The 576,716-nt window shown below is 48.7% G+C and overlaps 4 protein-coding genes across 7 annotated transcripts; 1 reads left to right on the top strand and 3 right to left on the bottom strand.

The window, feature by feature from the left end:
* Positions 1-54,670: 54,670 nt before the first annotated feature.
* On the bottom strand, positions 54,671-63,199 carry LOC138452736 (mucin-4-like). The gene is made up of 3 exons (XM_069605084.1): positions 61,185-63,199; positions 59,899-61,068; positions 54,671-59,003 (listed from the first exon to the last, which is right to left on the bottom strand). Exons 1-3 carry the CDS (start codon positions 63,197-63,199, stop codon positions 54,671-54,673), a joined length of 7,518 nt encoding a protein of 2,505 aa, XP_069461185.1.
* Positions 63,200-64,268: 1,069 nt separating this feature from the next.
* Positions 64,269-333,261, bottom strand: LOC138452977 (ribonuclease inhibitor-like). Of its 3 annotated transcripts, XM_069605347.1 has the most exons (14): positions 333,092-333,261; positions 322,382-322,525; positions 302,718-302,869; positions 289,015-289,185; positions 286,310-286,480; positions 284,757-284,927; positions 255,927-256,097; positions 254,202-254,372; positions 238,622-238,792; positions 234,536-234,706; positions 197,848-198,018; positions 143,339-143,509; positions 88,321-88,491; positions 64,274-65,392 (listed from the first exon to the last, which is right to left on the bottom strand). In XM_069605347.1, exons 2-14 carry the CDS (start codon positions 322,400-322,402, stop codon positions 65,218-65,220), a joined length of 2,058 nt encoding a protein of 685 aa, XP_069461448.1. In that variant the 5' UTR covers positions 322,403-322,525; positions 333,092-333,261; the 3' UTR covers positions 64,274-65,217. The 3 variants fall into 3 exon arrangements, with proteins under 3 accessions (XP_069461451.1, XP_069461447.1, XP_069461448.1); XM_069605346.1 differs by lacking the exon at positions 322,382-322,525 and having other exon boundaries at positions 64,273-65,392; XM_069605350.1 differs by lacking the exons at positions 254,202-254,372; positions 322,382-322,525 and having other exon boundaries at positions 64,269-65,392.
* A 62,764-nt stretch (positions 333,262-396,025) lies between these two features.
* LOC138452978 (zinc finger protein 300-like) lies at positions 396,026-550,192 on the bottom strand. 2 transcript variants are annotated; one of them, XM_069605351.1, is made up of 8 exons: positions 550,075-550,192; positions 519,489-519,638; positions 496,048-496,174; positions 446,721-446,831; positions 428,614-428,712; positions 424,821-424,928; positions 409,199-409,309; positions 396,026-397,606 (listed from the first exon to the last, which is right to left on the bottom strand). In XM_069605351.1, the coding sequence occupies exons 2-8, from the start codon at positions 519,510-519,512 to the stop codon at positions 396,303-396,305; spliced, it is 1,884 nt and encodes a 627-aa protein (XP_069461452.1). In that variant the 5' UTR covers positions 519,513-519,638; positions 550,075-550,192; the 3' UTR covers positions 396,026-396,302. The 2 variants fall into 2 exon arrangements, with proteins under 2 accessions (XP_069461452.1, XP_069461453.1); XM_069605352.1 differs by lacking the exon at positions 424,821-424,928 and having other exon boundaries at positions 550,075-550,186.
* A 38-nt stretch (positions 550,193-550,230) lies between these two features.
* Positions 550,231-551,830, top strand: WWOX (WW domain containing oxidoreductase). The gene has a single exon (XM_069605353.1). The coding sequence runs from the start codon at positions 550,372-550,374 to the stop codon at positions 551,638-551,640; it is 1,269 nt and encodes a 422-aa protein (XP_069461454.1). The 5' UTR covers positions 550,231-550,371; the 3' UTR covers positions 551,641-551,830.
* Positions 551,831-576,716: the final 24,886 nt, after the last annotated feature.

Below are 576,716 nucleotides of genomic sequence, written 5' to 3' on the forward strand. Positions count from 1 at the left end.
AAAACGGAGGGGAGCCAATGGGAGATCTGCTCATCAACACACACACCACTCGTGGACCAATCATGGACCACGGTGGTCCCAGGCATTCACACCACCCTAGACTCTCTGGCACCCAGGATGTGTATTGGGACCAGACTTCCCAGCCCACACCCTGGAGGCACACAAAAGACATGTAGAAGCCCGCGAAAGCATCCGTGTTTCGCGGGAAAGTACATGCCCAAATAAGGAAGGCCCCGGGTCGCTCGACCTGGGGAAGGTGAAGGGAGCAAGACGGTCAGTGGACAGGACAAAGGAGCCTCGTGGTCTGGGCATTTTGGGAGCCAGGCCACCATTTAGGGTTCAGCGCGAAAAACGCGCTCAGAACGCCAAAAGGAGCTCAAAATACACAAAACGATCGCTGCCATCATTCCAATCCCTGAATGACTTGCACCGATCAAATACAATCCTAAACGAGTATCTAGGGCCTGTAGAAGGCTAGAGACCCAAGAGAGCTGGAACTTAGCTTACAGTGCCCTCTTGTGTCATGTTGCACTAAAGCCGCAACATGATAAAAGAAACTACGGGAAACAGCGTCCCCCGGTACTGACTGTCTTAAGGGCATGTCAGTTTCCCCGTAAGAAGGAGCGAAAGCCCAGAGGAGTGCGGCAGAAGGCTGCACTTCTCTGGCAAAGTCAAGAACAAGGTGAAAAACAACAGCAAAAAGTTTAGGGGTTGCCACATGGAAGGAAAATTACCTACAATTACGAAATCTTTCCTAACAACGGTGGAGATCCTTTACAACTTCTCTGGAGAGATCGAAGGCTGCCTTACTATTCACATGGAGGTAGGCTTTGGCTCTGTGGTCCCGGTGGTATGGTTCCACAAGTATAAGATCGGCTGATCTTAAATTCCGCAACGTGCTTATCTTTCGCAGCAATTTCAGGACTGTGCCTCGGTTCAATACTAGATAAGTATCCTTTGCAGAGGTTTGCTCTAATTTGAAGAGTATTGAGTCGTGTAACTTTTCTTGTATCTTTTCCTTTGACTTTCGGTGACTACCCATCGATTTATGGGATTGTAATCGAGTTTTATCCTGGTGCTGCCGTTGATTTGGCCTGCAGCTTGTGTCTTGATCTGGTTTGCGTGTTCTTGGTATTTCTTGTTCTTTAAGGGTTTTTAAAGCCTCCAGGGCGATGCTTGGTGAATTTGCCGGCAAACTATGAGTACGAGACCTTCGCCCCCCCCCCCCCATTAGTGTTTGTTACCTTATTTGGTTGTGGGGTCGGTTTCCCCGATGAGGGTTTTTGCGAGCTTGTCGTTGGGGAGCTGATTTTTTCCGATGTTGAGGGCCTCGCCTTTTCACCGACAGAGTGTTGCAAAATGTTCAATAGATCCCTTTCGGACTCATTCCTACTACTTACATCAAGAGTCAGAACTGGTCTCAAGATAGTTGAAGGTTTCTCTGGCTGTACTACGTTATTGGGTTGAGGTTTTAAGATCCCCTCATCTCGACTTTTCTGTGATTCTGGTAGTTCCCTTTGAGTGGTCTTTGATTTTTTGTCCATTTCCAGTACGCTTTTCCCCTTTGTTTGCTTTAGATTAGTCGTGAACCGCCCGGCTATGACCTGTTCCTGTTCGTGGTGTGCAGTTTTTTTTACTGACTTTTTGAAAATGGGGGCGGTACCCATGCTGCTGCCACTTTCTGTTGTCTGTATAGCCTTAGAAGAGGAAGTGGTCCGGCTGTTTTTTGCTTCTAACTCGCCTCTCAGTAAGTCAATTTTCCCCTCAAGGTTTGCGGCAATCCTATTTGAGTTTCGCTCAATGGCCGTTAGATATCCTTCGATGAAGGTTAGTTTTTCACTCATTGTACTTATCATAGACGAGTTGTCCTTGAGTGCTTCATGAATTGACTCATACAATTTGCAAAAGGGGTTTAGGGCTATTGTCACCGCCGACATTATCGACAGTAAATCAGCTTTATTTTTAGAGGGGGTGTCTTTCTCTGTCATGCTTGGAATTTCAATTAGGCGCCTCGATTCCTTGGGGGTTTTTGTCTCTCTCTCGGTTAAGTGATAAACCGGCCTTTCTGTTGTCCTTCTCCTTGTTGGTGGCGGTGCACCGAGAGTCATTGAGTTGCTTTCTCCTAGTGGCCTCCCTGAATTTCCTAGAATGTGTGGGTGTATCCATGCATATTGGTCATTCGCGGTAGATGAAATCTGCTCTTCTCTTTCACTAGGAGTGGGTGGGCCACCATCCCGAGGTTTTGAGAGAGCCTCCTCTGACTGTAATGCTTTTGGAGATTCATGCACTTCACCTCTCTCAATCGCTTGGTGAGCGGAGGTTTCTTTAGCACTTTGCTTTGTCCTTTGATGGGGTGAGATGTTTTCTAAGTCACTGCTCTCCTCGTTGTCTATAAGTGGGGCAAGGTTCTCTGAGGTGCTATTTGCGAACCCTTGACGGATGCCCTCGATTTTCCTAGATTTCAGTCTTGGAGAGGGTTCTGTGATAGCCTCAAGTATTTCAGCATCTGAAAGCTCCGGCTCCATCTCGTGTTTCCTTTTGTGCTGTTGGATGAAATAGTCTTTGAGGGATGATGATATCAGAGGAGTTGCTAAGCGATTGATTCTACCCTGTGCTCGTGCCGGGGCTTTGCGGGATTTCTTCCCTGGCGCCTTTTCCAACCTTGCTTTTGCTGTTTTTCTTTGCTTTGGTGGAACTGTTCTGCGTGGTACTGGAGATTTTACAAGTGGGTCATCCAGTTTAGGGATCTCGTACTGAGAGGCCAAGTTCTGTTGGCTGAAGCCCCCACTGCCACTTTTATGTAATTCCTGTGTTTGTTGCATGAGCTGTGGGACCTTCTCTTGTGTTTTCGCCTCAACTGCTGCAGATGGGGTGTGTTGGTCTGGATTTTCGCAAAACGAATCATCCTGGGGTGTAGTCGCCTCCTCCTCGGGTACTTCAAATACTGAGTCATCTGATTGACTGCCACTCATTGCTGATTTTTCAGCTTCATGGTCAGAGCTCTCAGCCAGGTCTGAGCTGTTTGCCCTACTTTCAATTTGGATTACCTTGGCGTTAGGTAGATTTGACTGGTTGGAACAGCCAATAGGTGAGTGTGTACTTTTCAGTGATTGGTGCATTTGGACGGTAGTAGAGACTTGGGAAATTGGAATAACTTGGTGATTGGAGGCGCCCTCCGCATTCGACTTACGGACGACTGCGTGAAAGCGCACTCCTGGCTCTGTAAGTCGATCAGCGGTTCTTCTGTCCTGAGAACATTTTCGTGATGATAGCTCAGGGCGTATGGATTCCTGCCTCGCCCATACTCCGACAGTCTCTGGCGGGAGATCACTCGCCATAGTGGTCGGACCGCCGGGCGTTCTGTGCTCAGCATTTTTGAGAGGGCTCCGCGTGATAATAGGGGGGGGAAGGACCCCCTTCCACACTGCACCGTTCTTCGCTTCCCCTTCCCTTTTGTCACTTTGATCTGCTACTGGGAGCAAAGGACCATCCAAATACGTGGGGTCCACAGTGGGACTCTTGGAGCCGCCTAATTTCTTTAGCCTGACGTCGGCCCAATGCCTATCCAGGGGTGAGTTCATCTGTGTAGGAGGCACGGGAGGTGAGGGGTGTGAGCAGGGACGATGTAAGGGGGAGGAATTACTCCCAGTTTGTGGTTGCCCCTCTCGTGGCACAGCTCTCTGTGTTTTCAGAGAGTGCTTATTTAACAGAGTGTGCTCCTGGCACTCTGGGGAGTCAACAGTGTCGAGTGCCAGTTTGCTGCTGTGCAGACGGCGACTTATGTCGTCTTCCGAGGGGGGTGGACAAGCCATCCCACACTGGGAGAGTTCGTGAGTGGTTGGTACACAGCTTTAAGGCTAGTTGGGGGAGGGGCTTTCCACGTATGCCACAAGAAGATGTAAGTAAGTGACTTAACGTCTGTTGCTTCCCAACACCCTACACCGCACACTTGCCTATTCCTCTCCAGGTACCCGCGCCGTCCAGAGCCGAACAGCAGCCAAACAGCTCTTTACGTGTGAAATGCAGTGCCCTTTACTCCGCAGTCGGGCTTAACGCCGCAAGGGTGTCTGGGGCTGTTTTTTAAAGTTGGTAGAAGTCACGTGACAACACACGTGACCGTGGCAGAGCTCCACCTCCTCCAGGAAGTGGGTGAACGCCGGCAGGATACTCGGCGTGTAGCAGAGGTGAGTCAGGATGCGAGCGTTCTGGATAAACACACCGCTCGGGCATCTGGGGCTGTTTTTTAAAGTTGGTAGAAGTCACGTGACAACACACGTGACCGTGGCAGAGCTCCACCTCCTCCAGGAAGTGGGTGAACGCCGGCAGGATACTCGGCATGTAGCAGAGGTGAGTCAGGATGCGAGCGTTCTGGATAAACACACCGCTCGGGCGTCTGGGGCTGTTTTTTAAAGTTGGTAGAAGTCACGTGACAACACACGTGACCGTGGCAGAGCTCCACCTCCTCCAGGAAGTGGGTGAACGCCGGCAGGATACTCGGCGTGTAGCAGAGGTGAGTCAGGATGCGAGCGTTCTGGATAAACACACCGCTCGGGCGTCTGGGGCTGTTTTTTAAAGTTGGTAGAAGTCACGTGACAACACACGTGACCGTGGCAGAGCTCCACCTCCTCCAGGAAGTGGGTGAACGCCGGCAGGATACTCGGCGTGTAGCAGAGGTGAGTCAGGATGCGAGCGTTCTGGATAAACACCAGTGCTATTAACTTTAGGAACGTGAATGTCTCCAGTTTAAGCTGCCTCCTTTCCTGCAGCCCAAGTGGGACAGGCATGGCCAGACACGGGTCCAGAGCTTGCCTTGCCTGGCGACCCAAGCTACATGTTACTGATGATGCCCAAAGTAACCAAATTTCCAATAGAGAAATAGATTCCGTTGTGCTTGTGACATCCGGAATGGGGCCCACTGGTGATGCCCAATGAGGCTGCAACATGTCTGGGGTTGCCTGTGGTCTTGTGCAGAAGGATTGTGACTCAGCAGGTGGGCTCCCTTTGGGGAAGGACTAGGCCTGAATGGCTTGTGGTCTTCCCCTTCGTGTAATGGCTTAAGGCAATCCATGTTTTGAAAAACGTGGACTAGATGTGAAGGTGAAAGTGGACTTTCTGAATGGAGGCCCTGTTGCAGGTGATTGTGGGGTAGGGGCTCTCAGGGGGGGACACCATTTGGCCGTGATTGACCTTCTCGTACCCGTGCATTATATTCCTCATGGAATCCACTCTGCAGCTTTGGGAACCAACATTCTACTGCCCTGGAGCCTCCGTTTCAGTTTGGACTCTATCAATCTTCAACTCTCTCTTCCTAAATGTCTTCCTTCTCGAACTCTTCGCTCATCCACCTCCAACTCCCTCAGGGTCAGTCGCTCTCCAAGCAACAAGTTGGTGGTAGATCTCTTTCTTCGCTGGGGCCTCCCTCTGGAACAGCCTCCCTGCCCCCCTGAAACTTGAGGAGGACCATCTCTAGTTCCGGAAGCCCCTCAAATGCTTCCTCTTTTCTTCTGCTTTTTCTCCTCCTCTCCCCTGCAGATTTCCTGGCTGATACTGAGACTGCACTGGTTACCTGGCCCCTTCTGGTCTCAGGCCCAGGTCACCTCCCCCACCAGTTGGCCACCTGCACTGCCTCCCTGGCAACCCCCGCACTTGGGGACTGTTTATCTGTATCCCTACAGTCCCTCTTCCAGCACTTGACACCTGACGTTTGCACTTACCCTTTGCACTTGCCACCAGCTGGCCAGGCCATATTTTGTATTATTGTTTTATTTATTCAATGTATCTCATGTACTGCACTGTCCCCTCTTCCCCCCCGCACTTTTCTCCTTCCCCCTTCCCCTGCACTTGTGCGATCTGAATGACACCTGGCCTAGTAGGATCGTTGTCTATGTCTTCCCTCTGTTCCCCCTCCCTTGCCTGGTCGCGCCTTGAAACACTTGTGTAGAGGTGCGTTATAAATGCCATATCATATCATATCATATCAGTCACAGGGTTTTTTGAGCCATCCAGGCTTTTTTCCCTATCTCGGTTGTTGCGGGGGAGGAGCCCCTGGCGTAGACAGTTTCAGAGTCTGGCATAGTTGCTTCCCCGCGTGGCAGACCATACCTTTTCAAGGAAAGGAGAACCCCCCGAAGGAGAACCCAGGCAATCCCACAAAGAATCCCTCTCCTCTATCGTCCATCAAAGGTTCACACCTGGCAATATATTGCTCTAGTGCCCCTTAGGGCCTGGTCTGTGCTATATACAAACTTTAAAATAAACACATTTCATATCCAATCCCTAGTCTTTGATTGCAGTCAGCTTTTAGGAGAGACGCTCCATTCAGAAAGGCAAGCTCGCGTGCTGTGCTATTAACTTTAGGAACGTGAATGTCTCCAGTTTAAGCTGCCTCCTTTCCTGCAGCCCAAGTGGGACAGGCATGGCCAGACACCGGTCCAGAGCTTGCCTTGCCTGGCGACCCAAGCTACATCTTACTGACGATGCCCAAAGTAACCAAATTTCCAATAGAGAAATAGATTCTGTTGTGCTTGTGACATCCGGAATGGGGCCCACTGGTGATGCCCAATGAGGCTGCAACATGTCTGGGGTTGCCTGTGGTCTTGTGCAGAAGGATTGTGACTCGGCAGGTGGGCTCCCTTTGGGGAAGGACTAGGCCTGAATGGCTTGTGGTCTTCTCCTTCGTGTAATGGCTTAAGAGGCTGGCACACTATGGCCTGGAGGGTAAGCCAGAGAGATGCCATCAGCCGGCCTGAATCATTGAGACCCTCACAGCCATCTCCTTTCAATGTTGGTTCGCTAGTGACCTGTTCTGTGGTCAGGCAGCTTCTCTGTTTCTTGCTTCCATTCTCAATATCTTCAATGTGGGCAGTCGGGCACTGCCTGCTGCCACCCTCCAACATATTCCCCATTCCTCTGTAGCTTATTTTGTTTGAATAACTGGGGCCAGACCAAACGCTTCTTACTGCGGCACAACAAGGCTGCGGCTTACTATTACATATCTACAACCATAAACACACATTCATTTTAATAACACAGACAGCTCTTTCTGTTCTTATCAACTTTTTGGGAAGCATTTTAGGGTCTCAATCCCCAAACCTCCTGGAGCCTCCCGCTCAGGGCGAAACACATTGGCAGCCACCGCTGTTGGGCTGCAGGGAGCGCCGTTATGCTTTCCTTTCCACCAGCCAAGGCTGGAAATTGACGACCAAGCTGTGGGGGGTGCTCCCTTTAGCCAACATTTCTGGCCCCGCCGTGCTGGGCTAACAGGGGGCTATTTACTCCTGGTCACCGTGCCTCTGTCAGGAGGTAGGGTAAAAAAAAATGGGCTCTTTGCTGCCCCATCAATGTAAAAATGTGCTTTCTATTCACAACCTCACTCTCTTTAAGTATCTTCTAAATTCAATAAAATGTGGCAATGTTCCCTTGCACATTTCTTTCTTTCCTGCACCCCTCAGCTATAGTTTCTCAATGCATCTCATTGCATCGTCCATAATCCAGGTCCCGCTCCCCGAACATTCCTAAGATTCCCACTCACGACGAGTTTGGCTATGGGAAGAACTGTGACTTCCTTAATTTTGCCAGCTGGGGCTGGAAGCTGAAAACGGGGATGCCCTCTTTAGAGACATTTCTGCCCCCGCTGTGCCAGGCTATCCAAGGGGCTGATCATTCATGGATATTTCTCACCGCCCCCGCCGTGCCAGGCGATTTAAGGGGCTCATCATTCATGGTTATTTCTCACTGCCCTCGCTGTGCCAGGCTATACAAGGGGCTGATCATTCATGGTTATTCCTCCCTGCCCCCGCTGTGCCAGGCTATGCAAGGGGCTGATCATTCATGGCTATTGCTCTCCACCCCTGCCGTGCCAGGCTATCTAAGGGGCTGATCAGTCATGGTTATTCCTCACTGCCCCCGCCATGCCAGGCTATCCAAGGGGCTGATCATTCATGGTTATTCCTCCCTGCCCTCGCCCTTCCAGGCGATCCAAGGGGCTGATCATTCATGGTTATTCCTTCTGCCCCCGCTGTGCCAGGCTATCCAAGGGGCTGATCATTCATGGTTATTCCTCACTGCCCCCGCCATGCCAGGCTATCCAAGGGGCTGATCATTCATGATTATTCCCGCTCCACCCCCGCTGTGCCAGGCTATCCAAGGGACTGATCATTCATGGTTATTCCTCTTCACCCGCTGTGCCAGGCTATCCAAGGGGCTGATCATTCATGGTTATTCCTCCCTGCCACCGCTGTGCCAGGCTATCCAATGGGCTGATCATTCACGGTTATTTCTCACTGCACCCGCCGTGCCAGGCTATCCAAAGGGCTGATCATTCCTGGTATTCCTCTCTGCCCCGCCGTGCCAGGCTATCCAAGGGGGTGATCATTCATGGTTATTCCTCACTGCCCCCGCTATGCCAGGCTATCCAAGGGGCTGATCATTCATGGTTATTCCTCACTGCCCCCGCTATGCCAGGCTATCCAAGGGGCTGATCATTCATGGTTATTTCTCACCGCCCCCGCCGTGCCAGGCTATCCAAGGGGCTGATCATTCATGGTTATTCCTCACTACCCCCGCCGTGCCAGGCTATCCAAGGGGCTGATCATTCATGGTTATCCCTCTCCGCCCCCGCCATGCCAGTCTATCTAAGGGGCTGATCATTCATGGTTATTCCTCGCTGGCCCCGCTGTGCCAGGCTATCCAAGGGGCAGATCATTCATGGTCATTCCTCACTGCCCCCGCTGTGCCAGGCTATCCAAGGGGCTGATCATTCATGGTTATTCCTCTAAACCCCCGATGTGCCAGGCTATCCAAGGGGCTGATCATCCCTGGTTATTCCTCTCCACCCCCGCCGTGCCAGGCTATCCAAGGGGCTGATCCTTCATGGTTATTCCTCACTGCCCCTGCTGTGCCAGGCTATCCAAGGGGCAGATCATTCATGGTCATTCCTCTCCACCCCCGCCGTGCCAGTCTATCCAAAGGGCTGATCATCCCTGGTTATACCTCTCCACCCCCGCCGTGCCAGGCTATCCAAGGGGCTGATCATTCATGGTTATTCCTCACTGCCCCTGCTGTGCCAGGCTATCCAAGGGGCAGATCATTCATGGTCATTCCTCTCCACCCCCGCCGTGCCAGTCTATCCAAAGGGCTGATCATCCCTGGTTATACCTCTCCACCCCCGTCGTGCCAGGCTATCCAAGGGGCTGATCATTCATGGTCATTCCTCTCCACTCCCGCTGTGCCAGGCTATCCAAGGGGCTGATTATTCATGGGTATTCCTCTCCACCCCCGCTGTGCCAGGCTATCCAAGGGGCTGATCATTCATGGTTATTCCTCTCTGCTCCTGCCATGCCAGGCTATCCAAGGGGCTGATCATTCATGGTTATTTCCTCTCTGCCCCCGTCGTGCCAGGCTATCCAAGGGACTGATCATTCATGGTTATTCCTCACTGCCCCCGCTGTGCCAGGCTATCCAAGGGGCTGATTATTCATGGTTATTCCTCTCTGCTCCTGCCATGCCAGGCTATCCAAGGGGCTGATCATTCATGGTTATTCCTCTCCACCCCCGCCGTGCCAGGCTATCCAAGGGGCTGATCATTCATGGTTATTCCTCTCTGCCCCCGCTGTGCCAGGCTATCCAAGGGGCTGATCATTCAGGGTTATTACTCTCTGCCCCCGCTGTGCCAGGCTATCCAAGGGGCTGATCATTCATGGTTATTCCTCCCTGCCCCGCCATGCCAGGCTATCCAAGGGGCTGATCATTCATGGTCATTCCTCTCCACCCCCGCCGTGCCAGTCTATCTAAGGAGCTGATCATTCATGGTTATTCCTCACTGCCCCTGCCATGCCAGGCTATTCAAGGGACTGATCATTCATGGTTATTCCTCCCTGCCCCGCCGTGCCAGGCTATGCAAGGGGCTGATCATTCATGGTTAGTCCTCATTGCCCCCACTGTGCCAGGCTATCCAAGGGGCTGATGATTCATGGTTATTCCTCTCTGCCCCCACTGTGCCAGGCTATCCAATAGGCTGATCATTCATGGTTATTCCTCACTGCCCCTGCTGTGCCAGGCTATCCAAGGGGCAGATCATTCATGGTTATTTCTCACTGCACCCACCGTGCCAGGCTATCCAAGGGGATGATCATTCATGGTTATTACTCGTGCCCCCGCTGGGCCAGGCTATCCAAGGGGCTGATCATTCATGGTTATTCCTCTCTGCCCCCGCCGTGCCAGGCTATCCAAGGGGCTGATCACTCATGGTTATTCCTCACTGCCCCCGTCATGCCTGGCATGACGGGGGCTGATCATTCATGGTTATTCCTCTCCACCCCTGCCGTGCCAGGCTATGCAAGGGGCTGATCATTCATGGTTAGTCCTCATTGCCCCCACTGTGCCAGGCTATCCAAGGGGCTGATGATTCATGGTTATTCCTCTCTGCCCCCACTGTGCCAGGCTATCCAATAGGCTGATCATTCATGGTTATTCCTCACTGCCCCTGCTGTGCCAGGCTATCCAAGGGGCAGATCATTCATGGTTATTTCTCACTGCACCCACCGTGCCAGGCTATCCAAGGGGATGATCATTCATGGTTATTACTCGTGCCCCCGCTGGGCCAGGCTATCCAAGGGGCTGATCATTCATGGTTATTCCTCTCTGCCCCCGCCGTGCCAGGCTATCCAAGGGGCTGATCACTCATGGTTATTCCTCACTGCCCCCGTCATGCCTGGCATGACGGGGGCTGATCATTCATGGTTATTCCTCTCCACCCCTGCCGTGCCAGGCTATCCAAGGGGCTGATCATTCATGGTTATTCCTCTCCGACCCTGCTGTGCCAGGCTCTCCAAGGGGCTGATCATTCATGGTTATTCCTCACTGCCCCCGCCTTGCCAGGCTATCCAAGGGGCTGATCATTCATGGTTATGCCTCCCTGCCCCCGCTGTGCCAGGCTATCCAAGGGGCTGATCATTCATGGTTATGCCTCCCTGCCCCCGCTGTGCCAGGCTATCCAAGAGGCTGATCATTCATGGTTATTTCTCTCCACCACCGCCGTGCCAGTCTATCCAAGGGGCTGATCATTCATGGTTATTCCTCTCTGCCCCGCCGTGCCAGGCTATCCAAGGGGCAGATCATTCATGATTATTCCCGCTCCACCCCCGCTGTGCCAGGCTATCCAAGGGGCTGATCATTCATGGTTATTCCTCCCTGCCCCCGCTGTGCCAGGCTATGCAAGGGGCTGATCATTCATGGCTATTGCTCTCCACCTCTGCCGTGCCAGGCTATCTAAGGGGCTGATCATTCATGGTTATTCCTCACTGCCCCCGCTGTGCCAGGCTATCCAAGGGACTGATCATTCATGGTTATTCCTTCTGCCCCCGCTGTGCCAGGCTATCCAAGGGACTGATCATTCATGGTTATTCCTTCTGCCCCCGCTGTGCCAGGCTATCCAAGGGACTGATCATTCATGGTTATTCCTCTCTGCCCCCGCCATGCCAGGCTATCCAAGGGGCTGATCATTCATGGTTATTTCCTCACTGCCCCCGCTGTGCCAGGCTATCCAAGCGGTTGATCATTCATGGTTATTCCTCACTGCCCCCGCTGTGCCAGGCTATCCAAGGGGCTGATCATTCATGGTTATTCCTCCCTGCGCCCGCCATGCCAGGCTATCCAAGGGGCTGATCATTCATGGTTATTCCTCACTGCCCCCGCTGTGCCAGGCTATCCAAGGGGCTGATCATTCAGGGTTATTCCTCACTGCCCCCGCTGTGCCAGGCTATCCAAGGGGCTGATCATTCATGGTTATTCCTCCCTGCCCCCACTGTGCCAGTCTATCCAAGGGGCTGATCATTCCTGGTATTCCTCTCTGCCCCGCCGTGCCAGGCTATCCAAGGGGCAGATCATTCATGATTATTCCCGCTCCACCCCCGCTGTGCCAGGCTATCCAAGGGGCTGATCATTCATGGTTATTTCCTCACTGCCCCCGCTGTGCCAGGCTATCCAAGCGGTTGATCATTCATGGTTATTCCTCACTGCCCCCGCTGTGCCAGGCTATCCAAGGGGCTGATCATTCATGGTTATTCCTCACTGCCCCCGCTGTGCCAGGCTATCCAAGGGGCTGATCATTCAGGGTTATTCCTCAATGCCCCCGCTGTGCCAGGCTATCCAAGGGGCTGATGATTCATGGTTATTCCTCACTGCCCCCGCCGTGCCAGGCTATACAAGGGGTAGATTATTTATGGTTATTCCTCTTCACCCCCCATGTGCCAGGCTATCCAAGGGGCTGATCATTCATGGTTATTCCTCCCTGCCCCCACCGTGCCAGGCTATCCAAGGGGCTGATCATTCATGGTTATTCCTCTTCACACCCGCCGTGCCAGGCTATCGAAGGGGCTGATGATTCATGGTTATTCCTCACTGCCCCCGCTGTGCCAGGCTATGCAAGGGGCTGATCATTCATGGTTATTCCTCGATGCCCCCGCTGTGCCAGGCTGTCCAAGGGGGTGATCATTCAAGGTTATTCCTCCCTGCGCCCGCCATGCCAGGCTATCCAAGGGGCTGATCATTCATGGTTAGTCCTCACTGCCCCCGCCATGCCAGGCTATCCAAGGGGCCGATCATTCATGGTTATTCCTCTCAGCCCCCGCCTTGCCAGGCTATCCAAGGGGCAGATCATTCATGGTTATTCTTCACTGCCCCTGCCGTGCCAGGCTATCCAAGGGGCTGATCATTCATGATTATTCCTCTCCACCCCTGCCATGCCAGGCTATCCAAGGGGCTGATGATTCAGGATTATTCCTCACTGCCCCCGCTGTGCCAGGCTATCCAAGGGGCAGATCATTCATGGTTATTCTTCACTGCCCCTGCCGTGCCAGGCTATCCAAGGGGCTGATCATTCATGATTATTCCTCTCCACCCCTGCCGTGCCAGGCTATCCAAGGGGCTGATCATTCATGGGTATTCCTTGCCACCCCCGCTGTGCCAGGCTATCCAAGGCGCTGATCATGATTATTCCTCTCTGCCCCTGCCGTGCCAGGCTATCCAAGGGGCAGATCATTCATGATTATTTCTCACTGCCCCTGCCGTGCCAGGCTATCCAAGGGGCAGATCATTCATGGTTATTCCTCACTGCACCCGCTGTGCCAGGCTATCCAAGCGGCTGATCATTCATGGCTATTCATTACTGCCCCCGCTGTGCCAGGCTATCCAAGGAGCAGATCATTCATGGTTATTCCTCACTGCCCCCGCTGTGCCAGGCTATCCAAGGGGCTGATCATTCATGGTTATTCCTCGCTGCCCCCGCCGTGCCAGGCTATCCAAGGGGCTGATCATTCATGGTTATTCCTCCCTGCCCCCGCCGTGCCAGGCTATCCAAGGGGCTGATGATTCATGGTTATTCCTCACTGCCCCCACTGTGCCAGGCTATCCAAGGGGCTGATGATTCATGGTTATTCCTCACTGCCCCCGCCGTGCCAGGCTATCCAAGGGGCTGATCATTCATGGTTATTCCTCTTCACACCCGCCGTGCCAGGCTATCCAAGGGGCTGATCATTCATGTTTATTCTTCTCCACCCTCGTCGTGCCAGGCTATCGAAGGGGCTGATGATTCATGGTTATTCCTCACTGCCCCCGCTGTGCCAGGCTATGCAAGGGGCTGATCATTCATGGTTATTCCTCGATGCCCCCGCTGTGCCAGGCTGTCCAAGGGGGTGATCATTCATGGTTATTCCTCCCTGCGCCCGCCATGCCAGGCTATCCAAGGGGCTGATCATTCATGGTTAGTCCTCACTGCCCCCGCCATGCCAGGCTATCCAAGGGGCCGATCATTCATGGTTATTCCTCTCAGCCCCCACCGTGCCAGGCTATCCAAGAGGCTGATCATCCATGGTTATTCCTCACTGCCCCCGCTGTGCCAGGCTATCCAATGGGCTGATCATTCATGGATATTTCTCACCGCCCCCGCCGTGCCAGGCGATTTAAGGGGCTGATCATTCAGGGTTATTCCTCAATGCCGCCGCTGTGCCAGGCTATCCAAGGGGCTGATCATTCATGGTTATTCCTCCCTGCCCCCGCTGTGCCAGGCTATCCAAGGGGCTGATCATTCATGGTTATTCCTCTCCAACCCCGCTGTGCCAGGCTATCCAAGGGGCTGATCATTCATGGGTATTCCTCTCCAACCCCGCTGTGCCAGGCTATCCAAGGGGCTGATCATTCATGGGTATTCCTCTCCGCCCTCGCTGTGCCAGGCTATCCAAGGGGCTGATCATTCATGGTTATTCCTCACTGCCCCCGCTTTGCCAGGCTATCCAAGGGGCTGATCATGTTTATTCCTCTCCACCCCCTCTGTGCCAGTCTATCCAAGGGGCTGATTATTCATGGTTATTTCTCACTGCCCCCGCCGTGCCAGGCTATCCAAGGGGCTACTCATTCATGGCTATTCCTCTCCACCACCGCCGTGCCAGGCTATCCAAGGGGCTGATCATTCATGGTTATTCCTCACTGCCCCCGCTGTGCCAGGCTATCCAAGGGGCTGATCATTCATGGTTATTTCTCACTGCCCCCACTGTGCCAGGCTGTCCAAGGGGCTGATCATTCATGGTTATTCCTCCCTGCCCCCGCTGTGCCAGGCTATCCAAGGGGCTGATCATTCATGGTTATTCCTCGCTGCCCCCGCCGTGCCAGGCTATCCAAGGGGCTGATCATTCTTGTTTATTCTTCTCCACCCTCGTCGTGCCAGGCTATCGAAGGGGCTGATGATTCATGGTTATTCCTCACTGCCCCCGCTGTGCCAGGCTATGCAAGGGGCTGATCATTCATGATTATTCCTCGATGCCCCCGCTGTGCCGGGCTATCCAAGGGGCTGATCATTCATGGTTATTCCTCACTGCCCCCGCTGTGCCAGGCTATCCAAGGGGCTGATCATTCATGGTTATTCCTCTCCGACCCTGCTGTGCCAGGCTATCCAAGGAGCAGATCATTCATGGTTATTCCTCATTCCCCCGCTGTGCCAGTCTATCCAAGGGGCTGATCATTCATGGTTATTCCTCTGAGCCCCCGCTGTGCCAGGCTATCCAAGGGGCTGATCATTCATGGTTATTCCTCACTGCCCCCGCTGTGCCAGGCTATCCAAGGGGCTGATCATTCAGGGTTATTCCTCAATGCCCCCGCTGTGCCAGGCTATGCAAGGGGCTGATCATTCATGATTATTCCTCGATGCCCCCGCTGTGCCAGGCTATCCAAGGGACTGATCATTCATGGTTATTTCTCACTGCCCCCGCCGTGCCAGGCTATCCAAGGGGCTTATCATTCATGGATATTCCTGTCCACCCTCGCCGTGCCAGGCTATCCAAGGGGCTGATCATTCATGGTTATTCCTCTCCGACCCCGCTGTGCCAGGCTATCCAAGGGGCTGATCATTCATAGTTATTCCTTTCCACCCCTGCCGTGCCAGGCTATCCAAGGGGCTGATCATTCATAGTTATTCCTTTCCACCCCTGCCGTGCCAGGCTATCCAAGGGGCTGATCATTCATGGTTATTCCTCACTGCCTCCGTCATGCCAGGCAATCCAAGGGACTGATCATTCATGGTTATTCCTCTTCACCCGCCGTGCCAGGGTATCCAAGGGGCTGATCATTCATGGGTATTCCTCACTGCCCCCGCAGTGCCAGGCTATCCAAGGGGCTGATCATTCATGGTTATTCCTCTCTGCTCCTGCCATGCCAGGCTATCCAAGGGGCTGATTATTCATGGTTATTCCTCTCTACCCCCGCCGTGCCAGGCAATCCAAGGGGCTGATCATTCATGATTATTTCTCACTGCCGCCGCCTTGCCAGTCTATCCAAGGGGCTGATCATTCATGATTATTCCCGCTCCACCCCCGCTGTGCCAGGCTATCCAAGGGGCTGATCATTCATGCTTATTCCTCACTGCCCCCGCTGTGCCAGGCTATCCAAGGGGCTGATCATTCATGGCTATTCATTACTGCCCCTGCCTTGCCAGGCTATCCAAGGGGCTGATCATTCATGGTTATTCCTCACTGCCCTCGCTGTGCCAGGCTATTCAAGGGGCTGATCATTCATGGTTATTCCTCTCAGCCCCCGCTGTGCCAGGCTATCCAATAGGCTGATCATTCATGGTTATTCCTTATTGCCCCCGCCATGCCAGGCTATCCAAGGGGCTTATCATTCATGGATATTCCTTTCCACCCCTGCCGTGCCAGGCTATCCAAGGGGCTGATCATTCATGGTTATTCCTCTCAGCCCCCGCTGTGCCAGGCTATCCAAGGGGCTGATCATTCATGATTATTCCTCACTGCCCCCGCTGTGCCAGGCTATCCAAGGGGCTGATCATTCATGGTTATTCCTCACTGCCTCCGTCATGCCAGACTATCCAAGGGGCTGATCATTCATGGTTATTCCTCACTGCACCCGCCGTGCCAGGCTATCCAAGGGGCTGATCATTCATGGTTATTCCTCTCAGCCCCCGCCCTGCCAGGCTATCCAAGGGGCTGATCATTCATGGTTATTCCTCTCAGCCCCCGCTGTGCCAGGCTATCCAAGAGGCTGATCATGTTTATTCCTCTCCACCCCTCTGTGCCAGTCTATCTAAGGAGCTGATCAGTCATGGTTATTCCTCACTGCCCCCGCTGTGCCAGGCTATCCAAGGGGCTGATCATTCATGGTTATTCCTCCCTGCCCCCGCTGTGCCAGGCTATCCAAGGGACTGATCAGTCATGGTTATTCCTCACTGCCCCCGCTGTGCCAGGCTATCCAAGGGGCTGATCATTCATGGTTATTCCTCCCTGCCCCCGCTGTGCCAGGCTATCCAAGGGACTGATCATTCATGGTTATTTCCTCTCCGCCCCCGCCGTGCCAGTCTATCTAAGGAGCTGATCATTCATGGTTATTCCTCACTGCACCCGCCATGCCAGGCTATCCAAGGGGCTGATCATTCATGGTCATTCCTCTCCACCCCCGCCGTGCCAGTCTATCTAAGGAGCTGATCATTCATGATTATTTCTCACTGCCCCCGCCGTGCCAGTCTATCTAAGGAGCTGATCATTCATGGTTATTCCTCACTGCACCCGCCGTGCCAGGCTATCCAAGGGGCAGATCAATCATGGTTATTCCTCCCTGCCCCCGCTGTGCCAGGCTATCCAAGGGGCTGATCATTCATGATTATTCCTCTCCACCCCCGCTGTGCCAGGCTATCCAAGGGGCTGATCATTCATGATTATTCCTCTCCACCCCCGCTGTGCCAGGCTATCCAAGGGGCTGATCATTCATGGTTATTTCTCCCTGCCCCCGCCATGCCAGGCTATCCAAGGGGCTGATCATTCATGGTTATTTCTCCCTGCCCTCGCTGTGCCAGGCTATCCAAGGGGCTGATCATTCATGATTATTTCTCACTGCCCCTGCCGTGCCAGGCTATCCAAGGGGCTGATCATTCATGGTTATTCCTCTCCGACCCTGCTGTGCCAGGCTATCCAAGGGGCTGATCATTCATGGTTATTCCTCCCTGCCCCCGTCATGCCAGGCTATCCAAGGGGCTGATCATTCATGGTTATTACTCGTGCCCCTGCTGTGCCAGGCTATCCAAGGGGCTGATCATTCATGGTTATTACTCGTGCCCCCGCTGTGCCAGGCTATCCAAGGGGCTGATCATTCATGGGTATTCCTCTCCACCCCCGATGTGCCAGGCTATCCAAGGGGCTGATCATTCATGGTTATTACTCGTGCCCCCGCTGTGCCAGGCTATCCAAGGGGCTGATCATTCATGGGTATTCCTCTCCACCCCCGATGTGCCAGGCTATCCAAGGGGCTGATCATTCATGGTTATTCCTCTCTGCCCCCGCCATGCCAGGCTATCCAAGGGGCTGATCACTCATGGTTATTCCCGCTCCGCCCCGCCGTGCCAGGCTATCCAAGGGACTGATCATTCATGGTTATTACTCGTGCCCCCGCTGTGCCAGGCTATCCAAGGGGCTGATCATTCATGGGTATTCCTCTCCACCCCTGCCGTGCCAGGCTATCCAAGGGGCTGATCATTCATGGTTATTCCTCACTGCCCCCGCCGTGCCAGGCTATCCAAGGGACTGATCATTCATGGGTATTCCTCACTGCCCCCACTGTGCCAGGCTATCCAAGGGGCTGATCATTCATGGTTATTCCTCTCTGCTCCTGCCATGCCAGGCTATCCAAGGGGCTGATCATTCATGGTTATTCCTCTCTGCTCCCGTCATGCCAGGCTATCCAAGGGGCTGATTATTTAAGGTTATTCCTCCCTGCCCCCGCTGTGCCAGGCTATCCAAGGGGCTGATCATTCATGGTTATTCCTCTCAGCCCCTGCTGTGCCAGGCTATCCAAGGGGCTGATCATTCATGGTTATTCCTCCCTGGCCTCGCCCTGCCAGGCTATCCAAGGGGCAGATCATTCATGGTTATTCCTCCCTGCCCCCGCTGTGCCAGGCTATCCAAGGGGCTGATCGTTCATGGTTATTCCTCTTCACCCACCCCCGTGCCAGGCTATCCAAGGGGCTGATCATTCATGGTTATTCCTCTCCACCCCCGTCATGCCAGGCTATCCAAGGGGCTGATCATTCATGGGTATTCCTATCCACCCCCGTCGTGCCAGGCTATCCAAGGGTCTGATCATTCATGGTTATTCCTCACTGCCCCCGCTGTGCCAGGCTATCCAATGGGCTGATCATTCATGGTTATTCCTATCCACCCCCGTCGTGCCAGGCTATCCAAGGGTCTGATCATTCATGGTTATTCCTCCCTGCCCCCGCTGTGCCAGGCTATCCAAGGGGCTGATTATTCATGGTTATTTCTCACTGCCCCCGTCATGCCAGGCTATCAAAGGGGCTGATCGTTCATGGTTATTCCTCCCTGCCCCCGCTGTGCCAGGCTATCAAAGGGGGTGATCATTCATGGTTATTCCTCTCTGCCCCCGCCATGCCAGGCAATCCAAGGGGCTGATCATTCATGGTCATTCCTCTCCGCCCCGCCATGCCAGGCTATCAAAGGGGCTGATCATTCATGGTTATTCCTTCTGCCCCCCTGTGCCAGGCAATCCAAGGTGCTGATCATTCATGGTTATTCCTCCCTGCCCCCGCTGTGCCAGGCTGTCCAAGGGGCTGATCATTCATGGTTATTCCTCTCAGCCCCTGCTGTGCCAGGCTATCCAAAGGGCTGATCATTCATGGTTATTCCTCTCAGCCCCCGCTGTGCCAGGCTATCCAAGGGACTGATCATTCATGGTTATTCCTCACTGCCCCCGCTGTGCCAGGCTATCCAAGGGTCTGATCATTCATGGTTATTCCTCACTGCCCCCGCTGTGCCAGGCTATCCAAGGGGCTGATCATTCATGGTTATTACTCGTGCCCCCGCTGTGCCAGGCTATCCAAGGGGGTGATCATTCATGGTTATTCCTCTCCACCCCCGATGTGCCAGGCTATCCAAGGGGCTGATCATTCATGGTTATTTCTCACTGCCCCCGCTGTGCCAGGCTATCCAAGGGGCTGATCATTCATGGTTATTCCTCTCTGCCCCCGCCATGCCAGGCTATCCAAGGGGCTGATCACTCATGGTTATTCCTCACTGCCCCCGTCATGCCTGGCATGACGGGGGCTGATCATTCATGGTTATTCCTCTCCACCCCTGCCGTGCCAGGCTATCCAAGGGGCTGATCATTCATGGTTATTCCTCCCTGCCCTCGCTGTGCCAGGCTATCCAAGGGGCTGATCATTCATGGTTATTCCTCGCCACCCCCGCCATGCCCGGCTATCCAAGGGGCTGATCATTCATGGTCATTCCTCTCCACTCCCGCTGTGCCAGGCTATCTAAGGGGCTGATCATTCATGGTTATTCCTCTCAGCCCCTGCTGTGCCAGGCTATCCAAGGGGCTGATCATTCATGGTTATTCCTCCCTGCCCCCGCTGTGCCAGGCTACCCAAGGGGCTGATCGTTCATGGTTATTCCTCTTCACCCACCCCCGTGCCAGGCTATCCAAGGGGCTGATCATTCATGGTTATTCCTCCCTGCCCCCGCTGTGCCAGGCTACCCAAGGGGCTGATCGTTCATGGTTATTCCTCTTCACCCACCCCCGTGCCAGGCTATCCAAGGGGCTGATCATTCATGATTATTCCCGCTCCACCCCCGCTGTGCCAGGCTATCCAAGGGACTGATCATTCATGGTTATTCCTCACTGCCCCCGCTGTGCCAGGCTATCCAAGGGACTGATCATTCATGGTTATTCCTCACTGCCCCCGCTGTGCCAGGCTATCCAAGGGGCTGATCATTCATGGTTATTCCTCTCCACCCCCGCCGTGCCAGGCTATCCAAGGGGCTGATCATTCATGGCTATTACTCTCTGCCCCCGCTGTGCCAGGCTATCCAAGGGGCTGATCATTCATGGTTATTACTCTCTGCCCCCGCTGTGCCAGGCTATCCAAGGGGCTGATCATTCATGGTTATTCCTCTCAGCCCCTGCTGTGCCAGGCTATCCAAGGGGCTGATCATTCATGGTTATTACTCGTGCCCCCGGCGTGCCAGGCTATCCAAGGGGCAGATCATTCATGGTTATTCCTCTCCGCCCCCGCCGTGCCAGTCTATCTAAGGAGCTGATCATTCATGGTTATTTTTCACTGCCCCTGGGTGCCAGGCTATCCAAGGGGCTGATCATTCATGGTTATTCCTCACTGCCCCCGGCGTGCCAGGCTATCCAAGGGGCAGATCGTTCATGGTTATTTCTCTCCACCCCCGCCATGCCAGGCTATCCAAGGGGCTGATTATTCATGGTTATTCCCCTCCACCCCCGCCGTGCCAGTCTATCTAAGGAGCTGATCATTCATGGTTATTCCTCCCTGCCCCTGCTGTGCCAGGCTATCCAAGGGGCTGATCATTTATGGTTATTTTTCACTGCCCCTGCTGTGCCAGGCTATCCAAGGGGCTGATCATTCATGGTTATTTCTCACTGCCCTCGCTGTGCCAGGCTATCCAAGGGACTGATCATTCATGGTTATTCCTCACTGCCCCCGCTGTGCCAGGCTATCCAAGGGGCTGATCATTCATGGTTATTCCTCACTGCCCCCGCGTGCCAGGCTATCTAAAGGGCTGATCATTCATGATTATTCCTCTCCACCCCCGCCGTGCCAGGCTATCCAAGGGGCTGATCATTCATGGTTATTTCCTCTCTGCCCCCGCTGTGCCAGGCTATCCAAGGGGCTGATCATTCATGGCTATTTCCTTGATGCCCTTCGTCGTATCAGGCTTCCCAAGGGGCATATTAGGTCTTCCTCTATGTCGGGTGATGGGCAGGCCTTTCGCACCTTCAAAAAGTGAGCCCCTCTTTATCGTACCCGGTCCTCCCAGGTCTAACACATTGTGCCAGCAGAACATTTGCCATTGCCCTCTCCGAGGGCTTCCATTACTTACTAATGGTGATACGCAATGTTAATGTTAAAGGATATTTGTACCGTGCATGATCACCACCGGAGTGGTCCCCTGGTGCTCTGGCGTCTTTGAAAAAGGGAGGAGGAGTGGGTTAGTGAGAATGAGCTGGGAAAGTGCAAGATAGCAGTGATGTGCTGTTGGCAGCCTCAGCCCGGTTGGTCCGTTGGCTGGGCTTGGGGTGTTTTACGGTCAGTAGTCATTGTGTGCTGTTGTGCAAGTCTATGTGCGATTTGTTTTGTTGTTGCAGTTTAGTGAAGTTTGTGCGGATTGCTGCGTTTTAGGCTTGTGGTTGTGTTTGGTAAGAGTTTGAGAGGTGTATGCAGAGGGATGAAATTGTTGGTGGATTGGTTAGTTGGCATTTCTGTCCTTGCAGTTATGTCTAGATGTGGCGCTTGCTAATTTTCAATATTCTGTGTAGATGTGAGGCAGGCTAGTGGTCATGATTCCATTTAAGAGTTGCACTTGTCATCATTCACAGTTGCATTTAAGTGTTCTAACATTCATAATCCTGTCTAGATGTGGCGCAGGCTAAAGTTAAGAATTCCGTCTAAGTGTGGCACATGCTAACATTCACATTTCCATCTAAATACGACGTGAGCTAAGGTCAAGAATTCCATCTAAATGTGGCACATGCTAACATTCATATCTCTATCTAGGTTTGACGCAGGCTAATCTTGACCGTTCTCTATAGGTGTGGCATTAGTTAGCGTTTGGCTAGTATGTTAGTGCGTAATGCAATGCAACATTTACAGTCCAACCAAGAATGGAATTAGGCTGGTGGTAACAAAACTTTTTAAGTACGCAAGTTGTAATTCTATGGTAGTCTACATTATGGAGAGGTAAGGTAGAGTGGCGAGGGCTTTCTGGAGTAGAGTAATTGCTCTACAACCCACCCATGCCACACTCACAGTTTTGTTGGTGTCTGTTGGCTGTTGACTTCCTTTGCTTCCACTGCGGACACCTGCAGACACATCTTGGAGCCGCCCATGTAAGAGCCACCCTTTGCCATGGGGCCCTTAGCCGAAGGGGGCTGCCGGGCAGAGGGCTGCCCTGGTCCGGTCCAGGATAAGGGATCATTCGGCCAATAAAGGCCAGGAGAGGCCCGGGAGGCAGGCCCTCAAGATTGGAGGCTACGACGCGGCTGGGGAGCCCGCGAGGCTCCCGAAAACAGCAGCGCCGCCGTGATGGTCAAAAGGGGGGCAGGAGGTCACTAGCACACGCTCACCTGAGGTCTGGATGGGAAATGACCCAGGGAGCTGAGGTGCAACTAGTCAGCCAGCATCAACATGCTGCTTTTGGATTGGCCAATGAGAGCCAGGGGAGGCCCAGGAGGAGGGACCTCGAGACTGGAGGCTACGGCGTGGCTGGGGAGCACGCGAGGGTCCCGAAAACAGCAGCGCCGCCATGATGGTCAAAAGGTGGGCCAGGGGGTCACTAGCACACGCTCACCTGAGGTCTGGATGGGAAATGACCCAGGGAGCGGAGGTGCAGCGAGTCAGCCAGCATCAGCATGCTGCTTTTGGATTGGCCAACAAATGGTCATTCCCCCCCACTAAAAGATGATTTGGTGGACAAGCTGGGTACTGCCAAGTGCCTAGGCACTTTTGATCTCACTGCAGGGTACTGGCAAATATCCATGACAGAAAATGCCAAGTGAAAGACAGCATTTCCAACACCTGAGGGCCTTTACCAGTTAAGGGTAATGAACTTTGGGTTAAAGAATGTACCCGCCATTTTCCAAAGGCTGGTCAGCCATACATATTGTAAATGGGTTGGATGAATTCTGCATTGCATATCTGGATGATATAGATTGTGTTGCAGGCTCTTCAGAAGGCCCACCTGAACATAAAGGCTACCAAGTGCCGGATTGGTCAGGGTTCAGTGGCCTACCTTGGGCATGATGTAGCATCTTCCCAGCAAAGTGCAGGCTGTACAAGACTGGGCAACCACTACCCAAACCCAGGTGAGAGCTGTACTGTCACTGGGTATTACAGAAAGCTTATGGCAGACTATGGCACCATAGCTGCCCCTCTGACTGCCCTCACTACTCCAAAGAAACCTAAGAAAGTTTCTGCTTAGGAGGAGTGTGAGAAGGCCTTCCAAGGACTGAATGATTCTCCCTGTCAGGCCCCTGTTCTTAGGGCACCTGATTACCAGAGACCTACATTATGCAAACAGATGCCTCTGACACTGGGATAGGTGTTTTCCTTCCACAGTTAGATGACAAAGGCAGGGAACATCCTATCTGTTTCATCAGTCGCCAGCTTAAGAACAAAGAGCGCATGTGGTCTACTATGGAGAAGGAATTTTTTTGCATAGTGTGGAGCCTTCCGAAGCTAAGATCCTACCACTATGGGACTCCCTTCACAGTGCAAACTGACCACTGGCCCTTAAAGTAGCTAATAAACATGAATGGAGAGCATCCTAAATTGCTCAGGTGGTCCGTGAGTCCTCAAGGCTTTGACTTCACCTTTGAGCATAGGCCAGGTGCACAGCATAGCAATGGTCTATCCAGAATGTATAACCGACTGCAACAGGAAACCCATCCAGGTGTGAATTAGATCCCCCTGTACCTAGACTGTGTGTGGGGTTGGAATGTTGGGAAAGATTTCTCTTTTAGGCAACTTTCCTCTATGATCTATGGACCCCAAAACAGTTTGCTTTTGTTTGTGAACATTTCTTGACATTTTACAGAGAAGTGAAACCTTCAGCTTCACTGCCCTGGCATTTTTGCACATTTTGTCATGGGGATATTGATCAGTCCTGCAGTCTATCAGTACTGGGAAACTATGTTTCCATTTTGTCTTTTACTTTTGACCTGTTTTGGTAACATTTCTAACAGTGCACACAGCATCTTACAAGCAGTGTATGGGGGTACTTTTGTATCACCCTCGATTTTTGGCTACTTTTTAATGTGCCCAAGCACTTGCTGGTGGCAATAATTACATTAAATAGAGTATTTTGTGGTCACCTGTCTAAGCAGAATCATTGTGTATTTCACTGTGTGGAGTCATTGTGGGACCCTAACCCCACTCACCTCTCCTGAGACAAAGCCTTGATCACTCTCCACGCATACATTGATTGGGTTTGGCCAACCTCTCAGAGTTCCCATCTTCATTGTAACTAAGGTGGCCTCCTGAAATCTGTCCACCAGGCCAGATTTAAGAAATCCATCTGAACGCTGGTTACACAGTTTGAGGAGGTTTTCACAAGCAATGGTAAGTGGGTATCATTTCTGCCCACATGAGCTGTCTTATCATCGCCTCTGGGGGTAAGTCTGGATTATTTTCACCTCTGGAGGTACGTCTTCGGCCAGCTCTGAATTTAATGCAGTCACGCGGTCTGCCCATCTAGTTCCCTGTTGCCCGATCACAGCATTTCTGACTAGTTGGATTTGCTTTCTCCTCATTTCAAATTTTACCATTCTGCTGTCCGTGTTACCCCAAAGGCCTCAGGTTTTTCGACTTCACGTTTGACAAACCATTCATCTCCCTTCCTGCTCCTTTTCTTAATTGACCCAGACACGTTTACTCACCATGATCATCTCCACCTTCTCGCTTCGGTATTTTCCAGTCCATGTGGGGATTTACCTTGCATGTTTTGCTTATTAAGACCAGACTTTAATTGCTGAGCTACTCCATCTCGCAACTTCCCGAGAAGTTATTGCATAGTGAGCCTGTGAGGAATTTGACCATCCGCACAGTGTGTGCGTGCTCGCCTTGGCTTTTTGGAAATTTTAAATGAAATTGAATAATGCTAGACCAGCCTCCGTAAAAATGTGTTTGGCTAATCTGCACACATTTTCATATGCTCACCACATGACATATGCATAGACCCGTGTACTCTGGGTGGACACAGCCTACAAGCATTCAGCAGTCAGCTCTAGAACGGATACCCAACCAGGAAACAGCGTGCCCTGCTAGTCTCTGCAGCAAGCTTCCTAGGTGTGAAGTGCCAGAGAGTCTCTGCACCAAACCAAGGACAAGGCAGCTGCGTGCAACACTCTCCTCAGCTTTGGGCCATCTGCCTTAAAGGATGACTCGAGCCCAGTGAAGAAGCTAGGAGAAGTGCATCAACAAGTAATTACTGACATTCACCTTAAAGGACATTTATGAGCCAGTCAAGCCCCTCAAACTGCAACCAACTGCACCACTGACTGTTGTTAGCCGCTGTCGCTAACGCCATATGAGATGCCTCGACCAGTGCTTCAGAACTGCCGACCAGCACTGAGACAGCGATTCCTGACCCCCAGCCAACGTGTAGGCCAGCCTGCAGCCGTCCGTCCAGCCTTGCCCGCCGAACTGCCTGATACTGTAAGGAAATCATGGTATCAAAGTAAGACAGACACAAGTGATCACAGTTCAAGGGTGTTTATTGGACGTTATCAAGGGTGTGAAAAACGCCTATCTAAACCTAAATCTAAGATAGACGCAAGCTACCACCATCGAAATGATAATAATGCAGCCCTAGTCGACATAAAAGGGCCTATACTAAAAGAAACCCATTGCCAATCCTTACAGCTAAGTTACAAATAGTGTGGCGAAATGTTCATGAAAAAAAGAGAGAAGTGTTCACAAAATGATAAGTCAGGATGTTCAGGCCGTTGGCCTCCCTTCCCCACGTTTTTAGCGCAGGACAAGACGGTTCACTCGAGCATAGCACACTCTTGGGCTTCTTCTCCACAAGGATACAAGTCCTTTTACCAACATCAAGGCCGTCTGTGCCCAAGTTTCTTATGTTCAAAGTCTCTTACATACAAAGTCTGTTGATTCCGAAGGCCTGATGTACCAAAAGCAACACAAAAAGCTCCTTTCCAAATATTCAAGTCGGACGATTCACTCGCCACCCGGATCCCCCGCAGCCGGGCTCAGATCCTGCATTTATACAATTAGCCTCTCTCAGCCGGGCTCAGACCAATTTTAGTTGGCAGGCATCCCTCAGTCGGGTTCACATTTGAAATGGCAATATCTTCTCGGGTGACTCATGGTTCACCCCAGATCCCCCTCTTCCGCGCTCACATCCCCCTTTATATAATTATTCTGCCTCAGCCGGGCTCAGACCAATTTCAGTTTGTAAGTTATTGAAGACTTTTGAATGTGCACGGGATTTAGCTTGACCCGCTGCAAGACCACTTCCATTTCACATTTCCATGATACTCACACGCTTAGTTGGATACCAGAGACTTTCGAGGGAGCACCCACGTGGCGCCGGACCACTCGATATTTGGTAGATATTTTGGTTTCATAAAGTTCACTCACATCTGAGTCATCTTCCCTCATACAATGTTGCCGCTTGCAATCTTCAGTCCGGTCTGTGCTGAATTCACTGGTGCTTTGTTGTTGGAGCCAACGACAGTACCACAGCGGCAATCGCTTCTTTCCGCCTTGGCTATCAATGCAGGAGGGCCCTGTGTACCTTCCACACACACTGCACTCTTCATCAGTGGTAATACCTGGTCTTTCTCCGAAAAAGTCAAGGGTGGTTCCCTCCTTGCAGTCCTCTCTGCTCTCGCCGCCTTCCTCCTCGGTTTAAACTGCCATCTTGGAATGCTGCTTCCTCGTGTGTTTTGCCTTGCTCAGAGTGTGCTTTCCGTGCTCCGCTATTTTATCCATGTGGGCAAGTGTGATGGAAGTCAGGTGTGTGTAATTATCAGTAATTGCCTGACTCTGCCTGACCCTTGTGTTGGAACATGTCCGGCATAAAGCTCTTGTGTTAGTCCGTTGTCGCTCACGATGAACTGTCCATGAGAAAGTGTTTGTGTCGGGAAAAGGGGATGAGGGGGGTTGAGCTCCTAGGTATCCTACCTGGTGGGATGAAGAAAAGGTGTGACAGGGAAGGGGATACTGCGTCTCACTCTTCGGTGTCCCAATTCCACTCACCGAAGATCCCTCATGGAGGTGATCCTCCCGCACTGGTGTACCCCCAGGAACTGGATCCAATAGCGATGGCCGTGTCCTGGCCGCCTGGATGACAGATCCCGGGGGACCTGCGGGTGAGACACCTTCAGGTTTCTGACAATACCCACAGCTGTCTCCCATCTTGAACTCTGTCACAGAAGCTGCTCCCTGGTTCTTCCCCAAAGGCGCCTAGAGACATTTGATGACCCATTGCTCCCTTTGTGCTGAAACCAAGAATCCTTGAACTGTTGTGATTATTTACTATACTGACTACCCTCCTATCAGTATCCAGAGGCATTCCCTTTATTTCGTGAAACTGTCTGTCCTCTGCATTCCTTTACAGGGTGGATTGTGCTTCGTTGTGTTTCTAGAACTGTCTGTTGTGATAATAATAAAGTCGATATTTTTATACAATCTTGACTGGACAGTCGCTTTTATCATTGGGTAATAACTGTATTTTTGCTGTGTTGTAACTAACCAACGATCCACGACCTTTGGGAGTTAAGCCTGCCGTTCTGTCCACGTTACCAAAATTGGACAAGTATGTTTATAATTTGCTTGTGTTTGCAATCTGTGTGGATCCCTTCTGGTGGCACTAGAGGTGTGGGGCTGATTGATGGTTTAGAAACCGAAATTCATTTCTGGACCACTGGTGCCCCGGAAGTTGATTTGTCACAGTGCTGCCCATTGCTTACATTCTCGTTATTGTCCATACAATGCACGCATTCATATGGCCATCTCATATTCCCTTCAGCCACACTGAAGTTGCCCCCTTTTGCCTCCTTCCAGCACCAGCCCTCCCTCTACGTAAATGACCTGTTATTTCATTTGTTAACTTATTGCTCCCTGTCCGGGGGTGTCCCCTGTCATTCCTAACTACATCCTGCAGCAGCCAGAGACCGTGGCCCCTCCTCAACATTAGCGCAGCCTTTATGTAGAAGCGCTGAGGGGCGCCTCCAAAGGGTGGACAAGGGGGGCCACCCTTATAGAAAGGCTGGCCCCCCTATTGGCCACCCCCGTGAAAAAGCAACAAAAATATTTTTTTTTCGCACTGAACTGTGCATGGACATTAACATGCCCAGTTCAGTGCGAAAAAAAGGATTTATTTTTTCCTTTTTTGCTGTGTCCCACAGCCTTTGATGGTCTGGGGCAAGAGAATGAATTAAGGCATAAAAAATGTATGCCAAGAACATATAGCCTGCAGGACGGGAGTCGTTGCAACGTGTGTCCCACTGTATTCAATGCGTGTGTGTGTGGCCCATGTGTTGGGCAGTGCCGAGTGGCTCCAGGTTGCCTCTGTCTGTTTCTCTGGGGTTGGCAGACGTCACACCCATGTAGCAGCGTGCAGGCACCATGTCCAGAGCAGCAGACCACACAATAGATGTTTTGACCAGCTCCCAGAGGCACAGCAGTTACCCTGCACCCATCTATGTCTGCGGTGCTGGTGCACACACAGTCAGCGCCCCCACCGCCACTTCTCTTTTCTCGGCTACAACAGAGCCTATCCTGTGAGTGGCTCTATCAACTCCTTCTGTTTTGCCTTTTGGCTCTGGTGAGAAATGTTGCACTTTATTTCCCTTCCTTGCTTTAAGCTGAAGCCTAAATTGAATTAGCTCAAGGCTGCCAAGCTCAAATTACAGGCGGTCCTGCAAGCGGCTAAGCAGGGGAGAGACAGCACTCCTGTGTATGGATGTAGGGGCGGTGGGACGCGTCCCCTAATTGGCCAGCTCCAGGTGCCGGTGGCTTGCCTGGGCAGGTCCCCAAATGTGAGCCCAGGACAGGGGAGTGAGCCAGAAGTGTGCGTTCCTCTATCCGCAGAGTGGTGCATTTCTTTGCACGCACCTAAGAAAGACGGCCCGGCAGACAGCAGCAGCAGGGGCCATGCAGGAACCGATGCAGGTAGCCCACAGCCAGCCTCACCTCCACACTACGGATCTCATCACTTTAAGGGCAGCCCATAAGCCACACTGCTGGCAAGCTAGCAGAGGTGCATTGCCATGACCTTGCTACCCAGGGCCAGGCAAGTTATACAGCTGCATTTCACTGCAGATATATCCCAGAGCCATTAAAATTAAAGCAAGCCATCTTAAATGTAACGCCACCATTCACTGGCAATGCATGGAGTCAAAGCGCCAGTGGAAAGGCAATCACACCTCTTCAAGCCCAAAGTGAAACAGAAACATCATTAGAGAGCTGTGGAAGGGAATCCACTGCATTATGGAAATTATAATGTATTATGTATTTATACTGGACCCCTTACTGCAACAGTAGTCTCACCTAGCCGAGGCTCCTCTCGCGCTGGTGTATTGTGCCCACACGGCAGAGAAGCGGGTTATCACAAGTGCGGGTCAGGGAGGTAAAGAGAAACTCATGTGGTGTGCCCAAGGCTGTCAGTGGTACTGCATGCAAAGGAGACCTGGGCTGCAACGCTGAGAGATGATTCCACCAGGCAGGCAAGAAGCAAGCACTTCAGAGCTGAGAGGTAAGCAGAGTGTGTCTGGAGATACAGTCTGAAGAACAAGAGGATTCCTAAGAAAGTCTAACTTTTAAATTGCCTGGGTTTTTTATGCACACTGACAGGTGGTGACTTTACCTAGGTTGTGTTCTCAGTGAAACAGAAAATAATAAAGGAAAGATGTGTTGCTCAAATTTACAAGTAACATTCTTAAAACTAAATTGGGGACGACAGAAGAGCTGCCATTTCAGAAACTGAAAATAAGCCTTTTGGTAGACCCTCATTTTACCATCAACCTGTCTTCCCTAAGATTCCTTTGTGGAGACCAATGCGTAAAATGTACTGGGTGTATTCCCATCATAAATGCAGTCCAAAGACAAGATACATCTAGTATTCTATTTCTACATAAGTCAATCCCTGCTGAGTGCACCATATTTGATAGGCATGTTGGCAATTAAAAACTTGTGAGTGAGGATTTAAGTGAGTGAGGATCTTCTCATGGTGTCCATCTTGACTTACTAGCGTCACCTCTTGAGTGGTATGCGTTACTGGCCCGGAGGCTATCTCCGTACCATCCACCGTAGTAATGACGTCCTTTACAGCCTTGGGACAAAGAGTTAGATTCATCCTCAAAACCATTTCATGATCCACATAATTGCCGATGGCACCGCTGTCGACGTAAGCTTCAATTGCATGTAATCGATCCGGATTATCAGGGCTAATGAGGACCATAGGTATCACGAAATGCGAGGTCACGGAACTGGTTTTCACGCTCGGCAAGAGGACCTCTATTCTTGTCGGGCGAGGTCGTTTCCCTGCTCAGAGTTTGTAACTTTGGTAACTGCAGCTCCTACTGCCTTCTTGGCAGGTTTCACCGGACAGTCTCGAAGAAAGTGCCCTGAGTTTCCGCAATAGAGGCATAATTGCAACTGTTTTCTCCTTTCCCGCTCCTTTTGTGTTAGAGGACCTTTCAGACCCCCTATTTGCATGGGTTCCCCAGAGTCTACTCCTTTGGGAGGAGTTGGCGGTTTGGAAAATACTCGAGCATCAAACTTGGAACGATCGGCCTTCCTGTTCTGCAGTCTGTGATCTATTTCAACGACTAAGTCTATATAGTCCGAACAATCTTGTGGGGGATTCACTACTTGGGCTAACACATCTTTGAGCTCTCCACGTAGACCTCTATAAAACAGCGTAATCCTTTTGTCCTCAGGCCATTGAGTTTCCACTATCAGTCTGTTGAAAGACGCAATATAAGCCAAAAGGTCTTGATTACCTTGTCGCAACGAAAGAAGCTCATTGTCCAAGGCCTGCCCCTGTGAATGTCTTGCGAACAGTTTTTCCATACTGAGCTGAAAAGCTTGAAAATCATGGAGGACCGGATAATCTTGATTTACTAGAGGGATCGACCAGTCTGCCGCATTGCCACTAAGGTACGAAAGCATGAAAGCTACTTTAGCTTGATCAGTTGGAAAGGCTGCTGGCCGGCATAAGAAATGCAACCGGCACTGATTGATAAATACTGCAAACCTCTTTGGGTCACCAGAAAATCGTTCGGGCGGAGCCAGAGGTACATTCCCAGGTAGGTTGATCTGCACTGGATTCATAGAGGATGTAGAAGGAAGATTTCCCCCAGATGCGGGTAACGGGGTCTGTCCGGCTTGTGACTGTAGCAATTGTCTAGCGAGATCATCTGTTCGCTCCTTGGAAATAATCAGTTCCCTTCTTAGAGCGTTCGTTTCCTGACGGGCTGCATGCACTTCTGCCCTTAGTTCCCCAAGTAACTGGGCTAGCTGGTCGGTATCCGAGGTTTCCATAGCGCCTGGACGGGAGTTTTGTGGTAGGCTTTGCGTTCTGTAACGCTCACCTGATTCCCGTAGAGGCGCCGGTCTTGACTGGGCGTATACCGTTTCTTCAAAGGTGATGTGTAACACACGGCTGGCTCTTTGGGCTGGACCTCTGTGCACTGTATGTCTGACTCGAAGGGTAAGATGTCTGCAGATAGAAAATATGGGATTAAGGAACTGGGTTATTGAATGTCTCTCTCTTCTTCCCTTTCTCTTCTCCTGTAGAACCCCAAAGGTTAACGCTCTCACCTTAGGTAAGTGAACGCTGTGCTCTCCATCTGCCTCGGGGCAGGGTGCTGTAACCAGTTTCTTCACTGGATAAGGGGAGCAGGCCTCTTGACTTCAGAGGACTGCTGTCCGTCGTTTACTGCACTAACGGTAAGTTTCGAGTAATTCTAATGTCTTTAAAGTCTTTAGTAATGATGTCTCTTTTTTTGCAGGGTTCCGGCGATGGCGGATGACGGGCTGAAGTGAGTTGAAGATGGAGCCCGTGTGATGAATAGAAGTGCCTGGAAGCACGTAAGTAAGCGCTTGTTGCCTGCTTCACGATGCACTCTAACTGTCTTTTTATTTTGCAGGTACAAGTTCGGAGCGGCTGCAGGGTGCCGGAATACCCACTGGGTTAGATGTGGAAAGGAGTAATGGCACGTGAGTATTAAAGTTCCCCAATGTCTTTAAACGCACCTTGTTTTGTCTTTCAGATGCGGGATGCAGCGCCGAAGGCCTCCGGAGCGTGCGAAGAGTTGGTAAGCTTTTGTCTTTCAGATGCCGGAATGCAGTGTGAAGACCTCCGGAGCGCACGAAGAGTAGGTAAGCCTTTGTCTTTCAGATGTCGGAATGCAGCGCGAGGCGTTGGTGACAGCCGATGGACCAGGTAAGTGAAGAGCTGTCACTGAAGACCGTAATGCTAACCTGTTCTTTCTTGTCTTTATAGGTGTTGCTGAAGACTGGATTCAGGATGGTAAGCCTTTTTCCTTAGGCCCAGGATCAGATGCAGAAGACAAGATGAGCGTTCTGCTGCAGAGGATGCAGAATAACGCAAAGCAAGATTCATCCATCGGGTGTGGTTTAAATAGCCTCCTGTAGTGCTTAGGTGTCTCCTTCCACAGCCACGCCTAGGTAAGAAAAGAGTTCCTGCTTTCCAGAAGAGTTCCAGTGTTCTGAATCTGCCCCACCCAACAGGAAAAGTAGTTCCAAACAGAAGAGGATCAGAGGCTCAACTGGCAGGCAAGTAAGCAGCATGGTCTGCTGCAGGTAAGTCCATTCCAGCGCTGGGACTGGGCATATTTATGAGCCTGGTGCCACTGGCGCCAGGACTGGGTCCAAAAGGTCCCAATTGGGACTGGTTGGCACTCGGAACCTGGGTTATGGATCTGCTTCCAAGGGAGTTGGGAAAACCCTGACCTTTTGGAAGCAGAGACCATGACAATATCACACAACTATGGGAGTGATGTCGGACCCCAGCCTGAATGGCATTAACGTTGGGCTGCCCCTTACCCTATTGGTTTGCTGCTCAGCTGGACGCCAGGAAACAGGTGCCCTGGTGTGGTGTTCCCAGATAACACAGGAACGTCTCCCTTCCTAGACTCCCTGCCGACACACTCCTGCGAACCCGCTCAGCCTACTAGCAGCCCTCTAAAGCCCCTTATCAGGCCTAACCCCACGCCCCGCCATTTGCAGGTGAGTAGTGACGTCATAAGCCTCACCACATTTCGTTTACCATCACGTGAGATGTTACACACACTCCCAGTACTGTGCGAGAACACCCTGCCCTGACCTGCGACCCACAGAAGGGCGGTATAAAGGGGTGCTCTGATCCCCCTGGTGTGTTAATGCGGGGTGCTGTCCGAGCAGCGTCACACACTTCTAGGTAGTGCCTCTTCCCGGCAGTAGTTTGGCCCGGGACGACCAATGAGGCTGCTCTGAAGCATATGGAGCAGTGTGTGCACCTTTCCCGATGACGAAGGTCCTTAACTTCCTGTGCGAGGTCATTGCACCACTGGGGCCGCTGCACCTCAGCTCTCTACTCTTTCCTCCCCCAGCTCCTTCAGGCCTACGCCTTCCCCGGCCCAGGCTGCTTAACACTCCCTATGACTGAACGCGGTTTACTTGCACTCTCGCCCAAGACACGCACAACAAGAAAACGCTAGAGCCGTGAGAGGTTAAGTCTCGCCCAAGACACGCACAACATGAAAATTCTAGAACCGTAAGAGGTAAGTCTCGCCCAAGACACGCACAACATGAAAATGCTAGAACCATAAGAGGTAAGTCTTGCCCAAGACACACACAACATGAAAACGCTAGAACCGTGAGAGGTAAGTCTCGCCGAAGACACGCACAACATGAAAACGCTAGAGCTGTGAGAGGTTAAGTCTCACCCAAGACACGCACAACATGAAAACGCTAGAACCGTAAGAGGTAAGTCTCTCCCAAGACACGCACAACATGAAAACGCTAGAACCATAAGAGGTAAGTCTTGCCCAAGACACACACAACATGAAAACGCTAGAACCGTAAGAGGTAAGTCTCGCCCAAGACATGCACAACATGAAAACGCTAGAGCCGTGAGGGGTTAAGTCTCGCCCAAGACACGCACAACATGAAAATTCTAGAACCGTAAGAGGTAAGTCTCGCCCAAGACACGCACAACATGAAAATGCTAGAACCATAAGAGGTAAGTCTTGCCCAAGACACACACAACATGAAAACGCTAGAACCGTGAGAGGTAAGTCTCGCCCAAGACATGCACAACATGAAAACGCTAGAGCCGTGAGAGGTTAAGTCTCACCCAAGACACGCACAACATGAAAACGCTAGAACCGTAAGAGGTAAGTCTCTCCCAAGACACGCACAACATGAAAACGCTAGAACCATAAGAGGTAAGTCTTGCCCAAGACACACACAACATGAAAACGCTAGAACCGTAAGAGGTAAGTCTCGCCCAAGACATGCACAACATGAAAACGCTACAACCGTAAGAGGTAAGTCTTGCCCAAGACACACACAACATGAAAACGCTAGAACCGTAAGAGGTAAGTCTTGCCCAAGACATGCACAGCATGAAAACGCTAGAACCATAAGAGGTAAGTCTCGCCCAAGATGCGCACAACAAGAAAACGCTAGAGCTGTGAGAGGTTAAGTCTCGCCCAAGACATGCACAACATGAAAACGCTAGAACCGTAAGAGGTAAGTCTCGCCCAAAACACGCACAACATCAAAATGCTAGAACCATTAGAGTTAAGTCTTGCCCAAGACACACACAACATGAAAACGCTAGAACCGTGAGAGGTAAGTCTCGCCAAGACACGCACAACATGAAAACGCTAGAGCCGTGAGAGGTTAAGTCTCACCCAAGACACGCACAACATGAAAACGCTAGAACCGTAAGAGGTAAGTCTCGCCCAAGACACGCACAACATGAAAACGCTAGAACCATAAGAGGTAAGTCTTGCCCAAGACACACACAACATGAAAACGCTAGAGCCGTGAGAGGTTAAGTCTCACCCAAGACACGCACAACATGAAAACGCTAGAACCGTAAGAGGTAAGTCTCGCCCAAGACACGCACAACATGAAAACGCTAGAACCATAAGAGGTAAGTCTTGCCCAAGACACACACAACATGAAAACGCTAGAGCCGTGAGGGGTTAAGTCTCGCCCAAGACACGCACAACATGAAAATGCTACAACCGTAAGAGGTAAGTCTCGCCCAAGACATGCACAACATGAAAACGCTAGAACCGTAAGAGGTATGTCTTGCCCAAGACACGCACAACATGAAAACGCTAGAACCGTAAGAGGTAAGTCTTGCCCAAGACACGCACAACATGAAAACGCTAGAACCATAAGAGGTAAGTCTTGCCCAAGACACGCACAACATGAAAACGCTAGAGCCGTGAGAGGTGAAGTCTCACCCAAGACACGCACAACATGAAAATTCTAGAACCGTAAGAGGTAAGTCTCGCCTAAGACACGCACAACATGAAAACACAAGAACCGTAAGAGGTAAGTCTCACCCAAGACACGCACAACATGAAAACACTAGAACCGTAAGAGGTAAGTCTTGCCCAAGACACACACAACATGAAAACGCTAGAACCATAAGAGGTAAGTCTTGCCCAAGACACGCACAACATGAAAACGCTAGAGCCGTGAGAGGTGAAGTCTCACCCAAGACACGCACAACATGAAAATTCTAGAACCGTAAGAGGTAAGTCTCGCCTAAGACACGCACAACATGAAAACACAAGAACCGTAAGAGGTAAGTCTCGCCCAAGACACGCACAACATGAAAATGCTAGAACCATAAGAGGTAAGTCTTGCCCAAGACACACACAACATGAAAACGCTAGAACCGTGAGAGGTAAGTCTCGCCGAAGACACGCACAACATGAAAACGCTAGAGCTGTGAGAGGTTAAGTCTCACCCAAGACACGCACAACATGAAAACGCTAGAACCGTAAGAGGTAAGTCTCTCCCAAGACACGCACAACATGAAAACGCTAGAACCATAAGAGGTAAGTCTTGCCCAAGACACACACAACATGAAAACGCTAGAGCCGTGAGGGGTTAAGTCTCGCCCAAGACACGCACAACATGAAAATGCTACAACCGTAAGAGGTAAGTCTCGCCCAAGACATGCACAACATGAAAACGCTAGAACCGTAAGAGGTATGTCTTGCCCAAGACACGCACAACATGAAAACGCTAGAACCGTAAGAGGTAAGTCTTGCCCAAGACACGCACAACATGAAAACGCTAGAACCATAAGAGGTAAGTCTTGCCCAAGACACGCACAACATGAAAACGCTAGAGCCGTGAGAGGTGAAGTCTCACCCAAGACACGCACAACATGAAAATTCTAGAACCGTAAGAGGTAAGTCTCGCCTAAGACACGCACAACATGAAAACACAAGAACCGTAAGAGGTAAGTCTCACCCAAGACACGCGCAACATGAAAACACTAGAACCGTAAGAGGTAAGTCTTGCCAATTGAATTTCACCCGTACTCGCCCTCAGGCCATGGTTATTTGCAAGACCATATTCAGCACCCTGCTAACACCCTTTTCACCTTCAATGCTGCACAGGATGCCACGCGACTAGCGCCACTCTGACCCTTGCAACACCCCTCACCGGCTGCCTGAGATCCCGGTAATTTTCCATGGCCAACTCACTATGCCATTTGAGCACCAGAGATCAACGGTGGCGTACGAACACCAACCGAGGAGGATGATAAAATGAAAAACCACAGCGTCCCATCCAGCCCCAGCCTTTCTCCGGCATCCCAGGACCCCAAAATACAATAACTTGTCTTAATGGACTGTAAATACAACATAACATAACACCCAACATGCATCAAGCAATTCTGAGTACCTCAATAACCTAACAATGGCCAGAGAGATCACTACCACTGGTGGAGAAAGGTAGACCTATACAGAAAAAGAAACAACAGACCCCCCCCCATAGCACAATGCTGATTGTGACCTGAAAACCAGCGTGCACCAGCGCAGGCGCCCAACATACTGAGCAATCAGATGGCAAACCAGCAGCCGCACTAACCTGGTGCGTTAGCAGCAGAGAAGAAAATGGCAGGAAGTCTTGTATGCTTCCCTGGTGTCTCAGGTAGACGGCCCCTCCTGCTGCAGTGAACTCTCATTGTCATCGCCCCACAGGGATAGCACCCCAGAGCACCCAGCCTGAGGGCACACCTGCTGAACCCCGCCTCCACAAGTGCCAGAGCCCCAGCATTTCTGAAACCAAAGCGTGAACCTCGGGGATCACTATACGGTGGGATGCAAAAAGTTCAGACTGCAGAGGGAATTGCTAAGAGCCAGGACGAGTAGCATGGTGGGTGGCAGTGAAGAGTGTATCTGACTTGCTCCCCCGTATCTCCTGGGAAGTGGGAGGAGCTTTAGCAGAGTTGCGTGGCTGACAAGGAACACCATCTCATCTCTCCAAATGGAAATTGCCGGCTCCGACTCTTGAGGAGCCATCCCAAGAAGGGGAAGGTTTCTGGTTTCCCATCTGAGGCTGGGCTACAACCGCCCACCTTCCAGGCTCTGCCCACGTACCATCACTGCCTGTACCACACAACTTTCTGTACTTGAGTTAATTTGAGTTTTTTGATGTAATCATGCAAGGTCCGCAACGCACGTCACCACACACTCACCACCCATACTGTCAAGGTTAGGGTGCATCGGTGTTAGGGAGCAATTCTCATTCTATGGCTAATTCCCCTTACCTATATAGTCCCCCAGCAGCTTTGCTGGATCTGAAGGGTTTATTTATTTTTACCTGCTAAGAGGGAGACTCTTTTTCCCACTCTTCGGCATTTTTGCTATGTGTGTTCTAGGCTATTTTTGTGTTTAATGCCTATGGGATCTTTTCTCTCACCCATAGGAACCATCTTTATGCACATGTGTCACACAGCACCCTCCGTGCCGTGACACAGCAGTGTCATAGCGACCCCCAAACATAGACTCCATACCCTGGGACTGACTACTGTCTCCCAGGGCATGTAAAGTCCCCATTGACTTTACTAGTCAATCTCTATGAACTAAACCAGTACACCCCATCTTAATATGGAAGTACTGGAAGGGGATAATAGTTTTTCCCCTATGTTCATTTTCGAGAGGGTACCTTAAAGTCCCCCTCTACAAAGTTTCTGGCTGGTGGCAGTGGTTACTACCTTTTATATTCGACTGTAAATATTTCCCTATGGGATTTTCCCATTGTTCAGGCTAATACTTTTACTGACAGCCTCTAACCGCCAGTTTATTTTATTATTAACTTTACTCCGGTAGGTTTTATTTGCCAGAACTTTGACATAACTTCTTTCTCGTGTCTTACTCTAAACTCCTAACCCAGGTCGGGGATCCTTTGATCGCTCTTTTGGCGGGCTTCGGCCAAGAAGTCCTCCTTTCGGCACCTCTGAGTCTGGGGTGGGTCTGTTGTTTGGTAGGGGGAGCAGAACCCCTGGACAGAGTTGCCGCAGCAACTCAGGTCGCACTCTAACCTGATAGGCTGGAGGGTCTCCCACCAAGAAGACCACTCCACTGTGTCAGCGACAGCTAGGTTGTATGAATGGGTCTCTTTCTGCATAAAAGCAGGGTCCTGAGGACTGGAAGAGCAAGACGTCGCCACTGGAACTATGGAACCGAAGGGGAGGGAAGCCAGAGACATCTTCAGCATCTACACCACCGGTGAAGTCCTGCCGGACTGCAGCTACAAGAACATTTTTGCTCCTAAACTCTTGGTCCTGTACCGCTGACTCTGGCTCAGGCCTATTGACTCTGGCTGATTTGTTAGATCTGCTCTCACTAGATTGATTTTCAATGAGAAATGTGTTGATGCACCTGAATCTTCTAAACCCCTCTTCCTTCCTACTGTTTTAACTTGTGGAGTGCCATTTTGCTCAGTTTTTCATTCACTTATCTTTCTGCTAAAGTGTTACTGTGCATTACTTGTTCACAGAACTTCAGGGAAGTGTTTCTAGGGGGTGTTTGAAGATATTTCGGTTTAACTTGTGCTTTCCCTCCATTTCATTGAATTGCTAGAGTGCCATTTGTAGTTGATTTTCACTGTGCCGTTTTGCTCAGTTTTCACTCTACCGCAAACTTGTCTACAATTGAATAGGGAGTTGTATTTACTTTTCCTTGACTGAATTTTAACTTACTTTACCAATTGTGATTATGTGTTGATTTAGAAGTGTATTAAATAAATATATATTCCCTTTTTGATACAAAACTTTGGTCAGTGTTTCCTTGCTCCATAGTGCTGTACTACCCATTGTGTAAACCCTGAATACTGCTCATCTCCCTCTTGAGATAAGTCTGACTGCTCAGCCGCAGCTACCAACTAAATCTTTGTGGTACAGACTGATACCAAAGGGGATTTATTGCTCTCACCTGTAGTCCTAATCTGGTGTAGTGCTCCCTAAGGGAACTGCACTGGATTCTGCCTAACAACAGGTACCCGGCTAGGGTCTTCTGGCCTCACCGGCGTGGGCTGTTAAGACGGATTTCTGAACTCTGTCCTAGAGGGGTAGAGGTTCAGAAGGCCAGCCTAGTTTCTTGGAACAGGGTAACCTCTGGACAAGCCAGACCAATCAGGGTAGCGATCACGGCGGTCAAGACTAGGTCTCAACAGGGGTGAGGGTGACTGAAAGCCCGCAATGAGCACACAAAGCAAGGACACTTACAAATTACTCCAAGCAGGTGTTATATTAAAAATATATACACATTTATCACAAGGCCTGTGTAACATTGACCGTACCGAGAAATCACAATAAAACTCAAGTAAACCAACACATACCAAACCAATACAATATATATACAAATACAAACGAGTCTAACGAGTTAGACGCACGAAATGTGTTGACCACCTAGATGGGGAGGAAGACAGGCAGTGCAAATAATAATTAGTCCCAGTCCGCCTTCAGAGGCACCTAACTAAAAGGAAGTCCAAGCCCTACGAAGAGTGGAGCCTTGTGCTCAAAATTACCTGCACACGCTGGTGCCAACGGGCAAAAAGGGGAGTCTCTTCGAGGGAATCAGGCAGTTTGGTTCGGTGAACAAATGAAGATGAACAGAGCTCCGCGACTCAAGCGCAGCCTCCACAGTGGGCAGAAGCAGAGCGCGAGTACGGAACGGCGTGCTGTTAGACACAGCGGGGAAAAGCTATGGGCTCCTGCAGGAGGGCGACCAGTTCCTAGCTATGCTACTCACCGGTCCCTGATGCAAGCAGACCCAGGCTTCTCTGCGTCAGTTTCAGGGCTGGAAGGTTCAGATACGAGCAGGGGACGTATCGTCATCGTGTAGATTCCGCAGCAGCAGAATTTGAGTTGAGGGCGTCCCAAACGCAGTGAACCTGCACAGTTTGTTACCACAGCAGGGCAACGGAGCGGCCGTGTGTGTTTCAGCCCAATTTACACTACTCACTTCAGACCTGGGAATGCCAAGTGTACGAATCGTGTGAGAGTGACAAGGACTCGTAATACAACACAACCTGACGGCGGTTACAGAGCAAGACTCCTGGGTAGGCTGGTCAGTCTGCTGGATGGCCCAGAGACACTTCCGAAGGCTTACGTGCAGGATATGGTGAAGATGCCGAGAATAGTTGTTCCCACTATTCCAAGGGGTCGAAGTACCAGTACAGGCCTTCTGGCTCAAACAGAGGTAGAAAGGGTTTCACCAAGCGACAGCAGTGCAGAGGAGCAGTCCTTCAGCGGGTCACCAGCTATTCCTCGGTTCAGCCTCGTGGTTGCAGGATACTTGGCTCCTGTATTCCTTCGTTCGTGAGAACTCAGGAGATCGACCTGGTAGTGGTGTTTCCAGCCCCCTCTTATCCACGGTTCCCTTCGCGCCAAAACGGAGGGGACCAAATGGGAGATCTGCTCACAAAACACTCACACCATACGTGGACCTATCACGGACCAAGGAGGTCCCAGGCATTCACACCACCCTAGACTCTCTGGCACCCGGGATGTGTATTGGGACCAGACATCCCAGCCCACATCCTGGAGGCACACACAAGGCCTGTAGAAGCCCGCGAAAGCATCTGTGTTTCGTGGGAAAGTACATGCCCTAATAAGGAAGGCCCTGGGTCGGCTCGACCTGGGGGAGGTGAAGGGGGCAAGACGGTCAGCGGACAGGACAAAGAGCCTCGTGGTCTGGCCATTTTGGGAGCCAGGCCACCATTTTGGACTAAGCACGAGAAACACGCTTAAAACGCCAAAAGGAGCTCAAAAACACAAGAAATGATTGCTGCCGCCAGTCCCGTCCGTTATTCACTTGCACCGTTCATTTACAATCCAAAGAGAGTATATAGGGCCTGTAGAAGACTAGAGACCCAAGAGAGCAGTAACTTAGCTTACAGTGCCCTCTTGTGCCATGTTGCGCGAAAGCTGCAACATGATAAAGAAACTACGGAAAACAACGTTTCCCGGTACTGACTGTCTTAAGGGCATGTCAGTTTCCCCGTAAGAATGGAGCGAAAGGCCAAAGGAGTGCGGCAGAAGGCTGCACTTCCCTGGCAAAGTCTAGATCCCGGTGAAAACAACAGCAAAAAGTTTAGGGGTTGCCACATGGAAGGAAAATTACCCACAATTAAGAAATCTTTCCTAACATGGGCCCCTTTGCTTCTTCGTGTGTAAACCGTCCCTGTGACCGTAGCGACTCAAATACCCTCCTCTGCTAGTCTTTCGCTGTGGTGCTCTGCATATCCTGCTCAGAGCTCCATGGAGGCCTTCAGCCCGAGACACCTGCTCCCGAAATGGCCCAAAGACACGGGCGCCGGGGGGTTTAGGGGAATGCGTACTGTAACTCGCCTGCAGCAGGGAGATGGGGGCAAAGCAGACAAACAGACTGCTCCCCTATACAGAGGCCCTAAAGGGGGCTTTGATGTCTCCTGTGGAGGGCCCTCCAATCAGGAGATAACCCAGGGGAGGGGGCCTCTTCCCCTTCTTGTCCCCCCAGCCTCTGTGGCTCTAAGCTGCCACTTCCTCCGGGGTCACCACCAGGATGGTCACCATCAGGATGGTCACCCTTGCTTCCTGCCCCTTCTCTGTCATGTTAATCCCTGGGCCCTTATCCCCTTTGGGCCTGCACCATAGGCAATGCTCTTCTCACCCTCTGCACAGTTTGTAATCCCAGGGACCCCCCAGGGCTATTCACTGACTTTGGGATCTTTGACACCTCCCCTACTTTGCCCGATTTGTCACTTGACTGCAGCAAACGCCTCAAAACATCAACTGACCGCAGGTGGCATGTGATACACCTCTTGGGTCAGCACTTATGCATGTCCCTAACTCTTTCCAATCCTTCTGTTGCATAAGCACTCTTCAGTACCTTGGTTGAATTTAAATCACAAAGAGAGACCTGTTTACCGCATACTACCACTTCTGAAAGCATGGAAGGCAACCAGATAAAGAACTTCCTGGTGCCTAACAGTCACTTCCTGTACTCACTGGCTTGAACCAATTCAGGGAAAATGTTTACTGACCATGCAGCCGCATTATGCAAGGTTGTGCAGTGCACCAGCCTGAGGAATTATGAACATGAATATAGTGTTGTGCTCCTTTAAGGAACAACAACTTTCTAATAAGGGCTTGTGCGAATGTCACATGCTTGTCACCATGTGACCATGCTAATAAAAGGGATGAGCGGAGTCAGTTCCATCGACTCCTGTCTACTGTATCATTCTTGCAGCGCTGCACTAGCACTAGGTTCCAGGCAGAGGGCATGCCCTGCAGAGCCCTCCACCATCACAGTGTCTCTGCGAGGCAACGCTGTCCCTGCATACCTGTTATCAGCAGAGCCCCTGCTGGGCAACTCCAGCTGGTGTGCTGTAATGGCCTGGGTGCCCCCCGGCCATTATGCGACCGTGTGCTCATGGTCCCACAGGGTGATCCCTGTAACTGTGTACGTCAGTTGGATTTCCGCCAGCGACCATGTACCTGGACCCCTGTGCCCTGGAAGTCTAGACATAAGAGTGGCGACGAGGGAAAGCAGTCCCATGTGAGTGCGGCTGCCTGCTGCTCCCGGTGCGGTGTGCGTTCAATGGAGGAGGATTGCTCTGTGCCCCAGAGCAAAAGGAAGAGAAGCGGCCGCAGCCGCATTGGTGAGGGCGAGTGCTATGGTGGCAGCGCCACTGAAATAAACAATCTCCCGCCAAGGTCACAGAAACGTGGCTGCACGCAGCCGCTGGCCCGTCCCTCTCCCTAGCTATCCCCGAGGGCTATACCATCTTCAGAAAAGACGGAACTCTTGCAGATGGAGGTGGAGTGGCCCTTATCATCAAAACGCACATGACCATTACAGAATTGCCCAGCCAATCCTTCCATTCAGGAGAATTGCTCTCGATCAAGCTCTCATTCCCCGATACTCCCTCACTAACCATCCACATCATCTACAGACCACGAGGCCCACCCCAATCCTTCGATGAGGAAATTGCCTTCCTTCTCACTAACAATTCCAAACCCTCCTCCAGAATTATTATTCTGGGCGGCTTCAATCTAGGCCTCAACGACCCCACAGATGCTAATGCCCTGGCCATAAACAACACGATTGTATTGTTAGGAGTCACTCAACGCATCACCCACCCCACACACAACAAAGGCCGCACATAAGGCTGGCTGGCGGATATGAATGTCAGGACCAACAACATCTCCAACTATCCTTGCCCCTCGTCTGATCACAATGTCATCACCTTCTCTATCCCAAAATACACTACACCCAAAGCCCCCCCCCGCAACTGGGCCCAGCCTCGCAGTCAAGAAACACATGCAACATCACCACTGAGAATATGCTCCCGATACTACGCCCTGTCACAGACCATCAACATTCAGCCTGCGACCCGAACCTTATGGTAGAGCTTTACAATCATACTCTCCTAGCGATAGACAACGTCGCCTCTCTGAGCACACGCATACCGAAACCAACAGCTCACCTAAAATCCTGGTACACACCTAACCTCAACACTCTACGGTCCACCAAGTGTGCTAATGAGGCCACTTGAAAAACCACACCCTCAAAAGCTAATAAAGACCAATTCCTAACAGCAGCAAAGACCTACAAACCGGCCATTCTCCAAGCGAAGAGTCTTACCTATAACGAGCGCATAGCGAATGCCAAAACAGACACACAAGAATTATTTGCCATCTTGCAGGAATTCGAATGCCCTGTCAATCCCACAGAAAGTTGCCTCAAGGACACCACATGCACCAACATCCAAAAGGCACTCCTGGACAAAATCACCCAACTAAAAAACAAAATTGTCTCCAAAAAAACTAAACAACTCCTACCAGATACTCCGGCTGACACCAACATCCCCCTCAAACCCAACAAATTATTTGAATTTAGACCAGTCTCAATACCAGAAGTCACCAAAATCATTAAAGGCCCGAAACCCTCGAGATGCCAAGGTGACATCTGCCCTGTCCCCTTTATAAAAGACTGCGTGTCAGAACTCGCCCCTTTCATCACTTTACTCATCAACAACTCCTTTACTGAAGGTATCGTCCCGAACAATCTGAAAGATACCTGGGTCCTCCTGCTCATAAAAAAACCCTCACTAGACCCTAACATTCCTACAAACTACCATTCCCTTACCACTGTCCCCTTTCTCCTCAAAATCCTAGACAGAGTAGCATACATTCAAATACAAGAACACATTGAGTCAAACAACCTCCTTGGAGTTAGCACTCTTAGATCTGAAAATTCAAATGGATGAGATCATAGATAATGGGAACCTAACCATCCTACTCCTGCTAGACCTCTCTGCAGCATTCGATCTAGTGAACAACAAAATCCCATGCCAACACCTCTCCTCCGCAGCTCACTTCTCTACCAAAGCCATAGCCTGGATCGAATCCTTCCTACCTGATTGTACAATGAGGGTCTTCTCCAACCTATCGGCTGCCACTCCAGCCCCAATCCTTTGTGGAGTACCCCAAGGCTCGTGTGTATCACCTACACTTTCTAACATGTTTACAAAGCCCCTGTTCGACCTCCTGGATGAACAAGACGTCTCGTACACCAACTATGCAGACGATACAAAGAGCCTCCTGCCTATCTCCGGGAACTACAATAAGGATACCAATGCCCATAACAAAATATATCAAATCATCCAAGCATGGATGGCGCAACACGAACTCTGTCTAAATGACGACAAAACAGAACTTCTATTAGTAGGACCACAATCCTGACTACACAAATTGGAAGGCGACTACAAATCTTTCAATATAGACGGGAACCCCATCACCGTCCTGTAGGAAGTGAAAACCCTAGAGGTCTATCTGGACCCCTCGCTCTCGCCAACTAGACAAGTTAATGCATCGTTCTCTCCAGCAGCTTATACAGATAAACTCATTAATGCATGCAGACCATTCCTAACGTCAGACAGCTGCATCACACTAGCGGGAGCCCTCATACTGTCCAGACTAGATTACTTCAATGCCCTCTTTCGCAGGGTCCTCCACAAGCAACATAAAAAAACTACAATTCATCCAGAACAATGCCCTAAGAGCAGCATTGAACATCTCAAAGAAAGAACACATCTCTGCAGCCAGACGCAATGTCGGCTGGCTAGCAATCCAAGACTGCATCAGATTCAAAACTCTATCACGCACAAGTGCCTAACAAACACGGCCCCGAAATATCTCACCAACAAATTTGCAAAACCCCCCTGCGACAGACCCACCTGGGCCATTACCTTGCACCTCCTCACCACTCCCAAATTCAAAAGAGCAAAAGGCAGAGGGCTGCTGTGACGAATTAACTTCCGGTGCACCAGTGGCCCAGGAATGAATATCGGTTATTAAACCATCAATCAGCCCCACACCTCTAGTACACTAGAATGGATCTGAACAGATTGGAGCACAAGTAAATAATAAACCTCCTTGTCCAATTTTGGTAACATGGATGGAACGGCAGGCTTATCTCTGCAAGGTCGTGGCTCGTTAGTTATTTGTAACACAGCGAAAATACAATTATTACCCAATGATAAAAGGAACTGTTCAGTCAAGGTTGTATAGATATATCTACTTTATTATTATTATTATTACAACAGACAGTTCTAGCACACTACAAAATACAACCCACCCTGTAAAGGAACACAGAGGACAGACAGTTTCACGAAGGACAGAGATGAACTCTGGATACTGACAGGAGGGTAGTCGGTAAAGTAATCAGTCTTAACTATTCAAGGATATTTGGTTTCTGCACCAAGGGAGCAAGGGGTTGAAAATGCCACTAGGTGCCTTCAAAGAAGGATCAGAGAGACAGAACCAAAATGTACCTGGTGCTTGAGATTATCTTGATGCTCAACAGCGTTGAGTCGGTTCTAAACTGAGTTCAAGACAGGAGACAGCTGCGGGTATCAGGCGGCAGGCAGTTCTGCAAGCAAGGCTGGACGGATGGCTGCAGGCTGGCCTACACGGCGGCTCAGAGTCAAGAATTGTTGTCTCTGTGCTATTTGGCGGACCTTTAAAGCTGGTCGAGGCGTCTCAGGCGGCTTTAGTGGTTGCACTATGACAACAGTCAGTGGTGTAGCTGGACACGGTACGGGGCTCGACAGTCTCGAAAATGTCCTTAAAAGATGGACGCTGGTTGATGCTTGTTGTGGTACTCCTCCTGGCTTCTTCGCAGGGCTTGTGTCGTCCTTTAAGGTGGACGCCCTAAAGCTGAGGAGAGTGTTTGCAGGCAACATCATTGTCTTTTGTTCAGAGACTCTCTGGCACTTCGCACCTAGGAAGCTTGCTGGCAGAACTTAACAGGGCATGCTGGGTGCTGGTTGGGTATCGGTTCAGGAGCTGCTGGATGGGTCTTCTGAGGTTGTTATTTCTCTCTGTTCCCTGGGAGATGTTTAGGGGAGGGATCTTGCTTCCCTCTTGAACATCCTGGCCTTCCTTCACTGGCAGAAGCTGTAAGGCAGACTGTACCTTCAGCCAGGCTCCAAATTAGTCCTTTGAGTTACTCCTTTCAAAGTCGTGGAATGGTCTGCTAAGTGAGAGGCTCTCCCCTCTTTTAAAGCCTAATGGGCCCCAGTGATTAGTACAGGCCAAGCCCACCTTAAAGAACCAATCCTGGGTCCCCACCAACAATCTTCTTTTATGTGTGAGGTTTATCCCAAGTGATTTGCAACAGGAAAGGTAAGGGGTGGCAACATGTACTACTAAGTCCCACCCATCTTCCTGTCTGTTGTAGATCAAAGTGTCTCTCTGGTTAATTGAGCTCTCTGTGACTCTTGATCAAAGTGCAGGTCTCCCTTAAAGTTTGTGGTGGGAACAGACTTCTGTCTCTGTCTGACTTTGTCCCACGTCAGTATTTACGGCACAGTCCCTGCTTACTTAAAAGCTAAACTGTGCACATACATACCAAGGAAGGTGCTCAGATCCCAAGCTCAGGGACAGCTAGAAACTACCAGGTTTAAGAAAACCAATGGCATGGGGGCGGCATTCCAGACGATAGCAGCTACCATTTGGAATGATCTCCCATTGTCCATCAGACTGGAGACCTCTTACAGTCTATTTCGAAAGAAAGTTAAAACTTTACTCTTCCGATAAAGGCCCGGACTCCCTCTGGCCATTTTGCGCCTGAATCTTGTATGTTTAATGTTGTCCCGTAGATGTGCATTCCTGTTTCCTGTTTCTATGTTACGCGCCCTGATGCCTGCGGGCTTCAGTGCAATACAAATAAATAAATACATTTTTTAAAAAACCTTCTTCCCTCTTTAAATAGTTGTCGCAGACATGCCATTCACTGCCCTTCATACAGAGGGGTGGGAGCTACCTTCAAGTTGACACATGGCATATCAAAGAGGTGTTAGTGTCCTTCCCCCTTCTGTCAGTTCTGTGATCAGGCCTATCGCCAGGCCTGTTTCAATTAACTCTCATCAGTATGCACTGCCACCAGCAGAACTTTCTACAATAGAGGAGCAGATCCAAGGAGCATTTGATTTTTTAATTAGGCTGGCCATGGCCGGAGGAAGGTGTTGCCTTCCCCCTTCCAGAGATGCTTTGATGTACCTGTGGCTGTCACATTCCAGCTAAATTTGACAGGGAAAACAGCATCTGTAGACTGTCTCCCCCCGAGTAGACTTGACTAAGTTTTTGTTGTGCGGTGAGCAGAGGAAAATGTGTGCGGTGCGGACTAGCCGCACACACTTTCTGAGGTTGATTTCCCATCATTCATTTTCATTAAAAACTTCAAAAAAAGCCCAGGCGAGCTCACACTCTCAGTGCGGATGGTCAAATTCCTCACAGCTGCAGCTTCCCAGTTGTTGGCCGCCAAAAGGTGGAATGCCCTCCCCCTGTCCCTTAGATCTGACCCTTCCTTCTGGTCCTTCTGTAAAAAAACTTGCTCTTCACGCAAGACTCATGGATAAATCTGTCAAGCCCCCTACTTGTGTTTACTCTGTCATTACTGTTTTTCTACCTTATGTTTGTGCTGCAACTAGCGCCCAGATGACTTTGGGTATGGTGCGCCCTATAAATGCCAAATAAATAAATAAATGTGAGTATAGGCCTAGTAAGATCGTTGTTTATCCTCCCACTGTCTTCCCTCCCTTGTCTTGTCACGCTTAGAAACACTGGTGTACAGGCGCGTTATAAATGACTTATATCATATCATATTATATCATTGATCACAGATTGACTAAGAAAGCAGTTAGCTATCACTCTGAAAATCAAACATGCACTAACCCATAAAACACCAGATCTATTGAAGTGGATGGGATACATAGATGACATACTAATGATTTGGAGTGGAACTGAGAAAGAATTACTGAAGTAATTTGAATTCCTAAACAATACTATTTTGGTATTACATATATGATTAATTCCTGTCAGAAAGAGATCTCATTGTTGGACCTATTAATATTCAATAATCATAGAACATTACACATTAGCACTTATAGAAAAGAAACAGAAGTGACTACAACTCTATATCAGTTACATTTTCATAAACAATTAGTTATTAAGGATATGCAAGCAGGAGAATTTGAGAGAGCCAAACAAAACTGTAGCATCATTTTAGATTATGAAAAGGAGATATCAGTTATTAAGACTAGATTACGACAAAGAGGCTAAAAATCAATCCTTTTGAACAAGTCAGAACAGAAAATGCAACATAAAGCCAGAACTGAGTTACTAACACCGGAAATAGTCAAGAAACAAGACATATCATGATCAATCAGGTTAATTACTAAATATAATTCAGAAAGCAAACTACTGCCTGATTCATGGAATTGTTTGCGCCGAAAACGCAGATTTGCGCTCCTTTCTGCCTGAAAATCCCTATACTTCAAACAGGGATTTTCGGGCAGAAAGGAGCGCAAATCTGCATTTACGGCGCACATAATTCCATGAATCAGCCCCCCAATGTGCTAATGGTTAATGGTTTTGATATTCTCAAATATTATTTACTTCAAATAAACATAAGGTATGTACCTGAAGGAGACACATCACATTTTAGAGCTATGCTAATTACAGCGCTTTTAGAAATATTCAGAGGAGCAATACCAAAAGTGTTTCACAAATTATGATTCGAATCGATAGCCTGCACAAATCTACATATAAAAATATTGAGACTGTTTTTTATTTAATTAAGATGAATGAAAGTACAAACATAGTGCAGTAATAGTGATAATTCTTTACTATAACAGCATACATGACACAATTGAATAATCAGTTATTATTTCAACAAACATTAATTGTAATTTTAAACTATGAGAGTATGAAGATTTATTAAAAGATAGCAATATAGTATTTCTTTTATGTCCATCAGCAGATAGAGTACCTCCATGGGCGCAAAATGGCACCGTTTTAATATGTGGATGCCATGCACATCAAAACACCAGCATTTACGATCCGCTTTACTTAGCAGATTAGGTAAGAGTAGGGTCCTTGATTATACTTTTTTCTTTTTGAACGCTGTTATGTGTTTGCAACACAGCCTCAATATATTTGAATATTGGGATATTGTCATAATAAATTATACATAGGTTTTCATTTTTAGGGTAAATTCCCACCACATAATTAAGAAGTACTGGAATAAGAGAACCTTCCATGCCAACCTTCAAACATTTCTGTATTTTTGCACAGGTTTTTGATCAGCACATGAGGTATTTGCTCAATCATTACATGTCATATATGTACAACACTTAGTTTCATTGAACTGGTTTTGGACTATTGTTGTAATTCTAACATAGTCACACCATAGTGGTTTTTCTTCTATTTTGATTCATTTATGGGTAACTCATTCCCATTATTTGCTGCCATTGTTGAAGAATCTGCAGTTGTTGCTTTACATTATACATTTTGTTAATTCATGTAGTTTTGCTGTTCTTGTATTTTTCCCTCTAATGTACTGATAATCTGTACATGTATGAGTACATCTTCTTTACAATACTTATAACAGTTTCTCTGAAGAAGTACATCAGTGTTATATTTAATCCGCAATAGTGCGAAACACGTGTCGGCCATAGTTAGATTATTCATTTTGACCAATGGATTTCCAGGAATGTACGTATTTTGTTGTATACAATATACATTAATATATCGTAATCCAGGGGAATCAACTAGATGCATCTCACATGTATATGATCTTTAACAGACGTTAGTTTCAACTGAACTTAATGGTAATCATTTTTATGAATTGCAGAATTGACTATTACAATATTAGAAATCAATAATTAACAATAATCGGACAAACTGTTTATGTAAAAGTTAAAATGCAAGCGCACATAATATTCTTGAAAATATGCTTCAACTGAGACTCCGATTTGTATCCACAAGCGAACATAAAAATCCAGATGCCAGGGAACCATTTTGCCATGCCAATGATAGTCGCACCAGGCCCCCCTGCGGACATTTTCTGCGGAACAGATATTGCCTTTTTCCACTTTCTGCCTTGGGAAGCTACAAGGGACGAGAAACCAGACATAGACACTTTCTAGGTGCCCCCAAGTAGCCAGAGGCTCAGGGGAAGTGGGGCACGTGAAGTGTGTGACAGGGTCAGGGACCTGACACTGTCAGGGTGGAATAGGGAACCCTTTCAACCCGTGGCAAGAGGCCTAACAGGGTATTTGCCAGAGCCAGTCCTGCCTCAGAGACGGGGGTTAGGAGGGTACCAGTCTGTATTTCTCACCATGTGCCTGGTTACAATATCAATCAACCTCTTTTGAACAGGCCATACTTGCCTTGCCGGATTCTGGACTGGCTTTTCTCTCTTCCCTTCTAAGGCCACAAAAACCACAGATCCATGCAGCCAAGCAAGCAACATGTTTTTCACCGGTGAGAGAGACAGTGCCAGTGGAGCGTTCTCCGCTATAGATAGGCAATCAGGACGCGCTATGACAGCCCTCCACAATAGAAAATGAAGACACCTGTTGCAGCTGAATACCATAACAGAACATTGGTGGACCTGCGGCTGAGAAGGAGGCAGGGCTTATGTCTCGTGAGGATAGCATCCAGGTTCGATCTCCGGGTCTGCGCTTCGAAAGCTCTGGGTATTAAACACGTTATAAATAACCTTTCATATCATACGGCTTCTGATGACTGTAGCCAAGGCCAGAGGGCGAGAATGACTCAGATTGGCCAAGAGAACCAGGTGGACGACAGAACCAATGGGAGGTGGAGGATGAGAATAAAATGGGACAAGCAAAACTTTTTGGGGTTGTTTGGGTGAGGTCAAGGGAGGGGAAGACGGACCGAGAGAACAGGAAGAGAAGGGACGGGTCAGTAGAACATGGGAAATATCCCAGAGAGTATGTGTTGGGGTATTGGTCGTTGAAAGAAATTGGGACTTGTGTCTGTGAGTGTGTGTATGGTGAGTGAATGAGCTTAAGTGGGAGTGTAGGGGAGTAAGTGAAGCAAGCTGACTGAGAAGGGTGATTGGGAGAGTGAAAGGAGTGCATTTCTGTGAGAAGGAAGGTTGGGGAGTGGTGTAGAGTGGGAGGAGAGAGTAGTTGGAGGAGAAAGGTGTGGAGAGTGATAGGAGAAGAGTAGTAGAGAGAAGTGTAAGGAGAGAGTATTGAGGAGTACTAGGAGGACAAACCAGTGGGAAGAGAGAGTAGTCAGAGGAGTTATTAGTAGAGAGTAGTGGGATGAGAGTGTAGTGGAGAGCAGTGGGTGGAGAGAATAGTGTGAGGAAAGAGTAGAAGAAGTAGGAGAATAGGAGAGCATTGTAGAGAGGGGAGTGGAAAGTAGTGGAGAGGGTAGTTGAGAATAGTAGTTAGCAAGGGGAGTAGGAGGAACAGGAGAAAAGAAGAGAAATGTATAGTGGGAGAAAGAGAGGGGAAAGAGTAGAAGGGAGGAAAGAAGATCAAGGCAAGGAATATGTGAGTGTGAGAGATAGAGGCCGAGCGAGACCTGGGTGATTGAATGCCACCAACACTTGATTACTTCTTAAGTGTGGGACTAAGGTTAAGATCCACAGGAGGTAGAGAAATAAGGTGATTGATTTTCCATTAGGCCCTCACCTTTAGCCAGTAGGAGTTTTAGATAGTAGGCATTACTGATCCTGGGGCTGCGGGACGCGTGGGCTACGGAGGCCAACATCCACGGGAGACGAGAGAGAGGGACGGCTCTTAGTGAAACCCTATTCAAACATTCTAATAACAGCCATCTTCATTAGTTGTTGTGTTCATGAGGCCACTATTAGTGTTCACTAGTAACTGAAGGGGTATGCAAAACATAAGTGTTATTAATTGTACGTCTCCAGTAAGACCTCAGACATGCTGTCACTGGTTAAATTAAATGAAGTGACTCCTAATTTGAGATAAGCTGTGTGGAGCGGTATCCAAGGCTGATAATGAGAAGGACTCCTTTCCGCCGCAGAAGTCCTGCATTCTGGGATATGGAAGTGTCACAGACAGTTTGGAGGGAATCGGGTTGCGCTCTGTTGCTCAGGTATAGACCCCTGTCTCCTCGGGTCAGACCCACATCATGGAAAGACATGGGTTCCTCCTTTCTTCTCCCTTTTATCCTGTTCCCCCCCTCCCTGCATATTCTGATAGGTTCCCCAGGGCGTTGCTCCTGCCCCCTGAGTTCTCTTTTCTCTGGTCTTGCTGGACATGCAGGGGTGCTTCCCTTTCACAGCTCCGTCATCTCCTTCAGCTTTGGAGGAGAGCCATGGGGATGGTGGCATGCGTCACTGCAGGGTGAGTCATTTCTTGTGTTTTTAGGCTGATCATAACGTTGGCATAATCCGCTGAGCATTCTGCCCCTCTCTTCTGGAGCACCCGTGCTCCGGCTACATCTCTGGTTGAGGCCTGCGGCTCCTGCGTCCAAGCCTATCTAGTCTCTCAGTGGCCGGCCTCCATGTCAGCATACTGCCCAGGAACCAAACGTTGGGTTCCACCAGTGTTTCTTTGCCACCATTAGCAAGTTCCCATGGGTGTCTTAAGCGACGCGTCACACATCCTAACAGGAAATGTGAAGAGTGGTTAATGACTGGATCCCTCCCAGACAGACAGTGCAGAATCAGCCGTTCTCTAAAATTTGGTCATTTAAAATAAGGAAACTTTCTGTCGTACATGAAATCTCCTTGAACCTATTTTCAACCGACAAACATACGTTGATAAAACAACGATTTGTATTATTCTTTTATTTGTGAGTTTATGCACCTTGGCTGGAGTTTGCCTGTTATTTGTAAGCTCATGCACCTTGGCTGGAGTTTGCCTTTTATTTGTAAGTGTATGCATCTTGGCTGGGGTTTGCCTGTTATTTGTGAGCTTATGCACCTTGGCTGGAGTGTTCCTGTTATTTGTGAGTTTATGCATCTTGGCTGGAGTGTGCCTGTTATTTGTGAGTTAATGCACCGTGGCTAAAATTTGCCTGTTATTTGTAAGCTCATGCACCTTGGCTGGAGTTTGCCTTTTATTTGTAAGTGTATGCATCTTGGCTGGGGTTTGCCTGTTATTTGTGAGCTTATGCACCTTGGCTGGAGTGTTCCTGTTATTTGTGAGTGAATGCACATTGGCCGGAGTGTGCCTGTTATTTGTGAGTGTATGCACCTTTGCTGGAGTTTGCCTGTTATTTGTGAGTTCATGCACCTTGGCTGGAGTTTGCCTGTTGTTTGTATGTTTATGCACCTTGGCTGGAGTTTGCCTATTATTTGTTAGCTTATGCACCTTGGCTGGAGTTTGCCTGTTATTTGTGAGTGAATGCACCTTGGCTGGAGTTTGCCTGTTATTTGTGAACTTATGTACCTTGGCTGGAGTGTGCTTGTTATTTGTAAGCTTATGCATCTTGGCTGGAGTTTGCCTGTTATTTGTGAGCTTATGCAACTTGGCTGAAGTTTGCCTGTTATTTGTGAATTTATGCACCTTGGCTGGAGTTTGCCCGTTATTTGTGAGTTTATGCACCTTGGCTGGAGTTTGCCTCTTATTTGTAAGTTCATGCACCTTGGATGGAGTTTACCTGTTATTTATGAGCGTATGCACCATGGCTGGAGTTTGCCTGTTATTTGTGAGCTTATGCACCTTGGCTGGAGTTTGCCTGTTATTTGTGAGTTCATGCACCTTGGATGGAGTTTACCTGTTATTTGTGAATTTATGCCCCTTGGCTGGAGTTTGCCTTTTATTTGCGAGTTTATGCATCTTGGCTGGAGTTTGCCTGCTATTTGCGAGCTTATGCATCTTGGCTGGAGTTTGCCTGTTATTTGTGAGTGTATGCACCTTGACTAGAGTTTGCCTGTTATTTGTGAGTTTATGCACCTTGGCTGGAGTTTGCCTGTTATTTGTGAGCTTATGCACCTTTGCTGGAGTTTGCCTGATATTTGTGAGTTTATGCGCCTTGGCTGGAGTTTGCCTGTTATTTGTGAGCTTATGCATCTTGGCTGGAGTGTGCCTGTTATTTGTGAGTGTATGCACCTTTGCTGGAGTTTGCCTGTTATTTGTGAGCTTATGCACCTTGGCTGGAGTTTGCCTGATATTTGTGAGTTTATGCATCTTGGCTGAGGTTTTCCTGTTATTTGTGAGCTTATAAATCTTGGCTGGAGTGTGCCTGTTATTTGTGAGTGTATGCACCTTTGCTGGAGTTTGCCTGTCATTCGTGAGCTTATGCATCTTGGCTGGAGTTTGCCTGATATGTGTGAGCGTATGCACCATGGCTGGAGTTTGCCTGTTATTTGTGAGCTTATGCACCATGGCTGGAGTTTGCCTGTTATTTGTGAGCTTATGCACCATAGCTGGAGTTTGCCTGTTATTTGTGAGTTTATGCACCATGGCTGGAGTTTGCCTGTTACTTGTGAGCTTATGCACCTTGGCTGGAGTTTGCCTGATATTTGTGAGTTTATGCATCTTGGCTGGAGTTTGCCTGTTATTTGTATGTTTATGCACCTTGGCTGAAGTTTTCCTGTTATTTGTATGTTTATACACTTTGGCTGGGGTTTGCCTGTTATTTGTGAGTTTATGCACCTTGGCTGGAGTTTGCCTGTTATTTGTGAGCTTATGCACCTTTGCTGGAGTTTGCCTGATATTTGTGAGTTTATGCGCCTTGGCTGGAGTGTGCCTGTTATTTGTGAGCTTATGCATCTTGGCTGGAGTGTGCCTGTTATTTGTGAGTGTATGCACCTTTGCTGGAGTTTGCCTGTTATTTGTGAGCTTATGCACCTTGGCTGGAGTTTGCCTGATATTTGTGAGTTTATGCATCTTGGCTGAGGTTTTCCTGTTAATTGTGAGCTTATAAATCTTGGCTGGAGTGTGCCTGTTATTTGTGAGTGTATGCACCTTTGCTGGAGTTTGCCTGTCATTCGTGAGCTTATGCATCTTGGCTGGAGTTTGCCTGATATGTGTGAGCGTATGCACCATGGCTGGAGTTTGTCTGTTATTTGTGAGCTTATGCACCATGGCTGGAGTTTGCCTGTTATTTGTGAGCTTATGCACCATAGCTGGAGTTTGCCTGTTATTTGTGAGTTTATGCACCATGGCTGGAGTTTGCCTGTTACTTGTGAGCTTATAAATCTTGGCTGGAGTGTGCCTGTTATTTGTGAGTGTATGCACCTTTGCTGGAGTTTGCCTGTCATTCGTGAGCTTATGCATCTTGGCTGGAGTTTGCCTGATATGTGTGAGCGTATGCACCATGGCTGGAGTTTGCCTGTTATTTGTGAGCTTATGCACCATGGCTGGAGTTTGCCTGTTATTTGTGAGCTTATGCACCATAGCTGGAGTTTGCCTGTTATTTGTGAGTTTATGCACCATGGCTGGAGTTTGCCTGTTATTTATGAGTTTATGCCCCTTGGCTGGAGTTCGCCTGTTATTTGTATGTTTATGCACCTTGGCTGAAGTTTTCCTGTTATTTGTATGTTTATACACCTTGGCTGGAGTTTGCCTGATATTTGTGAGTTTATGCATCTTGGCTGGGGTTTGCCTGTTATTTGTGAGCTTGTGCACCTTGGCTGGAGTTTTCTTGTTATTAGTGAGTTCATGGACCGTGGCTGGATTTTGCTTGCTATTTGTGAGCCTATGCTCCTTGGCTGGAGTGTGCCTATTAGTTGTGAGTTTATGCACCTTGGCTGGAGTTTGCCTGTTATTTGTGAGTTCATGCCCCTTGGCTGGAGTTTGCCTGTTATTTGTGAGTTCATGCACCTTGGCTGGAGTGTTCCTGTTATTTGTATGTTTATGCACTTTGGCTGGGGTTTGCCTGTTATTTGTGAGTTTATGCACCTTGGCTGGAGTTTGCCTGTTATTTGTGAGCTTATGCACCTTTGCTGGAGTTTGCCTGATATTTGTGGGTTTATGCGCCTTGGCTGGAGTTTGCCTGTTATTTGTGAGCTTATGCATCTTGGCTGGAGTGTGCCTGTTATTTGTGAGTGTATGCACCTTTGCTGGAGTTTGCCTGTTATTTGTGAGCTTATGCACCTTGGCTGGAGTTTGCCTGATATTTGTGAGTTTATGCATCTTGGCTGAGGTTTTCCTGTTATTTGTGAGCTTATAAATCTTGGCTGGAGTGTGCCTGTTATTTGTGAGTGTATGCACCTTTGCTGGAGTTTGCCTGTCATTCGTGAGCTTATGCATCTTGGCTGGAGTTTGCCTGATATGTGTGAGCGTATGCACCATGGCTGGAGTTTGCCTGTTATTTGTGAGCTTATGCACCATGGCTGGAGTTTGCCTGTTATTTGTGAGCTTATGCACCATAGCTGGAGTTTGCCTGTTATTTGTGAGTTTATGCACCATGGCTGGAGTTTGCCTGTTACTTGTGAGCTTATAAATCTTGGCTGGAGTGTGCCTGTTATTTGTGAGTGTATGCACCTTTGCTGGAGTTTGCCTGTCATTCGTGAGCTTATGCATCTTGGCTGGAGTTTGCCTGATATGTGTGAGCGTATGCACCATGGCTGGAGTTTGCCTGTTATTTGTGAGCTTATGCACCATGGCTGGAGTTTGCCTGTTATTTGTGAGCTTATGCACCATAGCTGGAGTTTGCCTGTTATTTGTGAGTTTATGCACCATGGCTGGAGTTTGCCTGTTATTTGTGAGTTTATGCCCCTTGGCTGGAGTTCGCCTGTTATTTGTATGTTTATGCACCTTGGCTGAAGTTTTCCTGTTATTTGTATGTTTATACACCTTGGCTGGAGTTTGCCTGATATTTGTGAGTTTATGCATCTTGGCTGGGGTTTGCCTGTTATTTGTGAGCTTGTGCACCTTGGCTGGAGTTTTCTTGTTATTAGTGAGTTCATGGACCGTGGCTGGAGTTTGCCTGTTATTTGTGAGTTTATGCATCTTGGCTGGAGTTTGCCTGTTATTTGTGAGTCCATGCCACTTGGCTGGAGTTTGCCTGTTATTTGTGAGTTCATGCCACTTGGCTGGAGTTTGCCTGCTATTTGTGAGCCTATGCTCCTTGGCTGGAGTGTGCCTATTAGTTGTGAGTTTATGCACCTTGGCTGGAGTTTGCCTGTTATTTGTGAGTTCATGCCCCTTGGCTGGAGTTTGCCTGTTATTTGTGAGTTCATGCACCTTGGCTGGAGTTTGCCTGTTATTTGTATGTTTATGCACCTTGGCTGGAGTGTTCCTGTTATTTGTATGTTTATGCACTTTGGCTGGAGTTTGCCTGTTATTTGTGAGTTTATGCATCTTGGCTGGAGTTTGCCTGTTATTTGTGAGTTCATGCAATTTGGCTGGAGTTTGCCTGTTATTTGTATGTTTATGCACCTTGGCTGGAGTTTTCCTGTTATTTGTATGTTTATGCACTTTGGCTGGATTTTGCCTGTTATTTGTGAGCTTATGCATCTTGGCTGGAGTTTGCCTGTTATTTGTATGTTTATGCACCTTGGCTGGAGTGTGCCTGTTATTTGTGAGTTCATGCACCTTGGTTGGAGTTTGCCTGTTATTTGTGAGCTTATGCACATTGGCTGGAGTTTGCCTGTTATTTGTGAGTTTATGCACCTTGGCTGGAGTTTGCCGGTTATTTGTGAGCGTATGCATCTTGGCTGGAGTTTGCCTGTTATTTGGGAGTTCATGGAGCTTGGCTGGAGTTTGCCTGTTATTTGTGAGTTTATGCACATTGGCTGGAGTTTGCCTCTTATTTGTGAGCTCATGCATCTTGGCTGGAGTTTGCTTGTTATTTGTGAGTGTATGCACCTTTGCTGGAGTTTGCCTGTTATTTGTGAGCTTATGCATCTTGGCTGGAGTTTGCCTGTTATTTGTGAGCTTATGCACCGTGGCTGGAGTTTGCCTGTTATTTGTGAGCTTATGAACCTTGGCTGTAGTTTGCCTGATATTTGTGAGTTTATGTATCTTGGCTGCAGTTTGCCTGTTATTTGTGAATTCATGGACCTTGGCTGGAGTTTGCCTGTTGTTTGTGAGTTCATGGCCCTTGGCTGGAGTGTGTCTGTTATTTGTGAGTTCATGCCCCTTGGCTGGAGTTTGCCTGTTATTGTGAGTTCATGAACCTTGGCTGGAGGTTGCCTGTTGTTTGTATGTGTATGCACCTTGGCTGGAGTTTTCCTGTTATTTGTGAGTTCATGCACCTTGGCTGGAGTTTGCCTGTTATTTGTGAGTTCATGAACCTTGGCTGGAGTTTGCCTGTTGTCTGTATGTTTATGCACCTTGGCTGGAGTTTTCCTGTTATTTGTGAGTGTATGCACCTTGGCTGGAGTTTGCCTGTTATTTGTGAGTGTATGCACCTTGGCTGGAGTTTGCCTGTTATTTGTGAGCGTATTCATCTTGGCTGGGGTTTGCCTGTTATTTGTGAGCTTTTGCACCTTGGCTGGAGTTTGCCTGTTATTTGTGAGTTCATGGACCTTGGCTGGAGTGTGCCTGTTATTTGTGAGATTATGCTCCTTGGCTGGAGTGTGCCTTTTATTTGTGAGTGTATGCACCTTGGCTGGAGTTTGCCTGTTATTTGTGAGTTCATGCCCCTTAGCTGGAGTGTGCCTGTTATTTGTATGTTCATGCACCTTGGCTGGAGTTTGCCTGTTATTTGTGAGTTCATGCCCCTTGGCTGGAGTTTGCCTGTTATTGTGAGTTCATGAACCTTGGCTGGAGGTTGCCTGTTGTTTGTATGTGTATGCACCTTGGCTGGAGTTTTCCTGTTATTTGTGAGTTCATGCACCTTGGCTGGAGTTTGCCTGTTATTTGTGAGTTCATGAACCTTGGCTGGAGTTTGCCTGTTGTCTGTATGTTTATGCACCTTGGCTGGAGTTTTCCTGTTATTTGTGAGTGTATGCACCTTGGCTGGAGTTTGCCTGTTATTTGTGAGTGTAAGCACCTTGGCTGGAGTTTGCCTGTTGTTTGTGAGTGTATGCACCTTAGCTGGAGTTTGCCTGTTATTTGTGAGTTCATGGACCTTGGCTGGAGTTTGCCTGTTATTTGTGAGTTCATGGACCTTGGCTGGAGTGTGCCTGTTATTTGTGAGATTATGCTCCTTGGCTGGAGTGTGCCTTTTATTTGTGAGTGTATGCACCTTGGCTGGAGTTTGCCTGTTATTTGTGAGTTCATGCCCCTTAGCTGGAGTGTGCCTGTTATTTGTATGTTTATGCACCTTGGCTGGAGTTTGCCTGTTATTTGTGAGTGTATGCACCTTGGCTGGAGTTTGCCTGTTATTTGTGAGTGTATGCATCTTGGCTGGGGTTTGCCTGTTATTTGTGAGCTTTTGCACCTTGGCTGGAGTTTGCCTGTTATTTGTGAGTTCATGGACCTTGGCTGGAGTGTGCCTGTTATTTGTGAGATTATGCTCCTTGGCTGGAGTGTGCCTTTTATTTGTGAGTGTATGCACCTTGGCTGGAGTTTGCCTGTTATTTGTGAGTTCATGCCCCTTAGCTGGAGTGTGCCTGTTATTTGTATGTTTATGCACCTTGGCTGGAGTTTGCCTGTTATTTGTGAGTGTATGCACCTTGGCTGGAGTTTGCCTGTTATTTGTGAGCGTATGCATCTTGGCTGGGGTTTGCCTGTTATTTGTGAGCTTTTGCACCTTGGCTGGAGTTTGCCTGTTATTTGTGAGTGTATGCACCTTGGCTGGACTTTGCCTGTTATTTGTGAGTTTATGCACCTTGGCTGGAGTTTGCCGGTTATTTGTGAGCGTATGCATCTTGGCTGGAGTTTGCCTGTTATTTGGGAGTTCATGGAGCTTGGCTGGAGTTTGCCTGTTATTTGTGAGTTTATGCACCTTGGCTGGAGTTTGCCTCTTATTTGTGAGCTCATGCATCTTGGCTGGAGTTTGCTTGTTATTTGTGAGTGTATGCACCTTTGCTGGAGTTTGCCTGTTATTTGTGAGCTTATGCATCTTGGCTGGAGTTTGCCTGTTATTTGTGAGCTTATGCACCGTGGCTGGAGTTTGCCTGTTATTTGTGAGCTTATGAACCTTGGCTGTAGTTTGCCTGATATTTGTGAGTTTATGTATCTTGGCTGCAGTTTGCCTGTTATTTGTGAATTCATGGACCTTGGCTGGAGTTTGCCTGTTGTTTGTGAGTTCATGGCCCTTGGCTGGAGTGTGCCTGTTATTTGTGAGCATTTGCACCTTGGCTGGAGTGTGTCTGTTATTTGTGAGTTCATGCCCCTTGGCTGGAGTTTGCCTGTTATTGTGAGTTCATGAACCTTGGCTGGAGGTTGCCTGTTGTTTGTATGTGTATGCACCTTGGCTGGAGTTTTCCTGTTATTTGTGAGTTCATGCACCTTGGCTGGAGTTTGCCTGTTATTTGTGAGTTCATGAACCTTGGCTGGAGTTTGCCTGTTGTCTGTATGTTTATGCACCTTGGCTGGAGTTTTCCTGTTATTTGTGAGTGTATGCACCTTGGCTGGAGTTTGCCTGTTATTTGTGAGTGTATGCACCTTGGCTGGAGTTTGCCTGTTATTTCTGAGCGTATTCATCTTGGCTGGGGTTTGCCTGTTATTTGTGAGCTTTTGCACCTTGGCTGGAGTTTGCCTGTTATTTGTGAGTGTATGCACCTTAGCTGGAGTTTGCCTGTTATTTGTGAGTTCATGGACCTTGGCTGGAGTTTGCCTGTTATTTGTGAGTTCATGGACCTTGGCTGGAGTGTGCCTGTTATTTGTGAGATTATGCTCCTTGACTGGAGTGTGCCTTTTATTTGTGAGTGTATGCACCTTGGCTGGAGTTTGCCTGTTATTTGTGAGTTCATGCCCCTTAGCTGGAGTGTGCCTGTTATTTGTATGTTTATGCACCTTGGCTGGAGTTTGCCTGTTATTTGTGAGTGTATGCACCTTGGCTGGAGTTTGCCTGTTATTTGTGAGCGTATGCATCTTGGCTGGGGTTTGCCTGTTATTTGTGAGCTTTTGCACCTTGGCTGGAGTTTGCCTGTTATTTGTGAGTGTATGCACCTTGGCTGGACTTTGCCTGTTATTTGTGAGTTCATGGAGCTTGGCTGGAGTGTGCCTGTTATTTGTGAGCTTATGCTCCTTGGCTGGAGTGTGCCTTTTATTTGTGAGTGTATGCACCTTGGCTGGAGTCTTCCTGTTATTTGTGAGTTCATGCACCTTGGCTGGAGTTTGCCTGTTATTTGTATGTTTATGTACTTTGGCTGGAATTTGCCTGTTATTTGTGAGCTTATGCATCTTGGCTGGAGTTTGCCTGTTATTTGTGAGTTTATGCACCTTGGCTGGAGTTTGCAAGTTATTTGTGAGTGTATGCACCTTGGCTGGAGTTTGCCTGTTATTTGTGAGCGTATGCATCTTGGCTGGGGTTTGCCTGTTATTTGTGAGCTTTTGCACCTTGGCTGGAGTTTGCCTGTTATTTGTGAGTGTATGCACCTTGGCTGGAGTTTGCCTGTTATTTGTGAGTTCATGGAGCTTGGCTGGAGTTTTCCTGTTATTTGTGAGTTTATGCACCTTGGATGGAGTTTGCCTGTTATTTGTGAGCTTATGCATCTTGGCTGGAGTTTGCCTGTTATTTGTGAGTTTATGCACTACGGCTGGAGTTTGCCTGTTATTTCTGAGCTTATGCACCTTGGCTGGAGTTTGCCTGTTATTTGTGAGTTTATGCACCTTGGCTGGGGTTTGCCTGTTATTTGTGAGCTTATGCATCTTGGCTGGAATTTGCCTGTTATTTGTGAGTTTATGCACTACGGCTGGAGTTTGCCTGTTATTTCTGAGCTTATGCACCTTGGCTGGAGTTTGCCTGTTATTTGTGAGTTTATGCACCTTGGCTGGGGTTTGCCTGTTATTTGTGAGTTTATGCACCTTGGCTGGAGTTTGCCTGTTATTTCTGAGCTTATGCACCTTGGCTGGAGTTTGCCTGTTATTTGTGAGTTTATGCACCTTGGCTGGAGTTTGCCTGTTATTTGTGAGTTTATGCACCTTGGCTGGGGTTTGCCTGTTATTTGTGAGCTTATGCATCTTGGCTGGAGTTTGCCTGTTATTTGTGAGTTTATGCACTACGGCTGGAGTTTGCCTGTTATTTCTGAGCTTATGCACCTTGGCTGGAGTTTGCCTGTTATTTGTGAGTTTATGCACCTTGGCTGGAGTTTGCCTGTTATTTGTGAGTTTATGCACCTTGGCTGGGGTTTGCCTGTTATTTGTGAGTTTATGCACCTTGGCTGGAGTTTGCCTGTTATTTGTGAGTTTATGCATTTTGGCTGGAGTTTTCCAGTTATGTGTGAGCTTATGCACCATGGCTGGAGTTTGCTTGTTATTCGTGGATGACTGGCTGGGGAAGGTATTTGTGCACATTTACCATCATCTCTTTTGGCTTTTGCCTCTATGGCCATCACTTTCTGAGTGAAGTCTATTTAATCCTGCAAAATCCAGAGTGAGCAAAAGCAATCCATGGAGTGATGTGTGGCCTAAATACTCTGTGTATTGTCGATGCCTGAATGACGGTGACAGCATTGCTTTTGTTGTGCTGTCGTGTCGACACGTCCACTGTGTATCTGGTATCAGACCCGACAATGGCCATTCTATTCACTGCACAGTTTTGCCTCCAGCCTTCAAGTCAGTCATCACTGGGGAGTAGCGTATGCTGTAATGCCTTCTAGACACCACTGTTAGGACGCACGTTCTACAGAAGCACACTTTACCCACAAATTGAATTATTTATGATAACATCCTAGATCCTATTAGCACTAGCCAATCAGACTGTTATGCTCAAAATGTTAGCTGTATCATGAAGCAAGCATGAGATTGCTGAGCTCGGTTTGTATCCAGGCGGTTGTCAGGACCGTGTCAGTATTGCAGCAACAAGCCTATCTAGTCTCTCAGTGGCCTGGCTTCCATGTCAGCATACTGCCCAGGAAGCAAACGTTGGGTTCCGCCAATGTTTCTTTGCCACCATTAGCAAGTTCCCATGGGTGTCTTAAGCGACGCGTCACACATCCTAACAGGAAATGTCAAAAGTGGTTAATGACTGGATCCCTCCCAGACAGACAGTGCAGAATCAGCCGTTCTCTAAAATTTGGTAATTTAAAATAAGGAAACTTTCTGTCGTACATGAAATCTCCTTGAACAAACCTATTTTCAACCGACAAACATACGTTGATAAAACAACGATTTGTATTATTCTTTTATTTGTGAGTTTATGCACCTTGGCTGCAGTTTGCCTGTTATTTGTAAGCTTATGCTCCTTGGCTGGAGTTTGCCTGTTATTTGGGAGTTTATGCACCTTTGCTGGAGTTTGCCTGTTATTTGTAAGCTTATGCACCTTGGCTGGAGTTTGCCTGTTATTTGTGAGTTTATGCACCTTGGCTGGAGTTTGCCTGTTATTTGTAAGCTTATGCGCTCTTTAGAGACTGAAATGCTGCGTGAAGAGAAGTGGGAGTGGGAAGAAGTAACTTGAAATTATTCCGAATGCTTGTGACAGTGGAAGGTGCATTTTGCCATTAGGACAGCAGAGGGGAACCTAACGCTGATACATTTCAGCAGCTGAGTACGGAAACATGCCTAAGCATTTTATATATAGAGATTTTCAAGCATCAGTCAGAAATCCATGTGTCCAACATAACCAGAACACCACCACTCAGAGCGTGCACATGTCCTTTGCTGACATTTAGTCGCATGCTGTTCGTACACCCATTCAGCCAGTCCCATTTCAAAGAATCACATGAGCTGCCCTCCTGAGTGGAGCCCAGGAGTGATGGGACTTGATTTTGCATTAGAAATCTTTAAACTGAAACATTTGTGATGCTTGAAATAAAACCTGTGTAATTTAATGAGGCTGGCATATCTTGATTGAAGCTCTGATGTATACTGTTACCATGAGCAGACCGGGTGTAGGTTTCTTTTAAGCTGATGTGAAGTATACAGTAAAGTGGGCCAGTGATGGACAGGGAAGCAGTAGCATCGGGCATCAAAGGATACAGAACAAGGTGAACTTCCTTTTCGTGTAATATGACAACCTGCTGCAGCTTTACAAACAAAGGGGAAACCTTGTTTTCTCATGCTATTGCACTTTTTTGACCCTATTACATCAAAAGATATGGTTCCTTGGTGCTGGATTCAGGGTGGTGTGAGCTGAAAGTTCAATGCTTGGAAGAAAAGACAAGTTTCATGTTGGTGGTGGAAAGCTTTAAGATAACAGCAAGAGTGCAGGTTGACAGGTAGAGCGTTCCACATCAGTGGGGATATATAGGATCAAAGGTTGTACCCAAATCATTGTCACAGCTGTCATGAACACATGAGTGCAGGAAGTGCTGGACTCACGCCGGTTCCTGCCGTTCGCAGCCATGTTGCTTCAGTCCCTTGCACAGGTGCCTCACTCCAGCATCTCCGATCTTATTATCTGCGACATCCAGCTCTATCAGGGAATGGTTAGTACTGAAAACAGAGGCGAGATCTGCACTGCTTGCACTCGTGAAACCGCAATGTATGAGTCTGCAAGAGAGGAACCAGAAAGGCATAAAGCATACATTTGAAAGGGCTGCAAACGCTCAAGAGTTTAACATGTCATACATAGGCCCAGCTTCAACTCCACTTGGAATCTTTGCAGTCTCACAGGGATTCATACTCAGGATGGATGCTCAGAAAATGCTTCAAACAGAAGAAAGGACATGTTCAACCAGAGAACAAAGAATAATAGAGGACAAGGGTGGACGGAGTGAAGATCAATGGTCTGCTGAGAAAGGAAGGCCTTACGAGCTCAGAGTGGGTAGTGAGGCAGAGAGCGACGCAGGCGTCAATGTTCGAACCTCGGGTCAGGCAATGAGAGGCTCAGGCCGCCCCTCTGAGGCATCGGCGGGGGGAGATTGCTGCAGACTACCTGGGGTACTTCAAAGAGTCCAGCCACTGGACGTTTGCAAATGGCGGGGATCTGAAACAATCGTCAAAAATAGAGGCCCTGATTTTCAGAGAGGCATGGATGGTAGAGCAATTTACAAAGGATCTTATAACACAAGAAGAACAAGGAAATAGAGTCCTGATATTCTGAGGTATACGTGATTCATACTCACATACATCACTGTCAGTAATCAGGAAGGACTTCCTCTCGACAGTCGGCTTCATTCAATTTCTAGGTTTAGGGTAAAAGTGGAGAAGGTATCCCGCATTGTCAGCTTGTTCACCCAAGGTGCATGAGAACTCATCAACTTCCTGCATGTGTCTTGCTGGGACACGTGATCATAGCAGGAACTGCAGGCATGCTCTGCATGATTTTGGTATTTTTTATTGCTGCTTTGTTGTGGACAGTATTTCTGCTTTACTGAGGTTTACATTGCACAGTATTGTGGACATTATTCCTGCTTTACTGAGGCGTACATTGTGCAGTAATGTGGACAGTATTCCTGCTTTACTGAGGCTTGCATTGCGCAGTATTGTGGACAGTATTCCTGATTTACTGAGGCTTGCATTGCACAGTATTATGGACAGTATGCCTGCTTTACTGAAGCTTACATTGCGCAGTATTTGGACAGTGTGCCTGCTTTACTGAGGCTTACATTGCACAGTATTGTGGACAGTATTCCTGCTTTACTGAGGCTTACATTGCACAGTACCGTGGACAGTATTCCTGCTTTACTGAGGCTTGCATTGCACAGTATTGTTGGACAGTATTCCTGCTTTACTGAGGCTCACATTGCACAGTATTGTGGACAGTATTCCTGATTTACTGAGGCTTGCATTGCACATTATTGTGGACAGTATTCCTGCTTTACTGAGGCTTGCATTGCACAGTATTATGGACAGTATTCCTGCTTTACTGAGGCTTACATTGCACAGTATTTGGACAGTATGCCTGCTTTACTGAGGCTTACATTGCACAGTATTGTGGACAGTATTCCTGCTTTACAGATGCTTATATTGCACAGTACTGTGGACAGTATTCCTGCTTTACTGAGGCTTGAATTGCACAGTATTCTGGACAGTATTCCTGATTTACTCAGGCTTACATTGCACAGTATTGTGGACAGTATTCCTGATTTACTGAGGCTTGCATTGCACATTATTGTGGACAGTATTCCTGCTTTACTGAGGCTTACATTGCACAGTATTGTGGACATTATTCCTGCTTTACTCAGGCTTACATTGCACAGTATTGTGGACAGTATTCCTTCTTTACTCGGGCTTACATTGCACAGTATTGTGGGCAGTATTCCAGCTTTACTGAGGCTTGCATTGCACAGTATTATGGACAGTATGCCTGCTTTACTGAGGCTTACATTGCGCAGTATTTGGACAGTATGCCTGCTTTACTGAGGCTTACATTGCACAGTATTGTGGACAGTATTCCTGCTTTACTGAGGCTTACATTGCACAGTACTGTGGGCAGTATTCCTGCTTTACTGAGGCTTGACTTGCACAGTATTGTTGGACAGCATTCCTGCTTTAATGAGGCTCACATTACACATTATTGTGGACAGTATTCCTGCTTTACTGAGGCTTACATTGCGCAGTATTGTGGACAGTATTTCTGCTTTACTCAGGCTTACATTGCACAGTATTGTGGACAGTATTCCTTCTTTACTCGGGCTTACATTGCACAGTATTGTGGGCAGTATTCCAGCTTTATTGAGGCTTGCATTGCACAGTATTGTGGACAGTATTCCTGCACTGGACAGGACATTAAGAGCACCTTGGAGTTTACATGTAGCTCTTTTCTTTCACAACTTTCAATTTGTCTCAATGACATCGTGAACACAAGAGGACGTTCTGTGCGTTGGCTTTGGGGATTGTAGGGCAACAGGTGCTTCTTCATTCACCAAATGTATTTGGGGGGAATGTAATATAGGAGATGATTCTGGCAAGATTAAATCCAGTTTCATAAATACTGTTCCCCATGAAGCTGCCCCAGCAGTTGCCATCCACCTGGAGGCATGCAGGCATGCTTCCACCGCTCCCAAAACACCCTAAAAGCCCACTAGTGCCTTTAAAGCAACATCCTTCCCTCTCCACAAGAACACTCCTGCAGTGAAGGGAAACACCTCCAGAAATAAGAATGAAAAGCCAGTTGTAATAGAAATGGCTTGAAGACTAGTCAGGGCATCCTGCGTGGGGTTACTAGAGATGCTTTCAGTGTGGCTGTGTACCTTGAAGTTCTCAGATCCATTTCAGCTGCGCTGGAATCAGGAGAAAGAACATTTGGCAGCTTTTCCATCTCTTCCCCGGGACCTCGAGCATATCTGCAGACATTCTGTATGATCCTGGATTCATGATTGGGAGTCAGGTATTTGTCAACCTCAAGCCCTGGCATAACTCATTTTGCTTTGAAGGCACTGGTCAGTCCTTAGGACTACCAGTGTGGGGGTACACTATCGACCCCTATTTATGTCTGTGATAAAGCACAACTACATTGCATGATAAATGGCAGTGTAGGGGAACCTTTTTGCCTTGCGTAGAACATTTTTGTACAGCTAGTCAAGCCTAGATGTCCGGCGTCGACGACCGGCGGTAGGAGTCAGGTCTTTTTATGACCGCTGGCATCTGCCTTGGAGACCACAGCAACAGAGACAGTTTGGAAACTACCTATCCCAAGAGACCCACATTCTGCATCATCATCACTCAGTTTCCATCACGGTCCGCGCAACCAACGGCAGCCAGGGAAGGTCATGGACACAAAAATCCGGAAGTTAAAAGAGGGTTGAGGCCGCGGCGCAGTGCTTCTGAATGCCCTTGGTGAGTGGCGTTTTCTTGTGTATCTACTAAACTGTTTCTTGTTGCCAGACCCTTTTTGCCTGTTTTTTGGACTCGCTTATCTGTTGCTGTTTGGTACTTACTTGGTTGGATGCATTTCTGGCTTTTGGACCTGGCCTGTTCCCCAGAATGGCGTGTCTGTTTTATGCCTGTTGGCTATGGTGTGTCTGGTATCAGTATACAGCTCTGGGACTAGTCCTGCTCGATTTCTCTTCGTGGCCATTTGTTTTGGACCTTACCAACCTCTGCCTCTGGGTCTTTGCATTTCTGTATTTGCTGCTTACTGGAGCCAAATATCTAAAGACAAGAGGCAACAATGGACGCAGGAGGTCTGTTACTAGGACCTCCATTGGCCGAGGCGAGGAGACATTCCACATTGTATCACTGCCAAAGTAGCTGGCCCATCACCATTTTCACCTCCAGGACCGCAGACTTCAGCCAGTACACTTGCCAAACCCACTCCAGAAGCTCTGGACCTGAAATGAAATATGTACATCATCCCCGAGGGGAATCATCTTCTTCTGAGGCAGTGGACACAAATGAGCCATGGACAGAGCACAGTCCCATCCATGACACAAGGTGGCACGGCATCCACAGTCATGGTTAGCGAGGTGGCGCGGTGAGAAGCCACTTGGTTGGAACCCACACAGAAGACCCTTTAAGGCCGTGCAAATGTCGCAACAGGTTCTGTCCCCTGCTCAGACATTAATACACAATGAAATAGACCCCACAAGCTACCTAACAAAGTGAGCACTGGAGGCTTGGGAGCTAGGTCAAAGCCCAAGTCGAACTAAACGCACATCTTTTTTAACAAATGTAACAAGATGATGGGGTCGGATTAGCAAAAAATGTATCACAATTTATTTTATGACACATTATAAAACATATTTTGTTTGACCCAATGGTCACAATTCAACATAAAAACAACATAGAACATAATTGATAAACACAATAATTGTTAAAACAACAACAGAAGCTGGTTATTTGACAATATTTGCCTTTGAATTCTACTAGTGTATCATAGGATACACTATAGCTAAACGTGGTGTTAGTAGCTAATGGGTGACTTCAATTATTGTAAATTATAACAAAATTCAAAAAGGTCCCCATATTGATTGTGTCTGAATGACACAACAAAAAATCTCATCATGTGAGTGTTTAGCCTGTTTGTAATGTTCCACTAGAGGTTTGTATATTGTTCCATTTTAATGCAGCATCAGTGTTTACCTATTCGGGTGCGAATGGGTCTTTTGGTCTTGCCAATATACAGCAGTCCACATGGGCATTTCATGCAGTATATTACCCATCTGGTGGCGCAGTTGGTGAACGATTTGAGCTGCCACTTTTTCCCTTTAAGGTCAGCGAATTTTAAATTGTGTGTAAATGTACACATTGTACAATTCCCGCATTTATAGTGTCGTATGACTGGTGGAAGTTGCCATAGTGTTGACTGTGTGGAGTTATTCGGCTTTTTTAGTGGATAGGTATGGACTCATTTGTCCCTGAGATTTGGCAGATGTTTAAAGGCAAAACATGGGGAAGGCTCTTGAAATCCTCTGTGTTGATCTTTTTCCAATTCTTCAATATCGATTTTCTCAAATCGTTGCTGATAGGAGTGAATGAAGATACACATGTAATTTTGTCTAACGTATGTTTAGTTTGTTTTTGGAGGGATTCAGTCCTAGAGACATTAGCTGCTCTTTTATAGGATCTTCTTATGACATGGGAGGCATATCCTCTATTTTTTAGATTAAGTGCCTCACTATGTTGTTTGAAGTCTAGTTTCTCTGAACAATTCCGCCTGATACGGAGGAACTGACCAAATGGCAAGTTCTCCCTGAGCGCTTGCGGGTGAAAGCTTTTGAATTTTAGCAAGGTGTTTCTTTAAAAGGTTTTTTGTACAGACTGGTCCCAATGGTGTTATTAGGAGTCCGATATATCATGAGATCGAGAAATGGAATGTGTTGTTTGTGAGCATCACAGGTGAAATTGATAGAAGTTTCCCGTGAATTCAACCAGATGTTAAATGATTTTAAGTCCTCCCTGCTACCTCGCCAGATCATAAAAATATCATCAATGTAACAATGCCATGCCCGGATATTCGGTAAATATGGATTGATGTTGTCGTATATATTGACATTCTCAAAGAGATCCATATAAAGATTGGCCAAGTCAGGGGGAAAAAGTTGCCCCCATACTTGTGCCATGTAGTTGTTGAAAGAACACATTGTTGTGTATGAAGAAGGGACTGCACACGTTTTGGGTTGCTGGAATCTCAGACAACCTCATTCCATGTGAGCTGGGTGACACAATGTTTTGTTATGCTGAGTGATAGGAAAGAATGGGCTAAGTCCTCCCTGCAGAACGAAAACTAGTAATAATAAAGAATAAGAATGGGCTAAGTCCTCCCTGCAGAATGAAAACTAGTAATAGGAAAGAATGGGCTAAGTCCTCCCTGCTGAATGAAAACTAGTGATAGGAAAGAATGAGCTAAGTTCTCCCTGCAGAATGAAAACTAGTGATAGGAAAGAATGGGCTAGGTCCTCCCTGCAGAATGAAAGCCAGTAATAGGAAAGAATGGGTTAAGTCCTCCCTGCAGAACGAAAGCTAGTGATAGAAAAGAATTGGCTAAGTCCTCCCTGCAGAATGAAAGCTAGTTATAGGAAGGAATGGGCTAAGTCCTCCCTGCAGAATGAAAACCGGTGATAGGAAAAAATGGGCTAAATCCTCCGTGCAGAATGAAAGCTAGTGATAGGGAAGAATGGGCTAAGTCCTCCCTGCAGAATGAAAGCTAGTGATAGGAAAGAATGGGCTAGGTCCTCCCTGCAGAATGAAAGCTAGTGATAGGAAAGAATGGGTTAAGTCCTCCCTGCAGAAAATAAAAGCTAGTAATAGGAAAGAATGAGCTAAATCCTCCCTGAAGAATGTAAGCCAGTGATAGGAAAGAATGGGCTAAATCCTCCATGCAGAATTAAAGGGTGTTTAGAAGTAGACACTCCTTCACACTTAATGGAAGGTAGAACACATCCATTCTAGTTGTACGAGCGATCAGGCTTCAGTAATACATTACAGTCTCAGGGTGTCATTTCCTGTAGATTAAAGGTGATGTGGATTCACCAGGGTGCATTAGGGCCTGTAGATCATTCAGGGGGCAACAGTACTTTAAGAGGTGAGGGGAGGGAGTAGGTCTGACTTGTCCATCCATTCCTTAACTGACCTTTTGTATGAATCAAGAACTTCTCTTATCCAACATGAAGTGAGGGTCATGGTGGGCCATGCTCAGGACCTGCCCTTTTGGCAGTAGAAAACACTGACCATGGTTCCTATTACTGCTTTTCATTCATCATCTGAGCTGAGAGCAGGTCCTAGCCTGCTTCCCTCAAGATGTCTAATCGAAGGCCAGACCTGACTGCCAGTTCAGTGATTCTGCTTCATGGGGCAAGCTTCAGATATTTGGAGGGGAGCAGCATGGAACTAATTGGTCACTTGCTTGTCAGAACTCGGAAGCAATTAATTCCACGTGAGCTGACTTTGGCCCTACAGAACCCCATGAGGTTGTAGCATGCAACAGTTCCCGAACACCTGCTACACTCAACACCCGTGAAGTAAAAGTGATTGGGAATAAAATCAGTCACTCTTCTGCCTTTGGAATAGCTGTATAGAGATGGAGTGAGAGAAAGAGAAAGAGGGAACAAAATCCTTTCTCCGCCACTACAGTTCTCTCTATTACCCAAGAGCCTCTGCAAAGTGCTGGCTGGCTGTAGTTTTCTGTCAATGCTGTCTCTCTTTCAAGATAAAGAAGAGATTTGATGAACTGAGAGAGCTTCCTTCCTGGTTCCTCTACCCAACTGTCCTCCTTTTCCTGAGTCTCGAGGCGTTGTCCATCTTCTTCATGAGAAGTCCATTCCATTCTGTTAGTAGAAGTTCTCTGTATGGTTCCTCGACTTCTTGATGAACTGAGAGAACTTCCTTCCTGGTTGCCGTTCCAACTGCCCTCCTTTACATGAGTCTTGAGGCGTTGTCCATCTCCTTCAGGAGAAGCCCATTTGATTCCGAAAGTAGGAGTTCTCTGTACCATTCCTCAACTTCTTGATGAACTGAGAGAGTTTCCTTCCAGGTTGCCCTTCCAACTGCCCTCCTTTTCCTGAGACTCGAGGCGTTGTCCATCTCCAGGAGAATCCCATTCCATTCTGTTAGTAGGAGTTCTCTGTACGATTCCTCTACTTCTTGATGAACTGAGAGAGCTTCCTTCCAGGTTGGCCTTCCAACTGCCCTCCTTTTCCTGAGTCTCGAGGCATTGTCCATCTGCTTCAGTAGAAGCCATTCGATGCCGTAAGTAGGAGTTCTCTGTACGATTCCTCTACTTCTTGATGAACTGCGAGAGCTTCCTTCCAGGTTGCCTTTCCAACTGCCCTCCTTTTCCTGAGACTCGAGGCATTGTCCATCTCCAGAAGAAGCCCATTTCATTCTGTTAGTAGGAGTTCTCTGTATTATTCCTCTACTTCTTGAAGAACTGAGAGAGCTTCCTTCCAGGTTGCCCTTCCAACTTCCCTCCTTTTCCTGAGACTTGAGGCATTGTCCATCTCCCTCAGGAGAAACCCATTTGATGCTGTAAGTAGGAGTTCTCTGTATGATTCTTCTACTTGATCTTGAACTGAGAGAGCTTCCTTCCAGGTTGCCCTTCCAACTGCCCTCCTTTTCCTGAGTCTCGAGGTGTTGTCCATCTCCTTCAGGAGATGCCCATTCGATTCTGTAAGTAGGAGTTCTCTGTACGATTCCTCTACTTCTTGATGAACTGCGAGAGCTTCCTTCCAGGTTGCCCTTCCAACTGTCCTTCTTTTCCTGATTCTCAAGGCGTTGTCCATCTCCTTCAGGAGAAGCCCATTCGATGCTGTAAGTAGGAGTTCTTTGTACGATCCCTCGACTTCTTGATGAACTGAGAGAGCTTCCTTCCTGTTTGCCTTTCCAACTGCCCTCCTTTTCCCGAGTCTCGAGGCGCTGTCCAACTCCTTCAAGAGAAGCCCATTCGATGATGTAAGTAGGAGTTCTCTTACGATTCTTCTACTTGATCCTGAACTGAGAGAGCTTCCTTACTGGTTGCCCTTCCAACTGCCCTCCTTTTCCTGGGTCTCGAGGCATTGTCAATCTCCTTCAGAGGAAGCCCATTCAATGCTGTAAGTAGGAGTTATCTTACGATTCTTTTACTTGATGTTGAACTGAGAGAGCTTCCTTACTGGTTGCCCTTCCACCTGCCCTCCTTTTCCTGAGACTCGAGGCATTGTCCATCTCCTTCAGAGGAAGCCCATTCCATTCTGTTAGTAGGAGTTCTCTGTATGATGCATCTTCTTGATGAACTGAGAGAGCTTCCTTCCTGGTTGCCCTTCCAACTACCCTCCTTTTCCTGAGTCTCGAGGCGCTGTCCATCTCCTTCAGGAGAAGCCCATTTATTTAATGCTGTAATTATGAGTTCTCTGTAGGATTCATCGACTTCTTGATGAACTGAGAGAGCTTTCTTCCAGGTTGCCCTTCCAAATGCCATCCTTTTGCTGAGTCTCAAGGCATTGTTCCTCTCCTTCAGGAGAAGCCTATTCGATGCTGTAACTAGGAGTTCTCTGTACGATTCCTCTACTTCTTGATGGACTGAGAGAGCTTCCTTCCAGGTTGCCCTTCCAACTGCCTTCCTTTTCCTGAGTCTCGAGGCGTTGTCCATCTCCCTCAGGAGAAGCCCATTTATTTGATGCTGTAATTATGAGTTCTCTGTAGGATTCATCGACTTCTTGATGAACTGAGAGAGCTTTCTTCCAGGTTGCCCTTCCAAATGCCATCCTTTTGCTGAGTCTCGAGGCATTGTTCCTCTCCTTCAGGAGAAGCCTATTCGATGCTCTAACTAGGAGTTCTCTGTACGATTCCTCTACTTCTTCATGGACTGAGAGAGCTTCCTTCCAGGTTGCCCTTCCAACTGCCCTCCTTTTCCTGAGACTCGAGGCATTGTCCATCTTCAGGAGAAGCCCATTCCATTCTGTTAGTAGGAGTTCTCTGTATAATGCCTCTACTTCTTGATGAACTTAGTTTAGTTTAGTTTAGTTTATTATTTGTATAGCGCCCCCTGGCCCTAGGGCATCCAGGTGCTTAGATTGAAAACAACATATCAGAATAATACAGTACAATGCATAATGGTCCGTAGAAGGTAAGTACAGAGATTTGGTACAATATCAGGCAAGTACAGATTGATACAAGGTATGGCAGGCATGAATCATGTCATAGTACATAGTTTACAAGGTTGCAGGTAATGGGAAAGCTAGTAGTATAGTGTTAGTAGTTCATGGCTTCTTTGGTTAGTAACCAGGATTTGGCGCTGTGTCTGAATCTGTGAAAGGATGGTTCAGATCTAAGATCAAGAGGAAGTGAGTTCCAAAGTTTAGAGGCAAGCACGGGGAAGCTTGCGCCACCTGCTTTTTTGAGTTTGTGTCTCGGGATGGTTAGGCAGTGTGTTTGCGCTGATCTGGTTGGTCGAGGTGGGATGTTGAGTGTGAGGTTGTCTGATAGGTATCTGGGTGCTTGGTAGGTTAGGCACTTGTGCGTAAGCGATAGCGTTTTATATTCAATTCTCTGAGATATAGATAGCCAGTGGCATGATCTTCTGGTGTCAGATATGTGTTCATGTTTGGCAATGTTAAGAGCTGCTCGTTGGGCGTTGTTTTGAATAACTTGCATCTTGTTGATGTTTTTTGGCTGGTGCCCAAGTATAGAGCGTTGCAATAGTCGACTTTGGAGAGGACTAGCGCTCTGGCTAATGTGATACAGTTGGTGGGTGATAGGTGATAGGTATGGCCCACTGGCATTGATGAGCTTGCAGGTGTAAGCAGTGGCAGAAGAGATGGCGTTGATCTGTCTTGTCAGTGTGAGGGAAGAATCAAGGTAGATCCTAAGGGTTTTGACATTGTTGGAGACAGAGATGTCTGATATAGCTTGTCCAATTTGTTAAGTCTGGGTTGAGTGCCTAGGAGGAGAAGCTCAGTCTTGTCATTGTTGAGGCAAAGGCCGTGCTTAGCCATCCATTCTTGGATAATGGAGTAGATGTTGTTAAGTACTGCATTGTCAGTGGCATAGTCGCCTGTTAATGGGATAAGTATTTGCGTGTCGTCTGCGTAATTCATGTAAATGACTCCCAGGCGGTCCAGTATGTCGAAAAGGGGTTTTGTGAATACACTATTTAGCGTTGGGGAGACGCAGGAGCCCAGAGGGACACCGCATGTGACTGGGGCTGGTTTGGCAGAGGCTGTCGGAGCAAAAACCCTCATGGATCTGTTATTCAGGAAGGACTGGATCCAAGCATTGGCTTTGTCAGAGAATTTGGCTGCTGAAGTTAGATGTTTACAAAGGATGTCATGGTTGACCAGGTCGAAGGCCGCCGACAGGTCGAGGTGGAGAAGGAGTGCAAGTTTGCCTTTGTCTTTGATGTTGGCCATTTGTGTCTTGAGGTCAATCAATGCAGTCTCGGTGCCGTGTTTGGGGTGGAAACCTGATTGTCTGAGTCCTAATAGATTGTTTTTCTCGAGGTGGTTCTGTATCTGTAGATAGGCAGCTCTGTCAAGGATTTTGAGGAGGAAGGGGACAGTCGTGATGGGTCTGTAGTTGGAGGGGACACTGGGGTCGAGGGTGGGCTTCTTTAGTAGGGGTAGAACCCAAGAGTCCTTCAGGTTGTTGAGCACTATGCTGGATGTGAACGAGGAGCTGATCAATGAGGTAATGAAAGGAGCAAGATGTTTGGCTGCGTCTTTGATAATAGGCGCCGGGCAGATATCGCCTTGGCACTTAGATGGTTTCAGTGAGTTGATTATGTCTTCCACCTCTTTGATGGATATGGTGGAAAACTCAAATAGGTTGTTGTCATCCGCTATAGGTGGGTGGGTGGGGGGGATAGGGTTGTCGGTGAAGGTGAGGCTTTCTTTCTTAGTTGCAATTTTGGTTTGTAGCATGGCAATTTTGCCTAGAAGTGCTTCTTGAATGTTAGTGCTTCTTGAATGTTAGTGCACCAAGATATCTCTTTGATGCAGGTATCTGGAGTGGGGGAGGGGGATTCAAGGTCTCTGAGAATGTTAAAAAGCTCTTTGGTGTTGGATTTTGCGTTACAGATTCTTTCATTATACATGTTTTTTTTGTCTGGATGATGGCTGTCTTGTAGATGTTGGAGGCAAGTGCATACAATGTCTTGTTGTTAGTGGAGGGCATTTGTTTCCAAGATAATTCCACTTGTCTTTTAGTTTTGCGGAGTATTTTTAGTTCAGGAGTGAACCAGGAATTGAGATGCGCGCGTGGTTTGGGTTTCCGGAGTTTGAGAGGTGGTATGGTGTTTAAGGCCTTAAGGATGGTTGTGTTGTACAGATCAACTATTTCGGTGGGATTAGTGATGGTGGGTGAGAGGTCGATGATGGGTTGGAGTAAAGGGAGGAGTTTCTCTACTGGGATGTTTTTGCTATTTCTAGTGAGTGTCGGTGGAGCAATGGGAGCAGGGCCGGGTGTTTGGGTACCTTTGTTGATGGTAAATGTGATGAGGTGGTGGTCGGTCCAGACACATGGTGTGTTGGAGAGGATGGTGGTGTTACATTTGAGATCAGCTATCCAGTAAAGGATGCAGCCTTTATTATGTGTGGGTTGTGAGATGTGATGGGTCAGACCTAGTTCGGAAATGGTGTTGGCGATGGTGTTTGCACTGTCGTCTTTCTGGTTGTTGAGACCTAAGTTGAAATCGCCTAGAATGAGAAGTCTGGAGTTGGGTTTGGTGTTGTTGGAGAGTAAGAGAGCTATGTCGTTGTTGAAGGACAATATGGGGCCTGGTGGTCTATAGATAAGGTGGGTGGTAATAGTACTTGTATGGGTTGTGGACAGTTTGATGGGTGAGTAGTTCAGCTGATGGGAAAGATTGGTTTTGTATGTGCCTTATGTTCAGGGAGCTTTTAGCAATGATAGCTACTCCTCCGCCTTTGGTTGTTTTTCTCTCTGCGCGGTAGATTGTGTAGTCATTGGGTATAGCTAGCGCTAATGCGGGGCCGCCGGCTGGGTGGAGCCATGTCTCGGTGATAGCTATGAAATCAAGTTCGTTGAGGGAGATGATGTCGGCTATATCGAGTGCGTGGGCGACTAGGGATCTCGCATTGATGAGTGCGCCTTTGATTGTTTCAGTGGTATGCACTGGTTTTCTGAGGCGAGTGCGAGGTGAGGAGGTGTTGGGGCAGGTGGAGGTCTGGTCTATGGGTGGTGAGGTGTGTGTGAGGTGCGAGGCTGGTTTAGGTTTGGGGTTGTTTTTACTGTCTTGCTTTGGAGTGGTCAAATGGAGGTAAGTTCTGGATCTGAGACGGTTAAGTCTTAATGAACCTGTACTGGGGTAGGAAGTCTTGGTAGTGGTATTCTTGTGGTTGGGCATGCCTGAGATGGTGGTCTGTAATCCTTTTTGGGTTCTGGATAAGATATCTGGGCTGTGCGGCTTGGTGAGTGCTGACTGGAATGGGTAGGAAAGGGGTGGGGCAGGGGATGGGATGGTGTCTTTGGCAAGGTAGTCTGCTGAGTCCATTGCGGTGGGATAGGAAGTATGAGCCAGTGCATGGGATGTTATGAGGAATCACGCAGAATGGAAACATGATGAGGATCCAGGTTAGCATATCTAAGGTATGGTAGGCCAGGTAGGCTTCGCTAACAGTGGATCCGGGCTGGGCTTAAAGATTATAGCGCTGTCAAGTGGTGCGTAATCAGCTAGGATTTTGGGGACAGTCAGATCAAGTATAGTGGCATAATCCAGTGAGATGCGAGAGCGCGGTCAGCTAAAGGCTGTAGTGTATACACAGCTGGTATTTACTCTGAAATTCTGCAATTATCGGGCAGCCGTCAACTAGGATACTAAAACACAGTGGGCCTCATTACGACCCTTGCGGAAATGGAAAAATGATGGCGGAAATGCAATACCGCCATCGAACACCGCTCGTTGCGATCATGACCCGTCACCGTAAAGTACGATGCCATTAGCGACACCGCAGTGAACGGCAACGCTAACTGCACCAAGTACGCGCACGCGCGCCTTGCAAAACCGGAATCACCGCCATGGCGCAACGGTACGCGAATTCTGACCCTAGCGGACATGTACTGAACGCCATCAAGCACGTCGTAAAGTACCATTCCGCCATGGCGAGAAATACGGCAACGCGAACCAACCGTAAATGGCCCACTGAGTGCCTGTACTCCACTCCCTGGCCTCATTGCACAACTCCTGGCAGGCGCAATGTACTCACACCATGCAACCAGTGAAATCCACAATTCACCCATGCATGCCAACGTAGAAAAGCATGCAGGGGCTCAAAGCGCCCCGTGAGTGGGCATCCATGTACGGCATGTCACCATAGCCGTACTGACGCAGCACAGGCATGTGAAGGTACAACACATCAAAATGAAAATCAAGAACACATGACACAAAACAACAGTAGTCCCCCATCGCTTGCCACCAGCGCAAGGCAACATCCACAACAGCATCCTGAGGGGGATTGCACCAGCCCTGTACTCATGCCAGTAAACAAACCACCCATCAGCAGAAGCATGTACCACACAAGTCGGCAGAGTGACTGAGCAGCCAGGCTCATCCCAAGAGGGGCCGATGGGAGCTGCAGGGCACAGATGGCATCAATACAGAAGCTATTCCAAAGGACATGACCCCAGTCCCCCTCCAACAAACGCACGCAAACACAGTCACCTGTGACCAGCCACATTCTGAACAACCCATCATTCCACCAATCGACCTGGCTGACAGGCACCAGTCGGCCAAAAGCCAATCCCCCGCCCCTGAACAGCACATCATGTAAACAGCCACAATGGCAGCCTCTATCCGTGACCATACTGTGCTACGTAGGCAAACGCGGCCAGTACTGTACCACACAACTCAACTCAGAAGGCGGAACACAAAGCAGATCATCACGCAATACATACCGCCACAAAGCGAAAATCGCCACATCACCTGCAAAGAACAACGCAACACGACAAATATCGGAATACAATTTAAATGCACATCCAAATGACAAAGGCCCCACATCAATTTGCAAAATACCACCAAAACAACCATCATCACCGAGGGCTGCATCTGCAATAATTGACCGGCTTCCACTTGTGTGACGCCCTGTACCATCATGGCACACAGGGCTTACATCAACGTTCCAAAAGGCAACATGGAAGCGGCAAGAACCGCAGGTCCGTCCCATGAGGCAGGCACTAGTCGAGCTGAAAGGCCGAAATGTTGCACCTAGCCACCAGTACAGCGTAAGGGCATGTGGCCCATTGGCGATCGTCCCATATGATCGAAATGGTGCTCCACTGATTCACCCGAAGCTGCAGGAGTCGAGAGTAAAAACCATCTGGAGGAGTGGCGTAGAGATGGCATCTGCAATAGGGCAGGAGATACCTGTCACCCAAAAGAAACACAAATCAACCGATTGCATTACGGGACTCATGATGCATTACAATCTTCATTCAACACACCAAATCCACACCCATATGCATGCTAGCCCACTCCAAAGGAATATACACACCCCTAATTCAGTATCGAATCACAACGAAACCAATCGAGCTAAATACACCATTGGCAACGTCGGTTACTGTGCATGCGTCCGTCAAGATAGAACCCATGACATGGGATTAGTAACGTGCCTAGACACAAGTGTATGAAGGCGCGTCGAGACAGGGAGGATCCGACAAGGGCAGATAGACGTATGTCCCACTATGGCAGCCTTGCATCACATAACGCAGGGGAAGGGGAGTGAACCAAAATACCCATGTACATGGCAGACCCTAAACGGATTCATCAGTCCATGCATCCACACATCATTCCCTCATCCCGCAATGAAAACGCATGAATATTCACTCACATAATATGTGAAACTTCCATCGCGTCTGTGCGTAATGCAGTCCGCAAAAACCACTGTGCCCCTGGCCGGATCTGTAGTGTTGTGAAGCAAGATGGATTTGGGAACGTCCTGCCTCATCGTCCACTACGCTATTGCGCATCCCATTCAATTCATATCATTCATTGCCTGCTCGTTATGGGCCATGTCCCAAGGACATTCTACAATAGAACGTTACATTTCCAGCCAGACCTGTGGGCGTATCCTCGCCGCTACTTCAAAACCCAAAATGCTGGCCTTCGAATTCCTCACTTGCAACATTACGTCGAAAAGGCTTCTGTGAACGCTTGCATTCACAATTACATCAATGTAGTGCGGCTGTGTGTCATGATGCTAACTGGCTGCAATCACAAATGGCACGCCACGCCCGTCGGTGAAGTACGTTACTGTGCTGCATGAGGGTCGGCCATCGATCGAGCCCTACATACCACTGACTCTTCACAGGTATGTAAGCGGCTGCAATCATAGCATGTGTAACAATGGGAGCATAGCATGAAGATCAGTCAAAGTACATCACACTGCCATCGGGATTAGATACATGATTCAAATCCCAAGATGCCATGCGGCCAAATGCAGCCTTACGTGCGGGCCGTGCTCGACCAGAAGGGATTGCATCTGCCACAGATTCATTCAATCAGCACAGGTGGAGGCCATACAGGCCGACAGCACATATATTGCAGACCCAAACCCCTCCCACAACCACTCCCACTCCAAAATGCTACCGGCAGGACTAGCGATGTTGGGCCTGGGGTACCAGATAGCACTGCAAGTGCTACAACTACAAGAAGACGACGAACAACAACAGGTACAACAACCGGGCGCACAGGGGAGACGGAGGAGAAGGAGGAGGAGGAGGGCAAGGCAGGGTCAGCAAGGCCCACAAGCACTGCCACTACCACCACGCAGGCGGCCCGCAATCCCACGCCTCCGAGCCGATCCGTTCAACCTCACTGCTGAGCAGATCCACACCCTCTACCGTTTGGACCGGGACACCATAATCGCCATTGTGGACATGACACATGCTGACCTCGTGAGCATGATAGATAGCCCAACCGCCATCCCACCCCTACTGAAGGTGGTGTCTGCACTCCACTTCCTGGCCACAGGCACCTACCAGCACACAGTGGGACAGTTGCATGGCATTTCACAGCCACTGTTCTCACGGACACTCTTCCAAGTGCACGATGCCCTCCTGAAGCACGCCGACGACCACATCACACTACCACGCACGTACCAGGAGATTACCAACGCTAAAGTGGGATTCCATGCACTTGGCGGCATCCCGGGTTGCATTGGTGCCATCGACTGCACCCATGTTGAATTGGTTGTCCCACATGCCATGGAGGTCCAGTACCGCAACCGGAAACAATTTCATTCAATCAATGTGCAAATGGTGTGTGACTCCAACAAGATATTTACGCATTGTTGTGCCAGATTTCCAGGATCTACCCATGATTCTATGGTCCTGAGGAACACAAGAATACCACGCTACATGGAGCGACACGCAGGGCACAGATCCTGGCTACTCGGTGAGTCTCATTCCATGCATGACATCGTGGCCCATTTGATGCGTCAATGACCTTGCAGGGGGGGGGGGGGCTACTTAGCACTATCATTCCACTGACACCCTTTATTCGTCTCATACAGGTGATGCCGGGTATCCACTGAAGAGATGGCTCCTTACACCAATCCGGAACCCACAGAACGAGCATGAGGAGGACTACAACCATGCCCACTCACGTACCCGTGTGGTCATTGAACAGGCATTCGGCCTACTGAAGGCTCGTTTCCGCAGCCTCAGCAGGTCTGGCGGGGCACTCATATACAGCCATGAGAAGGTTTCTAAGATGGTCATGGCATGTGTCATGCTGCACAACATGTGCATACGTAGGAATGTGCCCATGCCCCCTGACGCTGTACTGCATGCACCTGAAGATGATGATGATGATGAGGGTGGGGATGTGGAGGCACCTCAAGGAGTCCATGAGGCACAGGATGCACGTGCAATCCGACAGAGCATCATAGATGCATGCTTCTAGCAACCACGCATGGTGCCTATTACACGGAAAGGGGACCTGTGGCACTGTGTGTGTGTAGTACAGGCACATTGTGGACTGTACGCCTATGAAGGCCTCGTACGCAAATATCAATGTCCACACATGTCATTGGATGATAATGAGGTGCTGTATTGTTAATGTGATTTGATTTATACACCCTATGGACCCGCCACCCAGTGAAGCCCAACACACCCCCTCCACCCTACTACCTCCCCCCCCAACACCAGTGTCCAAATATGCATGCTGTCCGTGGGTAGACGCTATTGCAAGCCCCCTCTACGGGTATCAGGGGCACCCCTGCCCGTGGAGCGCAGGTTCCTGCCAGATCTGCGTTGGGGGCTGCCCTGGACGGAACTTGCCACGGATGATGTCTCTGCCTGCTCGCGTCCATGCATGTCTCTGAGGGTTTGTGAGAGCTCCGAGAGCACACGGCGCACAGCAGCAAGTTCAGCACAAACGTCTTTGGACGTCGCATGCAGTTCCCCCCTCAGGCTCTCGGTGCTTTTCTCCATTTGTGCTCTCAGGCTCTCGGTGCTTCTCTCCATTTCTCCCCTGAGGCTCTCACTACTTTTCTCTATTTGTGCCCTGAGTGTCTCGGTGGATGTTTCCATGGCTGCCCTGGAACCCCCGCATTCATTTGCATGGTCCTTGAGTAGCGTGGACGCTTCCTGCTGTTGCTCGATCAGCAGGTCGAGGGACTGTTGCCTCTGCTGGGCCATGGACATTTGCGGTGGTGTGACAGGGGGGCTGCTCAACACATGTTGCCTTGGCACAGGACTTGTGGGGGTTGGCCAGTCGTCGTCTTCAGGGTGCCCCTGCGTGGTTTCGTCATGGTGTAGGGGATGGAACATGCAGGGGGATTGGGAAAGGTCATGGATGGTACCTACGTCGCCAGCACTGTTTTCCGTGTCGGAGCATGCTGGCATGACAGCTGTGTCACCTATGGTGCTGCTACCACCAGAGGCAGTGCCATCAGATACGTTCTTTGGGGGGACCTGTGGTGCTGGGGTTGTGGACTTGCTGGCTGCTGGGGTGCCTGTTGCAGTCCCCTCCAGTGTGCTGCCACTTGATTCCTGCTGCTGCCGTGTCTTGATCCTTGCACCTGAGGTGGAGGCTCTTGGGACGTTGGTCCTGGCCCTCTTTGCAGGCGTGCTGGTAGGGGTGTCCTGCAGCTCGTCGTTGGTATCGGACCCTGTGGTGGAGTAAAGAGGGGCGAGCGTTAGTTATGGGTCTGTCGGATTTGGAATGGCAACGTATCAAATGCATTGGGGTGGTACATGAGGCTGATTTGGGACTGGGCCTTGGAGGTGGTCTCATTTTCGTGTGGATTGAGGATGCATTCATTTGGCTGCCTGCAGTTAGGGGGTGCATGCTGCACATGTAGGGGTTGTTTATGGCTTCTTGATTGATTTGTTTGTTCATTCTGACTTTTAGAGGGCGCTGTCAGGGCTAAGTATGTATTGCACTATGGGGTCACATGGTACTGCACATGTTCGTGGTTTGTGGATTTCGCATTGTTTCTCTTGGCCAACCTACCTGATTCTCCGGATGTCGGCACTCCTTTCTCCATCCCTCCGACTCCCTCTATGCTCTCCATTCCTATGGTGGAGGCGCAGATATCCTCCCAGGGGGTCAACTTGATGGGCGACTCTGAACCCCCCCCGGTAGCTGTGGCGATGTTCCTGTTCGCAGAAAGTATGCTGCGTACGCGGATCCGCAGGTCGTCCCACCGCTTGCGACATTGCTGTGGCGTGCGGGGTGTTGTCCCCACCGCACTTACGCGCTGTGCCACCAGGGCCCATATGGCCTTCTTGTTGGCAAGGGCCGTCCTGGTCATTTGACTGGAGAAGACGACGGCGGAATTTTCCTGTAGGGTCTCGGTGAGCACGGTCAGTTCCTCTCGGGAGAAGTGTACCTGCCGCTTGCGGTCACACGCTTTCTTGGCTACCTTTCCCATATTTATTTTTTTAACTGGGGTTGCTAACGGGTTGGGATGTGTGTCAGGGTCGGATTTTTTATGGTTGTGTTGGGATTCGGATTTTATAGTTGTGCGGCGTGCTGTTTCCCGTTCCGGCCACATGCTTTTACTTCCGTTTCCGTATATTTCCGGTGGCCGTAATTTGCGGTGCACGCTCGTTACGGTGACCGCTCATTACGGTGACCGCTAAGATGGGTGGCGGTATTGCACCTGGTGCAGCGTACGGCGGCGGTAAGGGCCGTTTTGGGGTCATTTCCGCCATCGCAGCCTTTCGGATTCCGCTATGGCGTAATGCTCGTGCCCGATGGGTCGTGATTGGCCGCACTTTGCTCCTTCGTGCAATGGCGGAAACGCTATTTACGCTGTGGCGGTCCGGTCAGTCACTTTCCGCCAGGGTCGTAATGAGGGCCAGTCAGTTAGCGCGAATACTACATACACAGCTGGAAATGTCCGGGTGAGACTCAGCTAGGATGCTAGTGCACAGTTCACTGAAATAGTAATGCATACACGACTGAGATTTTCTCAAACTTTCTGGGTTTTCAGGCAAAAATCAACAAGGATGCTGATACGCGGTCTGTTAGGGCGATGAGAGCATGCACGGTAATGTATGTGCATGGAAGTTACACAGCTGCAGTTTTCAGGTAGCAATTAGCTAGGATGCTGGTGCGCAGTTGGCTAGATAGATCAAAGTTCTGAAGACCCTAGTGATTATCTAGAATCTAGGGGCAGCAGGCAAGGCCCATGGAGGCCAGATAGCTTCAATATAAACAAATTCGGGCACATAGGCATAGGAAGAACAGTTATTCATTCAGGGCATCTGGGCACATGCACAAAATCATGTCAATCAATTACATGCAGTTTGTCAACACATTTGCACATATTGGGCACTATGTACGTAGTTAGGGCGCTGCAAGAGGCAAGGTGGCAGCTGGCTAGCCATGCTATAATGAGGGACTACGCGATGTAGGAGGATTTCAGGTAGGTATGGGTAGTCCATGACATAAGTAGATTTGGGGGTAGACAAGGGCAGTGTGCAGCTTGTTGGTGCAAGTGAGATCTGGAACGTTAGGTGCAGGCACGTGAATAGGGTTGGAATAGTGAAATGGGCGCGTAGGGGCGCGCAGGGGTGCGCAGAGCAGACGTGTGTTTAGTGCGAAATAACATGAACACCATGCCGGTCCGTGGGAGCACAGAATACATTCAAAACTAAATCTAGTCAATCGGAACCTAGTTTGTGCAATGAGTGTCAGAACAGCCATACATAGATTATAGTGCGTACAATTTAGCAATATTCTGAGCAATATTCTGAGAGAGCTTCCTTCCAGGTTGCCCTTCCAAATATCCTTCTTTTCCTGAATCTCGAACCGTTGTCCATCTCCTTCAGGCGAAGCCCATTCGATTCTGAAAATAGGAGTTCTCTGTACGATTCCTCTACTCCTTGAAATGTGTTTTCCTTATTTCTATAGCTTGCCTTTGAGATTGTTTTATCAAACTGTTTGAGAGCTGAACATATTTGCACCTTTCCCGCAGAGTGATTTTCTTCTGAAATCTTTAGAATCTGTTTCCTTCCTGATATGCTTTGTCTAACACTTCAGCCTCTGGACGTTCTTGTTGCCTTTTCATTTTAGTGCTTGGTCTGGGCCAGGGCACAGTGGAATTTAGACACTCCTCCTTTCCTAGAGCAGTGTCTCACTTCTGTGTGACTCACGAGAGCTCTGCCGGGAAGATCCTTCCACTTTCTAGACTCCTAACCCAAGGCTAACAGTGTCCAGCAGTCTAGCAGAGTCTGGCAGTCTGGCAGTGTCTAGCAGTGTCTAGCAGTCTAGCAGTACTGATGACGCAAACTCCACACTAGGAAAACACTAAGTGACTGCAGTTTTCTTCATGACGACAGGGGATATTCAAACAGCATGTGAATCTATGAACGAGACAATCCTGGACAACTATACCAAAAAAGCTGCATACAAGTAAAAGAAAAGTCCTTTGAACTAATGAGTCATTTAAAAAATATAAGCTGTTCATTAAACATATTAGAAAAGACCTTCACGAAGTGCACAGCAGGCAGGCAGGGCAGCAGCAATCTGTGGGGGTCCCCAAAGTCCTTGTAGGGTGTGCTGCGTATGTCAGGGGCAGACCGGCATGATAGCAGCAGTGTGGGGGGGTCCATTCAGTAATTGCTGTCCAGGTTGCATTTGCCAGGAGCAGTCCAGAGTGCATTGCAGCAGTATGCAGTCTCTAGTCACTCTCTCCACCCAGGCCATGTATGCCCGCGGGGGCCCAGGGAGCTTTGGGTCCTCCTTAGCAGGGGGTGGGCCCGTCAGTATTTGCACGGGGCACCACAACTATTAAGAGCCTGGGCCATAGCAGTGAACAATGCACCTCTCCTGGCAACGGTGCAAGAACGCACGGCAGGATCAACTAGGTCATCACCCATAAGTGCCTGGCGAACTCTGCACCCAAGTACCTGGCAGTTAAATTCAACAATCACAAATAAGCTAGACCAACCAGGACTATGTAGTCGCATTGCCTCACCATTCACAAATTCAATCCAAAAGAAGCAGGTGGAACAGCTTCCATGTCCTAGCCGCCAAACAGTGGAACGCCCTTCCCCTAAACATTAGAATGGAGCCCTCGTTCTGGACCTTTAGAGCCAAAGTTAAAACCTGGCCAATAAGAGCTGCTACTATCAGACTAATCTGAGCCACTCTGCCTGCTTATTCTCACTGTACTTCACTCTGTAACACATGTAACCCCGGTCGCTCGCACTTCCTGTTGCTGTTGTTGCTATTGTATACGTTGATATATGCATGTAACATGTAACACTTGCTCTAAGTCTCTGGCGCCCAGTTACCTCAGGGTTCTGCGCGCGGTATAAATAAACAAACAAACTTGTTAACTTTGGATTGACGTTGTGCGGACGAACAGCTGTGACGCATCACTTAAAAACTAACTGTGCTCCGCTCACGCTGTGCCCTTGATGCTTTTTTTCTCCATACTGTATTTTTTCCCTTTTTTTCTCTGTTCTTCCCCCAGGAGGGGGTCACTAAGAATAGAAGCCCAGTCTCACCCCCCTGGACTCCCTAAAGGAATAGTCTTGTTCTCAGCAAAGAAAGACAAAACATGAAGACGCTCCCTTTTTTGTCGCCATCCACAATTCCTTTAGGGAAAGCCAGTTCCCCCTGGAAGTTCAAGCCTTCTGCTAAGGAGTTCCGGTGCAAGAGCTTCCCGGGGAGGGCAGTGCCAGCAGGGCACGCGCTGGTGTGGTGTGAGGAAGGAACGATGGGTCTTTGTCGCTCTACAGATCTCGAGAAGCTGCAGATTACCCGGGGTAGGACTTGGTAACTTTCTGATCCCCTGCAGGTGTTGCAGGGGCAGAGAGTGGGCAGAGAGCGGGACATTCAGAGGGGTCTGCAGCTCCAGTGCAATTGCATAAAGCAGCCTGTGCTCCAGTGCAGGAGAGCTCACAAGCCCCACATGTTCACACAGGCATGTTGGCTGGTTAGTAGGGGCTCCAGGCAGTGAAAAGGCTATCAAGTCTAATCCTGACTTCCCTTTTTTAAGGAAGCACAAGGGGAAACACAAGGGGAATTAGAGCAAATTTCCAATACACAGATTTACACAGCTACAACTAGGTTTCTCTGCGATTCTAGGCAATGAAAGACAAGTACATGAAACTATCAGAGCAATATAAAGAGGGGTACTCACGCAAGCTTCTTTAGCTTGCAGCAGGGGTGCTTCAATCCTTCACATAAGTGCTTCAGTCCTGAATCCCCCAATGGGCTGTAACTCAGGATCAGCTCTGTGAGGGAACCGCCGCCGCTCAGGACCGAGGAGAGGGCGGCACAGCAGGAGCCTGTGAGGGGGCACATCCACAACCTGCCGGGAACACACATAAAACATAGGATGGGAAGCAGGTCACAGGCTCAAGAGCATTACAGATGATGTGTACCTGGTGGCCCAGGACACACATGACACAGAGGCCCAGGACACACATGACACAGAGGGCGGGAATCAGGTCACAGGCTCAAGTGCATCTCAGGTGATGTGTACCTGGTGGCCCAGGACACACAGGACACAGAGGGCGGGAAGCAGGTCACAGGCTCAAGTGCATCTCAGGTGATGTGTACCTGGTGGCCCAGGACACACATGACACAGAGGCCCAGGACACACATGACACAGAGGGCGGGAAGCAGGTCACAGGCTCAAGAGCATCTCAGGTGATATATACCTGGTGGCCAGGACATACATGACACAGAGGCCCAGGACACACATGAAACATAGGATGGGAACCAGGTCGCAGGCTCAAGTGCATCTCAGATGATGTACACCTGGTGGCCCAGGACACACATGACACAGAGGGCGGGAAGCAGGTCACAGGCTCAAGTGCATCTCAGGTGATGTACACCTGGTGGCCCAGGACACACATGACACAGAGGGCGGGAAGCAGGTCACAGGCTCAAGTGCATCTCAGGTGATGTGTACATGGTGGCCCAGGACACACATGACACAGAGGCCCAGGACACACATGACACAGAGGGTGGGAAGCAGGTCACAGGCTCAAGTGCATCTCAGATGATGTACACCTGGTGGCCCAGGACACACATGACACAGAGGGCGGGAAGCAGGTCACAGGCTCAAGTGCATCTCAGGTGATGTACACCTGGTGGCCCAGGACACACATGACACAGAGGGCGGGAAGCAGGTCACAGGCTCAATTGCATCTCAGGTGATGTGTAACTGGTGGCCCAGTACACACATGATACAGAGGGCGGGAAGCAGGTCGCAGGCTCAATTGCATCTCAGGTGATGTCTACCTGGTGGCCCAGGACACACATGACACAGAGGGCGGGAAGCAGGTCGCAGTCTCAAGTGCATCTCAGGTGATGTCTACCTGGTGGCCCAGTACACACATGACACAGAGGGCGGGAAGCAGGTCGCAGTCTCAAGTGCATCTCAGGTGATGTTTACCTGGTAGCCCAGTACACAATTGACACAGAGGGCGGGAAGCAGGTCACAGGCTCAACTGCATCTCAGGTGATATATACCTGATGGCCCAGGACACACATGAAACAGATGGCGGGAAGCAGGTCACAGGCTCAAATGCATCTCAGGTGATATATACCTGATGGCCAAGGACACACATGAAACAGATGGCGGGAAGCAGGTCACGGGCTCAAATGCATCTCAGGTGATATATAGCTGATGGCCCAGGACACACATGAAACAGAGGACGGGAAGCAGGTCACACATGACACAGAGGCCCAGGACACACATGACACAGAGGGCGGGAAGCAGGTCACAGGCTCAAGTGCATCTCAGGTGATATATACCTGATGGCCCAGGACACACATGACACAGAGGGCGGGAAGCAGGTCACTGGCTCAAGTGCATCTAAGACGATGTGTACCTAGTGGCCCAGGACACACATGACACAGAGGGCGGGAAGCAGGTCACAGGCTCAATTGCATCTCAGGTGATGTATACCTGGTGGCCCAGGACACACATGACACAGTGGGCGGGAAGCAGGTCACAGGCTCAATTGCATCTCAGGTGATGTCTACCTGGTGGCCCAGGACACACATGACACAGAGGGCGGGAAGCAGGTCACAGGCTCAATTGCATATCAGGTGATGTCTACCTGGTGGCCCAGGACACACATGACACAGAGGGCGGGAAGCAGGTAACAGGCTCAAATGCATCTCAGGTGATATATACCTGATGGCCCAGGACACACATGAAACAGAGGGCGGGAAGCAGGTAACAGGCTCAAGTGCATCTCAGGTGATATATACCTGATGGCCCAGGACACACATGAAACAGAGGGCGGGAAGCAGGTCACAGGCTCAAGTGCATCTCAGGTGATGTATACCTGGTGGCCCAGGACACACATGACACAGAGGTCGGGAAGCAGGTCACAGGCTCAAGTGCATCTCAGGTGATATGTACCTGGTGGCCCAGGACACACATGACACAGAGGGTGGAAAGCTGGTCACAGGCTCAAGTGCATCTCAGGTGATGTGTACCTGGTGGCCCAGGACACACATGACACAGAGGGCGGAAAGCAGGTCACAGGCTCAAGTATATCTCAGGTGATGTGTACCTGGTGGCCCAGGACACACATGACACAGAGGGTGGAAAGCAGGTAACAGGCTCAACTGCATCTCAGGTGATATATACCTGATGGCCCAGGACACACATGACACAGAGGGCGGGAAGCAGGTAACAGGCTCAAGTGCATCGCAGGTGATATATACCTGATAGCCCAGGACACACATGAAATAGAGGGCGGGAAGCAGGTCACAGGCTCAACTGCATCTCAGGTGATATATACCTGATGGCCCAGGACACACATGAAACAGAGGGCGGGAAGCAGGTCACAGGCTCAACTGCATCTCAGGTGATATATACCTGATGGCCCAGGACACACATGAAACAGATGGCGGGAAGCAGGTCACAGGCTCAAATGCATCTCAGGTGATATATAGCTGATGGCCCAGGATACACATGAAACAGAGGACGGTAAGCAGGTCACAGGCTCAAGTGCATCTCATGTGATATATACCTGGTGGCCCAGGACACACATGACACAGAGGCCCAGGACACACATGACACAGAGGGCGGGAAGCAGGTCACAGGCTCAAGTGCATCTAAGACGATGTGTACCTGGTGGCCCAGGACACACATGACACAGAGGGCGAGAAGCAGGTCACAGGCTCAAGTGCATCTCAGGTGATATATACCTGGTGGCCCAGGACACACATGACACAGAGGGCGGGAAGCAGGTCACAGGCTCGAGTGCATCTCAGGTGATATATACCTGGTGGCCCAGGACACACATGACACAGAGGCCCAGGACACACATGACACAGAGGGCGGGAAGCAGGTCACAGGCTCAAGTGCATCTCAGGTGATATATACCTGGTGGCCCAGGACACACATGACACAGAGGCCCAGGACACAAATGACACAGAGGTCGGGAAGCAGGTCACAGGCTCAAATGCATCTCAGGTGGTGTCTACCTGGGGACCCAGGACACACATGAAACAGAGGGCGGGAAGCAGGTCACAGGCTCAAGTGCATCTCAGGTGATATATACCTGGTGGCCCAGGACACACATGACATAGAGGGCGAGTAGCAGGTCACAGGCTCAAGTGCATCTCAGGTGATATATACCTGGTGGCCCAGGACACACATGACACAGAGGTTGGGAAGCAGGTCACAGGCTCAAGTGCATCTCAGGTGATATATACCTGGTGGCCCAGGACACACATGACACTTAGGGCGGGAAGCAGGTCACAGGCTCAAGTGCATCTCAGGTGATATATACCTGGTGGCCCAGGACACACATGACACAGAGGCCCAGGACACACATGACACAGAGGGCGGGAAGCAGGTCACAGGCTCAAGTGCATCTCAGGTGATATATACCTGGTGGCCCAGGACACACATGACACAGAGGTCCAGGACACACATGACACAGAGGTCGGGAAGCAGGTCACAGGCTCAAATGCATCTCAGGTGGTGTCTACCTGGGGGCCCAAGACACACATGAAACAGAGGGCGGGAAGCAGGTCACAGGCTCAAGTGCATCTCAGGTGATATATACCTGGTGGCCCAGGACACACATGACACAGAGGTCGGGAAGCAGGTCACAGGCTCAAGTGCATCTCAGGTGATATATACCTGGTGGCCCAGGACACACATGACACAGAGGGCGGGAAGCAGGTCACAGGCTCAAGTGCATCTCAGGTGATATATACCTGGTGGCCCAGGACACACATGACACAGAGGTCGGGAAGCAGGTCACAGGCTCAGGTGCATCTCAGGTGATATATACCTGGTGGCCCAGGACACACATGACAAAGAGGTCGGGAAGCCGGTCACAGGCTCAGGTGCATCTCAGGTGATATATACCTGGTGGCCCAGGACACACATGACACAGAGGTCAGGAAGCAGGTCACAGGCTCAGGTGCATCTCAGGTGATATATACCTTGTGGCCCAGGACACACATGACACAGAGGGCGGGAAGCAGGTAACAGGCTCAAGTGCATCTCAGGTGATGTCTACTTGGTGGCCCAGGACACACATGACACAGAGGGCGAGAAGCAGGTCGCAGTCTTAAGTGCATCTCAGATGATGTGTACCTTGTGTCCCAGTACACACATGATACAGAGGGCGGGAAGCAGGTCACAGGCGGCCCAGGACACATATGAAACAGATGGCGGGAAGCAGGTCACAGGCTCAAGTGCATTTCAGGTGATGTGTACCTGGTGGCCCAGGACATCTCAGGTGATGTGTACCTGGTGGCCCAGGACACACATGACACAGAGGGTGGGAAGCAGGTGACAGGCTCAAGGGCATTTCAGGTGATGTTTACCTGGTGGCCCAGGACACACAGGACACAGAGGGTGGGAAGCAGGTCACAGGCTCAAGTGCATCTCAGGTGGTGTCTACCTGGGGGCCCAGGACACACATGAAACAGAGGGCGGGAAACAGGTCACAGGCTCAAGTGCATCTCAGGTGATATATACCTGGTGGCCCAGGACACACATGACACAAAGGTCCAGGACACACATGACGCAGAGGGCGGGAAGCAGGTCACTGGCTCAAGTGCATCTCAGGTGATATATACCTGATGGCCCAGGACACACATGACACAGAGGGCGGCAAGCAGGTCACAGGCTCAAGTGCATCTAAGACGATGTGTACCTGGTGGCCCAGGACACACATGACACAGAGGGCGGAAAGCAGGTCACAGGCTCAAGTGCATCTCAGGTGATATATACCTGGTTGCCCAGGACACACATGACACAAAGGCCCAGGACACAAATGACACAGAGGACGGGAAGCAGGTCACAGGCTCAAGTGCATCTCAGGTGATATATACCTGATGGCCCAGGACACACATGACACAGAGGTCCGGAAGCAGGTCACAGGCTCAAGTGCATCTCAGGTGATATATACCTGGTGGCCCAGGACACACATGACACAGAGGCCCAGGACACACATGAGACAGAGGGCGGGAAGCAGGTCACAGGCTCAAGTGCATCTCAGGTGATATATACCTGGTGGCCCAGAACACACATGACACAGAGGTCGGGAAGCAGGTCACAGGCTCAAGTGCATCTCAGGTGATATATACCTGGTGGCCCAGGACACACATGACACAGAGGGCGGGAAGCAGGTCACAGGCTCAAGTGCATCTCAGGTGATATATACCTGGTGGCCCAGGACACACATGACACAGAAGCCCAGGACACACATGACACAGAGGGCGGGAAGCAGGTCACAGGCTCAAGTGCATCTCAGGTGATATATACCTGGTGGCCCAGGACACACATGACACAGAGGGCGGGAAGCAGGTCACAGGCTCAATTGCATCTCAGGTGATGTGTACCTGGTGGCCCAGGACAGACATGACACAGAGGCCGGGAAGCAGGTCACAGGCTCAAGTGCATTTTAGGTGATGTGTACCTTGTGGCCCAGGACATCTCAGGTGATGTGTACCTGGTGGCCCACGACACACATGACACAGAGGGTGGGAAGCAGGTGACAGGCTCAAGTGCATTTCAGGTGATGTGTAACTGGTGGCCCAGGACACACATGACACAGAGGGTGGGAAGCAGGTCACAGGCTCAAGTGCATCTCAGGTGGTGTCTACCTGGGGGTCCAGGACACACATGAAATAGAGGACGGGAAGCAGGTCACAGGCTCAAATGCATCTCAGGTGATATATAGCTGATGGCCCAGGACACACATGAAACAGAGGGCGGGAAGCAGGTCACAGGCTCAAGTGCATCTCAGGTGATATATACCTGGTGGCCCAGGACACACATGACACAAAGGCCCAGGACACACATGACAAAGAGGGCGGGAAGCAGGTCACTGGCCCAAGTGCATCTCAGGTGATATATACCTGATGGCCCAGGACACACATGACACAGAGGGCGGGAAGCAGGTCACAGGCTCAAGTGCATCTAAGACGATGTGTACTTGGTGGCCCAGGACACACATGACACAGAGGGCGGGAAGCAGGTCACAGGCTCAAGTGCATCTCAGGTGATATATACATGGTGGCCCAGGACACACATGACACAAAGGCCCAGGACACACATGACACAGAGGGCGGGAAGCAGGTCACAGGCTCAAGTGCATCTCAATTGATATATACCTGGTGGCCCAGAACACACATGACACAGAGGTCGGGAAGCAGGTCACAGGCTCAAGTGCATCTCAGGTGATATATACCTGGTGGCCCAGGACACACATGACACAGAGGTCGGGAAGCCGGTCACAGGCTCAAGTGCATCTCAGGTGATATATACCTGGTGGCCCAGGACACACATGACACAGAGGGCGGGAAGCAGGTCACAGGCTGAAGTGCATCTCAGAAGATATATACCTGGTGGCCCAGGACACACATGACACAGAAGCCCAGGACACACATGACACAGAGGGCGGGAAGCAGGTCACAGGCTCAAGTGCATCTCAGGTGATATATAAATGGTGGCCCAGGACACACATGACACAGAGGTCGGGAAGCAGGTCACAGGCTCAAATGCATCTCAGGTGGTGTCTACCTGGGGGCCCAGGACACACATAAAACAGAGGGCGGGACAGACATGACACAGAGGTCGGGAAGCAGGTCACAGGCTCAAGTGCATCTCAGGTGATATATACCTGGTGGCCCAGGTCACACATGACACAGAGGTCGGGAAGCAGGTCACAGGCTCAAGAGCATCTCAGGTGATATATACCTGGTGGCCCAGGACACACATGACACAGAGGGCGGGAAGCAGGTCACAGGCTCAAGTGCATCTCAGGTGATATATACCTGGTGGCCGAGGACACACATGACACAGAGGCCCAGGACACACATGACACAGAGGGCGGGAAGCAGGTCACAGGCTCAAGTGCATCTCAGGTGTATATACCTGGTGGCCCAGGACACACATGACACAGAGGCCCAGGACACACATGACACAGAGGTCGGGAAGCAGGTCACAGGCTCAAATGCATCTCAGGTGATATATAGCTGATGGCCCAGGACACACATGACACAGAGGGCGGGAAGCAGGTCACAGGCTCAAGTGCATCTCAGGTGATATATACCTGATGGTCCAGGACACACATGACACAGAGGCCCAGGACACACATGACACAGAGGGCGGGAAGCAGGTCACAGGCTCAAGTGCATCTCAGGTGATATATACCTGGTGGCCCAGGACACACATGACACAGAGGCCCAGGACACACATGACACAGAGGGCGGGAAGCAGGTCACAGGCTCAAGTGCATCTAAGACGATGTGTACCTGGTGGCCCAGGACCCACATGACACAGAGGGCGGGAAGCAGGTCACAGGCTTAAGTGCATCTCAGGTGATATATACCTGGTGGCCCAGGACACACATGACACAGAGGGCGGGAAGCACGTCACAGGCTCAAGTGCATCTCAGGTGATATATACCTGATGGCCCAGGACACACATGACACAGAGGCCCAGAACACACATGACACAGAGGTCGGGAAGCAGGTCACAGGCTCAAATGCATCTCAGGTGGTGTCTACCTGGGGGCCCAGGACACACATGAAACAGAGGGCGGGAAGCAGGTCACAGGCTCAAGTGCATCTCAGGTGATATATACCTCGTGGCCCAGGACACACATGACACAGAGGTCGGGAAGCAGGTCACAGGCTCAAGTGCATCTCAGGTGATATATACCTCGTGGACCAGGACACACATGACACAGAGGTCGGGAAGCAGGTCACAGGCTCAAGTGCATCTCAGGTGATATATACCTGGGGGCCCAGGACACACATGACACAGAGGCCCAGGACTGTAACGCTCACCTGACTCCCACGGAGGCGCCGGCCTGGTTTGCGCTGCGGTGGCCTCTTCCAGGGTGGTGCGCAGGACTCGGAAGATGGACTGGACCAGGTCCCCCAACTCTTGCTTGCCTGGCTCACTGAAGTACCCTTCTGTAGGCGAAAATAGGGGATTAAGGGTGTGCAGGGTAAGTAATCGGTCTCCCTCTTTCCCCTCTCACTCTCCTTGACACCCCTCTGTGATTCAGCGCAACAGCTCACCTTAGGGTCTGGAAGGGCGAGCTCTCCATCCTGCCTCTGATGCAGGGGCGCGTAGATATCCAGTTGCTTCACTGGATTTTCGGATTGGTGAGAAGCAAACTTGCTTGGCTTCCAGGTAAGTTTTTTGATTAATGGTTCCCCTTGTGTCCATGCGTTAAAGTTCTAACGCTAATGTCTTTTTCCCCATAGGGGCCGGGGTACGGAATGCCGGGGAGCAGGCACCGACCCGAGATGAAAGGTGAAATCCTTGTGGAAATCAGGTAAGTCTTTAATGAGCGTTTTGATAATGTCTTTTCATTTGCCCATTAACGCTGATGTCTTTTTCCCCTTAGGGGCCGGGGTCTGGAACTGCCTGGATGCGGCGCGGACCCGAAATGAAAAGGGAATGACCCAACAGGTAAGTCTTAACATGGAGTCTTAGCTTCCCTTCTCCCTTCTTTCTCTCACCTTTGTTCTTGTCTTTTTCTCCCTAGGTGCTGGGGAGCGACTGTGGATCCGGATGGTCGCTGCTGATGGAGGCGCCCTGTAAAGGTGAGTAAATGCAGCGCTGCAGCAGTCAATGCGATGAGTTTTTAAAATAAATGTCTTCCTTTTCAGGATCGTTGGCGAAATGTCTCCAGGTTGCAGATTTAACAGGTAAGGTCTTTTCCTTCTTCTGTTCTCTTGTTCTATTCCTCTGCAGGTGATCAGGATGCTGGCAGGCGTGGAAGAAGTCAAGATGCAGGAGCAGACACGGTGAGCGTCCAGCTGCTAGATGCAGAACAACGCGAAGCACGTGTGGCTGATCGGGTGTGGTTTAAATAGCCTTGGAAGAAGTTCCTGGAATGTGTCCTTCCTCCAATCAGGTATGTATCCTTCCCCGACCACACCCGGTGGTAAAAGAGTCCCACAGGAAAAGTAGTTCTGGCCTCAAGATGGCCCGGCTGTTGCAGCATGGTCTGGATCAGGTAAGTTTACACCAAGCACCTTTAAACACAAAGTCATCTTTTATGAGCCTGGCGCCTTCGGCGCCAGGACTGTTGTCCAATATGAGCCTGGCGCCAAAGGCGCCAGGACTGAGTCCACAGGGCCCCTACTTGGGGCTGCTGAGACTCCTCCCGAGGGCATGATGCCTGCTTCCAGGGGGTGCTGGGCCGGTCCTGGTGCTCCGGGGGCAGGTATCATGACAGCACTCCCCCCCAAGGCCCCTCCCAAGGTTGTTCTTTCTGGAGGCTTAGGTTTATTTGGGAAATTCCGATGAAACCTTTTAACCAGCCGAGGTGCATGAACGTGGTTGCTGGGTTCCCAAGACCTTTCCTGAGGCCCATACCCTTTCCAGTCTATTAGATAGAAAAGTTTTGACTTAGAGATTTTGGAGTCCAAAATGTTCTTTATCTCGAATTCAGGCTCCCCATCTACCTGAATTGGTTCTGGTGGCTTTATTAATCTGGTTCCTGGTTGCACTGGTTTCAAAAGTGACACATGAAAAACAGGATGAATCCGCATGTTAGCTGGTAACTCGAGCTTGACTGCCACTGGATTAATGATAGCTTTGATCGAATAAGGGCCTAGGTATCTTGGATTAAAAGTTCGAGGTCCCGTTAGCGATAAATGTTTTGTGGCCAACCATACCTGATCTCCAATTTGGTATGAAGGCGCCTCTTTTCGATGCAGATCAGCATTTTTCTTGTATTTCTCTTTTGCGTGTTGCAAATGAGCAGTTGCATTCTTGAAGGCTTGAGTTATAGTAGAATGCAAGTAGTCTACTGCAGGCATTTCAAGACTCGAAGGAGAGTCCAGGTCTGAAGTACGAGGGTGGTGTCCATATAGTGTGTAAAAGGGGCTTTGCCCAGTTCCAGAGTGCACCGAGTTATTGTACGCATATTCAGCCACCCATAACAAATCCTTCCAGTTACCCTCTGATTGGTGCAACATACACCGTAGGTATTGTTCAAGGGTCTGGTTCGTTCTCTCCGTTTGACCATCGGTCTGTGGGTGGTGGCTGGTTGAGAGTCTCACGTCGATTTGTGCTAGTTGACAACACTTTTTCCAAAAATGGGAAATAAACTGGCTTCCCCGGTCGGAGACTAATATGGACGGGAATCCATGCAAACGGATAACATTTTCGAGGAATTCTTTGGCAAGGACCGCAGCTGAAGGTAACCCTCTCAACGGGATAAAATGAGCCATTTTTGAAAATAGGTCCACCACAACCAGAATGGTATTGTATCCGTTACAAGGGGGCAGGTCCGTGATAAAATCTAGTGATAAAGTGTGCCAAGGCGCTGGTGGAATGTCTAAAGGCTGAAGAAGGCCGGCGGGTTTTGTCTTTTGGCCTTTGTTTTGGGCACAAACTCCACAGGACATCACAAAAGACTTAATATCCTTGCGCCAGGAAGGCCACCAAAATTGTCGTTTAATTTTTTCCTCCGTCTTGGCAATGCCAGGGTGTCCTTCCATCAGGGCATCATGGTGACGGGAAATAACGAGGTCTTGCAATTCTTTTTCTGGTAGAAATAAACGTCCTTGGAAGTAAGGTAGGCCATTGTTGACCGAAAAGTAAGACCCCTTTTGGATCCAATCCTGTACTGCGGTAGCGTCCATGAATTCTTTTACACGTGCTTGAATGTCCTCGAAGGTTTGTAGTGAGGTTAATCCCAAAATTCTTTGCTCGGGAATGATTGGTACAGGTTCTGAAGTAGTGTCCAATTCTCCCATTCCAATTCGAGATAGAGCATTCGCTTTGCCATTCTTACTGCCGGGACGGTAAGTGATTACGAAATCAAACTCAGCAAAGAACAACGCCCATCGGAGCTGACGTGACGATTGTGCTTTGGCAGTCTTCAAGTATTGTAAGTTCCGGTGATCAGTGATCACAGTGATGGTGTGCCTGGCGCCAAGAAGATAATGCCACCAAGCCTTAAAGGCGGACTTAATGGCCAATAATTCCTTATCGGTAATTGCATAATTTACCTCAGGCGGTGAGAACTTTCTGGACCAGAATGCTACAGGATGTAGTTGGTTGGTTTCAGGGTCTCTCTGAGACAGTACAGCTCCCATGGCTAAACTGGATGCATCAGTTTCCACTATGTATGGGAGATCGGGACGCGGGTGCTTCAAAATAGGTGCAGAGGTGAATTTTGCTTTTAATTCCTGGAAGGCCTGTTCCGCTTCCTTGGTCCATTCGAAACGTTTATTTTTCCGTAAGAGTGTTGTGATGGGTTGTACCACACGCGAAAATTCCGGGATAAATCTGCGATAAAAATTGGCAAAACCAAGCATGCTTTGGACCCCTTTCACCGAACTAGGAGATGGCCATTTAAGGATGGCCTCCACCTTTCTTGAGTCCATTTGGACCCCTTTTGGCGTCAGGATGAATCCGAGAAACTCAACCTCGGTGGTATGGAAAACACACTTTTCCAGCTTAGCAAACAGTTTATGCTGGCGTAATTTCTCAAGGACGGCCCAGACATGCTTTTTGTGATCAGATTCCGAAGAGGAGTACACCAGAATGTCATCGATATATACGACAACACAAACATCGATGAGTTCCCGGAGGACATCGTTCATGAAGAACTGGAAAGCTGCAGGCGCGTTGCACAACCCGAAAGGCATCACCTGGTATTCGAATAGTCCGTATTTTGTGCGGAAGGCGGTTTTCCATTCATCGCCTTCCTTTACTCGTACCAGATGGTAAGCCCCCCGGAGATCTAACTTGGAGTATATGCAGGCGTCCTTCACTTGGTCAAGGAGTTCAGGGATCAGAGGCAAAGGGTAACGGTTTTTGACCGTTATCTGGTTTAATGTGCGGTAGTCGATGCAAGTTCTAAGGTCGCCTTCTTTTTTCGGCACGAAGAACAAAGACGAGGATGCCGGGGACTTTGACGGGCGAATAAAACCATTGGCTAGGTATTGATCCAAATATTGTCTCAAATGCAGGTTCTCAGGTTCGGTAAGGGCATAAATCCTGCTACAAGGGGGCTGTGCACCTGGCACCAGATCGATTTGGCAATCGTACGATCGGTGAGGAGGTAAAGTATTTGCCTGTTCCTTTTGGAAGACGTCCTGAAAGTCCTGGTATTCCGGAGGTAATTGCATGGAGGCAGAGGTTATAGATGCTAAATGAATCTTCGGGTTTTCTGGGTAACAGGTTTGTGCACACTCCGGGAAAGTTATTCTCTTAGCTCACCAATCAATTCGAGGATTATGTGTCTCTAACCAAGGGATTCCAAGAATAACCTGAAACTGTGGAGCCTTGATTACATCAAACACAACTGCCTCCCGATGGCCGTCAGGACCAATAAGAGTCACCTCAGTAGTGGAGTGAGTTACCGGTCCAGAGGCAATTTCAGTTCCATCGACTGTGGTGATGACATCTTTGCTGGTTTTAGGACGGAGTGGGAGGTTTATCCTAGAGACCAATTCTCGATCCACATAGTTTCCAATAGCCCCACTATTGATGTATGCCTTAATTGCATGCATGCGCTTAGGCTGTTCCGGATCTACGAGGACCATTGGCACGATGAAATGCGAGGTCTGAGAGTTAGTTTTCAAGCTCGGCAAGCGGACCCCTACGCTTGTCGGGCAGAGGCGTTTCCCGAAACAGAGTCTTCGAGGTTTTTATCAGCGGCTCCCACCGCCTTTCTGGGCGGTTTTGCCGGGCAGTCTCCTAGGAAGTGTTCTGAGTTCCCACAATAAAGACATAATTTTAACTGTCGCCTCCTTTCACGTTCCTTTTGAGTTAAAGGTCCTTTAACCCCTCCAATTTGCATAGGCTCAGAGACATCAACACCCTTAGGGTTAGCGTGGGTCTTGACCAACACCCGGTTTTCTAACCTGGACCGATCTGCTTTCCTGTTTTGAAGTCTGTGATCCAATTGGACCACTAAGTCTATATACTCTGTGCACTCTTGAGGCGGATTTACAACTTGGGCCAAGACATCTTTAAGTTCTCCACGTAGACCTCGATAAAATAACGTGACCCTTTTATCCTCAGGCCATCCCGATTCCACAATCAGTCTATTAAAGGTTGCAATATAGGATAGGAGGTCCTGATTGCCCTGTCGCAGGGAGAGAAGTTCGTCATCCAGGGCCTGCCCCTGTAAGTGTCGAGCAAATAACCTTTCCATGCTTGCTTGAAATCCCTGAAAATCACGGAGAATTGGGTCATCTCGAGTAACCAGTGGAACTGACCAGTCGGCAGCGCAGCCGCTGAGATATGACAAAACAAAGGCTACCTTGGTCTGATCATTAGGGAAGGCCCCAGGTTTGCACAGGAAGTGCAAACGACACTGATTCATGAATACAGCGAATCGTTTAGGATCCCCAGCAAAGCGTTCGGGTGGGGCCAGCGGCATGTTTCCAGGTAGATTTATCTGCACAGGATTACTGGAAACCACAGGAGCGGGGTTCCCTCCGGAACCGGGTAGAGGAGTCTGTCCAGGTTGACTCAGCAAAAGCTGTCTGGCCAGGTCATCAGTTCTTTCTTTTGATACTATTAGTTCCCTTCTGAGGGCATTAGTCTCCTGCCGAGAGGCATGTACTTCGGCCCGTAATTCCCCCAGTAATTGGGCCAACTGATCAGTCTCAGACATGTCCATAGCGCCTGGGTGGGATTTTGTAGGAAGGCTTCGCGTTCTGTAACGCTCACCTGACTCCCACGGAGGCGCCGGCCTGGTTTGCGCTGCGGTGGCCTCTTCCAGGGTGGTGCGCAGGACTCGGAAGATGGACTGGACCAGGCCCCCCAACTCTTGCTTGCCTGGCTCGCTGAAGTACCCTTCTGTAGGCGAAAATAGGGGATTAAGGGTGTGCAGGGTAAGTAATCGGTCTCCCTCTTTCCCCTCTCACTCTCCTTGACACCCCTCTGTGATTCAGCGCAACAGCTCACCTTAGGGTCTGGAAGGGCGAGCTCTCCATCCTGCCTCTGATGCAGGGGCGCATAGATATCCAGTTGCTTCACTGGATTTTCGGATTGGTGAGAAGCAAACTTGCTTGGCTTCCAGGTAAGTTTTTTGATTAATGGTTCCCCTTGTGTCCATGCGTTAAAGTTCTAACGCTAATGTCTTTTTCCCCATAGGGGCCGGGGTACGGAATGCCGGGGAGCAGGCACCGACCCGAGATGAAAGGTGAAATCCTTGTGGAAATCAGGTAAGTCTTTAATGAGCGTTTTGATAATGTCTTTTCATTTGCCCATTAACGCTGATGTCTTTTTCCCCTTAGGGGCCGGGGTCTGGAACTGCCTGGATGCGGCGCGGACCCGAAATGAAAAGGGAATGACCCAACAGGTAAGTCTTAACATGGAGTCTTAGCTTCCCTTCTCCCTTCTTTCTCTCACCTTTGTTCTTGTCTTTTTCTCCCTAGGTGCTGGGGAGCGACTGTGGATCCGGATGGTCGCTGCTGATGGAGGCGCCCTGTAAAGGTGAGTAAATGCAGCGCTGCAGCAGTCAATGCGATGAGTTTTTAAAATAAATGTCTTCCTTTTCAGGATCGTTGGCGAAATGTCTCCAGGTTGCAGATTTAACAGGTAAGGTCTTTTCCTTCTTCTGTTCTCTTGTTCTATTCCTCTGCAGGTGATCAGGATGCTGGCAGGCGTGGAAGAAGTCAAGATGCAGGAGCAGACACGGTGAGCGTCCAGCTGCTAGATGCAGAACAACGCGAAGCACGTGTGGCTGATCGGGTGTGGTTTAAATAGCCTTGGAAGAAGTTCCTGGAATGTGTCCTTCCTCCAATCAGGTATGTATCCTTCCCCGACCACACCCGGTGGTAAAAGAGTCCCACAGGAAAAGTAGTTCTGGCCTCAAGATGGCCCGGCTGTTGCAGCATGGTCTGGATCAGGTAAGTTTACACCAAGCACCTTTAAACACAAAGTCATCTTTTATGAGCCTGGCGCCTTCGGCGCCAGGACTGTTGTCCAATATGAGCCTGGCGCCAAAGGCGCCAGGACTGAGTCCACAGGGCCCCTACTTGGGGCTGCTGAGACTCCTCCCGAGGGCATGATGCCTGCTTCCAGGGGGTGCTGGGCCGGTCCTGGTGCTCCGGGGGCAGGTATCATGACAAGGACACACATGACACAGAGGGCGGGAAGCAGGTCACAGGCTTAAGTGCATCTCAGGTGATATATACCTGATGGCCCAGGACACACATGACACAGAGGGCGGGAAGCAGGTCACAGGCTCAAGTGCATCTCAGGTGATATATACCTGATGGCCCAGGACACACATGACACAGAGGCCCAGGACACACATGACACAGAGGTCGGGAAGCAGGTCACAGGCTCAAATGCATCTCAGGTGGTGTCTACCACCGCATCGCCGCCCTCTGCCCCCACTTCCAGTGCTATGCGGACGATACCCAGCTCATTTTCAGGCTACCCTCGGCCTCCTCCTCTCCTTCCCTCATCACTGACTGTCTGTCTGCTATCCAGGAATGGTGTGCCGCCAATGACCTCTGCCTTAACGCCAGTAAGACTGAGATTCTACTCATCGGCGCACCCACTCCCTCCTTCCCTGCAGCTCTCTGGCCGGCCTCCCTTGGCCCCCTCCCTGCCCCTACCTGCAAGGCTAAAAACCTCGGGGTCATCTTCGACTCCACACTCTCCTTCTCTCCTCATATATCTGATGTCTCTAAGAAGTCACACTACCAGCTGCACCTCCTCAGAGGTATTCTTCCCTTCCTCTCCTTCCCCCAGAAGCTCACTGTCTCCCGAGCCATGGTTCTCTCAAGGCTGGACTACTGTAACAGCCTCTATCTTAATCTCCCTGCCTCCACTCTCCGCCCTCTGCAACTTATCCAGAACAGAACTGCGAGACTTGTCCTTGGCCTCAAGCCCAGGGACCGTATCTCTCCAGGACTGAAATCTCTTCACTGGCTCCCAGTGGCTGCGAGGATTAAGTTCAAAACCCTCTGCATTGTCCACAAGGCCTTCTGGGGCCTGGGGCCAAAATACCTTCAACTCTCTCTTCCTAAATATCTTCCTTCACGAGCCCTTCGCTCATCCATCTCTAACTCCCTCATGGTCAGCCGCTTCTCGAAGCAACGTGCTGGGGGTAGATCTCTCTCCGCAGCAGGGGCCTCCCTCTGGAACAGCCTGCCTGCCTCCCTGAAACTTGAGGAGAACCATCTCCGGTTCCGGAAGCACCTCAAAACCTTCCTTTTCGCTTCTGCCTTCTCTCTCCCTCTCCCCTGCTAAACCTGCTTAACTCCCCACTGAATTCTACACTTAACCTGCATCTGGGCCACTCTCAGCGACCTCGGTCCAGGGCCCAGCCACTCTCCACTTGCACTGCCCCCCTGGCTCCCCCTGCACTGTGGGACTGTCACTGTATCCCTACAGCCCCCTACCCAGCACTTGCTCTGCACTTACCTCGCACTTGCCACCAGCTGGCCCTTTTTATTTATTATTTATCATTTATTATTTTATTACGCCACTTACCTTGTACTGCACTTTTCCCCCCACCTCCTCCCCCTGCACTTTCTCCTTTTCCCCTTACCTCTGCACTTGCACGATCTGAATGACACCTGGCCTAGTAGGATCGCTTGTCCGTCTTCCCCTTGTTTCCCTCCCTCCCTGCCTCGTCGCGCCTTGAAACACTTGTGTATAGGCGCGTTACAAATACCATATCATATCATATCATATCTACCTGGGGGCCCAGGACACACATGAAACAGAGGGCGGAAGCAGGTCACAGGCTCAAGTGCATCTCAGGTGATATATACCTGGTGGCCCAGGACACACATGACACAGAGGTCGGGAAGCAGGTCACAGGCTCAAGTGCATCTCAGGTGATATATACCTGGTGGACCAGGACGCACATGACACAGAGGTCGGGAAGCAGGTCACAGGCTTAAGTGCATCTCAGGTGATATATACCTGGGGGCCCAGGACACACATGACACAGAGGCCCAGGACACACATGACACAGAGGGCGGGAAGCAGGTCACAGGCTCAGGTGCATCTCAGGTGATATATACCTGGTGGCCCAGGACACACATGACACAGAGGCCGAGGACACACATGACACAGAGGTCGGGAAGCAGGTCACAGGCTCAAATGCATCTCAGGTGGTGTCTACCTGGGGGCCCATGACACACATGAAACAGAGGGCGGGAAGCAGGTCACAGGCTCAAGTGCATCTCAGGTGATATATACCTGGTGGCCCAGGACACACATGACACAAAGGGCGAGAAGCAGGTCACAGGCTCAAGTGCATCTCAGGTGATATATACCTGGTGGCCCAGGACACACATGACACAGAGGTCGGGAAGCAGGTCACAGGCTCAAGTGCATCTCAGGTGATATATACCTCGTGGCCCAGGACACACATGATACAGAGGCCCAGGACACACATGAGACAGAGGGCGGGAAGCAGGTCACAGGCTCAAGTGCATCTCAGGTGATATATACCTGGTGGCCCAGGACACACATGACACAGAGGTCGGGAAGCCGGTCACAGGCTCAAGTGCATCTCAGGTGATATATACCTGGTGGCCCAGGACACACATGACACAGAGGTCGGGAAGCAGGTCGCAGGCTCAAGTGCATCTCAGGTGATGTGTACCTGGTGGCCAGGACACACATGAAACAGAGGGCGGGAAGCAGGTCACAGGCTCAATTGCATCTCAGGTGATGTGTACTTGGTGGCCCAGTACGCACATGATACAGAAGGCGGGAAGAAGGTCACAGGCTCAATTGCATCTCAGGTGATGTCTACCTGGTGGCCCAGTACACACATGAAACAGAGGGCGGGAAGCAGGTCACAGGCTCAAGTGCATCTCAGGTGATGTGTACCTGGTGGCCCAGGACATCTCAGGTGATGTGTACCTGGTGGCCCAGGACACACATGACACAGAGGGTGGGAAGCAGGTGACAGGCTCAAGTGCATTTCAGGTGATGTGTACCTGGTGGCCCAGGACACACATGACACAGAGGGCGGGAAGCAGGTCACAGGCTCAAGTGCATCTCAAGTGATATATACCTGGTGGCCCAGGACACACATGACACAGAGGTCGGGAAGCAGGTCACAGGCTCAAATGCATCTCAGGTGGTGTCTACCTGGGGGCCCAGGACACACATGAAACAGAGGGCAGGACAGACATGACACAGAGGTCGGGAAGCAGGTCACAGGCTCAAGTGCATCTCAGGTGATATATACCTGGTGGCCCAGGTCACACATGACACAGAGGTCGGGAAGCAGGTCACAGGCTCAAGTGCATCTCAGGTGATATATACCTGGTGGCCCAGGACACACATGACACAGAGGGCGGGAAGCAGGTCACAGGCTCAAGTGCATCTCAGGTGATATATACCTGGTGGCCGAGGACACACATGACACAGAGGCCCAGGACGCACATGACACAGAGGGCGGGAAGCAGGTCACAGGCTCAAGTGCATCTCAGGTGTATATACCTGGTGGCCCAGGACACACATGACACAGAGGCCCAGGACACACATGACACAGAGGTCGGGAAGCAGGTCACAGGCTCAAATGCATCTCAGGTGATATATAGCTGATGGCCCAGGACACACATGACACAGAGGGCGGGAAGCAGGTCACAGGCTCAAGTGCATCTCAGGTGATATTTACCTGATGGCCCAGGACACACATGACACAGAGGCCCAGGACACACATGACACAGAGGGCGGGAAGCAGGTCACAGGCTCAAGTGCATCTCAGGTGATATATACCTGGTGGCCCAGGACACACATGACACAGAGGCCCAGGACACACATGACACAGAGGGCGGGAAGCAGGTCACAGGCTCAAGTGCATCTAAGACGATGTGTACCTGGTGGCCCAGGACCCACATGACACAGAGGGCGGGAAGCAGGTCACAGGCTTAAGTGCATCTCAGGTGATATATACCTGGTGGCCCAGGACACACATGACACAGAGGGCGGGAAGCAGGTCACAGGCTCAAGTGCATCTCAGGTGATATATACCTGATGGTCCAGGACACACATGACACAGAGGCCCAGAACACACATGACACAGAGGCCGGGAAGCAGGTCACAGGATCAAATGCATCTCAGGTGGTGTCTACCTGGGGGCCCAGGACACACAAGAAACAGAGGGCGGGAAGCAGGTCACAGGCTCAAGTGCATCTCAGGTGATATATACCTGGTGGCCCAGGACACACATGACACAGAAGTCGGGAAGCAGGTCACAGGCTCAAGTGCATCTCAGGTGATATATACCTGGTGGACCAGGACACACATGACACAGAGGTCGGGAAGCAGGTCACAGGCTCAAGTGCATCTCAGGTGATATATACCTGGGGGCCCAGGACACACATGACACAGAGGCCCAGGACACACATGACACAGAGGGCGGGAAGCAGGTCACAGGCTCAAGTGCATCTCAGGTGATATATACCTGGTGGCCCAGGACACACATGAAACAGAGGGCGGGAAGCAGGTCACAGGCTCAAGTGCATCTCAGGTGATATATACCTGATGGCCCAGGACACACATGACACAGAGGCCCAGGACACACATGACACAGAGGTCGGGAAGCAGGTCACAGGCTCAAATGCATCTCAGGTGGTGTCTACCTGGGGGCCCAGGACACACATGAAACAGAGGGCGGGAAGCAAGTCACAGGCTCAAGTGCATCTCAGGTGATATATACCTGGTGGACCAGGACACACATGACACAGAGGTCGGGAAGCAGGTCACAGGCTCAAGTGCATCTCAGGTGATATATACCTGGGGGCCCAGGACACACATGACACAGAGGCCCAGGACACACATGACACAGAGGGCGGGAAGCAGGTCACAGGCTCAAGTGCATCTCAGGTGATATATACCTGGTGGCCCAGGACACACATGACACAGAGGCCGAGGACACACATGACACAGAGGTCGGGAAGCAGGTCACAGGCTCAAATGCATCTCAGGTCGTGTCTACCTGGGGGCCCATGACACACATGAAACAGAGGGCGGGAAGCAGGTCACAGGCTCAAGTGCATCTCAGGTGATATATACCTGGTGGCCCAGGACACACATGACACAGAGGGCGAGAAGCAGGTCACAGGCTCAAGTGCATCTCAGGTGATATATACCTGGTGGCCCAGGACACACATGACACAGAGGTCGGGAAGCAGGTCACAGGCTCAAGTGCATCTCAGGTGATATATACCTGGTGGCCCAGGACACACATGATACAGAGGCCCAGGACACACATGAGACAGAGGGCGGGAAGCAGGTCACAGGCTCAAGTGCATCTCAGGTGATATATACCTGGTGGCCCAGGACACACATGACACAGAGGTTGGGAAGCCAGTCACAGGCTCAAGTGCATCTCAGGTGATATATACCTGGTGGCCCAGGACACACATGACACAGAGGGCGGGAAGCAGGTCACAGGCTCAAGTGCATCTCAGGTGATATATACCTGGTGGCCCAGGACACACATGACACAGAGGTTGGGAAGCCAGTCACAGGCTCAAGTGCATCTCAGGTGATATATACCTGGTGGCCCAGGACACACATGACACAGAGGTCGGGAAGCTGGTCGTAGGCTCAAGTGCATCTCAGGTGATGTGTACATGGTGGCCCAGGACACACATGACACAGAGGCCCAGGCTCAAGTGCATCTCAGGTGATACATACCTGGTGGCCCAGGACACACATGACAAAGAGGGCGGGAAGCAGGTCACAGGCTCAAGTGCATCTCAGGTGATATATACCTGATGGCCCAGGACACACATGACACAGAGGCCCAGGACACACATGACACAGAGGTCGGGAAGCAGGTCACAGGCTCAAATGCATCTCAGGTGGTGTCTACCACCGCATCGCCGCCCTCTGCCCCCACTTCCAGTGCTATGCGGACGATACCCAGCTCATTTTCAGGCTACCCTCGGCCTCCTCCTCTCCTTCCCTCATCACTGACTGTCTGTCTGCTATCCAGGAATGGTGTGCCGCCAATGACCTCTGCCTTAACGCCAGTAAGACTGAGATTCTACTCATCGGCGCACCCACTCCCTCCTTCCCTGCAGCTCTCTGGCCGGCCTCCCTTGGCCCCCTCCCTGCCCCTACCTGCAAGGCTAAAAACCTCGGGGTCATCTTCGACTCCACACTCTCCTTCTCTCCTCATATATCTGATGTCTCTAAGAAGTCACACTACCAGCTGCACCTCCTCAGAGGTATTCTTCCCTTCCTCTCCTTCCCCCAGAAGCTCACTGTCTCCCGAGCCCTGGTTCTCTCAAGGCTGGACTACTGTAACAGCCTCTATCTTAATCTCCCTGCCTCCACTCTCCGCCCTCTGCAACTTATCCAGAACAGAACTGCGAGACTTGTCCTTGGCCTCAAGCCCAGGGACCGTATCTCTCCAGGACTGAAATCTCTTCACTGGCTCCCAGTGGCTGCGAGGATTAAGTTCAAAACCCTCTGCATTGTCCACAAGGCCTTCTGGGGCCTGGGGCCAAAATACCTTCAACTCTCTCTTCCTAAATATCTTCCTTCACGAGCCCTTCGCTCATCCATCTCTAACTCCCTCATGGTCAGCCGCTTCTCGAAGCAACGTGCTGGGGGTAGATCTCTCTCCGCAGCAGGGGCCTCCCTCTGGAACAGCCTGCCTGCCTCCCTGAAACTTGAGGAGAACCATCTCCGGTTCCGGAAGCACCTCAAAACCTTCCTTTTCGCTTCTGCCTTCTCTCTCCCTCTCCCCTGCTAAACCTGCTTAACTCCCCACTGAATTCTACACTTAACCTGCATCTGGGCCACTCTCAGCGACCTCGGTCCAGGGCCCAGCCACTCTCCACTTGCACTGCCCCCCTGGCTCCCCCTGCACTGTGGGACTGTCACTGTATCCCTACAGCCCCCTACCCAGCACTTGCTCTGCACTTACCTCGCACTTGCCACCAGCTGGCCCTTTTTATTTATTATTTATCATTTATTATTTTATTACGCCACTTACCTTGTACTGCACTTTTCCCCCCACCTCCTCCCCCTGCACTTTCTCCTTTTCCCCTTACCTCTGCACTTGCACGATCTGAATGACACCTGGCCTAGTAGGATCGCTTGTCCGTCTTCCCCTTGTTTCCCTCCCTCCCTGCCTCGTCGCGCCTTGAAACACTTGTGTATAGGCGCGTTACAAATACCATATCATATCATATCATATCTACCTGGGGGCCCAGGACACACATGAAACAGAGGGCGGAAGCAGGTCACAGGCTCAAGTGCATCTCAGGTGATATATACCTGGTGGCCCAGGACACACATGACACAGAGGTCGGGAAGCAGGTCACAGGCTCAAGTGCATCTCAGGTGATATATACCTGGTGGACCAGGACGCACATGACACAGAGGTCGGGAAGCAGGTCACAGGCTTAAGTGCATCTCAGGTGATATATACCTGGGGGCCCAGGACACACATGACACAGAGGCCCAGGACACACATGACACAGAGGGCGGGAAGCAGGTCACAGGCTCAGGTGCATCTCAGGTGATATATACCTGGTGGCCCAGGACACACATGACACAGAGGCCGAGGACACACATGACACAGAGGTCGGGAAGCAGGTCACAGGCTCAAATGCATCTCAGGTGGTGTCTACCTGGGGGCCCATGACACACATGAAACAGAGGGCGGGAAGCAGGTCACAGGCTCAAGTGCATCTCAGGTGATATATACCTGGTGGCCCAGGACACACATGACACAAAGGGCGAGAAGCAGGTCACAGGCTCAAGTGCATCTCAGGTGATATATACCTGGTGGCCCAGGACACACATGACACAGAGGTCGGGAAGCAGGTCACAGGCTCAAGTGCATCTCAGGTGATATATACCTCGTGGCCCAGGACACACATGATACAGAGGCCCAGGACACACATGAGACAGAGGGCGGGAAGCAGGTCACAGGCTCAAGTGCATCTCAGGTGATATATACCTGGTGGCCCAGGACACACATGACACAGAGGTCGGGAAGCCGGTCACAGGCTCAAGTGCATCTCAGGTGATATATACCTGGTGGCCCAGGACACACATGACACAGAGGTCGGGAAGCAGGTCGCAGGCTCAAGTGCATCTCAGGTGATGTGTACCTGGTGGCCAGGACACACATGAAACAGAGGGCGGGAAGCAGGTCACAGGCTCAATTGCATCTCAGGTGATGTGTACTTGGTGGCCCAGTACGCACATGATACAGAAGGCGGGAAGAAGGTCACAGGCTCAATTGCATCTCAGGTGATGTCTACCTGGTGGCCCAGTACACACATGAAACAGAGGGCGGGAAGCAGGTCACAGGCTCAAGTGCATCTCAGGTGATGTGTACCTGGTGGCCCAGGACATCTCAGGTGATGTGTACCTGGTGGCCCAGGACACACATGACACAGAGGGTGGGAAGCAGGTGACAGGCTCAAGTGCATTTCAGGTGATGTGTACCTGGTGGCCCAGGACACACATGACACAGAGGGCGGGAAGCAGGTCACAGGCTCAAGTGCATCTCAAGTGATATATACCTGGTGGCCCAGGACACACATGACACAGAGGTCGGGAAGCAGGTCACAGGCTCAAATGCATCTCAGGTGGTGTCTACCTGGGGGCCCAGGACACACATGAAACAGAGGGCAGGACAGACATGACACAGAGGTCGGGAAGCAGGTCACAGGCTCAAGTGCATCTCAGGTGATATATACCTGGTGGCCCAGGTCACACATGACACAGAGGTCGGGAAGCAGGTCACAGGCTCAAGTGCATCTCAGGTGATATATACCTGGTGGCCCAGGACACACATGACACAGAGGGCGGGAAGCAGGTCACAGGCTCAAGTGCATCTCAGGTGATATATACCTGGTGGCCGAGGACACACATGACACAGAGGCCCAGGACGCACATGACACAGAGGGCGGGAAGCAGGTCACAGGCTCAAGTGCATCTCAGGTGTATATACCTGGTGGCCCAGGACACACATGACACAGAGGCCCAGGACACACATGACACAGAGGTCGGGAAGCAGGTCACAGGCTCAAATGCATCTCAGGTGATATATAGCTGATGGCCCAGGACACACATGACACAGAGGGCGGGAAGCAGGTCACAGGCTCAAGTGCATCTCAGGTGATATTTACCTGATGGCCCAGGACACACATGACACAGAGGCCCAGGACACACATGACACAGAGGGCGGGAAGCAGGTCACAGGCTCAAGTGCATCTCAGGTGATATATACCTGGTGGCCCAGGACACACATGACACAGAGGCCCAGGACACACATGACACAGAGGGCGGGAAGCAGGTCACAGGCTCAAGTGCATCTAAGACGATGTGTACCTGGTGGCCCAGGACCCACATGACACAGAGGGCGGGAAGCAGGTCACAGGCTTAAGTGCATCTCAGGTGATATATACCTGGTGGCCCAGGACACACATGACACAGAGGGCGGGAAGCAGGTCACAGGCTCAAGTGCATCTCAGGTGATATATACCTGATGGTCCAGGACACACATGACACAGAGGCCCAGAACACACATGACACAGAGGCCGGGAAGCAGGTCACAGGATCAAATGCATCTCAGGTGGTGTCTACCTGGGGGCCCAGGACACACAAGAAACAGAGGGCGGGAAGCAGGTCACAGGCTCAAGTGCATCTCAGGTGATATATACCTGGTGGCCCAGGACACGCATGACACAGAAGTCGGGAAGCAGGTCACAGGCTCAAGTGCATCTCAGGTGATATATACCTGGTGGACCAGGACACACATGACACAGAGGTCGGGAAGCAGGTCACAGGCTCAAGTGCATCTCAGGTGATATATACCTGGGGGCCCAGGACACACATGACACAGAGGCCCAGGACACACATGACACAGAGGGCGGGAAGCAGGTCACAGGCTCAAGTGCATCTCAGGTGATATATACCTGGTGGCCCAGGACACACATGAAACAGAGGGCGGGAAGCAGGTCACAGGCTCAAGTGCATCTCAGGTGATATATACCTGATGGCCCAGGACACACATGACACAGAGGCCCAGGACACACATGACACAGAGGTCGGGAAGCAGGTCACAGGCTCAAATGCATCTCAGGTGGTGTCTACCTGGGGGCCCAGGACACACATGAAACAGAGGGCGGGAAGCAAGTCACAGGCTCAAGTGCATCTCAGGTGATATATACCTGGTGGACCAGGACACACATGACACAGAGGTCGGGAAGCAGGTCACAGGCTCAAGTGCATCTCAGGTGATATATACCTGGGGGCCCAGGACACACATGACACAGAGGCCCAGGACACACATGACACAGAGGGCGGGAAGCAGGTCACAGGCTCAAGTGCATCTCAGGTGATATATACCTGGTGGCCCAGGACACACATGACACAGAGGCCGAGGACACACATGACACAGAGGTCGGGAAGCAGGTCACAGGCTCAAATGCATCTCAGGTCGTGTCTACCTGGGGGCCCATGACACACATGAAACAGAGGGCGGGAAGCAGGTCACAGGCTCAAGTGCATCTCAGGTGATATATACCTGGTGGCCCAGGACACACATGACACAGAGGGCGAGAAGCAGGTCACAGGCTCAAGTGCATCTCAGGTGATATATACCTGGTGGCCCAGGACACACATGACACAGAGGTCGGGAAGCAGGTCACAGGCTCAAGTGCATCTCAGGTGATATATACCTGGTGGCCCAGGACACACATGATACAGAGGCCCAGGACACACATGAGACAGAGGGCGGGAAGCAGGTCACAGGCTCAAGTGCATCTCAGGTGATATATACCTGGTGGCCCAGGACACACATGACACAGAGGTTGGGAAGCCAGTCACAGGCTCAAGTGCATCTCAGGTGATATATACCTGGTGGCCCAGGACACACATGACACAGAGGGCGGGAAGCAGGTCACAGGCTCAAGTGCATCTCAGGTGATACATACCTGGTGGCCCAGGACACACATGACACAGAGGTCGGGAAGCTGGTCGTAGGCTCAAGTGCATCTCAGGTGATGTGTACATGGTGGCCCAGGACACACATGACACAGAGGCCCACGACACACATGACACAGAGGGCGGGAAGCAGGTCACAGGCTCAAGTGCATCTCAGTTGATGTGTACCTGGTGGCCAGGACACACATGAAACAGAGGGCGGGAAGCAGGTCACAGGCTCAATTGCATCTCAGGTGATGTGTACTTGGTGGCCCAGTACACACATGATACAGAAGGCGGGAAGCAGGTCACAGGCTCAATTGCATCTCAGGTGATGTCTACCTGGTGGCCCAGTACACACATGATACAGAGGGCGGGAAGCAGGTCACAGGCTCAATTGCATCTCAGGTGATGTGTACTTGGTGCCCAGGACACACATGAAACAGAGGGCGGGAAGCAGGTCACAGGCTCAAGTGCATCTCAGGTGATGTGTACCTGGTGGCCCAGGACAGCTCAGGTGATGTGTACCTGGTGGCCCAGGACACACATGACACAGAGGGTGGGAAGCAGGTGACAGGCTCAAGTGCATTTCAGGTGATGTGTACCTGGTGGCCCAGGACACACATGACACAGAGGTCAGGAAGCAGGTCGCAGTCTCAAGTGCATCTCAGGTGATATATACCTGGGGGCCTAAGACACACATGAAATAGAGGGCGGGAAGCAGGTCACAGGCTCAAATGCATCTCAGGTGATATATACCTGATGGCCCAGGAACATGACACAGAGGGCGGGAAGCAGGTCACAGGCTCAAGTGCATCTAAGACGATGTGTACCTGGTGGCCCAGGACACACATGACACAGAGGGCGGGAAGCAGGTCACAGGCTCAAATGCATCTCAGGTGATATATACCTGATGGCCCAGGACACACATGAAACAGAGGGCGGGAAGCAGGTCACAGGCTCAAATGCATCTCAGGTGATATATACCTGATGGCCCAGGACACACATGAAACAGAGGGCGGGAAGCAGGTCACAGGCACAAATGCATCTCAGGTGATGTATACCTGATGGCCCAGGACACACATGAAACAGAGGGCGGGAAGCAGGTCACAGGCTCAAATGCATCTCAGGTGATATATACCTGATGGCCCAGGACACACATGAAACAGAGGGCGGGAAGCAGGTCACAGGCTCAAATGCATCTCAGGTGATATATACCTGATGGCCCAGGACACACATGAAACAGAGGGCGGGAAGCAGGTCACAGGCTCAAATGCATCTCAGGTGATATATACCTGATGGCCCAGGACACACATGAAACAGAGGGCGGGAAGCAGGTCACAGGCTCAAATGCATCTCAGGTGATATATACCTGGTGGCCCAGGACACACATGAAACAGAGGGCGGGAAGCAGGTCACAGGCTCAAATGCATCTCATGTGATATATACCTGGTGGCCCAGGACACACATGAAACAGAGGGCGGGAAGCAGGTCACAGGCTCAAATGCATCTCAGGTGATATATACCTGATGGCCCAGGACACACATGAAACAGAGGGCGGGAAGCAGGTCACAGGCTCAAATGCATCTCAGGTGATATATACCTGATGGCCCAGGACACACATGAAACAGAGGGCGGGAAGCAGGTCACAGGCTCAAATGCATCTCAGGTGATGTATACCTGATGGCCCAGGACACACATGAAACAGAGGGCGGGAAGCAGGTCACAGGCTCAAATGCATCTCAGGTGATATATACCTGATGGCCCAGGACACACATGAAACAGAGGGCTGGAAGCAGGTCACAGGCTCAAATGCATCTCAGGTGATATATACCTGATGGCCCAGGACACACATGACACAGAGGGCGGGAAGCAGGTCACAGGCTCAAGTGCATCTAAGACAATGTGTACCTGGTGGCCCAGGACACACATGACACAGAGGGCGGGAAGCAGGTCACAGGCTCAAGTGCATCTCAGGTATATATACCTGGTGGCCCAAGACACACATGACACAAAGGCCCAGGACACACATGACACAGAGGGCGGGAAGCAGGTCACAGGCTCAAGTGCATCTCAGGTGATATATACCTGGTGGCCCAGGACACACATGACACAGAGGTCGGGAAGCCGGTCACAGGCTCAGGTGCATCTCAGGTGATACATACCTGGTGGCCCAGGACACACATGACACAGAGGGCGGGAAGCAGGTCACAGGCTCAAGTGTATCTCAGGTGATATATACCTGGTGGCCCAGGACACACATGACACAGAGGGCGGGAAGCAGGTCACAGGCTCAAGTGCATCTCAGGTGATATATACCTTGTGGCCCAGGACACACATGACACAGAGGCCCAGGACACACATGACAGAGAGGTCGGGAAGCAGGTCACAGGCTCAAATGCATCTCAGGTGGTGTCTACCTGGGGGGCCAGGACACACATGAAACAGAGGACGGTAAGCAGGTCACAGGCTCAAGTGCATCTCAGGTGATATATACCTGATGGACCAGGACACACATGACACAGAGGGCGGGAAGCAGGTCACAGGCTCAAGTGCATCTCAGGTGATGTGTACCTGGTGGCCCAGGACACACATGACACAGAGGTCGAGAAGCCGGTCACAGGCTCAGGTGCATCTCAGGTGATATATAGCTGATGGCCCAGGACACACATGAAATAGAGGGCGGGAAGCCGGTCACAGGCTCAGGTGCATCTCAGGTGATATATACCTGATGGCCCAGGACACACATGACACAGAGGGTGGGAAGCCGGTCACAGGCTCAGGTGCATCTCAGGTGATATATACCTGGTGGCCCAGAACACACATGATACAGAGGTCGGGAAGCAGGTCACAGGCTCAAGTGCATCTCAGGTGATATATACCTGGTGGCCCAGGACACACATGACACAGAGGTCGGGAAGCAGGTAACAGGCTCGAGTGCATCTCAGGTGATATATACCTGGTGGCCCAGGACACACATGACACAGAGGGCGGGAAGCAGGTCACAGGCTCGAGTGCATCTCAGGTGATATATACCTGGGGGCCCAAGGCACACATGACACAGAGGGCGGGAAGCAGGTCACAGGCTCAGGTGCATCTCAGTTGATATATACCTGGTGGCCCAGGACACACATGACACAGAGGGCGGGAAGCAGGTCACAGGCTCAAGTGCATCTCAGGTGATATATACCTGGGGCCCCAAGACACACATGACACAGAGGGCGGGAAGCAGGTCACAGGCTCAGGTGCATCTCAGGTGATATATACCTGGTGGCCCAGGACTCACATGACACAAAGGCCCAGGACACACATGACACAAAGGCCCAGGACACACATGACACAGAGGGCGGGAAGCAGGTCACAGGCTCAAGTGCATCTCAGGTGATATATACCTGGTGGCCCAGGACACACATGACACAGAGGGCGGGAAGCAGGTCACAGGCTCAAGTGCATCTCAGGTGATATATACCTTGTGGCCCAGGACACACATGACACAGAGGGCAGGAAGCAGGTAATAGGCTCAAGTGCATCTAAGACGATGTGTACCTGGTGGCCCAGGACACACATGCCACAGGGGGCGGAAGCAGGTCACAGGCTCAAGTGCATCTCAGGTGATATATACCTGGTGGCCCAGGACACACATGACACAAAGGCCCAGGACACACATGACACAGAGGGCGGGAAGCAGGTCACAGGCTCACGTGCATCTCAGGTGATATATACCTGGTGGCCCAGGACACACATGACACAGAGGTCGGGAAGCCGGTCACAGGCTCAGGTGCATCTCAGGTGATACATACCTGGTGGCCCAGGACACACATGACACAGAGGGCCGGAAGCAGGTCACAGGCTCAAGTGCATCTCAGGTGATATATACCTGGTGGCCCAGGACACACATGACACAGAGGCCCAGGACACACATGACACAGAGGGCGGGAAGCAGGTCACAGGCTCAAGTGCATCTCAGGTGATATATACCTAGTGGCCCAGGACACACATGACACAGAGGCCCAGGACACACATGACACAGAGGTCGGGAAGCAGGTCACAGGCTCAAATGCATCTCAGGTGGTGTCTACCTGGGGGCCCAGGACACACATGAAACAGAGGGCGGTAAGCAGGTCACAGGCTCAAGTGCATCTCAGGTGATGTGTACCTGGTGGCCCAGGACACACATGACACAGAGGTCGGGAAGCCGGTCACATGCTCAGGTGCATCTCAGGTGATATATAGCTGATGGCCCAGGACACACATGAAATAGAGGGCGGGAAGCCGGGCAGAGGCTCAGGTGCATCTCAGGTGATATATACCTGATGGCCCAGGACACACATGACACAGAGGGCGGGAAGCCGGTCACAGTCTCAGGTGCATCTCAGGTGATATATACCTGGTGGCCCAGAACACACATGACTCAGAGGTCGGGAAGCAGGTCACAGGCTCAAGTGCATCTCAGGTGATATATACCTGGTGGCCCAGGACACACATGACACAGAGGTCGGGAAGCAGGTAACAGGCTCAAGTGCATCTCAGGTGATATATACCTGGTGGCTCAGAACACACATGACACAGAGGGCGGGAAGCAGGTCACAGGCTCAAGTGCATCTCAGGTGATATATACCTGGGGGCCCAAGATACACATGACACAGAGGGTGGGAAGCAGGTCACAGGCTCAGGTGCATCTCAGGTGATATATACCTGGTGGCCCAGGACACACATGACACAGAGGGCGGGAAGCAGGTCACAGGCTCAAGTGCATCTCAGGTGATATATACCTGGGGGCCCAAGACACACATGACACAGAGGGCGGGAAGCAGGTCACAGGCTCAAGTGCATCTCAGGTGATATATACCTGGTGGCCCAGGACACACATGACACAAAGGGCCAGGACACACATGACACAAAGGCCCAGGACACACATGACACAGAGGGCGGGAAGCAGGTCACAGGCTCAAGTGCATCTCAGGTGATATATACCTGGTGGCCCAGGACACACATGACACAGAGGGCGGGAAGCAGGTAACAGGCTCAAGTGCATCTCAGGTGATATATACCTGGTGGCCCAGGACACACATGACACAGAGGTCGGGAAGCCGGTCACAGGCTCAAGTGCATCTCAGGTGATATATACCTGGGGGCCCAGGACACACATGACACAGAGGGCGGGAAGCAGGTCACAGGCTCAAGTACATCTCAGGTGATATATACCTGGTGGCCCAGGACACACATGACACATAGGGCGGGAAGCAGGTCACAGGCTCAAGTGCATCTCTGGTGATATATACCTGGTGGCCCAGGACACACATGACACAGAGGGCGGGAAGCAGGTAACAGGCTCAAGTGCATCTCAGGTGATATATACCTGGTGGCCCAGGACACACATGACACAGAGGTAGGGAAGCCGGTCACAGGCTCAAGTGCATCTCAGGTGATATATACCTTGTGGCCCAGGACACACATGACACAGAGGTCGGGAAGCCGGTCACAGGCTCAAGTGCATCTCAGGTGATATATACCTGGTGGCCCAGGACACACATGACACAGAGGGCGGGAAGCAGGTCACAGGCTCAAGTGCATCTCAGGTGATATATACCTGGTGACCCAGGACACACATGACACAGAGGCCCAGGACACACATGACACAGAGGTCGGGAAGCAGGTCACAGGCTCAAATGCATCTCAGGTGGTGTCTACCTGGGGGCCCAAGACACACATGAAACAGAGGGCGGGAAGCAGGTCACAGGCTCAAGTGCATCTCAGGTGATACATAACTGGTGGCCCAGGACACACATGACACAGAGGTCGGGAAGCAGGTCGCAGGCTCAAGTGCATCTCAGGTGATGTGTACATGGTGGCCCAGGACACACATGACACAGAGGCCCAGGACACACATGACATAGAGGTCCGGAAGCAGGTCACAGGCTCAAGTGCATCTCAGGTGATATATACCTGGTGGCCCAGGACACACATGACACAGAGGTCGGGAAGCAGGTCACAGGCTCAAGTGCATCTCAGGTGATACATACCTGGTGGCCCAGGACACACATGACACAGAGGTCGGGAAGCAGGTCGCAGGCTCAAGTGCATCTCAGGTGATATATACCTGGTGGCCCAGGACACACATGACACAGAGGCCCAGGACACACATGACACAGAGGGGGGGAAGCAGGTCACAGGCTCCAGTACATCTCATGTGATATATACCTGGTGGCCCAGGTCACACATGACACAGAGGGCAGGAAGCCGGTCACAGGCTCAAGTGCATCTCAGGTGATATATACCTGGTGGCCCAGGACACACATGACACAGAGGTCGGGAAGCAGGTCACAGGCTCAAGTGCATCTCAGGTGATATATACCTGGTGGCCAAGGACACATATGACACAGAGGTCGGGAAGCAGGTCGCAGGCTCAAGTGCATCTCAGGTGATATATACCTGGTGGCCCAGGACACACATGACGCAGAGGCCCAGGACACACATGACACAGAGGTTGGGAAGCAGATCACAGGCTCAAGTGCATCTCAGGTGATATATACCTGGGGGCCCAGGACACACATGACACAGAGGTCAGGAAGCCGGTCACAGGCTCAGGTGAATCTCAGGTGATATATACCTGGGGGCCCAGGACACACATGACACAGAGGGCGGGAAGCCGGTCACAGGCTCTGGTGCATCTCAGGTGATATATACCTCGGGGCCCAGGACACACATGACACAGAGGGCGGGAAGCAGGTAACAGGCTCAAGTGCATCTCAGGTGATATCTACTTGGTGGCCAAGGACACACATGACACAGAGGCCCAGGACACACATGACACAGAGGTCGGGAAGCAGGTCACAGGCTCAAGTGCATCTCAGGTGATATATACCTGGTGGCCCAGGACACACATGACACAGAGGGCGGGAAGCCGGTCACAGGCTCTGGTGCATCTCAGGTGATATATACCTGGGGGCCCAGGACACACATGACACAGAGGGCGGGAAGCAGGTAACAGGCTCAAGTGCATCTCAGGTGATATCTACTTGGTGGCCCAGGACACACATGACACAGAGGCCCAGGACACACATGAGACAGAGGGCGGGAAGCAGGTCACAGGCTCAGGTGCATCTCAAGTGATATATACCTGGGGGCCCAGGACACACATGACACAGAGGTCGGGAAGCAGGTCACAGGCTCAAGTGCATTTCAGGTGATGTGTACCTGGTGGCCCAGGACACACATGACACAGAGGTCGGGAAGCAGGTCGCAGGCTCAAGTGCATCTCAGGTGATATATACCTGGTGGCCCAGGACACACATGACACAGAGGGTGGGAAGCCGGTCACAGGCTCTGGTGCATCTCAGGTGATATATACCTGGGGGCCCAGGACACACATGACACAGAGGGCGGGAAGCAGGTAACAGGCTCAAGTGCATCTCAGGTGATATATACCTGGTGGCCCAGGACACACATGACACAGAGGCCCAGGACACACATGACACAGAGGGCGGGAAGCAGGTCACAGGCTCAGGTGCATCTCAGGTGATATATACCTGGTGGCCCAGGACACACATGACACAGAGGTCGGGAAGCAGGTCACAGGCTCAAGTGCATCTCAGGTGATATATACCTGGTGGCCCAGGACACACATGACACAGAGGTCGGGAAGCCGGTCACAGGCTCAGGTGCATCTCAGGTGATATATACCTGGGGGCCCAGGACACACATGACACAGAGGTCGGGAAGCCGGTCACAGGCTCAGGTGCATCTCAGGTGATATATACCTGGTGGCCCAGGACACACATGACACAGAGGGCGGGAAGCAGGTAACAGGCTCAAGTGCATCTCAGGTGATATATACCTGGTGGCCCAGGACACACATGACACAGAGGTCCAGGACACACATGAGACAGAGGGCGGGAAGCAGGTCACAGGCTCAGGTGCATCTCAGGTGATATATACCTGGTGGCCCAGGACACACATGACACAGAGGCCCAGGGCACACATGACACAGAGGTGGGGGAGCAGCTCACAGGCTCAAGTGCATCTCAGGTGGTGTCTACCTGGGGGCCCAGGACACACGTGACACAGAGGTCGGGAAGCAGGTCACAGGCTCAAGTGCATCTCAGGTGATGTGTACCTGGTGGCCCAGGACACACATGACACAGAGGTCGGGAAGCCGGTCACAGGCTCAAGTGCATCTCAGGTGATATATACCTGGTGGCCCAGGACACACATGACACAGAGGTCGGGAAGCAGGTCACAGGCTCAAGTGCATCTCAGGTGATATATACCTGGTGGCCCAGGACACACATGACACAGAGGTCGGGAAGCCGGTCACAGGCTCAAGTGCATCTCAGGTGATATATACCTGGTGGCCCAGGACACACATGGCACAGAGGCCCAGGACACACATGACACAGAGGTCGGGAAGCCGTTCACAGGCTCAGGTGCATCTCAGGTGATATATACCTGGTGGCCCAGGACAAACATGACACATAGGCCCAGGATACACATGACACAGAGGTCGGGAAGCCGGTCACAGGCTCAAGTGCATCTCAGGTGATATATACCTGGTGGCCCAGGACGCACATGACACAGAGGTCGGGAAGCCGTTCACAGGCTCAGGTGCATCTCAGGTGATATATACCTGGGGGCCCAGGACACACATGACACAGAGGCCCAGGACACACATGAGACAGAGGGCGGGAAGCCGGTCACAGGCTCAGGTGCATCTCAGGTGATATATACCTGGTGGCCCAGGACACACATGACACAGAGGGCGGGAAGCAGGTCACAGGCTCAAGTGCATCTCAGGTGATATATACCTGGTGGCCCAGGACACACATGAAACAGAGGTCGGGAAGCAGGTCACAGGCTCAGGTGCATCTCAGGTGATATATACCTGGTGGCCCAGGACACACATGACACAGAGGGCGGGAAGCAGGTCACAGGCTCAAGTGCATCTCACGTGATATATACCTGGTGGCCCAGGACACACATGACACAGAGGCCCAGGACACACATGACACAGAGGGCGGGAAGCAGGTCACAGGCTCAAGTGCATCTCAGGTGATATATACCTGGTGGCCCAGGACACACATGACACAGAGGCCCAGGACACACATGACACAGAGGGCGGGAAGCAGGTCACAGGCTCAAGTGCATCTCAGGTGATATATACCTGGTGGCCCAGGACACACATGACACAGAGGCCCAGGACACACATGACACAGAGGTCGGGAAGCAGGTCACAGGCTCAAGTGCATCTCAGGTGGTGTCTACCTGGGGGCCCAGGACACACATGACACAGAGGTCGGGAAGCAGGTCACAGGCTCAAGTGCATCTCAGGTGATATATACCTAGTGGCCCAGGACACACATGACACAGAGGGCGGGAAGCATGTCACAGGCTCAAGTGCATCTCAGGTGATATATACCTGATGGCCCAGGACACACATGACACAGATGCCCAGGACACACATGACACAGAGGTCGGGAAGCATGTCACAGGCTCAAATGCATCTCAGGTGGTGTCTACCTGGTGGCCCAGGACACACATGACACAGAGGGTGGGAAGCAGGTCACAGGCTCAAGTGCATCTCAGGTGATATATACCTGGTGGCCCAGGACACACATGACACAGAGGCCCAGGACACACATGACACAGAGGGCGGTAAGCAGGTCACAGGCTCAAGTGCATCTCAGGTGATATATACCTGGTGGCCCAGGACACACATGACACAGAGGCCCAGGACACACATGACACAGAGGGCGGGAAGCAGGTCACAGGCTCAAGTGCATATCAGGTGATATATACCTGGTGGCCCAGGACACACATGACACAGAGGCCCAGGACACACATGACACAGAGGTCGGGAAGCAGGTCACAGGCTCAAGTGCATCTCAGGTGGTGTCTACCTGGGGGCCCAGAACACACATGACACAGAGGGTGGGAAGCAGGTCACAGGCTCAAGTGCATCTCAGGTGATATATACCTGGTGGCCCAGGACACACATGACACAGAGGTCGGGAAGCCGGTCAAAGGCTCAAGTGCATCTCAGGTGATATATACCTGGTGGCCCAGGACACACATGACACAGAGGTCGGGAAGCAGGTCACAGGCTCAAGTGCATCTCAGGTGATATATACCTGGTGGCCCAGGACACACATGACAGAGGGCGGGAAGCAGGTAACAAGCTCAAGTGCATCTCAGGTGATATATACCTGGTGGCCCAGGACACACATGACACAGAGGCCCAGGACACACATGACACAGAGGGCGGGAAGCAGGTCACAGGCTCAAGTGCATCTCAGGTGATATATACCTGGTGGCCCAGGACACACATGACACAGAGGCCCAGGACACACATGACACAGAGGTCGGGAAGCAGGTCACAGGCTCAAGTGCATCTCAGGTGGTGTCTACCTGGGGGCCCAGGACACACATGACACAGAGGTCGGGAAGCCGGTCACAGGCTCAAGTGCATCTCAGGTGATATATACCTGGTGGCCCAGGACACACATGACACAGAGGTCGGGAAGCAGGTCACAGGCTCAAGTGCATCTCAGGTGATATATACCTGGTGTCCCAGGACACACATGACACAGAGGGCGGGAAGCAGGTAACAGGCTCAAGTGCATCTCAGGTGATATATACCTGGTGGCCCTGGACACACATGACACAGAGGGTGGGAAGCAGGTCACAGGCTCAAGTGCATCTCAGGTGATATATACCTGGTGGCCCAGGACACACATGACACAGAGGTCGGGAAGCCGGTCACAGGCTCAAGTGCATCTCAGGTGATATATACCTGGTGGCCCAGGACACACATGACACAGAGGTCGGGAAGCCGGTCACAGGCTCAGGTGCATCTCAGGTGATATATACCTGGTGGCCCAGGACACACATGACACAGAGGTCGGGAAGCCGGTCACAGGCTCTGGTGCATCTCAGGTGATATATACCTGGTGGAGCAGAACACACATGACACAGAGGTCGGGAAGCCGGTCACAGGCTCAAGTGCATCTCAGGTGATATATACCTGGTGGCCCAGGACACACATGACACAGAGGTCGGGAAGCCGGTCACAGGCTCAAGTGCATCTCAGGTGATATATACCTGGTGGCCCAGGACACACATGACACAGAGGTCGGGAAGCCGGTCACAGGCTCAAGTGCATCTCAGGTGATATATACCTGGTGGCCCAGGGCACACATGACACAGAGGTCGGGAAGCAGGTCACAGGCTCAAGTGCATCTCAGGTGATATATACCTGGTGGCCCAGGACACACATGACACAGAGGTCGGGAAGCCGGTCACAGGCTCAAGTGCATCTCAGGTGATATATACCTGGTGGCCCAGGACACACATGATACAGAGGCCCAGGACACACATGAGACAGAGGGCGGGAAGCAGGTCACAGGCTCAAGTGCATCTCAGGTGATATATACCTGGTGGCCCAGGACACACATGACACAGAGGTCGGGAAGCCGGTCACAGGCTCAAGTGCATCTCAGGTGATATATACCTGGTGGCCCAGGACACACATGACACAGAGGGCGGGAAGCAGGTCACAGGCTCAAGTGCATCTCAGGTGATACATACCTGGTGGCCCAGGACACACATGACACAGAGGTCGGGAAGCAGGTCGCAGGCTCAAGTGCATCTCAGGTGATGTGTACATGGTGGCCCAGGACACACATGACACAGAGGCCCAGGACACACATGACACAGAGGGCGGGAAGCAGGTCACAGGCTCAAGTGCATCTCAGGTGATGTGTATCTGGTGGCCAGGACACACATGAAACAGAGGGCGGGAAGCAGGTCACAGGCTCAATTGCATCTCAGGTGATGTGTACTTGGTGGCCCAGTACACACATGATACAGAAGGCTGGAAGCAGGTCACAGGCTCAATTGCATCTCAGGTGATGTCTACCTGGTGGCCCAGTACACACATGATACAGAGGGCGGGAAGCAGGTCACAGGCTCAATTGCATCTCAGGTGATGTGTACTTGGTGCCCAGGACACACATGAAACAGAAGGCGGGAAGCAGGTCACAGGCTCAATTGCATCTCAGGTGATGTCTACCTGGTGGCCCAGTACACACATGATACAGAGGGCGGGAAGCAGGTCACAGGCTCAAGTGCATCTCAGGTGATGTGTACCTGGTGGCCCAGGACATCTCAGGTGATGTGTACCTGGTGGCCCAGGACACACATGACACAGAGGGTGGGAAGCAGGTGACAGGCTCAAGTGCATTTCAGGTGATGTGTACCTGGTGGCCCAGGACACACATGACACAGAGGTCGGGAAGCAGGTCGCAGTCTCAAGTGCATCTCAGGTGATATATACCTGGGGGCCCAAGACACACATGAAATAGAGGGCGGGAAGCAGGTCAAAGGCTCAAATGCATCTCAGGTGATATATACCTGATGGGCCAGGACACATGACACAGAGGGCGGGAAGCAGGTCACAGGCTCAAGTGCATCTAAGACGATGTGTACCTGGTGGCCCACGACACACATGACACAGAGGGCGGGAAGCAGGTCACAGGCTCAAATGCATCTCAGGTGATATATACCTGATGGCCCAGGACACACATGAAACAGAGGGCGGGAAGCAGGAAACAGGCTCAAATGCATCTCAGGTGATATATACCTGGTGGCCCAGGACACACATGACACAGAGGGCGGGAAGCAGGTCACAGGCTCAAATGCATCTCAGGTGATATATACCTGATGGCCCAGGACACACATGAAACAGAGGGCGGGAAGCAGGAAACAGGCTCAAATGCATCTCAGGTGATGTATACCTGATGGCCCAGGACACACATGAAACAGAGGGCGGGAAGCAGGTCACAGGCTCAAATACATCTCAGGTGATATATACCTGATGGCCCAGGACACACATGAAACAGAGGGCGGGAAGCAGGTCACAGGCTCAAATGCATCTCAGGTGATATATAGCTGATGGCCCAGGACACACATGAAACAGAGGGCGGGAAGCAGGTCACAGACTCAAATGCATCTTAGGTGATATATACCTGATGGCCCAGGACACACATGAAACAGAGGGCGGGAAGCAGGTCACAGGCTCAAATGCATCTCAGGTGATATATACCTGGTGGCCCAGGACACACATGAAACAGAGGGCGGGAAGCAGGTCACAGGCTCAAATGCATCTCAGGTGATACATACCTGATGGCCCAGGACACACATGAAACAGAGGGCGGGAAGCAGGTCACAGGCTCAAATGCATCTCAGGTGATACATACCTGATGGCCCAGGACACACATGAAACAGAGGGCGGGAAGCAGGTCACAGGCTCAAATGCATCTCAGGTGATGTATACCGGATGGCCCAGGACACACATGAAACAGAGGGCGGGAAGCAGGTCACAGGCTCAAATGCATCTCAGGTGATATATACCTGATGGCCCAGGACACACATGAAACAGAGGGCGGGAAGCAGGTCACAGGCACAAATGCATCTCAGGTGATATATAGCTGATGGCCCAGGACACACATGAAACAGAGGGCGGGAAGCAGGTCACAGGCTCAAATGCATCTCAGGTGATATATACCTGGTGGCCCAGGACACACATGACACAGAGGGCGGGAAGCAGGTCACAGGCTCAAGTGCATCTCAGGTGATATATACCTGGTGGCCCAGGACACACATGACACAGAGGTCGGGAAGCCGGTCACAGGCTCAAGTGCATTTCAGGTGATATATACCTGGTGGCCCAGGACACATATGACACAGAGGTCGGGAAGCCGGTCACAGGCTCAGGTGCATCTCGGGTGATATATACCTGGTGGCCCAAGACACACATGACACAGAGGGTGGGAAGCAGGTCACAGGCTCAGGTGCATCTCGGGTGATATATACCTGGTGGCCCAGGACACACATGACACAGAGGTCGGGAAGCAGGTAACAGGCTCAAGTGCATCTCAGGTGATATATACCTGGTGGCTCAGAACACACATGACACAGAGGGCGGGAAGCAGGTCACAGGCTCAAGTGCATCTCAGGTAATATATACCTGGGGGCCCAAGACACACATGACACAGAGGGCGGGAAGCAGGTCACAGGCTCAGGTGCATCTCAGGTGATATATACCTGGTGGCCCAGGACACACATGACACAGAGGGCGGGAAGCAGGTCACAGGCTAAAGTGCATCTCAGGTGATATATACCTGGGGGCCCAAGACACACATGACACAGAGGGCGGGAAGCAGGTCACAGGCTCACGTGCATCTCAGGTGATATATACCTGGTGGCCCAGGACACACATGACACAAAGGCCCAGGACACACATGACACAAAGGCCCAGGACACACATGACACAGAGGTCGGGAAGCAGGTCACAGGCTCAGGTGCATCTCAGGTGATATATACCTGGGGGCCCAGGACACACATGACACAGAGGCCCAGGGCACACATGAGACAGAGGGCGGGAAGCCGGTCACAGGCTCAGGTGCATCTCAGGTGATATATACCTGGTGGCCCAGGACACACATGGCACAGAGGGCGGGAAGCAGGTCACAGGCTCAAGTGCATCTCAGGTGATATATACCTGGTGGCCCAGGACACACATGAAACAGAGGTCGGGAAGCAGGTCACAGGCTCAGGTGCATCTCAGGTGATATATACCTGGTGGCCCAGGACACACATGACACAGAGGGCGGGAAGCAGGTCACAGGCTCAAGTGCATCTCACGTGATATATACCTGGTGGCCCAGGACACACATGACACAGAGGCCCAGGACACACATGACACAGAGGGCGGGAAGCAGGTCACAGGCTCAAGTGCATCTCAGGTGATATATACCTGGTGGCCCAGGACACACATGACACAGAGGCCCAGGACACACATGACACAGAGGGCGGGAAGCAGGTCACAGGCTCAAGTGCATCTCAGGTGATATATACCTGTTGGCCCAGGACACACATGACACAGAGGCCCAGGACACACATGACACAGAGGTCGGGAAGCAGGTCACAGGCTCAAGTGCATCTCAGGTGGTGTCTACCTGGGGGCCCAGGACACACATGACACAGAGGTCGGGAAGCAGGTCACAGGCTCAAGTGCATCTCAGGTGATATATACCTAGTGGCCCAGGACACACATGACACAGAGGGCGGGAAGCAGGTCACAGGCTCAAGTGCATCTCAGGGGATATATACCTGATGGCCCAGGACACACATGACACAGATGCCCAGGACACACATGACACAGAGGTCGGGAAGCATGTCACAGGCTCAAGTGCATCTCAGGTGGTGTCTACCTGGTGGCCCAGGACACACATGACACAGAGGGGGGGAAGCAGGTCACAGGCTCAAGTGCATCTCAGGTGATATATACCTGGTGGCCCAGGACACACATGACACAGAGGCCCAGGACACACATGACACAGAGGGCGGTAAGCAGGTCACAGGCTCAAGTGCATCTCAGGTGATATATACCTGGTGGCCCAGGACACACATGACACAGAGGCCCAGGACACACATGACACAGAGGGCGGGAAGCAGGTCACAGGCTCAAGTGCATCTCAGGTGATATATACCTGGTGGCCCAGGACACACATGACACAGAGGCCCAGGACACACATGACACAGAGTTCGGGAAGCAGGTCACAGGCTCAAGTGCATCTCAGGTGGTGTCTACCTGGGGGCCCAGAACACACATGACACAGAGGGTGGGAAGCAGGTCACAGGCTCAAGTGCATCTCAGGTGATATATACCTGGTGGCCCAGGACACACATGACACAGAGGTCGGGAAGCCGGTCACAGGCTCAAGTGCATCTCAGGTGATATATACCTGGTGGCCCAGGACACACATGACACAGAGGTCGGGAAGCAGGTCACAGGCTCAAGTGCATCTCAGGTGATATATACCTGGTGGCCCAGGACACACATGACAGAGGGCGGGAAGCAGGTCGCAGGCTCAAGTGCATCTCAGGTGATATATACCTGGTGGCCCAGGACACACATGACACAGAGGCCCAGGACACACATGACACAGAGGGCGGGAAGCAGGTCACAGGCTCAAGTGCATCTCAGGTGATATATACCTGGTGGCCCAGGACACACATGACACAGAGGCCCAGGACACACATGACACAGAGGTCGGGAAGCAGGTCACAGGCTCAAGTGCATCTCAGGTGGTGTCTACCTGGGGGCCCAGGACACACATGACACAGAGGTCGGGAAGCCGGTCACAGGCTCAAGTGCATCTCAGGTGATATATACCTGGTGGCCCAGGACACACATGACACAGAGGTCGGGAAGCAGGTCACAGGCTCAAGTGCATCTCAGGTGATATATACCTGGTGGCCCAGGACACACATGACACAGAGGGCGGGAAGCAGGTAACAGGCTCAAGTGCATGTCAGGTGATATATACCTGGTGGCCCTGGACACACATGACACAGAGGGTGGGAAGCAGGTCACAGGCTCAAGTGCATCTCAGGTGATATATACCTGGTGGCCCAGGACACACATGACACAGAGGTCGGGAAGCCGGTCACAGGCTCAAGTGCATCTCAGTTGATATATACCTGGTGGCCCAGGACACACATGACACAGAGGGCGGGAAGCAGGTAACAGGCTCAAGTGCATCTCAGGTGATATATACCTGGTGGCCCAGGACACACATGACACAGAGGGCGGGAAGCAGGTCACAGGCTCAAGTGCATCTCAGGTGATATATACCTGGTGGCCCAGGACACACATGACACAGAGGCCCAGGACACACATGACACAGAGGGCGGGAAGCAGGTCACAGGCTCAAGTGCATCTCAGGTGATATATACCTGGTGGCCCAGGACACACATGACACAGAGGCCCAGGACACACATGACACAGAGATCGGGAAGCAGGTCACAGGCTCAAGTGCATCTCAGGTGGTGTCTACCTGGGGGCCCAGGACACACATGACACAGAGGTCGGGAAGCCGGTCACAGGCTCAAGTGCATCTAAGGTGATATATACCTGGTGGCCCAGGACACACATGACACAGAGGTCGGGAAGCAGGTCACAGGCTCAAGTGCATCTCAGGTGATATATACCTGGTGGCCCAGGACACACATGACACAGAGGTCGGGAAGCAGGTCACAGGCTCAAGTGCATCTCAGGTGATATATACCTGGTGGCCCAGGACACACATGACACAGAGGTCGGGAAGCCGGTCACAGGCTCAAGTGCATCTCAGGTGATATATACCTGGTGGCCCAGGACACACATGACAGAGGGCGGGAAGCAGGTTGCAGGCTCAAGTGCATCTCAGGTGATATATACCTGGTGGCCCAGGACACACATGACACAGAGGCCCAGGACACACATGACACAGAGGGCGGGAAGCAGGTCACAGGCTCAAGTGCATCTCAGGTGATATATACCTGGTGGCCCAGGGCACACATGACACAGAGGTCGGGAAGCAGGTCACAGGCTCAAGTGCATCTCAGGTGATATATACCTGGTGGCCCAGGACACACATGACACAGAGGTCGGGAAGCAGGTCACAGGCTCAAGTGCATCTCAGGTGATATATACCTGGTGGCCCAGGACACACATGACACAGAGGTCGGGAAGCCGGTCACAGGCTCAAGTGCATCTCAGGTGATATATACCTGGTGACCCAGGACACACATGACACAGAGGTCGGGAAGCAGGTCACAGGCTCAAGTGCATCTCAGGTGATATATACCTGGTGGCCCAGGACACACATGACACAGAGGTCGGGAAGCCGGTCACAGGCTCAAGTGCATCTCAGGTGATATATACCTGGTGGCCCAGGACACACATGACACAGAGGTCGGGAAGCCGGTCACAGGCTCAAGTGCATCTCAGGTGATATATGCACTGCATGCACTCCGCTGCATGCAAAGAGAATATGATCTCCATCATTACAGATTTTCTTTTTTCTATTCATGGAAAGAGTTTGCATATTTGCAGAAAGAGGATGTGTCTTTGTGGTGGAAACTCCTGCTGTGCCGATGAACACACCAGCGCACACTCAGCGCAAAGTCCGGAGCTCCCAGAGATGCATTCTAGATTGTCCCTCTCTCGAACCTACAAACCAGATGCATCAAAGAAACGGAGTGGGGGTGGTGCTTTGTTCCCACCTGCCAGAAAGTGGCGCTATGAACCATGTAACCAATCCTTTTCAAGAGAGTGACTGCCCTGTGCCCACAGTTCCCAACCTCTGGCCCCTCCCTTCCCAAAGTGTCCCTCTTTCTCTCTCTTCACGCCCACTATCTCCTTTAATCACCAACCTGAGCCCACTCCCTCCCCACTTTGTCACCCTCTATATTCCCAGTTTCGAGGCTTCTCCTTTCGCCAGCCTCAATCCTCTCCTCCATTGTTTCCTTCTACACCTGCTCCCTCTGCCACACTTCCTTCATAGTCACACACCTCAACCACACTCCCTTCATACACACACCCTAACCACCCACCCTTCCTAATCACACAACCCAAGCACACCCCCTTCACAGTCACACACCTCAACCACACTCCCTTCATAGTCACACACCCCAACTACACTCCCTTCATAATCACAAACCCCAACCACACTCCTTTCAGTCACACACCTCAACCACAGTCCCTTCATAGACGCACACCCCAAGCACACTCCTTTCATAATCACACCTGAACCACACACCCTTCATAATCACACACCCCAAGCACACTCCCTACATAGACACACACCTCAACCACCCCCTTCATACTCACACCCTAACCACACCCCCTTCCTAATCACACACCCCAAGCACACTCCCTTCACAGTCACACACCTCAACCACAGTCCCTTCATAGACACACACATCAACCACACTCCCTTCACAGTCACACACTCCAACCGCACTCCCTTCATAGTCACACACCTCAACCACACTCACTTCATACTGACACCCTAACCACACACCCTTCCTAATCACACACCCCAAGCACACTCTCTTCACAGTCACACACATCTCAACCACACTCCCTTCACAGTCACACACTCAGACAACACTCCCTTTACAGTCACACACCTCAACCACAGTCGCTTCATGGACACACACCCCAACTACACACCCTTCATAATCACACCTTAACCATACATCCTTCATAATCACACACCCCAAGCACACTGCCTTCATAGACACACACCTCAACCACACTCCCTTCATACTCACACCCTAACCACATCCCTTCCTAATCACACACCCCAAGCACACTCCCTTCACAGTCACACACCTCAACCACAGTCCCTTCATAGACACATACCTCAACCACACTCCCTTCATAGTCACACACCCCAACCACACTTCCTTCATAATCACACCCCAACCACACTCACTGCACAGTCACACACTTCAAGCGCACTCCCTTCAGAGTCACACACCTCAACCACACTCACTTCATAGTCACACACCCCAAACTCCCTTCATAATTACACACCATGGCCACACTTACTTCTTAATCACCACACTCCAAACACAATCTTGCTTCCCTAGTCTTTCTTTCCAACACTCAAGACAACGACCAAAGAGCACCAGGAGACTCCCAGGGGTGGTGTGTGATATACAAAGGCACTCACTCAACCCACTCTCACTATCGTCCTTATATTTCAGTGTATGGGCTGCACTCCCGTCTTTGAACTTCATGGCCTCTGTCTCCTGCATCCATTTCACTCCATGGCCCGTCACATTTCTCAAATCATCCTCACACAGTCTGCCCTTCCTCTGGAATCTTACCTTCCAACTCTGGCTAAGCTATACCTACAGCGGTTGGGATTTGCCCTGAAAGGCTTTAGGAATGCTTTTAGCCCTGCCCTCTTTTCAATCTCCATTTACAGGGTGGCAGCCACGTGGTCAGGCTACTAATTTTCCTTGGGGCTTTCCTAAGAGGTTCTCAGAGCGCCTTACACGGTTCAAAGGTTGAAAAGGTGGGAAGTGAAACTGATGTTACAAACTATTTTCAGGATAATATATTAGGATGGACAAGTAGGGTTTGTGTGATGAAATATGTATGCTTTGAGGGTCTTTCTGAAAGTGGTCTTGGAGGGTGTGAAGAGGTAGGGTGTTCCAGGCTCTGGGTGCCCACTGGTTAAATGCATTTGTAAGCATGTTTGTTTGCAGAATGGAGCGTGTAGGATAGGATGCCTTGCTTGTCTGGAGTGTGAGTTTGTCGTGAAAGTAAGATGGGGGTTTTAGGTCGATGGATTTGAAAAGAATGCAGAGTCCTTTGAGGACAATTGTCTGGGGTACAGGGAGCCAGTGGAGCTGGGCGAGAGTTGGGGTGATCTGTGAATATTTGGGTAGGTAGAGGATGGGTCTGGCTTCTGCATTTTGAATGGCTTGCAGGGGGCTAAGATGCTGCTGTGGAGTCCAGTGAGGAGAGCACTGCCATAGTCCAGCTTGGAGAAAACCTGCCCTTGGACTGCAATGTGAAGGTCACCAGGTGGAAGGATGTGTCTGATCTTTCGCAGTTGTAGGTTGCATGTTTTGGTGGCAGCAGCTTTGTGGTGTGTGAAGGAAAGGTAGGGGTCGATGGTGAAGCCAAGGGATTTGAAATGTGTGGAGAGGGATATGGATGGGTTATCCGTGGTGAGTTCTTTAGTCCAGGGGTGAATTTGGGTTGGGGTCTAGTGGGAAAGATGAGGAGGATTCTCTTTTGGATGGGTTGAGCTTGAGGAAGTGGGTGGCCATCCAGGTGGTGATGGTGGAGAGACTGCTTTTGCGGGTGTGGTGTTGTGAGATGGATGAGATTTGGGAGTATATTTGAGTTTCATCTGCGCATTGGTGGAAATGGACATTGTGTTTGTTGAAAGTCTGCCTTGTGGTATGACCTACTTGACCGGGGTGGGGTCAGATTGAAAAGGGTGCATGGAGACAAAGTAGGTCAGTAGCGAAGGAGGCGAACCAGTCGAGGATGGTGCCTGAGAGTTTCATGCTGTGGGTTAGGATGTCAAGTAGAATGGGGGGGTGGTCGATGGTGTCAAAGGCTGCAGAGAGGTCGGGCAGTACGAGTAGTGCTGTGTGCCCTTTGTTCATGATGTTGTGGAGGTCATTGAGGATGTGAAGTGCCACAGTCTCTGTGCTCAGCTCTAAAGCAATGTTGGAAGGGGTTGAGTAGAATGTGTGTGGTGATGTGTTGCTGCAGTTGGGTTGTGACAAAGCGCTCAATGATTCTGGCGTGGTATGGCGGGATAGTGGTGGGGCAGTCATTTTTGAGGAGTGTGGGGTCGAGAGATGTTTTTTTAAGCGGGGGTGAGACTTATCTAGTTTTGAGTGCAGAGGCCATAGTGCCAAGTGAGAGACAGAAGTTGATGATATTGAGAGCCAGTAAGCTGTTTATCAGTTTGATTGACATCTACACAAATAGATTTAACTTAAGTGTGGTTTTATTTAGTGTTTAAACTGGTCAGCCAACACGTGTTTCGACCCCTCGGGGTGCTTTTCAAGGCTGGCATATTAACACATGTGCATAAGTGAATATTGTGATATAAGGTGACAGTGATAAAAGTGGGCATTAGAGTCAAATATTCATTTAACAATTCATGTTGTTACACAATTACATTTATGGTCATGTTTAACACATAAATTAAAAGCGGTATAAGCATATGCAGTGATACATGGATAGGAAAATAAGAGATTTACACAGTCCCTTTGGAAGAAAAGGAGGGAAGGATGAGAGGTTTTTTTGTTAGTTCTGAAGTAGTCTAGGGGGATGTTTAAGACAATATCTGTACATGAATGGTCTTGTTTGAGTTTAGTTCGGGCCTTACCCAGATTTGGAGATGTTTGGCCACATCTTTGGGTCATGGCTCGGAGGTTGTGAATATCGTTGTTGTCGTTTAGTTTGGGCCTCACCTAGATTTGGAAATGTTAGCTCACGTCTTTGGGTCATGGGTCAGAGTTTTCCAGCATGCCTGGTGGGGCAGATTTGCTGGGGAGTGCATGCCCGGTGGGGATGATTTGCTGAAGAGTGCATGCCAGGTGGGGCAGATTTGCTGGGGAGTGCATGCCCGGTGGGGATGATTTGCTGGAGAGTGCATGCCAGGTGGGGCAGATTTGCTGGGGAGTGCATGCCCAGTGGGGCAGATTTGCTGGAGAGTGCATGCCCAGTGGGGCAGATTTGCTGGAGGGTGCCTGCCCAGTGGGACAGATTTGCTGGAGGGTGCATGCCCAGTGGGACAGATTTTCTGGGGAGTGCATGCCCGGTGGGGCAAATTTGCTGGAGAGTGCATGCCCAGTGGGGCAGATTTGCTGGAGGGTGCCTGCCCAGTGGGGCAGATTTGCTGGAGAGTGCATGCCCAGTGGGGCAGATTTGCTGGAGGGTGCCTGCCCAGTGGGACAGATTTGCTGGAGGGTGCATGCCCAGTGGGACAGATTTGCTGGGGAGTGCATGCCCGGTGGGGCAAATTTGCTGGGGAGTGCATGCCCGGTGGGGCAGATTTGCTGGGGAGTGCATGCCCAGTGGGGCAGATTTGCTGGGGAGTGCATGCCCGGTGGGGCAGATTTGCTGGAGAGTGCATGCCCGGTGGGGCAGATTTGCTGGGGAGAGAACCAACCGGATTCTAGATCTCTAAAGTCCCGGGGAGGGAACCAGTCTATCTTAGACCTGTTTGTGCATGTGCAAGGTCGCTGACCCTTTCCTTTTCTGGATGCATAATTATTTTGACCTTGATACAATCGCCCATTTATACCTCTTTTCTGGATAGTGATTAGTGAGTGATTTAAGACAAGGTTCAGTTGCGGTTGGGTGAGTGCTTTTGTACATGATTCATCTGTGGCTCCATGCATGCGGTTGCTGCCGTGCATGCGGCCTGTCGAGGGCAAGCATGCAAGTGGTCTATGCCCCATAGAGCTGTGTAGCCTTGTTTGGTTAAAGGATTTCAAGCTGTGATATCCTAAATATGCAGTGAACCCAGTCCTTCTTTATCGCCCTTTAATTCGGTGGAGTCCGTTTCCTGAACACCAATCCATTTGCATTAGCCCTGATTTCACTGGTGCAATTTGGCCCCTTAACCATATAAACATCGAAATGTGCCATGTGGTGAATCTCTTTAGAGCTAAAATCTGAATAAAAAGTGCAGCGTTCCCATTAGTGTAGCCCTGTTCAATTGTGAATGTATTTTTAGAAGTGCTCGTAAACGATGCGGCTTGAGGTGGTGTAAGGGTGCAGAAGGAGGGGACTGACACACAGGTGGCATGATGATTGCTATACGCTTTTATTTGTTTGAGAAAATAAAGAGAAAAACGAACTTTCCCTAACTCTAAGGGGGGGGGTTCTCCTGTCTCAACTAAAACACTAAGGGTATCATCGGAATGTCTGTGCAAATCAGTAGTCCACCGTCCTGTGTCAAAACCCGACTTCTCTGCCTTATACTTGCACCTAAACTAGAGATAAAGTAAATGTTCTTGGTCCAGAAGAATGACTCCCTTCTTCTGAACTTGCAATAAAACTTCTCCTACTCCTGGTTACCGGGAGAATGACTCTCTTCGTCTGAACTTGCAATAAAAGTTATCCTACTCCTGGTTACCGGGAGAATGACTCCCTTCTTCTGAACTTGCAATAAAAGGTCTTGCACTACTGGTTTCCCGGAGAATGACTCCCTTCTTCTGAACTTGCAATAAAAGGTCTCCTACTCCTGGTTACCGGGAGAATGACTCCCTTCTTCTGAACTTGCAATAAAAGTTCTCCTACTCCTGGTTATCGGGAGAATGACTCCCTTCTTCTGAACTTGCAATAAAAGTTCTTCTACTCCTGGTTACCGTGAGAATGACTCCCTTCTTCTGAACTTGCAATAAAAGTTCTCCTACTCCTGGTTACCGGGAGAATGACTACCTTCCCCTGGGGTCTCCCTCACTTTGGTAACACAGTCCAACAACACCAAGGGGAATGACTCCCTTCCCCTGGGGTCTTCCTCACTTTTGTAATACAGTTCAACAACACCGAGAGGGATGACTCCCTTCCCCTAGCTTATCTCTCACTTTGGTAACACAGTTCAACAACACCAAGGAGAATGACTTCCTTGCCCTGGCTTCTCTCTCACTTTGTTAACACAGTTCAACAACACCAAGGAGAATGACTCCCTTCCCTTGGCTTCTCTTTTGCCTTGGTAATACAGTTGAACAACACCCGGGAGAATGACACCCGTCCCCTGGCCTTTCTTTCACTTCTATAACACAGTTCAACAACACCGGGGGAATGACTCCCTTCCCCTGGCTTCTCTCTCACTTTGGTAATACAGTTCAACAACACCAAGGAGAATGACTTCCTTGCCCTGGCTTCTCTCTCACTTTGGTAACACAGTTCAACAACACAAGGGGGAATGACTCCCCTGACCTGGCTTCTCTTTTGCCTTGGTAATACAGTTCAACAACTCAAGGGGGAATGACTCCCCTGCCCTGGCTTCTCTTTTGCCTTGGTAACACAGTTCAACAACTCAATGGGGAATGACACTTTTCCCCTGGCTTCTCTCTCACTTTTAGGCTTTCCAACAATAGAATTAATATTGTGATAGGGTCCTCAACCCGGGTTCCTCCCCTGTGGCTCACTTGTTGCACGAGGAAGATGACTTGTAGTGTCCGTCTGTTGTGGGTGTGGGTCTCATACCTGTACTTCTATGCTTCTTTGCTTCTGCACTTAGTTTACACTCCTGCCAAGTACAGCCACAAGGAGGATGACTCGTGTTCTCTTCTTGATATGTGCCTTTAAGGTTGGGGACCTGACATATGCCCATGTTGGGGGAACCACTTCACCTTATGGCTCTCCCCACTTCTCTTGAGCTTAGGATTCGTATCCCAGCCCCTGAGTTCTAGATCTCTCCTATGTATATGGTGGCACATTAACCCAGGCCCTCTGGCACCCCAACCAGCCAGCTCGTTGAAACCTGTACCTTATGGGACTTCTCTTGTGGCCTCCGGTATGCCTCAGGGTTAACATTTGCTCGATTCGGGTCTCTCCTGGCTTCCGCAGGCTTTTGGAGCAGTGCAGCAGCTCTGCATCTTCTGGCCTTCTGCAGTACATGTACCCGTTACAGACCACTTGGTCCACCTCCCCTGTGAGGTTCGGTTACTGTTTCGCCAATGGTGCTTCAGTGTTGTACTCGATGGGGATGCCGTCTGCTCCTCTTCGACGTCCCGGACTGCAGTCACTTGAACTTCCTGCACCAAGCAGATTCTTGGTCTTTGGTTCCTCCTTGGATGGCTAAGCAACATTTTAAGTCCTTTGTTGCTTCTTATCTGCTCTTGCGGTGGATAACTAGAATGCTCAGTCAAGTTACATGGAGCAGTCTCAATGGCTCTGCACCTTCTCCTCGTATCAGTACTTATCAGATAGGCTCGCTTTTGGTCATCCCTGATCTTCCTCGTCTCAGTATCTACCTCCAGGGGGAATATCGGATACGGGCCTCACCACTCTGGCCTCTTGGGAGGGGGCTCCCCCCACCCCCGAGGAGAAGTGACGACATCTCGGGATTCGTCACAGTGGGCATGCATTATCTAGGAGGTGTGCGGGTTTTGTTTTGTCAATTTGGCATCAAGGGTGACGAGCATGTCTGTCTCGATGGGGTGGGTGTAATAGAGGGGAGCAAGTGAGAGTGAATGATTCAAAAGATGTGTATGGGGGATGTCTGGTGATTCTAAGTGTGAGTGACTCTTTATATATGATGGCCACACCACCACCTTGTTCGTATGGGTGGTCTCTGTGGTGGATGAGCTAGTGTGGGGGATGCATAGGTGTGTTGTGGAGTTTGAGCCATATTTCGGTAAGGAAGCGTATATCTGCGGAGTGTGTGATAATGAGTTCATTTATTTAATGTGTCAGTTAAGCAGAATGCAGGGGTATGCAATTAGTTGTTTCATTGGAAACTGTGGTCGAGATTGATATGAATGTTGTTTGTGTGCTTTGTTTGTCTCGTGAATTGTGGCAAACGGGGTGTAACAAGGGACAAATAAAGAAAAAGGGGAAAGGGGAATTGCAAGAACACTTAGCTCTGTCAGCCCTTTGCTCTGGACGCCCGGGCGAGTGGATGCCCTAAGGAAAGCGTTTTAATTCACAAAGTAAGCCGGAAGGGCTGCACAGGAGACAGATATAAACATGAAGCCAGTCATATTTTGTCAGTGTAACCAGCAGCTGCAGGATCACAGGATGCTGGTGAGGAGCTGGATGTGGAGGACTGCAAGGGGAGCTTCAGGCTGCAAAATGCCACCCCTAAAGAGGGGGACTAACCCTGCCTTTGGCCCGTAACTGGATGCCCCGGGGCAGGAAGCTCCTAAGTCATTTTCTCAGCAAAGCTTGTCAGGGGTCACAGGATCAGTCCATAGATTGACTCTGGGTGGCACTTGAAGTTCCCCTGATCTCTGCGGGCAGCCCCAGGCAGTTTGAGCGAGTGCCTCTGGTGGTGTTGTGCTGAGCACAGTGCTCCCCTACAACAAGAAAGTTCTGTTACAGACATTTCAATTATGAGACCAAGTTATGGTCTTATTAACTACTACCCAGAACAAGCTGTTAGCACACTGGTACGATCCTGATGTGGTCATGGAGAAAGTATCAACCCTGACATATAAGGTCCAGCAACCCAACCGGAGGAAGCCTTCCCAACTATACCATGCAAACAAGCTTAAGGCCTGGACGGTAAACAGTAAACCTGAACTCTAGCTACTGTATGCTAATAACACTCGCAACGTTCCCCTATCAACAAAATTACACAGAGTTGTAATTTCCCCAGAAATAAGCATCCGGGAACATCAAGAATTGACAGATGCATAAGCCACTTCCCTGATGTCTTTTCAACCAAGTCGGGGAGAGTTCAAGGTATTGGCCACAAGATCATTACCCCTCCAGGCCGAGTTAGCACTTTCTTTAAAACCCTATAGGATACCTGAGGCTCAAAAAGCCATTATTCAACAGGAACTGTAAAAGATGCTCGACCTCAAAAAAATCATACAGCCATTGGTCTTCCCCCATCATACTAATCCTGAAACCAGACAACAGTTGAGGGTTTTGTATTGATTTCCGTCAGCTAAACGAGGTCTCCCAGTTGGGAGCCTACCCGAGGCCTCCCACTGATGAACTGGTAGAGACGCTAGGTACTTATATATCCACCTTGAACTTGATGAAAGGGTATTGACAGGTGCTGCTAGACAACGAAGCCAAGCCCAAGACTATCTTCTCAACGCATGACGGATTATATCAGTTCACTGTACTGCCATTCGGCTTGCATGAGGCTCCAGCCACTTTTCAATGTTTAATGGACCCAATACTTGTGTCTTTGCGAGATGTCGCTGGAGCCTACTTAGCTGTCATAGCAGTCTACAGTTTCTCTTGGCATGAGCATGTCAAGCATCTAACTGCTGCCTGTATTCAGATGAGAAAGGCACAACTGACAGCAAGCCAACAAAATGTATTCTTGCCCAGCCTATGGTGAAGTATCTAGGTTTCCAGGTGGTGTGAGAAACTTGAAGGTGTCTCCCTGACTAGTCCCCAGGGATCTGTCATCCAGGTGGCCAGGACACGGCCATCACTTTTGGATCCAGTTCCTGGGGGTGTAGCAGTGCGGGAAGATCACCTGGATGAGGGGTCTTCAGGGAGTGGGAGTGGGTCACTGGATGGTGAGACGCGGTATACCCTTCCCTGTAACACCTTTTCCCCATCCTACCAGGTAGGATACTTAGGAACTTATGCCCCCCACCCACACCCACTTTTCCAACAAGAACACTTTCTCACGGACAGCTCAGCGTGAGCGAAAACAAACTAACACCAGAGCTGTATACCTGACATGTCCCAACACAATGTCAGGCAGTATGTGAAACCTGTGTAATGAGCAACACGAATATAATTGAAAACCAGAGGAGTGACTGAACTTTGGAGGCCAAGAAAGATACCGTATACAGAGTGGTCCAGCGCCACGTGGCTGCTCATTCAAAGGTCCCTGTTAGGTATCCAACTGGTTGGCAACTATGACAAGGAAATATTGAGATCGAAGTGGTCCTGCAATGGGTCAAGTTAAACCCTTTGCACGTTTGAAAGTCTTTGATAGTTTAATGTGAACTGAAATTGGTCCGAGTCCAGCTAAGGGGGACTAATTGTGTAAAAAGAAGGATCTGAGCCTGGCCGAGGGGAATCTGGGGTGAGCCGTGAGTCACCCAATGAAGAATATTCTCTGAACATTGTGAAAAGGGGAATCTGACCCGAGAACAGGGGGATCCACAGTAACGATTGTGATATAAAAAAGATCTGACACCAGCTGAGGGGGATCCAGGGTGAATCACATGAATTACTTATAAAAGGAAAGGAACTATGTGTTTTGTTTTGGTTCATTAGGCCCTCTAAATCAAGAGACTTTGATAAGTAAAGAGACTTGGGCATAGAAGGCCTTGATGCTGGTAATGGAACTGTATCCTTGTGCCGAAAAGGCCAGAGTGTGTGCCTTGCTCGAGTGAACCGCCCTGTCCTGTGCTGAAAACGTGGGGAAGGGAGGCCAATGGCCTGAACATCCTGGCATATAATTTTGTGAACACTTCTTTCTTTTTCATGAACACTACCACACACTATTTTGTATTTAGCGGTAAGGATTGGCAATATTTTCTTTTTAGCATAGGCCATTTTACTTTGGCAAGACTCCACTAGGACTGCATTATTATTATTTGATAGTCGTAGCTTGCTCCCATCTGTAGATATAGGATTACATAGGCGTGTATCACACCATTATTGAAGTTCAATAAACATCCTTGAAATGTGGTTTCTTGTATCTGTCTTACTGTTGATACATGCCTTCCTTACAACTACAATATTCCCAAGGTTTTATACCTTAATCTCGGGACTTTGCAGTTTGGGTGTTTGAATCCTTCGCATAGCAGAATCATTCCTGAATCACCCACTTGGTTATCACTCAGATCCAGCTCAGTGAGTGACTGATTAATGCGTAAGACTGAGGCGATCTCGGAGCAGCAGGAGTCTGTGATAGAGCAACTTCCGATCCTATGGAGAAGAGACAAAGAAAGCAAAGATATGAGGCAACTTCATTCACATTTACCACTCAATCACTTCAACCATGTGTTTACTCATAGTGTAGATGGGAGCGAAGGAGGGAGTGGAAGCTGAGAGTGAATGTGGCGGGAGCGCAGGCACAAAGGTACAATGAAAGGTTTGGGATTGTTGTGGCTGAAGTTGATAGCTGTGGGGAAGTGAGCGGATCTAGTGAGTGAAGGTGGAGTGATTCTGCTCAGTAGTTAGGGGTAGAGGAGGTAATGGTGATGGGTGGTGATTGGGGGGAAGAGTGACAGCTTCGAGGGATGGTGTACAGATGGTGTAAATCATTTGGGGGCGTGAAGGTGAAGGCGTCAAGTAATCAGACTGCAGCTCCACTCTGCATAGTACATTATTTTCAAAGTACCATTGACAAGATCGTCTAAAACATCCTTTAGGATGGACACATGACCCGGGTTGCAAAGGTCCTGCAAGGAGGAGTCTGGACTCGACCTACTCTCCCACAAGGAAAAAGCAATCATAGAAGTTGAAGCAAATAAATCACACTAATCAACATTATAAAATGACTTGAAGAGTTGATTGCAACATGTGCAATAATGAATATCAAAAGGTAACATATAGGAATGCTTGCAACAAAACATGCCTACTGGACATTGCCTTCGGAAGGTCTGCACTCTGTGGCTTTAAAACCAGTGTACACCATTAGACAAGGGCCCAGCCATATGCAAACTACTACAGGCCCTGTCACATTTGGAGTAATCCAACTGGAGCTTCTAGGAGACGTCCCAGTTGCATGATAACAGCGCAGCCCCAGACATGTTTCAATCTTGCTATTTCCCACCTGCCTGTGAGCTACAGCTTGATTGTCTAAGTACAGCGAGCAACACACACACATGACTGGGCATATCTATTGCCTCTAAAGAACACTATCATGTTACACATTGAAATACCTGCTAGCCATATGACTGCAAAGGGCAGCTGGCCTTTTTGTGTTTTCTGGTGTTTCTGAGAGAGGTTGTATGACCACGTGCTACGTTTATGTATATATATATATTCAAGGACAAAAGGTTTAGTTACAGGGACGTTAAGATGAGAACTTAACGCAACAAAACCCCTGAAATTCTGCTAAAGCCACCTTAACTTTGTGACCCCCTGCTGTGCAGCCTATGACCACAATGATGACATCACTGGTGACATCACTAATTACATCATCTATGATATCACTGATGGAATCTCTGATTAGATTACAACATCAACCGGCTATGGCCAAGGCCCACGGCCTTCGGTGTGCCCATTGTATAGTTTAACACATTACGGGGCCACTAGCCATGGCCAGTGGCCACAGTTTTTGGCTGTGGCACTGTATATTTTACCACATTAAGTGGCCACTAGCCATGGCCTTCATACATGGCCAGTGGTCATACCCTTTGGCCATTTCTCCTGGATATTATAACACATAAAGGGGCAGTAGCTATGGCCTTCGGCCATGCCCACTTTATATTTTACAACACTCATCGGCAACTAGCCATGGCCTTTGGCCATAGCCAGTGGTCCCGGCCTTCGGCCGTGCCCACTGTATACTGTAACACATTAAGGGGCCACTATCCATGGCCTCATACAAATGTAGTTCAATTGACCTTCCCTTTAGAAGAAATTGTGCAAGACAAAATAGCATTGGACTGAGAGACGAAATGTTCCCAAACATATGCTGGCAAAGTATAAAAGGTGCTCACCTTTTAAATGATGGTCTGGAGAGCTGCACAGAGCTGTGCCCGTGGTTATGATGTATTCAAAGCCTTCCAGCCATCAACGTTTGGTTTTGCTTTAGTCACCCCGAGTAGGACGGGTATTCCCAGATGTGTGTCCGTAGCCTGCTGGGCCTAGAGACCCAAGCCACTCCTCACTGATGATGTCAAACAAGGCCGAAACATGCTTGGGGATGAATGACGATGGTCTGGAGGGTTGCCCAGAGCTGTGCCCGTGGTTATTATTTATTCAAAACCTTCCAGCCATCAACTTTAGGTTTTATCTTTTAAACACAGCAATCTGTAGTGAAATATTCCCAGGAAAAAAAATTCCAATACGAAACAAGTGTTTGTGGTCTTGTGGGTAAGCGTCTGCACTGGGAACATGACAACCTGAGTAAAATCCTGGTAGCCAAATACTTGAGCAAACTTGGCAACTGCACAAAAACCCCAAGGGGTTTCGTCCGCCCTCTGAAAAAGTTATGCTGTCCACCCACATGTGTCCTTTACTTATGCCCTGAAAAGCAGCCATAATCAGGAGAAAATAACTGCACTAGTGTCCAGGATTGCAAACTCTCTTGCCACATCCTTGGCAAATACTCATGACTTACTTGCCCTCTCATCATTTCCTTCCTCAACCCCATGTCTGGCTTTCAACAATACTGCTTTATAACGATAACTTGAAAACTGCATATACCATAGTGTCACTCAAATATATAAATCTTTATAGAACTATGTTAGGCAAAATGTGTACAATTGTGGCATTAGCCCCACCCCCCATCTTGACTGGGAGACTACAAATACCAGAATGCAATTCAGCAAAATAGGCAATAAAATTGTCTCTGAGTGCAATACTTTCAAGGACTGAAAATAGCAGTTTTAAAAAAATTATGCGGATGCTGTGTATTTTCTTAGTGTGTTATGAGATATGTAAAACTAAGAAAACAAACGGCATCCGGGACTGTGGACTGTCTCCCATCTGTGCAGTAACCTGGACCAACCCTGCTTAGCTTCAAAGCTAGGAAGGGGTTGCCACTTCAGGCCACGTTGCTCTAACTGTAACTTGTGCTCATTAATTAGGCATCATGGCCTGAGGGGGGCAGCCCCTAACTCCCTGTAAAGCTAAGCAGGGTTGGTCCCGGGTTACTGCATGGATGGGGGACCTGGATGCCGAGTTTAATATGGACTACAGATAGCCGTGGGTATGAGTAGTATATCTGAAAATATTGGAAAAATTGCCCCCCAAAAATATTTTTGTCCCCTTCAAGCCCCTCACCAAGTGCTCCCCTCATCTGTGCCAGCTCCCCCAATCCCCTGAAGGCCTCCACGCCTTCCCTGTCCTCTCCCATTCCCCCCACGACTCTCGCTGTTTCTGTGATGCAGTTTGTTATGAAATGTCAGCTATTTGCAGCTATTCTGTCTGATACCCAAGGTCACAGAAAAGCTTTGTGTTGAAAACTCAGTCCCTAGACCCCGAACTGCCAAATTTCACTTGGTGTCCTCTTGCCTCCCCCACCTCTAGACCGATGGCATTTGCATATTTTTGGACCAGCAAAAGCATTTTTGCATTTCATTTCATTTTCCGATATCCTCGGCTATAGGCGCGGCTATCTCTCGCATTGAGAAAAAGAAAAGATGGCGGCTGTTTCATTTATAAACACCCGGTTTCTTGGCAATATACCTGAGATATCGCTATCTATTTTGGAGAAGGGGGCACCCCCTTTTCCATTCAATATTATAAAAAATACTGGGCGGAATAACCTCAAACGGCAAAAGGGCCATGAGTCAACGCTTCATTCCCAAGTAGTTTTGTACCTGGTCCAACACCGTCCAGCGGTTTGGCCTGTTCGGTCCGGCAAAAATGTACCTTTTTTGTCTATGGGAAAATGAATGGGGACTAGGCTGCAACTTGTTTTTTTTGTTGGTTTTCTTCATAACTTGTTTTATTTTTTAACAAATCATTCCCACAATTTGCAGTCTGGGGTGGGGGTTCTGGGCGAACCTAGTTATCGCACAAGTCAAATTTTATTAGCAATTCATTTTGTTCGGGTTCGACTCACCTTACTGCCCTACAAGCCACCCTATAAACCACCCTGTTATAAAGTACAATATTGCTTCTTCTTGCATACAGTTCTATATTGCATGATGTTATGGGGAAAGGAGTACACCCGAGTTCTCAGGTAGAAGTGTTGGGGATTGGGATGCTTGGGCAGTACTAGAGTGGGAGGTAGTTGGGCAGTACTAGAGTGGGAGGTAGTCGAAGGAGTGAGTGGAGAGGCGAAGGAGGCAGGGGGCCCCACTTATCTATTCAAGACACAGAGAAAGCTGATAGACTGAGCCAGCTGAAGCTGAAAGAGCAGACTTCCAGCGCAGTTACCGTGCATCGATATCCAAGGACACAAGGGTAGGAACGTTCCCAGATAAGCAGAAACCATACAGTCCCTGCAAGAAGCCAAAGCAGAAAATCCTCATAATTACAGATGGAAGAGAGCCATTTCGTGGTCCTTACACACATGACCTGGTCATGGTGACAGTGCCTATTCATTCAAGCTACGTAGAGACTGCTGTTCCCACTGGACTAAATGCAAGGGGGTACAAATGTAGCACATGTTCAAAGACACATTTTCTGTCTTACGGCACAGGAGATTTGAGGAGGTAACTTATTGGAAACACTCAGAACCTTCAGAGTCATTCCGACTACCTTGAGTGTTGCAATTGTCCTGGTACCTGTCTAAGGCTCCAAGGCTGAGAAGACCCTGTTTGTCCAATCCCTATTCCCATAATACAAGTTTATACAACGTTGCACTGGCCAACCACCTTTTACCAACCTGCAACTTTGTATTTGCTATTTCTGGAGGGGGTCTCAGGAGGAGCCACCAGATATGGTTACCCAATGAATGCACTAACGCCTATAGAAAAGTTCATGTAGGTCACCTTACTAACCTATCCCCATCCACGTTAAATTTTTTGGGATGTAACCTCATTTTTATAGATGTCACTAGTGAACAAAACCAGCTGACAACCGCCTAGAAACTGAGCGCAAGTGTGGAGAATGTTACGTTGTTCATGCTGCAATCTCTGTCATTTGAAGGCGTAATAAAGACAGCTGGACTTTTTTCTATGGCTGGGTCTTCCGTTCTTGGTGCAGGGGATTTCCAAGGCCCAGTTCCTCTTGCCTGTACATCGGGAGGCTGCTAATAGTACCCATGTGACTTTTACAGGTGGTAGCGACAGGATGGTTGCTAAAACCCCTCAGCAATAAGACCACCTCATCCCGGCACGTGCTCGAAGAACTGCGTCGTGACCCACAAGGGACGGACCAAACAACCACATGTGGATATTGAGAGGTCGTCAGGAGCCGCCTTTGAGAAATTCCTGCCCACTCCGCGTGGGATGCCAAGAAGAACGAACGGCAGAGTGGCAGATTAGAGGAAAAGGCGGTGTCTGAGGACTTTAGCAGATCAACGGAGTGTAAGTATAGACTCAGCCATACCGTAAACATTGGGAAGGGAAAGTTGTTGTTTGTCGATTGTCTTGTGTCATTGTGAAGAAAACCTGTTTCCAGGGGTTTAACGTAAGGTTACGGATGAAAAAAGAGAAACGAAGAAAAGAGAAAAGAATACCTGTACTCTAGGCGCTAGCTTGGTTTCTGGATGAAAAATAAGAAAAGACAAAAAAGAATACCTGTTCTATGCAGAGAACTTAGTTACGGAAGACTTACTTGTGGAAATCCTGTGTTTAGGTGGTAGCGTAGCTCCCTTAGGTCACGGAAGGTGGTTTCTTAGCTTATCCCATGGAGATGTTATCCTATGCGACTGTATAGAAGAAGAACCACGTATTTGTTGGAAATCCCTGATTGAAGACAGGAAGGCGGCCGTATATATGTTATGTTGTTCATATTGTTGCGTTTTGAAGTATTGTATACTCTTGGGGGTGCATTTGAAGTATCCAGACCAGACCCTTAGATCTGTGATGTCACATAAACGGTTCATAAATAGTACACAGAGAGTTGTTGTGGAAGTGAAGACGCATAGTGGGACATAGATGTGGCGATAGCGGAGTTTAAAAGCAAAGAATAGATGATTGTCCCCTTTTGGGTGAGGCTCGATGAACGCATTAAAGAATCGTAGGTTGGCCTTTAAGAGCTGAGAACACAGTGTGGGCGGAGCGCGCAACGCGCTCTCGTTGATGGTGGTGAGCCAAAGAGGCTGGTGAAAGTTTTGTGGAGATTTAAGGAAATTGAGAAATGTACAAACTGGTAATGTGTTAAATTGTGTCAAAATAAAATCCTGACTTGAGGTCAAATAAGTATCGGCAGTCAGACAGTCAGAATTTGTGCATGTCCCTCCCGCAATATCAAAACAAAATACGCAAGTATAATGCAGAATTGACTCGCGATTCAGAGGGCAAAATGGGGAAGCCATGGCCCAGAGAGGGCAGTCGTTCCAAATGTGTGCTGCAACATCTGACCACGCATTTACATGCTTCGTATAAAGGGAACAAATTGAGTACGTGGTTAGCCATATTGGAGCTTTGGAAGATGTTTGAGGACAGGGAAGAGGACCTACCCCAGGAGGAATGGATGCTGAGCCAGCGCGACGCAGGGGGCGAAGCACTATGCAGTGGCAGGGTATACTAATCCCACTTATGTGAATACGCTCCTTTTTTCAAAGGAAGCCTCGATGGTCTATGCCTTCAGATAAACTGTCACTATTTTAAAGCGCATTCTTTTTTGACCCAATTCCAAAAATGATTCCAATTAGCTTCGCCCTTTATAGAGCACAACATTTCATGAGAATTACTCCCTTTTTTTAAAGCAAGGGGTTTATTAGAAACTTTTAAAACAAATCTTTTTAGTTCATTTACATTTGTTCCATTATGTTACAGTGCTACAATCAATGTACAGTATCAACCCATTGTTGTGAGCCCCCCCTACCCCGCAATACAAACAACCTCCCCAAATTAACTAAAACAAACTGGTAACCCACAGCTTGTAATTCACAAATGTTCCATTAGGGGCACCCCACCTCTCCCTCTCTTGGGTCCTGTACATCCAGCCTTCCAAACCCACCAGCCATCTCCTCCATATCCTACCACTCCTCCATCCTGCCACCCCTAACCGGGGGCTGGACCCTCTCGAGATTTCCATGGCATGGCAATCCTCCTGTTTGCCAACACCCAGGCTAGGTACAGCAATATGTCCGCTGGTTTGGCACTCTTTGAGTGCGAGAACACCCCAAGTAAACAAGCCTCTGTTGACTAGACATAGCTTGTTACCCCTCCTTTTCGGAGCTTCGATTCCATCTCTCGCCGAACTCTCTAATTATTAGGCACATCCAGAACATGTGCATCATGTCTGCCCCGCGCTCACTGCACTTGGGGCACACCCTCTCCATTGAGCCCGGGAATTGTGAGATAAGATGTAGAGTTATGTAGGCCCTGGGAGGCACACTGAGCTGGTCAGCTTCAGCCTAGCCTTTCTTGAGATCTTTTTTGAATATGACTGCACCCTGGACCACTCTGGCTCTGTAAACTCCCTGCTTGTATCCAACTCCCATTTGCACCTTACTTTGGTGACATCCTTCGATATTGCTGCTAGCAGCCCCTGGTACAATCTGGACACACTGTGTCCTCCTTCTGAAATGTCCAACAGCAGCCCTAGTATACTATCTTCCTCCAGGAGACTCGGGACGCCCTGCCATCTGCTCTGTGCCTCATGTACTATCCTGGAATATGTCACAAACTGTCCCCTTTGCACCCCAAATCCTTCCTTGATCTCTTGAAACTCCAGGAGCGCCTCAGGGGAAAGCAGATCCCCAACCTCCACTAGCCCTTTTTTTTCCCATTGTGACCTGATTAACGCTAGGTCTGCTATGTCTCCTCCATAAATCGCTGCCAGGCGTACCTGGAGAGACTAGGGTTCACCTAATTCTGGTCCAAATCTTCCTCCCCAACTGTAAGAGGTAAGGGGGGTCTCGGATTCTGTCCCTCCCCAACCACAGCAGCTCCTTCAGCAAATATGTAGCCGTCACCGCTCGCAGCAGGGTGTGTTCCAATCGTTATATATAAAGCTTAATGTATGTATGTGTGTATGTTTGTCTGGCTATACAAATACACACTGAAGAACCTACATCTACCAAGTGTTGCATGGATTTCTCTTTTGTCTGGGGCAAGATTGTAGTCTATGTGTTGGATACAAAAAATGCACTCGGTAGACACCCTCATTTACTGATGCTCACCCCCATTTACTGCAGTAGGTACTAGAAGGAGGCAAAATTTGGAAAACTGTCTGAAGCAAAATGTTCAATGTGTTGGTTATTCCTTTGAAATGCATTACTACTGTATACAGTTCGGAAGTGTTTATTAAAGCATTTTTAAAGGGAATAAAAAGAAATTAAATATTTTTTTAGCACCCCACTCCAAATATGGGAAATGGCAAGGTTACACTTTACATAAGTTCATTCATGAGAAGAGAGCACAATCAATCAATCTTTCTTGGACATTTTCTCAAATGTGCTGAAGCCATTGAGTGACTGAAACACGCTGCACAAAAACGGCACATCACTTGGAAAAGCTCCATCTCATGCAAAGCGAAAATCAATATCAAGCGCTTTTGGAACACAGCAACAAACAGCAGCACGACTAGCAGACAGAGGACAAGAGCACCTTTCTCCAGGGCACATGAGACACCAGAGCAAACTGAAGCAAGACTTGCCAACTAGAGCAACATCCTCCAGGGCACATGATGAGACACCAGAGCAAACTGAAGCAAGACTTGCCGAAAAGAGGACAAGAGCAAACTGAAGCAAGACTTGCCAACTAGAGCAACATCCTCCAGGGCACATGAGACACCAGAGCAAACTGAAGCAAGACTTGTCAACAAGAGGACAAGAGCAACATCCTCCAGGGCACATGAGACACCAGAGCAAACTGAAGCAAGACCTGTCAACAAGAGGACAAGAGCAACATCCTCCAGGGCAAATGAGACACCAGAGCAAACTGAAGCAAGACTTGCCAACTAGAGCAACATCCTCCAGGGCACATGAGACACCAAAGCAAACTGAAGCACGACTTGCCAACTAGAGCAACATCCTCCAGGGCAAATGAGACACCAGAGCAAACTGAAGCAAGACTTGCCAACTAGAGCAACATCCTCCAGGGCACATGAGACACCAGAGCAAACTGAAGCAAGACTTGCCAACTAGAGCAACATCCTCCAGGGCACATGAGACACCAGAGCAAACTGAAGCAAGACTTGCCAACTAGAGCAACATCCTCCAGGGCACATGAGACACCAGAGCAAACTGAAGCAAGACTTGCCAACTAGAGCAACATCCTCCAGGGCACATGAGACACCAGAGCAAACTGAAGCAAGACTTGCCAACTAGAGCAACATCCTCCAGGGCACATGAGACACCAGAGCAAACTGAAGCACGACTTGCCAACTAGAGCAACATCCTCCAGGGCACATGAGACACCAGAGCAAACTGAAGCAAGACTTGCCAACTAGAGCAACATCCTCCAGGGCACATGAGACACCAGAGCAAACTGAAGCAAGACTTGCCAACTAGAGCAACATCCTCCAGGGCACATGAGACACCAGAGCAAACTGAAGCACGACTTGCCAACTAGAGCAACATCCTCCAGGGCACATGAGACACCAGAGCAAACTGAAGCAAGACTTGCCAACTAGAGCAACATCCTCCAGGGCACATGAGACACCAGAGCAAACTGAAGCAAGACTTGCCGAAAAGAGGACAAGAGCAAACTGAAGCAAGACTTGCCAACTAGAGCAACATCCTCCAGGGCACATGAGACACCAGAGCAAACTGAAGCAAGACTTGTCAACAAGAGGACAAGAGCAACATCCTCCAGGGCAAATGAGACACCAGAGCAAACTGAAGCAAGACTTGCCAACTAGAGCAACATCCTCCAGGTCACATGAGACACCAGAGCAAACTGAAGCAAGACTTGCCAACTAGAGCAACATCCTCCAGGGCACATGAGACACCAGGGCAAACTGAAGCAAGACTTGCCAACTAGAGCAACATCCTCCAGGGCACATGAGACACCAGAGCAAACTGAAGCAAGACTTGCCAACTAGAGCAACATCCTCCAGGGCACATGAGACACCAGAGCAAACTGAAGCAAGACTTGCCAACTAGAGCAACATCCTCCAGGGCACATGAGACACCAGAGCAAACTGAAGCAAGACTTGCCAACTAGAGCAACATCCTCCAGGGCACATGAGACACCAGAGCAAACTGAAGCAAGACTTGCCAACTAGAGCAACATCCTCCAGGGCACATGAGACACCAGAGCAAACTGAAGCACGACTTGCCAACTAGAGCAACATCCTCCAGGGCACATGAGACACCAGAGCAAACTGAAGCAAGACTTGCCAACTAGAGCAACATCCTCCAGGGCACATGAGACACCAGAGCAAACTGAAGCAAGACTTGCCAACTAGAGCAACATCCTCCAGGGCACATGAGACACCAGAGCAAACTGAAGCACGACTTGCCAACTAGAGCAACATCCTCCAGGGCACATGAGACAGCAGAGCAAACTGAAGCAAGACTTGCCAACTAGAGCAACATCCTCCAGGGCACATGAGACACCAGAGCAAACTGAAGCACGACTTGCCAACTAGAGCAACATCCTCCAGGGCACATGAGACACCAGAGCAAACTGAAGCAAGACTTGCCAACTAGAGCAACATCCTCCAGGGCACATGAGACACCAGAGCAAACTGAAGCAAGACTTGCCAACTAGAGCAACATCCTCCAGGGCACATGAGACACCAGAGCAAACTGAAGCACGACTTGCCAACTAGAGCAACATCCTCCAGGGCACATGAGACACCAGAGCAAACTGAAGCAAGACTTACCAACTAGAGCAACATCCTCCAGGGCACATGAGATACCAGAGCAAACTGAAGCAAGACTTGCCAACTAGAGCAACATCCTCCAGGGCACATGAGACACCAGAGCAAACTGAAGCAAGACTTGCCAACTAGAGCAACATCCTCCAGGGCACATGAGACACCAGAGCAAACTGAAGCAAGACTTGCCAACTAGAGCAACATCCTCCAGGGCACATGAGACACCAGAGCAAACTGAAGCAAGACTTGCCAACTAGAGCAACATCCTCCAGGGCACATGAGACACCAGAGCAAACTGAAGCACGACTTGCCAACTAGAGCAACATCCTCCAGGGCACATGAGACACCAGAGCAAACTGAAGCAAGACTTGCCAACTAGAGCAACATCCTCCAGGGCACATGAGACACCAGAGCAAACTGAAGCAAGACTTGCCAACTAGAGCAACATCCTCCAGGGCACATGAGACACCAGAGCAAACTGAAGCACGACTTGCCAACTAGAGCAACATCCTCCAGGGCACATGAGACACCAGAGCAAACTGAAGCAAGACTTGCCAACTAGAGCAACATCCTCCAGGGCAAAGAGGACAAGAGCAAACTGAAGCAAGACTTGCCAACTAGAGCAACATCCTCCAGGGCACATGAGACACCAGAGCAAACTGAAGCAAGACTTGTCAACAAGAGGACAAGAGCAACATCCTCCAGGGCAAATGAGACACCAGAGGAAACTGAAGCAAGACTTGCCAACTAGAGCAACATCCTCCAGGTCACATGAGACACCAGAGCAAACTGAAGCAAGACTTGCCAACTAGAGCAACATCCTCCAGGGCACATGAGACACCAGAGCAAACTGAAGCAAGACTTGCCAACTAGAGCAACATCCTCCAGGGCACATGAGACACCAGAGCAAACTGAAGCAAGACTTGCCAACTAGAGCAACATCCTCCAGGGCACATGAGACACCAGAGCAAACTGAAGCAAGACTTGCCAACTAGAGCAACATCCTCCAGGGCACATGAGACACCAGAGCAAACTGAAGCAAGACTTGCCAACTAGAGCAACATCCTCCAGGGCACATGAGACACCAGAGCAAACTGAAGCAAGACTTGCCAACTAGAGCAACATCCTCCAGGGCACATGAGACACCAGAGCAAACTGAAGCACGACTTGCCAACTAGAGCAACATCCTCCAGGGCACATGAGACACCAGAGCAAACTGAAGCAAGACTTGCCAACTAGAGCAACATCCTCCAGGGCACATGAGACACCAGAGCAAACTGAAGCAAGACTTGCCAACTAGAGCAACATCCTCCAGGGCACATGAGACACCAGAGCAAACTGAAGCACGACTTGCCAACTAGAGCAACATCCTCCAGGGCACATGAGACACCAGAGCAAACTGAAGCAAGACTTGCCAACTAGAGCAACATCCTCCAGGGCACATGAGACACCAGAGCAAACTGAAGCACGACTTGCCAACTAGAGCAACATCCTCCAGGGCACATGAGACACCAGAGCAAACTGAAGCAAGACTTGCCAACTAGAGCAACATCCTCCAGGGCACATGAGACACCAGAGCAAACTGAAGCAAGACTTGCCAACTAGAGCAACATCCTCCAGGGCACATGAGACACCAGAGCAAACTGAAGCAAGACTTGCCAACTAGAGCAACATCCTCCAGGGCACATGAGATACCAGAGCAAACTGAAGCAAGACTTGCCAACTAGAGCAACATCCTCCAGGGCACATGAGACACCAGAGCAAACTGAAGCAAGACTTGCCAACTAGAGCAACATCCTCCAAAGAATATGAGACACTACTCGACCAGGACACGGGCAATGCCAGATATCCCAGCTAGTGTCTCTATATCCGCCAGCCACCTGTTGCAGTTGTCCTGCTAAATAATATAATGTGAAGTGTGGGGGCTGTACTCCTCCATCTCCATAGTTCCCACACAAAGTGTCCATTGCCACCCTGCGCCTGCCAGACCCCCATATTAAGCATCCTATTACTGCACGCAATTCCCAGAAGAAGGACTTTGGTATGAGATACGGAATGTTCGGGAAGTGATGCAACAAACGGGGGAGAGTGACCATTTTCAGTAGTGCCATTCTGCCCATCACTGAGAGAGGTCAGTTCTCGCAGAACTTCATTGAGCTCTCTAACACGGTCTTAGCCCGCAGCTTATTCTCCTGATGAACCATCTTAATGTCATGATAAAGGTTAACACCTAGGTATCTAAAAAGTCTGTACTCTCCACTCCAGCCCCAAGTTTGGAAGTTGTGCTTCCTCTAACCAAACCCATCCTGCTAATGGAAATATTCAGGACTTTGTCATACTGAACGATATCCCTGACAATGCCGCAAAGTTATCTAACACTTCTAGATAATGCACTAGGTTATCTTCTGGGTTGCGCACATATAATAGCATGTCGTCAGCGCACAACGAGACCACATGATGTGCTCCATAACCAGGAGCCATTTGTCCCTGAACTCCTTCCTCAAAAACACTGCAAGGGGATCGAGGGCCAGAATATAAAGCATGGGGGACAGTGGGCATCCCCGTTTCGTGCCTCTTTGTATAGAGAACCGCCCTGATACGTATTTGCCTGTCTGAACCCTCACTACCGGCCTGGAGTAGAGCATCCGGACCCACTTCATAAACCCCCCTCCCACCTCAAATCTTCTTAAGGAGGCGTGCAACCACTCCCACCCTACTGAGTTGAATGCTTTGGCTGCATCCAGTGCCACCACCGTACAACCCTCCGACCACTTCTGCGTCCTGTCTATTACTACATGTAGCCTCCTCAGGTTCCCGGACGTTGCACTCCCTGGGACATATCCTGTCTGGTCTGGGTGAATCAGTGTCACTATCACCCTCTTCAGTCTCTCCACCAGGGCCGCCGTGAGGATCTTACAATCTTGGTTAATCACCGCTATCGGGCGATACGATTCACAATACCTCCCGCTTTCCCTGGCTTCAGTATTGGGATAATAGATGCTTCCATGCTAGGGGGTAATCATCCCTACTCATATGCCTCTTCCAAGGTTTGCAACAGTTTCAGGGCCACTTCATCCACAAATTCTTTATTCAACTCGTCCGGAAGACCATCTCCTTGCAGCATCTTGCCTGTGGGCAAAGCGCAGGTCACCGCCCTCAGCTCCTCTATCGTGAGTGGTAAGCCAAATGTTTCCGCCTGCTCTCTATTCAGGGTGGGTAAACCTATCTCCGACAGTGTTTCCATAATCTCATGTGTCTCATCCCCTCCCGCCGCCCCATATAAATCTATGTAAAATATTCTGAAAATGTCATCAATTTCGATCTGCGACCTCAATGCACTGAATCCTCCTGGCCTTTGCAATAGCAGCCACCCGTATCACTACCTTAAAAGCATCCCATAGATTCCCCCTGCAGCGGACACTCCCCTCATTGATACTGAAATATTCTTCTATTTGTTGTGCCATGTTATCCCGGAAGGGTCCATCCTGCAAGGTTTCTGCGCACAGTCTACACATGGGTACCGGGGCAGGTTGATAGCTTATCACCCATTCTACATGATCAGAGAGAGTCCTACCCTCATACGAGGCTCCCACAAATTCCCCAAGCTTATCTGCCCCTGTGAAAATATAACCAATGCGTGTATAAATGTGTATAAACTCTACGCACACTTGAGTAGTATGAAAATCCCTTCTTAGTTCCCATCAGCCACCGCCAGACTTCTCGCAACTCGAACTCCTCCGATAGCGTCCTTAAGACTTTTGCTGGTGCTGATGGTGTAATGTGCTTGCTGCCTGATCTGTCCAATGTTGGGTCCAAAGTACAATTAACATCTGCACCCCAGATCCATGTCCTCCCTGGAAAAGGGGCCAGCCTGGCGTTCAAGGAGCGGAAGAAAGTAGATGCATCGTGGTTGGGAGTGTAGGTGTTTATAAGGCACACCTCTCTTCTATCCAAGAACCCATCTATCAGCACCATCCTCCCCTCATTATCTGGGCAAACGTCTACTTTCCGAACGGGCACCATTGGGATAAGAACTCCTCTCGCGTAACTAGAAAAGGCTGACCCATATCCCATTCATCCCCATTTTTGTAGGACCCGGGCCTGTTTTTCTACTGCGAGTTGCGTCTCTTGTAGCTGTAACGCTCACCTGATTCCCGCAGAGGCGCCGGTCTTGACTGGGTGAATGCCGTATCTTCAAAGGTGATGTGTAACACACGGTTGGCTCTTTGGGCTGGACCTCTGTGCACTGTATGTCTGACTCGAAGAGTAAGATGTCTGCAGATAGAAAGTATGGGATTAATGAACTGGGGTTATTGGGTGTCTCTCTCCTCTTCCCTTTCTCTTCTCCTGTAGAACCCCAAAGGTTAACGCCCTCACCTTAGGTAAGTGAACGCCGAGCTCTCCATCTGCCTCGGGGCAGGGTGCCATAACCAGTTTCTTCACTGGATAAGGGTGCAGGCCTCTTGACCTCAGAGGACTGCTGTCTGTCGTTTACTGCACGAACGGTAAGTTCTGGGCACTTCAAATGTCTTAAAAGTCTTTTGTAATGATATCTCTTGTTTTGCAGGGTTCCGGCGATGGCGGATGGCGGGCTGATGAGAGTTGAGGATAGAACCCGCGTGAGGAATAGAAGCGCCTGGAAGCACGTAAGTAAGCGCTTGTAGCCTGCTTCACGATGTGCACTAACTGTCCCTTTTATCTTGCAGGTACAAGTTCGGAGCTTTAGAGAAGCTGAAGGGTGCTGGAATACCCACTGGATTCGGCGTGGGAAGGAGTAATGGCACGTGAGTAATAAAGTTGCCCAATGTCTTTAAACGCACCTTCTTTTGTCTTTCAGATGCGGGATGCAGCGCCGAAGGCCTCCGGAGCGTGCAAAGAGCTGGTAAGCTTTTGTCTTTCAGATGCCGGAATGCAGTGCGAAGACCTCCGGAGCATGCGAAGAGTAGGTAAGCCTTTGTCTTTCAGATGCCGGAATGCAGTGCGAAGACCTCCGGAGCATGCGAAGAGTAGGTAAGCCTTTGTCTTTCAGATGCCGGAATGCAGCGCGAGGCGTTGGTGACAGCCGATGGACCAGGTAAGAGATGCGCTGCCACTGAAGACCGTAGTGCTAGCCTGTTCTTTCTTTGTCTTTACAGGTGCTGCTGAAGACTGGATTCCAGGATGGTAAGCCTTTGTTCCCTTAGGCCCAGGATCAGAAGCAGAAGACACGATGAGCGTTCTGCTGCAGAGAATGCAGAATAACGCAAAGCAAGATTCATCCATCGGGTGTGGTTTAAATAGCCTCCTGTAGTGCTTAGGTGTCTCCTTCCACAGCCTCGCCTAGGTAAGAAAAGAGTTCCTGCTTTCCAGAAGAGTTCCAGTGTTCTGAACCTAGGGAGTGGCTCCTGCCCCACCCAACAGGAAAAGTAGTCCCAAACAGAAGAGAATCAGTGGCTCAACTGGCAGGTAAGTAAGCAGCATGGTCTGCTGCAGGTAAGTCCACCCAAGCATTATGAGCCCGGCGCTTCCAGCGCTGGGACTGGGCATCTTTATGAGCCTGGTGCCACTGGCGCCAGGACAGGGTCCAAAAGGTCCCAATTGGGACTGGCTGGCACTCGGAACCGGGGTTATGGGTCTGCTTCCAAGGGAGTCGGGCAAGTCCTGATCTTTTGGAAGCAGAGATCATGACAGTAGCAGAGCTATCCCAATCCCGTTTCGACGCAAATACGAAGCCACCCTGACCCGTCTTAACATAGTTGTTCAGGCCCCTAACATTCCAGGAGGATATTTTCAGTACCTCAGCCATTTAACCATTCCGTGCCCCCGCCTATCTGTCGCAGGCACCCAGTGCCCCCTCGTCCTCCCTCTCCCCATCCTCCCTGTAAACGCCTGACTTCGTCTATTATATAATGCTAAGCTGTGTTGTAACCAAAATGAACTTTATTGAACTTGAACTAACCACCCATCTGTAGAGGTTTTCCTGCCATTTATCCCAACCCCTCTTATGACACTTGACGGCTGGATACTACTCATCATCCGCAATTTTTACTGAAAAAACAAAGACAAATCGTGTGGGCCAGCTTCCCAGAGCCACTGGTCCCCAGGGTCCTAAATCAGGAAAAATGAAAATCCAACGTAGCCCCCAAACTCCAACACCCTCTGGTATCCGTGCATCCTATCCGTCTAATGTGTTGCGGTATTTCTCCGTATCACAGTGTGTCAGCTGTTGTCCTCTTATCTGCCTAAGGTCCATCCTGTTAGTTAGCATCCATCCAAGCATTCACCTCCCTCGGAGCATCGAAAAACAGGGTCTTTCCTTTATGTATCACGTTCAGCTTTGCTGGTAAAGGAGCATGTGTTTTATGCCCTGCTGTCGCAATCTTTCTTTCCTCGGGATGAACTGGCCTCTGCTTCTCTGGACTTGCGAGGTATAGTCCGGGTAAATTGCCAGCGCTGCAGACCATCCCAATATCTCCCCTCCCTGTAGAAAGCCAGGATCATCTCCTTGTCCTTGAAGTTTAGAATCTTGGCAATGATCGGCCAGCGGGGTGCTCTGATGGCGGTGCAGGAGGGGTCTCCTCACCAATGCTCTGTGGGCTCTCTCTACTGTGAACCCTGTGACAATGTTCCCGGACCAATCTCTTGGAGCAACATATTTTCTACATATGTGATGGGGTCCTTGCCCTCTTCTCCGTTCGGCAATCCCAAGATCCGAATGTTGCTCCTTCTCGCTCTTCCTTCTGCGTCTCCCTCCAGGTCTTGCAACAGCTGTATCTTCATTGTTAGATCCTGGACCCTCTCCTGCAGTTCCTACGGGGTGACAGATATCTCTTCGACTCCCTCTTCGGTCTCCCCCACTCTGCCTGCCAAGTTGCGCACATCTTGCCTTAGGAGGCCAATGTCGCATTTGATCTCGTCAATGCTGGACTCCATTGATCCTCTAAGGGCTGCAATTGCCTCTAAAATTCTGGTATTCATTCCTCCTGCAGGCAGCCACTGGAAAAGCCTCAGAATCCCTGGGGTCCTGGCTTTGCTCCCCCTTGTTTGCAAACGCATCCATCTTAGTCTGCCTTGGTTACGCTGTATTTTTTTCCCTTCGGGCATGTGTTCCCAGAGCACCTTCTGTGCCCTCACTGGATGTAAATTCCTATGCAAAATCCCCTCTATCAAAGAAACCCTGATTTTTGCCCTGTCCTTATTATGTCAGTCCTGAATATGCCCCCCCTGTTCTCTAGGGATGGAGCCCTAGCTCCATTCAGACGGCTGGAGCTCAGGATCTGGCTCCTCTGGCCAGACTGTGGCCGTAGTGTGTCCGATCCGCTATTTTGTCTACTGTCTTCCAGCAGCTCTGCTTTACCTTGAGGACGATCTCTGCGCAGGCGGCCCTCACTTCCAATCATCCATGTTTTCTGGGGGAATCAAGTGCAGGCTCCCTCTTCAGCAAATAGTGAGGGGATCTTCAAAATCTGTATCGTTGCTCAAAGAGGATGGTTGCCACAAGGCTGTCCCAGCCAAACTAACATCCAATCTCTCCTGATAGGCTGTAGCTGAGCACCCTGGCACTATTTCCTGCGTACCCAGAGCCGCACGGCCCTCTTTGGCCCGCTGCCTTCTCTGAGATAGATCAGCTCCCTTCTGCCCATGATCAACAGTGCGTCGCTGACCTGCCCCTCCACCTCCTCCAGGTCAGGCCGCCTCTTCCCGGGCTGTGTGTCGATGGATCTGCTCTCCTGTCACCTCTCGTTCAGCACTGGAGGTGCAGAGTAGTCTCGAGCTTCCGGGCTATCCCCCGGTCCTCCTCTGCAGTGGGTCTCCCTGCACGTCACCAGCATACATGCCAACCCTCCCGATTTAGGCGGGAGACTCACGATTTGTTATTGAAAAATCTGGCTATTTTTTACTTCAGATGTAGGATTTAAAGGAGGGGCAGATTAAGGGCTCCTTAAAACCCAAATGGAGAAATCATGTGTGAACACCAGGGCAAGCCTACGGATGCAAAAGGAAAGATGCTATTCATTTATCCTCGTGTTAAGTGATGTTCGGCAATGTGTTGTAACCCTGAGAAACACACAACCTGTTGGTCTGTTCTCCCTTGTGATTCTCACGTCATACCAGCCGTGGAACTGTGCATTCGAAAAAGGACTGTTAAGGCTGAGTCAGGGGAGTCTCGATGGAGCTGCATGGCCAGAGAGCTGAGAAGCCCTATAGGGAGCAAGAAGGCAGGCCGAGAGTGTGAGAAGTGCCTCATACCAGTGAAAAGAACCGAGTATGAAACAAGAGGCATAATGAGAAGTGGCGTATCACTGAGCGGTGCCATGTGCAAGATGCCAAGGAGGAATGCCAAAAGATGTGGAGTGACTGAAAGTGTGCAAGGGTGACTAGAAGGAGGCGAGTTTACCCGAGGGGAACCAGGGGGATTCAGGGAGACCTGACATGCACAATGGGGACCAACGAGAAGGCTAAGGAACAGAGAGAAGGCATCTGAAGCAAGACACAGGAGTGTGACAAGGTGCACCTGAGGAGAGTGTACAGTCGACAACAGCATGGTTAAGAAATTGAAGCGCGTAACGCTGATAACTGGAACAGAAATTGGGTGAAGTGAGGCATGGTGTACCTTGGCTTGAAACTGAGGAGAGAATCCTGTGGCTACCCAAGAGACAGCGTTTAGAGTTGTGGGCTACCTCGCAGACACTGTAAAAAATAAAGCTGCCAAACTGTCTTCATTGTCTGACACATTAATTATTAAAGATTTGAGACACATCCTGTCAGATGTGCACTCCATCTGGGTATGTCAAAGTCCAGTCCATGGAAGAGAAAGACCTACTGCCATAACTACCCTATGGTCAAATGCCCCTACCAAATGGTGAGAGTGGTAATTATACCACTTCCAAACCCAATAAGCCTGGTAGCGACTGTGCCTCTTACAGGCCCTTGTCGACGTTAAACCAAGACAGTAAAATTCTAACAGCGGTCTTGGCAAATAGACTGAAGAAGGTCATTAATAAGTTAATACATACCGATCAGACAGGATATATGTCTCGAGCAGAAACATCTCAAATAACCTTAGACGACTCCACTGAGTCGTTGAACATGCTAATGTGTATGCAGGCGAGATGGCGATGGTATCATTAGATGCGATCAAAGCATTTGACTCAGTCAAATGGCTCTGGCTAACTGCGGCCCTAGCCAATTATGGCATTGGACAGGGATATCTCAAATGGGTCAAACTGTTATACAGCGCACTGCTAGCTAGAGTGAAAACAGGAGCTGTGGTTTCTGAAAGATGGCAACTCAGCAGAGGCACCAGACAGGGATGCCCCTGGCTCCCCATGCTGCATATCCTAGCCTTAGAACCCCAGGCGATTTACTTAAGGCAACAATATGATGCAATAGGCATTGTAGTTGGGGAGACACCACATCTAGTTTCATTGTATGCAGATGACATGTTACTGTATTTGCGCTGCCCAGAAGAGAACCTCCAATATATCCTGGAAGTGATGGCTAGGTTTGCGGAACTATCAGGCATAACTGTGAACCCAAGTAAGTCCTGTATGTTGCCGTTGGGTAGGTATAGAGGGCTCCCGTTAGAGCATTTGCCGATCCTACAGATACCGTGGGAAGTTACCACATTCAGATATCTTGGGATGGACATATATCATACGGTGGAAGCCGAACATAGGCATAACATAGGCATAACATAGGCATAACATGGAGAGAACAGTTAAGAAATTGTAGAGTAGCATGAAGTTTTGGGTGAAGCTCCCCCTGGCAATGATGGGACGAGGGGCGATGCTCAAGATGGTGGCGCTGCCCAGACTGTTGCACTGCTTCGCGAACATCCCGTACTCAATACCCAGAAAATTCTATGCCAGGCTGGATGGTATATGCAGGGAATTCTTATGGCACGGGATGAGGAACAGGGTAGCCCTGTGGAAATTACAAAATCCATACGAGAAAGGGGGCATGACATTACCAAACTGGGAAGTCTATTATGTAGCGAGCCAATTACAATACGTGGCTAAATGGCTCTCAGAAGAGCCTAACTTAGAACACAGGCTGTTTCAGAGGCACTGTGCCCCATACTTCCTACAAGAGATGATATGGTTGCCTAAATCGGAGTTGGAAGGCCGCCCGAGGATGATGAGCCTTGGGTGGGGGATGTGGCGAAGAGCATGCCAGTTAATGGAAAAGTCATCCCCGTGCTCCCCACAGATCCCATTGGTCACAGTGGTGGGAAAAGAAAAGCAAGTGAGGTTAATGATTAGGAAGCACTGGGAACAGGTGGGGATAGCAAAAATGGGGGATGTATGGCAGGAGGGGAAGATACTGGAATTTGAGGAGCTAATGAGTTGCATGTGGGGCAATATATTACGTATCACGGGGTGGTGCAACAAATTAAAGATACCTGGTCGGAAATGGCACTGGCGGAGGAACCGGACGCCGCTATAGATACGATATATGACATAGCAGAAGGGGGACACGAAACATCCATATTATATGAGATGATAATGTCCCAAGCGGGCAAGTGGGTGGTGCAATTTAGACTGGACTGGGAAGAAGAAGTAGGGGTCCTGATGAGCGACGGAATGTGGGAGAGAGCACAAGGATACCATAAAAAAGTATCGAGAAATGCTAGGTTACAGCAGATACAATTGTATGTAACTCACAGGGCATACCTGACGCATCAAGAGATAGCTAAATTTAAAAATGCTGGACGTCAAGTGTGCCCTAAATGTAATGAAGAAAATGCGGGAATGGTGCATATGTTTTGGGCGTGCTCATTGATAGAGAGATACTGGGGAGTAATAGCTCAGAAAATGCAAGACAAAGGGATCCATATGAAGGTGGATACTGCATGGGCTTGTTTGATAGGAGGGTTTCCCAGACCAAGTAAGCTTAAACATGTAAGCAAACTGAAAGATCTAGCGTATGTCCTAGCGGAGAGAAGAATTGCGATGGGTTGGAAGGCATGTCATAGACCAAAAATTGAAGCGTGGTGGAAGGATCTGCAGAAGTGGGCGGAGGCAGAAACTGTGGTATGGCAGGAAGCGTGTACAGGGGAGGTAGAAGAAGAAGCCGGAACCCTATCGGGTTGGAGGCAACTGATTGCTGACTTATTTGGGCCCTCGTATGATGAACCAAAAAAAAAAAGTATGGCACCCAGTACTGAAGTGGCTCTGCAGAGTTTCAATGGTGTTGGAGCAGGAATTCTAGGTGGAGATTACAAAGCAATGACTGGTATAGTACTCTAGCTTTCCCACCAGACGCACTGCAGAAACAGTTCAAGCATCATGTGATATGATTTTTACAGAATACCACGTCAGTTGAGATTCATGACTCTTAAATCATCCATGGGTAGGAACGTCATAGTCTGTGCATTAGGAAGATCGCCCTTAGCCTGCAAAATGGAATTCTTAAAATCCCAAACTCTCATTTGCACGGGTGACATATGCGGGGCGGATCATTTGATACTCATCTAAAGCTAGATTTGTTACACAAACAATAAAATGTATTTCTACAATCAAAGAGGACCAGGTTTCTCAGGACTGAGCCACTAGCTACCGGCATGAAGTCTTGTGGTGCAATTGTCTTTGAATAGCTGGAAGGCCTTAGCCATTTCAGATGTCCAGGCAAATCGTATCCTTTTCTACAGATAACTATGTTTGTGCTGACGAGTTGAGAAGAATCACAAATTAACAAATTATAAATGTTTGAAAACCCCAAGGAAATTCTGCACTGGTCAGTTAGAGTCTGCCTGGAATCCATACCCTTGGGTGAGATAACAACATCCAAGAACTCAACCTCCTCAATGTGGAGTTGGCTTTACTCCAGCTTGGCAAATTGATAATTTTGTTTGAGCTTTTGCAACACCTGCCTGATGTACCTTCCATGCTGCGCTGGACTTCATGAAAGATTAGAATGTCATTTCTATATTCCACCACAAATGCATCCAATAATTCTTTGAGCACCTCATTAATATGAAACTTGAACACTAACCGGGCATTACAGAGACCAAAAGGTATGACTTGATACTCACAGAGACCAAACTCGGTTCTTAAGGCAGTCTTCCAGTCATCCACCTCGTGAAGACTAATCAGAGGATAAACTTCTCAAAGATCCTTCTTTGTGAAATGAGTTGCCTCCTAGATCTGTCTAACATCACCAAGTTAGGGATGGGGATAATGATTGTTGCTATGGTTTTCTTGTTCGAAGCTCTGTAGTCTATGCATGTGAGCAGATTCTATCCTTCTTGGGTACAACAAACAGTGATGAGGCTGCTGGAGACTGGGAGTGCCCGATAGAAGCCATGGCCAGGTTGCCCCGAAGAACCTCATAAGGTGCTTGTTTATATTCTCTGCAAGGGTGTAGATACTACCAGAAGGGACTGGCAACCCTGCTTCTAACTCAATCCTGCAGTCGTAAAGATGATGATGGAGCTTCACTTGTTCTGCCTCATTGAACAAAAAAACAGAAGTCTTGATAAAACTCAGGCAACGCCTACACAACAGAACTGATAGAATGCACCACTACAGCGGCCCCAACAAAACATGCACTAAATTCCCTCTGAAGGTGCTCCACAAGCCTACCCCCAAGACAGCCTTCCTGACAAAACAGATTTGAACTCCACATTCCACCTTTCACAATCAATGGTTTGCAACTGTGGGACTTAAAGGCTATCTCTGCTCAACGACCCCCTTGAATGTTTGACTGAAGGAAGCCAGTATCATGCGTAAACAGACCCAAGGACAGCTGAGACCGTTCATGGCCCTAACCTGCTTGGCAAGTGCGCAATATAAGAATTCCCACTGACTTGGCAAACGCCCAACCCAATGATCATAAGTAGTGCCATGCACCATGCCTTAACTCAGGCATAGCTTTATTTTTACAGTTTGCTCGGCCACCATCATGACCTACTTATGATCATCATAGTTTTGATACAGGGGTGCATGGCTTAAATGCAGCCACTGCGCAGCAGAGACTTGGTTGTCACTGCAGCTGTCAAATGGGCAACTATGACCTCTGAACCTGCTCTGTGCCTCTGGTAGGGGAATCTAATCAGCAGATGTCAAATTCACAGATGGAATAGCCCACAACATTTTAATAATCGTTTCTTTTTTTTAAAGCCAGAGCTTCTACACCCATGACAAATGGCAATCCGTCACACCAGCAAAGGCACATGTGAAGTAAAACAGATTTTCGTTTGTGAGGAATGATGCTTCTTTAGGGAGTATGCGCATTCCATCAGCCACACCTTATGGCTTCATTCTGTGGCCAAATCCTTGATAAAGCAAGGGAGGAGGTGCAAATGATCAAGGCAGAGGCTTATTGTCCTCTGCACAGGGACCCAGTGGGTGAACTGAAACCCTAAGTGAGCACTTAGGAAAGAAAGCCTAAGCTGTATCAGAGTCACAGGGGCCCCTGAAGGTGTGGGACCCATTTCAATTAAAAAGGTTGAAAGGCCCCAACATATGGCGGCCTGTTTGCCACACCGACAGTTGTTTTTCAGCCTGTAGTACTATCCTGACTAACAGCACCTGATGGATCTTCTCCTACAAGAGCACAAAGATTATGCCGTTGTTCACCGTGAAGATGTGACCATCCACAGTCCAATGAGGGGTTTCACTTGAAAGCCCAGAAGCCGCTCTATGGTCCGCACTCAGCACCAGAGCTGCCAAGTGCACCCTCTCTACGTCATCCCTGCAGCCCTTGAGACATAATGTTTGAAAAAGTATAAAACCTCAAGTCAACCTAGTACAGGACATCCAAAGATACAAAGGAGGAGAGAAAGAAAGTAAGAAGGAAAGAGAAACAAAATAGCAGGAATGAAGAACAAATTGGGTAGGAAAGGTGGAATGAAGGAAAGCAATATAGAAAGAACGATGGAATCAATATGAAAGGAAAGACGGAAAAAACTGTGACTAAATGAAGGAAAGAAAGTGGGGAAACAAGGGGCAAAGAAAAAGAATGAAAATACAGACATGAATAAGGCAAGAAAGAACAACATCACTATGTCCTTCCATTAAAAAAGAGCTCACAAAAGATTTGGAGAGGTGGTCCTCCCAGGAAAGGTTGTGGCCGGGCCGCATAACATTGCCAAAATGAACCTGGTTCCGAGGTCATTGTACTTCTACTAAGACATCCCAAAACTATACCCAAATGGACCCATTCATGCACTACAACAAATAACTTAAAACATGTGTATGGGCAGGTAGACATCCAAGAAAAGCAGACAAAATAATGACTTAAAGAACAATGCAGGGGTTTGGGAGTGGCAACCCAGATCGCTCCATTGGACCAGATACAATCCTACCCACTGTGGGTTGACGTGAGCAGGAAGTTCACACATAAGATCAGAGGCTAGGATAACACGCAAGACCCCATTAGGGTCAACCAGTGCAGCACTTTGTTATTGGGATAGGGCTACTAAAATGTGGAGTGTTGGGAAGTCTTCGGGCCGATGTGCCCTATTCTAGTTAGCCCAGACTTCACAGCAGGGTGGCACGATCCCATTTTTGAAACATGGAAATCGGAAGGAGTGAAGCACCCAAATCAGGTTTCAATGCACTAAGATGCACGGTTTATGAGATATTTGCACCGCAATGCACTGCAACAAACTGCACCATGCCAAGATGAGGGGACAGGTGGAGAGAGAGCACAGAAGGTCCTGGTATTCAGCAGCACACCAACTCTTGCCTCCCCCCAACGTCTGCTCTGGGGCATGTCAGCCAGCCACACACGTCCGTTCTCAGTGCAGTTTACTTCAGGGTACAAAGCACATCAAGCAAAAACAGAATTGGAACAGCGACCTACAGGATCATTGATTTTCAACAATTGATGAGAGTGTTATCATGTCTGTCTACAGAACCCCTTTGAAGAACGCGCACTTTTGCTAGTTATGGATACAATTCAAACAGTACAAATAAACAAAGAAAATATGAAATAAGTAAATAAACAGCACCTGTTATAGACTACTATTGTTCGGTTATTCACCAATATTACACGTGGGTCAGACTCTTTATGGATGTGGAACTGCCAGAGAGATGCCTGACTGGGAGGAGTATGAGGGTGACAAGACCTGTGAGGGTAAAGAGGTTCACGCATGCCAGCCATTGTGCAAAACAAGGACTGCGAAGAAGCCCATGGAACAGAGAGGAGGCTTCAAAGGCAAAAGACAGGAGTGCAACAAGAGGAGGGAGTACTGGTCAGCAGCCCGGTAAAGAGACTAAGCTAAGAAACACTGCATAGATTGGAACTTGGAAGTTCCTTGAGCAATTGAGAAAAATAATGAAATGAGAAATTATGCACGCTGGAACCTAAAGATGACGTTTCTACAAGCAAATAACAAGCACCCTGAACAAAGAAACCTTGAAACTGAGAACCTGAAGTCCCCTTTTGCCAATAAAAAGAGTAGTTAGAAGGTCTTGCAACCTTAGAACTATTGTAAATTCCTTATCCGACACTCTCGCTTTTGAGAATTCCACATGCCAGACTTCCCGTAGATAATGCTTTGGAGTGAGAGGAGTTCTTTAAATTCACCTGCTAATGGTCACAGAGTTTCTCCATATATCAATGTTCGTGTGCAATGGAATATACCCATCCCATTAAATGAGAGGCTGCCCCTTGATTATGTAGTGGGGAAACTATTTAAAAAGTCCACATTGCTTTGTTCTTTCCCCTTTCGATGCTCTACCAAGAAACAAAATGGTTGCAGACCTAACAACCATCTCATGACTCAGGTGTTAGAATGTTTTCTCAGACTCATCCCGTTTAGGGAAGAGTGGTCACTCAAAGTCGGAACCTCCTTTCTGTGAAGTAATAACATATGTTTTGGGGTGCCTACTTGATGGCCACGGCGTTAAGTTCTACTGTCGTATATGACTGTTCGCTGGGGAACAATTTCCGGCTTGTGTATAAAACGGGGTGTTTCAAGCCATCAGGTTCTTGTGACAACACAGCTCCCAGTCCGACCTTAGATGCATCTGTGTGAAGAATAATTTCAGGAAGCGGCTGAAAACCTCTGTTTTACCACAGTGACAGCAACTTACTTCCATACATGTTCCTCGCTGTTGGTAGCTGCCTTGGAAACTGGCACAACGAGCAGTGCATGCATGCGTTAAGTCACGTGTGCTATGTACACTCCGCAATGTCCAACGCGTTGCCATGGGTCCCCAATGCGTGTTGGCACACAATCACGCCCCGGCAGGGAATGGCAAGGCTCAAAAGACCCTGTTGCAATGGTGGCAGCGCTTCTTATCGAAGTAAGTTCCATGTTTGCTTTCCGTGCTAAAGATATATTTGTTCTTGACCTTTGCCTGTTTCCTTGACTTGTGATTGGATTTTCCTTTGGAACTTACGCTGCATATTTGATTCACCAGTAACAAACCCTGCTCTCCATCTCTCGAACTGCTCTTGGCTCTCCCTTTGTGACTACGAACTGAACGTAGCCTTTGTGCTTCCGGCTTGATATTTTTTCGGATTTCAGGTTTGATTTTTGCATCTTTTTGTCGAACTGTTGGAATCTCCTACTTGCATGACTTTATGTAAAGACTTTAAATGGTAACACTACATGGTCGCTATGCTGTTGAACAACAAGCGTTGCCATCAATCGTATGATGCATCTGCATGCCGTCCGGGGATAGGCCCCTTAACCATACTAACCATACCCTTGTTTTCCGTGATAAGGGTTCCTCTTTCCAGTTCTTATCCTTCTCGTCTAACCTCAATACAGCTATACAGCAAACTAAACAGGAGGTGAACCTGTTGCTCCTCTTTTGTTCCATATAGCAGGTATTATACCAACCAATAATACAATCCCATTGCTTTGTTCTACAGAGCACAAAATCCTTCGAGAAATCAACTACCTTTAGGATCGGGTTCTAGCACAGGGTTTGTTTTAGGTTGTTGTAACATACATCGCCCTCATCAATCCAATGAATTTTCTGGGGTTCAGCGTTCTTTAATTGTCTGACAGTCTAGCTGTCCTGTCCGAGAAGTTAGGGATAAACCTACGGTAATAACCAATTAACCTTAAGGATGCTCTCAGGTCTCTCGCAGTTTTAGGCGCAGGGGTGTCTAGGACGACCTTCACTTTCTCGCGTTGAGGTTGGACACTACCATTCCCTACAAAGAAGCTGAGGTATTTAACAGCTGAGTGAGCCAGCTTGCATTTGGATAGATTGGCAGCTAGGCCGGCTTCTCTGAGCGCTCTCATAATAGGAAAGAGATGGAAAATATGATCTGCCCAGGTTTAACTATAAATGATTATATTGTAAATATAAGCTCTGCAGAAATCAGAGTAGGGCTGTAATATTCTGTCCATAAGTCGTTGGAAAGTTGCAAGGGCCCTGTGTAAGCCAAAAGGGAGGACTTTGAACCGGAATAGTCCCAGGGGCGTTGCAAAAGCTGTCTTTTCCTTATCAGGTCCATGCACTGGGACCTGCCATTACCCCTTGGTTAGGTCTATTGTGGATAGAAAGGTGGTGTTGCCCCCACTGGATGAACTGGTTATGATGGACACCCAAACCACTCTTCTCCAACTGTCTCACTGATGTGCTGTAGCCCAGTGACCAGTGTTGTTGGGAGCGGTCCAGTAGGATTCTGATTCTCTGGTAAGGTGTGCGAGGGGGTCTGGATGGAGACTTAAGGACAAGCAAGTGCATGTATTTAGTATGTGCTTCCCGGCTTTCCCCCGCCTCCCCCTTATGTATCCCTTAGATATGCTGGCTGGAGTGCGGCAGTGTTGCTCACTGTTTTTAAAGGAAGATGAAGGCTGAAGGTGTCAGGTAAGCATCTGACTCCAGTTGCTTCACTGGAAGTAGTGGCCCAGGCCGGCAGCGGCACACGAGATGCTGAGGGTGCTGAGGTAAGTATTTGTATAGCGCTGATTTGTGTCCTTCTAGGGTTCTGGCAACTTGCGGCACGAAACACGGCTTGTTTTGTATTGTTTGTTGTTATCTGGTGGCGCAGAGCACATTGACAAGTCTCTTTTCCTTTCTTTCCTGCAGGTGTGGAATATGCGAAATGCCGTGTGGATCGGGCCGCTGCACGACGACTGATTGAAGCAGCAGCCGAGCAGGTTTCCAGCCGCTGACAGCTTGCACAGGTAAGCACGTTCTCAATGGGCAATTCGGGTGGGCATTGTCTTAAAACTTCAGACTCTTAATGCAGTTTCTCTGTTTTCAGAAGTGAGAGTTGCTGCGGGACCCGATTGGGGAAGATTCCAAGTAAGTATCAGGAACTGAGGCTGCTACGTAGCTCGCTCCATAAAGTCTTCAAGTAAGTATGGATGCAGGGACGAATTCAGAGCACAGATGAGTTTTGGCATGCATTGGTAAGGTTAGAGTCTCTGTACACGTGAAAGCAGAAGCAGTAAGCCTTACACTGCTCTCGCTGGTAGCAGAAGAAATGCTAAACATAGGTTATGGCCCGGGGCATGGTTTGATAGCCTTGCGCTGCACCCTGTAACACTAGACCACCTGGGATCCTAGGCACTTGGGGCAGTTTGGGGCCATCTTCAGTTCCACAGCAGGTCCTGCCTTGGCAGATATGTTAGTGTGGGTCGCAGAAACGTCTTTATAAGCGCCTGCCGCAGCCAGCCATCCTAAATGTCTGTCCCTTCCCACGCTACCATATGAGGGCATGCCTTGTGTTCTCACTGGGTTCATAACAGTTTCAGATGGACCACTTTTCCTTTGGCTGTTCTAACATAGTGATAAGTGCCTGTCACTCTTCCTGGTTTCTCAGAGAAAACATCGGGAAATGTTATAACTAAATCCTTTAAATCTTCTTGTTGTTGACTAGATAGCTATTGAGGAATGAATACAAAGTTATCTATTTCTTCTGGTACCAAATAGGATAGTATTGTGGCATTGGCGGGACTAGGATTTTCCTTCCACTCTTATAACAGATTTACGTGGTATAGATGGGTCTTTTGTTTCCTGTCAGGTTGTGCTACCTGTGGTTCCTGTTCGTTCCAATATTTCATATGTCCCATGCCACTTAGAGACAAGCTTGTTTTCCAGGGTAGGCAAGAGAACCAATGCTTTTTGTCCTACGGAAAATGATTGTAGGTTTACCTTTTTTTCATAGGTGGACTTTTCATCGGACTTGTCATTAGGAACAAGTTACTTACCTGTAACTGTTGTTCTCCAGCATGGGTCTGGCATGGATTCACATGCTCATGAATATTCCCCGTCGTCAGGCTGGGAATCCTCGGTAAAGAAAAAATCAGTATCAGTTTCGTTTCTGATCTGTCTTTCGTAGTAGTAACCAATCACTGATCTCTGCGTCATACTGACCACAGCCAATGACTGCCATCTCCTAAAGCCCCGCCTCTGGCAGCCATCTTCAGATTTGGTAGCACGTGAAGTGGCAGTATGACCAAGTGAAGAGCCGCAGAGGGGTAGGCGGGAGTGTTTGCATGTGAATCCATGCCAGACCCATGCTGGAGAACAACAGTTACAGGTAAGTAACTTGTTCCTTCTCCAGCATGGGGTCTGGCATGGATTCACATGCTCATGAATATAAGAATACATAGCAGTACACACATGCACAACCACAGGAGGTGGCAACAGGCTCAACATTAAGCAATACAACAACTCAACATTAAGCGTCTCTTACCTCCTCACCAGGCTCACCTTAAGCAGACAGGTTGCGCAGCACTGCTTGGCCGACCCTAGACTCCTCCCTGGAATCCCGATCGACACAGTAGAATCTCGTGAAGGTGTGCGACGACCTCCACGTAGCAGTCCTGCAGATGTCCAGCAGGGGCACACCAGATAGGAACGCCGTAGTAGCAGCGATCGCTCTTGTCGAATGGGCTCTCGGACGGCCTGGCAGCGGTCGGTTAGCCAACCGGTGGCAGTGCATGATGCAGCCGGAGAGCCATCTGGAAATAGAAGACTTCGAGAGAGCCTTCCCTTGATTCACAGGTCCAAAGTTCACAAACAGCTGTGAGGTCCTCCGAAAACTCTTTGTGCGGTCCACGTAGAACTTCAGCGCTCTAGCCACATCCAGCGAGTGCAAAGTCCTCTCGGCCGGCGACGAAGGAGACGGGAAGAAAACAGGTAACACCAGGGGCTCGTTAAGATGGAAGTCCGACGGCACCTTGGGCATAAAGGAGGGGTGTGTCCTAAGCACCACCCTCGTGGCATGGGAAGTCAAGTACGGTGCTTTGCAGTATAGGGCCTGGATCTCTCCCACTCGTCGTGCGGAGGTAATGGCCACCAGGACACAAACTTCATCGGTGCAGAGTGCATCGGCTCGAATGGGGGCCCCATGAGCCTAGTCAGCACCACGTTAAGTTCCCACGCCGGGGCCGGGGCCTTCACCGGCGGGAACGACCGGAACAGTCCTTTCATAAACTCTTTCACCAGTCGATGGGACCACAGGGACGTACGTCCTGTGGTTCTGGTATATCTGGAGATCGCCGCCAGATGAATCTTAATGGAGGCATGGGCTAGCCCAGCCTTTGCCAGCGATAGCAGGTACAGCAGCTCCTGAGGGGCCGTAATCCGTAGGGGGTTGATCTTCTGTGCTCGGCACCAGACAGAGAACCTCTTCCACTTGTGACCGTAGCATTTGAGAGTCGAGGACGCCCTGGCCTTTGCAAGAACCTCTCTGCAGTCGGCCGGTATATCGTACCCTCCAAACTCTAGCGCTGCAGGAGCCAAGGTTGGCAGGTTCAGCGACGCCGGGTCGTGGTGGAAGATGGCGCCTCCTTCTCTAGAGAGGAGATCCGCATCCGCTGACAGCTTGATGGATGGGGACGTTGACAAGTCCAGAAGGTCCGGGAACCAGATCTGCCTCGGCCACGCCGGTGCGACGAGGATCATCCTGCACCGGGACCTCTTGAGCTGGATGATGAGTCGAAGCAGCAACGGCAACGGAGGGAACGCATACAGGTACAGGACGTCCCAGGGGAACGAGAATGCATCGCCAATGCTTCTCGGCTGGGGAAACCTGCTGGCGAACCTCTGGCACTTCGAGTTTGTCGCTGTTGCGAACAGGTCGATTTGGGGTTTGCCCCATCGTCGGAAGAGTTGATCCACCTGATCCTGGCGCAGCTCCCACTCGTGACACGCGCGCAGATCCCTGCTGAGCGAGTCGGCGATGGTGTTTCTTTCTCCTGCCAGGTGGAAGGGAACCAGGAACATCCCCTGGGCGACCGCCCAGTGCCACAGATCCTGTGCCTCCTTGGATAGGGCTGGGGATCTGGTACCTCCCTGCTTCCGTATGTAATACATTGTCGTGGTGTTGTCCGTGAAGATCCGCACCACCTTGCCCTTGAGCGACGGGAGGAACGATTTGAGAGCCCAGAACACGGCTCAGAGTTCCAGGATGTTGATGTGCAGGAGCTTCTCCTCCAGGGGCCAGAGGCCTCTTGCGTGGAGATCTCCGGTGTGGGCGCCCCAACCTTCCAGGGAAGCGTCCGTCGTCACCGTCTCCTGGTACGCCGGCGTCTGAAAATCCTTGCCCGCCGTGAGGTGCGCTCGAACGCCCCACCACTGAATCGCCCGCCGGAACACCTCGTTGAGGGAGACCCTGTCTTCGAAGGTGCCCGTCGCCTGCATCCAACGGGTGTCGAGAAATTCTTGAAGAGGGCGCATCCGTAGTCTGCAAAGGCGCACCAGGTAGATGCAAGAGGACATCATCCCCAGGAGGGACTTGATGGACCTCACCTTGGCCACGTCCGTGGCTTGCAGGCACTGCACTTTGCCCAGAATGGTCTTCGTCCGTTCTTCCGACAGTGCTGCCAGGCGCCTCACTGTATCGAGCTTCGCTCCCAGAAACAGGGCCACCTGCGAAGGCACCAGGTGGGACTTTGGGTAATTTATGGTGAATCCCAGGTCTGTGAGTAGCTGGACGGTCCTCGCAGTGTGTTCGACGGCGAGTTCCCTCGTCCTTGAGCGGATGAGTCAGTCGTCCAGCTAGGGGTAGACATGAATCCCCTGCAGACGCAGCCGCGCCGCCACAGGTGCCAGGCACTTGGTAAAGACCCTGGGGGCCGACTTCAATCCAAACGGCAGTGCTCTGAATTGGTAGTGGCGTCCCTGGACGACGAACCTGAGGAACTTTCGGTGACTTCTGAGGATGGGAACGTGGAAGTATGCATCCTCCAGGTCCAGCGACGATAGGAAGTCGCCTTCCTCCAGCTGTCCCAGCACGTGCTGGAGGGTGACCATCCTGAACCGATCGGTGGAGATGGACTTCCACACGCCGACGAACTTCATCAGCCGGCCTCCCACCGGGGTGCTTCGGTGGGGGCCCGAGGCCACGGCCGGTTCAGTCCTGCTTGGAGGTGGTGGCCTTGCCGCCCTGGCCACCTTGCCGACGGCGGCGAGGTGCTCCCTGCTTGCCGCGATCCCTGTAGGCCTCCTGAGACGAAGAGCGTGCCGCCTGGCGGTAGGACGACGAGCCACCGCTGGATCCCTTGGAGGCCCCCTGTCTGCCTCCGGAGCTCTGAAAGGGCCGTCGTTGCTGAAGGGCTCCTAGAGCGTGGGCCGTCTCCATGTCCGTTTTTATGGCTTGGAGGGATTCGTCCACCGCCTTCCCGAACAAGTTGCTGCCGTCGAACGGCATGTCCAACACCCTGGTCTGTACGTCCTGACGGAAGTCGGTCGCCCGGAGCCAACCCCGTCGTTGGCGGAACCCGGTATTGGCAATATCGGTTGCCACCGTTATGGCGTGGTCCGACGCCACCTCGCCTTCTTGAAGTATTTCCAGGGCCTCGGACCTCTTGTCGTCCGGTAGGAAGTCCAATATGGGGGCCAGCTTAAACCAGAGCTCCCTGTCGTAACGGGCCACGATCGCCAGGGCGTTGGCCGCTTTGATCGTCATCACCGCCAACGAAATGACCCTTCACCCCATGGCGTCCAACTTCTTTCCCTCGCCGTCCGGAGGGGAATTCGACGTTGAGGCTCCTGACCCCGCCGCTTTCTTGTTCGCCGCGGCCGAGACGACCGAGTCTGGCGTTGGCTGGGACCTGAGGCACAGGGGAGCGGTCTCGGGGACCCGGTACTTCTTCTCGTACCGGTCCCGTTTGGCTGGTGCCGTGGAGGGGTTCTTGAGTACCGACAGGCCCTCCTCCCAATGGCATCGATTAGAGGCACCACGATGACAGTCTTCCTCTTGGCCTCCCGGCGCTGATAGAGAAAACCTTCCTTTTTCTTCTCCCCCGGGCAGAGCTGGAACAATTCGGACGCCCTGGCGATCATGGCGTGGAATGAGCCAATCTCGTCGGGCGGGGATGCCCGTGCGACGGGAGACGGGAGACCCATTCCGTCGTCGTCGCCCTCAGAACCCGTCGTCGAGCCCACCGCACCGTCATCTCCGACTCGTGGGAGGATGAGGATGGAACTGCAGGCCTCACGGGGGCGAGCGGAGGAGAGGGTTGGGTCCTCCGTCGTTTGTTCTGAGGATTTCCTGACGGGCCAGGTTGCGGGTCCTCCGGCCTGGGCCGTGGTAATCTTGTCCTTATCTCAGAGGATAAGGACTGGATCGCAGACAAAATGGCCGCCGAGGTATCCTGAGGCCTAGGTTCCGGCCGCGCCAGAAGGGAAGGCTGCTCTTCCTCGCCATCGTCGTATTCCTCGGTTATCTCACGAGGATCTTCCTTGCGGGACCGAACCTTCTCGAATTGTACTTCGAGATTTCTCGTGACCTCGGTCAGTTCCTCCTCCGAGGCTGACTCCGAGCTCGAGGAGGCTACCGTGCCCCCCCCCCCCTTGTTCCATCATGGTGGCCATGACGATGGGCTGAAAAGAGGATTCCCTCCTTGGCAGCAGGGAAACTCTAGTCCCTGAGGCAGTCTCCGCTGGCGGGGTCTCTGCCGGCTTGGCCAGAGTCGCCGCGATCGCCTCGATAGAGGCCTTTGCCTGCTGGGTAGGGGCCTTCACCACCTTAGGTGCGTCCTGGGCCTTCTCCTTAGGGGGAGGGGTGACGCCTCGCTTCCCCTCTCCCGAGATCGGATGGGGCTTCTCCCGAAGCTTACCCGGGGTCTCGGACTTCCTCTTCCCCGAACCGGAGCGCTGGCTCGTGGTTGACGGTGCCGGGGAAGGGGTGCCCTGCCTGGCGACCGAAGAGCCCGACCTTTCGGCGCTCCCAGAGCCAGCGGACTCGCGGCGCTTGGCCTGGTGTTGGGCCCCCGTCGCAGGGGTGCCCGCACACTACTTAGAAGCCCGCTCGGACCCTTTCTTCTTCTTCTCACCCGTTGAGCCTTTCTCCAACCAGCTGGCGAGACGAGATCGACGGTCCCTCATGGTCCGCTCCGACAAGTTCTTGCAGAACTGGCAGTCCTTCTCTACATGAGTCTTGTCCCCATGAAGACAGTAGAGGCATCGCGAATGTTCGTCCTCCTTAAACACATTCTGCAGCCCGCATCCAGGGCAGCTGCGAAACAGCTTGGGTCCGGGTGACGAACTCGCGTCCTGGGCCATCTCGAAGTAGGCCGCGAATCTTCTGGAATCCTCCAAGAGGTTGATTCAACAAAATCTTCACCCTTGAGGGGTGTAGGAAAATCCCGCAACGGGTACCCGTTAACGGGAGTAGAAACGGTGGAGCTTGAGGCTCGACTAACCGAAAAAATGTGAAATTTCACCTGAAAAAGCGCGAAACACGCAGTAAAAGCTCGAGAGCTAAGCACGAGGACTCCCAACACTTGAACGTGCGGTAAAAATCTGAAGATGGCTGCCAGAGGCAGGGCTTAGGGAGATGGCAGTCATTGGCTGTGGTCAGTATGACGCAGAGATCAGTGATTGGTTACTACTACGAAAGACAGATCAGAAACGAAACTGATACTGATTTTTTCTTTACCGAGGATTCCCAGCCTGACGACGGGGAATATTCATGAGCATGTGAATCCATGCCAGACCCCATGCTGGAGAAGTGGAGTTCCCTGTTCGATCTAATTGAATCAGTAATTTTGTGGTTCAAATCAAGAGTGGTACAAAATGTAACCTGGCAGGCTAAGGATGAGTTGTTCGCATTGGGATTTGTAGTTGAGCCGCTATTGAACACAACACATGAGGTCTAAGGCCCCTGGTCACAACTAGTGTGAGGATGGGGGGCGGGAGGAGTTGTTGTCAATGGTAAGCTGGAACACCAGAGGATTTTCCCACCTCATAAACAACAACCAGAATGAGCTGTACAAATATGACATTGTATTTTTACAGGAGACGTGGCTCACAGATGTCCCAATATGGGATAACTATGGCCTACATCTAAACCCTGCAGTGAAACCCCAAATGGGTCGCCCGATGTCAGGACTTGTGATAGCCGTGAAAAGGGGCAGAGGGATAAGCTCTGAGCTTTGGGCCATTCCAAATAGCATGATGATACCAAAATGAACGGCTGGTATAGAGGTTTATGCTCTTGTGAATATATACTGGAACCCCATTGCCATGTCGGATGACTCCTTTTTTAAAGACCTAAATAATATTCTAGATCTCGTGGTGGTGGACCCAAAGATAAGGGGAATTGTAGTGGTGGGCGATTTAAATTTAAACTGTTTGAGTATGTCAGGGAGCAAAAACAAAAATAGAAGGAAAAGATGGCATTCCTTCGTAAAAGATAGAAGTTTGATAGTCCTTAATGGTGCCTTCTCATCTGATATACCTCCGGCCCAGACATGGCAAAAAGGAGACAGTAAATTGGTTATCGATTATATCTATGTAAGCATGGATCTCTGGCCTGAGGTAATTAACTTTTGTATGACAAAAACAGAGGCGAGCGATCATAACAAACTGGAAACCCAATGGAGATGGGATCCACTAAAGGGCTCAAAAGTGGATAAACACAAGGGTTCATCCTGTACAGTGTATGCAGGTGGAAAAAAACTATGATTACACTGTGTTGCTAAGAAACAGTATGAAGGAACATCCAGATCTAATACAAATGCCCCGCAAACAAGGCACCAAATCGAAGCATTCATCGCTACATCTTCATGTCTTCGATAAAGATGTAAAAGAAATGAAATCAAGACTCCGTTATGAACTAAGAGTAGCCCGTAATACACCACTCCTGATCAGGAAAAAGCTGATCACGAGAGCGAAACCAGGGTATAGAAATTGGGGAAGAAGACATCGAGCGATCCTGTATCAGGAGGATGGGGCTAGTATGCTGAAAACCTTAGCGAGTAAGAACATAGCAAAAATGTGGTCAACCATAAATCATGCAACCACAGGCTCCCAGATAAGCCTACAGGTGAATGGAGTGTCTACCCAGAAATGGATTGATTACTTCTCCCTCCTTTACGCCTGCCCTTCCCCCACAATCATTAGCGAAGTTACCAGGCCCATAGCGTCCTTTCATCTGGAATTTGATTTAGACAATATTATATATCCGATTGTTACTGCTTCTAACTCAAAAGCTTATGGACCCGATGGTTTGTCAAACTTCGAGTTAAAAAAATTCCCTAAGATTTGGGCCACAGCCCTGTATAAAATCGTAAAGACTATAAATATATTGCAGAGCCTCCCAAGTTTGTGGACGCAAGCAATTACTAGTCCCATTTATAAAACGGGAGATAGACTGGAACCGAGCAGCTATAGGCCAATCTCGCTGCTTGATGCCCCGGGAAAACTAAAATGTTGGCTAATTCTGAAGGAACTACAAGCTTGGGTGTCATCTAAAAAATTGGTCGATCCATTGTAATCCGGCTTTGTAAAGGGTTTAGGAACAATTCCTAACATAATAATACTCAGCCCCCTCCAGGCACAGCAGTTAGAGAGATCTCAACCCTTACATGTGGGCTTTATAGATTTCAAGGCAGCATTTGATTCTGTGGATCGCGATCTGCTGTTTAACAAACTGAAAGCGTATGAGTGCCCGATATCTTTATTGTCCCTGATCATCTTGTTCCATTCTAATACATCGATGCGGGTCCGCATGAGCTTAGATGGGAAGCTGTCTCCAGAAATTGAAACATTACGTGGCTTGAAACAGGGCTGTGCGCTGGCTGCATTTTTGTTTAACTTTTTCATTCTAGATCTTGGGAATGAATTTCTGCCTTGTAATGGTGATCCGCCAAGGTTTGGGGCCCAGCAGATCTCGTATCAGTTGTACGCAGATGACCTCGTCCTTTTGTCCCAGACCCCACAAGGTCTACAGCGGTTACTTGTAAGGCTTGGGGAATACGCCTGTGAAAACAGATTGGTTATTAATGTCAGTAAATCACAAGTAATTGCCTGTCCACCTAAGCAGGGCCGCAAAAGGAGGTACCCCCTTACACACTCATGGTCGATACAAGACATCAAGCTGGAAAAGGTGTCTGCATATAAATATCTGGGGATAGAAATTTCAAATAGGCAATCTAAGGGCGACACTGGATTAATGGTGCAGAGTAAACTACTCCAATTGACCTCACAGTCTAGAATTATCATGAAAAAATGTGGTAAATTCTCCTTGAAACACGTAGTAGATTTCTACAAAATGAAAGTCGCCCCGATTGTATTGTATGGTATGGAGAGCATGGTGTTAAACAAAGGCTCGCCATGGGAGGCCTTAGAGGGTAAGTATTGGAAGGCGATCGTAGGCTTACCTAAAGCGACGCCGATCGCTATGGTGCGGTATGAGTTGGGGTTGGTGTCTTTGTATGCACAGGCAAGGTGGACACAAGTGTGCCCTGCTACGGAAGTGCCTGTTGGGTATAAATAGTGGGACAATTCTAGAGGTTTTAGCCTCTGCCTTGTTAAAAACACGTAATACATATCCAGTGAAATGGCTGAAGTGTGTATTTAGCCATATGAGTGAGGCAAATGTAACAATAGAGTTGTTACTCCAGAACCCTGACCGTGCTAAAGTAAAATTCTATCGCGCTGATTGGGCGGGGACTTTAGCGGAGTGCTCGCTCTATAAAGACTTTAATGTTTGGGTGTTTGGTGTCAAGCCTTATGGTATAATTGCTCAGTACCTGCTGAAATGTCCATCTCCAGCTATACGATCCAAATTCCAACGGTTTTGATTTAATCTATGGGGTACGAGAGATGTATTATATAGACGGAAACTGATCCCTCAGGAACAAAACTACTGCAGATATTGTACTGATGTTCAGCAAAAAGAAACTCTGCAACATCTGCTAGTAGATTGTCTGTCACTAATGTTGGTGAGAGAAAGATATTTTCAGAATATTATCACCTTTCACACTCGCACTTCAAGTGACCACAAATGGCAAATTTTGTTTTCGACCTCAAGAGAAAAAGTACAGATCGCTATTGTCCAATTGTTAAGAATGGTTTTGCCTGTTGTAGCCGACTCAAATTAAGTTTCTATGGGGTCCCATTGGTCCATGAGAGGTGTTCAGTTTGGTAATGTTATCTTATTCTTTGATATTGTATTCAAATTATCTGGAAGGTATATGAAATGTAAAGTACTTTGTTTTTATCTATTGTTCTTGTTTAATAGGTTTATCTTTTGTACCCTTGGTATTTTATTCCATTCTTCCCTTTTTTTTGTTGCTTTTGTATTATCGTGTATTTTTGTATATATTTGAAAAGTTGTGTATCAACTAAATCAAATTAAATAAAAATAGGTGGACTTTTGTTGTGCTTGGGCTTTTTCCATATGAGTATAGTCTATATTTCGAACAAGTTTCAAATGCTCTTACAATTTGGCAGCGGTTTACAAAAGGGGAATGGGTGCCTACCCTCTTTCTTTCCAGGTCTCCCAGAGCATTTCCAAGACATCTCTAGGTTCTCCACCATAAAGTAGTTCAAAAGGAGAGATTCCAGTGGATGACTGAGGGCTTTTTCTTACTACAAATAGTGCCCAGGGGATCATACCGTCACAGTCCTTCCCGCCCTTATCTACCAACTTTCTTAGGATAATTTTGAGTGTTTTGCTGAATCTTTCTACCAATCTGTCTGTTTGGGGATGGTAAACTGAAGTTCGCAACGTGGTGATATGATATGATATGATAGTTTATTTATATAGCGCCTATACACAATGTGTTTCAAAGCAGCTCCTTGACTTCACCCATGAGCTTGCTCATGAAATTGGATCCTTGATCCGTCAGGATTTCCTTAGGAAGCTAACCCTGGAAAAATATGGTAATATGTGTTTTAAAATCTGCTGTCTGGTGTTGTTCCGCTGTAACGCTCACCTGATTCCTGCAGAGGCGCCGGTCTTGACTGGGCGAATACCGTATCTTCAAAGGTGATGTGTAACACAAGGTTGGCTCTTTGGGCTGGACCTCTGTGCACTGTATGTCTGACTCGAAGAGTAAGATGTCTTAGGTAAGTGAACGCCGAGCTCTCCATCTGCCTCGGGGCAGGGTGCCGTAACCAGTTTCTTCACTGGATAAGGGTGCAGGCCTCTTGACCTCAGAGGACTGCTGTCCGAAGTTTACTGCACGAACGGTAAGTTCCGAGTATTTCAAATGTCTTTAAAAGTCTTTTGTAATGATGTCTCTTATTTTGCAGGGTTCCGGCGATGGCGGATGACGGGCTGAAGTGAGTTGAGGATGGAACCCGTGTGAGGAATAGAAGCGCCTGGAAGCACGTAAGTAAGCGCTTGTTGCCTGCTTCACGATGCGCACTATCTTTTATCTTGCAGGTACAAGTTCGGAGCTGCTGAAGGGTGCCGGAATACCCACTGGGTTCGGCGTGGGAAGGAGTACTGGCACGTGAGTAATAAAGTTACCCAATGTCTTTAAACGCACCTTCTTTTGTCTTTCAGATGCGGGATGCAGCGCCGAAGGCCTCCGGAGCGTGCGAAGAGTTGGTAAGCTTTTGTCTTTCAGAGGCCAGAATGCAGTGCGAAGACCTCCGGAGCACGTGAAGAGTAGGTAAGCCTTTGTCTTTCAGATGCCGGAATGCAGCGCGAGGCGTTGGTGACAGCCGATGGACCAGGTAAGAGAAGCGCTGTCACTGAAGACCGTAATGCTAACCTGTTCTTTCTTGTCTTTATAGGTGTTGCTGAAGACTGGATTCAGGATGGTAAGCCTTTTTCCCTTAGGCCCAGGATCAGATGCAGAAGACACGATGAGCGTTCTGCTGCAGAGGATGCAGAATAACGCAAAGCAAGATTCATCCATTGGGTGTGGTTTAAATAGCCTCCTGTAGTGCTTAGGTGTCTCCTTCCACAGCCACGCCTAGGTAAGAAAAGAGTTCCTGCTTTCCAGAAGAGTTCCAGTGTTCTGAACCTAGGGAGTGGCTCCTGCCCCACCCAACAGGAAAATTAGTCCCAAACAGAAGAGGATCAGGGGTTCAACTGGCAGGTAAGTAAGCAGCATGGTCTGCTGCAGGTAAGTCCACCCAAGCATTATGAGCCCGGCGCTTCCAGTGCTGGGACTGGGCATCTTTATGAGCCTGGTGCCACTGGCGCCAGGACAGGGTCCAAAAGGTCCCAATTGGGACTGGCTGGGACTCGGAACCGGGGTTATAGGTCTGCTTCCAAGGGAGTCGGGCAAGTCCTGATCTTTTGGAAGCAGAGATCATGACAGCACCCCCCCTCAAGGCCCCTCCCAAACCGGGCTTCTCCGGGGGTTTGGGCTTGTTAGGAAATGTTCGATGAAATCTTTTGATTAGACGAGGCGCGTGGACATATTCTGCAGGTTCCCAGGATCTTTCTTGGGGACCGTAGCCTTTCCAGTCAATCAGGTAAAATAGTTTAGATTTGGAGATCTTGGAATCCAGGATGCTTTTGACTTCAAACTCGAGTTCTCCATCAACTAGGATAGGTTTTGGAGATTTAGTTAGTCGGGTTTGAGGTTGCACGGGTTTTAATAGAGAGACATGGAAGACCGGATGTATCTTCATGTGAGGGGGTAAGTCCAACTTGACCGCTACTGGGTTTACTATGGTAGTGATGGAATAGGGACCAAGGTATCTTGGGTTGAATGTGCGTGGTCCTTTTAGAGGTAGATATTTGGTGGATAACCAGACTTGATCTCCTACTTGATATTGGGGGGCTTCCTTCCGATGTTGATCTGCTCCTTTCTTGTATTGTTCCTTAGCCCTTTGAAGGTGAGAAACGGCTTCCTTAAAGGCTTGGGTGATTGTAGAATGCAGGTAGTCTACTGCTGGTGTTCCAAGATCTTGCAGTGGATCCAACTCCGAGGTTCGAGGGTGACTGCCGTATAGAAGAAAAAACGGGGTTTTCCCAGTTCCTGAGTGGACAGAGTTATTGTAGGCATATTCGGCTATCCAAAGGATATCTTTCCAAGTTTTTTCAGTTTGCTGCAGCATGCAGCGTAAATACTGTTCCAGAGTTTGATTGGTCCTCTCGGTTTGTCCGTCGGTTTGAGGGTGGTGACTGGTCGATAGTCTCACATCAATTTGAGCCGACCGACAGCAACTTCGCCAAAAATGAGAAATGAATTGACTACCTCGATCCGAAATTAGAACTGAAGGAAAACCGTGCAGTCGGACGATGTTTTCGAGAAATTCTCGGGCCAGAGTTGTTGCTGTTGGCAAGCCTTTGAGTGGAATGAAATGCGCCATCTTGGAGAATAAGTCCACGATTACTAGGATCGTATTGTATCCGGAGCATGGAGGTAGATCGGTGATGAAGTCCATAGAAAGCGTATGCCAAGGGCGAGGTGGGATGTCAATAGGGCGTAAGAGCCCGGCTGGTTTTTCCTTTTGACTCTTGTTTTGGGCGCATACTCCACAGGACATTATAAAGTTTCTGATATCTTTTTTCCAAGACGGCCACCAGAAGTAGCGCTTGATCTTTTCTGAGGTTTTGGCCATACAGGGATGTCCTTCCATTAAGGAATCGTGATAACAAGAGATTACCTTTTTCTGTAAATCTGTGCTGGGCAGGTATAATCGTTCTTGGAAATACAATAAGTTGTCCTTCACTGCAAAGTCCTTTCCCTGCAGATGCCAATTCTGTATGTCTGCTGGAGTTACAAGTTGCCTGGCTTTATCCTTAACTTCCTCTATGGATTGTGTGGCGATTACACCCAGAATTCTTTGTTCGGGAATGATAGGTACAGGTTTAGGGTTGATCAAGTGTTCATCCACTCCCATCCGGGAAAGGGCATCAGCTTTACCGTTTTTTGTACCAGGTCGATAGGTTATGATGAAGTCAAACTCGGCAAAGAATAGTGCCCAACGGAGTTGTCTAGAGGATTGGGCTTTTGCGGTTTTCAAATATTGCAGGTTTCGGTGATCCGTAATCACAGTAACGGTGTGTCGGGCCCCCAGAAGATAATGCCGCCAAGCCTTAAAGGCAGACTTGATAGCCAGAAGTTCCTTATCAGTAATAGTGTAATTGATTTCAGGAGGCGAGAATTTGCGGGACCAAAATGCCACGGGATGCAACTGATTGGTTACTGGGTCCTTTTGTGATAGAACTGCCCCCATGGCAAGGCTCGAAGCATCAGTTTCAACGATGTAGGGGAGTTCGGGGCGAGGATGTTTTAAAATTGGTGCAGAGATAAATTTAGTCTTCAAATTCTGGAAAGCTTGCTCTGCCTCGGTAGACCATTCAAAGCGTTTGTTTTTCTTTAACAAGGCGGTGATGGGCTGGACTATTCGAGAGAATTCGGGGATAAACCTGCGGTAAAAGTTAGCGAAGCCTAACATGCTTTGAACACCTTTTACGGAGGATGGTGATGGCCATTTGAGAATTGCATCGACCTTCTTTGAATCCATACGCACTCCGCTAGGTGATAATATGAATCCCAAGAACTCAACTTCAGTCACGTTGAAAACACATTTTTCCAACTTGGCGAAAAGTTTGTGTTGACGCAATCTCTCGAGGACCATTTTCACGTGTTTCCGATGTTCAGATTCCGATGAAGAATAAACGAGGATGTCGTCAATGTAAACAACAACACACACATCTATGAGCTCTCTGAGGACATCGTTCATAAAATATTGAAAGGCGGCCGGGGCATTGCAAAGTCCGAAGGGCATGACCTGATATTCAAATAGCCCATACTTGGTGCGGAAGGCCGTCTTCCATTCATCGCCCTCTTTTACTCGTACCAAGTGGTAGGCTCCTCTAAGATCCAGCTTTGTATATATGCATGCTTTTCTGACTTGGTCCAGGAGTTCAGGGATCAAAGGTAACGGATATCTATTCTTAACGGTGATCTGGTTCAGGGCATGATAATCTATACAAGTTCTAAGGTCCCCTTCTTTTTTCGGAACGAAGAACAAAGCTGAAGAAGCAGGGGACTTGGAAGGACGAATAAACCCATTCGCTAGGTATTGATCCAGGTATTGTCGGAGGTGAAGGTTCTCAGGCTCGGTGAGGGCATAAATTCTACTACAAGGAGGAGTAGATCCAGGTATCAGGTCTATCTGGCAGTCATAAGACCTATGAGGAGGTAGAGAGTTAGCCTGATCCTTCCGAAAAACATCTTGGAATTCTAGGTATTCGGGAGGTAACTGGGGAGTCTCCGAAGAAATTGCTGCCAGTGCAACACCAGGTGGAGGGTGACAAGTAGAGACACATTCTGGAAACGGAACCGTTCTTGCTCGCCAATCGATCTGAGGATTGTGTTTCTCTAACCAAGGTATTCCTAGAATAATCTGGAACTGAGGGGCCTTGATCACATCGAACACGATTTTCTCATGGTGTCCATCTTGACTTACTAGCGTCACTTCTTGAGTGGTATGCGTTACTGGTCCGGAGGCTATCTCCGTACCATCCACCGTAGTAATGACGTCCTTTACAGCCTTGGGACAAAGAGTTAGATTCATCCTCAGAACCATTTCATGATCCACATAATTGCCGATGGCACCGCTGTCGACATAAGCTTCAATCGCATGTAATCGATCCGGATGATCAGGGTTAATGAGGACCATAGGTATCACGAAATGCGAGGTCACGGAACTGGTTTTAACGCTCGGCAAGAGGACCTCTATTCTTGTCGGGCGAGGTCGTTTCCCTGCTCAGAGTTTGTGACCTTGGTAACTGCAGCTCCTACTGCCTTCTTGGCTGGTTTCACCGGACAGTCTCGAAGAAAGTGCCCTGAGTTTCCGCAATAGAGGCATAATTGCAACTGTTTTCTCCTTTCCCGCTCCTTTTGTGTTAGTGGTCCTTTCAGGCCCCCTATTTGCATGGGTTCCCCGGAGTCTACTCCTTTGGAAGGAGTTGGTGGTTTGGAAAATACTCGAGCATCAAACTTGGAACGAATGGCCTTCCTGTTCTGCAGTCTGTGATCTATTTGAACGACTAAGTCTATATAGTCCGAACAGTCTTGCGGGGGATTCACTACTTGGGCTAACACATCTTTGAGCTCTCCACGTAGACCTCTATAAAACAGCGTAATCCTTTTGTCCTCAGGCCATTGAGTTTCCACTATCAGTCTGTTGAAAGACGCAATATAAGCCAAAAGGTCTTGATTACCCTGTCGCAACGAAAGAAGCTCATTGTCCAAGGCCTGCCCCTTGTGAATGTCTTGCGAACAGTTTTTCCATACTGAGCTGAAAAGCTTGAAAATCATGGAGAACCGGATCATCTTGATTAACTAGAGGGATCGACCAGTCTGCCGCATTGCCACTAAGGTATGAAAGCACGAAAGCTACTTTAGCGTGATCAGTTGGAAAGGCTGCTGGCCGGCATAAGAAATGCAACCGGCACTGATTAATAAATACTGCAAACCTCTTTGGGTCACCAGAAAATCGCTCTGGCGGAGCCAGAGGTACATTCCCAGGTAGGTTGATTTGCACTGGATTCATAGAGGATGTTGAAGGAAGATTTGCCCCTGATGCAGGTAATGGGGTCTGTCCGGGTTGTGACTGTAGCAATTGTCTAGCGAGATCATCTGTTCGCTCCTTGGAAATAATCAGTTCCCTTCTTAGAGCGTTCGTTTCCTGACGGGCTGCATGCACTTCTGCTCTTAGTTCCCCAAGTAACTGGGCTAGCTGGTCGGTATTCGAGGTTTCCATAGCGCCTGGGCGGGAGTTTTGCGGTAGGCTTTGCGTTCTGTAACGCTCACCTGATTCCCGCAGAGGCGCCGGTCTTGACTGGGCGAATACCGTATCTTCAAAGGTGATGTGTAACACAAGGTTGGCTCTTTGGGCTGGACCTCTGTGCACTGTATGTCTGACTCGAAGAGTAAGATGTCTTAGGTAAGTGAACGCCGAGCCCTCCATCTGCCTCGGGGCAGGGTGCCGTAACCAGTTTCTTCACTGGATAAGGGTGCAGGCCTCTTGACCTCAGAGGACTGCTGTCCGTCGTTTACTGCACGAATGGTAAGTTCCGAGTATTTCAAATGTCTTTAAAAGTCTTTTGTAATGATGTCTCTTATTTTGCAGGGTTCCGGCGATGGCGGATGACGGGCTGAAGTGAGTTGAGGATGGAACCCGTGTGAGGAATAGAAGCGCCTGGAAGCACGTAAGTAAGCGCTTGTTGCCTGCTTCACGATGCGCACTATCTTTTATCTTGCAGGTACAAGTTCGGAGCTGCTGAAGGGTGCCGGAATACCCACTGGGTTCGGCGTGGGAAGGAGTACTGGCACGTGAGTAATAAAGTTACCCAATGTCTTTAAACGCACCTTCTTTTGTCTTTCAGATGCGGGATGCAGCGCCGAAGGCCTCCGGAGCGTGCGAAGAGTTGGTAAGCTTTTGTCTTTCAGATGCCGGAATGCAGTGCGAAGACCTCCGGAGCACGTGAAGAGTAGGTAAGCCTTTGTCTTTCAGATGCCGGAATGCAGCGCGAGGCGTTGGTGACAGCCGATGGACCAGGTAAGAGAAGCGCTGTCACTGAAGACCGTAATGCTAACCTGTTCTTTCTTGTCTTTATAGGTGTTGCTGAAGACTGGATTCAGGATGGTAAGCCTTTTTCCCTTAGGCCCAGGATCAGATGCAGAAGACACGATGAGCGTTCTGCTGCAGAGGATGCAGAATAACGCAAAGCAAGATTCATCCATCGGGTGTGGTTTAAATAGCCTCCTGTAGTGCTTAGGTGTCTCCTTCCACAGCCACGCCTAGGTAAGAAAAGAGTTCCTGCTTTCCAGAAGAGTTCCAGTGTTCTGAACCTAGGGAGTGGCTCCTGCCCCACCCAACAGGAAAAGTAGTCCCAAACAGAAGAGGATCAGGGGTTCAACTGGCAGGTAAGTAAGCAGCATGGTCTGCTGCAGGTAAGTCCACCCAAGCATTATGAGCCCGGCACTTCCAGTGCTGGGACTGGGCATCTTTATGAGCCTGGTGCCACTGGCGCCAGGACAGGGTCCAAAAGGTCCCAATTGGGACTGGCTGGCACTCGGAACCGGGGTTTTGGGTCTGCTTCCAAGGGAGTCGGGCAAGTCCTGATCTTTTGGAAGCAGAGATCATGACATCCGCATAGGGAATGCCTCAGGGTATCTGGTTGCGTAATCGACAATCACAAGGACATATTTGCTAACCAGTCGAGAGGTTTCCAAAGGTCCAATGATATCCTTCCCAATCCTTGGGAAAGGGACTTTTATTATTGGTAAAGGATTCAGAGGGCCAGGCAAGGGAATGTGAATACTGGTTTTCCGACATATTTCACATGTCTGAATAAAGTGTTTTATATCAGCATGTGTGCCTGGGTTTTAGATTGTCCTAGGTGTCCCCCTGTCAGATGAGAATATACAATCTCTAGTATGATCTTCCGGTGGGTTTTGGGGATTACTAATTGAGTTTTACTTAAGCCTTCTGTTGATATTTCCTTTATACACAGTTATCCTTGCTTTAGGAAGAAATAGGGACTTCCCTTCTCTACTCCCTCCCCTTCGGGAATTGCTTGTAAGAAAGCCTCAGCGACAGCTGGATCAATTCGCTGGGTGAAGGCTAGGTCGGGAAAGCTAGTAAGTTCTGCTTCCCTTTTCTCTTCAGTGGTAGATAGTTCATTAGCTTCCCCAAAACCTATGGTACCTCTCTCAGTATCTCCCGGTTCACTCTCTCTAAAATGAGGAAACTGATCCCTTTCAAGAATTCCTTGTACAATTTTGTACCCACAATTTACTTCAAATGTTATTTCACAATGGTTATGTAAAAGAACCTTTATTCCTCCCCGGAAGTCGGGGTCTATGATGCCTGCTAGAACATCTGGACTGAACTTCCAGGCCTGGCCATATTTTGGGGCCAATCTTATATAACCCCCAGCAGGGGGTATCCAAACTAAGTCTGTGGGAATCATTCCTCTTTTCCCTGGAGGGATAGTAGCTTCTCTGCTGCTACAGATATTAAAGCCTATTGATTATTTTGTGGCAATAGAAGGATCAGAGGCTCTATGACTAAGCCTCTTGAATTTTTAGGGTTCCCCAAGTTGTTTCAATTGAGTCACATCCTACTCCTGACACCACATGTAAGGAAGGCATGGTATTAACAGTCAGACAGAAAAAAGTGACCACAGTTCAAGGGTGTTTACTGAAAAAAAGGGTTTGGAAAACGCCTATCTAATCCTACATCTACAGATGTGAGCAAGCTATGACCATCAAATAATAATACTGAAGTCCTGGTAGTGTCTTGTCAAAGTAAAAGGGCCTATACTAATAAACCTATTGCCAAGCATTACCTCTAAATACAAATAGTGTGGGAAAAAATGTCACAAAAAAGAAAGACGTGTTCACAAAATGATATGTCAGGATGTTCAGGCCGTTGGCCTCCCTTCCCCACATTTTCATTACTGGACAAGGCGGTACACTTGAGATTAGCACAGCCTCTAGCTTCTCTAGCACGAGGATATAGTTCAATCATTAGCATCGGGGCCTTCCGTACCCACTGTCTCTTTCCCTTTCAAAGTCTCTTGATTCAGAGGGCCTGATGCACCAAACAAACAATACGTTCCTTTCCTCTTTCAGATTTTCACAAGTACTCAATTTCTCAGGCAATTCACTATTCACCTCGGATCCCCCTCAGCCGTGCTCAGATTCTCTCAACACATTGTTATTCACCATGGGCCCCCCAAGTCCTGCCTCAGATACTCTTCCACAATGTTCGTTGGATGTTCTTTCTCGGGTTACTCACGGCTCACCACGGATCACCCTCAGCCAGGCTCAGATCCCACATCCCCCTCAGTTGGGATCAGATCTGGGGTCCCCCTTAGTCGGGCTCAGATCTTGAATCCCCCTCAGTCAGGATCCCTTTTAACACAATGTTCAATTAGTCTCCCTCTGTCGGGCTCAGACTAATTCCAATTTTTAATATAACTTTACACAAACTTGCTTTAATAAAAAACCTTTAGCTGATCTCCCTCCGCCGGGCTCGGATCAACTTCATATACTTTTTCATAACTATCGAAGACTTTTGAATATGCACTGGGGTTTGCTTGACCCGTTGCAGGACCTCTTCAATACATAATTCATTATCACTCTTCACATTTGCCACCTTTGAGCTGAATACCTAACAGAGACTTTCGAATGAGCATCCACGTGGTGCCGAACCATTCTGTCTACGGTATCGCATCTTGGCTTCAAAGTTAAATCACTCATCTTCTGTTTAATTGTGTTCACGTTGCTTGCCACATACGCTCCATACAACCTTGGCTTCAATGCAGACCGGTCTGGTATCAGTCTCCCCAACTCACCAGCTGTGCCGACTTCGCTGATGCTGCTTTGTTGTAGGAGCCAAGGACAGAACCAAGTTAGCAAATGATTCTCCCCGCCTTGACTATCGATGCAGGAGAGCCCCAGTGTTCCTCCGACACACACAATGCAGGATTCTTCAGCCTTGATAGCTGGTTTTAGGTTTCCTATTCTCGAAGGTTCATAAAAGTAACAGTCTTTCGTTGAAAAGGTCAAGGGCTCTTCCCTCCTTGCAATCTTCGGTTTTGCCGTCTTTCGCCTTGTATTAAACTGTCATCTTGAAACTGCTGCTTCATCGCATGCTTTGCCTTGCTCAGAGTGTGCTTTCATGCTCTGCCTGTTATCTGTGTGGGTACGTTTACTGTAAATCAGGGGTGTGTAATTGTCAGCAGTAATTGCCTGACTCTGCCTGACCATTGTATTGGGACATGTCAGGTATATGTCTCGGTGTTAGTCCGTTTTGTCTTGTAGTGAGCTGTCTGTGAGGAAATGTTTGTGTTGGGAAAGGGGGAGGTTGAGTACTACGTATCCTACTTGGTAGGATGGGGTAAAAATGTTACAGGGAAGGTGATAACGCACCTGGCCATCCGGTGTCCCACTTCCACTCCTCGAAGACCCCTCACCCAGGCGATCCTCCCGCACTGGTCCACCCCCAGGAACTGGATCCAAAAGCGATTGCTGTGTCCTAGTCACCATGATGACAGATCCCGGGGACTAGCGGGCGAGACACCTTCAGGTTTCTCACACTTCCAACTGGTCAACGCCATCTCCATCCCCGATGCCTATCTTATGCCGCGAATTGACTAATTGATTGATAAACTCGGAAATGTCACCTTCCTATAAACCCTAGACTTAACCAAGGGGTACTGGAAGGTTCCAGTGATTGGACCTGATAAGGAAAAGACAGCTTTCTCGATGCTCCTGGGACTATCCCAGTACAAAGTCCTCCCTTTTGGCCTACACAGGGCCCCCACCACTTTCCAGCAGCTTATGGACAGGATATTATAGCCCAACTCCGATTTCTGTGGGGCTTATATTGACGACATAGTCATTTATAGTAAGACTTTGGAAGACCCTCTTTTCCATCTCTTTACTATTATGAGAGCCCTCAGAGAAGCCAGGTTAACTGTCAATCCATCCAAATGTAAGCTGGCTCAATCAGCTGTTAAATACCTCGACTTCTTTGTAGGCAATGGTAGTGTCCAGCCTCACCAAAAGAAAAAGTGAAAGTCGTCCTAGATACCCCCACGCCTAAGACCAAGAGACCTCAGAGCATTTTTAGGGTTCATTGGTTATTATCCCAAATTTCTCCTACAGAACAGCTACGTTGACAAACAAACTAAAAAACGCTGAACCCCAGAAGATTCACTGGGCTGACGAGGATGACCTATGTTACAACAGCTTAAAACAAACCCTGTGCTAGAACCCGATCCTAATGGCAGTATATTTTTCTAAAGAGTTTGTGTTACAAACTGATACCTCTCTTACAGGGTTAGGAGCAGTATTGTCACAAGTTTGTGATGGATTAGAACACCCTATCCTATTCACTAGTCGAAAATTCTTCCGGGTAAAAAAAATGACTCCACGGTAGAATTAGAGGCCCTTGCCATCAAATGGGCCATCACCCGTCTAAGATACTATCTTCTAGGAAGGAAGTTCACACTTGTCACATTCTCCATTAGTGTGGATAAGCCAATGAAAGGACTCTAACCATCGAGTTATACGATGGTTCTTAGACCTGCAACCCTACTGTTTCACTGTGGAGCACCGAAAAGGTAAAGACCAAGGGAACGTCGATTTCCTTTCTCATTTTACCGGTGAAACAGATGCAGCTACATCGCATAGGGGAAAGGTATGTGAGAAACAAGAAGTTGTCTCACCCGCTAGTCCCCGTGAAACTGTCATTCAGGTGGCCGACTGCTGGAGGATCACCTGGGTGAGGGGTCTTCGGGAGTGGGACACATGGATGGTGAGACGTGGTATCCCGTTCCCTGTAACACCTTTACCCCATCCTACCAGGTAGGATACTTAGAACTCTACCCCCACCTCCTTTACAACATGAACACTTTCACACGGATAGCCCGCTATGGGAGAAAACAGACTAACACTCGAGCCGTGTACCTGACATGTCCCAATGCATTGGTCAGGTGAGGTCAGGCAATTACTGACAATTACTCACACCTGACTTTCGTTAAACTTCACCACACGGATAAAAGGCAGAGGATGAGAGCACACTCTGAGCGAGGCAAAGCACACAAGGAAACAGCAGTTTCAAGACGGCAGCTGTACGAGAGAGGAAAGATGGCAAAACAGGAAGGGATCGTAAGAAGGGAAATTCCCTTGACCTTTCCGACAAGGAACCGTCACTTTCAAGACCTCTCGAAATTGCAAAGCGTAAGACCAGGAAACCAGGTTGAAGAATCCTGCATTGTGTGTCGGACATACCCGGGGCCCTCTGACATCAATAATCAAGGAGGGGAGAAGCACCTGCTGTGGTACTGTCCTTGGCTCCAAGAACAAAGAAGCAGCAGTAAAATCAACACTGCAGGTGAGTTGGGGAGACTGATACAAAACTGGTCTGTGTTGAAGCTAAAGTTGCAAGCAGCAACATTGTATGGCGACTGCTGGAACGAGCATTGTTAAAACGCGTGTGATAAAAGACACAAGTAAAGTTGAACTGCTAATCAGTGTTTGAACTTTGAGAGGAAAAGATACAATACTTTTGACAGGCCGGCACTGTGTGTGTGCTCAATCGAAGGGCTTTGTAAGGTATTCAGCTGAGAAGTGGTAAAAGTGCAACGCAAAGAATTATAAAGGAATTTTCGATCGAAGTGGTCCTCCGACGGGTCAAGCAAAATCCCACGCACAGTCGAAAGTCTTTGATTTTGATACAGTAAAGAAAGTTTGGAAAAACTAGATAAATTGGTACAAGCCTGGCAGAGGGAGAGTAGTTGAAAGTTTTGTGTTAAAGTGGGTCTGAGCCCGGCAGAGGGGGACCCAGGGTGAAAAGTGAATCACTATAGAAATTTTGCATATGAGAATCCTGAGGAGAAAGGACCTTTGAATGTTTGTTTGTCGCATCAGGCCCTTTGAAGTAAGAGACTTTGAATGGCAAAGAGACTTTGGCACAGAAGGCCCTGATATTGAGGTTTTGAACTGCATCCTCATGCTAGAGAAGCCAGAGAGTGTGTCTGCAAAGCTCGAGTGTGCCGCCTTGTCTCATGCTGAAAACATGGGGAAGAGAAGCCAACTGCTCAACTATCCTGACATATCATTTCTTGAACACTTTTATTTTGTATGACATTGTTTCTCACACCATTTGTATTTAGAAGTAAGGATTGGCAATAGGTTTATAAGTATAGGCCCTTTTATTTTGACAAGACACCCTTGCGACTGCGTTATTATTATTTGGTGTTCGTAGCTTGCTCCCATCTGTAGATTTAGGATTAGATAGGTATTTATCATACTCTTGTGGATGTTCAATAAACACCCTTGAACTGTGATCACTTGTGTCTGTCTTACTGTTTGATATCATGCCTTTCTTACACCATCCACTAACATATGGGAAATAAAGAGCCAATCAGTATTGGAGACATGGAGAAGAGAAAACACAGAGCCCGTGAAGTGCTGAGACCTCTTCCTGGGAGGTGTGGCAGGAAGAGGAAGTGCATACACCGGACCCGGTGAACTGGACCACTGCCAACCAAGTAGAATGCTCACAGCCCGGCCAGGCCAGGAGCCAGAAACGCACATCCCAGGAGAAGCAACGCAGAGCACTCACCACTGGAGACGCAGACAACTGACATATTGAGACACCCGCACCAAGGCCAGGGGAAGAGCGGACACACTCCACACGATAGGCAACACCCAATAGGAACAGAAGAGGTGGTGCCGGATTGGCCGCACTCCCCGACTCTCCCAAAGAGCACCGTCCATAGGTAGATGGTAGACAAGAGGAACCGAGAGAAAACAAACATCAAGGTGGGGTGAAAGACCAGAGACCCCAAGGTAGGGTGAGAAAACCCAACCCCATGGTGGGGCGAGAGACCTGAAAATTCAAGGTGGGGTGAGAGCAACCAAACCCCAAAGCAGAATGAGAGACCTAAGACCCCAAGGCAGGGTGAGAGAAATAATTTCCAAGGTGAGGAGAGATACCCAAGACCCAAGAGCAGGGTGAGAGACCGAGACCCCAAGGTGGGGTGAGAGACCCGAGACCCCAAGGTGGGGTGAGAGACCAGAAACGCCAAGGTGGGTTGAGAGAAATCAGCCCCCAAGGCGGAGTGAATGGAAACTAAACCCAAAGTGGGGCAAAGACCAAGAACTGCCGAGCAGGACAGAATGCCAGGATGTTTCTTGGGGAAAGGGTAAAAAGAGAACAGTCTGAGTGGGGGTCACGGGCCAGACGTCCCCCACCTGAGTGCAAAGATAAGAGACACTCATTGTGCTGACTTGAACAGTATAGAGCATAGACGGTTGGAGAGCCATTTAGCCTACTGGCTCAGACTGCACCGGAGCGGGGAGCCGCTATTGAGAAAGACACACCAGGGTGAGAGTCAGGAGCCAACACCCATTCATTTGCTCAGGACCAAGGTCCTAGTGTACCTTGGCTGAGTTTATTTTTCTTTTATAGTGGTAGGGACAGAACTCAGGGTGGAATAGGATTCTGGATGGAGGCCTTTCATGTTTTGGAATGGGCATCCTGGTAAGCACCCTTTTATTGTTTTTCCTTATTGAGAAGGGCCAAGAATCCTAGACTTAGGGACTGCATGGGTTTTTTGTTCTCTAGAATAAAGAAAAGTTCAACCACAATACCACCATGTCCGTCTTCTGATTCTGATTTACAATAGGACTCACACTGGCCGGTCAGTAAGTACTTACTGCAGCCACTACTCAATCCCACGGGAGGTGACGCAGAATTGCAGAGGTGTATGGTGTGTTTGTATTTTTCCATTGATTTAACAAGGTGGATCTGCAAGTGTGCTAGGTTTAGAAGGTATTTAAGTGTTGGCCTATGTGTAGGTTTGCTACAAACAGGAAGCCCAGATACTAGTGTCAAAGGCTTAGAGAGAGTGCAGTCGCTTTGAGTGGCAGTGCTGATAGGGCTTAAACTCAGAACATTCTGCAAGTGTGTGTATGTGTGTGTGTGTGTGTGTGTGAGTGCGTGCGTGCGCATGTGTGTGTGTCTGTGTGAGTAGATTAGTATGAGACAAGTGTGTTAGAGTCTGAATCTGTGCATGTGCACAGGGAGATGTTAAATCCATTGGCTACTCACCCCATGCTTTGCATTTTGCAGCCTGGATGTTTCAGTCCTTCACACAGCTCTTTCACTCCGGCATCCCCCAGTTCATTGCCACACATCTCCAGCTCTATGAGAGAAGGGCTGGCACTGAGAACAGATGCAAGGTCTCTGCAGCACGCGGCAGTGAGGGAGCAGTTCCATATCCTGCGGCACAGAGAAACAAGGGCGTCAAGCACACATGAGTCTGTGAGCGGAAACATCATTCTGCATGAAGATTCAAAATTAAAATACTGAAGAGCAGCTGTGATGGAGCTGCAAACACCACCATAGGAACTTTACTGGTGAAGTTGATGAATTAAGTTCATAAAAGGACACCAAGTATTGTCTTTCAGAGATGTGGGTGGATGATCTCTCCCACCCCCTGCCCAGAATATGCTAGAATTGGGATTCTTTCTGCTTCTTCGAGTAGACTACAGAAAATCCATACTGCTCAGAGAGTTTCAAACCTCCAAAGCCATCGGTTCAACAGCTGCAACCAATCCGCTCCAAAGGCCGCACTTTGTTTATTTAGCGCTTAAGCCCACAGGGGTCAAAGCGCTATTACACATAAAAAAGTGATAAAAATAGCGGAACACAAAAAACAAACTAAAGTAAACGACAAGACAGAAGTCCAGGATTGGGAGCTTGAGGAGCACGTAAAGTGTTCTCTGTTTGCAGCTGTTTTTTGAAGGAACCAAGATGAGAATGAAGGCGCAGGCAGTGTAGTAATGAGAATGAAGGCGCAGGCAGTGTAGTAATGAGAATGAAGGCGCAGGCAGTGTAGTAATGAGAATGAAGGCGCAGGCAGTGTAGTATCTTGAGGCTAATGTTTGAGATTATAATGAAGGCGCACGCAGTGTAGTATCTTGAGGCTAATGTTTGAGATTATAATGAAGGCGCACGCAGTGTAGTAATGAGAATGAAGGCGCAGGCAGTGTAGTATCTTGAGGCTAATGTTTGAGATTATAATGAAGGCGCACGCAGTGTAGTATCTTGAGGCTAATGTTTGAGATTATAATGAAGGCGCAGGCAGTGTAGTATCTTGAGGCTAATGTTTGAGATTATAATGAAGGCGCACGGAGTGTAGTATCTTGAGGCTAATGTTTGAGATTATAATGAAGGCGCACGCAGTGTAGTATCTTGAGGCTAATGTTTGAGATTAGAATGAAGGCGCAGGCAGTGTAGTATCTTGAGGCTAATGTTTGAGATTAGAATGAAGGCGCAGGCAGTGTAGTATCTTGAGGCTAATGTTTGAGATTATAATGAAGGCGCAGGCAGTGTAGTATCTTGAGGCTAATGTTTGAGATTAGAATTAAGGCGCAGGCAGTGTAGTATCTTGAGGCTAATGTTTGAGATTAGAATGAAGGCGCAGGCAGTGTAGTATCTTGAGGCTAATGTTTGAGATTATAATGAAGGCGCAGGCAGTGTAGTATCTTGAGGCTAATGTTTGAGATTATAATGAAGGCGCAGGCAGTGTAGTATCTTGAGGCTAATGTTTGAGTTTATAATGAAGGCGCAGGCAGTGTAGTATCTTGAGGCTAATGTTTGAGATTAGAATGAAGGCGCAGGCAGTGTAGTATCTTGAGGCTAATGTTTGAGATTAGAATGAAGGCGCAGGCAGTGTAGTATCTTGAGGCTAATGTTTGAGTTTATAATGAAGGCGCAGGCAGTGTAGTATCTTGAGGCTAATGTTTGAGATTAGAATGAAGGCGCAGGCAGTGTAGTATCTTGAGGCTAATGTTTGAGTTTATAATGAAGGCGCAGGCAGTGTAGTATCTTGAGGCTAATGTTTGAGATTAGAATGAAGGCGCAGGCAGTGTAGTATCTTGAGGCTAATGTTTGAGATTAGAATGAAGGCGCAGGCAGTGTAGTATCTTGAGGCTAATGTTTGAGTTTATAATGAAGGCGCAGGCAGTGTAGTATCTTGAGGCTAATGTTTGAGATTAGAATGAAGGCGCAGGCAGTGTAGTATCTTGAGGCTAATGTTTGAGATTAGAATGAAGGCGCAGGCAGTGTAGTATCTTGAGGCTAATGTTTGAGATTAGAATGAAGGCGCAGGCAGTGTAGTATCTTGAGGCTAATGTTTGAGTTTATAATGAAGGCGCACGCAGTGTAGTATCTTGAGGCTAATGTTTGAGATTATAATGAAGGCGCAGGCAGTGTAGTATCTTGAGGCTAATGTTTGAGATTAGAATGAAGGCCCAGGCAGTGTAGTATCTTGAGGCTAATGTTTGAGTTTATAATGAAGGCGCAGGCAGTGTAGTATCTTGAGGCTAATGTTTGAGATTATAATGAAGGCGCAGGCAGTGTAGTATCTTGAGGCTAATGTTTGAGATTATAATGAAGGCGCAGGCAGTGTAGTATCTTGAGGCTAATGTTTGAGATTATAATGAAGGCGCACGCAGTGTAGTATCTTGAGGCTAATGTTTCAGATTATAATGAAGGCGCAGGCAGTGTAGTATCTTGAGGCTAATGTTTGAGATTATAATGAAGGCGCAGGCAGTGCAGTATCTTGAGGCTAATGTTTGAGATTATAATGAAGGCGCAGGCAGTGCAGTATCTTGAGGCTAATGTTTGAGTTTATAATGAAGGCGCACGCAGTGCAGTATCTTGAGGCTAATGTTTGAGATTATAATGAAGGCGCAGGCAGTGCAGTATCTTGAGGCTAATGTTTGAGATTAGAATGAAGGCGCAGGCAGTGCAGTATCTTGAGGCTAATGTTTGAGATTAGAATGAAGGCGCAGGCAGTGCAGTATCTTGAGGCTAATGTTTGAGATTATAATGAAGGCGCAGGCAGTGTAGTATCTTGAGGCTAATGTTTGAGATTATAATGAAGGCGCAGGCAGTGTAGTATCTTGAGGCTAATGTTTGAGTTTATAATGAAGGCGCAGGCAGTGTAGTATCTTGAGGCTAATGTTTGAGATTATAATGAAGGCGCAGGCAGTGTAGTATCTTGAGGCTAATGTTTGAGATTATAATGAAGGCGCAGGCAGTGTAGTATCTTGAGGCTAATGTTTGAGTTTATAATGAAGGCGCAGGCAGTGTAGTATCTTGAGGCTAATGTTTGAGATTAGAATGAAGGCGCAGGCAGTGTAGTATCTTGAGGCTAATGTTTGAGTTTATAATGAAGGCGCAGGCAGTGTAGTATCTTGAGGCTAACGTTTGAGATTAGAATGAAGGCGCAGGCAGTGTAGTATCTTGAGGCTAACGTTTGAGATTAGAATGAAGGCGCAGGCAGTGTAGTATCTTGAGGCTAACGTTTGAGTTTATAATGAAGGCGCAGGCAGTGTAGTATCTTGAGGCTAACGTTTGAGATTATAATGAAGGCGCAGGCAGTGTAGTATCTTGAGGCTAATGTTTGAGATTAGAATGAAGGCGCAGGCAGTGTAGTATCTTGAGGCTAATGTTTGAGTTTAGAATGAAGGCGCAGGCAGTGTAGTATCTTGAGGCTAATGTTTGAGATTAGAATGAAGGCGCAGGCAGTGTAGTATCTTGAGGCTAATGTTTGAGATTAGAATGAAGGCGCAGGCAGTGTAGTATCTTGAGGCTAATGTTTGAGTTTATAATGAAGGCGCAGGCAGTGTAGTATCTTGAGGCTAATGTTTGAGATTAGAATGAAGGCGCAGGCAGTGTAGTATCTTGAGGCTAATGTTTGAGTTTATAATGAAGGCGCAGGCAGTGTAGTATCTTGAGGCTAACGTTTGAGATTAGAATGAAGGCGCAGGCAGTGTAGTATCTTGAGGCTAACGTTTGAGATTAGAATGAAGGCGCAGGCAGTGTAGTATCTTGAGGCTAACGTTTGAGTTTATAATGAAGGCGCAGGCAGTGTAGTATCTTGAGGCTAACGTTTGAGATTAGAATGAAGGCGCAGGCAGTGTAGTATCTTGAGGCTAATGTTTGAGATTAGAATGAAGGCGCAGGCAGTGTAGTATCTTGAGGCTAATGTTTGAGTTTATAATGAAGGCGCAGGCAGTGTAGTATCTTGAGGCTAATGTTTGAGATTAGAATGAAGGCGCAGGCAGTGTAGTATCTTGAGGCTAATGTTTGAGATTAGAATGAAGGCGCAGGCAGTGTAGTATCTTGAGGCTAATGTTTGAGTTTATAATGAAGGCGCAGGCAGTGTAGTATCTTGAGGCTAATGTTTGAGATTATAATGAAGGCGCACGCAGTGTAGTATCTTGAGGCTAATGTTTGAGTTTATAATGAAGGCGCAGGCAGTGTAGTATCTTGAGGCCTCGACCTCAAGTAAAAACAATACAGTTCTTAATACAGAAAATTAACTGTTAAAATATACACAATTTGATAAAGTTTAAAGTTCTCTTTCCATGCGTTTAAAAACCTCAGTAATATACTTAAATAGGTCGTTCATAAAGCAGCCATCAACACAAGACAGAACAAAATGCACGGCATCAATCACACGCCTAATATTATTCGCTCTGAAGTGGCCAGGCACGTCTGAGATCTAGAAATCTTCGCCATATAAATAAAACATGCGTTAGATCCTCGTCTGCCCCACTTCCGCCACAACAGAACTTTGTATTGAACAACCATGTCACCCGAGCCCTCATTGGCAGAACATCCAGACGCATCATCGCAATGAGGCGTCTTTGCACCGGCGAGCGAATGACACTCAGCGAAAAATTCTCGCAATCAATTTGACAAGCCCTCTTCAGATGTCAGAGAGACTGGAGTTTTCATACTGTTTTTTAAAAAAATGTAAGTATTTATAGAATTATACTTCCAATCATTTTTCATACTGTTTAACACCAGATCAGATTCCCTCCTTCGGGCTTTCGTAATAAGATGTTGTTTTGTGATCTGGCCTCCTCGTAGAGTAGGTTTAGTTAGGATTTTTATATTGTTTCTTTTGCAAATAAAATGTCAAACTTTGAGGAACATAACTTCAGTTGTGCGCCTCACGTCACTGACCACTCACAATCTTCCTTTGGATACCTTTGCTAGTGGATTTCCCTCATTGACTCCTGTCTCGTTCCTTTGGACTGCGTTTGGATACCCATTGGTTTGACGCTGGATGATTCCATTCTCTGTGGAGTGTTTCCGGATTTATGCTTTGGATGCTCTGCCGTATTTTCTCTTTCCTGGAGACTAGAAATGGCACCTGTGAGCTTCTTCCAATCTAGTGCCTGCTTGTGGCATCCAGGATTACGCCCTACTAACCTATTAGCCTCCCCTCCTATGCTGTTTGCCGACTCCCTCGGCAGTGTACTTCTCACCTGTCCTTCCGTCCTGACACAAACCTCGAAATACAGTGCCTTTCCGATGGCCCGACATTGTTGTTCACGTTATTCTTAGTTGGCCTATTCCTGCGTATCCAAGACAACGAATAAACCTGGACACATAGTGCATGGCATTCATGTCATTTGTGCTCTTGCAGGACTCCATTGCCTCAATAGTGCCACAAATAATTCCAAGAATGAAAATGTGCTTCAGATATCAACTTAATCCTTCAATCCACTGCAGATCAACATGCAGTGCATCCCTGCGTCCTCGCCCGGGTCACACAGGGGGGCAGGTGCGGGAATCCACTGTCCCCCAGGAGCTAGTGAATTTGGCAATGTTTAATGTGCCCCCTCCTAAACTCCAGAAAAAGTGCCTGTGCATAGGGTGGATTAATAATACCCAGATATCTTTCAAATATATCAAAGGCTCCATGGATCCGCCCTATCCTTTGTCTGCCTGCAGATAGCAGCACATACTGATGACAGTTAATTGCAGCAGGTCTGAGGGAGGCCTGTTCGCAGGACTGACAAAGGGGATAGGAAATCCTGCACCTTTTTGATATGCATCTGAAATGCATCTGAGTCAAATTGAAGTCAGCTCCCACCCCTTAGTATAAAGGGCAGTGAACGTCATGTCTGGGACAACTGTTTACAGTAGGCAACCCCTGCAGGGAGAGCCCGTTTCAGATGGTAGGACTATGTGATTTGATGGAGACAGAAAGTCTGTTCTTGCCACAAACTTCAAGAGAGACCTGCGCTTTGATCAGGAACCACAGAGCACTCAATTAACCAGAGAGACACTTTGATCCATAACAGACAGGAAGATGGGTGGAACTTAGTAGTACATGTTGTCACCCTTTACCTTTCCTGTTGAAAAGCACTGGTCATGACCTCGCGCATAACAGAAGATTGTTGGTGGTGACCCAGGATTGGTTCATTAAGGTAGGCTTAGCCTGCACCAATCACTGGGGCTCATTTGGCTTTAAAATAGGGTTGAGCCCCTCTTTTGGCAGATCATCTGACAACTTTGAAAGGGGTAAGAACGACTCATTTGGACCCTGACTGAAGGCACAGTCTGCCTTACAGCTTCCGCCAGAGAAGGAAGGTCAGGATGTCTAAGAGGGAAGGAAGATCCCTCCCCTAAACATCACCCAGGAAACAGAGAGAGAGATACCGACCTCAGAGGACCCACCCAGCAGCTCCAGAACCGGTACCCAGCCAGCACACAGCATGCCCTGCTAGATTCTGCCAGCAAGCTTCCCAGGTGGGATGTGCCAGAGATCACCTGACCAAAGGACAAGGCCGTTGCCTACAAGCACTATCCTCAGCTGTGGGCCGTCCACCTTAAAGGATGACACAAGTCCAGCAAAGAAGCTAGGAGGAGTGCCACAACAAGCATCAACCAACATCCATCTTTTAAGGACATTTTTCGAGGCACTCGAGCCCTCAAACCACGACCCACTGTACCACTGACTGTTGTCACACTACAGTCACTAAAGCCGTCTGAGACACCTCGACCAGCGTTACAGATCCGCCAACCAGCACACAGACAACTATTCTTGACCTTGAGCCGCCATGTAGGCCAGCCTGCAGCCGTCCGTTTAACCTTGCTTGCCGAACTGCCTGCCGCCTGATACCCGCAGCTGTCTCCTGTCTTCATCTCTGTCACAGGAGCTGCAAAGCACCCTGGAACCGACTCAACGATGTCGAGCATCAAGATCATCTTAAGCACAAGGTACATTGTGGTTGTGCCCCCCTAGTGACATTTATGATCCCTTGCTCCATTGGTGCTGAAACCAAATAACCTTGAACAGTTACGACTGATTGCTTTACCAACTACCCTCCTGTCAGTATCCAGAGTGCATCCCTTTCCTTCGTGAAACTGTCTGTCCTCTGTGTTCCTTTACAGGGTGGGTTGTATTTTGTAGTGTTGCTAGAACTGTCTGTTGTAATAATAATAAAGTAGATATTTGTATACAGCCTTGACTGGACAGTCCGTCTTATCACTGGGTAAAAATTGTATTTCGCTGTGTTGCAACTAATCAACAATCCACGACCGGGCAGAGATAAGCCTGCCATTCCGTCCATGTTACCAAAATTGGACAAGGAGGTTTATAATTTACCTTCTAGTTTAGTGAGCATATGTGAATACATATTCTCTTAGAATGCTTGTTCCCATTTCTATTGACTTCTGTTAGTATTTAAAGCCACCTGATAACAGCATGAGACATTTCACATTTCTGCTCTCTGAGCAACAGCCGTTGATGTGCTGCTGAACTATAACTGTCTAAATCACGCAACAATTGGGTGGAGCACGCATTCTTTAAGCATTATTGTTTGTTTCAATTGCAGTCCTACCTGAGGAAGCGATTGTCCCACAAAGACTTTGGCCTACTGAATTTGAACAACAGCTATACTCTCATGCGGTTATGATTCAATTAAAAAGTAAACGCAGACTGAAACCTGCCCTGAGAAGTGTCAATATGGCTGCCTGATTCAGGGGCTTCTTTAAACCCCAGAGAGGAACATGCACTCCCTTACAAATGACCCGATAAATGGACCAGTACCAGCTAACAATGAGATTCTAACCTCCCTCCTACACTTAGAGCAGAGTGAGTCGTAGAGGCGTGTTGGCCCCACGGAATGGGTGACTACTGGGGCAGTGAAAACCTAAAAGACGGAAGCAGTGATGTTCTGCTGATTTTCCTTCATAATCACCTATGGAACCCCCCAACGTTTAGCTTTAGTTTTGATCCTGTTCAAACTTTTGAAGTATTTCTACTCTATTTACCTTGCTTAGCACATCGAATTTGGGGGCAGTGAAGAGTTCCTCTGGCTACCAGTGCAGGGGACATTGTCCCCCATTGCCAAGTTCCTTGCTTCTTTTAAGCTGCACATATCACCTTACAGTGAAGTGCCTTATGGGTAATGTAAGGACGCAGAAGTAAGGCTTGGACACAAGCGTGACATAGTTTTGGTTATAAACTTTTATTAAACAGTAAAAGGGTTGGAAAAACGTCCTCTCTGTCCCTAAAGCTAAGATGGGATTCCCTGCCTCAAAGAAATCTATGGAAAAACGTCAGGATGTCAAATAAATAGCCCATCACTGTGGTGTTCCAAAACCCTAATTATGGCCCCAACACTTTTAACTAAATCTAATGTGCAAGGATCCTATATTCTCAACTAGGGTACTGATGAAAGTTCTTGCCAACAGAAAGTTCCCCATGTCTCGGGTTGTAAAAAAACAAAACAAGTGTTCCTTTTCCACAATGTAAGATACCAATGACCAGGGATTAGCTCCGTGCCCCTGGATTCCTTCTTGTTCTACTTGACAAGTTAGGAGCTGAACACCTCTTCATTGTTCACGGAAGCTTAATGTCTGGTTCACTCTCCTGCCAAACACACCCCAGGAAGTTATAACGGATAGTCCCTGTTAATCTCTTCCTTTTCTCTCCTTGGGTCCCAGACCCTGTACTTTCTTGAATGAGCTTCACCTTATTCTAAGACCATATGGGGGTGAGTCCCAGACTTGCAATGAGGAATTATACCAGCTTGGTGTACTCACATGCCAAGCATATGTTTCTTGTTGACTGTGTCTTTTGCTCTTGGGGTCCCAGACCCTCTTATTCTCTGGCTGTCATCTGGGTGCGAGTCCCAGACTTGCAATGCCATATCACAGTAGCTTGGTGTACTCACATGCCAAGCATATGTTTCTTTCTTGACTGTCTCTTTTGCTCTTGAGGTCCCAGACCCTCTTATTCTCTGGCTCTCATATGGGTGTGAGTCCCAGACTTGCAATGCCGTATCACAGTAGCTTGGTGTACTCTCCTACCAAGCATATGTTTTTGTCTTCTTGTCTGTCTCTTTGGTAATAGGTAAATAGAACTTTTTAAAAAAACGAATGAAAAAAAAACATTTGGAAAGACCGCTCTGTAACCACAAAGAGCAGTCTTTCTAAATTGAACTGTCAGCGCTTGCGACGCACACAAGTGTGCGCAGGGGCTGACAGGCACTCCAGGATCCGGAAGCGGCCGTGACAGAGAACAGGTATGCGTGTGTGTTTGAGTTTGTGTTCGTGTTTGTTTATTTGTTTGTGGTGCTGTGGAGGGTGCTGAGGGAGGGAGGTTTGGGGGGTCAAAAGCCCCTTTTTTGAACAAATCCCATTGGGGAAAGTTGGGAGGGTCCAGAGGGGGGGGTTGGGGTGAGGAAATGTGGCGTTTTGCTTTATGTAGGCCATATGTAAATTATCACATAGAACTTTCTCTTTTGCTTTCAGGGTCCCAGACCCTCTTATTCTCTGGCTCTCATGTGGATGCGAGTCCCAGACTTGCAATGCCATATCACAGTAGCTTGGTGTACTCTCCTACCAAGCATATATTTCTTTCTGGACTGTTTCTGTTTCTCTCAGGGTCCCAGGCCCTCTTATTCTCTTGGTCTCATATGGGTGCAGGTCCCAGACTCGCAATAATGTTACTTGCCTGCTTTGTATACTCTCCTGCCAAGCATACAATTGTTTTTTTTCTCCCTCTGTTATTCTAAGGGTCCCAGACCCCCTTATCTTGTGTTGTGTAGTTGTTTCCCGACTCCTCCTAGACCTCTAGCACCTTTTGGTCTACCTGCATACCTGGTTGTGTTGTTCATATCTTCTGAGCAGCGGTGCTCCGCTTTGAGGCTCCGGTTGCATTTGGGATGCTCTCTTGGGTCGGCAGTGGCTCCACTGGTTACTCTTTCTTGCTCGGGCTGTGGTTTCTGCCTCCAGCCCTGTTCGGGTATCTCGTCTCGTCGACGGTTGCTCTGCCGGTCACTGCTTCTGTTCCCGGTGGCGGTTTTGGTCTCCCTGGACTTTGGGCTGCACACAGAGTTTCGTGACCAGTGGTTGGCGTATTCCCTTCATCCTAGACTACCTTCGTGCTCCCATTCGCCTCTGTGCACGGCGTCTCATGGTGCTTTTCCCTATTCGCCGGGTCAGTGTCTCCCGGATTTACTCCCCGGAGGATCACTCTCCCCATGTTGGTTTCCCTCTGCTACTTTGTATTGCCTTTGACCATCAAGTGCTGTGAGAAACTAGACCATTCACTTCAGTTCTCTTGCTCTCATACCGGTGCATCGCCTGGTCTGCCTGCGCAACTGTGTGTGTGGTTCGCATCTTTTGCATGGTGGTGCTCTACTGTGCGGCTCCGGTAGTGTTTGGGTGCTCTCACGGGTCGCTGGTGGCTCTGCAGGTTACTCCTTTCTCTTACTGCTTTCTCAGGTTTCTGTCTCCAGCCACGTTCCAGAATCTCTTCTCATCAGCGGTTGCTCTGTCCGTCACTGCTTCCTTCTCGGGGTGCGGTTTTGGTCTCCAGCTGCTCCCCAGACTTTGAAACGCCTGGAGGGTTTCTTGGGCAGCGTTTGGCATAGTTCCTTCGTCCTCAACTACCTTTGTGCTCCCGTTCACCTCTCTGCACGGCGTCTCATGGTGGTTTTCCCTGTTCACTGGGTCAGCGTCTCCCGGATTTCCTCCTCGGAGGATGGCCTCCCTATGTTGGTTTCCCTCTGCTGTTTTGTATTGCCTTTGACCAGTCAAGTGCTGTGAGAGACTAGACCGTTCACTCCGGTTCTCTGGAGAGATCTTCATACTCCTGGTCATCTTCTTCACAGTACTTGCATTTGAACTACATGGAAAGCAAATGGCTTTCTCTGGTGACTTAGTCAGGTCTAATATACTAGGCTGGCTGACTTTACAATAAACAATATTGGAACTGGTTGAAAAAAAGAGGGAAGGATAGTTTGGCTCTGGAAAAGAGAGAGGGTGTATAAAAGTGGAGGTATACTGCGTTCCCAAGGGATGGTTGTCCCTAATCCCATAATGGGCTTCCTCTCACATGTGATCCTCCCTCGGTGCACCACCTCCAGGGGGACTATTGCATTGTGGATGCACCACCCTGGCCCCATGGGAAAGGTCTCCCCCTAGGGGAGAAGGGACGACATCCACTGATTCGTCGCAGTACTTTGTATCCCCCTTTACTTTTCTGTTACTTGTATGAAATTTTCAGGACAGGCTGGTGGCAGCGGATATATTTCTATCATCCACTTTTGCATTTTACATCAGAATGCCACAAAGAGTACTATACACTTTAAAATGGCTGTGCCACAAGATTTCACCCTGTCCTTTGGCCATCTTGTCTTCTGGCATTCTTCCTGCCTTCTCAGGGCCAGATATTACATTAAAGGCAAGCCCTTTCAAGGGCAAAGCGGTGGTATATGTTTGGGGTCGAATATAGGGGTTAGAACTGTCTGGTCCTACTCCACATCTATATCAAAGTGTGTCTGTTGCTGGGCGGATGTGGTGGCCAGAGGCGGTCATGATTGGACAGTCCCTGCCTGTTTATATGTTGCCGATTCCTGCTATCGGTGGGCTTGGATGGGTGGATAACCATATGTAGTTGGAGCCAAGACCTCTTAGAAGAGGAGCATCCTGCTAAAGATTCATAGATCATCATTGTAGCCAACCAGATCTGTCTTCAATATCCGTCCCAGCCAAGTCCTGCTTCTTTGTCTGATCTCCTGAAGACCTTCATCCGTTCTTCATCCTCTGGACCGATGGGAACAATCAGTCTTGATCCCTGCTTGAGGATTCTGTCCTGAAAAGCCTTCAAACGTGTCCTGGGACCATCCTGTGGACTGACCAGCATTCCCCTGGCCTACCTCACTGCTTCGTTCACTGTCTCAAGTTCGGACTTGACATTCATCAGATCCTTGACTTGTGAAACAAGAGGCCTCCACCTGCAGCTCTCCAGCATGAAGAGGGGCCTTGCAAGGTCTTTGTACTCGTGAAGAGGGCCATTTTCCGCTGCCTGATTGTGGTGTTCATCGCTGTCCCCCAACTGCATCATGTCCTGGGATCCCCTGAGATCGTCAGCATTGTGGTGGCCTTCTCGTCATGTCAATGCCAAAAGTGACCACTGCACCAGCGACCCTATGGCCCCCTACAACAAAACCAACACATGACATAAGTGGGCCCAGCAGATGCAGAAGCCTCAGTAGTGGTTTCTGCTGGAATCAGAGTATAGGGGGAATTGACATACCTGTTTCTAATGCCCCCCCTTCTTCCAGGGGAATAAGAGGTGCAAAGTCTTAACTCTGCCTCACCCTTGCCTGGTTATGTATGGTGGAGTTCTGTACATGGATTCCTGCATTTCCCAGTGCTTCCCCTAATGTGGTGGAATTGGGAGAGGACCCCTAAATAACTTTGCTTGCTTTGTTCTACAATTCTTGGAACACCTACATCTATCACCTACACCTGCGGATCTTGCCCTACCTACTCCTGCCAGGCCCAACCTTGCCAACTGCATATGCTCCTTGGTATCATTTGCCTGTATCTTGTTATATCTATTGGGACCTTGATCACCACAAATGTGTGGCAGTATTGATGTCCTGAATTGTTGTTTCTCTGCTTATAATTGCTAGATGTTTATCATTCTATGTATGTACCTACCTCCACCACTGTAACTAAGCTTTCTAAGTATCCTTGTACTGTTTGCTACCAGCTCCTGAGGGTTTTGGTTCTGCGCTAAACTAAATAAATAAACAAACAAACATGTTGGCTTTGCCAACACCTGTTCTGCCTTCTTAAATGACTACTAACTCCCGACATAGGACTAGCTCTGGGACTTGTGACTCGAAGGGCATTATGCCCCCTCTCCTTTACCAGGGAGGGCCCGTGTAAGCGATAGGACCTTATTGCTGTTCTTGGCTGACTTGCCCGATGCTATCTGGGTTATATAGTAGTCGCCTTTCTTCACGTTCTTCACTGCATGACAGATTTCAAGTCTTACAATGACCTTGAGCAAGAGAACCCCAAGGTGGATAGTAGTTTTACACGCCTGTGATTTTCTTTCTTCTTTTGTTTATTGTGTGTTGTTAATTCAACTTTTCACACATCAATTAAAAAGACAACTAATCACATTCTCTTTATCAAACAAATTAAAATGTATACACTTAAAACAATACGAAACAGACATCAATTCATTATTAATCCAAACCCCATCATCATTAAAAAAAAAACACATTCTTAAACAAACACTAATCATAATTATCTCCAATAGAATCATCTATATCCTATTAATCCAATATATGACATCTTTCCAATTTCTCCTCAACCAACCAACCGCCATACTTTAGTGACTGCTACCATAAGAGATGGCCAGAACCCTCAAACACATTGCAACCAAATTTGTTCACTCCCAATAGTGGTTAAATCATCTATACGTTCTCTATAATAACAAACGCAGGTCCCTATCATAGAACAGCAACTCATAAGAACATGTCTTGCTGTTTCTAAATTTCCCTGAATTCCACTAAATCTACATACCTGTCCTCTTTGGTTACATGTGACTTAATTGCTGGAAAAAAGCATCGAGGGTGACTCTCTATTTTTTTACAGCGACTAACACCCTTCCCAACATATTTTAAGACTCAGGCAATTATATAATCGAACTCCAGTCCAAGAAAATGTGCGCGCAGTGTTGGATAATGGCTTAAACAAATATCGAGTTCCCCTCAATGTTTATTTCCAGCGATTAAATCAATGGGTAACTTTTTTTTCAGGGCTACCAGGCCAAGACCCACACACTGCTAAAAACTTCAACTTATTAAATCGTATCAACATAAAAGTTCTTCTTAATACCACAGAGGGGTTTTGATAGGTGTAATGTTGTGGTCTTCTATACATGAAGTGCATACTATAAAACGTAGCCAAAGGTTTCAATTTCCCCACATAAACCCATAAACGTGGTGTTAAATACTGCCACGTTGTAAGCATATTCCCCTTGCCTCTTTCTATGGTTTGTAGACTTCTTCCCAACGTGAACTTGGCTTTCAGTCTTGTGGGTGTGGGTCCCAGATCCGTAGGATTCTCTGCTGGTTGTGTGGCAGACCTGGTTCACTAACCGGCCAGGTACTGCGACTATGAGGATGACTGATGAACTTTCCTTCTTGTGGGTGTGGGTCCCAGACCCGTATTGCTTCACATATTACTTCCCCACAGTCTTTTTCCAGGGCCATTTTCTCAGCCCTTCTGCCCAGGCTATCCCCACCCATTTTATCTGGACCGCTAGCCTCTCTTCTGTCCCCACCAGCAGGCCGTGTTAGCTTCTACCTTCCGGTAGCCTTGCTGTGGGCTCCTGGGACTCGGCTTTGGTCCTGGCATGCCTTCAGCCTACTTTTTTCCAGCTGCGGCAGCTCTGCAACTGCTGCTTCCCTCTGGGCTGCTCTACCGAAGCAGACCGTGCAGTCCCTCTTCCTCCGTCAGGTAAGTCAGCTGCTTTCTAGTACAGAGAATGATCTTTCCACTTTCAACCCTCGAGAGACGCTTTGCCTCCTTGCTCAAAGTTCTGGTTCGCCTTGCTTCTCCCCACCACACCGACGACTTGCTTGCGGCTCCTCCAGTGAGGCCTGGACTCTTTTTCCTGTTTTCCCTCTTCTATTTTGAATGTGACTTGCCCAATAGGAATTCGGAAACCACTAGAATGTTCAATAGTGGTTCCAGAAGTGCTCTTCATGCTTCTGCATTACCTCTTCGTCCCAGTAATTGTCAAATTAATTCCTTTTTAGCAGTCTTTACTCTTCTTGGTCCCAGTAGAAGTCAAGTATGTTTACCTTGGATAGTCCCTACTCTTCCTCATCCTAGTGGGAAATGGGTTGTCCACAAGCCAAACATGCATGGAAGTAGGTGTTATGGAGGTGAAGTTGTACCTCTTTAGTTTTTATACAATGTAGCCCGGTCCCAGTTGGCCTTTTGTATAAGTTCCTCATCTCTTTTGTTGTTTTGTTCTTGATACTGGTGTGGGGCCACCTCGCACCAGTACTTGTGAGCAAAGTGATCTTCATGTTTCCTACAGTCTTCCTCGTCATAGTACTTTCAGGTGCCCTATCTTTATTTACCTGATAACAGTGCATAGGTCTACTATCTACAAAGAGGTTTTTCAAGGAAAGAGAGGTTTGAGTGGGTGGGGGTGGGCTGATGTTACACGGGCTGCACCATAGATATTCCTACTCATACCTAGAGGGGCAGTCCCTTGCCATTAGATCCTCCCACTGAGTACCACCGCCAGGGGGACTACCCTGGCCTCATCGGAAGGGTCTTCCGCGTGGGGAGAAGTGACGACATCCAAGGATTAGTCACATCTCCATCAGGGTACACATATTAATTACAGGATGTAAAGGCTCCCCAGAAGAAGCCAGGGCATTCTCAACCACTCTCAATTGATGTGAGTTTGCTTGGAGGGAGTAGCACAAGTCAAGGTGGGAATTTGTATTAATTGGTGCTGAAACAACGGTATTGCTCAGTGCCTTATTAGTGATGTCTATAGTAAGGCCTTTATTCCCGCCTACGTTCACCTCCTTAAATAATTATTCATTTTGCCCTTGAGTTTCGTACCCACCTGCTCCCCCTCTCTGTTCTAAGCCACGGAAGCAGTCTCAGTGTTTTCAGTAATATGAATGACCGTGTCTTGAACACTAGGATGCTATCGGATATCATCCTTATTATCCTGCAGGTTATATCCCTTCTTACCAGGCTTCCATGGCATAGTTAATGAACTTACTTAAAAGGCTGCACGTTTCTGAAAAACACTTCAGTGCACCGTACTCTGTCTCAGTCTCTGTCTCTGTCTCAGTCTGGCCAGACTGCACTTTCAAGCACCGGAAGCCTCAGTTATGCACTCCTTACCTCGGGTTCAATACTCTGCTGGCTAACACAATGATGTGGATAAAACTGACACAGAGCTTTGTGCGTCTCGTTCTTCACAATAGCCACATCAAGGACCAAAACACTGAGTTCACCAACAAGGTCAAGGTGTACTGCACGGTAAGGCTCACTCTGCCAGACTGCACTTTATGGCACTTTTGCATTGCCTGCGAGCCAGTGAGATCAGCAGTAAACACCCCACTCTCACCCCACTATGCAGATACTAGAGAGTCCATACATATCAAGAGGGGAGGGATAGACCCAGGGGTAACCTTAAGATTATTTTCCAGACTCATCCCCAGGGAGCACTCAAATGCCCTCACCTTCTTTGTAAAAGACAGTTCAGGGGGAGCTCCCAGGCACAGCCGTATCCGACCCACGGGCACATCACAGAGTTTGCTAGACATTAGTGCCTTTCCTGTTCACCATAATAGGTTGGCTTCTCAGAATCTCCCCACAGGTTTAATTCTGAAAATCCATCTTAACAAGTGGAAACATAGCATACAAAGGTGAAGGGAAGGTCTGCAGCAAAGAACGCATCTCTGAGCTGGTACCGGAGTGACCCTGTAAGTACTTGGAATATGAGGGCGAAGGGCTGGTCCAAGTGAACAGACGCTCACAAGGGTGCTGCAAGGTTCTACGGCCAGATTGGTGGTGGGGAGGCGACCAAGGAATAGTGAAAGAAGGAGGAGGGGGCTCCATAAAATTGCCTACAGGCTTATATTAAAAATATACGACAAGCGATCCACAACAGAGGAGTGACAAGTAGAAAGACTGTGAACACAAATGGAGGAGAATAACAGTGGTGATTATTTTTGAACAGCGAAATGTAGCCCTCTTGCTTCCTGGAATGTAGAGATTTGGAAGAGGCGGTTCACAACTCCATCACTACTACCAGCCCACCATCTCATACAGAAGCTCTACTCTGATGGATCCCACAGTGAAGTGACACTGGCTGAAGTGGCTACTAAGAAAGATATAGCTGAAGTTTTAGACAAAATTAAAGCGCTCCATTCAGATAGACAAGTTTAAGCGACAGAATTAAAGACTGGTGTTGAGAAGTCTGAAGATAGAATGAAAATACTGGAAAATAATCAGCTTTCTGCAATGAGAAATAAATCAAGACCAATAGACATAGAAATCAGACAGGCAGATCAAGGTAGACGACATGGAGAACAGACAGAGCAGATGTAACCTCTGCTTTCTTGGTGACTCAGAGAGCATGTGGAAAACAACCCAAGAAAAAGAAAAAAGCTGGTCTATTTAAGGAGAACAGATTAAAAGACATTTTACTGGACAGTGCTCACATAGGTGGAGGCACATCCAAAGATTCATTGCTAAATGTCATGAATACCACAAGAGAGAAGCTTTGTTAAGGACTGCGGCAAGAAAGAATTCATTTAATTCAAGGGACGTCACGTGTAGATACATAAAGATTTGTCAACGACGACCATCCAGAAGGAAAGAGGGTGCAAACTATTAACTCATTGGTTATCAGATCACGAAATACAGGACAAAACAGGAATAGCCCTATTTTTCATCTGTCCTCATTAGGATCAAACAGGATTTGCTTTTTTTGCTGGCTGCCCCTCATCGGGACAAAACAGGAATTTGCCTTTTAATAGATTGCCTTTTGCTTCGGACACCTGGGCGAGAGATGCCTTGAGGTCTAACAGTTCAGAAGGGAAACAAAGGGGCAGGGCTAAGCAGGTGGGCGGAGCCTGGGTCACATGACGTAGATCCACTTGCACCACCTGACCAACTGCACAGGAACAGAGGCTGGAAGGGTTGATTGACAGGCCGACTGGATGGGCCATAGGGTCTTATCCGCAGCTGAATTCTATGTTGGTAGAGGTCTGCTTGCTGCAGTCTCATTATTAAAACAGAAAATACAAAGGGCCTCGAACTAGTAGACAAAGATAAGGATGACGGAATGCACAAGTGCTTTTCTAACTTGGTTTCAATTCCCAAGATTTTTTATTTTTTATTTTTTATTTAATTTATTCAAGCAAAGAAGCTATGTCTAAAAAACATATTAAACAATTCCTACAACACTATGGCCCATTCACTTTTCCATTCGTTCACATTCCTGCTATTCTCATCAATCTCTCATTCCACAATTCATTCTTTGAAAAAATGGTCTGTATATAAAAAACAGTTCAACATCTGTTATATCTCCATGTGATTATAATTCATTGTACACCATCCCCACATATTTGGGGTATCACAACAGTCTCTGTTCTCTTATTCCCACAGATTCACGTCGACACGTGTTTCAGTTGCTCTCTGCGAGCATCACCATTAATACTCTCTCTGTACGGCAACCTTCTTCAGGACAAAACAACCCATTTTTCAGGCACATATATTGGCATGGGCCACACCATCTCCTATCCACTGGAATAAGGAGGGGCAGGATATAGTATTCAGTTTCAGTACATCTTGGTTGGAACCTCGAGGATGATTGTCCTCTGATTCAAAAATGGAAACAGCCACGATTTAAAATGTTGATTCGTTTTTTAGCACTTTTTTCAGTGGAGAAAGTGGCTTCTAATGCCAAAGCTTCCCTTCCTTCAACACCTTGTTTTTAGTTCATCTAGTGGTTGGATTTTCACAAGCAGATGGGTCTGATTCTCGCCGTCTGTGGATTTTCCTTTCCGCGTACACTGCAGCGTTCAAAATGCAGCCGGCGGAGTCACGGGATATCATTGAATTAATAAATCATTATTAAAAGAGCCACAGCATCAAAACTTCCCTCAAGCGAACAAGCACAGGGACTTCAGAGTCACAGTGGTGCCACATTCGGACAGATCAGACTGGCACTGACGAACAAGCCATTTTGATTGAGGCCTTCTACGGAAAGGAAAGACTCAAACAATACATGATCACCGTTATGAAAGGTTTCCATTTTTTCTAGCTTTCCCTCCACTGGCATCAATGGAACCCTGTCAACCTTTTGCCAACCTTTTGGTTCAAACCATGTCCTGACTTTTGCTTTACCTTTCTTTCTTTCTTTCTCAGCTCATCTCTTCCGGAGGCACTGATCAGCCCGGATGGGTTCTAGGGCTGCAGGAGTACTCTGCCGAATGCCCTGACTTGTTCATAACGTGAGATAAGACCAGATAAATAGATTCTAGTCCAATGAGGCTACGTGGAAGTAAGCCTGTTATTGGAGGCAGCAAGATGAGTGAAAGCTCAACTAGCCAATCGTTTGTCTCCGATTTCTGTCTGTAACCCACTATCACAGGTTCAAAGTCAGGTCAAGGGGAAATAATGAGACCTATTATTACAGCACTTAAAAGCTGCAGGAATATGGGATGATTTGCAGCCTATCGTCCCCGCACTTAATCCTAATGCATTAATTCATAAATGACTTCACCTTTCTGCACTGACCCCATGTCCAAGATCAAGAGTGGCTTCCTTGCGTTGATCACAAGCTTAGCTGGAAATCTTGCAACCTCACCCACCCACCACACACCTGCAGATGTCCTAGGATTTTACCCCACTGTTCATGAGTCTCAAGAACAAGCCTTCACAGCTGCGCACTATTATCAAAGCAATTCCGGACCAACTCAACAATCTAGACTAACTGTGGGATGTTCTTACCCATGCATCCGAGCCCTATCTCAAAAACTGTGCAGTACTGACATGGAAAACATCATGATGGCCAGAGCTTCCCAGAAAATGCACAGGGAAATGCATGAAGAATAGGCTGCCACTCATTTTTGCAGATGTTATGGGCACAGAAGGGCACTGCCTAAAACCACCATTGGACTACCCACACAGTAGTCTGAAACCATTGGGAATGGCAATGCTGATTGCCAAAAGCAACCTAGAATTTTGGGGAATTCATTTTCTTAAATCCCAAAAATGGTTGCATTACCAGTACTCACCACTATCAGAAAGCCGGCGTTTTAAAACAACACCAGACTTTTTTTTTTTGTGTAAAACTGAAATATTTAAAAGAAATGAGTGACCTACTTTTGAGTGTCACATAGGTTTCAATTGTTTAAATGTCATAGTTTAAACTTAGAATCAGCATTTTAGCTGCATATGTAAAAATTGGTAGTTTTATTTGAACGCAGAAAACTGGGTAACAAAAAGTGACATTAGCTGGGGCCTGGTTTAAGGAACTGAATTCTGCCCACCAGCTACCCCCGACAGGAGTTGAGACTTGCACAACAGCTGTGCTCCCAGGCCGACCTGCATTTTGCTGCTCCCACCAAAAGGGATATGACACTTCTCTGATTGAATTACCTGGGCTCTGCAGGAAATTGAACAAAGCCCTGTCCTGACTCAGGCAAATGTTTTATTATGGGGGCCATAAATGGTTTCCTCTTGAACAATGGGCCTTCCAGGGCCCAGGCAGATGGTTTATTGCAGGGGTAATAAAAATGGCTTCCTCTTGGCAGAAACTGGGAGGGGGAGAAACTGGAGACAGAGGCTGAGCTTGAAGAAAGTGGAAAAACTGGTTTCTGTACCATGTGACCTGAAAAGACACACCCCTGTAGCCAGAATATGGTTTTAGAAAAAGATTAATAACTCATAGTACGGACTTGTCATAATTATTTAAATGATATCATAATTCTTGTGATTTTTCTGCCCACATTTTAAGAGGTTTTTAGAACCGGTGGCATGATCTGGGGGCAAGCTAGCAGTTAAGAGGGTATTACTTAAAATGTCTGCATGTGAAAAGTCTGATACTTCATCAATTAATGCCTGCATGCCTTGCACACATTTGGGTAAATTTGAGTGAGAATCTGATATTGGTAACCTGACTAAAAAGTGAAATATGTTGCCATTTCTGAATGCAAGCTCCCAGGAAGAGCAGGTTTGGACAGGGTATACCTCCTGTGATATGTGATGGGTGCATGTAATTTTAAACAAATGTGTACCTGTGCAAATATGTCTTTTGGGTCAAAATATAGATTGTGTGTAATTTGACAGGGGTGGGTTCTCTGTACCATAAACAGACCTCATCATGATGACACTTCATTTCATTCCCCCAATCAAGGGGAAGAGGATGAAGTGGCCAATGACAAGTGGAGAGGGGTAGAGCCTAGTGATGCTGCACACACCCATTTTCAAAACACATAAAAGCAGACAGTCAGGACAGATAGGGACATTCAATTCCATTTGCTGCAACGCCCTCTGCCGGACCACACAACATCCAGAAGATAATAGATTCAACACTTAGACTTTAAAACTCCAAAGAACTTGATTCAGAACTCAAAGCAAGGGCCTAAACCCACAAACTGAGAACTCTTCTCAGTGGGCCTCAGCATCCAGCAAACCTAACAGCGTGCAGATCAGCGCTGGGTCCAGAGAAAGCTGTGCAGAAAGATCCAGAAGCAGTGTTGTATCCAGAGAGAGACCAGCTGAACCGGAGACCGCTGTATCCGGACCCACAGACCTGATCAGAACCAGAGACCCAGACCAGACCAGCAGAGTAGAGCTGACCCAGACGCTGTGCGCAGAAACCGTCCGTGGTGAGTGATGAAAACCTGTTGACCAGATCCGTGGCGAGGCCCATTCTATTTCTAATCTATTGTGAGTACCTAGCAGACTGTGCAGAACCAATCTCTTAGTTAAAATAATATAATTCAATCTATTTTAATCTAAGTAGAACTGCCTCCTAACTGTCACCTGTCATTTCTAGTTGCTAGCTGTCACTTGTCACTTTGAACTTTAAAATTTCAAATCTGAAAAACGACCTTTACCGTATCGCTCATATCTCCGTGACCGTTTGTCTTAGAGACTTGCAGTAACTTTCCTCTGAAAGCTTAGAATCTTGGCTTTTCAACGAACCTAGAGTAGCATTCCTATTCCATACACTTTTGCCGCAATCGCGAAAAACGCACTCGCGAATTTGCCGCGATTTGCAAATTTCTCCACGTGTGAAAACAGCAGTTTTCTTGCTTTCATTTGCCAAAAATTCGTTTAACCTGCTAGTTATTCCTAGATCCTTGCTAAAGTGAGCCTGAACTCATCCCAAATATATTTCACTCACCCTGAACCTCCTAAAGGGAATTAAAACCATTTTCAGCATATTCCTCACTTCATTGCCAGCACATATAAACGCATTTTGGGGCCTGTGTTTCAAACTTCTGTAGTCTAAGCTTGCTGGGGTGAACTGAATTACATTTGATTGCATTTCTGAGAACTGTGTGCTTTCCTTCCATTTCCTTGCATTGCATAAAGGGGGGAGGGGATTGCCAGAGAAAAGTGATTACATTGTTTTGTTGAACGCATATTGAGTATTTTCTGTACTGTATTTTCATTCCACCTTGCATCCATTTGAAACCATAAAGTATTGTTGCTATCTTATCCATCCTATAACCTCTCATCATTGATTATAAAGAAGTGTGCTAGTGCCAGACTATCCATTATTGATTACTGCTCAGATTAAGTGTGATATCCAATTATTAATTATTATAAAGTGTGATATATATATTTATTGTTTAAATTATCAAATAAACCTTTTAACTTGCAAAACAGAACTACTTCTTGGCTCAGTGGGGTCAGGGGGATTCCAAGAGAGGGGTGTTATATAGGGGTAGTCATCCAGAACGCATGAACTGGACATAAAGATATATCAATAAGGGTTTTCATTCAGTATTCTAGACTAGGCGTTGACTTAGCTGTAGTGTTGAATTGAATCCTCTTACAAATTGGGGTCTCGGGCCGGACGTTTGGGTTAGATCTATCACTTGTGCAGATTAATACAGTGTGCCAGCTGACCAGATACACATATCCGGTCGGATCACCACGCTGTGTTACGCTGTAAAGCACTCCTCAAAGGAACGCTCTAAGGAAAAGGTCTGTTTTGCAAAAATAAAATACAAACTTCTGTAAGTCAGGACAGAGACCAATCTCTAGAATGACGACCTTAGTAGACATGAAAATAGCCAGAGAGCACTTCTTACATAAGTTATTTTTTGAGAGGTGAGTGGACTCACCAGGACCGCATGGTCTGGTTGCAGGCCATCACGCAACAGGTCACTGAAACAGGGTCAGATATATGGGGCGATCAGGGTCCCCTACATGTGGCCCTGAGTGAACTATACATGGCTCCTAAAGCTAAGGATGAACACGACAGGATGGTTAGGATAGCCGCATACCTGTACCTATATACGGGAGACATGCAGGATAAATGTACGGAAAGCCAAGATCTGGCGAACAAGCGACAGAAGGCGTTAGAGAAGGTCCAATCTGACCTGGTCTCTTCTGAGCAGAGGCTGCAGGGGAGCCAGGAGTCAGAAAATGATAGTAGGCAGTATATCATTAAAATAAAAGAGGACATGGATATACTGCAACAGGAAAAGACAGACCAGGATACCAGATTTCTGGCTTTGCAGAAGGAACGCCAAGACAGTTTGGACTCCCTACTCACCAGGACCGCATGGTCTGGTTGCAGGCCATCACGCAACAGGTCACTGAAACAGGGTCAGATATATGGGGCGATCAGGGTCCCCTACATGTGGCCCTGAGTGAACTATACATGGCTCCTAAAGCTAAGGATGAACACGACAGGATGGTTAGGATAGCCGCATACCTGTACCTATATACGGGAGACATGCAGGATAAATGTACGGAAAGCCAAGATCTGGCGAACAAGCGACAGAAGGCGTTAGAGAAGGTCCAATCTGACCTGGTCTCTTCTGAGCAGAGGCTGCAGGGGAGCCAGGAGTCAGAAAATGATAGTAGGCAGTATATCATTAAAATAAAAGAGGACATGGATATACTGCAACAGGAAAAGACAGACCAGGATACCAGATTTCTGGCTTTGCAGAAGGAACGCCAAGACAGTTTGGACTCCCTACTGCAGAGCCAGAAAAAGCTGGAGCAACAGATCAATTTCAACAGGGCATGCACAGAGCAGGTAGCCACCCTGCAAATCCAACCAGACAGAGAGAAAGAGGAGAGCAATAAACTGATCCTGAAAGACCTGGATACCCAGGCAGAGTTTGATCAGGAGCGCCAGAAAGCTGGTGCCTTCCAAAGGCAAAGGGACGACCTGGCGTCACAAGTTCAAGCTCTTGGTCAGGAAAGGCACACCTTAGGCCAGGAAGTCTGCCACTTAAGGAGAAAAATGGAAGACAATCACCTGGCCCACCAGGGACTGGGTGACCTCCAAAAAGAACACCAGGACTTGCTAGAGCACACCAGGAGGGTGGAGGATGCTCTGGCAAGACAGGAGCAGGCCAATAGGGACACAGCTCAGGAGGTAACCCTCCTGCAGCAAAGACTGGCCCAGTGCTCCAGGACCAATCAGGAAACGCAGAGAGAGAATGAGGCTCTCTGCCAGCACAATGATAGACTCCAACAACAGGTAGCGATGCAGGAGAGACTGATAGAGTCTAGTAAGGCCTTAACTGAGGAACTGAAGGCGCAGGCTCTTGCATTGCAACAGGGAGCAGGGGCGGATAGAGATGAGGTTCGCTGGGAAAGAGAAACTCCTGAGCATAACCCCAGGAGCCCTAGTACCAGAGGCCTTTATTTCTCTCAGTCCCTGGACTCTGCCACCCCCATGTCCCCTGGCGCACATGAGCACAGGGCCACAGGGATGGCAGATTACTATCCAGCCAGAAGCATGGGGCTCATAGGCCAGTACCACCCAGGAATGGAGGGGCGGGCATCCGGGTATGGGCACCCAAGCACAGTGCAATTTGATGGGGAACCCCAGGTGAGTAGGCCCATTAAGGGCATCCTGAAAACCTCTGCCCAGTTAGGTCAGTGGGGGGGGGTACCCATCAAATCCTGGCAGCAAGGAGGGATCTGAAGACTCCTCTGAGCGGTACAGGACACAGGAGACCAGGTCCCCACATTCTGCCAGCCATTCCCAGGCTCGCAGAATCCGGGAAAACCTGGAAGAACAGACGGGAACCTCTGGGAGCAGTGCCTCTGAGTCAGAAGATGAATGGACCAGGGTTACACGGACCAAAAGGGCCAATAAGACAAAAAGGGCCTTGCTTAAGGACCCCTTAAAGCAGATTAAGGCAATCAGGAGCGTCATCACGCCTTATCATAAGAACGCCAAGTATTCTGTTTGGGAGCACTTAGAGTTGTTTGAGCAAATGATGGAGACTTTCCATTTGAAAGACAGCCAAAGCTGTATTCAATATGTAAAGTGGACCTTCTCCCCGGAATACTCCAGTTTCTTTGCGGGGCTGGAGGACCAAAATCATTTAAGATGGTCCACCTATAAGGCGGCCATCTTGAAACATTTTTCTACTCATAGAAATCCTCAAGAGGCTCACAAGGCAGCCTACAATTTACAATGTGGGGAGGATCAGGCCCCCCAAGAATTTGTGTAGGAGTTAAAGCGTGCTTTTGTACAGACCACAAGAAGGGTGCGCACGGATAGCAGAGAATTTATTAATACATTTTTCCATGCCTTGCCCAAATACATAATGACCCAGCTCGTGAGGGATTTTCACGAGAAAAGATCTTTAGACTGGGTCATTGAACAAGCCACCCGCATCTACGAGGTGCAGAAACCGGTGGAAAACAAAAACCAGCCCAAAAACCCCAAAACCAACAGCACCCCTGCTGCTGCCAAGGTGGCAGAGGTAAAGGTTTCCCCCGTTTTGGATTTGGAGATGGGGGGGCCTAAAAACCTACCTGCACCTAATAATGCTAGGCCCAGAAGGTCCTCGGGCCAGTCACAGACAGGGAGCCAGGGAGGCAGCCCCACAAATGGGGTCCCTCGCTCTCCTGATTATGTAAGCCCCCGTTACAAGGGAAACAGACCCATCCTGGGTTATGTGTGGACTCCTCCAGCCCAAGGGGGGGGATCCAGCCAAGCACCTAACCCTGGGAACTTCCCTCCTAACTTCCCACTGGATGGCAGAAATTCTCCAAACCCTGGGCAGAACTTCTTCCCCAGGTATCCACCCAACTTCCAGCCCCAAAATCCTCCACCCTTCTTTCCCCAATTCCCTGAGCCCAGACAACCGAATCCGGGAGAGGGGAGGCCAAGGGTGGAGGGGTATCCAAATCTTCCCAACCAGGGGTACTACCAAAGAAGGGATAGCTACCCTTCCCGGGATCAGCCCAGGGGAGAAAACAGGGCCCCGTATCAGCCTGAGCGGGTTTCCCAGTTAGAGCGCCAGGTTCAAAACATGGCACGGGATCTGGGTCACATACTGAGGGCGCAGCAGAACCCTCAGATCGGCATGCCGGCGCAGAACGCACCCAACTCTGGACCTGGTGCCCCAGAACAATGACGGGGGCAGCATCCCGATAACTCACCGGTTCCCGGGGAGGAGGCACAAAGGGAAGGGGGGTGTAAAGCCTTGGAGGAAGCTTCCTTCCTCACTTGTAAACAGCCCCTGGAAACCCAGGAACCGGAAACAAAATCTCTTGCCCCTGAAAGCCTGCCTCCTAAGGAGCAGAGGGGGGGTAGGAGAAACAAAAGACCCAAACAGACTCAGTTTGAGGAGGAGGTACAGATCTTCCAATTTGAAGCAGAAGGATCCCCAGAAGATCCTGGGAAAAGGATCTTCTCCTTCAGAGATGGGGGAACTCCTCCCAAGGAAAAATGGGCCCCAAGGGATTCCAATCCAGACTGGGGAGACTGAGCTACCGCCGCCCATCATCTCATCCCAGAACCCACAATACCAAAATCCCCTGGTTCAAACCCATCCTGATGACTGCCTCCACAAAGGGGGGGGGGCGGCCCAGAACCGGAGCCAGGGGAACCCACAATGGCTCTGATCTCCAGTTGCCAACTTTTTCTTTCAGATTCCCAAGGCTCTCCACAGAATTCTGCCCAAATCTCTTCGCTAGCGATGTCCAAAACCAGAAAATTAGCCCACCAGTTGTCCAAAAATGTGCATTATCTGTGCCCCCTTGAGGAGAAGGAGGGAAGATACTATGCCCCGGTCCAAGTACAGGGGCAGGGTACAATTTTGGCACTGGTGGACACTGGATCTCAAGCTACCCTTCTGTCCAGAAGGGCCTTTGACGAACTGAATGCAGGAAGGGGAGAGAATTATCAAATTCCTCTCACCTCTCTTCCTGGACAACTGCAGAACTTTGACGGGAAGGAAATTCCCGTTGAGGGGACTGCAGACTTGGACATTAAGATCGGGCGACACAAGTTGAAACACCCGGTCATAGTTGTGACTCCAGGGGGCACCCCTTGTTTACTAGGGAAGGACCTCCTGAGAAGGTTGTCACCCCTAATAGATTGCATAAACAAGGTCCTCTGGACCCAGACTAGCCGACCAATAAAATTAAAACAGAGTGTCAACCATGTTAGTTTAAACGGCACCTGCCACATGGTTGAACAAAAATCTGACCAAGTAGAATTTCACTTCCAGAATAGCCAAATTCCAGACGTGACAGTAATAGCAGTAGGACAACAGACTGGTGATGGGGGGTCCTCTCTATTTCTGAAAATCAACCTTCCTTCCAGTTTAAGGTGGCATTCCACACTGGAAGGAAACACCCTGAAATTCTTTACTAATCCACAATCAGAAACTCCCACTCCTATAGTCCAGAAAGATGTGAAATCAGCTCAGAGCCTGGCTGATATTCAGCAAATTGGAGAGCAGTTGTTCATCCCTGTCCAATTAAATGATGGGAAGGACTCTGTTCTCGCTCGAGTGTGCGCGAACAATGGTAAGAGCTTCATCAGCGAAGCCAGGTTTCGCCAACTCCCAAAAGATCCAGCCATTCCCACCTTCAAACTGATAGACAAATGGGAAATGGACCTGGAAGCACCTAATGCCAAACATCTCCTGCCAAGCAGGTGTATGCTCAAAATCTCCATTGGCAACAAGAGCATAGTCCACAATTGTTGGGTCGTGCGAGACGTCCCTGCCGCCTTTTACTTAGGCAGTGACATTCTCAATCGCTTTGCCATTAGTTTGGACCTAATAAACTTCAAAGCTTGGTCCCGATTAGCGGATAATCCCATGGGCTTTGATGATCCAGAAAAAGCATTTAGGTCAGCTCAATTGCTACCTTATGCAGTTGAAATTCAGATCAAAGAGGAAGTCACCATCCCAGAAAGGACCCGACAATTCTCCCTGGAAGTGAAAGCTAAAAGAGGAAAATATTTGCAAAACCCTGATGCTTACATACATCTCAACGCTTCTCCCCAACAGCAAGGGTTGGGGGTAAACCCAACACCATTAGTCAACATAAAACATGACACCATTCTAATAGAGGTGGATAACAGCGACTTAAAGAATATTACTCTAGCCGCAGGCACCATTATTGGAATGGCGGTTGATGACCGACATTTTTCCATAGATTTAGGTAATGAACTGTTAGGGCCAATCCCCAAGGACTGCTTTGACAGTGACAGTGATGACAATACAACACCAGACAGGATTTTTACCCGGCATGGGGGGAACTTCCTGGTGTACACTTCCTGCCCCTATGGCAAGGAAGATGTGACTTGTGACTTCAGGAGGGATGAGGTGATTTTCCAGGTCCATGAGGGCTGCCTTTCCCACCTGAAGCCTCCGGTCCAAATCAGCACTCTGACCAGGGACTTCTCCACCCAGCTGGAGGAGGCCGCGGAGATAGCCAAACCAGAAGTCTTTCCAGGCTTCAGGCAGATGGTGGAAGAAAGAGTCAACCTAGCTGATGCCTGTGTGACTCTGGAAGAAAAGCAAAAGTTGAAACAAGTTTTCTTGGATTTCCAAGATCTCTTTGCGGTAGACTCATATGACTGTGGTCGCACTGACATCCACACAACAACAATCCCCACGGACCCTGGCATGACTCCTGTGTTTGTGAAGCAATATCGCTTGCCTCTCGCATCAATGGAGTCCCTTACTGAAATAATTAAGAACCTTGAGTCCCGGGGAATAATCCGTCCAGTCCACAGCACCTTCAATAATCCGGTGCTGGGAATATTGAAGCCAAACGGCCAGTGGAGACTCTGCGCCGACCTCAGGGAGCTCAACAAACGGGTCCATACTTCCCGATGGCCTCTGCCCTACATTGACCAAGGGCTGGCCCAGATCCAGGGGTCACAGGTATTCACTGCAATAGACCTGACCAATGGATACTGGACTGTGCCTGTCAGTAGGGAGGACCAATACAAGCTGGCTTTTACCTTTGGGGGCCAGCAATACACATGGACCCGGACTCCCTTCGGATACCTCAACTCGGCAATGAATTCAACATTTTCCTACATAAGGCCATGCCCGACCTGGGTGCGAGGGGTAACCTGGCTTATGTAGATGATGTCCTCATCAAAAGCTCAACTGTTGAGGAACACATAGCGGAGATCCGTTATGTTCTGACACAGTTGAGGGCCGCCGGAGCAAAACTTTCCTTTCAGAAAGCACAGTGGTGTAGAACCCGTGTTAATTTCTTGGGGCATGAGATTACTCCTCAGGGTCTCTGTCCCCAGGAAAAGAAAGTGGAAGCACTTCAGAAACTGAAAGACCCCACAACTCTGCGGGAACTAAGAAGCCTCCTTGGACTGACTAATTACAGCAGAAAGTTCACTGAGGGCTACGCAGAGATCACCAGACCCCTGATTCATCTCCTGAAGGGGGGGGGGTCAAGTGGGAATGGGGTCCAGAACAAGCCAAGGCAGTAAGACAACTCAAAAGAAGCCTCTCACAAGCGCCTTGCCTAGCTTACCCTGTCAGAAACAAGGAGTTCTTCCTGGAGACGGGGTTCTCTAATACGTGCTTGACAGCAGTATTATACCAAAAGCATGACAAGGTCAATAAAGTAATCTCCTATGCGAGCAAAACTTTATCCTCTGTGGAGGAAAAATTCAACGATTGTGAGAAGGCACTCCTGGCAACGGTGTGGGCATTGAAGAATTACCGCCGTTTATCCAGGGGGAACACATCATAGTGGAGACTCCACACCAGCCTCTGCAATATCTCCAAAGTGACAGAATCCGGGCCGGAAATGTGAGTAATTCCCGAATTACTTCCTGGATTCTGTCAATGCAAGGCTTTCCTGTGGAGGTCAGATATGGCCAAAACATGAAGAGTCCCCTCGCGCAAGGTCTGGCTGACTTGCATGATTGTGCCAGAGAAAACTGTCTCGAGGACGAAAGTCTAAAAATCAAGGACAACACGGAGGCATACCTTAATTCCCCACACAAAGTCTTTGAAGAAGACAAGTGTGAGGGAATGCCCACTGTGTATGTGGATGGATGCTCTTACCATGTTGACAACGACGGGGAGAAAGAACTGGTGGCCGGCGTAGGGAATGCATGGGTGAATGAGTCCCCAGAACCCTCCGCTGGATACAAAATTGGTCCCCGAAGTAGTCAGGTGGCAGAATTGATGGCTGTGCATCAGGCCATCCTCACTGCTGTCCAGCATCAACTCCACGAACTGGTCATAATCACAGATTCGGATTATGTACGGAACGGGTTCGTGGAGCACCTGGTTAATTGGAAAACCAGAGGCATGTTATGTGCTAACAACAAACCCTTGAAACATGGGAAGTTGATCCAAAACATTGATGATCTGGTCACCTCGAATGAGATGACCATCTATTGGAAAAAGATCAAGGGTCATTCCAAAGTAGAGGGACCAGACAAAACTCGAAACGACTTAGCTGATCAGCTGGCCAAAACCGGGGCCATCCAAGGGGATCTAATTGAGATTGAGTCCCTGTTGGGGGAAATCCAGGTCACTGCTATCACTAGGTCCCAGACAAATGCTCACAATGACCTTTCAATTGCACAATGGAGCAAGGAGACCCCTGATGCTGATTTGATTACTGCTCAGAAGGGGGATCCAATAATTGGTAAATTTTACCAGCACCTTGAGGACCCTGAGAACTTTCCCCTGACGGATACCGATTACATTGGGAAAGAGGACCTAAGAGTGTTGATGAAATGTCCAAAAATGTTCCGAATCCAAGACGGTTTGCTGGTAAGGAAATCCAAAGCTGGCCACGATCAGTGGGTGGTTCCTACCTCATTCCGAAGCCTGATGTTAAGTCACGCCCATGATGCGGCCACCGCCGGTCATAGGGGGTTTCACACAACATTGGAAATCTTAAGAGAGGTTGCATACTGGCCACACATGGGGCAGGACCTCGATCAATACTTGAAGGGGTGTCTTGTGTGTGCACAATTTCAGCCATCATCCCTCACGCACCGTGCGCCTCTCCAAAAGAGGGGGATGACACTGCCATGGTCAGATTTACAAATCGACTTTGTAGGCCCCGTGATTCGCTCTGCTAGGGGGAATAAATACATGTTGACTGTGACATGCTTGTTTACCAAGTGGGTGGAATGTCTCCCAGCCCCAAATTGCAAGGCAGAAACCGCAGCTGCCCTGATGATTAACCACATCTTTTCCCGTTTTGGTCTACCTCAAAGGATTGAGTCAGACAGGGGTAGCCACTTCACCAGTGAAGTAATGACAAAGATGTGGGAGATACTGGGGGTCAAAAGGAAGTTACATATTGCTTACAGGCCAGCTTCTTCTGGGGCAGTAGAGAGATATAACCGAACCATTGTGAGCACATTAAAGAAGTTTGTGGCAGATTCTGGGCCAAGTTGGGATATCCGATTACCTCTGGTCCTAATGGCCATCAGATCTACCCCTTCATCTGCAACCAAAATGTCACCATTTGAGTTGATGACTGGGCGCAAGATGGTGCTTCCGCAGCATTTGCTCTACAGGACCCAAGAGCAGACACTGATAAATGCCTCCACAACTCATGAGTATGTGGAGAATTTAAGGAAACACCTTTAACATGCTTTTGCTTATGCTCAGCGGAATCTAGAAAGATCAGCTGATAGTATGAAGACCCACTATGACATGAAGACTTCCAGGAAGGAATATCAGGTGGGGGACCGGGTCTATCTATACAATTTCCAAAGGAACCAGGCCAAGCAGCGAAAGTTTTTGCCTACATGGAAGGGACCCTTTGAGATTATAGACAAAATCTCCCCTGTGGCCTACAAGATCCGCATCCCCAAAGGCGGTTTGGCAGAGGGGGAAGACAAGTGGGTCCACATAAACCAGTTGAAGTGTTGCCATCCCAGGCACACTCTGCAACAACTGGAGGAATCCTCTGGAATCCTAGAGGGTACTGTCTCAGATTAATTCAGTTCTAACTTAAAATATCCTACATATTGCTTATCAAATTCTGAGTTTCTCAATGTGGGTGTTTTCGTTTTTGAATGCAAAAAGAAATGTGCATGTTCATATGTTTTGACTATAAATTTATATGCCACCCCAATATATCAATGGTGGGGGAGAAATGTCCATGAATAGGTATTGCCGCTCTTCCTTTGTCGTCCTAGGAGAAAGAAAACCTGGAGACGGGCCAAGGAGGACGATCCGGAGACCGGGAGCAGAGACGCGGGGGGCCCAGGGTACCGCCCAATATTCCCATCCGGACCGGCGAGGAGAACCGATCGATCAGTACCGGATGGAGGAAAAGATTCTGAACTGTGCCATCTATTGGAAGAAGATGAGGAAACATCCCAGGTCTTGCGAGTCCCATCAGTGAAACAGAATGGCCATCGCAAGAGGGGGGCTTGTGGGATGTTCTTACCCATGCATCCGAGCCCTACCTCAAAAACTGTGCAGTACTGACATGGAAAACATCATGATGGCCAGAGCTTCCCAGAAAATGCACAGGGAAATGCATGAAGAATAGGCTGCCACTCATTTTTGCCGATGTTATGGGCACAGAAGGGCACTGCCTAAAACCACCATTGGACTACCCACACAGTAGTCTGAAACCATTGGGAATGGCAATGCTGATTGCCAAAAGCAACCTAGAATTTTGGGGAATTCATTTTCTTAAATCCCAAAAATGGTTGCATTACCAGTACTCACCACTATCAGAAAGCCGGCGTTTTAAAACAACACCAGACTTTTTTTTTTGTGTAAAACTGAAATATTTAAAAGAAATGAGTGACCTACTTTTGAGTGTCACATAGGTTTCAATTGTTTAAATGTCATAGTTTAAACTTAGAATCAGCATTTTAGCTGCATATGTAAAAATTGGTAGTTTTATTTGAACGCAGAAAACTGGGTAACAAAAAGTGACATTAGCTGGGGCCTGGCTTAAGGAACTGAATTCTGCCCACCAGCTACCCCCGACAGGAGTTGAGACTTGCACAACAGCTGTGTTCCCAGGCCGACCTGCATTTTGCTGCTCCCACCAAAAGGGATATGACACTTCTCTGATTGACTGACTCAGGCAAATGTTTTATTATGGGGGCCATAAATGGCTTCCTCTTGAACAATGGGCCTTCCAGGGCCCAGGCAGATGGTTTATTGCAGCGGTAATAAAAATGGCTTCCTCTTGGCAGAAACTGGGAGGGGGAGAAACTGGAGACAGAGGCTGAGCTTGAAGAAAGTGGAAAAACTAGTTTCTGTACCATGTGACCTGAAAAGACACACCCCTGTAGCCAGAATATGGTTTTAGAAAAAGATGAATAACTCATAGTACGGACTTGTCATAATTATTTAAATGATACCATAATTCTTGTGATTTTTCTGCCCACATTTTAAGAGGTTTTTAGAACCGGTGGCATGATCTGGGGGCAAGCTAGCAGTTAAGAGGGTATTACTTAAAATGTCTGCATGTGAAAAGTCTGATACTTCATCAATTAATGCCTGCATGCCTTGCACACATTTGGGTAAGTTTGAGTAAGAATCTGATATTGGTAACCTGACCAAAAAGTGAAATTTGTTGCCATTTCTGAATGCAAGCTCCCAGGAAGAGCAGATTTGGACAGGGTATACCTCATGTGATATGTGATGGGTGCATGTAATTTTAAACAAATGTGTACCTGTGCAAATATGTCTTTTGGGTCAAAATATAGATTGTGTGTAATTTGACAGGGGTGGGTTCTCTGTACCATAAACAGACCTCATCATGATGACACTTCATTTCATTCCCCCAATCAAGGGGAAGCGGATGAAGTGGCCAATGACAAGTGGAGAGGGGTAGAGCCTAGTGATGCTGCACACACACCCATTTTCAAAACACATAAAAGCAGACAGTCAGGACAGATAGGGACATTCAATTCCATTTGCTGCAACGCGCTCTGCCGGACCACACAACATCCAGAAGATAATAGATTCAACACTTAGACTTTAAAACTCCAAAGAACTTGATTCAGAACTCAAAGCAAGGGCCTAAACCCACAAACTGAGAACTCTTCTCAGTGGGCCTCAGCATCCAGCAAACCTAACAGCGTGCAGATCAGCGCTGGGTCCAGAGAAAGCTGTGCAGAAAGATCCAGAAGCAGTGTTGTATCCAGAGAGAGACCTGCTGAACCGGAGACCGCTGTATCCGGACCCACAGACCTGATCAGAACCAGAGACCCAGACCAGACCAGCAGAGTAGAGCTGACCCAGACGCTGTGCGCAGAAACCGTCCGTGGCGAGTGAAGAAAACCTGTTGACCAGATCCGTGGCGAGGCCCATTCTATTTCTAATCTATTGTGAGTACCTAGCAGACTGTGCAGAACCAATCTCTTAGTTAAAATAATGTAATTCAATCTATTTTAATCTAAGTAGAACTGCCTCCCAACTGTCACCTGTCATTTCTAGTTGCTAGCTGTCACTTGTCACTTTGATCTTTAAAATTTCAAATCTGAAAAACGACCTTTACCATATCGCTCATATCTCCGTGACCGTTTGTCTTAGAGACTTGCAGTAACTTTCCTCTGAAAGCTTAGAATCTAGGCTTTTCAACGAACCTAGAACCGCATTCCTATTCCATACACTTTTGCCGCAATCGCGAAAAACTCACTCGCGAATTTGCCGCGATTTGCAAATTTCTCCACGTGTGAAAACAGCAGTTTTCTTGCTTTCATTTGCCAAAAATTTGTTTAACCTGCTAGTTATTCCTAGATCCTTGCTAAAGTGAGCCTGAACTCATCCCAAATATATTTCACTCACCCTGAACCTCCTAAAGGGAATTAAAACCATTTTCAGCATATTCCTCACTTCATTGCCAGCACATATAAAAGCATTTTGGGGCCTGTGTTTCAAACTTCTGTAGTCTAAGCTTGCTGGGTGAACTGAATTACATTTGATTGTATTTCTGAGAACTGTGTGCTTTCCTTCCATTTCCTTGCATTGCATAAAGGGGGGAGGGGATTGCCAGAGAAAAGTGATTACATTGTTTTGTTGAACGCATATTGAGTATTTTCTGTACTGCATTTTCATTCCACCTTGCATCCATTTGAAACCATAAAGTATTGTTGCTATCTTATCCATCCTATAACCACTCACCATTGATTATAAAGAAGTGTGCTAGTGCCAGACTATCCATTATTGATTACTGCTCAGATTAAGTGTGATATCCAATTATTAATTATTATAAAGTGTGATATATACATTTATTGTTTAAATTATCAAATAAACCTTTTAACTTGCAAAACAGAACTACTTCTTGGCTCAGTGGGGTCAGGGGGATTCCAAGAGAGGGGTGTTATATAGGGGTAGTCATCCAGAACGCATGAACTGGACATAAAGATATATCAATAAGGGTTTTCATTCAGTATTCTAGACTAGGCGTTGACTTAGCTGTAGTGTTGAATTGAATCCTCTTACATAACGTGGCATATTTATTTATTTATTTATTTACTGTTCACTTGTTAGGCGCTTATACAGGAAGCACATACTCTTTCAAAGTGCCCACAGGGCAATATGGAGGGGATGATAGACAATGTAATTACAACAATGTTAAATATTTAAATACAACAGAATAAGAAGAGACCCATGCCTTGTGAGTGCCCAGAACGTGCAAGTGGGGGGGAGGGGTAGGTGCTGTGGTGCTCATGGAGAGCAGCAGGTGAAGTGCTATGAAGAAGATAAAGTGCAACCTCCGGTGGTGGAGGGTGAGCCGAGGCAAGTGCAGAGGATAGACAGCAGTTGGGATGATAAGGTGTGGGAGGTCACGGCCCCGAGGAGGCATAAGAGCCATGCACACCAGTCAAGCTACTGTGCAATTAGCAAGGGAGAGAGGGAGGGAAGGAAGGGGTAAAGAGGAAGGTCTTGAGGCTTTTCTGGAATTTAAGGAGGTCCTGCTCAAGACGATGAGGGAGGGGGAGGCTGTTCCAAAGAAGGGAGCCTGCTGAGGAACCGACCACCTTCTCTCTGTTTAGCAAACTGCTTCACATGCAAGGAGTTGGTGCCAGAGGAACGCCGGTGTCTAGAGGGGGGAGTATTTGGTCAGAAAGAGTTGCAGATAGAGTGATCCCCGGTCCCAGACAGCCTTGTGGATGATGCAGAGGGATTTGAATTTAATCTGTGCAGCAACCAGGAGCCAGTGGAGACTTTGTAGGGCAGAAGAGATGCAGTCCCTGGGCTTGAGGCCAAAGATAACTCTTGCTGCCCTATTCTGGATTAGCTGGAGGCGTCGCAGAGTGGACAAAGGTAGATTAAGGAGGAGGCTATTACAATAGTCAAGCCTAGAGAGAACCAGAGCCCGGCTAACATCGAGTATCTGGGGGAAGGCGAGGCAAGGTAGAATTCCTTTCAAAAGGAAGAGCTGACAGTGGGATTTCTTGGCAATGTCCTGAGTATGAGAGAGGAAGGAGACGGAGGAGTCGAAGATGACTAAGGTTTCTAGCTTCCAAAGAGGAAGAAGGGGGGGCCCATGGAAGAAGGCCAGAGTGAGGGGAAGAGGTCTGGTACCGGGGTCTCAATAGGGAGGATCTCTGTTTTGCTGGCATTGTTATGCTTCCAGTGAACAAATACTGCAACAAGGCCAACACCAGCAGCAGGCTTACCAAAGTTTCTGGATTTTGCAGTCAGGGTGCCTCAACGCTTCAAATATCAGTGGCACCTCGGTGTCCCCCAGTTTGTTGTCAGCCAAGTGAAGTTCGGTCAGAACCTGATTTGAAGAAAGGACACCGGCCACATCTGCACAACAGGATCCAGTGAGGCCGCAGGTGTCCAGCCTGTGGGATGCAAGGCACAAGTGAGTGACAGGCAGATGCAACGTCATAGATCCAGGGTCACCTTACAGCACTCTCAGGTTACAGAATCTGGGCTCTAGTGCGTAATATAACCATTAACCTTTGGCAGATGCATGGAATCTGGAAGACCGGAAGTGCTGGAGACCTCATGGAGCTGGTACTTTCACTGCCTTCCTAGCATGCACAAGACTGGGATTAATATCGCAAGCTTCTGCTGGGCTTTGAAACCTTTTTCCACTTCCACATGAAAGAATGATTTGGTAATATATGCATTCTCATGTTGGTGTTAGACTGGTATTTAAATCCCATCCAGCTGCTCACACAGACCCCTGTTCCACATTCAGTCCATTATCCAGACAATGAAGAGGAGGGAGGCGGCCTCCCAGCGGATTCAACACTTGGAGCGATCCTGGAGATGCTGTACATTCAGTCTGGGTTAGCGACCCACAACATAGCAACCCTCCTATGCAATGCACATGCCCCTGTGTCTGTTTCAGGGACATAAGCGTACGGGAATCTTCCCCTCTGTAAATCAGCATGTGTTTTTCACTGCAGGCTAATACACTCTCCTGTTGCCTCATTTGAACCTTTGCACAGATGTGTTCACAGAGGCAATAATGCACACATTGCCGATGCTGACATTCTGATCCCCTCCTGTGAACTGACTGACCCCTTACTTGGGTATCCCAAACCACCCTTGCTGATGGAGTCGAGCTGGCATAAAAATGTATGGATACCTAACACCCTCTTTCAAATCTTTCCAGGACCCGCCTCCTTAACCGCTACTGCTAAACTCTAGCAACCAGTATCAATCCCGTTGGCTCCTTTGCCTGTTGCTGCTATAACCACTATCCCCACCCCATTCATTCAAGCCTTGCACCTCCATTCGCCATTTAGATACTGGTCCTGGGCAGTCGTGTTGTGAGCCTAAGATTGGCATAAGCCATGCCCCCATGCACCGCTGATTGCAATGGACTGCCAGTCTCATTTCAGTCACTATGGTATGTAAAACGTAAAAAACTTAGTTTCCATCATCTGTTTTATGTTCATTATAAAAAAAAAAAGATGTAGGAAATGCTTGAGAACTTCTGGATTTGTAAAAGGGGATTTCAGCAAAAATCACTTGTTTTGATCTTGAAGAACTCATTTGTCAACACAGAACCCAACCGAGTATTATAAGCCTGGCCATTTAAGTGATGCTCCGGAGTAGCACAGGGGCAGAGTGGGAACCGGGTGGCAGAAGACGCTGGGCTGTGCACGAGAGGCTGTTCCACAGAGGAGGTCCCCAACAGAGGGTCATAAACCCGGCCATATAAGTGATGCTCTGGAGTAGCGCAGAAGACGATGGTGGGGCAGATTGGGAACCGGGTGGCAGAAGATGGCTGGGCTGTGCCGGAGAGGTTGATCCAGAAAGGAGGTCCCCAACAGAGGATCAGGGCCATATAAGTGATGCTCTGGAGTAGCACAGAAGACGCTGGTGGGGCAGAGTGGGAACCGGTTGACAGAAGAGGGCTGGGTTGGAGTGATGCTCTGGAGTAGCACAGAAGATGCTGGTGGGGCAGGGTGGGAACCGGGTGCAGAAGAGGGATGGGCTGTGCAGGAGAGGCTGATCCAGAGAGGAGGTGCCCAACAGAGGATCATAAGCCCGGCCATATAAGTGATGCTCTGGAGTAGCGCAGAAGACGCTGGTGGAGCAGGGTGGGAACCGGGAGGAAGAAGAGGGCTGGGCTGTGAGTGATGCTCTGGAGTAGCACAGAAGACACTGGTGGGGCAGGGTGGGAACCGGGAGAAAGAAGAGGGCTGGGCTGGAGTGATGCTCTGGAGTAGCACAGAAGACGCTGGGCACAGAAGACGCTGGTGGGGCAGGGTGGGAACCAGGAGGTAGAAGAGGGCTGGGCTGTGCAGGAGAGGCTGATCCAGAGAGGAGGTGCCCAACAGAGGATCATAAGCACGGCCATATAAGTGATGCTCTGGAGTAGCACAGAAGACGCTGGTGGGGCAGGGTGGGAACTGGGGGGCAGAAGAGGGCTGGGCTGTGCCGGAGAGGCTGCTCCAGAGAGGAGGTGCCCAACAGAGGATCAGGGCCATATAAGTGATGCTCTGGAGTAGCACAGAAGACGCTGGTGGGGCAGGGTGGGAACCGGTTGACAGAAGAGGGCTAGGCTGGAGTGATGCTCTGGAGTAGCACAGAAGATGCTGGTGTGGTAGGGTGGGAACCGGGAGGAAGAAGAGGGCTGGGCTGTGAGTGATGCTCTGGAGTAGCACAGAAGACGCTGGTGGGGCAGGGTGGGAATCGGGTGCCAGAAGAGGGCTGGGCTGGAGTGATGCTCTGGAGTAGGACAGAAGACGCTGGTGGGGCAGGGTGGGAATCGGGTGCCAGAAGAGGGCTGGGCTGTGAGTGATGCTCTGCAGTAGCACAGAAGACGCTGGTGGGGCGGGGTGGGAACTGGATGGCAGAAGAGGGCTGGGCTGTGCCGGAGAGGCTGATCCAGAGAGGAGGTCCCCAACAGAGGATCATAAACCCGGCCACATAAGTGATGCTCTGGAGTAGCACAGAAGACGCTGGTGTGGTAGGGTGGGAACCGGGAGGAAGAAGAGGGCTGGGCTGTGAGTGATGCTCTGGAGTAGCACAGAAGATGCTGGTGGGGCAGGGTGGGAATCGGGTGCCAGAAGAGGGCTGGGCTGGAGTGATGCTCTGGAGTAGGACAAAAGACGCTGGTGGAGCAGGGTGGGAATTGGGTGCCAGAAGAGGGATGGGCTGTGAGTGATGCTCTGGAGTAGCACAGAAGACGCTGGTGGGGCGGGGTGGGAACTGGATGGCATAAGAGGGCTGGGCTGTGCCGGAGAGGCTGATCCAGAGAGGAGGTCCCCAACAGAGGATCATAAACCCGGCCACATAAGTGATGCCCTGGAGTAGCACAGAAGACGCTGGTGTGGTAGGTTGGGAACCGGGAGGAAGAAGAGGGCTGGGCTGTGCCGGAGAGGCTGATCCAGAGAGGAGGTCCCCAACAGAGGATCATAAACCCGGCCACATAAGTGATGCTCTGGAGTAGCACAGAAGACGCTGGTGTGGTAGGGTGGGAACCGGGAGGAAGAAGAGGGCTGGGCTGTGAGTGATGCTCTGGAGTAGCACAGAAGATGCTGGTGGGGCAGGGTGGGAATCGGGTGCCAGAAGAGGGCTGGGCTGGAGTGATGCTCTGGAGTAGGACAGAAGACGCTGGTGGGGCAGGGTGGGAATCGGGTGCCAGAAGAGGGCTGGGCTGTGAGTGATGCTCTGGAGAAGCACAGAAGACGCTGGTGGGGCGGGGTGGGAACTGGATGGCAGAAGAGGGCTGGGCTGTGCCAAAGAGGCTGATCCAGAGAGGAGGTCCCCAACAGAGGATCATAAACCCGGCCACATAAGTGATGCTCTGGAGTAGCACAGAAGACGCTGGTGGGGCGGGGTGGGAACTGGATGGCAGAAGAGGGCTGGGCTGTGCCGGAGAGGCTGATCCAGAGAGGAGGTCCCCAACAGAGGATCATAAACCTGGCCACATAAGTGATGCTCTAGAGTAGAACAGAAGACGCTGGTGGGGCGGGGTGGGAACTGGATGGCAGAAGAGGGCTGGGCTGTGCCGGAGAGGCTGCTCCACAGAGGAGGTCCCGGTGAGGTATGGGCTGCAGACGAAGACCTAGGTGGAGGATTGGAGGCTGGGGACGTGGGCATGCACCAGTAGGCAACAGGCTGGGGTGCAGGAGAAGGGTTCCGACTGAGGTTGGGAACGGAGTACACAGATCATGAGTACGTGGCAGATGCTGGCATTGCAGTCTGAGGTGTTTTGCAGTTTTTAGTTGGTGCACTCATGACATGGCGGAGGACTATGCTAAACAATGAGCACATGGTGCTAAGGGGCTTACCATAGGGTTTGTAGTTTGCAGTTTGGATGTTTCAGTCCTTCACACAGCTGTTTTACTCCAGAATCCGACAGGTTGTTCTGAGGCAAGATGAGCTCCTTGAGTGACTCATTTACAATGAAAAGAGAGGCGAGATCTGTGCAGCAAGGACCTGTGAGCGAGGCGTCTGTCAAACTGCCAGAGAAAGGGAACACGCAATTAGGTGAGGCTAGCTGAACCACAGATATATCCCTTCTCTCTGGCCATTTCAATGGCCATAACCCCCAACTCACAGTCATGGTGGCTAGCCCCCCAAGGCGCTAACTCACACTTTACTCTACATAGTAACCTCTCTACTCTACATAGTAACCTCTCTACTCTACACAGTAACTACACTACTCTACATAGTAACCTCACTACTTATCTCACCCTCTGTGGATGTCCAAGAAAGGAGGCAGAGTGAACTTAACCCTTCAATCCCATTCTCTCCTTCCGAGTGTTTTGATCTCTCTTTAGAACACACTACCTCCCATCTCCTAGCTACCTTGATTGGTCTGGTTTGTCCAGAGGTTACACTGTTCCAAGAAACTAGGCTGGCCTTCTGAACATCTGCCCACCAGGTCAGAGTTCAGAAATCCGTCTTAACACCCAGCAACAGATACACTTTGGCCAGGATGTGGACTGGGGGGACAGGCAGTCGAATCCCCCACATCTGGCCACAAACCCATACCACTGATTTTTCCAGGAAAGTTGAGGATTTGCCCAGGAAAGGGCTTACTATATCTGACAAATCCAGCCCTAGAGGCAGGAGGAAGGCAAAAATACAAGATGGCCCAAAGAGAGGCCACATTCTCGTGGCACAGCTATTTTAGAGTTGCAGGGGTCCCCAACCTTTTGTGCACAATGAGCAAAATGTGCATATCACATGAAATGGCGAGCAACATCAATTTTTCGCCTGAATATATCGGCGCTCAGTTAGCGGACAAATGATTGCAACACAAATTAGAAATGTAATAAACTTATGACTGCTTATAGAACACTTTAATTTGCAGTACTTAATAGTTACTAGATTACATGCAATTCTAGTAAAGGAAATGTGTAAATCCTTTGAGTTCATTTGATTTTAAGTGGTTGTTTACAGGAAATGTTGAAGAAATTGAGTGGTCAGTAGTACATTTTAGACACATTAATATAGTAGTACTAAATAAACATTACCAGGGCTTTGAGGTTCTTGAGCAAAATATTTTAAAGAAATTTAGTGCAAATGTTTGGACAGTAAAATTGGTCAAAATGGGACCCTGATTTTCAGGTGTACTTTGGGGTTCTGCCATGGATTTTCTGGGATCTTTAGTGGTAAATGCTGCACTCCTGAGCATACAAGCAAAGCATTTCTGTTCCTTTGCAAATGTATTCTATGTTTCAAGCTCATGCACGGTGCAAATGTATTCTATGTTTCAAGCTCATGCTACGGCCTGCATGTTGAAAGATCAGCCCAGGCAGGAATGCCAAACGATACAGAAATACATTGTTTTCCTCCCTCACGACATCCCTGGAGATTAGCAGAAACTGCATCTAATCAGCGGCCCAGGTGCCGCCCTGTCTTATAAAAGCTGTAGCAATAGGCAGTTAAAGCATGAATTATATTCTTTCCGCGGTCCACCATCACAGAGACTGGTATTTTCTGCCTTAGAACTGTCTGACCTATGGTTCATGAATAGAAACTGATAGATAACGTGCTAAGGAATGTGTCTCTTTCACGAACATGATATCCTTGCTGAACTAAGAGCTTTATGTTCTCCATAACAAAAAGCTGTCTCTGCAACTGTTGCTAGAATAAGTTTATTTAGACTGAATAGAAACTTGTCATAATGTGTCATAATTGTCATGATTGTCTATCACCGAACCCTAGCCTAAAAGATACATTATGGGCGGTTTGAATTGCCTTCAAAGATTACATGTTATGTATATATATTGCTGCTTGAGCCTTGCTCGCTCTCTTGCGTCTCACGAGGTCTGGGTACACACGTTGCGAGACGTTAGACCCCATTCGGCCGACTGAACATACTTTGAAATAAACTAGATTTCTTAGCAAATCGAACCTTGTGTCTGTCGTGTCACTAGTATATGGTTATTGTGCCTTAGTTTCCATATGTGCGGTCTTTATGGCCTAGCACAGTCATTGATTACTGTACTGTGGATTGTTTTTTCCTCTGGAATGCTATAAAATTTGGCATTTCTGTTAGCAAAGAGTGAACACTATCCTCTTGAGTTAATTTTCCAATGGCCAGGGTAGGCACTACAAAGAAGATGTCTGACAGCCAGAGGGGCTGGTTGGCGATGCCTAAGCTCGACAAAGAGGCACTGGAAGGAATTACTAAATCACAAGAAAAGAAGATATTCTCTTAAAACTATTAAGCAGTTCAGAGACCACAAAGGAAACTGTCAGTTTGAGTCTTTAGTGGAAAATATCCGGGACAGAGCTATTGACAAACAGAATCCCCAAGTTCAAGAGGTCCAGGTTATTTTTTTCTTTTTTCGGATTGGAGAAAACATTTGATTTGATTGATAGAAACAGTGTGGCATAATTTACATTTTATTGGGGTCCCTAATGTTTTATTAAATCTCATCCAACTATGATACGCAGACATTTGAGCGTCTTTCCGATATAAAAGATATGGGAATTATACATTGTTTTCCCCCACCAATAAAGGTGAAAAGCACCAATGTCAGTTGGCCCCAATGTATTCCTTTCAGTCGTTAATTCTAGTATTTCTCTTAGGAAAGTTAACCCACCCTCTCGAAGTGTACATTTTTTAGCATGCATCTTTAAACCGAAGACACAGCTTATTTGGGCTTAACCCCGGCAGGTCTCCAATAGGGCCTGCTAAACACAAATGACTAGTTTGAGAACTAAGTTTGAAATTAAATATGATTAAAAAAAAATTATGGTGTTCGGGAAAGGAGTTAAACCTTGTAGCTAGTTTTTAAATGAATCTAGAGATGAAGGGGAAGTCTCATTTTTATTTGAACCTACTCTTCTCAGAGAGCGCTGATTGGGTCAATCATTTTCAAAAGACAGCTGAAGGCGCATCATTAAGGATTAAAGGGATTTATACATTTTAATTTCAAGTTTGGGGCATTCTTATTGGATAGGTGCCTGTAGGTATGTAAGGCAAAGGTCTGTTCCATGATTTTTATGGCAGCGAAATCTAGGGTGGTTCAATTTGTCATGTCCTGGAGGGGTTACAAAATAAATTCCTGTGCCAAATACCAAATCTCCCTGCAGATACACCTGATAGCGCATTTTGAGCTGAATTGGGGGTGTTCAGTTTGAAGGTGTCGGGCCAGTTAAGATATTATACTTATTTTTTTAAAAGCACATCTGGGATTTTCTGCTAATCATAACATTTATTTCAGTGCACACACGATTGCAGCCTCCCCAGGTAAATTAAAATACATGTGGTTCTAAAGCACTGGCCATTTGAGTATGGTGTGCGAGACTTCCCTAGAAGTGAAGACTGGAGAAAAAATTAAAAAAAGGAGGAAAGGCACAGAAACGTATAGACTAAAAGGAAACTCCCATTACCTACAAAGGGGAAGAAATAGAGGGTGCGTTTTGAACTTCCAGGACATGTCAACCCACGCACAGCCCTGCATTAACTTCTAAGAAAAATAAAAGGGATACCAAAGAGAATAAATGAACTATCCGGAAACATCAACCCACAAAGAGTCCTTGCAAAAAGACCAGCACTCATAAGACACACGTGCATGATAAACATCAGCCTCCCATACAGGAAATCGCCTAGGCCCTAGTCCCACTCTGGGAGAGGGACCTCAGATGGCTGCCTAATCCCCTAAAAGAACACTGCTGCATCGACTACAAAAGAGAGCCAGAGCAAGGGTGTGACCCGCACCTCAACTATCACACCTGCCACCATGAGCAACCCAGGGACAATGCCCCCCTGCACCCACGTCCAAAACAGTTTTGCTGTGCATGCCACTGCCCTTCACCATGACCCCTCAAGCGGACAAGGGCCCGAGGTGGAGTGAGCGGCTGGAGGACTTTAACCATTTTGTAAAAGCAGCAGGGGCAGAGAAATCACACAACCTACTCAATATGTTCATTAACCTGGTTGGCAGTGAGATAAAGACCACTGTCAAGACGATTCCTCCAGAAGACCAACCAGACTTCGCCTCACTAATCCCTGCCCAAAAGAGAAAACTCATAATTGAACCAAACCAAGACTATGTGAGATACATGTTCAACCAGGGTGCGCAGAGGGCGGAAGAGACTGTCAAAAATTCATCACCGCCTTCGGGTAAAGAGTGCCCATTGTCAGTTTCACGCAATCTCCGTGGATGAAGCAATACGGCTACATGTGATAGAGGGATACCTATCACCAGCCCTCAGGAAACAATTGCTGAAAAATTCTCTATCGAATGACGAAGTGAGCGAGCTGGCAATCATTTTTGAGAGAGTTGATACCCAAGCAGCCTCCATGACGACAACGCCAATGCAAAACAGGACAAAACCAAACTCATTGCCGCTATGCAACCAGCACCCCAGCGACCAGGAGACAGAGGGGCCACATCCTACAAAGTGACCAACCAGACTGGACCCAGACCACAAAGGCAATGTTACCACTGTGGAATGGCTTTCCCACACTCAGGGACCTGCCCCGCACTCTCGCAAAGGTGTGTCAACTGCGGGAGAGAAGGCCACTTCCAATCCATTTGCAGGGAAGGGAGACCATTCCCTAAACCGATAATGAACCCGCAACCACAGAGCAGGATGTATGGATGAACCCTGCAAGCCCCAGCCTACCTAAACCCGGTTCTACCATCCAGGACAACAGTGATACGTCCGAGCAGTAGAAGAGTACCACCCACCAGACTATGCCCACAACTACAAATCCCACGACCATCCCTCCCGATTTGAGGACAAATATGACGGACCCCCACACATTTATCAGGACTACAATGAACAACAACAGTTTGCACCCGCTCATGGAAGAGTAGACTATGACCAAGCATACCAGGACGAATATGTCAACCACATCCAGGATGACCGGGAAGCGAGAGAGGTGCCTAGAATACCAGTCAAGATCAGAAACAGGCATTTTTGCTTTCTAGTCGATTCTCGCACCAGAGTAAATATCATGGGGGAGCAGGAATGTCTGCAGATTCCCACGAGGCCGACGCATGAGAAAACAAACTCAAGGATCTTCCATTGGGGGGCGACGTTACCCCTTCACTCCATTGGACACTCCAAGCGACAACTCATACATAAGTGTTTGACATTGGACACCACCATCCATGTCATCTGAAGCACGACAAAAGGTTGTTGCCTTCTCAGCTACCATACGGCATCTTACCTAGGCCTCATTGACATTCACTTTCGCGAAGGGGAAGCGATTCATTCAACTGCACTGAGAAGCGACAGGACAGAAAAGGTTTACATGATCAACACCGCCTTCACAGGGCCAAACCTCATCACTAAGGAGAAGATCGTGATGTTGCTCCCACAGCTATGCACAGGACTCGGGAAACTCAAAGGAGCTCCTATTAAATTACACATAGATTAATCCGTTAGTCCCGTTCGCCAGCCCCCCAGAAGGGTGGGATTTCATCTACAAGAGGCATTCTCAAGAGAACTGAACCAACTACTTAGCAATGGTATCATTGAGCCAGCGACGGGCGCTCCTCCCCATGGGTGTCCCCTTTGGTTATCGTGCCCAAGGAAGGTGGAAGACTACGTTTGTGTGCAGATATGAGGATGGCGAACATTGCCATACAGAGAGAGCGCCATCCTTGGCCGTGCACAGAAGACATGATTGTCCAGGTCAACAATTCTGTGATGTTCTCGAAATTCAACCTTATTTCAATGTCCCACCAGCTGGAGCTGCACCCTGAATCCAGAGGCATCGACACATTCGCCTCCCATGAAGGTCTATTTTGGTACAGATGCCTCTACTTCAGCATTTCCTCTGCAGTCAGAATCTTCCAGGAGGCCATAAGACAGGTGAGCAGACCCATCAAGGGCGCGCGAAATTACAGCAATGATATACTTCTATTCGGTACATCATGGGAGGACCATGATGCAGCCCTGCTAGCGACATGCACCCCAATTCAGAAGGCCGACCTAACGCTCAACATTGAAAAGTGCTGTTTCAGCAAGAAGAACCAGACATTTTTTGGTCACATTTTCTCTGCCGACGGCATGAATCCTGACAAAGTCAGTACCATCACCAACCTGCGGTCCTGGCAGAGGCACGCCGCCTGGCTTACTTTGACCCCAACTGGCACATGGAAATCATAGTTGACGCAAGCCCTGGAAGACTTGGGGCCACCCTGGCGCAGACGAATGGGGCCGATACGCACCTCAAGCACATCGTCGCCTATGCGAGCAGTCCCTTTCAGCCCCTGAATCTGCATACTCGCAGGCCGAAAAGGAGAGCCTGGCAGCAGTCTGGGCCTGTGAACATTTCCATAACTTCATAATTGGAAAGAAATTTATGCTTATCACGGACCACTAGGCGTTGCTGTCCCTTTTTGGAAATCCGTGCACGAAGATGCTGCCCATCAGATTGCAGGAATGCTACTATGACATCATCCGCAGGCCAGGCGCGATCAAAATCCAGCTGACTTCTTATCTCGCTATCCGGCAGGTACGCCGATCACCCAGCAGGCGACACTGAATACATCAACTACGTGGACGCAAACGCACTTCCTCCAGCACTATCACTCGAGACGGTCTGCGACTGCATCCGCAGCCGACCCATCCATGGCACTGGCCATTAGTTTGACATGCAACAACAACTGGAAAGATTACTGTCATGCAGTTCTAAACCACCTGGGGTGTGCAAAGAAGAGCTAGAGAGATTGGCAAGAATACACACAGAACTGGCAGTCAAAGACCACGTCATTCTACTGAGAGGGTGTCGGCTAATCATCCCTGCAACGCTTCAGAGCAGAGGTCATTTAAACAGCACATGAAGGGCACCAAGGAGCAGACAACACGAAAAGGCAGCTGCGGTGCCATGTATGGTTCCCCTTCATGGACTCACTGGTCGACAGCTGGGTCAAAAACTGCCTGGCATGCCAGTGTACAGCAAGAGCGGAAGCCCCCATCCCACCTCAGTCAAAGCAGGCCATGGGGCAGAGTAGCAGTCGACTTCTACTGGCCGATGGAGTCGGGTGAATATCTTCTGCTGTTTATCGACGAATATTCAAGATTTCCCATTGTCAAGAAAATGACAACAACTGCATACTCCCATGTGGCCGCAACGTTCGACGAAGTACTCAGTGAGTGGGGCATCCCGAGTTCCATCAAATCCGATAACGCGATCCCATTAAACAGCCACGAATTTGCAGCTTTTGAAAAAAAAACATATGGGGTTTACACAGCAAAGCATAACACCCAGATGGCCACAAGCCAATGGAATGGCTGAAAACAACAGCAAAAAGTTTAGGGTTTGCCACATGGAAGGAAAATTACCCACAATTAAGAAATCTTTCCTAACACAAGGTACGCATAGAATCCACTAAACATTGTCACCATCAAAGGGACCATGGTGACTGCTCAAAACGCGGACCGTGAAGTCACAAGAAACTGTTCGCAGTTCAGACATCTCATAAAAAGAGAGGATTGCGACCTATCCCCTCCTGCGCCTGATCCCGAACCAAGGGAGCCGCGTAATGTTCCGTGGTCTCCTCCAGAAGAGGCCCGCCATCTGGTGCCAGAGACATTCCGGGCACCAGAGCCGGAAGGACCTGGCGAGAGAAGCGCACAACCCCAGCGCATGATCAGGAAACCCACTCGCCTGGTTGAAGAATGTTAAGCCAGACGTTTGAACCTTCGGCGGTGATGTTACACATAACTGCCCCTTTAAGGGAGAGACATGAGCCTGGCGGGTGGAAGGGAAATGAAAGAGGAAGGGGAGGAGTTGAGAATGAGAAGGTAGTACATAGTTAAGGTTTACTAAAGCAAGACGTTGATCCATAAGCTCTGGTGCCGTGTCCTTTATTCGAATCATGCATTCCGTGTAACAGAGGCAACAAACACAAATCTTGCATGTATAAAAATTAGCCAGCTCGAACCACAGCAGGCTTATTGCCCAACATTCCTACATAGTACAGGACTCTGTCCTTGCTATATTGCTACTGAGGTTTCACCCATTCAGCACCTCCTTGTAGGCCACCACACCATGGGCCAGAGCGATTGGCGAGCAACAATTTATGGTGCAGTAAAATGCAAAGTGTACATGCAAGAATATAAAGAAAATTGTAGAAAAATATCTGCTACCGCCAGCCCGTCATGGACACACCATGCAGGTTACCACAACGTTATCAACAACAAAGTTAAAGGGACACAAAGTATCCCTACCACACGTCACTGTAAGGTGATGGGTGCAGTGTAAAATAAACAGGGACCTTCACAATGGGAGAAATAGCCCCCCCTGCACTGAAAGCCAGAGGGATTGATCAGTGTCCCCCAAAACAGATGAGCTTAGTAAGCTGAATGAAACCAAAAGGCTTTACCTGCCCCCAAAAAGTCAGGACAAGTTCTACGGAGGAAAAGCAGCAAAAGAAAATCTTTCCTAACCATTGGTTAGTGTAACACTGCTTGAACCTTCCAAAAACAGTAAAGCTTGAGACTACAGGCTTGAGATTACAGGTAAATGATGTGAAACCCATGCTGCCTGGTTACATGGCTAGAAGACCATGTGTGGGGCTTGCTTCAGATCTGTGAGCAGGCTGCAGTCACATTTACCAGTAAGATGGAATGAGGTATGTACTCAGCGAGAACCAGTTTCCCGTCAACACAGACGCGCATGCAGGCTGTATGCTCAAAAAAGGCTACAGCCATTGTGGTACGTGAGAAGGAGGCGGCAGCTGCCTCTATGGCTACGGGGATTGCCCTACTGCATCACCTGATAGCCAGGAGCTACCTCTGGGGAACCAGCAGCTACTGCGCAGCAAATCGATCTTGTGTGCAAGATGCAAACTACCTTTTTTTGGTTCCATGTGATAAAATCGTGGCAAAAAATGCTGTGGTAACAAAATATCATGGCAGAAATGCCAGGGTTTCTGCGCCGCAATCCATGCAAAACATGCGGGGGACACCCCCGCATCCCCTGGACCCATTATACCATTTAAGGGGGATGGGGGACACCCCCGCATCCCCTGGACCCATTATACCATTTAAGGGGAATGGGGGACACCCCCGCAACCCCTGGACCCATTATACCATTTAAGGGGGATGGGGGACACCCCCGCATCCCCTGGACCCATTATACCATTTAAGGGGGATGGGGGACACCCCCGCAACCCCTGCTCCCCTTAAATGGTATAATGGGGCACACTTTTACCGGGTCAAACCATGGCATTTTTTACGTGATTTTCTTTTACCGCAACATTATTGCCGTGATTTTATTACCAGATACCCTTTTTTCTATTATATATTATGGACTATGCTTCAAATGTCCCTTAGGTGAGTCCTTTATACATATTCCCTAACCCTCACAGTTAATATCACACCGTCATAGGTATATAGCACGCCTTGCCGGTGGAGTCAAAAGTAGCTCCTGGTAGCTGCTGGTTTCAAGCTAACCAGGCTCCTCTGCTCTATCACCAGAAGCTAAATAGCTTCCAGCTCTTGGCAATTGCAAACCCTTCTACCATTAACAAAAAGGATTTTGCAACAAACAAAAAAAGGGACCCAGGAGAATGACTCCCTTCTTCTGGTCAGGCTTACTCAGCCTTAGCGAATTATCTTCTTATACTCGCTTGTCATATACTTGATTAGCCCATGCAGTTCCTCAATCAGGCTTTTGCAGCACTTCTCAATGGTCAAATCACTCTTCTGAATAAGTGTCTCTTTCTCAGGGTTTGGCTCTTCCCTCAACTCTGATACTATCACTGTCTCTCGTCTGCCTCTTGTGCCTTGGTTTACAATATTGCTTTTCTAACTAATGTTTTCATTGACTATGTCCCCCGAGCACTTTTAGACTTGGTTGGTAGTTTTCCCAACTACTGATATGAGGAGGATAGCTCCCGAAGTCTCCTTGACTCCTCTCATGTATTTCACAACTTCTGTCACTGATATTACTGTTTTCACAACCACTGTGACGAAGGAGGTTACTCCTGGATGATTCGTCACTTCTCTTGCTGGCTTCACAATCACTGTGACGAGGGAGATTACTCCTGGATGATTCTTCACTTCTCTTGCTGGCTTCACAATCACTGTGACGAGGGTGATTACTACTGGATGAGTCTAAACTTCTCTTGCTGGCTTCACAATCACTGTGATGAGGGAGATTACTCCTGGATGATTCTTCACTTCTCTTACTGGCCTCACAATCACTTTGACGAGGGAGATCACTCCTGGATGATTTTTCACTTCTCTTGCTGGCTTCAGAATCACTGTGATGAGGGAGATTACTACTGGATGATTCTTCACGTCTCTTGCTGGCTCCACAATTACTGTGACGAGGGAGATTACCCCTGGATGATTCTTCACTTCTCTTGCTGGCTCCAAAATCACTGTGATGAGGGAGATTACTCCTGGATGATTGCTCACTTCTCTTGCTGGCTTCACAATCACTGTGATGAGGGAGATTACTCCTGGATGATTCGTCCCTTCTTTTACTGGCTTCACTATCACTGTGACAAGGGAGATTACTCCCGGATGATTCTTCACTTCTCTTACTGGCCTCACAATCACTGTGACGAGGGAGATTACTCCTGGAAGATTCTTCACTTCTCTTGCTGGCTCCACAATCACTGTGATGAGGGCGATTACTCCTGGATGATTCTTCACTTCTTTTACTGGCTTCACTATTACTGTGACAAGGGAGATTACTTCTGGATGATTCTTCACTTCTCTTACTGGCCTCACAATCACTGTGATGAGGGAGATTACTCCTGGATGATTCTTCACTTCTCTTACTGGCTTCACTATCACTGTGACGAGGGAGATTACTCCTGGATGATTCTTCACTTCTCCTACTGGCTTCACAATCACTGTGACGAGGGAGATTACTCCTGGATGATTCCTCACTTCTCTTGCTGGGTCCACAATCACTGTGATGAGGGAGATTACTCCCGAATGATTCTTCACTTCTCTTATTAGTTTTGTACTTTCACAGGCCTCACCCGGATCTCCTGCTGCTTCCGTTACCTTAATCCCAGTGGGTGCGCGTCACCGCTTCTTCCCTGGGTCTTGGGTTGTTTTCTCTTATGCAAACGCTCCCCATATGTCTCTCTTCAGCTTCTTGGGATCCTGTGCGGCTCCGCTGAGCCCTTGCTGCAGCGGTTCCTGCACTGTTTGCGGACCACATGGTCCACCTCCTTGAGGTCATGCCACCGCTTGGTTCCTCCCAATCTTCGAGAGAGTCGGTTGGTCACCGACTCACAGAGAGCCTCTCCGACCTCTGCACATCGTATTCTAGGCAGAGGACCAAATGCCTTCTACTGTCTTATCTTTCCCAGTTTGGAGCTTATCCTTTGGGCAAGTCCTTCCTCTGTTTTTATTCCAGATTGCTGGGTCCTCTCCAGCAGAGGATCATAATCTCTCTTTTGTTTCCAATATGTACTCTTTATACCTCTTGGGGCCAACTAGTCCCAGTACTGTTAGTCTTTATTGAAGGAGTCATTGTGATTACGCCTTCACTCTTCTTCTTCCCAGCACTATTTAGTTCCAACCCTAGGTCAATCTTCATGTTTCTTTTGCTCTTCTTCATCTCAGTGGTTTTCGGTTTTAGTTGAATACAAGAAGAGATATTACAATAGCACGCATTAGTTTGTTCAGATTGGGTCTCTTGGAACATTGAGGGTCTCAGGATCTCTTAGGGGTGAGGGTTAGGGAGTTCCCTCATGAAACGGGAGTCCTTACCCCCAAGAGAGGAGTATCTCATTGTGAGGTCCCGCTTACCACCACCGCTAGGGTTAATGTAACGTAGCAGGTTCACCTCCCTAGCCTCACAGGGAAGGACTCCCCTTTCGGGAGAAGTGACAAGATCCCAAGAATCGTCACACCATGCAGTGACTACAGCAGTTATGTGTGTCCTTGCGCATAACCAGGTAACTAACTGTATTCACCGTAGGATGGCACAGCAGCAATTTAAATACCAGCTTAGAAATCTATAGGCATTCACTAGGCTTCTGTAACAGCATGACGGCTCAAAAAGCCCTGGTGGCAACGAAACGAATAGCCTGCGGCAACCATTGTAGGCCTTGTCAGCACTTACATAGTCACAACAATGGGAACTGTGCCCAAAGTATTTATTACTTATGCACAATGAACCCCAATGTTCCCACACACCTCTCACTTCACTGCAAGACAGCAGTTCCCAAACAAGATGCCACAATGGGCTTATGCATTTGGTGGTACTGACCTACGCGGCTGCAAAGGTGTTGTAAGTTTTGCAGATTGTATTACAACAGATGGCTTTGTGGCAAGTCTTCTTAGAAAATAGCTGGTGCTGTAAGGAATATTTTGTCTTAGAGATGGGGGGTAGTTCCCTAGTGGCAACCCCCACCACTCTGAAACATTCTTCCTCACCACATTACTCATCAGCTGCTCGACCTCCCTTAAAAGAGGTTGTGAAGAACGTCTTGAGTGGCTTGGATGCGAGCACACAAGGGGGCAGTGTGGTGCCCCTTTTATAGGCTGCCAGAGGCCACATTGCCTAGAGGAGAGCGGGCCCTTAGAAGATTTGTATTTCGTTGGTACAATGGAGCGCCTGTTGAAGGTATGTACAATGCATCAAAAGAAAGTAATGGGACAAAGAAAGAAAGCAATCAGATGGCAGTGGCGGCAGAGAAGGGATTGTTGTTGAACATTAACTGTTGCAGATTGTCAGTGATTTTAGCAATGGAACAGCATCTGCCACTTAGAGAATCACCTTGCCTTCCGGAAGGCTCTCAAACCCCGACACATGACGAACCCATGCCACACCTCAGGTTATTTAACCTTATTTAACCACCTGTCAAAAAGGATGAGGCTGCAATGAACCCCTCATGACGGAGAGAATAAACTCCAACAGACCACAGGACAGGATCCACGCCAGATCTACGAAACCAAGACACCAGCCGGGACACACGGCTAAGTATGGCACTCCGTGCTGGAGGGACCCACCCGCATGCATCTGCTATCATGTGTCCCACGACAGAAATTCAGTCTAGCTGGACACATAATGAGTCTCCTGCAGTCACATACTCTCCCAACTAGCTGACAGCGCCCATCCACATGCCAGCTCGACATGGGTAGCTAACAGGGACCTGGCCACCCCTACCTACCTTCGTATTGGTTAAAATGCACACACGCATTCTAAACTCCTCTGACACATTTCCCGTAGCTTGGACTTCGGTCCCCCAAAGGGCGTTCACCTACAGCGCTTTGAGTCCATACCAATGGGAAAAGGTGCTAAATTACAAATGACATTACATTACATGGAGATCGTTATTGATCTCCTCTCAGCCAATCATAATGTTCAGAATGCAGTCAATACCTGCTGGTATTGACTGCATTCTGAACATTCTGTCTACAAAACCAAGCAAAAACAACAATGCAATTTACACGCAAGATCTGTTTCAACAAGACGCCTCTTCTCTGGGATGGCCTTTTTCCATTGCAATAGCCTCCTTAACAAACAGAAACAAAAGCTACAACATGGGAAAATACATTCACTTTCTTACAGAGAAACAATTTACTTTTTATACGGGTTCTAATACACACTCATGTTTTTCCCCAATCCTTTTTATTGGTTTATTTGCATGAAAAACAAACAGTAACATCCCCCCCACAGCCGCACATGCCTGTGCCCCCCTCACTATTCTCTCCCAGTACTTTTAATCGTTTGGAGTACGCCTGGTCTACAACCCCCCACAACCCTATACACAGTATATAGTGACACTGAACAAGCGATTAAAGTGCATAGCGACCCCTTACTTCCCTTCCCCTCATCTCCCAGTTTCCCTCCCTTTTCCTCCCTCGCGGGGCCTTCAGACCTGTAGAGCAACACAACTCATTTAACATTTGACTCCAATCCACTGCCACCCCTTCCTCCTGTTCAGGGTCACTGTTTTTCTCCAATATCTCCAATTCCGCCATCCCCCATCTAAGAACATCTGCCGGCCATTGTTCTACCGTTGGCCCCTGGGGCCGCTTCCAGGCAATGGCTATCCGGCGTTTGGCAAGTATCACCAAAAACTGGGCTAGTTGGTTTTCGACGATCTGTGTCGCTTCCCCCCTGACATCATGCCTCACAAACAAACCTTCGGATCACATTCAAAACTGGAACCCAATAACACATTGATCCTTGATATAACTGCTCCCCAATAGCAGACAATAACCACACAATCCCAGATCACATGCCAGTGTCCCGCTGGCCCCGTCCCACAATGTGGGCATTCCTGGCTAAGGGCGTTATTCATAGCATGGAATTTGGGTCAGTGTCACATAGACTCTGTGCAGTATATTAGACTAAATAAGCTGAAAACTGCCGTTTCTTGATACCTTACGAATCTGTTCCCAAATGTTATAGATATCTGGCAGCCCCCCTCCTTTTCCCACTTACTTATCACCGCAAGCTCTTCCAGGGGTACCTCGCTGCTCACCGCCGGGTAAATACAGGAGAATTTGGCCCCACCTCAACCCTGATCAGCAGCACCTGCCTCAGCGGACTTACGCTCGGGTCTTCAGGCATCTCCTTCCATATAGCAGCTAACCCTTTAGTCACCGCCCCGTATGTCAAAATATAACTCTGCAAGATCCCATATTGCGAGCTCCCTTCAGCAAACGTCATCAATTTTCCACCCTCAAACAGGTCCCCTACCTTCGGGCACCCTTTCTCCCCCCAACCGTGCAATGCCTACCCTCCCCATGATCTGCCGTAGCTTCAGGCCGCCACCCTCATGCTAAACCTGCTCTAGTTTAAACACGTTTGCAATTAAAATGCTTAACTTAAGACGACAGCCTAGTTATTTAAATACTACAAAATAAAAACACACTTAATTTACTAACTCAGTTTGTCTATTTACTTTTCTCACTATTAAAATAACGTTTTTATTTTTCACCACCAAAACTCCAAAACATGTATTGCTATTACCACTATGTGTGAATAGCCTTATAGACCTCGGGAGGGGTCATTATTGCTTGGGATAATGAACTTTCCCTAACTTATGGCCCTCGGTGGCGGGCCATTATCCAACATTAACGAGCCCTCCCCGGTCTACAAAACTATAATATCAATTGTGTGGGACATTCGGGAGAGTGAGAGCTCTGGGATTTCTTGGATGTACAGAGCACAGCGAGTCCTCATCAGGACCTTGTAGAGGCACTCGTTCCCTACAATCTCTGCATGCAAAGTCATCGGCCCAGCTGCCAGTCCAATCACCTAAGGCAGGGTAATGGAACCAGAGAGTGTAATAATATCAGGGGCTCGGAGGGGAGTCTCTGATGCCTAGTGTTTCCAGGTAGATATCGCAAAGTGCATGGCGGGAAGGGAGAGAAGAGGAGCGAAGGTAGACTGTGAAGACAGTGGAGAGGACCCGTCCTAGGTGGTGGTAGATAGTGAAGAAAGAATGCGCAGACTCTTACTCTAGTTTCCGCAGCTTGCAGCCTGGGGATTTCAGTCCTTGGCACAGACTGGTCACCCCAAGATCCCCCAATTCATTATCCCCCAGGTCCAGATCCAGGAGGGAAGAACGAGCACCGAGAACAGACGAGAGGGTCGCACAGCATGCACTGGTGAGGGAGCAACGCCACAACCTGCAGAGAATGCACAGACACACACAAACACAGACAAGTATCGTGAAAAATGCACACTAGCGAGAAGGCTTCCCCAACACCAGTCTAAGGATATGTCTGGAATTCGGTGATAAACTTTCAAAATAAAAGGTTCTTTGATTACTTGTAACTGTTTGAACCTGAAAAGGATGATAGACTTGCCTTGATAGGCCCCCGTGCCACGGATACAGAACGGTCTCTGAAGTAGCCTCAGGCTTCCTGGGAGGTCAAGACTAAGGCTCAGGTGTGAACTCAGAGGGGGCTGAGGATTACAAGGAGGTCCCGGCTAAAACTCGAGAGTGGGCCCAGGATTACAAGGAGGTCCCGGCTAAGGCTTGAGAGTGGACTCAGGATTACAAGGAGGTCCTGGCTAAGGCTCGAGAGTGGATTCAGGATTACAAGGTCGCTGTCTCGGAGCTATTCAGGTAGTTGGATAATACAACAGGTCGATCAGTAATACGGTACATATCAAAATATATCAAATTGTATTAAAGTTCAATCGGTAAAAACCAACAACATTGTGTTGAAATGAATAGTGCATAGATATTAAAAACTATTATAAAACAATAGTCTTGTGTAATAGGGATATATGAGTGATAAATACTCAATTAAATACAAAACAATATCAGAATACATGTCTTCTTTCCGCTAAAAACAGCTTTGTTCTGTTAAGATAGAGTTCTAGTTATACAAATACTAGAAGTTTAGACTTGTATTTGTATAACTAGAACTCTATAATGAGTCTATGTATCACTCATATATTCCTATTACGAAGGACAATTTGTCACAAGACTATTGTTTTATAATAGTTTTTAATATGTATGCCCTATTCATTTCCCCACAATGGTGTTGGGTTTTACTGATTGAGCTTTAATAAGATGTGATATATTTTGATATTTTACTGTATTACTGGTCGAACTGTTGTTTTATCCAACTACCTCTCTTATATATTGTTAGAACCCTTCCCAAATAAGGGAGGGGTGCAATTTGGGATTCCGCTGTTAATTTGAGTGTTCAGAGTTATTCAGAACAGGCGTGATCTCCATTAATTAGTAGACTTAGTAAAAATTGGTGGCTGTATTGATCATTCTCGAAGCACTGAAGTACATTTGACAAAATCAATAGGTTTAAACTGTGCCTTTTTTGTCCTGGAATTGGACCCCAATGCAGACTTCCACAAAGCCACTGCTGACACGGATCCTGATAAAGTGGCGGCACTGCACGTGGGACAGAACTGGCAGCTTTGTACTACTTTCCCTGTCATGCCAAGGGTGTGCCGGGGCACGTACTGGTCCGCTCTATGTTTAATATGTATATTGGTGAGATTACAGGCAAGACTATTTATTAAAGTTGTCCCTGATGCTTGAAGGGCTAAAAGCATGGGGTTGTTATGGTCGCCACTGGCAAGGGTCCCCACCATCAGACTCATAATGTTCTGGAGTTCCGTGCTCAATACATCACCAACGTAAGATCTGGCACTGGGTAACTCCAGCGGAGTCTGCATCACAATACTACAGGTGGTCGAGGTCTACTTACCCCAGTGTCTGTAGTCGGCAGTTTGGGGATTTCAGACCCTCGCACAGCTGGTATACTCCAAGGTCCCTCAGCTCATTGGACCCAAGTATGAGGTCAGTCAGAAACCGATTTGTGCTCAGAGCGGAAGCCAGATGTTCGCAGCTGGAGCGCGTGAGCGAGCAGTTGATCAATCTGCAGAAATACAAAGCAGCATGAGCAGGATGTCCATAGCCCTTGAGAGGTGGGATTTTCGCTGTGATGAAGGGGTGTCCAAGTGGAGGCTATGGGGAGTGAGGATCATGGTGCAGAAGGGGGGCGGTCTGTTTGGCGCGACAGCCAGGTGAAATGTGTGGAGGTTGTGTGCGATGATGGGAAAGGAAGAAGAGGAGTGAGGCTGGTGAGGTTGCTAGAATGGGGGCATCAAAGGCTATTAGATTGTGGGGTGTGGGATTTTAGCCTGAGTTCAGGGAGGTCATCAGCCTATTGGGAAGGGGAGGAGAGGACAGGGATAGCCTCTGAAGAGTCAGGGCATTGATGACACACTGCCAAGTGCACTGCATGCACAAAAAGTAAATTGCTACTGTGTCCAACTTCCATTTACTTAATTTAAAGCCACTCACTGACACATCAAATAAACCTTTGTGCATGCGGCATTGCTTCTTCACGTAGAATTACAGTTCACAAACCTTTATAGTCCCTAAGAAACATTTTCATAAGATGGCCGAAGAATATGAGTAAATCACATGTCAGTGCAGTGAGGGAGTCCATTCCAACATCTGGAAATGAACAGAGTAGACAGCACTGTACAGCTGTTCATTGTAACCTGAAAAGCATTCCTATTTCAGTCCAAGAGGGGGGGGGGTCTAAGGTCAGGGTCACTCAATAGGGCCTAGGAAAACAACCAGGGGGGTACAAACACAAATAGATGTGTCTCGCTGCGCTCTCCAGAGGAAATAGACTGGCTAACTAGCATGCTTCCAGAGAGGGTTAGAGCCCATGGCCAGCATATTTCACCAATAATTATGCCAGACAGCCCCCAGAACCAACAGACCACATGTAACTCTACACCCTGTGACCCAGCTAGGCCCCAGGAGACCTTGATCCTTTCATTTCTTTCCTGGAGCATTGCAGGAGCAGCAGGGAAATTGGCTACCAATGAGATGTTAGCAGATGTCATCCACTGTGATATCATTAAGCTGGCAATAAACTTGGGGGGCGGAGGGGCTCGTAGGTTATCCTGGATGGAGATTGTACCTACTAATTACAAGCAGAAAAGAAGCAGAGGGAGAAACTATGGTGGAATGACTGCCTCCTTTACAACATCTTTGAGTTGTACAGTAACTCTGTGCGATTAAAATTACACCACGTGCATGCAGGCATTAAATGCATAAAAGGCCCTTCTATGATAGTATTAAATATTAATAATAGCCCCAACAAGACTAGCAAGCTGAATAGTGTCCCTGCCATTAAAGAAGATATTGATGCCATTGTTGCAGCCGAGCCTTTGAACGATTGTACAATTATATGTGGGGGAGATTGGAACATAAAATTGAGTAATGGCCTCCACGTGGCACTGATGGATCCAGCACAAGACCAGACCCTTGGTATCCCAGAAGTGGAAATGCAGGTCCCCCGGGTATGTGACGAGGGCCTTATATTTAACACTTCCGTGTAATTAATTGACACACTTTTAAGAGCTCCCACAGGAACTATTGATTACTGTGAGAAACCTGAGGGCGTCCCCACATCTACTCCCCTTGGATCCTCTGCGCAGGTGGCCAGGGAAAGGCCATCGCTTTTGGATCCTGACCCTGGGAGTGGAGAAGCGAGGGAGTATCACCTGGGTGGAGGGTTCTTGGGGATTGGAGAGAGGGCGCCCCCAAGAGAGACCCGATATTCCCCCTTCCCATTCCAAGATGCACCCATAATCCCTGAAGCATTCGTAGGATGTTGTTACCCTTTGTCCCAGGGTCAGGGTAACATCAGTAAGAATGATAAATCCTGCAGACATAGAAAAAGGGTAAGAGAGAGGAGCCAGCCCAGAGGTACCCCCATTTCTCTATTGGGTAACAATCTAGCCCTCAACCGGCCTTTTTAGGCTACTGTACAACAGCTTCCTTTATTTCCCCCCATTTGGCATTTAAAAGTACTGGGACGAAGAAGAGGAGACTGAGCGTAATGAACAGTACATCTTTTCACCACTTTGGTAATGGGGCAAGGAAGATGTCTGCAAAGAATTGTGAGGATCAGGCATGTCCCTTTAACTATGGCCAGGCAGGTCTGATGGTGAATGTACACCTGCAACCTGTTTGTTGAAAGGTTACAGGTGTATAATGAGTGAAGCAACATTAAGTGAGACACAGAGGCCTGTGTGGAAGCTGCCAGCAGGGGACCCGTGTCATGAGGAGGCGGCCGTAGTGGGGCCCGACAGGAAGCCAGGACGCCAACCAAAGCCCAGGAGAATTATGGAGGCCCCAGACCAGGTGGGTCATTGGATTGCCACAAGAATGGGAGCCTCCATGCTGGGCTGCCTGTTGCAGCATCTGCAAGCGAGCAGAAAGAATAGGATGCCGTCTGCATCTGTTTGGAGGAGGCAGAGACACCGGCAGGAGTGCGAGTGTGGCTTGAGGGGCCGGTCCGTCGACTAGCAAAACAAGAAGAAGGCAGCCAGAGCTACCAGAGTGGAAGTCGTAGACCAGTGAGTGTTGGGGAAATCACTCTGAGCCGGTGCGCGGGTGAGTAATGCAGTGCCGCTTGAGACTTACTGACCGCCGAGTGGGGCAAAACTTGAAACAAGGCTAAAACATATATACTGAATACCGAATTGAATGAAAATTGGAACTTAAGCCAAAGAAGGCATATTTAATACAGAACTTTGTTTTATGAGCAAAGCTAATGCCGAACAGAAGCCAAGAGGAAAGTAACATTTGAAAAGCATTATACAGAAAATAGTGCAAGTGTGAATAAGTGTAAGGGTGGACATGCGTTTGGGGACTAATAGAAATTTATAAAACTTGTATCAACATTTCTAAGAGATTTAAGTAAAATTGAAGCCAAACTCTGAAGACCATCATTAAGATTAGCCAAATCCACTCCAATTGAGGGCGCTAGACGACCACCCAAGATGGCGGCTCCTCTGTGAGCTCCCAGGAGGCTCCTAATCAATCCTGACAAATCGCTGCAATCCTGACACCTTGCCCCTTATACTTTACAGCCACGGACTCTCTGGTAATAGCCACACAGTCTGTGCTTGGAATCGCTGAGGAAATCGTCCCCGAAGACCCTGAACACCTGGTGGCGGAGACCCATGTCGGGCCGTGTCCACGAGGCCTGGGCCGGCACCCTCCCCCCACCCCCTTGGAAGCTCAGAGGATCGCAGTACCGGACCTCCTGACCCGCGGGCGTCGGCGGCCCCAGAGGGCAGATGGGGGCCAGCCACACCAGTGGAATCGGTGAGAAAAGCAGGCGGGGCTCGTGGCTCCGTGGCGGCGCCTGGCAGGGTGAGAGGAGACACCAGGGTGCTGCAGCTGTCAGGCCGCGGCAGAGGAGGAGCTGGCCAGTGAAGAATCAGCTGGCCCTGGTGAGGGGCCGAGCCCCGAAGGTGAGGAGCGTAGTGAAAGACAATAAGGCTGCATAGTGTGCGCATGGGAGGCGTGCTGGTGAAGAGCAGCCGGGCGCGGCGGACCCGTGGGGGGAAGGCGGGAGCAGGCGGTCTCCCCGCGGTGTTCCGCCCTGCCAGTTTAAGATCATGGCCCCGAAAGTGCAAAGAGAATAGCAGAGGGAAGAGTAGCGCTGGGAGCAGGGGACCACCCCTCCCCTACCCAGCCATAACAGCAGCGCAAGTGACAGCATACCTGGGGGCCAGTGGTGGGGGCAGGCACCTCCAACAGTATCTCAGCGAGCAGCCATCGGAGTGTCCACTGTCCACACCTGGGGCCAAGCTGGAAACAACTGGGCCCTCCCAACGCGCAGCACACTCAAAGAACCTGCAATAACAGCCAACAGAAGCCGTCCATCCCAGCCCCACAAGCACCAACATCACTCACCTTGCCAGCACCCATCTGAGGACACGTGGGAATAAGCCCCTCACCATTCAGAACCCGAAACTCTACGGTCGCCCATCAATGTAAACCCTGGCGCTGGGGTTGACATCACAGAACAGCGCAGGGTCAGGCCCCTCCCCCCTACGGCGGCAGAGCTTGTTACCGGGATCCCCCATCAGAACTGTTTCGCCAGCAGGCATCAGCAAAATAAATAGACATTATAGGCAACCCGACCTCGCGGGACCACCCCTCTCACTGGAGTAAGACGCGCCAGCACACCCAGGCCGGACCAGATTCCCAGCGGTCTTGCATTGTAGTGGCACATGGCGATTCTGTGACAAGCGCCAAGATGGGCAAAAATGATAAATCGCAGCAGAAACTTAATTTTGACGCAGGGCCTGCATCAAAAACTCCAAGACAAGAAAACTGGCCGGACTCCCCACGCAACCACGACGGACTAGAGGAAGAACACCAGTGGCAAGTAGACATCCTTGAAATCCTTCTGGATCTCAAAACAGGGATCGGGAACCTAGACAGCAAAATGGATACGCTATCATCCAAGGTAGACTTACTTCAACATCGCCTGGACAAGCACAAAGAGAGATTGGACAATGCCGAACAAAGAATCTCGGACCTGGACGAGGGCGCAGCTTCACTAACAACGAGAGTATCAACACTAGAAAACGAAATGAAAGCGGTCATGGCCAAGAACGAGGACTTGGAGGGGCGCTCCCGCTGGAACAATATAAGAGTGGTTGGAGTCAGGGAACAAGCAACACCCAACAAAATGGAAGACCAGATAGAGAAAATGTGTAGAGACCTCTTCGGCGACATGGCTCTCTCCCAATTGTTCGTGATTGAAAGGGCCCACAGGATCCCAACTGCCAAACCGGTCCCTGGGGCACCCCCTCGCCCGATCATGGCCAAGCTGCTGAATTATAAGGACCGGGATACCATCCTGAGATTGGCAAGGGAAAAAGGGGACCTTCAATACGACGGGGACGCTATACAACTCTTCCCTGACTTCTCCCAACAGTCCAGGCCCAAAGAAGATCCTTCACAGCAGTCAAACATCGTTCACAAGAGAACCAAATCACATATTCAATGCTTTTCCCCGCAAAACTCCGGGTCCAGTTCTAGGGGAAAGTCCAATTTTTCAACTCACCAGAGGAGGCCACCATATTCCTTGATAAGCAAGGTTGCAAAGCTCCGAACGGTGGCCGGAAAGCTCAGCGGAGAGAGTGTGCCGAGAGAAATCCGCAATGAACCACAAAATTAACGCAACGCAGACACGACGAGCGTTATTAAATGTCAGGATATAACACACAGATTAAAGAAGGAGCACCTACCCCTGGAGGTTCGCTAGCGCCCCACGCGCAGCAGCAGTATGTTTATTATGGGGGGAGACCAAATGGACAAGTTGGGGGTTGTCCGCGTGAGGGTCTGTTCATTAAGGTTGTTATTGTTACGCACCAGCCAGCCCTGGCCCCGCTCCGCCTCGTCCCACCGATTGCTGCGCTTAACTCAACAAGCACCATCATGCCTACAGATAGTCCGCTGCTCCAATACAGACCACCACTGGTCTGCTCCCAGCCCAACCATCATGAACAAGGATCCCGCCCGCTTAATTCAAGGTAGCAACGTGGAATCTTAGGGGTGGCAACATTCCAGCAAAAACACAGAAGATCCTGCAATTTCTCAAACGTCACAATGTAGATGTGGCAATGATACAGGAAACGCACCTCCTCCCACAAAAAGAACCCCTCTGGGCCCAAAACTGGTGCTGCCACTGCTACTTCTCCTCCTACTCGTCGTACTTCAGAGGGGTAGCAACCCTAAAATCAGCTTCCGCCTGATAAAAGTGGAAAAAGACGGTGAAGGCAGAGCCCTCCTAGTGCACAGAGTCATTGCCGGTAAAAACGTCACATTCATAAACTCATATGGTCCCAACGTGGATGGAGCGAATAACTTTGATTGGGTCCTTTCACAGCTTGCACAGAACGAGGCAACTATTATTTGGGGCGGCGATTTTAATACCCACCTTGATCCGCAAAAAGATAAATCACAAACCACCACAGTACAACCATCCAGAGCCAGCCCCCAAGTGCAAGAGATTTGCAGAGCGTACAACCTAGTTGATATATGGAGACATGAAAATTGGGAGAAGCGCGAGTATACCTTTCACTCTGAAGTTCACCACTCCAGTTCACGCAAAGCATACTCCAAAGGGGATGTTGCCAGATCCTTCCAAAAACCTTCTCGGATCATGCTACGGTCACACTCAAATGCAATCTCCCCAACGCAAAACCAACGGCACCGCACTGACGCTTTAAACCCGGAGCGCTGACGGACCAGGTATTCACAGCTGAACTACATGAGGAGATCATATCCTTTTTAGACATTAATCGACACTCAGTCTCCTCAGCGGAAATGTTATGGGAAACGTTAAAGTGTTATGTAAGAGGAGTGTGCATCGCCAAAGAAAATGGAATTCTAAAGACAATACGTCGTGAGTTAATGGCCAGTGAGGAACGCCTGAAGGTTCTAGAACTACAGCTCACTGATACAGATCCCAAACACACCCAGGCAGAACTCAAATAAGAACTACTCAAATTTAGATCCATAGAAGAACGAGAGTTGAAAATTCCTACGCCGCGGCCACCAGATACAGCAATATGGTGAGGGGCAACGAACGGGAGTGCTCTTGGCCCGCCTGATCGCCGCTGACAGAAATCCCACCTTGGTGGAAAGAATTTGCACCCCACAGGGGACATTAGTTCACACTGAACTAGAAATAATCAAACCTTTCTGCAACTTCTACCAAGGCCTTTACAGCACACAACACTCAAACGATCCTGAACACCTACATAACTATTTACAGATACAGGACTATACTGGGTAGAGAGGGAACTACGCAAACCCCTAAATGACCCCATTACGTTGGAAGAAATCCTAGAAGCAATAAAGAGCTTGCCCAATACCAAGGCCCCCGGCCCGACGGCCTAATTGGAGAATTTTATAAAGCTTTTGCGTCATTAATAGCCCCCCTCCTTCTGAAAGTTTACAAAGAAGCATTGGAGACAGGTACCCTCCCGCAGACCCTAAGGGAAGCTAATGTAATTCTCCTGCACAAAAAAGATAAACCCCCCGAGGAATGCGGCTTCTACAGACCGATTTCCCTAATAAACCTAGATAATAAAACACTGGCCAAAGTTCTATCCAACCGATTAATCCCTCTGATGCCGGCGCTGCTACTCGCCGACCAGGCTGGTTTTGTGCCCAGCCGTAATACTACGTTAGGCATCAGAAGAATGTTTGGAGCCATGGCAGCAATTGAGTCTACATATCAGGCAGCCGCAGTCATCTTGGAGGCTGAAAAGGCCTTCGATTCTATCGATTGGCCCTTCATGTTTGTGGTACTCAGACAACACGACTTGGGGAACCAGTTTATGAAACTAGTTGCGCTATTATATAACAAACCCCAATCAACCATCGTCCTCGGCTCATCGAAATCTACACACGTCCCTCTCCAACGCGGGACCAGACAGGGTTGCCCACTGTCGGCGCTAATATTTGCACTGGTGATGGAACCACTAGCCGCCAGCCTGAGTGCACAACATCTCCACAGACGTCTTACTGTAGGTCCCCATAAAATTGTCATGTCCCTCTATGCCGACGACGTGGTGCTATTCATCCAAAACCCCACTGAAAATCTAATCGCCATAATGCATGAGATAATCAAATTCAGCATGGCCTCAGGCATGAAAATTAACCACTCCAAGTCGATAAATTTCCCTTTAATCCATTGAACCAGGAAATTTGTGAATGACTATAATTTCAGGTAGGAGTGCTCCCATGTGCGATATCTCGGGATATTCTTGTCTTTGAGCCACCAGGATATCTTCCAGGACAGCGATGAGACCACACTAAAATCACTTCAAGAGAAGGTGAATAGGTGGAAGTCGCTGTCGTTGACGCTCTGGGGAAGGGCATCATTGGTAAAGATGGTAATCCTTCCAAAACTCCTCTACCCGTTTACGAATATACCACTCTTGCTCCCACAGCGTTATTTGGGCAAGCTAAAAAGTCTCATTCTAGGCCTGATCTGGGCTGGTAAACCGGCAAGGGTGGCCTATTCGACGCTCATACTGCCGACAACGAGAGGAGGCCTCGCGCTCCCCGACCTGGAACGATATTATTGGGCCGCATAGGCACATTTTCTGAGCCACTGGTACTCTATCCATTTCGTCAGGGCCCACGTGCAAATAGAACGAGCCCTGGCGTCACCCAATATACTGAGAGCTGTCATCATCAGTCAACAATCGGTACCACACGCCACACTAAATGTGGTGCTAGCTACTTATGCAATTTGGAAGAAAATTGGCCAAAAATACGGGGTAGTAACTAGATACTCAACGCTACTACCCATTCAATTTATACTAGGGATACCCCTTACAAATGAAAGGGTTTTTCTGCAATGGGCAGACAAAGTACAAATCCAATCATTCGGCGATCTATCCATCGAAGAAACATTCTTGTCACCCCAACAAGCCAAGGAGAGAGGTAGCACCTCATCTCTAGATGTATTCATCTACTTCAGATGCGCTACGCTATCCAAGCTCCCCTCCCCTCATTCCCACGGCAACCTACAACTTGGCCACTACTCCATGGCATAATACAAGCACAAGGGAGGGCAAAATGGTATCCTCAATATATAGATCCCTCCTAATAGACACGGCACCAGAGAACGCACACACGAAAGCGAGGTGGGAAAAAGCGCTACAAACTACCATCCCCGAAGAGGAATGGGCATATATACTCAATCAAACTCAGAAGGTTGCACTGTACTCGGTTTAAACTTATCCACTTTCATTATTTACATCAAACATATTACACCCCAGCTTAAAGGTGCATACACAGACCAGAGTCAGAGGCGAGGTGTGGAGAGTCAGCTGCCGACTTCTTTCACCTTGCTTGGAGCTGTCCAGCACTGTCCAAATTCTGGTCACAAGTTATCCAAGAGAAGGAAGCAATAATAGGAGAGGAGCTAAAACCTATCCCCATGGTAGCGTTGCTTGGGATGACTAAACACCTGACACCTGCAACGAGGAAATTAGCAAACGTTTTGTTGATCCTGGCACGCAGAAGAGTGGCAATGGCCTGGGGTCATGGCTCAGCCCCCTCAGTTGCAAAATGGCAAAAGGATGTGCTCTACTGTCAGGACGTGGAGACTGAGTTCATTAAAACGTTACCCTTGCACGCACGTCCTCCAGACATCTGGGGGCCCTATGTAGCATATCTGATCAACACCAAAGATGATTCCATGTCTCCCTCATCCACAAGTTCACCAACCTGCTGAACACTGACAAACAGGTGCCATGGCAGTAGCTTCAAAGGAGAACAATATCAGGCATAAGAGAACATTAGCTGGACTGTATGCGGCTTGTGGCGGGGGGGCGGGTGCGGGAGGGTGGATTTGTTACGGTGCAAGTTGTCTGACCCGCAGTTGGGCAGAGCGAGTTTTTAATTTGTAATTGTTTATTGCTGAAAACATAAATAAAGTGATTTAAAAAAATTATAATTCACTCCAATTGAGGCATTCAGGTGCGAGCTAGGCCTACCTTTTATAGTGACTCTATGGAAAATCAGATGTTGTAAATTATATATAAAAATGACTTTGGAATAAAAGGAGGGCAAGAGTATGCTTAAGAAGGTAGGCAATGTCACGTATAAACAACGAAGAATTAATGCTGCAATGAAAGATTTGGAAACTACTACCAGCACTTTTCTGGATATGATAAATATGAAATTACCTAACGAGATTGATAATGTGAACTCCTTGTATATAACTGTGAAGAAAAAAGCCCTCCAATGTGATTTAATTGATAATTTAGATAGGCTAGCTAAAAAGAGCAGGTTTGCAACTTACTGCATCCAGGGAATGTTAATTAATAAACCCCGGAACTACCTGTGGAAGGTAGGACATAGAACATGTTCCAGATTCATCATGTTATTGAGTTTTGATATGCTTCCTAGCTATGAATATGTTGGAGCATGGAGTGGGGTTCCTATTGAAAAAATAGATTTCAGGTTTTGTAAACTGGAGATTGAGACAACCAGGCATTTTCTCACTGCATGTATAAAACTGCAGGGATGGTATTATAATGGGTACAAGGAGCTTGTCTCTAATGAGAGCAGTATTATGTCAGACCAGTTTTGGGCTTCCATTTATATGGCCGAGTCCTTGATGTATGTGGGTGCGACATATAATATCTGGAGAAGAATTGTGTCTGAAGGGGATATACTAAATTAAATTAAAACGAGAAGGGAGGCTCAGGCTATAGAGCAAGGGTGGGTTGATCTGTTCCTAATCTCAAATAAGTTGGCACTATGTTCACTACATGGAAAAGGATATATAAATTAATTTAAATTAAATAGCAGGATGTTCGAGGTGCAAAATATGGAGGCTAATATGCTGTCATAAGAATGGGGTTTTAGAAGTCATGAATGAATAGATTTAAATAGAAATTAGGATGAAATTAATCTATGGGACTATTATAAGGACGATATAAATAATAGAAATCGTATTGATACGATATGTTTGTATACGATATGTGATATGAATGCAATGTTTTATTAGGGACTTTTATAATGAGTTGTGTAATATGTGTTGTGTGAGTTACTGTTGAAATTATTGTGAATTGTTATGGTGTATGTTATATTGTCTATGAGTGTTTAAGGTTTTAATGAACCAATACACTATAATTAAAAAATAAAATAAAATAAAAATGTGTAACAAAAGGTGAGGTATGAACCAGACCACCAGAAAGTGAATTTTATAACCGCAAACAACACGACAAGGGCAACGCCTGGCAAGAGAAGTGTGACAAGTGGGGCCAAAGCCACAAGGCTAACTGGGAGTGGCCAGGAAAGCGTGAAGCTGCCCCTAAAGTCCACAGGATGAGACTTGCCAAAGGAATACGAATCTGTACAGAGCAGAAAGTGCAGATTGACTTGTGTGTACTGGAAGTTTTAGGGGTTCCTGGTTGCGCGACCTGTGGTGGGTGAACGGTGTTGTCTCACAACTGTGCCCCAATCAGTGAGATAAATGAGGCAAGCACTATAACCAGACTGCTGAGGCTAACCAGAGGATACTACGCCGAAGCCTTGGGCAAGGGCACCCTGAGACTTGATCGACTACAAGAACAGAGCCTCAATACCCCTGTACCTCTGAACTTGTGAACGGAGGATTCCACAGGGGAAATGCGCTGGTCGTGTCAACAAGACCATGCGAAGCAACAGAGTTTTGAATCTTGGACCCGCGCTTAGAAACCGAAACTCAGGTCCCGTATTAGGTGTGTCATAAAAAAAACAATAAAATAAAATAAATAAATAAACTGTGTTTCTTGAGACTTAGAAATGGTAATCCTAAGACTTTGCAAACTTTCTTGAAATTGGGGAAGGGAAGCTGAAGAAGCTAGGAGCTGGACCAAACTCAGAACTTTATGTTGAACACCATTTCTTTCATGTTTAACATCCCTACACGTTGTTTAGTTATAGTTGTGAGGGCAAGTGCAGGCTTTGGACACAGACAGACTTTTCAGTTAAACTCTTTGACTCAGACTGTCCTTAGTTTTGTTCAGGTAGGGAAATCCCACCTTAGCATAGGACAAGTTAGGCCTTCTACCATCCTGACATATCTTTTAATAAATTATCTTATTTTGAACTGTAAGTCTGTTGTCTGTGTCTTGCTTCATGATGCCTTCATATTACTTCCTCATATCTGTGAACCACTGGCATTTTATAGTCCATTTCTCGGTAGTACTGGACGCAATAAGTGACCACCGTGCCTTGAAATGGAGAGTCAGGATGCACTTAGAGAATGAGGGTGTACCATCGTTGACGAACCTGGAATTTTGTTGAAGCACCGCCAAAAGACTTGAACGGTCTGCCCTAAATAAATCCGCTATTCATCAGCAAATGTTAAGTCCCAATTTATCAATAATCCTGGCACAACCAGAGGATGATCGGCTCCATCCAGCACCATCTCTAATTTCTCCACTCTAACTCCTAAAATCACAGAGGTGTTTGTTCTCACGGGGAACTCGTCCAACAAAACTCACAGAAGTAAAGGCTGATTTGATGATACGTGTAGCAAGGGCAAGAAACGTTTGATGCACGCTGTAAAAAATCCAGGCCTCCGTAAAAATCAAGTGAAAACAGCAAGGAAGGCAATTATGAGAAGGAAAGCGGAGCTAGAGAACCTTGCATGGCTTCAATTAGAAGCTGCAGTCACCGATGGTAGATGAGATATTCTGAGATGTTGTAGCAAAGAGCCCTTTGTACAACACAGTTCACACTGGTCTGGAGGTAATGATACCAGAACAGGTTTGCCATGACCATTCTTTACATTTGTACAAGGATTCGTTTTTGGGTCAAGGGTTTGAGTGGGCTCTTCCCAAGAGAATGACAAGTTCTGCATTATTATCCACCAATTATTAGCCTATCAGTTCCAGCTTCGTACTAAAGGAGGTTATACATGTATTTATATCCCAGGCACACAATCGCTGGCCAGGCCCTGACGCTAGCCTAGCAGATCTTTATCACGGTTTAATAGAAGTTTGGGCCCTGCTATTAATAATTCTTTTTAATGCTAACATCTGCACTCAAACTATACCGACTATTTGGAGAAGAGCCTTAATTGTACCAAAATGAGTCTATGTGCTGTTGGCAAAGAGTTGTCTCCCTTTTGAACACTCATTTCAAGTTCTTTGGTAGATGTCTGCTAAATTGAAACACTGTGTAGCTGAAACAATACTCCGCTGAGATTATGTCCATCGATGGGAACAGCTGAAAAGTATACTAACTTTGAATCTCATTTTTTTTTTTTTTTGGCAGCCCACTCATTGTACATTCGAAAAGCACCCAATTCATCTATCTATTATGCACAGCCTTCGATACAGTAAATAGAGATACACTTTGGCATGTGCTCTGGTCCCTAAAGTGTCCACAATTTATATTGGACATCCTAATGGTTGCTCATGATAATACTGAAGCTTGTGTGAGGAGCAGTGGGTATGCCCACAGTACTCCGTTGTTCCCAATAAAATCTGGTGTGAGGCAGGGTATGTGCAGGACCTCCTACTGTTTTCAGTAAAGCAATAGAACCTGTGTAGGGGCATTACCTGACCAGTAATGCCCCCATCCAAAGGTTCTATTACTATAAGTACCCCGGCACGTTGTAGGAATCAGAAGTGAAGACTGCCCCTCTGAGTATCTCTCGCTCATCACAAAGGAAAGACGGATTCACAGAGTGGACCCCCAAGGTCTTACTCTTACATCTGGGGTTCTCCTCCACATGGTCGCTAGCTCCACATATAACGCAGGATTCTGAGGGTCTGTGTATGTAGGAAGGTTCACTGTGGCGCAATTCTTGTTTGGTATGGTGAATCCCACTGCCCTTGGCATGATCTCCATGTAGCTTACCCCCTTTAAACATTTTGTGGGCCTTAATGGACCAGGTTTTTCAGAACTCCCATCCTCTTTTTGCTTCTTCCCCTCCTCTTGCTTAATTAGAAGCACCTTCGTCCTTATTGGACAGCATGTTGGACACCCACGGGTCTGCAGCAGTGTCTCTCTTCTTAGCATCTACTCCTTCAAATCAGCCAAATGCTGTGTGAGCTCAGGGTAACATGAAGCAAAAATGTGCTCCAACATGACCAAATTCATCAGCCTTCAAAAGTTGTTACCTTGTAGCCTTCAACCCACACCCTCAAGTTCTTCAGAGAATCATTGCCATATGGCGTCATCACGCTCCGAGTGCACACGCACATGTTTCCGGGGATTGTAGTCCTGCGGGAAACCCATTGTGCGAGATACCAGTCGCAAGTGGGATGGCTAGCTCAGCGACAGCACGACCCCCGCGGGTAAGTCCAAACAGGAAGGCCCAGGGGGGATCCTTGAGCAGACCACCAGCGAGTTTAGTTAGACAAGGGAGTAACAGGTTAAGGATTTTCTGCCCAAGCAACCCTATGATGGGAGATGGGGCACCTATACTAATTTACCTCCCTTACTCTGATTTCTTCAGCAACCACTTCAGGGGTTTCTGAATCTGCTGAACCCACTTACTTTGAGGGAAGTCCTGTGGCTGCAGGTGCAGAGGTGACTTTCGTCTTTGGGATTGGGCCCAGCTAATCCGCAGTTTCAGGCTCCGGTGACACGGATCTGAAGACTGGATAACTGAATGCCCTTTGCACAATAGGATTCAGACCTCAATGGGACGGGTGACCTCAGGAGACCGGGTTCAGCCGGAGTTACCATGGTCAGGCAGTGACAGGCAAATCTTTGCAGTGTGTACAAAGAGACAGGTTCTCCCCCCAACACAGCTTCCCATTGTTCGGAAAGGCTGAAAATGCAGGCGGAGGCGTTTTGTTACACAAGCCCGAGATCCAAGAAGTTCCAAGGATGCAATCGGAACAGCGATGGGTGCAGCCAGGTGGCCCAATTCAGCAGGCACAGAACCTCAAGCAGTCCAGGGATTGAGGAACTGATGAGGGTCTTCTGGAGATCAGGAGAGAGGAGCAGGGCTTGATAGGAGGCAATGCAAGTCAGCTGCAACAGTCATCCTCGGGTGTTCAGTGAGCTGAAATTCTTCGTAGCAGGTCTTGGCTCCAAGGATGATCCGTTGAATGGCTGCAGGAGTCCTCCTTTTATACAGGATTTGGACTGGAGTCATCACCTGGTCCATCAATGGTAAGGATATGCACCATTCAAGCTGACATGGCTATTCAATCGTGGATAGCCCCTGGCCAAACATTGTGCCCAGCAACATGCATTTTATGGCTCGGATGAGGTGGAGTGGGTCCAGACAGACCCAGCCCCCACATCCAGCCACATACACAAACTGCCACTTTGCCCGGAAAGCAGAGGCTTTGCCTGGGAAAGGGCAATTCTGGACCGGATAGGATAGGAAGAAGGACAGCATGGCCAGAGGACAGGCAGAGATCTCGTGGCATGGTCATTGTAACATGTATGGCACTCTAAATGGCATTATGCAGTAAAATGCAAAAGTGCACCAGCAAAAAGTAAAAAACACGGTAGAAAGATACCAGCTGCCACCCGTCCATCCTGGACACATTATGACTGCAACAACAAGGTGACAAAAGAAAAGGTTATAAGGATACAAAGGGCCTCATTACAAGTATGCCGGTAAGTATTCCCAGTTACCGTCATGTCAATGCCACCATTTCCGGCAACCCGTAATTTCGGAATCACCGGATGATTACATGTTGTCGGGCACACGCATTCCGACATGCCGGACATCATGGAAACACCATCAAACTACCCAAAAACTGACAACACTGTCGTCCTTGGTGCCAATGCCTCAGAATCTGGCATCACGGTCCCAGACCCATCGGCACCAGTAACAGCGGTCCTGCAATTACTGTGACTGGAAATAAAGTGATCTCCGGAACAGGAAACTGTCCGGCAGCCATTACAAAAACACAATCCATTGCAATCCTCAAAGCACAGGCGACATCGACCCCTCATGACCAGACAAAACGCCACTTTCAGCGTGTCATCTAGAGTTTGTGAGAACCGCAAGCGGAAGCCATGCTCCTCTGAGCCCGAGCTCAACATGCTAGTGGACACCATTGTCCACCATGCACCACAGCTCTTCAGCAATGACCAGCACAGGCAGGCCCAGCAGCGCAAGACGGGCATCTGGGAGGAGGTGGCCCGTGTCAGCAGCCGGCACAACCCCATGACAGTGCAAGACTGCCACAAACTATGGGATGACCTGCGCCTGCCGGTACGCAACCTCCTCTCGGCCCAGCGGAGACAGTGCATGGCCACAGGTGGCGGGAGCGCGTCCCCAATATGCCTGATGCCCTGGGAGGAGACGTGCAGCAGTGTGCTGCACCTAGATTCCATTGAAGGGGTCGGCGTTGTGAAGGCCGGTGCTGGTGCACCCGAAGAGGCTGGTGAGTACATGTAATCCCAATGTAATATGAACCTCCCTGGCCACCCTGCAACCACCACTGTACCAACATATCACAGAAATGGTAATTGCATCGTCCACAACCCCAAAAAACCCTGCATGACCCCCACCACAAGAAAACAACATCCTAGGTGCACACAGACATACACCCTGGCCACCAAACTATGACCCATCCCATTAATACATGTAGAACCCAGCACTGGCACCCTGTACTGACAACTGAACATGCATCTGCTCCCACACAGACACACATCACCCTGCCGCAGCGTACTGCATGTGTGCCCACCGTGCTTCCCCTGGCACCAAATCACAGCAGTGCTAAACCCCATCCCCACCCACAAATGACTACCATTGCACACAAAGTCAACATGTGACCCCCCTCGTCCCAGACACCCCGACCCCTGAGCATAAATGCACACCTGTCCCCGTAACTGATACAGGCAGCAAGCCCAAGCTTACTGCATCCATACCCCACCCCTCTCCACCCCAACATCCCACAGCGTGAACGCCCCCCCTAACAACGTACCCAGCAAGTGGCAGTACACCACAACAGTATCCCCAGCATACTACTCCACCATGTACAAACATCACCCATCCTCCCACTCAGTATGCATAAAACAAGCATGTGTGCACCATGCCATGTACCCCGCCATGTCTCCGACACAGCACAACCACGACCAACATAATGCATGTGTCTCTGCTGCATTAATCCACACTGTTCACTGACAACCTGCCTTTCTGGCTCCCTCAGGGACATCATCTGACAATGAAGTGGCCGATGCAAGCACCTGAAGAGGCACCAGCCACCGCTGCCAGAGGACACCACGGACCACCACCACCACCCAGGACACTACAGCCTCCACCTGGTACAACTGCCACAGTCACCACAGCTGCAGCCATCCCGCCAGCCCCAACCATCACTGTGAACACAGCTGTGGCCATCACGCCAGCCCCAACCATCACTGTGAGCACTGCTGTGGCCACCCCGCCAGCCCCAATCATCACTGTGAGCACAGCTGCAGCCATCCAACCAGACCCATCCATCACTGTGAGCACAGCTGTGGCCATCCCGCCAGCCCCAACCATCACTGTGAGCACAGCTGCGGCCATCCCGCCAGCCCCAACCATCACTGTGAGCACAGCTGTGGCCATCCCGCCAGCCCCAATCATCACTGTGAGCACAGCTGCGGCCATCCCGCCAGCCCCAACCATCACTGTGAGCACAGCTGCGGCCATCCCGCCAGCCCCAATCATCATGGTGAGCACAGCTGCGGCCATCCCGCCAGCCCCAACCATCACTGTGGGCACAGCTGCGGCCATCCTGCCAGCCCCAACCATCACTGTGAGCACAGCTGCGGCCATCCCGCCAGCCCCAGTTGCTGTAGTACCACCACCACCAGCAGAGCAGCCACATGCACATGCCCATCTATAAAGTGCAGAGGATATACCGGACAATGGTGGAGTCGACACAGGGGAGACCAGTGACCACAGCAGCTATGAGCCTTTAGTATTCAGCCCGATGGACCCAATGAGCCCACAAAGCCCACCTTTCCCCAGTGTCAGGGAAATGCATTGCTGACTCGGACGCATCAAGGAACGTCAGGATGCCTTAACTGCCCTAGTAGCACTTCCAGGAGGCGCAGATGATGTGGGAGAGTGTACAAGCCGGTGGGCGACGAAATGCATGTGCCCTTGGATGTTGCACAACTGCCATTGTCCAGATGGCCAGGAGGGGACGCAAGGTCAATAGTGTCATGTCCTCCATTGCCGAGACAATGGCAATGTGCCTTCAGGCCTTCCTCAACAGGCGGCCCAATGAGCAGCCCCACACACCATCCACAAGTTCCACGCCCAGCAGCCCAAAGCGACGTTCGATACGCACGTCCTCCTCTGCATACTGTTGCACGGCAGATAGCAAGCGGGGACACAAATAGGGCCACAAAAGACATGTGCCCTGTATGTGTTTTCTGCAAGGACTAATTGGACAACATGACAGGCATTGTAGAGAGATAGTTGGGGAGGGGCAGTGGGGAGGGGCAGTTGGGGAGGGGGAGTGGGAGGGATAGTTTGGGTAGTTGGTATAGTTCCACATTTGTTTATCATTCAATTATACACACTTGGTGTTACTTTGAAATCATGACTGGACATTCATTTTTAGTGTGACTGATGGTTTTATTTCCTGTACACTGCTGAATGTGTCTGCTGTCCTAGACCACGTGCTTGTGTGGTGTGCTCAAAAGAAGTGGTGAATCAGAGCAGCTGGGGAAGAAAGGAAAGAAACTCGGCACTCCGCAGTACTGATCGGAGTGCTTCAGGTGAGTCTTTCCCAACCAGGCAACGGGTGATGAGGTGGTGTGCATCACACACACTCTGCACATTCAGGGAGTGGCATCGTTGACGTTTCTGTACACTGCCTCAACGGCATGCCTGGCCACCAGCTCCACATGTGTGCAGTCCAATGCACCAATTACATTGGGCATGCCGGCAAGGGCATGGAATGCAATTTTCGTGGCATTGACCTGGTCAGGTGTTCTGGGTAGGCCTATGTGATCAGACACGTGCTGCCAGATGGCATAAATAATCTGAAAGAGGACCAGTGAAAAACATGGTTGGGATAGCCCATGCATTTCAACCACAGTCTGTTGGTAGGTGCCGGTGGCAAGGAAGTGTAGCACAGACACTACCTTGAGCAAGGGGGGGATTGCAGTACAGATCTCAATGAGGCTGACAAGGTCATCATGCATCAGGTCCAGTATGGATGTGATGGTGTCCCTGTCTAGCCGCTAATTGTAATTGTTTATTTATACAGCGCTTATACACAGGTGGAGTGCTTCAAAGTGTTTCAAGGCGGGAAGGGAACAAGGGAATACAGTAATCATTCTTAGGCCTTGAAGTTTCCGAATGATGTAACAGAAAAACTAGCATACTAGGCCTGACAGCATTTCTCCTAGTGCAAGTGCATGAAGTGTTACAGTTGCAACCAACCTAGGGTGGGAGGGGGACAAAAAATGGGGGACAGGACAAACAAACAAACTAGTCCTAGTACATGTAGGCCATGCATGTGTACATACAGAAGTTCGAGGAAATGGGCGTGGCGGGCACAAAAAGTGCAGAGAGGTTGCCCTGCTCATGGAGCGTAAGCCGAAAATTCAGTAATGCTGAACATAGTGTAGCGGCCTGGAGGCAAGTACAAAAGACTGGCGGGGGAGCCTGGGACCTGTAAGGCTCTGGAGGTGAATCAGGCAACCAGTCAGAAAAAACTGAACAGAGTTAGGGAGGAGAAGGAGGGTGGAGAGAAAAGAACAGAGGTTAGCAGGGGAGAGGGAAAGAGAAGGAGGAAGAGAAGAGGACGGTCTTGAGGAGTTCCCGGAACTTAAGGTTATCGGGCTCAAGAAGGAGAGAGGCAGGGAGGCTGTTCCAGAGGGAGGCACCTGCAGAGGCTAAAGATCTATCCCCAAATCTCTGTTTGTGAAAGCGGCTCACCCGCAGAGAATTGGAGGACGAGCAGAGGACGAGCAGAGGGAGATTATTAAGGAACATAGAATTGTAGATATCATGGGCCCCGGCCCCAGAAAGTCTTGTGGATTATGCAGTAGGTCTTGAACTTGATCCTAGCAGCCACAAGGAGCCAATGGAGGGATTTCAGCATCGAAGAGATGCGGTCACTGGTCTTGAGGCCAAGGATAAGCCTCGCGGTTCTGTTCTGGAGGAGTTGTAGAGGACAGAGAGTAGAAGTAGGAAGATTCAGAAGGAGGCTGTTTTAGTAGTCCAGCCTAGAGAGAGCCAGGGCTCTCGAGGTGATGAGCCTCTGGGGGAAAGTGAGAAAAGGTAGAATACCTTTGAGGAGGTGCAGTTGGTAGTGGGACTTTTTGGAGATATCTGAGATGTGAGAAGAGAAGGAGAGAGTGGAGACAAAGATAACCGCTAGATGTTTTGCCTCATTAGTAGGTGAAGGCGCAGGGCCAAGGGAGGCCGGCCAGTGTGAAAGTGGGAAAGTGGGAGCAGGGTTCCCAATGCGTACGATCTCTGTCTTTCTGGCATTCAGGCAGAGATCAATAGCAGCACACCAAGACTGAATTGCGGACAGACAGTCAGGGATGAGCGAGGAGGAGGAGGAGGAGGGTAGCCTAAAAGAGAGTTGTGTGTCGTCCTCGTAACACTGAAGGTTAGAGGGTACGTTGAGTGATAGCCAGCTTCTCAGGTGTTTTCCCAGGAAAGGGGTGATGGAGATAGGGCGATAGTTTGCTAGAAAAGAAAGGTCGGCAGAGGGTTTTTTGCACAGAGGGTGCACAAGAGAGTGCTTGAGAGGAGAGGGGAAAACACCAGTGGTGAAAGAGAGGTTGCACAAGTCGGCCAAGGCTGGAGCGAGAGTGTCAATATTGTCCTTGATGGTTTTGGAGGAGCAGGGGTCCACCTGTTTGGAAGAGGCTTTCATAGACCAGACTAGTCTAGAGACCTCATCAGATGTGACAGGGAGAGGGAGGAGAGTAGAGGAGGTGGGGGCGGGCGAGGGGTGCCCAAGAGATTTTGGTGCAGGGGGGAGCAGAAGAGAGAGAGGACAGGATGTCTTGTGTTTTGGTGGTGAAATGTGCGGCCAGGGCAGACTAAAGGGCCTGGGTGGGTGCAGTAGAGGATGCGGCTACAGTAGGGTAGGCCAGCCCCCTGCAGACTTTGAAGTTCGGCCATGTTGTTAGATGCCACGAAGATGCAAGCTTTAATGGAGACTCTTTTCTTGGATCGGATACAGAGTCTATATTGCCTTTGAAGAAGGCGACAGGCCAGTTTGTCAGAGGGTGCCCCTGAAGAATCCCAATTCTGTTCTGCTGCTCTGCACTTGCGTTTAAGGGCAGACAGATCGGAGTCCTACCAAGAGTTGCACTTTTTGGTAGGCTTCAGTCAGACCCTCATGACAGGGGCAAGAATGTAAGAATGTCAAGAGTGGTGGAGATGGAACGATGAAAGTTGGAGAGGGCTGTGTCAGGGTGGGAGTCCGCCGCAGGAGTTGAAGGAGGAGAGTAGGTGGCGGCAAAGTCCGCTGGTGACACTCTGTTCATGGGTCGGATGACCTTGAAGGCGGGAGGTGGTGTGAGTTGTGCCATTGCAAAAGGAAAAAAGAGCTTCAAGTGAGAAGAGAGAAGAGAATGATCAGTCCACGAGAGTGAGGTAGTGAGAGGGATAGAGAGAGGGATGTCCGTGGAGAGGAGAGCATCCAAGGTGTGGCCAGCAGTGCGTGTTGGACCAGAGGGTGGAATGAAAAGCGAAAGGGAGTCACACAGTTGCAGAAAAGTCCTGAAGAGTCCGTAGAGTTAAGATGGATGTTAAGATCATCCCAGCAGGAGGAGATGGGAAGAGGAGGAGAGAGAAGAGGTCAGGTAAGCCCATTCCGAGAGGAAGAGGATGGACTGGCCCGGCGGCCGATTGAAGGTGGCCAGAGTAAGAGAGGAGACAGGCGAGAGAGAGCCTGCAGATCAGACATTCAAAGGAGTAATAGGCCTGAACGGGAATGGTAGAAACAAGGATCCACTCAGGAAAGATCAGGGCTACTCCACTTCCTGGCCTGTTGAGGCTGGGCACTGAGAGGATCTTGTAGCCTTCATGGAGGAGTGTGTCAAAACTTGTGACAGAGCGTTCCTTAAACCATGTCGCACTAAAGCAAGAACATCAAGGAGCAGAAGCTCAAGGAGGTGGCAGATTTCAGAGGGGTGCTTGACAGCAGAGCGAGAGTTTAGTGTAGCCACATGGAGGCAGTGGGGGGATGCAGGGGATAGAGGTCGCCCCAACCCCCCACAAGCGGCAAGAGTGCCTGAGAGATAGAGGTAGGAGTAGGCAGAGGAGACAAGGATGACAAGGGCGTCAGTGTAGTGTGATTAGGCAAGGGTGCCTGTACAGTTGAAAGGGACAAGGGGGGAGATGTGAGGGAGGAGATTAGGTTGGTAAGAGGCAATGTAGCCAAGATGGGCATAGATGGCAAGAAAACCTGGGCAGCCATAGAGGCAGATGACAAGGGATCAAAAAGTAAGAGGTTGGGTTGAGGCCCTTGTACCAGGATGTTACAATTTCGATAGACATTTATGATGGCCCTGGAGCTGGATGAGGAGGCAAGAAGGGCCTCCCAGCGGGTGCCACCATTTATGTGTGGGGAAGAGTAAGGAGAGAGCAGAGCGACAATATGGAGAGTCCATAGGTCGGGAGAGGGAACGACAAAGAGGATGTCAGTGAGAGTCTCTCTGGTGGAAGCACTGACGTAGGTGTCAGCGGTAGGCAGGGTTGGAGGCCAGTATGTCCATCTTGAGTTTCTTCCTGCCAAACTTTCTAAGAGGTGAAGGATAGGAGATGGAGAAGCAGTTAGAGAAGATGGGGGAGATAGAACACGTCATAGTGAGGGGCACAGAGGGTGGCACACTTAGGGCCTCATTACACGGATGGCGGTAGGTATTTAACGTTACCGGTAATGGAATACCGGTAACGTTAAATGCCCATGCGTATTACGACCCGGCTCACCGCCATTAGCGGCACCGCTAATTACGGTGCCATTAATAGTGGTCAGTCCGCGTGCGCGCGACCCGCCAACCCGTAAATAACGACATGCCGCTAATAGCACACCATCACAAGGCTAGTGCGCACAGCAATAGCGCCATGGTAAATACCCCAAAACCCCTTACCGGCATGGCGGCAATACCGCCATCGCGAACCACCCGTTAAAAGAACAAAGCAGTGTCAACACCTGCCACAGGTGGCCAAAATCAGCACAGGTGGAGGCAATGGAGACTGTGGCTGCTCAAAAGAAGCACACCACACCCCTTAGCACACCCCTTCCCACACCAAGATGGTTCCAATACTGGCAGCATTACATGGCCTGGAGGACCCGATTGCAGCGCTGCTGCTACAACAACAGGCTGCACAGAGGAGAGGCAGGAGGAGGAGGAGGGCCAGACAGGCACAGTAAGCACCACCACGCCACCTAATCATACCACAGAGGCACCCACCAATTCCCCGGATCAGAGCCAGTCCATTTAACCTAACACCTGAGCAGATATACACCCTGTACCGTCTGGACCGGGACACCATCACCAGCATCGTGGACATGATACACAACGACATTGTGAGCCTCATAGATATCCGAACTGCCATCCCCCCTCTACTCAAGGTGGTGACAGTGCTCCACTTCCTGGCCACAGGAACCTACCAGCATACAGTGGGGCAGATGCATGGCATCTCCCAACCAGTATTCTCACGCATACTGAACCAGGTACTCGATGCCCTCCTGAAGCATGCACCCGAACACATATCCATGCCACGGACACCCCCAGGAGATTGCAAACACCAAAGTTGGCTTCTATTCACTGGCAGACATCCCAAGTTGCATTGGGGCCATCGACTGTACACATGTGGAATTGGTCGTCCCACATCACAATGAAGTAGTCTACCGCAACAGGAAGCAATTCCACTCCATCAATGTCCAAATGGTATGTGACGCAAACATGATAATCACACATTGCTGTGCCTGATTTCCAGGATCTACCCATGATTCCATGGTCCTGCGGAACTCAACTATCCCCCGCTACATGGAGCGACAAATGGGACAACATTCGTGGCTACTTGGTGAGTTCCATGCTAAGCACATGGCTGTGTGATTGGGGGGGGATAGATAGATACTCCAACTGAGTGTGCATTGGGGGGGTAGATAGATACTCCAACTGGGTGTGCATTGGGGGGGAGATAGATACTCCAACTGGGTGTGCATTGGGGGGAGATAGATACTCCAACTAGGTGTGCATACGGGGGGGTAGATAGATACTCCAACTGTGTGTGGATTCGGGGGGGGTAGATAGATACTCCAACTGGGTGTGCATTGGGGGGGTAGATAGATACTCCAACTGGGTGTGCATTGGGGAGGAGGGTAGATAGATACTCCAACTGGGTGTAGCCTGTAGCCCGTCGCCCAAATGCACATACAGATGTACGCTAATGGGCATCTGTGAGGGCAGCAACGTACTTGGGATGAACGGACATGCAAGTATATGCCACACGACACAGCTGACAACCCAAATCTGGTGACATCAAACATCAATCCTCATCCACATTGCACGACACTCCACGCCACGAAATACACAAATGTCATCCATGCCGCCAACATAGTCATGCAGCATTCCTACAGCACAACATCAACAATGCATTGTGCCCTTGGATGCATGCAAAGGTATACCCCCTAGCTATGGCAATGCACCACAAACCCATGGCACCACTGAAGCGTTGCCTCTCAGCATGGCAACAGCAATGTCGGAAGGACAGTACACCACCAGTGTGGTACCAAATGTGCCTGCCCAGAGGGGCACCAATGACCTGGCCTCACCCAGGACATGGCAGTCACTGTTGGAGGCATCCATGGGGCATGTCTACTTGCACGCTTGTGCTCACCTTTGCACAAAGCAGTCACACAGACCATATTCATTGATGCAGTTGAATGTGTACATGAATCAAAATGATAGGCCAAAGTATGTGACCTGAACAGGCCACACATGTGTCAGAAAGTAACAGGAACCCATCCCTCCCCCCATGTAGGTGATGCCGGCTATCCCCTGAAGAGGTGGCTCCTCACACCTGTATGGAACCCACAGAACAGGCACGAAGAAGAATACAATCGTGCCCATACCCGTACCCGCCTCGTCATCGAGCAGACTTTTGGACTTCTGAAGTCACGGTTTAGGTGCATTAGCAGGTCTGGTGGCGCCCTCCTGTACGGCCATGAGAAGGTTGCAAAGATCACCACGGCATGTGTCATGCTGCACAATATGTGTATGAGACGGAATGTGCCACTGCCCCCTGACGTTGAAATGGAGGCACCTGATGAGGATGATGATGGTGATGGGGATGGAGGTGAAGGGGATGCAGGTCATGCAAGAGGGGATGGCCAGGAGGGACGCGCTGTGAGGCAGCATCTGATCAACCAAATATTCTTAGTAACATGTAGTCATACTGTCACCTGTATATGGCTGGTGATGCACTGGTGTCTGTTTGTTAGCTCACAATGGACCTTGGCGTCAATAAATTGATCATACACAATTAAGGAGTCAAGGCCTGTGTTTTGCTCAAATAACAGTGTATTAATGAACAGAAACAGAAAAATGTGCAAGTCCCCAACCATCCCGCCACCCTCACCCCCCCACAACTGTCCCATCACACCCTTCCCCCCACCCCCCACAACTGTCCAATCACACCCTTCCCCCCACAACTGTCCCATCACACCCTTCCCCCCACCCCCCACAACTGTCCCATCACACCCTTCCCCCACCCCCCACAACTGTCCCTCATGAGTCTCCAACAATGTATGTGTCCAGGCATGCACAGAGGTCAATGGACATTCACGTCCTATTGTTCATTGCCAGGGCCAGCATTTGGGGGCTGGCTGGAGGTGCGCCTGGTGGTGCGTGTAGAGCCTCTGATTGGGCTTGTCTGTCGCAAACTGGTGGTCGAAGAGGTGGCAGACTGTCCTGGTGAAAATTGGCACTCCATAGCATCTGCGATGCGTGTTAGCACCTCCCGGACGCATATCAGCTCCCCACACAGCCTGTCTGTGCACGACTCCATTCCCTCCCTGGAGTGCCTGGATGTCTCCCCGAGGTCAGCCCTGAGACGGGCAACCTCCTCCACATGTTGACCTACGAGGTCTGTGAGAGCCTGCTGCCGCTGGATGACGCTGGCCAGGTCAGGGGAAGTGGCGGCCTGTGGTGGTGTGTCTGCTGCGCATCCTGATGCTGGCTGGTGTGCAGATGCCGCCTCTGGGGGGCTACTGAAGGCCTCCATGGACTCGTGAACGGTGACGTGCGAGCAAGGTGTGTGTAGGGGTGATTGCTCGGGGGTTACAGCAGGGCTTGGGGTGTGCATAGGCAGATCGAGTTCTGTGGGCTCATCCACGTCGGACAATGGGGCAATGGCTGCTGCCTCCCCTGCCGAACTGGCAGCAGCTGAGGGTGGACCCTCGGTGGCGGTGATTTGGGGGGGGGAGTGGACCTCCAGAGGCGGAGCAGTAGGGTTTTGCGTGGCACTGGCAGTGGCGCGCAGGAGTTGTTTTGGACGCTGCAATAGGGGCCTTGGCCTTTTTCCACCTGATGTTGTTGGTGCGTCCTCGCTGGGCTGTGGCCTTTTCTTCTTTTGCACAGGGGGTGCCTGGGATGCTCCCTCGCTGTCTGTATGCGACCCTGTCAGGGACAAGAAGGGGGATGTCATTGGTTATGGTTGCATGTACTCAATGCAGGCTACATCATGAATTCATTTGGGGCCATTTGCACTTCATTGTGGAGGAAGCAGGTGAGGTGTCATTTCAGTGCCTCATCCATGCAGTGTTGTGTGTGGCACTTGGCTCTGTTGATGTATGCATGTGTGTGTGTTGGGGTCTGGCGCTGACATGCGCAGGGTGGGATGCATGTGTGGATGCCGGGCCATCCATGCAGTGATCCAGGGCTGCCATTTGTGGGGACTTGTACATTCACATTGCATGCTTGCATCAGTGCACTTACCTCCATCAGAAGTGTCTGGCACGCCGTGCTCCATCCTCCCGACTCCCTCATAACATTCTACCCCGATGAGGTTTGCACATGTCTCCGCCCACTCCTTCAGCTTGATCGGTGACCCTGATCCTCCAGCGGTGGCAGTCTTGTGGTTCTCGCCAGGATCATCCTGACCCGGAGTCTCATGTCGTCCCATCGTTTTCTGCACTCGCGTACAGTGCGCGTGCTGGTGCCTACAGCACTCACTTTTGTTGCCACTTCGGCCCAGATTGCTTTCTTCTTTAGGAGGGTCTCCCGCCGCATGTCATTTGCGAAGACCACTTCTGCATTGTCCGCTAAGGTTTGAGTCAGCATCACTAACTCCTCAGTGGAGAACTTCTCCTTTCGCTGGCGGTCTGTTGTTTTTTTTAGTGCCTTGGGCATGGTGACAGTGTAGCAATGGGTCTCAGGCAGCAAGGTAACACGAACAGGTCCAGGGGGCAGAGGATGGCAATGGATTGCGTTTTTAAAGATGGCCACCGTGCTCTTTCCCGTTCCTGTGCGATGATGCTATTTCCGGTTCCGGTATTTAACGGTCACCGCTATTAGCGGTGGCCGCTATTTGCACTATGCGTCAAGGCGGAGTTGCTATCTGCACTGTCGTGGAAGGCGGTAAGTGACTTTTGGGGGAGATTAGCGGCAAGGCTGGAGGGGCATTACCGGCATGGAGCAAAGCTTGTGTCCGCATACTCGTAATGGTACGCTATTAGCGCACTCCTACGAGGGCGGACACGTTAAGGGCGCCATGCCAGTAATTTGCGGATTTTACCGCACAACGTGTAATGAGGCCCTTAACCAGGCGGAGCAGTTGAGGTACGGTGGTTGAGGTGGGCAAGGAGGGAACAAGCGCACAGGGAGACTCAAACAAGATAGGGAAGAGACACTGGGAAATGAAGAGGGTGAGGGAACAGATAACAGACCAGAAATGAGGGCAGCGGGGGTCACCAGTCAGCACATTCCCATGAAAAGCAGGATGTGCACTCACCAAAAAACGATTTTAGAAACAGCATCAAAAACATTTAGGATGTGATCACAGTTAATTTGGTGTGGATCTGTGTTTGGCTGAGGTTTAAGGGTGTGGCCCTTATGCGTGGTATGGGTGGCTGCCTCCGGGGTGCTACCAGCTGGCCATTATTATTTTGCATGGCCATGATGACCCTCCTTCTCCTCCGCCGCCTCCACCGCCTCCTCTGCCTCTCTGCCTCTTCCAGTTGTATCCCTGTTGGAAGGGGTGTGGGGTGTGGGAGTGGTCCTTCTGTGATTTTGCAGTGATCATGATGGCCACCTGGGTTGAGTTGGGCCACCCGTGGCCTGTTTCTGCACACTTGACACTGTTTAATGCCAGGACCGCAATGCCAGTGTTTCCAGGGCGGTCATCACGGTGCTACCGCCACTTTCATGCCGGTGTTTCTGTATACGTGGTACTCGTAATGTGCACTTACTACCGACATGCCGGTGTCTCAGCCACGACCAACGTGTTATTCCGCAGATTCTGTTCAGGGTGCTGCCAGATACGGTAGGTCACTTGCGGTGACAGTGTTAGTGGCATCTCGACTTGGAGTATGCCGTTCCAGAAAGAGGTGCCGGTAGGGAGCGACCAGCACTGCTATTTCCAGACCGGCATGCTTGTAATGAGGCCCAAAGTATCCTATCCGCAGTTCACTTGTGCAGCTTTAAAAGTAGAAGACCTCCACTAAGGGAGGCAGGGCACACAAGTAGTGATTGTCTTATAGACTGAGCAAAAAGGAAGGGAAGTAAAGCTCAGGCCTTCATATACCTCCAAAAAGTCACATCAGGAAGCAGGCAAGAGCAAAAAGGTAGGGTGTCCCATAGAAGTTTATGGGAGCAAATCAGCAAAGAGAACATGTCTACTAACATCCTGGAAATAAAAGCGATCGAGAGACGGAACAGTGATTCGACCTGAATTCAAATATTAACCTAAAGAACAAGACCATGGGCTGTAAAGGAGGAGGGAGACTCCAGGCGAGGCAGACTTAAAGACTGTGCAAGCGAACACTGGTGCTGTATGGAGGAGATATGCTAGTCTTGGAAAAAGATAGATATAGGTAAACAACAGTAAATGGGCAGGGTGGGAAGAGAGGGGAATGTGGTAGAAGATAAACATGGACCAGAGGTGAGGAAGTGAACACAGACGGCCTATGGTCTGGCTGAGGGGCTCAAGTGTGCTGTGGAGAGAGAGTGGCAGGAAAATGGTGCAAGGACAACGTGAGCAGCAAAGCTGACAGGAGCAGGCACCTACCTGAGTTTCTGGAGGCTGCAATCTGGATGTCGTAAGCTCTCACATAGGTGCCTCACGCCAGCATCTCCCAGCTTATTGCTGACCAAGTCCAGCACTACCAATGACCGATTCAGGAGAAGGGCGGAGGCGAGATCTTCACAGCACAAGTCTGTGAGAGAGCAATGCCCTATCCTGTGGGAGACAGGAACACACATTAGATACAAGGATGTGCTCCTTCAGTTCACACTTCTCTCACTGAGTTCCGGAGAAGGGAAGTGTGGAGAGGGAGGACCACGCATCCTCAACACTGGCTCAATATGAACGCAATCACACCTTCTCCATGCCATCCATGCCGTCCAACCTCCCGCTGCCCAGCAGTCCCAACTGGAGGCTTGTTCATGCCAGAGAAGATGGACAATGGACAATGGAAAATCACAGAATGCGCACAGCTATAAATCTGTCTGGGAGTCTCACAAACTGGTGGCCCAAAAGGCGGCTTATGCTACACCATCTAGTTCTCATTCTTCCCAAGCTACACTAATCCAAAATAGTCTCATCCAGAAAGGCTCGGCCCCCCAAGTGTATTCAGGTTAGCTTCTACGCTACTCCTCTATTGGCGGCTTTCAATTAGGGATTGGTTCATGAAGGTAAAAACCTCAGGGTGCAGTCAGGGGACTGTACCTTGAATCCTTCCAATATTCTTACTTGTTCCTTAAGTCTCCATGGCAACAGCCTTTACCATGACAATAGCTTGACCAGCGGGAGCACACACAGAAAGACGCCACACCACATGTGGAAGAAATGCCAAAGACAAAGGTTTGGCTCCGACCTAGATAAACACTCAGGCAGATTCATAAAGAAACAGGAGGCCAAGAGTCCATGCACGTGAAGCAATGATTACGGGTCGGACTGGGCGAACGGTCACCCACAGGAGGGCACAAATGGATGAAACGTACCTCAGTTGGGAGAAGGAACCAAGCTGTAGGTTAAGAGTTCACAACATGCTTCAAGGAAATACTATTCTCAGTAGGTTATACAGACATCCCGCTGTGAAGCATATTGGCAACACGAGGAGACAAAGTGCGTGCACATGTGAACTAGTCAGGAGCGGTTGACTTGCACAAGCAACAATTACGTTAATTGAAATCTCACCAATTATCTCAGCTGCAGAATTTTCAACAAATTTGCTTTGCTTGGTCCTACACAGGCTCAGGCTAGCTGGCTGTTACCAGCCCTGTACACCCACCTAAGCAGAGGTAATTGCTACAGTGAACCTTCCTTCATTGGTATAACGTACACGGTTCTATGTAGTGTCAATGTTTAACATTTTGAACGTGAACTGTTTGGTTGTGACATTTTAGCCATTGTTATTAAATAATGTTGCCTTTTCTTATAATGAGCCCCACATACATACCCCCCTCCACACTGCTCACCTTCTGTCCCCTTGTCTCTCGCTCCTCCATTTCCCATACCAACTGTTTTAGTACATGTGTTTGGTCGTGGTCAAACAAACAAACCACTTCTAAAATGTTGTAGGTGAAACTACTACAGACCAACATGGAGTGCACACTCACTCAAGTTTCTGTATTTTGCAGGCTTGGTTTTTCAGTCCTTCACACAGCAGCTTCACTCCGGGGTCCTTCAGTTCGTTGTCGTCCAGGTCCAGCTCTGTGAGAGACTCGCTGGCAAAGAGAAGGGTGGCCAGATCTCCACAGCAGGTTTCAGTTAATGAACAGCTGCCCATTCTGCCAACGAAAGAGTTACACAGATGCAGATCCGCTCACAGAAGAATTCACAGTGATATTCCTTCCAGAAACAAAGACAGGGGGCAGGCCATGGAGAGATCAACAGTGACATGATGTGATATCACCACCAAAGATAGATACAGAACAGACAACGAAAGAACGACAGAGACTTCACGTAACATCACCACCAGAGATAGATACAGAACAGACCACAGAAAGAACGACAGAGACTTCACGTAACATCACCACCAGAGATAGATACAGAACAGACCATGGAAAGAACGACAGAGAATTCAAGTAACATCACCTTCACAGATAGATACAGAACAGAGCACGGAAGGCTTGACAATGACTTGACGTGATATCACCTTCACAGATAGATACAGAATAGACCACGGAAAGAACAACAGAGACATCACGTAACATCACCACCAGAGATAGATACAGAACCGACCATGGAAAGAATGACAGAGACTTCACGTAACATCACCACCAAAGATAAATACAGAACAGGCCACGGAAAGAACGACAGAGACATCACGTAACATCACCACCAGAGATAGATACAGAAGAGACCAGGGAAAGAACAAGAGAGACTTGACATAACATCACCACCAAAGATAGATACAGAATAGACCACAGAAAAAATGAAAGAGACTTCACGTGATATCACCTGCACAGATAGATACAGAACAGACCATGCGATGCTTGACAGTGACATGACATGATATCACCTACCCAGATAGATACAGAAGAGACCACAAAAAGAACAACAGAGGCTTGACGTAATATCACAACCAAAGATAGATACAGAACAGACCATGGTAAAGGCTGTTGCCATGGAGACTTAATGAGGAACAAGTAAGAATTGGAACGAATCAAGGTACAGTCCCCTGACTGCACCCTGAGGTTTTTATCTTCATGAACCAATCCCTACTTGAAAGCCGCCAATAGAGGAGTAGCGTAAAAGTTAACCTGAATACACTTGGGGGGCTGAGCCTTTCTGGATGAGACTATTGTGGATTAGTGTAGCTTGGGAAAAATGAGAACTAGATGGTGTGGCATAAGCTTTACAGTGACATGACGTGATATCACCTTCACAGATAGATATAGAACAGACCATGGACTGCTTTACAGTGACATAACGTGATATCACCTTCACAGGTAGATACAGAATGTATTTATTTTATTTATTGAGCATTTGTAAGGCGCCTGTACAACAGAATAGTGTTTCAAAGCACCACAAGGCAAAGTGGGGTGGAAACAAGGAGAGTAAAAGACAGTGGTAAAAACAGTGAAGATACAATTGTGGGCCTACTAGGCCTTGTGGCATTTGGATGTGCAAGTGCAGTGAGGAGAAGTGCAGGATATAGGGAAGGGAGGGGTGAGGAATTGGGGGGAGCACGGAAAACAGAGAACAGACCATGGAATGCTTGACAGTGACATGGCGTGATATCACCTCCACAGACAGATACAGAATAGACCACGGAATGCTTGACAGTGACATGACATGATATCACCTCCACAGATAGATACAGAAGAGACCACGGAATTCTTGACAGTGACATGACATGATATCACCTCCACAGATAGATACAGAATAGACCATGGAATGCTTGACAATGACATGACGTGATATCACCTTCATGGATAGATACAGAACAGACCACGGGATGCTCGACAGTGACATGACGTGATATCACCTCCACAGACAGATACAGAAGAGACCATGGAATGCTTGACAATGACATGACGTGATATCACCTTCATGGATAGATACAGAACAGACCACGGGATGCTCGACAGTGACATGACGTGATATCACCTCCAGAGGCAGATACAGAACAGACCATGTAAAGATTGAAAGAGACATGGCATGTTTTCACTTCCAGAGCTACATACAGAGCAAACCACAGAAGGAATTCCAGAGACATGACATTACTTGTACATTCAAATATCCCAATCAAAATACGAGAAGTTTAGAGGAGGTTTTACACAATGAGAATTTGTAAGAAGTCACATGGGCCACGCTGTCCCACACATGATTACAAAGTCACATCAGAAAAAGGGTCTCAGGGAATCTGTCGCTGCATGTCAAATTTCCTTTAAGTCAGGGATCTGCAACCTTTGGCTCTCCAGATGTTTTGCACTACACCTCCCATCAGGCCTAGGCAGCAGTCAACAGGAAGGGATCATGGGAGTTGTACTCCAAAACATCTAGAGAGCCACAGATTGCAGACCCTTTCTTTGAGCTGTCTCTTAACACACCAAATTGCCCACAGAAGGAAGATTAGGGAGAGCAGGGCAGGGAAACTCTCATGTGCTTAAGAGACAACGCTGACTTGCTGACAGTAATGGAAGGGTTGCAGCTAGAGACTGAGGACGTCATAATGTCATGATGGCTGTGGAAAGCTGGCTGGGAGCTGCAGAAGGTTATGTGTTGTAGGCTGTAGTATGGGAAGGGAGCACATGACGCAGAGAAATATGAGAATAGTGAAGCACATGTTGTGGCGCACAACACAAAGGTCTCCTACCCAAGTTTCTGTAATCTGCAGCCGGGATTCTTCAAAGCCTCGCACAGCTGCCTCACTGCAGAGTCATCCAGAGTGTTGTCGCTGATCTCCAGCTCAGCCAGAAAGGGGGCAGCCCTGAGTAGAGAGGACAGGTCACCACAGCAGGAGCCTGTGAATTCACAGTCATTCAAGCTGTGGGGGACAGTGAAACACAAACATAATAACATGGTATTTAACAAACAAGAACCGGCACAGCACAGATCCTCTACAAAACATACCACGGAGTGTAGTATTAATTGCAAATTACCAGATTTACAAAACCTAATGCACAAATTTCTATGAGCATAAAAAAATGATTTTAATTAAATTATCTATATATCCAGTAAAACATCGAAAACACTTTGGGTGTCAGAAGCAACACAGCTGGAGGGTAGGTTTGTGGGAGCAATGCTAGAGAAGGATGATTCGAGATATTTTCAGGAGGTGCTACAAACTCTGCCTTGGGCAGATTACAGAGGTACCCAACATCCAAACAAGAGGAGAGAACAGAGGGGTCTGAGGCCTAGACCATGAGAGGTGCCTGAAACCCTGGCTAGTGGAAGTCACAGTGGTACCCAACATCCAAACAAGAGGAGAGAACAGAGGGGTCTGAGGCCTAGACCATGAGAGGTGCCTTAAACCCTGGCTAGTGGAGGTTACAGTGGTACCCAACATCCAAACAAGAGGAGAAAACAGAGGGTCTGAGGCCCAGACAATGAGAGGTGCCTGGAACCCGTGGCTAAGAGAGGTTACAGTGGTACCCAACATCCAAACAAGAGGAGAAAACAGAGGGTCTGAGGCCCAGACAATGAGAGGTGCCTGGAACCCGTGGCTAAGAGAGGTCACAGTGGTAGCTAACATCCAAGCGAGGGGAGAAAACAAGGGTACGTGAGACCAGTGGAGCTTAAGATCCAGGTTAAGAGAGGACACATAGGTGCCTAAAACCCTGGCTAGTAGAGGTTACAGAGTTGCCACAGTCTACCTGCGACCCAGTTCGGAGGAGATGCAAAGGTACCTAAGACCAAGGCTTCAAAAGAATACAAAGGAGCGAGGGACCAAGGTGAGAAGAGAGTACATAGGTACCTGAGACCAAGGCTATGCAAGGTTACAGAGGGGATAGAGATTCATGAAGGTGAGTGGAGGCTACAAAGGTGTCAGGGACCAAGGCTAGGGGAGGATACGAAAGAGCCTGTGGCCAGGCTAGGGGAGGATACGAAAGAGCCTGTGGCCAGGCTACGAGAGGATACGAAAGAGCCTAGGGCCAGGTTAGAGGAGGATACGAAAGAGCCTGTGGCCAGGCTAGGGGAGGACACGAAAGAGCCTGTGGCCAGGCTACGAGAGGATACGAAAGAGCCTAGGGCCAGGTTAGGGGAGGATATGAAAGAGCCTGTGGCCAAACTAAGGGAGGATATGAAAGAGCCTGTGGCCAGGTTAGGGGAGGATACGAAAGAGCATGTGGCCAGGCTACGAGAGGATACGAAAGAGCCTAGGGCCAGGTTAGGGGAGGATATGAAAGAGCCTGTGGCTAAACCAAGGGAGGATATGAAAGAGCCTGTGGCCAGGCTAGGGGAGGATATGAAAGAGCCTGTGGCCAGGCTAAGGGAGGATATGAAAGAGCCTGTGGCCAGGCTAAGGGAGGATATGAAAGAGCCTGTGGCCAGGGTAGGGGAGGATACGAAAGAGCCTGTGGCCAGGCTACAAGAGGATACGAAAGAGCCTAGGGCCAGGTTAGGGGAGGATATGAAAGAGCCTCTGGCCAGGTTAGGGGAGGATACGAAAGACCCTGTGGCCAGGCTACGAGAGGATACGAAAGAGCCTAGGGCCAGGTTAGGGGAGGATATGAAAGAGCCTGTGGCCAAACTAAGTGTAACGCTCACCTGGTTCCCTCGGAGGCGCTGGTCTTGGGCTGGGCGCTGCAAACGTCTTCAACGTTAGGCGTAGGGTTCGTTTGGCTCCCGGATTTGGCCCCTTCCTCACCGAAAGCTTGACCTGCAGAGTGAGGTGTCTGCAAGTGGAAAATCAAGGTATTAGTGGCTGAAAGGATGGGAGAAGTTCCTAGCCCCTCTCTCCCTTTCTCCCCGTAGTACTCAGATGATTGTTGTGCTCACCTTAAGTAAGTGAATGCTGAGCTCTCCATCCTGCGTCTTGTGCAGGGGCGCTGGGTCCAGTTACTTCACTGGATGTGAGTTCCGCCTCTTGATTGCAGAGGGTAGGTGAGAGCGATGCCGCCGTTTGCTGCACGAGCGTGACTTGTAAGTATTAAAGTTCTCTTTAGATTGCTCGCTTTAAATGTCTTTTTCCTTATGTATATGTTTTTTGCCTTTAGGATGCTGTCGATGCCAAAGATGATGCTCTCCCGGATTCGTGGCAGAGAGCGTTACAAGAAGATGGTGAACTCGAAGGCACGTAAGTAGGAAGACTGCTTTAGGGCCGTAGAATGCACCTTAGTGTCCCCTTTTGTTTTTACAGGTGCCGGAATGCAGCGCGAACAAAGTTGGAGCAAGCGCTACACAGGTAAGCAGTATTGTAACTGAGCGTTACTAACCAATGTTCTTTGTCTTAGCAGGCCCGATGCCGGATGCGGAATGCAGAAAAGAAAACGACTTGGATGCTGCCGATGGATCGGGTGAGTTGAAGCGCTAACTTTGCCTTTGTCTAACCTGTGCCTTTTGTTTTGCAGGAGCTGCTGAAGATTGAAGATTGGTTCCCAGCAGGTAATTTTCGTGACTACAGGATCCGGAGCTGAAGATTCGCTGGAGCTGACACGGTGAGCGTCCTGCTGCAGATGCAGAATAACGCGAAGCATGTGGTACCAATCGGGTGTGGTTTAAATAGCCCATAGGAGTACTTAGGTGTCTTCTTCCACAGCAGCCGCGCCCAGGTAAAAGAGTTCCTGCTTCCAGAAGAGTTCTAGCCTCAGTGATCCAGGGAGTGGTGCCTGCCCCACCCAGAAAGAAAAGTAGTTCCATTTAGAAGAGAGTAAAGCATCATCTGGCTGGTAGTTAAGCAGCATGGTCTGCTTCAGGTAGGTTCACCCAAGCACGTTTACACTTGATATGAGCCCGGCGCTTCCTGTGCCGGGACGGGTCCTTACTATGAGCCTGGCACCACCGGTGCCAGGACAAGGTCCAAAAGGTCCCTATTGGGACTTGCTGGTGCCGATAAGGCATGTTATGAGCCTGTTTCCAAGGATGTTGGGTAGGTCCTGACTCCTTGAAAGCAGTGGTCATGACAGCACCCCCCCTCAAGGCCCCTCCCAAATTTGTTCTCTCCGGGGGTTTTGGTTTATCAGGAAAAGTTCGATGAAACTTCTTAACCAGACGGGGTGCATGAACATGTTCCGACGGTTCCCAAGATCGTTCCTGGGGGCCATAACCTTTCCAGTCAATCAGATAGTATAATTTAGATTTGGAAATCTTGGAGTCTAATATGTCTTGTATTTCGAATTCTAGTTCTCCGTCCACAAGAATAGGGTCTGGAGATTTTGTCAAACGGGTTCCAGGTTGCATGGGTTTCAGTAGTGAAACGTGGAAAACTGGATGTATTTTCATATGAGCAGGTAGGCCCAATTTAACCGCCACTGGATTGATTATGGCAGTGATTGGGTAAGGCCCCAGATATCGTGGATTGAAAGTACGCGGTCCTTTTAGGGGTAAATGTTTGGTGGATAGCCAGACCTGATCTCCCACAAGATATTGAGGAGCTTCCTTTCGATGTAGATCCGCACACTTTTTATATTGCTCCTTGGCCTGCTTAAGGTGAGATGTGGCCTCTTTAAAGGCTTGAGTGATTGTCGAATGCAGATGATCTACAGCGGGTGTTCCAAGAGTCTGAGGTGGGTCAAGATTTGAGGTGCGAGGGTGTATTCCATATGAAAGAAAAAACGGAGTCTTTCCTGTTCCGGCGTGGACTGAATTATTATAAGCGTACTCCGCAATCCAGAGAATGTCTTTCCAAGTGCCCTCTGATTGTTGTAACATGCAGCGTAGATACTGTTCCAAGGTTTGATTGGTCCTCTCGGTCTGCCCGTCAGTCTGGGGATGGTGGCTGGTCGAAAGCCTTATGTCAATTTGGGCTAGACGACAACAACTCCGCCAGAAGTGGGAAATAAATTGACTCCCTCTATCTGAGATTAAAATTGAAGGAAAGCCGTGCAACCGAACAATGTTTTCGAGGAATTCTCGGGCCAAAATTGGAGCTGTAGGTAACCCTTTCAATGGGATGAAATGAGCCATTTTCGAGAATAGGTCCACAATCACTAAGATTGTATTAAATCCGGAGCATGGTGGTAACTCCGTGATGAAGTCCATGGAGAGAGTATGCCATGGATATGGAGGAACGTCTATTGGATGTAGGAGGCCTGCTGGTTTCTCCTTCTGGCTTTTGCTTTGAGCGCATACGCCACAAGAATTAATGAAGTCCTTAATGTCCTTTCTCCAAGATGGCCACCAAAAATGTCTCTTTATCTTTTCCAACGTTTTGGTAATGCCGGGATGTCCTTCCATTAAGGAGTCATGGTAACAAGAGATCACCTGTCTTTGTAAATCGGTACATGGTAGATATAATCTTCCTCGAAAGTATAATAGGTTCTTATCCATTGTGAAATCATTTCCCTTGAGTTGCCAGTCTTGCACTTCTGCTGGAGTCAGAAGATCTTTAACTTTAGTTTCAATGTCTTCAATGGATTGTGCATCTATTAAACCCAGGATTCTCTGTTCCGGAATTATAGGTACGGGTTCAGGATTGGTCGTGAGTTCACCTACTCCAATTCGGGAGAGAGCGTCTGCTTTACCATTCTTGTTGCCTGGTCGGTAAGTTATCACAAAGTCGAATTCGGCGAAAAACAATGCCCAGCGAAGTTGTCTAGAGGATTGAGCTTTGGCTGATTTAAGGTACTGTAAATTACGATGATCCGTGATGACGGTGACTGTGTGTCGGGCTCCCAAGAGATAATGCCGCCAAGCTTTAAAGGCGGACTTAATCGCCAAAAGTTCCTTATCTGTAATGGTATAGTTGATTTCAGGAGCTGAAAATTTGCGGGACCAAAATGCCACTGGGTGTAACTGATTTGTTTCCGGGTCTCTTTGCGAAAGCACTGCTCCCATTGCGAGACTGGAAGCATCAGTCTCTACGATATAGGGAAGTTCCGGGCGAGGATGTTTTAGAACTGGAGCCGAGGTGAATTTTGTTTTTAGTTCCTGAAAAGCTTGTTCAGCCTCTGTAGACCACTCGAAACGTTTATTCTTTCTGAGGAGGGCTGTAATGGGTTGGACAACTCGAGAAAAATCTGGGATAAATCTTCGATAAAAGTTAGCGAAGCCCAACATGCTTTGAACTCCTTTCACTGACGTTGGTGAGGGCCACTTAATGATAGCGTCCACTTTTCTTGAGTCCATGTGGACTCCATTTGGTGACAAAATGAATCCCAAAAATTCGACCTCCGTGACGTGAAAAACGCATTTTTCCAATTTCGCAAAGAGTTTGTGTTTTCGGAGCCGCTCCAGTACTGCGGTGACATGTTTTCGATGTTCCGCCTCAGAGGACGAGTAGACCAGAATGTCATCAATATAGACAACTACACATACATCAATGAGCTCTCTGAGGACGTCATTCATAAAATACTGAAAGGCTGCCGGAGCGTTGCAAAGCCCAAAGGGCATTACTTGATACTCGAACAGTCCATATTTAGTACGAAAGGCCGTCTTCCATTCATCGCCCTCTTTTATTCGTACTAAATGGTAAGCTCCTCTGAGGTCCAGCTTTGTGTAGATACAGGCACTTTTAACCTGGTCAAGAAGTTCAGGGATCAATGGTAACGGATATCTGTTCTTAATCGTAATCTGGTTCAGGGCACGGTAATCTATGCATGTTCTTAGGTCTCCCTCTTTTTTTGGCACGAAGAACAAAGCTGAAGAGGCTGGGGACTTCGAGGGACGGATAAATCCATTAGCCAGGTACTGATCCAAATACTGCCTTAGGTGAAGATTTTCAGGTTCTGTGAGGGCATAAATTCGACTGCATGGAGGAGTGGATCCTGGAACCAAGTCTATTTGGCAGTCGTATGATCTGTGAGGAGGCAGTGAATTAGCTTGATCTTTCCGAAAGACATCCTGAAATTCCCGGTATTCAGGAGGCAGGTGAGGACTCTCAGAAGCAGTTGCAGCTAGCTTCGTGGGGGGCTGTGGGAAGCAGGTAGGTGCGCATTCTGGAAACCGGATTGTCTTTGCTCGCCAATCAATTTGAGGATTGTGTTTTTCCAGCCAAGGGATTCCCAGGATAACTTGAAACTGTGGAGCCTTGATCACGTCAAACACGATTTTCTCTTGATGTCCGTCTTGGCTTACCAACGTCACTTCCATGGTGGTGTGAGTAACTGGTCCGGAAGCTATTTCCGTACCATCCACGGTGGTGATGACGTCTTTCACCGACTTAGGACAAAGAGACAGATTCATCCTGGCGGCCAATTCACAGTCCACGTAATTGCCGATTGCGCCACTATCAATGTATGCTTTAATGGCATGCATACGATTGGGTTGTTCCGGACTCACGAGGACCATGGGCATGGTAAAATGCGAGGTCAAAGAACTGGTTTTTACGCTCGGCAAGCGGACCTCTACACTTGTCGGGCGAGGTCGTTTTCCGACTCAGAACCTTTGGCACCCTTATCGGAAGCTCCTACTGTCTTCTTCTTTGGTTTCACTGGGCAATCTTGGAGGAAATGCCCTGAGTTCCCGCAATAGAGGCACAATTGTAGTTGTCTTCTCCTTTCTCTTTCCTTTTGGGTTAGAGGTCCTTTCACCACCCCAATCTGCATGGGTTCCACGGTATCATTTCCTTTAACGGAGCTCTGTGGTCTTGAAAAAACTCGATTTTCAAACCTGGAACGATCGGCTTTTCGATTTTGTATTCTATGATCTAATTGCACCACCAGATCAATGTATTCGGAACAGTCTTGTGGTGGATTCACCACCTGGGCCAGAACGTCTTTAAGTTCTCCACGAAGGCCTCTATAGAAAAGGGTGATTCTCTTATCCTCAGGCCATCCGGTTTCAACCACTAGTCTGTTAAATGATGCAATGTAGGCCAGAAGATCTTGATTGCCCTGTCGTAGTGAAAGAAGTTCATTGTCCAGAGCCTGTCCCTGAGAATGCCTTGCGAACAATCTTTCCATACTAGCTTGGAAGTCCTGGAAATTATAAAGGATAGGGTTATCCTGAGTCACTAAAGGAATAGACCAATCTGCGGCGCTGCCACTAAGATATGAGAGCACAAAGGCTACCTTAGCCTGGTCTGTTGGAAAAGCGGCAGGTCTACACAGAAAGTGCAAACGACACTGATTGATGAACACAGCAAACCTTTTCGGATCACCTGAAAAGCGTTCGGGCGGAGCCAAAGGTACATTTCCTGGTAGATTAATTTGCACCGGATTAGAGGAAGCCGTTGGGGCATGGCTTCCACCAGGGGTAGGCAGAGGAGTCTGTCCCGCTTGGGCTTGTAACAATTGTCTAGCCAAGTCGTCTGTTCGCTCCTTAGAAACCACTAGCTCTCTCCTTAGGGCATTTGTTTCCTGGCGTGCTGCGTGTACTTCTGCTCTCAACTCCCCGAGCAACTGGGCCAATTGGTCTATGTCTGAAGTCTCCATTGCGCCTGGGCGGGAAGTGTTTGGGAGGCTTCGCGTTCTGTAACGCTCACCTGGTTCCCTCGGAGGCGCTGGTCTTGGGCTGGGCGCTGCAAACGTCTTCAACGTTAGGCGTAGGGTTCGTTTGGCTCCCGGATTTGGCCCCTTCCTCACCGAAAGCTTGACCTGCAGAGTGAGGTGTCTGCAAGTGGAAAATCAAGGTATTAGTGGCTGGAAGGATGGGAGAAGTTCCTAGCCCCTCTCTCCCTTTCTCCCCGTAGTACTCAGATGATTGTTGTGCTCACCTTAAGTAAGTGAATGCTGAGCTCTCCATCCTGCGTCTTGTGCAGGGGCGCTGGGTCCAGTTACTTCACTGGATGTGAGTTCCGCCTCTTGATTGCAGAGGGTAGGTGAGAGCGATGCCGCCGTTTGCTGCACGAGCGTGACTTGTAAGTATTAAAGTTCTCTTTAGATTGCTCGCTTTAAATGTCTTTTTCCTTATGTATATGTTTTTTGCCTTTAGGATGCTGTCGATGCCAAAGATGATGCTCTCCCGGATTCGTGGCAGAGAGCGTTACAAGAAGATGGTGAACTCGAAGGCACGTAAGTAGGAAGACTGCTTTAGGGCCGTAGAATGCACCTTAGTGTCCCCTTTTGTTTTTACAGGTGCCGGAATGCAGCGCGAACAAAGTTGGAGCAAGCGCTACACAGGTAAGCAGTATTGTAACTGAGCGTTACTAACCAATGTTCTTTGTCTTAGCAGGCCCGATGCCGGATGCGGAATGCAGAAAAGAAAACGACTTGGATGCTGCCGATGGATCGGGTGAGTTGAAGCGCTAACTTTGCCTTTGTCTAACCTGTGCCTTTTGTTTTGCAGGAGCTGCTGAAGATTGAAGATTGGTTCCCAGCAGGTAATTTTCGTGACTACAGGATCCGGAGCTGAAGATTCGCTGGAGCTGACACGGTGAGCGTCCTGCTGCAGATGCAGAATAACGCGAAGCATGTGGTACCAATCGGGTGTGGTTTAAATAGCCCATAGGAGTACTTAGGTGTCTTCTTCCACAGCAGCCGCGCCCAGGTAAAAGAGTTCCTGCTTCCAGAAGAGTTCCAGCCTCAGTGATCCAGGGAGTGGTGCCTGCCCCACCCAGAAAAAAAGTAGTTCCATTTAGAAGAGAGTAAAGCATCATCTGGCTGGTAAGTAAGCAGCATGGTCTGCTTCAGGTAGGTTCACCCAAGCACGTTTACACTTGATATGAGCCCGGCGCTTCCTGTGCCGGGACGGGTCCTTACTATGAGCCTGGCACCACCGGTGCCAGGACAAGGTCCAAAAGGTCCCTATTGGGACTTGCTGGTGCCGATAAGGCATGTTATGAGCCTGTTTCCAAGGATGTTGGGTAGGTCCTGACTCCTTGAAAGCAGTGGTCATGACACTAAGGGAGGATATGAAAGAGCCTGTGGCCAGGTTAGGGGAGGATACGAAAGAGCCTGTGGCCAGGCTACGAGAGGATACGAAAGAGCCTAGGGCCAGGTTAGGGGAGGATATGAAAGAGCCTGTGGCCAAACTAAGGGAGGATATGAAAGAGCCTGTGGCCAGGCTAGGGGAGGATATGAAAGAGCCTGTGGCCAAGCTAAGGGAGGATATGAAAGAGCCTTTGGTCAGGCTAGGGGAGGATATGAAAGAGCCTGTGGCCAGGCTAAGGGAGGATATGAAAGAGCCTGTGGCCAGGGTAGGGGAGGATACGAAAGAGCCTGTGGCCAGGCTACAAGAGGATATGAAAGAGCCTAGGGCCAGGTTAGGGGAGGATATGAAAGAGCCTTTGGTCAGGCTAGGGGAGGATATGAAAGAGCCTTTGGTCAGGCTAGGGGAGGATATGAAAGAGCCTGTGGCCAGGCTAAGGGAGGATATGAAAGAGCCTTTGGTCAGGCTAGGGGAGGATATGAAAGAGCCTTTGGTCAGGCTAGGGGAGGATATGAAAGAGCCTGTGGCCAGGCTAAGGGAGGATATGAAAGAGCCTGTGGCCAGGGTAGGGGAGGATACGAAAGAGCCTGTGGCCAGGCTACAAGAGGATACGAAAGATCCTAGGGCCAGGTTAGGGGAGGATATGAAAGAGCCTGTGGCCAGGGTAGGGGAGGATACGAAAGAGCCTGTGGCCAGGCTACAAGAGGATACGAAAGAGCCTAGGGCCAGGTTAGGGGAGGATATGAAAGAGCCTGTGGCCAAACTAAGGGAGGATATGAAAGAGCCTGTGGCCAGGCTAGGGGAGGCTATGAAAGAGCCTGTGGCCAGGCTAAGGGAGGATATGAAAGAGCCTTTGGTCAGGCTAGGGGAGGATATGAAAGAGCCTGTGGCCAGGCTAAGGGAGGATATGAAAGAGCCTGTGGCCAGGGTAGGGGAGGATATGAAAGAGCCCGTGGCGAGGCAAGGGGAGGGTATGAAAGAGCATGTGGCCAGGCTAAGGAAGGATATGAAAGAGCCTGTGGCCAGGCTAGGGGAGGATATGAAAGAGCCCGTGGCCAGGCTAGGGGAGGATATGAAAGAGCCTGTGGCCAGGCTAGGGGAGGATACGAAAGAGCCTGTGGCCAGGTTAGGGGAGGATACGAAAGAACCTGTGGCCAGGCTAGGGGAGGATATGAAAGAGCCTGTGGCCAGGCTAGGGGAGGACATGAAAGAGCCTGTGGCTAGGCTAAGGGAGGATATGAAAGAACCCGTGGCCAGACTAGGGGAGGATATGAAAGAGCCTGTGGCCAGGCTAGGGGAGGATATCAAAGAGCCTGTGGCCAGGCTAGGGGAGGATACAAAAGAGCCTGTGGCCAGGTTAGGGGAGGATATGAAAGAACCTGTGGCCAGGCTAGGGGAGGATATGAAAGAGCCTGTGGCCAGGCTAGGGGAGGACATGAAAGAGCCTGTGGCTAGCCAAACGGAGGATATGAAAGAGCCCATGGCCAGGCTAGGAGAGGATATGAAAGAGCCTAGGGCCAGGTTAGGGGAGGATATGAAAGAGCCTGTGGCCAAACTAAGGGAGGATGTGAAAGAGCCTGTGGCCAGGCTAGGGAAGGATATGAAAGAGCCTGTGGCCAGGCTAAGGGAGGATATGAAAGAGCCTTTGGTCAGGCTAGGGGAGGATATGAAAGAGCCTTTGGTCAGGCTAGGGGAGGATATGAAAGAGCCTGTGGCCAGGCTAAGGGAGGATATGAAAGAGCCTGTGGCCAGGGTAGGGGAGGATACGAAAGAGCCTGTGGCCAGGCTACAAGAGGATACGAAAGAGCCTAGGGCCAGGTTAGGGGAGGATATGAAAGAGCCTGTGGCCAGGGTAGGGGAGGATACGAAAGAGCCTGTGGCCAGGCTACAAGAGGATACGAAAGAGCCTAGGGCCAGGTTAGGGGAGGATATGAAAGAGCCTGTGGCCAAACTAAGGGAGGATATGAAAGAGCCTGTGGCCAGGCTAGGGGAGGCTATGAAAGAGCCTGTGGCCAGGCTAAGGGAGGATATGAAAGAGCCTTTGGTCAGGCTAGGGGAGGATATGAAAGAGCCTGTGGCCAGGCTAAGGGAGGATATGAAAGAGCCTGTGGCCAGGGTAGGGGAGGATATGAAAGAGCCCGTGGCGAGGCAAGGGGAGGGTACGAAAGAGCATGTGGCCAGGCTAAGGAAGGATATGAAAGAGCCTGTGGCCAGGCTAGGGGAGGATATGAAAGAGCCCGTGGCCAGGCTAGGGGAGGATATGAAAGAGCCTGTGGCCAGGCTAGGGGAGGATACGAAAGAGCCTGTGGCCAGGTTAGGGGAGGATACGAAAGAACCTGTGGCCAGGCTAGGGGAGGATATGAAAGAGCCTGTGGCCAGGCTAGGGGAGGACATGAAAGAGCCTGTGGCTAGGCTAAGGGAGGATATGAAAGAACCCGTGGCCAGACTAGGGGAGGATATGAAAGAGCCTGTGGCCAGGCTAGGGGAGGATATGAAAGAGCCTGTGGCCAGGCTAGGGGAGGATACAAAAGAGCCTGTGGCCAGGTTAGGGGAGGATATGAAAGAACCTGTGGCCAGGCTAGGGGAGGATATGAAAGAGCCTGTGGCCAGGCTAGGGGAGGACATGAAAGAGCCTGTGGCTAGCCAAACGGAGGATATGAAAGAGCCCATGGCCAGGCTAGGAGAGGATATGGAAGAGCCTGTGGCCAGGTTAGGGGAGAATATGAAAGAGCCTGTGGCCAGCCTAGGGGAGGATACAAAAGAGCCTCTGGCCAGGTTAGGGGAGGATATAAAAGAGCCTGTGGCCAGGCTAGGGGAGGATACGAAAGAGCCTGTGGCCAGGCTAGGGGAGGATATGAAAGAACCAGTGGCCAGGCTAGGGGAGGTTATGAAAGAGCCTGTGGCCAGGCTAGGGGAGGATATAAAAGAGGCTGATGCCAGGCTAGGGGAGGATATGAAAGAGCCTGTGGCCAGGCTAGGGGAGGATACAAAAGAGCCTGTGGCCAGACTAGGGGAGGATATGCAAGAGCATGTGGCCAGGCTAGGAGAGGGTTCATCAGTGCCAGAGACTCAGACAGGGCAGAATTAGTTTGAGTTTTTAAAGGGTGGGCCATCATCCATCATTATCATTGGTGTCAGATTCATTACAATCTAAAATAGCAGAAACACGACAGTACCAGAGTTACTGCCTCCCTCTTTAGCACAAGTTTCTGTATTGCCAAATTTTGAGATGGGAGATGAGAGGGGTGGATGATTTGCCTCCATGACACCATTCGAAATAAAGCCTCCCCTTCGCCTCCACAAATCCTCATATTTGTTGTGGCATAGTGATCGCTCAGAGTACATCCAACGAAATCCCCATTGAGTCCTATAGAGTCCAGAAATGGGCATTAACAACTCCTAAGCGCCACTCACAATCCAGTGGGAAATCCACAGGACTGTGTGGCGGCACATCAAACTAGTTTAACGGTCATTCCAGTGGAATTTCCAGCAAACATGTAAGGAAGCCGGTTATCGTCACGGCGGTGTACCATTCTCCTTTTTCAAGCTGTGTTGCCACTTCCTGACAATGGGGCACATACGGCCCCGTCTGGAATCTGGTGTCACACAACATGACCTATCACCATTTTTAACACCATTAAGGCCTAGTGATCCCAAACGCAACCACAGCTCATGTCAGGCACAGCCCAGGGTCAGCCCTTGGCATCAAGAGTCAATGCCTAGCCACCCTGTGCTCGGAAACATGCACAGCCAACCCTCCAGGGCATCCTCCCTCAATCACCAATGTTCCTGCCCTCTCGGCTGATCTGTCAGTCTCGGGAAATAAAGTGATATGCACTTGGTAGTGCCTCAAGCTCTTCCTGAAAAGCTCCCCTCCCAGTCCTCTCTCTCTTCCCTACAGAGCCACCTCCCCTCCCAGTCCTCTCTCTTCTTCCCTACAGAGCCACCTCCCCTCCCAGTCCTATCTCTTCTTCCCTACAGAGCCACCTCCCCTCCCAGTCCTCTCTCTTCTTCCCTACAGAGCCACCTCCCCTCCCACTCCTCTCTTCTTCCCTACAGAGCCACCACCCCTCCCACTCCTCTCTTCTTCCCTACAGAGCCACCCCCCTCCCACTCCTCTCTTCTTCCCTACAGAGCCACCTCCCCTCCCACTCCTCTCTTCTTCCCTACAGAGCCACCCCCCTCCCACTCCTCTCTTCTTCCCTACAGAGCCACCTCCCCTCCCACTCCTCTCTTCTTCCCTACAGAGCCACCCCCCTCCCACTCCTCTCTTCTTCCCTACAGAGCCACCTCCCCTCCCACTCCTCTCTTCTCTTCTTCCCTACAGAGCCACCTCCCAGTCCTCTCTCTTCTTCCCTACAGAGCTTTGCAGTGGCCTTATGCGCTAGAAAAGAATACTAAAAATGTGCTTTCATGCGTACATGTACACCTTCACAAACCAAAATGTTTTTTTAATCCAGGAATCATACCTGGTAGGAAAAAATGTAGGCTGAGATTAACGAGGGAAGAGAGTTTACTGCAGGGGTAGAAGGGGTGTGCTGGGCAGGTAGTGACCAATCTAACACTTGACACAATCATGTTACAAAATGGCGGCTTGCGCCTTCTTACTCCAGCTTCTGTAGTTTGCAGACTGGTCTTGCGGCTCCCTCTTCCATTTTGTGGTCACCCAGGTCCAATGCAGAGAGAGTGACATTTGGGTGGATGTCAGAGATTAGACCTCCAGAGGGTGCAGTTAAGCTCGCAGACATCCTGTAGGAGACCTATGGACAGACATGAGAGGGTAAATACAACATGACGTGACATAACGTTAATTTCTTCTTCACAATACACCAACATTTCCAACATAGTAATACTACTTTTTGGGGGCCTTGGAAGTGGATCTTAAGAGGGATCCACAAGGGGACTGCAAAGCAACATGCAGGCCACATTTGCAGTGGGTGAGGTCCATGTGGTTGGCACCACAGACTGGGCACCACCGACCGCTGCCTCCGTTATTCCGGTGGTGGTCAGTGCCCTAGATTCTTCAATGTGGGGCAAGAGCTGCCATTCAGAGGTGGGTTACCACATCCCTTTTCCGTGCATTTATTTTTGCATGAACACAATATTTATAAGGATTTCTGAGTATTCAGAGCTCTCTGTGCTGAACAAGAAATAGTGCACAAGAGAGGGCCTTTGTCACTGATGAAGGAATGCTAGAGGAAAGTGAAGGAGCCCAAGTGGCAAAAGGATGGCAGACAGCTTTGAGAATGATTAGCCTTAAATAACCCACATACAGATAACTGCTTCATCCTTTACAGGAGGCTAGAAGCTGAATCATTGCCTAACGTAAGTAGCAGGAAGCTTTATGCCGTATTATTAGCTAATGTAAGTAGCAGGAAGGTTTATGCCGTATTATTAGCTAATGTAAGTAGCAGGAAGCTTTATGACGCATCATTAACTAATATTAAGAAGCAGGAAGCTTTATGCCGTATTATTAGCTAACGTAAGTAGCAGGAAGCTTTATGCCGTATTATTAGCTAACGTTAAGTAGCAGGAAGCTTTATGACGCATCATTAACTAATATTAAGAAGCAGGAAGCTTGACGCCGTATTATTAGCTAATGTTAAGTAGCAGGAAGCTTGATGCCGTATCATTAGCTAATGTTAAGTAGCAGGAAGCTTTATGCCGCGTTATTAGCTAATGTAAGTAGCAGGACGCTAGATGCCATATCATTACCTAATATAAGTAGCAGGAAGCTAGATGCCGAATCATTGCCTAACATAAGTTGCAGGAAGATTTATGCCGTATCAATAGCTAATATTAAGAAGCAGGAAGCTTGATACTGTGTAATTACCTAATGTAAGTAGCAGGAGGCTTTATGCCGTATTATTAGCTAATGTAAGTAGCAGGACGCTAGATGCCATATCATTACCTAATATAAGTAGCAGGAAGCTAGATGCCGAATCATTGCCCAACGTAAGTTGCAGGAAGCTTTATGCCGTATCATTAGCTAATGTTAAGAAGCAGGACGCTAGATGCCGTATCATTAGCTAATATTAAGAAGCAGGAAGCTTGATACTGTGTAATTACCTAATGTAAGTAGCAGGAAGCTTTATGCCGTATTATTAGCTAATGCTAAGTAGCAGGAAGCTTTATGCCGTATTATTAGCTAATGCTAAGAAGCAGGACGCTAGATGCAGTATCATTACCTAATGCATGTTTTTCTATAAATCTGTTAGAAGACCAGAAGGAAGAGGAGTATACCGACTCAGACAACAACTGAAACCAAAGATGCCACTTGCCAAACGGATTTCACAATGGAGCAACCACTATTTGAGGCGCAGCGTGGTCCAGTCAATATTCACACTTGTGATGAAAATGTTCAGTAGCCAGAAAATGAATGTAATCTCACCTGCGAACCGTACAGGGTACCATGGAGCATTGCTACTTTGTGCAAACTTGTCCAGATGAAACTGAAGACAATGAAGATGCATTGCAATTGCTCGCAGACCCTTTGACACAATTTACACCCTCTAAAAATGCTCCACCCAATAAACATTCAATGTTACCTGTTTCTCCAATTCATGCGGAAATATCACAGCCTGAATTAACAGAGGCTGAAGCTTCAACGCAAGTGACTGAGGAATTTGCTCAAGATCTTGACTTCAGTTTGCCTAGTTTGGGGGAATTGTCCACCACCGTCGAGTCGCAAAACACAGTACTGCGGGACGATTAGCTATTAAAGGAGCAACAATACATTGTATTGTTAAGGATTGTACAAATGCTGAAATGTGATCATAAATTAAGAGGGAACATATACAGGGAGCCATTGATGAATGTGTCTCATGTGTTACAAGGCACCAACCTGAAAATCCAGGGCAGCTGTGTCCATCTCCAGAATACATTTTCATGGTCTGCTCAACCGATGCTCGGCAAAGTGCCTACTGGAAATGTACTTTGTTCAGCAGCTTTACTGTTCAGTGGCTCGGCTTTCATTTGGATTTCCAGTTTCTGTCACTTTGGGTCATATTGAGGCCCATTGTCTCTACAACATTATAGTTATTGTATTTTTTTAGAGCCCAATGGTCTCACCTTGGTACCTTTCGTCTTTTTAGTATGTAATATATACCCGTCGAATACGGGATCCACATGCAGCCATGTTTCTTGAATTAAGATGTAATTGGAACCTCAAAAAAGAGGTCCGTCAAGTTAGCGTTCAGAAAGCAGTTGTATCCTCTTGAATTCCAACTCAAGAGTTTACATTCACTTACTCTGAAACCCAGGTTGCGTTCTGGTTGAAGTGGATAGCGTATTTGCAAGCCATGCCTGTCTCATTACCAAAACAAACCTGCCTCCACCCGTCATTTTTCATCAAGCAGATTATGTTTGTTTTGTCTTTTACGTATTTTCCCTGGTTGAATTGCTTATCAACCTTGTCACTCTTCAAATAATATCTTTCAGACCCATTAATCAGAAATTCTTCTTGTTTGTCACACACTAAATTAGCAATGAGTTTGGAACAGAAGTGTTGCGCACATTCCCCCACATATCTTTCATCAAACATGTGAACAAACTTAATGTCAGATGACGAGATTGACATTAACTCAGGAAGCAGATACAAAACAGACAGAATTCTCGCTCTGTTGAGCGGCATTTCCCAATCATTCTCAAACACTGATTCCAAAATGAGTGGCTTGTTCACATCATGCTCGTTTTCCGGTCTTTTCTTTAGTTTGTATGTTTTCTCCAACTCTGTTATCGGACTACATTCATAGAAGTTCTTCCCGATGGTAGACCATCAACATTACCAACTAGATGTCAGTAATTCATGTCTTCTTCTCTACTCCTTGTTTGCTCCCAACCCCCTGGACTACAACACATAGTTATTTCCTTTTCGGGAATTCTGCCAAGTCCATTCCTTTTCTTTTGCTTTTTCCCCTTTTTTATGAACAGAGTCCACTTTTGCTGGGCAACAGATGCTATCAAGCTAGGTTAATTTGATGTCTCTTGTACCTTATCCTTCCTTACATGTCGTGTTTCTTATTGTCGTCATCAGACTATCATTTATTTCTATAATAGTCTGTGATGTGCCTCCTGTGTTTTTCCCAGGTAGATCTGTTTGTTTTCTCATCTTACTTGCCCCTAAAAACGTTCTTAGGAATTTTCTAGATCCTCTGTTCATGAACTTGGCATGTCCTTTGATGTTCATTTCTTTCTCATCCCTTCATTCACAGTGGTCTTAATGATGGTCATGCCTGCCTCTGGTAGCTCTTCATTTAGAGTCTGTTGTATTACAATCAAGTTTCCTTCAATCTTCTCCAGTGATGTTATATCATTAGCTTTTTCTACCAGATTGATGTCATCATTTGCAGGGAGTTTTTGTACTTGAGTGTATGACTGATCATGCATTAATAAATTGGTTTTAATTTCGTTCAAAGTAGACAAGTTCTCTCTTACTTCCATAACAACTGTATCGTACAAACATATGAAAGATTGAAGCACAATGATCAAGGCCGCCAGTGGGCTATTTCCACACTTAGAAGAATCTCTGCTGAGTGTATCCTCCCCTTTAAAAGGAAGTGAGGTGCGATCACGATTGTCCAGAATTTCTACTGCCTTGCTCTCACACTTGGTTTGTGCTCTCCCTGTACCTGGGGTGTCATAAAGGCTGGGCAAAATACTTAGCCTGTCTCTTAAACCACCCAGAGCGTGTATTTCATCTTCTAGATTTAAGCAAATATCGAAAAAACACGTACCTGCATGTTTTTCTATGTCTCGCAGAACTGGGTCTGAAATCTCAATTCCTTCATTGTGTACTATAACTGGACAGGTTGGCCTTAGTGAATCTGGTGTCAACCGACGCACTTCAGCCACATGACTGTAACGCTCACCTGATAGCCACGGGGACGCCACTCAGCCTGACTGGACCACTCACGATCTCGAACCCTTCCCTGGAATCTGTTTGACTGGGGACTGGGCCTGAAATACAGGATTTCTGGGTTTTAACCTTATTGTGTCTGGTTGCTTGACCCCCACCTCCCTTGAGGACCAAACCTTCCCCTATGTCCTCTCCTCACCTTATTTTCTTGTATTGTGCGCTCTCCGTCCTGCTCCTTGGTGCAGGGGTGTGTTGTTTGATGTGGGCGCTATGCGACCTAGTTGCTTCACTGGTGCAGGCCCAATGAGTCTGGGCTTGCTGTAACTCCAGCCCGACAAGGTAGGTTTGTTGATTTTGGTGAACTGTCCTTTTCTTGTCTCTTGCCCCTAATAATGTCTCCTCTTTCTCCCTTTAGGTGTTGGAGGGGGTCATTGATGGTGTGGTGCTGCGTAGGGGAGCCAAGCACTAAGCGGTGAGTGAAAGCACGATGCGCAGTGCTGTTTGCCTTTTTCTTGTGCTGACCTATGTCTCTCTTTGTCCCTTGCAGGCCGCTGCAATGTCCCAGTATGGCTGCCGGCTGAGAGAATAAGGTGCGGTGAGTAAAGCGCAATGTGCGGCGCCTCCTTGTCCTTTATGTGCTTACCTATGTTGTCTTTTCCCTTCGTAGGTCGATGACGTGCTCCGGAGCTGAAGTTACCATGAGCGGCTCGAGTCCAGGTAAGTGTGTGATTCATCTTGCTGTTTTAGGGGAATCGGGATATGAGAATGCTTATTAATGTCTCTTCCCTTCGTTCTTTTCTTCCCAGGATGCGGCGGTCCGAAATGGAGGTGGCGCCGCCGAGATGCTGTCTACAGGATCAGAGGACCGATGGATGGATGGAAGCAGGATTCTCCTCAAGGTAAGTGTTGTGTTAATGTTGTTCTTTTTCTTTCAGGTAAGCGGGATGCAGAGGAAAGGCGAAGGTCTTCAGGATACCGATCCAAACGCGGTGAGTGTCACACTGCAGGCGCAGAGTAACGCAAAGCGTGTTTCTCTGCCTGGGCGTGGTTTATATAGCCTCCAGGCATCCCAGGTATCCCTAGGTCAAACCACACCCAAATAGCTAGACCGCATAGCTCAGTTCATGGAACTGAGCTATGTGGGGGCATCCATATTGCACAAAGTGCATTACCAAGTCCAGTTCCAAGCCTGTCCTCTGAGTCATGTATGAGCCTGGCTCCACAGGTCTGACTCCAAGTGGGCCTCAGATGAGATGGGGAGGCCTTCAAGGTCCATGTGGGGGATCGTGGCCTGGCTCCAGTGTTTTGCCTAAGAGGGCTAGGGACAGGGATCATGACAATGACTGTATAATCTTGACCGAACACCTGGGGAAAAAGTTGTAATTTTTCCTTTCTCAGTTTCTCGACTTTCGTTATTCTGAATCTGTAGGGTCTTTTCCATTTCCTTATCTAGAGGTGTGGGGTTGCCACTTCTTACATTATATTAGCTTTTCCTGCCTTACATCACGTTTATATGCTCAATGACTTTGAAACTTGCAATATTTGCAAATCAGGCAGGCCTCTCATCCACTAGAACATCTCTGATGAGAATTAGCCTACTGTTGAGTTGCTGTAAATATCCAATCTGAACTTCCAACTTTAAGTCTTCAGAGAACAGGCAGATGCAGGGGAATGTTCCCTACAGTCACTGCCTGTCACTGGGTTACTCGCTGATAAACTCTGCCTGCCCCATGCACTGACTCCTCTGGGCAGCTGGCTGTGCTCTTAAAATGGCCCTAGGCGTCTACCAGTACAGGCGTACACAGCTCGAGGGGTGACTTCCCCCCCCAACGCTGTTTATAGCCCAGACACCTAATGAAATCTTGCTGTTGCGAACAGCTAGAGGAAAGCATTACCCGGAGCTTGATTTCCCAGTTATTCGTTGAGCTTCGGCCCTTGCTGCTATGTAATTGACAAACCTCTCTGACTCTACACACTCATTAAGTCAGTTGCTAAGTGCCTTAAAAACCTTATCTGCCAGCACTCAAACTCTATGACAGAACCTCCCTGATCAAGGTTACTTTGCTTTGTACGTACCGTGTGCGTCACCCCTCAATAAAGTCAGTTTCAAAACAAAAACAAAGCGTCACTCGGTTTAGTTTGAAATGACTTATTTCTGGTGTACAGCTCTATCCTTACCTCCGCACACGTGTGGATTGTATATGCCGTTCTGTGCCATGTTGAATCTTTATTATGTCAGGTCTGTAGCGGCCCTCCTGCTGATCGGCCACCAAAAACTTTGCAACCGCACTTCATGGTATTGGATTTATCTTCTTAGGGCTTTCTCAGTACTTGTTTTGCCACCATGCACTTGTTATACTTTAACACATTCTCAGAGCTTTTGCCACTGCTTACTCAATTTACACAGTTCCTTATTTTCTTATGGCACTTGCCAATGCTTGTTTTCTTCAGTTTTCACAGTTCACAGTTCCTTAAATCAAGACATTTCACCAACTGCTTTCAATCCACTTGGTATTCAACCACACTTGCTTTCTTTCGGTTCAGTATTCAAAACAAAAAGGTTTAATTTAATTCCATTCAGTCACATAAAGCAGCATCAAATTCCCAGTTTAATCTCCTGCTGGGAATTTCCCCCCTGTTCATGGGCGTTTCCACAAGTTCAAACACTTCTGTTTCCCATGCCCTTTCTCAGCCTCATCAATGTCCTCTTATTCACAGTTCGGTATTCATTCAGTTTTCTCCGCTTTCAGGTTTCTGTATTTTCACATGTTTGCAGGTTTTATTTCAAACTGGACCGGCATTCAGATTCCCTAAACGGTCCCTCGCTCACTCACAAGCAATCCGACCTGCAGAAACCACGCGGTTCACCCCACAGCGTCCCGGAGACATTCAGGCACCTTTGATTCACCGGGTATACTGTCTCTGGGTGCTGTTGTCCACGTCGGCAGACTCTCTGTGACTCTCTGTGACTGTCGCCGCTTCTGGCTCAGTGTGCCTTTCTTCCAGGGTCCCTGCTGCCTCGGTTGTTCGGAGAGGGAGTCTCTCTGACTCCAGAAGGTATGCAGCCCAGCTCTGCTACCGGAGACCTTTCGAGTGCTCCCGCCACAATCCGCTTCCGCTGCAACGACTCTGCAGTTTCAGGGCTCTTCGGGCATGCGTCTCCCTGGTCCCACCTCCGGCTTCTCCTACAAGCTTTCGACAGGCAATCTCATTAGCCTCACCTGAGCGTGCCATTTATACTGCCCCCCCTGGTCCCCCAGGTGCAGGCAATGTTCCTTTACTGCATAACGGTCTTGGTACTCAGCATGCCTCTTCCTCGTCCCAGTACCAGAGTGTTGATTGTGTATGTCGGAGTTAATAAAGAGAGGATGTATGACTCTGGGTTGTCTCTTCCACGTCTCAGTACCTGAAAGGTGTGTATTGGGAGAGTGTTTCCTGGAAAAATAGGAAAGAGATTGGTTAAACCCTATAAAGGCCTGGGGGACATTTGATTCCTTATGAAAGGGATATGAGGGGATACCGCGTCCCACCCAAGAGCGTTTCAGCCCCAAGTCTCCTCCACCCAGGTGATCCTCCCTCACATATCCACCCCAGGGTCAGGATCTGAAAGAGAGGCCTTTCCTTGTCCACCTGGGAGGAGGATATATTAGGGAAAGGAGTGAGGACACCATCAGATTCCTCTGCTCCAGAGATTTATGTTTGATCAAATTCTGGGTAAAATCACGTCCTGTTCAATTGCGGGCGACTCCAAGGACTTGGCGTTCTTTGCATTAACTTTCCTTGTTTCTCCATCCATTCTGCTTCGAGCTCAATGCAGCACGATCAGGCGTCGTGTTACACATTGCTTGATCTAGAGTGACAGCTGTTGAAGACCTTAAAAACTTTCCTGGTGGCTTATTCTGGGAGGTTGTTATTCTTTTTTTCAATTCTTCATTTTCTTAATTTGCTGCTGTTTGAGCGCTTTTTGGAGTTTGGTTTTATTGGTATACTAGAAGATGGTGGTAATTCATTTTCTTCCAGAGAAGAATCTTAATTCAGAAATTGGCCTCTTTCCGACATATAAATGCTCACATTAGCTAGAGCGGTATCCGAGTGGACAATATTTTGATTCTGGTTTGATGGGCATGTCCTTCTTCAAAGAACTGTCAAAAGGTTGCCTAATTTGACATACGCTGCGACCCTGCTCAAGGTGTTCAGAACGTTTGGTATTGTAAACCTTCAGCTTCCTGTGTATTGAGGAGTGTATTTTTACCTCCGCACTATTATTATCGTGCAATTGAATAAGCCAATTAAGGCCCAAGTATAATTCCCAAATCAAGAAGCCCTTGCCTTCCCCTCACATTGCTATATGCAGAAGAACATCTAGGTGGTTGCTTCAAGTCAGTTGTAGCCTTCAAACGGAGAAGAGAATGTTCTGTGAAAATTGTGGAGTATCCAAAGGAGATCTCTTTGAGCGACTCTGCAAAGAATATTCCATTATTAAAGGAGTATTCAAGTGCATTGAGCTGATAATTCCTCTGAAAAGAAGTGGAAAGGAGGGGCTTTTGCTGGTGCCCAAGTTTCCAGTACTGATGAGTGTGGAGTATCTGGTGTCCGAACTTCCACAATATCAGTCAAAGATTACTTTTTTAGTGAAGTAATCAGCTATTTTCATGGGCTGAGTGCATTTAACATTAGGGTGAACATTATTTCTTGGTTCCGGGACAGTGCCCTCTCCTACTTTATTCAAGTCTTCTTCAGGTGGACCGGAGAAAATGTGACAGAGAAATCGAATGGCTTTACTGAGTAAGTTATCGTGGCCGCAGTTCTCAAAGCAGCCGTAAGAAACAGTCAACAACAGCGGAAGCAGCACACAAGGGTCCCTGAGCAGCTCCTCGCCTCCACTTGCCCTTTGCATGGTGCCAAGGAATTTAGACGGATCACAGGCCGCAGCAACTCAATATGAGTAGCCCAAATCCATGGCAAGCTTTCTTGCTGAGTGCTGTAACTGCACTTTCCACAGTGTCTTATTATATCTGTACAATGACAGTTCATGCATTGCAATAGAATCCAGGAAGGCTTGTGGGTCCTAATATTTGGGAGAATGGGGTGATGTAGGAGCAGCTTTGGAGTACTAGTATTTTTTCACCAAGATAATTCAAGCATCACGGAAGGGGTGGGACACGATAGGCCTCAGAGTCCTAGTATTTATTTTTAAGATGACTGTTCACAAATTGCAGAAGGGGAGGGATACGATAAGACTTGTGGTCTTAGTACAGTTTCACAATGACAGCTCATGTAAGATCCCATGCTGGAGAAGGGGGTCTTGGTAGCACAGCAACCGTTTATGTACTAAAGGAGGGATAGGATGTGGTTTTAGGGGAATTTGACAATTGAACACAAATGTGTACCGGGTCCTAGTACAGTAACATGGCAGTGCTTCTGCATCACTAACGTCAGGACACACTTCATCCTAGCATAATGGTATCGTTTGTTTGCAAAGCGGTGGTGGGACCAGCGCACAGGCTACTTGCAGCTCTACGGTGCATTGTGCGATGCTTGATGACCGAGAGAAGGAGGCTGCAGCCTGATGGGAAGGTCACAGGTAACATGGCTCTCAGGCCTCCAAATAAGGTGCGTACTAGGCCTTTTTAGGCATGAAAATATTGTAAATACGACAGCGTTATTATTTTCCTGTGTACATTTACACACAAGTTTAGAGCAGTGGGCAGTGTAAAGGTCAGGTTACTTCACAGAAACCAGAAAGCTTCTTTTGAGCCATGTATAAAAACCTTTGAAACAAAATGTATTTCTCTGAAGACTGCACACTGATAAAAGGAATGGTTTCTTTCCATTCAGATTCTGCAGTGTGGGATGCTCAAGGAGTAAACAGAAGCACTGTTCATATTTGTTTTCCTAGCATTTTAGGATTGTAAATGTATAAGATGGAAAACTAAGTTGCAATTGAGAATTAACCTTTTGTATCAAATTATGCTTATTTCCCAGTGAAAGCTAACCAGTATTGCACAATTGTATTTTTCAGAGTTCTGGTGCTGTGTGCATAATCATGCGGAGGCAGATAATGTTTACACTCATAATTTAATTTACACTCTAATTATAAAAACAGTGTGTAAAATGATGACTATGCACAGTCTAGTTTACATCCATTCAACCTTGCAGTCGATGGGGTACATTACTATAAATAGTTAGTGGCAGCAGAGTCTTTGCTCAAGGGTGAGTGATTGTCATTACACCAATCACAGGTGTTCTAGCCTCTCAAATCTTCAAGACTACAATTAAAACATCCAAAACCTGACTCTCCAGGAAGTGCAAGCGCTGTTCAAAAACAAACAAATGAAAGTTACATTTGTAATTAAAAGAAACTCAGCAAAACCTGTCCCTGTGATAATCCAGATAGGTATTTAACTTTATGTAGCACTTCATACATGGTTCGTCCAACATCTAGGCACTATGATTATAATACCTCAGTAGATACTCAGTTAATCGACCTCTGAAGGATGTTAGCCAAAAAGATAGCTCAGCCGGTTGAGTACTCATTGCTGCAATCTGTAGGTTGCAGGTTTGGATCCCGGCAAGGCTAACTCAGCCTTTCATCCTTTCAAGGTAGAAAAAGGAGTACTACCGACTTTGGTTTGGTGATAATTGTGATAAATATGTTCTATGTACAGCGCTTTGCCAAAAGTGCTATATAAATAACCATTTTACCTTGAGATTAGGTATAGAATTTAGCATGGAGTCCTTGCCTCTCTGCACTGTTGTATCATAACATTGGCATACCATTAGGTAGTAATAGCTCCAGCAAATGAGGACTTTAATTAAACATCAAAAGACAATTCTGCTATTGAATCTCAAAACACACAATACAATTCATCTTTGCTTTACTATGTAATTGGTTAGGTTTTTGAGATATCAACATTTAAATATATACAGGAGAGATCAAATGGCCAGAAATAATGAAAAGTGTATTCTGTCACAATGCGGAAAACTGCCGCATAGTAATGATTTCCATACATTTTTCTCACACGTCGGCTAGATGTCACATACATTTTACTCTCTTGCAAAGGAGAAAAGTCATTTTTACTCTCTTAAAATCACATTTACTCTCAAAGTTTAAAAATAGGGAGTAAAATGCTCCCACCTCAAAATCTTATCTGGAGCACTGATGGCTCTTATCAATAAGGAAAGGTCAGGATGGATAGAAGCCAATCCATGCAGATGATAAGAAGGAAAACAACTGATCAAGGTATCAATGGGGGGCAGCCGCTAAAATTGGTATCCCCCCTTTACTTCAGCCCAGTAAAATGGTCTACACTTAGGTAATCTATACTCACTTCGCCAGACATTTACTTCACACCTTTACTTCTTCACACCTATACTTCTTCACGCCTATACTTCTTCACACCTATACTTCTTCACGCCTTTAATTGTTCACACATTTACTTCTTCGAACCTTTACTTCTTAGTGCCTTTACTTCTTTGTGCCTTTGCTTCTTCACGCCTCTACTTCTTCATGCCTATACTTCTTCACGCCTATACTTCTTCGTGCCTTTACTTCATGCCTTTGCTTTTTCATGCCTTTGCGTCTTCGTGTCTTTGCTTCTTCGTGTCTTTGCTTCTTTCCCTTTACTTTTTTGTGCCCTTACTTTTTCGCGCCTTTATTTCTTTGCGCATTTACTTCTTCATGCCTTTACTTTTTCACGCCTTTACTTTTTCACACCTATACTTCTTTACGTCTACACTTCACGCCTTTAGTTCTTCACACCACTTCTTCTTCATGCCTATACTTTTTCACGCATATACTTCTTTGTGCCTTTACTTCACTCCTTTACTTCTTCACACCCTTACTTCTTCGCCTTTACTTATTCGTCTTTGCTTCTTAGCCTTTACTTCTTTGTGCCTTTACTTCTACATGCCTTTACTTATTTGTGCCTTGACTTCTTTGAGCCTTAACTTCTTCATGCCTTTACTTTTTCATGCCTTTACTTCTTCGCTGTTGCTTCTTCACGCCTTTGCTTCTTCACGCCTCTACTTCTTCATGCCTTTACTTCTTCGCCTTTGCTTTTTTGTGCCTTTACATTGTCATGCCTTTTATTTTTCGACTTTACTTCTTTGTGCCTTTACTTCGCCGGCATCATCACATTGAGACGGTGGCAATGGATGTGGTTAACGTTTGCTTAAGGTTAGGGTTGGGGTCTAGCGGTGCAGGGAAGAATATGGGGTAGCAAAGAAAGGGTAGTATCGGGATCTCCCCCTATAATGTCAAAGTGAATGCTCGGAGAAGTGAAAGACAGGAGGAGTAAAAGTGTCAAAGTGAATGTATGGAAAAGTGAACGCAGGTGAATTTTATTTATTTTTTTGTGTCTAGTTTCAAGGAAACCTTTACAAATCAGTACACAAGCGAATAAAAGAATCATTTCACAAAATAACAGTTCAGTACATTCCATCACATTTACATTCACATTCACAATCACAAAGAAAAAAAAAAGGATAAAAAAGGGAAAGAATTAACAAGAACAATCCCCTATTGTGTTTACCAAATACTAAAAACTGTTCTGCATTTAACTCAATCTTATACCAATTTGCATTCCTATTTTGAAAGAAATAACAGTTCAGAGCATTTCATCACATTTGCATAAATAATGAAAAAAGGTTTCCATATGCTTTAAAACACTTTTGTATTTGACTCAACCTTATACCAAATTACATGCCAACTTTAGGAAACGAACAACCGCCAATTGCAGAGGAATTTTGTTATCAAACAACATACGTTTCCAGAGTAATTCGAGGTCAACTTTTGAGGTGTCAAACACAAAACGATTAAAATATCGTTGCCTTTCCTGTAGCAACGCGGGACAATCAATTAAAAGATGTCTTAGTGACTCACTAATGTCAACTATTCTACAAAATCTGCAAGCCGCTACCGACTCCGCCCCCTTGGTTCTGATTAGCATAATTTCTCCTGTTGAAAGCACATTAAAACGGAATCTCATGAAGAAGTTTCTCCAAGCTTTCTGAGGGAATGAGTAGACATACGCTTCCGGAACGTCCGCGCCCTTATAAAATGACACCATATGACCATACAATTTATACTGACTAAGTTTCTCCACAGTGGTACCCCAATCACAATTTCTTAGCAGTAATTTAACTTTTTTTGGATTGAGGAGAAGAGAGCTCACTGTTGCCCCTACTTTCTCCAGTAGGTTTTTGCATATTTCTACCAGTTTTTCCATGAAAACAGATTTTGTTATGCCTTTGATCAGTAAAGTGGACATAGCATTATGTAGGGTGTCTCCATTGTTGCTTACAATATTTCGGAATAACAACAAACATTTCCATTCGATAATGCTTTTTAAAGACTGTAATCCAAATTCGTATCTTATAGCCTGTAGGGGCACACAATTAGGAATGCACCATACCATTTTCCGCAGCAGAAAAGATTCCAGTTTATTTAAGTTCATTTTACCCTGAATAAAAGAGAATTCGATGCCATAGGTGATTTTCAGAATCGTTTTAAGTTTATAGTATTTCAGTAGTGGTAAGGATGAAAAAGCCCCAAACTTTTGGTCTACTATTCGCATTTGGAGGGAACAGACTTTAGCTTTCATCATATAGTGATTAAAGGTAAGTGCTCTCTCAGGTGTATCATTTACTAACAAGCCCAAATAAATTATACTGTGTTTAATTTCCAGCTTCTGTTTGTCTAAAAACCAGGTTTTTTTTTACAATATTTTCTATGTTGAGTGAAGCATACCATGCTTGATTTCAAAGCATTCACCGCTAGACCATTTTCCGTCATATAAGTTAGAAAGGCAGTTAGCAAACGTTGTAAGCCCACCTGGGTCCTGTCAAATAGTAAATAATCGTCCGCATACGAGGACCAACTCATTTTTTTGCCTTCAACTGCAGGTTGTACTAATGCAGCCTTTTCCAAACATGGTCCTATGTCTGTAGTGTACAAATTATATAAAGTGGGAGCAAAAATGCATCCCTGCCTTAAGCCGTTAAAGGTTTTCATTGGGGCAGAAAGGAGGCCATCATTGTTTAGTCTGATCCGGACACAGGATCCTTCATGGAGATGAATTAGGATTGCCAGAATCTCCGATGGTATACCCAAACTCTGGAGTTTTGCCCATAGATGTCCACGATTCACGCGATCAAACGCTAATGAGAGGTCCATACTGGCCAGGTAAACTGGTAAGGAACCCTTTTTCCAACCCATCTCTTGTAGCAAATTTATAAGGAGGCCCCCAGCCATTGTGCCACACTTTTTCCTGAAGCCGAATTAGTTTGAACATAGAATATTGGTTCCGGAGATCCAAGCTTCAATTTGCTGCAGTACAAGGCTAGCGAAGATTTTCGAATCTGCGTCTAAAAGTGCGATGGGTCTGTAGTTCGATGGAAGCAATCTGTCCCCCTTCTTGTATATGGGCACTATGAAAGACATGTTCCACGATTGAGGAATGGATTTGGATCGCTCGACATCCCTAAACAAGATTTCCAATGCCTTGGCCCACGTGTCCGGATCCCCTTTCAACAATTGATTGGATATACCATTTGGGCCAGCCGCCCTGGAAGGGCTAGATAAAATGATTCTCCTCCTTATTTCCCTATATGAGAAATTACATTTCCATTGGAGACTATTTAAGGATTTTACCAAACCTGTGCCCTGATCTCTTTTTGCATATAAATTAGTTATGTGGTTTGCCCAGATCTGTTCGTTTATAGGATTAAGGGTGCAATCCTGGTTCAGTGACAGCGATCTATTAATCAATCGCCAAAATTGGCGTGCTGAATTATGTGTTAAAGCCCCCAGCATCTCTTCATTGTCTGCCTGATATAATTTGAACTTATATCCCCGCAACCAGTTTTTGTATTGTTGTTGTTTCAAATATCTCCCCCATTCTTCTTTGGAGGCGGCTGGGATTTGCAAAAGTTTTAATTTCCTTAATAATCTGCGGAGTATAATTCTAGCTTGCCTCACTGTTGTGTCATATTTATGAACATGTAGCTTGGTTGCATTTGTATTCCGAGGTCTTTTTTCCGATTCATCTATTAAATGTTTTAGATGCAGTCCTACATTTGCGTGCGAGAAACTCTCACAGTTATCTTCAAAGGATAACCTGGAAAAAAAGGTCTAAACAGCCTGTTACATGCTTCAACATTTCCCTCATGCCAAATGATTCTATTCCCCCTAGAATTTGGGGCCAGATCACGAGGCATCCTGACTTGAGCTCCCACTCCTCTCACAACATACAAGTCGAGCTCAAGCATACCATGATCACTCATTACCGTCCTGCATATTTCAAAGTGCACTATTGAATTAAACAACGCTTCCGAAATATAAATGTAATCAATTGCTGAGACCTTATTCCCCACAAACCAGGTTATATAGTCTGCATCACACCTTTGCTGTTGATGCACAGATCTCAGACCCCATGATTTAAAAAAACAATTCCACAGCTTATGATCAAATTTCTAGTCTGATGCACAAAGGTTCGATACACCTCTAATCTGGCGATCTATTGAGACATTGGAGGGCACCGTGAGAGTTCCCTTAGGGTCAGACATCAGGGATTTCATGTTCGTATTTAAGTCACCCATTAACATAATTTTGACCCCTGGGTAGCGTACCACACAATTCTCCACAGTTATCTCAATTTTCAACAACAGAGCATACAAATCAAATCCAGGAGTCCAGTAGACATTCCATACTAAAATGTATGGCAGCAATGGATTGTTTTGGATTTCTATTAAGGTACTCAAAGCAAAAGGGGGCTCTCTATACAGTTCTTTTACCACCATCCCACAATTGAGCTTGATTGCGGTAATAATACCACCAGAGGGACGACTCACTAAACCTTTTGTGGCTAGAAGATGTACACATTCAAAGCCATCAAATTGTTCCATAGACGTCATCCAGGACTCCTGGATGCAGATTATATGTTTAGACTTTAGTTTACAGCCCAATTCGTGGAAGAGGAAAGATAGGAATGCCCTCGTGAATTCCAACAAATCAGTGAAAGGATGTTTTCTGTCCCTAATAGTGTTGTTTGAGTGATTGGAGTTTGGAGATCGAGTCTCGTAGACTCAGTGCCAACCATCTCCAACTTGTTTCCTGTTCCGGTACACTTTCTGGACCCCTTTTTTTAAAAGATCCACCAGGATATATAGGTCTAGACATCTCTTTTATTTCACTATCAGGAGGAACCTTTGATCCATCGCTGAAGATCAGAACATCATACCCCCTTTTGTTAAATTGATCTAATTCAGCTAGTAATTTATGAAAGACTAACTGAGAGTGGAACACAACCCTTACATGATCATAACAATACGGGTGGATAAAATCCACTCTCTTAATATCCAAGCATGAAAATTCCGCCAAAGATGGAATATCGTTATTGAGGGTTAAAATTCTGTTCCTATTTAGTGCAGGTTGATTACCACAATCAAATCGAGGGTACAGTAGTATACTTGGGAAATCCATGTAGCATGGTTTCCTCCAAACTACATCCCTCAGATCCGTCTCCATATAGTGTTTAGGTGATCTAGAGTTATTCCCTCCGCTCCCTACGAATGGGTTTGTTGCCGATTCCCGAGCATCCGGGGAATACCCTGCAGCCTGTGCCCTCAATGGGACTGTCTGTGCTTGGCTTGGTAGGGAAGGTGCGTTTTGCACATCCTGGGGCACTACCATCTCCCCCCTATTTCCATCTGGAGGGGATGTATTGGCTTGTTTCTCCACTGACGGTTCCACTATTTCCAGATCTAACTTCTCCTTTTCCCGTCTTGGGTATGATATAGGCCTATCCTCTGCTGAACCCCCCACACCCGGTACTCTAGGGTTCGAGTCAGAATTGAATCTAGTCTTCAGCGCCCCTTCCACCGCCCTGCTGATCATGAGCGCCAAATCCTCCTGCAACGTGGAGGGAATGATTCCCATACCAGTCTGAGGTATCCCTAATACTGGTTTCCGATGTGCCTCCACTGTTGTCGTATCTTCTTTGCCCCCTGTCGGCTATAGCGGGGCCCCAATGGATGATTTGGGTATATCCTCCATTTCCTTTACCCCAGCCGCTCTACCTGCCATATTTGCCTCTTGTGCAGGCGGCTTATCCCTCAGCCTCGGATCAGCCCCATTCTTGAGTGCTCGGGCTCCCTCTAGATTATGACCTGCCATTGCTACCTGAGCATCCGCCCCCACAGTAGGATTAGACATTTCTAGGGTGTCTTTGGGTTTGTTGAAGAGACCGTAAATTTCCTTCTGGGGCATGATTTGAGGTGCACTTACTCCCGCCTTCCCCTGACCCCCCACTAGGGGGCAACCAGGAATCTTAACATTAGGCGGCTCTCCCTTATTGCTCATACTCCTTTTATGAGACATTTCTTCAGATAGAGAATTGGTGGGAGCAGAGTACTCTTTGCTCTGGGTACTAAGGGAGTCGCTCCCTTCCAAATTTGCAATCAATACTTGGTCCACCTCCTTCCTGATGAAGTTTCTCCATGTATGTTTTGCAAATTTTTGATTTTGACTGTTAGCGTACGAGATAGAGCCTTTTTTGTTATTTTTCTTGGTTTTAGTAGTGTTTTTCCTTTTTTGTTCTGTTTTGCCCTTTATGCCCGCCCCTCTGCCTTTCAGTTTTTGTAGGGATGGATTCTCCGATAAATTCGGAGCTATTGTCGGGGGAGAACATGTCAACCCCCTACCATTCAATTCCCCCATGTTAGTCTCTGAGGCATTTTCAACGGGATTTGCTGTTATCATCCCCAAGGCAAGAAGACGCGTAGTCAATTTTATAGGGAGGGATTCTATTATTTCTGAGCTTAATTTAGCTTGCACTATTTGGCGCTCAGTTAATATCCTCAGCTCAGTAAAGCCTCTCAAGTGAATTTTTAGTTCCTGTAGAATTTGAATTAGAGTGTCAGCTATCCTTGTGTTCTGGTCCCGTTCTAATTCCATGTTTACCGAAGCATGTGAGTGGGAGATCTCATGTGGGGGCTGAGACAAGTTCTGCAAATCATTATCCACTGAAAAGAAGTCAAGTGGTGTGTCTAAAAAGGAGGATATTGGGGCATTGCTTATGTTTTCCTCAGGAATATTGTCAAATAAAGAGGAGCTCGATGCAACCTCCTGTTTACTAGACACATTCCTCTCATTGACAGCATGGACGAATGAGCCATCGCCGCCCCCTCCAGTAACAGTGAATCACTGGGTTCAGGAGGTGATGGCGGCAACGGCATGTTCATTGCCACTCGAAGCGTATTTTTTACCGGCGTGAAGACCAGCAGTGCCGATAAGATATCGTCATACATTCTTACCCCTAATGCGTTCACTGTTCTTAGTTCCCGGCCATTCACTGGGGGCCGATTATACACATACTCAAAGCTGTTACGTCTCCTCGACATTAGCGTAAAGGAAAGGCTTCCCGTCTCAGACCTCTCAAGTGATTACAGGCAATTCAAATCCCCAATATAATTTTCCATGCGAAAGTTATGCTCCCCATGCAAGTATGTCCACAGTAGCCCCCTGGCGTCCCCAACAATGTACTTAGCTTATTATTGGCATTGTGAACAACAGTCAGAAGGCCGCCTATCGCCGCCCATCAGCCCAACAGGCATAACAGGCAGGCACTTCAGGCGGGCACTTCCGCTCGGGCACGTGCGCCAAATGTTTTAAAGCGTTGGCTACGTGCACAGGGGGCGGGTTCTGCAAGTAAAAAGACACTACAATCAATACCCAATGCCATGAAAGTCCATGAAAGTCTATACACGGCTTGTGTAGATCCCACTGGTACCAGCAGCCCACCTCTTGCCGGCCAATCACAGTCCGTAAACGAAATCAGCAGCGTCCTCGATACACAACAGAGAGAGTCTCCCAGGCGTAACAGGCAGGCACTTCAGGCGGGCACTTCCGCTCGGGCACGCGCGCTAGGGCGCGTGCACCAAATGTTTTTAAGCATTGGCTACGTGCACAGGGGGCAGGTTCTCTTGCCGGCCAATCACAGTCCGTAAACGAAATCAGCAGCGTCCTCGATACACAACAGAGAGAGTCTCCCAGGCGTAACAGGCAGGCACTTCAGGCGGGCACTTCCGCTCGGCCGTTGTAGGCCAACCTGAAACACATTTGTCTCTGCAGGAAGTGGCAAGTATCAGGGAGGTCCTTGCCTATGGGTCAGGTGCCTGCTGGCCTGCTGGCGATGGCTACACACAGGCTCAATGCGACTCCTGCTAGGAAAGTGAAGCCACCTGCTGCAGAGAACTGTCTGTAGGTCACACGCTGGTGAATTAAAGACATGCGTTTGTTGTAATTAAGGCCAAACTGGGCAAAATGGACAGAAAATAAAACATGACTGAAAGCGTCAGAAGTAGCTCTTGGGCAGTTATAGAAGTTGTAAGATTGGAATAGGAGGCAGCTTACTCTAGTTCTTGGGCTTTGCATGCAGGTTGTTGCAGGTCGCTGGGTCCATTAGCAGCCGGCTCTGGCGCTGTGAGAGACTGGGCTGGACCTAGAACAGAGGAGGGATTCCTACAGCAGGACCCTGTGAGAGAGCAGGTATCCAACCTGTGGAGACAGACACACAGACAAACAGGCATTAACCTCAGCATGCAACACAATAAAAGCACACACAGGGCTACATGGAATACAAACCAGGTCTCCACATAAAGGAACACACAACTCTCCATGGATACAAAAGAGGACAACACATACACATTAAACCTGCCATGAAATACAAAACAAGTATCTGCAGAAGCGCTGAGTTCTCCATGGAATACAAAGAGAAATGCACAGCAAATTATCGATGGGATAAAAGAACAGGCCCTATCCGGCTGCTCAAACAAGGGGGGTACTGGGAGTTTCTCTACTACCGGCCTATATCCCGGGTTAGAGTCTCAACCAGAGTCTTTAGCTCACCATCCTTTCACAGAAGAGAAATGTCCACTACATATCAGTCTTTGTCCAGCCCAAGGGCAGTCCAGCACCGAAATGCCTGGCAATTCTCTTCTGAACAAGAGTACCAACAGTAACCCCAGATGCGTGTTTCGGCCTGGTTGGGCCTCGTCAGTGAGGTGGAGCTGTGCCTCTATCCCAGCTGCTGTCTGCCTATGTGTGACCCACGGGAAGGCCCTGGGAAGGGGCTGCCGCTTGAGTAGCACTTTACTTCTCACAAAGTCTTTGTTTCAGATGGTGTTCCACTAATGGGCAACTGTGCAGCAATCACCATGAGCAGTCTAGGAGTGGCTCTCTCAAAGGTTTCAGCTCTGCACAAGTGCTGATGTGTAAATGTGAAGCATAACAGATTCATGTGTTGTGAAATGGTGACTCACATAGGCATTGGGGGGGGGCTGAAGGGGCTTCAGCCCCACGTCTTTTGGTTGTAGCCCCTAATAGAAGCTCAGGGCTACAAGCAAAAGGCTAGGTACTCCCGAGTCCCGACAGTCCTGACATAAGCGTAGCCCCAGATCTTTTCCAGACCTAGCAACACCCCTCGTGACTCAAAACCAGATGGGTTAATCACAATGGCTCTTCTGGATGGTGTGAATTTAGTATGACCTTAGGGTAGTTTAAGGAAATATCAAATTTTCAATGTCCAGTATAAAATGATCAACCAATCCTAGCTTTTAAGCTCACATCATATTGCATTCTGGCCCTTATAGTCATTTCAATTAATTTGCTGCACTCCTGAAGGAACAACCGCATCTGTGAATGTGGGCTTCTGTCGAGATACATGTTAGTTACTAGCATTTTCTGCCGTGGCCCTCCGATTTTGTTCACCTGGGGTGACATTTTGGAATCAGAACACTTTTTCTCTTCAATTCTGATGAACCATTTAGCTCCACACTAATGCATGGTAGTACACTTACCTTGGTTATTCTGCCTGATGCATGCCGGCTGCTGTGCGCCATGTGAAAAGAGAAGCAAGGAAAGCCACCGAGTGCCTGCAGAGTGTTCTGTATTCAGAGGGCAGTGGCTGTGGCTGAAGACCCAGGGAAAACGATTGTCCAATTTCATATCCTCAACTTACCCATCTATCAGTGGATTGGTACAGCAGGGAGCTCACAGCACTTTTTCGAGCAGTCTCACAAGATGCCGGCGTCTACTGGCCCCTGCACACGGCGAAAAGGAAAGCTGAGAGAAGGCCTGCAAACGGCTGCACTAACAAATGACTTACTGCCTCGCTAGGGGGGAGTTCTCAACCCGCATCAGACATTGGCGACACTGTTGATGTAATTGTGACTCCCGGGGAAGGTTTCATTTCAGCCTTCCCACAGGTTTTTAACTTGAGTACAAAAAACAATCTCACTAATACGGTCCCTGTTACCATGGCCACGTTAGCCCATCCTGATCTTCTATCGCCTCCAATCCCTGAATGATCAACTTTTGAATCCTCAACAACTCTCATGGATGCAGCCCAGTAAAAGGCTGGCGAGAGTGTGATATTCACTTTTCCCCACGCCCAGACACCAGCTCTGAGAGGAACTTGGGTGATAACCCGCTATGACACTCGCTCTAACACCGAACCTACCTATCACCATAAACACCACAATTAACAACAATCAAGTGGCAACATCACCTGGAACTCACTATACACTGAGACAACAGTGTGGCGCCAAACAGCCATCGAATCCAACAGGACTAATTGATCCGAACGCGGTGGCCTTCCAGGAGGATAACTGTGTGGTTTTAGAAGAGATATTCACATGCCTGGAATCACCGGAATAGCAGTCTTTCAAAGCAGGAACTCAACTGATAAATCATGTGGGTACACCTGCTGGTGAGGATAATAGCTCTTGCATTATATCGGCACAACATCCTATCCCGAGATATCGCAGAGAAAAAGATGACAATTGCACGCCAGATAAAACTCAGCGATTCACAGAATATCTATTTAATTAGGACAAAAACATCTAGCTGCCAGATTAAAGGAGGCGAACACAACAGGACAAACCCCATGCCTCGATTACATTCCGCAAAGCATGCAACACTAGAGGATGTGTGGGCTCATGGAAGCTATGACGACCAGGAGCAATAACTGGATAGGGATAGATATGCCTTGAATGACAGCAAACAAGCCGATAGAAATGGCAAGCCCAAATATCGCTCTTCCTGTTCAACATCGAGTTGATTGAAATACTAGTGTATAGGCGTGTTATAAATGCCATATCATATCATACCTCCAGCACCTCCTCCATTCTGAACTCCCATGCAATTGAATCGCGGGAAATGGAACCTCAACATGGCGCATATAAGACCCAAGATTCGAGATCAACTAACGCAGACAATATTAATATCTGCTATGAACATAGCGCTGAATCCGTTTACAAAGTTATTTGAAGGGATGAACATGACTGTGTGTTGGCTCTAATACATACTATATTGATATTTTTGGAATCTTTCACAACGGATGTACAGAGGCGTTTAAATAAAGAAGCTGAATCAACTGCCCAGTGGCAGGCTAGGCTGTTCGGTCTAGCCAGAGGAGAGACAAATGACAAAAGCATTATGATGGATGCAGAATCAGTAAAATGGCTGAGGAGCTCACAAGCCCCACAGCGTATTCCACCATCGCCTATCAGCACGCGACTGCAGACCCACTCCAGATGTCACGCAGAACGACCAAGAAAAGAAATCAACATTTCTCAGTCAAGGGAAATGAATGCAGCACCATTCACGGAAAGGTCTACTCATGACCAAATTCAAGCCCAAGTGGTGAATGGCGAAACCAACCTATCTAAAGGAAACAAAAACAACTAAACCATCAGAAAGACAATATCTACTGTGACTGTCAAGACAGTCGTATCGAGCGATCCCATGGGAATTTCTTCCCCATCATAGGCTCAGCAGACAATATCCAATCCCATAATTGCATCAGACCAAATCACCCATGCAATCGAATATTCAATGGAAATCTTTCCTATCTTCGATCACAAGCGAAAGAAACAATTGCCCTTAGCAAGAACAATTTTACAGTTACCAAAGAAAACAAAAAATAACATCAGAAAATAACATCAAACGGATCTCATGCCTTCGTAAGAAATTTGTCAACTCCACCGAGATCCCCAAATCGAATTGCCCAAGAGACCAGAATTAAATCAACAGAAGATATTCAGACTAAAACCACTTGGCCAGTATTGGAAATGAATAAGTACTCACCGGTGTCCAGTCATATTTTCGAATACAATATTTTCGAAAGCCAAAATGTCGAAAATATTTATTTGAAAATAAAAATGTCGAATTACAAAAAAGTCGAATTTTTTTCGATTTTTTTTCGAATTAATGTTTAAATAAATAACTAATTAATAAATATTTTTTTTTAAATAATGAAAGGTATATCCATGGTGGGTGGGGAGGATGGGGAGGAGGAGGGGGGGGGTTGGGGTAGGGGTTTGGGGTGGTGTTTTTTAATAATTAATTAATGTTTTATTAAATATTTTTTTTTTTAAATTAAAGATATATCCATGGGGGTGTTGGGGGGGATGGGGAGGAGGGGGGGGTTGGGGTAGGGGTTTGGGATGTGGGCTTGGGGGGGACCCCCCATAAAAAACTTTAGTATTTGTGACATTTTACATAGTTATTTTAGCATTGGTTTTTCGATTTTTTTTCGACATTTTATTTTCGAATTAATGACTTTTTCTATTATATGTATGTGATTTCGACATTTTTGAATTCGACATTTTTGAATTTGACATTTTTGTAATTCGAAATTTTGTTTTCGATATTATGACTATAAACCGAACTCACCAACTAACAGTTTGACAACTGCAGAATCGACTGAGGAAGAAAACATTTCGGACTTGCTGGCATTAATGGACTTGACGACGTATTCTATAACTGACTCAGAATCTGAATCACAGAATCGTTGTGAAGTGAGGAAGCGTCGCCCAAATAAGAAACCAAATTATATTAACATCTGCCGCAAGGGAGAAATCCTTGCTGCCACAGTACAAGATTATTTTATCCAAACAGCCCAAGAAATACATTGGAAGCATTATTTCGAACGTTAGAACAAAAACGATTGGCCCAGGCATTCTCTAAATCTCCACCCACACTGAAGGAAGCCAACGACTCTGATTAACAGCGCAGCAAACATAGAGTCTAAAACAGCACTTCGCATTTAAGTTTTAAAAAACAAGGCCCCACTGTAGTGAATGAGATACTAAAACGAGTGGAGATGGCCTAATACTGAATAGAGCTAATGTTATGAAATTGCTACACCATAGTGCCAAATTGTACGATATTGCCTCAGAAGATAACCGAATCGTGCAATTTGTAAATAAAACTAGAAGTGATTGGCTCATATTATATTTAAACTCCAAACTGATTCTAACTCCGCTATAGAAAACAAAACGCAATCTATTACCATACAGGTTTGAAATCAGTGAAGAACTTAATGCCCATGCTAATTTGACACAAAAGGGCAACAACTCGGTTTAAACTCACAACAAATACAGGGAAATGAGTGTAAGAGGGTTAAACGTAACCAGCGAGATGAAACAACACTTGACTCGAGGAACATTCTCTCAAAGGAATCTCTTCGTAGAGAAACATCACAAATAAGAGTAACCTTTCAATCCAAACATGATTCTCCCAAAAAACTAAAGGAACCCTTATACAGGCTCCACGGTCAGAAGAAGAATTGGATTGGTCGTGGTTTGAAAACGCCTCGGCCACTTCAAGTTCAAGATAATTTACGGCACCACTGAAGCCAGAGGAAATGAAAATGGCATCCTGGATACCAGAGGATGTATCCGTCTTTTCAATCATGACCCAATGAACCTTGTCAGCTATGACATTTTATGTCACCATGAGACGTGGATTCAAAACAAACCTATAGCCGATGGTTTTGAAGTGTATTTAAACCTGTCACCTAAAGGTCTAAAGTGTTGAGTGTATTCTGGTCTCTTGACCTTAATAAAAGTGGGGAAAGGCCTTGTAGTGGCCGATGAAAAAAATCCTAATGCATTCACACATGTGTTAGTTTTAGAATGGACCCAATGTGCACCCATTGAGAAAAAAACTATTCTTCAATTCAACTTGTAATGGAATCCACTCAAAATTGAGCAAAAGCTATTCGTGGACAATCTCACATCAATGTTGGATGAAGTTTATATCCAATTTAAGGACCCCTTTATCATCGTCGCCGGAGATCTCAACATCAATTGCATAAATCGAGAGGGCGCCGCAAATAAGCGTTCGGGCCGTATCGGAAGAGCAGCCTTGTGGAGTCAGGAACTAGAGGCTCGCAATTTCTATATGTTAAACGGACAAGTTAGAGGGAATATTCCTGCAAAACCAATTTCTTGTCGATACCTTAACAATCAATCTGAACGAAACAAGTGACCACCGCCTGCTTGTCCTAACATGGCAACAGACTCAATCACTGACTGAAGACTTCCAGAAAGCAACTGTAGAGATTACGAATGGTGGCAACAGATTAAGACTATAAGCCTCAGATATTGAAACCATTACTGAGAACTATCTGCTCAAGTCTAACCTTGAGTATTCAAAGTTGGAATATGCTAGAATTCTAACGTGCTTCAAAGAATATTGTGCTTAAAAGTTAAAACTTAACGATCGCATGGCTACAATCAAGAAGTAATTAAAGTGCGGCAAATCTTTCGAGCAGACATGAGACACTGAAACAAACTGAAACAAGACAATAAATATTAATTACACAGACCAAGAAAACAACGCTACAGGATTTGGATAATTGCCTTCAAAGTTAACGGCATGCATGACGCGGAACAAATGCTCAGCAAGATCTCTAGTAAGAACACTCGTGACCTGTGGTCAATGTTAAATAATAACGCTACAGTCCAACTAGCGACACTTCCAAACACAGTGCTGAAAAAGTGTGGCAAAATCTCTTTACAGAGTTGTATGCGGAACCCAGAAGAGAGGGAACTTAAGAAAATCGCCAGACAAGTACTACATGTGCAATTGAATTCGATAAGGATGATATTCTATTCTTAATCAAAAAACTAAGTTCCTCACGAGCACCAGGACCAGATGGCCTAACGAGCGGTAGTCTAAAACTCAATCCTGAAGCCTAGGCGGACTTCTGCAAATTACTGTTCACAGACATCGTAACAATCAAAATAATTCTGCGATCCTGGAAAACGGCAATAATTGTTCCCATTTTAAAAAAAAGGAAAACAGGGAACAACCCCAAAACTATTGTCCAATAGCATTGCTGGACACGCTGGGAAAAGTCTTCGGTACTATTCTTTTACGGCACCTTCAATCATGGGCAAACATATCTTAGAGAACAGATCCGAGACAAGCTGGTTTAACAAAAGGAGTAGGCACAAACCTAAATCTCTTCCTGCTAAATTTGGTAAAGTTAAAGGTACTCAAGGCAAGATCTCAAATATATGTGGCTTTTGTGGACTTGGAGCAAGCCTTTGATAGCATTAACAGTGAGAGAGTATGGAATAAACTCATACAACGGGGATGTCCTAAATACCTTTTAGAAGCCGTAAAAGCATTGTACTCAGTGACATCCGTACAGGTACGATTAACAAAAGAAGGCCGACTAACAAGCAAAATCGAGACCTTCAAGGGCGTGAAACAGGGCTGTCCCGCCCTGTTCAATATCTACCTGTCTGATATTAGTGATACTCAAAAAAGAAAATAAGAACCTTTTCACCCAAAGTTAACAACACACCACTGCCATGCATACCATATTCTGATGGTTTGCTTATCACCGATCAGACACAGATTGGGTTACAACGGAAAATCAATGCTTCAGATCATTACATGAAGCAGAATGATTTGAAAGTCAATGCAAAAAAGGCTAAAGTGTTAATCATGACAAATACGAAACCTCCGAATGAATCAACCGGGCGCTGGTTCTTAGGAAGTCAAGAGCTGGGTAGAGTTCAGACAGTGACCTACTTAGGTGTTCACATCAAATGCACCATGGACGAGAGTGGCGGGATGACTGCAATTACATCGAAGAACAAAATGCTGACAGCACTGGCCCAGGTATTGAAGAACAAATACTGAAAATTTACCATAACACCTATTTAGCATTTTATACAAACGAAAGGTCGTGCCTATTGTCACCTATGGAGCGGAATCAGCACTGAATCTATCAGGGAACTTCTGGCACATCATAGAAGGAGCGTTTTGGAAAAAAGTACACCTCCCCATCCCGACAGCATCAGTTCGGTTTGAGTTAGGAATACAATCCCTACATTTAATCGTGCAATGGCAACCTTTAGTGCATAATATTAATATGATAGGTTATTTATAATGAATCTGAAGCGTACAGCCGCTTATGCCAAAACAGGAACTGCATCGAAACTGTGAAACATTCATTGCTACAATGCACGGCCATAGCGTTACTCAGTAGTTCTTTCGTGGAATTTCTCGAAGGTCTAAAAACAGCTTCAGAAGAAGAATGGTGGTGCAAATTCATCATTGGAGACAATCGAGCCTTGACAATTGCTGCATGCAAATTGATGGAGGAAATTCTGAAATTGATTGAGAATAAGAATGTATGAATTTGTATTTTAAACGCATAACAGAGAGGCTACCACCTACAGCCAAGACCTGCGGTAATATATTACCCCTAAGACCGCTTTCCGCCTTGTATACACCCACGATTACTCCTGCGCTACCCCACCCTCTGATGATCAACCTCCTCCACGCCACCCGCTCCATACTCCGTGTTGAAATACTTTTTCCCACTCCCATAGAATGCGAACAGCGCGCACGGTGCCCACAACCATGCGCGCCTTTGTGCACCTCACCCGCTCCTGTCTCACAGCTGTAATCTAAACTCTATACTCCATGCGCCTATGAACGTCACCATCAAGCGCTCCTCCACACTGCGAAGCTGACCTTACCATGAGTGACCGCCCGCACGCAGCATCTGCTACGGTGTGTTACCTCATTGTTTTATTGACACTCACCGAACTTTGTGCTTCTGTATTGATTGCTCAGCAACTCATCTACTACCCATAACCCGTGCATTACTGTAACCGCACTGCATTGCACTGCCTCATTAGTGAATGGGAATCCACCTAGTAACCCTCATTACTAGCGTGTTACTGTAACTGTACTGTGCTGCTGCATTACTGAATGGAAACTCACCTAGTACCCCTCATTACTAGCGTGTTACTGTAACTGTACTTCATTGTGCTGCTTCATTACTGATTGGAATTCACCTAGCACCTCCTACCTGCATGCCTCTGTACCTGCATTGCCTGATGCCTAACACCTAATTACATAGCATCCTCATCTGCCCATTGCACCTGTCAATGACAGAACGCTGAGGGTCTTTTCACCCAAGGCAGAGACACCACCCTCTCCGCTCACCTGTGGAGTACCTCAATGCTCATGCATGTCTCCCACTTTGTATAACATATTCACAAAGCCCCTGTTTGACCGTCTTGATGGCCTGGGCGTCACCTACACCAACTATGCAGATGACACCAAGGTCCTCTTACCTATCACAGGTGACCACGCCTCTGACACCGTCACACTCAACGCCATTTATCATACCATACAAGCATGCATGGCACACCACAGTTTGTGTCTCAACGACGACAAGACCGAACTGCTCCTCATAGGATCTCAACTTAGGCTTGCCAAACTCAGCACTGCATTTCAATCCTTTAACATTGATGGCAACAATATCACAGTTTCCAACCAGGTAAACACATTGGGGTTCTGCTTAGACTCCTCCCTCACCTTAGCGAAACAAGTGAACGCCACCGCCTTAGCCAACTCATACACATGCAAACTTATCAACTCCTGCAGACCTTTTTCGTTCTCCCGACAGCGCATCACGCTGGCAGGGTCCTGGTCCTAACCCGTTTAGACTACTGCAGCGCCTTATACACCGGCACCTCGGCTTGCAACATACATAAACTCCAGATGCTTCAAAACAAGGCCATCAGAGTAGCGTTGAACATTCCCAGATCAGCACACATTTCAGCAACTAGACTGACACTTCAATGGCTACCCATCCAAGAACGGATTTGGTTTAAAACGCTCACGCTGACTCACAAATGTATTCACTGGGTAGCCCAGGCCTACCTGGTAGACAACATTTCCAAACCTCAGTCCACCAGACCCACAAGAGCAGCCTCCAAGCACTGCCTCGTCACTCCCAAATGCAAGCTTCAAAAAGTAGGGGGCAGCAGCTTCCCCACAATGGCCAGCAAATTCTGGAACGCCCTACCAATCCATCTTTGAGCCCGGGAATCCGTCTGGATTGTCTGTAAACAGCTCAAAACTCACCACTTTACACATAAACTGCTCGTCTGAAGTACATACCATTCCAACGCATGTACCTGATTTAACCTGTACTTATCTAGATATTGCATACTTGTATATTATAGAATGTGAAACTTTATAAAACTGCACCATTTTATAATTGTAAATATGTCTGTGTACCCCCGTAAACTATGCGACAAATGTAAGATTTTTTTTATTAAAGTAAGTGCCCAGATGCCCTTGAGCTTGGCGCGCTCTATGTGTAACAAAACAAATAAATAAACAAATAAATAATTTTAACATAAACACTTTGTAAGCAGCCCAACGTGATATAAAATGTTATGTGGTGGATTTGCTTTCCTTTCGTTTTTTTTCATGAAAGGTTTGTACCAAACTAAACCATGTAAATAATTTTTTTAAAAAAATAGTCCAGCTTTGATAGAGTGAGCAGGGGCTTCAAAGTGGCTACTTTAAAATCTCTCCACATTCGTAGCATCGCCCGTGATCACCTGACTGGGGCGACACAGCGGCGCGCGTTACGTGGTCAGCTGACCATCGTGTACGTGCGCGCGCCGAGCGCGTGAATAACGCAGCACTGCAGTGCCTGTTAGACCCACGTGGTGTGCGGTTATGTCTCCATGGCAGGCGCGAACAGACCCGGGCGCGCGCAGCCTCCACCGAAGGCTGCGACCTCACAAAATTGTTGGTGACAATCGTGATCACTTTTTACAGAATTAGGATTAAGGGTCCAGTATGGGAAACATCAAAAATAAAGTGCCCCACTCCCAGTGAAAATCAAGTCAGCCCGCTATGTATTGCACACCAAGACGTCCCTCTTCCGGCCCGGATGTGACGTCACGCCATAACATGGTGTCTGTGTGTGGCAAAGAAGCCTCTTACCTGCCACAGAGGCCGGGTCCCAGGGCCTAGCTGCTGCATGCAGGGGGCCTGGCACTGCACAGGGGTGCCCTGCAGTGACGGCAGCTCCAGGGCTTGCACTGGGCGTCGCCTGGGAGGCAGCTGCCGCCGGTGTATCACAGCCCCAAGATGCCTGCCAAAGAGGTGGGGCAAGTGACTCACCAGGGCAGGGCAGTGGAGAGGCCAGATGAGGGCACACATTCATTAATCCAAGGCAATCCTTCCTTTATGAAAAGTCATAGTCATGATTGGGAGCCAGGCACCACTTTGCCAGCACCTGGTTTCACCCAAAAATGCATTCTGGGAGTTGTAGTCTTACAATTGAATCAAATCTGCTCAAGCTGCCAGGGTATGTAAAAAAAGAACCCAGGATTAGAACTATGGTGACCTGGTGGCAAGGAGTGAAGGTTCACTTTGCAGGCCTCAGATTCAAATCCGAGCAAGGCAGGTCCTATGCCAACTGATTATGATTAAATTGGCAAATAGTGACAAATGTCATTAATATTGCTATGCCTTATCAAGATCTGTGGAAATCCCTATATAAAATATTATTTAATTATAAACGGCATTACAAATGACGATTATCAGCTCTAATTAAAAAAAACTCTTTCGTATGATGTAATCCAAGTGCCTGGATGCTCTCTTGTTTGGGCGCTATACGTACACCACTTTCATATTTTTGTGCGTGGCTTTTCCTGGGTTACAGGGGTACCGAAAGACAGATTTTTAGAATGTAGAAAGTATAGGGACTTTTAGCACAGATCGCTTTTCGGAGCGCCTTACATGGTGCAAAGGTCGAAGTGTACAACAAGAAGTAGTGGAACTATGTGCCCTGCTGGCCTGCCCCTGCTCCCCACAAACCCCATCACCAAGCCCCCTCCCACGTGCAATCCAAACCACCAAACAAACACACCTGCTATTTAAGGGAATGTTCAGTGCAGTGTATTGTTGTGCCGGTGGCGGTCACACGGCCGGCCTCCAGGTACTGGGGGGTCCAGCACTATGTTGGTTTGCCGGGGTCAAACAGAATTACAGGGGGTTGCAGGGCGGGACCCTGTGAGGCCATGGGGAAACCGCCTGGGTGCCAGGGCACCTTGGATGCCGGCAGCATCCTGGATGGTGGGTGGCCTGGGCTGCACCCAGGGCACCATGCTGATCCGAGGGGCCCAGACCTGCAGGACCGTGATAACACAGTGTGGGCCTGCAGGCCAGGGCTCCAGGACCATGATCACATGGTGTAGGCCTACAGGCCCAAAGTGAGAGACAGAGACAACAGGACTTCAACTGTTGGAGTCTGCAGCCGTTCTGAGGCACATACCTGCAGTTGCTCCTTTTATTAACTCAGGCCATGGCACAGTCATGGCCCATCTTAAAAGGATAATACACTTGGGAGGGTCACACATAACACTCCCCCTTTTTCATAACGAACAAAACAAATGTTACAGAAACATAAATGATTACCCCTGTTACAGAACGACAATTCTTAAGAGTTTATGATCCTTTAGGAACGTGCATGCAATGGACTTCTTGGCTGTTTTCTGGCACTGTGTGATGATTATCTTGATAACACAGACTCCGAGCAGCACCATTGCTAGCAAAGCTCCCAGGAACTTGAATATATCTGCCATCCATTGCGGGACCCATGAGAATAGGTTCCCAAACCAGCTGTCGTCGTCCACTTCATTTGTCTCATCGGTCATCTGGTTTTTCAGGGTTGTTAACATGTCTATGGCCTCTGTGAGGGTTCCATTTTCGTAGTCGTGTGATGGTATAAATGTGCAACATGATTCTCCAATTTTTGCGCAAACACCTCCATCCATTGCGGTGATCATGTCAAGCACATATCTGTTCTGGAGGGTCATCAGTCTGACTGCTCTCAGCTCTTCTTTGATCGCATTGAATCCTTTTATTGTGGTGTTGATGGTCTGCAGTAACTCCCATCTCGTTATCTGCAACCACTTGGTGTTTGCACCAACTTGGATATGCGGCAAGAGTATTGTTCTAAATACTGATGAAGCTAGGCTGAACAGCCTGTGTTCGTAGGGAATGGCATAAAATGCGTCCTCTGATTTGGCGGAGAAGTAATTCTCTCTCTTCATCCTAGACATTAGTTCCACAGACCTCCTTTTCCTCAGGTGAGCGTCTGCTTTCGGGACACACTCCAAATTCAGTTAATTTTTTGAAATCACTAGTGCTGGAATGTGTACGTTCACCAATGTGCATATGCCTCCCAAGTTCCTTGGTAGTCTTATGTAGGCCTTGGATCCACATGCTCAATAGTGGTCCATCAGGACTGCAGTCCCTTGCAACATCCCTGGGGCTTCGTATATTCGCCTGCAGTTTTGATTCTCACCCATTTTCCTCGTGCCATTACTTCTAAAGCACAGTTTCGAGTTTTCCAGCGGTACTATCTGCAAGGGTCCTCCTCTGTCTTCGACCCATGTCAACAGCTTTACCAATTTTGGCCACAATGGTCTGCATAGGCTCTGAGTTCTCTATTGCTTCTTTGCAGGCTCCAAGGACCATCCAAGCTCGGCAAATTACTACTCCTTCTTCCCATCCGTCTGGGGAGACTACTGATCCCCAGATCTGCATTTGTCCTCGGTTCTTCCATATTTGAGCTTCTTCTGCCGTTTTCCCTTGGACGTTCAGTCTTGAGTTTATTTCCCACCTTATTCCTGATCCCTTGACGTCGGGTTTTCATATCTAATCCCACGATTCTTGATGTGCGCCTTGTTTCTTGTTTTGATGTCCTGGACATATCCGTCTTCATCAGGGTAATCATTTTCGTTGGCCCATATCAACGAGGCGTTTCTCCCCATGAATTGTCCTCTGGTGTTACACATTGCCACATGTGACATGCAGTGTGCTATGGGGACATCTATTTCTACAGCCACAAAGATTTTGGACTTGCCCATGCTGTATGGCAGGAGTGCACAGACGAAACATTCTCCTTCTGATTTTCTTCGTCCAACTTCCTTCATGTGCTGGTACCATATGTTGTTTCCAAGATGGGCCGTGCTGTCCAAGTAATCATTTAACTCTATCGGTTTCATATGGACTTCTCTTAATCCTTAGTGTTTTTCTGTGGTTGGCTATCACTATGTCTCTGAATGCGTCTGTACTGCTCTTTCGTTCAGGCAGACTCTCGGGCGTTATCCTTGGAGGGGCAGGTTTCATTTGTGCCCTGCAGTAATAGGGGGAGGTTTCACTCTTCTTTTCCTTCCCTCCTGCATTCATTTGTAGACCTCCTCCTACCGCATGTGATTTATCATCCTTCCAACACGTGGCTGTGTCGTAGGCTCGGTAGTTACTTCTGGCGTTGGAGCTGGCGTGCTCGCTATCACAGTTGTGGTGGTTGTCTTGCTCAGCTCCTCCTGTAGCTTCTTTGCTCTAAGTATGAGTGGAAACACATACTCAACTACCGCATGTGTTTTCTCAGTGAGTTCTTTCGTTGCTTCCTCTGTTCTATTGAGTGATTTTGCTATTTCACTTCGATTCGGTTTCTCATGTTGCTCCTTGTTCCACAGGTGATTTCTCTCTTTCAGTTGGTTTGGCCTGCGGTTTCGTAGCCATTGACACTTGCCCTTGTTCGTGTGCACTCAGTGTATTGGTTAGTGCCGTGGACAGTGCTATGCTATCATTCATTCCGTGCTGACCTTGTCTCCAGCCTTTCTCACCATTCATTACTTCAAGTGTATGCATGTTACTGCTAATTACATTCAACTGTAAATCGTTTGCTTTATCATCAGTTTTTCTTGGAACAGGGATGACAATATAAGGTCTGGGTGCTTTTGCGGGCCCCAGATGTTCATTACCTGGTGGATGCACAGACATTGGAATGCTTTGTGCACCGATAAAAAATGCAGTTCTAATAGTTAACGATAAAAATACTACAATAGTCACAATCTATATACATATGACAGCCTTAAAAGACAGTTTACAGCATCTCCTTCCGGGAAACCGGGGGCGCCCTTCCGCTGGTGGCATGACTAAGTTACTGTTTTGGGCCCCCATTTCAATCAAGTCCATAGTCCACTATTTATTTCTTTCTTCGTTCTGATCTCGTTGTTCAAAGTTCAGCAAATACTAAAGTGACATGTGCTGTTCAATGTCCCCCCTCTTGCGAGTGATGATGATAGTCCCTGAGTATGGAGTACAGTTCCTTTGCTAGACTATCGGAAAAGGTTAGACTACCGTTTTCATCACATCACATTCATCCTGCATTTGTTGTGGGAACCGCATTCCCATGGCACTGTTTCAACTTGTCATGGCCCTGAGGATATGCAGGACAATGTTTGCAGTGACCCCATGAAAAGATGGATTCGCTACAAATCACGCAATATAAAATATTGAAAAATAAGATTAAAAATAAAAGTGAACATATGAAAAGGTAGGAAAAAATAAGAAAAAGGTTAAAAAAGGTAAACACGGCAGTGAAGTTCGTGTCTCTATTCCTTTCACCTGGTCGCTCGAGGTCGAGTTGATGACCAGTCTCTCTCTCACCCATTTATTCTCCTGCGCGATAATGATGAACAAATAGAAAACACAAAACAAGAAAAATAAGAACAGATGTAGTTATCCTTGTTTCTGCTCATTTCGATCTGTCCTATGTTGGAAGCATGAAGAACTGTGTCTTTTGTTTTCTTGCCTTGCCCCCGGCTGGGGATGATGAAAAAGGTTAATTTGGAACGCCCCCTTCTAAGGCTCTTCTTAGATGTGGATGTCCATAGTCCTCATCCTTCTCCCCGTGACTATTTTGTGCGGCGTTAGATGATGGTCGGAGCCTGGCTGGTTCCGAAGAGCATACAATGCCAGTGGTAGACAGTGCATCCATCCCTTTCTTAATGTGAGCTTCAACTTGGCTATCCTTTCCTTAAGCAAGCCGTTGATCCGTTCACATATCCCGTTTCCCTCTCGGTGATACGGCGACGAGAATTTGTGCTTTATACCAAGCAACAAGCTAATCTGCTCAAATACTGCATTTACAAAATGTGCCTCGTTATCAGATCTCATTACCTCGCACACACCCCATCTAGGGAAAACCTCCCTCACCAGGAATTTAGCAGCACAGGCAGCGTCAGGGTGTGTACAGGGGCCTGCTTCTACCCATCTGGAGAATGGACACACCACCACAAGTAGATACCTGTACCCATTACACACCTGAATCATATCGACATAATCAATATGTAGGTGCTGGAAAGGTCCATTTGGTCTGGGGATGACTCCTCTCACTACTTTTAATGTGTGCCCAGAAGTGAATTGCTGGCAGATAATGCAGTTTACCACAAAGAATGCAACATGCTCGGCTAAATTCGGTATGAACCAGTCTTCCGCGAGCGTTGCAGCAAGATTTTCTTTTGACATATGAATGGGGTAGTGAAGCTGTTCTAGCGCTACTTTTAGAAGGGCGACAGGCATTACTGGTTTACCAGTGCTGTCTTGCCTCCACAATCCGTCAGAGGGGTTTAAAGAACACCCTCGACGCTTCCATAAATGTTTCTCCTCCTGAGGTGTCTCCCCCTGGAGCTCCATTAATTGAGATTGCCCCATATTGCTATAGGCTTCTGGAGTGGCTCGTGCTACCATCATTCCTTCATGGGTACGTGCCACCTCCACGTCCATGATTGTTTCAGTTTTGGATGCCATACGTTTGGCTTCCGTGTCCGCTTCATGATTTCCACGTGACACAAAATCTGTCCCTTTGGTATGAGCGGCGCATTTTATGACCGCTATGCCCACTGGGAGCTGTAGTGCTTTTGTCAGCCTGTCCAACAAGGCCACGTGCTGCACTGGCGTGCCGTCGGCTCGGAGGTAGCCCCTCCTCTTCCAGCGCGCTAATCCTGCATGCACTGTTGGCGTCACATAGGCGGAATCACTGTACAATGTTACTTCCTGGTCTGCATGGTTCTCAATGGCGAGTATCAGTGCCACTAGTTCTGCAGCCTGTGCCGAATAGTGGGATGGCATTTGTGCACTGACAAGTACTCGGAACTCTCCATTTGCCATGGTTTTGATCACGGCCACGCCTGTATACCTTTGCCCGTCATCTTGGTAATTTCTTGATGACCCATCAATAAAGACGATCTCTCCACTTGGCAGGGCATTTTCCTTGACCCTGGGGATCTCATCATAGTATTCTTCATAGTTTGCACAGTCATGCACAGGTTCTTCCCTCTGTGACTGGCTCGGCTATAAACATAGCAGGGTTCACAGTTTTGCATCGCACTATTTTGATCGATGGATTAGAGATAATCACCTCGTAGGCTGATGCTCTTTGCGAAGTCAGCGTGCCCTTTGGCTTCTCTAGTATGGCGAATAGTGAGTGCTCAACATATAATGTCATGGAGCACCCCATCACAATGGATGACGCCTTCTCAACGGCGAATGCGGCGGCAGCTAAATTTTGTTCACACGGGAAGTCGCCCTTCATGACCGGGTCCAGACTCCCGCTGTAATATGCTAGGGGTTTATATCTCAATGAGGTTCGCAGCGCGAGCACTGCTGTCATAAAATTGCCGTCGGTATGAGAGAACAGATAGAATTCCTCCACATAATTAGGAATCCCGAGAACTGGGGCCTTACAAATTGCCCCCTTGAGTTCTGTAAACCCCTTCTTCATTTTTTCATTCCATTCAATTTCTTCTTTTGTTGTCTGGGCCTTTTTAAGGGCCTGTAACAAGGGCTTGGTATATGAGCTGCAGTCAATGACCCATGCTCTGACATAATTGCACAAGTCTAAGAAGCTTTGCATTTGCTTTATTGTGCGCGGCTTGGCCGTGTGCATGATAGCCTCAGCCCTTTCTGGGGTTACCTTTTTCCCCTCATGTGTGTTAGGGAGAATTCTCTGTTAAGGCTAATTTCCCAAACCTAGTGAGACCCCCAGCAGCTTTGCTGGATTTTTGGGGTTTATTTTTTTCTCCTGCTAAGAGTGATAGTCTTTTTCTTCCACTCTTAGGCATGATTTGAGAATGTCCTTTGACTATGTAATGTGTTTTATGGGCTATGGGGTCTTTTATTCCATAGGACTTCATGTGTTTTTGGCATGTGTGTTACACAGCACCCTCAGTGCAGTAACACAGGGGTGTCATAGTGACCCCCAAACATTGACTCCATACCCTGGGACTGACTACTGTCTCCCAGGGCATGTAAAGTCACCATTGGCTTTACCAGTCTCAAATTGTGAACAGAACCAGTACAACACATCATATTGTGGAAGTACTGGTAGGGGTAACTCGATTGCCCCTGGGTCTGTTTTCCAAGGGGGCACTGTCCAGTCCCCCCTTGTCGAGTTTTTGGCTGGTGGCAGTGCATACCACGCAAAATATTCCACCGGAATATTTCCTATGGGATTTTCCTATTCATTTTAAAGGCACCACTTTTTGGTGCAATGTTAAAGATACTGCCGGATTATTTATTTAATATTTATTCCCCGGTTGGGTCTTTTTGCCAGGACTCGATTTTAAAATGGCGTTTGTGTTCGCCTCTGAAACTCTAACCCAAGTCGAGCCCTTTGTTCCACTTTTTGGCGGGCTTCTCCACAGAAGCCCTCCAAATGGTGCCACTCTGTCTGGGGTCAACAGGATGTGTGGGAGGGGCATTAGGCACCCTGGACTGAGTTGCCTTGGCAACTCAAGTTGCACTCTTGTGTGATTGGCCCAGTGGTGAGCCGCCCGGCTCACTACTTAGCATGTTTGAGTGACAGCTAGGCTGATGAATGGGGGTTTTGCTGCATAAAAGCAGGGCTTTGGGGACTGGAACTTCAGAGTCGTCACAGGACCGAAAAAGAATCCAAAGAGGGGAGAAGCTCAGCCATCTACAACAACGACACCACTGGTGGAGCCCTGCTGTACAAACTCACCACTTCCCCGACGACAGAGGAGATCTTCTTCCAGGAGACTCTTCTTCCCTTTGCGCTGGTGGGACCAACCAGTTCGCCTTTTTCACCTTCCTGGATCGTCTCGTGGTCGAATCGCCCGTGCCAAGCATCCCAGCGGCCGGATAGCCACGCTTCACCACTACCGCGAATAAAAGGGTTGTACCTTTTAACCGGGAAAATCCGCGGCTGGTTTCTTCCCTGGCAGTGCAACGACCTCCAGCTTTCCTCCACGTCGAGATAATCTCTTCCCCTGGATGAAGCCCGACTTGCAACCGCTGCCAGGAACAACTGCCCCTGCTGGAGATTTCTCACCATTTCAGGTACTGTGTCCCGCCGGGTCTCCCTTGCAACAGATTGTCCAAGGTGCCCCGTAAATCCTTGACTCTCTATCCTGGGGTGACCTCGGACCTGCTAACTTTACCTTTCTGAACTGATCCAACCTCTTTTGACTTTTCTGCAAAGACTTTGAGTGCATTTCCACTGTGTGATCTTGGGCACATTCCGCCTTGCTCTCTAAAGGAGTGGGCCTGGCCTATGAACGTTTTGCTATACAGTAGACCCTGCCTTTCTTGACTTGCTGTGGTTTCTTAAAAGTGTTTGTACTGTGTTATTTTCCTATTCTGCCTTTTCTCTCCCTTTTTAAACAAATTATTGGAGTGCCATCTACAGTTACGCGCTCACCTCTGTTTTGCTAAATAAGTGGTGTCTTAACCTAGACTTGTCGAATAATTAACTAGAGAGGTGTATATACTTATAGTGACTGGGTTTGAACTTGCTTGACATATTAGTGCCAGTGTATTTTTACAAGTGTGTTTTTAAATAAATAGTTATATACTTTTATACCAAAGCTCTGGTCAGTGTCTGCTTGTGCTACTGTATTTTTAGCCCTATTGTGTATACTCTATATACTGCCTAACTCTTCTTGAGAGAAGTCTGACTGCTCAGCCACAGCTACCAGGTAAATCTTGGTGGTGCAGACTGCTACCAATTGGGTTTACTCCTTACTCCTGTAGTCTTAAAGTTTTTGCAGTGGTCCCTAAGGGAACTGCACAGGTTTCTGCCTAACACTGGTGTACAGCGGTGGGATTTGTATTGAGTATACATTTTAGTGTGCTTTTAGATACCTTAGTGCAACTAACCACAAAGCTTAGCACTAAAAAGTTTATTTTCTAACCTGTCAACTATGGGAAGTTATAGTCAAGAGTCCCTTGCTACAAAAACTGCTGATTGTTTGAGAGTTCTCTGTAAGCATAAGAATCTCCTGACTAAAGGCAAGAAAATGGAGCTAATAGAAAGATTGTTAGCAAACCAAAGTCTGGGTGATGGTTCAGAGGAATCCACTATCCCAGAAAATGTAGATAACAGTGATGACATTGATATTGATCCAAGTATTGATAATCCTGAGGAAGAGTCAGAAGAGGAGGGTGAGGCTACTGTGACTGTCTCCCCTAGGCCTCTATCTGCTCTACCAGCTGTACCTACTGGACCTTTACCAGGTCCCACATTTAGTCCTCAATGTGTTGAACTAGAGAAAATGAAGCTTGAATTGGAGTTTAAGAGACTTAATGCTCAAGCAGAACAAAGGCACCAAGAACTGAATTGAGAACTAAGGCTCAGAGAAATGGAGCTCAAGCATGAGCTAGAGATGAAGAAATTGTCTGCAGAAAATGCTTCTCTCTCCGGATCCTCTAGGAGTACCAGTCCCAAAAGACCCTGGATGCCAAAAGAGATTGTGGGTATGTATGAGCTTAAGTTGGATGTGTTGGCTTGGCTGGCTATGTTTGAGTGTAATCATGGGCTGCAGGACATCTCAGGGAATGAGTTACTTCCCTGGTTGTTCTCTAGGCTCCCCCCTGTTGCATCTGATGTGGTAATGGAGTTGGGGGAGGTAGATAAGAAGGAGTATGAATGTGTGAAGCTAGCTTTAATAACTAGATTTGGGAAGACCCCTTCCCAGTACCTTAAGAGGTTTAGGACCCTCAAAAAGCATGATGGTATCCCTTGGGCTACCTGGGCGAGTGAAAGTTTGAAGAACTTAGAGGGATGGATTAAGGGTTACAGGGTGAACACCTATGAGGGAATGAAGAATCTTGTGAAGTTGGAGTCAATTTATGATATCTGCTCTCCTGAGCTCAGACAGCACTTGGCTGATTCAAAGGAATTAGATTCCAGAAAGCTAGCTAAGGCTGCTGACTTGTGGGTTGCCAACAGGCTACTCACAAGGACTCTGGGGCAACTCAGAAAAAGGATGAGGGGAAACAGCCTAAAAAGGACTCCAAAGAGAATTCTAATAATTCCGATCCTAAAGAGGGCCCCAAACAAAACAATAAGGGTAAGCCACGAGGCCGCTCCGAACTCGTACCTGCAAAATAAAAGGACAGTTACAGCGCATCGTGAAGCAGGCAACAAGCGCGTACTTACGTGCTTCCAGGCGCTTCTATTCATCACACGGGCTCCATCTTCAACTCACTTCAGCCCATCATCCGCCATCGCCGGAACCCTGCAAAACAAGAGACATCATTACTAAAGACTTTAAAGACATTTGAATGACTCGAAACTTACCGTTCGTGCAGTAAACGACGGACAGCAGTCCTCTGAAGTCAAGAGGCCTGCGCTACCTATCCAGTGAAGAAACTGGTTACAGCACCCTGCCCCGAGGCAGAAGGAGAGCTCGGGATTCACTTACCGAAGGTGAGAGCGTTAACCTTTGGGGGTCTACAGGAGAGGAGAAGAGGAAAGAGATAGGGACACCCCAATAACCCCAGTTCATTAACCCCATATTTTCTATCTGCAGACATCTTACTCTACACGTCAGGCATACAGTGCACAGAGGTCCAGCCCAAAGAGCCAACCGGGTGCTACACATCACCTTTGAAGATACGGTAGTCGCCCAGTCAAGACCGGCGCCTCTGCGAGAATCAGGTGAGCGTTACAGTAATATCAGGTGGCAGTGAATTTCTAAGTAGAGGTGCTAGAGGAGAGGGGGGATTAGAATCCCAGATGAGCAGGATGGTGGAGAAGGCAGGCAGCCAGAGGCTACAGGAGCAAAGGAGAGTAATATCAGGTGGCAGTGAAGTGCTAAGTAGAGGTGATTGAGGAGAGGGGGGGATAGAAGCCCAGATGAGCAGGAGGGTGGAGAAGGCAGGCAGCCAGAGGCTACAGGAGCAAAGGAGAGTAATATCAGGTGGCAGTGAAGTGCTAAGTAGAGGTGCTTGAGGAGAGGGGGGATAGAAGCCCAGATGAGCAGGAGGATGGAGAAGGCAGGCAACCAGAGAGGCTGCAGGAGAAAAGGAGAGTAATATCAGGTGGCAGTGAAGTGCTAAGTAGAGGTGCTAGAGGAGAGGGGGGATAGAAGCCCAGATGAGCAGGAGGGTGGAGAAGGCAGGCAGCCAGAGAGGCTGCATGAGCAAGGGAGGGTAATATCAGGTGGCAGTGAAGTGCTAAGTAGAGGTGCTAGAGGAGAGGGGGGATAGAAGCCCAGATGAGCAGGAGGGTGGAGAAGGCAGGCAGCCAGAGGCTACAGGAGCAAAGTAGAGTAATATCAGGTGGCAGTGAAGTGCTAAGTAGAGGTGCTTGAGGAGAGGGGGGATAGAAGCCCAGATGAGCAGGAGGGTGGAGAAGGCAGGCAGCCAGAGGCTACAGGATCAAAGTAGAGTAATATCAGGTGGCAGTGAAGTGCTAAGTAGAGGTGCTAGAGGAGAGGGGGATAGAAGCCCAGATGAAAAGGAGGGTGGAGAAGGCAGGCAGCCAGAGAGGCTGCAGGAGCAAAGGAGAGTAATATCAGGGGGCAGTGAAGTGCTAAGTAGAGGTGCTAGAGAAGAGGGGGGATAGAAGCCCAGATGAGCAGGATGCGGAGAAGGCAGGCAACCAGAGAGGCTGCAGGAGCAAAGGAGAGTAATATCAGGTGGCAGTGAAGTGCTAAGTAGAGGTGCTAGAGGAGAGTGGGGGATAGAATCCCAGATGAGCAGGAGGGTGGAGAAGGCAGGCAGCCAGAGAGGAGGCAGGAGCAAAGAAGAGTAATATCAGGTGGCAGTGAAGTGCTTTGTAGAGGTGCTAGAGGAGAGGGGGGATAGAAACCCAGATGAGCAGGAGGTTGGAGAAGGCAGGCAGGCAGAGAGGCTGCATGAGCAAGGGAGGGTAATATCAGGTGGCAGTGAAGTGCTAAGTAGAGGTGCTAGAGGAGAGGGGGGATAGAAGCCCAGATGAGCAGGAGGGTGGAGAAGGCAGGCAACGAGAGAGGCTGCAGGAGCAAAGGAGAGTAATATCAGGTGGCAGTGAAGTGCTAGGTAGAAGTGGTAGAGGAGAGGGGGGATAGAAGCCCAGATGAGCAGGAGGGTGGAGAAGGCAGGCAGCCAGAGAGGCTGCAGGAGCAAAGGAGAGTAATATCAGGTGGCAGTGAAGTGCTAAGTGGAGGTGCTAGAGGAGAGGGGGATAGAAGCCCAGATGAGCAGGAGGGTGGAGAAGGCAGGCAGCCAGAGGCTACAGGAGCAAAGGAGAGTAATATCAGGTGGCAGTGAAGTGCTAAGTAGAGGTGATTGAGGAGAGGGGGGATAGAAGCCCAGATGAGCAGGAGGGTGGAGAAGGCAGGCAGCCAGAGTCTACAGGAGCAAAGGAGAGTAATATCAGGTGGCAGTGAAGTGCTAAGTAGAGGTGCTAGAGGAGAGGGGGGATAGAAGCCCAGATGAGCAGGAGAATGGAGAAGGCAGGCAACCAGAGAGGCTGCAGGAGAAAAGGAGAGTAATATCAGGTGGCAGTGAAGTGCTACGTAGAGGTGCTAGAGGAGAGGGGGGATAGAAGCCCAGATGAGCAGGAGAGTGGAGAAGGCAGGCAGCCAGAGAGGCTGCAGGAGCAAAGGAGAGTAATATCAGGTGGCAGTGAAGTGCTAAGTAGAGGTGCTAGAGGAGAGGGGGGATAGAAGCCCAGATGAGCAGGAGAGTGGAGAAGGCAGGCAGCCAGAGAGGCTGCAGGAGCAAAGGAGAGTAATATCAGGTGGCAGAGAAGTGCTAAGTAGAGGTGCTAGAGGAGAGGGGGGATAGAAGCACAGATGAGCAGGAGGGTGGAGAAGGCAGGCAGCCAGAGAGGCTGCATGAGCAAGGGAGGGTAATATCAGGTGGCAGTGAAGTGCTAAGTAGAGGTGCTAGAGGAGAGGGGGGATAGAAGCCTAGATGAGCAGGAGGGTGGAGAAGGCAGGCAGCCAGAGGCTACAGGAGCAAAGTAGAGTAATATCAGGTGGCAGTGAGGTGCTTGAGGAGAGGGGGGATAGAAGCCCAGATGAGCAGGAGGTTGGAGAAGGCAGGTAGCCAGAGGCTACAGGTGCAAAGGAGAGTAATATAGGTGGCAGTGAAGTGCTAAGTAGAGGTGCTTGAGGAGAGGGGGGATAGAAGCACAGATGAGCCGGGGGGTGGAGAAGGCAGGCAAGCAGAGAGGCTGCAGGAGCAAAGGAGAGTAATATCAGGTGGCAGTGAAGTGCTAGGTAGAGGTGCTAGAGGAGAGGGGGGATAGAAGCCCAGATGCGCAGGAGGGTGGATAAGGCAGGCAGCCAGAGGCTACAGGAGCAAAGGAGAGTAATATCAGGTGGCAGTGAAGTGCTAAGTAGAGGTGCTAGAGGAGAGGGGGATAGAAGCCCAGATGAAAAGGAGGGTGGAGAAGGCAGGCAACCAGAGAGGCTGCAGGAGCAAAGGAGAGTAATATCAGGTGGCAGTGAAGTGCTAAGTAGAGGTGCTAGAGAAGAGGGGGGATAGAAGCCCAGATTAGCAGGAGGGTGGAGAAGGCAGGCAGCCAGAGAGGAGGCAGGAGCAAAGAAGAGTAATATCAGGTGGCAGTGAAGTGCTTTGTAGAGGTGCTAGAGGAGAGGGGGGATAGAAACCCAGATGAGCAGGAGGGTGGAGAAGGCAGGCAGCCAGAGAGGCTGCAGGAGCAAAGGAGAGTCATATCAGGTGGCAGTGAAGTGCTATGTAGAGGTGCTAGAGGAGAGGGGGGATAGAAGCCCAGATGAGCAGGAGGGTGGAGAGGGCAGGCAACCAGAGAGGCTGCAGGAGCAAAGGAGAGTAATATCAGGTGGCAGTGAAGTGCTAAGTAGAGGTGCTAGAGGAGAGTGGGGGATAGAATCCCAGATTAGCAGGAGGGTGGAGAAGGCAGGCAGCCAGAGAGGAGGCAGGAGCAAAGAAGAGTAATATCAGGTGGCAGTGAAGTGCTTTGTAGAGGTGCTAGAGGAGAGGGGTGATAGAAACCCAGATGAGCAGGAGGGTGGAGAAGGCAGGCAGCCAGAGAGGCTGCAGGAGCAAAGGAGAGTAATATCAGGTGGCAGTGAAGTGCTATGTAGAGGAGCTAGAGGAGAGGGGGGATAGAAGCCCAGTTGAGCAGGAGGGTGGAGAGGGCAGGCAGCCAGAGAGGCTGCAGGAGCAAAGGAGAGTAATGTCAGGTGGCAGTGAAGTGATAAGTAGAGGTGCTTGAGGAGAGGGGGGATAGAAGCACAGATGAGCCGGGGGTGGAGAAGGCAGGCAAGCAGAGAGGCTGCAGGAGCAAAGGAGAGTAATATCAGGTGGCAGGGAAGTGCTAGGTAGAGGTGCTAGAGGAGAGGGGGGATAGAAGCCCAGATGCGCAGGAGGGTGGATAAGGCAGGCAGCCAGAGGCTACAGGAGCAAAGGAGAGTAATATCAGGTGGCAGTGAAGTGCTAAGTAGAGGTGCTAGAGGAGAGGGGGATAGAAGCCCAGATGAAAAGGAGGGTGGAGAAGGCAGGCACCCAGAGAGGCTGCAGGAGCAAAGGAGAGTAATATCAGGTGGCAGTGAAGTGCTAAGTAGAGGTGCTAGAGAAGAGGGGGGATAGAAGCCCAGATTAGCAGGAGGGTGGAGAAGGCAGGCAGCCAGAGAGGAGGTAGGAGCAAAGAAGAGTAATATCAGGTGGCAGTGAAGTGCTTTGTAGAGGTGCTAGGGGAGAGGGGGGATAGAAGCCCAGATGAGCAGGATGCGGAGAAGGCAGGCAACCAGAGAGGCTGCAGGAGCAAAGGAGAGTAATATCAGGTGGCAGTGAAGTGCTATGTAGAGGTGCTAGAGGAGAGGGGGGATAGAAGCCCAGATGAGCAGGAGGGTGGAGAGGGCAGGCAACCAGAGAGGCTGCAGGAGCAAAGGAGAGTAATATCAGGTGGCAGTGAAGTGCTAAGTAGAGGTGCTAGAGGAGAGTGGGGGATAGAATCCCAGATTAGCAGGAGGGTGGAGAAGGCAGGCAGCCAGAGAGGAGGCAGGAGCAAAGAAGAGTAATATCAGGTGGCAGTGAAGTGCTTTGTAGAGGTGCTAGAGGAGAGGGGTGATAGAAACCCAGATGAGCAGGAAGGTGGAGAAGGCAGGCAGCCAGAGAGGCTGCAGGAGCAAAGAAGAGTAATGTCAGGTGGCAGTGAAGTGATAAGTAGAGGTGCTAGAGGAGAGAGGGGAATAGAAGCCCAGATGAGCAGGAGGGTGGAGAGGGCAGGCAGCCAGAGAGGCTGCAGGAGCAAAGAAGAGTAATGTCAGGTGGCAGTGAAGTGATAAGTAGAGGTGCTAGAGGAGAGAGGGGAATAGAAGCCCAGATGAGCAGGAGAGTGGAGAAGGCAGGCAGCCAGAGAGGCTGCAGGAGCAAAGGAGAGTAATATCAGGTGGCAGTGAAGTGCTATGTAGAGGAGCTAGAGGAGAGGGGGGATAGAAGCCCAGATGAGCAGGAGGGTGGAGAGGGCAGGCAGCCAGAGAGGCTGCAGGAGCAAAGAAGAGTAATGTCAGGTGGCAGTGAAGTGATAAGTAGAGGTGCTAGAGGAGAGAGGGGAATAGAAGCCCAGATGAGCAGGAGAGTGGAGAAGGCAGGCAACGAGAGAGGCTGCAGGAGCAAAGGAGAGTAATATCAGGTGGCAGTGAAGTGCTAAGTAGAGGTGCTAGAGAAGAGGGGGGATAGAAGCCCAGATGAGCAGGATGCGGAGAAGGCAGGCAACCAGAGAGGCTGCAGGAGCAAAGGAGAGTAATATCAGGTGGCAGTGAAGTGCTATGTAGAGGTGCTAGAGGAGAAGGGGGGATAGAAGCCCAGATGAGCAGGAGGGTGGAGAGGGCAGGCAGCCAGAGAGGCTGCAGGAGCAAAGGAGAGTAATATCAGGTGGCAGTGAAGTGCTAAGTAGAGGTGCTAGAGGAGAGGGGGGATTGAAGCCCAGATGAGCAGGAGGGTGGATAAGGCAGGCATCCAGAGGCTACAGGAGCAAAGGAGAGTAATATCAGGTGGCACTGAAGTGCTAAGTAGAGGTGCTAGAGGAGAGGGGGATAGAAGCCCAGATGAGCAGCAGGGTGGAGAAGGCAGGAAACCAGAGAGGCTGCAGGAGCAAAGGAGAGTAATATCAGGTGGAAGTGAAGTGCTAAGTAGAGGCGCTAGAGAAGAGGGGGGATAGAAGCCCAGATGAGCAGGAGGGTGGAGAAGGCAGGCAGCCAGAGAGGAGGCAGGAGCAAAGAAGAGTAATATCAGGTGGCAGTGAAGGGCTACGTAGAGGTGTGAGAGGGGGGATAGAAGCCCAGATGAGCAGGAGGTTGGAGAAGGCAGGCAGCCAGAGAGGCTGCAGGAGCAAAGGAGAATAATATCAGGTGGCAGTGAAGGGCTACGTAGAGGTGCTAGAGGAGATGGGGGATAGAAGCCCAGATGAGCAGGAGGTTGGAGAAGGCAGGCAGCCAGAGGCTACAGGAGCACAGGAGAGAAATATCAGGGGGCAGTGAAGTGCTAAGTAGATGTGCGGGAGGAAAGGGGGGAAAGAAGCCCAGATGAGCAGGAGGGTGGAGAAGGCAGGCAGCCAGAGAGGCTGCATGAGCAAGGGAGAGTAATATCAGGTGGCAGTGAAGTGCTACGTAGAGGTGTGAGAGGGGGCATAGAAGCCCAGATGAGCAGGAGCGTGGAGAGGGCAGGCAGCCAGAGAGGCTGCAGGCGCAAAGGAGAGTAATATCAGGTGGCAGTGAAGTGCTAGGTAGAGGTGCTTGAGGAGAGGGGGGATAGAAGCCCAGATGAGCAGGAGGGTGGAGAAGGCAGGCAGCCAGAGGCTACAGGAGCAAAGGAGAGTAATATCAGGTGGCAGTGAAGTGCTAAGTAGAGGTGCTTGAGGAGAGGGGGATAGAAGCCCAGATGAGCAGGAGGGTGGAGAAGGCAGGCAGCCAGAGAGGCTGCATGAGCAAGGGAGAGTAATATCAGGTGGCAGTGAAGTGCTAAGTAGAGGTAATAGAGTGGGGATAGAAGCCCGGATGAGCAGGAGGGTGGAGAGGGCAGGCAGTCAGAGAGGCTGCAGGAGCAAAGAAGAGTAATATCAGGTGGCAGTGAAGTGCTAAGTAGAGGTGCTAGAGGAGAGGGGGGATAGAAGCCCAGATGAGCAGGAGGGTGGAGAAGGCAGGCAGCCAGAGAGTAATATCAGGTGGTGTGAAGTGCTAAGTAGAGGTGCTAGAGGAGAAGGGGATAGAAGCCCAGATGAGCAGGAGGGCGGAGAAGGCAGGCAGCAAGAGAGTAATATCAGGTGGCAGTGAAGTGCTAAGTAGAGGTGCTAGAGGGGGGATAGAAGCCCAGATGAGCAGGAGGGTGGAGAAGGCAGGCAGACAGAGGCTACAGGAGCAAAGGAGAGCAATATCAGGTGGCAGTGAAGTGCTAAGGAGAGGTGCTAGAGGAGAGGGGGGATAGAAGCCCAGATGAGCAGGAGGGTGGAGAAGGCAGGCAGCCAGAGAGGCTTCAGGAGCAAAGGAGAGTAATATCAGGTGGCCGTAAAGTGCTAAGTAGAGGTGCTAGAGGAGAGGGGGATAGAAGCCCAGATGAGCAGGAGGGTGGAGAAGGCAGGCAGCCAGAGGCTACAGGAGCAAAGGAAAGTAATATCAGGTGGCAGTGAAGTGCTAAGTAGATGTGCTAGAGGAGAGGGGGCATAGAAGCCCAGATGAGCAGGAGGGTGGAGGGAGAAGGCAGGCAGCCAGAGAGGTTACAGGAGTAAAGGAGAGTAATATCAGCTGGCAGTGAAGTGCTACGTAGAGGTGCTTGAGGAGAGCGGGGATAGAAGCCCAGATGAGCAGGAGGGTGGAGAGGGCAGGCAGCCAGAGAGGCTGCAGGAGCAAAGGAGAGTAATGTCAGGTGGCAGTGAAGTGATAAGTAGAGGTGCTAGAGGAGAGAGGGGAATAGAAGCCCAGATGAGCAGCAGAGTGGAGAAGGCAGGCAGCCAGAGAGGCTGCAGGATCAAAGGAGAGTAATATCAGGTGGCAGTGAAGTGCTAAGTAGAGGTGCTTGAGGAGAGTGGGGGATAGAAGCCCAGATGAGCAGGAGGGTGGAGAAGGCAGGCAGCCAGAGGCTACAGGAGCAAAGGAGAGTAATATCAGGTGGCAGTGAAGTGCTAAGTAGAGGTGCTTGAGGAGAGGGGGGATAGAAGCACAGATGAGCCGGGGGGTGGATAAGGCAGGCAAGCAGAGAGGCTGCAGGAGCAAAGGAGAGTAATATCAGGTGGCAGGGAAGTGCTAGGTAGAGGTGCTAGAGGAGAAGGGGGAGAGAAGCCCAGATGAGCAGGAGGGTGGAGAGGGCAGGCAGCCCGAGAGGCTGCAGGAGCAAAGGAGAGTAATATCAGGTGGCAGTGAAGTGCTAAGTAGAGGTGCTAGAGGAGAGGGGGGATTGAAGCCCAGATGAGCAGGAGGGTGGATAAGGCAGGCATCCAGAGGCTACAGGAGCAAAGGAGAGTAATATCAGGTGGCAGGGAAGTGCTAGGTAGAGGTGCTAGAGGAGAAGGGGGAGAGAAGCCCAGATGAGCAGGAGGGTGGAGAGGGCAGGCAGCCAGAGAGGCTGCAGGAGCAAAGGAGAGTAATATCAGGTGGCAGTGAAGTGCTATGTAGAGGTGCTAGAGGAGAGGGGGGATAGAAGCCCAGATGAGCAGGAGGGTGGAGAGGGCAGGCAGCCAGAGAGGAGGCAGGAGCAAGGGAGGGTAATATCAGGTGGCAGTAAAGTGCTAGGTAGAGGTGCTAGAGGAGAGGGGGGATAGAAGCCCAGATGAGCAGGAGGGTGGAGTAGGCAGGCAGCCAGAGAGGCTCCATGAGCAAGGGGGGTAATATCAGGTGGCAGTGAAGTGCTAAGTAGAGGTGCTAGAGGAGAGGGGGGATAGAAACCCAGATGAGCAGGAGGTTGGAGAAGGCAGGCAGCCAGAGGCTACAGGAGCAAAGGAGAGTAATATCAGGTGGCAGTGAAGTGCTAAGTAGAGGTGCTTGAGGAGAGAGGGGATAGAAGCACAGATGAGCCGGGGGGTGGAGAAGGCAGGCAAGCAGAGAGGCTGCAGGAGCAAAGGAGAGTAATATCAGGTGGCAGTGAAGTGCTAGGTAGAGGTGCTAGAGGAGAGAGGGGATAGAAGCCCAGATGAACAGGAAGGTGGAGAGGGCAGACAGCCTGAGAGGCTGCAGGAGCAAAGGAGAGTAATATCAGGTGGCAGTGAAGTGCTATGTAGAGGTGCTAGAGGAGAGGGGGATAGAAGCCCAGATAAGCAGGAGGGCGGAGAGGGCAGGCAGCCAGAGAGGCTGCAGGAGCAAAGGAGAGTAATGTCAGGTGGCAGTGAAGTGATAAGTAGAGGTGCTAGAGGAGAGCGGGGAATAGAAGCCCAGATGAGCAGGAGAGTGGAGAAGGCAGGCAACCAGAGGCTACAGGAGCAAAGGAGAGTAATATCAGGTGGCAGTGAAGTGCTAAGTAGAGGTGCTAGAGGAGAGGGGGGATAGAAGCCCAGATGAACAGGAGGGTGGAGAAGGCAGGCAACCAGAGAGGCTGCAGGAGCAAAGGAGAGTAATATCAGGTGGCAGTGAAGTGCTAAGTAGAGGTGCTAGAGGAGAGGGGGGATAGAAGCCCAGATGAGCAGGAGGGTGGAGAAGGCAGGCAACGAGAGAGGCTGCAGGAGCAAAGGAGAGTAATATCAGGTGGCAGTGAAGTGCTACGTAGAAGTGGTAGAGGAGAGGGGGATAGAAGCCCAGATGAGCAGGAGGGTGGAGAAGGCAGGCAGCCAGAGAGGCTGCAGGAGCAAAGGAGAGTAATATCAGGTGGCAGTGAAGTGCTAAGTAGAGTTGCTAGAGGAGAGGGGGGATAGATGGCCAGATGAGCAGGAGGGTGGAGAAGGCAGGCAACCAGAGAGGCTGCAGGAGCAAAGGAGAGTAATATCAGGTGGCAGTGAATTTCTAAGTAGAGGTGCTAGAGGAGAGGGGGGATAGAATCCCAGATGAGCAGGAGGGTGGAGAAGGCAGGCAGCCAGAGAGGCTGCAGGAGCAAAGGAGAGTAATATCAGGTGGCAGTGAAGTGCTAAGTAGAGGTGCTAGAGGAGAGGGGGGATAGAAGCCCAGATGAACAGGAGGGTGGAGAAGGCAGGCAAGCAGAGAGGCTGCAGGAGCAAAGGAGAGTAATATCAGGTGGCAGTGAAGTGCTAAGTAGAGGTGCTAGAGGAGAGGGGGGATAGAAGCCCAGAGGAGCAGGAGGGTGGAGAAGGCAGGCAACCAGAGAGGCTGCAGGGGCAAAGGAGAGTAATATCAGGTGGCAGTGAAGTGCTAGGTAGAAGTGGTAGAGGAGAGGGGGGATAGAAGCCCAGATGAGCAGGAGGGTGGAGAAGGCAGGCAGCCAGAGAGGCTGCAGGAGCAAAGGAGAGTAATATCAGGTGGCAGTGAAGTGCTAAGTAGAGTTGCTAGAGGAGAGGGGGGATAGACGGCCAGATGAGCAGGAGGGTGGAGAAGGCAGGCAGCCAGAGAGGCTGCAGGAGCAAAGGAGAGTAATATCAGGTGGCAGTGAATTTCTAAGTAGAGGTGCTAGAGGAGAGGGGGGATAGAATCCCAGATGAGCAGGAGGGTGGAGAAGGCAGGCAGCCAGAGGCTACAGGAGCAAAGGAGAGTAATATCAGGTGGCAGTGAAGTGCTAAGTAGAGGTGATTGAGGAGAGGGGGGATAGAAGCCCAGATGAGCAGGAGGGTGGAGAAGGCAGGCAGCCAGAGGCTACAGGAGCAAAGGAGAGTAATATCAGGTGGCAGTGAAGTGCTAAGTAGAGGTGCTTGAGGAGAGGGGGGATAGAAGCCCAGAGGAGCAGGAGGGTGGAGAAGGCAGGCAACCAGAGAGGCTGCAGGAGAAAAGGAGAGTAATATCCGGTGGCAGTGAAGTGCTAAGTAGAGGTGCTAGAGGAGAGGGGGGATAGAAGCCCAGATGAGCAGGAGGGTGGAGAAGGCAGGCAACCAGAGAGGCTGCAGGAGAAAAGGAGAGTAATATCAGGTGGCAGTGAAGTGCTAAGTAGAGGTGCTAGAGGAGAGGGGGGATAGAAGCCCAGATGAGCAGGAGGGTGGAGAAGGCAGGCAGCCAGAGAGGCTGCATGAGCAAGGGAGGGTAATATCAGGTGGCAGTGAAGTGCTAAGTAGAGGTGCTAGAGGAGAGGGGGGATAGAAGCCCAGATGAGCAGGAGGGTGGAGAAGGCAGGCAGCCAGAGGCTACAGGAGCAAAGTAGAGTAATATCAGGTGGCAGTGAAGTGCTAAGTAGAGGTGCTTGAGGAGAGGGGGGATAGAAGCCCAGATGAGCAGGAGGTTGGAGAAGGCAGGCAGCCAGAGGCTACAGGTGAAAAGGAGAGTAATATCAGGTGGCAGTGAAGTGCTAAGTAGAGGTGCTAGAGGAGAGGGGGGATAGAAGCCCAGATGAGCAGGAGGGTGGATAAGGCAGGCAGCCAGAGGCTACAGGAGCAAAGGAGAGTAATATCAGGTGGCAGTGAAGTGCTAAGTAGAGGTGCTAGAGGAGAGGGGGATAGAAGCCCAGATGAAAAGGAGGGTGGAGAAGGCAGGCAACCAGAGAGGCTGCAGGAGCAAAGGAGAGTAATATCAGGGGGCAGTGAAGTGCTAAGTAGAGGTGCTAGAGAAGAGGGGGGATAGAAGCCCAGATGAGTAGGATGCGGAGAAGGCAGGCAACCAGAGAGGCTGCAGGAGCAAAGGAGAGTAATATCAGGTGGCAGTGAAGTGCTAAGTAGAGGTGCTAGAGGAGAGTGGGGGATAGAATCCCAGATGAGCAGGAGGGTGGAGAAGGCAGGCAGCCAGAGAGGAGGCAGGAGCAAAGAAGAGTAATATCAGGTGGCAGTGAAGTGCTTTGTAGAGGTGCTAGAGGAGAGGGGGGATAGAAAGCCAGATGAGCAGGAGGTTGGAGAAGGCAGGCAGGCAGAGAGGCTGCATGAGCAAGGGAGGGTAATATCAGGTGGCAGTGAAGTGCTAAGTAGAGGTGCTAGAGGAGAGGGGGGATAGAAACCCAGATGAGCAGGAGGTTGGAGAAGGCAGGCAGCCAGAGAGGCTGCAGGAGCAAAGGAGAGTAATATCAGGTGGCAGTGAAGTGCTAAGTAGAGGTGCTAGAGGAGAGGGGGATAGAAGCCCAGATGAGCAGGAGGGTGGAGAAGGCAGGCAGCCAGAGGCTACAGGAACAAAGGAGAGTAATATCAGGTGGCAGTGAAGTGCTAAGTAGAGGTGATTGAGGAGAGGGGGGATAGAAGCCCAGATGAGCAGGAGGGTGGAGAAGGCAGGCAGCCAGAGTCTACAGGAGCAAAGGAGAGTAATATCAGGTGGCAGTGAAGTGCTAAGTAGAGGTGCTAGAGGAGAGGGGGGATAAAGCCCAGATAAGCAGGAGGGTGGAGAGGGCAGGCAGCCAGAGAGGCTGCAGGAGCAAAGGAGAGTAATGTCAGGTGGCAGTGAAGTGATAAGTAGAGGTGCTAGAGGAGAGAGGGGAATAGAAGCCCAGATGAGCAGGAGAGTGGAGAAGGCAGGCAGCCAGAGAGGCTGCAGGAGCAAAGGAGAGTAATATCAGGTGGCAGTGAAGTGCTAAGTAGAGGTGCTAGAGGAGAGGGGGGATAGAAGCCCAGATGAGCAGGAGGGTGGAGAAGGCAGGCAGCCAGAGAGGCTGCATGAGCAAGGGAGGGTAATATCAGGTGGCAGTGAAGTGCTAAGTAGAGGTGCTAGAGGAGAGGGGGGATAGAAGCCCAGATGAGCAGGAGGGTGGAGAAGGCAGGCAGCCAGAGGCTACAGGAGCAAAGTAGTGTAATATCAGGTGGCAGTGAAGTGCTAAGTAGAGGTGCTTGAGGAGAGGGGGGATAGAAGCCCAGATGAGCAGGAGGTTGGAGAAGGCAGGCAGCCAGAGGCTACAGGTGCAAAGGAGAGTAATATCAGGTGGCAGTGAAGTGCTAAGTAGAGGTGCTAGAGGAGAGGGGGGATAGAAGCCCAGATGAGCAGGAGGGTGGATAAGGCAGGCAGCCAGAGGCTACAGGAGCAAAGGAGAGTAATATCAGGTGGCAGTGAAGTGCTAAGTAGAGGTGCTAGAGGAGAGGGGGATAGAAGCCCAGATGAAAAGGAGGGTGGAGAAGGCAGGCAACCAGAGAGGCTGCAGGAGCAAAGGAGAGTAATATCAGGGGGCAGTGAAGTGCTAAGTAGAGGTGCTAGAGAAGAGGGGGATAGAAGCCCAGATGAGTAGGATGCGGAGAAGGCAGGCAACCAGAGAGGCTGCAGGAGCAAAGGAGAGTAATATCAGGTGGCAGTGAAGTGCTAAGTAGAGGTGCTAGAGGAGAGTGGGGGATAGAATCCCAGATGAGCAGGAGGGTGGAGAAGGCAGGCAGCCAGAGAGGAGGCAGGAGCAAAGAAGAGTAATATCAGGTGGCAGTGAAGTGCTTTGTAGAGGTGCTAGAGGAGAGGGGGGATAGAAACCAAGATGAGCAGGAGGTTGGAGAAGGCAGGCAGGCAGAGAGGCTGCATGAGCAAGGGAGGGTAATATCAGGTGGCAGTGAAGTGCTTTGTAGAGGTGCTAGAGGAGAGGGGGGATAGAAACCCAGATGAGCAGGAGGTTGGAGAAGGCAGGCAGCCAGAGAGGCTGCAGGAGCAAAGGAGAGTAATATCGGGTGGCAGTGAAGTGCTAAGTAGAGGTGCTAGAGGAGAGGGGGATAGAAGCCCAGATGGGCAGGAGGGTGGAGAAGGCAGGCAGCCAGAGGCTACAGGAGCAAAGGAGAGTAATATCAGGTGGCAGTGAAGTGCTAAGTAGAGGTGATTGAGGAGAGGGGGGATAGAAGCCCAGATGAGCAGGAGGGTGGAGAAGGCAGGCAACCAGAGAGGCTGCAGGAGAAAAGGAGAGTAATATCAGGTGGCAGTGAAGTGCTAAGTAGAGGTGCTAGAGGAGAGGGGGGATAGAAGCCCAGATGAGCAGGAGGGTGGAGAAGGCAGGCAGCCAGAGAGGCTGCATGAGCAAGGGAGGGTAATATCAGGTGGCAGTGAAGTGCTAAGTAGAGGTGCTAGGGGAGAGGGGGGATAGAAGCCCAGATGAGCAGGAGGGTGGAGAAGGCAGGCATCCAGAGGCTACAGGAGCAAAGTAGAGTAATATCAGGTGGCAGTGAAGTGCTAAGTAGAGGTGCTTGAGGAGAGGGGGGATAGAAGCCCAGATGAGCAGGAGGTTGGAGAAGGCAGGCAGCCAGAGGCTACAGGTGCAAAGGAGAGTAATATCAGGTGGCAGTGAAGTGCTAAGTAGAGGTGCTAGAGGAGAGGGGGGATAGAAGCCCAGATGAGCAGGAGGGTGGATAAGGCAGGCAGCCAGAGGCTACAGGAGCGAAGGAGAGTAATATCAGGTGGCAGTGAAGTGCTAAGTAGAGGTGCTAGAGGAGAGGGGGATAGAAGCCCAGATGAAAAGGAGGGTGGAGAAGGCAGGCAACCAGAGAGGCTGCAGGAGCAAAGGAGAGTAATATCAGGGGGCAGTGAAGTGCTAAGTAGAGGTGCTAGAGGAGAGTGGGGGATAGAATCCCAGATGAGCAGGAGGGTGGAGAAGGCAGGCAGCCAGAGAGGAGGCAGGAGCAAAGAAGAGTAATATCAGGTGGCAGTGAAGTGCTTTGTAGAGGTGCTAGAGGAGAGGGGGGATAGAAACCCAGATGAGCAGGAGGTTGGAGAAGGCAGGCAGGCAGAGAGGCTGCATGAGCAAGGGAGGGTAATATCAGGTGGCAGTGAAGTGCTAAGTAGAGGTGCTAGAGGAGAGGGGGGATAGAAGCCCAGATGAGCAGGAGGGTGGAGAAGGCAGGCAACGAGAGAGGCTGCAGGAGCAAAGGAGAGTAATATCAGGTGGCAGTGAAGTGCTAGGTAGAAGTGGTAGAGGAGAGGGGGGATAGAAGCCCAGATGAGCAGGAGGGTGGAGAAGGCAGGCAGCCAGAGAGGCTGCAGGAGCAAAGGAGAGTAATATCAGGTGGCAGTGAAGTGCTAAGTAGAGGTGCTAGAGGAGAGGGGGATAGAAGCCCAGATGAGCAGGAGGGTGGAGAAGGCTGGCAGCCAGAGGCTACAGGAGCAAAGGAGAGTAATATCAGGTGGCAGTGAAGTGCTAAGTAGAGGTGATTGAGGAGAGGGGGGATAGAAGCCCAGATGAGCAGGAGGGTGGAGAAGGCAGGCAGCTAGAGTCTACAGGAGCAAAGTAGAGTAATATCAGGTGGCAGTGAAGTGCTAAGTAGAGGTGCTAGAGGAGAGGGGGGATAGAAGCCCAGATGAGCAGGAGAATGGAGAAGGCAGGCAACCAGAGAGGCTGCAGGAGAAAAGGAGAGTAATATCAGGTGGCAGTGAAGTGCTACGTAGAGGTGCTAGAGGAGAGGGGGGATAGAAGCACAGATGAGCAGGAGGGTGGAGAAGGCAGGCAGCCAGAGAGGCTGCATGAGCAAGGGAGGGTAATATCAGGTGGCAGTGAAGTGCTAAGTAGAGGTGCTAGAGGAGAGGGGGGATAGAAGCCTAGATGAGCAGGAGGGTGGAGAAGGCAGGCAGCCAGAGGCTACAGGAGCAAAGTAGAGTAATATCAGGTGGCAGTGAGGTGCTTGAGGAGAGGGGGGATAGAAGCCCAGATGAGCAGGAGGCTGGAGAAGGCAGGTAGCCAGAGGCTACAGGTGCAAAGGAGAGTAATATAGGTGGCAGTGAAGTGCTAAGTAGAGGTGCTTGAGGAGAGGGGGGATAGAAGCACAGATGAGCCGGGGGTGGAGAAGGCAGGCAAGCAGAGAGGCTGCAGGAGCAAAGGAGAGTAATATCAGGTGGCAGTGAAGTGCTAGGTAGAGGTGCTAGAGGAGAGGGGGGATAGAAGCCCAGATGCGCAGGAGGGTGGATAAGGAAGGCAGCCAGAGGCTACAGGAGCAAAGGAGAGTAATATCAGGTGGCAGTGAAGTGCTAAGTAGAGGTGCTAGAGGAGAGGGGGATAGAAGCCCAGATGAAAAGGAGGGTGGAGAAGGCAGGCAACCAGAGAGGCTGCAGGAGCAAAGGAGAGTAATATCAGGTGGCAGTGAAGTGCTAAGTAGAGGTGCTAGAGAAGAGGGGGGATAGAAGCCCAGATTAGCAGGAGGGTGGAGAAGGCAGGCAGCCAGAGAGGAGGCAGGAGCAAAGAAGAGTAATATCAGGTGGCAGTGAAGTGCTTTGTAGAGGTGCTAGAGGAGAGGGGGGATAGAAACCCAGATGAGCAGGAGGGTGGAGAAGGCAGGAAGCCAGAGAGGCTGCAGGAGCAAAGGAGAGTAATATCAGGTGGCAGTGAAGTGCTATGTAGAGGTGCTAGAGGAGAGGGGGGATAGAAGCCCAGATGAGCAGGAGGGTGGAGAGGGCAGGCAACCAGAGAGGCTGCAGGAGCAAAGGAGAGTAATATCAGGTGGCAGTGAAGTGCTAAGTAGAGGTGCTAGAGGAGAGTGGGGGATAGAATCCCAGATTAGTAGGAGGGTGGAGAAGGCAGGCAGCCAGAGAGGAGGCAGGAGCAAAGAAGAGTAATATCAGGTGGCAGTGAAGTGCTTTGTAGAGGTGCTAGAGGAGAGGGGTGATAGAAACCCAGATGAGCAGGAGGGTGGAGAAGGCAGGCAGCCAGAGAGGCTGCAGGAGCAAAGGAGAGTAATATCAGGTGGCAGTGAAGTGCTATGTAGAGGAGCTAGAGGAGAGGGGGGATAGAAGCCCAGATGAGCAGGAGGGTGGAGAGGGCAGGCAGCCAGAGAGGCTGCAGGAGCAAAGGAGAGTAATGTCAGGTGGCAGTGAAGTGATAAGTAGAGGTGCTTGAGGAGAGGGGGGATAGAAGCACAGATGAGCCGGGGGGGTGGAGAAGGCAGGCAAGCAGAGAGGCTGCAGGAGCAAAGGAGAGTAATATCAGGTGGCAGTGAAGTGCTAGGTAGAGGTGCTAGAGGAGAGGGGGGATAGAAGCCCAGATGCGCAGGAGGGTGGATAAGGCAGGCAGCCAGAGGCTACAGGAGCAAAGGAGAGTAATATCAGGTGGCAGTGAAGTGCTAAGTAGAGGTGCTAGAGGAGAGGGGGATAGAAGCCCAGATGAAAAGGAGGGTGGAGAAGGCAGGCAACGAGAGAGGCTGCAGGAGCAAAGGAGAGTAATATCAGGTGGCAGTGAAGTGCTAAGTAGAGGTGCTAGAGGAGAGGGTGGGATAGAAGCCCAGATTAGCAGGAGGGTGGAGAAGGCAGGCAGCCAGAGAGGAGGCAGGAGCAAAGAAGAGTAATATCAGGTGGCAGTGAAGTGCTTTGTAGAGGTGCTAGAGGAGACGGGTGATAGAATCCCAGATGAGCAGGAAGGTGGAGAAGGCAGGCAGCCAGAGAGGCTGCAGGAGCAAAGGAGAGTAATATCAGGTGGCAGTGAAGTGCTAAGTAGAGGTGCTAGAGGAGAGGGGGATAGAAGCCCAGATGAGCAGGAGGGTGGAGAAGGCAGGCAGCCAGAGGCTACAGGAGCAAAGGAGAGTAATATCAGGTGGCAGTGAAGTGCTTTGTAGAGGAGCTAGAGGAGAGGGGGGATAGAAGCCCAGATGAGCAGGAGGGTGGAGAGGGCAGGCAGCCAGAGAGGCTGCAGGAGCAAAGGAGAGTAATGTCAGGTGGCAGTGAAGTGATAAGTAGATGTGCTAGAGGAGAGAGGGGACTAGAAGCCCAGATGAGCAGGAGAGTGGAGAAGGCAGGCAGCCAGAGAGGCTGCAGGAGCAAAGGAGAGTAATATCAGGTGGCAGTGAAGTGCTAGGTAGAAGTGGTAGAGGAGAGGGGGGATAGAAGCCCAGATGAGCAGGAGGGTGGAGAAGGCAGGCAGCCAGAGAGGCTGCAGGAGCAAAGGAGAGTAATACCAGGTGGCAGTGAAGTGCTAAGTAGAGGTGCTACAGGAGAGGGGGATAGAAGCCCAGATGAGCAGGAGGGCGGAGAAGGCAGGCAGCCAGAGAGGCTGCAGGAGCAAAGGAGAGTAATATCAGGTGGCAGTGAAGTTCTAAGTAGAGGTGCTAGAGGAGAGGGGGGATAGAAGCCCAGATGAGCAGGAGGGTGGAGAAGGCAGGCAGCCTGAGGCTACAGGAGTAAAGGAGAGTAATATCAGGTGGCAGTGAAGTGCTAAGTAGAGGTGCTAGAGGAGAGGGGCGATAGAAGCCCAGATGAGCAGGAGGGTGGAGAAGGCAGGCAACCAGACAGGCTGCAGGAGAAAAGGAGAGTAATATCAGCTGGCAGTGAAGTGCTAAGTAGAGGTGCTAGAGGAGAGGGGTTATAGAGCCCAGATGAGCAGGAGGGTGGAGAAGGCAGGCAGCCAGAGAGGCTGCATGAGCAAGGGAGGGTAATATCAGGTGGCAGTGAAGTGCTAAGTAGAGGTTCTAGAGGAGAGGGGGGATAGAAGCCCAGATGAGCAGGAGGGTTGAGAAGGCAGGCAGCAAGAGAGGAGGCAGGAGCAAAGAAGAGTAATATCAGGTGGCAGTGAAGTGCTTTGTAGAGGTGCTAGAGGAGAGGGGGGATAGAAACCCAGATGTGCAGGAGGGTGGAGAAGGCAGGCAGCCAGAGAGGCTGTAGGAGCAAAGGAGAGTAATATCAGGTGGCAGTGAAGTGCTAAGTAGAGGTGCTTGAGGAGAGGGGGGATAGAAGCACAGATGAGCTGGGGGGTGGAGAAGGCAGGCAAGCAGAGAGGCTGCAGGAGCAAAGGAGAGTAATATCAGGTGGCAGGGAAGTGCTAGGTAGAGGTGCTAGAGGAGAGGGGGGATAGAAGCCCAGATGAGCAGGAGGGTGGAGAGGGCAGGGAGCCCAAGAGGCTGCAGGAGCAAAGGAGAGTAATATCAGTTGGCAGTGAAGTGCTATGTAGAGGTGCTAGAGGAGAGGGGGGATAGACACCCAGATGAGCAGGAGGGTGGAGAGGGCAGGCAGCCAGAGAGGCTGCAGGAGCAAAGGAGAGTAATATCAGGTGGCAGTGAAGTGCTAAGTAGAGGTGCTAGAGGAGAGGGGGGATCGAAGCCCAGATGAGTAGGAGGGTGGAGAAGGCAGGCAACGAGAGAGGCTGCAGGAGCAAAGGAGAGTAATATCAGGTGGCAGTGAAGTGCTAGGTAGAAGTGGTAGAGGAGAGGGGGGATAGAAGCCCAGATGAGCAGGAGGGTGGAGAAGGCAGGCAGCCAGAGAGGCTGCAGGAGCAAAGGAGAGTAATACCAGGTGGCAGTGAAGTGCTAAGTAGAGGTGCTAGAGGAGAGGGGGATAGAAGCCCAGATGAGCAGGAGGGTGGAGAAGGCAGGCAGCCAGAGAGGCTGCAGGAGCAAAGGAGAGTAATATCAGGTGGCAGTGAAGTTCTAAGTAGAGGTGCTAGAGGAGAGGGGGGATAGAATCCCAGATGAGCAGGAGGGTGGAGAAGGCAGGCAGCCAGAGGCTACAGGAGCAAAGGAGAGTAATATCAGGTGGCAGTGAAGTGCTAAGTAGAGGTGCTTGAGGAGAGGGGGGATAGAAGCCCAGATGAGCAGGAGGGTGGAGAAGGCAGGCAGCCTGAGGCTACAGGAGTAAAGGAGAGTAATATCAGGTGGCAGTGAAGTGCTAAGTAGAGGTGCTAGAGGAGAGGGGCGATAGAAGCCCAGATGAGCAGGAGGGTGGAGAAGGCAGGCAACCAGAGAGGCTGCAGGAGAAAAGGAGAGTAATATCAGCTGGCAGTGAAGTGCTAAGTAGAGGTGCTAGAGGAGAGGGGGTATAGAGCCCAGATGAGCAGGAGGGTGGAGAAGGCAGGCAGCCAGAGAGGCTGCATGAGCAAGGGAGGGTAATATCAGGTGGCAGTGAAGTGCTAAGTAGAGGTTCTAGAGGAGAGGGGGGATAGAAGCCCAGATGAGCAGGAGGGTTGAGAAGGCAGGCAGCAAGAGAGGAGGCAGGAGCAAAGGAGAGTAATATCAGGTGGCAGTGAAGTGCTTTGTAGAGGTGCTAGAGGAGAGGGGGGATAGAAACCCAGATGTGCAGGAGGGTGGAGAAGGCAGGCAGCCAGAGAGGCTGTAGGAGCAAAGGAGAGTAATATCAGGTGGCAGTGAAGTGCTAAGTAGAGGTGCTTGAGGAGAGGGGGGATAGAAGCACAGATGAGCTGGGGGGTGGAGAAGGCAGGCAAGCAGAGAGGCTGCAGGAGCAAAGGAGAGTAATATCAGGTGGCAGGGAAGTGCTAGGTAGAGGTGCTAGAGGAGAGGGGGGATAGAAGCCCACATGAGCAGGAGGGTGGAGAGGGCAGGCAGCCCAAGAGGCTGCAGGAGCAAAGGAGAGTAATATCAGTTGGCAGTGAAGTGCTATGTAGAGGTGCTAGAGGAGAGGGGGGATAGACACCCAGATGAGCAGGAGGGTGGAGAGGGCAGGCAGCCAAAGAGGCTGCAGGAGCAAAGGAGAGTAATATCAGGTGGCAGTGAAGTGCTAAGTAGAGGTGCTAGAGGAGAGGGGGATAGAAGCCCAGATGAAAAGGAGGGTGGAGAAGGCAGGCAACCAGAGAGGCTGCAGGAGCAAAGGGGAGTAATAGCAGGTGGCAGTGAAGTGCTAAGTAGAGGTGCTAGAGAAGAGGGGGGATAGAAGCCCAGATGAGCAGGATGCGGAGAAGGCAGGCAACCAGAGAGGCTGCAGGAGCAAAGGAGAGTAATATCAGGTGGCAGTGAAGTGCTAAGTAGAGGTGCTAGAGGAGAGTGGGGGATAGAATCCCAGATGAGCAGGAGGGTGGAGAGGGCAGGCAGCCAGAGAGGAGGCAGGAGCAAAGAAGAGTAATATCAGGTGGCAGTGAAGTGCTTTGTAGAGGTGCTAGAGGAGAGGGGGGATAGAAACCCAGATGTGCAGGAGGGTGGAGAAGGCAGGCAGCCAGAGAGGCTGCAGGAGCAAAGGAGAGTAATATCAGGTGGCAGTGAAGTGCTAAGTAGAGGTGCTTGAGGAGAGGGGGGATAGAAGCCCAGATGAGCAGGAGGGTGGAGAAGGCAGGCAGCCTGAGGCTACAGGAGTAAAGGAGAGTAATATCAGGTGGCAGTGAAGTGCTAAGTAGAGGTGCTAGAGGAGAGGGGCGATAGAAGCCCAGATGAGCAGGAGGGTGGAGAAGGCAGGCAACCAGAGAGGCTGCAGGAGAAAAGGAGAGTAATATCAGCTGGCAGTGAAGTGCTAAGTAGAGGTGCTAGAGGAGAGGGGGTATAGAGCCCAGATGAGCAGGAGGGTGGAGAAGGCAGGCAGCCAGAGAGGCTGCATGAGCAAGGGAGGGTAATATCAGGTGGCAGTGAAGTGCTAAGTAGAGGTTCTAGAGGAGACGGGGGATAGAAGCCCAGATGAGCAGGAGGGTTGAGAAGGCAGGCAGCAAGAGAGGAGGCAGGAGCAAAGAAGAGTAATATCAGGTGGCAGTGAAGTGCTTTGTAGAGGTGCTAGAGGAGAGGGGGGAAAGAAACCCAGATGTGCAGGAGGGTGGAGAAGGCAGGCAGCCAGAGAGGCTGTAGGAGCAAAGGAGAGTAATATCAGGTGGCAGTGAAGTGCTAAGTAGAGGTGCTTGAGGAGAGGGGGGATAGAAGCCCAGATGAGCAGGAGGGTGGAGAAGGCAGGCAGCCTGAGGCTACAGGAGTAAAGGAGAGTAATATCAGGTGGCAGTGAAGTGCTAAGTAGAGGTGCTAGAGGAGAGGGGCGATAGAAGCCCAGATGAGCAGGAGGGTGGAGAAGGCAGGCAACCAGAGAGGCTGCAGGAGAAAAGGAGAGTAATATCAGCTGGCAGTGAAGTGCTAAGTAGAGGTGCTAGAGGAGAGGGGGTATAGAGCCCAGATGAGCAGGAGGGTGGAGAAGGCAGGCAGCCAGAGAGGCTGCATGAGCAAGGGAGGGTAATATCAGGTGGCAGTGAAGTGCTAAGTAGAGGTTCTAGAGGAGAGGGGGGATAGAAGCCCAGATGAGCAGGAGGGTTGAGAAGGCAGGCAGCAAGAGAGGAGGCAGGAGCAAAGAAGAGTAATATCAGGTGGCAGTGAAGTGCTTTGTAGAGGTGCTAGAGGAGAGGGGGGAAAGAAACCCAGATGTGCAGGAGGGTGGAGAAGGCAGGCAGCCAGAGAGGCTGTAGGAGCAAAGGAGAGTAATATCAGGTGGCAGTGAAGTGCTAAGTAGAGGTGCTTGAGGAGAGGGGGGATAGAAGCACAGATGAGCCGGGGGGTGGAGAAGGCAGGCAAGCAGAGAGGCTGCAGGAGCAAAGGAGAGTAATATCAGGTGGCAGGGAAGTGCTAGGTAGAGGTGCTAGGGGAGAGGGGGGATAGAAGCCCAGATGAGCAGGAGGGTGGAGAGGGCAGGCAGCCCAAGAGGCTGCAGGAGCAAAGGAGAGTAATATCAGTTGGCAGTGAAGTGCTATGTAGAGGTGCTAGAGGAGAGGGGGGATAGAAGCCCAGATGAGCAGGAGGGTGGAGAAGGCAGGTAGCCAGAGAGGCTGCAGGAGCAAAGGAGAGTAATATCAGGTGGCAGTGAAGTGCTAAGTAGAGGTGCTAGAGGAGAGGGGGATAGAAGCCCAGATGAAAAGGAGGGTGGAGAAGGCAGGCAACCAGAGAGGCTGCAGGAGCAAAGGAGAGTAATAGCAGGTGGCAGTGAAGTGCTAAGTAGAGGTGCTAGAGAAGAGGGGGGATAGAAGCCCAGATGAGCAGGATGCGGAGAAGGCAGGCAACCAGAGAGGCTGCAGGAGCAAAGGAGAGTAATGTCAGGTGGCAGTGAAGTGCTAAGTAGAGGTGCTAGAGGAGAGTGGGGGATAGAATCCCAGATGAGCAGGAGGGTGGAGAAGGCAGGCAGCCAGAGAGGAGGCAGGAGCAAAGAAGAGTAATATCAGGTTGCAGTGAAGTGCTTTGTAGAGGTGCTAGAGGAGAGGGGGGATAGAAACCCAGATGTGCAGGAGGGTGGAGAAGGCAGGCAGCCAGAGAGGCTGCAGGAGCAAAGGAGAGTAATATCAGGTGGCAGTGAAGTGCTATGTAGAGGTGCTAGAGGAGAAGGGGGGATAGAAGCCCAGATGAGCAGGAGGGTGGAGAGGGCAGGCATCCAGAGAGGCTGCAGGAGCAAAGGAGAGTAATATCAGGTGGCAGTGAAGTGCTAAGTAGAGGTGCTAGAGGAGAGTGGGGGATAGAATCCCAGATGAGCAGGAGGGTGGAGAAGGCAGGCAGCCAGAGAGGAGGCAGGAGCAAAGAAGAGTAATATCAGGTTGCAGTGAAGTGCTTTGTAGAGGTGCTAGAGGAGAGGGGGGATAGAAACCCAGATGTGCAGGAGGGTGGAGAAGGCAGGCAGCCAGAGAGGCTGCAGGAGCAAAGGAGAGTAATATCAGGTGGCAGTGAAGTGCTATGTAGAGGTGCTAGAGGAGAAGGGGGGATAGAAGCCCAGATGAGCAGGAGGGTGGAGAGGGCAGGCATCCAGAGAGGCTGCAGGAGCAAAGGAGAGTAATATCAGGTGGCAGTGAAGTGCTAAGTAGAGGTGCTAGAGGAGAGGGGGGATTGAAGCCCAGATGAGCAGGAGGGTGGATAAGGCAGGCATCCAGAGGCTACAGGAGCAAAGGAGAGTAATATCAGGTGGCAGTGAAGTGCTAAGTAGAGGTGTTAGAGGAGAGGGGGATAGAAGCCCAGATGAGCAGCAGGGTGGAGAAGGCAGGCAACCAGAGAGGCTGCAGGAGCAAAGGAGAGTAATATCAGGTGGCAGTGAAGTGCTAAGTAGAGGTGCTAGAGGAGAGGGGGGATAGAAGCCCAGATGAGCAGGAGGCGGAGAAGGCAGGAAGCCAGAGAGGCTGCAGGAGCAAAGGAGAGTAATATCAGGTGGCAGTGAAGTGCTACGTAGAGGTGTGAGAGGGGGGATAGAAGCCCAGATGAGCAGGAGGTTGGAGAAGGCAGGCAGCCAGAGAGGCTGCAGGAGCAAAGGAGAATAATATCAGGTGACAGTGAAGGGCTACGTAGAGGTGCTAGAGGAGATGGGGGATAGAAGCCCAGATGAGCAGGAGGTTGGAGAAGGCAGGCAGCCAGAGGCTACAGGAGCAAAGGAGAGAAATATCAGGGGGCAGTGAAGTGCTAAGTAGAGGTGCGGGAGGAAAGGGGGGAAAGAAGCCCAGATGAGCAGGAGGGTGGAAAAGGCAGGCAGCCAGAGAGGCTGCATGAGCAAGGGAGAGTAATATCAGGTGGCAGTGAAGTGCTACGTAGAGGTGTGAGAGGGGGCATAGAAGCCCAGATGAGCAGGAGGGTGGAGAGGACAGGCAGCCAGAGAGGCTGCAGGCGCAAAGGAGAGTAATATCAGGTGGCAGTGAAGTGCTAGGTAGAGGTGCTTGAGGAGAGGGGGGATAGGAGCCCAGATGAGCAGGAGGGTGGAGAAGGCAGGCAGCCAGAGGCTACAGGAGCAAAGGAGAGTAATATCAGGTGGCAGTGAAGTGCTAAGTAGAGGTGCTTGAGGAGAGGGGGATAGAAGCCCAGATGAGCAGGAGGGCGGAGAAGGCAGGCAGCCAGAGAGGCTGCATGAGCAAGGGAGAGTAATATCAGGTGGCAGTGAAGTGCTAAGTAGAGGTAATAGAGTGGGGATAGAAGCCCGGATGAGCAGGAGGGTGGAGAGGGTAGGCAGTCAGAGAGGCTGCAGGAGCAAAGGAGAGTAATATCAGGTGGCAGTGAAGTGCTACGTAGAGGTGCTAGAGGAGAGGGGGGATAGAAGCACAGATGAGCAGGAGGGTGGAGAAGGCAGGCAGCCAGAGAGGCTGCATGAGCAAGGGAGGGTAATATCAGGTGGCAGTGAAGTGCTAAGTAGAGGTGCTAGAGGAGAGGGGGGATAGAAGCCCAGATGAGCAGGAGGGTGGAGAAGGCAGGCAGCCAGAGAGTAATATCAGGTGGTGTGAAGTGCTAAGTAGAGGTGCTAGAGGAGAAGGGGATAGAAGCCCAGATGAGCAGGAGGGCGGAGAAGGCAGGCAGCAAGAGAGTAATATCAGGTGGCAGTGAAGTGCTAAGTAGAGGTGCTAGAGGGGGGATAGAAGCCCAGATGAGCAGGAGGGTGGAGAAGGCAGGTAGCCAGAGAGGCTGCAGGAGCAAAGGAGAGTAATATCAGGTGGCAGTGAAGTGCTAAGTAGAGGTGCTAGAGGAGGGAGGGATAGAAGCCCAGATGAGCATGAGGGTGGAGAAGGCAGGCAGACAGAGGCTACAGGAGCAAAGGAGAGCAATATCAGGTGGCAGTGAAGTGCTAAGGAGAGGTGCTAGAGGAGAGGGGGGATAGAAGCCCAGATGAGCAGGAGGGTGGAGGGAGAAGGCAGGCAGCCAGAGAGGTTACAGGAGTAAAGGAGAGTAATATCAGCTGGCAGTGAAGTGCTACGTAGAGGTGCTTGAGGAGAGCGGGGATAGAAGCCCAGATGAGCAGGAGGGTGGAGAGGGCAGGCAGCCAGAGAGGCTGCAGGAGCAAAGGAGAGTAATATCAGGTGGCAGTGAAGTGCTAAGTAGAGGTTCTAGAGGAGAGGGGGGATAGAAGCCCAGATGAGCAGGAGGGTGGAGAAGGCAGGCAACGAGAGAGGCTGCAGGAGCAAAGGAGAGTAATATCAGGTGGCAGTGAAGTGCTAGGTAGAAGTGGTAGAGGAGAGGGGGGATAGAAGCCCAGATGAGCAGGAGAGTGAAGAAGGCAGGCAGCCAGAGAGGCTGCAGGAGCAAAGGAGAGCAATATCAGGTGGCAGTGAAGTGCTAAGGAGAGGTGCTAGAGGAGAGGGGGGATAGAAGCCCAGATGAGCAGGAGGGTGGAGGGAGAAGGCAGGCAGCCAGAGAGGTTACAGGAGTAAAGGAGAGTAATATCAGCTGGCAGTGAAGTGCTAAGTAGAGGTTCTAGAGGAGAAGGGGGATAGAATCCCAGATGAGCAGGAGGGTGGATAAGGCAGGCAGCCAGAGGCTACAGGAGCAAAGGAGAGTAATATCAGGTGGCAGTGAAGTGCTAAGTAGAGGTGCTAGAGGAGAGGGGGATAGAAGCCCAGATGAAAAGGAGGGTGGAGAAGGCAGGCAACCAGAGAAGCTGCAGGAGCAAAGGAGAGTAATATCAGGTGGCAGTGAAGTGCTAAGTAGAGGTGCTAGAGAAGAGGGGGGATAGAAGCCCAGATAAGCAGGATACGGAGAAGGCAGGACACCAGAGAGGCTGCAGGAGCAAAGGAGAGTAATATCAGGTGGCAGTGAAGTGCTAAGTAGAGGTGCTAGAGGAGAGTGGGGGATAGAATCCCAGATGAACAGGAGGGTGGAGAAGGCAGGCAGCCAGAGAGGAGGCAGGAGCAAAGAAGAGTAATATCAGGTGGCAGTGAAGTGCTTTGTAGAGGTGCTAGAGGAGAGGGGGGATAGAAACCCAGATGAGCAGGAGGGTGGAGAAGGCAGGCAGCCAGAGAGGCTGCATGAGCAAGGGAGGGTAATATCAGGTGGCAGTGAGGTGCTAAGTAGAGGTGCTAGAGGAGAGGGGGGATAGAAGCCCAGATGAGCAGGAGGGTGGAGAAGGCAGGCAGCCAGAGAGGCTGCATGAGCAAGGGAGGGTAATATCAGGTGGCAGTGAAGTGCTATGTAGAGGTGCTAGAGGAGAGGGGGGATAGAAGCCCAGATGAGCAGGAGGGTGGAGAAGGCAGGCAGCCAGAGAGGCTGCATGAGCAAGGGAGGGTAATATCAGGTGGCAGTGAAGTGCTATGTAGAGGTGCTAGAGGAGAGGGGGGGATAGAAGCCCAGATGAGCAGGAGGGTGGAGAAGGCAGGCAGCCCGAGAGGCTGCAGGAGCAAAGGAGAGTATTATCAGGTGGCAGTGAAGTGCTATGTAGAGGTGCTAGAGGAGAGGGGGGATAGAAGCCCAGATAAGCAGGAGGGTGGAGAGGGCAGGCAGACAGAGAGGCTGCGGGAGCAAAGGAGAGTAATGTCAGGTGGCAGTGAAGTGATAAGTAGAGGTGCTAGAGGAGAGAGGGGAATAGAAGCCCAGATGAGCAGGAGAGTGGAGAAGGCAGGCAGCCAGAGAGGCTGCAGGAGCAAAGGATAGTAATATCAGGTGGCAGTGAAGTGCTAAGTAGAGGCGCTAGAGGAGAGGGGGGATAGAAGCCCAGATGAGCAGGAGGGTGGAGAAGGCAGGCAACGAGAGAGGCTGCAGGAGCAAAGGAGAGTAATATCAGGTGGCAGTGAAGTGCTAGGTAGAAGTGGTAGAGGAGAGGGGGATAGAAGCCCAGATGAGCATGAGGGTGGAGAAGGCAGGCAGCCAGAGAGGCTGCAGGAGCAAAGGAGAGTAATATCAGGTGGCAGTGAAGTGCTAAGTAGAGGTGCTAGAGGAGAGGGGGGATAGACGGCCAGATGAGCAGGAGGGTGGAGAAGGCAGGCAACCAGAGAGGCTGCAGGAGCAAAGGAGAGTAATATCAGGTGTCAGTGAAGTGCTAAGTAGAGGTGCTAGAGGAGAGGGGGGATAGAAGCCCAGATGAACAGGAGGGTGGAGAAGGCAGGCAACCAGAGAGGCTGCAGGAGCAAAGGAGAGAGAGTAATATCAGGTGGCAGTGAATTTCTAAGTAGAGGTGCTAGAGGAGAGGGGGGATAGACGGCCAGATGAGCAGGAGGGTGGAGAAGGCAGGCAGAGAGGCTGCAGGAGCAAAGGAGAGTAATATCAGGTGGCAGTGAAGTGCTAGGTAGAGGTGCTAGAGGAGAGGGGGATAGAATCCCAGATGAGCAGGAGGGTGGAGAAGGCAGGCAGCCATAGGCTACAGGAGCAAAGGAGAGTAATATCAGGTGGCAGTGAAGTGCTAAGTAGAGGTGATTGAGGAGAGGGGGGATAGAAGCCCAGATGAGCAGGAGGGTGGAGAAGGCAGGCAGCCAGAGGCTACAGGAGCAAAGGAGAGTAATATCAGGTGGCAGTGAAGTGCTAAGTAGAGGTGCTTGAGGAGAGGGGGGATAGAAGCCCAGATGAGCAGGAGGGTGGAGAAGGCAGGCAACCAGAGAGGCTGCAGGAGAAAAGGAGAGTAATATCAGGTGGCAGTGAAGTGCTAAGTAGAGGTGCTAGAGGAGAGGGGGGATAGAAGCCCAGATGAGCAGGAGGGTGGAGAAGGCAGGCAGCCAGAGAGGCTGCATGAGCAAGGGAGGGTAATATCAGGTGGCAGTGAAGTGCTAAGTAGAGGTGCTAGAGGAGAGGGGGGATAGAAGCCCAGATGAGCAGGAGGGTGGAGAAGGCAGGCAGCCAGAGGCTACAGGAGCAAAGTAGAGTAATATCAGGTGGCAGTGAAGTGCTAAGTAGAGGTGCTTGAGGAGAGGGGGGATAGAAGCCCAGATGAGCAGGAGGTTGGAGAAGGCAGGCAGCCAGAGGCTGCAGGAGCAAAGGAGAGTAATATCAGGTGGCAGTGAAGTGCTAAGTAGAGGTGCTAGAGGAGAGTGGGATAGAAGCCCAGATGAAAAGGAGGATGGAGAAGGCAGGCAACCAGAGAGGCTGCAGGAGCAAATGAGAGTAATATCAGGTGGCAGTGAAGTGCTAGGTAGAGGTGCTAGAGAAGAGGGGGGATAGAAGCCCAGATGAGCTGGATGCGGAGAAGGCAGGCAACCAGAGAGGCTGCAGGAGCAAAGGAGAGTAATATCAGGTGGCAGTGAAGTGCTAAGTAGAGGTGCTAGAGGAGAGTGGGGGATAGAATCCCAGATGAGCAGGAGGGTGGAGAAGGCAGGCAGCCAGAGAGGAGGCAGGAACAAAGAAGAGTAATATCAGGTGGCAGTGAAGTGCTTTGTAGAGGTGCTGGAGGAGAGGGGGGATAGAAACCCAGATGAGCAGGAGGGTGAAGAAGGCAGGCAGCCAGAGAGGCTGCATGAGCAAGGGAGGGTAATATCAGGTGGCAGTGAAGTGCTAAGTAGAGGTGCTAGAGGAGAGGGGGGATAGAAGCCCAGATGAGCAGGAGGGTGGAGAAGGCAGGCAACGAGAGAGGATGCAGGAGCAAAGGAGAGTAATATCAGGTGGCAGTGAAGTGCTAGGTAGAAGTGGTAGAGAGGGGGGATAGAAGCCCAGATGAGCAGGAGGGTGGAGAAGGAAGGCAGCCAGAGAGGCTGCAGGAGCAAAGGAGAGTAATATCAGGTGGCAGTGAAGTGCTAAGTAGAGGTGCTAGAGGAGAGGGGGATAGAAGCCCAGATGAGCAGGAGGGTGTAGAAGGCAGGCAGCCAGAGGCTACAGGAGCAAAGGAGAGTAATATCAGGTGGCAGTGAGGTGCTAAGTAGAGGTGATTGAGGAGAGGGGGGATAGAAGCCCAGATGAGCAGGAGGGTGGAGAAGGCAGGCAGCCAGAGGCTACAGGAGCAAAGGAGAGTAATATCAGGTGGCAGTGAAGTGCTAAGTAGAGGTGCTTGAGGAGAGGGGGGATAGAAGCCCAGATGAGCAGGAGGGTGGAGAAGGCAGGCAGCCAGAGGCTACAGGAGCAAAGGAGAGTAATATCAGGTGGCAGTGAAGTGCTAAGTAGAGGTGCTAGAGGAGAGGGGGGATAGAAGCCCAGATTAGCAGGAGGGTGGAGAAGGCAGGCAACCAGAGAGGCTGCAGGAGAAAAGGAGAGTAATATCAGGTGGCAGTGAAGTGCTACGTAGAGGTACTAGAGGAGAGGGGGGATAGAAGCCCAGATGAGCAGGAGGTTGGAGAAGGCAGGCAGCCAGAGGCTACAGGTGCAAAGGAGAGTAATATCAGGTGGCAGTGAAGTGCTAAGTAGAGGTGCTTGAGGAGAGGGGGGATGGAAGCACAGATGAGCAGGAGAGTGGAGAAGGCAGGCAGCCAGAGAGGCTGCAGGAGCAAAGGAGAGTAATATCAGGTGGCAGAGAAGTGCTAAGTAGAGGTGCTAGAGGAGAGGGGGGATAGAAGCCCAGATGAGCAGGAGGGTGGAGAAGGCAGGCAACGAGAGAGGCTGCAGGAGCAAACGAGAGTAATATCAGGTGGCAGTGAAGTGCTAGGTAGAAGTGGTAGAGGAGAGGGGGGATAGAAGCCCAGATGAGCAGGAGGGTGGAGAAGGCAGGCAGCCAGAGAGGCTGCAGGAGCAAAGGAGAGTAATACCAGTTGGCAGTGAAGTGCTAAGTAGAGGTGCTAGAGGAGAGGGGGATAGAAGCCCAGATGAGCAGGAGGGTGGAGAAGGCAGGCAGCCAGAGAGGCTGCAGGAGCAAAGGAGAGTAATGTCAGGTGGCAGTGAAGTGCTAAGTAGAGGTGCTAGAGGAGAGGGGGGATAGACGGCCAGATGAGCAGGAGGGTGGAGAAGGCAGGCAACCAGAGAGGCTGCAGGAGCAAAGGAGAGTAATATCAGGTGGCAGTGAATTTCTAAGTAGAGGTGCTAGAGGAGAGGGGGGATAGAATCCCAGATGAGCAGGAGGGTGGAGAAGGCAGGCAGCCAGAGGCTACAGGAGCAAAGGAGAGTAATATCAGGTGGCAGTGAAGTGCTAAGTAGAGGTGATTGAGGAGAGGGGGGATAGAAACCCAGATGAGCAGGAGGGTGGAGAAGGCAGGCAGCCAGAGGCTACAGGAGCAAAGGAGAGTAATATCAGGTGGCAGTGAAGTGCTAAGTAGAGGTGCTTGAGGAGAGGGGGGATAGAAGCCCAGATGAGCAGGAGGGTGGAGAAGGCAGGCAGCCAGAGGCTACAGGTGCAAAGGAGAGTAATATCAGGTGGCAGTGAAGTGCTAAGTAGAGGTGCTAGAGGAGAGGGGCGATAGAAGCCCAGATGAGCAGGAGGGTGGAGAAGGCAGGCAACCAGAGAGGCTGCAGGAGAAAAGGAGAGTAATATCAGGTGGCAGTGAAGTGCTAAGTAGAGGTGCTAGAGGAGAGGGGGATAGAGCCCAGATGAGCAGGAGGCTGGAGAAGGCAGGCAGCCAGAGAGGCTGCATGAGCAAGGGAGGGTAATATCAGGTGGCAGTGAAGTGCTAAGTAGAGGTGCTAGAGGAGAGGGGGGATAGAAGCCCAGATGAGCAGGAGGGTGGAGAAGGCATGCAGCCAGAGGCTACAGGAGCAAAGTAGAGTAATATCAGGTGGCAGTGAAGTGCTATGTAGAGGTGCTTGAGGAGAGGGGGGATAGAAGCCCAGATGAGCAGGAGGTTGGAGAAGGCAGGCAGCCAGAGGCTACAGGTGCAAAGGAGAGTAATATCAGGTGGCAGTGAAGTGCTAAGTAGAGGTGCTTGAGGAGAGGGGGGATAGAAGCCCAGATGAGCAGGAGGGTGGAGAGGGCAGGCAGCCAGAGAGGCTGCAGGAGCAAAGGAGAGTAATATCAGGTGGCAGGGAAGTGCTAGGTAGAGGTGCTAGAGGAGAGGGGGGATAGAAGCCCAGATGAGCAGGAGGGTGGAGAGGGCAGGCAGCCAGAGAGGCTGCAGGAGCAAAGGAGAGTAATACCAGGTGGCAGTGAAGTGCTAAGTAGAGGTGCTAGAGGAGAGGGGGGATAGAAGCCCAGATGAGCAGGAGGGTGGAGAAGGCAGGCAGCCAGAGGCTACAGGAGCAAAGTAGAGTAATATCAGGTGGCAGTGAAGTGCTAAGTAGAGGTGCTTGAGGAGAGGGGGGATAGAAGCCCAGATGAGCAGGAGGTTGGAGAAGGCAGGCAGTCAGAGAGGCTGCAGGAGCAAAGGAGAGTAATATCAGGTGCCAGTGAAGTGCTAAGTAGAGGTGTTTGAGGAGAGGGGGAATAGAAGCACAGATGAGCCGGGGGGTGGAGAAGGCAGGCAAGCAGAGAGGCTGCAGGAGCAAAGGAGAGTAATATCAGGTGGCAGGGAAGTGCTAGGTAGAGGTGCTAGAGGAGAGGGGGGATAGAAGCCCAGATGAGCAGGAGGGTGGAGAGGGCAGGCAGCCCGAGAGGCTGCAGGAGCAAAGGAGAGTAATATCAGGTGGCAGTGAAGTGATATGTAGAGGTGCTAGAGGAGAGGGGGATAGAAGCCCAGATGAGCAGGAGGGTGGAGAGGGCAGGCAGCCCGAGAGGCTGCAGGAGCAAAGGAGAGTAATATCAGGTGGCAGTGAAGTGCTAAGTAGAGGTGCTAGAGGAGAGGGGGATAGAAGCCCAGATGAAAAGGAGGGTGGAGAGGGCAGGCAGCCAGAGGCTACGGGAGCAAAGGAGAGTAAGATCAGGTGGCAGTGAAGTGCTACGTATATGTGAGAGGGGGGGGGCATAGAAGCCCAGATGAGCAGGAGGGTGGAGAGGGCAGGCAGCCAGAGAGGCTGCAGGCGCAAAGGAGAGTAATATCAGGTGGCAGTGAAGTGCTAAGTAGAGGTGCTTGAGGAGAGGGGGGATAGTAGCCCAGATGAGCAGGAGGGTGGAGAAGGCAGGCAGCCAGAGGCTACAGGAGCAAAGGAGAGTAATATCAGGTGGCAGTGAAGTGCTAAGTAGAGGTGCTTGAGGAGAGGGGGGATAGAAGCCCAGATGAGCAGGAGGGTGGAGAAGGCAGGCAGCCAGAGGCTACAGGAGCAAAGGAGAGTAATATCAGGTGGCAGTGAAGTGCTAAGTAGAGGTGCTAGAGGAGAGGGGGGATAGAAGCCCAGATTAGCAGGAGGGTGGAGAAGGCAGGCAACCAGAGAGGCTGCAGGAGAAAAGGAGAGTAATATCAGGTGGCAGTGAAGTGCTACGTAGAGGTACTAGAGGAGAGGGGGGATAGAAGCCCAGATGAGCAGGAGGTTGGAGAAGGCAGGCAGCCAGAGGCTACAGGTGCAAAGGAGAGTAATATCAGGTGGCAGTGAAGTGCTAAGTAGAGGTGCTTGAGGAGAGGGGGGATGGAAGCACAGATGAGCAGGAGAGTGGAGAAGGCAGGCAGCCAGAGAGGCTGCAGGAGCAAAGGAGAGTAATATCAGGTGGCAGAGAAGTGCTAAGTAGAGGTGCTAGAGGAGAGGGGGGATAGAAGCCCAGATGAGCAGGAGGGTGGAGAAGGCAGGCAACGAGAGAGGCTGCAGGAGCAAACGAGAGTAATATCAGGTGGCAGTGAAGTGCTAGGTAGAAGTGGTAGAGGAGAGGGGGGATAGAAGCCCAGATGAGCAGGAGGGTGGAGAAGGCAGGCAGCCAGAGAGGCTGCAGGAGCAAAGGAGAGTAATACCAGTTGGCAGTGAAGTGCTAAGTAGAGGTGCTAGAGGAGAGGGGGATAGAAGCCCAGATGAGCAGGAGGGTGGAGAAGGCAGGCAGCCAGAGAGGCTGCAGGAGCAAAGGAGAGTAATGTCAGGTGGCAGTGAAGTGCTAAGTAGAGGTGCTAGAGGAGAGGGGGGATAGACGGCCAGATGAGCAGGAGGGTGGAGAAGGCAGGCAACCAGAGAGGCTGCAGGAGCAAAGGAGAGTAATATCAGGTGGCAGTGAATTTCTAAGTAGAGGTGCTAGAGGAGAGGGGGGATAGAATCCCAGATGAGCAGGAGGGTGGAGAAGGCAGGCAGCCAGAGGCTACAGGAGCAAAGGAGAGTAATATCAGGTGGCAGTGAAGTGCTAAGTAGAGGTGATTGAGGAGAGGGGGGATAGAAACCCAGATGAGCAGGAGGGTGGAGAAGGCAGGCAGCCAGAGGCTACAGGAGCAAAGGAGAGTAATATCAGGTGGCAGTGAAGTGCTAAGTAGAGGTGCTTGAGGAGAGGGGGGATAGAAGCCCAGATGAGCAGGAGGGTGGAGAAGGCAGGCAGCCAGAGGCTACAGGTGCAAAGGAGAGTAATATCAGGTGGCAGTGAAGTGCTAAGTAGAGGTGCTAGAGGAGAGGGGCGATAGAAGCCCAGATGAGCAGGAGGGTGGAGAAGGCAGGCAACCAGAGAGGCTGCAGGAGAAAAGGAGAGTAATATCAGGTGGCAGTGAAGTGCTAAGTAGAGGTGCTAGAGGAGAGGGGGATAGAGCCCAGATGAGCAGGAGGCTGGAGAAGGCAGGCAGCCAGAGAGGCTGCATGAGCAAGGGAGGGTAATATCAGGTGGCAGTGAAGTGCTAAGTAGAGGTGCTAGAGGAGAGGGGGGATAGAAGCCCAGATGAGCAGGAGGGTGGAGAAGGCAGGCAGCCAGAGGCTACAGGAGCAAAGTAGAGTAATATCAGGTGGCAGTGAAGTGCTATGTAGAGGTGCTTGAGGAGAGGGGGGATAGAAGCCCAGATGAGCAGGAGGTTGGAGAAGGCAGGCAGCCAGAGGCTACAGGTGCAAAGGAGAGTAATATCAGGTGGCAGTGAAGTGCTAAGTAGAGGTGCTTGAGGAGAGGGGGTTAGAAGCACAGATGAGCCGGGAGTGGAGAAGGCAGGCAAGCAGAGAGGCTGCAGGAGCAAAGGAGAGTAATATCAGGTGGCAGGGAAGTGCTAGGTAGAGGTGCTAGAGGAGAGGGGGGATAGAAGCCCAGATGAGCAGGAGGGTGGAGAGGGCAGGCAGCCAGAGAGGCTGCAGGAGCAAAGGAGAGTAATACCAGGTGGCAGTGAAGTGCTAAGTAGAGGTGCTAGAGGAGAGGGGGGATAGAAGCCCAGATGAGCAGGAGGGTGGAGAAGGCAGGCAGCCAGAGGCTACAGGAGCAAAGTAGAGTAATATCAGGTGGCAGTGAAGTGCTAAGTAGAGGTGCTTGAGGAGAGGGGGGATAGAAGCCCAGATGAGCAGGAGGTTGGAGAAGGCAGGCAGTCAGAGGCTACAGGTGCAAAGGAGAGTAATATCAGGTGCCAGTGAAGTGCTAAGTAGAGGTGTTTGAGGAGAGGGGGAATAGAAGCACAGATGAGCCGGGGGGTGGAGAGGGCAGGCAGCCCGAGAGGCTGCAGGAGCAAAGGAGAGTAATATCAGGTGGCAGGGAAGTGCTAGGTAGAGGTGCTAGAGGAGAGGGGGGATAGAAGCCCAGATGAGCAGGAGGGTGGAGAGGGCAGGCAGCCCGAGAGGCTGCAGGAGCAAAGGAGAGTAATATCAGGTGGCAGTGAAGTGATATGTAGAGGTGCTAGAGGAGAGGGGGGATAGAAGCCCAGATGAGCAGGAGGGTGGAGAGGGCAGGCAGCCCGAGAGGCTGCAGGAGCAAAGGAGAGTAATATCAGGTGGCAGTGAAGTGCTAAGTAGAGGTGCTAGAGGAGAGGGGGATAGAAGCCCAGATGAAAAGGAGGGTGGAGAAGGCAGGCAGCCAGAGGCTACGGGAGCAAAGGAGAGTAAGATCAGGTGGCAGTGAAGTGCTACGTATATGTGAGAGGGGGGGGGCATAGAAGCCCAGATGAGCAGGAGGGTGGAGAGGGCAGGCAGCCAGAGAGGCTGCAGGCGCAAAGGAGAGTAATATCAGGTGGCAGTGAAGTGCTAGGTAGAGGTGCTTGAGGAGAGGGGGGATAGAAGCCCAGATGAGCAGGAGGGTGGAGAAGGCAGGCAGCCAGAGGCTACAGGAGCAAAGGAGAGTAATGTCAGGTGGCAGTGAAGTGATAAGTAGAGGTGCTAGAGGAGAGGGGGATAGAAGCCCAGATGAGCAGGAGGGCGGAGAAGGCAGGCAGCCAGAGAGGCTGCATGAGCAAGGGAGAGTAATATCAGGTGGCAGTGAAGTGCTAAGTAGAGGTGCTAGAGGAGAGGGGGGATAGAAGCCTAGATGAGCTGGATGCGGAGAAGGCAGGCAACCAGAGAGGCTGCAGGAGCAAAGGAGAGTAATATCAGGTGGCAGTGAAGTGCTAAGTAGAGGTAATAGAGTGGGGATAGAAGCCCAGATGAGCAGGAGGGTGGAGAGGGCAGGCAGTCAGGGAGGCTGCAGGAGCAAAGGAGAGTAGTATCAGGTGGCAGTGAAGTGCTAAGTAGAGGTGCTAGAGGAGAGGGGGGATAGCAGCCCAGATGAGCAGGAGGGTGGAGGGCAGGCAGCCAGAGAGTAATATCAGGTGATGTGAAGTGCTAAGTAGAGGTGCTAGAGGAGAGGGGGGATAGAAGCCCAGATGAGCAGGAGGGTGGAGAAGGCAGGTAGCCAGAGAGGCTGCAGGAGCAAAGGAGAGTAATATCAGGTGGCAGTGAAGTGCTAAGTAGAGGTGCTAGAGCAGAGAGGGATAGAAGCCCAGATGAGCATGAGGGTGGATAAGGCAGGCAGACAGAGGCTGCATGAACAAGGGAGGGTAATATCAGGTGGCAGTGAAGTGCTAAGTAGAGGTGCTAGAGGAGAGGGGGGATAGAAGCCCAGATGAGCAGGAGGGTGGAGAAGGCAGGCAGCCAGAGGCTACAGGAGCAAATTAGAGTAATATCAGGTGGCAGTGAAGTGCTAAGTAGAGGTGCTAGAGGAGAGGGGGATAGAAGCCCAGATGAGCAGGAGGGTGGAGAAGGCAGGCAGCCAGAGGCTACAGGTGCAAAGGAGAGTAATATCAGGTGGCAGTGAAGTGCTAAGTAGAGGTGCTTGAGGAGAGGGGGGATAGAAGCACAGATGAGCCGGGGGTGGAGAAGGCAGGCAAGCAGAGAGGCTGCAGGAGCAAAGGAGAGTAATATCAGGTGGCAGTGAAGTGATAAGTAGAGGTGCTAGAGGAGAGAGGGGAATAGAAGCCCAGATGAGCAGGAGGGTGGAGAAGGCAGGCAGCCCGAGAGGCTGCAGGAGCAAAGGAGAGTAATATCAGGTGGCAGGGAAGTGCTAGGTAGAGGTGCTAGAGGAGAGGGGGGATAGAAGCCCAGATGAGCAGGAGGGTGGAGAGGGCAGGCAGCCCGAGAGGCTGCAGGAGCAAAGGAGAGTAATATCAGGTGGCAGTGAAGTGCTATGTAGAGGTGCTAGAGGAGAGGGGGGATAGAAGCCCAGATGAGCAGGAGGGTGGAGAGGGCAGGCAGCCAGAGAGGCTGCAGGAGCAAAGGAGAGTAATATCAGGTGGCAGTGAAGTGCTAGGTAGAGGTGTGAGAGGGGGCATAGAAGCCCAGATGAGCAGGAGGGTGGAGAGGACAGGCAGCCAGAGAGGCTGCAGGAGCAAAGGAGAGTAATATCAGGTGGCAGTGAAGTGATAAGTAGAGGTGCTAGAGGAGAGAGGGGAATAGAAGCCCAGATGAGCAGGAGGGTGGAGAAGGCAGGCAGCCCGAGAGGCTGCAGGAGCAAAGGAGAGTAATATCAGGTGGCAGGGAAGTGCTAGGTAGAGGTGCTAGAGGAGAGGGGGGATAGAAGCCCAGATGAGCAGGAGGGTGGAGAGGGCAGGCAGCCCGAGAGGCTGCAGGAGCAAAGGAGAGTAATATCAGGTGGCAGTGAAGTGCTATGTAGAGGTGCTAGAGGAGAGGGGGGATAGAAGCCCAGATGAGCAGGAGGGTGGAGAGGGCAGGCAGCCAGAGAGGCTGCAGGAGCAAAGGAGAGTAATATCAGGTGGCAGTGAAGTGCTAGGTAGAGGTGTGAGAGGGGGCATAGAAGCCCAGATGAGCAGGAGGGTGGAGAGGACAGGCAGCCAGAGAGGCTGCAGGAGCAAAGGAGAGTAATATCAGGTGGCAGTGAAGTGCTAAGTAGAGGTGCTAGAGAAGAGGGGGGATAGAAGCCCAGATGAGCAGGATGCGGAGAAGGCAGGCAACCAGAGAGGCTGCAGGAGCAAAGAAGAGTAATATCAGGTGGCAGTGAAGTGCTAAGTAGAGGTGCTAGAGGAGAGTGGGGGATAGAATCCCAGATGTGCAGGAGGGTGGAGAAGGCAGGCAGCCAGAGAGGAGGCAGGAGCAAAGAAGAGTAATATCAGGTGGCAGTGAAGTGCTAAGTAGAGGTGCTAGAGGAGAGGGGGGATAGAAACCCAGATGTGCAGGAGGGTGGAGAAGGCAGGCAGCCACAGAGGCTGCAGGAGCAAAGGAGAGTAATATCAGGTGGCAGTGAAGTGCTATGTAGAGGTGCTAGAGGAGAGGCGAGATAGAAGCCCAGATGAGCAGGAGGGTGGAGAGGGCAGGCAACCAGAGAGGCTGCAGGAGCAAAGGAGAGTAATATCAGGTGGCAGTGAAGTGCTAAGTGGAGGTGCTAGAGGAGAGGGGGGATAGAAGCCCAGATGAGCAGGAGGGTGGATAAGGCAGGCAGCCAGAGGCTACAGGAGCAAAGGGAAGTAATATCAGGTGGCACTGAAGTGCTAAGTAGAGGTGCTAGAGGAGAGGGGGATAGAAGCCCAGATGAGCAGCAGGGTGGAGAAGGCAGGCAACCAGAGAGGCTGCAGGAGCAAAGGAGAGTAATATCAGGTGGCAGTGAAGTGCTAAGTAGAGGTAATAGAGGGGGGATAGAAGCCCAGATGAGCAGGAGGGCGGAGATGGCAGGCAGCCAGAGAGGCTGCAGGAGCAAAGGAGAATAATGTCAGGTGGCAGTGAAGTGCTAAGTAGAGGTGCTAGAGGAGAGGGGGGATAGAAGCCCAGATGAGCAGGAGGTTGGAGAAGGCAGGCAGCCAGAGAGGCTGCAGGAGCAAAGGAGAATAATATCAGGTGGCAGTGAAGGGCTACGTAGAGGTGCTAGAGGAGATGGGGGATAGAAGCCCAGATGAGCAGGAGGTTGAAGAAGGCAGGCAGCCAGAGGCTACAGGAGCAAAGGAGAGTAATATCAGGGGGCAGTGAAGTGCTATGTAGAGGTGCTAGAGGAGATGGGGGATAGAAGCCCAGATGAGCAGGAGGTTGGAGAAGGCAGGCAGCCAGAGGCTACAGGAGCAAAGGAGAGTAATATCAGGGGGCAGTGACGTGCTAAGTAGAGGTGCGGGAGGAAAGGGGGGATAGAAGCCCAGATGAGCAGGAGGGTGGAGAGGGCAGGCAGCCAGAGAGGCTGCAGGAGCAAAGGAGAGTAATATCAAGTGGCAGTGAAGTGCTAGGTAGAGGTGTGAGAGGGGGCATAGAAGCCCAGATGAGCAGGAGGGTGGAGAGGGCAGGCAGCCAGAGAGGCTACAGGAGCAAAGGAGAGTAATGTCAGGTGGCAGTGAAGTGCTAAGTAGAGGTGCTTGAGGAGAGGGGGATAGAAGCCCAGATGAGCAGGAGGGCGGAGAAGGCAGGCAGCCAGAGAGGCTGCATGAGCAAGGGAGAGTAATATCAGGTGGCAGTGAAGTGCTAAGTAGAGGTAATAGAGTGGGGATAGAAGCCCGGATGAGCAGGAGGGTGGAGAGGGTAGGCAGTCAGAGAGGCTGCAGGAGCAAAGGAGAGTAATATCAGGTGGCAGTGAAGTGCTACGTAGAGGTGCTAGAGGAGAGGGGGGATAGAAGCACAGATGAGCAGGAGGGTGGAGAAGGCAGGCAGCCAGAGAGGCTGCATGAGCAAGGGAGGGTAATATCAGGTGGCAGTGAAGTGCTAAGTAGAGGTGCTAGAGGAGAGGGGGGATAGAAGCCCAGATGAGCAGGAGGGTGGAGAAGGCAGGCAGCCAGAGAGGCTGCATGAGCAAGGGAGGGTAATATCAGGTGGCAGTGAAGTGCTAAGTAGAGGTGCTAGAGGAGAGGGGGGATAGAAGCCCAGATGAGCAGGAGGGTGGAGAAGGCAGGCAGCCAGAGAGTAATATCAGGTGGTGTGAAGTGCTAAGTAGAGGTGCTAGAGGAGAAGGGGATAGAAGCCCAGATGAGCAGGAGGGCGGAGAAGGCAGGCAGCCAGAGGCTACAGGAGCAAAGGAGAGTAATATCAGGTGGCAGTGAAGTGCTAAGTAGAGGTGCTTGAGGAGAGGGGGGATAGTAGCCCAGATGAGCAGGAGGGTGGAGAAGGCAGACAGCCAGAGGCTACAGGAGCAAAGGAGAGTAATGTCAGTTGGCAGTGAAGAGATAAGTAGAGGTGCTAGAGGAGAGGGGGATAGATGCCCAGATGAGCAGGAGGGCAGAGAAGGCAGGCAGCCAGGGAGGCTGCATGAGCAAGGGAGAGTAATATCAGGTGGCAGTGAAGTGCTAAGTAGAGGTAATAGAGGGGGGATAGAAGCCCAGATGAGCAGGAGGGTGGAGACGGCAGGCAGCCAGAGAGGCTGCAGGAGCAAAGGAGAGTAATGTCAGGTGGCAGTGAAGTGCTAAGTAGAGGTGCTAGAGGAGAGGGGGGATAGAAGCCCAGATGAGCAGGAGGTTGGAGAAGGCAGGCAGCCAGAGAGGCTGCAGGAGCAAAGTAGAATAATATCAGGTGGCAGTGAAGGGCTACGTAGAGGTGCTTGAGGAGAGGGGGGATAGACGCCCAGATGAGCAGGAGGGTGGAGAAGGCAGGCAGCCAGAGGCTACAGGAGCAAAGGAGAGTAATGTCAGTTGGCAGTGAAGAGATAAGTAGAGGTGCTAGAGGAGAGGGGGATAGATGCCCAGATGAGCAGGAGGGCAGAGAAGGCAGGCAGCCAGGGAGGCTGCAGGAGCAAAGGAGAGTAATGTCAGGTGGCAGTGAAGTGCTAAGTAGAGGTGCTAGAGAAGAGGGGGGATAGAAGCCCAGATGAGCAGGATGCGGAGAAGGCAGGCAGCCAGAGAGGCTGCAGGAGCAAAGGAGAGTAATGTCAGGTGGCAGTGAAGTGATAAGTAGAGGTGCTAGAGGAGAGGGGGGATAGAAGCCCAGATGTGCAGGAGGGTGGAGAAGGCAGGCAGCCAGAGGCTACAGGAGCAAAGGAGAGTAATATCAGGGGGCAGTGAAGTGCTAAGTAGAGGTGCGGGAGGAACGGGGGAAAGAAGCCCAGATGAGCAGGAGGGTGGAGAAGGCAGGCAGCCAGAGAGGCTGCAGGAGCAAAGGAGAGTAATATCAGGTGGCAGTGAAGTGCTAGGTAGAGGTGTGAGAGGGGGCATAGAAGCCCAGATGAGCAGGAGGGTGGAGAGGGCAGGCAGGCAGAGAGGCTGCAGGCGCAAAGGAGAGTAATATCAGGTGGCAGTGAAGTGCTAAGTAGAGTTGCTAGAGGAGAGGGGGGATAGTAGCCCAGATGAGCAGGAGGGTGGAGAAGGCAGGCAGTCAGAGAGGCTGCAGGAGCAAAGGAGAGTAATATCAGGTGGCAGTGAAGTGCTAAGTAGAGGTGCTAGAGGAGAGGGGGGATAGAAGCCCAGATGAGCAGGAGAGTGGAGAAGGCAGGCAACCAGAGAGGCTGCAGGAGCAAAGAAGAGTAATATCAGGTGGCAGTGAAGTGCTAAGTAGAGGTGCTAGAGGAGAGGGGGGATAGAAACCCAGATGTGCAGGAGGGTGGAGAAGGCAGGCAGCCACAGAGGCTGCAGGAGCAAAGGAGAGTAATATCAGGTGGCAGTGAAGTGCTATGCAGAGGTGCTAGAGGAGAGGGAGGGATAGAAGCCCAGATGAGCAGGATGGTGGAGAGGGCAGGCAGCCAGAGGCTGCAGGAGCAAAGGAGAGTAATATCAGGTGGCACTGAAGTGCTAAGTAGAGGTGCTAGAGGAGAGGGGGATAGAAGCCCAGATGAGCAGCAGGGTGGAGAAGGCAGGCAACCAGAGAGGCTGCAGGAGCAAAGGAGAGTAATATCAGGTGGCAGTGAAGTGCTAAGTAGAGGTGCTAGAGAAGAGGGGGGATAGAAGCCCAGATGAGCAGGAGGGTGGAGAAGGCAGGCAGCCAGAGAGGCTGCAGGAGCAAAGGAGAGTAAAATCAGGTGGCAGTGAAGTGCTAAGTAGAGGTAATAGAGGGGGGATAGAAGCCCAGATGAGCAGGAGGGTGGAGACGGCAGGCAGCCAGAGAGGCTGCATGAGCAAAGGAGAGTAATATCAGGTGGCAGTGAAGTGCTACGTATAGGTGAGAGGGGGGGCATAGAAGCCCAGATGAGCAGGAGGGTGGAGAGGGCAGGCAGCCAGAGAGGAGGCAGGAGCAAAGGAGAGTAATATCAGGTGGCAGTGAAGTGCTAGGTAGAGGTGTGAGAGGGGGCATAGAAGCCCAGATGAGCAGGAGGGTGGAGAGGGCAGGCAGCCAGAGAGGCTGCAGGCGCAAAGGAGAGTAATATCAGGTGGCAGTGAAGTGCTAGGTAGAGGTGCTTGAGGAGAGGGGGGATAGAAGCCCAGATGAGCAGGAGGGTGGAGAGGGCAGGCAGCCAGAGAGGCTGTAGGAGCAAAGGAGAGTAATATCAGGTGGCCGTGAAGTGCTAAGTAGAGGTGCTAGAGGAGAGGGGGATAGAAGCCCAGATGAAAAGGAGGGTGGAGAAGGCAGGCAGCCAGAGGCTACAGGAGCAAAGGAGAGTAATATCAGGTGGCAGTGAAGTGCTAAGTAGAGGTGCTAGAGGAGAGGGGGGATAGACGGCCAGATGAGCAGGAGGGTGGAGAAGGCAGGCAGCCAGAGAGGCTGCATGAGCAAGGGAGGGTAATATCAGGTGGCAGTGAAGTGCTAAGTAGAGGTGCTAGAGGAGAGGGGGATAGAAGCCCAGATGAGCAGGAGGGTGGAGAAGGCAGGCAGCCAGAGAGGCTGCAGGAGCAAAGGAGAGTAATATCAGGTGGCCGTGAAGTGCTAAGTAGAGGTGCTAGAGGAGAGGGGGATAGAAGCCCAGATGAAAAGGAGGGTGGAGAAGGCAGGCAGCCAGAGGCTGCAGGAGCAAAGGAGAGTAATGTCAGGTGGCAGTGAAGTGCTAAGTAGAGGTGCTAGAGGAGAGGGGGGATAGACGGCCAGATGAGCAGGAGGGTGGAGAAGGCAGGCAACCAGAGAGGCTGCAGGAGCAAAGGAGAGTAATATCAGGTGGCAGTGAAGTTCTAAGTAGAGGTGCTAGAGGAGAGGGGGATAGAAGCCCAGATGAGCAGGAGGGTGGAGAAGGCAGGCAGCCAGAGGCTACAGGAGCAAAGGAGAGTAATATCAGGTGGCAGTGAAATGCTAAGTAGAGGTGCTTGAGGAGAGGGGGATAGAAGCCCAGATGAGCAGGAGGGTGGATAAGGAAGGCAGCCAGAGAGGCTGCAGGAGGAAAGGAGAGTAATATCAGGTGGCAGTGAAGTGCTAAGTAGAGGTGCTAGAGGAGAGGGGGGATAGAAGCCCAGATGAGCAGGAGGTTGGAGAAGGCAGGCAGCCAGAGGCTACAGGTGCAAAGGAGAGTAATATCAGGTGGCAGTGAAGTGCTAAGTAGAGGTGCTTGAGGAGAGGGGGGATAGAAGCACAGATGAGCCGGGGGGTGGAGAAGGCAGGCAAGCAGAGAGGCTGCAGGAGCAAAGGAGAGTAATGTCAGGTGGCAGGGAAGTGCTAGGTAGAGGTGCTAGAGGAGAGGGGGGATAGAAGCCCAGATGAGCAGGAGGGTGGAGAGGGCAGGCAGCCCGAGAGGCTGCAGGAGCAAAGGAGAGTAATATCAGGTGGCAGTGAAGTGCTATGTAGAGGTGCTAGAGGAGAGGGGGGATAGAAGCCCAGATGAGCAGGAGGGTGGAGAGGGCAGGCAGCCAGGGAGGCTGCAGGAGCAAAGGAGAGTAATATCAGGTGGCAGTGAAGTGCTAAGTAGAGGTGCTAGAGGAGAGGGGGATAGAAGCCCAGATGAAAAGGAGGGTGGAGAAGGCAGGCAGCCAGAGAGGCTGCAGGAGCAAAGGAGAGTAATATCAGGTGGCAGTGAAGTGCTAAGTAGAGGTGCTAGAGGAGAGTGGGGGATAGAATCCCAGATGAGCAGGAGGGTGGAGAAGGCAGGCAGCCAGAGAGGCTGCAGGAGCAAAGGAGAGTAATATCAGGTGGCAGTGAAGTGCTATGTAGAGGAGCTAGAGGAGAGGGGGGATAGAAGCCCAGATGAGCAGGAGGGTGGAGAAGGCAGGCAGCCAGAGAGGCTGCAGGAGCAAAGGAGAGTAATACCAGGTGGCAGTGAAGTGCTAAGTAGAGGTGCTAGAGGAGATGGGGGATAGAAGCCCAGATGAGCAGGAGGTTGGAGAAGGCAGGCAGCCAGAGGCTACAGGAGCAAAGGAGAGCAATATCAGGGGGCAGTGAAGTGCTAAGTAGAGGTGCTAGAGGAGAGGGGGGATAGAAGCCCAGATGAGCAGGAGGATGGAGAAGGCAGGCAGCCAGACGCCACAGGAGCAAAGGAGAGTAATATCAGGTGGCAGTGAAGTGCTAAGTAGAGGTGCGGGGGGAAAGGGAGGAAAGAAGCCCAGATGAGCAGGAGGGTGGAGAAGGCAGGCAGCCAGAGAGGCTGCATGAGCAAGGGAGAGTAATATCAGGTGGCAGTGAAGTGCTAAGTAGAGGTAATAGAGGGGGGATAGAAGCCCAGATGAGCAGGAGGGTGGAGACGGCAGGCAGCCAGAGAGGCTGCATGAGCAAGGGAGAGTAATATCAGGTGGCAGTGAAGTGCTACGTATAGGTGAGAGGGGGGGCATAGAAGCCCAGATGAGCAGGAGGGTGGAGAGGGCAGGCAGCCAGAGAGGCTGCAGGAGCAAAGGAGAGTAATATCAGGTGGCAGTGAAGTGTTAGGTAGAGGTGTGAGAGGGGGCATACAAGCCCAGATGAGCAGGAGGGTGGAGAGGGCAGGCAGCCAGAGAGGCTGCAGGCGCAAAGGAGAGTAATATCAGGTGGCAGTGAAGTGCTAGGTAGAGGTGCTTGAGGAGAGGGGGGATAGAAGCCCAGATGAGCAGGAGGGTGGAGAAGGCAGGCAGCCAGAGGCTACAGGAGCAAAGGAGAGTAATATCAGGTGGCAGTGAAATGCTAAGTAGAGGTGCTTGAGGAGAGGGGGGATAGTAGCCCAGATGAGCAGGAGGGTGGAGAAGGCAGGCAGCCAGAGGCTACAGGAGCAAAGGAGAGTAATGTCAGGTGGCAGTGAAGTGATAAGTAGAGGTGCTAGAGGAGAGGGGGATAGAAGCCCAGATGAGCAGGAGGGCGGAGAAGGCAAGCAGCCAGAGAGGCTGCAGGAGCAAAGGAGAATAATATCAGGTGGCAGTGAAGTGCTAAGTAGAGGTAATAGAGGGGGGATAGAAGCCCAGATGAGCAGGAGTGTGGAGACGGCAGGCAGCCAGAGAGGCTGCAGGAGCAAAGGAGAGTAATGTCAGGTGGCAGTGAAGTGCTAAGCAGAGGTGCTAGAGGAGAGGGGGGATAGAAGCCCAGATGAGCAGGAGGTTGGAGAAGGCAGGCAGCCAGAGAGGCTGCAGGAGCAAAGGAGAATAATATCAGGTGGCAGTGAAGGGCTACGTAGAGGTGCTAGAGGAGATGGGGGATAGAAGCCCAGATGAGCAGGAGGTTGCAGAAGGCAGGCAGCCAGAGGCTACAGGAGCAAAGGAGAGCAATATCAGGGGGCAGTGAAGTGCTAAGTAGAGGTGCGGGAGGAAAGGGGGGAAAGAAGCCCAGATGAGCAGGAGGGTGGAGAGGGCAGGCAGCCAGAGAGGCTGCAGGCGCAAAGGAGAGTAATATCAGGTGGCAGTGAAGTGCTAGGTAGAGGTGCTTGAGGAGAGGGGGGAATAGAAGCCCAGATGAGCAGGAGGGTGGAGAAGGCAGGCAGCCAGAGGCTACAGGAGCAAAGGAGAGTAATATCAGGTGGCAGTAAAGTGCTAAGTAGAGGTGCTTGAGGAGAGGGGGGATAGTAGCCCAGATGAGCAGGAGGGTGGAGAAGGCAGGCAGCCAGAGGCTACAGGAGCAAAGGAGAGTAATGTCAGGTGGCAGTGAAGTGATAAGTAGAGGTGCTAGAGGAGAGGGGGATAGAAGCCCAGATGAGCAGGAGGGCGGAGAAGGCAGGCAGCCAGAGAGGCTGCATGAGCAAGGGAGAGTAATATCAGGTGGCAGTGAAGTGCTAAGTAGAGGTAATAGAGTGGGGATAGAAGCCCAGATGAGCAGGAGGGTGGAGAAGGCAGGCAGCCAGAGGCTACAGGAGCAAAGGAGAGTAATATCAGGTGGTGTGAAGTGCTAAGTAGAGGTGCTAGAGGAGAGGGGGGATAGAAGCCCAGATGAGCAGGAGGGTGGAGAAGGCAGGCAGCCAGAGGCTACAGGAGCAAAGGAGAGTAATATCAGGTGGTGTGAAGTGCTAAGTAGAGGTGCTAGAGGAGAGGGGGGATAGAAGCCCAGATGAGCAGGAGGGCGGAGAAGGCAGGCAGCCAGAGAGTAATATCAGGTGGCAGTGAAGTGCTAAGTAGAGGTGCTAGAGGGGGGATAGAAGCCCAGATGAGCAGGAGGGTGGAGAAGGCAGGTAGCCAGAGAGGCTGCAGGAGCAAAGGAGAGTAATATCAGGTGGCAGTGAAGTGCTAAGTAGAGGTGCTAGAGGAGAGAGGGATAGAAGCCCAGATGAGCATGAGGGTAGATAAGGCAGGCAGACAGAGGCTACAGGAGCAAAGGAGAGCAATATCAGGTGGCAGTGAAGTGCTAAGGAGAGGTGCTAGAGGAGAGGGGGGATAGAAGCCCAGATGAGCAGGAGGGTGGAGAAGGCAGGCAGCCAGAGAGGCTTCAGGAGCAAAGGAGAGTAATATCAGGTGGCCGTGAAGTGCTAAGTAGAGGTGCTAGAGGAGAGGGGGATCGAAGCCCAGATGAGCAGGAGGGTGGAGAAGGCAGGCAGCCAGAGGCTACAGGAGCAAAGGAAAGTAATATCAGGTGGCAGTAAAGTGCTAAGTAGATGTGCTAGAGGAGAGGGGGCATAGAAGCCCAGATGAGCAGGAGGGTGGAGGGAGAAGGCAGGCAGCCAGAGAGGCTACAGGAGTAAAGGAGAGTAATATCAGGTGGCAGTGAAGTGCTACGTAGAGGTGCTTGAGGAGAGGGGGGATAGAAGCCCAGATGAGCAGGAGGGTGGAGAGGGCAGGCAGCCAGAGAGGCTGCAGGAGCAAAGGAGAGTAATGTCAGGTGGCAGTGAAGTGATAAGTAGAGGTGCTAGAGGAGAGAGGGGAATAGAAGCCCAGATGAGCAGGAGAGTGGAGAAGGCAGGCAGCCAGAGAGGCTGCAGGAGCAAAGGAGAGTAATATCAGGTGGCAGTGAAGTGCTAAGTAGAGGTGCTAGAGGAGAGGGGGGATAGAAGCCCAGATGAGCAGGAGGTTGGAGAAGGCAGGCAGCCAGAGGCTACAGGTGCAAAGGAGAGTAATATCAGGTGGCAGTGAAGTGCTAAGTAGAGGTGCTTGAGGAGAGGGGGGATAGAAGCACAGATGAGCCGGGGGGTGGAGAAGGCAGGCAAGCAGAGAGGCTGCAGGAGCAAAGGAGAGTAATGTCAGGTGGCAGGGAAGTGCTAGGTAGAGGTGCTAGAGGAGAGGGGGGATAGAAGCCCAGATGAGTAGGAGGGTGGAGAGGGCAGGCAGCCAGGGAGGCTGCAGGAGCAAAGGAGAGTAATATCAGGTGGTAGTGAAGTGCTAAGTAGAGGTGCTAGAGGAGAGGGGGATAGAAGCCCAGATGAAAAGGAGGGTGGAGAAGGCAGGCAACCAGAGAGGCTGCAGGAGCAAAGGAGAGTAATATCAGGTGGCAGTGAAGTGCTAAGTAGAGGTGCTAGAGGAGAGTGGGGGATAGAATCCCAGATGAGCAGGAGGGTGGAGAAGGCAGGCAGCCAGAGAGGAGGCAGGAGCAAAGAAGAGTAATATCAGGTGGCAGTGAAGTGCTTTGTAGAGGTGCTAGAGGAGAGGGGGGATAGAAACCCAGATGTGCAGGAGGGTGGAGAAGGCAGGCAGCCAGAGAGGCTGCAGGAGCAAAGGAGAGTAATATCAGGTGGCAGGGAAGTGCTAGGTAGAGGTGCTAGAGGAGAGGGGGGGATAGAAGCCCAGATGAGCAGGAGGGTGGAGAGGGCAGGCAGCCAGAGAGGCTGCAGGAGCAAAGGAGAGTAATATCAGGTGGCAGTGAAGTGCTAGGTAGAGGTGTGAGAGGGGGCATAGAAGCCCAGATGAGCAGGAGGGTGGAGAGGACAGGCAGCCAGAGAGGCTTCAGGAGCAAAGGAGAGTAATATCAGGTGGCAGTGAAGTGCTATGTAGAGGTGCTAGAGGAGAGGGGGGATAGAAGCCCAGATGAGCAGGAGAGTGGAGAAGGCAGGCAGGCAGAGAGGCTGCATGAGCAAGGGAGGGTAATATCAGGTGGCCGTGAAGTGCTAAGTAGAGGTGCTAGAGGAGAGGGGGATAGAAGCCCAGATGAGCAGGAGGGTGGAGAAGGCAGGCAGCCAGAGGCTACAGGAGCAAAGGAAAGTAATATCAGGTGGCAGTGAAGTGCTAAGTAGATGTGCTAGAGGAGAGGGGGCATAGAAGCCCAGATGAACAGGAGGGTGGAGGGAGAAGGCAGGCAGCCAGAGAGGCTGTAGGAGCAAAGGAGAGTAATATCAGGTGGCAGTGAAGTGCTAAGTAGAGGTAATAGAGGGGGGATAGAAGCCCAGATGAGCAGGAGGGTGGAGAAGGCAGGCAGCCAGAGAGGCTGCAGGAGCAAAGGAGAGTAATGTCAGGTGGCAGTGAAGTGCTAAGTAGAGGTACTAGAGGAGAGGGGGGATAGAAGCCCAGATGAGCAGGAGGGTGGAGAAAGCAGGCAGCCAGAGAGGCTGTAGGAGCAAAGGAGAGTAATATCAGGTGGCAGTGAAGTGCTAAGTAGAGGTAATAGAGGGGGGATAGAAGCCCAGATGAGCAGGAGGGTGGAGAAGGCAGGCAGCCAGAGAGGCTGCAGGAGCAAAGGAGAGTAATATCAGGTGGCAGTGAAGTGCTAAGTAGAGGTGCTAGAGGAGAGGGGGGATAGAAGCCCAGATGAGCAGGAGGGTGGAGAAGGCAGGCAACCAGAGAGGCTGCAGGAGCAAAGGAGAGTAATATCAGGTGGCAGTGAAGTGCTAAGTAGATGTGGTAGAGGAGAGGGGGCATAGAAACGCAGATACATTGGTTGAGGTGTTACGGTCGGAGCACAGGCAGAAGTAGAGGGGTGGAGAGGTGGTAAAAGGAGAACCAGCAGGTGCGACGCACAAACATGGGGTGCATGAGATTGGTGGGAGGTGGTATGGGCATGGGGCAAAGAGTGGAGGAGGTGCATGAGGAGTCAGTGAGGAGCCGGACCTCATTAAGGAAGCATTGAGGGCACCCTTAGGTATGAGTTCATGTTGGGCGATGAGGAGGAAGGGCAGTGGGATTTGGATGGGCATTTAGCTTAAGGCCCTGAGGGGAATATGCTTGCAAGGAACACCTACAAGTCAGCCTTCCCTCCCGGTGGATGCTAACAGAACAGAGCAGGCCATGGTCCAACAGTGGTGGTCTGAGGCCTGGACCTACCACCTGGAGAAGGCCACCTGGAGAAGGCCTTACTTTGGTAACAGAACCCCAGGAAGAGGGGCTAAAAGATCACCAAGAAGTCCTGAGACACAGACCTCAGTAGTATCTGTCCTTTGTTACATTAAGGCTAAGAAGAACCTACAAAATGTGAGTGACTCTGGGGAAAATCTCAGGAAACCTTGCAAACCTTTCTTTAGTTGGAAGAACGACTTGTTTGTTCACACACCAAAGACTTTTTCTGTCATACCACTCTTTCCATTGGGAGGCGAGAAATGGCGAGAGACTATATGGTTGACATAATTGTGTATAAGTGCCATCCTGGCAATCTGAGTTACAAACTAAGCTGTGTTAAGTCTTGACTAGAGTGGAATGAGTGCCGGCCGAGAAGGGTCCAAAATAGAGACAGAAGCTGCAAGTTGATAAGAGTCATTAGTGTTATATTGAGTTCTGTTTCTTTAAGTTATTTGTTTTCCACTCCCCAACCAAAACATGCTGATTTTATAATACTGTTAATAAACTAGACTTGCAGAAATTCAAACTCGTGTCCCTGCCATGTTTATCTCACAAGTGCGCTTTGGCACCCGTTAGGCACGTTACTGATCTGAAAATAAGATGTTTGGCCTGCCAAGCTGCTTGGTTGGAAGGGTTGGAGCTTGTTATTCAATATTTCTGATTTATAATGAAGATCCCATGATGGAGATGGGCAAGGTACCTACTAGTGATCCTAGTTCTCGGGTATCTTCTTAACAATCATAAGCGTTCACCCTTCTCCCGGCATTGCAGTTCAGGTGTGCACTTTGTTGGTAAGCGTGTTCCAACTAGGGGTGTAGCGAACTTCGGCTTTGAGTAAGACTTCGGCCGAATACCAGCTAAAAACCAGTTATTCGGCTTCAGCCGAATGTTCCTGGAAAACGTACTCGAAGCCAAAGTTAAAAAAAAAAAATCTTTTTTTTTAGTCCTCTTTCTATGATTAGCAATCTTCTCTCAGTGTGAGAGACGATAGCCAATCCTAGAAAGTAGGACAGTGGGAAAGCATAAGCTGGCTGCTGCAAGAAGCACAAGGACAAATACCCTGAGGCACTGGGACAGTGCACCGAGGCCGAGACCGGAAGAAGACGACCGAAGATAATGCCCGAGGAAAGAGGGACGTCGAGGCAGCATCAGGTAAGTGTAACATGACATAATTTCAGAGTAGCTATAGCAGTATAGCTGTGCTAAATCTGCAGGTAGCTTGTATGTTATCTGTTTTTTTAAAACAGGTCTTTGAATTCTTTATAGACTCCCATACGGGGCTTGTACGCACTTTCTGTTTTCTACAGGCAGAGTTAATCACTACAATGTGGGGAGGCCTGGGGATTGCCCTGGTTCTCTGCCTCCACCCAAGTGGGGGAGCAGAGAGCCAGGGTCCAAGACCCCACTGCAAAAAGCCTCTGGACTGATCCATTGGCAAGCGAAGTCTGATGCTAGCCTCGGACGGGCAAGTGACGTTGGTGGCCCTTCTGCAGGCGAGAGTCTGAGTCACTATGTAGTCTCTGGCATGTTCTTTGCCCATAGGCTCTGCCACAGTATTTTCCCCCATTTTCGGGTATAGTTATGCAGGTGGGTATCCTTCTTACTTTGGCTAAGCTACACTGGCAACGGGCAATATACCCTATTCATTGCCACTCCGGTCTAGATGCATCTTTTTTAATGGTAATGCAGTATATACCCAGCCCCTTCGCCGTAGTCCTTGAGGAGTTCTGCAGTAGATGATTCGAATTGCTGATCACTCTACCTGTGTGGGGATGGACCAGAGTCCATGTGTTTTGGCAGATTATATCTCGGTTCTGGTGTATTCACTGCATTTGTCACAACACCACTTTGCTGGCGATGCCCTGCTTGGAGAGAATAGTGCTATATCTAATCTCCTTTGGTGTGTTAGAAACACGCATGTCATGCAACCTTAAATGGGGATAATGCATTATTTACAAACGTTCTTGGTAACCCTTTTACATATTTGTACTAGTATGCAAGTGCTGGCATTTCCTTACGTCGTTGACTAGTTGTTAGAGGCAGGAAGGTAAACTGACAATATATATATCCCTGTCTGGGATTATTGGCATGGTCAATTAAACCATAGTCATCCCTGGTTATGGTGCTGCAGAGACTGAAATACCCCTGTTTTTGCCATTGGTAGTTGTGTGTTTTTAAGGGTGATGTAGCCTTCAATGGCCTTGGGTGGTGGTGAGCAACACTACCATGCTTAACAGAAGAAGGTTTGCTTTAAAAACTTAAATTGTGTGACACACCGCATGCTGTCCCTGTGTGCCTTATGGCATCTCATGCACTATGTATCCTTTGCTTATCTTGCTTTCATCACTACCCTTGCTTCATTCCATTGATTCCTACTCTCCCTTCTTTCCCTAACCACGCTTGCTTTCCTTGCTACACTGGGCCTCTTTTGTGTGGTATTTCCACATTTTCCGATAGGAAAAGGGTTAGGCTTGCTGAAAATGTGTAATATGGGGCCACTATTAAAATGATTTCCAGGGCCTATTTTGGTTCCCAGTCCACCCCTGAGTTTGACAGCAGTATTTCAAACCTCTGCTCTTACACTAAAAGAATACACAACAGCGGCAAAAATGGTCCATAAAGACTAAGGGGAATGTGTTTCCGTTTTTACACATTTACATGTGCATCAATGTGAATTTAGGATGCAAATTGAAATGTGTAGAAATGCCCGCTTATTTGTGCAAATGCTCAAATGGGGTTGAAAAGGGCATCTGATTGTGTGCATCCATGATGTGTGCATTCACATGTTCTTTACTGTCTTGCTTAGCAGTATTTCTCATGTGCTGGAAAATGTATTTAGAAAACCAACAATTTGGCTCACTATTCGTCCTCGACTGAATACTTTGGCTAACTATTCGGCATTCGGCCGAATAGTAATTTTTCTATTCGGTACACCCCTAGTTCCAACGGTAAGAGTTAGCTGCCAATGCAGTGCTTTACAGCACAGACAGTGTCTGCAGCACATTCTTGAAGGGGGAGTGGCCTACATTATCTTCTTAGCTTTGATTTGTATTTATTTACATGGCTTTGCAAATGCAAAGCAGGCGCAACAGGAATGTCTTCTTCAGTTCTTTTTCTGCTTTATTAAAACACACAAATATTGCTAGTTAAATATGCTACCTGTGCACTGGCTATATTTTGAAATCCGCGTGTTCCAGGATGCTCCGCCTGTGCAGCGATGCACCACGTTCAAGGATCGGGAGCTAAGCGCATCTCCTGGGTATCGGGATTAGCCGGGTAGGCAGACGCTACCTCTGGTGAAGAGGAGCTACCATTGCATCCCAGGAGGAAGCTCCCATTACAGCAGGCAAACTAGAGCTTTCTGCTCAGTACGTTTGGTCTATTATGCATTAAACGTCTATTAGAGGTGTCTTTCGAACAGAGCCAACAATCATATACGCATGTTTGAAAGACCCCAGGTGGCCTGGGGTGTCAAAAACAACTCCTGGTAGCCATTGGTATCAAGCTAAGCATGCCCAATCCGACTCCAAGCTAAATAGCTCCTAACTCCCAGCACTTTAATGGGCATCCATGATGGGGAACTAGGATTACAGGTATGTAAATCCCACATATATTTATATGTCGTAAAGGACATATAAATACACACACTTTATTTTGGAGGGCACGTTCATGCTTCCCACTGCAAATATTCAGGCGACACGTGTTGCCATTCATTTTGTGTTAGCCTCAACATCAGAACAGGTCAAACTGACGCACCCTCACCTTCTCGTTGGATGCCCCCTGCACAGCAGGTACCCCCAGGTAGCAGCCATTTCAGAGTAGACATATTGTAAATCTGCTCCCCTCGGTGCCAGCACTGAACATCTGCACTCCTGCTGCTCTGTGCCTCAGTACGGAATGATGTAGCTCCGTAACGCATTTGTGCCCAGGCTGTACTTATGTTCCCCTCTCCCTTCCCTTTCTCATTGGTAATGTTTGATGCGCATTCTGTGCAGACACCAAAATGTACATTATATATTGAAAAATGTCAAGGACCAAAGGTTTTGTTTAAAATAATCAATTTAGAGAGATGTGTTTACAGCTGTAGTCAGTATCTTGAACTTAGGAAAGACCTACAGAGCACACTATACACAATAGTATTTAGAGGAAGTCCAGTTTTTAGTTATTGCTCAGCCACAGTCATTGAGGTACAGGCAACTGCTTTCACTTATGCAAACTCCGCAGCTGGTTGCAAATCAGACGGAAGGCACTGGAGGTAGATCTACTTGGCAAGGGGACATAGGCATGGGTCCCCAAAGACTCTGCTGCATGGGGACATTCAAATGCAGACAGTGAACACTTGTTCCTGACCGTGAGCTCTCTGATGCTTGATGAGGTTGGAGCGCACGCTGAATCTGCGCCCACATACGCTGCAGGCATACGGCTGCTCACCCGTGTGGATCCTGTGATGGATGACCAAGTCGGATCTCTGACTGAAGCCCTTCCCACATTCAGTGCACCTGTATGGTCTCTCTCCCGTGTGGATCTTGTGGTGCCGCACGACATGTGAGCGCTGACTGAAGCTCTTCCCACACATGGTGCATTTATAAGGGCGCTCGCCTGTGTGGATCCTCCAGTGTATGGCAAGTGCCACGCTGTGAGGGAAGCTTTTCCCACATTCAGTGCATTGATGCATTTGGCCTCCTCGATGCTTTCTCCGATGGTTCATAAACTGGGCCTTTTGTGAAAAACACTTTTCACATTCAGTGCACTTAAACAGTCTTCCACCATTTTGTTTTCTACGATTCATTGCAAACCAAAGTGATTCGCTGCGGTTAAGGCTTCCCTGTGCACGTTCATTGCATGTATACGGGATTCCTCTTTTGTCAATAAAGTGATGTTGCCCAAAATATAAGTCATTATTAGGTCTGTCATTGTCATTTGAAGTACCATTATATGATGCATCATCTGGAAGGTTTTGCTGGTGCAGTCGAAAGGAAGATGATGGGCTAGTAGTGTTGTTCCCAGAATCCGCACATTCCCGTCTGTACAGCTGCTGGTTTAGCCCAAGAACACTGGTGCGATCAAGGCTGCTGTTGCAATGCTCAGTACGTTTAGATGGAGCTACACCAGTGTAGAATATCTCATGCAGAACAGGAGTCGGGCTACTACTGTCGTTTTCACATGGATAGGTTACCCCCTCTTTCTGCATATGTTGCCGCAACCCAAATGGAGAATTTGCTCTGGGAACATTCTCAACAGTTTGGTTTCTCAGATTCACTGAGGAATGTTTTGAAAGCCAGGCCCTCTCTTCATGTGGGGATCCTGGGTGTAGTTTGATAACCTTGTTCGCTCTCTGGTGCCTGAAGTGATTTTCAATCCCATTGCGGCTGCCACCATATTTAGTGGAGATGCACAGTTCAGCCCTGTTGTGGCATGCTGCAGACAATTCTGCATCACCGTCCATTTGGCAAGGCGTAGACATCTGCCTCATCAACCCGTTGGGTCTTTGGACATCTCTGTCATCTTCCCCATACAGAAAACCATTTGCTCTGGACTTCCCTGGTCCCTCGCGGAAATCCCACTTTTTCACAGCATCTCTACACCGTCTCATCTTTATGTTTCCATCCATGGATTTGTCAACTGTTGGGCGAAAAGATTCAAATGGTTATTCACAGTATAAGTTAAAGCAACAACATCATGAAGAGTGCACAGCTCAAAACTCCCCCGCACATTTCTGCTTTCCACAGAAACACTGCTTACCCTGGAACCCTCATTATGATGCAATTACCCTCCCTTGGGCAGTGGTACCTTCAATCTGGCATGGACTTTAGAAAGGCCTGGATGGAGAGGAAACACAAAATAGGCTCCTATGTAGGGAAAAGGCCCGAAGAGCAGATTTTCCCATCTACCCTGTCATTTAAACCTGGTGGGCTTTAGGACCAGTCTCCAGATGCCCTGTGTAGGAAGGTCTCTGCCTGGCAGATGAGGTACATTTACCCCCCGTGCATCTATCCACATGACACCGGTGCTAGGTAGTCCTACATCTGCCTCTAGCAAAACAACATCCATAGTATGGCATGCAAAAGGTTTGGTCTTTCTATGGGTATTTTTTGTCTGGGATCCCCTGGCTCTGTAATGATGATTTATCTCAGCGGAGCCTGGAGGAGGCAGCTTTGGCTGCATTAGCGGTACATGCCTATTCAAATGCAGTCATTGGCTGTCCATCAGCTGTGTTCAATGAAGGTGTCTGAAGGTACGATTTCTGCATGAATGGAGTTATTTTATTGTAGAGAAGCAGCTGTATATGTCATTATACCCCACCCCATCACCTCCTTGATATTGAAAGAACAAGAAGACACTGTGCCTGACCCCAGTATCATCCCAATACCACATCGAAGATATGAGAGACATTACGCACTGACAAGCCTATCGAATGTATCCTAGTACTGAAGTGGTAGAATGAAGTCTGCAGACATCAATGGAGCTAGAAGAACTAGAAGTGAAATCAGACTGGTGCAAAGTGATGTCATCAAGAGAAGACACAATGGCACACTGCAATGATATAAGAATACTTAAAGAATGAAGATATAACTGAAGAAGCAAAGTAAACATATACGAATATGAAGAAACCATATACACGAAGAAGATAAGTAGGAAGATATGTAGCAAATGTAGTTAATCAGAAACGCAAGGAAGATGAGCAGCATAGAAGCTTGCTGCAGTAGAAAATATAACACGGGTGAAGCGACCATGTGGAAAAGATGGACGTCGGCTCTGAATAATAGTAAGTGAAAAGCTCGAATGAGAGAGAGACCAAGGCTGCAGAGCTGACAAGTGCTGGAACATGAAACATGAATTTTTGCATGAACAAAGGAAAGCTGTTTGGCCAGAGATCAAGAATGCCACAGCAAGAAGCAACTGCAAGGTACAAAGGGAGTGAAAGAGGATAAGCAATATACGTAGGACATATTTCTCTTGGATAAAGTAAAGGAATGAACATTTGTGAATGCCAAGTGTTATACTATTAAAGATGCAGAAAGCACATGCAAGAGGGTGCAACCAAGTCTCCAGAGGCCAAAGGGAGTAATACAACCCAGCATAATGGAATCAAATAGCACTAAATAGAAAGGCAAAATGGACAAATTCTTGGCCTCCTCACACGTGTGGTGCAAGACCAGAAAACAAGGCCTATTCATTAAGCCCCAGACGAAGATAGCAATGCACCATAATTCCCTTTAATGTTCCAGACAAGAGAACATCTAGCGAGGTCAACTACAAGGAAGAAGCCTTGGCTGAGGGTCTAACTGATGAGAGATGGTAGGCTAATTGGCCAAGTGGGCAGTTGTCTGACGACGTTCCTCGCACCTGGGTTTCATTTTGCTTACACGCTGCTATCGAGTCGAATGTCCAAGGTTGGGAGAGAATCCCAACCAATCATGAGGGCCTATGTAATGGTGCCATACATTGTTGCAAGGGCCAATCCGCTGCTGTTATTCTGCTATTATCTGTATTATACGTAGTTAGAGGGAAGTTCAAGGCGTGCCTACCAGATATGGGGCAGCCAATAATGTTACTAACACCTAAATATGCTATAGGTATATATGTTCTGTAGGGGAGTCATGGTATCACAAGTATGACTCTGACACAAAAGATACCATTTGTAAATCCTTTATTAACTCTATGGGGTTTGGAAACACTCCTACTTTGCCCTATAACTAAGAGATGGGAGTCGTCTCGGCCATCAAATAATAAAGAAAACAGTCTTAGTCCTGTCTGTCAAATCAAAATGGCCTATACTAACAAAACCTAATGCCCGCTCTATCTCTTGTACAAAAAAGTACGTAAAGGAAGCATGTATATAAAAGGAAAGTCAGTGTTCGACAAATAATAAATGTGGCTGAATCAGCTCTCCTCCCCATGTTTAGACAGCATGGAATAAGGCAGTCTCTGTAGGCAGGATGACACGCTCGGGCTTTCACACTGAAACAGTTCGGAACATGTATCGAGGCCCTCCTGGCCTTCCACGTTATAGGCTCCTGTTCCAGTCTTGCCCAAATAACGAAACAAAAAGTTCACACCGGTCCCCCTCTGCCAGGCTCAGACTTTGCATAGTTCAACGTTGGTCCCTCTTTGTCGGGCTGAAGACCTTTCACAGTTGAACAACACTTGCCGGGGCTCCCTTCCCCAAGCTTTTTTACACTTCGTATCTCCCTCTGCCGGGCTCAGACTGCTTTTCGGATGTCGAAGACATTTTCAAATGTGCGTGGCTTCTTTTATAGACCACTGCAGGACCACTTCGACTCAGTATTCAATGCTTAGCTTTTTATCTCCCCTTCTCTCGGGGTTAACTTTGTTCACTTTCGTTTGTACAGTTCATTTACTTTTATCGTCTCAAACAATGTACCTTTCACAGACCCATTTGAGTGGGCTACTCCTTTTCCCCTGACCACTCCGTTACTCAGTATCGCTGATACCACAGCTGTTTTTGCTTTAAAGTTCATTCGCAGGTTTGCCTTTCCTCGCGTCTTATCCACACACGTGCAGCCTTCACTTGTGATATTTTGTTGCAAACTTCAATCTTTCTTAGCACATGTTAGTCTCTCAGGTCACTTGCCAACTCACCGGCTGTGCGTGGTTCTCTCTTGCATATTCAATTTCCAAATCACAAATCAAGGTTAGTACCACAGGCTTGGCCTCGCCTCCTGTCATTCACCCGGGAGGGTCGCTGGCATCCTTGAAACACAATGCAGTCTTCGATATTGGGATCTGGCCTTCTCCATGTGTCTTTCGCAGCCGTGCGGAGGCCACAAACTCCTGTAGAACTCATGGTGTTTTCGGGCCGCTGCTCTCGTCCCTTGGTCCGTCGCTCTGCTCCAGTAGGTTTGCCTTCGACCCAGAAGTTCTGCTCATACTCGTGTTCCGCCTTGCTCAGAGTGTGTCTCTAAGTTCCGCCTTTTGTCCGTGTGAGGAGAGCTAATTGGAATCAGGTGTATGCACTGGAAGTAAAGTGCCTGACCCGATCAGCGGGACATGTCCAGTACGATGTATAAGAGTAAGTCTCAGGCGCCCGCTTCCTCGGCCTAGTGTTTGTGTAGACAGGGGTGGGGAGGGACTGGGACATTGGAACCTACCAAATAGGAGAGGTTGGATGCACAAAAAAGGGGGGAATACTGCGTCTCACTATTGGCTGCCTCACCCCCACTCCCTGTACACCCCCCACCCAGGTTATCCTCCTGCACTGGTCCACCCCGTGGGTATGTTCCAAAGGAGATGGCTGTGCCCTGGCCACCTGAGAGAGATCCCCAGGGACTAGCGGGTGAGACACCCTCTAGTTTCTCACAGTTCCCTTAACCAATCTCGCTGTCCAATAGGTTTTATTTGCCACGTAGGATGATGTCATAGCTGACCCACATTCCGGTATAAAGCCTTTGTGCAATCTAATTGTATATGAGAGTGTGTGAGCTACAATCTGTTCGCCAGATTTCCCTACTTTATTGAGCTGATAATAAAGTAGTATTTTGCCATATTCTTTTGAGTCTGGCCGGTTATTTGCATCCAAGATCATTTATTATGGTAATCCCATTCTGCGCTTAGAACGCTCAAAGGTGCTACTGCACATTAGCACCTGGGTGGGGGAAGCCAGCAAATGAGATGGCTAGGAACGCAGGCTTGAACCACCGGTACAAGCCTGCGTTACAGGCCGCATGGCTGCCAGCATTCCCGTCACCATCTTCCCCCTGCCCTGTCACTATTTTGTTTCTCCCTCCACCCCCTTACCTTTTTGCAGGCCGCCTTCGCTCCTTCCCCTCGCCTTCCGCTGGCTGCCATGGAAAGGGAAGAGGGGCTCCATACAGAGCCCTGCTTTCACTTTCCATGGCAGCCATCTTGGAAAAGGATTTTCCTTCCTACAATGGGACGCTGCGTGCATCCCGTTGCAGGAAGAAAACCCTTTTCTTTAGCACCCCGGGGTGCTAATGGCCTTCATCCCCCGTTCCAGGAGCTGGAACGGGGAGAACTTTCTGGATCTCTCGGTATCCAGCCCCTGAAATGGGGGATGAATGCCACAGTATGGATGGTGGAACCGCATACTATTCGGCAGCATTGAACGGTTATAGGTGAAAGGATCGAAATACAAAAGGATCGAATGGCATTTTTTCGAGTCAAAAGGACCGGAAAAAAAAGGGTTGAATGCATTTTTTTTAATGGGGGGGGTTCCCCCCAACCCAGTTTTCTTTAAAAAAAAAAACATTTTTTTTAACTATATTACATTTTATTTAAACGAAACATTAAAAAATAAACCTTCGAAAAAATTGTTTTTCGATCCTTTTGACTCAAACCTTTTGTCATTCGATCCTTTGTATTCGATCAAATGACTGGACACGCATTGAACAGCTGTTTCCGTAAACAGGGCCTCTCTCTCTCTCTCTCTCTCTCTCTCTCTCTCTCTCTCTCTCTCTCTCTCTCTTTTGAGTTTACTTTACATTGCACTACAGTGTACCAGTTATTTTATTCACTACCACATACTGAAAATGGCTGCTTATTGTGGTACAAAGGCTGTTCTTTGTGCTGTGATAGGGTCATGGGCGTGACCCAGTCAGGGGAAATAGGGACTCCTCTCAGCCAGGGGCAGGTGGCCTACCATGGTTTTCATCAGAGCCAGTCCTGCCCCAGAGGAGGTGTGAAGGAGTTGGAAGGGACACCTGTTTCTGTTCTCCCTGTTTGAGGCAATGTTGACTGTACCCATTCTGGCCATTCTGTTTCTAATCTTACAGGACTACCCATCATCGAAGGCCCTTCAGGGGATGGGACTCCCCAAGTTCAGAGACCGAAACCTCCAGCTTTGCAGAGAAAAGGAAAAAGGCAGCAGGAAACAGTTATGGATTGTTCGGGTAAGTTCAGAGTAGGTGGAATAACAGCACATGAGAAGGAAGAAGGAGGCGAGTGTGGAGGTGATTTTTTGAGAAGGTGAGTGTGATGCTGGGAATGCATTGCAGCGGCAGGGGCTCCATGTCCTTGTCCTGTACTCCCTTATCATGTGTGTTCTGTATTATCCAGTTGGGACTCCTGGCAGCGCAGCTCTTCCTCTTTTTGGTCATGGTGAACAGAGACCCTTAGGATACCCTTATGGCACTCAGGGGTGGGGGTACAACCCTGTACCCCAAGTGTATGTTTGTGGGCACCTGTGTGTTGCCCACAGAGCAGGGTATGGGCTGGTGGCAGCTCCAAGCTGAATTTGACAGGTGCTCTGAGTATCCTCCATTTTGGGATACTCGGGCCCTGGCATAGGAATCAGGGGATTCCTGATAGGCGACAAGATGGCCCCTGGGGTCTCTTGCTTTGTATTGCCTGTTGCCATGTTTTCCCAAAGATCTGGGAAGCCCTGACTCTGTCCCTTCCCCTGACTGGCTGTTGGGTGGAAGAACCATATATGGTATTGTGGGTGACGTCCAGGCTAGACTGGCTGGAGCCTTCCCAGTGACTGCATGTTGTGCGTACACCATTGGGGTGGGGCCTGTGTCAATAGAGTGTGTGATCAATATGCATACTATGTTATGGGTGTCTGGTTTCTGTGTGTGTGAAACAAAGAATGAGACAGCCGTGCCTGAAACTGACATGAATGCAGTGTGGTATGCTAAAAGGCTGGGTGTAATTTGATGTGAAATTGTTAATCTATACATATTTGAGCTAGCCAGGGCTAGATAGTAAGTTGGCTAACGCTTTGTACATAAATATGTGCTACTGTGCCTTGGAACTTGAATGTTAACTTATGTAAACAGAAATTTACAAATTAACATTCAAGTGCCCAATATGCTTTATTGTATGTCTCAAGTTTTGATTTTTTGTGTTATTTCTCTGTTGCTGCTCCTAAGTAGGATACTGTTGATTATTATCAATCTTGTATTTATATATCCCTCTACATTAGAGGTTGTCAATATTGTTTCTTCATTTTTTTGTTTACCTTGAAATGTTGACATACTCATTTCATTGCATTGTTTACTAATAAAGCCAGTAGAGCAAATCTCGTCTTTCTCTCTCTTTCTCCTTTGTTTCAAACTGTGTCTATTGACTTCACACAGATCTATATATTACATACTAGCACACTTACCATGTACACGACACATAATGTGATTAAGTCACATAGCATTCCTTAATGCTGAATACATTTAGAAATAATTTTTGAAGCAATCACACACGGGAACACCCTGTTGTTGTTCAGTCTGGGTGCTTGCCCCATTCCACATTCCTTGTTATGTGTCTCTGGGTGGAAGTGAATAGCCTGAATGCCTGTGAGCCTGATTGAATGCCTGCCTGCATGAAGGCCCTTCTGTGTGATTGGCTGACTGAGCCTGGCTCAGGCAGAGTGAATGAGGAACAGATGCGTATATAACTGGGGACCTCTCACTTCCCAATTTGTTCAGAAGCTGAAGTTGAAACTTGAAGCTGCTTATCCTTGAAGCCCATCTGGAAGAAGAACAATTGCTGCTGCTTTCCTTCGACCCAATCTAAAAGCTGACGAGTACGTCGAGGACTGATCCGAGAGAGGACCTGGCTAGGAGACTACTCACCCAGCGACAAGGGAGCATCGTGCAGAAGCTGATCTTCATTGAGGTACCCTGGAAGCCAGTCCCGAAAGGCTGTTTACCAGAGAAAGGGTTCACTGATACTCTTGAAGTAAAGTACCAGGGCTTCGAGGCCATTGAAGTCCATTGCCGTCGACCAGGGTTGAGAGGATTTCCGTAACCGCAGGAAGCCGGTCGAGTCGTGTTGTGCAGAAGCGGGGACAGCTCGATGCTGTGCTGCTCGACGACCGGAGGCGCAATGCTCCACCTTGCCTAAGAACATTGAATGAAGGGCTCCTTGCCATCACTGTCCACCGCTATGTCCCATGGGAGAAAGAGGAGGTCGTAGACGACCGAGGAGAGTCCGCCGGTTGGTTTCCCTCCACCCGAAGCCAACAGAGAGCTGACGGAGTGAAGATCCGAAGTCCAGCCCATGGTCGAGTCCCGATCTCCAAAGCTATATCGATGCCCGGTGCTGGGCCTACATCCATCACTGAGTCATCTTTGTGGCACCAAACACTTTGCATCAAGGTGCACCACACACCTCGTCTTCACAGGACTTCCACGATCGATCGCTGAAGAGCACCGCGAAGGTCAAAGCTGCAGTCTCGACGCAAGTGTTAATCTTTCTTCGAGGAATCTCGACACCCTGTGGCTACTACTTTAAAGGGAGTCCACTCTCAGGGGATCCGTTGACAAACCATAAAACTATCTGTCCTAGGTACATTGGGGTAGCTGAACATTTTAACCAGGAAACAAGACTGTTTAAACATTAATGGACTGGGCAATAATCTTTATTACAGGTTGCCCAGGTGGTGGGGGATCCTCGCTCAGAACTGCCTCTAGGTAGAGATGGTCAGTATTCTGCCATTGTTTAACCCAACTTCTCTTCCTTCCTTTGATCTATGTTACTACCCATTGCTGTATGATTTGTATGCCACTATCACTGCCAGCAGGTGATGCATTTTAAAGGAGTAATTAGCTAAGTGTGGTACCACATAGACATTGTATATATTTGCCACATTAGAATTGCCAAAGTAAAAGTGTTTTATATAAAGAACTGCGTTAGAACATAACATAGTGTGTGGACATTCTTTTGTGGGGGGCCTGGGGACTACACTGTACTTAAGAACCAGCCTGCATCACCTCCTGAGAGCTTAAGCCTTCGTTGCTCGTTCATTGCTACCACAATAGAGAACCTTGGCTGGGGTGCTCTGTGCTTCTACTCTGCCATATAGAGAGCAGGAGTACAGATAACCCCCCTCCAGTCTTTACAGTGCGGTACAGCGAATGCACACTGCGGGGTCAGTGTGCATGAAAGCATAGCAGACAGGTTTATGTGGGATAATATAAGGGTGTCTGAGTAGGGGTTGGGTGGAGTTGCAGTAGTAGTACTGTGGAGGGGCTAGGAGAAACATCAAAGGGTAGAGGCAAGCTCTAGAAGGATCGAGAGACATCAGAAAGACAGAAGAGATAAGGGAAGAGAGTAGAGGTGGGTGGAGTTGGAAAAGGAGTGCAGTGTGAGATAAGGAGAGGGAGAGCATGACAGATGAAAGACAAGCAAGGCACAATCCCATACACCCCTTTAGAACACCAACAGGTGGATAGAGTTGAGAGCCCCTGAGGGACATTAGGTTGAAAAGGCATCCTGCCTTTAGGACCTCATATTAGGTATAAGATAGATCTTAGACAATAGGGGTCAATATTCACTATCTATGAACCTAGGGTCAGGGACACCGGAGGTATGGAGGAGCTGTTTTTTAAGACGAGAGAGAGGGGGATGGCCATAGGGCCCATTAAAGAAAACAAAAAACATTGAACTGGCAGCCATTTGCAATGAAGAGACTGCGTTCCGTGCAATGCTTGAGAAGGGGGTGGGGCTACGATGAGTTTTTGATACTTCACTTTGCTGTGGTACAACACAGAGGGAAACCGGTAATGTAGATTGGCTCAAGAAAACAGGTGATCATCTTGGCCAAGCAGCCCATCCCTCCAAAAATAACCAGATGTGTTCACTTGTGAAAGGTAGAGGGATGAAGGACCTTTTCTATGTTGGTTCCTGCCACCCATATGTATCTTCCAACTGTCTTCTCTTTGCTCTCTGGTGGATATCTGATCTTTAGGAAGAAGGTCAGAAATTTTCTTCCCCAACTGGGTTTAACAGTTTCTATGGGACTTCTTCAGGAAGGTAGAGCAATCTAGCACCATGGCTATTAGATTAGGTGTATGCTGGAGAATTTATATAATCACACATAGCAAAGAAAGCCCGGATGCAACAGTCACTTTACCTGCCCCCTCCTATTAACCCCTTGTTGTGCAGCCCTCCACTGTGTCTCCAAGTTAGTCTGTGCTCAATCAACACCCAAACTAAATAAGTACAAATAACCTTGTTTGTGATGTGGGAGAGATTACATATAGTGAGTGCACTTTGTATATTGCAGTTTCACAAATACTGTGTGCAGAGGACAGTCTCGGGGAGCAAGGCAGTTGTTGCTCGCCCTACTCAACCCTTCTTCCACTGCACAGCTCCTCCCTCCCCTGATCCCCCTACTCATTTGAGCTACCCCAGCACCAAACCTGTAACCTACGAGGTGGCTCCCCTATGTACAGAGCTCTTTTGCATCCAACTTAGATTTGTGTTTTTTAACTCCAGTACATACAGAAGCTCAGACATACTTTGCTGCTGCGAGGGAGGCGGGGGGTCCCGAATGAGCAGTGTGATGAATCTCAAGATGTCGTCCCTTCTCCTCTAGGGGGGAGACCAGTGCGCTCACAGCATACAATAATCTCTGAGGATCACCTGGGAAGGGAAGGCCCTTATGCGACTGGGTAATGCAACAATAATCTTCAGGAGACGCCGTATGACCCAGCTGCCATGATACGACTGATATGTTTTATTGTGGAACCAATCCAACTAATTCATTCATGCAGAGTAAAGGGCAAACCAGTATTGACTCATTATATCTGAAACCATGTACTGCGATGAGGAAGAGGACTGCAAGGATGATTTCTCTGGTAAACCGAAGTGAGCAGTCTAGCTCTTCAAGAAATCTGATTGATTCAGAACAACTCCCTTTCCCAACGCAGGAGTTTAAATGTAGCAAAGCTGAGAGCCAGAGGAGGGTCCCTCCAGGTAGCTCTGACACGGAGAAGACGCAGTCTGCCGGGGAAGGAGAGCCAACAAACGTAGCCTCGGATCCGGCTACTCTGAAGCTCACATAATGAATAAATGCTGGAGCGTATTACCGTGTCCACAGCAACACCAACGTGAGAGCCGACCACAAGGAGGGTGCAGAACGCTGCGAAAAACCAAAGAGAGAACAAGCCCGACGGCTACCGGAGCCTCAAGAAGGAATCCTACAGCCCAGAAGAAGTAGACCAAAAAACGAAGGTACATGGCCTGGGTGGAAGCAACAGGAGGTCCAGGGATGCCGGGAAAAGCATGGACAGGACAGAAGAAGGGTCCCAGTACATTTTGGTCCCACACACAGAGAAATGCACAAAACCAGGGGGTAGTTACCCCAATCAATAAATAATATATGGCAAATGAATGCATGACAAATAAATGCAAGATAAAATAAACATTAGCTTAGCAGGAGAGTGAACCAGGCTTACGTGGACAGCAATTCTGAAGTAGAGAACATAAGGCAGTCAGGGACTCCATATGAATGAAGGTTTGAACACAAGGAATGCTGCGCTTGGCAGGAGAGTAAACCAAACAAGCCTGAAGTTGCATTGCGAGTCTGGGACCCACACCCAAAAGAAAGACTAAGGATAAAAGAGTCTGGGACCCCAAATATAATCAGAAATAACACGGGCTGGAGCCCTACAAGAGAAAGAAAGTGAACATATGAAATAACTGGGACTTGGGCAGGAGAGTACACCAAGACCCCACAAGTAATGAGAGTCTGGGTTTCGCACCTAAATCGAAACCTGGAACCAACGGGCTTTAAAATCCTAAGACTGAGAAACGTGTTGTAGTAATGTTTGGGAGACCACTTTGTGTTTTATGAGAAGAGACTGGAAAGACATTTGTCCCCTTTGATGTCTAGGGGAGAGGAGCAACCCCCTAATATTGGATCATTATTTCTGGAGCATTGTTTTTGAATCCTTTGGAAGCCCGACTGGCTGAGAACATGTATGTTGGCTTGATGAACACTATTTTCTTTAGTGTGAGATCATCCTTGCACCACTCTGTTAGTTTATAGTGCGAGGGTAAGAAGTAGGTTTTGGGGACGTGACTGGGACAGACGTTTTACTTTTGGACATTCTGACTGTTTTCATTCGTTCTTTTGAGGTAGGGAATCCCCTCTTAGATTTAGGGCTAGAGAGGCCTTTTTCCCAACCTTTCTTGATCAATTCAAAAACATGCCACCCTTGTGTCCGAGCCCTGCTTCTGGTGCCTCGCAACAGCCTATAGTCTCAGTTGAGACCCATATGAAGCACAGGAATGCTCTAGAAACATCATTCCCACTTCCACGAAAGGTGATGGCCTTCTGATGTTAAATGAAACCACCTTAAACTGGTGTGACGAATTGTGGAAGGACGTCACTTTTCCCCAATAGGGAACCCTTCCCTTCAACCACCACCATGCCACCTTTGTGTCAGCTTCCTTCTTCAACACCCTTAAAATTTAGAGAACAGGTTTAAATAAATTGCAGCCTTTACTTACGTAGGACGGGTTCCTGAAGCGCTTTTGTTTCTGCATCATAACTTCTAATGGGTGAAGACTCCTCCTCTGACTTAATTAACACAACCAACTCAGAACTGCTTTCTGGAATGCCTAGAAAAAAATATTAGCCACGGGTTAAAGTGGAACGTTTTTGATTCCCTTTCTTGCAAGAGTGCACATAAATGCACATTCTTCCTAGGGCTAGCTGGCAGAGCTTGTAAATTTGTAATGTTTTACTTGACTAAACAAGCCACAATATAATACATCCCTTTAGAGGCAAATAATACTGAACAACTAGACACAGCGCAACTGCAAATCTACAATACAAACCACTATGCTTTGACGGCCAATCCATGCTCAGGCCAACTGGAGGTACTGAAATATCCCTTCTATGAGGGAAGAAATTCCAAACAACCTAGACACTACAACAGCAACCACCCTCGTGGTTAAAGTAGAGAAATCCTCTGACCCAAGTGTTCTGAGTGGAATTTCCACTGGCTTTCGTTATGGCCTGAGCCTATGTTTGCCCAGCAAAGCCTCCTCCAAACAACCTTGTCTGAGTCATGGCTCTCAACGTCTTCCCTGAATGAACGGGGTCCAATTTAAACAAGAGGAGGCTGTACCAGACACCCCAATCCACATCCCAGCCAGTGCGCTCCCCGATTAGGACGCTGCCAAACTGGTGCATGCATTGTGAATGGAGGGTTGAGGACACCAGAGAGCAACACAGAGGATTCCTTACTGAGGTTCGGGTGCAAAGCTCTGCCGCTATCCCACACGTCTAGCAGCTTCTTCCCTCCATCCATCGAGGCAAGTCGGATCGCCCTCCTCTGCTGTCCTGCAGCTTCCCTGAAGCTCTTGCACTGTAGGATTAAATGACCCAGAAGTGGAAACCTTGCTATTATCCTGGAACTGGACAACCGTGTGGCTGTGGTGCTTAGTGCTGCTCTGTCCCAGGACTCGACTTCTTCACATCCTTCCTCCAGGGCATTCTCCTTTGTGCTGCCCAAGGCTAAAGTCCTAAGCAGATCAAAAGCTTTGAAGAGTCCGCTTTATGACCTTTCACTGATGTTCCCAAGGTCACAGTCTGGAGGGTCATATCTGTGGGATCCTCTAACCTCGTATCCAGCATTGGTTCAGTCTTTCCAAGGCCAGACTGGCTGCCTACAGTCCCTGTTCCCTGAGAACTTAAAGCACAACCTCTGTAAACCTGACACTGTAACGGACCTCTGCATGCTCTCCCCGTTGGTCTGTGGAGCACACTGAAGTACTGTAGTCCACATCTGTAGGCCTCTAAATCTGTCTGGGGTTCCCACCTTCTCTACAAAGAGACCAATACAAATCTTTCCCCAATCCCCAGAGTCCAAAAACTGCGACTCTGCAACGACTCGTGGAGCTGCCTACAGAATATGTACTATTACTTTCTATGGACTGACATTCAGACTAATCTAAACTTTACCAAAAGACTCAAATGTACCTCCTTAGAAGATGGTGTGGTGGTTTAGCTTGACTTGTCTACTGCAGGCACCTTACTGCTTTAATACTAATTTCTGAATTCTAGCATTTACTAGTTATTGCATTTGCTAGTTTACCGAATCATTTTCTGCCACGTGCATTCCTTTACGGTGGGTTGATATTTATGTAAAGTGTACTTTATGACCACCTTTCACACTGCTGTAAAGAGTGGAGGTGGACTGCTCTGCCAGCTACCACTGAGGGAGGCAGGAAATCCTTCAGTAAAACCCTGATTAACACTACAGGATAGGCTTCTTAAGCCCCCTCCCAAGGACTTGTGGAGACCTCCTTAACACTCCTGCATGCAGACATCTTAGCAGCTTACCATACTGTTCATCATAACATTCAGCTCCGTGGTCTATCGCACGACCTGGGCATCTCAGAGCACAGGAATGGATAGTCATTCCTGCACAATCAAAATATACCAGTACGTTTGGGCCACTTCTCCACTGATCCCACACCTGTGGGTGCCAGGGTCCCACAAGGCTCCAGCGTATACACATTGATATTCAACACCTACATGAGGGACCTCTTGGCCCACACAGTCATTCAAACCATCCCATCAAGTCTGTGTGGATGACATCCGAATACTGATGCACCTGGACAGTACAAAGTATACCCCATCCATATCATTCAGCGCCTACGGATGACACAAGCATTGATGATCAAATCGAGCCTTTGACTCAGCGTGAGAAATTGACACTCTACTGCGCCAGTTGCTAAACGCATATGCAATCCACTCCCATTGATCAGTGTCTTTGGGTCCACCACCCACCTTAACACAGCCCCCTAAGAAATTGGGTGTTCTACTCGAAATACGAAGCTAAGGCAACAAGGGCAGAGATACTCGCTCTCGCTTAGACACCACAATGGCCTTTTATGTCAGCTTGAAATCCACGAAACTGATACATCGCATCCATTATAGAGCAGATAGAAATAAATGGTGAAGGAATGTGATCATGTTCCACCAGACCTTAAAACCCTACAAAGGGGGTGGACTTCCTCACTTTTGTCTAACCTTCTGGAGTATAGGCCCAAAATGGACTACAGAGTATGTCCAACACTACAGCATCCATCATCTTCTGAAGACCAGAATCCAGAGTGGAGGAGGCAGAATGATCTTGCAACAAGGCACGATCTTCAGAGTCTAATGCATCCATTATTGGACTCCCCACAGGCAAATTATCTGCATGACAGCACTTGATGTAATGCAGTGTCTAAGCTTAACACGTTAATTCTATATTTTTGGGAACTAAAATCGGACTTCTGTTTTACAGAGAAAGAAGCCAGTCACCCATCTTCACCCCCTCTTTCACTCTTGCTCCTCCTGTTTCCCCAATTCCTCTGAAGAGGACTGCCCTGCACATCCAGCGCAATTCACACCTTTCAACAAATGCATGTTTCTGCAAAATAAATTACAGTAGGGACCTCACTGATATCACAAAACACTCCAATCAGGTTCAGTAGCTAGCAGGACTAAGTTCCTTGCCTGGCTACTGGAGTGACCATGGAGGCTGTCTGGTGCCACCATGCCCTAAGTGATGCAGTGGTCATGGGCAGCATGGAGAGGAGACCCTGGTGCACCCCATCTCTTCCTGGTAGCATGCCAGATCCTTCTCTTCGGAGATGAACCTGTAGCACTGTGCCTGTAACAGAATATCCCATCCAGAAGATGTCTACTAAACATTCCACCTTCCCTTTGGCAGGTGCCCTCTCCCACCAAATCAGGTCTGAACTAAAATAAAAGAGTGCAGCGTAGAGAAGAAATGCTAGCTTGGGAGGGTTTTGGCAGTGGCCCGGACAGACAAACCTTAGAATAAAGGGAGGTAATAAGTGTGAGCCTCAGCACGCAGAGATCCTTTGACTTACTCAATTCTACTCGCCAGCAGGGAGAGCGAAAGAAAGTCGCTGATTGCTCCAAGACAATGCACCGTCCTGTCCCACACACTTGTAGTATGGATATTCAAAATGGCTGCCACCCAGAAGAAGATGGAGGCAAAGCCTTGCAACTGGCAAAGCAACATGCACGGGAGAACACAAGCCAGTCCAATAGCAAAGTTAACAATTACCTATATCTGAAAGTAGCTGAGCAAGGGCAGTCCCTGGGGACAGGGTCAGGCCCTTATATAATCTGTTAGAGTCGAGTCGGGGTCCGGAGAGAGTTTGGAGGTGTGGTGCAAGAATGTACTGGAAGCCCAAGGGATATAGGTTGGAGAGTGGACAAGGTGAAGGAGGGGAGAGGAGACTGGAGAAAGGGGAGGAGTTTGTGAATCAGGAGGAGGAGGTGATTTAAAGTAAGGTAACGACTGAGAAGAAGGAACATTCGAAGACAGAGGGTGGGAGGAAAGACCAAGAGCTGGAGGTGGGCCAGAAGGTGGGAAAGAACACGAGCAGACAGGAGGATCAAATTAGGGAGGTAGAACAGGGGTCTGCAACCTTTGGCTCTCTAGATGTTTCAGACTACAATTCCCATATATGGCTGTTGACTGTGCTGGTTAGGGACGAAGGGATTTATAGTCCAAAACATCTGGGGAGCCAAAGGTTGCAGACCCTTGAGATAGAGGGTGACTTTAGAAGGAAGCAGGAGATGAGACAGCAGGGAGGGCTCAGGAAAGAGCAAGCAGAATATTAGGCAAGCCATTCACCCGATAGGTAGAGTGGGGGAGGGAGGACGTATGAGCATGTGGTGAGGCATAGAGGTGGTGTTCCAGGGACCGGACATGAGAAGCAACAGTGAGGCCTCCCGTGGGGACAAGAGGCAGAGAAAGTGGGGTGCTGGACAGATTTACAATGGTCTATGTCATATTTTTGCTTTTTATATAGGCAACGCTTTTGCCCCTCTGTGTTGTTTGGTATTGAAGCTATCAGTATGAAGGACCTTTCTTGGCTTAACGTGCTTCAAGGAAAGTTTTGGCGGAGAATGTTGGGACTGGGTCCTAGTATCCCAATAGAAATTATTCACCTTGAGTTAGGCCTTATTTCTATCGCTGCTATGGTAATTAAAAGGAGAAGCCTTACACGTAAGGCACCCGTTTTCCCAGTGTTAAACCTACTGGGTCAACAACCGCCGACTACAAGATTGTAATCTTTGCCCTCCCTTGTACGTGGGGACTTTGTAAGCATGTGTTGGAAGCCGGTTTGGGAGGATAGCTTACAAAAAGACTGATTAGTAAAGCTGTTGGTAAACTTGAACAATGGGACTGGTGCGACAACTATGTACACCTGGCTAAACTCACTAGCTATCGCACCTCCGTGGCTCTACTTGATCATAACTATAAAACCCCACTGGTAGATCCATCTTTGTGCATCCCCTGAATTGCGCAGATTTATGCTTTTGTTAAGAATTGGCACATTACCAGTGATGGCCTCGATTGCGCCTGAGCAGGGAGTTCCTAAAGATGCGAGGAGCTGTCGGTCTTGTGGCATTGGGTCTAAACCGGAGACTTCCCGGCATGACTTGACGAAGTGTAAAGAATATAGTGCCTTATATATAAAAGTGGCTGGGGCCTTTTGTCTCTCATCTTAATACTATATTAGGACAGAGGGCCTCATCACGAGTTGGGTGGTAGCCCTTAAATGCGGCAGTAACGCTATCACGCCGCATTTAAGGGTCTGCCCAAAAATGAGCCTGGTAGCATTTACCCCCAGCTCCAAGAAGGGGATAAATGCACTGGAAAAAGGCATTTTTTTGGGTGCTATTAGTGTGCGCTAATTGCGCTGAAAATGCCCCATTGAGTCCAATGGGGAATGGGGAATACCCATTACGCCCATCCCTTGCGCCGGACTGGGTGGCGGTAATGCTATTAGCGCGGGCAGTATCCCGGCGGTAATACCGCTGGGATACCACCCAACTCGTGATGAGGCTCAGAGTCTTTTGGCGGTATTGTTTAAACTCCGGTCATAAGTCTATGCATATTGCACTATTTAATATATGGAATTAACTTCTTAAATTGGGAATGGTAGGGAAATATATATCAACGTCTAAACTTGGACGAACTAGGATGATAGGCTCTTTAGGCCTTAGGCTATATTTTATACTGTATTTTCTATATTTACAAGTATTTTTTAAAATTATTTTAATGGTGTAATATAGGATGGGCTTAGCAAGTTGCGGCTGGTTACGCCTATTTAACCTCCAATAATTATGAATCATCATGAATTGTAACGAATGCACTATGTGGCATTTATGGCAATGTATGGTATGGTAATGTTTATTTGTAAAGAGCCATTACACAAAGCAAGTGTTTCAAAGCGCTCAAGGAGGGAAGGAACAGGGGGAAAAAACAACAATTATCCAGAGCCCTTGAATTTCTGAATGATACAAGTATGCACGGGCCGAGTAAGTGCATCTCATACAATTAAGAGTGAAGATAACAGCTAATAGGTCCGACGACGATTCTGCAGTTTTTCCAAGTGCATTGAGGCGCCAGCATGCAAGGAGGGGAGACAAGGGAAAAAGATAGACGATCATCAAGGCATGGTCGTGTAAGTGCATAGACGATACAGGAGAGGGTGGGGGGTTAAGTGCCGGGGGCAGGGGGAGAGACCCTGCGCCCAGTCAGTCAGAAGCTAGGGTAAGTTCTGAGAGATGCTACTCTCATGGGTCATTGTTCAAGCGCAGTAACGATGAAGCAAGTGCAAGGCCTGGAGGCAAGTGCGAGAGGACTGGCGAGGGTTCCAGGGACCTGTGAGACTATGAGGTACACCAGGCACCAGTCAGCAGGCTGTGTGGAAAAGGATGGTGAGAAAGGTAGAGGGAGAGGGATTGGTTAGCAGGGTAGAGGGAGAGGGATTGGTTAGCGAGGGAGAGGGATTGGTTAGCAGGGTAGAGGGAGAGAGAAGGAAGAGGAGAAGAGGAAGGTCCTGCGGAGTCTCCGGAACTTAAGGGGACTAGGCTGAAGACGGGGGTGGCAGGGAGGCTGTTCTGGAGGGAGGTTCTTGGAGAGGATAAGGATCTCCCTCCAAATCTCTGCTTGGAGAAGCGGCTCACTCGCAGAAGGTTGGAGGTGGATGAGCAGAGGGCTTGTGAGGAACAGTATTTAGGTAGGGATTGTTGCAGATAGGTAGGTCCCATGCCCCAGAAAGCATCGTGGATGATGCAGAGGGTCTTGAACTTGATCCTTGCAGCCACGGGGAGCCAGTGAAGAGATTTCAGCGCCGGAGAGATGCGGTCCCTGGGCTTGAGGCCAAGGATAAGTCCTGCGGTTTTGTTCTGGATGAGTTGCAGAGGGTACAGGGCAGAAGAAGGGAATTTGAGAAAGAGGCTGTTGCAGTAGTCCAGCCTTGAGAGAACCAGGGCTCTGGAGACAGTGAGCCGCTGGGGGAAGGTGAGAAAAGGAAGAGTACCTCTGAGGAGGTGCAGCTGGTAGTTGGACTTTTTAGCGATGCCTGAAATGTGAGCGGAGAAGGAGAGAGTGGAGTTGAAGATGACCCCAAGGTTTTTTGCCTCGCAGGTGGGTGCGGACGCAGGGCCAAGGGAGGTCGGCCAGAGTGAGAGTGGGAAAGCGGGAGCAGGAGTCCCAATGCGAACAATCTCAGTCTTACTGGCGTCGAGGCAGAGGTCGTTCGCAGCACACCATGACTGAATTGCTGCAGTCAGATATGAGCGAGGAGGAGTAGTAGGCTGAGGGTAGCCTGAAGGAGAATTGTGTGTCACCCGCATAACACTGGAACACAAGATGTTTGCATATGATGATTGAATTTTATTAGATTTGTTTTTACTTGTATTTTATCTATTGGATTTATTTGCATCTGTCCGTTTGCATATTATGATAAAGCGCATTGAGCTATAACCTAAGTATAATAAATACAAATTAGTACAATACCTAGTTGTAGTTCTTACCCTATAACCTAAAGGTTTATCCAACCATTACCCAACGTTGTCTATCAATAAAATCCTTCCCTTTAAAGCACCAGACATCAGTGTCACATGCGCTATTGCTCAGCCTTACCACACATGTATTGCGGAAACAAAACAAAAGGCCACTCCGTACTGGATCATCTCGTTTCGAGTTCAGGAAATGCTAAAGCTCAGAGAGAATGGGGAACTGTTCAACTGCAACTTGCCCACTGTGTGCTTCCTCGCCAAACGCAGCATACCCGCATGGCAATAGACCCATTGAGTTGCTAGGAACTACAGCTCTGGTGAAAGTTACCACTTTCATGGAATTCTGAGCAACCGGCAACTACATGGATCTTGTAGTTCACTCGTAACATGCAGTAACAATGTACTTAATCATTGACCACGCCAATCCATTCCATAGAGGAATCCCCACAGACATCAAGAGACATCACCCATGTGACCATTGCTTTGCAAACACGCACTCAGGATCATCAGGAGTACGTTCGATTCGCCTTCAACTCATCAATGCACCAAATCTACAAGTTATTCTGGGAATTGCTTGGTTGTCTCTGCACAATCCCACCACATTGTGGCCCACGCAATAAGTCACATTTTAGTCTCATCACTGTCAGCAAGTCTGTCGGACCCCTGCTTTCGTCAACTAAGTTACTTTGATAGCCACGGCTTGCTCTGCCATACTGAATGAAAAGTCTGGCAACTTTAACAGAGCCAAACAGAGCAACTGCATCCACGCAGATCCTAGTCACTTGGCTTACTCAGCGCAATGAAAGGTGGTTTTTGCAGCCGCTATACCTTTAACAAAAACACTGGTGGCCTTCTTGAATGCTACCATCTTTGGGCATATGAGCACATGAACGTGGGTCTGGCAACAATATCCAAAGAACATGAAGAAAGTGGCAGTTCACATGATTTCAAGCAGGCAAGGTCACCAGCTAATCACATAGCACAACATCACATGGAAAGACAGCTTTGAGGAGGCTGCTGGTCATGTGACCAGGCCCTGCCACTCAATTGCTCCTCCCACCATCTGTTTTCACGCCTTCCAGGCAGCTACTTAAGGACTCCAGGCCATCTACAGGCAGAAAGCTTTGAGGAGGCCACAGGTCATGTGACCTAAACCCTACCCACCTGTTTCACCCTGCCCATTCCTTTCTTAGTTCTTAGATCACGGGCGTCTCTCGCCCTGGGCATCTGAGGTGAAGGGTAGACGAAGAAAGGGGCAATTCCTGTTTGGACACGCTTGGACCGGGTGGACCCAGGAACAGAACCCATGCTCCTCCAACATCCGGTAAGCTCCATAAAAGATGTGTTTCAACCCTCTCTCCCAATAGCCCATCCATACTATCACCACTCATGGACAACCACTCTGCTCACCAGTAACATCATGGACACTGCATTGCAGAAATCTCACTTGTGTCACCATAGACCCCATCAGCACTCCATCATCCACAACTACAAGTAAACCGATGCTTACCAATGTCCGCTCAGCCACCAACCATGCAGCAGACATCGCCAACCTCATTGCCACACATGACTTGGACGCCATCTTCATTACCGAGTCCTGGATGACATCCACCTCCATCCTAGATGTCCTCATCCCCAATGGCTACAAAATTGTACAACAAGACCGTCCAAACAAGATCGGCGGAGGCCTCTGCATCATTCCCAATGCATCATGGCCATTCACTCAACTGGACGTTACCCCCATTGGCTATTTTGAAAACCTGATCTGCCACTTTCCACTCTCCCCAAAGGACACAGTCCCTTTTCACCTCATCGGCAGACCACCCAACCCAAAACCTCCTTCATCGAAGGCTTTGCGGACTTGGTCACCGCGTCTCTCATGCATGTCAAAACATCTTCCTCCGAGACTTCTACTCTCCTCACTAAATCTGGTAGGAAGAAGTTTAAAAAGGACATCCTGGTCTCCAATCCAGGCCTCCCTATCGCTGACACCTATACCAGTGCCTCCTCCAGGCAAACGTTCACTGACATCCTTTTTGTCGTTCCCTCGCCAGACCTATGGACTCTACATATGGTTGCTGTGCTCTCTCCCTTGTCGTCCTCTCCCATTAATGGTGGCACCCGGTGGGAGGCCCTCCTGTCCTCCTTCCACTCCTCCAAGGTCATCATTAATGTTTTTTTGAATGGTACAGTCTTGGTCCAAGACCCTCGAGCCAACCTTCTCCTCTTCGATAGACGCTTCCCGCGTCTCATCCATTTCCTGTCTTCTCCTGCTGTCCCATCTCTCCCCCTCCACGGCTTTCTCGCCTCGACCTGCTGCCTCCTCATTGGCTACCTTGCCCTCTCCTCTTTCCTCCTCTGCCCCCTCCCTCGGGCTGCTAATGCTACACCTCTGCAGGGCGTACCTCTGATTTGTACCCCTCCCCGGAAGTCTTTCAAGGATGGAACCTTCTCCATATTGCCACTCTAAACTCCCGCTCTGCTGTCAAACACTCCTATGACATCTGCTGCCTCCTGGAGGAACTTGACCCCGATGTCCTAGGTCTCACTGAGACATGGTTCACAGCCAGCTCTGCCACGAGCTTTGACACTCTCCTCCAAGAGGGCTATATGATCCTCTCCATTCCCAGACCCAACCGTTCCGCAGGGAGTGTAGCCCTGATCTTCCCTGAGTGGATTCCTGCATCTGTAATTCCTCCTCTTTCGAATGCCTCGTCTGTAGTCTCTCTCTCTCTCCCGGCCATTCCCTTACTGTGGCAACCATCTATCAGCCACCTGGTCAGATCTCCGCCTTCCTCGCTGAGTGGGCGGACCTCTCCTCTTCCCTCGTGGTCTCAACCACTCAACCCTTCCTTCTTGGAAACTTCAACATCCACCTGGATGCTTCCTGTCCTTCCACTGGACTCTTTCTCAACCTCTGTGACTCTCTCTCACTCTCTATTTTCCCCCTGGCCCGACTCACTCTGCAGGGCACACTTTGGATGTTCTGATCTCTTCAGACCTCCCCCTCTCGATCCCTCTCGCCACTCCTCTCTCCTTGAGTGATCACTTTCTCCTTTCCTCCCACCTCACCCTCTCTACCCCTAAGGCCAAGCCAACTCCAGCACTGCCACCCACCTTCTTGGTTATCCGACCCATGAAGAATGTGTCAGTTGAGGCTTTCGCCGCCACTTTCTCAATCCCCTTCCCCTTTGGCTGACTCACACCCTGACACAGCCCTTTCCATGCTTCACTCTGCTATATCTGATACTCTCGATGTTCTTGCCCCTGTCATGAGGATACGCTTGAAGCCCAAAGCCAAGTGCAACTCTTAGTACGACTCAGACCTCGTCACCCTTAAACGCAAGTGCAGAGTGGCTGAGAGGAAATGGCGTGCTTCCTGTACATCCTCTGACAAACTGGCCTGCCACCTGCTCCAAAGGGGTGTCCGCTCATTTGGTCAAAAAAAAAAGATCGAATTACCGTTTGGTCGAAACTCAAATGGTCGGAAAAAAAAAGGTCGAATTTTTTTTTTATTTATTTATATATTTTTTTCCGTTTTGGTTGGTTAACAAAAAATATTTAATATATAAAAAGCAGGGTTGGGGGGGAACCCCCCCAAACCCCCAAAAAAAATGTTTTAAAAAAAATTCGACCATTTGGATTTCGACCATTTGGTGTCGACCAAATGGTCATTCGACCATTTGTTTGTCGACCAAATGACTGGTAACCCTCCAAAGGCAATACCGGCTCTCTGTCCGCACCAAGAAGAGAGCCCACATCCAAGCCCGCGTCTCTGCGGCATCTAAAAACTCGGCCAAACTCTTTAAAATCTGCAAGGAGCTGGCCAATCCCAGGCCCTCTGCACGGCCCTGGCTTCTCATTTCATCTCTAAAACTCAGGACATCCTGTACTCTCTCTCTTCCTCTCGCCCTCCTCCCTCTACTCCCCTCTTCCTCTGACCCTGCTGTGGCCACCTCTCCTCCCTCCATTTCTGCCTTTCCCCTGTTCTTCTCAGACAAGGTTTCTAGACAAGTCCTATCTAAAAAGGTCTCATCAAAACAGGGTCACCCCTGTTCTTCCAAAACCATCAAGGACCACATTGACAGCCTGGCTCCTACTCTGGCTGATATCTGCAACTACTCCTTCACCATTGGAGTCTCCCCCCCCGAAACACTCCCTTGTCCACCCTCTTCATAAAAAACCCTCTGTCGACCCTTCCTGTCCAGCTAACTATCATCCACTCTCCATCACTCCTTTCCTGGGCAAACTCCTGGAAAAGCTGGCAATCTCCCAGCTTACCCCTCACACTGAATCTGTTGGTTGCCTCCATGACCATCAGTCTAGCTTCAGAGCTGCCAGAAGCACGGAACCTGCTCTCCTGAACATCTGTGAAGACCTGTTCTCCAACCTCGATTCTAAAATCCCCTGTGTCCACAGCTTACTTGATCTCTCGTCTGGCTTTGACACAGTGAACCATGCCACCCTGCTCAACCGTCTCCATGATAACCTGGGTATCACCGATCAGGCCTTGGCTTGGCTGACCTCCTTCCTCTCTGATCGACCCTCCCAGGTCCAACTCGGGTCCTTCCTCTACTCTATCTCGATCTCTACCTGTGGTGTTCCCCAGTGGTCTAACCTCTCTCCATGGCTGTTGAACCAATACCTCACACTTCTTGCCCACTGCATCGCTGCTCTCTGCCCCAACTTTCAGTGCTATGCGGATGATACTCAACTCATTTTCAGACTCCCTTCTGTCACCTCTTCTCCTTCTCTCATCTCTGACTGGCTGTCCGCCATCCAGGAGTGGTGTGCCGCCAATGATCTCTGCCTTAATGCCAGTAAGGCCGAGATTCTCCTCATCGGCACACCTGCTCCCTCCTAATAGTTTAAAAATGGTGCAATTTCTTTCATGATGCGTCTTTCCAAACTCCACACTGTACATCACTTCCCATGGCAGTGGTTTACCCAAAATACTGTTGGTAATGCAGTAGTTTTTAGTACATTAAGGGATCCATAGATACGCTCTACAGTAAAAGGCTAACAGGGTAGCTGAGCAGGTTGAGAGACGATTGCTGAGGTGTTATATGTTAAAAATTGTTAAAACGTTTCGAATTCGGATCTCTATCAATGTATTCTCAAGTTTTGTGGAAGCAGTGTGCATTTCTGAGGAAATGTTTTTTGAATTTAGAAACATCTAATGTTTTGGGTATTGTAGCTGATCATCTCTTAAAATCTAAAAGGTCAACTGGCAAAAATGTGTACTCAATGCCTTGGCAGACGCTTCAGTATCTGTTGAGATGATGATTTGCAATCCGGGGCGTGCTAAGATCAACATTTTCCAATATGACTGGATAAGTAATAATTCTAGCTGTCTCGCATATAAAGATTTTGATGTTTCTCTTTTTGGGCACAAGAGATTTAGATCCATGGCTGACTACTTCATTAAATGTCGTTCCCCACATATACGCAGACAATATATGCGTTTTAGATTTCATCTCTGGCATACGCGAGAGGTATTGTTTAGAAGGAAGCAAATACCTCTGAATTCTTGCCGTTTCTGCCTAAATATCTCTCAAATTGAGACACTAAAACATCTAATAGTTGATTGCCCCATGCTAAGAGCAATGCGATTGAGGTTTTTTTTAAAAACGCTTTCTTTAAATGGCCTGATGGATCCAAATGACATATGGAAACACATTTTTTCAAGCCCTAGAGTGGGTGTTAATGTAGCAATAGTGCATTTTCTTGAAGCAACACTACCCGACCATGAAGACTAAACATTACTTTATCCGGTTCCGTTATTGTTTTGATTGAGGCTTTTTGTCCATGTATTTGGAATCTTGGGGTTCACTATATGTTTCTGTCATTTGAAGTGATTGAACATGGAGTTGTACTTTTATCTGGTTATTATGTAATGCACTTATTACTATTGTAAAAATGTAATGGTTGTAATGTTCATTTTATTGTATTTGAAAAGTTGATTTCATCAACTAGCCATATAAAAAAAAGAAAATTGGTTGTTAATCGTATGACATTTGCAAGTTCTTATAAAAAACAAGTGCTATAAAATGTGTTTTGGCCAGGGGATGGGTTGGGCTGGTCGCTTGTTGTGGAGCTGGGTGGAGCTTGGGGTATTTCTGCCCCCGTAGTGAAAATCAAAAGTTGGCACCCATGAAGCCACTGTTTAATTTCCTAATAAGTGCTGTCGGCACAACTGAAGGATTTATTTGTGATTAAGCAGTTTGACAAGCATATAACATCAAAAGAAGGGGCACATAAATTACAGGGTATTTGTGTGGTAGCCCAACCAAAAAAAACACATTTCAAAGAAAACTAGTGAAGTCAAATTTGAGCAGCATTTTTGGAAATTGCTTTTTTTTCTTCAGTGCAGAGATTTCAGTCCTGGAGAGATACGATCCCTAGGCTTGAGGCCAAGGACAAGTCTCGCAGTCCAGTTCTGGATGAGTTGCAGAGGGCGGAGAGCAGAAGCAGGCAGATTTAGGAAGAGGCTGTTGCAATAGTCCAGCCTAGAGGGAACCCGAGCTCTGGAGACAGTGAGCTTCTGGGGGAAGGAGAGGAAAGGAAGAATACCTCTAACGAGGTGCAGCTGGTAGTGAGACTTTCTAGAGACGTCAGACATGTGAGGAGAGAAGGAGAGTGTGGAGTCGAAGTTGACCCCAAGGTTTTTAGTCTCGCAGGTGGGAGCAGGAAGAGGGCCAAGAGAGGCCGGCCAAAGGGTGACAGTAAAGGAGGGAGCTGGTGTGCCGATGAGGCAGACCAGCTGGTACAAAAATAGTACAAAGATTACTGGCAGGAGAGTACACCAGGTGAGCTGAGAATCCTAAAGAGAAGTCCTGGCAGGCGAGTATACCAGGCAGTTGGAAATTGCATAAATATTTCTGGCAGGGGATTATACCATGTAATCTGCAAAGATACAACAACTCTCATGTAAAGAATGTTACAACACTTTTTGCTTAAAACAGAACTTTTTGGTGAAACAAGAACTTTGAATCCAATTAAGACAACAAGCAACTGTTAGCTAAAGAGACATTTTGCCATTCTGTTTAAGAATCCAGGGGTAGTGGACCATCCTCTGGATACAAGGGTCTTTACTTTTGAGAACATTGGTTGGAGACATTATTACACTTTTGGTTTTGAAAACTTTTTCTAATATCAAGTCAAAGACATTTCCTTGCACCGTTTGTTGGTTGTTTATACGTGTGAGGGTCAGGATAGGTTGTTTTGGACACGAGAACGGTTTTTCAGTTACTGACATCCTGCCACAGCAGATCCTCAGTTTTAGTTTCCAGGTAGGGAAGTTTCTCCTTTGAATAGGGCTTCAGGGGCTTTCTCCCAACCCATTTTTGTTTAATAAAAATGTCTTTGATTAAGAACAAAACAATCTTGTGTCCGTCTCTCATTTCTGACCCCTCACACCTCTCTCCCCTGTTAGATCCCAACTCCCTTGTTTCTCTGCTACCTAACCTTGTCTTTCACCCTACGATTGTAAAGCGCTCCATTGCATCCCGAAGCTAGGTGTGCACTCAATAAATACCCTAATACTACCAATATTAATAATAATGGCAAGGATAGTAAGGTAACACAAATATATGTGTCGCAGAACCCTGTGTAAGCAAATCCCACACTCAGTTTAGGTAAGTATCCAACAGCAGCTAACAGGGCACACAAAGACACTGCAGATGCTGGAAGGGTAGAACACTCATTCCACCGGCACAAAATGAAGGCCCAGGGGCAGCTTTTAAGTACATATACATTCACACTCTGTAGTGAGCGAGTGGTCAAAGCTGCATAGGCTGGAAACTACTGCAAGCCGTAGGGACTCCCAAGCTCACTGCACCTCAATTGAGCTGGAAATACACAGCACTTGTCACAGCCTTCTAAAATAAACCAACACATTTTCACCAAAATAACAAATACCAGAAAACAGAAATTACCTAATAAAAGGGGGATCTAAAAACTACCCATTTCAGAAACTCTGTATAATAGGGGCTATTCCAGCTGTCGTACAGCTCTGCCGGATTGCTGCTGTTGGAGAAGCTTTGAAACAAGTCAGCACATGGTGTACTTACACGGCACGTTTTACACAGACATTTGGAACCACTGCATTGACTCAGCCGATCTTTTTATTGGTCGCTGGTTGTAAAAGGTCATTAAGCAGCATCCCATGTGCCCTCAACATGCAGTGCGTGTGTGCCTTATTAGTAAACCATGCAGAGAAGTTGAAGTGCAATTCACCACACTACAATCTTTGTTCAGGTTACTCTCGGAGTTACTTACTTGAAATGGGGCGGCTCTTAGAGTCCTCTTGAAAATCTTGGCAGCCAATGAAGCGTAAATTATTCTCTTCCCTCGTTTGGAAGAGATTATCAGAGCAAATGGGCTCATCTGGAAATACAAGAGCAAAGAAGCACAGCCCATTTAAAATGATCCCAGTGTAAGAAACCTTTCTTCCTGTGCTTTTCCCTGCTGAAGCAATCCTTTAGAAACACAGCAGGAAGATAGCAGAGGAACCTCGTTCATCAGTTAAATCATTTTTCCAAGTAGGATGGACCAGTCTCAGCACCAGAGAACAAATGCAAGGGGACGTTAAATCAAAGCTAAAAGAAGAGGCATATCCTGTCATTCAGAAGCTACATCGTGTCACCCGCCTCCAACACAGCTCACAGCGAGCCTGGCCCTAGCTCCAGGGGTAATATACTATACTGATGCGACCTTCAGAGCACCCGTGAGACTGCCTGCCCGGCGATTGGTATAGACGGCACTCCATTAGTTCATCCCTCTCAAAGCCATTCCTGGCCACAGGAGAAATGAGATGTAAGCCAGGAGGCTGGGCAGGACCATCTTTGAGACAGGGATTGTTTAATGCGGTGCATCATTGAGAAAGAACCCTCGCCTAACATCAAGCTCCCCAAAGATGGTCACTTTTAGAATAGGGGATAGGGCCACCCGCAGCCTGTAACAGAAGTGTGGAGTTTGTGATAGGCATTCCCGCACTTGGGTAAGGGAGTTACAAAGACTTCCCGATGACTGGCATGCCTCCGCGCCCCCCCATGCTTTGGGAATTATGGTTACCCGCCAGGTCAGTGGTAATGGAGGTGTTGGAGCAGTGAAGACATGTGGGTTCCCTCACACATTTCTCCAATAAACCCCCCAAGTTCAGCTTTGCCTCTGTGTTTGGTAATGCAGCTTCTTTAACGTTTCCCTGGTCATCTAAGCGGGAGGAGAGAAGGGAGAGGGGAATAACCCCTCCTAACTATTAGGAAAACCTTAAGGCATTCCTTTTTAACAGACTATGATTAAAGATGAGCCGAACCTAGAGATGGTCTGACAAGTGTGCAATAAGAAAAGAACATACATTGAAACCTAAACAATAAATGCTCCATGCAAACTTTACTAAGCAAAAAAAAAAGAAATCACGTGTGTGCCGCAGTGGATTAAAAACAAAATAAAAGCAATATAGCTCTCCACGCTACAAGCTGTTTTCCAATGTATACTAAATTATGGATGCGTGCAGCTGGAGAAAAAGCCACACCGCAGGGACGTTCTCAAAATGTAAGGGTAAGTATGATCTCAGAGCAGGTTTGGTCATGGGGCTAGTGTGATGAATCCAATGGAGTCATCACGGATTCCCAGACAGAGACCTCCTCCCATTCAGCCAAGTGATGGCAGCCACTACCTGATCATAACCCTGGGGGCGGCTATATGAGGGAGGATCACATGGGAGGAGACAACTACCGGGGAGAAGTTATGACTTCATTGGATGAGAGGCGGTATCCCCCCCTTTACCATGAGGAAGACCCTCTAATTCCCAACACCTTAATGACCTATTGTCTAACATGTGTTCCCCCTTGTAGAGGAAGTAAAGAAACACCTTACGAATACTCTTTAGGTCAAACCTCCCCCATCTATGACCTAAATACACAAAGCTCCAACAAAACCGTTTTTGCTCCTGATGGACCTTTACGTAAAACTGTTTTCTCATGTAAAACCACTGAGAAAAACTATCTGACAGCTTTATGTCCAATGACACCCATGCACTCCAACTCCCATAATCACCTAAGTACTGAGACAAGGAGGATAAAGGAATTGGTACAAGGTAACAGGAACCCAAAGCTTTATGTGCAGACTAGTTGTTCTACAGAATTACCTGTGAAAACGACAACTGCACTACTGAGTGTGGCAGTTCAGTAGAAAATGGTGGTTGCTATGCAGAGGCTTACGAGCGTGGAAGACACGTACCGGTGCAGTGGAGCAGAGGAGACCACCGAGACAGAAGGAGAAGCGCAGTGCATGAGCACGATGTGCCGTGGAGATGCCAGGAGCCACAAGGGAGTTCCTGGGCACCCAGCAGCTCGAAGAGGCAGCGTTCTCTATGCCGGGACCTGACGGGAAGCAGGCATGTGGCAGCGAAGGAAGTCGGAAGGACGTTTGCACAATTCAGAGTGGAAAACGAGCGGCAGAGCCACATGGCAGAAGCGCAAACAAGACCAGAGACGCTGGAGAGAACGAACCAGTGAGTCAACCCAAAACAAGTGGAGACCCTGGGGCCTTCAGATGACTGTGCCAACAGTAATTTGAATGTTATGAGACTGCTAATACAGAAACTACAAGAAGATTGTTTGAATGCAGAAAAGGCAAAGTACAGAACCAGACCCCAATAAAATACGAATGCATGAGATGCAAGTGTGGGGAAAGATTTGAGCAAACATTAAAACAAAGGGATATACCGAGCCAAGAACAGTATACAGTTTTGGTGATAGAGAGCAACTGTGAAACCCATAAGAAGTCCTGGCAAGGGAAAGATACCAGAAACCCATAAGAAGCCCTGGCAGGGGAGTATACCAGGCGATTTGCAAAGCTACAAGAAATACTAAAGAAGGACAGTGTTTTCAAGACAAAAGAGAAATTTGTGCTAAAGGAAATACTGTTGCAGAACTTGTTGCTTAACAGGAACCTTGTGAACCAAAGAGAGACATTGCCATCCCATTTAAGAATCCAGGAGAAGGCAACCACCCTCTGGATCCAAGGTATTTTACCTTGGAGAACAGTTTTCTTTGGAGCTATTCTAATTTTTAGTTGTGAAATTAGTTTTGACAATATCAGGTTGAAGAATTTCTTTTCACTCTTTGTTGTTTTGTTTATAGTGGGAGGGTCAGGATCGGATGTTTTAGACAAGGACGCATTTTCAATTATTGACATCCTGACCCAGACATATCCTTAGTTTTTGGTTTTTAGGTAGGAAACTCCTCTTTACAACAGGGCCAGAGAGTAATTTTCCCAACCCATTTTCATTTAAATAAAACTCTTTAACCAAAAACATGATAACTTTGTGTCCAGCTTTCATTTCTGACCCAGCACACTAGGAAGGGATAAGAATGTTTTGCAAGAATCAGGAGCACAAGGGGGGAGAGGGGAATGGAGAAACAGGGAAAGGCTGACAACATGGTGCAAGTGGGGGCAAGGGAATTCTCCACTTTAGCCCCCATCTATACACCAAACAGAGAGTGAGGTGGGTCCGCCAGGTACCAGCGGGCACGCCCCATCGCACACTATCTCAGGAAAAGGTGAGTTGCACATTTCAGACATTCACATGCAAGTATCATCACATGCACATGGGACAGAGATGGTATAACCTTTAGGTGTTCATAAATGAAGAGCATGGGTCACAACTTATAAGCCTGAGAAACATGTGCCATGTCGGCGGGCCCAGACCGAGAAAGGATGTTCCAGAAGATACATTCCTAAGAACTATCCAAAAGGGGTCTATGGGCGCCCATTAACACGGACATGTTACCCAGCCCATGCTGCCATATCTGTGCAACCCAGTATGCTCTACAGGCATGGTGTATTGCCATGCTCTCAGGATAGAAGCTTTCACATGCCTGGAAGAAACACACATCACATGATTTCCTTCAACCAACAGGTGACGATGCTGTTCAAACAAAGCAACAGGGAATACATTCCACAAGGACTTAGGAGATCATTCAAGTGCTCGAAAGGCCATGCAATATTTACATATATGGTACACTGCCTGTGATGCACAGCCCATGATTAGACACATTATACTCACATGTGCTGGCATTGCTTTCTCCCTCTTCGGAATCCACCAGAATAGACTCGTCCTCCACTTTAATCCTGAGCAGAATGTCCGGGGTGAGGTGCTCTGGGCCTGCAAGTCAAAAAGCATTGTGGTCATTTCCTCCCTCCGCTGCACAGGCTCTCAATCGGGTGCAGAGTCAAGGACTGCTCTACACTACAGCATGCAGAGTTCCAGTTCACAGCTATGGCGCATACTTTATAAAAAGAGGATTGGTTCCAAGTCCTGCGCCGACTTATGCCTTGTCTTTGAATGCATTTGGGCTCTGCATCTAAACCACTGGGCAGCATTTTTAGAATTACTTTAGTTGCTCTTTGCCACCACAGAAGAGGGAAAACCTTAGGCAAATTACTACAACCTTGCATCCAAACAAGTCAAGCAAGCCACTTCCTGGTGCTGAGCCTCCGGACTCCAGATAAACATACATGACAAAGCCCAAGGAGCCAAAACGACTCTGTGGTGCTGGGCCGTCTAATGCTGGCGGGACGTGCCCAGCAGTTTTGACCAGACTGAAAACATTGATCCCCTTGTGACAGGGCCAGCATTGTGGCCCCCGTTAACCCAACACGGGTGCCTCAATGCATTGTGGTAATGGCAGGCTGCAGGAGCAGCACAGCAGCCGGGGGAGAAGCACACCCAGGAGACCCCAGAGATCGCGGCGGCATCCCTGTCAAAGCGGTGCCGCAAACGCAACAACCGATCCGCTAGACACGACACAAAGGGGTTCTGCGTCCATCACAACACCAGCAAGCTCCAGAAGATTGTCTGCTGGAGTCTGCATCCACAGGGGCCCACTAACCCAGCAGGGATTATTTTAAATATTAAATAAAGGCCTCCGGAGGTGCCTTTTCCTCCACTAGCCCACCAAGGAATATAATTATTTTAAAAGGCCTCATGGTGGCATTCCATACAACGTCCATGAACCCAATCAGGGTCCATCTTTAAAAAGGGGTGGGGCTGGGGGGGCGCTGTTGCGCTCGATGAAGATGGCCGCCTTCTGATCGACTACGCTCCGCGAGGCGCTCCTTTTGCTGAAATCCTCCTGTTTGCCTTGACGTTTCACCTTCTAAGCCACGGAGGGGAAGGCTGGTGTGTCGGGGACCCTGCTGGCTTCGTCCTGTCCCCTGGACCTCTCTCGCCGCTGAGCTTCTGGCCCCTGCGGGTTGAGCGGGAGCGGGTGCTTCCTCCGATCCCCTTCGGGGCTCCAGGGAGTCGCGGCCGAGCCCCGCGGCTCGCGGCCTTCCGTTGGGGGAGGGGCGTTCTTCCCGCCCTGCGCGTCCGCTTACTACGGCCTCTCGGCAGAGTGGCTGACGGGCTCTGGACCTTCACGGGATCCGAGAGCGTTCGCTCCGCCGCCCCATCCTGGGCGGTGTGCCGATTTAGACCGTGATTCCTGGCTCCGGGCGGTGAGTTGGGTCCCTGGTCTCCGCGGAATACACCATACTGGCAGGCGGCCTCCGACGGAGTGGAGCCGCTCCTGAGGTACGCTGGCCCGGCAGGGTCGCATTATCCACGCTGGTCTCCCTCTCTTGTTCTTGAGCGCAGCGCCTAGCTTGGGGCAGTAACTACATTCCGTCTGCATCCTTATACCCTTCCCGGCTGCCCCGTTCCCCGGGCCCATTAACCTGTGTCATAGACTGGCCGGGAGGCGGCAAGAGGCGCCTGCTCCTTCCTACCTACCTACTGCTGGTTACTTCACGGTGCCGAGGTGCGCCCCGACCTCCGAATCTCCTGTACGGATCGACCTTGATTCGGGTCATACTCGCCTTCTTGGTCGACTAGAGGGCTGTCCTCTTGGCTGTCCTACCGCATCTCAACGGCTACCAGAAGCTCCTCTTGGTTCTCTTGCCGGTCTCCTTGGCCCTTGCCGGAGGTATACTTGTGGATCACTGGCCATTACATACATCGGTTAGCCTGGACGTCCCTCCTGCCCCTGACCCGGCAGCCCAGCATCACATGCTGGCTTGGAAACACTGCATCTCTTGTTGCTAGCCGGCTGCGGCCTCACACATCCCTGGTGCTCTCCCCCGGCGACCCTCACCCCCCCTGCCCCTCCGGCCCCCCGGACCTGATTTCAACTTTTGCCGGCATCATGTCAACGAGGACGGGAAAGAAGCAATCCTCTATCAATATGTTCGCTAAGCCTCCGGGGGGAGCTGGTGCTGAGACGCCTTCACAGGAACCATCCACTGCACATGAACCGGAACCATCCGAATCTCAGAAAATGATGGAATTCATCCGAGAAGGGTTCACTACAATACATAGTAAACTAGACGATATGAATGGTACGATATCCTCCATCAAGGCACACATGGAGAGGACAGATGGTCGTGTGACTGAGATCGAATCACGTATGAGTACCGCTGAAGATGGTCTGGGCTCACTCCGGGCGGAGGTTTCCACATTATCCACACGCTTGACAGAGGTGGAGAAGAAGAATGAGGACCTCGAGTCTCGCTCGAGGCGCAACAACCTCCGTATAATTGGGGTTCCGGAGGATGGCATACAAGAACCCATGGAAGACTACGTGGAGAGCATGCTTCTCCGACTCCTCGATTCCCCAAAACTCTCCTCACAATTTGCAATCGAGAGGGCCCACCGTGCACTCACAGCGAAGCCCAGGCCTGGCGCTCCTCCTCGCCCGATAATAGCCAGGGTCTTAAATTTTCGTGACCGGGATACCCTTCTCAGGGCGGCGAGAATCAAGGGAGACCTTTTGTTGGGCGCAGCCAGAATCCACATATACCCGGACTTCTCGATGGCGGTCCAGCGTGAGCGCAAATCCTTCCTGGCGGTGAAGAGACGTTTGCGCGACCTCCAGGTCAAATACGCTATGCTATATCCCGCCAAACTCCGAATTGAGCATGCGAACCGAGTATATTTCTTCACGCTACCGGAGGAAGCCTCTAAGTTTATGGATGAACATTTTCCCGGCTAAACTATACTTGCATTAATCCCTGCCATTGCTTGGGTCTTGGTTCATTGGCCCACACACTGTACTCTTGGTCAAACGCGACATGCTCTTATTGTGGAACCGGCACCACGGAGCCCTAACCCAGAACTCGGTTGGTCTCACAACCTGCCGTCAATTCTGGTTGCGACATTGCAGGGGCTCCTGGGCCGGGGGGATACCGCTTACCTCGTCCTGTGGACACTGTTTCTGAAAATGTGCATGTCTTTGTTTTTTCTCTATGCGATGCATCTGTTGGTGTGGGTTGTGAATCTCCGTAGTAACCCCTAGTTCCTAATATCAGGTCTGAACACATACACCATCCCATACAAGCTGTTCGGATGGCTTCTACATATAATCTCGTTAAATTAGTTCATTATTGATGGTCATGCCTGCCTCCCCCCCCCCGCGGGGCCATCCCCATATGTGTCCCGCCTTTACTGCCAGGCATTACGTTTATCCTCAAATTGCCTCAAGGTACGGAGCTCCGCCGTCAGGCCGACTCACAGGCCCCCCAGGCGTTGATGCCATTGTTTTGGATTTGGTTTGTTGTCTATGGGGTGTTCATCTCTCTGATTGGGGGAGGGATGTGGAAGGGGGTGGGGGGTAGGGGAGTTTATGTTAAAAAAGGCTTGGTAATTACGGAGAAGGTAGAGTTCAGAGCACCAGGGGATCTATATCATCGCGGTCCTGACAACAAAGGGGTCCATCTATGGGGGGCACTGTTCCATCCACCTGTGTTTTTCTATGTCTACTTCGAGGGTGTCGAGTGAGGAAACCCTTACATTCCTGAGTTGGAACGTGCGGGGGCTGGGGAACTTCAAGAAAATGAGACTACTACAGCTTCAGGCTGAACGACATGGGACTAAGATCCTGTTTCTTCAGGAGACACATGCGGTAACTGAGCACTGTGAGAAGTTCGCTAAAGTATGGGGACCACAGAGGTACTATACCTCCTACTCCACACAAAGTCGGGGGGTAATGACCCTAATTCATAAGAGTATCAGATATAACCCCATAGCCACGACAATAGACCCTCTGGGCAGATTCGTTTTGCTTCATGGCATACTGCAGAATAGGGAAGTGATCCTACTTAATATTTACGGTCCCAACATCGATGATCCCGAATTTTTCACACATCTTGCGTCCCTTCTGGATGGATTCCCGTTGGTGCCTATTCTCTGGGGGGGCGACTTTAACACAATATTTGATGTGGACCTCGATAGATCTGGCTCTCGTCCCAGTCACCTCACCAAGGCCGCATATGCTACACTTTCTTCACTTCCTCGCCTGGCCCTGTTTGATGCATGGAGGCTTCTTTACCCCGACTCCCGCACCTTCTCCTTCTATTCCTCGGTGCATGATTCCTTTTCCCGCATTGATAGATGGCTGGTCTCTGATATATTCATAAGAAGCATCTCAAACTTGTCGATTCTCCCCAGGACTCTTTCCGACCACTCACCAGTGACTATTACCCTATCCTGGGGCTCGGATCACGACCGTACTAGACACTGGAGGTTGAAACCACTCTCCCTCCTCGACCCGGTCTTCAGTTCGGAATTGGAGTCGGCGATTGAGGAGTTCTTTGAAATCAATTCCGGTTCCGTCTCATCACAGGCCACCCTCTGGGAAACTTTTAAAGCCTACATCAGAGGCATCGCCCTCTCTAAAGAAAATGGCATCCTTAGAACCATCCGTAGGGAGATCGCCGAGAGCGAAGCCACACTGTCTGAGCTGGAGACCCAATATTCATTAAATCAAACTCCTGAGACCCTTGCTTTGATCGGCACGGAGCTAGACACCTTCCGCGCTCTTGCGGATCGCGAGCAGAGATTTCTCGATAACCCTGGACTGGCAAGGAGATATGGTGAACGTGAACGCCCGTCTCGTCTCCTTGCTAGGCTTCTCCGCCGTGAGTTTGGTGCCCCCCCCCATTCCTGGCGTTGAGAGACCTGATGGATCCCTGGCCACTTCCCCTGGCGATATTAATTCCGAATTCCTCTCCTTTTATCAATCCCTGTATGCTAACGCAGATAAAGCCACCATAGCTGAAATAGACGTCTTTCTGGACAAGCTTCCCCTGTCGGCTCTTTCCCCCGGTACCATCGAAGCCCTTGAGAGCCCATTTACTTCCTTGGAACTCTCGGAGGCGATAGATTCCCTCTCATCAGGCAAATCCCCGGGATCTGACGGTATACCGGTTGAGTTCTATAAACGGTTTAAGACTTTGCTACTCCCTCGTTTGGTCGCGCTCTGGGAGGAATCGTTGGTGGCGGGTCAGCTCCCCCCCACGCTCCGCGAAGCCACCATTACCGTCCTGTTAAAACCGGGTAAATCCCCCACTCAATGCGGTTCTTACCGTCCACTTTCGCTAATCAATTGCGACGTCAAGATTTATGCTAAGCTACTGGCTTTACGCCTGGCCCCCTTCATGCCACATATCATTCATCCTGACCAGGCGGGGTTTATTCCGGGTCGCTCTACCTCCCTGAATCTGAGGCGCCTTTTCAATATTATAAGCAGGGTGAGTCCGGACGTTCACGCAGTGGCCGCCACCCTCGATATGCAAAAAGCCTTTGATTCCGTTTCATGGAGTTATCTCTGGCGAGTACTTTTTAAATGCAAATTCGGCCCCACGTTTCTTTCCTGGGTCAAGCTACTATATTCAAACCCCGTGGCCAGAGTCCGCACCGAGGACCGCTGCTCTTCTCTTTTCCAAATAGCTAGAGGTACTAGACAAGGTTGCCCCTTCTCTCCATTAATATTTGCTGTGGCGATGGAACCGTTCGCGGACATGCTTCGCCAATTTCATTCCCATAAAGGCCTACGCACCGCCGGGGTCTCGGATATAGTTTCCCTATATGCTGACGATGCTTTACTCTTTATTCGTTCTCCTGAGATCAACCTTGCCCCAATTTTGGAAGATGTTGTCCTCTTCGGCCGTATTTCTGGCCCGACGGTTAACTGCGCTAAATCAACTCTTTTCCCGCTCACCCCAGCACACTCCCCCCTCCCGATACTCTTGGATTCACGTGGGCCCAATCTGAGGTCACATACTTAGGTGTAGTGGTGTCGCGACACATTGATCGGGTTTTCGAGAAGAATTATCTAGTATACCTCACAAATCTTACGCAAAAAATTCAGGGTTGGAACAACCTCCCTATTTCACTGGCAGGGCGGGTAGGAATACTGAAGATGGTGGTACTCCCCCAGCTATTGTATAGATTCGCCAATATCCCACAATGGCCGGGAGGTGAGTTCTTTCAGACATTGACACAAACCCTCAACACCTTCCTCTGATACTCCGGTGCAGTCCGCCTTAAGTTCAAGACTCTTGGCTTCACCAATGGAGTTGGGGGGCTTCGGTGCACCCGACTTTCTCAAGTACTGGCTGGCAGCCCAGCTTCAACACATTGCACATTGGTTCAACATATCTGACCCCCCTCCCCATGTCAGGCTAGAAAGATTGTCGGTTGGTGACCGCGATATTAGATCCCTGGTGATCGCACCTATCCCAATTTAATCGGGCCCATTAGACCCGGTGAGGTGCACATCTCTGGCTCTATCCAAAACGTGGCAATTATTGGGCACCACCCATCCCTTTCATGGTAACTTCCCGATCTGGAACTTTCTCCCGGGAATCCCACAGGTTCCCCCTTCGGTTGTTCGCACATGGGCTGAGGCAGGATTTGAATTGCTCCGAGACATATTTGTAGATGGTAATTTCATAGAATGGCCTGACCTCCCTCCGCCCCTCAGACAGCGTCCCTCGGTATGGCTTCAATATTCATCCCTCCGTAGAGTCCTCAAACATAAGTACCCATGCTTCCCAGCATTGCCGCCGGATGAGCTGGCGATCACTGAATTGACCTCACCTTGCCCAATGAGGGGAAAAACTTCCAGACTATACACCTTGGTACAATCCAGATCGCCCCCTTCATTCTCTAAACTAAAGCTTGCTTGGGAGTCTGACCTTGGTGTGGAAATGACCGAAGACCGGTGGTCCCATATGTGCTCACGTATCCAGAGGGTCTCCTTCAACTCCCGATTTAAACTAATCCAATTTAAGCTACTCCACAGATACCATTATACCCCAACCAGACTACACCGTGTTTCGAATAATTCCTCCCCTAGATGCCCTAGATGTGGCTTTGATGGAGCCGGCTACTTCCACATGATATGGTCATGCCCCCGCCTTACCCAATTTTGGGACGCCGTTTGCTCCACCATCTCGTCTATGCTTGACCATCCTATCCCCCCTACCCCAATGAAATGCCTATTCCATGACTTTCCCGACCTCCACCAAGATTCTAGGAGACTGGCTGGCCTCTGTATGCTTCTGGCTGTTCGGGCGATACTACTCTGTTGGCTTCGACCTACCACTCCGACGCATGCAAAGTGGCTTAGAGCGGTCACTTGGGCTTCCGACACGGAGGAATCTTGGGCGGTACAACAGCCCGCCTGCTCTAGGCCCAGAGACATCTGGTTGAAGTTCCGATCATTTATGTCCTCCCCCGACACCGACTCAGGTCCTACATCCCCAGCGCCTTCCTCTTGTTGACCCCCAGCTCTCCCCCGAATGGCCCTCTACCGGGTCTTGCACTGTCTTGCTATTCCCCCTTGTCGGCGAGGCGAGCCCCTCGACCTGTTCTATGAGACTATGTTGTATTAAATTGTTTGATTTTACATGCTCTGTTGTTGCTCACCTGTATCTGTCCTACCAAGCTGAATAAAAATAAAAGTTTAAAAAAAAAAAAAAAGGGGTGGGGCTTACCAGCCCTTTTAAGCCTTCCCCTGTCCCACCCCCTGGAGTCAGGTAAGGTATTTGCTAAAGTAAGTGTCCACGCCTGGGAGGGAGTGGGGTATTTACGTAATCCTGTGTGAATGCTTTAGGGTGGGCTAGTTGGGTGAGGATAGGAGGTGATGGAGGACGTCCGAGAGACCAGAGCGAAAGGAGTGTGCAGGCTACTATAAGGAGGGGATCTGTGGAGGGTTTAAGTGCGAAAGTAGATTGTGAGTAGTAGTGGTGGAGTAGGAGTAGCAGAGGGATAGTGGTAGGAGTGTCTGCCAAAAGTGTTGATACAGGATTGTAATAAATATTTAAAACAATAAGCACCCTTCAAACCTCATCAGAAGGGTCCAGCCATGTTCCTTTACTACCTAAAATGTCAGGATGACCCACAAGCAAGTATTTAATATTAGAGCCAGGAATACCGTGCCAGGTACTAATTACATCACCATAGGGCCTACCTTTGGGCCCTTTCCTGGCTGGCTCTTACAGGACGGAAAAGCCATCCATATGTGGGGTGTCTAACAAATGATATTTGGATACAAATCAAGTCAGCCTCTTTCCATAGGTCCTCGTTAGAGCGGAGATGGAAGAAACCATGCGTATTCCAAGAGACAATCCTGACGGGGGTAATTCATTTAGGACCCCTTTGTGATTGGTTATGCTCATGCAAAGAAGATCTAATATGTGACCAGACAACACGCTTATGCGTCTGAGAGGAACCTTCATCAGACGCAGTTGTTGGAGCCAATTTTACATTGATGGTCGGAGGTTTGCGTGGATTATGCTCAGGTCCACCATCTCCTCCCTGGGGGGAGTCCTTAGGAATAGCATATGACCAATCCTCGGACAACGAGTAGCCCATATTTTACAAACATTCAGCTTGGTTTATAGTCATAAAATCGAATGCAAAAATGTCAAAAGTCAAACAATTGAAAAAATAATGTAAAAAAAAATGTGAATTTCTTTTTTAATACGTTTTTTATTTGAAATGGGGGGGTTCCACCCCAACCCCCCCCCCCCTTTTTTTGTTTTGTTTGTTTTGTTTTTTTACATGCGGAACCCCAAAAAAAGATATAAATAAAATAATAAGGAATTCTATTATAAAGCTCTTTAACCTTAAATGTGTGTTTCAGGCACAAGTAGCACAGCTCGTCCTCAACCAAGGGCTCCAACCCTAACAGCAACGCCCCTAGTTTATCAACGAGCACCTCCCCCATCACAGGCAGTCTAAAGGTAGAAACCCTAGAGTGGCCATTAGGCGCCCCATCTAGCCCTGTGGTCAATCCTCCGGAGCCAGACGGCCGCAATGAGGACAGTGTCCTTTCTTCCATGGTATAGAAATGTACAGATAAAATCGGACGTTAACTGAGAAGTTACTGCGGTCGGCTCAAAGGAGCGGGCAGTCGGCTGCAATCTAACAAAGGCAGAATCAAGTTTTAGGGACGTCTGATTACCTAATGCCCTCACACTCTTCTTTCCTGATACCAAAGTCGGTGCCAAAGACTCACGCTGCTCCGGAGGGAAGGAAAGGAGGGCCTCCTCCTCAAACTCAATTGAGTAGGTCGAAAAGGAGAACACATCAAACCCTTAACAGCCAGTGCTGCGCTTTTCGGTTTAAGATAATCCGTGATCAGCAAATTCCTATTAACATCAGGGTTAGAAGGACAGGACTGGCCGGAGACAGCCTCCCGACTCTGATCACAGACCTTACCTTGCTTACACTTGCCCTCCAGTGTATGGGCGGATGCACTTACTAGAGAATTTAAGGGCACACAAGACCTTCTAGGGGAATCAACGTCATCAGAGAAAACAATTGATCATAACATTTCGGGGGGCCTTTAATATTTAGAAGGGGTACCAAACTAGATTTTTTAGCATTCTTAGATTTCTTTATTTTTTTACGACCCGCCTCAAGAGACATTACTGGCTCACCAGCAGAAACTACCAGGGCAGAAGACACCACCCCCACAAACTCTGGCGGAGGCAGCAATGATAGTGTTTAATGCCACAGAACGAGTAAAGCTCTTCTGAGGCGAATGGTATACGGGAGCTTGAGTTTCATTAGACTTGTGTACTAGGCCTTGTATGTTGGGGGCTCCACCTCAACCATAATCGGTGGCTCCCCCATCATTGCCAAAGATGGACTATGGTCAGCAAGAGAAGTTTGCACGGCATCAGAAACCGAATTAGGAACAGTAAGAGCTCCCCCCCCCAACCAAGGAATTCTTACAAATAACTCCGGGAGCACTCAAGGCCAAAATGAAGCCTTCAATGAAATTGACCTTGGCAACTAAGCATTTTAAGGATGACCGCACTTCTCTCAGTTCATACATGTTAGAATCATGACCTCTGTCCATAGTAGCCAATAGCCTTGAAAGAATGGGAAAAAAAGGCATCAACCACTGGCTACTCCTGAGCCTGACTATCATGTCTCAGAGTTGGACGATCTTTGTGGTCATAGTTAAATATCACTTGAGATAAAGGTGATGAGCAACGTACTGAGGAAGGGCCAGGCTCATTAAAAAAGTTATGGGCATCGGTCAAGTTAGGCGAGACATGACATGTGTTAAGAATACCAATCGGGCGTCACAGACCGGACCAGGAACCTTGGTCTTATCCTGTGATGTGGCACTCAATAGGAATGCTTTTTCTTTAATTTCAATGAATTCAAATTGAGCCGATACCCGACCCGTCTCACACCCCCTTTTACAAATTTTACAAATACCCCGAGTCACAATGGACCATGAACCAGGCCGGTTGGTGAAAATACAATATTTATTTATTTTTAGAATTCACAAAAATCACACATATTCTAATATTGGGCAGCAATGACCAATGGGGGTGATAATTACAATAAAACTACTGAACTACACTTGGTTAACCTTCTACATGAACATATCCAAAGCACAATTGAACAGGAACACTTTTTGAATTAGGATAGATAGCACCCAAGTTAAGGTTTTCCCCCTGCAATGTTCCCTCAACCCACAACTAATCGAATTCTGAGTGGGTAGAAAGAAGCAGCAGGTAATAATTTAAAACCCTTTGCAATAGCATGAAATGACATTCGGAAATTGACAAATAAATCATTAATGTGCGGTTAAATCTTTGAGACAAATATGATCTCATGACAAAAGGAATGCATAAACACTAGCAATCACAAGGCAAGGGATCAACAAGAGGCATACAATTCAAAAACAAGTGGAAAGTTAAAACATGCTGCAGCCGAATTCACACGTTGGAAAGTTGCATTTTCTCAATTCCCGTTTAAATGGACAAAAGAATTTTATGAAAAACTGGTGAATTACTTGGATTTACAACGCAGTTTTTGGACTGGGGAATAGATATATATCACAGGGACACTATAGACGTGAAAGGAAGTCTCTAGCTGGGGAATTGAGAGGGATTTGGAAGGAAGAGAGAGGTTCGCTTTTAGGAAAATAGAGCAGTGAAAAAGAAAAAATAAATCGGTTTTAAAATTAAAGGCATATTTTACTTAAACTGGATTTAATCGCTAAGAAAACAGGAACGCCACCTGTGAATATAAATGTTACACTGCAGTTGTAACCCTTCACGCAGTGTACCCCCTTTTATTTAGGGAAAATTAATGTAATCAAAATATTGCTAATGACTTATGATCTATGTCAGACAGAGAAAAGTGGCGCTAACGCTTGGAGATCAAGGACAAGATACACAGAGGATTCTGACAGTGGGCAAGTTATCAGGGTTGCGTAGAAGGTATACTGTCATTTCATCGACGGGCTTTTCATCGCAGGGTTTTTTGCAGCGAAATTTTTTTCGAAAAAAAACCCGATTTTTTTGGGGGGTTAAAAATTAAATAAATTTGGTGTGTCTAGGGTAATATTAAAATAATTAAATGGATGGAGGGTTTGGGGGGTAACCCCGCCCCCCAAAAAAACAAAACATAAAAAATAAAAAAAAATTCGAAAAAAGATCTGCGGCAAAAAACCCTGCGATGAAAAGTCCGTCGATGAAATCACATAGAACCACTTAGAGAGGGGAACAAAGACAAAATCAAGATGGGAAGACTATGTGTTTCTCTGGGATGGGAAAATACTCACAGTCCATGCTTGAATTTTGGGAGTTTGGAACGGTCAGGGTTCTGGTCACAAAAGATTCCGGTCACCGGATAGCGGACTCTCCTGTCAAAAGACAGCTGGGCAAAGGTCTGGTTACCGGATGGCAAGAACAGCTGGATGCAGGTAGTGGACAAGCCGGTCTGGTCTCAGGATACTAAAGGTACCACAGCTTTTCTCCTGGTTAATGGGATTTTAGTGGGATTTCCGGATCAAGACCTTTGCTGAGATGGTTCAGCTATGCTTTGGCCTAGCAGGAGTAGGGTCAGCTCTGCTTTTGGCCTTTCAGTGGGATCTAGAATCAGCTATGCTTTGGCTTTGCAGTGGGATCTAGAGTCTGGCAGGATGAATGTGAAAGATCAGGAACGCGGGCGCAGGAAATTCAGGAAAATAAACTCTAGTTCTGTCACCCACTCTTCATATAGAGCATGGTGACATCATAGAAGTATATGGTAGGGTAGGCTTAGCTAAGCATGCCTCTAAACCACTGGATTAATCAGGGGTAATGGTTGACGCCTTGCTTTCAGCTGGTTGGGTTTCAAGGGCTTGATGTCAGATTTATGATGTGAGTTTCACAATGTTCAAAACCTCCCACAGATAATTTTGCCACAACCCAGTTTTGCCATAAATGGCACATTTGTACAGCAGTAGCATTTTAACAAATTACAAGAGCAGATTATGTATTTTGTGTAGCTCATGATAGTCCAACTCTACAGTTTGTAAGACTAACACTTTTTGTCGTTTTTAGTGAGAAACCTTTGGCCTAAAATTCCATAACTTTATACGCAGGTTTGGATTATCATTAGTCATGTAAGTATAAAAATGTGCAATGGCATCATGGATACTTTCCTTATAATACCCAATTCTCTGCCATTTCTATTCCCAATGTGGCAGTGAAGTCTATGACATCGTAAATTAAAGCCCATAAAATCACATTTAAACTGTTAACTTTTCACATTTTTGCAAAGTCCTGTTAAAATAGCTGTTTAAACCAAATGGTCAGCATTGTCCTCCAAAGATGGCCATGCCTTTCCAGGCCATCCCCCCAAGTCCAGGGTTATCCCCCTAAGTCCAGGGTTAGTCATGGAGTTTTTCTTTGAAGCTTCTTGTAGAAGTCCCAGGGTGATGGGATTTTCTTTTCACATCCTTGTGTCCCAGAATTTCTATTGTAAGAGGCCCCTGCCTAGACCAAAGTCTGATGAGTATGTGAACTTTCTTTGTCTTGGTCAGTCAATGTTTTTCAACCTAGTAATTTTCACTTTCTTGTCCTGGAAGTTTATGGTGGTTCCTTTTGGGGGGAAGCCTTAGCTTAGCCAGCAGGGCAACACCTGTTCTGGAGCTTGCAAAATTCAGCCAATGCAGTTTAATTCCTTTTATTTTATTTTATTTTGTCCTGGATCAAAACAAACCTGTTAGAGTAAACAACGCCTATATGTACCCAGCAACAAACCCCTTTACATTGCTAGGCACAGACAAGTTTTTGTTCATCGTGGTACTTTTAAAACAGGCATTTTTGTTCTGGTTTGCAAAAGCCCATTTTTCCATGTGTAAAGCCCATTTTCCTTGCAAATTCGGTTTGTCTCTTCAATCTGCACTTCCACATTGTTTTGTAGCCATAGTTAGCTTCTTGTACACAACAGTCTGTACAAGGCAAAGGTCTCCTGAAATTGACATGTGCACAGAAAGCTAGAATTTCTTTTCAAGCAGTGATTTATGACATTTTGTAAAAATAAGTTTAAGCGTTTTTCCGTGCAGCTGAAGTTAAGCTTTTGTTGATTTTCTCAGATTTGGCTTAAACAGCCTGCCATTCAGGAATAAGGTTTTTTTCTGATGGAGCACAGTGTGACTATGGCTGGGCATGACAGGGTCTTTTTGATAAAGTAGTGTGATGAAGAACAGGGAAAAATAGCATCAGAGCAGGATCATTTTAAAGGTGAAATATTCCCTTTTTTAATAGGAACTTTGGGCTTGCAGCAAAGCAGTGCTGCTTTTTCACTCCATTTCTCCAAGACAAACAAGAACACACCCTAGTAGCCTTTCTCAGGGTGCTTCCTGTTCCATCTTGCCCAATGGCGCTTGGCAAACAGTGCAGCCCTCCTTTTGTCGCTGCAAAACGCAGTTTGTATGCAATGGTACTCACAGGAGCCAGCGCAGCCATTTTGCTGGTTCTGCTGAAGTGCAGCTTGGTGATGTGGGGAAGTATTCTGTTTAGTGGGTCAACGTAGCCCACACATGTCATAGCAAAAGCGCCACCCTCTGGCAGTAGGGTCACAGACTGAATTAGTAGAGGCTTAAACAACTGAATCTCATCCATTCCTTGTCTGGAGAAAAAAGGGCTCCCCAAATTAGGCTGTGATGGACGATCCCCCATGGATAACTGCATTCTTTTTGCGAGCTAGGAAGAAACAACCGGGGCCAAGATGGACACATCGGACACAAAGTTCATGCCCATACGGTCTAATAGGTCCTCGGATCCACGTGAGTTAGCAAGCACGATACTTTAGCACTGATCGGCCCGGTAGTGTTGCCGGCAGTCACAGACACTCTGTGTGGGGTGCCCACCTCAGGGAAATTCACAGCTGGCAGATGATAGCCCCCTGAGAGCGTTTTCTCCCCCTCCCGTGCAGCACTCTAGCGTCCAAATGGGGGGACATTAGCTTATAAGGGCTCCAAACGCCATCCCCCTCAGGCGCCGCCAAAGGCACTGAATTGAGCCCTGTTAGTTTGCCGCTGCGTAGACCATGCATGATGCATGGCAAATAGCAAGCAGCGATACCAAGGTTAGCAGTCACTCCAAACACTGTCCCTTAAGCCGATGAGGCCTGTAAACCAAGCTGCGGTCTGGACTTCGAGGTGTGTAAATCAGTAGTCTTCACTCGTCGTCCTCCGGCGAACGCTCCGCGTACCGCGGTTCTATGAGCTTATAAGGTCGATGCAGGTTGCTTAAATGCTCAGGACACACCTCCGGGGAGTAGACACTAAAAATCCTCAGCTGCGGCAGATCACTTCAAAGCTCCACTTAACCACTCTGCGTACCACGGTTTTATGAGCTTATGAGGTTGATGCAGGTTGCTCAAACGCTCAGGACACACCTCCGGGGAGTAGTGCAAGGAACTCATGGTGGCAACAGTAAAGACAGACACAAGTGATCACAGTTCAGGGGGTTTATTAAACTGTATGCAGGTTGGAAAAATGCCTAATCAAAACCTAAATCTAAGATGGGAGCAAGCGTCGACCTATATAGGGCCTATACTAAGAAACCTATTGCCAAACCTTACAACTAATACAAAAAGGGTGTGGGAGGGTTTTCAAGAAAAGAAAGAAGTGTTCACAAATAATATGTCAGGATGCGGTGGCTTGGATCTCCCTTCCCCACGTTTTGAGCACAGAGTAAGGTGGGATCTTGGAGCACAGCACACACTTGCGCTTTCCCAGCACGAGTCAATAGTTCCACTTGCAGCTCTCAGGGCCGTCGATGGCCAAGTCTTGTTTCTTCTGAAAGTCTCTTGCCTTCGAGGGCCTGACTTATTCAAATAACAAAACAAGAGTTTCTTCAACAAATGAAAGTTAGTTTCCTGCTTTCACTTAGGGGGAGGATTCTTCAACCCTGTATCCCCTTCTTCCGGGCGCTGACCCCTTTTTACTCTCAGCCTCCCTCCACCGGGTTCACTATGGCTTTTCCTTCCTTCACAAATCTGAACGTCTTTTTAAACAGTTCCAGTGGATATCCTTTGGCCGGGTTCACTCTTGTCAACTTCACATTCACAAATGTTTGCGAGATTCACTTCCCTTGCTTTCTCACAATTCTTAGGTCAAAGGCTTTCGACTGTACAGGGCTTTTGCTTGACCTCCTGTATGACCACTTTAACCTATCTTGGCGGCTCTCCTACGGCCTTCTGGTATTTGTAGTGTCACTCAGACGGAGATTGACCAGAGTCTTTTGAGTTCGCACCCACGTGGTGCTGGTTCCCTCTACAGCTGGTCTCCCCTCAACACTTTTACAGTTCTTTGAACTTGGTTCAACTTTCCACTTGGCGTCTTTCATTCACCACAGCCCGGCTTTTATCGGCACTCCCCTTACCTCACCGGCTGTGATGAACCGCTTGGCTTTCCTCGTAACTAGAGTCAAGGCTGGTGCCACGGTAGCATGAATTTCCCTTGCTCCCGCTTATCAGCATCGACACCCTCCTTGTACCGTTGACATCTGCTGCAGCACACTTGGGCTATTGTCCTCGGCCTTACGATTCTTTCAGCTGAGGGTTCACAGGGTTTTGTCGAAGAGGGCAAGGTCGTGTCTTTCCTCGCCCTCTTCTCAGTGTTTGCTGCCTTTCTCCTCCTCTTGAACTGCCGGGTCTGGATAGCTGTCTCGTTGTGCGGTCTGCCTTGCTCGTACTGTGCTCTCTTGCTCCACCTTTTATCCCTGTGGGGAAGGGAAAGGGCCATCAGGTGTGTGTGATTCTGATCAATTGCCTGACTTTGCCTGACACTTGTATTGGGACATGTCAGGTAAACGGCTCTGGTGTTAGTCCGTTCTCTGGTGTGTCGTGCAAAAGTGTTCGTGTCGGGAAAAGCGGGTGGGGTCAGTGGTTTTGAATGTCCTATGTGGTAGGATGGGGAAAAGGTGTTGAAAGAAGGGGGATACCGCGTTTTAGCAGTCGGTGTCCCACTTCCACTCCCTGAGGCCCCCCCATCCAGGTGATCCTTCCTCACTGGTCCACCCCCAGGAACTGGATCCAATAACGATGGCCGTGTCCTGGCCACCTGGATAACAGAACCCCCGGGACTAGCCAGGGAGACACCTTCATGTTTCTCACAGTAGACACTGTAAAGGTCCTCAGCTCCGGCAGACCACTTCAAAGCTTCACTTAACCCCTAGCACAATTCTCTCAGAGTGGGTTCATGGTAGGAGGGAGAGGGAGGTCAGTGCCAGCACACATTGCTCAAAGAGTGGGTTCAGGGGTAGGAGGGTGGGGTAAGGTCAGTGCCAGCACACATCGCTCAAAGAGTGGGTTCAGGGGTAGGAGGGTGGGGGAAGGTCAGTGCCAGCACACATCGCTCAAAGAGTGGGTTCAGGGGTAGGAGGGTGGGGGAAGGTCAGTGCCAGCACACATCGCTCAAAGAGTGGGTTCAGGGGTAGGAGGGTGGGGGAAGGTCAGTGCCAGCACACATCGCTCAAAGAGTGGGTTCAGGGGTAGGAGGGTGGGGGAAGGTCAGTGCCAGCACACATCGCTCAGAGTGGGTTCAGGGGTAGGAGGGTGGGGGAAGGTCAGTGCCAGCACACATCGCTCAAAGAGTGGGTTCAGGGGTAGGAGGGTGGGGGAAGGTCAGTGCCAGCACACATCGCTCAGAGTGGGTTCAGGGTAGGAGGGTGGGGGAAGGTCAGTGCCAGCACACATCGCTCAGAGTGGGTTCAGGGTAGGAGGGTGGGGGAAGGTCAGTGCCAGCACACTTCGCTCAAAGAGTGGGTTCAGGGGTAGGAGGGAGAGGGAGGTCAGTGCCAGCACACATCGCTCAAAGAGTGGGTTCAGGGGTAGGACGGTGGGGGAAGGTCAGTTCCAGCACACATCGCTCAGAGTGGGTTCAGGGGTAGGAGGGAGAGGGAGGTCAGTGCCAGCACACATCGCTCAAAGAGTGGGTTCAGGGTAGGAGGGTGGGGGAAGGTCAGTGCCAGCACACTTCGCTCAAAGAGTGGGTTCAGGGGTAGGAGGGAGAGGGAGGTCAGTGCCAGCACACATCGCTCAAAGAGTGGGTTCAGGGGTAGGAGGGTGGGGGAAGGTCAGTTCCAGCACACATCGCTCAGAGTGGGTTCAGGGGTAGGAGGGTGGGGGAAGGTCAGTGCCAGCACACATCGCTCAGAGTGGGTTCAGGGTAGGAGGGTAGGGAGAGGTCAATGCCAGTACATATCGCTGAGAGAGTTGGTTCAGGGTAGGAATTGAATTGATATTTTATTTATATCGCGCTCGTACACAAGTGAAGGCGGTGGGAGGTCAGTGTCAGCTGACTTGAGCCCCTGTGCGGTTTTTCAGAGTCAAAATCTTACACTAGGCCAGAATAAATAACCATGATTGAACCACATGAGTTTCCATTTCCCACACAAAAATAAGAACCCTCCAGTCTGGAATCCCTTCTAATCAAATGCAGTTAAATAGTTTTTCTCCATGTTGGGTTCAATTTTCAACTCATTCTTACTTCTTACCCATCGGTACAGTGTCCTTCATAACATGCTAGAGTTGTCACTTACCTGTTGAGTCACAGAGATCTCTCCCTTTCCTCTTCAGATCACATGGATCAGGGTGGAACACCTTCTCTTTCTTAATCCGGAACAAAGTGCCTGGGTTGAGGATAGCATAACCTGGTACCAAAAGAAGAACAAATTAGGCAAGGAACTAGGTCAACTGGATTTCTGTTGTGTCTCAGACACGTCAGAAAACAAATGCTTAGCTCCCATTTCTATACTCTGCTAGTCGCCCTATTCTTTAGAAAAGAATGGAGAGGCATTGACACTGGCCAGAGACATGAGCAGGGTGGTGGCGGAGGGCCGGTCTCTGGAAGCAATTGTGCTCCAATCAGTGGTCAATCATCCTAGGGTGAAGAACAGTGTTGGTCCAGGAATCAGACAACTCACATAATGCATAACACAGAAAGCATCGTATCTCCCATCAGGGCATGACGTTGGGGTGTTCCTAGTTCAAAGCTCATTGCAATCAGTTAAGGTCACCTGATAAGTGTAAGTGGTAAGTGTAAGTGCTCGACTGCCCACAACTCACCTACTATGTCAGAGTTCCCCAATTCTTTCTAAGTAGAAGAAGGGTCAAGTTGTTCAAGGCAGGTATCGGGCAGAGGGGTGGTGTTGCCTATTGAGTTTATGTTAGTAAAACTCAAAACCCACCTTTTCAAATACATTTCCCCCTGAGTTAGACTGACGCCCCGCTGACAGCATATTTGTGTTAAATGTTTTCCCGTGGCCTGTATCATACCTTTCCTACGTCTAAATGTTGGCACCCAGATGCCTGCGGCTTACGGCGCGGTATAAACAAATAAATAAAATAAATAAACGTGTGAGGTTCCTGGGTTGGTATTGTTCCTTAACCTAATTTCAGGAATCTGGTGTCACCCCAGTCCAATATGGAGTAAGTGGCATGTCGCACTGATTGGCTGGGAGATAGTTGTGATGCAGTTTGAGATCTTGCAAAAGATTCCAAACTGCCTTTCATTCAGACTTCAGCCAGAGCAGGTCCCAGCAGTCAGAGAATTACAGAAGACGAACCACAGAAGATTTAAAGACTGTAACTAGAGAAGACAGAACCAGCGAGAAGGCAAAAGCAACCGAGCAGAAAATTGAGATAAGTGAACTTTCAGATTTAAACTTGAGAAATGAAAAAACTGTTGTCCGATTATAGACATGTGAAGAGATCAGATGTAATATAGTTAGCCTGAAAAGGTACTGGTTATTTCAGTGAAATAAAACAAGATTTTAAGCGTTTGCAGCAAAACAGTTTCATTGAAGTAAATGTGACTTGGTTAAAGTACTGAAGAAATTGGTCTCTTGCCAGTAACTACATACGCGTGCTAACATCATTAACCACAGAGCAAGTAGCGGCGCAGAAACTAACCAAGGCGCGCGATAAGGACATTATCGATACCTAATGAGCGTGTGAAGCTGGTACTGTAATCGCGGATTAGGTTTCGTTCAGCGCGTTTTTTTCGTTCTCTGAAGGCCTTTCGCGGAAAGGACCTTCCAATGTGTGCGAGCCTCGTGTCCTGAACCAGGAAGTCCGTTCTGAGAGATAAAAGAAACGACGCTCGGAAAACTCTGAGAAGCAGCAACAACAGAACTCATTTCACTCTCTGTGTGAAAATACACAGCGGATTTCCTTTCAACTAGTCACACAGTAAGTGAAGCAATTGCACCAGTGACTCTTGGAGGTTTCTTTCATTCAGATAGGGCATCTTAGTGTGAACATAGTTAAATAAGAAGACTTTCAAGGCCATTTGAGTAGTTACAATGAAGACACTCCAGTTTTCTATTTAAGTACTGCAAGATAATCTAATGAAGACGACCAAGAGCTAACAGAAAGTTGTTCATTTTCAAGAGTCAATTTAAAAAACAAAAGAGAGCAACCTTCAACACAAGCAGAATATAGCCTTTCAGCAATAAAACAAAGGCAACAGGTAGATGAGAGAATCCTAGAGGGGGTTAAACAATATAGAGAAAAAGTGAGACAGTAGAACACTAAGTATTGATAATATTGTGTGTGTTTCTTTGTAGGTTCGTCAAGCTGTAGTACTCCAGAAGAAAAGTCAGATGGCCGGGGCTTCAAGCAAGACCTGTCTTATAATTATATCCACTTCTCCTTTCCCTCAGGTTTGCGTGTTCAACCATTTTAATGTAAGGATTGTTAGATGAGCAGGTCTAGGGGCCTGGAGGGCTATCATCATCTACTCCTGCAGGAACAATGAGCTGGGACCTGACACACTATACCTCTTGCACATATGCCATCCCATTTCACAAATCACCACAAAAGGTAGTCCGCTAACCCAATAGCAGTTTCACATCAATCCCATTCTCTCTCCCTGGCCTCTCTTCCTGCCACAACGCTCACTCCCACATATTGCTAATAGCTCATCCATCACCCAATGCTGGTGCTGCAGCTTTGTGCGCATATGTGCGCACACCCTTCTGTTTGACGGTTCTGTTCCGTCTCTGAATGTATTCTTTTGTTTAGACAGCTTACTTTTTAAACCGTGGGGTGCCAAGGAATAACTTACCTTTGTGTCCAATTTCTTTCTGTGGTGGAGCACTATATTTTGGCAGCGAGCTTCGGGGCCACATCCTTGCTCACTGCACCCCACGGTAGCGGACCCATTGTGCAGGGAAAGGCGCATCTTGCGGTGTCAGGCCTGCCTGGAGGACAGAAAGTGAATGGACCTGCTGCTGTGGGTGACACGCGTTGGCTGCCATATCCGTTTGGCTGGGGTAATCCGGTGGACCGTGCACCTGCAATTTAGGCAATAGCTCAAGCCCAGGCGAGGTGCAAGCAATATCCCGGTGCGACTTGTTGGCGAGGACTAGAATAAAGGACTATTCGCCGTTACACAGAGTGGCAGCCATTTTGGTTGTCGCAGTTACCCGCATACACACCTGGTAGCTCTCGGGATTACTCTCCACCATCTTCCTCGTCACAGTACAGGAAAGAATTAATTTTTTTAAATTTTACATTTTGTTGCTGTGTGAGGAGAGTCACAGGAAGCTGTAGTCTTGGAGCAACAGGAAGCTGCATTTTCTTTCTTTTCAAGGCTACTTTGACAGTGACCAGTATGCAGTGCACGCATGCGAAACCCCCACCCCTTTCTACTTTCCCAGTCTAGGGGAACCAGCAATATCTTGGGAGTTGTGGCTCGACTCTTTTCAAGGTCTACCTCCGGGCAGAGGGCGGTGCGAGTTACACCGATGACCAGAAGGAAGCAGCGCTACTGAACTGTTTGTGGACGGAGGGCCTGCACATTTTCATACATTTGCCAGGCGAACAGGTCACCGTAGAGGCTGACGGTGGAGACAGGGTGGTGAGTGCCTACAAGACCACCTTACAGAAGCTGATGAAATGGTTTGGGAAGACAGTAAATGTCGTTTTGGAGAGGTACACATTTTTCCCAAGGGTTCAAGGCTTAGATGAGTCCATGCACAGTTATATAACCACCCTCAGAGCCCTGATGGCAACACGTAGGCTTACAGGGGTGTTGGATGAATGCATAAGGGACCACATAATGATGTGCACGTGTAACGCAAAGATAAGGGAGAGACTGTGGATTGAAAGGGACCTTTCCCTGGAAAAGGCGATGGAGATGGTGCTAGCTATCGAGGAGTCTGCTAAGAGCATTAGGGTGATGACGTGCAAAGAGGGTGTGCAAGTTAGCAGCATAGGGCTGGTGGTCTAGGCTGTCTACCCGACCAAGAAGACAGAGGTGGAGAGACCCTACAGGAATAGGACAAAAGGGCAACCCAATGCTGGAACAAGGCCCTGCTACAATAGATGTGGATGGAACAGTCACTCGACAGGTGCCAGAGACTGCCCGGCCCTGACCGTGGAGTGTAGGCAGTGTGGCACAAGGGGACACTTTGCGAGGCAGTGCAGAGTGGCATGGGAAGGCCCACGGTCACCAAAAGGAAGTGTCAATTTAATTGAAGAACCAGAAAGAAGAATTGAGGGTCCCGGTAACAGAGGAAAGGGTGTTGCTCTATGTACAGGGGGAGAAGAATTATTGACCGTGGGATATGGGGATGGTGAATGGTGCCGACATCGAGATGATAGTAGACTCATGGTATCAATACACCATGGTGTATCCTGAGTTGTATGAAGAGACCTTTAAAATGTCAGTGGAGATGCTTGTGTCGCCAGACATAAATCCCAGTGCTATGGAAGGGTTCCCATCACTGTTTTGGGGTACGAGTGGGCCGACATCAGATTCAAAGGGAGACAAACGAAGGGGAAGTTGTATGTGGCGCATAAGGAAGCCAGCGTCCTCAGCTGGGATGAGCAGGCAGCCTTGGACATACAAATATGCCGGGAAGGGCTGTGCCTGTATTGTGTGTGAAGGCGGAGGGACAACTGTCCAAGGAGAGCCTCAAAGCAATGTATCCCACTGTTTCCGGTGACAAGCTAGGAAAGCTGAAGGGGTTTGTGTTAAGGAAGGGACCAACGCCTGCTGCTCACAGGGTAAGGAATGTACCAGTCTTAGCTTGAGAGGGACTCCAGGCAGAATTGAACATGCTGATGCAGGACAGGGTTGAGGCGTTTGAGGCATCAGAGTGGCTGTTGCCAGTGTTGTAGAGAAGCAGACATACACATCATTAGTAGAACCCGCCCCCTTACCTCTGTAATACTGGAGGAAGAACCAGAAGACACTGTGCGTGACAACAGGTATCATTCCAAGACTGCATTGAGTATATGAGAGACGTTATGCACTCAGACAAACCTACTGAACGTACACTCGAGATGAAGAGGTAGCAGGAGATTTACAGGTACCACTGAATATCGAGGAGCTGTAAAGAAAACCTGATAATAGCAAAGTGATGTCATAAGGAGAAGAGTAGATAACGCACTGAAATTACGTGAACATACTTCAAGAATGAAGCTGTAACGGGGAAAAGTAAACATATATATGAGTGAGAAGAAACCATATATACAGAGAAGATAAATTACTAGATGAGTAGTAAATGTATATACGCAGAAACGCAAGGTAGATGAGTCATATAGAAGCTTTCTGCAGTAGAAAACATGGGTAAAGTGCCATGTTGAAAAGATGGACGTTGGCTTTGAATAAAAGTAAGCAAAAGTCTTGAAGTAGAAAAACCGGGGCTGCAGAGCTGGCAGAGGTTGGAGAATTGATTCGTAAGCAAATAACAGCTGTTTACCAAAGATCAAGGAGGCCACAGCAAGCATCAACTGCATGGTACAAAGGTACAAAGGATAAGCAATGTCCACATGACACATTTTTCTTAGATTAAGTAAATAAGCAAACATTTGTGAGTGCCAAGTATTGACGATTAAAGATGCAGAAAGCATATGTGAGATGGAGCAACCAAGTCTCCTGAGGCCAGATAGAGTATAATTGAATCAGATGGCACTAAATAAGAAGACAAAATGGACAATATTGTGGTCTCTTCACATGTGGTGCAAGACCAGGAAACAAGGCCTATTCATAAGCTTCAAACAAAGATAACAATGTACCTTAACTCCCCTTAAAGTTCCGGAGAAGAGAACATCATGCAAGGTCAAGTACAAAGGAGAAATCTTGGCTGATGAGAGATGGTAGACTAATTGGGCAAGTGGGCAGTGGTTCGACATTGTTCTCCGCACCAGGGTTTCGTTTTGCTTACGTGCTGATAATGAGCCAAATGTCTAAGGTTGTGAGAGGATGCCAACCAATCAGAGGGCCTACGCGCTGGTAAGCATACATTGTTGCAAAGGCAAACTCTGCTGCGGTTATGCTGCTATACTCTGTATTATACCTAGTTAGAGGGGAATTTCAAGACATGCCTAACAAAGGAGAGGCAGCTAATGATGTTGCTAACACTTATAGAGACTATAAGTGGATATTTTCGCCTAACCAATTCCCCCGTTCGATAGGTTTAATTATTTGCCACGTAGGATGAGGTCATAGCTGACGCACATCAAGGTATAAAGTCTTTGTGTAACAGATGTAGTTGAGAGTGTGTGGACTACAATTTGTTGCTCATCAGATTTCCCTACTTTATTGAGCTAATAATAGAGTAGTATTTTGCGGTTATTTGGTTCCAGGATTATTTGTTATGGTAATTACATTCTGCGCATAGAAATGGCCAAAAAGTGCTACTGCACAGTGGTGTTAACGAAGAAGCAGGACGGGGGCCTAAGGATGTGTATAGAACGGTATCTGAACTGTAAAATCTGGGTGGACAGACACCCTGTGATGCTGGAAATGCATCAGAGGGACAGGGCCTCTGAATCCTTGTCCTTTACTGCTTTTTATCGTGTGTTCTGTCGTGTTTTCTGCCCAGGAGTCCATGTGGGACTCCTGGCAGTGCAGCTCTCTCTTTTGGTTTGGTGAACAGACCCATGGGATACCCTTATGGCACCCATGGGTAGGGGTACAACCCTGTGCCCCTAGTGTATGTTTTTGGGCACCTGTGGGTGGCCCACAGAGCAGGGTATGGGCTGGTGGCAGCTCCATGCTGAATTTGACAGGTGCTCTGGGTGTCCTCCATTTTGGGATACCCAGGCCCTGCCATTGGGATCAGTTGATTTCTGATAGGAAACAAGATGGCCCCTGTGGCCTCTTGCTTGCTATTGCCTGTTACCTTGTTTTCCCAAAGTCCTGGGAAGCCCTGACTCTGTCCCTTCCCCCTGACTGGCTGTTGGGTGGAAGTTCCATATATGGTGTTGTTGTGAAGGCCCATCTGGACTGACTGGAGCCTTCCCAGTGACTGTATGTTGTGGGTACCTCCTGTGGGTGGGACCTGGGTGAATGGAGTGTGTGACCAATATACACTCCTGGTTGTCTGGTTTCTGGCATGAGAGACAAAGACTGAGACAGCCCTGCCCGAAACTGGCCTGAATGCAGTGTGTAGTGTTGAATGGCTGGGTACTTGTCCCAATCCACATTCCTTGTTGTGAGTGTCTGAAAGGGAGGAGTGTGGCCTGAATGCACTGTGTGCCTGATTGGCTGACTGACTGCATGAATGCCCTTCTGTATGATTGGCTGCTGAGTGTGTGCCAGCAGTGTGGATGAGAGACAGAATAGTATATCTGGGGACCTCTCACCACTAGTAATTGTTCAGAAGCGTTCAGAAGCTGAGTCTCCACTCTAAGAGTAACTGGAACTGCTGATCCTCGACGCCCAGCTGAAAGAAGAAGACTTGCTGTTGCACTTGCTTCGACCGATCTGAAAGCTGCCGAATTCGTCGAGGACTGACCCGAGAGAGGACCTGGTAAGGCGCCCTCTTCCCGTGCTCCGAGGGATCATCGAGCACCGCTACATCTTCGCCGAAGCGCCCTGGAAGTCAGACCCTCGAAAGGCTGCCGACCCGAGACGGGACGGCCGAGGAGATCGAAGTGAAGCACCCGGACATCGCCGCCGTCGAAGTCCATTGCCGTCGACCAGGGTTCGCAGGTCTGTGTAACCGCTGGAGGCCCGTCGAAGTTGTGTTGCCCAGCCGTGGGAGCCACTTGACGCCGTGCCGCTGACGACCGGAGCAGTCCGCTCCTTGCCTAAGAACATTTGAATCGAAGGACTCCCTCGTCCGCACCGTCGACCGCTTAATCCTGCCGGAGAAAGTCAAGGACGACCAACGCGCCGAGGAGAAACCTGCCGGTGGGTTTCCCGCCACCCGAAGACCACAAAGACTCGAACGACTCGACGCCCTTGCTGGGCCCCCGTCTTCACAATCTTTGCGGTCCAGAACAATTGTCATCGAGGTGCCCCGCACACCTCTGCCTTGCAGGACGCCAACGCTCCGTCGTCGACGAGCACCGCTTGGATCGAAGCTGCCGCCTCATCGACGTCGTTCTACCCTGTTTGTTGTCGGACGTTCGAAGCCCTGTGTCTCCCGCTTGAAAGGGAAGACATTCAAGAAGGGCCGTCGATTCCCCGACGCAGAACGCCGAGTTCCTCGACGGACGTTCGACGCCCCGTGTCTCCCGCTTGAAAGGGAAGGCATTCAAGAAGGGCCGTCGATTCCCCGCCGCCGAACGCCGAGTTCCTCGACGCTTCTCGACGCCTCTCGACGATCCGTGACTCCCGCTTGAAAGGGGGTCGCTCAAGAAGGATCTGTCGACGCCTCTTCGAAGAACTCGACTCCACCAGGTACATTGGGGGGGTAAAAACATTATAGGAGGGAATAAGACTTGCAGAACAATATATGGAATGGGCTTGTGCTATATCTTTATTTTACAGGTTGCCCAGGTGGGGGGATCTCCACACAGAACTGTGTCTAGTGGTAGGGGACAGTATTCTGCCTATTGCTCAAACCATCTTATTTTCTCTCCTCTCTCTATTGCTGGTTTCACTCTATTGATCTGTGTGACATTGTTACAGTATTGTTGATGCACTTTAATGAGATCTAATACAAAGGGTGGTACCACTTTAGAATTGTATATATTTGCCATTGTTAATTTTCCTAAGTACAAAGTGAGTTATTATGATAAGTGTACATAACCTTGAATATTGATTATATAAAGACTGTGTTCTAACCAATAAAGTGTGTGGACATTCCTTTGTGGGGGCTTGGGGACTACACTGTACTTAAGAACCAGCCTGCATCACCTCCTGAGAAGCTAGGCCTTGATTGCTCGACCATAGCTACCGAATAGAGAATCTAGGCTGGGGTCCTCTGTGCCTCCCCTCTACCATATAGAGAGCAGAAGTACAGATCACCCCCTACCAGTCTTTACACACCCTCTCCCGAATATGAACGACCTGGTGACGACGATGGCCCGAGCGTCATGGTTTTCCACGTCGGCCTAACATCAGATCGAGTTGCACGAGTCCTCATGCTGTTTGAATTCCTTTGTGACACCATTTGGGGCTTTCATGTTCCGCAATATGCTGTTTCGTTGGCATCTGTGGCAGCAGTGTTCCAACATTTGATGCAACAGTTGTATGGTGATCTGGTGGGCCTGAATTATTTTCGAGATGATTTCCTGGTCTCGGGGGGGGGGGGGAGAGGGGGAGGGGCGGAGAATGAACATGATCGGAGGGTTAATCAGGTGTGGAGTTTTGAAGGAGAAGGGTTTGATGCTGAAAATCACTAAGACTTGTTGTTCCTCGATCTCTCTGCCACTTTTGACACCGTGGACCACACAGTTTTACTTGATCGCCTTGCCAGCGCAGCCCATTCGGGCATGGTTGTCGTCCGGGTTTTGTAGTTTCTTTCTGGTGTGACTCAATCTCGCTCACTTTCTCCTTACCGTTCTTCTCCCACCTTGCTCTCTTGTGGTGTCCTTCAGGGTTCTGCCCTTCCCCCATTCTGTTTAATGCCTACATCCAACCGCTTATCAAGCTCATATTTGCCCACGGCTTGTCTTGAAGCCGTGTGGGAATGGATGTCTGGTAACTGGCTTAAACTCAATGGGGAGAACACTGAGGTATTGGTGGTGGGTATTCTGCTTTCTGGTCGTCTGCCTTCTGTCCCCTGTCCTAACCCTGTTTCATCTGTAAAGGACCTTGTCATAAAAATATCATCATCCTTGTCAGCTTACCTTGAGATCTGTGCCATCTGTCAGAAATGATATTTTCATTTTATGATCTTGTTCAAGATTCTGCCCTACCTTCCCCATCAATTTCACGCTGCAGTAATATCACCCTTCATTTTATCGGTGATGGACTACTGCAACGCCTTACTTTTGGTACAGCCTGTCTAACTTTTGCAGCGTCTGCAGGTGTTGCAAAACTCTGCAGCACGTTTGGCCACCTACATACCTAGACGTGCCCACATATCTCCAGTGCTCCATCATCTGGACTGGCTTCCGGTGGCCAAACGTGTGCAGTTTAAATCACTTTGCTTGGTCCACCGTACTTTCTATGGTTCGGGAGCGGAATTCCTACAGGCAAAATTCAGTATTGAGAACAGCCATAACATTTTCTTGCTGGGGTTGAACAGTACCACTGCCCACGAAAAACCCTAGGTATTTAACTGCTGATTGAGAGAGTTTGCATTTTCTGGGGTAAGAGGTTAGGCCTGCTTTTCTTAATGCTTGCATGACTGTGTATAGGTGATATAGATGATCTTCCCAGGTTTTACCGTGTATAACGATATCGTCTATATAGGCTCCGCAAAATTTCAAGTAAGGTTGTAGAATTGTATCCAATAATCTCTGAAATGTCGCAGGAGTCCCATGTAGACCGAATGGTAATGCTTTAAATGGAAACAGACCTACTGGAGTAGCAAAGGCAGTTTTCTCCTCGTCTGACCTATTTAGTGGAACCTACCGTGAGGTCTATAGTAGAGAGATAGAGCGCATTACCCAGCCGGTCAATAAGATGGTCAATATGTGGCATTGGGTAAGCGTCAAAGGCAGATATGGCATTTACCTTTCTAAAGTTGATACAAAACCTCCAACTCCCATCGGTCATTGCTACCAACACGATAGGGGAGGACCAGGGGCTAGTAGATGGCACAATAATATTGGCCTCAAGGATCTGCTTGACTTCCTGGATGATGGTTTCTTTTCGGGACTCAGGTAAATCGGTAAGATTTTAAATGTACCGCTTTGCCATCCGGAGTGAGGATGTGATTATAAATATCCTTAACTCTTCCTGGCTCTTCTCTAATAACGTCAGTAAATTGTTTTAAGATCATACAGATCTTGCTTTTGGTTGTTACTAAGTCCAGGGGGAATTATGACAGTGTTATCCAAATTGTTTGGTAACAAACAGGACAAAATGGTGGCCTTAGACTCCTAGGATTTTCCTTCCATTCTTTTAAAAGATTAATGTGGTAGACGTATTTTTAGGCAGCTATCAGGTTGGGAAATATTATAGTTACAAGGCCCCATTTGTTCTAACACCTCATATGGTCCATGCAACTTGGATATTCGTTTTTTCTCAGAAGTTGGCAACAAGACTAACACCTTTTGTCCTATTGAAAAAGATCTTAGAGAAACTTTTTTTACTATAAGAAGCTTTCTGTTGTTCTTGCACCTTGGCCATATTGGTTTGCACCAAAGATCTAACTGCCGTCATGTGTTATTATAGCCTAGTGGCAGTTTGGCAGAGCGGTATTGGGTCTTCCTCTCTTTCTTCCCAGGTCTCTCTCAGCATATCTAACACAACACAGGATTCCCGTCCATAGAGTAATTGAAAAGTGGAAAATCCTGTGGCAGCCTGAGGAGACATTCTAACTGGAAATAAAGCCCATGGAATCATCTGATCCCAATGTCTCCCATCCTGCTCCACCAACTTCTGCAGTAAGGTCTTCAATGTCTTATTAAATCTTTCAGCAAACCCATCTGTCTGAGGTTGATATATTGAGGTTCTTAAAGTGGTAATCTGCAACAGTTGTTTTACTTCCCCCATGAGTCTACTCATGAATGTAGAGCCTTGATCTGTCAGTATTTCCTTGGGAATCCTCACTCATGAAAAGAAAGGGAGCAGGTGTTTTAATATTTGCTGGGTGGTATTTGGTCTCATGGGAAAGGCTTCGGGGTATCCTGTTGCATAGTCCCCAATTACCAAAGTGTACTGGTTTCCTAATGTGTATGTTACTAGGGGTCCCACAATGTCCATACCCATTCTTGAGAATGGAATTTCAATGGTTGGCAATGGATTTAAGGGAACTGGTGGTGGTATAAGAGTAATAGTCGTTTGGCAAATCTCACAGGCGTGGATGAAGTTTTTAATGTCAGCATGTCTTCCTGGCCAGAAGAATTTATTTGTGATTTGGGCCCGAGTTTTCATCTGTCCTAATTGGCCTCCTGTCGGGTGTGAATGCGCTATCTCTAGGACCACTTGCTTAGGACTCTTAAGGACAATCAACTGAGTTTTTACCAAGCCTTCTGAAGTGGTGTCGCCCCGATACATAAGCCCATGTGCCAACAATGCGTTGTTCCTTTGGGCAAAGGCTAGGTCGGAAAGAGTTTTGGATTAATCTTCTCTAACCTTTCTGGGCTCATGTTCAGGAGGGGCGTCAAGTGTAGCATCTGCCTTCTCAAAGCCTTGAGTGTCTTGTTCTTTTACCTTCTTCCAGGCCTATTCCCCTGACCCCAGGGAACATTTCCCTGTTAAACACCCCTTAATAGATCTGGAAGGGATTCTTACTGTCATTCTGGAACAACACATCAACATCACCTCTAAATTCTGGATCTATAACTCTAGCAAGCACATCAAATCAATTCTGAGCCTCCATACTAGCCCTGATTTGGGAGCCAGTCTAATTTAAGTATCAGGGGGTGGAATTAGAATCAAATCAGTGGGTATCGGTCTTCTTTTGCCTGGCCGAATTATCTTGTCCCTACTGCTGTAAATTTCAAACCCAACAGTGCCGTTGGTATCTACTGAGGGGTCTGATGAACTGGCACTTGACTTTTCAAATTTTAGGGTTCCTCAACGTGTATCGGTTGAGCCGTATCCCACTCCAGCAACTATTTGTGAAGGCATTATGAAGTAAGAAAGACAACAGATTACATTTTCTAAATAAAATGGTTTATTTTTCTCAAATGTCAGGATGTAGAAAGGCCTAATTTGCTGTCGGGATCCTACCCACCTGCCATCCAGCACCACTACATGCGCGCATTCTGAGACTCTGTTTATGGCGTAATTGCAAAATTCAAACCTACAAACTGCCTCTGCATTCCTTTACTTGTTTTATCGCTGCAGTTTTTGGACCAATCTAATGTCATGTTCCATTCTGGGTTTTGGGTTAAGCCAGCAGATGCATTCAGGTACATGTATGCTGTCATAGAAGCAGAGGGCTGGAGGAGGCATACTAAGTACATTTGGTTGCAGCAAGCTAGTAAGAGCTGGAAAGGCCCGGATTGCATTCACCTGTTCCAAGCCACTGCAGGCTCGGCTGCCAAGAACGGGCAAGGCTTTTATTGCAATGCACTGCTGCAGGCTACTGAAACCTGGGCTTGGTTTAATTGGACACAGCTGGCTGAGAGTGCATTCAGCTCCACCCTGTGGGCTGTTCGCTGGTAGGGCCTTTATAAGCTCACTTTGAACAGAAGCAGTTGTTCAGTCAACTGCTTCCACTGGGAGTTTGTGCTTGTGCGCTCCTTTGACAGTTTTGACCCTTTGCAGAATATCCCGATTTTGGCTTTTGAATCATGTTGTTGCGGCTTTGCAGCACCCTTTCCAGTCTACTTTTGCAGTCTGCCTGTTTTTGAACCTTTCCTTGATTTCCAGCTTTTGACTTCTAAAACCTTGTCCTGTTGCTCTTAAAGACATTCAGTTCTTTAAAAATATCTTTTCTGCCTTTCTGTAAACACACTGTTTTCTGTAAGCATTTCCACTTCACAGACTTGTCCTGTTTCTGCCCAGCTTTTCTCTCTTTCTCTCTGCAATCCCAGCCTCTTGAAGTGTTCCTGTTTGTTCCTTGCCTGTGATATTACTAGACTTCAGTCCATAGTTTTAGTGCCTGTTCTTAAGTACACTGAGTTTCCTGAATCCTTGAATTTGCTGTGTTGGCAGCAACTTGTTTTGTCTTAGACCTTTGATTGCTGCATATGAACTTCAAGAGGAGAATGATTTCTTCCACCAGTTAATAGTACAGCAAACAAATTAGTCGAAATGAGAATGATGAGCAAAAGAGCAAATGAAAACTGAAATGACAAACACACAAATATAGAAAAAAAGGTTATTGTAGACAATTGCTAGTTTAATAAGAAAACACAGAAATACTGTGGCAGGTAATTAATTGTGAGCGAGAGTAGCTTCTTGGGGGATCAGGATAGTAGCCAGGTGGAGTCCAGGAGGGTGGCCTGGTGGAGATCAGGAATGTGGCTTCCCAGTTCTGAAGTGAACTGTGTGGAACACCCATGCCAGCCTGGTCTATTCCCGAGTTACTGTTTCACAATGAAAAGCAAAGACCTCTTGTTCATGGGAGCATTATACAGTGGTGCTGTGTTAAGATGCGGCTTGTACATATTAACTGTGTTAAAAGTGACGGTTGTATAAATTGGCCTTGCCCATGTAACAGTTTTATTTTCAGCAAATATTATGAGAATGCGTGAGACACACATTACTGAATCCAGAAACAAGGACGGAGGGCTCTTATGCCTGTTAGAGATGGATAGTTTAAGTACGCTTAGCATTAGAACGCCGCGGATAAGAGTTTTAGCATTCCATCTCCTGGCAAACGCATCCATCCTTCGGCTTCTCATACCAACTCTTTACTGGCCCTACCTAGAGCTTTTCCTCGCCTTCTTGCCCCGACTGCAGAGCGCATCACAAACTGCCTGTGTGCATCTCATGCTGAACTCATCAAAAACCAACATAATTTTCCCAACATCGAATTCAAACCCAGGCTCCCGTTGCTTACCTCCTCGCGACATCACCCATCAAGTGTGATAGGCATCAAATTCAGAGCACGCGACAAACCTTCACAACTTTGAAATAGCAGAAATTTAGTTTCCTTTCCTGTCGGTCGTCAAGTACTAAGCAAACCTAAAACCCAAAAAGCACACTTGGCCACCCACAGAGGACTGGGAAGTCTGGGGACTTTAGTCTACGCCAGTTTAAATAACAATCCAGGGTGAGCGTAGGTCATCAGAATCGCTATTTCACAGAAGCCACATGAGCCACGCCGACAAATGGCCAGAAGGTAACATGGCCGGGTGTAGGACATAAAACATAAATGAGTGCCCCCATGAATACATAACCGTGCACTGAGCTACTGAGGAAACTGCATGCAAAGGGTTCTAATAAAAAAGAAAAAAATGGTAACTGATTTTAGGCAGCCTACAAAAATGTAAAGAAATACAATCTTCAACCCACACCCCCTCTTGCAGGTTTTCTTCGAAATCGTGGGGGGTTTTACCCCCCACATCTCCCTCCCTCAGCCCCCACGGCCTCCCTTCCCACCCAAAACTCCCCACCCCCCCCATCAACTCAAATGCACACAAACATGAACACACACACAAACACACAACACATAACACACAAACACTTACCCGTTCTCCCCCGACCAGGGCTTCTGGGTGCTGGCCTGCCTGTGAGCCCCTATGCGCACTTCTGTGCGGAAGGGGTGTGACAGTCTCATTTTTTTAAAAAATGTATTTGACTTACGATCCATGCCAGGTGTAGTCTAAACTAAATGACAGCAGTCACCAGCCTATTCCACAGAGCACATTCAGGTTAACAGTCACCCTAGGACCGGAATGGGGTGTATAAAAAGTACCCTTGCCCTGGTACCCATATGGGCAACACACCAGAAAAAGGTTGCAGCAGCAAAGGGACTTCATTAGCAGTCCCTGTGAGCACAAAAGAAATGTAAAACAAACAAGGTAGCCAGCAAAAGGTTTAGGGGACACATAGTTAGGAAGATAGGGAGCCAGAAACCCAAAAGTGAAATTCTGCCCAAACATCCTACTTCAAACTCTCCTCTTTACTTTCTTCACCTCCTACTATACCTCCAGCACATCCTGCATCTTCAGATCGCTCTCCAAGCACCCACACCCTGTGCATCTGTGCAAAGGACTTTTATAGGGCGTCATCCCATCCCCCTGGTTTGGGCTTCAGTCTATGAATTGAACAAGTTGCTTAATTGTTTCTGGTTTGGGGACTTGTTCCCTGCTAAAATTTCAGGTGTGTCTTAGTTACGATGACTGAGCCATAAATCGACCAATTCGCTATCTTGGAACTTTAAGTCCCAAGCATGTGCAACCACTCTGTGCATGCTGGAGCAATGCTGGGCCTGCGTGAGAGCGGTCATGCTCCGCACTCACACTGTTAATGACATGACCTGCAGTGATGAACTAATCACATTATTAGATGATTATAAGGTGAATCGGGAAAGTGGACTCAATGTGGTGGTCCTCTGCTCCAGGCCCCCAGTGTTGAGGAGAAGGATATAAGGGGAACATCAATATGGTTCCCCTATGCTTCCCATAGGCATCACATTGTGTTGTAAATGGGGGGCACAATCCTCGTACATACATCCTGAGTCCCAGGCAGTGGACAGTCACATAAAGGTGAAAACACTATGAAAAAGGAAATTCAGCGGTACAGCGTTCTCACGTCTAATTGCTAACATTTGGAACACCATGCCCAAAGAAATTAGAACCATAGAAGACCACATCATCTTCAGGAAGCTGCCAAAAACCTGGCTACTCAGCAGACAATGACAACCTCGAAGGGCCAACGGCAAAATCACCACAGACAAACAACTAGAGAGGAAACGAGTTGGGCCAAAGAACCACAAACAATTACCTGGCTCGATACCATCAAGCGGCAACCAATCACGAAGAACGTCTCTTACTCGTGGTGTCCCACAAGGTTCCTGTTTGTCACCTCTGTTCTTTACCATATATTCCTATGAGACCGCCTTGCTTCTCTGGGGGTACAGTTTGCAAATTATGCGGACAATACCCAGATTGTGACCAAGCTTTCTGGTTCTTATACCAATGATTTAGAATGAGTCAATGAAGTTTTTCTGGCCATACAGTCTTGGATGGCTGTGAATTCTTTAGCCTTGCATAGTTCCAAAACAGAATTGCTTATTCTTGGCACACAATAAAAGTTGAAAAAACTTGACTTGCAATGTAAAAGCTTCACAATCGCTGGTAATGTAATTGAAGTCTCTGAATCTGTTAAAACATTGGGAGTTTTTTTCGATTCGCATTTATCTTTTAAGAAACATGTTTCTCATCTTAAATCCTCCTGCTCCTACTATGTTCACCTGCTGTGGAAGATTCGCCCCTATCTGTCCGAGGCAAATAGAGCCTTGATTGCTGCTGCTATTAGCAATACGAAATTAAATTACTGCAGCAGCTTGTTAGTAGGTACTTCTCAAGCTAACTTAAGTAAGCTGCAGGTAACAGTACGGGCTGTGTGTGGACAGAATCGTCGATCCCAGGTATCTGAGGTAATTGCACTGGCTCCCGGTTGGTCAAAGAATTCAGTTTAACGGATCGGTCATGGTTTTTCAGTGTCTTACAGTTGAAGCTCCTGCTCATCTTTCATCAAGAATCAACAAGACTCCGTTTAGGCGAACTCTTCGCTCCGACAACAATATCCGACTTCAACAACCACAGCTTCTTCTAAAAAGAATTGGTGGTGCACATTTGAATGCTTGGGCCTCTGCTCTTTGGAATGCCCTTCCCTCGGACCTTAGAGATTGTGCATCGTCTTCTCAACTTAAGAAACATCTAAAGGCAATCCTGTTTGATAGAGGACTAGGCTAACTCTTACGCTGCTTCCTTTGCTCTATTCCTGGCTGACTCTCGTGAGCGCCATGTGGCCTTAGGGCAAGTGGCGCAGTATACAAATTAAATAGATAGAAAGAGCCGCACCAGACGCTCCAACAAACCGATCGACTTACTAACCAGTCTTCCCCATCCTGCGCCACCAACACAACTGACACCACTACACCAGACCTTGGACTAGCCTCACCACATATAAACAAACCAAGAATCAATACTACGCTCACACACAGCGTCTCTAGATGCTGAAGCGCACCTAGAATGAACCACAACATAGTCCAAAAAACCAACACCAATGCAATTACACACCAAGATACTGGATCATCTTACAGCTACGGCCACCCATGACTCTGGATCCCTTAGGGACACTATGGGCCTCATTACGACTTTGGAGGTAGGCTGCCTCCAAAGTTGTGTCCGGGTTCGGGTTCTCGGAATGGGTACTTACCGGGTCATTCCAACCTTGGAGGACCCGGTAAATCCCCAATCCGAAAACCATTCCCCATTCCCATTCGAGCCCCCATAGGGCTCAATGGGAATGAGGAAGGAGCTAATGACAGGCCCGCAAATAGCAGGCCCGTTATTAGCTCCATGGTCCCTTAGCGGGTCCCGCTAAGGGCGGCTGGTTTTACCAGCCGCCCTTAGCGGGACCCGCTAAGGGACCTTAGAATGCGGAGGTAGGGGGTTAACGGCACTGGCATCCTTACCGGTGCCGTTAACCCCCTACCGCCGTACTCGTAATGAGGCCCTATCTAACCAGTGCAAACTACCAAACCCACCACAACCACACACAACACACTAACACCAACACAAAACACTACCACAAACCTGAGGCACTAAATCTTACCCATACGGTTACACCGCACAAACTCCAGTGCCTCCTGGTTCTGAACCTATCCTCTCACCATAACCCCACTAACCTACCCACACCCCCTCTCTTGCAGAGCCATGTGAGCGCCTGCAGACTGCCCCTGGGTGGTAGCGGTGCACGGTATAAATCAACATAACATATCATGGGGCTCTGGGGAATCCATTTTAAATCGTACCACCTCCAGGGAAGTCCATCATGCAGCGTGTGGCTCCACTAGAGTTCCTGAGTCTTCCTCTAGGCAGGGGTCTGCAAACTGTGACTCTTCGTATGTTTTGAACTACAACTCCTATGATTCTTCAACATTGGTTATGATGGCTAGGGCTGGTGAGAGTCCGAAACAGCTGATCAGCCAAAGGTTGCAGACACATGCTCTGGGAGTACTGAACAAGTGATCTTATTAGCTTCCCCCAGATCACACTCCTCCCCACACTACCCTGCCTCTGCTCTCCTGCTTCCCCTGCCTTACTTCCCTCCTACTGTCAACACAGCCCCCAATCTCCCTCCAAATCTAATTCCAACCACACTCCCACTGAGACCACATTGATACTCCTTTCTCACCCCCAACACGTTACCTTCTCTTGCTGTAAACCCTTAGCAGAGTCTCCTCCTGCTGATTCAGACTCATCTGTGGTCTTTTGGTCTTGCTTCGCCTGCTCTCGGGCCTCCCCCCTACGCCTCTCACGGTCCACACACACTTCTGGCCTTCTCTATTCCTCCTCTTCCTGCCTAGAAGCTTTCCCCTGCTCCCATTGGTTACTCAGGTTAGCTGCTTCGCTGGGCCAATCTCTGCCTGAGCCACCTTCTTTGCCATGCGGTTACCAGCTCCCCTCTTGGGTCAAGTAAGTCTTTACCGACAAAGGTTAGGGGAGGTTTTCATGGGCTCCCCGAGTACTACGCAGCTCCCTGCTGGTTCTAGCTCCCGCCCATCCCACTACTCCCCTTAAGCCAATCTACTTCAACACCTATTTGTATTTTGACACAAAGCTTGTAGTACCAAAAGAGCCACAGCAAACGATTATAGGGGTCCCAACAAAAAGTATATACAAAGCTTGGCATGTAGAGTTCTTAAATAGCACTGTTACCATGTACAAATGCATCACAATTGCTCCATAAAAACTAGAATATTTCACAGGCAGTTTAGGTGATGTTAATAGGCTTGCTCCATAAATAGAAAAAAGTGACTGACGACTGGTTTTCCCGCTCCTATTTTGTATTGGCCTGGCTAATAGGAATTTGTGATACACTAGACTGCTCAATAGGGTTCCAGGTGTTAAAATCGCAGCAAAAATTGCTGTTTACACAAAGAATCATGGCAAAAAGGCTGTGGTTTTTGCCGCCGCAATACATGTAAAGGATGCAGGGGACACCCCCGCAACTCCCGCTCCCCTTAAATGGTATAATGGGGTACACCTTTACCGGGTCAAACCACAAACATTTTTGCCGCGATTTTTTGTAAAGGCAATATTTTTGCCACGTTTTTATTACTGCATACCCTCAATAGTGTTTTGAGGAGTGCTCGTCATACCTCTGCACTGCCTCCTCATCCCAGTATTTCCCTGTGAGTTCTCTCTAAGGAAGACCTGAGTCTTCGTAGTGCCAGTAACTTTACTATAACTCCCTTGGGTTGACCATGTTCTTCATCGCCCCAGTATTGTTGTTACTATTTACATGACACATGTACATGGGATGGGAAGGTAAAGAAGGGCTAGGTAAGGAGTGGAGTATACCACATTCTCCCTGGATAGTCCTCCCTGCTCCAACAGGAGCAGTCCCTCCCCATGAGATCCTCCCGCTGAGTACCATCCCCAGGGGGACTAACGGGTAGCGGCCTCACCTCCATGGCCTCATGGGAAGGGGCTCCCCCTAGGGGAGAAGGGACGACATCCAAGGGTTCCATTGTCTGGAATCTGCTCTGCTTTCCTTGCACCCCTGCACTGAAGGGAAACCCCTGTGAGAAACCTGAAGGTGCGTCACCCGCTAGTCCCCGGAGATCTGTCACTTTCCCAGACGGATAATAGGTGGTGCACGAGAGCACACTGAGCAGCAGTTCCAAGATGGCAGTTCAACACGAGGCGAAAGATGGCAAAACAGGAGGGAAGTGTCCTTGATCATTTTGACAAGGAACCGTTACTTTCACAAAACCTCGAGAATAGAAAGCATAAGACCAGGAAACAAGGTTGAGGAATCCTGCATTGTGTGTCAGAGGTACCCGGGGCTCTCCTGAGCCGATAATCAAGGTGGGGAGAATTGCCTGCTGCTGTGGTACTGTCCTTGGCTCCTACAACAAAGCAGTGCCATTGAAATCAACACAGCCGGTGAGTTGGGTAGGCCGATACCAGACCGGTCTGTGTTGAAGCCAAGGTTGCAAGCAGCAACATTGTATGGCGAACACTGAATCGAACCGTGTATGAAACGCATGTGATAAGCAACGCGAGTAAAAATTGGACAACAGATGATTGATTGAACTTTGAAACCAAGATAAGATGCCTTAAAAGTGATCCGGCACCGCATACGTGCTCATTCGAAAGGTCTCTGTAAAGTATCCAACTAAAAGACGGCAAAAGCGAAAGAGTGACAAAGGATTGTGAATCGAAGTGGTCCTGCAATGGGTCAAGCAAAATCCTCTGCACAATCGAAAGTCTTCGATGTTAATAGAGGAAAGAAGGTTGATGAAAAAGTAGATAAAGTTGATCCACGCCCGAACGAGGGAGATCAGCTGAGTGCTTTGGGTTAAAGCAAGTTTGTGTTGAAGTGAACTGGAATTGGTCCTAGCCTGGTGGAGGGAGGCTGATTCAATATTGGGTCAAAGCGGATCTGAGCCCAGCGGAGGGGGATCCGGGGTGAACTGTGATTCACCCAAGAAATTGGATACATGAATTAGATACATGAAAATCCTACGAGCATTGTATTGAAGGGGATCTGAGCCCGGCTGAGGGGTTTTCCAAGGTGAATAGTGAATTACCTGAAAAATTGAGTGCGTGGGAAATCCCGAGAGGAAAATAACGTTTTGTTTGTTTGTCGCATCAGGTCCTCTGACAGAAGAGACTTTGAAAGGAAAAGAGACTTGGGCACAGAAGGACCCGATGCTAATGTTTGAACTGCACGATTGTGCCCGAGAAGCCAGAGTCTGTGCTAAGCTTGAGCGTGACACCAGGCCCCCTGCTGAAAACATGGGGAAGGGAGGCCAAAAGCCTGAATATCTGACATACCATTTCTTGAACACTTCTTTCTTTTTATAACATTGTTTGCCACACTATTTGTATTTAGAGGTAAGGATTGGCAATAGGTTTATTAGTATAGGCCCTTTTATTCTGATAAGACACCACTAGGACTGCATTATTATTATTTGATAGTCGTAGCTTGCTCCCATCTGTAAATTTAGGGTTAGATAGGCGTTTCTCAAACCCTCTTTTATGTTCAATAAACACCCTTGAACTGTGGTCGTGTCTGTCTTACTGTTGATACAATGCCTTCCTTAGACCCCTTGTCTGCAGTCCTGCTCTGCTTTCCCTGTGCCTCTGCACTGGAGGGAAACCCCCTTGTCTGCAGTCCTGCTCTGCTTTCCTTGTGCCTCTGCACTAGAGGGAAGGCCCTCTGTCTGCAGTCATGTTCCACCTTCCTTGTGCTTCTGCAGTGGATGGCAATGTGTCGAGTACTGGTCTTGTGGTTGAACAAACTGTCGACCATTTGTTGGCTACTGATCAGGGTCATTCAGAGACACTGACTTTTGATCTGATAGCGGCACCTTTACAACTTTGGTATCCACCGGCTGGGACACCAAAGTCCACAGATCGACTGACAATTTGGCAAGGTTCTGTTTGTGCCCCACTGGTGTACTGTCCACCAGTTGCTGGACTCTACCAAGTCGTTCATGTTTCCCGGTCAGGCGTTTGTTGCCTCGCAACATTACATAGGGGCTCATCTCTTCAAGCGTTCTTTGGCAGTATCAAGAATTTGCTGATTTATTTGACAAGAAGAAGGAAGAGGCCCTTCCTCTGTATCAGCCATATGACTGATCGACAAACCTGTGGCAGAGTTTACTCCCACAGAAGACGCAGTCTTACAGGAATCTAGAACGGTGTCTCCCCTTTTCTTTGTGCTGAAACGGGAAGGGGATCTATACCATGTATTGACTATTGTGCTCATAATCAGATCACAGGGTTCGAAATTGCCAGGAACTGGGAGCTATTTAGCTCCTGGTTATAGCCAGTGGGAGCCTGGTTAGCTTGAAACCAATAGCTACCAGGAGCTACTTTTGACTCCTGTCGCATGCAGCGCCATACAAACCAACCTATGTGATATTAACCGTGTATGTTTGGGAATGTACAAAAAGGGGAATAAGGAATGCACCCAATGGACATTTAGAGCACATTGGATAATATAAAAAGGACAAAAAGTAGAGTTTCCATCTTGCGCAAAGTTAGATTTGCAGCGCAGAATGGACTAGCTCCTGGTTCCCCAGAGGTAGGTCCTACCTATTTGATGATGCCCGATATCCAGGAGATGATTTTTGCTCCTGGTCAAGAAATCCCAATTCTGATCCCTGGATAACGATTTAAGAAAAAAGATATCCGCACCCACTCATTTGTGTATTATTGGACCAGGTGAGGACCGTGGTGTTCACTAAATTGGACTTGTGGGGGGGCATACCAAATCTAGTCCAAATCTGGCACGGCGATGAGTCAATTACCTACTTTAAGACCAAATAAAGCCTGAACAAAGATCTGATCATGCTGTTCGGGTTATGCAACACCCGTGCTATCTTTCAATGGTCTATGAACAATATTTTTCATGATGTTTTTGGTTAACCCCTTAAAATTTACCAAGATGACATTCTGGCGTTTCCCCTTTCCAAAGATGAACATATACGGCATGTTTGGACAGGGCTTCAATGGCTTTGCAACAAAATCCTTATATGCGGAGGCCGAAAAATGTCTTTGTTGCTTCTGAGGTGGAATTTGACTGAGGAAGGAGTGATGATGAGCCTTTCTAAGAACCGGGAGGTACTACATTAGTGTGTTCCCAAGACCTTGCGGGAGGTATAGTGGTTCATTAGGTTCCTCAATTTCTAACAGTGTTTTGTACATGGCTTTTCTCGTATTGTCGCTAAGATGTCTGTACCCTTTTCTTTGTCTAGTAGCGCTCAGGAAGTGTTTCAAAGCTCTAGCAGACATTTACATCAGCCCTGGTCTTGCAACACCCCAACCCGGAGCGGCCTTTCTTGGTAGAAGCAGACCCGAAACCGGTTTTCTGCATCCTGTTTACTTTTTAAGTAATCTGTCGGACATAGAACTAGGTCAGATAGCACAGCGAGTAGAGAGCTCTCTTTAACATCTTTGCAGAGCCTGCTGATGCAGGTTTGAATCCCGGCAGGGCCAAACACAGCCTTTCATCCTTCCGAGGTCGATAAATGAGCACCACACACTGTGGGTAATAAGCAGCGCTCAGATACCTGGGGGTTTGTAGCGCTATATAAATGCTAAATTATTATTATTATTATTATTATTATTATTATACCTTCAGAGAACGGGCACCCCTGGCAGAAAAGGCTGCTTTGTAGGAGTGGCGGCATCACCTCCGAGGGCACGAATTTGCAAGCGAGGGCTACCGCCGTCTGTACCACAGCCCGCTTAGTGCGTGGTCATATTTTTTTTGCCATGTTCGATTACTTCATTACGTAAAAGCCAGGACATCAACAAGGCCAAGCTGACCCAATGTCCCGTCAATCTGGAAACTCTAGAAATCTGTGTCTCCAGATCCTATGTGGGATCCACACCGTGTCATCTGTATATGTACCCCTGCAATTGACATGCAATATAAATTCTAGATTTGGGAAAGGGCACATTCAGGTGGAACCGTGCCATGCAGCGTCTTTTTAAGGGGGATACACCCATGTACGATGGGTATCGGTTTTTACCCACAGAAAGCTTACAAAATCAAGCCTTGCAGTTGTGTCATGATGCTTGGATCACCGGCCATCCGGGAGAGCAAAAGGCTGCTTGGTATCTGCTGTGAGAAACCTGAGGGTATTCTCCCAAGAAGACCTCGAGAATCTCTTATTCAGGTGGCCTGGGAAAGACCGATGCCCTCAGACCCCACCCTAGGGGAGGACGAGCGAGAGGGGATAACCTGGATGGGGGAGCCCATGGTTGTGCCTAGGGATATACCCCAGTTGAGACGCAGTATTATACCGGGAAGGAAGGAGAGGACGAGATCCCTGAGGACTTTGTAGGCTGTACTACATCTGCCTCCCTTCCTCCCATTGAATCTCTCCTGTCCAGATCCGACGACCTCTCCGTGTATAACCAATCCCCTAGGATCCCAAACCTGGTTGCACCCAAAAATGATCTTTGAGCCTATGATTGTTTGTTTGTTTAGTTTGTTTGTTTATTTATATTGCGCACCAGACCCAGGGGTATTCGGGCACGAAGGCAAAAAGAGGGTTTTTCAGCTTAGGTTACAGGTTACAAATTAAACATTGGGGTACAGCTACGGTTACAATGCTGTAGATATGTATTGTCAAAGAATCACAGATGTATATACAGTAAGTTTACAAGAATGCAGGTATTATTACAGAATCACAGAAGTATATACAGTAAGTTTACAAGAATGCAGGTATGGCATAAATAGGCAAAACAGATATACAGAATATACATGAGATCCCAGATGTCAGAAGGGCGAGGTTAGACATCATGATCTTTTAGCCATTGAATCAGATTGGATCTGAATTGCCGGTAGGGGAGATCTTCCCTTAGAGCAGGGGGAAGGGAGTTCCAATATTGTGCTGCTTTAACAGCGAAGCTACTCCCGCCAGATTTGGTGAGTTTGAATCTGGGTACTAGCAAAAGGTTGGAGTTAGCTTTTCTAAGGGGGAGAGAGGCTGTTTGTCTGGTGAATCTGTCCATAAGGTATTGCGGGGCTGCGTGGACATTTGTGTGTGAGGGATGCTGTTTTGAGGAGGATTTTGTCATTTGTGTTGAGCCAGTTAGTAGATCTCCTGAGGTCTGATATATATGGGCGTTTTTAGGGAAGTTTAGGGAGGCTCTCAGGGCATTATTTTGAAGTGTCTGTATTTTAACGATGATGTATTTGTTACTGCCTACGTAGAGGGCGTTTCAGTAATCTAGTTTCGATAGGATTAGTGCCCTTGCAAGGATCACGCAATTATTGGGTGAGAGGAAGGGCTTGGCTGCTCTAATTAACTTGCAGGTGTAGGAAGTGGCTGAGGCCATGGCATTCACTTGTTTACCAAAGGTAAGCGTGGAATCTATGTAGAAGCCAAGGGTTTTAACTACTTTGGCCACACTAATGATGTTATTGTCAATTATAAAGGTGTCATAGTTGGGGCCTAGTTTTTTATGTTGGAGGAAGTGCCTAGAATGAGGAGTTCAGTTTTGTCATCATTCAGGCATAGACCGTGGGAGGCCATCCATGCCTGGATGATGAGGTAGACTCTATTCACAAAGGCAAAAATCCTTGTCATAATCTCCCGTCAACGGGATGAGGATCTGTGTATCATCTGCATAGTTTGTGTAGGTGATACCTAGACCGTCTAGATCATCAAAAAGGGGCTTTGTGAAGATATTGTAGAGGGTGGGAGATACACATGATCCTTGGGGTACGCCGCATGAGATAGGTGCGGGGTATGCAGCTGCTAGAGGAGAGAAAACTCGAATTGTCCTGTTATCTAAGAAGGACTGGATCCATGCGACTGCTTCATGGGAGAAGCAGGCTGCTGTGACCAGATGATTGCAAAGTATTGCATGGTCTACCAGATCGAATGCGGCAGAGAGGTCGAGGAGTAGTAAGAGTGAAGTCGTGCCTTGATCTCTTAGTGTGTCTATTTGTGCCTTAAGGTCTAGGAGTGAAGTCTCAGTACCATGCTGTGGTCTGAAGCCGGACTGTCGAACTATTAGGAGGTGGTTTAGTTCCAGGTGGTGCTGAAGTTGTAGGTAGGCTACTTTGTCCAGGATTTTCAGTAGGAACGGCACAGTGGTTATGGGGCGGTAATTGGTTGGGATGGAGGGGTCCAAGGCTTGCTTTTTGAGGAGGGGGAGGACCCAGGAGTGTTTCAGGTTGCTAGGTATGGCACCCGATGTGAAAGAGGCGTTTATGAGTTTGGTGATGAAGGGTGAGAGTTCACGGGCAGCGTCTTTTATGATTTGGGCTGGACATGGGTCACTCTGGCAATTGGAGGGTTTGAGAGTGAGGATGACTTTCTCGACTTCTTTAGTGGAAACTTTGCGAAAGTAAAAGGGAGGGGTGTCAAGTGTGGGTGGAGGAGGAGTGGATTTCAGAGTTGGTAATGAATTTGTGGTAGCCTTGGAGGGGGTGCCTGTGTTGACAGTATTTGGGATAGTTATGGAAGCTTTTTTGTTGTGGATCTTTGCCTGAAGCATTGTTATCTTATTGGCAAGGGCATTTTGTATGCCTGTGCACCAGTCTTATCCTTGAGGCAAGAATCGGGAACTTGGATATGGAATTCTACTTCTTTTAGGATGTTGAACAATTCTTTGGTGTTGGATTTGGCTTGAGTGATACGGGTGTTGTAGGATGTCTGTTTCGCAAGGATGATTTCTTTTTTGTAGAGGGTAGCTAATTTCTTCAGGTTATTTTTATTGATGTCAGAGGGGTCTGATCTCCAGGTTTTTTCACTTTGGCGTTTCTTTTGCCTTTCAGTAGTGGTGTGAACCAGGTGTTTAGGTGTTGGCGAGGTTTGCTCTTCCTAATTTTCAGTGGTGCGATGGCGTCCAGAGAGGCAAGCATCACTTCATTGTACTTTTCTACCATGGAGGCAGGGTCAGACTGATCTGAGATAGAGTTTAAGGTGGGGAGAATAAGGGGGATAAGATTTTCAGGGGTAATATTTTTTTTATTTCTAGTAGGTAGGGTGGGAGCTAGGATGCTGTTGTTCATGGGTGTGGTGGCTTCTAGGGTGAAGGATACCATGTAGTGGTCGGACCATAGCAGAGGCATTATAGAGGTGATGGTGATTGGGCAGTTATGTCGGGCAATCCAATCGAGGGTCCTTCCTTTGATATGTGTAGGATCTGTTATCTTTTGGGTAAATCCTAGTTCCTCAAGGGTGCTGTTAATTTGTAAGGCATTGGGGCCACGTGGGTCACTGAATCCAAGGTTGAAGTCGCCTAGGATGAGACATTGGGTAGAATTTTTTAGATTGTCAGATAATAGGTTCATGAGGTCTTCCTCAAAGGAACCTAGGGGGCCTGGTGGGCGATATATCAGGTGGATGGTAATAGTTTGGTTGTTGGCAATGGTAAGTTTAGCTGTGAGGGATTCGCAGGAGTTGGTATTATGGGATGAGGAGAGTCTTAGGGCTAGGTGATTTATGACAATTGTAGCCAGGCCACCCCCTCTAGACGTGGTGCGATCCATGCGTATAAGAGTGTAGTTATCTGGGATGGCTAGCATGATGGCTGGTCCTGCTGCGGGATGAAGCCAGGATTCCGTGATGGCCAGGAGATCTAAGTTCTCATTTTGGATGATGTCCGCTATTTCGGTGGCATGGGCTACCATAGAACCGGCGTTTATTAGGGTGCCTTTTATTCCAGGTAGGGTAGTTGGGGTAGAGGACGGCTGGATTTTACGTTGGCATTTTGGGGGAGGTGGATTCTCTAAAAATCCGACTGTTGAGTTGTAATCGGTGTTGGCCAATGTTATCTATGTGTGGTGGAGTGTTGGTGGTATGCAAGGTATGCCTTTTGTGATTAGAAGTGGGTTGGGCCTTAGATAGCGGGTCATACATTCTTGGGAGTCTGGCGCGGAGTCTTAGGTTACGCTGTTGGAGGCTGCAAGGATTAGTGGCCATGATGGTTTGCTTCTGGGGTACACTTCCGTGAGGTAGCTGGGTCTGTGGCTGGGATAAGTTCAAGTTGTGGAGGGTAGTCAAGTAGAGGATGCTTCTGAGTAGAACTGTGTAGAATTGTGGTAGATACATAGTAAGCTAGTGTAGTTAGCTTGGAGTGCTGCCCACCTAAATGCAGCTTTGAAAGTGCAGGTGAGGAAAGGTAAGCACTGTCTGATAACTGTTGGGCATGTACGGGCAACCTAAATGCAAGTTTACTAAGACAGGCAACCTAAATGCAGTTTACTAGAACAGGCACCCTAAATGCAAGTTTACTAGAACAGGCAATCTAAATGCAAGTTTACTAGAACAGGCAATCTCAATGCAAGGTTACTAAAACAGGCAACCTAAATGCTAGGTTACTAGAACAGGCAATCTAAATGCAAGTTTACTAGAACAGGCAATCTCAATGCAAGGTTACTAAAACAGGCAACCTAAATGCTAGTTTACTAGAACAGGCAATCTAAATGCAAGTTTACTAGAACAGGCAATCTAAATGCAGGTTTACTAGAACAGGCAATCTAAATGCAAGTTTACTAAGATAGGCAACCTAAATGCAGTTTACTAGAACAGGCACCCTAAATGCAAGTTTACTAAAACAGGCAATCTAAATGCAAGTTTACTAGAACAGGCAATCTAAATGCAAGTTTACTAAGACAGGCAACCTAAATGCAAGTTTACTAGAACAGGCAGGAATGGGGGGCAGGTAGCTAGTGGATACGTAGCAGGCGACCTGATTACGGATTCTCAGAACAAAAATAGCTAAGGCAGCAGGCCAGAATAGCTGAGCTTTTGCTGATAGCTAATGGTCATTTGTAGTAAGGTTAAATGCAGAATAGCTAACGCAGGCGGGTATAGCTGAACATTGGTGGATAACTGTTTTGCATGGGCAGGCATCCTAAATGCAAGTTCGCTAGAGCAGGCCAACGTTGCTGCAAGAGTACATTTTGTTAGGCTCAGAGGTCAGTTGGGATACGTGTACGGTCTAGCAACTCAGTATGCTGGTGACATGATGTGCAGAAGGACAGGCTAGTACATTAGAAGCAAACAATAGGGTAGCAGTAGGGTGTCTAATAGCCTAGCTGAGATAGGCAATTCACATAGCATAATAAACAAGGTAGCTCGCGAATATAGGCGGCGACTGGCCATGATGGGAGTGCATGGGCGCTAAAACCAAAACAATAGTGTCTTGTGGTACAGCGTTAGTAATACCTGAAGGAAGTCCATATGGGAGGCAGGTTTCTAGGCTTAAGGACCTGGCGCAGACCACAGCACGGCACGCTCGGTCAGCTCCGTCAGCAGGGAGCCTTTTTTCAATGGCCTTTCTTCGAAGGGGCGGCTCTCACCTGCCGGCGATCGTGATTGGTTTAGGTAGGCGCAGGGGACCAATCAGCAGGTAGGTGCAGGCAGGGAAGTCAGGCATCCAATGTGGATAGGGTCAGGCACAGGGTGCACTCGAGGTGGCGGCCATCTTAAGACAGTGAATCCCGTGTTTAGGCACTGGGATCAGGATTGAAATGCACTCGAGACACGGGTTATTAATATCAAGCACATCTGAGGCAGAATTGCAAATATAATAAAGCCAATATGCTTTTTACACATCAGATTGCTGGCACGTGGGTGGAAGAGCGTGGAGGGGCTGGTAGGCAGCAGGTAATATGCCTACAGCTTACCTCTAAGCATAGTTGGATGCAGGTGGGTGATGCTGCTCCTGCAGCAACACGCGGTGACGCTGGGGAGCTCCGGCTCCTTTGGAAACATCAGCTGTAATATACAATGTCTGAGCTGTACTTAGTCCACCCTGTGGGTTCTATATATTGATTGTGTTCTTATTAGGATTTATATCATGGTTTTATTGTGTAATTTAAAAACTCTGTTTTTAGAATACTTTGTGTGTTCCAGCAAGAAAGTATGTTTATAATTGTAGCCGCGTGTTCTACGCTTTACTTTACTAGGCGTATCTGGTGTTCTACAACAGTCCATCTCCTGTTAGGAATCACTCTATCATTACAGTGAAACTACAAGTCCTGGCGGTCCTGTAGTTCCCCACTCGCATTTAGTTTTGGTCAGGCGTGTCAGCGCCGGCACGTCAGGGATCCGCTGGTCTACGTTGGGTGACGTCTAGCATCTCTGTGGCTAGGAAACGTTTGATTTTTTTCCACACGCCCAGTGCGGCCGTTTGTAAGGCACGCTCTGGGAGCAGGAGGCATTGAAGGTAGGCTTGTATGTGATACATTCGTTGGGTCATAGTTATCCTTTGTTAAATAATTGTTATTTATCATAAATATATGGTTAGGTCTGTTCTCTAATCTGAATCAGTGACTTTGCTCACTAATATGGATTCTATGCGCTGCATTGTAAGGGGGACGTTTTGAATATGGAGAATAACGTGCCCCAGTGGTTAAGACTGATTTCTGAACTCTGTCCTGGAGGGGCAGAGGTTCAGAAGGCCAGCCTAGTTTATTGGAAAAGGGTAACCTCTGGACAAGCCAGACCAATCAAGGTAGCGATCGCGGCGGTCAAGACTAGGTCTGAAGAGGGGGAGGGGGACTGAAAGCCCGCAATGAGCACACAAAGCAAGGACACTTACAAATTACTCCAAGCAGGTGTTATATTAAAAATATAGACACATTTATTACAAGGCCTTTGTAATATTGACCATAGCAAAGAATCACGATAAAACTCAAGTAAACCAACACATCACAATCAAATACAATATATATACAATTACCGAAGGGTCTAAAGAGTTAAAAGCACGAAATATGCAGACCACCTAGATGGGGAGGAAAACAGGCAGTGCAAGTAATCGTTTAGACCCAGTTTGCCTTCAGGGGCCACCTAACTAGAAGGAAGTCCGAGCCCTACGAAGAGTGGAGCCTTGTGCTCAAAAGTACCTGCACACGCTGGTGCCAATGGGCCAAGAGGAGTCTCTTCAAAGAAGTCAGGCAGTTCAGAGCGGTGAACAAAGGAGGGCGAACAGATCTACGCTACTCAAGCGCGGCCTCCACTTGCGGGCGGAAGCAGAGTGCGAGTGCGAAAAAGGTGTGCTGTTTAACACAGCGAGGAAAAGCTACGGGCTACTGCAGGAGGGAGACCAGTTCCTAGCGTTGCTACTCACCGGTCCCCGATGCAGGCAGACCCAGGCTTCTCCGCGTCAGTTTCAGTGCTGGCAGGTTCAGATACGAGCAGATAATGTCTCAGCGTCATGTAGATTTCGCGGCAGCAGAAGTTAGAGTTGAGGATGTCCCAAACGCAGTGAACCCGCACAGATTGTTACCACAGCAGGGCAATGGAGCGGCCGTGTGTATTTCAGCCCAAGGTACACTTCTCACTTCAGACCTGGGAATGCCAAGTGTACGAATCGTGTGAGAGTGCCAAGGACTCGGAATACTACATAACCTGACGGCGGTAACAGAGCAAGACTCCTGGGTAAGCTGGTCAGTCCACTGGATGGCCCAGAGACGCTTCCGAAGGCTTACGTGCAGGAGATGATGAAGATGTCGAGAATAGTTGTTCCCACTATTCCAAAGGGTCGAAGTACCAGTACAGGCCTTCTCGTTCGATCAGAGGCAGAATGGTTTCACAGAGCGACAGCAGTGCAGAGGAGCAGTCCTTCTGCGGGTCACCAGCGATTCCTCGGTTCAGCCTCGTAGTTGCAGGATACTTGGCTCCTGTATCCGTCGTTCGTGAGATCGACATGGTAGTGGTGTTTCCAGCCTCCTCTTATCCAGAGTTCCCTTCGCGCCAAAACGGAGGGGACCCAATGGCAGATCTGCTCACAAAACACTCACACCATACGTGGACCTATCACGGACCACGGTGGTCCCAGGCATTCACGACACACTAGACTCTCTGGCACCCAGGATGTGTATTGGGACCAGACATCCCAGCCCACATCCTGGAGGCGCACACAAGGCCTGTAGAAGCCCGTGAAAGCATCAGTGTTTCACGGGAAAGTACATGCCCAAATAAGGAAGGCCCCGGGTCGGCTCGACCTGGGGAAGGTGAAGGGGGCAAGACGGTCAGCGGGCAGGACAAAGAGCCTCGTGGTCTGGCCATTTTGGGAGCCAGGCCACTATTTTGGGCTAAGCGCGAGAAACGTGCTTAAACAGCCAAAAGGAGCTCAAAACACAAAGAAACGATCGCTGCCACCAGTCCCGTCCGTGATTCACTTTCACCGTTCGTTAACAATCCAAAGAGAGTGTCTAGGGCCTGTAGAGTGACTAGAGACCCAAGAGAGCAGTAACTTGGCTTACAGTGCCCTCTTGTGTCATGTTGCGCGAAAGCTGCAACATGAAAACAACGTTTCCCGGTACTGACTGTCTTAAGGGCATGTCAGTTTCCCCGTAAGAATGGAGCGAAAGCCCAGAGGAGTGCGGCGGAAGGCTGCGCTTCTCTGGCAAAGTCTAGATCAGGGTGAAAACAACAGCAAAAAGTTTAGGGGTTGCCACATGGAAGGAAAATTACCTACAATTAAGAAATCATTCCTAACACCAGTCACAAAAGATGTTCCCAGGGACGGCTGATTTCTGTATAGGTCCTAATCTTTGCAAGATAAGCTCCCTCAATTTAGCTCTTCTCAATGCTAGGTTCCTAGCCAAACATAATATTGATGTTTATGATTTTATCTTAGAGAAAGACGTGGACATAATGTGTTTATGGAAATGTGGCTCACAGATTCACATGGTCCGGTCATAGAGCAAGTGACCCCCCCCTGGCTATGTCTTCTTTGAGAGAAATCCTAAAATGGGTCAGGGAGGTGTAGCCATCATCTGTAAAGAAGCATTGGGGATGTATGAGGCAAAGGGAGATTGTGAAGGATGTGATCTTTTACATTCTAAGATCACCCCTGATTACAATAATAGTATACATTTTGTTTTAATCTATAGGCCCCCAAGTGAGATGCCACATATAAAGGGTAATACATTAGACTGGCTGGCCAGCGAGAATATAACCCTGACAGATGTTATTACCACTTCATGTGTGTGGTCGGAAAGTTTCTCTCACGGGTGAGGAGGTTTCCGAGGTGAATAGTGATATAGATACAGCTTCCTAAACCCTTTTGTCAGAAACATGAGCCACCACGTAAAGCCCTTGGGAGAAATTATCGGGTTATTATGTCAGTTGACCTTGCAGGATGCATGAATAACCTGATGATGCAGATTACCGATCTGGATCCCCCTGATCGGTTGGTGGAAATTTATAATAGTCTTATGACAGCATTGCTGGACAGGATTGTCCCTAATAAAATTCGCAGTGTTAGGGATTTCCCTAACCATCAGAAGTGGTTCAGACCAGAGCAGACCCAGAGGAAAAGCCAGGCCGAGCACATTTGGCTTAAGGATGAAGACCTAAAGAACAAGGAGGAATGGAAACGTAGGGAGAGGGAATATAAAAGCAGGATTATTGAGGTTAAGCAAGAACATTATAATGAACAGATAAATAGGGCTGGAAATGAAACCAAAAGAACGTTTTTAACTGTTCAGAACCTGGGAAAAGCCCAAAGCCCTAAATCAAAATATTAATCCTAATAATGAGGAATGCTCAAGGGTTCAAAAAAGCATTTGCAGATAAAGTCGAACTTGCTCATGCAAAGATCTGCAAAGAACTGGTCAAATTAAATCCTCTAATTGTTAGGGACACTATCGGAAACAGGCAGCAAAATAACTGTACTTGATCCAACCCTTCTGGGATTGAAGGAACAAGAAATGGTGGATTTTCCGCCTCAGTTTCATTTCTCAACCCTGACGGGTTTGGAGATCAAGGATACTCTGAAGACCATGCATCCTACAAGTTGCCCAGGTGACCTATTACCATCAAAGGTCATCCTTGAACATTGTAGCATCTTTGTACCATTACTATGTAGATTAGTTAATGCGTCTTTTAATCATTGTTTTATACCTCAAACTATTAAGGACGTTGTGGTGACCCCTCTCTTGAAGAAGCAGGGGTTAGATCCTAAAGATACGGCTAATTTGAGGCCTATATCTAATACCCTTTTCTTCCTCAAATTGGTTGATAAGGTGGCCGCCACACAAATCCAATCTCACTTGGAAGTCCCAGGTGTGTTGCATAGGAAACAGTCTGGTTTCCTGTGGGCACAAGGCACGGAAAGTGCCTTAGTCTACCTCCAAACTCAGATGCTAATAGCATTGGAAAAGAGTGGATCGGGGCTGCTGATTTTGCTTGACCCATCAGCAGCATTCGATCTACTAGACCATAATAGACTGTTGGGAGAGATTGGCTGTTATAGGGGGTTTCTCTAGGGAAGCTGTCCTATGGATGAAGTCCTTTTTGGAGGGGCGTAGGTCCAGTGGGGTGATGCCTCACCTGACACTGAACCCATCATTTGTAGTGTCCCGCATGGGGCTTATTTGTCCCCCTCGCTCTTCTTTATCTATATTCAGCCATTGTGTGTAGAATTGCGGAAACTGGGGGTGTTCTTTGCAAACTACGCAGATGATTCTCAGCTTACCATGTAACTCAGTGGAAACTATGCGGACCATCAGGAGAGGTTAAATAATATTTACATGGTCATTAAAAACTGGATGTCCAAAAATTGGCTATGCCTTAATGCTGGTAAAACCGAGCTTATGATTTAGGGGTCCAGACAATTCAGTGAGAGCCTGGGACACGATTTCCTGAGCTTGGATATCAATGGAGGTCCGGTTTTGGTAGCTGGGAAGGTTAAAACTCTTGGCACCTTTGTGGAAGCTACACTTGATGCAGATGCCCACGTGGACTAATTACTAACTCTGAGTTTTAAGACTTGTTGGTCCCATGGTCACGAGGGAAAATCGTGCGACGTTGGTACGAACCCTTATCTTACCACGTCTTCATTACTGTAACTCACTGCTAGTGGGAGCCAGTAAGGACTGCATTTATAAATTGCAGAAAGTGCAAAATTAAGCAGTTTGTATAGGTTAGTATATTTCGCGCAGGGAATCAGTAACAGCGGCTCGTAGAGAGCTTCATTGGCTCGCGGTGGCAGCCAGAATTCTCTTCAAGTTCCTGACATTAGGACACAAGTGTCTCTTTGGATCTGCACAATCATATCTAAAAGAGAAACTGGAGATGTATACTCCAGTAGGAACCTACGCTCAGCAAAGGCTTGTATCCTGATTGTCAACCAATTCAAAAGAGTTCGGGGTAATTCCTTTCCTGTTCGGGTGGCGCAGGCTTGGAACAAGCTTCCGGAATCACTTAGGAAGGAAGAAAACCATTCAAGTTTTAGGAAACTTTTGAAGACTAGATTGTTTGCCTAATATGGATCTTTGAGTATCTGTTTTTCAGTTTGTCTTTGTCTGTTTTTCTGTTTTAGCGCCTGGATGCCTGAGGGCTTTGGCACTTTATAAGTAAAATAGAATAGAATAGAATAGATCTCTCCCAGAATCGCTGTTTTCCTGTTTCCTACCCAAATACTTCCCATTGTTCTTCTCCACGTCCCTCTTATTACTCTTTCCCGAACACCATGACAAAACACTACCATTCCCACAATCCCCCCTGTTCATTTCACAATAATAATCCTGGTCATTCCAGTTTGTCTCCCAAACCCTACCAATCTCACCCTTCTGAATTTTAAAAACACCCCAGTACAAGGGTTACAATTCCATATAACACCCTTTCACCTTCCGACCCTGTAGGATACTTGGAAACTCTACCTCCTCCCCTTTCCGACCCGAACACCTTCTCCCGACATGAAAGACAACAAACTAACACGTAAGCCGTTTACCTGACATGTCCCAACCCAATGGTCAGGCAGAGTCAATCAATTGACCAGAACAGCACACACCGGGAGGCCCTTTCCTTTCCCCACAGGAATAAAAGGTGGAGCATGGGAGCACAATACGAGCAGGGCACACCGCATGACGAGAGAGCTATCCAAGCATGGCATTTCAAGAGGAGGAGAAAGATGTCGAGAACCAAAAGGGTGACAAGGAGAGATGCGACCTTGCCCTTTCCGACCAAGACCTGTGAAACCTCTGTGGAAGAAATCGTAAGACTGCGAATAATAACCAGCGTGTGTTGCAGCAGATGCCAACGGTATATGGGGCCCTCCTCTGCTGATGACCAAGCCAGGGAGAGACGCCTGCTACCGTGGTACCGTCCTTGACTCCAGAGACAAAAGAAAAGCCAAGCGGTTCATCACAGCCAGTGAGTCGAGGGGAGAGCTGATAAGAAACCGAACTGTGTTGAACAAAACTAGCAAACAGCTAATTGAGGAAACTACAAAGAACTGTTGACACGAGAGGGGAAAACCAGCAACAGAGGGGTCTGGCACCACATGGGTACTCACTCTAGAAGCTCTGGGTGAATACCCTGTTATTGAAACTACAGTTACCAGAAGGCCCTGGGAAAGGTGCGAGAAAGGGGTCAAAGTGGTCATACGGGGGTCTAGCAAAATCTTCCATACGGTCGAAAGTCTTTGGCCAGCAGATAAATGTAAAGCTAAAGGAGGTGAATCCTGCACTGTGTGATTGGCAAAAGCTGGCAACAGTGAACCCGACGGAGGGATGCCGATGGAAAGGGGGCAAAGTCTGAAGTCCCAATGAACAGTGTAGAGCCCGGCAGAGGGATGTCCACAGTGAACTGTTTAAAGGCATCAAGATTCGAGAATGTCAGAGATGAGATTGTGTTTAGAAGCCGTAATGAAGTCGACGGAGGCTAATTTGTGAAAAGGGTCTGAGCCCGGAAGAGGTGGACTCAGGGGTGAAAAACCATCACCCAACGACACGTGAATATGGCAAATGAAATCTTTTGAATACAAGCCATAGTGAAGCCGACGAGGGAGGCTGACATTTGAGAGGGGTTCGAGCCCGGAAGAGGGGGACCCAGGGATGAAGCATCATCACTCTAAATGCAATCAGAAAATAACTTTTGTTGGTAATTCTGAATATATCAGACCCTCGGAAGCAAGAGATTTAAACAATGGTCCCGATATTGCTAAACATTTTTTGGATCGGTTCCCGGAAGAGGGAGATCCAGGGGTGAGAAGTCATCACCCAACAAGCATATGGAAAGGCACCTTTTTGTTTATTATTTTGAGACACATCAGGTTTTCGAAGGCAAGAGACTTTTTTTGTAGAAAAGAGACAACCACCGAATGTCCTGATAGCTGAAAAGCGGAACTGTCATCTCCTGCTGGGGAAGCTCAAGCGTGTGATGTGCTCAGGAGTCCCGCCTTGTCTCGTGCTCAAAGCATGGGGAAGGGAGACCCTCGGTTACCACTGTCACAACTCAGAGATTGTTTTCTGGTCGTCGCAGATAATACTTCCCCACTCTTCTGGGGAAGTTCCTTTCACTCAAGGAATCTGAAATCTTTATGGTGATGTGCCAAAGACTTCCCTCCCAAGAGCTCAGCCTACAGGGATCAATACACCTGGCAGGCCGGGGGCTTGAATGAAAAGGCCGGAGCAGAATCGTCAGAGCTAGAGGGACAAAGAACAAAACAGTTGTTCAGGAAATGCAGCCAAGTAGTGCCAGAGAACAAACAGCCAACACCGCCCACAATTACCCACTCTTACCTGCTCCGTAGGAACAATATACCAGTAACCTACTAGTATCGAAATGCAGAAACAAGGAGGATGTCTGGTGAAGGGAAGGTGTGCCAGTATCCTAGGAACACCACGGTGAAAGCAGCAGAGCGTCCCAAAAAGTGGTCAAAGCAATCCAGAGTCAATGCAGCAGAGCGTCCCAAAAAGGTTCAAAGCAATCCAAAGTGTAAACAGCAGAGCGTCCCAAAAAGGTTCAAAGCAATCCAAAGTGTAAACAGCAGAGCGTCCCAAAAAGGTTCAAAGCAATCCAAAGTGTAAACAGCAGTGTTCAAAGTAACAGGAGTGGACAAGGAAAGAAATTAAATGATCAGGGAAGCAGGCGTTCACCTCACGCTATTTCCCTTACGGAAATGTTCGGGTTATCAGGTCACCAAAACTTAAGGATTCAGAAATGGGAGGTCAATAATGAGCAAGCCGGGTTCATATAATCCAAAGGGAACAATCGAGGGAGGCAGGCGTCGGGAGGCAGACAAGGACAAGGCAGAGACAATAACTTGATTCGAGCGTCGGGTAGTCAAGGATTCAAACAGGAGTCCGGGAACAGAGCTCGTAACTAACAACAGTTTAGGAGCACTCGATCTCCGGATAGACGGGAGTTAAATGCAGTTCACAAACAAATGAAGACACAGCAACGTCATGCGTGTATGTCACGTGGCTATAATAGCAAGAGTTGTGGGAGTTGTAGTTTCAAAGGGTTTTACGTGCCGGATAGCGCTCAGACAATCGCCAAGGCAGTTTCCAATTTAGTCGAGACGTGACAGTACCCCTCCACAAAGAGCGCCCTCTCCTGAGCCTTCGCAAGCGTTGAGACCAAAAGGCACGCAACAAACGGGGTGCGTTCAAATTAGAAGCCGGTTCCCAGGACCTGTCCTCTGGACCATAACCCTTCCAATCAATCAGGTAAGACCGAACCCCACGACATAGGCGAGTGTCCATGATTGCACGCACCTCATACTTGTCCTCTCCATGGACGTTAACTGGGGTAGGGACAGCAGGTAACCGCGTGCCAGGTACAAAAGGGCGAAGCAAGGAGACATGGAATACCGGGTGCACCCGCCAATGAGATGGGATATCTAGACAAACAGTGACAGGGTTAAGGCACCGTAGAATCGTATAAGGACCCAGGTAACATGGCAACAGTTTCCTTTTACCCTTAATGGCCAGATGTTTTGTAGAGAGCCATACACGGTCACCACAAGAATACGAAGGAGCCGGTGCGCGTCGCTTGTCAGCCTGCATTTTGGTACGACGTTGCGCAGCTTGTAAATGGGTTAACACTGATTTACGGATGGCAAGCAAGGAATCCTTCACGGCATTATCTACGGGAAACTGTTTTAAAGAAGGCAAGACAGGTGGCAGAGTCCTTGGGTGCAGACCATCTAAAGCATAAAATGGAGAGCAGCCAATAGATGAGTGTATAGAATTGTTATAGGCAAATTCTGCTGCACCTAGTAGCGAGAACCAGTTAGATTGATGTTGCAGACACAGACAGCGAAGAAACTGTTCCATAGTGCCATTGGTACGTTCAGTCTGGCCATCCGTCTGAGGATGGTAGGCCGAGGACAAGCGGGCATCGATACCCAAGGAGGAAGTGAGGGAGCGCCAAAAGGTAAATTGAGACCCTCGGTCAGAAATCAGAACCGTAGGAAGTCCAAAAAAACGTACCACATGGTCAAAAAACAAACTCGCTAACATAGAAGCAGTAGGTATTCCCGAGCACGGTATAAATCGTGCCATCTTGGTAAAAACATCCACAACCACAAGAATGGTGGACATGCCCCCGATACAAGGGAGTTCCACCACAAAATCAAGGGTGACCGTATGCCACGGATACGGGGGTAATGGCATGCTCATTAGAAGACCTACGGGTTTGCCCGGTTGTCTTTTGCACTGTGTACATACGGCACACTTGGAGACATATTGTTCGGTGTCCTTCTTCATACCAGGCCACCAGCACCATCGGTGGAGAAGATCATAGGTTTTGGCCCGGCCAGGGTGAGCTGCCAACGGGAGATCATGGGACCATTCGAGAGCTTTTCGCCGAGTTTGATTATCAGGCAGGTATAGTAGACCCTTAACATATGGAAGACCGGTGATGAGTTTGGCGTCCATCTCCTTAAGAATAGGAGCATGGTCCTTAGCCGATCTCCTTAACCCATCTATGATGGGACGGAGAAACCGAACAAACACACACTACAGTCCCTGAGGGTAATACTGGGGGTGACTGCTTCGTAGTTTCCATATCTGTACCAATACGAGATAACGCGTCTGCCTTTCCATGTAATGGACCGGGGCGATATGTCACCGTGAAATCAAACATGGTAAAAAAGAAATGCCACCGTATTTGCCTAGCATTGGTGCATTTCACATGGGACAATGCTTGAAGATTCCGATGGTCTGTATACACAGTAATGGGGTGCCTAGCACCTAATAGATGGTGTTGCCACTCTTTAAACGCCACCTTAATCGCCAGTAATTCCCTCTCCATGATCGTATAATTACGTTCGGCTGACGTAAGTTTCCGAGAATGGAAAACCACCGGATGTAGTCGATGGGTAGCTGGACAAATCTGCGACAGGATGGCCCCCACTGCAATTGCAGAGGCATCGGCTTCCACGATAAATGGAAGGGATGGATTAGGGTGCTGCAAGACGGGAGCGGTGGTAAAAGCCTCCTTCAATTTGTGAAATGCGGACTGCGCTTGATCATCCCAAAGGAAAGGGACGTTCCGACTGGTCAACCGAGTTAGTGGCACCACTATTTCGGAAAAGGAAGCGATGAAACGTCTGTAGAAGTTAGAAAAACCCAGGAATGATTGAAGGGCTTTTACTGAAGTCGGGACAGGCCAATCCAGTACTGCCCGGACCTTGGAGGTGCACATAAGCACTCCCTTTTGAGAAATTTGAAACCCCAGGAACTCCACAGACGATGCATAGAACACACACTTCTCCAGTTTTGCAAAGAGGGAGTGCTCTCTTAGACGGAGTAGGACAGAGCGTACATGTTGTATGTGTTGAGACAAGGATTCTGAATATATCAGGATGTCGTCCAAATATATTACGATGTAACAATCCAACAAGTCCCTGAAAATATTGTTCACAAAGTGTTGGAACGTCGCTGGGGCATTGCAAAGCCCAAAGGGCATTACGCAATATTCGTAAAGCCCGAATTTCGTCTTGAATGCAGTTTTCCATTCATCCCCCTTACGTATCCTCACCAAGTTGTATGCTCCCCGTAAGTCCAACTTGGTGAAGATAGTAGAGGAGGTCATTTTATCAAGGAGCTCCGTGATAAGCGGCAGTGGATATTGGTTTTTGATCGTGACATTATTGAGGGCACGATAATCCACACAGGGGCGTAAATCCCCTTCCTTCTTAGGTACGAAGAATATCGGGGAGGCCGCTGGTGAACGGGACGGACGTATGTGTCCCAAGCGCAAAGCATTGTCCACATAGTCTCGCAGGTGTTCTTCTTCCTTCTGAGTGAGTGAGTAGATACGGCCGTGTGGAATGACTGCCCCAGGTATGAGATCAATGGGGCAGTCATAATCTCTGTGTGGGGGCAGTTTTTCTGACAAGCCTTTATCGAACACATCCGAGAACTCTCGGTATTCCAATGGAAGTACAGGGACCGGGATAGAGGATAAGGCACTGATGGAAGGAACACTAGTCGCCAGGGCCAGGCAGGGAGAAAAGGCTGCTACCTCATGAGACCCAAGGCATTTCTGTATGCAAAAAGAGGAAGAGAACCGCACGGTTTGTTCAACCCAATCAATTACAGGATTATGCGTTTGCAGCCAAGACCGACCCAGAATCATACCGAATTGGGGGGCCGTAATAAGGTCAAAGGTGATGGATTCTGAATGACCTTGTAAGGTGGACATTTGTAGTGAAGCCGTTTGCTCCGTGACTTGTCCGGATACCAAACGGGAACCGTCTACAGCATGTATGTCCTCAGGTCGTATTTTGGGAATTATGGGTAGTCCGTAATGTTCGGCCAACCTAGAATCCATATAATTCCCACTAGCCCCTGAGTCTATCATTACAGGGTTGGAAAAAGGTTTGATGCCAGGGGCCTTGAAGCACATAGTAAGATAAACATGTGAAGACGGAAAACACTCATCCGAGCCCGGGTACATTTGACTCATCCTAAAGGCCCGGTTTACGGACGAGTCCTGGCGTTTCCCGCCGGTTTGGCGGGTCTTTTAGGACACAAACGAATATAATGGCCTGACTGGCCACAATAGAAACATAAGTTATTCAGTACCCGTTTCTCTCGTTCGGCCTTGGATAATGGACCCCTGATGGCCCCAATTTGCATGGGTTCGGCTTCGCTTTGAGAAACAGGAGTAGTGCCATCTGGTCGGGAAGAGGTACGAATATCAGGATACCGACGTTCGCCCCGTCTTTGCCGAATCCGAGCATCGACTTGAAGAACCAGGTCGAGCAACTCAGGAAAACCAGGTGGAAGGGCGGGCACCACTGATAGGGCATCTTTTAGATCATCCGACAAACCTTTATAGAAAACAGCCGCTTTCTTTTGTTCTGGCCACGTGGTCTCAGCCGCCAACTGGTTGAAACGAGCCAGGTAGGTCAAGAGATCCGTCTTGCCTTGACTAATAGCCAAGAATTCCAAATCCGAAGTTTGTGCTTTGTATCGCATTTCAAAAACGCTGTTCATGGCTTGGATTAACGTATCAAAGTCATATAGAGCCGGATCATTAGCTTCCAGCAAAGGATTAGCCCATGCTGCGGCAGTGCCACCTAGATGGGAGAGAACGAAGGCCGCCTTAGTGGTAGCGTCTAGAAACGCCAAGGGACGACAAAGAAAGTGAAGGCGACATTGGTTCACGAAAGTCCGATACGCCTTGGGATCCCCCAAAAAGCGTTCGGGTGGAGCCAAAGGAAAGGGCCCAGGAAGGACAACCGGAGCTGGAGCTGGGGGGGGTACAGGAGGAGGTGTTGCTGCCACGGCATCACCGAATTCCTCATCATGGGGTAATGGCTGCACGAAGCTCTGTAATACATCCATGCGTTGATGTAAGGTCACATGGGCAGATGCCATATCGGTACGCAAGGCAGAAAAAGCCTGCATGAGAGCTGCCATTGGGTCTGATGCAGCCTCCATAACCAATAGGCGTTTTGTAAGGCTCCTAAATCTGTCACAACTCAGAGATTGTTTTCTGGTCGTCGCAGATAATACTTCCCCACTCTTCTGGGGAAGTTCCTTTCACTCAAGGAATCTGAAATCTTTATGGTGATGTGCCAAAGACTTCCCTCCCAAGAGCTCAGCCTACAGGGATCAATACACCTGGCAGGCCGGGGGCTTGAGTGAAAAGGCCGGAGCAGAATCGTCAGAGCTAGAGGGAGAAAGAACAAAACAGTTGTTCAGGAAATGCAGCCAAGTAGTGCCGGAGAACAAACAGCCAACACCGCCCACAATTACCCACTCTTACCTGCTCCGTAGGAACAATATACCAGTAACCTACTAGTATCGAAGTGCAGAAAACAAGGAGGATGTCTGGTAAAGGGAAGGTGTGCCAGTATCCTAGAAACACCACGGTGAAAGCAGCAGAGCGTCCCAAAAAGTGTTCAAAGCAATCCAGAGTCAATGCAGCAGAGCGTCCCAAAAAGGTTCAAAGCAATCCAAAGTGTAAACAGCAGAGCGTCTCAAAAAGGTTCAAAGCAATCCAAAGTGTAAACAGCAGAGCGTCCCAAAAAGGTTCAAAGCAATCCAAAGTGTAAACAGCAGTGTTCAAAGTAACAGGAGTGGACAAGGAAAGAAATTAAATGATCAGGGAAGCAGGCGTTCACCTCACGCTATTTCCCTTACGGAAATGTTCGGGTTATCAGGTCACCAAAACTTAAGGATTCAGAAATGGGAGGTCAATAATGAGCAAGCCGGGTTCATATAATCCAAGGGGAACAATCGAGGGAGGCAGGCGTCGGGAGGCAGACAAGGACAAGGCAGAGACAACAACTTGATTCGAGCGCCGGGTAGTCAAGGATTCAAACAGGAGTCCGGGAACAGAGCTCGTAACTAACAACAGTTTAGGAGCACTCGATCTCCGGATAGACGGGAGTTAAATGCCGTTCACAAACAAATGAAAACACAGCAACGTCATGCGTGTATGTCACGTTGCTATAATAGCAAGAGTTGTGGGAGTTGTAGGTTCAAAGGGTTTTACGTGCCGGATAGGGCTCAGACAATCGCCAAGGCAATTTCCAATTTAGCCGAGACGTGACAACCACATCCTGACTTATCATTTGTGAACACGTCTTTCTTTCTTGTGAACATTATCCCAAGCTCTCAGGAATGCAGTTGTAAGGATTGGCAATAGGTTTTTCTTAGTATAGGCACTTTTATTTGACAAGACGCCACTAGGACTGCCTTATTATTATTTGATGGTCGTAGCTTGCTCCCATCTTAGATTTAGGTTTAGATTAGGGGTTTTTCCAACCTACCTATACAGTTTAATAAACACCCTTGAACTGTGATCACTTGCGTCTGTCTTTGCTGTTGCCACCACAAGTTCCTTACAGTGCACAATGAAAGAACCAGACGGGCAGCTCTGGAGGTCTTCTACAGCCTTTGCCTGTTCAGACTCATCCCTGGGACTTGGTGTCCATGGACTTTGTGGTGGAATTGCCACCAGTAGATAATTATGACACTACTGGCCCTTGTAGATTACAACCCCAAAATTGTCTGGTTTATACCATTCAAACGAGTCTCGCCTGCCTGGGTCCCAGCTGATCTGATCTTCCACCATATATTCTGGTGCTTTGGGCTACCCTTGATCATCATATCGGATAGAGGGTCCCAATTCACCTCACATTTTTGGAGAGATTAACCAAGTTGGTAGGCATCGATGCCTGTCTGTCCTCGGCATACTATCCTCATACCGACAGACAGACGGAATTTGTTAACCATATCCTGGAGTCGTTTTTGAGATGCCTTAGTCTCCAATCCCAGAAATCCTGATAGGATCTATTGAATTCTGCAGAGTATGCCTTTAAAAACTCTACACATGCCACAACCCGGAGTCTCCCCTTTCTATACGGTTTACATGCAACATCCATGTTCTTTACCAATGGGTGATCTACTGGACTCTGGTTCGCCCAATGCAGACGGCTTTCTCAAGCAGATATAAGTACAGGAATCAGTACTGAAACATTTGAAAGCAGCTCAAAGGCACTATAATGAGTATGCAGACCAACACAGTAGTGACAGTCCTGTTTTCAAACCATGAGGGAAGGTCTGGTATCCACCATACACCTTAGCATTCCAAGCTGTCGCAAGCTTTTGCCCCGATTCATTGGCCCCTAAGTCCAAGGTGCGGGTCATAAATCCGGTAGCATATTGCATCAATCATCCAAAAACCTGAAAAGTTCCCCCCGTGTTTCACATATATCTTCTTAAGTCTTGTCCTGTCTCCACTCTATTACAAGCTCGACCCAATCCCGTATTGGTCCACAAAGAGAATACTAAGTGAACAGAATTGTGGACTCCTGACTCCGCACGGGGCACTTATATTACTTGGTCGACTGGAAGGGCAATGGTCCAAAGAGGACCTGGGAACCGGCAGCACATGTGCGTCTTATCGCCTGCAGGGATCGTGGGCATTCTGGAGGGGCTCTGTCATCCAGTTGGCCCTCATACCAAGGAGGCCAGGGGCTGCGCCCAGTTAACCACAGGAAATGGAGGCTTTCCTGGCACTTGCAGGACACAGGGTGCCTGGGGAACTGGAACTATAGTGCCCTGCTTCCCCAGTGCTGCATGACATCACAGCGGAGACACAGCTCTGCGTCCGCGGTGCTGGAGGTAGAAAACGAGTGAGTTTTTCGCTGATCGCCGCTTTCCAGCGATTCATCGTTAGCAAGCTGTTGGCATCATCGGACTCAGTCTTTTGGCTATTCCTTCAACCTTCCATCCCGCTACTGCTCCTTGCTCTCTCGGTATCCTCTGGCCTCCTGTCCAGCTTGTGCCCTGGACTGCTCTTGGTTTTCTCTTGGATTTGTGGACGACTGTTGATGTGACTTGGCATGATTTCTTGTAAGCACAAAAGTGATGGGTGGAAGGTTTTGAATGAATCTGAACCACTGGCATTGCTCTGGGCAACCTTCCACACCACCGTTTATTAGCCCGTCTGCGCCATTGCAAAAGGGGTCCAGCCATATGCAAATCAGTCAGGTACTGCCACCAATGGTAGCAGCCTAGCCCGAACTGCTAGGCAAAGTCCCCTCTGTACAGAAACACAAGCAACCCCAGACATGTCAGCCTTGTTGGGCCTCCTCAGTGAGGTGCAGCTTGGTTCCCTTTGGTTCTTTGCATGGATTTGAACCTGGACCAGATTAAGTGGATTGTTGCTACTCAGATTCCGTGCCCAGATTTTGGGCTTTTTGGACTTATTGTGGATCTCCCTTTGGAGTGGTTCCTACTTAGGACTGTGAATCTGGATTCTGTTTTCGGACTTGGTCCTTTGGATTTTCCTTTTGGATTGGTTGTAAATTTCTCATCTGCTACATTACACCATAGGTGCAACCATGCTGTTACCAGATCCAACAGGTAACATGTAGAAGGGGTTGTGCATTTTCAGGTAAGAGTACCTTGGTTACCTCATATTCACTCTGGTGTATTGTTCTTTGTTGCATCCAGGGGCAGAGCCTGGTAGTATTCCTCCCGATCTTTCACCCAAGTGCTTGGTGCATTGAGTCATTCCATTCCCTCATGCACTGTGTGGTTGGGAGGAAAGTCTTATCCTCCATAGGAGCTTAGTTCTGCTTGTATCCTGCATTCGGTTGTAACAGGGGGAGCAGGGAGCAGAAAATACTGGCTGCACAACCTTCATGCCAGATATTGGATAGTGAGCCGTTGTTAGGGAGAATTCTCTCTTTAGGCTGAATTTCCTAACCAAGTGAATCCCCCAGCAGCTTTGCTGGATTTCTGGAGGTTGTTTTTTTCTCCTGCCAAGAGTGAGACTCTTTTTTCTCCCACTCTTGGGCATGATTTATGGTGTTCCTTTGACTGTTAATGTGTTTTATGGGCTATGGGGTCCTTTACCCCATAGGGTCTCATGTGTTTTTACTATGTGTGTTACACAGCACCCTCCGTGCAGTGACACAGGGGTGTCATAGTGACACCCCACCATAGACTCCATACCCTGGGGCTGACTACTGTCTCCCAGGGCATGTAAAGTCACCATTGGCTTTACTAGTCCCAAATTATTAACAGAAACCAGCACAAACCATCATATTGTGGACGTACTGGTCGGGGCAATTCGATGGGATGGGATTTTCCCATTGTTCGAGGCTACCAACTTTAATTATTTAATTCTCATAGCCTCGAACATACCGCCAGTTTATTTATTTAATATTAATTCGCTGGTTGGTATTTTTTGCCAGGACTCCATTCGAAAATGGCGTTTGTGTTCTCTTCTGTGACTCCAACCCAAGTCGAGCCCTTTGTTCCACTTTTTTGCGGGCTTCTCCACAGAAGCCTCCAAAAGTGGTGCCACTCTGTCTGGGTACAACGGGAGGTGTGGGGACGGACTTAGGCACCCTGGACTGAGTTACCTTGGTAACTCAAGTCGCACTCTTGTGTGATTGGCCCAAGTGGTGAGCCGGCCGGCTCACCACTTAGCATGTTTGATTGACAGCTAGGCTGAGTGAATGGGGGTGTGCTGCATAAAAGCAGGGCTTTGGGGACTGAAACTTCAGAAGTCGCCACAGGACCTGAGAATCCGACAAGGGAGAAGCTGAGCCGACCTACCACGACGACACCACTGGTGGAGCCCTGCGGAACCGACTCACCACTTCCCGACGACAGAGAAGATCTCCCGGCTGCAGAGGCTTCTTCCCCTGACTGGTGGGCACAACCAGTTTACCTTCTTCTCTTCACACCCCAGACCAGCTTGTGGTCGAATTGCCCGTGCCAAGCACCCCGGCAACCGGATAGCCACTTACCACTGGACCGCGAATCAAAGGACCGCTCCTTTTACCTGAGAAACTCTGCGGCTGGTTTCTTCCCTGGCAATGCAACGGACTCCTGTCTTCCTCCCCGACGAGATCCTCTCTTCCCCCGGGCGAAGCACCGCCTTGCATCCGCTGCCAGGAACACCTGCCCCCGCTGGAGTATTCTCACCACTTTAAGGTACCGTGTCCGCCAGGCCTCCCTTTCTAAAGATTGCTACAAGGTAATAATAACCCCTTAACCTTCTGGACTGGGCTGGCTGCCTTGACCTTCTAACTGGTCCCTTTCTTTGGTCCAACTCTTTTTGAACCTCTTCAAGACTTTTGTGCACTGCGACCGTGTGACCTTGGACACATTTCGTTTGATCCTCTTAAAGTGGATCCAGCCTATTGAACTCTAACTTCACGGTTTTACTTTGCCTTCCTCTCTTGTTGTGTTCTTGTAAAAGTGTTGGGACCTGTTTCAATTTATTCTCTGCTTTTCTCTCCATTTTAAAACGAATTATTAGAGTGCCAGCTGAGTTAAGCGCTCACCGCTGTCTGAAAATAAGTGGGGCCTTACTTAAGACTTGTCTAATATTCTTCTAAGGGAGTGTATATCTTTTAGTGACCGTGTTTTTGAATTGCTTACTATTAGTGCCTGTGTGTTTTTCTAGATGTGGTTTTAAATAAATAATTATATCTCTTTTACACCAAGCTCTGGTCAGTGTTTGCTTGTTCTACTATGTTCTTTTGACCTATTTTGAATACTCTGTATACTGCCTAACTCTTCTAGAGGGATGTCCGACTGCTCAGCCACAGCTACCAAGTGAATCTGTGTGGTACAGACTGCTACCAAGTGGGTTTACTGCCAAACACCTGTAGTGCTAAATCTTTTGCAGTGGTCCCAGAGGGAACTGCACAGATTTCTGCCTAACAGCCGTGAGCAGGCTCATCATTATATTGGACCGAGGGTGACGAGATGCATCCCGGACCGCTGGGCCACTTGTTGCTCCAATCGGATCCACATGGGTGGCCTTAAACAAAGGAGATTTTGCGGATCCTGCACAGACTTAGGTCTACAGAGAGCTCCAGGAGTGCGGAAGACCATGAGGGGAGATGAAGAGTCCTCAGATGGTGCTCCCCATCTGCCACGCTGGTCTGGCAGTTGAAGAACTCTAGTGGCATGTTAAGGAGGTCCTTATGCAAATTGGGCATCGTTCCACTACAAAAGGGGCAAGTGCAGCTTGAACTGATAGGTGTTGTGGAGGTCTACTGCCATGGTGAGAGACTGCAAAGAAGGACATGGAAGGGGTTATTTGCTCTGTGTTCTAAGCCAGTGGGCAACTCTTAGTGGGGGTAAGGGTGGATCCCCAAAAGTCAGGTGATTTTGCTACATTATGAGAGACATCACCACTGTAAACGATACAATGGATTAAGTGGAGAAAGCAGTCCAATTGGAGGGATATAGAGGAGTGTATCGGGGCAAATGAGCAGGGACTGTCGGCAGCAACAAGTACCTGGTTGACAACATAGGCGCAGGTGGTGGTCAAAAACATAGCATAGTTCATAGTGGATGTATTGCTTTTGAAACCCACCTTGCCTACTCTACCCACCACTATCTTCCCCACCCTCCTTATCAGCCCCCACCACACCACCCATGTACTCTTTCTCTTTTTTGCCAGAGTTTATTGTTTTCTCTTCCGGAGGAGAAAGTGGATTCCTATTTCGGAGATCATTCTGTGCTGTGATGTCCACCTCATTCTTTTGTGATCTTGTGTTTGATTTGATGGCGAGATTTTCCCAGGTCATATTTATGCTATTTTGGTGGCTCATTCAATAATAAGAGGTTAAAAAAAGAAAAGAGGGATCTAAGTGGAATAGGCTTAGGCCCCGGTAATGCTTGACATGCAACTGGGCAGCAAATAACCTTACCTAAAGATAGGAGGGCTGTGTGGATCTCCTCCATCGCAGTGCGGTACAGCTCCTTCTGCCATTCTGTCAAGCACTGCCACTCCTCGTCTGAGAAATATACAGCCACGTCTTGGAAGGTGACTAGAGCCTGAAACAAGAGAGATTGCATCCTTGTCTCTGATCTTAAAGGTTCACAATATATATAAATCACTTCCTATATGACTGAAAATATTACAATCCAACCATACAAATGACTGCTTAGGTAAGCCTATTTGACAGAAGTGTACAAGTCGCTTCATACATGGTTCACTATACGAGGACCAGAGTCCATAACGGCTCCCCCACAGAACACTATAACTTCTCAGCCTACGCAAAAACAGGCCAGATATATGATCTATTGTGTGTCCAAGAACCCTTTATTGACAAAGCCTCATGGAGCACATCACTTTTTCCGAAAGCCATAAAACTACCAGAATGAGAAAGCCACCTAGGTGGCTGTTTGAAAGCACACCAATACCCGGATTCCTTTTCTATGGATTCACACTGCAGCACATCCCAACCAGGCTGCACCACAGGAGCACTCCCCTCTCCAGATGATAACCTGCTTACCCTAAACTGCCTGAGGCATAAAGGGATGTAATGGGGCCTGCCCAGTGGCTGTATGGTTGCAGGTGGCATCCTCTCATCTGGTGGATCACGGAGAAAGTGAGGATGGAAATGACAGCAGTCCCTGGTGCTGCAGAAAGATGAAAGGTGGACATCTTGATGTTTGCAGCCAGTATTCGGGCTTCTCACCAGGATAGCAAAAACACTGGGCAGGTGGAGTACCTGCAATTAATCCTTGTTCGGCATAAGTAGGCTTTTTGGATTTCAGTAAAATTAGATTTATTCTGATTATAGCCTCACGGAAATATTTTAAACTTCTAGGGGTTTATCAGAGGATGTCTACTATATGGAAGTGCTGACCTTGCTACGCATAGTATCCTGTATGAAATTGAAAATGAAAGGCAAAGTTAGCACAGCCATATAGAGGACACTTTCAGACATATTGGTACCTAAACATGATCTAAAGTAAAAAAGGCCATGTGATGTGTTGATCGTTTTTTTTATTTTATGGACCATGCAATTTAAAAAGCAGCAATTCAAAGTTTGTTGATCGATTCCCGAAGCTACAGTACTGACAAACTTCAGTTAGACACATGTCAGAGAAGATAAAACTTGATCATATAGCACCTTGTTTTCCAATGATCATCCTTCAAACACTATCTGTCCAAGTTCCATTGAGGGAAATAGACCAAGGAAAGGCCACCTCTATTCCCAAAATACAAAGTTTCAGCAACGTTTAACTGTACAGTTAAGTTAAAGAATAGCAGATTTATGTCTGTGATTTGAAATCCTTAACTCCATCGAATAAATACATCCAGCTCTTTTTTAGGATTCTAAAATCCAGTCAGTTAGTATATAAATAAATACGCAAACTTTATTTGTTTACCAAGAGCTTCATTGTCATTTTGTGGTAAGAAGCTTAATTCCCCAAAGGGTTTCTTTTAACTGTTTGCTCATTTCTTTGTCCTGCAATCAGCTTTGGAAATCTATATACGGATGACCCTACCTCTGCCCTCATGCCCCTTCCCCTTGCTCTCTTGTCCTCCCCGATTCATTTTAACTTTGGGTAGTGTATGATTTAGAGATCACTGCAAAAGGAATTGGACCTCTTATCTTGCCCCATGTCAGGCAACTGGAGCCTTTCAGGTCCTCATTCGATTCTTTGTAATTGTGTATGTGTAGCTTTGTTTCCTTACAAATTCAGGACTGAAAGTCCAATAATGCAAATCGATAACAAGGGCTAGATGAGCATAATCTGATTTTCTGCTTCAAAAGAATGATGCATAATGTTAATACAGCATTAAAAGTTACATGTTAGTAGTCCACACTGGAAAAACACAGTCATCCAACATCTTTAAGAGGGAAACAGCGGGTAAGCACTCAAAACATAGATTTTGGAAAGCACAGGATAAGCACCACCAGAATTGGAAAAACAAACACTGAAAACATGAAACCCCATGCATAAGAAATGAAAGACCTGCTATGAAGCTGGCAGGCCCGGTTACTATTCCAGAGAAGGGCCTACATTAAGGGAGATGATTCCTTTGCAAAGTTTCATGCGCATAGCCCATGTGGCTTGTATGGGTGCAGAAGTAAGGCTCGGACACAAGGCTGGCATATTTTTGGTTATACTCTTTTATTAAAATAAAAGGGTTGGAAAAACGACCTCTCTATCCCTTAAGCTAAGAGGGGTTTCCCAGCCTCAAAGGAACTAACGAAATGGTCGGGAGGTCAGAAACTGAAGTCTGCAACTCTCGTGTCCCAAACCATCTGCTCTCCCCAACACTAGCAACCTAAGATAACTGTGCAAAGATGGTCTTCTCTGAAAGTAAAAAGCGTCTGTGGGGTTTCCAAATACGCAACTTCAAGGGCTAGGGTTGTGCTGCTTTCCCTTATACTTATTCTTCCCTTAAGTTCCTAGATATCTCACAAGGACCTGTTTAGCTTCACAGTTCCTTTATCCTACCAACTTGATATGCTCCGCTACCAAGTGTAGGACTCTTTCCTTATCAGTCCTAGGGTTCTTGATCCTCTTATCCTTATCTTAAGTAAGTGCGTGTCCCAGACTTGCAATACTTTTCACGGCTTAGGTTACTTCCCTGCCAAGCATGTGGTTTCTCTTGTAATGTCTCTTTCCATCTTTCGCGGTCCCAAACCCTCTTGGCTTTAAACTTTGGCTTCACATTTAATTATTATTGTTCTTTTATAACGTGCTTAATACCAGCGAGTGGTTTCTAAGCACAGGATCAGGATTCAAACCTGTGTTGCGCTGCATTGTCTTGCTTCCAAGACAAATGCGTTGCCCCCAAGCTATCCTTCCTCACTAATATCCTTCCTCAACATATGGGTGCGAGTCACAATTCTCTCTTATTTGCTTCAGGGTCCCAGACCCTCTCTTTCACATGCGTCCCAGACCCTCTCTTTCTCTTGGGTGCGGGACCCAGATTCGCACCTTTGCGTTGTGTACTTTTGGTTCACTATCCTACACAACTGTCTCTCCTTTGCTGCAGGGTCCAAGACCCTCTCTCGTCAGCATCTAAGCTCACTGCAAAGCTTCCTCGGACCTTTCACAGCTACCGGGCATCCCAGGTACCGGTTTGCATCAATCTTGTGGTACTGAGGGCGCTGGGCAGCTGTGCTCTTCCTGGAGGTTCCGGTGGTGTTCGGGCATCCAGCAGCATCCCTGCAGACTGAGACTTCTCTCCAGTTGCACGTTCTGTACCCTCCACGCTTCGCCATGCATCCGGGTAAGCCTCTTAATTTTAACTGGGTGCTCCCTCCACTCCTTTAGCAGATTTATATGATAAATCTATGTTTTGGCTTGTCTAGCTGGTCGTAATATCTTATAATTATAGGGTCCTGTTTGACCTAAAACTTCATAGGGACCTTGCCAACGGGAAAGCATTTTATGGTCCGAGGTGGGAAGGAGCAACAAATACTTTTTGACCAATAGAAAAGGAACAGGCAATGGTGTTCCGGTCATATCTAGCTTTCTGACGTCTTGGCATCTACTCAAAAGGAAATGAACTATAGATCCAACTACGGCCATATGTTCTTTTAGACGTGGTGCGGTCTCAGATAAGGGTAAGGAACAAGTTACTTACCTGTAACTGTTGTTCTCCAGCATGGGTGTGGCATGGATTCACATGCTCATGAATATTCCCCGTCGTCAGGCTGGGAACCCTCGGTAAAGAAAAAACCAGTATCAGTTTCGTTTCTGATCTGTCTTTCGTAGTAGTAACCAATCACTGGTCTCTGCGTCATACTGACCACAGCCAATGACTGCCCTCTACCTAAGCCCCGCCTCTGGCAGCCATCTTCAGATTTGGAAGCACGTGAAGTGGCAGTATGACCAAGCGAAGAGCCGCAGAGGGGTAGGCGGGAGGGTTCGCATGTGAATCCATGCCAGACCCATGCTGGAGAACAACAGTTACAGGTAAGTAACTTGTTCCTTCTCCAGCATGGGGTCTGGCATGGATTCACATGCTCATGAATAAAGAATACATAGCAGTACACACATGCACAACCACGGGAGGTGGCAAAGGCTCAACATTAAGCATTACATCAAACTCAACATTAAGCAATCTTACCTCCTCACCAGGCTCACCTCAGGCGAACAGGTTGCGCAGCACTGCTTGGCCGACCCTGGACTCCTCCCTGGAATCCCGATCGACGCAGTAGAATTTCGTGAAGGTGTGCGTCTACCTCCACGTAGCAGCCCTGCATATGTCCAGCAGGGGCACACCAGATAGGAACGCCGTGGTAGCTGCGATCGCTCTGGTGGAATGGCTCTCGGACGGCCAGGCAGCGGCCGGTTTGCCAACCGATGACAGTACATGATACAGCCGGAGAGCCATCTGGAAATGGAAGCCTTCGAGAGCCTTCCCCTGATTGACAGGTCCAAAGTTCACAAAGAGTTGTGACGTCTTCCGAAAACACTTCGTGCCGTCCACGTAGAACTTCAGCGTTCTAGTCACATCAAGCGAGTGCAAAGTCCTCTCAGCCGGCGACGAAGGCGACGGGAAAAACACAGGCAACACCAAGGGTTCGTTGAGGTGGAAGTCCGACGGCACCTTGGGCATGAAGGAGGGGTGCGTCCTGAGCACCACCCTCGTGTCGTGAAAAGTCAAGTATGGTGGCTTGCAAGATAGGGCCTGGATCTCTCCCACTCGTCGTGCGGAGGTGATGGCCACAAGAAACGCTGTTTTCCACGACAGGAATTTCAACGGGGCCCAGTGCAGAGGCTCGAACGGAGGTCCCATGAGCTTGGTCAGCACCACGTTGAGCTCCCACGCCGGGGCCGGAGCCTTCACCGGCGGGTCCCTTCATGAACTCTTTCACCAGACGATGAGACCACAAGGACGTCCGCCCCGTGGTTCTGGTGTATTGGGAGATCGCAGCAAGATGAATCTTGATGGACGCGTGTGCCAGTCCAGCCTTGGCCAGCGTCAATTGGTACGGCAGTACTTGGGGAGCCGTAATCCTTAGAGGGTTAATCTTCTGTGCGTGGCACCAGACAGAGAACCTCTTCCATTTGTGTCCGTAGCATTTAAGAGTCGAGGACGCCCTGGCCTTTGCAAGAACCTCTCTGCAGTCGGCCGGTATGTCGTATCCTCCAAACTCTAGCGGTGCAGGAGCCAGGCCTGCAAGTTCAGCGACTTCGGGTCGTGGTGGAGGATGGCGCCTCCTTCCCTGGAGAGCAGGTCCGCGTCCATTGGCAGCTTGATTGACGGGGACGCTGACAAGTCCAGAAGGTCCGGGAACCATATCTGCCTCGGCCACGCAGGTGCGACGAGGATCATCCTGCACCATGACCTCTTGAGCTGGTTGATGAGCCGGATCAGCAGTGGCAGTGGAGGGAACGCGTATAGGAACAGGCCTTCCCAGGGGAACGAGAAAGCATCGCCCATGCTCCTCGGCTGGGGGAACCTGCTGGCGAACCTCCGGCACTTGGAGTTCGTCGCTGTCGCGAACAGGTCGATCTGGGGTGTGCCCCACCGTCGGAAGAGGCGATCCACTAGATCCTGCCGTAGTTCCCACTCGTGGCACGAGCGCAGCTCCCTGCTGAGTGAGTCGGCGATGGTGTTTTTTATCCCTGCCAGATGAAACGGCACCAGAAACATCCTTTGGGCGACGGCCCAATGCCACAGGTCCTGCGCCTCCTTGGACAGTGCTGGGGACCTGGTTCCGCCCTGTTTCCTGATGTAAAACATGGTGGTGGTGTTGTCGGTGAAGATCCTCACCACCTTGCCCTTGAGGGACGGAAGGAAGGATCTGAGGGCCCAAAACACTGCACGGAGCTCCAGGACGTTGATATAGAGGGACTTCTCCGTCGGGAGCCAAAGGCCTCTCGCGTGCAGATTTCCGGTGTGCGCTCCCCACCCTTCCAGGGAGGCATCCGTGGTCACTGTCTCCTGGTGGCCTGGGGTCTGGAAGTCCATGCCCGCCGTCAGATGCGCGCGGGTGCCCCACCACCGGATCGCTCGTCGGAAACTCTCGTCGAGTGTGATCCTCTCCTCGAAGTCGCCCGTCGTTTGGATCCAGCGCGCGTCCAGTAACTCCTGCAACGGGCGCATCCGGAGCCTGCACATGGGAATGAGGTAGATGCAAGAAGACATCATTCCGAGGAGGGACTTGATGGACCTCACCTTGGCCGCGTCGGCAACCAACATCCGCTGTACCTTGCCCAGGATGGCCCTGGTCCTTTCCTCCGACGGGGAGGCCAGAAGGGACACTGTGTCGAGCTTCGCTCCCAGAAACAGTGCGTCTTGCGCGGGCACCAGGTGGGACTTGGCGTAGTTCACGGAGGATCCCAGGTCCGTGAGAAGTTGGACGGTCCTTGCTGTGTGCTTCATGGCGAGCTCCCTCGTCTTGGCTCGGATGAGCCAGTCGTCCAGGTAGGGGTAGACGTGGATCCCCTCTCGGCGCAGCTGCACCGCCACTGGTGCAAGGGACTTGGTGAATACCCTGGGAGCCGACCGTAGACCGAAGGGAAGGGCTCTGAACTGATAGTGACGCCCTTGGACCACGAACCTGAGAAATTTTCGGTGCCCCTTTAGGATGGGAAGTAGGCATCCTCCAAATCCAACGACGACAGGAAGTCGCCCTCCTCCAGCTGCCCCAGGACGTGCTGGAGGGTGACCATCCGGAACTTCTGTGCCTTGATGAACTTGTTCAGCCGTCGTAGGTCTAGGATGGGGCGCCATCCTCCCGTCTTCTTCTTCACGAGGAAGTATCTTGAGAAAACTCCGGTGCCCCGAGGCCTCTTTGGGACGAGTTCGATGGCGCCCTTCCTGAGCATCGCCTTTACCTCCCGGAGAAGCTGAGGGACGTGAAGCTCTTTCCTGGCCACAGGGGGGACGCGCGGGCACCTTCTTTGAAATTCGAGCGCGTGGCCCTGGGCTAGGGCGTCCAGCACCCAACGGTCGGTGGAGATGGACTCCCACACGCTGACGAAGCTCGCCAGCCGGCCTCCCACCGGGGTGGGAGGCCGCACCCCCCCCCCCGCTTTCTTCCTGGCCGCCGCGGAGACGACGGAGTCCGGGGTAGGCTGTGTCCGGAGGCACAAGGGGGCCGCGTCCGGGACCCGGTACTTCTTCTCGTACCGGTCTCTTCTAGCTGGCGTCGTGGATGGGTTCTTGAGGAGGGCTAGGCCCTCATCCCAAATATCGTCCAGTAGAGGTACCGCGAGGACCGTCTTCCTCTTGGCCTCGCGCCGCTGATAAAGGAAACCTTCCTTCTTCTTCTCCTCCGGGCAGAGCTGGAAGAGCTCGGATGCCCTGGCGATCATGGGGTGAAAAGATCCAATCTCGTCGGGCGGGGAAGCCCGGGTGGGAGGAGACGACGGCAGATCCTCGTCGTACACCTCGTCGTCCGTAGGCAGTAAAGACAAAAGGAGTGTTCGTCTTCCTTAAAGACATTCTGTAGCTGGCATCCAGGGCAGACCCTGAACAGCTTTCCGGGCGTCGAGCTTCCCTTCTCCTGGGCCATGATCGAGATGGGCCTGAGAAACTTCTGGAATCCTCCAAAAGCGTAGCTCGATGAATCTTCACCCTTGAGGGGCGTAGACGAATCCGACACGGGTCCCCGTTGATCGGATGGAGAGTCGGTGGAGCTTGAGGCTCTTCTGACCGAAAAAAACGAAGTTTTTTGAGAAAAAACGTGAAAAAATAGCACTAACGCTCGAGAGCAATAGCACGAGGAGCCCAACACATGAACGTGCGGTAAAAATCTGAAGATTGCTGCCAGAGGCGGGGCTTAGGTAGAGGGCAGTCATTGGCTGTGGTCAGTATGACGCAGGGACCAGTGATTGGTTACTACTACGAAAGACAGATCAGAAACGAAACTGATACTGGTTTTTTCTTTACCGAGGATTCCCAGCCTGACGACGGGGAATATTCATGAGCATGTGAATCCATGCCAGACCCCATGCTGGAGAACATGGCCTCTTTCCATTCTTCTCATGTTTCTCTTTTGTGGGTCAAGCTGTGAGGTGGACGTGGGCAATTTCTAGAACCATTCTTCTACGGCTGCGTGGTACCACAGTTTTGGAGCGAGGGGTTTCCTCTGGTCCGACATCACCCCTGTAGATTAACAAATGCTCAAGGAAAAAAAAAATTAACCTACTTTGGTTCTTCCATGTAGAAGTTCAAATGGGGAGTACTGGTTTTCTGACAGAGGAAGCAAGTGACAATACAATGTGGGACCTCTGCAAACACCCCTGGCCAATAGAAACAGTTTAATATTCGGGCCTGTGTCTTGGTGGTCCCTAAATGTCAAGCTGTGAGGTGGACGTGGGCGATTTCTAGAACCATTCTTCTACGGCTGCGTGGTACCACAGTTTTGGAGCGAGGGGTTTCCTCTGGTCCGACATCACCCCTGTAGATTAACAAATGCTCAAGGAAAAAAAAAAATTAGCCTACTTTGGTTCTTCCTTCTTCCTCAGGGATAACCTTGAGGAGGCCCCCCGGTAATCCTGGATCATTCCACTGCGCAAAGGCTAGATCGGAAATGATTTTGGTGTCATCATCAGCGGGGCAACCCCTTTTCACCTCAGGATCAACTACTGGTTTGAAGTCTGCCTCCCCGAAACCTTTGGTTCCTCTCTCAGTATCACCTTGTTCCATTGCCTCTACTAAGAGAAAGACAGACGTGTCCCATATACATGCGCTGTCATATACACAATATAACCGTTCAGGTCAGATCTCAGAGTTCATGATATTTTATTCTAGAGTCGATACTGTAATTGCTGACACATGTTTCGACCAGAAAGGTCCTTTTCAAGGTGTAGTATCAAGTTTAAGAACTATGTGTTTAGCTCGCTTATTTGGGGTGTGGTCCGAGATTGCCTAAATTGGCTTCATATTCCCTAAGGCTTGTGTCTTCTAGAAACCACTTAGCATGAGACCCGGCCTCCGTCCGGCCCACAGAGGCACGTTTGCCGCAAACTCTGAATACAGAAAAATGCCTCCATATACCTCCTGAATACACCATCCACGCACCCTGCTAGTTGTCAGGACAAATAACGTATCTCTCAGGTGGACTGTGGTTCTTTTTTGAGCGTGTACATTTATGTTTAATGCCCTCTGCCACGTGAGATCTCTCTACCCCGGTGTCTTGGTCTAGCGGACGCCTGGTCTTGAAATCTCTAGTGCTGTTTCTATCCCCCCTTATTGTTTGTCTAAAGATTGCGAAGGTCCATGTTGACCTCTTTCACACGCGGTCTTGTCTGGAAATAAACGGGTCTGGCAGTGTGATAAGTCTGATCTACTGTTGTTCCTGTTCCACCTCCTGTTGAGTCTGTGGCTGTAAACACGTTTCCCATCTGCTGTGTTACCTTCACGCTATGTCCACTACTGTTGCTATCCGACCGGGACCTAGCCGAGTTATCCTTAGTCTCACCTTCACTCTGTCCCGATTATTCGCTCCCACTGTCTCCGCTTCTGGGCCCGCTGAGGTGACGCCTCTGTTATGCGAGTCCTGTCTGCCCCTCCCGAGGCAGACTTAGTCACGGATCTCTCATAACCACTACTCCATTCGATTCTGGCGTCGGAAGCTGCACACAATCCGCTTTGTTTGTTTTGCATCTAGAGGGGAATCCGTTATCCATCTCCACGTAGCTTTATTTGATTGCTATTATTGTGGCCTGTTGGGGAGAGACGCTCACACACGTCCTCCTCCACCGGCCGCTATCTTGGAATCTCTTGGAACTTATTTTTAGATGGTGATATAGTCTTCCAAATTGATGTTACCAAGAAACGTTGTGGCCGCGCATATGGGGGACTGGCGACCTTTGTCAAAGTTTCTCTTAATGCAAGCCCAATCCACGGGCCTCCTTCTTCCCCAATCATCTAAGTAATATAGTTAAAAATAACTCCTGGGAAAGCCGCGGACACCCAACCGCCCGACGTACTTCGGGGGTCGGACGACCGCCCCCCCAGGCGTCCCCGTGCGCACTCTCTGCGCAGCTGCCTCCGCATCCCCGGACACCGGCGCCGCGACAGGCAGAACCAATCTGCAGAGGTGAGTGCCATCCCCCCTGAAGTGCTCCAAGGCACCTCGCCTCGACTGGGGCCCATTTCTCCTCCCCGGAACGTGCCCCGCCCCGGTCCCCGACTTGAACAGCCGAGCGGGGGGTGCCAAAGTGACCCTCGCCCCCCGCTCTCACTGAGGACCTGGCATCGCGAGGACTCACGGATGGGCCGCCCATGCGCCTGATCGCCCCGGCACCCCCTTCCTGACACCCCCAGGGGACCCCATCGACCAGAGTGCTAGGGCCCAGCAGGAGGCGGCCCTAATCTCTGAACGGAGCCGCTGGCCCAGCGCATTCCATACACCGGCTGCAATGTTGGTTCCCGCTCTTCACAGCACCAACCCCATTGGGCCATAAAGTCACCAAAGTGCCGCTTACGCCCCAGCCTCCACTACTTCTAGCCGGACCTACCCACGCAATCCCTTCGGACTCCACCACCCGAGGCCTCTCCTCACACGGCAACAAACTCAACTGTGCATTGAGGCTTAGCAGAGGGTTGGGCCCCCATCGTGTGCCCTCCTCTGGCAAGGCCCCAGCCCACTGCCTGATCAGGACACGGATAAGTGGCCCAGTAACAGAGCAGCGGAATACCTGGAGGTGTTCACCCCCCCACCTCATCTGCACCCAAGACCCTCTCCTTGTGGCCTCGCCTCACATACTCTCCCCGGAGCCCCACTACGGGCCGGCATCGATACTCAGGCCCCCCTGACACGACATTGGACTCACTGAAGGAAATTGACCGGAACGGAGGTTAGAGCCCCTGGAGACAGGGCGTGTGCCTCCTCCCACCGAAGAACCCCCGCTCAGAGGGTCATCACCCCGGTGCCCCCCAACACTGCCTACGTGCCTCCCAACACACCAGGACTGAGGGTAGGGCCCCCGATCCCGGGGCGTGTGCCTCCTCGCATGCAAGAGCCCGATGAACATTACAAGTAAGCTTGCCAAATACGCCTACACCCCGCTGCCGCAGGCTCCCGACCCAAGGCCAATAATGTCACTAAAAGCCTCCGAAACAGGTGCAGCTGCTATCAAGGGAGACATCGCCGCCCTCCTAAGTAAAATTTGGAACATGGGTGCCAACCTCGGTGGTAAAATAGATAGGATGACCCAGAGAGTAGACAACATTGAGGAGAGACTAGAGGAAGTCGAGAACAACCAGGCCTCAATCGACACCCTAGAAGCCCAAATGGAGCTTAGAATACGAAGTATAGAGAAGGAGGACGAGATTCGCCTTAAGATAGATGATTTGGAAAACAGAGAGAGAAGGAATAACCTACGTTTTTTTGGGAATTCCGGAGAGAGAAGGGGAGACAGAGGATACACGATATCGTCAAAATCCTGACGGCGGACGAGTACATTGATGAACTCAAGACCGAGAGAATTCATAGAGCTGGCGGCCCCCCCAGGTGGCCGGAGATCGGTCCTCGCCAGATTCCACAGATATCAGGACAGAACAAGGATACTTGCTAAAGCCAGGTCCGGAGGCACCCTTACCCTTGGAGGGGCCAAGATTACCATTTTCCAGGATCTTTCATCGCTGACACTGGCCCTACGCCGCCTCTGTGGTCCTCTCACGAGATGGCTAAAAGATCAAGCCACGAGATACAGATGGGGATACCCCTTCTCCCTTGCATTTGAACATGGGAGCAGGACGTTTTTACTCCGCTCTAAAGAAGAAATCCGAGAATGCATCGCAGACCTACTCGGATCGACCTCGGGGGAGGGAACTCAGGATATCCCTACACATGACAGATCAGAATGGGAACTTCGGGGCCCGAGAAGGAAACAAGTAAAGGGATCCAGAAAGTTCAGGCGGCCCAACGACACACCAGACAACAACAAATGACATTGTGCGCCCAAGCTCTATATCCCGGCGATCTTTGCTTCCAAGGTCCCTGCAGGGGACCTACCTACATCCCGAATCACAGCACTCCTGTATCACTGATTCCATCATATGACACGTGAACTGCTTGAACCGCAAATGCAAACTGCCGAGGAATGAAGACTCCGGAAACCGCATGTATCATAATATATGCTAGCTCACAGTTAAAGTTGCTATTGTTTGCAATACTGTCGTTTGTTACAGAATTTTATAAAAGGGGGGTGGGGGCTCAAAAATGATATGTTGATGTTATTAGTTGACGGGGCCGTGCGGTTACGACCCTTGATGGTGGTCCAACAGTAGACCGGTTGTTCACATCCAGTCCAACTCGGACGCCATCACAAACAGACACAGACCCTCATCGAAGAACCAAAGAGCAACGTGACAGAACAGAGGGCAAAGGGTATGATGTTCAATACCCTACAGGGGTGGTTTGGGGGAGGGAGACAGGGAATGGCACACCCTCAGGTAAAGCCTCTGTTAAGTAGAGGCAGCTACTACATTACTTCCAGCATGGCAATTTCCTGCAATGGGCAGCGTGACGTAGCGACCGATCTCTACGAACATATTAATGTCCCACAGACATAACGAATCAAGTGAAAGGCAGGGCATACTTAAAATTGGCACGCTGAATGTTAAGGGACTTAACTCCCCCACCAAGAGATCTCTGGTAACGAGAGAGTTCAAGAGAGCCAAACTAGATATACTCTTTTTACAAGAAACCCGATACAGCAAGGGAGAAGTGAGGAAGGTTTTATATGCTAAGCTAGGCTCTGAATACTGGGGCTCTGGCCTGCTGAAGAAAGTGGGAGTCGGCATATTAGTCAATAAAATGATCCAATTTAAACTCTTGAAGTCATGGATGGACGTCAGTGGCAGAGCACTAGTCCTAGTGGGCAGGATACAAGGCACCGTCATCACCCTGGCGTCAATATACGCCCCCAATACAGGACAAGCCAGATTCCTGCAGAGGATAATCTCGAAAGTCATGAGCGAAGCAGAATGCAACGTAATACTCGGTGGTGATCTGAACACGTGGATGGATCCGGAACAGGATAGACAATCAGGTCATACCTCTACGCCCCCTCAAGCGGGCGTTGGACGCCCACTGGCTGCAGATATGATGGATGCCTACAGTCTCAACGATGCGTGGAGACATAACAATCGCAACCGAACTGGCTTTAATTTCTTCACACCACCGCATACAACCTTTTCCAGAATAGACTATATATACCTAACCGCAGACCTCATCACGGCAATGACTGAAGCCATTATAATCCCTGTCTCATGGTCAGACCACGATATGGTCATGGACACCCTTGATCAAATGGCCCTTCCTCGAAGATGCTCCAAATGGCGGTGCAACGAGACTCTCCTTAAGGACCCGATTTTTCGGGAACAACTAGAGCAGGATATCACCCAATACTTTGAGATTAACAACACGGGCAAAACTTCCATGGACACAATTTGGGAAGCTGGCAAGGTGACCTAGAGAGGGCTACTTCTTAAAGAGGGAACAGTGAAAAAAAGAGAAAGACAACTGATGGAAAATAGGCTCCGAAACTAAATTACTCAGCTTGACCTCATGGCACAGTCAGCTGACCAAGATAGACTACAAAAGATTAAGGAGGCCAACGACAAGAGGGAGGAACTACGACAACTGGAGGCGGGTAGCATTGCGCGCAAGCTTCAATGCCTGAAGCAGAAACGCTATGAACATGGGGACAAAGCAGGCGCCCTACTAGCCGCAAGACTCTGAGGTCAACGCCAAGAGAGGTGGGTGCCCACGATCCAAACAGAAGGAAATTCCTGCGAACCATTTCCCCCCAGTGTCCAGGAAGCCTTTGCCGACTTCTATGAGGAGGTATACACGTCACGCGCTGCTTCGCACCCAGAAGTGATAATTGAGTCTATGGACAAAATACCCTTGGCCACCCTCCCATCCGATACAGCACATACCTTGGAAGCCCCCATCACAGGAGAAGAAATTGAAGAAGCAATCAAAAGACTTTCCAACAGGGAAAGCCCCCTGGAACGACGGGTACACAGCGGGGTTCTATAAGACTTTCAAAGACGCTCTTCTCCCATTCATGGTTGACCTATTTAACAACATTGTTCAATCCGGTGTGGCACCCACATCCTTTTCTGAAACACTGATAACAGTCATCCCCAAGGAGGGTAAGGACCCAAAGCTGTGTGCCTCCTACCATCCAATATCCCTTCGAAATATAGATGCCAACATTTAAACGAGAATCCTTACTGCAAGGCTGGAGTCACACATGCCAGCAATAATCCACAACGACCAGGTGGGTTTCATCCTAGGCATACAAGGTGCAGACTCCACCCGGAAAACCCTGCACTTAATCCACGAGGCCCAAACATCATTGAGCAAACCAGCGTTACTCTCAATTGATGCCGAGAAGGCGTTCGACAGAGTCGAATGGCATTTCCTGGAGGCCACGCTAAAGAAGATAGGCCTAGGCTCCACGCTCCATCGAGGGATCAAAGCTATCTATACATCCCCAAGAGCATCGGTCGCGGTGAACGCCCAATTCTCCCGTTGGTTCCCCCTCAGCAGGGGTACGAGACAGGGTTGCCCCCTCTCGGCAATACATTTTGCGCTGTCCCTGGAGCCCTCGCCTAATGCTGCGAGCAGATCCTGCAGTGGAAGGGATTCAGGTGAATGGCAAAGAGCCTTGTATGCGGATGACATTCTGCTCCATGTGTCAAACCCAACGTCTTCCATTCCACGAGCGATCCATCTGATAGAGGAATACGGCACACTCTCAGGATTCAAGATCAACAAATCCAAATCCATTCTTTTTCCACTCCATGATCCATCTCCAGAACACCAAATCGCTCTCGACCATCTCGATCATCGGAGGCCCAACAATGAGATACTTGGGGATTAACTTAAAGCGACACCTCGACAACCTTTACGAAGCCAATTTCCCTCCGCTTCTCGAAGCCCTCAAGGCTGATCTCAAGAAATGGAAACCACAGACAATCTCCTGGATGGGGCGCCTAAACGCAATCAAAATGGTGACCCTCCCACGGTTCCTATACCCCTTTCAGGTCTTGCCCATCACAATCCCAAAGCATTTCTTCAGACAAGTCAGAAAGGCCATACTAGAATTTCTGTGGAATGGGAAGAAACCCAGAATCCCCTACGATGTTTTAATATTACCAAAGGACCTAGGAGGAGTGGGCTTGCCAGAGATAGAACACTATTATCAAGCCACACAGCTCAGAATTTTAATCCCACACCTGCGAGATAGGAAGGACCTCCAATGTGTCCAACTGGAAACAACATTTTAGCCACCGTAACTCTGGCAGAATGGCTATGGGTCCCCAGACCGAAACTTACGAGAAGACTGCGCAACCACCCGATACTGGGCACAATGTGGAACATATGGAAGAAAGGGAAAGCGATGTTGGGAGTCACCACGTGGCCTTCGCCCCTGAGCCATCTCTGGTCCCCCGGGATCAGAGAAGAAATCCCGGAACACGCTAGATACCAATCTTGGTTCGATGCTGGCCTCGAGAGTCGGTCAGCTGTGGAGAAAAGGGAAATTCATCTCAAAAACGGAACTAGAGGAAGCCCTCCAAATTCACCCAATACCAGTCTTCCTGTACCTGCGACTGAAAGGCGTTTTATCCAGAAGGGAATGGAAGGCCACCCCACAGAGAGAAATAACGCCCTTTGAGACGATCCTAGACACGACTGCCACCTCCAAAGGCCTCATAGCACGAATGTACAAGGCTCTAATTACTAAAGACGACGCGCCAAACAGCTGTCTCAAGGTAAGATGGGAAAGAGACTTCGGCAGACAGTTCGACCAGCAGGCCTGGGAGAAAATTTGTGAGACGCCATCCAAAATATCAATCGCAGCCCAGTATAAATTACACGCTATAAAATTGCTCCACAGATGGCAGTACGAGCCATACAGGCTGTCCAAAATGTTCCAGACCTCCAGCCCGGGATGCTGGCGACAATGTGGTATGAATGCCGACTACTGGCACATGTGGTGGACCTGGCCCAAGGTCCGCATCTACTGGCAAGAAGTCCTGGGATGGATCAAACAGCTGGACGGCATAGAGAGGGAATTGTCACCCCTCCTGATTCTTTTTGGCCTCGAGGAAGAAGATGACAAACTGATCAGGGTAAAAGGTCTAATATCCCCCCTGTTACTCGCGGCGAGAGCAGCCCTAGTGATAAAATGGAAATCCTCACACCTACCTGATAAAAAGGACTGGATACAGATCGCCACAAACATTTACACAATGGTAAAAATAACGGCAATACTACATGACAAAGCCGCACGACAAGAGGAAGCCTGGTGCGACTTCACTGCACAATATATCTCACGCTCAACCACGGATGACTCAACACAGCAAAGAAATTAGCACCCAACCTACGCCAACAATGGCGGAACGCCGAACGACCCATTGCCAACAACCCATGCCTGTCACAGACCATACTGGAGATCGATGACCTATAGACGATTGAAGATGAATGTCACACAGCCTACCACGATTCAAAGTAGCAATGCCTCGAAAGAAGGAGACTCGAGAACCGGGAGGGAGGCGGGGTTTTTATTTTCTTCTTATTGGAACGTTAATGTTGTTAAATATTGTTAAGGTGGACTGGAACAATTTCGTGAAATAGCTCTTAATGCATAATATGTATCCACCTGTATGTTCACATCCAATGTCAAAATTAATAAAAGTCAAGTTGAAAAAGAAAAAAAAATTCAGCCTTCCAAATTGTAAATTTGTTCAATCGCACACATGAAGATCAAGAAGAATTAGCGTTATGTGAATTTAAATCTGTGATGTAGAGCTTGTGGCCAGCAATGAAAAAAAGACCTGCCATGTTATATTTTAGGGGGTGATTTTAATGTCGAAATTGCCAATGGCCCAGAGGGTGAAGTCCTTGATTTCAATGAGGATTTGATGCATGGCATTCCCCTGCCTGTTATGCTAGAATCCTGTACTTGTGCAAATGGCTTTAAATTTTACTACTGGCTAACGGAATGTGGCATCCGCTCAATTAATGGGAGACATGGGAACAAAACACCAGGGAATTGTCAGACCCACCGCTCCCTGGTCATTGTGGAAGCGGTGGCGTCTGTTCTGTAGCATAGTGCCACTACGACAAAGAACGTTCATGTTTTGCCGGTCTAGTTTATTTTCAAGATTGCCGTTCCCCCGGGACACATCACAACCTTCTCTCCAGAAAACAATGGCTGACACAAGCAACGGCGTGTTTCAAAACAGGTAATTCCCTCTGCACCGCTTTTCTAGCCTTCAAGTTTTGTAGTCATTTCCCCTGCCTTCTCCTGTTTTTTCCCCAGCTTCTTCAGTTCCACCCCCTCCACAAACTCTGCCTTGCTCTTTACGCTGAATTCCCTTTTGAACCTCTACCGCCACCTTTCTGTCCAGCCGTCTCCAGCCTTCCACCACAGCAGTGCCCAAGCGGACCTTCGGATTTCCTGTGGGTTCCACCTCGCGTTCCTTAAATCTGTTCTGTTCTACATCCTGCATTCTACTTACCTTCTTCCCAGACAGTTCCACAGCAGGTTTCCACTTCTGCCTTGGATTTCCTTCAGCATTCTACATTATTTTTGCTCCTACTCACCATTCTCCTCCTTCCTAATTGGAACAGCCAGCAGTGCTCCAGAGCAGCTCTTAGTTCTTCATCATCAGTTATGGATCTCCAAGACAACCTGCGGGATATGCTTCTTTCTGCAAGAGGGCTTTTACAGGCTTTGCCTTTTTCCCTCCTGGACTTTGCACACGGGTCCCTCTTCTGCTTCTCAATTAAACTCTGGGAGCGGGTGAGCGATTAGAAGTGCCTAGTGCCTCATCGTCTCCATCCTCATTGTCTCAGGAGGATATCTTAGGGGCAAAGTGCTCGCCTTGGAGGCAAGATGACACACAGAGCACCAAAGGTTCGATCCCCAGGTCTGCGCTTAGAAACCTCTGGGTATTAAGCGCATTATAAATAACCTATCATATTGTATCCTACAGCAGACTTGGGAGCAGAAAATTGTCTTTTCTGACAATTATACCTTCACTAATCATAGACGTAAATCCATGATAGATTATCTTTATATATCTGTAAACAGGTGGAAGAGCATTCAGAGTTTATTTGTACAGTGATCATTTTGGTCCATCCCTAAAATGGACCATGGAAAATCAGGGTGTGTCAACGCCAAATGATCAATCAATTAATAATACGCTTTTATCATCGAACAGAATGAGAATTCGGTCGTACGCAAGGATCACTGCTGAAATACAAAATCGAATGATGGGGACGAATACTGAGTCATTACTAAATATTCTCGAACCTGTGGTTACAGTTGATAGATCGGGTGCTGAACTGTTACCAGGAGCTGATGCCACAAATGTCTTGAATTGTTTTGTAAAGACGTCCCATGTCAATAGACTCTATCCTGGTTTAATGACTATTGCAACCAGGCTAAATTAGAGTTCATGAGCGCTTTAAAATCTGAACATTATGACAGAATGAAAATTGGTAAAGCTAGAGCAGCTTTCAAAAAACGCCACACACAAGGGAATTAGAATTGGAAGCTGAAGCTTGGGAAGAACTCGAAATACCAGCCAGCCAACCAAATTCTAGGAATTCCTGGGTACTCACAATCACGGCCCCCACATTACTGGTAATATAAACCTGGTTGATATCAATGTCCCAGACAATGTCTGGGTGGAAAATTGCCAGTCTCTTTATTGGGGATACAAAGATTTAATCAATGCTGTGAACACAGTAAGTGAACTCCCAAATTAATTTCCTCAGAGTAAAATCGAGCTAATATTTACTCTTAAGAAGATATTAGTAGCTCTACAAAAGCAGGCTTGCGAGACCTGATGCTATACCTGCAGACGTATTTCACTCACTTGAGGAGTTTTGCCTCACCTTTTTATTTCTATGCTTGAAGTTTGTTGCTTTCTGGGTTTCTGCCAACAAGCAAAAATAGTTCCAGTGTTCAAGAAGGACAATAGGGAAGAGCCCAAAACCTATAAACTAATTTTCCTTCTTGATTCACATTTCAAAATCTTTGTCACGTATAGAAGAGTGGGTAGATAAGGGAAAATACCTGTAGATAACCAGTTTGGGTTTAGAGAAGGCTTGGAGGTCAACGAATAAGCTATAAACTTCTACCTGATAATCTTAAATGCCATTTATGTATAAAAGGAAACAATTCACCTGCCATTCATGGGCCTGAGCACTGTGTTTGACAAGGTCAATCGTTCAAAGCTTTGGCAGTGTCATGCCAAAATTAAATACCCTTAAGATCTTCCCCAAATCCCCATATGCCTGCATAAAGACAATGCTGTGTGTATTCACTGGATCTCGTCACTTCTCTCCAGAGGGGATCCCTTACCTGTGAGGCTAGGGAGGTGAGCCTGCTATGCAACATTGCCCCTAGGTGTGGCGGTAAGCGGGACCTTACAGGGAGAGACTGTGAGATTCCCCTCTTGGGGACAAGGACTCCAATTCCGTGAAGGAACTCCCTTGCCATCTATCCTACGAGACCCTTGAACCAGCAATTCGCCAAGAAATCCAACCTGAGCAAACTATTGTTTGCTATTGCAATGTCTCTTCTCATATTCAACTAAAACCACTGAGAAGAGGAAGAGTAAAGGAGACATGAAGAATGGCACTAGGTTGAGACCAGACAATACTGGTAAGAAAAGTGAAGGAGTAATGACAACCAGTCCTTCATTGGAGACAGACAGTACTGAGAAGAATTGGAAGCAAAGAGCCACAAAGAGTACCTCTTGGAAACCAAATAAGGACTCTGATCCTCCGCTGGGAAGTACCCAAGAGAATCATATAAAAACAGAGCAAGGACTTGCTGAAGGGGGAAGCCAGCATCAAGCCAGCACAGCCCGGGGACACTCAAACCTGTGAAAGAGATGTCTGTGGCAGGAAGTTGGCCCTCCGTCAAGCGGATGTCGAGAGACTGACGGAGAAGCACTCCATGATCCGACAGTGAGCCGACTCACTTGAAAGCAGGGAAGACAGAGGCAGTAGTGTGACCTCGGGGAGGTAGACTGTGCAGTCCGTAACAAATACCGGAACCGTCAAGCCGAGGGTTCCACGAAGTCGAAGAGAAGAACGAGTAGCCGGCGAGAGAAATGCTGGAAGCATTTTCTGATGCAAAGAAGACCTGCGACCCCAGGAAGACCCAGTGACGCCAGCCCACCGAGTCAAAGGTAACGGGAGCAGCAGGAGAAGTCAACGATACTACGGGAGGCATCTCCCTCGTTGAAATAATTGTGGAAGCCACAATACACACAGTAGTTGTGACGTTCATAACACAAGTCAGGAAGACCTAAGCCTTGTCCCAGTAATTTGGAAAACTACAAAACCGCCAAGACGATCTTGGGGGCCATCTCCCTCGTCTCAGTAACTGGGAGAACCATAAAGTAAACCAAGGTCGAGAAAGAGAGACACTAACTGAAACCCAAAGGGGAAAGGAACCAGATCCAGATATAGTGAACTGTAGGACACTGAAACAGAAGAATCAGTGGACACTTGAGACAGGCTGGAAAAGCCCCCTTGATGAGCTACAGGGGCCGATCAGAAATAACTATTACAAGGAACAATATGAAGATCAGCTACTGAGGCTTAGGAAGCCTGTGTCACGCACGGCGGTCGCTGGCAGCTCTGGAGACGCTGGCGGTGGAGCGGCCATTGACTTAGCCGTCACGCCACCCGCGCTTTCTTCGGCAGCGGTCTAGTTTTCCAGCCCTTCCGACCAGCGACGTCCTTTTAATGAGCGCCAACCCGGAAGCCAGCGCGTTGCAACCTTTTCGCGTTAGGCTTCCGGGTTGGTACGCTTCAGTCCTTTCCTCCGCGGCTGCCGCCGCTCCCTTTCCTTTTTCTCCCGTTTGCTTGCTGGCTTTCATTTTTGCTCTTGGCACACCTCGCTCTGTTGGAGATTTTTCTCTGCTCCACCTTGGCTCTCTCTCTCTTTCCTTTTTCCCCTGTTCTCCTGGTTCCTTCCCCCTCAGCTCATTCGTCACCCCATCTTTGTACTGTTGTTTCTCCCCTTGAGCAGTCGCCATACACCACTTCCTGTGGATTTCCTTATCAGCTGGATCCTGGATCCTTCAAGTTACACAGTCCCACCTTGTATCCTGCTGCCATCTTCAACTAAGAAGGGTTTTGTTTTTTTGCGCCTGTCGGCTTTTTCCCCTTAACCGGTCTGCCCCTGTACGGGGGCCCCCTTCGCCCCGTGTTAGAGGGGCAGGGTGGCTTCCTCTCGAGGCAGACCTCATCCACACTCCAGAGAGGAGGCATTGAGAATAAAGAGATTTGGACTCACATCGGACGAGGAGACCACAGGTGAGCAGGAGGGTGTGAGGGGCACTCAGGGAAGAGGGCTGAAATTGACGGAATCCAGGAGTGAGCCTGACAGCCTGCCCAGGAGAAGGAAGTCTTTCTCTTGGGTCCCTTTTTGTTTTTTTGAACTCCTCTATTATAGGGAAAGATACAACATTTTGCTTACTATTTTAATAAAAGCTTTAGGCAAAATACTACCCTTTTGTTCGCCTCCTTCTTCTGACTTACCACATATGGTGTCAGAGAAGTGGGATCAGGCTCGACTGATGAAAGTTGGGGAACCCACAAATTGCGCAAACCTACTCCTAGAGCTTCAGTCCCAGCAGTTGCCACTTCAGAGTCCATTTGCTTTGACCTTCATAGCAGTGCTGAAGTTACCATTGAAGTAGCAGAGTACCAATTAGTCCCTACAGGGCCAATTATAGCCTCTCCAAAAGGAAACCATGCACAACTGGCTTCCAAATCTGGGTTAACCTGGAAACATGGCCTTAATGTCACAGACCTCGATAATCGAGGCAACATCAAAATCCTGAAACCTAACCATGGGAAACAGGCATACCAGGTTATGGTAGGGCAAAGGATTGCCTAGGGGATACTGGAGAACGCTATCTTTCCTATACCCAAAGAAGGTCAGTAACAGGAGGTTCTGCATCTCAAGTTCTTTGTTAATTCTCTGCTGTGACAGCTCATAAGACACATTGTTGTTTGAATGTATAATCCTTTGCAGGCCCCAAAACTGCCAGTTAATAGTAGTCTAAAAACCCGGCGCACTGGCCCATTATGCATTTTGCTTTCATTTTGTCATAGTCTCCTGAAGGTCTAGAAATAGCCTACAAAGGTAAGAACCTACTTAGCTCTTAAGCCATCACTGATTTGGAAACATTAGCTGGATGGAAGAGGTTTTTAAACGTTGTGCGATTGTGAAAAGCATTTTCAAGGACAAGAGCCTTTGAATCGTCACAAGATTTTAAAAGGCAGTTACCTTTCCTCAAATAGTACCATATACAGACAAAACTGTTTTCTATTATTTTGCCATTTTGTTTAAGATGCACTCACAGGGGGACCCACTAATCTAAACCTGAAAAACTATAGCTAGAGACAAGACAATGTACTACACAAAAGAAGTCTTCATTACGGGGGATTTTTGTTACAGTGTGCTAGACGAGGGAGATTTTCCTATCTCGAAGATGTGCTGTTGCAATCTCACCTCGTTACATTCATCAATGTCTTGCAGATCATGTGTGGATAGTTCATGTGTGGACAGAGACAGTTTTGATTTGGCGTTAACATGAGCAGAGAACTAACTATGCTTGTCACCCCAATAGGTCATCCAAGAGAAATCTAGGCACCTAATACAAGAGCAAAGACAGATGTAGGATTTGCCCAATGCATGCAGAGCCACAGTATTTACTGATATTAGGACACCGTGTAGTTTTTCCAGAAGGGTATCCTCAAATCCGAACACAGCTTTTGCCTGTAGGACAGTCGGTATTAACCTACTTGTTCGAGAAACATTTTACTTTTGACAACATTTTTTGATAGTTTTCTTGATCAAAATTTGGTCAAATGTAATTAGATATATATATGGGGTGGGGTAAGGTATTGGGGGAGGCTTTGCGGAGTGTCTCAAGGGGGTTTCAACCAAAAGAAAGACCTAAGCCGGACAGTACACACACCAAGTTATCAACACACCATTTCTATTAAATCTGGCAGCAGATGAAAATTGATTTGTCCAAGACCCTTGCCCTACCTGTTGAGACATCTTTGGGCACACACACACACAAAGTACAGACCCCTCTAAAGGGATTCCTCTTTAAAGACAAAACATTGTTTATCTGAGCCAAGAACCATGATGTAGGCCTTTGATGCACCAAGCTCAGAGTTATAGGCTGTGCACATTTCTATAAAGCATTGCAAAACACTTTTTAAGGAAACTTCTGGCAAGCCCACAAGGGCCATGGTGTCAGCAAAAAAATGGATATGATCACAGGAGGTCCATCTCCTTCCATCTTCAGTGACATTAATAATCCCTATAAGACATCACTCAGAATATGTTCAAGGCGTACCTGTTCTGAATCAAGCTGGGCCATATTCCATTCAGATATGCAGCTTGAGATGAGGTGTCTGTGACGCGTTTGGACACAAGGAGTAGAACAGCATCTCCAGGATGGAGCGAGGACAAGGGATTTTAACCGCCCTGGAAGGAATGGAAGCTCCTGGGAAATACACAAATTGAATTAGTCAAGTAACAGAGCATTGCCATGCCCTGAGATGCGAGTTGATCGTAGGAAGGTCCTAGCACAGAGGAGACAGTGAGCAATGCCAATATAAAGGTACTGTGAGCCATGTTGATGTGCAAAGAATATTACCAACACAGAGCACAACTGAGCATCGTCTGCACAAAAGCCACCCAGGAAGCTGTGCTGGGTGAAAGTACTCCCCATCCCACGCTGCCAGCTCCCACCCATTCCCAGGGTTGTATACGAATTGTTTGTTTTACAACTGTTCGAATGACAATTGACCTTTTCACAATTGAAGGTCAATTGTACCATATATGTGGGGGGAAACCCCCCACAACCCCCGACCCAACGCCAAACCCCCCAACACCCCTATATATATATATTTATATTCGGTCAATTGTGAAAAGGTCAATTGTGACCCTTTAAATTCAGTCAATTGTTCATTCGAACAATTGTAAACGAACAATTTGGGTAATACCATTCCCAGTGCTCATCATTCCTCAATAAAATCACATTCTTTTTGGATCACACATTTCTATTCTTTCCTGCCCCCAATTGCATCTCCTTGCGATTAATGAGCCGGTCTGTTAGCATTAAACCCAAATCCCCAAAGCAGGCTGTTGTGATCACTTATAAATGCCATATAGACCGTAAACAAGTCTGGATAATGCCAAGTTGAAATCTGCGAGGCAGGTATAAAAGACAAAGTCACTCTCTGGTCTGAATGTCAGTTATCTACATGTACACAACTCACCATGTATTACTCACTAAGAGTGAAATGACACCCCCAATGGCTAATGGGGAGTACACGCCGTGCTGCCAAACATGGTTTAATGGCTTGTCAGTACATGCCACAATCAACCTCCTTTCTAATAACTAAACTCTCCCAAAATACAGGTGTTGGCAGAAGTGGAGGTGAAGACATTGGGCAAGATGCCATATACTGCAAAGAAATAAGCAGCCAGTGGTAGACTGGCCATTAGGGCACTCTGGAGATTTCAGTTAGGCCTCTGCACCCTGGGCAGGAGTGGACTGGCCAGTAGTGACTTCTGGAGATCTCCCGGTAGGCCTCTGCACCCTGGGCAGGTGTGGACTGGCCAGTAGTGATCTCTGAAGATCTCCCGCTAGGCATTTGCACCCTGGGCAGGGGTGGACTTGCCAGTAGGGAACTCTGGAGATTTCAGGTAGACCTCTGCACCCTGGGCAGGGGTGGACTGGCCAGTAGTGACCTCAGGAGATCTCCCGGTAGGCCTCTGCATCTTGGTCCAGTAGGGAACTCTGGAGATTTCCTGCTAGGCCTCTGCACACTATGCAGCGTTTTGGAGTAAAGCGCTATATAAACATAATAAATACAAATATGCCTCTTTTGTGTGGTAAACTATTTTATTTCCAAATGTTCTCCTAGGAAAAGGGTTGGATTTACTGAAAATGTGTAATACAGGGTGACTTTAAAAATATTTCCATGGCCTCTTTTTGTTCCCAGTCCACCCCTGTAAGCAGCCCGAATTGTGTATTCTTTTGTCACTTACTATTGGTATGTATAACTTGCTGAGCAAACTCTTGTTTCTACCATATTACATCACCTGCCAAAAAGTACTATTCCTCTACAACAACTAATAGCTCATCAGCTGCGGTCTAAACACCTGCCTGAAGACACCCCTAATACCAAAGCACTGTTGATGAAAGCGATAATTTGAGTTTCACCCAAATAGTTTAAAAAGCAAAGTACTTGGATGGACAGTCCCTTGATCTAGTGGTTTCCCCTATATCCAACCTCCTTGGTACAGACCACAATTCTTGCTCCTGGTCATACCACGCTCCATCCACATTCCCATTGTGTGGCAAAATGTCTGCTTAGGCCCCATCACAACCTGCCATCATCCCCATGATTAATATGAAATCAATGTCTCTCAGATACGGTCAACTAAATCCTCCTTGTTACAGCCGACTCAACTCCGTCGACTCCTACAAAAATATTCAACCATCTTGAAAGTAAAGTATTCGCTACTCTCCATGTATTGGCTCGCCAAATATCTGATCAGATCCGATGAATATACCACGATGACCTTCTAGCCGCTGAACAATAGAGGCTGTTCCTTAAAAGACAATTGATCCAAATTCAATCACATAAGAACCAAACAGCATGCGAAAACTCATAGGGCCAAAATGGACAGCATCAGCCAGTTCCATTTCACCTGCAGCTGTAATGATGGACGTCCTCCATTACACACGGATTGAGACCTTCCACCTTTTAGGCTTGTCTGTACTGGTGTCTGGACTATTTTATCCCAGTGAAACCTATTAAGGTCTCACTGGGGACCAAGCTCATGTGTATGTGGCCCTCTGGGGACTCTTACGGAACCCAAAAGGTGAGGGCTTCCGCCAAGGCACACCTAAGTCTCGCTGGTTCAGGGCCTGATGCACACAGATATACTGATTTAGATTGTGGCTGCATGACTCCTAGCCATTTAGGCTCAAAGAAAGCCTTTTTAGGTCTCGCTGGAGCAGGTTTTGCTCACTTGCTGCCAGACTTATGGAGATGCAGAACGAGGGGAGCCCTGGTTAGTCAGCTGCTGCACCAGGCTTGACAAGGGCACCCAGATAAAATTCCTGATCACATCAGCAGCCATTTTGTAAGAGCCAGTGGGATTGCTTACGCTGGGAAGAGATTTGCTGAATGGCGCCTTAAGGAGCTGGTTTTGTTTCCTTGCTCCTTTTTTCACTCATGGAACAATCTATGTTGTGGAGGATTTGTCAAATTGGCCTTTGAAGAACATGTTTAGATTGCATTCAGCTTGTACCTTGAACTTTCTGCTTTATGCTGCATTTTAATGTCGTTGAACAGTGAAGCATAATTATCGAGTCTCCCCTTCCTTAACATACTTGTATTTCGCATGTGCTCCATTTTAGAATGGTCACACATGCCTTGCGGTGTAGAAGAGGTGAAGCTACACACGCGTGTATGGATATTGGAAGGTTATGTTCTCACAATGGACAAGCAGAATGTTCTGCTGCAGACCTTAGATCAGTGGACTCCTACCCCCTACCCCACCATATAGGGGCCTAAAGGATGTCATGGGAGGGGGTGGCAACTCTTTAAGAAGGGATTAAGATGACTGTTTCTAATATAAAAAAAGGATTAAGGTGACTGCTTTTAATCAAGAATATAAGCAGTAGACCATCTTCTTATATTTTAAGGAACCTGGGGCCCACCTGGACATCCTTTGAGCCCCCTGGTGGGAGGGGGACAATATTTTTACTCAAGGAGGGGGTAAATTGGTATTAAAAAGTTTGAATGCCACTGCCTTAGATGGTTAGTCTTGTGGAAACACTGCTCTATCTGTGAAGAATAATGAGTCTGAGAAGACAATTTGGCTCAGATCAGGCGACTACTGATAAACAGTAATAGCAACAGCAAGAGACTATAAATGTTTGTTGAGCACAAAGCACGCGCATGCACATAAGGCAAGAGCTGGTGACAAGAGACAGAACCCGACACTTGCCTCAGATAAGAGAAGTCCCTTGAATATATAAGGCATGTGGGGTTAACAAAGAACACACATACACTTGTCTCTTGGATTTAGCGAAGATCAGGATATTGTAGCTTTCCCTCCCCAGCAGAGGAACCTAACCGCAAGTGGCAACTTCCTGTCTTTAACGGCACGTAGCAAAGTCAGGAGATGGGTTTTACACCATTTAAGATCTGATAAGCAGGCGAAGGACAGGAAGCAGAAAATTACACGTGCACAGTTAAGAGAGTGTGAAAACAAGTCACACGCGGTACTCCTTCAGAAGCCCATTTAATATAATGCAGTTTGAAGTTGTGTGCTAGCAAGAGACACTCTTTCCCCGTACACAGAACGGACGCCTGGTTAGTATAGTAGAGACAAACAGTCGTCAGACACAACATCTGTCTCTTAAGTTTGCACATAGGAATATAATATGTTCAAGCAAAGCAAAGGAACACTATCAAGCGCTAGGCTTTAAGCTCCCACATGGCAGGCTATGAGGCTCTAGTCTGATCCCTTTATTACATATAAAGTGCAAGCTAAATGCAGGGGTGGACACAGCGATAAGGAGGCTCGAATCCTGGGGGTTAGGAAGAGATTGATCATCACGGATCCAGAGGCGAGAGAGATACGCAGGCCCAACCAGGTGGCGCAGGGGCAGCTATTCCGCTTGATCTGTTGGCCGCCTTTGACACCATTGATCATGCAGTTTTGTTGCGACGTCTTGCACGGGCTGGGCTCTCCAGAGTGATACTAGCCTGGTTCTCTTCTTTCCTTCCAGAACGCTCCCAATCTCTTGCTTTACCACCCTTCCGCTCCTCTCCTGCACTTCTCTGTGGGGTTCCTCAAGGCTCCGCCATCTCCCCCATTCTGTTTTACATCACGTTCAGCCATTGACAAGGCACATCACCCCTGACGGCTTCACTTGCTATGCCTACGCTAATGATACCCAGATCTTGGTTCGCTTGGATTTGGCGGTACCAGAGATAGCTGTCAGGCTTAGGACATACTTGAAGGCCGTGGGGGAATGGATGTACTCCAATTGGCTGAAGCTGAATGGGCAGAAGATGGAGATATTGGTGGTGGATCCTTCTGATGCTTCTGCTTTTTGGTCCCTCTTCTTTTGGCCCCTCTCACTGGGTTCCTGCCCCACTCCTGTGCCTGTTGTCAATGATCGGGGGGGGGGGGGAATCAAATCACTTACCCTCTTTCCATGGCCACTCAGGTCAGTACCATCGGTCAGGCGGGGCATCTTAAAGTTAAGGTTCTAAGGAAAGTCCTGCCTTTTTTTACCCCCCCCCCATTGCCGGGCTACAGTGGTCTCCTCATTAGTATCATCTCTTGATTACTGCAATGCGTTGCTTCTGGGTCAGCCTGCCCATTTGATCCAGCGCCTTCAAATCCTACAAAACGTCCACCCCCTGCAGGGCCAACATTTCCCACCATGCTACGCTCTCTCCACTGGCTTCCAGTGGCAAAGGGGGTGCAGTTTAGGTCTCTCTGCATGGTTTTCTGTGCCTTACACAGGACCGGGCAGTCTATTTGCAGGCTAAATTTGAGTTTTATGTAGCTTGTCGCTTTCTTCATTCTGCAGAAGTCTTTTTGCCAGAGGTTCCCCACTTCAGATTGTCCTGGGTCGGCGGTTGTGCCTTCTCAGTGGTGCGGGCCATCCTTTGGAACTCTCTCCCTGCAGTGCTCCAGATAAGATTTTGAGGTGGGAGTATTTTACTCCCTAATTTTAAACTTTGCGAGTAAATGTGATTTTAAGAGAGTAAAAATTACTTTTCTCCTTTGCAAGAGAGTAAATTGTATATGACATCCAGGCGACGTGTGCAAAAACTATATGGAAATCATTTCTGCATCATAGCCGGTCAGGCAGCATAGCGAGTAGAGCGATTGCTTTGACAGCCTTGCTTTGAGGTCCAAACTCAGCCTTTTATGCTTCTGAGGTCGATCAATGAGCACCACACACCGTGGGTAATAATAAGCAGCGCTCAGATGCCTGAGGGTTCTAGCGCTATATAAATGCAAATTATTATTATTATTATTGTGACAGAATACATCTTTCATTATTTCTCTTAAGGTCTGGCCACTTGATCTCTCCTGTATATGTTCAAATGTTGAAAACATAAAACCTAGTCAATTACATAGTAAAGCAAACATGAATTGTATTGTGTGTTTTGAGGTTCGAAAGCAGAATTGTCGTTTGAAGTTTAATGAAAGTCCTCATTTCCTGGAGCTATTACTACCTGATGGTATGCCAATGTTATGATATAACAGTGCACAGAGGCAAGGACTCCATGCTAAATTCTACATCTAATCTCATGGTCAAATAGTTATTTACATAGAACATATTTATCACAATTATCACCAAATCAAAGTCGGAACTCCTTTATTGGCCTTGAAAGGATGAAAGGCTGAGTTGGCCTTGCCGGGATTTTGAACCTGCAACCTACAGATTGCAGCAACGAGTGCTCAATCGGCTGAGCTATCTCATTGGCTAACATCCTTCAAAGGTCGATTAACTGAGTATCGACTGAGGTATAATAATCACAGTACCTAGATGTTGGACGAACCATGTATGAAGCGCTACATAAAGTTACATACCTATCTGGATTATCACGGGACAGGTTTTGCTGAGTTTCTATTTCAATGTAACTTTCTTTTTTTATATATATATATTTATTAGGTTTTGCATCAAAATACATTTCCAACATACATGGGTTTCACTAGCTTATTTCAATCATGATTTATCAAAGACAGTAATATTGAATACTATCATAACTACAATATCATCTACATAACTCATTAACTTTATCAAACCTACAATTTATAACAACTAATTACAAATCCCATGTGAAAAAAGAAGAGATAAAATACTATACTTCACACACAGACACACAACACATCAGAGCGGACAAAACACAACAACAACAAAAAGGGGAGAGGGAGATCTTCCATTCCCCTCTCCCTCCCTTATTCATATAAAGCATTAAATGGACCCCATAGTGAAAGATATACATCTTTTCTACCTTTGGCCTTCAAAGAAATGTTTTCATATTTAGACAAGATCTGCAGTTCTAGCAGCCAGTCATCCACATTGGGCTTCTTCCTAGTATTAAGAATCAGTTTAATCGCTACCACCATGGGCTTATCAATCCAGGTATTATGTGTTATTGCAGTTAAGCACCTCTCCCTATGCATAAGCAGAACCACATTGGCAGCCGACCTCTGAATGGTTATACTAAAGATCATATCAATTCTGTCTATAACTTCTTTCCAAAAACCTTGTACCCTCGGGCAACTCCAAAGCAGATGCAACAGAGTTCCCCTACCATTACCACAGCTCCAACATCCTTGATCCGTCCTCAACTTTAACTTAAGCATCTTCACTGGTGTCCAATAAATCGTCCCCACAACTTTCTGCCTTATCAAATGCAAGCCCATATCCATTCCTGCATTCACTCCAACCGTAAGAAGATCCCTCCACTCTTCCTCCGATATGGTCATGTAAATGTCACTTGACCAAGTATCTTTCAGCTTAGTCCATGCCCCCATATGATCCAACCCCATAGGCATGAAGCTTACATTGTATTCTTGGCCAACTAACAAATCTCCGGCCTACCTTCCAATCCTTTATCGACCGTACCTATTCTTTGACTCAGTAGCAAAATTAGTTCTGTTCGCTCCTTTCTAAACCAATCTTGCAACTCCTCAAAGCTTAGTATCCTAGCACCATTCAGCAAATCTCTTAATCTCAATACACCCCTCTTGATCCAACTCTGCCAATGTAAACATCGATTCCACAGGGGTAGTACCTCATTACGTCATATTGATGCATCATAACTGAACCCAAAACATTGACTGCTCTCCTTAAACCATGTCATTAAAGCTTACCTAGTAGCTACTATTGATTGTAGCTTTAATCTTTTCCCCGACAATTTTCCCATCGTATAGAGACTATCTAAGTGATAAGGGTCACAAATCTTTCTCTCTATTCCTAACCAAATAGGACCTTTGACATCATCATTATCAAAATAATGTGAACTCTTTAAGTAAAAATGCTGTATGGTATTTCATCAAATCCGGAAAGCCAAATCCTTCTTTAACATCTCGCAACAGAATATATTTTGGGATACACGGTCTCTTACCTACTCCCCACAAGCAAGATTGGAATATTTTATCAATCTTCTGAAGTAATTTATTTGAAACCAGTAAAGTTAATGATTGTGTAGTATATAGTACTTTAGGTAAGAAAAACATTTTTGCCCATAAATTCAAGTGGAGCTTTTCCCATGTTTTGATAATCAGTAGTTTTTCTATTGTTTTATCAATATTAAATTGAACATTTTTTTTAAAATCTCTAAACATATATATATATATATATATATATAGAAAAACACATATAAATGGAGGGTTGTAACACTGCAAAAAACCCCACAAAATATGCCAAAAGTATTCCCAGCACTCAAGACCAAACCACCTTCTTACAAAAATACTTCGTTTTTATTCATTATAAAAACAAGCAACCAACTGTGCAAAATATGCAATGAAGGGTAGGTATACATCAAAACCTCCCCATGGCATACAGGTTTAAACAACACTCACCCCCCAGGGTGGAAAATCGCCACGCGTTCCGCCTGGATATACCAAGCTTCCTCAGGCTGATCAAACTCCACATCCGTGTAAACACAACCCATTTAAAACTTAAGGAAAGCAACTCGAGCGAGCAGCTCCTCCCCCCTCTCATTGTCTCTGATCACGTGGAATGTGCTCCTGACAGATCCTGATCTTGAGAAGGTATTAGATAAAGCTCCCAATGTGACATACCGTAAAGCGCCAACTCTTAAGAATATACTGTCACCAAGTATGGTGGTCACAGAAGTTAACAAGTCAGGCCATTTTTTGAAACAGGATTTGGGAGGTTTTCGTAAATGCGCGAACTGCAAAATGTGTAGCTTTGTATCTAAAACTCCATTTGTCAGTTCCAATGGTTTATCATGGAGATACAAACATAGAATCACATGCTTGACTAAGTTTATAGTATATGCTATTACCTGCACCTGTGGTCTTCATTATATTGGATCGACCATAGGTATGCTTAAGCTCAGGATTCTCCAACATTATAGAGCCATTAAGAATGGAGATACAACCAATCCTCTGACAGGACACTTCATAGAGAAACATGGTGGTAATGTGGAGGAAATGTCATTTGTTGGTCTTGCCCATGTCCCACAACACAGAAGACTGGGTAACCGAGAACTGAAACTTAGGCAATTAGAGGCATCTCTAATCTGTAAATTCGACACCTTAAGGCCTAATGGACTCAACACTGATTCAGAGATGTTTGTATTTCTCCAGTAGATTGGATGGATGTCTATGTAAATGTATGGAACAACAGGACCCTGGTTAGCAAGTTTGGTATATCCCCCTATTACTGTTGTTGTTGACAAGAGGGAATTACCTATTTTAGTGAGCAATATGGTACTGCTATTGCAGTACTATATTACAATTCAGGATTCATTACATCAGTATTTGATCATCTAATGTGATGTTTGAGTTTGAATACTATGAGCACTTGCACTTTGAATAGCTTCTGTAAATATATTGTAACTTGCTGTATAGGATCATTAAGAGAATATTTCCCTTTTAGCATGCATTAGTCACGTCTAGCAATTATAACTACGGTGGCAAATATATGTCTTTTATATTAATCAGACCGAACATCTTAATGGATATGCACTTTCATAGATACATACAATCGCAATGGAAATTATTCTAAGCATGTGAAAGCCTTATATATAAGATTGTACTAAAAGAGATATAGTTCTTCTCCACTAGAGGGCACTATGTCCCACATCTATATAGGAGAGCTTTGGTGTTTTATGAATTTGTTGTCGTGCCGTGTTTGGCTTTTAGAGTAACACATCACAAACCCAGGGACGTAATGGGTTAAATTCTTGTCAAGGTTGATAAAGTTTACCCATGGTATAGAAAGGTGCACTAGTGCAATCAAACACAAGTAAATGTTTAAAGAAATTCATGATTTTAATTAGGGAAATGCAACGTGGAGCGAGGAGTTCTCTGTCCCTTTACTCGCATATTAAGATGGCACATATTTTATGGCCAGTGTACTGTGTTCATAGTGAACACAATGACTATATAGTCATTCTACCATGGTGGCCCGCTTGATGTAATTTTCAATGCGGAATTAAGCGATCACGTGATCAGAGACAATGAGAGGGGGGAGGAGCTGCTCGCTCGAGTTGCTTTCCTTAAGTTTTAAATGGGTTGTGTTTACACGGATGTGGAGTTTGATCAGCCTGAGGAAGCTTGGTATATCCAGCTTGAGTGCTGGGAATACTTTTGGCATATTTTGTGGGGTTTTTTGCAGTGTTACAACCCTCCATTTATATGTGTTTTTCTATATATTAAGGAGCTCAGTCAAAGCTTCCTTTCCTAGCACCAGCTACGAGTTAGGCAGTGCACTAAATTTGGCTACTTTGTTTTTACATATATATATATATATATATATATATATATATATATATTGAATTTTACTCCACCAGTGGACCATTTGCAATTCCAGGATTTCAATACATTTCCATCACATGTCACGGATAGAGGAAAGATTTCAGTTTGTCCCAATTTACCTTGTGCCCTAACAACGCACCAACTTCCTCAAACATTTGCTTCAGCAGTGGTCCTCACACCTCAGGGTTTCGAAAGGAGAATCATCATATCATCCGCATAAGTCAAAATCTTGATCTCTGTATTTCCAATACAAATTACCTTAACTTCCTCACACTGCCTTATATATGCCGCCAGTGGTTCCAAAGCTAAATTAAACAAATGGCGACAGTGGACATCCTTGCCTGGTACCTTTTGACAATGGAAAAGATTTAGATATCACCCCATTAATTAACACCTTTGCTGTAATGTCTTTATGAATACAATCCACCATTTGCATAAATATGGGACCAAACCCCATTTCCCTCAATGTATATTCCAATTAACTCTGCCAAAGGCCTTTTCAGCATTAAAAACATATAACTGTGTCTGGTCCTCTATTGCTGTGCGCACCTATAACATCTAGCACCATCCTAATGTTATCATATCCGAATCTCCCTGGAGTAAAGCCTGCCTGCGATTCATCAATTAAGCCTCCCACACATTCCATCAACCTATTTGACCATATTTTAGTAAAAATGTTCAGATCCACATTCAACAATGATATTGTTCTATAGTCTCCACACTTTTTTTGGTCCTTGTCTGGTTTAGATATCACAACTATCAAAGGCTTCTTTCATTGATTCACAAAAGCCCCTGATATCAGAAAATCATTAAATACCTCACATAGAATTGGCGAGAACTGTTTATAACAATGTATACAATTCAGAAATCAGGCCACCTGGCCCTGGTGACTTCCCATCATTCAGTTGTTGTATTGCATTATGTAGCTCATTAACATCAATCTTTGTTTCCATCTTAATTTTCCATTCAGTCTGTAATTTTGAGATATTAATCTTACTAAAGAAATGATTTAGATCTTCATTACTAGGAGGAAGTTCCTCTTAGTATAATCGTGACTAGAAATCACGGAAATATTCACATATTGCAACATTTTAAAATAAAGTTTCCCCTTCATCATTTGTACGGAAGTAATACATGTTTCAGTTGTTATCCCCTTTGATCTATTGGCTAACATCTTACCATTTTTATCTCCAAGTTCCCAGAATTTTTGTTTGGTATAACACATTCCTTTTTCTGCCATTGTATGTACGTGGTTCATCATTTCACCCTCCAACTTCCTCAATTTCACCTTATTTGACTCTGTTTGAAAAATTGAACAAGTTCTCTGTAACACCCTCCTCCATCTTTTTAATAATCTCCAAGTTTTTCCCCTTAGCATGTGCGGACCTACTTATCAGCTCTCCTCTTAACAATGCTTTAAAGCAATCACAAACAATATTAATGTCTGCCGAGACCTCGTTATCATCGACGAAATTCTAAATAAAAGTTTCTAGACCTGTAGTAACCGACTGATCCTTAAGTCCTTCTGCCTGCAACCTCCATCTTTTGGATCTCTCCTTCATATTTATTTGCATATCAAGTAATGCATGATCCGAAATTCCTCTCTCCTTAATCTCTGAGCACACTGACTGACTAACCAGTCTATTACTAACAAGCCAATAGTCAATCCTCGGATATGATTTCTGAACTGGGGAATAGAAGGTGTACTCCTACTCTCCTTGATGCATTTCCCGCCATACATCTACTAGCCTATATTTATATGCAAAATTACGAAACTCCTCACTAATTCTCTCACTGCCATATCTACAATCTGATCTTCCGTCTAATTTACTATCCAATACCACATTAAAATCCCCCCTAAGATTATATTTTCACCCCCCAGTTCATTTAGTAGATCGCTCAACGTAGCAAAAAACTGTACATTTGGCAAGCATGGAGCATACACAGTTCCCACGGTCACCTTCTTACCATCACATAACTGATCTATTAACAATATACGACCCGCATCATCCTTTATTATTTTCTCTACTTTGATTGGCAATCCCTTTCTAAATAATATACTTACTCCTCTCGATTTAGAGTCATAAAAATTAGATACAACTTGCGGATATCTAGAGTTAGTTAAAAGACATCCAGATTGCTCATTTAAATGAGTTTCCTGAAGGAATATTATATCTCCTCTATTCCTCCAGATCCTTACCATAACTTTCTGTCGCTTAACTGCACAATTTATACCCTTCACATTCCACTAAACAAAATTCAGTGGTTTGTTTTTTAACTGCGCTTCCTGGAGAGTCAGATTTTGTATGTTTTAATTGTGAGAGGCTAGAACACCTCCGATTGGTGTAATGACAATCACTCACCCTTGAGCAAAGACTCTGCTGCCACTGACCATTTATAGTCATGTACCCCATTGACTGCAAGGCTAAATGAATGTAAATTAGACTGTGCATAGACATCATTTTACAAACTGTTTTTATAATTAAGAGTGTAAATTAAATTATAAGTGTAAAAATGAGTATGCACACAGCACAGTAACTCTGAAAAATACAATTGTGCAATACTGGTTTGCTGTCACTGGAAAAAACATATGCTAAAAATATATTATTTCTTAATTGCAACTTAGTTTTCCATTTTATTAATTATACAATCCTAAAATGCTAGGAAAATAAACATACAAAGTTCAGCAGAAGCTAAATGGAAATAAACCATTCCTTTTATTAGTGTGCAGTTTTTTTGAAAGGCTTCAGAGGCTTTTATCCTTGGCTTTCAATTACAACCATGTAGATAAAAATCAAAAGACGTGACCTTTGCACTGCCCTCTGCTCTAAACTTGTGTATAAATATACACGGGAAAATAATAAAGCTGTCGTATTTACAAGATCTTCAAGCATTAAAAAAGCCTAGTACGCACCTTATCTGGAGGACTGGGAGGGTGAATGATTATTTGGACTTTAGGAGATCTTTGAAGACCTATTTGTTCTAGTTTCGCTTCTACTTGTTGGGTAGCGCTACTGCAGTGAATGAGCGCTGCAATTTATTGCACAAAATGGCCCAGAGCTCCACTGCAACCCTTAATGTCTAATGTGATGGGGTAGCCCACCACAAATAACCACCCCGACGTGTTCACAGTCCAAGGGTGTTTATTGGTAAAATTAGAAACAGATAGGCTGTAGGTTAATAACATGGGCCTGTATGGTCTTTATTTATTTATTTATTGGGGATTTATAAAGCGCCTATAGAACAAATGGTGTTTCAAGGAGCCACAGGACCAAAAAAGGGGGGACAGGAAAGAAAACAACAATAGCGGTCATACTAGGCCCTTTGTCATTCGGATCGTGCAAGTGCAGTTACAAAAAGTGCAGCGGGGTGGATAGGGAGGTGGGTGGTGCAGGACAGGGGAAGGGATAATGCTAGGGTGGGAGGGAAGTGTGGGGGGCAGGAGGGGACGAGAGGGCCCCTGGAGGTAGGCAAGTGCTAAGGCGAGGCCAGGTGTGCAGGTGCCAGGGGAGGCAGGAAGTGCAGGAGTGAAGACCACATCCTAAGTGCGAGGCTGGGGGTGGACCAGGCTCGGTAGGGATGCACACCCCGCAAGACTAGTCAGGTGAAGTGGACCCAGAAGGGCAAGTGCAGGTTGGGAGAGCAGGGAGGGGGGGGAATCAGGGAGACAGGGGTGATGGGGTAGACTGGGCGAGGAGGGCCTGGTGCCCTGTAGCACTCAGAAGGGACCAGGCAGCCAGTCAATGCGGCAGAGGGGTGCACTAGCAGGGGGGGGGGAGAGGGAAGGAAGACGAGAGAATGAGGGTCTTGAGCAGCTTAAGGAGATTCGGCTCAAGCCTGAGAGGGGCAGGGAGGCCATTCCATGGGTAGTATAGCACAATGGCAACGCGCTCGTCTTGGAAGCAAGATGGCACACAGCAACACAGGTTTGAATCTAGCAACTTCTTTGGTATTAAGCACGTTATTAAAAAATCAATTCTATACTATATATTTCCAGAGGGAGGATCCTGCCGAAGAGAGAGATCTATCCCCACTCTCTTCTTGGAAAAACGTCTGATCTGCAGAGAGTTGAAGCTAGAGGACCCGAAGGGCTCTAGCAGGGGGTTATTTAGGGAGAGAGAGAGTTGGATGTAGCAGGGTCCCAGGCCCCAGAAAGACTTGTGGATGATGCAGAGGGTCTTGAACTTGATCCGCGCAGCCACCGGGAGCCAGTGGAGAGATTTTAGGGCTGGAGAGATGTGGTTCCTGGGCTTGAGGCCAAGGATAAGTCTTGCCGTCCTATTCTGGACTAGTTGAAGGCGGCAAAAGGAGGATAAAGGCAGATTGAAGAAGAGGTTGTTGCAGTATTCCAGCTTTGAGGGGAATCAGAGCTATGGAGACATTGAGTTTCTGGGGGAAGGTGAGGAAAGGGAGAATACCTTCGAGGAGGTGTAGATGAAAGTGAGCCTTCTTGGCAAGATCTGCGATGTGAGGAGAGAAGGAGAGAGAAGGTTTGCAAGGGAAATTGGCGCTAGAGTCGCCCTCTCCATCTCACTCCCGCTGGTTTACCCCCACCCTACGGATGTTGTTCGCTATTTGATCGATTGCCCCTATCTGCTTTTCATCTACCTTGATCTATTGGCGTTTCCCTGAATCAGTGGCTGCCCAACTCTCTAGGGATCTTCTAGTTTCCCTGACTGATCCCGTTTAATGTTGTAGGAAGTTAGGGGTGGTGCTTTCTTTCACCCAATGTCACTCTCACTTCTCTCACGCCCGCTCATACCTGACCCTACTATATGGGTCTCCAAGATGTTCTCCTCCCGCGTCCTACTGTCCTTCTTTTCCTCACACTCTGCCTTCCTACCTCCACTTTTGGAGTTCAACACTCTCTCTGTTCCTCTACCTCCAACTACCACTGTGCTACCAATACCTCTGCTACTATTTCCTTCCCACCTCTTCACCACTATTCCACCTTCTAATCCCACTCTGCTGTTACTATTAATTCCATGCTACCATGACTACCTCTCTGCTGTTCCTGCTACTCCTAATATTTATTTGTATTTATCTATCTTTTTATAATTGCAATGGGGTCCGCAGGCATCAGAGTGCAAAAAGATTTGCTGGAAGCAACAGATTGTGAGAAGAGAAAGATGTATTCTAAACAAAATTGTTTTCAAGCTTTTCCTAAAAACGTGCAAGTCTGGAACCATCCTCAGCTCCATAGTCCGCATATTCCATGTTGCAGCTGCCAGTGCTGGAAAAGAGTGACCGCCACCCCTAACTCGCTTGGTATGGGAACAGCAGAGGAGCAAAGTGTCACTTGAGCTAGTGGTCCTCATAGATTGCTCAGTTGAATACTGTCCCGAAGGTATATCGGGGCTGAGCAGTATAAACATTTGTGAGTCATAGTACTGATTTTAAAACGAATCCTCTTCTCAACAGCCAACCAATGAAGATCTCGTCTCTGTTCATTAACAGGAACACCTCTTGGGATACTTTTGACGATGCGCACTGCATCATTTTGCAGTACCTGCATCCTGTGGATGCACCTTTTATTTGCCCTGGCCAGGATAGCATTACAATAGTCCAGCCTTGGAATAAGCCCTGCTGTTGTTAACGTGATGCAGTTGGCCTGGTAAAGGAAAGGTTTAATTAACGTAAGTAGCCTAATATGGTATTGTGCTTTCTTTACAATACTGCTGGTGTGGGCTTCTGAGCTCAGAGAAGATTCAATCATGATGCCCAGTGTTTTGACTTCACTAGAGGTATGGATCAGGTGTTGTTCGATTCGGAAACCTACATATTCAGCATTCAACTTCGCTCTTGATTGGGTGGACCCAAATATAAAGAACTCTGTCATGGATCCATTAATGCATAGTCCATTTTCCGTCATCCACACGTTAACCGATTCGTAAGCGTAGGAAACTTCTTCTGAGTCCATACTATAGTCCACTACGTTACCATTGCTACCCTCCCTAACTCTCTCTACCGTCCACCAATACCAACTACCTGCTACCACTCTACTCTTCCTAAAACTATCACTTCTCCCAACAACGACCTTTTATTTAACCTCTATTCCACACACTCCTTACACTCATACTCCACAGACCCCCTCTCTCCAATAGCTTACGCACCATTTTCGCTCTCGTCTCCTCTGATCTCTCGGACATCCTCCTCCACCTCTTCTCCTCAACCAACTAACCCACATCACACACTCACTGGGCTTCCTTTCAATAAAGCATCCCCTCTCAGGATTGGTCAACTCACCCTGACCTATAACTTACCTTCCTTAAGGAGGGTGACAGTGGAAGGCTAAGAGGAGGGTTTATAAGACTTGCCACTTTCATCCAGGGTCTTGTAATATACAAGTGTTTTCTCTGGTGGTCTAGTGGGTTTGTAATGGTCACAGTGTGCTCTATTGAATATACAATGCATATGTGCACAACCAACTGCTGATTGTGTTTCCCTGTCTGCATGTTGTGTTTTAATGGCATTGTTGAAAATTCAAATACAGATACTATCAAAAATAAAAGTCTAGGTAACGAAGTTCTATAAAGAGCCTCGGCAGTGCCTGCCACGCTTGGTGTATGGACCCTGTAATTCTGTCTCACTGCACACCACTGGATGTCTGGGTACTGACACCAAACTGTTGTAGTAGTTGGTATGTTCTGGCTGTGACCCAACTCATCTTTTCGACCAGTTGTAAGAACTTCACTATCAGAGCCAGGGCTTTGGTGAAGATCACTGGGTGTTTGTTAACCCAAAAGAGTGTACCCTGAACTGACACTGCTGACCTACAATGGTGAAATTGAGACTTTTCTGGTGATTCTAATGAATTGGGATATGGCAGTAGACATCTCAGAGATTAATAGATATCATGAGGTATGCTCTGTTTACCATCAGGATAATAATTTTCAATCTGTCCATTTTTAACCTCAGAGTCTGGACCCACAGATTCACCGGTGTGAGACTTACAATCATCTGGAATGCCCACAATTCTTTCACGGCTGTGGAAACCACCAAGTAGACTGCCATCTCTTTGATCCCCCCAGGGTACGGGAACAGTTGCCTTTTTTACCAGAAGGCTCAACAGTGCGCAGGGCAAATCTCATGAAGGAAAAAGTATCTTTGTGAACTCCCCCTTGTATCCATCTTTCAACGTGTGTTGGAAGCACAAGGATCGATGCCCATTTTCTTTTATTGGAAAGGAAATGCCTGAAGTCGACCTCCCACTGGTACAGACTTCTTCACCAAGTCTGGAATTCTTCACTGTTCCCCATTTCCAAAGAGGTAGAAGGATTCTGTTGCCGCCTTCTTCCAAAGGATGATATATCTCTTCCTGGATGTCTGCCCCAACAACTCAGGCTCCCTGAGCTTGCTGAGGTGCTACTTCAGAGGGGCCTCCTTTATTTGAAGAGGAGAGGAGCATTTTCTGTCCTAGACATTTTGCTTTACTATCCTACCATGTCAAGATATGGACCAAATAACACCCATTCTTGGAACAGGACATGGAACAATACATTCTTTTGTGATCCAGGTCCTGAAATGTATCTGACGCCCGATGGCCACTGGGGCACTAACTATTGTTGCTACTACTGATATAGCATTCATAGAATTCTCTGACATTAAGTTGGCCACCCTGAGGCGAAAGGTACAAACCCTAAGCAGCCTGTGTCCTCATCCATCAGTGAATACATCTTTGGGGGGAGCTGTTGTGCTCTTGCCAAGATGGCAACTTTCCAAGATCCCTTCTGCTGCAGGTCTCTGGGCTGACACTTATCTGCGGCTCCGAGAGCCCATCCTGCTACAATGCTGCTGCGTGTTCCATTTGCTGAGTTGCCAAATCTCCCAGTGTGGGGTGAATGGCAGTGCTCCACCTACGGTTGGCCGTGAAGGCTGCTGGCTGCGCAGCGGCTGGAGCTCTGCATACAGCCTTTGCATGGAAATTGGCACTCAACTTTCTGGCAATGACACATGGGGGCAATGCTGCTTGGACTCTCCCTCAGAGTTCATAGAATATCGTCACTCATATCCTGACCCCCCTTTCTCGTTACTAGCCATTACTGACAGGAAGCGGCCTCTGCAAGCAAGGTAGATCCCCTATGGAAAGCCTAGAGTACAGGGATGAAGACGAGGGATATGGAGGAATAGAACCATTCAAGACAGCCATGTCCCACTAATAAGATCAGGCTAGGTCAGGCACTTGACTCACATACCTTACACCTGCAACCTATTAGTGATTGGCACATGTATAAAGGGGGTGAATTTAAACAGAAAGAGAGTCAAGGTGAGAAGAGAGCTGAGAGGCGATAAGGACGAGCAGCTGAGATGCTGGGCTGGCCCAGAGCAAGCTGGTGGGGAACGAAAGGCCAAGACACTGAAGTCTGCAGAGTAAGTGAGCAAGAAGAAGCGTGGTGAGGGAGCCGGGTCTACAAGAAGCCGGAGAAGTAATCAGATAGGAGCTGGGGTGTACTGAGTCCTTTCACCCCATTGCAGAGGAGTTGCTTGATCCCCTTGGGTCTGAAGAGGAGGATAGAGGGTCTAAGGGGCAGGCGGTAAGACACTGACCTTAGACAGCAAAGGCGGCGTTGAAGAGAAGTCAAGAAACAAGACCGTTGAGTTTCTATGCATGGGAAACCCGGTTTTGAAAGACTGAATACATTGTAGCTGTGTAGTTGTGAGTGAAAGAGCTCTCATTGTCCAAAGTCTCCAGCAACATGTTAATGAGGGAACAATGAGAAATAAAGTGTTATGAGAATACAAAATAACAGAGTGGTCACGTATCAAGGGAGATAGGCATTGGAAAGCCTCTGTGAAATGAAAGAAAGCTCTGTGGCAGAAAGGAACCCTGGAAAAAACAGTTGAATGTTTGTGAATCCAAGGGGCTTTGAGCTTGGGCAAAGGAAGCCTTAAAAGTGTGTGGAAGTATTGAAAGTGAGCAAGGGAGCCTCGGAGGAAACCCGTTGAAGTTTACTTGCGTCTCGCTGCCTGCCCTAACATCATGGGACTAAGCCGATGTGGTCCCTGGTACTCCCAGGTTGCAGCTTTGCCGGTTTGTGAACTGTACCATCAACAGACCTGGACCCGTGGTAATGACTATCCTGAACACTGAAGCAAAGTCACGTGGTCTCCTGCAAGTGCTCGGAAGAGACTCAGCAAACATGTGTCTAGATGCTGTGAGCCTGCATGTAAATGATGTGCTTAAAGTGGTCCCAGTTAAATGGAAGTGAAGCTGTATTCCCATAGTTTGTATGCACGCTCTAAATGGTGCCAACCACGACTGTAACCAGCTGATTATGTTTAGCATGTGTTGATGTGTGTCTTGTGTCTGCAACTACCCAAGTCCCCTACGTGTGTATCTGTGGCATATCCTACTAGTTGTCTACTTTGCAATTGCCAAGTGGTATACGTATTGTCGTTCTGTAACAGGGGGAGGGAATCAAGCCCAGGGACCACATCTCTCCAGCACTGAAATCCCTCCACTGGCTCCCTGTGGCTGCAAGGATCAAGTACAAGACCTTCTACATAGTTCCCAAGGCTTTCTGGGGCTGGGGCCTGCACTACTTACAACACCGTCTTCCCAAATATACTCCCTCTAGAGCACTCCGCACAACTGCCTGTGCCGAGAATGAGCCGTTTATCCAAACAGACACTTGGAGGTAGATCATAATCCTCTGCAGGGGCCACCCTCTGGAAAGTCTCCCTGCCTCTCTCCGTCTCAAGCCGGATATCCTCAAATTCTGAAAACTCCTCCAGACCTTCTTCTTCTCCTCTGCCTTCTCTCTACCTCTCCCTTGCTAAGATCTGCTTTCTACCTGCTACCACCTCCTTCAGCTCCGCTTGCTGACTGGTCGCCTGGCTCACCGCAGAACCTTACAGGTCCCAGGCACCCACACCAGTCCCTGCACTTGCCTCCGGGCCCCGCACTATGCACTTCCCTAAGAGACAACCCTCTGCGCTAACCTGGCCTTTGTGCACCAGGCTCAATTCCCTTCTCCCATCACACACAATTCCTGTCTGGCACTTACACAATCTGAATGCACCTTACCCAAAATGTTTGTTGGCTATCTGTTCCTTGTGTCCCCCGGCCCACCCCCTTCATTGTGCTCCTGATACACTTGTGTTAGGGGCACATTATAAAGGCACAACTTGTTTGAAGACTTTACTCACATTGTATTAAGACCTTATTTACATTGTAACTGTATGGTATAACTGAATTGTATAACTAAGTACCTCAAATGTAACCATTTCAAGCGCCCAGATGCCTGAGGGTTAGGTGCACTATATAAATGTAATAAATAAACAATAGCCTGCTCATATCCCCTTCTATCCTAACTGCTGGTCACGTACTTGCATTGTCAGTTTGTTATACTTGTACCCCCCCCTCCTCACTACCCCCACCCCAACCCCTGCCAAACTACCTGGTAAGGCACTTTAATTACCAGAAATGTCGTCATGCCTAGTATGGTTATTATTATTGTATATCATTCTGAAATGTCCATGGCCTTTGATTGTATCCCATGATCCCCTCCCATATTGGAGCGCTTTGAAGCACTTGTTTTGTGCATAAGCACTTTATAAATAAACAATACAAATAATTTATGGTTCAGCAACATTTGTTTGTTATGGTAAAGGAGGGGTGTGGTGTTGGGACCCGCCCATGTGTGTTGCCCTTTTAATGTGATGTGTCCCTCCCATGTGTATTATACTTTTAAGATTGATTGATTGATATTTTATTTCTATCGAGCTCATACACAAGTGTTTCAGAGCGCGACAAGGCAAGGGAGGGGAACAGGGGAGAACAAAACAGCGATCTTACTAGGCCCAGTGACATTGAGAACGCGCAAGTTCATGGGAGAGGGGGGAGGGGACAAGTGCATGGAAGGGGGGGTGGAAAGTGCGAAGCAGAGGAGAAACAGATAAATAACAATAAATAAATAATAAAGGCAACAAAGAGTGGTAATGCAGCCAGCAATTTGCAAGTGCTAGGTTTAAGGCAGCAGACAGGGTAGGTCTGATAAGTGCAGGAAGAAAAAGGGGGGGCTGTATGGGTACAGATACAGACCCCAGTGCAAGGGGTGGCCCGGAGGCAGTGCAGGAGGGTGACAGGATGAGCAGGTACCTGGGCCCAAAAGACAGAGGGTGGCCAGGTGCACGGTGCCAAGAGAGAACAGATCAGCAGGGGAGAGGGGGAGCGAAGACAGAAGAAAAGAGGAAGGTCTTGAGGTGCTTCCGGAACCAGAGATGGTTCTCCTCAAGTTTTAGAGTGGCAGGGAGGCTGTTCCCGAGGGAGGCCCCAGCCGAAGACAGATCTACCCCCAGCTCGTTTCTTAGAAAAACGACTGACCCTGAGTGAGTTGGAGGTAGAGGAGCGAAGAGCTCGAGAGGGGAGGTATATGCAGAGGGATAGCTGAAGGTATTTTGGACCCAGGCCCCAGAAAGCCTTGTGGACAATGCAGAGGGTTTCAAATTTAATCCTTGCATCCACTGGGAGCCAGTGAAGAGATTTCAGAGCTGGAGAGATACGATCCCAGGGCTTGAGGCCAAGGACAAGTCTTGCAGTCCTGTTCTGGATTAGTTGCAGAGGGCGGAGAGTAGAGGCAGGTAGATTTAGAAAGAGGCTGTTACAATAGTCCAAGCTAGAGAGAACCAGAGCTTGAGATACCATGAGCTTCTGGGGGAAGGAGAGGAAAGGCAGAGTACCTCTGAGGAGGTGCAGTCGGAAATTTGACTTTTTAGAGACCTCAGAGATGTGGGCAGAGAAGGAAAGGGTGGAGTCAATGATGACCCCAAGGTTCTTACCCTCGCAGGTGGGGGTAGGAGGAGGGCCAAGGGAGGCCGGCCAGAGAGTGAGGGGAAAGGATGGTGAAGGCATGCCGATGAGGAGGATCTCCGTCTTGCTGGCATTCAGACAAAGATCATTGGCGGCACAACAATCTTGAATGGCAGTTAGGCAATCAGAGATGAGACAGGGAGAGGAGGTAGCAGAGGGCAGCCTAAAAATGAGTTGAGTGTCGTCAGCGTAGCACTGGAAATTTGAGCAGAAAATGGCAATGCAGTGGGCGAGAGTTGCCAGGTATTGGTTGAAAAGCCAGGGTGAGAGGTTAGACCCCTGGGGAACACCACAGGTAGAGAGGAAGATAGATGAAAGGAAGGACCCAAGTTGGACCTGGGAGGGTCGATCTGAGAGGAAAGAGGTCAGCCAGGCCAGAGCCTGATCAGTGATACCCAAGTTTTCACAGAGACGGTTGAGCAGGATGGTATGGTTGACCGTGTCAAAGGCAGAAGAGAGATCGAGGAGGATGAGTACAGAGGGAATGTTAGAGTCAAGGTTGGTGAGCAGATCTTCATGGATGTTTAGGAGAGCAGTTTCCGTGCCTCTGGCAGCTCTGAAGCCAGACTGGTGGTCATGGAGACAGCCAACAGAATTGGAATGAAGGTTAAGCTGAGAGATGGCCAACTTTTCCAGGAGTTTGCCAAGAAGGGGAGTAATGGAAATTGGGTGATAGTTAGCTGGACAACTATCCAGTTGGGTTTCTTGAGAAGAGGATGCACAAAGGAGTGCTTCAGAGGGGAGGGGAAGGATCCAGAGGCAAAGGAGTGGTTGCAAAAATCAGCAAGGGCCGGAGCGAGGGTGTCAATGTGGTCCTTGATGGTTTTAGAGGAACAGGGATGAACCTGTTTTGAAGAGGCTTTCATAGATCGGACCTGTCTAGCAACCTCGTCAGGGGTGAAAAGAGGAAAGGACGAGAAGGATGGTGGGAGGGTGGCTAAAGGAGGGTCAGCAAGCACAGATGGAGAGGGAAGAGGAGGAGTGTGGGTGGAGAGAGTGGACAGGATGCCCTGGGTTTTTTAAATGAAGTGAGAGGCAAGGGCATTGCAAAGAGCCTGTGAGGAAACAGAAGGGGTAGAGACTGCAGCAGGGTTGGCCAGCTCCTTGAAGATTTTAAAGAGTTCAGCCGAGTTGTTAGATGCCGCAGAGACACGAGCTTGAATGTGGACTATCTTCTTGGTGAGGACAGAGAGTCGGTATTGCCTTTGTAGCAGGCGACAGGCCAGTTTGTAAGAGGATGAACAGGAAGTCCTCCACTTCCTCTCAGCTGCCCTACACTTACGTTTAAGTGTAGCTAGGTCAGAGTCATACCAGGAATTGCACTTGGCTTTGGACTTCAAACGGATCCTCATGACAGGGGCAAGAACATCAAGTGTATCAGAAATTGAAGAGTAGAGCAGAGCAGAGACAGGGCTGTATCAGGATGAGAGACAGCCAAAGGTAGAGGGGGGGGGAGAGAGAAAGTGGTGGCAAAAGCCTCAACTGACACACGCTTCATGGACCGGATGTCCGAGAAGGTAGGTGGCAGTGTTGGGGTAGGCTTGGCTTGGGGGGAAGAGAGAGAGAGATGAGGTGAGAGGAGGGAGTGATTGCTCCAGGAGAGAGGAGTGGTCAGAGGGATGGAGAGGGGAGGTCAGAGGAGATCAAGACATTGAGTGTGTGCCCTGCAGAGTGAGTCGGGCCAGAGGGGAGGATGGACAGGGAGAGGGAGTTGCAGAGGTCACGGAAGAGTACAGAGGAGGAGCAAGGAGAGTCTAAACGTATATTTAGGTCACCGAGGAGGAGTTGAGTGGTAGAGGCCAGGAGGGAGGAGGTGAGGTCTGCCCACTCAGAGAGAAATGAGGTGATTTGACCAGGAGGCCGGTAGATGGTAACCACAGTAAGAGAATGGGGAGGCGAGATAGAAAGCCTACAGACAAGGCATTCAAAATAGTAGTTCAAAAAGTAGGTCTGAGTGGGAATGATTGAGGCAGAAATCCACTCAGGAAAGATCAGGGCTACCCCCCCACCAGACCGGGAGGATCTGGGTGCTGAGAGAATCTTGTAGCCATCAGGAAGGAGTGTGTCAAAGCTCGTAACAGAGCTGGCCGTGAACCATGTCTCAGTAAGACCAAGGAGATCAAGGTCTAGTTCTTCAAGGAGGTGGCAGATGTCAGAGGAGTGTTTGACAGCAGAGCGAGAGTTGAGAGTGGCAGTATGAAGAAGGTTGCCAGCCTTAAAGACCTTCCGGGGAGGGGTACAGATCAGAGGTACGTCCTGCGGAGGAGAAAGAGCCCTAGGAGGGGCAGGGGAGGAGAGAGAGGGCAAGGTAGCCAAGGGGGTAGAGGAGGGGACAGCAGGAGATGAGAAGAAATTGATGAGGCGAGGGAAGCGCCTATCAAAGAGGAGGAGATTGGCCTGAGGGCCTTGGACCATGACAGTGCCATTTAGGTAGACATTAATGATGACTTTAGAGGAGTCGAAGGAAGCCATGAGAACTTCCCAGCGAGTGCCACCATTAATGGGAAGAGGAGGAGATAGGGCAGAGCACAGAGACCATATGAGGAGTCCATAGTTCTGGTGAAGGAACGACAGAGAGGATGTCGGTATTGGTCTGCCAAGCGGAAGCATTGGAGTAGGTGTCGGCGATAGGAAGACCAGGATTAGAGGCCAAGATATCCTTTTTGAACTTGAAGATGGGCCATGCATGCCATGTTGCCATGGAGCCCTCTCACCAGCAAGGTGGCAGGGGTTCGCCTGTGTGGGTGGGGTCCATCCTGACCCCCCAGCTAAGACTGGGTGTTTCCCAGCAACCCTGTGAGACACTGGGCCTCCAGGGTCCTGGTCTCCCATAGCACCCAAGGGGGCCGGCTTTATGTCAATAGCCAGCTGTTAAGTAAACAGGCATTGGTTAAGTAATTACAAGGTTTATTTAAGAATAACACGACAGGCAGCAGACGCGACCCTGCAGTACAGCTGCTACCTTCAAACTGCTTACACCAAACCAAAACATTCTAAGTGGAACATTGCGCTGACATCATACAGAATTGTGAGTGAGTATGGTTCCATACTTATAATAGAACATGCATGAACTTAACACACCTTCCCCCCTTGCATGTTACACAAAATCAAGAACTAAGCATTTTATTCCATATAAAAATCCTTATAGCGATCCGGAAATTTTTTTGTTCTCTTAGCTTGTCTGTCAATACTGAAATTTAGATTTTCCGAGTGTCTTTCATTTGATTTAGTTACATCTCTCAAGTTGTTGTCATCTAAATGCAATGTCACTTGCGGATCTCCTTCACCTTGCTTATCAGTCGACTCACCACCCTTGTCGACGCCCTCCTTGTTGCCTTCATCGACCACAGAACCTAAAGAGCTCCTGACCAGCCTGGAAACAGACCAACATTCTCCACCATCAAGTATAGCCACATTGCCTCGAATGGTTACTATTTTTCTTGGACCTAAAAACTTGCTTTCAGAGCATTTAATGCCAAAACGAGGATTTTTTTATGAGAACTATGTCCCCTTCCACCAATCCCACTTCTTTTATATGGAATGTGGAGTCAAACCTTTGTTTATAACCATTTTGGGCCTCAGATATCAAGGTCATTATCTTCTCCCTATCCACTTTCACACACCCAGCCAATCCTAACCATCCTGGGCATAATCTGGAGGCAGGTTGTCTCCCTTTTAGAGAAACAAATGGCGAAACCTTGGTGGTGGAATGTGGTGTGATACAATAACTCCACACCATTTCCCTCAACAAATTTGTCCAATCAATACCAGAATTTAGGGCTAATTGAATGCCGCCTTTAATGAACTTGTTGGCCCTTTCAACCATGCCGTTTGCCCTGGGATGATAAAGAGCAGTCCTGGAATGCTTGATCCCATAGCACTGTAAGAACTCCTTCATTTTTTGCGAACAGAACTGCACTCCGTTATCCGTAATAATGTCTGTGGGAAACCCTTCTTTGTAAAATACCTCCTCAAAAAACATGATCAACTCGTTGGTGGTAGCCTCCCTTAATGCCTTACACTCTAACCACTTGGTGTGGTAGTCCACCATCACCACCATGAATCTGAAACCATTCCCCAGACCTTGGATAGGGCCAATGATATCCACTGTGAGTTTTTTCCAGGGTTCACTAGGAACTAGAACTGGACTTAATGGAACTTCTTGGACAACTTTACCCTTATCAGCATTGTCACACTCCCTACAGTCTCTAACTTTCTTCTCAACCATGCTGTCCATCCCTGGCCACCAAGATGACTGTCTCACCAACCTCTTGGTACCGTTTATGCCCAAATGGCCCTGATGAGCTAGATCAACCAAGTGAGCTCTAATACTCACAGGGGGAATAACTTTGCTTCCTCTCCTCAATGTCTCACCATTCTCAGCCAAATTTAATTCCAATCTAATCTCATAGAAACAAACAAAATTTCTATCTAGAGACTCTTTTCTGGGCCATCCCCTCCTCGTCCATTCCTTCACTCTGGCAAGACAAGAATCCTCCAGATCGGCTTCACTCCACTCTTCTTTCCCCACAGCATTCTCTGTCAAGTTCGAGATACACCGATCCTCCTCATCCTCCTTGCTGGGGACAAATTCCACCTGATCGAAAGGAAGTCTGGACAGACAGTCAGCAACAACATTATCTTTGCCTGGAATGTAACTGAGTGTAAAATTGTAACCTTGCAGCCCAACCATCCATCTTGCAATCCTAGGCGAGCCCTTTGCCCAATCACAACTGCCTAACAATTGCACCAGAGGCTTATGATCAGATTTAATTAGGAACTCCTGTCCCCATAGAAAATACTTAAAGTGTAAAATGGCCCAATAAACAGCCAAAGCCTCCCTTTCAATTACTGAATAATTGCACTCAGCTCCCCTTAAAGGTCTGGAAGCGAATGCAATGGTATGAACCTCCTTACCTGAGTCTATTTGACACAATGTGGCACCTAACCCAGCCAGGCTCGCATCAACCAAAAGGACAGTCTTCCTACCACTAATGAAACAGCCTAGAGAGGGTGCTCTCGCTATACTCTCCTTTATGGTAGAAAACGCTTTCTGACATTCTATTGACCAATTAAATGCCACTCCCTTTTTCAGAAGATTCCTCAGTGGTGAAGAAATGGTTGCAAACTTCTCCACAAACTTGTGGTAGTACTCCGCCATGCCCATAAAGGATCTAAGCTGATCCTTGTCTGCCGGAGCAGGAACACCACAAATATTCTCCACCAACTTGGCTTTTGGGGATATCCCTTGGCTTGAAATTCTATGACCCAAATATTCAACTTCTCTAAGAGAAATTCAACACTTTTCTCTCTGTACCGTGAGACCAGACAACTTCAACCTTTGTAGCACGCTTCTCAATGCACAATCATGCTCACTCTCAGACTCAGCATACACTAAGATATCGTCCTGAAAGACTGCCACATTCTTGAGCCCTTTCAATACTTCTTCCATCACCCTTTGGAAAACTGATGTGGCGGATGCCAAGCCAAAAGGCATCCGTAGGTACTTAAATGTGCCATGGGGCGTAACAAATGCAGTAACATGTTGGCAGCGTTCTGACAGCGGAACTTGATGATATGCAGCAGATAAGTCAATTACTGAGAACCAACTGGGTTCTCCCAATGTGGCAAGAGTCTCTGAGATAATGGGCAGTGGATGCCTCTCAATGAAGATGTTCTTATTTAAGTCCCTGAGATCAACACAAAGCCTTAAGCTTCCATTGCTTTTCGCCACTAGAACGACAGGGGAAAGCCATTCTGTCCCTTTGATGCGTTCAATCACACCTTTCTGCATCAGATCTTCAAGTTCTTCACTCAGCTGTTGTCGTAGCTTGAGTGGAACAGGTCTCACCTTGTGAACCACCGGTCTGGAATTTGGTTTTAGTTTTATATTATGCTCAAAATTGGATAACTTTCCTAGATTGGACGTGAAGACCTCCGGGAACTCCTTTTGCCTTTTGTCTTCAAGCTCAGCAATTGTCACTGGTTCACTGGCACTGGCTTGAATGCGGTCACCGATCTCCCTTTGTTCATCCCATCCCAATAGCGATGCACCTTTCTTCGCTACCAAGATCCTGGCCAGACATTCTCTCCCTTTAAGTGTAAGCCACTTTTGCTTGGAATTCGCCAACCAGGGCAATTGATGACTCCCCGTATCCACATGGCTGTACCCCTGCTTGGGACAAAACGTTGCACTCCTTCCCTAAAACGTTCTTCAACGTGTCTAGAGATATTATAGTCCAAGGGGAAGCCGAGTCTACTTTCATCTCAATGTTGCACCCATCTATCACAAATTGATCAACAGGTCCTCTACCATCACCGGACACTGCATGAATGTGGGAAATGTGGCGAGCACTGTTCTCCTGAATGGGAACTTCATCCAGCGCTCTGCCCAATGATTGACCAGAAACACGACATTCGGGATCCTTTGCTCAATAGCATTGATAGAGGACTCCCTGCACAAGTTTGCGAAGTGACCCTTCTTCTTGCATTTGTAGCACTCCGCGAATCTCGCTGGGCATGTGGGATAATTGGCCGTGTGTCTTGAATTGCTGCATCTTGTACATTTTTGAACCCACCATTCTTTCTTATTAGGTGTTTTTTTCCTCTGCAGCACAGCGCACACTCCTTGTGCAGAGCTTTGAGACGGTTGCTTGTCGAGTTTCATAGCTCTCATGTATTGGGATGTTTGTTCAATGCTGCGTGTTATTTCCACAGCCTGCTCCAGCGAGACATCCATGGCTAACAGTTTCTCCTGCACCCTGGGGCTATTTGTGCAGCACACTAGTTGATCCCTAATGAGGGAATCAGTAAGGTCCCCGAACTCACATGTGTGACTCGGTGTTCTGAGCGAAGCCACGTAGGATTCCACTGACTCCGTACTATCCTGGGAGCGCTGGAAAAACTTGTGCCTTTCGAAACATTTTTTTTTGGCTCGAAGTGTTCTTCAATTTTTTTAATGGCCATAAGGTACTCATCACCATCACCTGCACCTTCTTCACGGGTTTGTGTAAGACCCTCAAAGACTATGCGCCCCTCTGTCCCGAGATTGTGGAAAAGAAGTGCTTTTTTCCTTCCAGAGCTGTACCTGTCACCACCTATAGCCACCAGATAGTTCTCAAAAGTTTTAATCCATCTATCCCATCTCAGAGGAGGGCGACCAGGTTTGGAGAGAAATGGGGTAGGTGGCAGTATTGCAGCTGCCATATTGTCTGTGCCAGGTGAGGGGTGCTGGCAGGATAGTCTGCGGGTGGGTAGAGGACTGGGAGGGTCCAATATGAGACTTCACCAGCTGCCCAGAGCTTATGGAGAGTGAACTTGTGGGTAGGAATGTCCTCTATTGTTCAAAGGCTTAGCGAACAGGATATGTCACAATGGTGAGTCCTGTGACATCACAATGAGCCTCTCCAGTAGTCCGAGCCTCCACCCTAGACTGAGGATAGAGTGTTCAGTAAAGCATTAATTGTTGATAGAATGGCACTTGAAGATTCTCTGGCCTACAGTGTTAGTAGCTGTGCAACGCTGAGACCCAGTTTAAAAGTAAACAACAATTCAGCAGCATACCATAGGGACCCTTGAATGCCGAAAAAACAATGTATCAGCCAAACTGAAGATATGCGTACACAGCGTATGCAGATAAGATCTCCCCTCCTTGTCCCAATCTGACCTGGAAGGGCTTATGGCCCTGCGCCTGCTGCCTGCGGTGAGGTCGTCAGCTGTGCTGAGAAGAAAGTGCTGCTCAAACTCCCGTCGCGGGGAGGAGCGGCAAGGCGAAGGATAGCTTCCACTCTGACAGCTGTGTGCCACTCTTCATGTGCGGCGCAGAGGGGCCAAAGGTGCCAAGGTGTTCAAGAGGGGGCGATGCGTCCAAGAAAAGAACAGGCGAGGCTCGAGGGGAACCGTGGGTTAATCCTCATCGCCAAAGTTAAGTAAAGAGGCATTGGTTAAGTAATTACGAGGTTTATTTAAGAATAACACAGAAGACACGACCCTGCAGTACAGCTGCTACCTTCAAACTGCCTACACCAAACCAAAACATTCTAAGTGGAACATTGCGCTGACATCATACAGAATTGTGAGTGAGTATGGTTCCATACTCATAATAGAACATACATGAACTTAACACCAGCCCCCTCACAACAGGTACTACTCAAACAGTCTGTCACAAAAGGAATGAATTGCAATTTGGCAGTTTTTCATTGGTGCCCGAGACAATGTTATGCCCCAGTCCGACCCTGGAGGTAACTATGCGCAGTTGGAAGAAGGGTGCAGTGGATAACCATTCTCTTTTGAATGGATGACATCTACTGGTTGGCTGTGCTTGATGGATGGATGGATAGGGTGTCTGATATAGGCGCCAAAGGAGGCTTGTGAAGGGATGAGCTGCCATTACCCAACTGAGGTGCGCAACAGGCCACCTCCAGAGTGTTTACAGGTGGGGCCGGTACCATTCAACGCTTATGGGGAGGGGCAAAAAAAGCCATGCACTCCGGGGGCCGTATGGGCAACACAAGGTAGCACTGGATCTGCGCGCGGGTGCTACGTCCCCCTCCCTCACCTGCGAGCACTGCCTCTCCGCCCGCCCGCCTCGGTTGTCAGTCAGACCGTGTGCCCCTCCTCCCCGGAGCCATGGAACAGCCCGCCCAGGGCGCGTTGCTTCAGCGGGCGAGGAGGCGTCACGCGGGTCGGCGGTGCGTGCGTGGTGACGTGTTGTTTACACGCACGCGCCGCCGCCGCCGCCATTACGCGGTGGCTGCTGCTGTCATGGGCGGCCATGTTGTCGCCGGTCCCGCCTGTGGCGGCCCCCCGTGAGGCGCCGTAGCACAGCCGGGGAGCCGCGCACACGGCGCCGGCCATGGCGGCCCTGAAGTACGCGGGCCTGGATGACACGGACAGCGAGGACGAGCTGCCGCCCGGCTGGGAGGAGCGCAGCACCCGCGACGGCTGGCTCTACTTCGCCAACCACGGCGAGGAGAAGACCCAGTGGGAGCACCCCAAGAGCGGCAAGCGCAAGCGCGTGGCCGGCCAGCTGCCCTACGGCTGGGAGCAGGAGACGGACGCCGGCGGCCAGGTCTTCTACGTCGACCACCTGAACAAGCGCACCACCTACCTGGACCCCCGGCTGGCCTTCACCGTGGACGAGGCCGGCCCGGCCCAGGGGGCGCCCGGCGGCGGCGGCCGGCAGCGCTACGACGGCAACGCCACGGCCATGGAGATCCTGCAGGGCCTGGACCTGACGGGCCGGGTGGCGCTGGTGACGGGCGCCAACGCGGGCCTGGGCTTCGAGACGGCCAAGTCCCTGGCGCTGCACGGGGCCACGGTGCTGCTGGGCTGCAGGGACGCGGCGCGGGCCGACGAGGCCCGGCGGCGCATCCTGCAAGAGTGGCACAAGGCCCGCGTGGAGAGCCTGCCCCTGGACCTGGCCTCGCTGGGCAGCGTGCGCCGCTGCGCCCGGGCCTTCCTGGCCCGCGGCCTGCCGCTGCACCTGCTCGTCTGCAACGCGGCCGTCTTCGCCCCGCCCTGGCGCCTGACCGAGGACGGCCTGGAGTCCACCTTCCAGACCAACCACCTGGGCCACTTCTACCTGGCCAGCCTGCTGCGGGAGGCGCTGCGCCGCGCGGCCCCCCGGGCCAGGGTGGTGGTGCTGGCCTCCGAGTCGCACCGCTTCACGGACATCAGGGACTCCTCCTCGGGGAAGCTGGACCTGGCCCTGCTGTCCCCGCCCAGGGAGCAGTACTGGCCCATGCTGGCCTACAACCGCTCCAAGCTCTGCAACATCCTCTTCTCCAGCGAGCTGAACCGCCGCCTCTCCCCCAGCGGGGTCACCTGCAACGCCGTGCACCCCGGCAACATGATGTACACGTCCCTCCACCGCAGCTGGTGGCTCTACAGCCTGCTCTTCACCCTCGCCAGGCCCTTCACCAAGTCCATGCAGCAGGGGGCCGCCACCGCCGTGTACTGCGCCACCTCCCCGGACCTCGAGGGGCTGGGGGGCATGTACTTCAACAACTGCTGCCGGTGCCTGCCCTCGCAGCAGGCCCAGGACGAGGGGGCGGCGGCCGCCCTGTGGGAGCTGAGCGAGAGGCTGATCCGGGAAAGAACAGCTGCCAATGAGCCTGTTTAATCTGAGCCCCTAGGTGCCTAGGCAAAGCACATGCATTGGCACTTTAGGCAAGTGCAGGTCTTGCTGACGCTACCAACCAAAATAGAACGTGCACATTATTACTGAACTATGCCACTTTATATTACATGTTTTGGGCAAAGTGTAGAAACGAACATTACGTCTTTTATTAAAATACTGAAATTGCTTGTCATATTGCAGTATCCTTTTATAAGGTGGAGACGGGTAGGTTGGAATCCTGAAAGCGGCAGTTCAGCCCTTCACCCACCATGGGTTGCTAAAATGAGTACCATTACGTGGGCTAATATCTTCTTAGATCCTAATGCAATCCAGTTTGTGCACGTTGTATACATTCATCATATCAGAGAGGGGGCTCTGGGTCACTGCGCTTGTAGCGTGATCGGTTCTCTTCGCCACACTTCAGTGTGAGCTTGCATGTTACAAGTTGCTGGTATTGGGTGCTTCTAGTTTGTCCAATGGATGTTCACGGAGTATTTCTTTTTAGAGCCATCGCATTTTGTCAGTTATGCTGCAGGCAATGCAGTGGCAGTATTATAATGAAGCTATTGCACCCACGGAGGGGGGCATTACCGGTCAGACCGATAATGCCCCCATCTGAAGGTTCTATAGCTATTCGTACCCCATCACGTTGTATCGTTTAAGTTGAGAAACGACATGTAACCGGTTCTCAACTCGAGAAAAACATCAAAAATGGGCCCAGCAGGAAAAGGGAGCTACATTGAGTCCCTTCACCCTTTCTGTGGTGGTCGTTGCTGGACTGGTGCTGCGCAAGGAACACTAGTACAGTGGAGAGGGGTTGAGGTATGGGGATAAAGGATGCCAATGTCAATCCGGCCAGGGATGATGGCAGCCTCCAGCTCTTAGGACAGGACGCTCTGATCAGGGTCTTTGTGTTGGGACCCTGTTCCGAGCCTCCTCATTGGCTGGGAGGCTGCCACATGTCCAGTCTGCATACTAATGGCTCGTATAGTCCCTTCCCAAATGTTCCAATGGTTCTCCTATGTGTCTGCTAGATTTAAACTGAACATTCTACCCTACCCCAATTGGGGGGAATGTTTGTTTATTGTATTTATGTAGCGCAACCTGACCCAGAGGTATCTGGGCGCTCTTAAAACAAATTGCTAGACATAGGGGCTCATTACAAGGCTGGCGCTAAGGGGTTAACGGTGCTGGTGCCTTTAGCCCCTTACTGCCGCATTAAAAGGTCCTTTAGCAGGTCCCATTAAGGACGTCTGGTTTTACCAAGCGCCCTTAGTGTGAGCCAGTAAAGGACCAGCATGCTAACAACGGCCCATTGTTAGCACGGTCCCCATTCCCATTGAGCCCTATGGGGGCTCGAATGGGGATGGTTTCCCTGAATGGGGAAATACCGGGTCCTCCAAGGTTGGAATGGCCCGGTAATTTCCCATTCAGGGGACCCAGTATGCGCTAATGGCACCATGACTACCTCCAACCTTGTAATGACGACCCCCCCCAATAGTCAATGAGGTTAAAAACAGTTTGGTTGTACATAGATACAAATGGGTTACACTTGAAGGTAGCCGGTATAGGCAATGTTAGTGTTATATGGTTACATTTGCAAGTTTAAGTTACTATATGGCTAGAATACAGACACAGCAAGTGTTTTACTAATTGGCTAGGGTAGTCAAGAAAAATACTTAGCAGTTAGTGGCCTGAAGTTAGAGGCTCTAGGTTGCTGTTGTCAAGTTCTTGCAGAGTAACCAGGAGATGACATTTCTCCTGAAATTGGAAAATACCTGAGTGGATTTGAGAGCAGGTGGCCCATGACCGGGAAGCTAGATCCTCCAGATCTTTTTAAGTTGGATCTAGGGATTGCCAGGCTAGATGTGTGAGATGATCTAGTAATTCTAGTATATGATTTCATAGTGAATTTTTCAGAGAGGTAGGGTGGGGCTGTGAAGTTCAGTGCTTTAAAGGTGAGACACAATGTTTTAAGTTCGATCTTTTCTTTTATAGAGAGCCATTTGTAGTGTCTTGTTGCTGAAATGTGCGCTCTTTGTATATTTAATGCAACTCTTGAGTGCATTGTTCTGCATTATTTGAAGTTTGTTAAGCACAGTATTGGCTCCTAAGTAGAGACCATTACAATAGTCCAGTTTGGACAATTAGTGCTCTTGCTAATGTAAGACAACTTTCTGTTGATGGGTATGGTCTGCAGGCCCTTATCAGCTTGCCCGTATAGGCAGTGGCTGAGGTAGTCATATTTACTTGTTTATTTAAGTAAGATGTAGCGTCAAAATAGAAACCTAACGTTTTTACTTCTTTGGCTATTGGGATGTTATTCCCATCTATATTGATGGTGGCATAGGTAGGGCTCATTTTGTTTCTTGGCTTGTGACTGTACAGTGAGGAGTTCTGTTTTGTCGTCATTCAGGCAGAGGCCATGTAGGGCCATCCATGCCTGAATGGTTGTGTACATTTTGTTCACACGTTGTACATCTGTGTCATGGGTGCCTGTAAGAGGTAGGAGAATCTTGAGTGTCATCTGCGTAATTCGTGTAGGTGACTCCCAGACGGTCCAATTCATCAAACAGGCTTTGTAAAAATGTTATACAAAGTAGGGGATACACATGAGCCTTGGGGCACACTGCAAGGAATCAGTATGGGATCAGCTGCTGCAGACGGCGAGAAGACTAGCATGTCCCTATTGTTTAAGAAGGATTGAATCCACGTGATGGCTGTCTTGGAAAAGTGGGCCACTGAGGTGAGGCGAGGCTATCACAAAGTACCTTGTGGTTGACCAAGTCAAAGGCTGCCAACCGGTCCAAAAGGAGCAAGATAGCAGGTCTTCCTTTGTCTTTGAGATCGTCAATCTGGCTTTTTAGAGGACTTTCTCGTGTTGAAGTCTGAAGCCAGAGTATGCAACTCTGTCCGGTATTTTTAATAAGAAAGGGACTGTGGTAATAGGTCTGTATTTGTGGTGATAGTAACGATCTGGTGGGCCTGAGATAGGCATCCAGTATGGTAGTATTTAGAGCTGGTAGGAAAGGGGTGGCTTTAATCCTAGGAGCTGTATTGTATTTGGGAGCATGTTGAGGCACGACGTCTGTCAAATGGCAGTCCCAATGAGGGCAAGCACTCAGTATGATGTGCATAATGGGAATTTTTTAACGTCTGTATTTTAGTAGCTGGTGTGCAAGATGCATTACACAATGGGGTCACTATATTGGGTAAAGAATGCAAGCTAGGTACAGTGCGCAATGTTGATCCAGTGTTGGTGGATAGTTGAATATAGGGCTTAATTCAAAACAGTGTTCAGTAGTCCACAGGCAGCTTACAGTATTCAGTAATAACATAGTTGGGGATGGGGAAAATAGGGGCTTAAAGCAGTAATCACTACAGTATTCATTAATTGCTTCGGGCTCCTGTTTCCAGTCTGTCCCCTCTGCCAATTGTTTGTGGGAGGATCCACAAATACTCCCCCAAGGCCGCAGAGCCGAATGCTGGGGGGAGCGCAGTCTTCAGCAGGCCTTGGCAGGTCCGAAGGCGGAAATGGATCCAGAAGTGTTTGAATCGAGCGTCTTGCTGACAAGAGTGCCAGCCGATGATGATCCCTACGCAGTGCGCGGCTTCGCCGGGATGAAATTCCCTCCTGACCTGTAAGTAAAGTTCGCCTGATATTAGCTCCCGCATCGATCACTGCCCAGCCTACATGATGCCTCGAAGCACGGGCACCTCCAATTATTTCAGGTACTTCCTTCAACTTTAAAAACTCTGAAAGATACTTTACTTATTACGGACCTCTCCGTGTCAAACATCACGACTTCACCTCTCTTTGAGAGAGGCCAACTGGCCGAAACATGTGTCATCAGAAGGGGCAGTCGATTAATTGTGATGAATAAACAATTTCGACCAGTTCTATTTGTGGCGCAAGTCTCTGAGACTATTCCCTTTTCTTATCTTTGAGTACATTTGTGTGGCTTGTCTTTCCACCTACCAGCGAGGCGCGACACCTGTCCTCAAATATAGCTACAACCAACAATAACCATTGTTCAATAACTCTTAGTTACTTAGAAGTCGCAAGCAGAAGACCTGTCGTAGGGGGAGCAGCTTACACTGATTCTGGAGATTCCCAAGAGGTTTAGACTCAACCTCAGCACACAACGTTCCAAACCTGACGGCGATGACAAAGATCAACAAACCTCGATCAACAAGCAACTCATCGATCCTGGGGCCGTCATTGGTTCCCCATCCTCGACATTATTTAGTAAACATACATTAGGTACCTTGAAAAAGGGATCATGGAACACCCGCGGCCACCAACACCTCACACAAACAGGAGGACTTGATATGGGATACTTCGATATCCTCTCACTGCAAGAAACCTGGCTGCTGAAAAAACCCTTAATTAGATGGCTTTTCGATTGAACTTTCACCGGCGTCTGTCTGCAGGTTTGCTGTGTGCGGTTAGATCTGGCAGTGGGGTAGACATCCAGCAAAAGGTCTCGGCTTCATCACATTTGTCGGTCCTGGTAAATCGGGACCATCACCATCTGGCCACTGGGAAAAAACTGGGCACGCCAATGACCACCAATCAATAGCTGACAAAGCTTCTGTCGCTCATAGAAAAGGAAATCGACGGAGCTTACATTGAAAAAGTCAGGAACATTGTAATTTGCGGAGACCATAATGCTACATGCAGTAGGAAAAGACAAAGTGTGAGTGAAAAAACATTGAAGAATGCCTTAGACTTGCGAGGATCCCAGTGGTTGAGCTTAATGGACTCTCGCAACTTCCAAGACCTCGACTCAGTCCTCTTTAACCCCAATCGGATTCCAACATGGGAGAGGGACTACTGCCACCATTGACTACATTTTCGTGTCAGAACCTATGGTGCAACTAATTCGTTCTTTTGAGGTTCTTCGAACTAAACCAAGTGACCACAACCTCCAAAAAATAGCTTGGGCTTCTTTGCCTTTGAAACCGACAGCAATAGCAAATATGGAATGTAACAATCAAGGAAACTGCCTGAGACTCGCAGCAAAAAAAGTAGAGGAATTAACGCTAAAATACACTAGACAGCTGAACCCAACGAGATTCGGGGCAATCACTCAGCCCAAGGTAAACATCACTCATTTGACTTGGCATTGGTGGAAAAGCGTTGTGACCTGAGAAAGTTAGAGAAAAGCGAAAATAAATTCCCTACTTATTCTGGTTCAAACGGAAACAAAGAATTACAAAGCATGGATTAAGAGCCATCGAGCAAGACTGTACCAACAAGACTCGGAAGAGATGTTAGGAAAAATTGCTGGCAAAAACGCACGTGAATTCTGGGCCCTAATCATCTTCAGATGCCCAGACAGAAATGAATTTGATAAACCCTGTGAGTGAGGCTGCATGGTATTCACATTTTCTAACTCTATTTCAATCTCTGTTTCAAGAGCTTGTCCCCTTACCATCAAAACCAAGAATTTCCTGGTTAGATCTATCTGACAAAGAAAACATCGAACTCTATTCAAAAACTAAAAGCATCAAGAGCCCCAGGTCCAGAAGGGATTATAAACGCCGACTTGAAGAACTTTCAATCTGAGTGGACGAACTTTATCAGCATGGTTTTCAAAAGCTGCAGTGCTTCAAGCTCCATCCCTACATCATGTTGCTCTGCGGTGGTGGTGCCTATTTACAAGAAGGGACAAAGACGACTCCAGAAACTATTGTCCTATAGCCCTCCTTGACACCATAGGCAAAGTTTATGGGTCCCTTCTATTAACTAGATTTCAATCATGGTCCCTGACATCAGCAAGCGTCAACCCCTTCCAAGCAGGATTTAGAAAAAATTCAGGAACCTCCGTCAGCATCATGCTTTAAAGCATTGTAAAAAGCAAAACCTTGGAAGGAAGTGCTAGGGTGTTCTTAGCCTTTATCGACCTCACGCAGGCCTTTGACCAAGTGGATAGAGAAACGCTATGGGACAAGCTGCTGCACTGGAACTGCCTGAATGAAATCTTAGAACCTATCAAGGCTCTTCAGACTGCTACTACAATGAGTCAGATTGAATCAAGGGAGTCTCTTGTCTGAAGAGATTGCCACTTGTAGGGGCGTAAAACAAGGGGGCCCTTTGGCACCAGCACTGTTCATTGCCTACCTCAGAGACTACAAAGACTCCTGTGTAGACATCCGATCATTTCCTCCAAAGGTCGGCATGTCTCCAGGCCAGCGCCTGTTATATGCAGATGACGTCATTCTTTTGGATCAACTGGACAACTTGTCTGTGTACATTGGTCTGAATAATCTTGAGATCAACAAGGAGAAAACGAAGATACTGATCCTCGACAAAGTAGCAAAAAGAAAGAAACCATACATTGGAATCTCGACAGCATCCAAATTGAAAAAGTCTCTGAGATTTCAAATACCTCGAGTAATGATAGCTCTACAGCTGAATCAAGCATGCAAAGCTATTATGGGAAAAAACCAGAAAGCTCACTACGCAAGCTCGAGTAATAGACACAAAATGTGGAAGATTCTCACTTGTCCCCTTGTTAAAATTCTACAAAAGAAGGGTCGTACCATCCCATGTCTACGGAGGGGACGCAATGCCATTAATTCCAGCAGAGATCTGGCAACAACTAGAAGAATATTTTTGGAGAATAGTTCTGAATCTCCCTAAATCAACATCTACCCCAGCAATAAGAGAGCTAGGTTTGCGGTCGCTGAAAGGTACAGTTGACTCAAGTGGTATGTCTTTTTTCTGGAAAACAATTTTGCCTGAACGCCCCCATTTATACCAGCTGCTAAACAACTAAGTAAAAAGTGGAGGCTATACAATGCTCACTAAATGGGCAAATAAAAAAAATACAACTGGAGGCAATTGCGTGTACAGAGGAAGAACTGATTCAAAACCCTTTAAGAATTAAAAGAAAAATGGAGGACCTGGATTGGATCAGGACCCTAGAACTTGCTGGGAAAAACAAACTTCTAACTCGTCTTCCAGAGACCACAAATAAACTGAATCAACCTCTGCAAATCTTTAGGCGATTTCCGGATAAATCTTTAAGATGAACCTTTTTGAGAGCCAGGTTAAATCTTCTTCCTACGAATGAGATTCTGTTTGTCCGTGGTTTGGCAACCATAAATACTTGCAGATTATGCAAGTACGCTGCACAGATCGAGTCGGTGAAACATCTACTGATGGTATGTCCTGTGACACAATCGATCAGATGAGCATATTTGGTCGCAATAACATCAGCTTTCATCTTTTGCGATGAGGAAGCATGGTGGGCCCGTCTGATGTGCGGTGAAAAAACTTTGTGGGCAATTGCTACTACGAAAATTCTACAGAGCGCACTCCTTAAACTACCAGGATGCATGGAAGAACAAAGGGCAGGAAAAAGAAGATACTTAAAAAGGGGACTTCTGTTTCGTTTTGATTTGTGAACTCGTTGGTGAAATAATTGCACTTACCTTGTAAAATCAAACATTTTTGGGGTATAAAACAAGTAAATACAAAACATTTTTTGCATACAGACAGCTTGAAGTATTTGGTAGTGACACAAGAGGATGGGCTATATACGATCTTGTTATGGCACACAATGGTACACTAGAAGGATGGCTAAGTTTGAGCTAGATGCAGAGTACGATAGTCTCCCAATTTAAGTTATTCGGTTAAATGCGGGCCAGGGGCCGTGCACAGTGTTAACACAGGAGGGAGGCTGAACTGGCAAAAGACTGGTTAATACACACAAAAGCTAAGCTAGGACCAGTAACGCAAAAGCATGTGCCTAGGTAATTGGTAGGCTATGTCAGTATTATAGTAGATGGCAATTGCAAGTAGTTATCTGTTGTGAAGGCAATTCATAATAGGGTGCACGTAGTGATGACATAGGCCTAAAACCATGTGCAAGATGGATGTCAACATTTGCGCAGCATATACATGCAGAGGAAGCACAACAAGGGCAGGATACAGGGCTCACTATAGGAGAGCGACCATGAAGGGGTGGCGTCATATGACCATGGAGTAACTAATTGTAGTATCACATCCTTCATTAAGAGTACATTAATGCTACGTTAGCATTGGTAGTTTGGCCATATGCTACATGCGATCCGAGGATCCTAATTCAATGGGCTCCGGTTAGTGTAGCTGAGGCTTGCTATCGATCGTCAATACAGGTAGTGTAATGCATGCAGCATGGTGGGAAATGTTTTATACAAGGTCAATGTGTCACTGGAAAATATCCAAGTAACTATGCAAGTTTGGCTGGCGGTAAGGGACCTTGCAGGCTGACTAGATGAGAATGTGTTGTCAGCAGTGAAAGATGAGCTTAGGGACCTGGAGCAGCTCCCAGCCTGGCACGCTTGGTCAGCGCAGTCAGGTGTGCCTTATTTCTGTGCCTTCGTTCTGGACCGGCGAGAAACAATTGGCCAAAAAAGAATGCTACAGCCAATCCGGGCGTAGCAGGGATCAGCAGCAGTTGGTTGAGGGCGTCGCAATAGGCAGGGCGGCCATCTTTAGACGGGCTATTCCTCGTGGGACACAATGGTGAATTGCGTGAATTAGCCGGATACAGGTGTATTGTTGGGGCAAATATTTGTAAAAAACTCAACCAATGATTTTTGAAGTGAAGGTGATAGAACTGCAATGGCCTTGTTGAGAGAGTGCAGCGGAACAAAAAAGGGGCTTTAGGGCTGTTGTAAATGGAACCCAAAGCTTACCTTTTACATAGCATGAATGATGAAGATGTTGATGCCCCCGCAGCACAGGGGGACACGGTCAGAGCTCCTGCTTTCAGGGTGGACTGATACTCGAGGCTCAGTCAGGTGTGCCTTATTTCTGGGCCGGCGCTTGCTATGTTCTTATAGCAATGATGCCCTCCTCCCGAGGCACTTGCCAGGTGAAAATCTCACTTGACCCTCGCTTCACCAAGCCTTTAACTTGGCTAGTTATCACCTGGTAATGCCATTGGAGTGTGGCATTACAGCTTAAAAATGGGGACTAGTGTCAAAGTGACCTGGGGTGATCTTATGAATAAGAGGGTGTCATGATAGTCTCACCTGCACTCTTCATCCCAGCAAGTCACTATTGCACCTCTTTTGACCCTGACCATCGCAGGCAAGTTGACCAGGACACTGGGTTAGGGGTGGCTCGCCAGCTCTCCCCTTTACATTAAAAAAAGACATGGGTTCTAGAGAAAAAGAGCTCCTAATTGGCAGCAGGAACAGGAGAGGTCACAATTAATTTCTGAACGTAGACATTAATGATTTGTTCAAATGTGCTGAATTCATCCTTCTTTAAGAAACTTGGCTTGGGGAAAAACTTGTATTTGACAGCTATATGATCTGCAAAAAAAAAAGCAACGAAAGGGCTTTCCTGTGGGATGCCTGCTTAACGCTGTCGGAACTCGGATCTCACGCACATCCAACATGTAAAAACCTGCTCTGGTTGCAAACTGATAAGAGTGGAGGACAAGAATAATGGCCAACTGTCTATTTCTCTCTTAATTAACATCTATTTCAATTCCCTTAAGGGGGATTTCGCGAGTATAAAGAATGAGGTGGAGGACGTCCTAATAGATTGGCAAACAAATGGGGGTGTTGTCATGGGGGGATGACTTTAATTCTAATTGTGTGGTGTCCACGGCTGAATTTTAAGAGTTGGAAGGGACTGAATTGGGTGGGGCGAGGGTGACAACTTCGAGGTGAGCAAGAGTGGTCTCATTTTTGTCTAGATAGGGGTTTGTGCAGTCAAATTTGCTTGGGGATGCCCGACAAGGATGTGCCCGCTTGGGCTAATGCTATTACCGCTTCAACAATCAAGGTTTTTTTTTTTATTATAAATGAAAAACATTGACCCTGGTAGGGTCGAAGAGTTTAAAAATAGTTAAAAACAAACTGAATGACCACTCAATCCTTCTGTTGGCCCTATTGACAGGAGCATCATGGGTTATATCGGAATCTACGGGAAGCATAAACCTGGTTATACTAGAACCAAAGGGGAGACTGGTCCAGCTTAGTCGTAATGCTGAGAAACCAAATAAGAGGCTGGTAAGGTGAGGGTATGGCCTGTCCCTAGGATAAAGAGCAGCTTCCTTCTCGTCCTACTAGCCTACCTGGGTGTAGAGCAAGATGTGACTCTTGTGCATCTATCCGTAACAAGGGGTGTCAGCCAGGCCTGCATAATAGCAGCCACACTCTTCAATCTATACCTATCCGACTTGTGGGAGGAGTCTAACAAATGGGACGGGTATGTTCCCCGATGGTTGGATTTGAGTGGGGGTTGCAATGCGTATGCCGACTATCGAGTGGTGGATTACACCCTGACTGGCCTGTAGTGCTGCCTATCGGGTATTATGCAGTATTTGGCTCAGAACCATTTGACAGTTAACCCAGCAAAATCCTATGTTATGACCTGTAGCAAGAGGAAAACGCTGACAAACTTTATGGAAAGTAAATGATGCACCTTTTGAGAAGGCAGAGTGCATACAGTAGTCTCCTTTAAACCGAAGAAACGAATTGAAGAACTGAAGATAGAAGAGAAGGTGGGTGCTTGTGTGTCATTAGCAAAAGGCAATCAAAATGTACCTGTGTGCATTCTCCCTCCTCCCATTGAGTTTTATAGAGCAAAAATATCTGCGATTGTGTTATATGGCTGCAAATTGTTAAATATCAAGAGTAGGAAATTCCTTGATATAATGGAAGGTAGGATTCTGAAGAGGGTACTGGCTCTCCCACGATCAGTATTGGTGGGTGTCAGATTAGAATTGGGCCTGGTATTGTGGTGGGCTCAGATGATGAAGCAGACTCTAAAATGTCCAGAGTGGAGAAACCGCATATTGACTTTTATGTCTACAATATGATGGTCAACGGGCAGATTCCTTTACTCAAATTTAAAATGTGAGTACTTTTATGGCACAGCTAGACCTCCCTGGACTAGTATTGGAAGAGACACTGAAAGGAAAGGTCAAAAGGTAGGATATCAATGCAGACACAGAAGATCTTAGATTAAAATTGTATAGTTGGAAAGAGCTAGTGTATCTTCCAACCAGGGAAGTTAGATTGTATTTGAAAAAATTCCTGTCAGCCAAATATAGACTGGTATCTGAAATTTAGAATGAATTGCCTTCCAATGCTAGAGGTGGTAGCGCCTAAATTGGGGATCCCCGTAGAATTACGAAATTGCAGATTTTGTGGCACAGATTTGGAATCACTGAAACACTTGGTATTGTTCTGCCCTAAGAAGTTGGACAGGAGGATAGCATTTTTCGGTCCACACATTAATTCACCTTCCAAATTAATAGCTGCAGCTTTTTGACAGGCCTATGACAACCTCTCAAATGTCACTTCGGCTGGCACTAGTTACATTCTTGAGGCTAAATGTGTGGTGCACAATTGGAGCTCGAGAAAGGCTTCTCTGATATTGCCCACATAAAGGTAGGTTAGGTATATTTGCTTTTGTTTAAGACAGTACCCCGAATGAAAGATGTTCCATTACTGCAGTTTAGTCTCTGCAGTCCAGTGGTTGTTGTCTGGGATCTGTGCTTTGTGTTTGTTTTGTTATGTTGTCTCTTTATGTGATTTATTTTGCAGCTCTTTTTGTTTAGTTGTTGGGATGTTTAGCATTTGCTACTAGATTTGTGTATTATTGTGCTTTATTTGTGTGCTTATTTGTTTTTTACTATGATTATGTAAACGTACTTTGTGTACTTAAAACATTGTGTCATACCATTGTTTCCTTCCAGCGTTACTGCAAGTGTCTGTTCCTTCCCCTTCCACCCCCCCTGCCCACAATATACCCTTCTTGAACCTGCCAACCCTTCACTACCCTTCAGGGAGATTTCAGGTCAATCGGAGAGTGTAGTTCATTTAACAGCTGGCTCCTATCCACCAACACTGCCTCCTCTAATTCTGGATCCTGGGTTCATTTCAGAATCCCTGCCATCCCCACCTACGGATGTCTTCCAGGCATTGGCTAACCTCCTTTTCGCTAGGATCAGCCTAAACTGTGCCAATGGTTTCCTCACTTTGTGTCGCTATCTGCCTGGTATCAATCCTCAGAGGCACACTTTTGGACCACAGCGACTCATTCATCTTGCACACTGATGCCTGCCAATAGCGTGCAATCATTGGACATCACCTGAACATGTGCCAGATTGACGCAGGTCCAGACCCACATCGTGGACAATCCGTAGTCTGGGTATTATTCATTGCATGCAGTTTAGTTGGGGGTCACATATGACCTATGCAAGATATTAAACTAAATAAGTTGTAATCTGGCATTACTCAAAACCTTCCTAACCTGCTCCCACATTGTACCACAGTTTGTCTCCGAGATCTGATTTCCCTTTCCTACTTGGTCTTCACCGTCAGCTCCTCCGTGGGAAACTGCCCCCATATGGCCTGATAGATCTTAGCTCCCCTCACCCCCTGTGTGAGCAACAGTAGCATCAGTGGGTTTGTGGTAGTTTCCTCTGGTAGGTCTGTTCACATAGCAGCTAGTTGTAAGTCACTGACCCGTAAGTAAGGAATTGCCCTGTACCCCGCACCGCATCTTCCAACGGCATCGGCTTCCCTCTCTCAAATAAGTCCCTACGCTGATCATCATCACTTATCCATCAGGTTCGATAACCCCACCTGCCGTAACGCCGACCAGAGTCCCAGCTCTGCGCTCCATGGCAGATCTGGTGGCACCTCTATGCTGAATTTGACAGCTTCTTAGAGTAACCTTCATTGTGAGATCCCCAGGCTCTGCCATTGGAATCAGTGGATTCCTGATGGAAGGCAATATGGCCCCGGTGGCCTCTTGTTTTCTATTACCCGTTACCTTGTTTTCCCAAGTCCTGGGAAGCCCTGACTCTGTCCCTTCCCAACTGGCTGTTGGGTGGAAGAACCATATATGGTATTATGGGGAAGTCCAGGCCAGACTGGCTGTAGCTTTTCTCGTGACTATGTTATTGGCACACCCCTGGGGTGTGACCTGGGTGAATGGAGTTTGTGACCAATATGCATTACATGTTATGGGTGTCTTGTTTCTGTGTGTGACACACAATGAATGAGACAGCCCTGCCCGAAACTGACATGAATGCTGTCTGGTGTGCTGAAAGGTTGGGTGCTTGGCCCAATCCACATTCCTTGTTATGGGTGTCTGGGTGGAAGTGAACGGCCTGAATGCACTGTGAACCCGATTGCCTGCCTGCATGAATGCCCTTCTGTCTGATTGGCTGACTGAGCTTGGCTCAGCAGAGTGAATGAGGGTCAGGTGTGTATATCTGAGGACCTCTCACTTCCCAATTTATTCAGAAGCTGAAGTTGAAATTTGAATCAGCTTATCCTTGAAGCCCAGCTGGAAGGTGGTTTGCTGCTGCTTTCCGTTGATGAAATCTAAAAGCTGTGAAGGACTAATCTAAGAGAGGACCAGGCTAGGAGACCTCCCAGAGCTACAAAGGAACATATGGCAGAAGCTGATATTCATCCAGGCACCCTGGTAGCCAGTGCCGAAAGGCTGTCGACTGGAGAGCGGGGCAGCTGGGAAATCTTGAAGTAAAGCACCAAGACACGGAGGCCGTTGGAAGTTCATTGTCGACCAGGTTTTGGAGGATTTCTGTAACCGCTGGAAGCCAGTCGAGTCTTGTTGCCCAGAAGTGGGGACAGCTTGACGCTGTGCTGCTCGATGGCCATAGCCGCAAAGCTCCACCTCGCCTAACATAGAGGAAAGGGCTCCCTTGCCATCACTGTCGATAGATTTGTCCCGCTGGAGAAAGTCTAGGTTGACGACCAAGGAAAGTCTGACGGTGGTGGGGGGGATCCTCACTCAAAACTGCCTCTAGGTGGTGGAGTCAGTATTCTGCCATTGTATCTAACTTGCTTTCCTTCCTATGATCTATACTGATACACATTGTTATATGATATGTATGCCTAACTGTCAGCAGTTCATGCATTTTATAGGAGTCAATAGCTAGTGTGGTCCCACATAGACATTGTAGATATTTGCCATATTAGAATTGCCAGAGTACAAAGTGTTATTAATTGATGAATATGTTATGTTACTTTGTGTTTATATTGTGCCTTATGTATCATTGGTATGATCTCAAAGCGCTGGTAGGTTGAACGCCCTCGGGAACCGTAGTTAAAGTCAGTTGAGAGAGAGATGGTCATAAGGTGCATCGGTGCACCAGATATGTGTGCAGCCGGTTTGGCAGTTGCGTAATAGCTGCTTCATAGCGGTAGGTTTGGTGGTTGGGAGGTCAGGTATGTGTTCATTCTGGGGGGTTGACACCCAGACTGATTTCTATAGAGCTGTATTGGCACATAAGATAATGTGTGGCCATTCCTTTGTGGGGGTCTTGGGGACTACACTGTACTTAAGAACCAGCCCATGTCACCTCCTGAGAGCTTAAGCCTTGGCTGTGCATCCGTTGCTACCACATGAACCTTGGCTGGGGTGCTTCTACTCTACGATAAAGATGGCAGGAGTACAGATACCTCCCTCCAATCTTCACAGCCCCCTTCCCTTCAATCATACCGCACAACAGTTCTACCCCTTTCTGACAAACTGGAAGGTCCCCAATAAGTCCGGCAGCAGCCCCCCCCTTTTTTTGTCTGCCCATACCAATATTGACATGAAGTACCATTTGTAGTTCGGTGAATTAAGGCCCCTTTCCTGATGGCGATGTCGCATGGGTCGCCAGCGAGACCCTCCTCCCCGCATTCCACAATAGTTCCCCCAACCTGTTCAACATCTTAAAGATCTTAATACAGTAGAGGATATTAGTGTAGTAGAGGAGTCGTGGGAGGTCGGAGAGTGACCAATTTACACAATGCTGCCCTCCCCATCAAAGATATTGTGAACTTCCTCCAGAAATGGACTGAATCCACTATCCCTGACAGTGCCCTACCTGTATTGTGCACAAACACGTCCTTGATGCCGTAGAAAGTCTGAATAACCAAGTATCTAAATAACCCCCCACCCCCCTCCCACCTAATCCTGCACTCGGTAAGGTCCCTGCTGCGAAGGCCCCCCAGTGGGAACAGCAATGACGTTTCCTTATTGATTCAAAAGCCGGACATCTTCCGGAAATTACTCAGTACCACTGTAAAATCGGCAGATTTTCCAACGGGTTTCTCACATATAACAGTAAGTCATTGGCATATAGGGAGACTGTGCCTCACTCCCCCGCTATTATAGCTGCTCCCTCCATTTCCTTTCTGAAATACTGCACCAGTGGTTCTAGTACCATTGAGAATAATATCGGGGAGATGTTCTGACTTGAGTGTCGTGTAGACCGTTGAGACCTCCGTCCCCAAGTGACGCACAGGGAAACCAAAAGAAACCCGCTGTGCGACCTTTGGGGCCACAGGTGGGAGATGTTGCTTCCCGGATCCACGGAACCTCTGGAACACCGATGCTGCTGCAAAAAGAACGAGGTTAAGTACCAGGCAATTACAATATATCACAAGAACCAAAGGATCTGAATAGTCTTACCTATTCGGTGTTAGGAAAACCCAGGAAACCTAGGAGGGAGGTTCGAGACTCAGATGAGGCGGTCCCTACAACAAGAGAAACGCAGACAAGCGTGGATACAGGATAAGCCACCTGTAGAGCTGAAGGCGTAACTTGAATCCCAAAAGGGAAATGGCGTAGAAGTTCAACAAAGTACCAAGGGATGATCCGAAGACAAGTGAGGGTTGTGTCGAAATCCAGCAATAGGTAAGCAGTTCCAAGCAAAGGTACAAAAGGGTAATCCGAAGGAATCCAAGTGAGAGTTCCAAGATCAAGGTAAACCAATAGTGTTATCAAACGTAGCGCCAAACAGGGTCTGAAGAGAGCTGAGAAGCGACGAGTGCTCCGTGCATCAGGCTTTATATACTGTGCGTTTCGGGGTCATGTGACGTCCACCAACGTCACGTGGGAAACGGCGCTCTGAATCACGTGAGCAAATGAACGATCGACGCGGAGGTGTTCCGCCGCCCCTTCTGCTGTATGTTCTCCATGGCAACTGCCAATGCAGGAAGGGCTGCAACCGAGCCCGGAAATTGTACCTGGTACGGAACTTTCGGTCCTTTGGATAAACCGAATCACATGAGTCTCGAACCCTGGAGGGAGTCGTGTTGGAACCCGAGGAAGGTGTTGGTGAGATGTGAGCAGTGTTCTGGTGTGCAGAGAATCGTCTAACATAGCCCCCCCCCCCAACGGCCCACGACCTCGTGGGCAGGACGGGTGATCCTTATGGAACCAGGCTACCAACCGAGGAGCGTCAAGATCCAAGGCGGAAACCCAAGAACGCTCCTCCGGTCCATAACCCTACCAGTCCACCAAATACTGGAGCCTACCCCTAAACCAACGGGAACCCAAAATAGCTGACACTTCAAAAACATCAGGGGAGGCCAGGGACACCGGGGCTGCTGGGGCCCGAAGACGGGAAGAATCAGGACATGGCTTGAGGAGAGAGACATGAAAAACAGGATGGATTCGCCAAGAACTCGGGAGAACCAGACGAAAAGCCACTGGATTCACAACCTGAGAGATCACATACGGGCCAACGAAGCGAGGCAGAAGTTTCCGACAACCCACCAGGCGAAGGTGACGGGAAGACAACCACACCCTGGAACCCACCGCAAGGGGAGGAGCAGCCAAGCGCTTGCTGTCAACACGGGACTTCCTAGAGGCCTTTGCTTCAGTAAGATGGACCAAAGTACTAGCATGAACAGCAGACAGATCCCTAAAACAGGCCGTGGCCGCAGGATTCAAAGAGACAGAGGCGTCAGGGACAGGCAAGACCTTGGGGTGTTGGCCATAGAGGGCGTAGAAAGGAGAAAAACCTGTAGCAGAGTGAGCCGCGTTATTGTATGCGAACTCGGCAAGCCGTAAGGCACTCAACCAGGAGGCCTGCTGCTGCAGGATAAGACACCGAAGATACTGCTCCATAGATTGATTCGTCCTTTCAGTCTGTCCATCAGTCTCAGGGTGATAGGCCGAAGAATACCTGGTATCGATGCCAAGTAGTTTAGTCAAAGATCTCCAAAAACGAGAGGTGAACTGTGACCCATGATCGGAAATAATGACAGAAGGAAGCCCAAACAACATGAACACAGATTCAAAAAACAACTCTGCCAAGACTGGGGCTGAAGGGATCCCCTTACAAGGAACAAAGCGAGCCATTTTTGTGAATGTGTCTACCACCACCCAGATGGTGTCAAAACCCTGTACCTTGGGGAGATCGGTCACGAAATCCATCGTCAGTGTATGCCAAGGTCTTGGAGGTACCGGAAGCGGAAGCAGCAGGCCAACTGGACGACCTCTTCGATGTTTGGCCTGAGGGCAAACAGCGCAAGAGTTGACATAGCATTCCACGTCGCGTTTCATAGAGGGCCACCAGCGCTTTAGGAGATCCATAGTGCGCTCCTGACCGGGATGGGCATTAAAGGGAGCATCATGAGACCATTCAAGGGCCAGGTTACGGGTGTCAGGCGTGGGAAGGAATAGACGTTCATGCACGAAAGGCAAACCATCACAATATACGGGATCCCAATCCCGCAGTTGGTCAGAATGAATGCTCGTCCATGCTCGCACAGAATCCAACAGTGACAGAGAGGGAGTGCAGAGACAAATCACATGACTCTTACCAAGAACAGTATCGGGGAAGGTTGGCAACTCGACTCCACCCCGAGAGCGTGACAAGGCGTCCGCTTTTCCATGAGTGATTCCAGGACGATGAGTAATGTGAAAATCAAAGGCGGAAAAGAAGAGATGCTACCGGACCTGTCTGCTATTGATGCACTTTAAGGAGGCCAGATCCTGTAGATTCCGATGATCTGAGTTTACAGTGATTGGATGCTTAGCCCCCAGGAGGTGATGGCGCCAGACACGAAAGGCGTCCATGACAGCCAGAAGTTCCTTCTCCGTTACAGTATAATGGGTCTCAGTATTGGAAAACTTGCGGGAGTGGTATGCCACCGGGTGCAACTTGCCTGTCGTAGGACATGTCTGAGACAACACTGCACCGAGGGCAAAAGAAGAGGCATCCGCCTCAACTATGAATGGAAGATCGGGACTGGGGTGCTGGAGAATCGGTGCGGTGGTGAAAGCGGTTTTCAAAGCCTCAAAAGATTCCTGATGTTCTTTTTGCCATCGATAGGGTACCTGAGGGCTGGTCAGAGCCGTAAGTGGGGCCACAATTGTGGAAAAGGATGAAATAAAGCGCCTGTAAAAATTGGCGAAGCCCAAAAAGGCCTGCAAGGCCTTGAGTGTCTGAGGAACTGGCCAATCTAGGGCTGCCTTAACCTTGGATTCGTTCATGGATAGTGCCCAAGGGGTAATGTGGAAGCCCAGAAACTCAACTGACGTTTTATGGAATTGACATTTCTCGGGTTTGGCAAATAGGGAATGTTCCCTCAGACAGGATAAGACCTCCCAGACATGCTTTACATGATCATCAAGATTCCGTGAAAAGATCAAGATGTCGTCCAAATAAACAACCATGTATACGTCCAGAATGTCCCTGAATATGTCATTCATAAAACGCTGGAATGTTGCCGGGGCGTTGCATAGACCGAAGGGCATGACTAGATATTCATACAAGCCGTAACGGGTGCAAAAGGCAGTTTTCCACTCATCGCGAACTAGATTATATGCGCCGCGAAAATCCAGCTTGGTGAAAACGGAGGCATGGGATAAGTGGTCCAGAAGAGGTGTGATCAAAGGAATTGGATACCTATCCTTTTTCGTGATGGCGTTAAGACGCCGGTAATCCACACAGGGACGTAAGTCCCCCTCTTTCTTAGGTACAAAGAAAATGGGACTTGCAGCTGGTGAAGTAGAGGGGCGGATGTGTCCTAGTCGTAGGGCGTTCTGTACATACTGTTTCAATGCTTGTTCTTCCGAGGGGGACAGAGAATAAATCCTGCCCGAAGGAATGGTAGAATCCGGGATTAGTTCAATCGGGCAGTCATATGGTCTGTGTGGAGGAAGCACCTTGGAAGAACCGCAATCGAAAACTGATTCGAATGCTTTGTACTCAGATGGAATCCCGGTAACTACCCCTCCGACGGTGTGGGAATTCACAACCTCTGATCCATCATCATTCAACGTGAGTTGAGCAAGAGCTCCCAAGGCCCGTGAAGGAGTATCTGTTACTTGATGGGTTGGGAGACAATAGTTCTGACAGATCTCAGACTCAAAGAGCACCGTGCCTGTTTGCCAATTAATCAGAGGATTGTGTTCACGCAACCATGGTATTCCTAATATGATACCGAATTGAGGTGTGGTGATCAGGTCAAAACTTAGCGTCTCTGTGTGAATGTCTTGTATGGTCAATAGTAGAGGAGCAGTTTGGTGTCTAACGGGACCAGAGACTAGTGCAGTGCCATCTACGGCCTGAACCGGTTCAGGTCGGGTTTGTACCACTAAAGGTAGATTGAGAGAATGGGCTAAAGCAATGTCTATGTAGTTCCCAGTGGCACCAGAGTCAATGATGATCGTGACTGCATGAGAGATACCCGTAGAGGGACAAAGAGTGGCCTGTACAAAGATGGGCTGGACACGAGCAAAAGCAAGAGTGGTACCCGGAGATGAAGACTGGAAACTCGACCTGGTCTCCGGATCTAAGGTCGAGCTGTCCGAAAAACCTGAGACTTCTTGGGACGTCGAGGGCATTCCTTCACATAATGTCCCGTGGTGCCACAATAAAAGCATGCATTATCCACCCTCCTACGTTCTCTCTCGGACGTCGTGATAGGGCTACGTAAGCCTCCCACTTGCATAGGTTCCTCAGTGCTGGAAGCAGGGGTACTAACAACTGTAGGATGAGAAGAAAGACCCAACTCAGCTCTGCGCTCTGATCAACGTGCATCTACCTGCAGGGCAAGATCCACTAGTTCCTGATACTGAGTGGGCACGGAAGGAATCACTGCTAAGGCATCTTTCATTGAGTTATTCAACCCCCTATAGAATATGACCGCCCGCTTGCTTTCTGGCCATGATGTTTCGGCGACCAATTGGTTGAAACGGGTGATGTAATCTATCAAGGTCCCTCTACCCTGGGTTAGCTCTAACAACTCCAGATCCCTAGACTGTGCCTTGTGTCGGGTATCGAAGACTCGAGACATCTCTAGAACTAACAAATCAAAATCATAGAGAACAGGGCTATTGTTCTCCAGTAAAGGATTAGCCCAAGCGGCAGCTGTCCCGGCCAGGTGGGAAAGGGCAAAGGCCGCTTTAGCAGTGGAATTAGGAAAGGCCAGAGGTCTACACAGGAAGTGTAACTTGCACTGATTGATGAAAGTCCTGAACTTCTTGGGGTCACCTTGATAACGTTCAGGAGCGGCCAAAGGAGAAGGGGTTGGGAGGACCACCGGAGTTGGAGCTGGGGTACTTGCCAACGGAGGAGGTGTGGTTGAAGTGGCAGCATCCCCGAATTCAGAGTCTGCAGGAAGGGAATGCTGAACACTCTGTATGGAATCTAGCCTTTGGTGAATCACCGTATTAGCGGCGGCCATATCTGCCCTTAATACTGTAATTGCCTGAACTAAAGCAGCTATGGGTTCTTCCGTGGGCCCCTGCATCTAACACGACTATATGGCTTCTCAGTCTGTTCTGACTTGAGTGTCGTGTAGACCGTTGAGACCTCCGTCCCCAAGTGACGCACAGGGGAACCAAAAGAAACCCGCTGTGCGACCTTTGGGGCCACAGGTGGGAGATGTTACTTCCCGGATCCACGGAACCTCTGGAACACTGATGCTGCTGCAAAAAGAACGAGGTTAAGTACCAGGCAATTACAATATATCACAAGAACCAAAGGATCTGAATAGTTCCCCAACCTGTTCAACATCTTAAAGATCTTAATACAGTAGAGGATATTAGTGTAGTAGAGGAGTCTTGGGAGGTGGGAGGGTGACCAATTTACACAATGCTGCCCTCCCCATCAAAGATATTGTGAACTTCCTCCAGAAATGAACTGAATCCACTATCCCTGACAGTGCCCTACCTGTATTGTGCACGAACATGTCCTTGATGCCGTAGAAAGTCTGAATAACCAAGTATCTAAATAACCCCCCCAGCCCCCTCCCACCTAATCCTGCACTCGGTAAGGTGCCTGCTGCGAAGGCCCCCCAGTGGGAATAGCAATGACGTTTCCTTATTGATTCAAAAGCCGGACATCTTCCGGAAATTACTCAGTACCCCAGTAAAATCGGCAGATTTTCCAACGGATTTCTCACATATAACAGTAAGTCATTGGCATATAGGGAGACTGTGCCTCACTCCCCCGCTATTATAGCTGCCCCCTCCAGTTCCTTTCTGAAATACTGCACCAGTGGTTCTAGTACCATTGAGAATAATATCGGGGAGATGTTCTGACTTGAGTGTCGTGTAGACCGTTGAGACCTCCGTCCCCAAGTGACGCACAGGGGAACCAAAAGAAACCTGCTGTGCGACCTTTGGGGCCACAGGTGGGAGATGTTACTTCCCGGATCCACGGAACCTCTGGAACACCGATGCTGCTGCAAAAAGAACGAGGTTAAATACCAGGCAATTACAATATATCACAAGAACCAAAGGATCTGAATAGTCTTACCTATTCGGTGTTAGGAAAACCCAGGAAACCTAGGAGGGAGGTTCGAGACTCAGATGAGGCGGTCCCTAGAACAAGAGGAACGCAGACAAGCGTGGATACAGGATACGCCACCTGTAGAGCTGAAGGCGTAACTTGAATCCCAAAAGGGAAATGGCGTAGAAGTTCAACAAAGTACCAAGGGATGATCCGAAGACAAGTGAGGGTCGTGTCGAAATCCAGCAATAGGTAAGCAGTTCCAAGCAAAGGGCAAAGGTACAAAAGGGTAATCCGAAGGAATCCAAGTGAGAGTTCCAAGATCAAGGTAAACCAATAGTGTTATCAAACGTAGCGCCAAACAGGGTCTGAAGAGCTGAGAATCGATGAGTGCTCCGTGCATCAGGCTTTATATACTGTGCGTTTCGGGGTCATGTGACGTCCACCAAGGTCACGTGGGAAACGGCGCTCTGAATCACGTGAGCAAATGAACGATCGACGCGGAGGTGTTCCGCCGCCCCTTCTGCTGTATGTTCTCCATGGCAACTGCCAATGCAGGAAGGGCTGCAACCGAGCCCATAAATTGTACCTGGTACGGAACTTTCGGTCCTTTGGGTAAACCGAATCACATGAGTCTCGAACCCTGGAGGGAGTCGTGTGGGAACCTGAGGAAGGTGTTGGTGAGATGTGAGCAGTGTTCTGGTGTGCAGAGGATCGTCTAACAGGAGACCAGGCACCCCTGCCACATCCCCCTTCACACCTCGGCGACACCCTACTAAATGCATTCTAATTAATATCAAAAAATGGCACCTCTCCAATTCAAGTTTCTTGAAGCCCTAGCCTACCTGGAAAAAAATATTTTTATGGGCAAAGGCGTGAGCATTCCCTGCTATTTACAGTTTTTGTAAAAACGACTTTGGCTTTTGCCATAAATCGTCATGTGTGTGCGTGTCTTTGTGTGACACTTAGTCCTACAAAGACTTGTAGAAAAGGCTTTTTGAGTTTAGGGCATCCAGCTGAGTTAATGCCATGGGACAAGCACTATTATTAGCTAGTTTATTTTCATGGTGCAGCGTGTCTCGTTGGGCCAGCTTCAGAGCACTTTGATGCAGGTTGAGCAACATTGTCTCTGCCACAACATATTTAGGTTTTGATTCCTAGCCACATTTATTGTAGTTAGAATCTGCTGCTCCAAGTGAAGAAGCAAGGAGGATACATACATGGCATTGATTTGACCATGCACTCGCTTGCAGGCATTGGGGGACCGGGGGGAGACATGACAACAGGACATAGACAGCACCTGCAATTTGGTCTTTCGTGCTTTAGGTCATATTTTGAAAGTGCACATTTTTAGACGAAAGCGAATTGATTTGGAGTACACGCTGTAGTATTTGACAAACTGAAATTCAGTTACAATTCAGGGAAATCTCAACAACACAAATACACATAATTATCCATTATGCAAATTGCTTTATCAGATTTGAGTGTGCTAACATCTGATTTTACATATTCATGTAGGTATAACCGATTTTGAGGAATTTCAGCGTTACGCTGCAAAGCTTAAGATGCAGCAAGCACTTTTAGATTTTGAGATTTGGCAATAGGAAAAGTATTGTCTACTCTGCAATGTGTGTTGGTTTGATGCAAATGCATAGGACTAACCTATTTTGAGGAATTTTCAGCTGTATGCTGCATATCCATGCAGCAATGGACCTTTAGACAAATAATACGACCGTAATGTGCATTAAGAAGTATGTACGTGTGTATGCTAATGAGTTGGGTTGTGGGCATGTCAGAGATGAAAGCGAAAAGCGAGTTAGTTGCTAATGTCAGTAGGCGGACATTACCACTGCGCGCATGTGGAGATGTTACTGTAATAGTATACCAGAGGAGAGGGGAGTTCGCATCGATGCTACCACAGGTTAGCAGAGTATCTGGGGCCCATCCAACCCTGCTCGCCCACACCTCCCCCCGGCAATAACGGAGAACTCAGCCATGGGGCAAAATATACCGTCTTTATCCTCCAAAAGACAAGGATCATACAGGAAACAACAAAATCTCCAGCAATCTCAGCGTCTGAGCCTGTCACCCAGTTTTCTTCCTAGGTGATGTCACAAATAACAATCAATCCCTAAAAACCTAAGGGACATCCCCATTGGTTGGCAATACCTATTGAAATGCCCTTTGTTAATCATACCATTGGTTCACCATGTCAGGTAACTTTGCCTGAGACTTCCCAAAAAAACGATCTCCTTTGTTGCAGGGTCGCTCTGACCATTGTGTCATGCATTGGGGCCTTTGGAATCGATGGAGGACGTGCCTCCATTGATTTGTGCCACTACATTCACGTGCTCGCTTTCTTAGCGGTCGAGCTCTCATCCATCATGGCCGCTGCGGAGAGGTTCTTGATCCCTCTCTGCCCGGCGCGTTGCAACCTCAGTGTGATTTCTTTGCTATGATTAGACACTAGTTTTCACCGCTCGGTCGGCACCGGAATGGTTTTCTCTGTTCCTCTCTTATTCTGGTCGATGGCTCGGCCATGCTCCCTCTCTCTCTCCGCCTGTCTCAGGGGTTCTCTCCCTCGCTGTCCTCTGTGTACTCTAGCTCACTTACCCCCTCTTTGGGCCCGCCTTTCTTCTTTTTGCTTTTCCTAGTGTTCCTTTCACTCCGCTCTCTCTGGAACGGTGCTGTGTACTGCTTTACACTTGCACGCATGTTTCTCCGGCCTCTGGGCTGTGTTTCCGATTTTCTTGACAACCTGTCTTACCTTACTCAGTGGCTCCCGTCTTCCTGGGCCCCCACCTTGCTCCTGTGGAAGGCCCTCGCTGAGTCACCAGACTGCACCTTCAGTCCACTCCTCCTTTCTCGGATCTGAGCCTGCCTTTCCGTTGGGTACTCCTCTCGACCCAAGACCTTATCTGGACTCCTATCAAGCCAGTGTCTGTTTACTACGCTTCCAGTCAACTGGGGTTTTTTTATGCCGATTGTGGTTTTTCCCCCCATTTCTGGTTACCTTGGGAGAGGGGCCACAGGATTGGTACCTGACAAGCAGCAACTGTGGCATCCTCGCGGGGTAAACCCTACCTGCATTCAAAAAAAGACTATCGTTCTAGAAGACACCGCAAGAAGACTCTCCTTGACTCCAGTAGTTCATGTGAGGAGGGGGCGTTAACTGATTCTGGGGAGGAATCTAAGGAAATTGACAGATTGCAACACACAAAGGAAAACATGTCTACAGCAGAGCAGGTCCAGAAACTAGTAACAGCAGTCCAAGGTCTCATCCTAGAGGTGCAAAACCTCAAGACTGAAAACACAGCTTTGCGCTAACTGGTCACCGCCCGTGAACATCACCCAGCGGAACTACAACCCATGGCTCTGCTGTCTGGAAAGTATGATGGAGCTCCTAAGAAGCTGAAGGAATTCATTGACGCATGCATGGTCCATTTCACTTTTTGAGCTACCACTTACACCTCTGAACACGCCCGAGTTGGGTATATGATATCAAATATGACCGCAAATGCTTTATCCTGGGCTACACCATTGGTAATCAGTGCCAATCTGGTT

This window comes from Ambystoma mexicanum, chromosome 4p, assembly GCF_040938575.1.
Source record: "Ambystoma mexicanum isolate Mex_15411 chromosome 4p, UKY_AmexF1_1, whole genome shotgun sequence".
Taxonomy (NCBI): Eukaryota; Metazoa; Chordata; class Amphibia; order Caudata; family Ambystomatidae; genus Ambystoma; species Ambystoma mexicanum.

What these genes read in the sequence shown, in the direction of transcription:
- LOC138452978 (XM_069605351.1), bottom strand. Translation starts at nt 519,512, where the DNA reads ATGGCCCAGCTTGATTCAGAACAG. An exon ending in CCCAGCTTGATTCAGAACAG is followed by an intron (nt 496,175 to 519,488) that starts GTACGCCTTGAA and finishes CTCTTGTTTCAG; the next exon opens with GCTCTAGTCACCTTCCAAGA. An exon ending in AGATCTCTGTGACTCAACAG is followed by an intron (nt 428,713 to 446,720) that starts GTAAGTGACAAC and finishes TTTGACTTGCAG; the next exon opens with GCCCAGAGCACCTCACCCCG.
- LOC138452736 (XM_069605084.1), bottom strand. Translation starts at nt 63,199, where the DNA reads ATGGTGCATAAGCTCACACATAACTGGAAAACTCCAGCCAAAATGCAT. An exon ending in CATACACATACAAACAACAG is followed by an intron (nt 61,069 to 61,184) that starts GCAACCTCCAGC and finishes CACAAATAACAG; the next exon opens with GCACACTCCAGCCAAGGGCC. An exon ending in CATGAACTCACAAATAACAG is followed by an intron (nt 59,004 to 59,898) that starts GCAAACTCCAGC and finishes TCACAATAACAG; the next exon opens with GCAAACTCCAGCCAAGGGGC.
- WWOX (XM_069605353.1), top strand. Translation starts at nt 550,372, where the DNA reads ATGGCGGCCCTGAAGTACGCGGGCCTGGATGACACGGACAGCGAGGAC.
- LOC138452977 (XM_069605346.1), bottom strand. Translation starts at nt 333,130, where the DNA reads ATGCAGCAGCTAGGCCCTGGGACCCGGCCTCTGTGGCAG. An exon ending in TGCAAAATCCAGAAACTTTG is followed by an intron (nt 198,019 to 234,535) that starts GTAAGCCTGCTG and finishes TCTGTGCCGCAG; the next exon opens with GATATGGAACTGCTCCCTCA. An exon ending in TGCAAAGTCCCGAGATTAAG is followed by an intron (nt 88,492 to 143,338) that starts GTATAAAACCTT and finishes TGTTCCCGGCAG; the next exon opens with GTTGTGGATGTGCCCCCTCA.